General features: G+C 40.8%; 8 protein-coding genes across 15 annotated transcripts; 5 read left to right on the top strand and 3 right to left on the bottom strand.

The window, feature by feature from the left end:
• The first annotated feature begins 157,045 nt into the window (after positions 1 to 157,045).
• Positions 157,046 to 363,068, top strand: tenm2a (teneurin transmembrane protein 2a). Of its 6 annotated transcripts, XM_044040584.1 has the most exons (38): positions 157,046 to 157,466; positions 208,404 to 208,772; positions 226,309 to 226,353; positions 227,661 to 227,951; positions 234,383 to 234,433; positions 305,813 to 306,044; positions 316,741 to 316,979; positions 328,639 to 328,761; positions 330,129 to 330,334; positions 330,869 to 331,064; positions 332,802 to 332,903; positions 333,416 to 333,610; positions 335,007 to 335,207; positions 337,533 to 337,718; positions 338,712 to 338,738; positions 342,473 to 342,619; positions 343,293 to 343,503; positions 344,754 to 344,873; positions 346,317 to 346,578; positions 346,857 to 347,124; positions 348,369 to 348,512; positions 349,744 to 349,993; positions 350,340 to 350,360; positions 350,488 to 350,717; positions 351,999 to 352,153; positions 352,419 to 352,520; positions 352,799 to 352,972; positions 353,122 to 353,759; positions 354,087 to 354,262; positions 356,864 to 357,099; positions 357,195 to 357,491; positions 357,724 to 358,281; positions 358,373 to 358,642; positions 358,822 to 359,232; positions 359,356 to 359,466; positions 359,593 to 359,860; positions 360,386 to 360,516; positions 360,623 to 363,068. In XM_044040584.1, exons 2-38 carry the CDS (start codon positions 208,547 to 208,549, stop codon positions 361,358 to 361,360), a joined length of 8,238 nt encoding a protein of 2,745 aa, XP_043896519.1. In that variant the 5' UTR covers positions 157,046 to 157,466; positions 208,404 to 208,546; the 3' UTR covers positions 361,361 to 363,068. The 6 variants fall into 6 exon arrangements, with proteins under 6 accessions (XP_043896519.1, XP_043896520.1, XP_043896523.1 ...); XM_044040585.1 differs by lacking the exon at positions 226,309 to 226,353 and having other exon boundaries at positions 330,108 to 330,334; XM_044040588.1 differs by lacking the exons at positions 157,046 to 157,466; positions 208,404 to 208,772; positions 226,309 to 226,353; positions 227,661 to 227,951; positions 234,383 to 234,433 and adding exons at positions 259,217 to 259,977; positions 298,499 to 298,705.
• Positions 363,069 to 366,183: 3,115 nt separating this feature from the next.
• Positions 366,184 to 375,345, bottom strand: LOC122778649 (cysteine-rich and transmembrane domain-containing protein 1-like). Its single transcript, XM_044040713.1, has 3 exons — positions 375,175 to 375,345; positions 370,126 to 370,445; positions 366,184 to 367,179 (listed from the first exon to the last, which is right to left on the bottom strand). The coding sequence occupies exons 2-3, from the start codon at positions 370,424 to 370,426 to the stop codon at positions 367,076 to 367,078; spliced, it is 405 nt and encodes a 134-aa protein (XP_043896648.1). The 5' UTR covers positions 370,427 to 370,445; positions 375,175 to 375,345; the 3' UTR covers positions 366,184 to 367,075.
• A 5,130-nt stretch (positions 375,346 to 380,475) lies between these two features.
• Positions 380,476 to 384,758, bottom strand: eif4ebp3l (eukaryotic translation initiation factor 4E binding protein 3, like). The gene is made up of 3 exons (XM_044040929.1): positions 384,287 to 384,758; positions 382,228 to 382,404; positions 380,476 to 381,041 (listed from the first exon to the last, which is right to left on the bottom strand). Exons 1-3 carry the CDS (start codon positions 384,417 to 384,419, stop codon positions 381,013 to 381,015), a joined length of 339 nt encoding a protein of 112 aa, XP_043896864.1. The 5' UTR covers positions 384,420 to 384,758; the 3' UTR covers positions 380,476 to 381,012.
• A 3,644-nt stretch (positions 384,759 to 388,402) lies between these two features.
• acsl4a (acyl-CoA synthetase long chain family member 4a) lies at positions 388,403 to 399,316 on the top strand. The gene is made up of 15 exons (XM_044040463.1): positions 388,403 to 388,453; positions 391,056 to 391,538; positions 391,632 to 391,809; positions 391,901 to 392,010; positions 393,067 to 393,205; positions 393,324 to 393,474; positions 393,773 to 393,896; positions 394,057 to 394,128; positions 394,263 to 394,402; positions 394,498 to 394,670; positions 394,766 to 394,840; positions 394,927 to 395,115; positions 396,827 to 396,941; positions 397,643 to 397,800; positions 397,967 to 399,316. Exons 2-15 carry the CDS (start codon positions 391,182 to 391,184, stop codon positions 398,122 to 398,124), a joined length of 2,139 nt encoding a protein of 712 aa, XP_043896398.1. The 5' UTR covers positions 388,403 to 388,453; positions 391,056 to 391,181; the 3' UTR covers positions 398,125 to 399,316.
• Positions 399,317 to 399,318: 2 nt separating this feature from the next.
• On the bottom strand, positions 399,319 to 403,117 carry nxt2 (nuclear transport factor 2-like export factor 2). The gene is made up of 4 exons (XM_044040464.1): positions 402,965 to 403,117; positions 402,772 to 402,858; positions 400,240 to 400,384; positions 399,319 to 399,578 (listed from the first exon to the last, which is right to left on the bottom strand). Exons 1-4 carry the CDS (start codon positions 402,977 to 402,979, stop codon positions 399,394 to 399,396), a joined length of 432 nt encoding a protein of 143 aa, XP_043896399.1. The 5' UTR covers positions 402,980 to 403,117; the 3' UTR covers positions 399,319 to 399,393.
• A 325-nt stretch (positions 403,118 to 403,442) lies between these two features.
• Positions 403,443 to 409,844, top strand: psmd10 (proteasome 26S subunit, non-ATPase 10). The gene is made up of 5 exons (XM_044040692.1): positions 403,443 to 403,660; positions 403,790 to 403,888; positions 405,743 to 405,889; positions 408,794 to 408,960; positions 409,169 to 409,844. Exons 1-5 carry the CDS (start codon positions 403,547 to 403,549, stop codon positions 409,320 to 409,322), a joined length of 681 nt encoding a protein of 226 aa, XP_043896627.1. The 5' UTR covers positions 403,443 to 403,546; the 3' UTR covers positions 409,323 to 409,844.
• Positions 409,845 to 409,903: 59 nt separating this feature from the next.
• LOC122778630 (X-linked inhibitor of apoptosis) lies at positions 409,904 to 415,582 on the top strand. Its single transcript, XM_044040691.1, has 8 exons — positions 409,904 to 410,206; positions 412,328 to 412,608; positions 412,700 to 413,261; positions 413,376 to 413,475; positions 413,596 to 413,674; positions 414,273 to 414,312; positions 414,443 to 414,625; positions 414,755 to 415,582. Exons 2-8 carry the CDS (start codon positions 412,369 to 412,371, stop codon positions 414,946 to 414,948), a joined length of 1,398 nt encoding a protein of 465 aa, XP_043896626.1. The 5' UTR covers positions 409,904 to 410,206; positions 412,328 to 412,368; the 3' UTR covers positions 414,949 to 415,582.
• Positions 415,583 to 416,443: 861 nt separating this feature from the next.
• stag2b (stromal antigen 2b) lies at positions 416,444 to 440,823 on the top strand. 3 transcript variants are annotated; one of them, XM_044040119.1, is made up of 34 exons: positions 416,444 to 416,505; positions 419,141 to 419,268; positions 419,354 to 419,435; positions 419,604 to 419,747; positions 419,870 to 419,966; positions 420,092 to 420,168; positions 420,370 to 420,574; positions 422,364 to 422,515; positions 424,142 to 424,215; positions 424,319 to 424,442; positions 424,882 to 424,980; positions 425,152 to 425,231; positions 425,324 to 425,431; positions 425,741 to 425,852; positions 425,961 to 426,078; positions 426,341 to 426,444; positions 427,052 to 427,144; positions 427,245 to 427,334; positions 427,438 to 427,641; positions 427,904 to 427,974; positions 428,088 to 428,175; positions 428,281 to 428,361; positions 428,782 to 428,874; positions 429,208 to 429,382; positions 429,491 to 429,630; positions 429,727 to 429,828; positions 429,924 to 430,072; positions 431,048 to 431,176; positions 431,396 to 431,622; positions 433,226 to 433,448; positions 435,280 to 435,384; positions 435,477 to 435,603; positions 437,381 to 437,458; positions 438,925 to 440,823. In XM_044040119.1, the coding sequence occupies exons 2-34, from the start codon at positions 419,225 to 419,227 to the stop codon at positions 438,946 to 438,948; spliced, it is 3,819 nt and encodes a 1,272-aa protein (XP_043896054.1). In that variant the 5' UTR covers positions 416,444 to 416,505; positions 419,141 to 419,224; the 3' UTR covers positions 438,949 to 440,823. The 3 variants fall into 3 exon arrangements, with proteins under 3 accessions (XP_043896054.1, XP_043896053.1, XP_043896055.1); XM_044040118.1 differs by having other exon boundaries at positions 416,456 to 416,640; XM_044040120.1 differs by lacking the exon at positions 416,444 to 416,505 and adding an exon at positions 416,795 to 416,997.
• The last annotated feature ends 7,322 nt before the right edge of the window (positions 440,824 to 448,145 follow it).

Raw genomic sequence — 448,145 nt, 5'->3', positions numbered from 1 at the left:
AATAACATGTATTTTTACAGGAGTAACGTTAGGTAACACTTAACTTAGGTTTCCTTTGTTGAGAAAATAGGAACGTTTTACAGACAAACCATGACATTTCCCAATATTCCGAAATCCCCTTTTTGTTGACTTACCTTACACTCACTGAAAAGTTGTGGGTGGTGGTCACGGAGATGGCTCATCAAATTGGAAGTGTTACCCCCCTTCGCGGAGATTTTGATTGTCTTCAATTATTTTATTGTCAACTATATACTACTGATAATTAAAATTTGAAACGGTAGTACTAACCGTCGGGAATTTTACCGGTTACATCCCTCGTCTATGTTTTTAAACTAATCAAAATCACCAGGAGGCTGCAACACTGCTGCAGCTAACTCACACTCTCCTCAGCTAACATTATATAGACCAATCTCCACTTATGACTCAGTGATGAAACTCAACCATGCACCACTCCTGGTAAAATTACACCCGCCGACATCTGCCTTGTAATATGGGATTACTGTGTTTCCTGCATGTGCTCAGTACGATCGGAGAGCAACAGGCTTCTTTAACAAGCAATTAGTAGGAGCTAACATTAAACATCACTGTTTTACACTGACAGGAGTGAAATTACAGAACAATCTCAATGAACTGAAACGTGTACAGTACATCATTAAACAGCTGTTCAGAAACAACAAACTGCTATACAGTGGAACAGTATGTGTTGATCATCTCTCTCTGAATATTTCTCTTTTCCTGTATTTGGTTTGAGTAGTTTATATTGATATGTTTGTTTAACATTTAAGCTTAACGGCATAAACATTTTCTGTTTTCTTATCATGTTTAATATTTATTTTTATTATTGATTATTCTTGCTTTTATTTATATTTTCTAAGTCATTTGAATCACTTCATTCATACATTCTGTTACAACAGACAATAAAGTTTTTCTGATTGTGATAAACGACTGTTTATTGTTTAAAACTTAGACACCACCAGTGACATTTTTGTTGCATTTGTCAGTTTTTCTTCCCACATGTCAGAAAAGCACACTGAACTCATTCATGCCTGTAGAAGTCACCAGGACTGAGAGTTGCACATCATTATTGGGCCTCAGTACAAACACAGTCTATTTCAGCTAATGCCCCTCTGACTGACAGCTTGAGAAGAAGTGTTTGCCCCGGAAGAAAGGCTAATTATGCCAAATGGAACATTTGGATTAAGGAATGGCAAAGGTGACTTACTGCCTAATCACTTAAATCCATCATAAAAATAAAGAAGAAGCACCTCTTCAGTGAACTTAAATTATGCCACTTAGTGGCCTTTTGTACACCAGATGAATGACCTTAAACTCTTACCATCATTATGATTTAATGTGACTGTTAAATTCAGTTTGATGGTGGCAGCTTAGTTTCTTGAAGTTGAACATTGCTTTCACTGGTATTTTAATCTAAACCAAAGTGGGAGGATGCTAGTGCTTGGCACTGTAACAATAAAAGTAAATACATTAAATCAGTCGGTACCTGACAAAAGTTTAAGGAGTTCATCACTTATGTCTTTTACAAAGTTAGACTTCCTTCCTTCCCGGTAAAGGAAATGTTTGCGGTGGTGAAAAACGATGTTAACATCTATCTGTGGGCAGTAGCTAAGAACCTTTGGAACGTTCCTCAGAGAGACATTCTCTTTTATTGTCCTGTTTTTTAGGCTCCTCTGATGTTTCAGGACTTAAGGCGATATCGCTCACTGCAGAACAGTAGTCGGTGAGGGGACTGTGTCGACACTGTAAAATAGGGAGAAAGCTGACAAAAAGACAGATGGTGAGATAAGAGGGGGTGAAAGAGGAAGATACAGTAACGACATAGAGAGATTGGAAAAAAGACAGAGAGTGAAAGATGAAGTGGTATGACACTCGCCTCTCGCCTTACCTTGTTATCTTCATCCCACTCTGCTTAGATTTATAGTTACACCTGGCTGGAAGTATCATATATATATCAGGTTTACAGTTTGTCCTCTCAACAATGCACACGACCATGAACCTAATCAAACTAAACATTATTTATTAATTAGATTCTAGCATGTTATGTTTGATTCATTAGTAAACTATCTAATCTAGTACATGATCTAATGGGATCCCAGTATCACAGCCACGTTGAAACTAAATGTCAGCACTGTATCAGTCAGCTACAACAGATATAACTATTAGAATACGCATGTCAAAAGCATTAGAAAGAAATGTGCCCATTGTTTCCAACAGAATGAATTCACTTTGTGGTGCTAGTGGGGGTGTTCCTACACATGCTGTGTTCATTGAAACCCGTGTGACAGATAGTAGAACCAGAGAATGAAGAGTTCTATGAAGTCTGACTGCATGAATGATAATAACTTTATAGACGATAGTGGGCAACCGTGTCAGAGCATGAGGCAAATACAGTGCTGCACAGCTCTCCAGGGCAGAAACGGTGCACAACGATATGTCAGAGTCAAAGTGTAAAAATTTTTTTTTTTGGTACATAATGAAACTGTGGCAGGTCAAATTAGACTTTGGCGAACCGCCACACTCTAGATAATTTAAGTGAAAAACACTTCCTTCGGCTTCTCCCTTTAGTGGTCGCTACAGCGTATCATTTGCCTCCATCTTGTCCTTATGCCTTGTAACACCATGTGTCCTCATGTCCTCCTTCTCAACATACAAAAACCTTCTCTGTGGTTTTCCTCTTTTTCTCTAATTTATGTGAAACCCCGTATCGTTCATATCTACAACCTGCCTATGTATGTTACTCTAAATTTAACGAAGCAAACTCAGTGGTATTGTTATTATTGAAAAATAGACCAAAGAATATTTTCTTTCTTCCATACATGGAGTAAACTAGTCACGGGGATCGTCACAGCATACGTATTCGGTGTGGCAATGCAAATATCCTAATGTGAATCTCTAATGTTCATGAGTTCACATGTATTATTGTAAGCAGGAGGTGGAGCGTGATGTTATATAACCATGTCAGAGTGCATTAGAGAAGCCCTCACTCTCATGGTGGGATCCAGTGCCCGATGAAACATTAGTTTAGCAACAGTGTCAAACTCTGTTTACTGTGAGGCAAGTGCAGTGCTGCATTGTTTAAGAGATATGTTCACCAGTGGAGACGTCATGGTATTCCTAAATTTGCCCTCTGGACATTTCTATCTCGCTTGATGATTTTACATTTTCACAACCAGTGCAACAACACAGGGAGTCATTATGCAACTCGTGTTTGATCCCAATGAACTGTGCCTTCATGTTTGGTTCAACTTCTTTACATTTTTATAATTTAAAAATTGCCATTGACTTCTCTGACAAGAAGACTGAAACTTAAAACACTAAATTATGGTGTGTGTCACGGCTTGGTCAACCCTCCAAACCCTTCTGGGTGGTTTGATCCTTGGCTCCTACACAGTCCATGTGCCAAAGTGTCCTTAGGCAAGACACAGAACACCAAATTACACCTGACAGCCAAGTCGGCAGTGTGTGAATGATGTGTGATGTGTAAAAAAAAAAAAAAAGCACTGCATAAACAGCAGATTGAAATTCACCATATAAATGTGAATGTGAATGGGTGAATGTTTACGGCGCTGTTTGAATGGTCGTCAAGAATAGAAAAGCGCAATATAAATGCAAAACATTTACCATTGTCTTGTGGTTGACACGTACCATGGATAGCGTCAGGATCAGCACTCTGGACAGTGGTTGTTAAATAAACAACGTTTGTAATGAGGTTGTCTGGCTTCATCTCTGTATAATGTATCAGCAGTCTTGGAAAGATGCAGTAGCTATGTTACTGTATGCAGTTCGTTTTGAATTTAAAAGCTTTTTTGGTGAGAAACGTGTACTGTACGAAGAAGGAGGTTTGTATAACATTCACACAGGCTGCCCCACCAACTGGCAAAATTCCAACCACGGTGTCACTTTTTTTCTGTTGCACGGCTCTGTAAGATTATCTTAAATGTTTGACACAACGTACTCCCACCTATAAAAGACAGGAGGCAGGAAAACCAGGAGCATCAGTCACCAGTCCCATTTCCCAGCTCAGGGAGGTGGTACAGCCAGAGGGGAAGAACAGTGACTTACACATCTCCACTTAGCCCCAGCTGAGGGCCCCCCGTCACCCCTGAGATAGAGTTACAACAGGGGGCCACTTGGAGGCTAAACGCCCTTCTTCAATAGGCCCCTCAGGGTCCCATTGTACATTTGTCCCTCAGTGGGAAACCTTGCCATTGCATTCTCCAACCAATCACCTTCGCCAGGGACAGTCTCATTTTGTAGACCCAGAATGAACTTTATATGGAAGTGTAGTGAAATTCATACGTCAAGGACATGTACATTTGAGAATTAGGTGTTCTTTTTTTTTACCTGTCTGCAAAAAAGGAAAAAGCTGGATTTCCAGTTTGTCACAGCTCTGTCTGACGGGCATCCATGTTCATGTCTAAAAAGTGCTCTGCCTAGTTAATGACCTTCAGACTAGTTTCAGAAAGCACCATGACCAGAGTTACGGCTGCTGTTTCATTTCAAGGCTATTTCTAGCTCGTGCTTATCCCCTGTCGTTTGTCATTAGAAGTGAGATTTATTTGGTGACACCACGGGTAAAGAGGTGCAAAATACTATCTTTCTCAGGGGAACATGGCTTTGTGAAGGAATTCCCCTTAAGAAGATAACTTTGGCTTTTAAAATGCATCTGGCACTGCAGACGCAGCACCCTGTGGCCTCCAGTCAAAAGCCAAATCTGTGTGGCTTTGTCCAGAGATAGGGTCTCAAGGCAGGGGATGGAAGTCCTATCCTCTGTCCTTGCTGTCCTGACTAACTGGTGATAACACCTGCTGTGCATCCTTAAAGACAGCCACAGGATAGATGCTCCATAAAGTGTGGTAAAAGTTATATTTATCAGCTTTTTCGCATTCAGCTTCCTAACATAAGGAAAAGGGGCATCTTTTTTCTTGTCTCTCTTTTTCACAGTGGGGGAACTAATAAGGCAGTAGCAAGGTCTTAAACTGCTAAATGTGATATAATTCTATGGCTACTTATTTCACAAGAATCATGTAATTCAAAACTGCAAACTCAAACAGAGCTCAGAGTCTTGAAGGACAGTTAAAACCAAACCAAAAATACTGTATCATTTCTCCTTTTAGTCATATTTGGCAGCACTGCATTCTGATTCCATTTATAGACTCGCACAATGTGATACATCTTTCCCACATTGGATACATAGAGTCGCAGTCTACTATTCCCAAATGTGCTGCCCATGCATCCAATCCAAGTGTCAGTTGTCACAATAGACAGAAATATGTATGTACTTTTGTTTCAATTCAAGTCTCAAACTGCTGTCATAAGATCAATTGAACACTCTCCTCCAGAGGGATTTTGCTGTTTCATCTCCCTCGTGTCTGTTTTTCCCAGACTGCAAGGGACTGCCTGTCAAACTGTATGTTCTTTATACTGTATACAGTATACAGTGTGTGTGTGTGTGTGTCAGTCCCTCATGGACTCGATCACTATGTAGGTTACTGTGGATCACACTACCTTTTTTCTTTGACTGGACTGGATTTGTCTTACTCTTGATGATCCTTTCATCCCTCTGCATGTTAGTGAAGGAAAGTGTGCATAAGAGAACTCCAGTCTACTATTTTTTGCCACATTATGCAAACATAAAATAAAAAACGACTGCACAGTGGCTGAGGTCCATAAATCTGGAGTGTTTGTGACAGACTGAACAGTCCGTTGGGTGTGTGTACAAACAGGTTACGAGGGCCATAGTTATCTGCTCTATAGTATTTGCTAAGATAAGCACTGTGTTGTCTGGCTGCAGGCCTGGTTTGGTGTAAAAGGTTAGCAAAGTCATTGAGCTGCAGCCCATGCGATGTTGCTGCTGCAGCATTCATCTTTGCGAGAGTAATGTGAGTGCTGTGACATTCTCCCGTTTTTAGTGAGGGCACAGAGAAAGATATCGTCTGTCAGCATGACACAGATTGGTTGCCAGATGCCAAAGGTGGGACGCTGTAGAATGAGTGCCTCTGCACTCTGTGCCCCTAATTTCCATGAAGTAGTTTGTATTTTAAAGTGGTTTGTAAAGATGTGCAAGCAAGAGTTTTGTTTGTGCTTGTGAACAACCTATTAAAGGGAGGGTTGGAGATCCTGGAAAACTGTTGGCTCGGTTCAAAATTCAAAAGTCCAAACCCCTTTCTTCAGACTTCACTCCAAAGTTACGCCCCCAGAGCACAGGAACGTGCAATGCTTGTTCACAAAGAGAGTTAGTGTCACAAGCACTGCACAGCACCTGTAACTTTCAGTACTTCTTCAAATGACAATGTGATGCCAAAAAACAACACGTACTTTCAAAAGACCACAAAGACATAAAGATAACCTACCTGTCCAGTAGAAACAAGGCCACCACTTTATCACTTTACAGCCTTTTCTGGGCTTTCAGTTGTCGCCAGCGTTCAAACGCAGCTCCGGTGTTCACTCTGGTCTTGGATCGCTCTGCATCAACCTTTTATTTGGCAGTAGCTTTCCCTGAAACTGTTGTTGGCACCTGTTCTGCCATAACTGCCTCGTGTCTCAAATATTTTTTCAGCAAGCTAGCATAAGCTCTGGCACTGCCTTCTGAGCATGTGCGATTAATGCACGTAGACGGGTGCATACATACAGTACGTGGAGGGGGGACGGATGGCAGATTGATTGATGCATCACGATCAAATTAATTTGTTTGGGCCGCTTTTAACATTTAATTTCTGTGACAATGCATTAATTCATTGGTTCAACCTTTTAGTATTTTCGTCACATAAGCATACTATGTTGTTGTCATGTACACAACCTAATAGTATCACATTTTTCCTACTTTACTATTGGATTTTTTCGATTGCTATTCCCTTGACTTGACTTTGAGACTTTTGATGACTCATCTGGTACTTGGGGGAGCATACTTAGTTGCATCCAATGAAGCGCTGTATGAGTCTTTGATGTGCTGCCCCAAAACTGACGTACCATTCAGATGCATCACCTCTATTGCAGGGATGAGACTGCCTTCCTCTGGTCACATATCACGTATCGGTGCAAACACACAGTCTCACTCCAGAGATTTCTTCTTCATCATCATCATCATCCTCTTCCTCAGAAATATCACTCTCGGGTTTCTCTTCTGTTTACGCCAAAAATAAAATGTTCCACGTTTAGCTGTCTTCATGTTGTAGCACTATTGGCCCCTCCAAGGGAGAAGACCCTCCCTAGCAGCTGGTGTTAACAGAAAATACATAAATATGTGGACGCTACATGAGCAATACTAAATCCATGTCATGAGGACTCATGCAAGAAAAACTTTGACCCACTTATCTTTGTATCTCCCTATGTCTCCTTCACTCGGAAACAGATGTCCAAGTGACCTCCCTCCATTAACCAGAGCTTCTCTGGCATATAACTCAGTGCTGCTCCAGACCCGGCTCAACCTCCAGACATCAGGCCCAATCGTTCTGCCCAGACATGGGATTGTGGCCTCAGAAACTGTGATGGCAGGGCAAAAAGCCAAGACTGTCTCTATCTTCATATAACTCCCACTGGAGGTGGGAGAGTGTGCGCTAGACTCTTCCCATCCCTCTGCTGTAAGTGGTCATTAAAGAGCTGGCTGACAGTGCTTTTCTCTATGACTAGTGGTAGAGGTGTCCTGTTCACTGTACTGGCCACTCCACTCAACACCACAGGGTTTGGTTTCATGGTGTCTGCTGGTTAGTACTGATCCATCTGTCACTGTGTGAGAGTGTTAACTCTAATCATGCTCTGCAGCCCTGTGGTGTGTACTGTGTCATCTCACTGACAGTACTAATATTTAGGTTTGAGTTCAGTGTTGTTCAAATAGGACAAGGAAGGACAAGTGCAAGGATGAAAGAGGTGAAGTGGTTTCTCATCTCATATTCTGACCTTTTTGTCTTGGTTTGAGTTTAAAGGCTGCAGTTTTCCTCAAATAAACCTGATTAGTATCAGAGATCAAGAAACAGTAGCAGCATTGGGCGGGTGACAGGTTGATCCGGAGGTAATCTTGGTTAAGACCCCGCCGTCTCTTCGCTGTGCACTGAATATGAAGCAAATTTAAAATTGCAGATTGCTGTGGATCTAAAAATCTTTTCAAGAGCACTCATGAGACAGAATGGACACTTTGGCATCACATGTATGTAATTACCATTGTTACATATACCTGGCTTTAAATGCTGAGAGGGATAGAATAGTATACATAAAATAGAGTAGAACTTTACTATCCAGCCAGATGAGGAACATTTTCTTTGGACTCACCATCAGATATATACATATACATGATGTGTTGCACATTTTCTCTGTTTTTGATGATCAAATATGCACACTGGTGACGGTTGAATTTTCTTCTCCATTAAAACAGCTCCAGCTCCAGTTTGCGTGCTTCTACAGCCAGTTTGAAAGGCTGATCAAAGTTAGGCACGGCTAAAACAAGAGCATCATGGATATTGAAATTAATACTGACAATCATGAAAAACAAAACAAACTTTGGCACTTAACAAGTCAGTTACCATGGTAGCAACAGCAGGAAAGTTCTTAAATGCCCAGTAGTAACTAGGCATACCAAGAAAACAACAGATTGCAACTGAAAAATCGCTTCAACTTTAGATCGAAGTGGTCGCATTTCACCTCAGCCCACCACCAACTTGAATTTAGCCAAATCAAAGGTTAGCTTTACTTTATTAGTTGAATACCTCTCTTATCTTCTGGAAGTGATTCAGACCAGACATGATGATGTTAACCAGGCTTTGGTCAATTGGACTTACCAATACCCCTTTATTAAGTCAGGCTTAGTTAGAAAGGAAACGCTAATTGAGGTTACATGCTTGTTAAAAGTCCGACTAAAATTGAGGCAGTCTTAGTTGGACTAATGTACCTGGATAATACGATTCATTGTCCGATTACCCCTGCATGTATAAGCGTAGTCGGACTGGAGTCGGACCTGGCGTTCTGCGCGTGTACCCAAATTTCCTCCCCGGACTTTGACCCTGAAGTTGAAGGAGACGACGTATAAACTGCAGTACTGTTGCCGTAAATCATACGGCGGCTACGTATTTCTTCAGACAACACGGCAACCACAGGAGCCATGCTCGATCTAATTTGTATCGAGATCAACATGTGCAGCAGGTACAAAACATACAGAACCACAGCACGATCCATCTCGGCATTCGCTGTTTGTTTTTCAGTGACGTAAAGGTCAACAGGAAACCGATTCAACGCGCACTAGCTTATAGAGAGAGCCACCTATGGAGGCGGAGTCAGACATACACGGCCAATAGATCGATTTTCTCCTCTGAATGTTTACTCGGACTGTGCAAGTTGTCCGATTGCTGTCTTACTCGGACTATGGCCTGAGCGTGATTAAACTGTGCCTGTAAACTGACTGCCAACTCTATCCACACAATCTTCCATCCTAGGTAAAAGGTAAGAGTCAGGTTTTGTCACATCACATCAGTCAGACTTGTCAGATTTACCATCCAGCAGACAGGGAGACCTCCGTGCACTTCAGCATGGCTCAGCGATGTTGTGCTTCAGCATATATTTGACCTCTTCCTTAAAGCTGCAATGCTTATCAGGGTTAACAGGATATGCGTGCTGTTTAATCCGGCGGGTGTCACCTACATCAACATCATATTGTAAAATGTTTGTGCATGAGGGCGCGTCGGAATGATTTTTGAGCGCTTGTGAGCCGATGGCATTGAGGTTAGGAGGTGCAACTCCCGAGAAACCGATCATCACTTTAAAAAACTCACAGTTTGTGTATAAAATAAAATGTTAAATTATGCTCCGCATGCTCCACACTAGCACTAATCAGGTGCTTTTGTTTTTCCTTCCACCACATAATTATATTCAATATTGATGAGGCATCATTTGATTACTATGGTGGTATTATTCTTAGAGTTAATGGCAGATGTAATTTTATACCCGTCAACTACAACATAATGTTCTATTTCTTTTTCACCCTTCAATTCCACTGAATTGTTCTCGCTCCAGGTATTCCGGTAAATGGTGAATAAATTACTTGGAGACGCCCAGAAACCTTTATGGTTTTTCATTGTTATTCAATCGGTACGGTGCTGGGTTTTATTTATCTATCTTTATTTTATGTTGGAAAATCATGGCAGATAATCTTTGGAGCAGGCATGGGAGAATTAAGCTGCGTGGTGCCTTGGCTGGCCCTTTCTCTCCTCATGCCTGCCTCCCAATCCAATCTACCCCATTCATCAGATGGAAGTGATAAGCTTGGGGAGCACATGCAGAGGCACTGTGTCAGCTAAGCTCTATATGCGACTGTATTATGTTGCCGAAACTGGCTCATATATGTCACCGCTTAAAAATAGTTTAAAAAAAAAAGAAGCATCTATTGCTTGTGTGTGATGAACAGTAGTAGAGGTCAACATAGGACAAATGGAAGTCTGTAAAATCGAACAAGGAGATAAAATATACATGATCTTTGAAATGTTTCAAGCAGTAGGTTTTGCATTTTTGATTCAAATGTAAATATTGGTCAAATATTACAAGATACAACTGTCCTGTTAGGGTGTAGTTAGTTTGGCTTATTTAGTTTGGGTATTTATACTGCTGTTCCCTGAATATGAATTAAAAGCTTTATTCTAGTCTTTAGACGTCTGCTGTGGCATTTGTGATGTACAAATGACGTCTCCACTTTTACTGGAGTACTACTTATTGGCATGGGATGTGGGACCAGGTATAAATACGTGGAAGGCCAGACCGCCAAAGACCCTTGGGCACATGTACAAAACTCTCAGTGAATACAGAATATATGGAGAGGACTTGTCCTGAAATAACTTACATAAGGGTGCTGCCATCTTGCACTGGTGATGTCATTTTGATCCACACTATGTGCAGTAGTGATTGCAGAGTGGAGCCTGCTGACGCATTTGCTCAATTATTTATGAGTTGTGGCTTTTCAATAAATATTTTTGCCCCTAAATAATACATTTGCACATACATCATTTTCAAATACCTGAAAAGATTAGATTTTACATGTAATGTGGATGTTTTAGTTTGGCTCATGCCTCATCTGCAAACATGGAGATGGCAAAGCTGATGGTCTTTTCTGCAGCCAGCCACCAGAAGATGATCAAGATGATTGGAATTTACTTTTTATTGCTGTCATTTCATTAATTAATTCAGCAGTTTCAAACATTGATCCACTACATTAAACCAACATTTTGAAATGTTTCTTACTACATCAAATACACATTATTACTTTTAGCTATCAACGTCAGACAATCGTAACCCGTACTCCATGATAATTATAGGAACATTGTTTGGTAATCATATTGTACAGTGTGCTTCGCTGTAGCCTATTTTCAGATGTGGTTTAAGGACACAAAGACAATGAAACACAAAGTTAACAAATCTCATATCTGTTCGATGCGCCATGTAGAGCTTATCTTAGTCGATGGACATACGTTAAGTCAAACAGGACCTTTACTCCACAGCTAGAAAATCAGTCGCATTCATCCTTTCATTAGACACTTTATCTAACTTCTATTCTTCTATTTATCTATCCGCGAGAGCATTCATGTGTCACTTTCTCTTATCCTTGGAGACGAGTGCGGAGACAATGGTTCCACTGCTGCATTTCCTCCTGTTCTGTCTCTGCTCAGCAAAACATGACGGAACAAATGAACCAATTAAGTGTGCTGGTGGCTGTGCGGTCCCTCGGGGGGGTTTCAGGAACTGAGACGGCCTGATTAGCTCAAAGGTAGGCCTGACTGAAGACAGCCAGCTAAGACAACTGAAGTGAGAAAAGCCCCCATAATGTGAAGACACACCACTTGACAGTGCACCTGTGTGCATTGTCTTCTTTGCCTTTGGCATTTTGATTGGTTCTGATTGGTGTCAAGGCTGTTTTAAAGTGTGAATTTGAGCAGTGGGACACACAACGAAGGTGTTTATGTTAGTACTCGGAGCAGACCTGACAAATGTGCTGCATTTTGCAACACAGACAGGCTTTCCTTGCCAGTAATATACTCTCAAAAGTGGGCTACATGAAACTAGAGCAAATTACCTCCATGAGTGACATCTCCAGGTGTGGAGTCCAGAAATGTCTAACCCAGTCTAACTTTATTTTCATCGATCCTATGTGCTTCAAGAACACCTAAATAGGTTCAACTTGACTGTAAACAAGAATGATCAGTTAATACCAGCAGTATTGATCTGACTTGACCCTCTCAAATTGAATCTGTCTGTAGACACTGTTCAATCTTTCTGTTATTGTACATTCACAGATTTGAAACTCTCCAGGACTGAGGGACAGAGAATTCTTCTAACACTATGACATTTATTTGTCTTCAAATACGTTTTTTTCTGCCAAGGTCAGATTCACTCTGTAAATGCATCATTCACAAAAGTGTTTGTGTTGAGGAAATGCAGAGGTTGTGTTGTGCCCCCTCACTGGGTAGTTACAGGTTATGCAATTTTAATATTGAATCCACACCTCTCAGAGGTCATCTGTACTTCATATCAGCTGAACTACACACAATGTCATCGAAACATTCACGCTCACTATGTCACCTCAGCTGCTCAGTATGAGCGTTTTATTTTTCTATCAGTCCCTGACCCACTCAGCTAAGATATTGACCTTGCATACCTCTCCCCTCCAATTTGGCTTATTTCTGATACTGTGACATCCCCCATGTTTTTCCTGTCTTTGCCATTCCAACAAGATCTGCAGTTTCCGGTCCTAGGGGGAGAATTGAACATTCAAAACCTCTTCATCTCCGAGGCAATTTTGAGGCACCTTGTCCCCCATGGTCAATTTGTCACCATGTGGAATGCCAGGAGATGTCCTTGGGGCTGACCACTAGTCATTGCTCTCCCTGACACTCGTGGAAAAAAAAAGAAAGGAAACTGAGAGGGGCAGAGGGAGGGAGAGAGAGAGAGGAGCAGAGGGAGAATGAACCTGACAAAGGCCCTGAAACAGATCCATCCCACTCAGCAGAGCCAAGGGAGTATGCAGCCTGGCTGTCAGCACCTCTCATTAGTCAAAGGCAGCCTCCCTGACAATGTGACACTGATTACTGAAAGCCCTGATTCAGACTTTTTCTCCTACTATGTGCTGCATCCATGTGTTCACACATTGTCTCTCTCTCTTCCACACACACACACACAAGTTTGCGCAGTTATTCTTCTTAGGTCATTGCATTGACTTCACTTTATTTGCACAGCCTAAACAGAGCATTATCCCTAAACTTAACCACAACCAGTTCATGTCTAACCCTAACCTCAATCCGACCACAATTAAAAATTGTAGCCCTAAACTTAACCATAATGAGGTTCTGCCTCACTAGGACCAGGTTTTGGTCTTTATGCGGACTACTGCTCCTGACAAGGTCATTGTGAATACCAGAGAAGTTCCTAAAGAGGTTACATATAGAAGTACACTAATTATCACACATAAATACTTACCCCTAACCCTAAAATCAAGTCATAACCCTCAAAAAACCCTTTAAATTAGTGCAGACGGGCCAAAATCTTCTCACAAGGTCAAAATGTCCTCCCAAAGATATTTAAAACAAAACTTGTCCCTCACAGCAGACATATGACACACGCACATACGCAACTACTACTAAGTCTATCCACTCTTTCCAGTCAAAACACTTGGATGTTAATTTAATTTCATTAAAAAAATCTCCTCCTAACTCCAGAGGGACTAAAGCCTTCATTAAAAAGAGCAATAAAGGGCAAACTGGTGTCTTCCAGCTCTATTTAAAATCCATTTATTGATTTTCATAGAGTGTAGATAAATATTAAATGCCGTTATTGTGCACAGAAGCTTTTACACGGGCAGAAGTGGCAGAATTAGAGGGGATGAAAAGTGGCATTCATTAAGAGTTTATCATTTTTATTGATCTAGCAGAGATGTCTCAGCACTGAGGAGGCGCTGATTGCTTTTACTTAATCACCACATAGACTTGTGAAAGCAGGAGTGAAGAAAAGTGTCGGGAGCTGCAGAAGCAAATGGGATTTTTTTTTTTTTGCAGAACGCATGTTCCACTCATGTGTTGTCCACTTACATGAATCTTGCGTTTTTTTCGTCTCAGTGAGATGATGTTTTGAACATATGCAATGCATACCAGATAAAACAGAGCTTGTGTTTTTGCAGGTTTTAAAAAGACAGTTTGAAATGCAGCCAAGATAAAATATGCATGCCTACTTATAAGTGTAATTTGAGATGACATTATTTCCAGAATAACCCGAGATTGCCTCCCTGCCCACCATTTCCTAGTCACAATGAAAGCAAAGGCGCTTCCTCCAGACACCCATAATATTTGATTGTAAGAGCCTAGTTAACTTGAATTACAGTCCAGCAAAATATAACTTTTCTATGTCTCTCATTGAAAACACGCTGAACTAGCTGAAATGCTGGTGTATTTGAGGTCCTGGCGGTAGTTTGATAATGAGAATCGGAAATATATATCTAGTCAGCATGTTTGTCTGTTGTTAATATGAATATTTAATCAAAGAAAGTCCTCCTTCATAAGATCAAGTCAAAGTACAGATGTGAGATAGACAAATAAACGAGTGACTTATCACTTGCTTGGGTAAATATCCTTCCTAGACAATATGCACACACAGACACGACTGCAATTAACACAAATTACATGTACACTCTTGATGTGCAATACGGACCATGTCAAAAAAGCACATAAAATATCTTAATCTAAACAGATTATCTTGCAAAGGAAAATGTAACATTTACTATATTGCTTGTAGATGCTCATTCCAACCCACTCTGTTAATATAACAATAATATAATTAATAATACAATTAATATAACAAATAAATGCAATAAACAATAAAACATCTTTAAAATTCAATGGTTTGTAGTCATGTGCAAAAGTCTAGACCACCATTAAATGTGTTGTTTTAGTAATGTTGTAATTATGCAATTTTAAAAATAAAACTTCTCCAGATTAAAGTGTCAAGTGTGACCTACTAATTCATATTGTAAAATAACTGCTGTGAAAAAGGTCTATTGCGGCAGGTTTTATTCAAGACGTGCTTGAGCATTGCAAACACATGTCGTACGTACTTTCAATCACATCATTCCAAGCTAAATGCCAATGATCTCAGTATTTGACAGACATGAAAACAACAAGGCTGGTGGTGCCCTGAGACTTTTGCACAGCTGCTGTATATGCATAAGAAAATATAACCACGTCGTGCACATGTTATTAGTTGACATTCAGAAGCAAATTGAGCCTTTGCTTGCATTATCTTGGTAAATATGGGTCATGTCTTCATGTGGAAAAGGTCGTAGTTTACACCTTGAGCATTGTAAAAAACGGGTTTCCTGGATGTTCATTAATATTCCTGTGACACTTTACTGCTGAATGTTAAGCCATAGAGACACCTGAGCATGTCGCTGACTTGTGCTGTACACGTATAAGTAATGATATTATTAATGGGAAAGGTCATTCCTGATAGCACGGAGCTGAGTAGCACTGGTGCTATTGCTCTTCTTTCACGTGTCCAGGAAATGAACGCTCTCTTGTGATAATGACTCGTATGAACTTAGAGACAGGGAAAGCAAAGGTTGGAAATGCCCGGGGCCCTAAGCAGAGCGAGGGCTCACGGGGACAACTGATTACATCGCTGCACGACATTTTTCCGCTTTATGCGGATTATGCGAATGCATAGGGCCCCCCGAAGCCACCAGGGGGCCCCAAAGCTGCACGTTTAGCCGCATCTAAGGACAATTAAAATGCTGTCTTGTGTTCAAAAAGTGAAAATAAATGTAGGATATAATTAAAATAAGCTGCAATGATAAGCTGTGGCTTGTGTTTTTGTGGCATAATTAAGTCAAAATCTTTGGATCAAAAATGGTCCTGAAGGGGTTGGAGTGTTACTTGTAAAATCCCTCAATTCCAATATTTGTATTATAATTTTTTTTGTTTTTATTGTAAAAACTATTGCACATTGATATGGATGCTGGCTCATTGTGAGCTTAATTTATTTTCTGTTGATCCTTGTGAAATTCAAACTTTAAAAAAACAAGAAACAAAACATAATTTGATTTATCTGATTTATTTATTAACGCACAGAGGATTGTTGTTTTCCCTTGCATCATCATTTTTTCAGTGGAACTTGCTTGAGTGGCTCAATTTAATTTTAATATGAGAGGTTATCATGACTGTAGCCTGTGGCATTTTTGTGGATCTTTTAAATGGTGAGGACTCTCTCCATTGTAGTTTAGAATATTAAGGGCCCCCGAAATAGCATCTTGCATAGGGCCCCCACATAATTAAACAGCCCTGGTCCACAGCAATTGCATATTTTTTTAGGAGAGCTATGTCCAGGAAACTGCCACAAACCCACTAACAAGGCCCAGTGCTACTATACCAAAGTGTTATAATTTCAATTTCAAAACAAGACAGTGGTGAGTGAGATTGTGTTGAATTGAATTAATTAATTATGCCAAGGGTGTAATTTTTAGCAGCAGAAACATGGGTTGGCTGTCAATTCAGTGCCAACCACAGGCAGTTTGTCAGTCAACCAGCTTCTGTCTTGGGGGTGTCGGCCTGGTTTAAAGGTGATACATGTAAAATATGTACAACAGCAACCTTTACCATTTAAAAACACTACTTTAAACCCAAATTTAAAACATTGCATGATAATGGCTGCCAGATTTTAGAAAAACATAGAAATAAGATGCTGCACTAATACCAGCATTACACTGTGTTTATGCACACACACACACACACACACACACACACACACACGTAACTGTCCAACCTGTTTGGTTCATTTTCACATGTTAGAAAAAAGGTGGAGATGAAAAAGTGAAAGTGTTTCTGCACAAACAGAGATGGGGACATGACAGTGTAATATTAAAGGAACATAAAAAAAACATTATATACATTGAATTTCCACCAGCAAAGTGTATGACAGCGAGAGAGAGAGAAAGAAAGAACGTTATCTAACTTTATCTGATGTTCCCTGTCTAGGAGAGAAGTATCCTCACTGCCTGCCTCTGTCGCAGTCTGCCGTCAACTTCCTCTCTACTTCCAGCTGTCTTTATTTCAGTGCAACTCCACTAAAGACCCTTGTTTTTCTTCTCCTCGGTTTGAGGGGGTGAGGTGCTACATTAAAGCACCATTGAATCAAGATCAGAAGTGACAGTCAAGAGCAACAGAATCATTCAACATTTACACCACGTTATACAGTCAATCTAATTATACCACTCATGCAGCAAATGTACCCACAATAAATACCAAGTTGTATGTTTTAGTCTTGCAGTGGATGACGCCACTGTATTAATCCATGATATAAATAATGTTGTGCTCACAGTGTTGACAAGCACATTACCCCCTGAAACAGCCAACTGGGAAATAAATCTGTACAATTCCATTTGGACAACCTCTTAACTTAGTATGAGGTCTAATAAAATCCATAAAGGCAATCCTGATTTATATTTCAAACAATTCCTTAAAAATTAAATTCACTGTTGAGTTGCTGTAACATAATGCTGGAAATGGGAATTGTAAAAAATATCCTGAACTCCAGAAAACACCTCAAATATGGTCAAGAAATGTAACTAGGTATGTCCTAAATGCTGTCAATACTTATTGTTTTGCATATGCTTATTCCCAAAGATTTGTCCTTCTCAATAACGGGAGCTAAATTTGCATACATACAGGTCGCGTCAGGTAGATTTGCTTTAACAATAAAACAGAGTAAGGCATCCAAACTTTTATCATAACAGAAGACAGACATATACGGAGCATATGACAAGTTTTTACCCACGAGCTAAAAAGGATAAATGACAATATAAAACTGTCAACATTTGGATAAAAATGATGGTACAACAAATTAAGCAATTCAAACAAACAAATAAAAAACAATATGCCAAGAGTTTCTTGGGCTTATTTAAATAACGATTCAGGATTTGAGTTTGGCTGGAGACAGCAGTGATCAGGTGTCCAAGGCCTGGCTGTGAAGGGGATATAAAGGTACTCTTTGCACAGGGTGTTTTTCATGTGTTCACTCTGAGGGCAGACAGCAGGAAGCTTGACCCTGGGAGAAGAGTGTCCATCCTGCCCTTGAAGCAGAGACACTGCTGTTAGCTTGGCCAGGCCAGGGATTAAAGGAAATTTGTCGGGAGTCCTGTGCTCTGCAATTCTGACTTCTAAGCTGTGTTTCCTAGTTTGTACCACCTGTGGACCTGCCGGAGGGAACATGGGCTGTGTGCCTTTGATTGATCCACATGGCATGTTGACCTGGAAGGGCTCCGTAGGCTCCACTCTATTAGAGAGCCTGCAGCTAGCTCCCACTAAGAGCCAAGAGTATTGCCCTCCGAGTCTCCTGAGTTTCAGCCTCCCTGACATGAATACGAAGTAATCTCTCTTTGGCCTTCTTCATTTATCCACACTTAACCCTTTGACCAATTGACTGCTTCGCTTGTTTGTCAATCTGCCTTCACAGCGAGGCACATGCTATGTAGTGTGCCTCTCATTAGAGTGGTGCTATTCTAACTGCAATGCACCGCACACTGTCTACTCAGCGTACAGGGGGGTATGTTACATATCAGAGACTGCAGTCCTCCCCCTCTCACTATCTGGGGTTCTAACAAGGCCAGTGTAGCAGCCAGATTGACAGCTGCTGGGGCATTTTAACAGGCCTGGTGTTAAACTGCTAAACTCTAAGGAGGCATATGAATGATTGGCTGCCAAACCACACAGAACACAAACCCACCCCCTTCCGTCTTACAATCTTCCAAATGACCATAAGCTTTCACAAGAAAGAAACCATCTCGGACTCCCTCTATAGACACTAGATGTCAGTACTATAGCTCATACTAGTCTCTTTTGTATGTGCTTAATACGCTGCAGTTTGTCCTTTTCATTTTAATAACATACATACTTATTGTTTTTGAAAATGGAGAGATGATGAAATGAAAGGTTAGACATTATTCTTTAAACGCTCATGAATATTTAAACATCAAAAAAGTAATACGTTCATATCGAATCAATTATTTAGCGTAATAAACGTAGCTAATTGTTAATAAATCCTCATGTATTCATATTTACACAAATAATCTGTTTATACAAATGACTTACAACTTAAGTAAAAGCAATCAAATGTAATTACGAATACACTTGTGAAATATTAATATGCAATCAGTTGCATTAATAGTAAATGACGTGCAACTGGAGGGTGACAGAGTGTAAAACAAACGCTCAGGAATAAAACTGCAAAGTTTCAAATTCTTATTGGAGCTATTTTTTCCTCATTGTTTTCACTTATTCTATTTCTTTTAGATATGTTCTGCTGTAACTTTTAGGTTTTGTACAAGAACTACCCTTTAGTTTGCTGAAACAAACAGATTTAGAGTGTTCTTTTTTTTTATTTTTTTTTTTGAAAAGTCCCCGGTGTTAGTCTGGTACACACAGTTACAATGCGTGGGGAGTGGATTTGGAGGAAAAGAGGAAAATGTGTGCACTAACTACGGTGGAATTTGCCAGTTCTCTTTTCTGTCACCTCCCTTTCGCTTGAAAACAGAGGGGATGTCAAAAACACCATTTGTCAGTGCACATTACATCTCTGCTGTTATAGTCCCAAATGAAAGCCCAGTATGTGGCTCCTTTCAACTGAAGATACTAACAGGCCTTGTTAATTGGAGTTGGCTTGATTCTGCTTGTAGCCTTATTGTCAGCATGAGTGACTGAGGATTACTGGGCCAAAATTACACCATACTTGCATACACAGACACACACACACACACACACACAGTGGACACAGTGTGTGCAACAATTATACACTGTGAATGAAGGCTATTTAACTTAAATACAGAATAAATGACCAAACATCTATAGCTGCAAACTCTATACACGCATTGAAAGTGGTGGGAAAAAAATGTATGTATGCAGAGTACAATTGGATGAACTGTCGAGCAAAACACATCTTTAAAAGTGGATGTTTATAAGGAATATCACTAATGGGGCAGTGAAGGCGAGTTTGGCTCCCCTGGGTCAGTGTATATTGGTCACAAACGGATATTTAAAAACAAAAAAAATTAATGGTTATTAAATTTTCATTTTAAAATACAAACATTAAAATTGATTTGATTTTCATTTTCTAGTTATAATAACAAAATTAAAATGACAGAAACGCAAAAATGCCTGTTTTTTCATATTGTCCGACCGGAAGTTGACGTTTTCTGTCACCTGTGGTTCGCCTTGCCCAGGCTAAAATGTCTTTGGAACCTAGCTCCGAAATGATTTTAAACATGGCAAAACAAGGCCTACCATCTGCAGACATCTCTGCACGAAAGTGGGGGCGAGATTGGATTTTCTGCAAGAAGTGTAAGGAGATTTTGCGCTGAAAAAGGTAAAATGTTTGATGGGACTCCCCGACACACATTTGGAGTTAGAGGTGGTTAAAGCCATAACTGAGGTTGGAACCTGCTTTATCTCCCCTTTGCTACTTTGATGTGTGTGAGTGTGTGTGTTGCACACGCACACATTGTCTATTTTCATGAAAACATATCAGCTGGGATCATTTTGGAATGTTTTTATTACATACAAAGGAGGATGATGAAGGGGTACCTGAAGCAAGACGTCAGGTAGCCTATGTGACGTTCTCAAACTTTATATTTTACATCATCAAACTTCTGGAATGCATGTGTGGCATGGCGCGTTTCCATGACGACTGACGTGTTTATTTGGCTCCCGATAGATAAAATGAAAAAGTAACGCAGTTTTTCGTGCCGCGGCACCGAAGTCCAGGCACCTTTTCTCAGTTAGCTCCGTTAGCTGCGTTAGCTCCTTTAGCGCCGTTAGCGGGCCTACAGTCAAACGTTTGCAGCGACTAGGAGGTTTTTAACCATGAAAACAAGTTAATATATGTAAGTAGACCTCTATAACTAACATATATGCGCGATACAAGCATTCAGTGTCACTTTTAATGTTAACGCCGGTAATGTGCCCAGCACAAGTTGTTAATCTTATATAAATGACACATGCGTTCCACAAGTTTGATGATGTAAAATATAAAGTTTGAGACAGTAACATAGGCTACCTGACGTCTTGCTTCAGGTACCCCTTCATCGTCCTCCTTCGTATGTAGGTCCCGTGACTTTAACATTCCAAAATTATCCCAGCTGATATGTTTATCATGAAAATAGACAATGCGAGTGCGTGCATGTGCAACACACACACACACATCAAAGTAGCAAAGGGGAGATATAGCAGGTTCCTACCTCAGTTATGGCTTTAACCACCTCCAAATGTGCGTTGGAGATTCCCATCAAACTTGAGCCTTTTTCAGCGCAAAATCTCCTCACATTTTTTTTGCAGAAAATCCAATCTCGTCCCCACTTTCCTGCGATTTGCGTGCAGAGATGTCTGCAGATGGTCTAAAATCATTTCGGAGTAAGGTTCCAAAGACATTTTAGCCTGGGCAAGGCGAGCCACAGGTCACTTTGGGTGCTCTTGCCAGAAAACGTCAACTTCCGGTCGGACAATATGAAAGAACAGGCATTTTTCCAATTCTGTCTTTTAGTGATTTTAATTTTGTTATTATAACTAGAAAATGAAAAACAAATCATTTTTTTTAAAATTTAGTCCATCCCTTTCTGACATTGACAAAGAAAAAAGCATTGTCATTCAATTTTAATGTTTGTATTTTAAAACGAAAATTAAATAACCATTCATTTTTTGTTTTTAAATATCCGTTTGTGAATTGAAAATCAAATGACCAAAAGATACACTGACCCTCCTGTAGGACACAAGCTCTCCTGAAAGCTTACTCTGAGACGGTGAGGTGGAGTTTTGAAACATCAACCTTTGTTTTTAGAGTTTAAGTTTCCTGATTCATTTTTATTTTCATCTTAGTTACTGGAGTTTTTGTCCTTGTGGATTTCCTGTTTTATTTTGACACATCCTGTTTCATTGTGATACTCACCTCTAGTCTTGTCATGTCACTTTATTACTTCCTGGTCTGCTTTCCCGCCTTTTTGATTACCTGCCCCGCCCTAATTAGTTTCACCTGCGTCTAGTTGTCTCTCTCTTCCTCGTGTGTACATAAACACACCCTTTTCCTTTTGTTCTTGTTTGGATTGTCTGTGTTGCCTTCACCTGTTTTGCTGATTGTGATTCTACTTTGCTCTTTGTGTCCTGTTCCCCCGTTGGTCTTGATCTGTGTAAGTTTTTATATCCTTGCTTTGTTCTTGGTTTTATTTTTGCTTTAGTCTTCCTTTGTTTCTTTCATTAAACAGATTTGTACCTGCACTTGGGTGCTGTATCACAAACTGTGACAGTGTCACAGGTTACAGACTTCCTGAAAAGAATAACCTAATAATAGTATGTGTTCATTTGTTTGTTATCAATTTCCAAACATTTGTCAGTGGCTCCACTAATAACCCTAATGTTATTCCTGCTGTTGCCACCCATCCATGGTGGCGCTACACTCAAATCACCTACATTTGTCAGCTGTGCTGTTGAGAGTGAGACTGGGAGTTATGTGATGTGTGAGACACAGGTTTTTCTTCTCTTCGTACTCGAATGACTGAACTGTCGCACACTTCATGTGACGTGTGTCGTGTACAGAACACGTGCATTATTTGATCACCCTTAAAAAACTGATCATACTTGAGTAAAACTATGAATACAAACACACGCACAGGTTAACGATACGAGATTATACCTTCATTCATTGCCATGTGTATCGCACTGCACAACTGACACAAATCAACTTGAGCCCACGCCGATGCAGCACATCTAATGCAATACAGACTATAATTCAGCATGGTTGGCTTTCCACCACTGGCTGGGAGTGTCACGGTATTAGCGACTGAGCCGTAGTAGCCCTGCCTGGCTGCAGTGAGTGAACGCCATTCACTGGGACTGTCATGTGATTGGATTGAGGCAGACCTAAGTGCAGCTCGAGCTGCACTTATCAGCTAGCTGGCAGATAGGACTTGTCATACTGCCTGTCACATCTGATGAGGGGACGACGAGCCTCACAATGGAGCTAAAATGCAATCTCCTCCTCTGCAGCTGCATGGCCCGTCTCAGAGACACACTTATTAAACTTTGTAAACAGCCAAATATGAGCGCTAAGCAGTGAGAGGCTGGGCCTCTGTCAGCTGGCTAGACACGACCAGCAGCAATTCATACAAAACTACATTTGTAATAAAGATATTTACAAGGAAATGCAGACTAAAATAAATTGCAGAGCCGTTGAAAGGAGACCTGTGGCCTCAGGAATCATCTGGTCACTGTATGTCTATAAAATGCTTGACACTCCATCCCGTATCGAAGTTATGAATATATTCATTTCATTTTAAACCCCTTACGTAGCCTGTATATTGAATATTTTTGCAACTGTAAACAAATAATGATAGTTTTAAATGTTGGATGTAAGAGCATAAATTCCTTCAACTATTGATAGTTTGAAATGGAGGCCGGGGTGTCAAAAATAAAGTGTTTAAAGGTGCAAAAGTGCAGATAACATTTTGTAATGCATCAATGTTGCTGCTGACACAGCATGGAAACAGGACAGCAAAGGATCAAACTGCTAAGCAGCCAACTTATTCTACCGTTCCATTTTATGTCAATAAAAATGTAATTTAGTGAGTCTTAAGTGCTGTTTGGTGACTTTTTGATAGGAGCGTTTGTGATTCCTGTTTGTTTTAGAAAATCCTGTATTTATTGTTTGTATACCGCTTTCTTATTGGCTAAGTTCACCCAGTGCATAAAGTCTTTGTGTTTCACCTCTGGTGTACATCATTTCATCTCCATGGCTTGGCTTATTTACTCGTGTTGACTGTTGCAGTGGATTCTGGATGACTGCCTGCTCCACTCTCTTGGACTTTGCTCCTGCCCTTGTCCCTGCCCTCACCAATGCCCTCTGGACTGATCCTGCCTCTGCTTTTGCTGATCGCATGCAGAATGAATCTACGCTCACCTCTGCCTCCGTCTATCTACCTGCCCTGGGCCATCTGAACAAGGTCTGCTGCTCCATCATGCACTTAAGGTTTGCCACTGCTTCGTCTTCCAGCAATGAAATGCTCCTTTGCACCCTGTCCACTACCCTCCTTATCATTCATAAGCGTGTTTATGTCCATTTAATTCTCACAAATCACTCCTCAGGTAAAGCCCACAGCTTGTACAGAATGCCAGTGAAATCAAGCCAAGCGCTTGCTTTTAAGCGTTTCTTTCGTTTTTTTTTTATTAAATGCTTAGTTTCTCAAAATCATTCATCGTTTTCAATATAACCCGTCTTTCTTGTTCGTCGATCCCTCCCAACAAACACCTTCAGGTCCCCATGAAATAATGATATTTAGACAAGTGGATGTGAATAGGAGGCCCAGGGACGTTTAATATCTGGCTGAGTACAAAGAGCGTCACAGAAAGAGACCTGGTTGACGAAGGATTTGTTCCTTTTTCCACGCAGCGCACAGTCCGTGTTCTGGTTTCCTGAGATCATTAATTCCTGAAAAGAGATCTCTCCGGGTGAGACTCATTCACATGCAGATGGCACTATTCCTCAGGAGCCTCTATCACTCTTTCTCCCTCTCTTTCCATCAGGCCATTTACTTCTCTTTCTCACTCTTTTGCTGTGTAGCTCCCTCCTATATTAAGCAAACGGTTTGCTTGGCAGCCTTAGGTGACATAGCACTCATATTTCAGCACCGGGGAAGGGGAGTAATGCAATGTGCTGCTATGGATACATTACATGAGAATTTGTCTCTTTTAAAGTGAGCAAAGTCGGCGAGCGTGTGTCACTTAGTGATACAGGCGTTTATCTATGGTGATCATCTTTCTTCCGTGCCCTTTGTTATTCTCTAACTAAAAATTTCCTCTTCTCTGCCTGACACACAGCTCATTATCTTACATCTTGTGTTATGACATGTAACGCTGGATGTCACACCACGAGGGGAAGATTCCATTTATGTTGGGTTAAAGAGTAAACATTTCCCTGTTGCACAACATTGAAGACATCACTCTGCTTTTGCATTTGCTGCTATCATCTCCTATTCACTCTCACTGTTCTGCTGCTGTGTGTTAACATTGCCACAGTTTAAAAGCTCTATGATGCAGTGTCCCTCAAGCCAAAAGCATCTCCTAACAGCAGCTCTGCTGTTGTTGCGTGTGCCATAATTCGTAATTAGTGACCCGTTACTGCATTCATTTGTGCCGTAACCAAAGGGTGTTCGCAGCGATCGCCCCCACCGCTCTCTTCTTTCCCAGTTTATATCTAACCTGATGTAGACTTTGATGACATGCCTCTTTGAAGACCTGATCAAAGAGAAGACTCTTTGCCCAGAGTGATGTTTGCTGTTGGTGTGGAGGTGGGGAGGAATACTGATCATCTATTTCAGGGGCAGAGAGAGGTGAAAAGCCAGGGAAAGGAAGAACATATGTAATATTTAAAAAAAAGAAATAAGTGAACAAAAATGTCAGTGTTTTTTTAACATCATACAAAATAAATGTTCAAAATAAAATGTTGCGTGATGAATTGTGTTTGAACCACACCACGCCTTCAACACAACAAGAAAACTAAACTCAAACTAAACGAAAAAAGAGTAAATTGTGAGGAATGAGTGGGTGAAATGTGGGATTAGTTTACACAACCAGTGATTTAAGCATTTGGAAAACATTAAGTCAGAACTCAGTGGACCTATACTGTATGGTGTGTTTACCCTAAACGGGAAGTTTTTACATTGCTTTGGCGACAGGATTATTTATGTTTACTCATACGAATAAACACAGCCTTAAAAATAATATTCCCCCGTTCTCATCTGGATGAACGGAGATGGACTAATTCTTTCCACCATATATCCCAATCCCAATAATAATTGCATGAAGCAAATCTTTTGGCTTGAGTTGAAATACACTCCGCACAAGTCTGGCTTTTTTTCATGTGTCGTTCCACCCTGGTGGAGTGAGCGCTACCAAAACAGGGGCGTCCCTGTCTATCTTCAAGAAGCTCTTGAAAACCCAGCTCTTCCAAGAGCATCTTCTGTCCTAGCACTTACCTTTACCCCCTCTCCTCTGCTTCTGCACCTTCTGTCAGGCCACTGTTCATATCTAGTGGATTTCCAAGACTTCTATGTAGTTTATTCCTCTTTTGCAAGTCACTTTGGATAAAAGCGTCTGCTAAATGCTTCAATCTAAATGTAAATATTTTAACTCGAGTAAGTGAAGCAATGTAGAACTTTGTGTCATTTCACATCCTTAAATTTGTCATTTTGTCACATAAAGAATAAGTTTTGTTTTATTTTTAATGGGAGATTCTGCTTGAAGTAATTCAATCTGGGTTTGAATCATCTATCATAAAAAGAAAGCTATATCAATCAGCAATAATAGGGCACTGGCCCCATAATTCATAACTTCTTTTTTTTAAGCAGACTGTAAGTGATCTGAGGAGTCTATGTAAAAAGAGACAGCAGATCCTGGAAAAAAGGGTAGTTCTTTTCAAATTTGACCATGCACTTTTGAACCAGTCCTTAACTTCAGCTTCTCAGTTTACCATCTTCTGACAAGCTGCATAAAGTGCCAGGCTTCTGTGTCAGACCTTAAGGTAAAAATAGCCACTGTGTAACATCAGTCAAGCGTATCCTGCCATGTCCTCCTTCCTGGCTCTTTTTTGAATCATAATTCGATAAATAAAATAAATAATGTTCTCGTTTTCTCAGTTGTTTGAGAATAAAACACACTAATTGCAATATGACTAATCAGTACAAAGCTTTGTTTTCACTATTGTGGCAAATCTGAATCATGGAAAGTCACCTTACTTCACACTTATGAAACAGAAACGAGGGCAAACATCAGCGTGGCAGGAGACGGGGATGTTGTTCATATTTGTGGTTTGTTATATCATAATTGTGTATTATTTGTTCTTATCTGAATAATGCATTTGTGTTCATTTATATCCCAATCTGCTGCGTGTGCAATTATGTGATACATGTTTCCCTTATTATGCTGCTGCTCCATCCGGATCTTAGAAACAGCCTCAGTGGTTTATATTCTGGTTCAGTGGTTCACACAACAAGAGTATAAAGTAACACTTGCTCTAAACAGCTCTGCGGTAATGCTATGATTACCCTGATGGTTGCGTGCATTTCAAAGAGGAAAGAAGACGTGTAGCTGCCTGAAAAAATGTCCACAGTGCAGACTGATGGGGAGATAAATCGGCACAGTCAAGGAATGGAGCAGAGAGGAGAATGCGAGAAAAAGCGGCGTGACATGAGGTGCAACAGATATTAAATAAATGAAGTTAGGATGCAGCAAACAACATCAGTGCACTGTCCTTCTGGCTGTCACACGGCCTTGTATTTGATTTTTCTTGCTGTTGTTACCTGTTAGACTTTGTTGGCGTTTGTTGCCGTCCTTGTGTGCTAGGTTTGACCGAAGCAGAGAGCCGAGCTCAGCATCTGTATTCAGGTGCACTAATGGAATCACTGAGGCTAAAATGGCAGGAGGTGAAAGGTGAGTGCACAGAGAACAGCAGACAGCTCCACACCACCACCACTGCTGCTGTCGCACTGCCAAACCACTCGACTGTGATGGCTTGGGAAGTGTGTGTGTGTGTGTGTGAGAGAGAAAATGGGGGGAGAGGCGGCGAGTTAGAGGGTTTTTGTGTACGTCTTATGAAAGGTCTGATGCAATCAATTCTTTTAGTTCACAGGCATTAATCTATTGTAATTCTCTTGTTCTCTGCTGTGGCTTTTTGAAATATTTAGCTATTAAGAATGTGTGTTGGGAGTAGCTGTAATAAAATATCTATTGAATTTTATGAGTATACTAGAAGGCTTCGCTGTCATTTCCCAGTATCGTTACGCATCCCCGTGGTACAGCATGTGCAGACATGCTAAAGACCCTCAAAGGATACCACTTTTCTTCTATTTGCAAACCTGATTTTTCAAATATGATACATGTTCCATTATCTGCATGTGTGTTTGCTCGCAAGCTTCATTTCCACCCCAACAAAGTTGAGCCTGAAACCAACAACAGAGGGGAAATCAAGTGGGTGATGGTGGCACAATGTTTATTCATTTATTTTATTTTTTTAACGGGTTATTGTGAGGGGTGTGTAACTTAATTATAGTCTGACATTCCCTATGTTCCCTTTCTGGGCTATTTTCTGTGCATTCTGCAAGTGAAACTGATCAGAAAACACATTCATATCTACCGCAACACAACTGTTTCTTCTTAGCATGTGGCTGTTTATCACAAGAAGACGAGCATGTATGGCACTGACATTATACGAGCAGAGAAGGGGAGATTGAGCATGCATGTGATCTTTTCAACTTGTCCACACCCAGTTTATGATGTATGTAAATCTGGCCTCATTATATTTGGAGCTAATCCCACTTGATATTGTGGAGAAGCAGATTACAACCTGGACAGCTGGTTGTGGTCCCGACACATAGTTACGCCAGGGCCAGCAACTCTTGCTATGTGACGTTTTGGCCAACCCCTGAATACGACCCATTGGTACGTTTTTATCACACCGGCCTGGTGTTTTTTAAGTCATCTACGTTAATTTAATTAAAATTTAGCATGTGGAGTCAAACCCATGTCTACCACACCAAAGTAGTATGCTTTAACCACTAAGCGAACTGCCAGTATCGGGCCAAACAAGTTCAAGAGTAATATGCTGAACTGAGGGTCAATTATGAAGCACCGTCTTTTCATTCCCTATGTTCCCTTTCTGGGCTATTTTCTGTGCATTCTGCAAGTGAAACTGATCAGAAAACACATTCTACTGCAACACAACTGTTTCTTCTTAGCATGTGGCTGTTTTTTAAGTCATCTACGTTAATTTAATTAAAATTTAGCATGTGGAGTCAAACCCATGTCGACCACACCAAAGTAGTATGCTTTAACCACTAAGCGAACTGCCAGTGGAAACCTCACTGAAGCTACTGGATTCAACACATCCAATATATTACAGTGTTTCCCACGGGATTTCTCTGATCCTCGGGGGTGGTGTGTGTGTGTGTGTGTGTGTGTGTGTGTGTGTGTGTGTGTGTGTGTGTGTGTGTGTGTGTGTGTGTGTGTGTGTGTGTGTGTGTGTGTGTGTGTGTGTGTGTGTGTGTGTGTGTGTGTGTGTGTGTGTGTGTGTGCGGCGTGCGCGTGTGTGTGCGTGTGTGTGTGTACACATTTTCAAGCTGGATGTATCTCTTCAGTGCATTTTGAGACCACTGAATGTAATGTATGTGTACTGTATACAAACATAACAGGCTGGTAACATCCAAAAGAACTTTCAAAGGCATATCGGAAATATTTGAAATTTAATCTTGAAAAAAACAATGACACAACGTCATTCATTCATTCATTCATTCATTCATTCATTTATTCACTCACTCTTTCTTTCATTCGCTCATTCATTTAGAGCATAAAAAAACTTAACATCGATCATGTGAACAACCTTCAAACATCGTCAAACAAAACGATGAACAAAGAACACTTGCATTTGCTGTCCATAACCTTGACACATGCACGCTGCACCAATAGTCTGTTAAGACTCAGGGAGCTTGACACTGACACACTCTGCACTCTGCCTTCTTTTTCTAGGCCTGGTGAAACATTTTGGATAATCATTCTGACATTTGTGATAGAAGAGCATCATTACTTTACTGTCACAAACACTTTATCATTTTAACATTGGTTCAACTAACCTGTAACAAACACAAAACCTTCTTCACTCCTGACTGTTAATTCTTTTATAAACCAATGTAAGTCATCAATAATTAAAACATGAATAAATACAGCAAAAGAAAAAAACAAAACATTGAACTTTATTTTATTGTTTAGTTTGATAGTCAGACACCAACTGAAAAAGAACTTAGTATAAATCTATGAATAAATAACAATGAATTAAAAACCTGCCTCGGTGCTGCAGCCACAGTGCGTGTTTTCACACATACTGCTGGTATACAGTGATATGTTTCATTTTTCATCTTGTACACACATTTGTTTTCACTCCAAACACCCACAGCACTGGCAGAGCTTCATGTTTCCATGACGACTGACCGGGAAAAGACGCGCGTGATGTCATGTTTACGTGTCTCCCGATTGTTAAAGGTAACGCTTCACTTTAAAAACAGAGGCACACACAGTACACAGGTACGCTGGTTATTTGTAGCGCTGCTCTTTTCGTTTAATAAACGGACCGCTCCAGTTCTACTGTAGGCGCACTAACGGAGCTGGTAAACAGTGCCTGGACCGCCACTGTCTCAGTAGCTCGGGTCATAGGTCCTGTAGGTCGTAATTCATGCATATGACCTATATATGCATTTAGTTAAAAGACAGTTTTGGGCTGACATGTGGATACAAACAACTATGTGCACTTCAAATAACGTAACCCAAATCTGCATGTCTTTGGATTGTGGCAGTACCTGCACACAGAAGTGGAGAAGTTGCAAAGTCCTGCTAGAACCAGGATTCATTGAAGTCAGACTATAAAAAAAGGATGTGCAACAATAGAAGGCTGAAGTATGTGCTTGAGCCAATTAGCCATACACTGGGCAGTAGGAAGTGGAGGCACCATGTTGGGCGGATACATAGCAATTTGAGAAATTGCAGGAAGGAGCCCAGGCAGCAATAGAAACACAGGTCAGCAGTCGCGCCGCCACAGCAGTTTCCAGGATACAGAAAATCACCATTCTTTTCTGATTATTATAGAATTAGCTCAAATAACAATTACAAACAGTGCAATCAGCCACCCAGCCAGTGCGGATGATGCAAATGTTGCAGTCTTTGTTTATATCAACAGTAACTGAAAATAACATGACATTAAAGCTATAGCGATTTTACTGAGGATTACCATGATTTCTTGTGTTTGTAGGTTCTGACACACAAACTAATATATGATCTACAAGACCATGTGTTTCTTCGTCATTCAGTCAGTGTGTCAAACTGGCAGCTGCCAACAGGTCTGTTACAGCAACCATGCATGGCTTGAAACGCACTTATCGACCAGCAGAATGATCAGAGTCCCAACAGCCTGTCGCTCTTTTCATTAATCCAGACATTCAGCATCTGTGCGAGCTGACTGGCCTCAGATCTGCTTCTGACAGCTGACACTCGCATGTGTGATGTCCAGAGCTTCATGTTGAACTTTTTCCCCATGAATGGCTACTTTCATTTGAACCGTTTATTTGAAAGTTTGTAGTGTAATAAGTCAGTAGTGTACAAAGATACGTATAACAAAGGACATGATGGTTTTTTTTTATCATTCCAATGTTTTTTTCTTCTTAAAGAGGCAACAGACTGTCATGATTCCCCCTCACAGTTCCTCTCTCCCTCCTCATCACCTACCAGCCACTCGTACTTTCGTCCGTCCGTACGAGTCTCTCCAGCGTGAAAAATAAAAGTCATTCCCGACTTTTCCTTCTTTTAGCTTGTATGTTAGTCATGAGAAAGTGACAAGGTTCTTCTACATTCTAACCTGAAGAGGGAAACTACAATTGATGATTTTCACCACCATTATCTTGCACATTTCTTTGTGCTACTAAAAGTTTTGTACTTCAGTCCAGTTTGTAAAAAAAAAAAAAAAGAGCCCTTTACACTGTATTTTCAAAGTATCAATTGAGTGACTTCGTACTTGGAGTAGAAATGGTCCTGTGTGGCACTCTCATTGTAATGGGAACATGATGACAGCCTTAGCATCCCTGTTATTTCAAGTGGTAAAAAGCACAAGTTGGGACAAGATCTTTGCAGAAAGTTTGCAGTTTGAATTTAAGTTTGACTTTCATTATTCATGTTGGAAATGAATGTAGTCAGCAGTGTAGTGTGGCTGTGTAAACAGAGACCAAATGGAAACAAAACACAAAATAGCTCAGCATATCATCCAAAGAGTATAACAGCTCGACGAGCTGAGGTCTCGTCGTACACTGACTGACAGTTGGTGCCACACAGCAGGGACAACGATACCATGATTTGAAATTAATTTCAAGAAAATGGCCTGAACTGTGTCTGAGAAAGGAAAACACGTCGGACATTTTTGTTATGCCTGAAGGACGTGCGCATTTTGACCGAACCTGAATTGAAACTATACTTTGCCTGCACTACTTTCAAGATAAAAAAAAAGAAAAGTTTTAATATTTTTCCAAGCAAGAAATAACCATTTACATTTGAATATGTGGACAGTTTGTTCAATAATTTGTGTATGGAAATTTGCTGTGCAGTTTTTAGAGTGGTAAATTGCCCTCAGGCAAAATCTGTTCTTTGTAGCATTTTTAAAGTGAAATTTGCTTTGAAAGACGATTTGGTCTCAGCGCTGAAAAAACATGTTTTGTTGCTGGGTGTTTGTTCGAGACGATGAGGAGGTGATAAATTAATGATACATTGGGCATTTTAACAACAGCGCTGCCCCTGAGGTCAGATAAACCACATCATTTCAGTAACTAGAATGGCACTCACTAGACCACATGCTTCTGCCAATGCTGAACAACCCTACTTTTTTTAAGATCATTTTTCCAAGGCCCTATCTCTCAAGTTGGGCACACACGGGTTCAGTAGTGTGTAGTGTGTAATCCTGCCCATAAACAAACCAACAGCTGCAGATGAAAACAACTTTCCTTCACAAAGATGAATATATATAATATATATAATATGCTTTAATATGTTTTTTATGTATAAATAAATCATGTTAATATTAAAGCGTAGTTTGATTTTTAATATGAAACCTCGTCAGTAGCATCCTCCGGTCTTGAGCGATCATGAACCTATCTCTAGATAGGCCCTCGGCCTAGTGTGATTGACTGATTAGATATTTGCATTAATAAGCAGTTAAACAGAGACTTAAAGTGACCAGTGGATGTAGGACAGAAAGAAGCAGTGTACACTTAATCTGTAATATATGAATAAATGAAATATATGGCAGTAAAACATGAGACAGTAAGAAGTAGGACCGTACCACATGGTGCAGATTTAGTGCCAGCTGTTAAACACATTAATAGCAGCAGGAGTAAAAGATTGCTTTAAATGTTAATGTTGTGATCGAACATAGCGGTGTCACCTCTACTGACTCAGCTAAAGTATGTGATGCAGGGGTAAGTGTGGTCATTCTGGAATGCGGCTGTAAATCTTATTTACTGTAAAAGCAATTTAAATCTTCGTTACTCGAGCCAGTTCAATTCCACTCCTCTCGCGCTCTGTCTTTGCTGTTTTAGAGGCCAAATGACAACGCAGACCAACGGTGACAGATCGCGCAGAACGCGCTAAAGCTCTGTTACCGTGGCTACTGTTAAATGCGTACAAAAGCGGATAAAATATCAAAGGAGCACCGTGAGTCAGGGGGAGGCTGGTACAGCTATTATGTCTGAGAGTGAGTAAGAAGGAAATTGGACTTTGGAAACTGCAGAAAGGAAATTGGACACATTGTGAATGATTATGAGGAGTTCAAGACCTTGTCTGATGTTCCACAAATCTCATGGTATGAATGTATTGCTTTCTGACTGGTTCACTTGCCAATGTGAAAAATCTGGATGCATTACACTTTCTTTTGGAGAGCAGGTCAGAGCAGAGACACAGCATTTGCCTGGCAGCGGGAAAAAGCTGGCCTTTCCAAATAGGAGAAAGAAATTGGGGAAAAACATGCACATGACAGTGTATTCAGAATATTGAAATAAAGGAACGAACCAAAACAAAATAAACAATCGGGTTTCCCGAGAATAATATTTCTTGTCCTTTCAAGACAACAAGAGGGGCAACTGGCTGTTGGTCACATTCTAAATGTGCTTCATTTGGGAGAAAAATAGCTAAAGAAGGCAAAGATTGAGCAGTGTTTATTTTTGCCTAACAGACAGCAAAATAAACAAGAACAGCATGGGGTTCTAAAAGTTCTCTTAATTGCAGCCCAGAAAATAATAAGAGAAATGTAATAAAGAAACAAAAAGACACACAAAAGGCTATCATTCACTCAGCCCTGTTGTGAAAATCACACTTGGGCACTGAGGATTGGCAACGCAGGGATATTTGTCAGTAGTGGATTGTTTTGGGAACTGACCAGCTGCTACTCAGGGAAAATGGAAAGAAAGGCCCAGTAGAGGAAAAGTCAGCAGGGTGTTGTCTGTCCTGCAGCTCTGTGACTGTAAATTACAAATTCATGGCATGACTTTTGAAGGTCATGGACATTAACCAGACAAGGGGGGGGTCAAATAAAATCATCCTATTGGTTGCTTCATGGGATCCTGTGTATCTGGGGATTGACTCAGGGTCAAAAAGCAGAATATTTCAGGCTCTGAAGCTCAGATTTTGACCCTCCTTTTTTTTTAACAAGTCTCATGGGAGTCACTGTTTTCAAGATTAAAAAGTATTTGCTGTTTGAACACACAGGTAGAATATTAGTGAATCATTGTGCAGACTTTTAGTCTCAGCAGTATGAAAAAATAAATACAAGTTAATATGCAGAATAAAAAATAGAGTTAAAAAAAAAATCTATATACACTCTCAATAAAATATGGTTAATTACTAGACACAATACAATTAATGTTTGATGACTGACATATTGCTGCAATATTGCTGTAAAATGAAAGCAAACTTTATTTGTTTTGTATTATTTGTATTTTTTACTCTCCCTTTTTTATCTTCCCGGTTACTTGCAATGATTTTATCTCAAGCTTCAGCACTTTTGAATTGGAATGTATTTATTTTTAGTTATTAAAAAAAGGTTACATTTCTGTCCGTTGTAGTCCAAAACAACATTTCGTAAGCATTTGCAAAGTTCACCGTGTCACCAAGCCTTCACTTTGTGAAACGGTTATTTTTGTCCTGAATCCGCGATGTCCTGTCCGTGTGTCTGACCAGTGGTGACAAGCTTCCCCACAGAGGACTGCTTTCACTCACACATGCACATTTTCCTCCTACCTGTCTCACTATCTTTGTCCATCACTTTCTGTTCTGTTTTTGTCACGCTCGCTCTCTCTCTCTCTCTCTCTCTCTCTCTCTCTCACACACACACACACACACACATTCCCGTGTCCCCTGTGGCTCCTGTTTGGAGCGTTACTTTATTTCCCAGTGAGGTGCCATTGTGAAGCCGCCGAGCCCGAGGGAGGAGAGGCCAATTTAACCCTCCCTGTATCGTCTTTCTTACTTTCCCTCACTCTCTTCCCCTGTGTCTCTCTCTTTCTCTCTGTTTTGTCCCTGCTGACTTGTTTGTCCCAACGGTGTTTACCTCCTTCTCTCACTCTGTTTGGCTCAGCCTCCTCCCTGACAGTGTAAGGCCATTATTTTTCTTTTTTCCCTTGTATCCTCTCTTGTCACCCCATTTCTCTCTTTTTCTCTCTCTGTCCACTGCACACACCCTCTCCTCTCTTCCCCTGCTTAATTGGCATGGCACTATTTCCCCCTAGTCATCCCCTGTGTTTCTTTGAAAGCTACAGTCAGTGCAGTGGGAGACAAAAGGATGCGCAAGGCCGCCTTGCACTGACAAAGTCCAAACTGCTCTTTACCTATCATTATTATTCCCCTCTTTATTTACACTCTGCATTTCCTCCATTGTCTCTAAACACAGTCATCCATTGGAGAGGAGATTACAGACGCTCAGACCTACTGTGCATGCATACATGTCCAAATAAGGAAAGATAGAGATCATGCACAAACTACAAGTATAGTAAAGCACAGCATATTTTAGCAGAGAGAGAGATAGAATTGTATGTACGGTGCATGATGCTCAAGGAATTCTCTGTACATTTAAAGGTGTAAATATTTGAGTGGCTCCTGCAGTGGTGTGTATGCATGCTATTACCCAGCTGCAGGCTGTCAGGCATGGTAATGCTCGTCAGTTCTCCAGGGGTGAGACCTTACTGCGTAGCACAGCCAAACCATTACAAGGCCTCCTCAGGAGCCCCCCCATGTTGAAAATGGCAAACAGTCTTAAGTTATTCATGACATGTTGCATTAGACTTGCTGCTGAGGCCTCTCTTATTTACACCGCTCATTGCACAGTCCACATATACTGACTCCGAGTTGGACAGCAATGTGTGAGATTCATCAATATTCACGATTACACTAAATTCTTCCAACTTTGGGCTTTAGCAAGCAAGCAGATATACTGTAGGTACTGGCATTACCCTGCTAGTTGTGAAAAGATTCAGCAAATTTAAGGAAGGGTTTCAAAGAACGAGATAAAAACGAGACACTCGCAGTAGTCAAAAAAGCCCTCCTCTCACCCCCAGTGTCTCATTAGTTAATTAGTCTTGTTAGCCGACTTAAAAGTGGAATCCCCCCCCAAAGCCCTGCTCAGATTTATCAGCAGTAATTGAAAGGTAATTCCAACTTCCTGCAGGTGTGGCTCAGCAACTGCTTCCAAAGGTAGGTAGGCACGTGTGCGCCGCCGCAGCCACTGAGACTTGATGTCTTGATGGTTTGTACTTACTCCTCTCACACCTTGCACAATCCTGTTTAGCACCTCCCCTCTCCTCCTCCTTCATGCTTGTCTACAGTCTCTTCAGCTTAATAATTAATCTGCGCTCGTGCTAAAGAGAAGAACATCAACCCTGTAAAGAGAAAGAGAGAGGACTACCTTACCAAGAACACCTTTCTGCAATGCCACCACGGTTGGGAGCCGCAGGCTTTTCACTCTCTTTCTCTCTCTCCCTCAGTCTCAGCTTTCTTTTCTTTTCTCTCTCCACTCTCTCATACCCTTTTTCCATGGCTCCCTCTCTCCCCTCCCCTCAGCACATATGCATCATTTTCTACCCCTGAGCATGCCCAAGATGCCCCCAGCTGTGAGGAAATGTCAGACGCTTACCACCCACCACTCGCCTTACCAAGTATGCACGCTCACATCAACACACAGAAAACACAAACGCACACAGTGCATGCACTCACATACCCACATCACCCTAACACACACAACCGAATGGAGGAAATCTCATTAGGTAGAGGGTGTATGGCATTGATTTCTGCCTCTCTCACTTTGGTCTTGGTGGGATCTGGTTTGGCACAGTCTGGCTCACGCTAGAGAACCCACAGCAACACCAGGGGTTAAGCCGATTACATTTTTTGGGGGGAGGCAGGGAGACCTGGGGGGTAAAAGGATCCTGCTTTGTTCCGCTCCTCCTTCTGCACCCTCTCTTTCTTGCTCCCTCTTTTCTCTCAACTGATTTATTCATATGCTCCTGAGGTTTAGTCAGCATGGCTTTGTGGTTGCATTCATTGACTTGATCTGGAAATTATTTCAAATTCAGTGGTTGGCATGTGTGAATATGGCGTAAAGGGACAAATTGCAGAAAAGGGAAGGTGGATCGGAGGTGAGAAATGGTGCAATGACTCGATAATATGGTCTTTCCAGTGCAAAGCAAAAGGATAGCAATAATTGAAGGTTGATAGGTGGATATTACCATGCCAGTGGGTATTCAAACATGTGAATAGCTGGCAAGCCAGCATAGATTTGATCTGAAGCCACATGCCTGCCATTCTCCTGCCCTTTATCCCTGAGCTTTGATCCTGCATCAGGTGTAGTTTTATAGAAATGCTTTTGCGGTGCCAGGCTTCATAAAAAAGTACACATTACTAAAGCCAGCCTTTGTGTAAAATAATGAATAGACAAAAGGTGTGCCACCAAGTTAAAAAAACACAGAATATAGCCAAAGTCATTAGGTTTTATACTGTCTGGACATTTCATGCAATTGTCCACTGCCAGATGGTGAAATGTGCACCAACATATGTGAGTCAAGCTGGGAGTGAATAGAGGTCTCTCTGGTGTTGGCTGAAATGTCCCTGTCGATTCAATCCTCATTACCGTCTTCTCATAATTGTGTTTTTGCTTCTTTTTTTTTTTTATTATCGGATATTCTAATGGCGGCTGTTGCATGTAATTATGTGACAATTATGTGCTTCCTCGCTTTTAACTGGTATTTGGTTGCTGTGATGCAAAGCCACATTGTGTGTCGCACTCGTTTTGTTGGCATGGCAGCTTCGCTTGCATCACTGTCGGGTGACATGTGGGGGACATGTTGAATGCTTGCCTTAACTTCCCTTAAAGTCTTAATAACCTCTGGTCCTCTTTTCGGTTCATTCATGGGTTCAACTTCCAGCGCTGCTCGACCCGATATGTGTCACAGAAAGATAATTAGTCTGCCGTCTCAGAGAGAAGAAATCACTGGTGTGTATTTTTATCCCTCCATTTTCTTCCCCTCGAGTCAAGTTGATTCTTTGAAGTCAGGGCGTGTATGAAATCACTTGATCTTTATTTCTTTAAGTTCATTACTTATTTTCTAGTTGTGTGCATGTCATGCATTTTTAACAAACCCTTTGAGTGGACTTTGTGATGTGTTGTAGCAATGAACATCAAAGGGAGCCGTCGCTCTTCCCTTCCTCTCTCACTCTTTCCCTCTCATTCTTTTGCCTTTTCATCTTCCTTTCCCTCTTTTACAATCTGAACTGCATGCTCAGGGAGCTTTTCTGTTCAGACAGAACTGTGAAGGACGGGGGTGAGGAAAGAGAGGTAGATGATCTCCACTGCTGTTATTAAAAAAAGATAATGAAAACTTTATTTGATTTTAATTCAGACGATTAAAAATGCTTACATTAGATACTGACACCATTACACCAGGAGTCACGTTCCTTTGAGCCATAATGAAAACAGTGAGTTGCATTTGTATGCACCTGTTAACCAACTAAGGAGATGGATACATGATTTCTTTTTTCTTCCACTGCAAGATAGTTTGTTTTTCAACATTTTCTTTGATTTCTCTATTAAATAAACAATAATAATAATAATAATAATAACAATCAGGCCTAGAGTACAGTGCATTATCAATGAATAGATACAATTCGCTACGGTGATCTGGATTTTGTGAATCTTTATTCAGTTACCGCGCAGTTGTTGTGTCCATCAAAAATGGAGCAGGCGCCACATACTCTGAATTACACTTAGTCCTCTGCAGCGGCTCCCACTTTGCTTCAGGCATGCAGCACTCTGCTGAAAATGCCAAAAAAATAATTACAATCTGGATTAAAATTGGTATTCTCTAAAGTCAACTTCCGAAAATATGAAGTTGACCCATGCACACGGTCATATTTTGGCTGTGTCTTTTTTTTCCCTCTAGTAATGTTGTAGTTATTTCTTGTGTTGTGTTGGTTAGCGCACAAATAAAGTAAATGGATATACGGTTTTGTAGAATTCTAAAAAAAGCAGATTGATTAGGAAGAAAGTGGTTTGAGTACTTTCAGTAAGTGATGATGAAGGTATGTGCACACTCTTGTGCCATTTAAGTCTAAACTTTTTTGCAATAACTGACACATCATTCAATCTGTTTCAAATCAAACCTCATTCTTCATTTGGACAACACTCCACGCAGGGAGAATGAATATATTTATACCTGACATTATGTGAAAGTTGTGCTGAAGCGATTAGGCAGCAACGCGACAGTGGTGACAAAATGGATTTGAAAAATGTCAACAGGTAATGAATTAAGAAACACAGACTTCTGTTTGATTCCTGACAGGGTCTATTTTAGACATTTAATAGATTTCTACAGTTTCCTACAAGGTATAGCACTCACAGTCAGGTCCCATTCAAAATGAATGGCGATAACTTTTCATCTCACCACCCTCAGTCAATACTTTTTATGACCTTTTATGATTTATGATTCAATATTTTCATAAAATAATGACATAATCAGCCTGAGGTGTTATTTCTGTTTATGATCTTTACAATTGGAGCATAATAGAGCTATTCATGTATAGACTAGTAATCCTGTTTTAGCCTTATATGTTTCTTTCCTGCTCTGGCCATGGACAGTGTCAGCACAGCACATGTTCCATCTCTCCTTTCACATGCACACATGCACACCTGATTAACAGTCGACTGGCTGCACAAGCTTATATCTGATCAATGGTAGAGAAGAGAAACACAGCAGGTTCTCTCCAGTACCTTAATAAACTACCCATAAAGGATATTTTAATTCTTTCATCTTTAAGCTTATCTGAAAATCACCATGGAGATACATGATTTCCCCTGGACAGAGAGGATTATCTCTGTTAACACAATGATAATTAACTAAGCAGATGTATAGAGTAATTATAATTTAGCAGGTACATTGTTCATTGACTTAATTTCGCTGGTACTTAACATAATGGTACTTTTATAGGGCAATAGGTATGCGTGGCACCATGGTGTGTATTTATTTATTATGTAAAGCAGGAGCAAATATATCCGTATGAAGTCCGACCTAACATTCATGCTTCTTGCCTTTGACACATATCTAATAATCCAAACACACACACACAGGTTAGTTTTCATTTGGACAGCCTTAACAAAGTGATATTCCTCACCTTAACCATAACACGTTAATGTTTAGCCCTAACCTTAACCTAACCACATTTCAAATAGCCCTAAAAGCACTCAGAAATGAGGGCTTTTGTGCCAGAAAAGGTCCTACAGAGGTAAAAAATACAATTACACACCCATCATCATCATCATCATCATCATCGGTCATTCATAGTAGAGTATTGACTCAATGAACAATGACCTAGTCAACGTGGTGCAGATGCAAAAGTTTATTGGTGATGACTAGAGCAATTCATTGGAGTTAGTGTTTGCAATCCTGTCTCTCCCCGGTATGCCACTGATGGTTTCATCCGACTATGGCACTGAAGTCTCCAAGAAGGATAAACTTGTCCTCCTTGGGGACTTGTGATGTAGAATGGATAGGTTCCCTTTCGGGAGAACACGCGTGACTTTTTTTCTTTTAATGTGGGGACACTGATGCACCTGCAGCCACCACATGGTCCTTGGCAGAGGAGAACCTGAATCCTATGGCATGGAATCCATGATGACTGGTTACCTTCTGTTGCAGCCTTCATCTGCCTTCAGTGCAATAGTGACTCCTCATCCTCCACCACTTGCACTGTTGAGATCTTAGGATCGCACTTTGTCTGGAAACTCCCCTTCGACGTTATCGCCATGGGTGACTCTACCAGAAGCTTACGCTCCAGACGGCATCGCTCTCAGGTTCTTTGGAACACATGAGGTTCTCCACCACATCAAGATCCGATGTGGACACACTACACTTGTGTAGTGTACTACTAGATGCCTAACCTATAACTTCAATTGTAACCCTAACCTTGAAATCAAGTCTTAATTTACAAAAGTTGACCTGCTTGAACCTAATTTCCCAGAATTCCTCACCTAACTACCTTGTCTCTTGAAAAGGACAGGCTTGGCCTGAAATACTCCTCCACCTAAGGTAAGGTCTTAGTGTTGGAGCATATGAATTATATCAATATTCTATCTGTGAAACACAACTTTCTGTTTTGTTCTTTCCATAATTAGTAGTTGACTATCAAAACAACTGTTAATTGGAGCCCAAGGAAAATATTTCTAATCAATGAATTTGTTATTAGATTTATTGAAAAAAGTATAGTCATCATATTACTTGAATAATTGTAAAGAATAATCCTTTGGGTCATCCCTGATTTGAATCAAAATGTATACTCACAACCTAATAAAGACATGGAGACAAACTGACACACACACACACACACACACACGCACGCACACGCACGCACACACACCATCTGTCCAGACCAGACATCTTGTGGCCTGCGGGGCAGCAACAGGGTGTGGTCTGCCCTTGAGGCATCAGAGGGTTGCCCTCTCGCCTCAAGGCTTTCAGCAAACCCAGCTGTGCGGTGGATGGTCCCGGGCCCTGGGAGACCACGTCGTCTTCCTCTGATTATTTCTCACACACTTGGGGCACCGGCCATCACAAAGTTTTCTGGGTAACCTATTGCCATAAAAAGAGACAGATGCTAGCAGAGGCTTCCTGATACCATCTGTGCGCGTTTCGCCTGAAAGTCTCCGTCACAGTGAGGCAAAGAGACATCGAAGACAAGTGCTTTGCAGTCATGCCATGCAATGGTTATGACAATTATTAAAAAAAACTATTTGGTATGTTCTTCAGTCCGAAGCTTATTGTTCGGAATAAAGTGTTAGCCTATATTTTTATGTAAGTTGCCGCATGTGGTTTTACACAAACCGTGTGAAAAGTGGTCCTTTCTCAGCTCAACAATTTGCCTCACTCTCGGGCTTCTCTCCCACATAATGCTCACTGTGCCAAAGCCTATAATCATCTTAGTGAGTAATTTCCTCAAGGCATGCACATTTAGAGAGATGTGCATGTAAAAAAAATGCACAAAATGGAAAGGCCAGCTTCATAGTGTGAGCTACGGCTCTTATTTTTTATTTAACTTTGGCCTTTTCTGTTACACTGGAGTTTTTCTTGTTGAATAGCAAGTCAGAGGGATTCTTAAAAAGAGGGCAGAGGTACAGAACAGTGATAATTAGAGAAGAAGGCAGGGACAGTCTTTATTTTGGAATTAAATGATAGACTAGTGTGCTCATTAACTGTGCTTGTTTTAGTTATTTTATCAGTTCGTTGGCAGTCGGTGAGGACAGCTAAGCCTCTGGCAAATCAGGGAGCAACAATTGCCAAAAGTTGCCGTGATTGTGCAGCACTGTATTGGGGTGTGATGTTGTGGGAGATGAGTAAGTGAGTCAGAAACATAAATTAGACACAAAGCAAGTACATTTTAATCTTGTTACGCTTTCACATCAAAGGATAACTCATTTGAGACTCTTTAAGTCCTAAATTATTATTGCTGTGTTTTGCTAAAATGAATAAGACTGCACTGTCTGTTCTTGGAGATGGATCATGATTTGAAATGAGGTGGTGGCAAAACACAGTACATTTTTTAGTGTCCAAACAATATGAACTGTGTATTGAACAGAGCAGCTGGAAAATCAGAGGCGCGCTCACTCCTGTATGATGCCTCTGCAGCTGTTGCTATAGAGACTGAGAAGTTGTGGGGAAGAAGTTTCTTTTGGTTCCCTCACTGGCACACAGTCTTATCTGGTCATGTTTTCTTTAGCCTTTTGTTCCCTCTTTGATGATCCACACACACACACGAGAAGACTTCCCAGTTCTTGGCTTTGTTTTATTTAACTGAAGAGACAGTCAGATTCAAGAAACCATTGTCATTGTCAATTATTCATATCTTAAAATAAACATGCAGCCAACAAACACACAGGCTGCACCAAATTTAATCATACTTCTGATCGAAAAAGTAAAATAAATCAAATTAAATTAAATTCTTTTGTTGGGGCTCTTTCATTCCAGCATATTATTTGATTGATTTAGTTGTCAATAACCACCTCATCAGTATGTATGGATGGGTTAATTCCTCAATTACATAAACAACTCACAAATGTAACTTTACCTTTAACATTATGTTTGCAACATTTTCACACAAATAATATCTAAAGTGGTTAAATTATTTTGTACAATTAAAAGTAAATTAGGTTGCAAACACTTTCCCCCAAATTACCATTGAATAATTGCCATTGACAGGTTTTAAACAACTCATTTCTTTATCATATGGCGCATATTTACTATTTTCAAATCCCTGCTAATAGAATATGTAATATAGACTTACCGAGCGCTTTATTAGGAACCCCCGTATTTAAAGTGGGTGGTTCCTCCCTTTGCTCTCAAAACAGCATCCGTTATTTATGACATGGCTTCGACAAGATAAGGGGAAGTGTACTTTGAAATTCTGCTCCATGTTTATCAACTGCACGTTCGAGCTGCCAATCTTAGCTTTTCTCGCACAGCAATGTTTATATCACAGGCTGTTTAAAGCTGGTTGAGTGAACCCACCTGTGGAATGAACAAAGTCGAATGACACTCATTCATACTAACATTGTTACCACCACTGAAGCCTTTTTGGAGAACATGGATCTTATGAATGGCACTCTGGGTACCTTTCTAATCTGTAGGTACTCAGTCTATTGATTTTGCACTTGCTGGAAGAAAATCTGTTCATTTTTATTTCCAGGTGGATACCTGTTCTCTCGTAGTGGACATAGTTCACTAATGAGAGATGACATAGAAAACAACCTGGTAGGACGGGTCAGGCAGGGTTACAATTACCACACTGAATTTCTCCTTCTAATGATTTTGAAAGACATTTACTCGAGAGGATTATTTGCTTCTGCAGAGTGCTCCAAACATTTTTTTTAGATATTCTGTAGTCCATTTCCACCACAAATATGCAGTACATGCAGTATAAATTTTGTCTAAGAGTTCCTCTGCAAATATATCTTTTTAAAAGAAAGACTGGGAGTTATAGTGGTGTAGGACATTATGTACAACTGGGAGTGAATGTGTTCTCGGGCTGCAATCTGAAGTATTTGTGCTTAGGCTGAGGAATAGAGAGGCACATCTATCAGAAAACACTCAGACCCACAGCCCAAAGCAACTCAGTCTGAAATCACCAATGCCACAAAACAGTCAATTTCCCATCGGCTCAGGAGTCATTTCTTTGATGGTGTATACAGTAAGTAAATTACATGAAATACACTTACACTTAATATACAATTTCCCCATCAAGTAAATGGGCCCCAGTGTACTGTATTTTTCTAAACCTCATTAATGTAAAGGTTACGACTACTCCTGTTTGTTTTGGTGAAGAGCAATCCTCTTTTTATTTTGTTGTGTTAGCAAATCCCTAGATTTTTGAAGATTTCTGCGAATTAGCATATTGTGAACACAAGTACTCTTAACACAAAGGGACTTCTTAGGAATGTTGATAGTGTTTCTTATTGTATGTTTATGCTAATACAAGAGGCACAGGCTTATTAAGCTATTCTCACTCTGTAACTTATGTAATGGTAGAGGCTTCAGCTGAAATGCTGATTGATGATTAATTGATGATTTTGATGATTATTTTAAGTTGATCGTGTTAAGTCAGTCTTTTTCTTTCATAAACACTGACCTTGTCAGGACCAGTAGTCCTCAATGAGACCAAAACCTCATCCTAATCAGGAAGAACTTTATATCTGAGGAACTGGTTATGTTTAGGGCTAAGATTTGCGATATAACTGTTTACAGTTAAGTTTGAGGATACTGCTTTATTTAGGGTGTGCAAATGAATGGAACCCAATGAAGATAAGAATAGCTGTGCAAACCTGTGTGTGTGTGTTGTTACTCATGTTGTGGGGAGAAATTAATGTAAGTCAATGTAATTTCCTCTGAAGTCATGGAAACCTACGGAGCCCTGGAGGTGACATAGGTGACACAGGTCACATAATAAGTTGCACACACGCTTTACTAAGTCGCACACTCAAGATAATAAGTTGTACGCGACCCTATAGTGGAAACAACTGTCATTTAAGATAGCATAACTCTGAAATAACACATTTATTTTCCTAAAAATTATAACATAACTTGTGACAATACAGTTGTTCAGGTCCTTAGGGTAATGGCTGTTGGTGTTTAGTGTTGATTTTATTTACGTGTGCTAAATTGTCATTTTAGGGGTGTTTATTGATCCGGCGGTTTCACTTGTTGTCATAGCAACTGTAAACATCCTGTGTTAGCAGAAACAGGCAACGTGAATATCTGGCTATTTAATCTGACGTAACACCTTTTTAAAAACGCTTGGTTGAATGAAAACAGACAACAACGGCTGCACGTGAACAGTTACCATCACCTCTTTCTTCAGGGAGACGACCTGTAAAATGACATATGTTTTTTTTTGTTTTTTTAAACTCAGATCTGTTCAAACAACGGGGAACTACGGAGCCCTGGATGTTAGGGTACTTAGTGGCACTGTAGCAACCGATAACGTAATAACGGCCAATAACGTAATAATTTAAATGAAATAAAACCAATAACGTAATAAATTGCCAATAATGTAATAAAGTTGTTGAGCCAATAACGTAATAACTTATTACGTTATTGGCTGGTTATTACGTTATTGGCCTTGCATAAAAAAAGTCCTTCGATAATGTAATAAGGTATCACTTTATTTTATTTTCAATTTCTGGAGAGAAAGTGTCACAATTAGCCTTAATATTGCATCTTGCAACAGATATCCGACATTATAGATACCCCTCCACCCTCAAACCCCCCTCTACAGGAGGCCTAAAGGAGCATTTAGGAATCAATTTGGATTTAAATGTAACTCTTAGGGTTCCATTATAGTACCCTGTGTATCCAACTCTGTGACCATACAGACGATTTTGTCATGGTGGCCACTCCCGGTACTGCAACAAAAAATACTCATATTGGTTTTATTACATTTAAATGATTACGTTATTGGCCGTTATTAGGTTATCGGTTGCTACAGGCACACACGCTTTACTAAGCGCACATGCGACTTATCTCGCTTTAAAAAAAAACTATTCTGACTCCAGAGCCCCATAGAAACCAGATTATGTGTGTGTTCTTGCATAGGTGTAGCTTTGTGAGCCCCAAATAACTAAACCATGCAGAGTGAGGACATTTTGGATGATCCTCACAATCTGTTTCCCCTTAAGAGGGTTAATACTTTGGGTTGAGGTTACAGTTAGGTTTAGGCATTGAGTTGTGATGGTGAAGGTTTGGATAAGGGGCTAGGATTAAGGTTAGGGAATGCATTATGTCCGAGTGTCCTCACTACGAATGCTGCACAAACGTGTGTGTAGTTTTAGATTGTGGTAGGATGTGGGAATAACTGTGCCTTGAAAAAAAAAAAAATCACATCAAAATTGGGGTGGGTACAGTGCATCGCTCGTTTTGCATGATATCTGTCATTACATTATTACAAATGTAATTTATTTTCTAACAATAGCAACTCTTGCTACGAAGTTGGCCATGCCAGTACTCTGCTAATGTCCGAAAACCTTGTCCAGTACTGAGAGTCGGGCACACCCACCTATGAGCCTCAGAGTCACAGAAGGGGGCTGAAATTAAAAACTGTGTCCAAATCAAGGGCCAGATTGGGTCAAATGATATTGTAAAAGTCAGAACAGACCAGGTTTATGAAGAACACTAAATGTTATTGTCCGGTTAAATCCACAGGATACATGTTCGAAAACAACGCACGGGCGAGTGCTCCGTTAGTTCTCTGCATTGATTTTTTTTTAAAAAACAAAGTTTTTGTGAGGTTGTTTTTTACGATTTGGGAGACTATTTAATAGCATTCTGTATAAAAGTATATAAAAGTATCACCAGACTTCAGTAAAAGGCTGCAGTAAATCTGCAAGAAGGAAAAAAGTGAAGAGTAAGAGAGAGAGAGTGATTATAGTCCTGTGGATATCATAAAAAAGCAAATTATAAGTTTTCTCAAATTTCAGAGACATACCAGTGACAGTGATGCAAAGGGGGGAATAGGTTTTTGGGAAGGTTTTTTAGAAGCACTCCAATTTCACACCATCAAATTAAAGTGTCCATTGTATCTGAGGATGGATGAGTGATATTCCTGCTAGGTGTTAGGTGGTCTGCAATTCCCATGAATAATTTGAGTGTGTCACTGTGGGCGGTCCTTCTAAAGGAGATTGTGCAGGCAGGGGGCCAGGTAATGATAGATATGCAGTACCTAGTTTCCCTTTCATCCACCCTCTTCACCACAGGTTAAAAGATAATGTGGATCCTAGAGCTACTGACTTGCTTTATTTTCCCCAGCAATTCTTAAAAACTGTAGTCAATTTATTTAATTTTCCTTTTTTTTTTTTTAATCAGAATTCCTCCTGTGCCTTGGTTTCCTCTTGCGTTCTTGCTCAGTTAGTATGCAGAGTGTGGTACTGGGGGTCAGGTTTGAAGCATTTGGGCTTTTTTTTTTTTTTTTAAACACTTCATTTGATTTTTGCACTCATAATCCAGATCTATAAGCGACATTGGCGGAGAAGAAAAACAGCCTGAAACACCTTTGGCACCGCAGAGAACTCCCACACAACGCATCACACTATCACTTGCTGCCAACGTGGCAGCTATGGTGACAGAGGCTAAGAAGGGAGCCTGTCATTTGAACAGAGAGGCAAGAGAGAGACGACGCGGGGAGAAGAAACTCAAAGAAATCACAAGACGGAGCAAACAGGAAAAATAAAACGAAATGGGGTGTAGGCAGTGTGGGAGACTAGACAAGTGTTTTGTGTTAAATTGTTGTATGCACACCAGCAACTTACAATATACAGTATACTCTATACAGGATTGATTGATGCTTGGAAGCAAAATTGTGTCCGAAGCAACCGCCTTCCTCTTTTCTCCACACAGCACTGTTTCTCAAAAAAAGCCTAAGAGATGATGAGTGAGTGACAGACGGCCACAGACAGCTTGGTGAGACACACCACACTCTGGCAAGGCCAGCAAGACTGAAACCAAGCAGAGGGGGCTGAAGAAGTAAAATGAGATGGATATTCAGCCTGGTCTTTTACCACTGTTATGCAGATGACACTCAATTTCAACAATGTCAACATTTCCACAATCCCAAACCTTATAACTGCTTAGATGGCATCAAACACTGAATAAAACAGCTAAACCATTACGAAAGTTAAGTTAAGTTCTATTAACGACCTCAGACTGCAGCACATTTAGTCCCCTCTCTGAAAACTCTGAAATGTTGGTGTTCTCTTGCTTCCTCTCTCAGTTATGAGAAACGTATTTGGAATGTTAAAAGGGGTTAGGAAGGGATGCATCATTTAAGAGTAATAGCAAAATTTAAATCATATTCATCCTCTGAAGATGGAGAAACCATCATTCTTTGGATTGTGTTGTATTGTAACCCTTGGCATCTGCAGGTTACAAATGATTCAGAATCCTGTTGCCAGACTTCAGTTTGTTGCATTGGTTACCAATAACTTATAACCAATAACTTTTTCTTTTCTCTCTCTCGTCTTATCTTCACCCCACATTCATCTCCCAGGTCACTCAAGTCATCTTCTCCAAAGGCTCTTATTAGTCCATGTCCACCTAAAAACTGAACATGATCTCGTCCTTTTTCTCTTAGTGGTTACAATCAAATTTAAAACGTCGTCTTCTTAGCCTTGCCTGTTTGTCGCTGTAAATGTCATCCATTACTCATACTTGTACTGTTTAATGTCCTCTCCTTTTCTGCCAAAATGTGTGCTTCTGTGAAGCACTTTGGCTAAATATACATATATATATGTATATGTATATGTATATGTATATATATATATATATATATATATATATATATATATATATATATATATATATATATATACATATATATATATACATATATATATATATATATATATATATATATGTATATATATATATATATATATATATATATATATATATATATATACATATATTACCTATCCAAATGCCTATGATCACAAAGCTTGTATACTGTATATGGATTTGAACAGTTTTGGGTCTCATCCCTCTCGTCACAAAAATCCAGGAGACCACTTGTAAAGTAAAATTCTTTACTTTACATCAAAAAAGGTGATACAAAACAAAATCTTTTCCACTTTCAAAATAATAAAAAAATCAATATACAGAAAAGGAGAGATAGAGAAAAGAGAGTGAGAGAGAGAGGTCAAAAAACTGTGTGGCTCTACTCTCTCTGCTTGTCCAAATGCCTTAATTACCTCTCGGTAACGCCCCTAAACTCCCTGGGATCGTTAAAAGGTCTAAACAAGTTCTAATACAATCCAATCAATTACTATTGAAATGTTACATATTTTAAATCTAAAGAATCATATATTTACCCTTTTAATTATTCTAAATATTTTAATTACTTAATAATCAATGAACTGTGTAATTTAACAACTTAAACATCAACAAAATGCTTTTAGGCTCCTACATTTAGTATGAGCACAAGTACACATGTATAGTATTGGACAGATAGTACTGGTATTGGTCATGGCGCATTGTTGCCTCACAGCAAGAAGGCCACCAGTCTGGATCCTGGTTTGGGTTCTGTCCGGGTACTGCGGTGTCCGCCCACAGTCCAAAAACATGCAGAGGTTAATTGAACACTCGTAAATTGACCATATAGAAACTAAAAATCAATTAGAATCAATCAAGAAAAAGATGCAACCCAGAATGAAACGGACCAAGTGAAGCAAACACGTTCTGCAAGTATGGTTAACACATAATTTGACACTTCTCTTTTATTCCCTGCCAACTATGTCATGCTCACAGCTCAACAGACTCATCAAGGTCATATTCTGATTTCTTCTCTGTGAAAAACATTGATTCAAATGTTGGGCCGTGATACAGGCTCTCCAGCAGAGTGCAGAAATAATGGTTCATGGAAATCATACAAGTCTGTGCCTTATCATTTATGCTTTATACTGTATATAACCATATTTCAAACATCTACTCTAGTTGATGATGATGATGATGATGACGGTGGGCAAATTAGTTCACCTGAGCATCAGTTATTGGCTTATTCTGCTTTTGCTCTGTGACCTTATACATAACTTGTATTTTTGTGAAGGGGTGTTTTGTGTACTCGTCATTTTTTTAGATGAGTATGACATTTTAGCATAATGTGTGCACAGGGTTGGGTATCCGACCTTTGTGCTGCTCTTTAGATGTGTATTTCCACTGGTTATTTCCAGTTCTTATGTTGATCTAAGCTAATTAGTTCCAGCTTTGGAAATAAACTTTTGCTGGAAAACCTAAATGATAACTCCTCATCATCACATGTTGACCAAAAAGATTAAACAGACAACTTGTACCTACCAGTCTGCGATAATTCAGAGTGTCATTTACTCATATACTTGCTATTGCTGCACTAACCATTGAGGAAACGACATTGTTATAGTGAATTTGTTATAGTGCAAGTGGGATGCCACCTTCCACTAATAAACACTAATAAATAAAGGTTGCTCACCGCAGCAGAGGCCCTGCTACTTGAGGCCTTGACCTTTACAGGACCGGTGGTGCACCAGAGGTGGTAAATCATGACTTGAGTTATGGTTCCGAGAAAGTATTAAGATTCAAAATTAAAGTGGTTTGTTACCAATGAGAATAGAAATAAGCTCTTTGGACAGCGATTGGGATTGAAGATGATTGCAGATGATTCTTGGGACAAAAATGGCATTTCGCAACTATATAGTACCACCATTTGTTTCGATGTACTGAATCAGTGAATTAAAAAGATTTGTTCAGTACTTCACAGTACAGGACAGTCACTGAATACAGCAGACCCCTCTGTTAAGTGATACGATTTTAGACATTTCCTTCCTAAATGTTGGAGATTAACCCACGTTTTCAGGATAGTCTTTTTAACTGATCTACAGTTTGGTATTTCCTTTCCAATTTTTGTGACTCTTCCTTTGACGTCATGCGTAGTAAACGCTCAGCTCGCTTGGAACCTCGCCTGAGCAGGTACTAAAAAAAATGACCAGTTACCAGGTACTACCGCTAATGGAAAAGCCAAATAACCATGCCGTGCTGTGCCGAGGCGACAAATTCTGCGATTCGCCTATTCATGTTTTCTGATAATATACTGCTTTAAAACCTCCCACGTTTACCTGTATTTTCTGCATATGCTTTTCCCACCGGCTCTCTGCCCTTCTCTACCTCTGAGTGGCTTTCTGCAAATACGGATCAGCTCATCTCGCTGAGGCTATTGCTGCATTCAAATGGAACTCATCATGACATACGTATCATATACAGGACTCCCTATATTTTACAGGAGGAGTGTTCAAGTGGGTTCGTCCTGTAAACACAGTAAACAACCCCATTTGCATTGAACATTTATATTCTGGCTCTGGTATTTTCTGCAGTGCTTTAAGGCAACAGCCAGCCCCGCTAACAGCACATAGATAAGTATATAGTATACTAAACTATAAATAATAAACGATAAATCTTGAGTGTACTGCACTTCTATTTTGAAATTTGGCTTATTTTGTTTAATAGATTTTCTTTAAAGGAAAGAATCAAGAAACCAATTGAACACTGAATTCCTAGTGTAATCATATCCACTGTAATTGGCATCAGTGAGAATGTTTTGCATGTTTGTGGCTGTGTAACTGAGCTCAGCACCTTTAACGGACATGTTGGGAGCGCTTGCCTGTGTTTTGCTGTGCATCCACATCCACATTCATCAAACCTGCTCATCTGATTTTTATTCAGCAATACATGTCATTTTGATTCATGTCTCCACATCACTCTATCTGAATGATAGAATTTCCCACATCACTTCATCCTGAGACGCCTGCAGCTGTAAATCACCTGTAGAAAAGTGCCATCTCTACACCAAGTGCCAGAACTTGGCCTCTAATCACCTTTCCTCGCCTTTTCCCTTGCTGTCCTTCATCTCCTTATCAAAGAAACAGTCTTTTAATCCAGCACGCCTTTATGGCCACATTCACTCATGAGTGTCCTGGAAATCCATCCCATCTTCTCTTCAAATCCATGCAAATCGCAACATCTAAGAGCAGCAGAGCTTCCTCCGAGACAGAATTATGCACATGTGGGAATTGGGCAAGTACAACCCTCTTCCTCTCCCCTTTTCTCGGCAATGTTTATGTCATGCTTCTTTTCAGAAGATCTCACTTGTTCTTTCAAGTTGGTTCAGCTTAGCAATCTTAAGCAAGCTACAGACAGAGGTGGAGAAAAAAGAAATGTCACAGGAATTTTGGAAAGGTAAAATTGTCTGTCTGTGATCCGAGCGTGGGTTAAGTGCACGAGTTTAGGGAGTGTGTGAGTGTGTGGTTGGAGGAGTGGTGAGGGGCTTGTTCAAAAATTTAAATGTGGGTGCAGAGAGGATGAGGGATAAGTGTAGCATGACTAGAGCGGATTGTCATTATACAGGCATATTGTATGAAACACACACACACACAGTGGTTTGCAGTGGGGGCCAAGGTCAGATCTGCCTTGAGTTAGTTTCTTGTTAAAAATAATTCCAAAATGTATGATACTTCATAGGTTTATAGTTTGGCACTGGAGTGAGACATGAAAGATTTCTGCCAATTCTTGAAAACCTTCACAGCTACAGTTAAGTGACTCTGCAACATAGGACTCAGTGAGGCAGTGTTGCTCTAAATTTAAAGCTCACTTGCATATTTGAAGAATGAAGAATAGGAAGAATGACTTTTGAACAAATTGTGATTGTCTCACTTCAATTATTACGAGTCAAATTCATTGTGTAAATGAAGGGGCGTCACCAAGATGATTTTTAACATCTTCCATCCTTTCAGTGCTCGTCAGACACAGGTTAGGTTATGCCCCATCAGTCTGTTTTTTCATCTGTTTCATGCAAGTGGTTAATGGATATATGCACGACGTCTGCGGTCAGAGAAGACTCTTGGAGAGAGGCACACAAAACCTTCAGTTCGGAATGCTGATTAGATGCTGCCACAATCCCTATGTGTCCATATATCCATTATCCTTTGAGGGTTTAGGAGGGAGCTGAGTCACTCACACCTGACAGTGGGTGAGAAGCATGGTGCACCCAGATCACCAGGACATAAATATAGAAACAAACAAACCACTCACACCTATACAGTCAATTTAGGGGCTCCAATCAACATGGTCATAAAAGTATCAGTGTTGGGGCGGGGGGAGCTGTTCAGCATCCTCGTGGTGTGAGGTTTTAAGGTCCTGCAACCTTAAAAGGGGAGGATTCAAGAGATGTGTGCAGAACGAGAGGGGCCCCCCAAGTGCAGCCATTTTTGTGCCTTTCCTATTGTAGTGTGTCCAGTCCAGAAGACGTCCTTGGTGGAGGATGTGTGTTTGCCTTACCTACTTTGGTCAGAGTCCATTTATAGATGGATTAAGGTGTGGCTATGGAATTTGGACACCATTGTGATGACTGCATTATAGCCTGAACTAAAATTAAGGAAGAGCATTCTGACAAGAATTTAGCCTGTCCAGAGTTAGTGCAGTGTGAAGAGCCAGGCAGATTGAATCCTCTGTAGACCTATTTTCCCTGTAGGCAAACTGATACTGGTCCAGTTGCAGGGAAAGTGCTTTTAATATGTGTCTCTTAAAGCACTAAGAGATGAAAGGTGTGAGTGCAATTGGGCTGTAGTCATTCAGGCAAGAAACATTGTGCTGCTTTGTGCCATAAAGAATGGTTGCGTTTCATCATACTTTCACTTATGACATTTTTATCCTAACCTTTATCCATGACATTGTACTGTACAGCAACCACATTTGTGTCTGCTCTTTATGAAATAAGTCATATATTGACAGTGTTATTCAGGAAGCATAATACGTTAGACACATACTCATTATATATTACTCCCTTAAAAGGTAATAACATTTTATTTATTACTTATCAGAGATAAGTAGTCGTAGAAATAAAATCTGTGACATATGCCATCAAGCCTTTATTCATACCAGTGGTATGTGAGCTGGGACGGAAATCAGAAATATTGTTCTACTGTATAAACACACACGATATGTGATTGGAGTGGAGCTGTGGAATTTTGACTGGACTGCATAGCAAATTAAATAAATAAAAAAAAAAGATAAATAAATGAAATTGCTTGCTCCATCTTAATCTAATTTCACTTTAACAGTGTCTGAAGCATATGTGAGCAAGAGGAGGATGATGAGAGAGCAAATTATCTAATGCCGTGTTTCCACTACATGTTCCCAGCTCGCTCCATCTGACAAAGTCACTGAACTCACATACAGCGTCAATGTTTGTGATGCGGCTCACCGGTTGCGATCACTGTCGCTAAATACACCAGACTCGGCTATTAAATGATTACATTTTAGACGTTTCCCTGATAGTTGTTGGAGATTAACCCACATTTTTAGGATTGTTAAGTCTTTTTAACTGATCTACAGTTCGACATTGCTCGCTTTGATTCTTGTAGGACGTCGTGCTCATGCCTCATGTGACGGCGCTCTGACCAGTCTGAGAAAGTCACGCATGTATCAGCTCACCTCGCTTGGAACCTTGCCAGGGCAGGTGCTGAAAATAGTACCAGGTACTATCACTAATGGAAACACAAAATAACCGTACCATGCTGAGGTGAGGTGAGGCAAGGTGTGCCATGCTAGTGGAAAAGGGGCTTAATTGGGAATAAATCTGCCCCCTGTGAAAAGTCCGTAGCTGACCTTGTCCGGCCGTATTTAAACCCCTGTATTTTAAGGTTAGTGATAATGGTGTGTCTTGGAGAGCTCAATATTTTCTCAGTTGGTACTTGATATAAAAGGTTTGAGAACCATTTTATAGTTCTTTTTTCTGTCATCGTGATGAAAACACAGAAAACAACCACCACATTATATATCTTAACAAATTTGTGATGGATGAAGTTCAGGTACAGGTACTAACAGATGCAGAGGGTGTACAAAGCATGTGTCTGTCACATCACAGACCTACATACAATTCCCTCCATTTGTAGGTTCATAGGATCCGGTAAAGATGGTAGTTTTTACAACATGTAAAAAACTGCTACAAAAAACTGCGGTTGTGTAAAGTCTAACCAGATCACCGTTTTCCTCTTAAAAACCTTGACCAAGTGCTGTGAGTGCCTAATCATTGTTTTTGTGCTGCAAGATCGGATATTTCGGTGGAAAACTCATTACGATAATAGAAACCCTAATCTGGTTGCAATTACGTTTCCTACAAAATGTAATTGCTATTGCAAATTAATTGTATATAAATGTTATTTCTAAAAGACAGGGATGATAAATCAACAATTGCAATACTCAGTGGGACCTAATAAATTGCAGCATGGTTGAAATAAATTACAAAGAAGGTTTTCTTTTTTGTCTTTAACATGGTGCTTTAGATGTGACACTGAGCACACAGCACTGTGTCAGTTTAGAAACATTTCCCTGTTTCTTTGGTTAAACCACACAACATGTCATCAGCTTTTAGTTGCACTGACGAAACATCCCCGGAAAAACCGTCAAAGAAAGATGGATATATAGATACAAGTGAAAGATATTAGTGTTATTAAGTATATTTATGATTAGGTGTAGTTAATTGTCTAAGTTGTTGATCAGGACCCAGATAAGGGCAAGGCAACATATGGTTCTCATCACAGTACCCCCTTTTTTTCTTTCCCTGGTTATCCATTATAATAATAGATTAGAATACACAGACATTTGCATTACAGACAGAAACTGAATAATGAGATAAAACCTCTGGAAAATAATATGAGTAATTAAAAAACAATGAGTTGAAAGCAAATCAACAAATATTTCAGTCTTATAACTGGAGCCCAAAGGCGACTTTCACTTAATCTTTAATATTACAGCTGGGGATTTAGACATGCACATACTCACCAGTATCCTTCACCAACCGCATGAACCTTCATCTGCACAATCTCCTCACGCACACACACATGCACACACACATGCACACACACACACATGCGCGCTCTGCTTTCGGCATTCTTATCTGCAGAGTGCCAGATAGGTGCTGTGTGTCCTCTGAACATCCCGATTTCATCTCCTGGCAAAGTGATTGACAGCTCCGACAGCTGGGCTCCATCCACTGTGCAGACATGTGGACAACCGCACACACACGCACGCACGCACCCAGAGACACACCACACATGGAGCAGACTAAACGGCAGTAGAGAGATGAAGGAGTGGGAGGAGAGGGGGAGGGGAGGAAGGAGTTGCGCAGATTGATGAGGAGATACTGTTCAGCGAGAGATTGATTGATAAATGTAGACACAAATGCAAAAGTGGGCATGGAGCAGAGGGAAGGGACTCTGAGTGGGCACCGCGGACATATGAAAGGATAATTATCCCCTTGACACATGTGCCGCATCGAGCCCGCAGCTATCCACATGTGCATATTTCAATATGCATTTCCTCTGATAAACACTCTGTAAAGCGATGAAAGGCCAATTATTGTGATGCGCAGTGTAGAGGCCTGAAGCGCTGGGCCTAGTCCCTCTGGGGATTGCCGGGAGTACACTGAGCCAGGTGGGGGTGTTTTGCCTCACATAACAGGCACACGCTGAGTATTCATCAGCAGAGTAGAAGCAGCTAGCCTGGCCCACCGCCTGCACATATTCATGTAACAGTAATCACACAGCATCTCCTTGTTTTCCCCTGACCACTCAGGCTTGTCAGAAACACTCAGGGTAACACGCATCACTCACTCCACTGACATCCATTTTTGCATGTGTGCATGTGCGGTCAACAAGTACATGTGTGCATGACCTATTTCCACCTCCTCTTCAGGAATGACAGCCAGCCAATCATTAACCTCTGTAAGACTCAATGACACGTCTGCTTCCTGCTTCCAGTGGCCATCTTCTCTCCACTCGTGAGCCACGGCCTATAGAAACTGTGATGAGGAAGAATGATGAGCGACAAGTTAGTGCATTTACTGTAGCCTCACATATTACCCAGTAAGTGTGTATCAATACTAGTGTTGGAGAATCAAACAGTTTGAAAAAGAAAGGAAAAAGGCTGTTGAGATTAGGACCTTATGAGATTGATGTCAAGTGATGTGTTTCTCAAAGCTTCAGACCGATATTGTCACTTGACATGAAAGCAATGAGTTGAACTCGGGGCTCGTTCTAAGAGAGACTCCTCAGCGCAGACCATTGACTTGTCTCAGGATATGGTGTGGAGGCGCTGATAAGACTCAAACACAGCAGGAGGCCCTAATCCAAACCCCTTAGATGCTGAGCTGCACAACACCATGGAGATGATTAAGCAAGATTCCCCAAAGATAAATGTTTTTCAAGAGATTACTCCCTGCTGGTCCATGCCAGAGAAGTTATCTCACAGGCTTATAGAAGTCCTAAAATCTGTCATCTGTGAATGAGATCAGAAATCCTCATGTGAAGGAATGTGTTATAATTGTGATGATGGAGTACAGAAAGACTGAAGTCATGAACATGTCAGGTCATCAAACATTTTTTTTTATTACCGCTGAAGGAGAGGTTACATCATTTCCTGTCTTTGTCTGATATTTGGGCAGCGTTACCTAAAAAGTTAAGAAGAGATTTTGATTACATTTTCTGGGGATGTAGATTATGGACCAAACTGAGTGTCGTTGGTGGGGTTTTGCACTCTCTAAGTGTTTTCTCTAGTTTATTCTTTGCTTGAATCTGCTGTTTTTTTTAAAGTTCCCTATTGTCTTTTAGTTCCGAATCTCTGCAGTTGTGTGCCAAAAGAAATTAAGGGTGGGAGCAAATAATAAACCAGAAGAGATTTTTCTTCTTTCTCTATGCACTCTGAGACACTTCCACATATAGCGAAGTGGCAAAGGGCCATCATCCTTAATTTCCTCCCAGATTTGTTTTGTGTACTGCTGCTGCTCCAGTTGCTGAATCAACATCACGGTGGCCTGAGATAACACGGCGCAGTGTCAAAATGATGTCCTCAAGTGTAATTTTACAGAGCCCGCGTTGCTGCACTGACCAGGCTGAGCTGCTGGACACTGTCACGTGTGTTTCTTTTCATTCCTTATTGTTGGAAAAGTCGCAAAGTGTATTATAACATCCCGTAGTCTTTATTACCTTTCAGTGGAAATAGGCTTATCTGTCAGACATGCACTGAACTCTGGACATTCATCAGACGTTGTGTGTAAGGGGATGTATTTGTGAACACAAATGTTCTCCAGACACTGTCTGAGCGAGCCCATGTGAGAACACAGCAGGATAATAATTTACAGCCAGCAAAACATTTTCCTAAATAAATGAAAGTGAATTGTTTTCATGCAAACTATGAAACAGTAAGTAATTAGTTTGTGTTTTTGTCATGGACATGACAAAATCCAGTTTAGAGTTTTTTTCTGGATGGAATGGTATACCAAATTAATTAGTTCAACTACGTTATGGGTTAGGGTTTCAAATGTGTACATAATGTATATTTTTAAGATGGATCCATGGAAGACTAGCTTCACTAATGGTGCTTTTCCACTTTACAGTTGTAGCATGGCTCTACAGTTTGGGTTGTTTGGCTGTCGTACCACCTCAACATGGGCGAAGTCGTCATGCCACTGCTGCACAAATATGTCATGTCATTGTTTGATACGCGACACAAACACAAACTCGTGATGAGCAAAGCAGCTGTTGTCGGTGTACTGAATCATCAGAATCAGTTCATTAAAAAGATTAGTTCAGCACTTCCTGCACAGACTTAAAATGTGGCACAAGGGGCTGTGGTGTGGCTCACGATCACCGGCTGTCCTGTCGATTCCAGAGATTCCTCTGTTAATTAATAAGATCGGCATTATTCGTGTGTCGGACATCGCGCTCATGACTCCTCCAGTGACGTCACTCTCTGACCAGTCAGTGGCCGGCAGTCTGTCAACGTCACATTTAGTATTGGCTCAGCTCGCTTGGAACCTTGCAAGAGCAGGCACTAAAAAAGTTCCAGGTACTATCGCTAATGGAAGTAGAGAGTAGTAGAGTGGAGTAGAGTCAAGCCACGCCGTGCCGAGCCATGCTACAACTTTACAGTGGAAAAGCACCATTTGGGGCAAAGCTAATGGGGATAGCTAAAGTAGATATTCCTGCCCATATAAATAATTTGCTATCAATATCTTGGAGTCTGTGATGAGTTAAGTTGACGGACATGTATTTGAATATCCTTGGCCAAAGAGAACAGAGGCAACACACAGCCTGACAGTACCTCCAATTGTGAAGATCAGTCCTTAAGATGACACATTATAATCATTTGCCTGACCTTTTCGTTGGAATCAGAAAGGACACACAATATCTGGAATTATCTGCTCTCGGCTCCATGCTTATCTCGGGTTTACACCACTGGCAGGGAATGAACATAATGTCTTTCTCTTGGAGCCAATCTTGAAACTAGGTCAGTCTGAACAATAACGTGCTCTCGTTACAACTGGACTTTCAATTATTGCAATGGCTCTATGTTTATGATAAATACTTGACAACCTCAGTCAATCTAACTTAGTATAGACTGAATGAGGGTTATGAATTTCCCTCACGCCACCACTTGCCAGGATGATGCAGACATTCTCTTTGCTGTTGTGAACATGACTTGAATCTCCCGCCGGAACATGTTGGTGTTCTGTCCTGTGATCTGTGCTTCTGTCCTGTTATTATGCTTTTTAAATGATTGGACATCATTGTGCGCATTCGCTCTTAAACGCTGTTAGAAGTCTAATTTTGTTAATGCAGTTCTTCTCATACACCACATTTTCCCCAAAAAGAAGAAAAGAAACAGCAGTGCTTTATTAACAAATCATCTGCCCTTGAAATAGACAACAAAATATGTAATATATCCTGCCTTACATCAACCCCACAACCCACATGTGGAGGATAAAGTGGTAGAAGATGAGTGAGTGAGTGAGTTTTGCCTGACAGATTACCCTCCTCCTCATTTAAAAACATTGCGGATGCTACTTACAAAAGCTTTGTTGGCATAAAGTCATTGGAAATGAAAAGTGACTTCCCTCTAATAATACAGAAACCGTAACAATTGAGCAAAAGAGAAAAGTGGCAGGGAGAGAGTGCAGTGAGTGTAGCCTACACTTAGCCAGCTAGATACTTCTTCACCAATTATGATCAAGCTACATGGAGGCGAGATGTCACAGTGCATGTGTTAATGGAGGTTGTGTTTGAAAGCAGTAAATGCTGTTTAGAGATACAGAGATAGTACAACAATACCAGGTACTTCCTTGTCATGACCATAAACGACCCGAGTGAATGGACAGCTACACCAGGGCTGCCAACTTGTGGGGCAAATGTGTGGCTGGCCCAGTCGAGGTTACCACTACACACCCCATATATTTATTTGGTAACACTTAAGATTAGGGAACACATATTCACTATTAACTAGGTGCATAAATTAGTTCAATATTAACTAACATGCATAAATAGCACACTGGCCCTTTATTAGTAATTATTAAGCACATATTAACACCTTATTCTACATAATCTTATTCTACCTCGATTACGACATGAATTAAGATTTTTCCTGATTAAGGTGTTAATATGTGCTTAATAATTACTAATAAAGGTCTGGTATGCTACTTATATGCATGTTAGTAAGCACCTGGTTATTGGTGAATATGTGTTCCCCAATCTAAAGTGTTACCATTTATTTATAGTAATATTTGATGCATCCCAAGCTTATCATGCATTATAATCTAGTCGTAAGCACTCATTAATGCTTTATACAATATGCTTTATTTATTATTAATGCTTAATACTCATAATGCTTGATACAATGATACAATAATAATACTGTAAATAATGTAGGCCTTGCAGTACACAGAGGCAACATTTTCCATTGATGACCGTGTTTTTGACCACAGAGAATAAACTATGCTGTAATAATGCCGGTTGGTGGTTAGAACCACACGGGCGCGACCGGACCAGTACCGGAAACTAGATCCGTTCTGCGCATGTGCAGAACACGTCTAAATATCCAATTGTGTTGCTGGTACGGATCCGGCACCAACACCAGGGTGTCTTTTCCCGTTATTTTGGAAATCAGCCAATCAGAGGTAAATAGGGCGGGTGCTTGGCTGAATTCCTAGAAATGCGTTATGAATGGGAGGTGTGGCGTGAGTGCGCGTGAAAAGCGCTATTTTCATGACTCATGCTGATTGCTTGAGCGTTGGCAGCCCTGAGCTACACTGTGTCCTAAGTGAATTTTGAACTTTGTGTGTATGTGTGCTGTCAGTTTGTGTGTGAGGTGCATATCTTTGTGTTTTCCTGAATGTGAGCCCTAAATGCCAGATCCTCAGACTTAATAGGCCCCCATTAAGAAATTATCTCTGCCTTTTGTGCCTTTCCACAGAAAAAAACCTAACTACCAATTAAGTGGTTGTGTGCCTAGATGGCCCATTTGCTTGGCTGTTGGTAATTATGGGTTTTCTCTCTTCTCAAGCTGGCCCTTCTCCTTTTGATTAGTCTCCTCCAGAGTATTACAATCCACAAACTCTGTCACTCTCTCCGAAATTAGCTGTCATTCCAACCACATGCATTTTTCATCATGCCCTGAGAGAAGGAAACCGCAGTTGAACCACAGAGTCGGAATGGATAGAGAGAATACAGAACTTCTCGGATGCACTGAAGATGCTCTTGCAAATTCGATCATGTCTCTACATTCACGCAGCCAAACAGACTCTGTACATGAGAAATGAACAGTCAACAAACAAGGCTATAATTCTAGCTCTTTGTTTCTCTCAAACTGGCTTCTTATTTCAGGATGTGTCAAAACAATAAACATGTTGTCTTTGTCTCTTGTTGTGCTTCAGTGCATGGAAGACAAGTGATATACCGTATTTACAGACACACATATAATTAAATACGTAAATGTTTACCATACTTGATCTCTGACTCTGTCATATATGTTGTGTTGTGTCCCTCATGAGGAATATTCAGAGTTGGTCCTGTGGAGCACTGTGCGTTCAGGATGAGTCAAAGTGTTACATCGTACAGTGTTTTCCAACCAAATTTAACAATAAATAAACTGTGAAATAGCCACAGGAAAATGTTAAGATAAAACATATGTCAAAATGTTTTATCTGTAGAAAACCAGATGTCTTGGGGAGAGTGTTTGTGCGGGGATTTTTGTCACCTATTTAGGAATTTCCTGTGATAAAAACAAACTAACAAACACAAACTTGTGAGGACAAGTAGCCCTCACTGGCACCAAAGCCTGGTTCTAATGAGGCAGAACCTGACTGGTCTTTAAATGTGCACATTTTTATGATACCTGAAAACCACTTGGAGGTGCATGCTTGTAGGCTATGTGTGTGTGCATTTGTTTATGATACCTCCTTAGGACCTTCTCTGGTACAAATACTTTTTTTTTTCAGGACCAGTGACCAAAGTCTGGTCCTAATGAGGCAGAACGTCATTTCTGAGGATCTTTTGAGTTGTGGTTAGGGCAAGGTTACAATTATAATTGAGGTTGGGAATAAGGCTTTGTTTTGGCTGTTCAAATCAATAGAAGTCAAGTGTCCAAACAAAAACAGAGTATGTGTGTGTGTGTGTGTGTGTGTGTGAAAATGTACCTGAGGTTTGAAATAAGTTTATTGCTGTTGTGGTGGCTGAAAAAATACCTGTCAAATTGTCATTGACTCTTTTATCACGATTGCTGATGTCTGGTCAAGACTACATTTTTCTAAAACATGTCATTTTCAATAGAACGTACATATCTAACTCAAGTCTGACAGGTTTAAACAAAGCTTGAAATTGTAGATCTACCTAGATCAGTCTAAGTATTGCCATATCTCATATGTATTGATGATACTTTATTTTGCGTCTGAATGATAGAAAAAGGGGGAATTTAAAATTCACTAAATGATATAGATACATGGTTTTTACTGGACCGTAATGCTGTGTTTCCACTACATGGTCCCAGCTGGCCTCGCCTCACCTCTACACCGTTTGGTTGGTTTTCCATTACTATAGTATCTCCTCAACCCGGGCGGAGTCATCACTGCACGGTTGCATGAAACTGCCGTGACTTCTTTTTACTGCCTTGTAAAGCAGTTGTTTTCAATGTACTGAATCATTAGAATCAGTTAATTAAAAAGATTTGCTCAGTACTTCCTGCATGACCGGAGCACAGACTAACACAGTCACTGAACTGAAACACAGCGGCAGGGTTTGTGATGCAGGCACTAAATCCATCAGACTCTTCTGTTAGATGATGAGATTTTAGACATTTCCTTCCACGTTTTTAAGATTTTTTTAAGTATTTTTAACTGATCTACATAGCGGCATTGCTTGCTTTGATTCTTGTGTCTCTTGACATCTTGCTGATGCCTCTTCCTGTAACCGGCACTCTGACCAATCAGTGGCCGGCAGTCTGACGACATCCTTGGCAGAACAGGTACTAAAAAAGTACCAGGTACGAGGTGCTATTGCTAATGGAAATGCAAAATAACCTTGCCAAAGCGAGGAAATGGGGCTTGCATGCAGCATGATGGCAGGTATATTGGCATGTTTGTTTTCTACTAAACATTATACAGGGGAAATTGAAACACTGTTGGTTGGTTGGAGTGACAATATTCGTAATAAATATGAATTGTTTGATAAAAATTCAGCACAAAGCATCTTTAGACAAAGCAACCGACAGACTTCACCTTATTCATCCTGTTTCAAATTGAGAATTTCTGTCACTGCGTGGTTCTTATCACTGCGCTTCCTCTGCCACCTCCTGTCAAGGTCGGTGATTGTAATTCAGGCTATTCATGCTCATCTCCGATGTGGTCGTCTTTCATGTGGGGACAAGGAATTGTTTTGAAGACGGGGATGGAGACAGAAGGAGGTGGGGGGAAGGTCAATTGATTAGGAAGATACTTTTGCTGATTAGAGCCATCAATCAGTGTCACAATTATCAGTGTCATCAGCTCATCTGCAACGGATTTTGTTGCATCCTGGGACGGACCAACGCCCTCTCTGTGCTTGTGTGTGTGCACCTATGCATGTAGTTGTGTGTGTGGCTCCCACACTATCTCACACTCTCCCAATTACTCTACCTGATTGGATATATGCAAATTGGATCAAAATTAAAAGCCACCTGCAAGGGGACCCCTCATGGGGCAGTTTTGTATACACACACACACACACATGCACGCATGCACACGCATGCACGTGTACGCACAGACAAACACACACACCACAGTATGATTTCTTCAGCTTTAACCTTCAGCTATCCCAGTGGTAGAAAATCATGTCTGTTGTCATTCCAACTGACCAAAAGCTTAGGATAACTGACAGGACACAGGCATAACTTGATTACAGCTGTGATCACACAGACACGGACAAAGAAGAAACTGTTTGTTTCAGCTCTCGACTGTGTGTCTTTCAAAGGACATTTCTGTAATTTCTCAATTTCTTTGTGATATTATCTCTCCCCCCGTGCATCTCTTCTATTCTATAACGTAGCCACACATCTGTCCTCTCCTCTCAGCGGTCAGAGCCTCCAGTTGTGCTGCAAATGGTCGCTGACCCACTATGACCAGCATGCACTTTTCCTCTCATCACCGTTCTTTTCCTTTTGTCTACTTTCATCTGGCCAAGCAGTCCGTCTGTCTCTGTTTCAAAGAAGACGACCAAATTCTCTTCTCTTCTCTTCTCTTCTCTTCTCTTCTCTTCTCTTCTCTTCTCTTCTCTTCTCTTCTCCTCTCTTCTCCAGAGAATTGGCAGGAGAAATCTCTTCTCCCTCCCATAGGCTACCCCAGTAAATCTCTCTAAGCTCTGCCTCCCCTGCCATACCTTTAGATTGAAGGCCACCTGCAAAGGTCACTGAGCAGAACTGATCCGCTGTATTCTTTTTATCCTGGAAGGTTGGGTGAGACTGGGGAAGAGGGGTGGCCTGAGGAAGGGAGGAAGGGAGGAATGCAAAGGAACAGAATATATAAAAAAATGTGGGAGTGGAGGAGTGGCTGGGGCATGGAGGCGAAGATAGGGAGCAGAAGCACACAGTGGGACAATGGAGCCGAGAGGAGGGGAGTGGGATATAGCCTGGGGTGCAAGTATTACTGCAGGAAATTATAGCATATACCATTTCAAAACTATATCAGAACTGGTCAGACAACTTGATTTTTTTTTTTGCCAGTGACATGATTAATGTATTTTTCCCTTATGATTATTATCGAAGCATAGGGATCAAGATGTCATAAGTTCACGAGGATTCCGTGCAGAAAAATGTAATTTAGTAGGTGGTGGTAGATGATGACTGAGAGTCCATGATTCTTTTAGTTTAAAATGTTGACGACACCAAAAAATAAATGACGGTGATGGTGTATAAGACACCCTTTTGTCGCGTTTCTCTGCTACTGATACTGTCTTTGTGGTGAGAATGAAGCAAGGCTGTCATAAAAGTTGTATTCTGTGTGCATCATCTCTAGCTAAATTCCACAATTCTCAAAGTCCGCATTGGAGTGGAATAAATGAGAGTTGAAGAATTAATACAAAGACTGCCAAGGTGCAGGAATGCACCATAAGAGCATCTGAGCTTGCCAAATATTGCTCCCCACACTGCTGTTTCCTTTGAATACTGTCAACACACACACACTAGCACACAGGAGTGCAATGATATAGACTTTAATCCAACTGCCCAGATAAAAATGATACACAAATGTGGTTTGTTAAGTATGCATGTTTGCATAGCTGTGTGGACAGTCTGCTGGTAAATGGCTGTTTCTTGCTTTCTCTGGGCGGTAAGTGGCTCAGACAGGAGGACAAAGAGAGGAGGAGGAGGAGGGACAGAGCAGATGAAGGCAGCGTAATGGCTGTGGCCTATAGAAGGAGGGAAGGGGAGAACAGTGTTCATACTGCAAGAGGGTGATATTTCTTTCTCTTGGGAACTCTTAGCCTTTTAGATTATGTTCCGTTGTTATGGTGCTTATTATGTTTGTTGACAGCTAAATGGTTGTCAGACAGTCTACAGTCTACATACTGTGTCTTAATATCAGGGAATTACTGTGTGTGTTGCTTTGTTCACACTATACGATTTTCTGCACATCCAGGCAAAAGTATGTATGGGTATGTGCATTTTTTTCCAGTTATATTCAGGCCACTGATTGAAGCTAACAAGGTCAGCTATTGCATCCAAGCTCCCATATATCTCTGTCCACTCCCATCCACTGTCTCCCCATTTGTGTGCCATTTTGCCTGTGCAATTTCTCTCTGTAATGAAAGTTCCTCTGCCCATCAGTGGTTGAAAATGATACTGGAAATATTAATAAGGTCCCCTTTTTAACCAAATTACATTCTATCAGAGCCAAGATTAAATTAGCAACCGCCAAGGTGTGTAGGAACAAAGCTAATGGAATTGGATGACAGTGTCCGTCAATCAACAAGCGATTTAGGTCATATCCCTTCCGACCTCGTCCCACCCACTCTTATCAATCTCATGCACACATAGAAATATGATTCAACTGATCAGGAAATGGAGGCTGTTTGTTCTATTTACACTCAGCGATGCGGCTGCTATATTTAAAAAAAAACACACATTGGATGCTGTGTAATTCTTTGTATTTTTTCTATTCGGCCTATAAAACAATGTAACCATTTTCTTGTGTGCCGTGTCCTCCATCTTTATACCGTCAAACCGCTGAATGACTGAAAGTGTTCATGGGCACGTTGTGTACTGTCAGTCATACTCCAACCTGTTTATAACCATCTTCCTCTGTTAGTGCAATGATGCTGTCGCCTCTGTCTGACTTGAAAGAAAACTAATCATTTCCTGTGTGCACTGCGGGAACGGTGACACAAGATCCAAACACAGCCATACTGAGAAATACAGAGAGAGATGTGTGTGGAGCTTATAATCAGTATTGTGTGAACTCATTTGACAATGCTTTGAATGTAACAGACATGTGTTTGTATTTAAATGTTATGCCCTACTTTTAGCAGTGGAAGAGGAAAAGTGAGAGAAAACCAGTGGAACCCAAAGTGCATTATATACTGTATTGTAAATAATATATTGTATTCCCGGAGCTGGCCCGTGTGAAGCTCGGGATCGGCTCTGATGGTGTCAGTTAATATTTTTTTCACCTACAGAGTTATCGCGGAAAAAGAAAGATCCATGCACAACATGACCATTACACTGCAGACACTGACTTCGGTGATGAACATTTAATAGGGTTCTGCAGTATGTTCATACAGCCGCAGTCATTTAGAGACAGGTTCATCAGAGATTAGGCGAGTTTATGCAGGTGTGTTAATGTGGATTCCTGTAGAGACACAGTGTGAATATTATAGATGAAGTGATACTGTTATGAAATATATTTTTTAATACTAAAAAAAAAAAAATGGGTTGACTTTACAAGCCACTGAGGGAAATATGTATCTTCTCCACCACATGTCTATGTGCTGGGTGCGGCTCAGTCGTCCTTCTGCCCCTCATTCACTTTCATTTCTGTCACTTTGCCTCACTAATATGTTCATCTCTTTCTTTTTTACTCTCATTTTGGAGCACGCACACACACGCACACACACACGTGCACTTTCTTTTTGTCTCCCCAGGTGTGCACTGGTCCAGGTGTACATCTTTGCAGGAGCTCATCACTACTCTAATGAGAATGATCACTGCTCATCTGTCTTCATCCACATCCAACAGAGAGCACCTGCTACTATCTGTGTGAGTGCGCCTTTGTGTGTGGATAAGTTTCTCTCGTGTTTCTCACAATATTCACATGCATAAACACTTAATATTTATATTATTAAGTATAAGAGTTACATATTGCCGCTTTATTAATGCACGAGTTGGGCTTATATTCAGTGAACAGGCTATAGAATGACACCAATGACTTCAATAGCTCTGTCTATAGTTGGTAATGACTTGAGTCTTTGTTTGAGAGTCTCTGAAAAATAGCTGGGGCACTGGGAACTTCTCTGCGGGAATGAAGCTGTTTTGATTTAACCCTCCAACAGCCCTCCTCTGTCACTTGCACCTGTCAGCCGATGGGGTTTGACAGCAAATGAATCACAAGAATGAACCAAACCACAACGAGTTGCGTCAATCACAGAATCGAACAAAAAGTTCCAAAGTCTGAAAAAAAATGACTTGACAACTTTTAATAACTCCGGGGACACCAGATACATGAATACACTCACCAAACACCTTATTATATACACACACAATTTTCTTTTAGCTCATTTAAACAGCAGTCTTATGATGCCAAAGTGAGATTGGAAGGTTGAAGGTCAGGCTAAGATAAATATTCAAACTGCTCATCAACAAGCTGTAAATTGCACTAACACTGATGACACTTGTAAGTTGTACAGTCAATAGAAGTACAGATAAGAAAGAAAAGAAAAAACTTGTTAAAGAGGGCACAGCCCGGAAGTGCCAATTAACGCTGCGTTTTTGTGTGTATCTGCATCATTACCTTGTTTATGAAGCCCTTAAAGTCCATAGCAATCAGTTCAGCCACTGCTGAGAGCGCAGGGTTTGATGGTTTTCCTGAGCTCTACGAAGCAGAACGGCACTTCCGTTGACTTGTTACGTCACTGGCGAATTTCACCACTCCTCTAAACAGCAGCGCCTCCGAGTCCGGGCACATCCGGTGATATACTTTTGACCGTAGAAGAAGAAGGAGAACTACTCTTGTTGTAGCTGCTGAGCTCTGTACTACCGATAAGCTCAGCAGCTACAACAAGAGTAGTTCTTCTTCTTCTTCTACGGATGAAAGTAGCAATATAAAGCAGGACACAGCAACAAACCTCACCTAAAGGAAGGAGCAGTGCCAACAATACGTATATAACTGTCTTTGTGTGCTTGTTTTGTCGTTTAGCATTAGCGATAGCCGGCTACAGGCTAAGCTACACACTACGCTCGTGTTTCATTTGCATGTGTGTTTATCATCTCGGTAACCACAACGTTATCCAAGCTACAGGCGTCCTGCAGCAGTCTTCACTCGTCACAGTGTCTTCTGACACTGGGTCAGACTTCGGATCAAATGCGCGAGGGATTACGCATTTTGATAATTGCTAGCGGTGCGTCCGCATTTCCAGAGGGGGAGCTGTGGGTCTGAGAGCTGACATGCCAATTACGTCACTTCCAGGTAACTAACCAATCACAAGACAGTGGGAAAGCTCTCGTTGGCTGGCCAATCACAAGACAGTCTGTGTTCTGCGGGTGTGGTTTTGGTCTGAAACAGCGCAGAGGACAAGCGCGTCAGTGATGAGACATTTACGTCGGCTCGCTTGTAGCGACTAGGACGTTTTTGACCATAAAAACGACTTCATGTTTGTAAGTACGCCTCCATAGCTCACATATAAGTGAGATAGGACCATGCTATGGCCTCTTTAATCTCTAACAAAAAAGATCATTTCTGGTATTGTCAATTATCAGTCTTTTGAATAGTTACCATTTTGAGATCAGTTCAATTCAGAGCGTTATTGTCTCTCAAGGGTGAATGTGTTATGCAGTCGGCAGTACAAAAAATACAAGAATAATTAAAGAAACACAATAAACAAGCAACGAAGCACAATAACATTAAAAAAATGAAAACCATTAAAAACTGTGCATCCAGAATGGTTCGTATTTATCAAAAATGGGACAATCACACAGAAATCCAAAGAAAATATAAATATATAAGCAAATAAAAAAAGGTAGCCACTTACACACAATCAAATAAATGCTAGACTATTAGATTTATGTTGCCTCCACTGGACATAAAATCTGTTTTTGCGACTTTAATTTTTGAAATAATAGTTAAAATTTTCCAAACGTTCCAGACCTGTAGTCTATGTTTCATTAGATGTGTGACACCTATGGTCTTCCTAATGGCCAACAGCTCAGACTACGCTTGTGTAACAGGTCAATATGTCCTGATTATCCATAAAAGTATTACATAAAAGTATGTAATAAATATTGTTGTCATATTACATTCTTCGAGCTGAGAGTAGCCGTGTGACCAGCTTACAACCATCAAAAGCTCAGCAAAGGACTTGCCTTTTGATTCTAGTTTTTGAGGTTTATTGTTTTAGTTTAAATCCTATTTAAAACCTACATGGATCAGCATGCAGATTGACTTTTATATCTATCTGTTTGATTTTGAAAAGGGGAATCAAGATTAAAAGAATGGTTCTACAATATGTTGAATTCCTCTGGCTTTCACCTCTTTTTTCCTTTCAGAGATGTCACACATCAGGTTGTTACCATACCAAGCCTTTTGTTGTTTGCCAGTCTTTGAGTTTGAAATCCTATTGACGTTTTTGCTGAACAATCCCGAGAGCATACATAGGCATTTACGTATGTGTGTCATTCACAGGTTAAGATGGTGAGGATCACATCGGCCCTTCAAGTCAAGCAGCGTCTTTTTACTGGTTGCGTTCCAAATCATGTTTACATAATACTGACAAGAAAGGAAGCAAAACAACAATTTATCCCCCCCCCCAAAGGCCATGTAAACTGGCTGTTGCCATAGTCTAAGTAGATTTTATGTAAAACTCCCAATCCATGCTGTCAGTATTGACCAAACAACAAAATGCTTGTTCATTTTTTCCTCAATCCAATTAGTTTTCTTGTGGCTTTCTGACAGCTCGTTTATATCTGTGAGTGAGTGCCCAGTGCTGAATGGGTAATTGTGCGTTTAGTGTTTACCTACTATTGTGTGGAGAAAATTGTTACCTGGGTTTGTATGGGAATCCAAACTGAATTGATTTGGATCTATGATTAATAGAGGAACATGCGATAGGCTATTGATTGCTCGGTGTGATCAAATGAAATTAAAGGTAATGCATTCAGCACACAGAGTGGGGGTTACTGTACTCTGTTCTCATCTTTATGCTCTATTTAAACTACTAATTTGCTCAGGCTGCAATTATTTCCTTGTTTGAGATTCTTCCATTTTTGGCCATGCCAAAACTTTTGTGTCACTCTAAAATGTACTTTGAACAAACTTAGCCTGCTATGAGCTCATAGTTGATGCTTCTTTGCACTTTAATTCTTATTCATATCATACACTTTTTAAATAATGTACAGCATCGTGAAAAATGGATGATTCTTGGGTTTTTCCATCTGGATCTCCTTTTTGTTTGCATGCCAAATCAGCATCTACAATTTGCAGATAAAGTGCATGTTTTACACTGTGAGTTTCCACTAACAAGGCGTTGATAAATCAGAACCAACGACAGAAAACGGCAGTTTGATCTTCATTCAAAAGGTTGTTTCCCCTCAGTTTGTCAACATGTCTTCTCTTGCTGTTCAACCAGTCGGTCCTCCAGGTGTACAATGCCTGCGTGATACTGAGACATGAGTAGTGGTGACAGTGATGGAGGGAAAAGGTCAGATATGACACGGGAGTGGGAACACAATGAACACTTTGACATTTCTGCCCAAAGTTCGTGCACTGCCTTTCAATGACCAGGAAATAATTTCATCAGGATGCTCAGGAGATTTCAAGTGGTTGATTTAATGTGCAAACATTAAAATTCTACATCTATTTGTCATTAAGGGAGGCATTGCAAACTTCAGCAAATGCCCCAAAGCAGGGTTGAAAAAAGTTGGCAATCCTACTCAAGGATGGAAAAGAGTTATACAGTATGTTTTGCCTGTATCACCTAAAGATGAGAATGAACAGTACTGACCCAACAGATTCCATTTGTCCTGTTACACAACACAATAATAATCACATTCCAGAGGGATGTTTAAGTTCATTCCCACACTAATGACTCTTAAGTGCTCTGCAGGCTATGGAGGAGGTTATAATTTGTTTTACTTAATGCATACATTCTGCTTTCTGCCAGAGTGAGCTGACCCTTAAGGCTGATGATCTTGCTCAGCCTCCAGCTGCCAGGTCAGCGGGGTTGTGTTTCCCTGTCCAGCTCCGTGTCTTCCAAGCAACGTGACATAAGCCGTCCTTGGCCTCTGTCTCCCACAGTACCAGTTCTAGGTCCAGGAGAAGCCATTAAAGAAGCAATTAACAGCCCCAATTAAAGAATGATGAAGCTGGGGGTAGAGTTTACATAGTGTGAAGTGACGACAGGGCTTTAGCTTTGGCTCTTCAGAAGTCAGCGACTGTGGGCTGTGAAACTGTAACTCAGCCATTAGAAATGCACATCACTGGTTAGTTCGTGTCTTTAGAGAGATTACACTCAAAAGGAAGTCGTACAGGTGGGAGCTGGCTTCATAGAAAGTGCATATTTTTGCTAAGAACCTTGTATCGTTTCACAAGTAACAGGAGATAGCTTTGGATCATTTTAATTTAAGTCAGCTGGGGAGGAGAGTAAAATCTACCGTTTTGATGTTTTGGTTTCATAAATGAGCTAACAGGGTGGTGTGCGCTCAAAGGCTATTGCGAGTACTTTCTGTCATGAACAGAGCATCAAAGATGTCTTAAATGCTGCTTAAAACTTTGCACCCTTTATCCTTCTTTTGTCTTTTGCAATTGTTTCCTACCTGTAGACTGCAGGAAAGCCGACCTTACCTTTTCTCCTCTTCAAAGGTTCCTTTTCATTTCATGAGCGAAGAAGTCCGGAAGCTGTGCATAGCAGAACGCAAACACCGAGCTAAGCTTGTTATGTTAACCCTGCTCCAGACGTCCCAGCGTCCTCATTAGATCCAATACCCTTTGGGTCTTTGTGTGTATGTATGTTGTACAAGACCTGGCAGAAACTCTGCACAAATGAGGATATGGCAGTCACTTTTTAACTCCATCATACCAGCCCCTGGGCAGGCCTCTCTCCAGGAACGATAAACGCAGCTACATTGTGATGCTAATGAAGACAGATAGTGTAAGTGTTAGTAAGAAAATGACAGAAAGAAAAAGATGAAAGGGAACTATACAGTAAGTACTCTTTTACAGCACTGCAGGTTAGAATGTAATTGTTTCCCCCTTGACTACCACTATATGGTATCTAAGGTAGACCAACCAGATTTAGCCCAAGGCTAAACTTCTGCCGAGTCTCCGACTGTGCTTATGTAATACAATCTTAGGGTGACTGATGGAATTAGTAACGGACTGTTTTTGTGTAAAATAGGAAGTGTGGGCAAAAAAGGAGGGGGGGGAGGGGGGGTGTACATGACAGACAGGCACAGACACATGCAGCGGAAAGCAACGGCAACTGTGCCTGTCTGGCAGCCGTCTTTATTACCATCCACAGGCAGTACTGGAGTGCCCTATTAGACAACCATTACTGCTGCTGATGGGAATCTGTACTGTAACACTGACACAAACAAGACGGAGAGATCTGGGAACCATGCCAGGGCCGCAGTGCCAGGGCCTCCAGGGAATGGGTGAGATGAGCCTCTCCGCCCTAATCGCCACACTCCTCGGCTGGGTCAGGGTGCCTGAGTAGCGGACTGTGTGTCAGCATGCAATCTTTGGTGCCCCCGGAGCTAAGACGTGTTCACCTAATTAAAACCTCTTTCTCCTCTTACCCTTCAGGAGACATGGGCAGAGTAATCCAGTGACAGAGATCGTGCGGTCGGGAGAGTAGGGAGGGACATGGGCGAGTGCATCAGTGACAGCAACAGAGGCCAGGCAAACCAGGAAGAGAAATAGAGATTTAAGGTAATAGGAGGATATGTTTTAGGAAAGAAGCAAGAATGAATGACAAATAAAAAGAGAAGAGGTCACAATCCATGTCAGCCTGGCTCTCTCTCTTTGTTGTGGTGCTAAAGAAATTGAAGAGGAAAAATATGTCATGAATAGACAATCAAGAAGGAGTCAATTTTCAGATCTCTGTTGCCCATTTACTGCAACTTGCTTTTTTAATACACTGAGTGAATACACCGAGTGACCTCTCTTCTTTATTTGAAAAAAAATATTTTTTTTCAAATAAAGAAGAGAGGTCTCACAAAAACCTGTGAAATAGCACAACACCAGCTGTTCTCTTAGGTTCTTGGGAAATGAAAAGAAAAAAGTAAAAGTGATCAAAGTGATGATTTGAAATTATAATAGACTGATTTTAAAAATGGAAGTGTGTATTGATTGAATTTGTTAACCAGGCCGTATTGGCATGTAATGTCTGTATGTTTAGCCCATGTCAAAAACAAATGAGTGTAAGGAGCACCGATTTACCCAACTGGCTGCAGCTTCATGTTTATTATTAAAGACAGCAAATAAGTGCTCTCCCTGAAATGTCAAACATTGCTTTAAAATGCAGCTTGTTGAGTCACATTGAAATAACTCTGCTTTGAGCATACATTAATGACTGTTGGGGCTATTTATATCAAATGGTATAGTGTATGTTCTAAAAGCCTTGTTGCATTTGTGAAGAAAAATATTTCTCTGTCCTTCTTTTTCTCTGTTGAGGCTGTATTTTGGTAGTTTGTGAGCTCTAAAAAAAGAAAGCTCTTTTTATTTTTTGGGGGGGGAAGTTGGTTGTCCATACAATTGCAGTGTAGGCGAATACAAAACAGGACAGATGTACAATTTGAGTTACCTTCTAGTATTCTGCAACCTGGTAGTGCTGGATTAAATTGAAGTTTGTGCGTCATCCTTTCATGGCCTTGCTGTGATGTTACTGTGGAGTATTTCTTTGAAACTGAGTGATGCCCTTGGAGAGTGATGAGTGATGCCCTTGCTTCATCTTGGTTGATCTTGGTGATATTTTGTTTACTTAAATCGTTGCACAAGTCCTCGCACTTAAATGTGGTTCAAGTTGTTTTGTTTTCCTCTTGAAAGGAGCTGGAAGCAATCGGACGTGGACTTGTGTATACAGGAAATACCACTGGTGGGATTTAACTGGTTGTCGGTACAGGTTGCCATGGTGAAGGCAGTGATTAAAGCTATTAAAGCTGCAGGTGTAGGGTTAAATGGGAGTTCTGACTGCTCCTGCTGTCACAAATTAAACTGAAAGGGAGCAAGGGATGGATTGTAGAATGGGTATGGCATGACAAAAAAAAAATGGAGGGGAAAAACTGAGGTGTGGGTGAGCACAATGTGATTAGTTGTACTCCTAATTGATTTATTTTTTACAGCAGATGAAATGAAAGGTTATGATGTTCTAACAATAACCTTCCTATCTAAGCCCAGACAGTAGGTTTTATCACACTGTAAAAGACAAAGGGCATCATCACAGCCTGATGTATACCACAGGTACATCTGGTGTAAAGCAGGAAGAGTGTGTTAGTTTGTGTGCAGGAAGAGAACAATGAAAGAAAAGGGGAATATTTTTTTCCACACAGAACATGTCATAACCTGGTGTTTTAACAGAGTAACGTGTTAATTTAACCTGCAGCACTCTGCGAAACTGGAAGGCAGAGCTCTCTTGATCAGTGTAATGAAAGTATAACCTTACACTGATCCATCAATCAATACAAATGTAATGCCATTAACAAACAGGAGCACAGAAATGCTGCGACACACTGGCTGCCAAATATCAATCGTTGTGCAAAGTGACAGCTGAATATAGCGGGAACATGGTGCCACCACTGACAGTCAGCTATTTGATAGACCTGAAATGGTAACTTTTGAAAACCGATGGCAAAGTGGGAAAATCACCTAAATTTGCTTTTACATTTTTTGGTGTAGACAGTTCAGGAAAATGATGATGTCATTAGTCCCACCTCTGTCCTGTGCTGGCATTTACTGTCCTAATCATTATCATCGTATCGGCATCCTTTTCTTCTGTGGGGAGATTGTTTGGCAGTGCTGCCAACTACTTTCAATAAAAAGTGAATAATGTTAGCCTGAAAATACTCACTTCAGACTTCAGACACGGGGTGATGAAAATAGATGAACAGTGAAACTGATTTGTAAAATATGTTAATTGTATTTAATATAATACAATAATATGGTCACAAAGTCACAAAGTTGTCAACGCTGTTGTTTAGTCTGTTTGCTTTATGATCACTTCTTTTCTTTCTTTCTTTCCTTTTCTTTCCGCTGACTCGGTTCATTTTGTCTGCGTTTCTGTTGTTGTGTATGACGTCTTCTTCTACTACAGCATTTTGAGTCACTTTGGGAGGTTCCATGTGGATGAAAACATTTCCTGAAACGATGCCGTGTGTTCAGGAAACCTTTTGAAAACAAAATAGTCACATTATTCCGTTCCTGGTTACATAAACAATTGATTTACTGTTCAAGATCAGTGGAGGAGCTCGGTATATTTCCTCAAGTAAAATCTTATAGATCTTGTTCTTCACCTGAATATTTCCACATGGTCCTGTGATATCCACATTTTAAATACAGCCTCTGTAATATGATTTATTGCTATATTGTTATCCAATATCCAAAATAGTGATCCTTTGACACAGTTTATTTTTATTATTATTATTATTATTGTTGTTGTTGTTACGTTTTCCCTATTGGAAATAAGATTCTTCTGTTTTTTGGGAAATAAGTGAGCGACAACAGTGCTGTGTGTGAGAGAGGGAGAGAAAGAGAGAGAGATGAGATGTAGACTTCTGAGTGCAGGAGCTGTTGATTGTGTGTGAGAGCTTTGAGAAAGAGTGCAGAGAGCATCTATCTGTATCATTCACTCTAAAAGCCTGGAGAGATGGAAAGGATGGATGGGAGGACAAGTAGAAGTCAATAAAGGGATGGCTGGAATGGAGAGAGAGGAGATGAGAGTAGTTCAATGTGAAGATGACTTAGAGTTATCAGGGCGGGAGGGAGAAAAATTGAGAGGAAGACAAGCACAGCAGTGGAGGAGAAAAAGCCAGGTATCCAGGGATAGAATTAAGTGTAGGGATAAGATTTTGGCAGGGTGAGAAACAGGAGTGTTAAACAGAAATGTGGTGTATAAGAAAGGCAGTTGGGAAAGATGAGAGTAGCAACAGCAAGTTAAAGGACACGGCATGATGGGCAATGGAAAGGCCAACATAAAAGTATCCTATACTGTTGCAAACACACAGTTTCTAGACTAGAGGGACGATATGTAGTCTGTCTAATAAAACATGTTCGATTTCTCCCCTTAATGTGAGGACTGGACTACACATCTAACCTCTGCCAGGAAATACATACATTCAGCAACATGCTTCAGAGTCGGTTCTCCATAGTGTTTGCACAGTCTTCAGATAGCCAGAGGTTACACTTATTGTTAAAGCAGACATTTTTCCTCTGTCGGACACTTTGGACAGCACCGGGAGACTGTGAGACGTCAGATAGTTTCATTTAGTTTCATTATCTTTATTCTTCTCACATCTGATGCTCAATAATAAATTCCATAGGTCTTATTCTTCTCAGACGTGTACGAGCTAAGGGTTGTACTGTATCCACACTGCTCCACACTGTCATGATGCAGCTCTGGTGTGTCGGCTCCACACTGAGTCAAGCATATATAGTATATACATGTATATATATGTATATACTATATATATATATGTGCTGCTGACTTCACATGGTGGCTGTTGAAAATGTATAAGCTAGAGCAAGCAGCGACTGGGTTGCCTGTCATCTGTGATACAAATAGAAGCCACAGCACAGAGGCAAAGCAAAAACATATATTAGCCTCTAAGCCAAAGAAAATCACCACAGACATCATCCATCTGCTAAAACGCATCGCAGGTTGATCCATCCAGAAAGGGCCTACAGATAGGTCAGAGGTCTGACAGTAAATCCTCAAATTTGTGCTGTGCTAAACGAAGCATTATGCAGAGTTTGGCGTAGCTAACTGAGGGTTTTTACTGAACATCTTGTTTAGTCGCTAATCCTGCCAACAGCAAACAGCCAGGGAGAGAAACAATCTCTGACCTGCAATACACACACACTCTAATGGCGATATGGGAATAGACACACATGCTGGCACGAGGACTAAACCTGCATTCACACAGATAAATTGCAAGTATATGTACTGTACATTAGAGGATTTACTCATGTAAATACTCATGATACACATATACTGACAGTGGCTGCCTGAACGCGGTAAAGACGTGTGTACAAAATAATTCCAAGAGTTACATATTCCCTGATCTAAATGCAATCACTACAAGGGAAGTAAATTACAAATATTTTATATACAGTATAGTTTCTATTCATTAGAGAAAATCCCCATGTTGCATCCAGCAAGGGATACTAGCGTGTTAATGGATTGTAAATCTTTATTTAAGGCTATAGGAGAGTGAAAATCCAATTTGTGTCAGGGCTCTCCACCCAATCCGCACTTTCATCCTCATACACGCCTTGCTGGAGGAGTAATCGGCTTTGTGTAATAAAATGATGATGATGACTTTATCTGACACATGAAAAGGGAGGAGCCCCGTGATTTTCTGTAGGTCTTTATTGTCAGACTCTACCCAGTGAATTAATCCTCATACATAGTGGAAATATTGTTCTAGAGAGTAAACACAGTTTATACTGAGGTGAAAGGAAGAAATGTACAGTATTTGCTGTGAGTTGTGTTTGCTTTGTGTGTGACTCTCTGCATGAGCATGCATGTGCCTGCTTACATGCCCTCGCCATGCTCTCAGCAATTCTTCCCTTTGCCTGCCTCACCTGCAGAGTGGAGGAGGATGATTATATCCTAAGAGGCAAACTTTATCTCCATGGAGATCGGTGAAGAAACATGGATACGCGAAACATGTTCGGAATACTTTTCCATTTCCTGCAGCAGCCTGCAAGAGAGAAGAGACAAACAACATGACAGAGAGGATGAGATGTAACCAGCAAACTGTGAGAATTGTCCCATAAAAGCTACATTTGCCTGATTCAGCCTAATGGTCTGAGGAACATGCATCACGGTCCTCCACTTCATCAGCTTCAAAACACATCAAATCTCAACCCATGCCATGCATTCTCTTTTGCTCCAAATACGCCATTTTCTGTACTGGATTTCGTGGTGTAGGGTTTCTCTAGTGATTTCACAAGGGCTAACAATTAATGTGGCTGTGAGTTAAGTGGGCCCTCAGGGGTTAAGGTCTGTCATGTCAGATGGATCTGTTTGTGTAGAGGAACAGGAGAATCCCACACTCCACTTGTAGAGTGGAAAGAGATGCCTCAGAGCCCGTCTCAGTATTCCCTCCACAAGCCTGCATGGCTTGGAGGAATATGATCTTAGAACCTCTACGTCTCATGTTAGGAGTTCTTAGAACCCCACTGTTCCCGCTGGGCCAAAACTTGCAGTGAGAAATTTCATATTTTCATTCTGTTAAGGAGTTCTTCTAAGTGGCACGTAGTGTGTTCTCCTAAAGGGTTAGGGAATTTATAAAGTGCACACAGAGCAATGGCTGTAAATGATTTCCCATGGATGTATAGCACACATGCTTAGATACTGTAGATCTCAGTTCTGGTCAATATTTAAAGCTCTATATATGGTAATACCTAAAATAATATGACACACTGACAGAATGAATTGCGGTTGCATCCATTATAGTGTTTTCACAGAAACAGTACGTGCTGCCTCTTGTAAATTAAGTGGGGTGTGATGTAACAGCGAGAGAAAACAGCTATGTTATCATCTAAGACCAGACTAATTGATGAGAGCTCAACTGCAGCATTTCAGAAACGACTTGTTTTGCGAATCCCCCCTGCATGACATGCCAATCTTCTTGCTCTCACAACAGCACCAGCCATCTGAATAAAAAGCCTGTCACACAGCTAGTGAAATATCAAGGGGCAGACACCCACATGCCTTATGTAGGATTTGGTAGGAAGAGGACGGCAACAAAAGTACAGATTTTAAACTAAATTCTGCACCTGGCCTTTCCATGTGTTATTCAAGAATACAGTAAGTTGTAATTTGCATCAGCAAATGACATTGATGTATTTAAATGGATTAAAAGAGAACAACAAACATAGGCATATATGCTAAATTAGACCCAGCATGACGTGTCTTTTCACACTGATAAACATGTCATTTCCCCACCACATTACTAGTCAAAGCACTTTGGCCAATGCGTTTAGATAAAATTGAGCTCCTATGACGTTCAGCTATTGTTTGGGTTTGTAAAGCCTCAGACTGACTCACTGCAATGGGCAAGTGTTTTCGCCATAAAACAAAGAACATATTTGCATACACTGTGCACTGGCCTGTCACCAGACAATGTGATTTGGTGCTATTCAAATACAATTTAAATGAATTGGTCACAAGCAGCCATAGTTGATAAATATAACCGAGCAGTTCTATCTATGATTCGACTAAAACATTACATTTTTTTTTTTTGTATTTGTTAAAATCCTCTGTCCTAATATCCATTAATAAATACACTTCTGTGAAAAAAAGAAACGTATGGCCAATAATTCAATGAGGAATGAGCAGGTGGTCCATAATAATAATGTATTGTGATTTAGACATGTAGTAAGTGCATGAAGATGTCATCTCAGTGCTCTCTCTTCTAGATAAGCAGCCACACTGAACGGCATCTTTAGGGCGAGACCTTCCCCTCTGTTTCATCCCAGGTTTAAGCCCTTGTGGGTTTATGTGTTTTAAACGAACAGGGAAGATATACTATAGATGAATCTAGCCTCATCATCAATCTAGCTTGTGTAAATTAAGCGATGCAAATCGGTAGCCGGTTACAAAGTAAAAGATACAAATAAATCTAATATGCAGACCAGTGAATTGACCTAAATGTGCTTTGAAGTGGTCGATGTTCCTTCTTTTAATGTAATGAATTGATTTAATGAATATGCTTCTCCCTCAATGCATCTCTTCAAACTTGTAAAAGAGATTAATTATGCTCACGAGTCCCACTATGCTTGCGAGAGTCACTTATTTGCAATAATATTTAATCTAACTGTCTTTACCTTACTTTTAAGTTAAAAACGATTTAGCTGAAACACTTAAGACAATAAGTAACAAGGAAATGGATTTCTCTAAAACTGCTGTTTTATTTTGATATTATGGGCATGCCTGTGTCTGTCAGACAGGCTTCACTTTATATTTACAATGTCAAAAGTCTTTGGTAATAGGTAGGTAATATTGAACTTATTCACGCTCTTAACCGTGAAACTGCAGTTGATAATTGGTCTTTTATGAAATACATTTAGTGGAAGACTTGGGTTAGTCTGTTTTGCAACTGAAAATGCACTGAATTAACTAATTCTTTCCAGTGGCAAAACACGGTGATGGCAGCAGCAGCTGTGTTGCTACAGGATCTCACCTGTTCCTGCAATGCATGCGCATCCTGCACTTTCTATATCACCGAATGTTAAAACTAAAACCCGGGCTTGGTGATGTGGGATAAGACTCTCACTTGGCTCTATGTCTGCCTTAAGACAAATAAGATTGTGTCTCATCTCCTTTAACAAAACACAACCGACTTTATTGCTCTGTAAATACTGATATGCCTCAGAGCTTTTCAGGTTGTTTACAGCTTCACCATCTAATGTTATTCTTAAATGTGTTATTATTTGGGAAATACAGACACTGTTCCTATGCATTGTTCTAATGTACAAAGTAAAGAAGGCTAGCGGTATTAAAACTTCATATTAACTACATTCATATTTAACTCTATATATGTTATGTTGACACTACATTAATTATATTTAGCATAAGTCCTAATTTGATCTTATTCTGATCAGAATTGGTGTTAATTTGGCACATTTAGTGTCACTTTCACGCTGCAAAATTCACTGTGTAGAAGAAGGTAGTGAATGATCACATCATCCCTTTTTGAGATGTAACAGGTCGTGTTCCCACAAGTTAAATTTCACAATCACTCTTGGTGGTTAGCTTCCCATACCTTCATGTAAGGTGAATTATTATAGGAAAAATGTGGATCAATGAAATCTGATTGGATTTGGAGTGATACACACTCTTTATTCATACTCTCTGTACATTTCCTCTTGCATACATGCAAACACCACACAATGTGTGCGCATATATGCACAAAATGATATTTGAATTCCAAGACGAGCAATGTTGATTTTTTTTCAATCAAATACAGTTTTGTTTGTGTGTCCCTGTGCATGGGTGTCTAGTATAGAGTGGTGGGGGTTATTTTGCCATCAAGGGAGACAGAACCCCCTCTCTGGCATTGTGTTTCTCTACCATATCTCTTTCTCTGCTCCCTACTCAGCATTTTATTCATGTAGTTTTCTGTCCATTTACTCTCCCCTCAAGGGCAAATCAAGGCAAGGCCGCTCACTTATTGAATTAACAGCTATCGGGAAGCATTAGGCAGAGGTCCTCTGCCTGATTTTCCACTCAATATAGTGATATTATGGACAACACACAGACACAGGGGTTATGGCTTATTGTCGACTTGCTCGGTCTAAGCCTTGGAAAACGAAAAAGTCCGAGATGGGGCCATAATTGGACATTGTTACCCACCCCTGCGGAGAGTAACGGGGTGGGCGCAGTTAGAGAGCCAGGGGGGACGCTGCAGAAACATTGCTGAGCCTCGAAGAAAGGGCACGGATCTGGGCTGAGGGCTGCCGGTAACATCTTATCACAGCCTGGCTTCTTCAGTGTGACTCGCAGCCTTCAAGCCTGCCCGAGGACATAGTGAGGCAAGGCTGTGCTGAACACACACACACACATACACACACACCCACACCATACTGGTACAGGGCAAGGCCTCTTCTTTGGTAGTCTCAATAAGCTGTGTCACCATGGCAACTGCTACCTCATTAGAAAGTCACTGGTGGTGGCCAGTGCCTATTCAGTTCCCTTCTTTTTTTTTCTTTTATTCTGCCTTTCTGCCTTTTGTTTTGCTCCTTTCTTTCCCCACAATTTCATCTCAAATTATATTTTTCTCAAAAGAGGTTTCACACAAGTATTGGCAAATGTGGACTCGTTTGAAAATGAAAATGACAAAGACAAAGGTTATAAGCCTAAAATGATGTTCTTATCCTTTGCATTGATAACACTGTTTTGTTACCTCACCTCACCTTACCTCACGTTTTCCATTAAGAATGATGAATGATAAGAAACACCGGAGAACACGGACACAAAAAAAGCCTCTTGTCTACACCCTGCAATTTCATAACTGATGTGATGTATTTAAGTTTTCATTTCAAACTCAGCAGTTAATGTGGCAAAATATGTCTCACAATGGCAGGTTTATGAAAAGGTCAAAAATCTAGTTTGTCATCCAATAGTGTTTCAATGTATACCATGTCAATCAGTAGAGTTTCGTCAAGCATGCTTTCAAAGTAAATCAGCAGATTAAAGTGGGAAGGTATAATAGCACTGTTGCAAAAGTCTACCATCATGAATATTTGCCTTGAATCCAAAACATAAGCCACGTTTCTGCTCCTTGGTCCTAGCTGGCCTTGCCTTTACACAGTTTGGTTGGTTTTCCATTACAATATAGTACCTCATCAACGTGGGCGGAGTCATCACAGCACGGCTGCATGAATCGTTTTACACACGCGACACACACAAACTAGTGACTCGTGACTTGTAAAGCAGTCGTTTTCAGTGTAACCGAATCATTAGAATCGGCTTTTAGCAGTGCTGTCACTAAACGCACCAGACTCCTCTGCTAAATGATGAGATTTTAGACGTTTCCTTGGTAATTGTTGGAGATGAACCCATGTTTTAGGATTGTTAAGTCTGTTTTACTGATGTACAGTTCGGCATTGTTCGCTTTGATTCTTGTGTTGGACTTTGCGCTCACGACGACGCTCTCTGACCAATCAGTGGCTGGATGTCTGATGACATCATGCATAGTATCAGCTCAGCTCAGCTCTCTTGGTACTGTCGCCAATGGAAATGCAAAATAACCGTGCCGTGCCAAGGCGAGGAGAGGTGTGCTGCACGGTTATTTCGCTGTAGGACTAGGGTTAAGAGGTGAAATGGGACTGAACCCATGTTCCCTCAGATCTATTCAATACCTTTCGTGTTTTGATCATAGTGGTATATGCCAGACAAAATGAGAGGTGATGTTATATTTGTTACACTGGGAATTGGCTTCTCTGTCCTCTTAACTCTGGTGACAAAGACGTAGCATTATCTCTGTGTACAGTGGAGCAGCCATACCTGTTCTCCCGACAAAGGGCATCTTTTCGGGAGGAGACAATGGTGTCTGGCTGGAGGAGCTCTGTTGTAATTGAGTATTAATGAAGGCGGCGAGGAGGGGATGCCTGATGTCTGATCTGTTAGCAGTGGCAGGGCCTCTGTGGTGCCGGCAGTGAGCATCTCTGTGTTTTAGAGGATTTGCTTATCTATTATGTATGAAGGATTAGTCTCCTTCTGCTCCTTCTACCAGCAGGATCTCAGCTCCTCGATAGCCTTGACTGCCAGGCTCCACACTTGTTTGCAGATTTGGAGCCCTCACTACTTCACACCCCCCCGCCCTCATAGTCCTGTTTAACCTTGAAGACAGAAAGCCAGAAGTCCTGCTAACGATCAAATCCTGGTGGGAAACACCGCTCATGGTCTCTGCTGCATAACTGGTGGCTCAGGCGACCTGGGACAGCGTGGGGTTAAGCGGTTAGAGCCAAAATGGAACACAGGCGTGCACACACACTCACATAAACACACATACACACTGTATATTCACACACTATTCACTGCCACACACACTGATTCCTGCATATATATGTACACAGTGGAGCTACAGGGTTCAGCTGCTCACCGACAGCTTAGAATTGGCTTGTTTCATATGCATATGAATTTTAATAAAAGATCCTCGACGGGCCATGGTCCGGCTATGCTCCTGTAATCTCTTACAATTGAAAGCCAAGGCTCATGAGATGAGAAGGAGTAGAGGCAACGAAAGGGAAAGCATGAGAGAGACAGGGAAAGAGAAAGAAAGAGCAGTATAAAAGACCTTTGTGATTTATCATTCTGAAAATGTCTCAGATGTGGAGAAGGTCTGTAATCCATCAAGATCTCTTTTCTTATTAAATTCTTCAGGATACACTTTCCACTCTCTAAATGTGGTTCACTGTCCCTTTTGATTTGATGCATAAATAGATAAAAGACCATGAACTAAGTGAAACACTGATGCGTCAGGAGACTGAACAAGGTTCATGAAAATGTGGTCACGGTATATGTATATTACGCCACTAATGTCATCCCTCTGATGATATAGCACAGACGAGTAAAACGCCATGTGGCATTCTGTTTTTCTAAAATGTTAAATGGTGAAGGATGTCTTTCTAAACCTGATCAGGACATAACACACAAAATATTATACTTTATATGAACTGCAATAGTTATAAAGTGAATGAGTTCTGTTGCTGAAACAAGGAAAAACATGAACTTTTCAATTAAACCCATTCTGATGTCGATTATTTTTTATAGCACTGTGTTTCTGTCATGGCTAAATTAATTAAATTAACTAAATTAACTATTAATGATTTAACCTCAAAACATCACTGTTGAGAGCAATCCAACTGATGCTCTACTGCAGTGAGTACCTGAGTACACCTGTACGTCTCCATGACAGTACCATGAAAAAGTCATAAACCACCCTTAGATGTTTGGTTTTAGCAATGCTATAATGACCATTATTTCTCAGTTTCTTTATAGAACACAAATATGCAGTATTAAAAAAACTATTTCAGGAAAAAAATATCTGGTTAAATTGTCAAGTATTAAGTGTGACCTACCCTTGAACTTGAACAAAAGCATGAGCCAAATCAATGTTATTGGTAAAACCTGTGTTTGTCATTCCATGTCAAAAAAAACATCTGCTGTGAATAAAAGTTTGAAAGATTGATAATATATATTATAAGACCTTTAGTTCCATAATTACCTCCAAATGCCATGATCACATAATTTGACAGACATGGAGACAACAAAGCTGATGTTGGCTGAAAACTTTTACACAGTACTAGTTTGACAGAAACGCAAAACTATCTAAAAACCTAACGAATGTACATGAACGATGTATATATATATATATATATATATATATATATATATATATATATATATATATATGTATATATATATATATGTATATATATATATATATATATATATATATATATATATATATATATATGTGTGTATATATATGTATATATTTGACTTTTTACAGCATTTTTGAAAAGTGTTGACCAAAGATGTCATCAAGCATAACTTGGCATTTGTGGTGTTTTTCACATTCACATTTTTTTTATGCATGCAATTTAGCAAAAAAAAAAAAGTGCACATTTCACTGAGCCATTATAAAGTTATGAAAAATGCTTCCTCTCAGGGCTTTTGTCACCATTCCTAACATTTGTAGTTGGAAAGCACTATGCTGAGTGCAAGATGTCACTAATAATACTTTCTGGCATTGAATCAGTCACTCAGGGAGAAGTGCTGTAGTTGTTCTAGTTAGTGGCTGCATGGTTCCCTCTCTTCTCCTCACATTCGTTCTCTTCACTCCTTTACATCACTCCATCTATCCCCATTACACTTAGTATCTGTCTCGCACACTTCTCCTTCTGAATCTTTATTACCCAAACTTTGGTTCCCCTGTTGCCTTAGGATAACTGTGATTTACAGATGAAAATAACTAAGCAGATAAAGCTTCCTCTGCAGTTCAGACAATGAGGAAGTGAAAGCACTTTCTTCCTTCTTTCTGTCTGCATCTGGATTTTATTCTTCACCTGCATGGGCATGGCTCCCCAGGCAGCAGGCTCCCTCTGAGCTCCTGGTGTGATCCGTGGGTGTTTAGCTGTTAATCTGTCAGACTAATTCTATGGACAAACACTGCTGCGATGTATAATTCCCAGCCCACGAGGAGGACGGACGTGGGGGCCACAGGTCATCCGAGAGACTGATGAGCCACACTAGCATAATTAAGGTCTGCTCCTCCCTCGAGACAAACGGGCACGTTCTTTTCTCTCTTTTTTTTCAATCTCTCTGTCTATCTATCTGTATACACTGTCTATTTATCAGTGTCCTTTCGTTGGCTTCTTATCTCCCTCTGCATTATACTGTGTCTCTAGTGGCAGCGAGATAAAAACATATTTCATCCTCTTCACTGTTGCTTACAGTGCAAATAACTGGAGGGGCGTGCAAATCTATAAGTGCACTAGTGTTCATCAGTTATCTGATATTCATATGGGTGTTAAGGTGTATTTATCACTCTCTACCTCACCATTAAACTAATTGCATGTTTAATTTAATTTTATTTTATTTTTACTTATTTATTTACGTGATGGAGATTTTCAGAGACACTGAGCCGCTTAAAGCTACATCTATCCACATAATAGCTGTCAATTCCCCATTTAATTCTCAAATGGTACACAATTAGTATAATTGTAATATTAGAGTGTGTGTCTCTGTGGGGGGAGGGGAGTTGTTGGTGGAAACTAAACAAGTGCAATTGTCATGAATTCATAGCAAAATCACTGCCAAAGCATTCCTTCACGTTGTCTTTGTACAGTATATGTTGTTATTATTACCATTGATTGTAATCTATTCCTAATTGTTTCAATAGGTCCTAGGTTGAAATGCTTGAAATGGTCTGTGACATTGGTTGCGTGTGTGTGGGTGTGTGAAATTAGATATAGAGTTCTGATGTAAAAAGCACACAGTATGGGTACAATCCATGCTGCTATCCTTGTTAAATATGACCTGTGTTAGCAGTGGGAGCTGTAGCTTTGTTAGCGGCAGCATGTGACAACTGTGCTCGTGGAAGTGGTTGTTACTGCTGATCTCGCTGTGAAACACAGTGCCATGTCTCCAGGCAAGCTGGAAGATACCATCACACACACACACACACACACACACACACACTCAAATACAACCTAAATGGAGGGGACGGACAGCAGGGTTGAGATTGGAAAATAGAAAGTCGCCCTTTCCTCCCTCACCTGAGAATCCCGTAGGCTGCGTATGCGAGCTCTTTTCTGTAAGTCACTCCATCAAACTCCTTCTATTCCTCCTCCTCTATTTTCTCTTCTCACTGCAGGCGACTGGTTTGATCTCTGATCCCTGTAGTCCTGCACTTTCCTCCCTCTCCCTAAACCAAACACTGTTGTTTTCGCAACCTACACGGATCTGCACTTTCCACTCAAAGCACAACAGTGCAGCTCCTGTGACATAAATAAACCCAGATATTCTATCATTATATATAACTTCAGCCCTCGACAAAGCACACCCAACACGACCAGGGTCCATTAATGGAATTTGAAATATATTCTTTCATATTTCTTTAGTTTGTTTCTTTTGCCTGCACTTTTGTTGTGAAACTGAAATTTCATGGGAAGGTGTGAGAGCAAGCAAAAAATAATTTTGAAAAACACTTTAAAATGTGTCTAAATTGATGTGGCTTTAAAAAGATTCACATCAAATGGCCTTGCCCTACAGCAATCTCTCAGTACTCTCTCAGCACATCAGCTCGGGATTGAATGGGAGAAGTCAAATGTTACCCAATATATATATATATATATATATATATATAAATATAAATGTTTTATAATCCCTAAAAACCATCAAATAGTCAGATAATACAATTGAAGCATTTTTGGTTCCTCTGCGTTTCTACATTTGCACTTGTCAAGGATTCATCGAAATCTTCAGAGAGAGAAAAGACCTTCCTTCAGAGATCATACAATTTATTTTTTAATTTAATTTTTTCCAATGTGGCCTTTCAAATGGTTCTCAAGTGACTCATTTCCTTTGAGAACCTTCAAAGAAACATGCTTATTGCAAAGCTTTTTTTCCCCCCTCTTGCTGCTGGGATAAACCAAAATATTTGTGCACATGTTTAAATATCATTTACAAATGAGTCATTAAGTGAGCCCCTCCATCTCTGATGTTGTAAAAACAGCAGCATGTTGTCAGCTTCAGATCAAGTTCTCAAGGGGGGACAAGGAGCGGTTGTAATTTTTTTAGTTCGCTTGTAAAATGATGTCAGAAAGTACATTTAGATGACGATCACAGAAGTAACCAACCAATTACATTGAGTATGGTCAATTTGATGCCCATGATAGCACAGATCCAGCTGTGGTGGAACATCTGGTGAAAGCTGAAGACCCCACTCTGCAGAATCACTTGTGCATGTATAGGTTTTCTTTTGTCTCTGGGAGCTTTGCGTGTGATTTCATTATAAACTGCTTTTGTGAAGACACATTTAGAGGTTAACGTTTGTCAGCTTCACCACTTGGTTAATGAAAAGGGAAGGAATGTCGCTCTGCTCCCTGGACAGTATTTCATGACAAATCTGGATTAACCGTCAGGTGTTTGTATTTGTTTTCTGTTTCTTTGACCAGAATGAGCACCTTGTCTCACTTTGTGCACAGTTTACAACTCATCTCAAGTTTCAAAGTACGTAAAGTCGATCCTTGTTGCTTCACTGTATACATTCCACTGCTCAGATTAATGCGATCATTGGATAAGGGCGCAAGTGAAACAAATGGGGGTTAGTAAAACAAATGGTTTTGATTTGAGCGCTGTTTGGGAAACTAAGCGACAGCAACAATAAGCAACAAATGAAAAGACTATAATAAGACATGGGTGATTAGATAAAGAGAGAAAGGTCACAGCAGGTTGATGCATCTGTCTCATTAGCTGCTTTATTTGTATCCTTTCGTTTACCCTTCATTAGCCCGCCTGTTTTATCCTCTTTCCTTCTCCTCTTCTCTAAGTCTCTCATTCATTAGACCTGCCGCTCTCTATGTGTGAGTTTCTCAGTGTAATGGCTTCCCACAGCGTGTCTGTCTTTCGAAAATGTCACCTCATTCTCTACACAGAGCGCCACTTTTGACATGAGCACTCTGTGCAGAAGGCAGGGCATAGGGATTAATTTGCCATGTGTGTATACCTCAGCAGCCGACAGGGGTAGAGAGTGTGACTGAGGCCTGTCTGACAGCGGAGACGGAGCCTTACTCACTGGATCCCACACGTCTCCCACACTGCACTTGATGTCACAGGCAGCGAAGAGAAAGGGGAGGTCTGCGATAGAGGAGGAGGTGCTGCCGATGTAGGTTTGTGCGAATGAGAAAAGGCGCGACAGACCGACACAAGGGTGGGAGGTAGAAGCAGCGATATGGGAAGAAAATGTGCCTATAGCATCAGGGTTAAAACGAGTGAAAGAAGACGGATCCCAGCGCAGAGACAAACAGGAGTCCAGCAGATGTGGAGTTATCACTGCAATGCAGCTCAGTGCCAAAAGAGGTCATGTGTGTGCTGCAGATTCATTAGTTTCAGAAGACATTAATATCCTATGATCATTACAGCAAGGAACATTCTGTATGTGTGAGGCTTTATTAAGCACCATTCCATAAACCTTGGGTAAAGTTTGAGATTAATGAAAGTGTCTCTACACTGTCCTGATTTGCAGTTAATTTGTCAGTGTTCTGAAGAAGAGGGGAAAAAAATGAGATTGCATTCATTAGCTTCTGTTTCTCATGCTCGTTTTCTATTTGCATGTTCACATTATATTCATAAGTCTGTTTACATTAACACACCATGCTTCATAGATGTTCTCATATGCAATACAATAGATGCCTATATTGGCCTTGAGGGAAAAAAAAAAGTTAAAAATAGCATGGCTGCCTGACAGTGGAAGAGTAAAGTCACTCATTATGTGAAAACTACCGTGGAAAGGTAAAATGTAAAGAAGACTCTCACAAACCAAAGGTTTCATGGGTTTGTCGGCATCAATTTCCATCTCTATGCTCCATGAAAATTACAGAAATTGTTAAGACATTTTTCATGTACGAGATGTAGTAGTATCTTGACCTTTTCTAGCCAGCAGGGAATATGGTAATTTACTCCCAGGTAACAGTAAAACCAATCCCGCTCTCATCTCTCATGATGAACTTAACAATTGCCTGCACCACACCTGCATTATTACAGCATTGTTCATGACAGCCCATTGCTGCCTCGCCCTCTTAATATAGTAATGTCTGGAGTGGATGTGAGAGCCTTGTCTGGGAGGGTTTGCAATGGGCTGGGGAGTAATGAGCAAGTCTGAGATAAATAATGGATCGCCGTCATTCACATTACAGAGGAAATGACTGTAATGGTGCTTGCCGGGTGAAAGACCTCCATCTAACACATTAACACTCAGGACAAAGACAGAGAGGAAAGGGGGACAGAAGGAGGCATGAGGATAAAAGTGGATGACATCAACGTGGAAGACGGAGGAAACTGTGCCCACAAAACTTATCCTGCCCCTTGAGGGTTGACATGAAATTAAGTAAGAAAGGAAAAGGAGGAAACGAGCACATGACTATTCTGAGGTCCAAACTGATGAAAAAAAAAGAAAGGAAACACATTAGCAGAGTGACTTATGTCAGAGGGAAGTTTTCTCTCTCTCTCTCTCTCTCAATCGTTATACCTTTCTTCTGCAACCCTCCCACTTGCTCACCCATTCCCTCCAACCCGTGCTTACTCTCCCTCTCTGTGTTTCCCAGGGCAATAGATACAGAATGGTCTAAATGTGAGCCTACAATAGTGGAGATAAATGGGATTTGAAGCACGGGCTATAAGGAGTGGCAGTCATTAGACAGTAAGTGAGCCAAGCGAGTTGTTAGGACATGAGCAGTGCTAGTCGTTAGGAGGGGATGGAGGGAAAGAGATAGAGCGATGGAGGAAAGGAAGCAGGCCACTGGCTGTTTGTTCTAGGACTAAGTGCTGGATAATGAGATCAGACTGACATGACCCGGCCCAGAGCAGAGAGAGACAGCTTGGCCATTACACCTCTCTCTCTCTCTCTCTCTTTTTTTTTCCTTTCTCTCCCTTTCTATCAATCTATCTATCCATCTCTTGATCTCATTCGCTTTGTCTTGCACATACTTTGTCTTTCTCTCTATTTCTCTCACTTTAATCCAAATGTCTGTCTGTTACGTAAACTACAGCACAATAACAGTCCAATAATAATAATAATAATAATAATAATAATAATAATACAAATATTCAAAATAAAGCCGACTATACTTACCATCATTTGTGTGGCGGTGCAAAACATGAAGCTGTAGTTGTGTTTACAAGAATGTAAAGGCCGGAGACAAAACACAGACTGCACTTTATTGAATAAAAAACAAAAACAACAAACTGTTCTGGATTTGGTGGAAGGAAGGTCTATTTTTCTATTCTATATCACAGACTTTAAGAACTCTGTTTGCTTCCAAGTTGTCAGATGGATGAACAGCGTCTCAAATCTCCTTCTGCCATCTGATCATTTCTGTAACTTTTCAGAACCTGACAAGCATGCCCACTTAAAGATAACAACTGGCCAGGTGTCCAACAAGACAATACACAGAATTTTAACCTGTCACTCAAGATTTCCTTGCCATTCCTTGCCACTGCTATTTGTGAGAGCAACACCTGGAATGTCTCGGAGGAGAAACTGCCCAGGTGTGCATTGTTATCTCCCATTTGTACAATTTATTGGTTATTTCCATTTCCGTGATGGCTGACATTTTGCCAACCAACCCGAGGCTTTGACTGTGGCTGTTTGGAACAAGTCCACATTTTGGAGCTGCTAAACAACACTTTGTATTTTATGCTAAAAAAGCAGCTCTGGAATTACCTCTAACTTTGGAACCTTATTAAGACTTATATGCTGGTGGTGCCACTGTTCTAGTGGGTCATCAAGGTTATCAGCCACACGGAGTGCAGTTTCAGTAAGGGGGTAAAAGCAGCGGTCGGTGCCTTCTCACCTCTCAGGCAAAACGAATCAGAAGATGATGCTCTGCAAATTCATGACACCCTTGTAATTTGCAGTGGTCATGGAGTCTAATGACTACTTTGGCCTCCACCTGAGGTAATCTACATCCTGGACAGAGTTTAGCTTCAGCAGATAAGTTATCATCTTTTCCCATGTATGAAAGTTCTGCAAAGTCAGTGCTGCTGGATGCTACACAATAAAGTCTGGACTTCAGTGAATGAGAAAACTCAGTTCAAATCCATCATGTCACTTTACAATGTAACAGCTGCCGGCATCATCCCCAGAGCTGTGACCTGAGCGGGAAACATATCCCTCTGCATATTATGAACAAGGCTGGTGATGGGAAACCTAGACAAGACATATTACTGCTGGCAGCCCAGACAGAGGGCGTCTTAAATGTTACTCACAGAGAGGTAGAACAAAGTACTTTGCGATGAGAAATGAAATCTTAGGCAAAGGAACTTGAATTTGCAGGGTAGGACAAAAATAACTACTCCCCAGAAACTAGACTGCAAGGCAAAGGCAGAAGAAAAAAAGCTGTTCTGAAATGATTATTCAGATTTAGTGCATCAAACAACAGAGGAAGCTAAAATTGTTTGGGCTGATTTAGATGATTTTTTTCCTCCACACATTTCACCTTGTGCAATTTTTGTCCATGTATTTTTAAAATACTGATACGACATGGTTAAGATTTGTAATTAAAACGTGCAATGTTGATTCTGTGATTTTCTGCCTAGCAACTGCCTCTGATTGGGTAAAATACCTCAAAGCAGTGCCGATGTCATTCGGACAACATTTTAGACGTATACTGGCTCCCATCACAGGCCAAACGTCTTCCAGTCAGTCAAGACACTGTAAAAGAAACTTAAAGGAATACTTCAGATTTTCTTAAGTGTGGTTGTATGTAATATTGATACATTATTAATACAGAATAGAAAATAATCTTTATTGTCATTCTACCAAAATAGTACAACTAATTGTGTTGTGCATCCAAATACAAAAACACAACATACAAACACTCGTTTATGTTTCAATAAAAGATTAAAATATAATTAACAAATTAAACTACGCAACGAAAGCATTATTAAAAGACATTGAAGCATTATATAGAATACTGCACATATTGCACATATGCCCCAGAGTCATTGCACAGCAGAGGTGTGACCACAGTGATTACACATGAGGCTAAACAGATGTGACTTTGCTAAGTGTGCTGCTGAGTGTGCCTGTGTTTCCTTAAACCAGCCTGGGATCCAGACACTCTCACTAATAACATGGACTACCAGCAGGGACAGAACCTGCTGAACAGAGTGTGATATCTTAAGAATATGTTTGCCACTTTATCTCACAAAGCCTTTTCTGGATTTAAACTGTAGTTTAAGGAAGGACACAGGATCTGCTGATCTACTGTTGCCTTGTTTGTGAAGTTTGTGTCGCATAAACAGATCCGAACAAAGGAGTTCAAAGACCAAAGTCACAAGATAACCCTTTTGAACTCACTGATGCAAGCAGTAGTGTATGAACACCATGTGTGACATGATGTAATATCACAAATTTTATCTATGGACTTTGGTGTGGTAAGTGCAGAGTTTGAAAACGTCAGTCTCCAATCGGAAAAGGCTGTCTAACGATAAGTGCGATAAAGTAGTGAAGATATCGTAATCGTAATATCGTAATATAGATTTTAGGAGAGCCCTTTAAATCAGTTTTCCCTTCTGTCCCCAATGACAACCATGTTATCAGACAGTAAGTTTACATGCACGGTTAAATCGAGCTAAGACTGTAGTCTAAGACAAAGACATAAGAAAACATTAAATGACATTAAGAGAACCAAATTATTCTTAGTTCGACTAAAATCAGACTTTTAACTTGCGACAAAAGGTCCGGTCGGAACAAGGGTCTTTCAGCATGTTCTCCCCGTGTGTGTGGGTTTTCTCCGGCTTCTCCGGCTTTCTGAAACCATGCAATATGGGGATTAGTTAAATTGGACACTCTAAATTGACCGTAGGTGTGAGTGAGAGTGGATGGTTGTTTGTCTGTGTATGTGGCCCTCTGATGGACTGGCGAATTGTCCTGTACATTTCAAAACCTGAACTACCCATTTAAATGAACGAGTTTGAATAACGTTTGCACCTGTGGTCTCGTTCTAACTCGTCTTGGTCACAAGATGCTTTTGTTTTATTGGCAGCGACACAAACCACTGTATGTTTGTAGTTCCATGATATTTCACTTTGTCAGAGTTTGTTTTGATGTAACTTCCTCCGTTTTTCTCTTAAGAAGCCATTTGAACTGTCGATGATAGTTTGGAGAAAAGTGAACTTATTTGTTAAGGAGGAACCCTTGTTGAAGACAGTTAGCTGTCTGTTGTTGATGCTTTTGATACCATGTTTATTCAACTGTTTCATTTGGAAATGTAAAACTATAGCAGCTGCCATCCATGTATTTAGCAAATGGTTTGCCCAGTTATACTGTGCAAAATGAATCCAGGTGGCTTTGTTTTTGCCAAAGAACAGAACATAAATGTTTGACTGACAGGCAGTCGTTTGACGGCAGCCATCAGTGGTTATTTGGCAGCTTATTGATTGCATGCTTGGATGATCGTGATGCCACTCTTTTACATCTGTGAAGTTGCTGTTCACCTCTTCAAAACTGTGACTTATGGTTTTGTCTAAACACACATTTGAGGCAAGTGTGCAGACGTATGACCACATTATATCGCATGATCTAAATAGTTCACTGCAATAAAGACTTGAACCCACAGTGGGGAATCTGAAATGATTTAATATATGCTAAAAGGGCAACATATAAATATCTATGCAGAATGACATACTGAGGCACTGAGAGAGACTGTGTGTCAGAGGCTGAATGAGCTGGATTCTGAGACAAATGTGGAAAAAGGCAAGTGATAATACATGATGACACACTCACTAGCACATTATAAGGGAAACCAGTGTACATGCTTGATCCTGTGGTTGTCCAGTCAGCAAATCATGTGGCAGTAAGGTCATTTACACGGTCATTCAAATCCTCGTCAGCTTCAGTTAATACTGAGGACATTATAATGAAAACACATGTGATGATCTCTGTGACTTTGACTCTGGTATGACAGGGTTGGCGTGAGGATTTCTGACACTGCTGATCCTGAGGTCTTCCCACTCTCCAGTCTTAGAAGTTTTTATTGGGAAAGGTGTTAGGTACAATAAAACATCCTTTGAGCAGCAGCTCTGCACACGGAAATGCCTTGTTGATGAGAAAGATCAGAGGAGAGTGGCCCGACTGGTTTGTGCTGGCAGAAACCTCAGAAAACACAGAACCGCTCTTTACAACTGCGGTGAACAGCAGCATTCCTTGAGTTGGATAAGCCCTAATAGCAGACGACCATGTTGCTTTCCACTCTTGTCAGAGATATGAGGCTGCGGTGAACACAGGCTCACCAAGGCTGCAGCCGAAGACAGGAACATGTAACCTGGTCTGATAAATGTCAACTTGTGTTGAGACACACACAGAGGAAAAACAGAAACTGGCATCAACAGCATGATACTTGATTTGTGTCAACAGTCCAGGGTTGTCGGTGGAGTAAATATGTGGGGAGTGTTTTCTCTCCACAGCTCGGGCCTCTTAATACCAATCAGTCATGGTTTGAATGTCACTACTTGTAAGAGTATTGATGTTGACCATGAGCATTCCTTTATGGGTAATCGTCTCAACAATAATGCTCCGTGCATGTCACCAAGGAAAAGCTGTCTCACACTGGTTGCAGGAACATGACAGTGTCTCCAATGTCACCAGATGCAATCCAGTGTAAACCCTTTGTGATGTTTAAACAGCTTCAACCTGGCCGTCAACATGAAGCAGGATCTTAAAGCCCACATAGACCGGAAGCTCCAATTAATGCTGCGTTTGTGTGTGTATCTGCGTCATGACCTCGTTTATGAAACCCTAAAGTTTCAGAACAAACAGTTCAGTCACTGCTGAGAAAATAGTGTTGTATTGTTTTCCTGGGCTCTGCGAAGCGGATCGGCACTTCCTTAATTTGATGTCGTCATCAGAAATCCTCACCACTCCTCTCACCACGGGCACTAGTCCGGGCACATCCGGTTGCGTACATTCAACCGCAGAAGAAGAAGAACTACTCTCGTTGTAGCTGCTGAGATGCAGAGCATCCACCGTGCCAGAAGGGGGAGCTGTGTATCTGAGAGCTGGCCTATCTATTACGTCACTTCCAGGTACCTGGCCAATCACAGGACAGTGGGAAAGCTCTCGTTGACTGGCCAATCACAACACAGTCCACGATCTGGGGGTGTGGTTTTGGTCTGAAACAGCGCGGCTGACGAGAGCGTCAGTGAGGAGATATTTTGATCGGCTCGTTTGCAGCGATTAGGAGGTTTTTAATCATGAAAACAAGTTAATATATGTAAGTAGACCTCCATAACTAACATATATGTGTGATACAAGCATTCGATGTCACCTTTAAAGGAAAGTTTTCAAAGTCGCGCAGACGCCATGTCTTGTAAAAGAGGCTGTTTTGAGCACAAAAGGAAGGTCCTAACCAGTATTAGCATGGTTTACCTAATGAAGTCATCAGTTACTGTTGTGTTATTATTTATTGCATCTGTTGCCCCAGAAAAAGAAAATAAATCAATTCATACTTTTTTTCCCTTTACCCAACACATCATTGTAACTTCTACCATGATATTTAGTTTATCACGTTCTGTATCTTTTTATAAACATCTACTGTACCTAGAATGACGTCTTATTCAGTCCCTTCCAATGCAGTTAAATATCACATGGCAGCAGAATAAACTTGACCTGCAATAAAGGAGCTAAACACCAGCACAATTTCACACTACAAACACCTTTGAGGCTCATTATTTTACGCATGACTAACTTTTCTGTAGCCATAGTAACCCAGTGAAGTATGGGATGAACATGAACTAAACCGTTTCAACACAACAGCTAATTATACACGTCAGACTTGTGTGTTCCTGTGTGTGCAGTATATATTTGGTGTTTACATTCCAGCCCTCTACCTGCACCTGCACCTGACCAAGACTGGACCCAAAGGTTATTTTACATTGTTTGTCTCTCACACTGAACAATTAGGACACCATGCCTCAAAAGTGAATTCATAAATTGTATTTATTTGATGCAGTTGTAGGTGTTTTTTGTTTTTTTGTTTATTTCACAAGAATGGTAAAGCGGCAGGTAGAACTTCAAAGTGATGTCAAACAGGTTTGCTGAAAGTCTTTGTTGAGCTGAACCTCACAGAACTGTTTTTTTTTTCTGTGCTCACAGACACACACACACACACAAACACACACACACACACACACGCAGACACTGACAGACACATACACCAAGAGACGGCATCAAACACTGTCACAAAGTGGATACACTTGTCACACAAAGCAGAACATAAAAATACTCCTGCACGACAGAGAGTCAGGCAGCTGTCTGTGCAACTCTGTGATTTCCCTGGGAAACGTTAGAAAAGAGTGCATGGAGTGAAGGGGGCTGTGACTAAACCAGGAGGGGGTCTGCTGAAATGTTTCTATTCCACTGCAAGCAACCAGCAAGGGGCATTCAGAGAAAATACAACCGTTTTAATTTTAAAACAAGTGGTTGTGAAGAATCCCGCTGGTACTTTCAACTTCAAACATTCAGACTATCCCATGTGCATTAAAGCTGCAGAAGACAGGATCGCTACCAAAACAAAAAAAAAGTTAATAGCAGAGTTACATCAGCAGATTATAAAAATACTCACGCTTTAGGATCATGTTTCTCTGTCCTGAGCTCCTCTCATCAAAAGACAGAAGACAGACACACGCATTTAATATGCGATGGGTTACTCAAGGCTGTATTCCAACTCTGGAACTCTCTGCTAATAATTATGTGTTTTATTGCATAACGTCTGACTTTCTTTCCTTTTTGTTTCTTTAGGTTTCTTTGTAGTTTGGGCAGTTGTTGCCAGTGCTGGAGTAGCAATCACTGCATCAAAGAGACCTGCATGCCGAGTTGGTGTAGTGCAGTGGTTCTGAAATTTGAGAAAAATATTGAGCTTTCGAAGTAACACCATTATCACCAACGTTAAAATACAGTGGCGTAAATAAGGACGAGCAAATTCAGGACTTTTCACAGGAGGCAGATTTATTCCCAATAAGACAATCTGCTCTCTCACCATCCTCCTCTTCCCCACATATTTAAAGGAGACATATTATACCCTATTTCCCCAATTAAAATAGTTCCCTAATGAACATGTCAGTGACATGCTTTGGTCAAAATACCATAAGGATGAAGCACCATAGCAGTTCAATAACCCTGCTAAACCCGCCCCTTTCAGAATGCTTGGTTTTGTGCATGGTCCCTTTATATGCAAATGAGACACAGGCAAACACACACCCACTTCTTCCAGCGGGTTTCTGATTTGTCCTCTTTACAGCGCTCACTCGCTCAGATCCTGTTCCATTCCTCCCCCCCTCCCTCCACTAGTTCTCTGACAATATCAACATGGCAGCATGCGCAGAAAACAGCGAGAGTGCCGTCACAGGAAGAGACGTCCTACATAAGGATCGAGCCGAACAGTGCCCAACTGTAAATCAGTTAAAAACACTTAGGGACAGCATGCGGCGAGCTAAATAAACTGCCGCTGTATGTGACTGTATCAGACTGAGTCTGTGCTCCGGTCATGGAGGACGTACTGAACAAATATTTCTAATTAGGACGTGTCAGAATGGTTAGTTATGAGCTCTGTGTGACCTTTTCTTAAAAATGTGTGTGTTTGTACGTCGGTGAAATACGTTTCCTGACTAAATACGGCGACCGCTGGCCGCAGTCTGATGTGAAGTGGTGCGAACACACGAACACACGTTTGCTGACTTTATCCGGCACATTAGCTTCATATATAAAATCCTCTGTAAAACACTGTGCTCCACTGTGCAGCCACCAACAGCACACTTGTCCCTCGGCGTTGACATAATACCGCTCTTCCTCCCTCGCCTGCACTCTCGCAGGGACAAGGTGGAGCTAAGGTGGAGCTCTCCAAGTAAACTTACTGGTGGGGAGGTAACATTCGCGGTGAAATGCGCATGCTGCCGTCATAAGCGCAGGGAATTCAACATCGAGTGTTTTATTGCCTATACATACACTAAGGGGGACCACGAAAACATGACTGAGTATTCTTTTTCTACACTTTGGCGACTGGTAGGGCCTCATATAAGTCCCAAATATAAGTATTAAAATGGTTAAAAAGTTGATTTTGCATAATATGTCCCCTTTAAGACACAAAATTAGATTAAGATAGAGTGACATATAAGGTTACTCTTATTATTATTAATTTACAGTACAACAGTATGTCTGAAGCTTGCGTACCACTGGTGGTACCTGTACCACAGATTTGAGATCCATGGATATAGTGGAACAACCAATCGAAGCACACACTCACTCTCTGAACTGACACAACCCAGAATAGGTGCAGGAGTGTCATTCTTTCTCTCTCTCAGAGAACTTGATTAACATTATGCTGAAAGATTATCACATAATTTGATCAATAACACAGAAAATGAATCCTTCCTACTATGAATGCCTTCACTCACTTCTTTATTTACACTTGCAGAATATGCATATTGAAAAATAGATATTGAGAAAATCTCATCTGATGTTCGGTAAATAATATTTTACTCAAACAGCTTCGCAACCTTGGTCTCAGCTGCAAATTGCAAATTGGCATCCAGGTTCTATGTGTCGAACATACTTTTCTTCTTCACCTTTCTCATCTATTGTCCCAACAATTTGTCTGTGTTTGGCCCTGACTCCTTTTTGACGATATGAAATAATCATATGGCGACTAAAAAGCAAAAAAGCTCCTTTTAAATGTCATGGTAATGCAATGTTGAGGTTGTTTGTGTTGCTGTAGCACTTTTGTTTCACTGATCCATCCCTTAACCACCAAAAGAACCAATTTAAGTGTAATCAGTTGGAGCTGCATGTATGTGTGTGCGCTTGATCCTGTCCATGCACGTCGCTGCAGGTTTGCATTTGGGTTCGCTCTGCACTTAAATCCTCAGGTGAGATTGAAGAACAAGCTAAAACCACATGACAAAGGGGAGATGGGCTCTGCTAACGAATTGACAAAATGCCAAAGGAGAGCCAATTGTGGTGTGTGCTGCCAGGTTTAAGGAGAGCAAATTGAACTCAACTGGTTTTTTCTGTTTGATGAAACACATGTGAGCAATTTAAGGAAAATCGTTTTGATATAGAGACTTTAGACCTTTAGATTTATTTATTTTCAATGTGGGGTTTTGTTTCAGTCAAGTTTTTCCACCACTGCTAATAAAATGACTCACACAGACTCACACCCAGACCAGTGCTAATGAACTGAGAAAAGAGGCCTATAGAGCTAAAGTGGGTGTGATAAAACAAGGCTTTAATGTGGGTATGATGAAAATTAGACTATAACAGCGCCTATAACTGCACTTTTGTGGGCACAGAGCTTGGATGGTGTTGGAGCCACTCACTGAGCCCCAGTGTCACAGCCTCTTGTCATCCAAATTATCACCACCACTTTTTGCACGACTATAATAGTGTGTTGACTGGACAGAACCTTGATTGAGAAAGCAATTTACACAGTTAATCTCAAGCATCTATTGTAATTAATTCCTTATTGATATATGTATTTTGCAGCTACTGGATCTGCTGTTTGTTTTCCTAAGAGTAAAGTTTATCTTTACTAAAGGTTTTGTTCATCTCTTTAATCTGGCAGTGGTACATCCTGAAGGAACCATCCTCTAATGACACTTCCTCAGTGCACTCTTTATCTACACCTGCATGTGTAGCAGTAATATATTCTCGTAGCACTTTACTCTTGGCAGATGTACACTATCTCTCAGTACTTTGACACACTTTCTTAACCCCGACCCTCTTTGTTTCCAGCTGTTGTGTTTCATTTACCTGAAGCTTATTGTCTTCTTGACTTTCATTGAAACACTTAAATCAACACGATGAGTTCCTTCATGTCAGCAGCTTCCATGTACTCTCTTGTCAGCAAAATACACTAAATACCAGCTGGATATCTGATGATTAGAGGGATGTGATGTGTTGCTATCTTACCTCTTGTTATTGAAGTTTAAGCATGAGTACCTGTGCAACTCTGTCGTGAATGATACGTGAATGTTAATGTATCTCTTGATTTATCATGGCTCCCATCCACCTGTGGACCCCCCACGTATGTGCAGCTGTTCCCTCTGATATTTGAGTTTCTCCCTGCTAACTGCCTTGCTTATATTTAATCAGTTGTTGTTCTGTGAGCAACCCGGAGCCGACAAGTTAACTAAATTATATGGAAAGTAATGATTAGCCAGCTGATTGTTATGGTTGTTTTCATATATTCGCACTGAAAAAACATTATCTGATCTGTTTCATATCACTAAAAGATGGAAGTATTTTGTCTTTTCTTTTCTTTTTTTTAAATTTGGGGGTTGCCAACTGTCAAACAATAAGTATGTCAACAGGCTCTTGCAGCTTACATCTCAAGACTGTTCAATCAATGTACTATATATATATATATATATATATATATAAATGACATGTGAAATAATAAATCAAACGCTAATAAAATAAATTATTTTTAAAAAAAAGAAAAGCCAACGCTGGAGCTAATGGAAGAGCTAAGCTGCTTCCATTTTAATGTCATAAATTAAATGATCAAATATGTACTGTTGTATTTACATTTCATTCCAAATACAACTACAACGTAATCTACTACATGACTACAATCAGGTTTTTATCTGATTTTGTCTGATATCTACGAGACAGCACAAATGATACTTAATGAATATATTTATAAATAAAAATGTCTCTTCCAGGGAACCACAGCTTCTCTGGGAGTCAATGGAGCAGTGGGCGGACACAGACGCATGGGCTGATGCATGATGATTGGAGGAACTGTCTCAAAGACATAACCACCTTTTGATTGACAGCTTTGAAGAAATATACACCATACTTAAGCCTTTTCTGTCTTTGCAAGTTCCATTTCCACATATGATTTCCACAATCAGAAGATCTTAAATCTTAATGCTGATTTTTTTCTCACATAATAATTATAATAATTGACATGAAATTGCAGCCAGTGACATCCTAGCATTGACTTTTTTTGTTTGTTATGTAGCTGCAAGGAAATGTGTTGCATTCAATGTGAAAGCACCATAAAAGTGATAGTACCGTAAAAAGTCTAAATAATATATGTCCCCATTAACAGGACTGCCTGTTTCAGAAAAAAACCCTAATGTGTTCAGTGCTGAACATCTACCAAGCTGCATGTAACCACTTTCAGCTTTGCTAGCTCAGACTGTCCAAATCAGTTCTAAGCTACAGTGCTAATGAAGTTGCAGTGCAAAAACTACTCAATGGTGATAAATTATGAATAGAAAGCTTATTAAACCTATTGACAGAATTTCACCGCTCAACCCTCCTGTTCAGATTCTCATCCGTCTGCAATATTTGACAGTGATAGTGGATCTTAATCTTGCAAAGTGATTGGCTACACCTCCTCAAAAACTTATTCAGTTGGAATATCATTTTTTGTCTTTGATGATGTCTCTCATCAAACACAATTATTCATACATCTATCAATAGACCGCAAGTTATTAACATTAAACAAAATGGCATAGTTGTCAATCGATTTACTCCTTCCAAGGAATCAAAACAAGTTTATTGCACCAAAGGAAAAAGTTATTTTAGTTGTACAATAAGCCGTATGCATAATATTATGTATATGTGTGTGTATATGTATGTGTATGCACCTAAATAAAGGCTATTTAATGACTACCAATCCAGCAGGGGTTTGCTAGTACTAGTGAAAGGTCTAAGGGCAGCAACTGAGAAGAGAACATGCAATCACCCACACTGCTAAAAGTAAACCGCACTTATGTAATAAAGTCGGCACTTTGTAACAATGAATTAAGGTATCGATGCTGCCACTGAGACTGAGAGTGTGTAGTGTGATGAATACCTGACATAAGATGGTGGGAAAAGGCAACTTTTAATAATGGTTTGAGAGAACAAATCAAAAACCAACAGAAAAGAAAAGGTCTGAATGGATGGCTGTTACAAATGAGCACATAAAATCCATTTATTTCAGACTTGGACTGTAATGAAAAGATTATATTGGTGTTACAGAAAACAACAGATGTAAGCAGGGCGTATTAGATCTAGCCTTTTAGCTTGCCCTCTCTATAACAGACTGATTATGGTCTGCAGGTGCCCCTGGTAAAACCAAAGACATCCAATCACAGCAGGCGTAGGTTGAACACAGCTGAGCTCCAGACCAGGGTCAGAATGTGGCAGGTGTTGCTTCACGGCTGCCTCAGTGCATCAGCACTCACATGAGCTAAAACATACAGCACAGAGGGGCTGTTTTGCTCAGTGTTGATTCTCATCTGATCTGCCACACTTTGTCTTATTTATAGAGCTGTATGCTTAACTGCACTGCCCTATATTTACAGAAGTGTGTGGTTAAGATATATAAGTGCAAGGTTTCCTCATCACTTATCTTATGTGCCACAGGTCTAAATGACTAATTGGATGATTTCACCGCATATTAATACAGATTATCACTGTGAACAACACATTATTGACTTAATACACATCTCGCTGAAAGGAAAGTCATTGTAAAATCACCAGAGGGCTATTCCAAAGTTTACACGGGCTTCTTAGTTAAGCCAGATGCCATTCCACAAGCATTAAAATCAATTGTTAGGGGAATTTTGACGCTCTATGCATGCAGCAAAGTCCTTGGGGAGAAAATGGTAAAATGTTCCTTTTTAAATCTTAATGACAGGCTAGACAATAACTGTGCCAAAACATTCGCAAGCAATTCTTAAGCAAAATGCTCCACAGCGTGATCTGTCCTTACCTCCCCTTTGGAGACGTGCTCCAAGCGACATAGAGTCACACTGTGACACAGGCGTTTGAGAAAGAGGCGAAATCCCCATAAAACAACATTTATCTTACAGATGCCTTGCATCATAGCCTGGATACACTTTTAAAACTTAAAACTCTCACAAACTTTTGGGCCCCAGTTGCTGGTGTTACCAATTAAGGACTACACATTTTTTTTTTCTTTTCTGATACACCAAAGCACTGATAGAAAACTCTTATTGGAGTTGGAAATTATTTCCATTACCTTGAAAGTCTTACCCCAACAACATACCATAAATACAGCTCTGTTCAATAGACAGTCATTTCCGAGCTGAGTTATTGATGGATTGAGTCAAACTGTCTTCTGCCTACAGCACACATAAGCTGTAATTGTGAGAAACAGCTGGTAGTATAATCTCCAACTGCAGGAGGAGGAAGGGCAATTTAAAAAAAAAAAAAAACAAGCAACTTTTAAAAGATCTTGGAAACTCACCAACCCAGTAAATGAGATCATCCTCATCTAGAAGCTGTCTTGGCACCCACAGGCAGTAATAAACCAACCAGCACGTAAAGCCTGACAGAACAAACAGGGTCTGACAGAGCAGCTTCTCTCAAACCTGGTCTATGGGGATTATTCTTCCACTGCGTTTCCATTCTGCCAGCATGGACTGCACTCACCTGTTCCAGGTGTAAATCATTTACTGATTAGGTGCAGCTACACAACCGGGAACCATAAGTGAGAACTGAGAGCCATCGTAACTTAATATACATTGTGGAAAAACTGTTTCAAAATAGACAAATCATATTAGTAACCATTATGTATTGATTGTTTGGTGTCTTATTTCTATGTACGTAGCCAAATTGAAATGAGGATTATACTTTATATATAATGTATTTCTACACGTCCGGCTAGTTAATTTATTGTGATAGTTTATAGAATATTATAGAATATTAGAGCATTAACGGGTGTACTAGAGACATGAGTTACACGTTGGTATCGTAAAATCTTCTTTTTCTACTCAGTCGCTATTATAGTACTATTATTATTATTATTATTATTAGATGTATTATTTTTACATTGTAGAATTAATCATAGATATTATTCAATGTTATCTTACATTTTTTTCTGTTGCTTAGATACATGTATTTGTGGCTGAATGTGATCGTATGACCTGGATTAATTACAAAAGTAAAAGAAACACTGCATTTTAGTTTCTTGAATTAATTCAATCACATTTTATAATGAATTCATTTATAGGATAAATGTGTTTTTTATAGTTGTCCCAAATCCCCTTGTTATTAATTGAACTGAAACAGTTTTAAACACAAATCACCGTTTGTGTGATTTTAACCTTCATGTGGTCACAAAGAAAATATCATGGGGCCGTTTAGAGGAGTCTTGAAATCACACTCTTTTTTTTGTTTTGTTTCGCTGCCTCTTCTCCCTGACAGTGAGTGTATTGATTCAATTACTGGAAAGTCATGCCAGTGTTTGTCTGTGTACCCCTCAACTTTTTTTTTCAGTGTTCTCTTTGTCCACCACATACATCAGCCTCCCAACCTCCCCACTTGTCAGTCTCGCTTTAATTTCATCCATGTCTCTGTGCGTCGAGATCCTCCTCCCCTCCTCCTATGTCGACATCTCACATTCATTACTGCATGGCCTTGGCTCAGCCTGCTCTCTTCCCTTCTGTGGTGCTCAATTACTCTGTCTTCCTGGGGCAAGCACTGGTGTCAAGCTACTGTAATGACTTTCTGATTATCTGTCTTTATGTGATGAATGAGATGGAAATGTACCACCACGGCCAAACGGGAGCTGGCGTTGTGCCAAGCTGCCACACCACAGTCTGGGCGGGTGGGAGCAGGGAGGCGTAAGTAACAAAACAAATAACATTAGATTGTGATGCAGATGTAACTGTTGTTATCTGTGTCAGTCCGACTAAAGGAGTCGTGCTCAGCTCTGGTATTTTAAGGGCTGTGATTAAATTCTTTGTTTACGACTTAATGTGGAAAACAACATTTGAATGCCATCTATTGACTAATTAATCTACCGTCTCTCGAGGAAGAAATAAAGACAGCTCAGACTGAGTCATTATGAGAAATAAAGTCTTTGTAGCATCTCACTGAGACATGGGCTTAACCTCTACCTGGGTGGACGTGCTCTGTGTGCAGATTCAACTGGGAGGACTCACCCCCTGTCATAAAAATACGTCCATCGAGGACAACATCATCCTCCATTTTAACGTCTAACTCTGCCGGTCTTGCATGATGTAAAGTGATTGTTGATGCTTGACTTTGACCTTCTAAAACTATCCTATTGATTTTCTCCCCTTCTTCCAGATGATGCTGATGTCTGTTCAGCCTCTAATGTGCCGGAGGTGAAAAATGAGGTTGATGGTAGACATGGTTAACCATAATGCCAAGGCGCATGCCACCTGATAGCAGCCAGACACCTGAGAGAGCAGGCCTACGTCCAGCTCGCCACTCACCCCCCTCTCCACTTCTATTATTCATCCCTCTTTCAAATGCCTTTTATGCTGCTCAATTACCCCTCCAGTGGCCCAGTGTGGACACTGTAATGACATTCTGATTATCAGTCTGTAAATGAGAAATGAAATGAGTGTGTGATGCCATGCCAGGGGAAGAATGGAACAGCTAGAAGCTTTTCAAAAATGGAGACTGTGGAGGAGGGGGAAGTGGAAGGCGGACAGAGGGTGGAATGAGTGCACCACTCTGGTGATCATTGACAAGATGATAGGAAGAGGAAACATTTTGTAACCCACTGCAAATGTATGAAATTACACTGAAGAATTTAATTGCCCTCCCATTCAAGCTCTAACAATGCAAGGAGATCCTTTATGTTTTCAAACAATCACTCAAGTAGAAAGGACCCATGTCGCAATTGAAAATATGTCCAGTCATCTCAGAAGCTTAAATAGCAGATACGCTCCTTATAACCTGAAATGGGCTGACTTGGGAGAAAAAACAAACCCCTTCATGCACTGCTCGCAAATACAGGACTGCATCAGCTCTTTAAACATTGTGCTAAAGCGGCGAATGCCAAGAAAAAGAAAATACCATCGCCTTAAGACAAGACACTGTTGAAACAAACCTACCGCTCCAACAAAGAAGACGGGGTCAAGGTTTACTCAGTCAATCTGTAAATGAGAATCAACACCGTACTGTACCTCAACTGTGACTGTGCCAGTGAGTTTAATGAAAAATAAATGTTGACTCAAGCCAGTTACAGTCAAGGGTCCTTTGACAAATACCACAGAATGGGATGCAATGTAAATTTCTACACAAAAAATCCTTTTCTGTAGCAATTACCCAGCGTTGTTCTTGTCCAGGTTTATCTGGCAATAAAATGCAATCTCCATGTTCATTAGCGCTGCATTCTAACCAGCCCACTAAACTATGGTCTCTTCATTCTGGAGAGTCACTCTGATTTTGGGCCAATCAACAGAAATGCTCTACAGACCCAGATTGCTGTTAATAGGATATTAACATCCTGATCAATCACCTTAATTGATATTTTTTAGGCATTAACACTCTTAAACTCGAACAGATGTAATTGTCAGATAGGGAGTGGGATCCCCATCGGCAGTAATTGGGCCATTATGGATGCAGGCATGACTGAGAGATTTAGAATGCCAATGACACATGAGATGGATGGAGCCAGGGCCTTTGTGGGTGGATCCGTATATCACTCATGCTTGGGCACCAGAGGATTTCCTTCTCAAAAGCTGCTCTAAATTAGCAGAGGATGAACTCTGATGTGATTTTAACAATCCTGCATGTGTTTGTGAGTGAGGAGCTGTGTAATGCATGGCTTTCCCATTGTCTGTGGTGGGGTTTCAGCCCAACACTTCCTGGGGTGTCAGTGGCAATGATGCCATATGGCATCTTGTGTGACTGCCTTTGCGTTGTGTGTGTGTGTGTGTGTGTGTGTGTTGTACCATTAGAGCCAGAAGCTGAGGAGTGACTTTGGCATCTCCATTAATCCTAGCTAACTCCTGTGTGCCAGGGAGCCCCTAGTTCCACAAGAGCCTGCTGAAACTAGCACAATGTCAAAGCTCACTCAGTCACTGCTCTTTCCCCCTTCACTCCACAGTTGGCGGAAAGGGACCAATTGTTTGCAAAATATATTTCATTACTCAATTGGCTGAGAGCATTTGAAGAGAATTTGTGTGAATTATTGCCTATAGGTGAGTTTATAGTGAGAAATTTCCATTCCACTTGGAATATGGCTTTTATTGACGCTCGGTCGCAATGAAAAAGAATGTGTCACATTTTTTTTGATTTTAACTTTAACAATAAAAGCTATTAAACACAACCTTGTGCATACACAGCTTTGTTTTACGGGGTTAAAGGATAAAGCCTAGAAAAGATGGGTTTTTGTTCAATCTCCCACTCAAGCGACAGATAATAGGGTTATCTTAATTTCTAATAATGATTTCTGTTTATTTTAGAAATTGAAGTTTCTCACCTCTGCCTACTGCTGTTAATTTTCCCTACTCCGAGAACATGTTTTTACAGAGAAGCGCTGCGATCATATTTAAAATGAGCACTGCCTGAAGCACTTTCATATAAGGAGTAATAAAAAGACACACACACACACACACACACACACACACACATCCTATCTTGTTTCCATAACAACAGGCTCCTAATTTCAGTTTACCTGTTACTGTGTTGCAGGCATGCTAGGTTATTTAACAATGTTTAATTTTTACAGCAATGCATTTCTGCACCTTACACTGTTGTTTGGGGAATTTGGAAAAATCCAGATCTTTTGCTGTTTCTTTGGTAAGATGGATTAATTAAACTCACACACGCACACACACACACACTTAGTATTTAGCATTAGTGACTGTGGCTTTTGGATATTAAAAGTAACAGTTGGGAAAATGCTTCGTGTGAACACATCCTAAAGCTCCATCCCAATTACAAGGAAAGGGAGGGAATAACATAATCACTACCCTCCTCAATTAAAGTCTTTTCTTTTTCATATTTCTTTTTCAGCAAATTACTGAAATAAACATGGACATTCGGCACAACTAACCAGAGGAGAGAATTCCAGCCCCCATAATGTAGCTGACATTACAACAGTCCATTTAATGAGCTTCCTCTCCTGATTGCTTTCATTTTTCCATAATTGTACTTGTTCCAAAATAAGCTTTTGTCTTCTCCCATTCTCATACAAAAGTGAAATTTTACACTAAAATGAAAAGTGTCTAAGTCCTTCTCTAGGGGAGACCAGCAAGTGGATGTAGTTATCACAGTTGTGGAGGGTGAAGGGTGGGAAAAATGATTAGCACAGGAACAATTAAAGTCACCCGGAATCCACTACAGAAATAAAGACACAGCTTACAAATAAATCTGTTTGATATTTAAACAGCTTAGCTGCTTTAAATCCTTACTTTGACCGACCATCTGTGAAATGTATCCTTTCATTGTGAGTTGATATACGTTTAGGTTTCCTGGCTGTGGTCAAATGCAAAATAAATCCTACTCCAACTGCTCTGCGAGGACATGGATGTTTTTAAGGAACTTCTGTAGTGTGGTTGTACGAGATGTATGAGATTAACGGAGACTTCACTAAGTTCGGCGCCATTTCATTGAAACTGCTTGGGACCCAAACGCTTGTTGCCACTAAAGATATGCTGGCTGCTGGTAGGGACTGAAGTAAAATCAGATTTTAGCCACTTAACAAAAGGCAAAATGATTAGAATCTACACATTACATTTCGAGGTTAACTTTTTCTTGCTTTGGTTTGTCAACTCCGTGCATCAAAGTGCCCTTAATATGATGCCTGTCAGACATCTTGCAGTGTCTCACTTTGTTACATTATCACTATGAACCCTTTCTCCTTCATGTGACAAAAACACTTTAATACCTCAAATACTTGTAAACTACATCAGCATTATTATTATTATTATTATTGTTATTTACAGGTTCCCGAAAGTGTTATCTCTGGATTTCCATCAATGTCTAACACATGGAAATCTGAAAATATTTGAAGAAGATGTGGCCATTTGAATGTAGGCACTCCTCAAACTGAGACTAGAAGTCTCAATCTTGAGGCCCACATGCCACATGTGGCCCTCCAATCAATTTTATGTGGCCCACCACTTAATGTCAAGTTATAATTTTCCTAGTTTTTTTGAGCAATAGATTAATCTTGAATCATAAATACACGTTAATTGTGAACTATATATATAATTAACACACACTTTTATTTTGAAATGATATGAAAAATCTATAGTATTTCTGGGCCACATGGTTTGTAAGTGGTTAGCACTCTTGCCTTTGCAGCAAGAAGACCAGGGTTTGTGACCCGGTCAGAACAAGGCTCTTTCTGCCTGGAGTCTGCCTGTTCTCCCTGCGTGTAAATGGGTTTTCTCCAGGTTCTCTGGTTTCCTCCCACACTTTAAAAACATGCAATATGGAGATTAGGTAAATTGGACACTTTAAAAGGTTGATTGTGTCTATGTGGTCCTGCGATGGACTGGCGATCTGTCCAGGGTGTGACCCTGCCTATCGCCCTATGTCAGCTGAGATTGGCACCGCGCTCCCCGCGACCCTCATGTGGGCGATAAAGTGGTAGAAGATGGATGGGTAGATAATACATGACTATTTTTTTTTTTAGTTGCTTTTTTCCAAAAAAGTTTTTTTCACTTGACTGGCCCCCTACTGGCCAGACGTGATGCTCAGAGGCCCCAAGGTCATTTGCGTTAGAGTCCCCTGCTCTAAAACAAGCATCATCTGATAGAAAATACATTCCTTACTAAATGTAATTTGAGAGTGCTGTTTAGCTGTCGGTGAGAATTTTTTTTTTGTGGAACAGATTTGGTTCTTAAATGTGTGATGATTCATTAACTCCTAATCAACTATTATCAGGATTTCCACCAGACATTTAATCATTATGTAACCGTTATGTGATTGTGCTGATAATGAACACACTGTGTTGTATTGGATCCCACTGGTGTTTTGCTTTTTGCCCTGCCCACCGTGACTCATGACTCCATGACTATGACTTTTTTCTTTTTTTGTGCAGGAAACACAGCCATTACACCAAGGTCAATTGTATTTGTCGGAAAGTGTCTGACTGAACCTATCACATTATCTCATCATTTTCCTTTAGGGCCCATGCATCTGTTCAACTAGCAAATGAGCTAAGGATTGGAGGCAGCACTGACAGTTTCCCTGTCGCTGTATTCAGGTCACACTATCTGGTCGTTAGATAGTCAGATCAGACTGCTTCAGTGCCGCAGGAGACTCCTCTGTCTGGGACATCAGTTTTAGCATATGACTGATCAGTTCATGCTCAACTATACTCACATTATTCTTGGTATGTTTTCTGAAAAAAAGAACATTAATAAATAAACCTCAGTGCTGTATCTCATGTCACACTACCTTCAGAATCATAATGTTTAAGGACGATAACAGAATTTAAACAATGATGTGCAACATATAGGATGTTTTATTTCTCATTTATTTCTTCTGTCCTTTTTTTATTACATGTTGCTTTTTGTTCCCATTGATGTGACTTGTATCGACCTGATTCTTAGGATTAACATACTGTATGTGCTTAAATCTTAGCTTAATGGTGTTAGGGCTCCATTGTATTAGCAGTTGGTCAGGTTCTTACCTGATTGATTTTACATTTATGCTTATGTTCTTTGTTTTTTTCAGCCTGCACAGATAATCAAAGTCCAGGGCATTCTGAGAGTCTTATTGGGATAGAGGCTGTCAGACAAGATTTAAGAGCAGCCTCTTCTCTTGAGCTCGCGTAGAGTCATTTATGAATGGTCTGATGTCATTTTGAAAATATACACAATCCCTTACTTCTGGAACGTAAATGCACAACTTCAAGTATTTGGACCCCTGTTTTTTTTTGTTCTATGATAGATGTGTCACCAGTGCATATGTGCATTAGTGATTAATAATAAAAGTGACATGCTGTGTAAAATTATCCTAGCAACAAGAGAGCAGGGAGTGAGTCAAATAAGGGAAATGGGCAGTAATGGCTTTTTCTCTTCTTTTTTGCAAACTATTTCTTGAAAGGTTGAAAGGAAGAAAATGTGGCGAAATTAATCTTCAAAGAAGGAAGTGAAGGAAAAAGATGATGGCAGCTCCATGGGGTTTGTACACAGGTGCACAGCTAATGTTCAACAAAAACTGAAGCTCGAAACACAGACGACAGCTCATGATGGAAAAATCATCACATTTTGTCGTCAATGCAAATATCATCATCAAGACCTAGTGATAGTGACTGAGGTCAGGGGTTTGCTAATATACAGTACATTTATGGTTCAAGTTCACAATGCAGAGAACATGATAGTTTGTTGTGACATCCCCTCTCCCTCCAGCAAATCCTGCTGTTCTCCTTTGTTGCTGTTTTATTTGTGTGCGTTGCAGATCCAGGCCCAATTAGCCACTGAACTGGGAGTACTTGGCCAGTCTGGTATTCAGGCTAGTCCTCGCTGTGTCATTCATTTTGGCTTGCACTCTCCTTTGGACTGGAACCATGATTTTTGCTTATGTGGCAAAGCACTTTCCAACACTCACCATTAACTGACCCACACACCTGCCGACACTCCAAATACACAGATTCATCTTTTTCTCTATACATTTCAGAAACAAATCCTTTCATTGGTAAATAAACACGGCCTTCTCCAGTTGTTTTGAGTTATTGTTTATGCTCAATTGTCAGTAAGTGCACGAGTAGCTAACAGGCATTGTCGTGGCTTACAAACACACATCACAGACATCATGGACATTCTCCATATTTCCCAGACCAACAGAATAATGCACGACAACAAACATGAAGCAACATAATACATCAAATAAGAGGTGAAGAGGTAAGGCAGTTTCACACTGGGGCAACTCAATGTGCTTTACATGAAAAAAAACTAAGTAAGAATTTAAAAAAGCAAATATAAATCAAAAATAAAATGATTCAAATAATGTACAATGCAGCAAATTGGAATTTAAAAAAAATATTGATATTTGTTTTGAACTCTGACCTCAGTCAGTAGATCTGACAGGTCCTGTTAGAAGACCATTACAGCTGAAAAGCATGGGTTAGCGTCTCCTGGTCTGTTTGGGACATAAATCCCTGATAGGAGGCTGTTTTGGTTAATAATTTAATATGTTTGCTGAAGGTCAGATCTGAGTACGGCACGCTAAGGTTATGGACTTGGTCTTTGGTTTTTAGAAGTATTTACTAACAGCAGTCCTTTTCTCTTTATTGCCAAACACAGTTATTTCTGTTTTATTTAATAAACCCACATTTTGGTTCAATGATTTACGTGCTCTCATCTAGAGAAAAAAAGAAAAAGGAGACATTTAACGCGTTTAACTCAGGTTGAGCTGGACTCTTTTTTGAGTTGAGCTGAGATATTGAGGTCCAGCAGTAATCAGTGAATCATCTGTGTTGTAACGCCGACCAATACGAACATTTTTCCTTTACCTTGAGACATTATTTGAGATATTACTCAGAAGGACAAGAAAAGGTAAAAGAGAGAAAACATTATAAGAGAAAATACAAGAAAAGAAAGAAATCATAACTTTGATTTTTCACAGTTGTAAAGATGGTGAAATGTCTTAAAAGGCTGATCGCAGTTTCTCTGTGATGTCTTGAAATGTGTCGAGGAAAACTCCGGTTTAAAGTTGCACTCCTTTGTCAGCCCAGAGTTCTCTATAAGAATACATCAGAGATAAGCAGGCTGTCGTCTGGCTGAGGGCATTCTCTTGTCGACGGGCAGAGTTGCTGTCTGACTTTGTGCATTTGTCTTCTGCACCGAGGCACATCAGCAGTCCATCTTGATAAAAGAAAGGGCTATGTGAGCGGATTTGGTGAAATAACCTTTTGTGAATATAATTTGAAATGCAATGTGAGTGAGGGTAAATAAAAAAAAGCAACAAAAAAAAAAAGAGAGAAAGAGGGGGTAGAGTGTGATTATATCACAAAACATTTTCATCTCTGTGCCACTGTAACCATGGCCCATGCTTCATAAAATTTCTTCATTGACATTTTTTTTTAGTGTTTTTCAGTGAGTTGATAAAAAAAGTTTTTTGACAGTAACTTCACTTTCTACATGGACAGTAAAGTGCTCTGAAATATTCAGTTGAGGGTACAGTGCAGTGTTGATGATAATGATGTTTTATTAGTGACCCCAAGATCTCTATTTCTTCCATAAATAGGACAGTGAAGTGGTTGGATGGAACATGTGAGAGAGGGACCAAAAAATTGGACCCTCTTCAACCAATTCAAGTCCTGGAGGTTGCGGTACAGTTGATCCCCATGGCAACATAGATGAAGGGCAGAGCACTTTGTACCTCATTCTGCTCCTACCCCATCCTCGTCTTTTCATGTGTAAATTTACTCCATTGTCCCAAGCTCCTCCTGCAGAAATAGCATCTCAGGAAAATGGCATTCTCATTTGTGAAAAGAGATGTTTTCTTGAGAAGGATATGTGAGTGGGGGGAAAAAGGAACTCAAGGAGGAAAAGGAAATATAATTTCCAATGAGTTGATGGATACGCCATCTCAGATAGGGACTTTGTTTACCTCTTTACTAATTTAAGATGCTTTCAAAAAGTTATGAAATGTACTTTGTCTGTGGAGTAGAGGAAAGTAATGATTCAGAGATACATTAGCACATGCATCAAAATGAGACACCTCCATTAGCATGATTGTGTCAACATCCTGCCATGTAAAAAACCACCTGGGAAATTAATGGGTTTTGGATCTTATGTTATTTCTATCCAGTTATCCGAGTCCAACGCATGACAGCAGTCAAAAAGAAAGGGTCAGTGTGTTTCATTCAACTTTACTGGCAGACTGAACACAGCCTGGCTTTAGATAAACTAAAGCCTTGTTAGTAAACAAGATTTAATCAGATAATTATGATATTTTAACAGCTGCAATTAGCACTTATATATGCTCCCTGTTACATATCTGGAAAACAAGCATGTTTCAGAGAAAAGGTGAAAGCAGAAACTTCCTGTGGTCATAATTACTGTGATTATTTTGTTCATTTGTTTAGTATTGGAATATATGGACCTATACTCTTTTCTGACAGAGATAAGTGTGAAATAATGATATTTTTCTTTTTTAATAACAGGAAAAGGGAAGATCGTGTCTGAACATTTTTGTCAATCTAATCCAACTACATGAAAGAAGAAAACTTAGCCTCTGTTTTGATCTCAGTCTATACATGAGCATTATTTTTTGTTTACATTTGCTTGTATTGAACATTTTCTGTAGTTGCAGAAAAGCAACATAATCGTAAAAAAACGTGGTCATGGATCAAATCATGTTTTTTATTTTCCTCCCAAAATTTACATTGCAAACGTGAATTCACTGCAAATACAAAGGCTTTCTAATACCTTGTCTGACTCTGTGCAATTCATGATTTGGGAAATAAAGGAATTAAAATGATGACGATGTGTCTTAAGGGTCATTCTCAAACTTTCTCTCACATTTTAACTCCAACATGCAGCAGTAATACAAATAGTGAACAATGTTGGCCGAGTCGAGTACTCTATTCATGTAAGTACTAAGACATGTCCTTGTGCACTGCACAGTATGAACCAGGAACATGTTGACTAACAATTTGTTTAACATTTGTAATTGCTCATTTTGACAATATTAGACACTTGGATCTTTTATTAAGGCAACCATCATGAAGCTGTGAAGATCAAAATCATTTTTAAAACTGGGAATTGTTTTCACATCAAACTGTACCAGTAATAAGATCTGCCTTGAAAAGGATGTTGCTGATGTGTTTGTGGTTGCATTCCAGTGGGTTGAAATATTTGTTGACAAATATGGAACATTTATTTCAACAACACACACACATATATATATATATATATATAGACTTTGATTTCTACAAAGAACAATCTTTATACGGAAGGTTTGGGTGTTGGAGTGTTTTCACAGCTGTTGTGTGGCCGGGGTGTGAGGGAGTTGAAGTTTGAAAGTGTATCACTGTTCATGACTGTGTACAACATGGAAGGATTTAATGAGAATGATTTGACCATTTTCTCACCTTGCCTCCCCTGAGATGAGAACAATACGGTGGCCTTGTGTACTATTTTTGCAAAAAAGAAAATGGAACAGACCTTTACCAGAGTGAAATATACATGTTGTTGTGTTTCATTTCAGTAGCAGCTCTGAATCTGTGACTACGTGATGGTGGCTTGTCTAATGTTCAAACTGCAATTTTCCAACCCTATTAACAATTCTTTTATCAAGGCCATTTAAGGTAGAATGCATATTTTAAAAAGGAAGGAATTACAAGAGCTTCCTAAACTCTATCCATCACATGATATTAGCACAGACTTTCATTTCTGGCACAGCAGGATGAGATATACTCAATCCCTATCAAAAATAATGACAGATCTATCTCTACGATGATTGTGGGTAGTGTGTACACTTCATATGTTGTTTTCAGTGTGCGAGTGAGCGAGAGAGAGTAAATTGAGGCTTGTCCTTGTGTGTACATTTGTGTTTGTGTGCATGCATGTGCTTACCAGTGCTATTAGATGGCTGCACCACAGCACAAAAAGCAATTACACTCCTAGCTCCCCCTGAGCTGAATTTGGCTGCAGTGAATACGGACTTTTAGGAGAGCCTGAGGTGACCCGGCAATTGGAGCAAGAGACGGAAATGGGGTGAGACGGATGAAAAACAGGAGAGGGAAGTGAGAGGTGTGTGAGTGAAAATGCTCAATCTGGAAGAGCAGCGATGTGCTATAATAGCTGCAGATTGAGGCAATCGTGTGGAGTTGAATAGTGTAAGATAGGATGGCAAAAACAAGAGCTTAGTCTGAGTTGATTCTTGTTGTAAAGCAGAGGTCATATGCTGAAGGACAGATGTGTCCAACATGGTTAGACTGCCCACGTCTTCTCTGTGTGTGAGCGGCTGGTTGAGTGTTTGAACGTGACTATTTTCCAGTAGTTTTCCTTCCTCTATTTGTGCTCCTCCGGTGGGGTCAGAGTGGGTCACTGATGCCAGGCCACTATTACCAAAAAAGACCGTAGCCAAGTTATATCAAACACCCCAAAGGCAGTTGAAACGCAGATGTAGGTGTGTAAGGACATAATGATGGAAGAACAGAAGGTGGAAGGTGCATTCAAATGTCAGATCAAAGCTTGCAGGAGGGCAAGGGATGAAAAGATTGTGGCCTTGATCTTGGAGACACACAAGCCAAAGTGCATGTACACACATGCACACTGCAATATGGAAGCCAAAAGGAAATGTTACCTCCGTACTCTTCCGACAGATGGTTTGAATGATGAGCTCTGAATTAACAGTTTTCCTGAGGCCATAATAGAAAATATGTGTTGGGACTTTTTAGGCTGAGTATAGGCGATGGAGCTGTATTTAATTCAAGTCCAGTTAAGTCAGTTTCTTTCATTCAGCCTAAAATCATATCACATTACAAAACTGCCCAAAAAGGGCTTTACATCTGGATGTGATACATCACTCTCAGACCTTAGATTGTCAGTTCGTAAAGACAAACTTTTAACAAGAAAAATGAAAGTAATAAGAAGCGCAACAGAGGGGGGACGTTTCAGGAGGGACATAAATCTAGTGGAGGTTTATCCATAAACATACATTTACAATAAATGGACGTATACTGTCAAATATACGCATGACAGTATAAGCGAATACAGATGACAATATTCCATGATGTATTCTATTTTGATGTGTGTGTTATTATTGTGGAAACTTCCTTTTTGGTCACCTGACAGGAAGTCATGTTATGACTTCCTGGTCACCTGACAGGAAGTCATGTTATGACTTCCTGGTCACCTGACAGGAAGTCATGTTATGACTTCCTGGTCACCTGATAGGAAATCAGGTGACCAGGAAGTTATAACACCTGTAGGTGCCTCATTGATTCAAGTATGTCTGGATTTTGCACTGATGCAGATGGAGCTGTTTTCATTTATTGCTTATTCTCTTTTTTTTTCCCAACATCTGTGACACAAGGACTATTTGACTTTTGGAACTTACAACATGGGGAACTGAACATGATTCAGTTGCTATTGGGGCTATTAACCCAAGGTAAGATTTACTTGATTTATTCTTGCAGTAGCTTTAACTAACTCAGAAAACTGAGTAGATTTGCTCAGAAGGAGGTAAATGAAGGGTAGACACAGATAAAGATGACGTTCAATAATCTATAATGTCCAGGACAGGTATCCAGTCTTCCAGTATTGAAGCTCATCCCAGGAGAGAGACAAATGTCCCACTAGTTGCTCCTCACAGATAATGAGCTGCTGAGTGCTGAGTGAGATGTTTGCGGGGCCAGGGGGTTGGGATTGGAGTTGCTTCACTGGCTCGCTTTGGAGAGGGCCTGGGCTTGGCTCTAAATTAGTGAGCCTTCTAGATCAATGTGGGCTGTAATTAGCTGCTATTGATCCCAGACAGATCAGCCACTACAGTAGGCCACAGCCAAGCACCTCTCAGTGTCCATCAAGCTGCATCCCCACAGCACAGCAGCACAGCAGCACAGCCCCACATCACTCTGAGAGCAAACAAATAATATCAGCCAGCACACTCAGCTCCTGGTAAGTGCACTAAAGATACTGGTCAACATTTCAAGATTCACTTACATACTCCATTAGTGCACAGCACAATGCATCTTTTTGATTCAGTGTTTTATCTTGCGCTCCATTAAATCATATAGATTGCATTATGTGCTTGCAGGGGGAAAAAAATGGGCCAAATCTTAGGCTATTATCCTGATGCATCACCCATAAATCAGTCGTCATTATGCACCAGAACTGCGAACAACACTAGAGATAACAGTAATCCAATCTGGCATTTGGAAAAATAGATCCAATCTTTTCCAAAATGATCACAATCAAGACTTAAATACTGTATCTCATCAAACTGAACGAAGTGATTTTGCTCTTTTCACTTATGCTAATGATCTGGCTTCTCATGAGTAACGTGATAGGTGCTTTTCCTCCTGTGTGTTTAAAAGCAGCCGTATTATGCAGTGGGTCTGTAGTGATTGGCAACAATGAGTCTTCATGTAAATACGATTCTTTTCACATTGTTTTTGCATATTTAAATTCATCACCGACATTTGTTGGAAGTCTCCTTTTCTCTCTTGCTTGAATTCTTAATTACAATAAAAATATATGGCCTGCAATTAAAATATGAGTGTCTGTCAGTGATATGAAGCTGAATTCAAGCTTGAGTTATTTTAGCCAATTGAGCAAATGCAATTCAAACAGTGGCAAAATAAGTGTGAAATGTGGTTAAAATTAGATCTCTCACCTTCTTATTGGAAGGTCAGTGGTTCGTTCCATTGCTATCTTTGTGCAAGATACTGAACCAAAAATTGCCGTTTGTAGGCTGTGAATGGTAAAACTGTAGTGTAAAGCGCTTTGAGTGGCCATCAAGTGAAAAGCACTATATAAATACAGACCATTTCCCAAAATACAGACCATTTAAAGCACCACTATCTAAGCACCTTGCACTTTCACGCCTAATAGACCTGAAATTTCTCCCAGCTTTAGTTGCAGATCCTCTCGCTCAAATCATTATGTTTCAGAGAGCATGCTTCAAAGAACAATGATGGCAACATTAAACATTCAAACCTGTCCATTCTTTTAGGAGACAGTTAATGAACACCACCTCCAATCTCTCAGGGACATTCATCCTTGTGAGGTGTATAATTAACAGCACTGACCTTTTCTTAAACAAACAATTTCTCTATTTATATATGCTGCAGAGGAAAGCTGATATTCACCCATGGGAGGCAGTTAAGTCAGGGCCCAGCAGGAAAACAGTGGCATAATAACAATGTCTATGAATATTCTTCATCATCCAGTTTATGTAGAAAGACGAGATATAAAGCAGGTGGACTTGTTTGCTCGTAAGAGTGTCGAAGAGGCCTCATCGGCTCGACTGATGGCGTTAATGACACCGTGTTGTTGTTTTTTTTTTTGTTTTATTTGAAAACATTTCAGACTTTCGCCAACTTCACTGCTGAACATGAATAATTGCCTCTGCCTCCATTCAGCCTTAGCATCACACTTATTGAACTACTAGAATATCCAATTTCACCCAGTCCAAATGTCCTTTTGCTGCAGTCTGGCTTGGTTAGATTCAATATTGCGGTGATGTGTGCAATTCCAGGACCAAATGAATCTCCCAGCGCAAGCCCATCTCAGAAAAGATGTTTCCAGAGATTGAAGCACAGGGATACCAGGTGGAAGAGTGAAGGTGCAAAGTGAGTAAGAGCAATTTGCACACTGCAGGTTAAACCAAAATTAGAAATTTGCAACTTTTCTCTTTGTGGAGCATTTGAGAAAGGTTGTCCTCTTCCAATATCAAATCAACGGATAATGTCTGGACAAACACAGCCAAAGCTCTGCAGACTGCAGAGGCCTCATAAACTTTAACAAGAATTTTAATAAGTAAACAAAAACCTGCATACAAATTCACTTTATTGCCCTGTATCTCATATTTTCTTGTAAAACTCACAGTCACTGGAGACACGGGCAACTGTATAAATAAAATGTGACGTCTGCTTGCATATGTTGCTGTTTTGCTCGATGACACTGATAATGCATAACCAGAACAACACAACACTATATGCAGAAAAGCTCCTCATTAAACAGCAAAACAAAAGCAATGAGCCACAGTTTGTTTCACATCCTCACAATGTAAACAATGCAGACATTTTCCTCATTGTGAGTAAACATGAGCAGCTTTTAATGTCTAATGCTTAGTTCTCACATTAACAGGAAAGAAAACACATGGTGGAAGTTAAATGTTCACTGCAGTAGTTAACTACAGTATGTTAGTGCAGCTCAACATTAGCTGAAAAAGCCGTGCCTTAGATGTTGTAGAGAGACTCATTATCTCACCCTGGTCCCCGTTCAGCTCAGCGGCTACATGTGGTTGTTGTTGACTTTAGGACTGCAAGTTTTCACATGCCCACAGATTCATTAAATATACACATTCAGTTTGTTGCCACAACATTACGCTTTTGATAAATATCAGCCTATTTTTTGGTTCATCTAACCTTAAAACTTGTTTTTTTCTTCTCCTATAAAAGTTTTGATTGCATAGGCTGAATTACTTATTCTTGTTTTTTGTGTTCTGACATGATGTTTGACTTGTATAAGGAAAGAGTGGTGTGTTTTAGAGAATAAGCCTTCCTTTCTGAAGCTGTTTGGCACACTTTGTAGAATAATGTCTTTCATATGGCCCTGCCTGAGTGACTGTGTTTGAGATTCTAGCTGCGTTGCATTCTGTAGTGTCCACTCCAGTCAGTGCTCAGACTCAGAGATGTGTCAGTGGCTCCGATGCGGCTTGTCAGGCATGCTCTAGCTTCTGGCTAGCCTGGTCCAGCCAGCTCCAACCTCCCTCACACTCCTGGGACTGCGCACAGACAGCCATCACAGCCCTGGTCTCTCTCTGTCTCTCATCCTTTCATCACCCGTCTCCTTGTCCCTCAAGTCTCACCATTGGAGTGTGAACATCAGCATTAGGGAAATGACAGGAGGAATCTACACACTTGACTATATGTCCTTTGGGTGTGTCTTCTAGCCTGATTTTTGGACTTCAGAAAGACAGCACTTTATTTTTTGTTTGCTCGCGAAAAGTTGAACAAACAACACTCAGCTATTGCTCAACCTTTCCATTTTTCCAATCAGTGTTACCATGCATAGGATCGACAAGCTTTAAAGACGTCTTTGTTTCAGCACGATCAGAAAGCTTTTCCATGTCGAGACCAGTAAATAGAAACACACTAAATTGACTTGCGTCATTTAATGTCATTACTGCCCGAGGAGAAGCTGTCAAAATGAAGTTTCACCGCATTACACCGTCGTTGCTTAGGGTGCTCCCAAGGGTAAGGCTCTCTGAAGCAAAGCAGCTACTCTCCACACAATTCCATTTTCACTTGTTTCTATCCAGTTCACTAATTTCAGGAAATGATTTAAACCTTAGTGCACAAAATAAAACCCCTGGCCTCCCTTAAATCAGCCCTTTGCTCAAAAAGACTCCTCCTGCATTCTCTCCTGCTTTAAAACTAACTCATTAGTAAGCTTATACTCATTTGTACTATGCTGTGAGTGCATAAGTGTCTAGGGAAGGTTATTAAGTGTTGGTATAGTTTCATTTATAGAGTTAAATTGCTGAGCGCCCAGTAAACCATTGACCCTTTTTCTGCTTAGTGGAACTCGTCTGCCATGTGGTACTTTGTTCCATCTACAGAACGACTTTTTCATCCATTGTAACAATACAATATTGCAACAGCAGAACAATGAATGGATTTTATTCCAGTCATTAACAGTCTATATGTGTTATGGCAGGCTGCAGCAAATGGAGAGCCTGTCAGGTGAGAAAAGAACACATTACAAATGTTCTTTTTCTTGCTTCAACCTGTTTACCCCTTCAGCAAAACAAAAGGGCAAAAAATGTAATTTGTTAACACAAATGGCTGCTGGAGCCACTGGAACAAAACTAACCAGGGCTGCCAGGTATTATCACAACAGGCTCTTCAGCATGGTAGAGACCTCATTGTGCTGCGTCTTAATTTAATTCCACTTAAAGCCCAATCCCATTTCTCATTTTTAGCCCTATCCCTTACCTCTTAGAAATGATTGGTGGGGGTGGGGGTTGGTGAAATCTACAAACCCCCTTACCCCTCCATTTTTGCAAGTGTGTAGGTTGTCCCAATTCTTGTTAGGCTATGGGTTATGGTAAAGTGTGAGAGCAAACCCAACCTTCAAACTAAAGAGCACACCATTTTAGGGGCACAAATGGAGTATAATGACACATTTCCTGGTCATTGAAACAGGGGAAGCTAATTTCAGGCCCAGTTATTTATACATAAATTCTTACATAAAGTCTATAAACGAAGAACTAGAACAAGGAAACACAATAGTTATGTACAACTCGGATGCTTTAATAGCGTTTTTATTTACAGTGTATACTGTATGTACAAATAAACATGATTTCTATCACCAAGCAAATAACACACAACAACCAGCTATTTGTCTACAGATTTATCTCACAAAATCCACTCGAGACTGAGGCAGAAAAGGCTCCGCTGTCGTGTCCGTTTCCGCAACACTGTCAATCAAAACCTGGTTCTGCCTTTCAGACAGTCCCTCCAATCATCATGCAGAAGCCCAGTGTCCACGCCCAGAGAAGCTAAACTTCCCTGGAAGTGATCAACTGTTTCTGAGAATAACAGAATCCATCGAAGTTAATGTGTGTATTGTTTAGTTAAGTAGCCATGCTAACCGCAGCATGACAGTGTATTGTACATGTTGGACAGTGTGTGGCATCCATTTGTTTGTTGTTTAGAGTCCATAGCACAGGATCCACCAGTATTGCCATGCATGTGAGGTGTTTTCTGATTTGGTGCAAGTGCAATAATGATAAAGCAGTTTTTTGAAACAAGAGCATGTTGAAATGACGAGTCGCATATCAAAGACAAAATCATTAGGACTTATTACATTATATAAGTCAAGTGTCAAGCTTTATTGTCATTATGGTAGAAGACACAATACCTGGAAAAGTGAAGCAGTGTTTCTCCAATACCAGAGTGTTACACAAAACACAGTGAGGACTGTCAGAGCAAGTACTATAACAAGGAAATGCTATATTTATATGTACACAGTATGTTTATAACACAAAAGGTTAAACATTTGTATTGTTGAACATCTGTCTCTTTATCACAAGATGGCATCTCTGTTGAATGTAATTAAGATTTAAAGAATACTTTGGCAATTACCTGTCTAATGGGGCGTTGATCAGCCCGCATTCTCCAAGCTGTCTTGCTGGCTGTCTCACTGAGACGCAGGCAGATGTACTGTCTACGTAGTTCCTGCCACTCGACAAGGAGAAGCAGCTTCTACTGGACAGTTTTGCAAAAAGTCTTGAGGTCTGGTGACACTGGCCCTTGGATTCTTACTACATCTTGTCCTTCAGAAATGGCTCAAGCTTATTGGAGGAGAAAGAACAAATATCCATCGCAAAAGTTCTGAATCGTCTCGCCCAGTGATAAGCTCGGGGCCCACTACCTGTTTCTGTCACTTGATTGGTGAAAGGAGGGCACCACAAAGAGTGGGAGTGTAACCACATGGAACGATCTATATTCAGTGATGCAGTGATGTGAGGGGGTTACCTTTTCTATCACTGGTGACACCTGAAAGACACCCTGCAGCATTGCCCTGACAACAGTTATGAACCCACTTGCCTCCCTGGGTGCAAGGTCAGGGTTGAGTGACATCTTGTCTTTCTGTCTCTTTGCTCCAGTGGGTGGTGCAGACTGACTGTGGCACAGCGTGATGTATGTATATGTGTGTGTGTGTGTGAGGTCCAAAGGTTGATGGGGGCATTAAAAACAGTTAAGGGGTTGGTTAAATAAATGGGAAAGGGCAAGAAAGGTGAAGGGAGTGATTAGATAGGCCTGCACAGGCTGAATTGGTTTTCTCTCAGTGCAATAGAACCAAAGATCTACAACTGTTTGATATTCTACTGGTAGAGAATGGTGCTTACTTAAAATGGTGGGAATGTGTGTTTGGACATCAATATTGGTGACAGTATCATCCATCCAAAAGACCCTTAATCCACCCCAAAACACCTTAACAAGGTTATGTACCTTCTCAGGTGCATTTAAAATTGATTATCCAACTTTGTAAATATGTATCCCTGTGTTTATTTTTAACGTCTGTAATATTTCATGTAATCCTGAATACATTTACGTGCATACATTATGTCCAGATAATGGTCCAGCATTCCGTTAACAACTGCTATAGTGAGGTGGGTGTCCAAGCTGTGTTCCAAATACTTCTTTTCAGCGTCTCAGCTGTGTATGCATAGTAATTATGAAACCGGTTTTTACTTTTAAATATTTAGAGTGATTGATTGCTTGTGTTACACTGAGTTTCTGTCAGAAAGCTTCCTATATAAACTTCCCCTGAGGCTCATTTTGTTACTAATGATCAATATTCTGACAAATATCATTATAAAAGGAGCATAGACCGTACTGAAGCTAGAATGTGAGCAAAAACAAAATGCTTTTAAGACAGTAGTGTGTATGGACACATGCATGTGTGCACATTTTATCAAGGGCGTATGTTATACATGTATGTAGATATGTGGTACATATATGTATACGCTTGTGATGCTTTAAGCTTTGCCATTGTCGATACAGGAATCGTATGTACGTGTGGGCAGATGTGAAAACTTAAGTGCTCTATGTCATATTTGAGACCATATCCATGGATATTCATATCTCTTCCTGTGAACAATACTGGCACATCTTGTTACAGACAAGGTGATACATTGCACTGTATTTTTGTCTGCAGAGCTGTGGTTCTTGGGAGACACTTGGCTGTTTATGCAACAAAGTGAGTCAATTTCATTTGTACTGCCAGCATTCACAAAGAATGCAATGCAATAGAATAGAATAGAGAACAGAATTATTTGCCATCAACAAAATAATAAATATCATACGCTGTCGAAACTTCACTTTTAGGGTCACAATTTGTGCTTGTCGTGACATCCATGTGCTGAGTCGTTTTTTCAGGTGAACACCTTTCCTTTATTTTGGTTATGGATGTGTGTTTACATTTTTAATTTGTTCATTTAAAATAAAATGAATACTACTTTTGACCACACTTTACATTAAAGCAGAAACAGTATCTATATTTCTAAGCTTCAACGGTAATGATACGGCAATACGGAGATAATATAACAGCAATACTGTATTATTTCTAAATAAATATCCAAGTAATAGCTTGGTAATGAGCATCACCATTCTATTACCATGGAGCACTGTAGTGGAATGTAAAGTGTTATCGTGCTATTATATTGACTTCATTAGAGCAACCAATCTATACAAGTAGTTTCTTCTTTTATTAAGTGACCTTATCTCCACTGAATCATTATCAATATTTAAATTGCAAATGATTGACAACTGGATCCTGCAATTCAATAGCATGTTGATGTCTGAGAGAAGATCCTGCACCTCTCCTCTTCCTCTTCTTGTCAGAGGAATCACACATGTCTCTCTTTAGGATTTGAGTTCTTAATTTCCAACCTACAAATCCAATTATTATTCACTTGGTTAAAAGTGAGGCCATTTTAGCCTTGACCCGAATTAGACTGCTTGTGTTTAATAAGCACATTGTTTCTTTTCTTTTCTTTTTCAAAAGTGACTGCAGAGAATGACATGTTTCACTGGTTCTTCTTTTGACTCACAATTGTATTTTATGTATTGTATTTATTCCTTTTTTGTTTCACATAATCGTAGGTGAGTACATGCCTTGACCTCGTTTCAGTGCTGAGTTTGAAATAGCCTTGAGCCTAAAACAAAGCAGCTACTCTTTACGCATTCACAGAATTTCATTTTCACTTGATTCGGATCGGTTCACTCATTTCAGGAAGTTATTAAAACCTGGGTGAAGAAAATTAAAATCCCAATTCAAAAGAAAGTCAGGGTGCAGCTGTTTTCCTCTTCACAGAAGTACATTCAAATATTTTTGGTGGTGGTAAATTGCTCTGTCCATTTGTTTGTATGCACGTGTGAGAGTGAGATAGCTTGTTTTGCAACTCAAAGTAATGTCTGTGAAGACTCTCAGTCATCCTGGGGAATCAGCTGTAGGCAACTGGATCGGCTTGAGTGAAGTTGAAGAGGATCTCAGTTCTTTTGACGAAGTCTATTGCAGTATGGTGACATTTAGATTGCGTGTCACTGCACAGAGGAAGTGATTCCTTTCATCTAAAGATTGACAGAGGCAACAGCAACAATGCGCTAGCAAAGTGAGACGCCTGGAAAAACTCGCTTCTTGCTCCCGACCGTCCCTGTGCTGCTGGTGGAAACAAACAAACACTCCCTTAGTCAGATCTGAGCCCAATAAGGATGCAGCATACAAACAACGTTACATCATTTCTGTTTACAAAGACGAAACAGAGGCAGAATAATAACATCAACGACAAAAATCAACAAAAGTTACACTACAGCATTAAATATTTAGTTTTTGTATGTACATTAATAAATAGTAATTGTCTGTCCATCTTGGACCAGGAAGAGGTGGAAAAAGTGAGCAGGTTGATGATGGCAAGAGAGTATTGGCCTATAAAATGTTTAAATTTGCCCAATTTAATAAAGCAAGCTCAGCTGCAGCATGACCACCCTGGAGCGGACTGGAAATCATATGAAATGTGCTCACTCTATGAAACATGCAAGTGAAAAAATGTTTGATTACTTCAGATGACCATGAATTGGCTAGTGATGTCTGCCATGTTTCAAAGGTCATCATACACTTAACCCTAACCCAAAATTAGGAAAAGTTATCTTATCATCCCAAAAAGAAGGACTTTATACTTGTAGCCCTAACCTTGGTAGTAATGAAATGTCGTGAAAAATGCGTAGTGCAACAATTAATAAAGAACTATCTTATTAAGCTCAGATGTGAACAGCAATAGATCCTCTACAATTTGTCTATAAGCAGAGATGAAGTACAGGCGATGCTATTGTTGCGACTATGCATCTGGTTTTATAACATATTCAGGACAGTTCTGTCTGAGACAGCTTCAGTCATCAGGTGGTGACGGTCATTACGACTGTCACAGCAAAGAATGACCAGTACTAGGTTGTATCAGCTCTTCTGTTCTGTTCATGCTGTATACAACTGAATGTTTTTTTTTTTTTCAAATGTTCAAATTAACTTTACAGTATTTTCCTTATACTTTATTTCTTAACCCTGACTTCCTTCCCCTGGACCAGATTATCCAACAGTGCCTTCATATTTCCATCCATCCATCCATCCATTTTCTACCGCTTCATCCTCCACAGGAGGGTCGCAGGGTGGTGCTGTGCCAATCTCACCTGGGTACACCCTGGGCAATTTGTGCCTTCATATTTGTTATTTGAAAAACTCACTGCATTTAGCAGTTCATTTTCTCAAAATGGCACGTTTACTTCTTCCACAGAGGATGATGAAAACGCCATACATACAGTACATTCTGTGGATCATGTTCCACCCAGAAGGTCTAGGTTTTGGCTCCTTGCTTCTTTGTGCAGTAAGCAGTTAGTGTTGCTGGGTAACTCCACTTTGCTCCTGGTGGAACTGGTGTGTAACAGAAAAGCCACTGCATTCAGAAAAGCACTCTATGAACACATGTGTGAATGGGTGAACGACAAAGCACTTTGAAAAGCACTAACTAAATACAGACCATTTACAATTCATCCTGAATCAATTTGTCTAAATTCTAAGAGTGACAACATGTTTGGAAATCTAATCAAACAAGGCAGTGAGTTTATTTGATTCCACATTGATTATTCAAAGTGAACACTAACACTTAGATCCTTAACATAATTAGAAGTAACAATATAAAAGCATTTAAGCACAGCGTGCCTTCAAACTCATATGATTTAATTATTGTTATTGCATCAATAGTTACTCGTAGTCATCTGAGTAGCAATCATTTTGTATGACTTCATGGGGATCCATAGCCTTGTACGTGCAGCGAAGTGCTCATTAGACCAGCACTGAATGACTGGCAGTGGTGATGTCCTGTATCTTATTCAACTGACTGAGTGGAGAATACAGAAGATAAGAAAGAAAAGGCTTGAAGCGCATGGCAACTTTTAACAACCTGGCAAAGTGGTCTTGTTATTGTGATAGTACAGTGGGCTTTTATATATGAAACATGTTATGACTTCATGTGTCAAACACAGCACATCAGCATGCATGAAGTTGGCGGCATCATATTAAAGAAGACAAGGCTGTGATCAAGCAGCTTTTCACTGTCACTGAAAAATCAAAGCTCCTCAGCTGCCTCCCTGCCAGACAGTGTTCTGTACATTTGCCACTGACTGTGGAATGGTTGATGAAAGACCAAAGGAGGCAGACGAATTCCTGAATAGTTTTGTGACTTCGAATTGAGGAAAAATGTGTCTGTACTGGGAGGAAATCAATGGTTTAAATGACAGAGGCAGACGAGCATGAGCTTAATTTCTGTCTTGATCTCTTCTTTTCCCAGGTTGCTTTGACAGTATGGAAAAGTATGGGGGTGGGGGAAGTGTGAGGTGGAGCGGGGGTTGTGACGAGGTGGTTCTTCAAATAGAAGGTGCTCAATCCCCGGCTCTGCTAGTCTGTATGCCGATGTGTCTCCGGGCAAGACGCTTCACCTCAAGTTGCTCCTGACAGCTGTGTCAACAGTATATGTCACGTGTAAGTCGCTTTGGATAAAAGCATCTGCCAATTGTGATTTAAGTATGGGATTAGCCTTTTAATTATGTCCAGGTTATTTCCCCTATTCTGTGTTTTCAAATGTTTAAAGTCAGAAGAGTGTTTCTGTGTCGTTTAGAGCAGCCGTCATGATAACAAGTATGACGCTGAACTGAAGCAAGCTTGATTCCAGAGCAAGGCCAGTGTGCAGGGGGATTTTACAGAGCAAAGTCAATGGATTTCAGTTCTCGTTTATAATTCCCGAGTGAACATCCTTTCTGTTATTATAGAGGTGGAATATGCAGTTATTTAATTTACAGGATAAAACTGAGTAACATTTAAACTGTATCACTGTACACCATGGCCAATGATCTTATGCAACTAGACCCCAATTATCATTCATGTCTGCCCCAATACGTACAGAGGCTTTGCTCTCAATGGAATAAAAACTGTGTATGTGATTCCACAATCTACTTTATGCTTTAATCCCACACAAATGTACAAAGATATGGCGAAATCCAATGTTTGTTTGTCTCTATGTGGCCCTGTGATGGACTGGCGACCTGCCGAGCGTGTACTGCCTTCCACCCTATGTCAGCTGGGATCGGGACAAGCGCAACCTTCATGGGGAGGATTAAATGGTAGAAAATGGACGGATGGATGGTGGCAAAATTCAAACTGATGTGAGTAGTTTCTCCCTGACGCAGTCTTTATTTCTCCACCATGTGCTTATTTATTAAACATATACTGGGTAAACTACAGGACTTCACTAATATCTGGCAGTTATTTGGCAACAGCACGTTCACACGGAGTATTCTTAGACTTCTTCACTTGTTCCACTTTATGCTGCAGCCTCGTGGTAAAGTGACATCAAAAAAAAAACCTTTTACTTTCCTCATCAATCTTTAATTATTACCCTGTTTGACAAAAAGGCAACTTTTCTCCAACAGGGCAATTTCAATTTTAATGCACCCTTCGTTCACCCATACTAAATTATTGAACACATTAGTTCAATATAAACTTTTGAACCAAGTTTTTTTCCCCAGGAAAAAAGGAAAATACTCATAAAAATGAATTCAGTTGAAATGTATTTTAATACCTATTCTGTTGTAAAAAAAATTAAATTTGCTAATCAATAAATCATTGTTTCTAGCTTTATATCAGTTTAAGTGCCCATATGCATATATATTTAGAGACCTCCCTCTACTCTGCTTATTTGACAAAGACCTAATGTGATTTGGTTCACACAAAGCATTATAAGGAAAATGAATTCACATTAGGACTTAATTCAAAATGCAAATTAATTTAGAGAATGCAGATAATAAAGCCACAGATGACCAGCCCAAATGGTAGCAGCTGCTTTGGAACACAATGCATAGGAAGCAGCACGAGTACAGACGAGACTGTGCTGATATCAAATAACAGCGTTCGCTCTATTAGCAATAAAAACTCAGACTGAGCTGCACTCATCTATTAATTACACTGCTCAGTCTCCTTTAAAAGATCCATCATCAACACTAGTCAGTCACAGTACACGCACACTGATAGAACTGCAGGCAATAATTACAGCTGCATATATTTCAGTGATTAAAAAAATAGCCTATTAATATGATGTAACTCTCCTCTATAATGCTCAACCTATACCTGTTACACTCCAACTCTACTCACTGAGGACAGGGCTGTGGCTTTTTGATGAGTTTTTGTCTCACATGGACCTCAGTCTTGAGTGTTGGGGTTAATGTTATAAAAATAAAACTAACCATTACAAACTAAAAATCTCCAGTTGTCTCAGTTGGGATGTTTGTGTTGTAAAGTGAAATATTGTTTTTGGTGGCTCCGTCTCTGTGCGTCCAATATGAGCTACAGAGGCTTTTTAGAATTTGTGATAGACACACGTTGCCCAAGAATTTTGACCCTGACGTGGATTCGAAGACACAACCTTCTGATCTGGAGTCAGACGCTCTACCGTTGCGCCAGAGTCTGTTACACACACGGGCCGACAGCGGCTTGTTGCCTGAATGGGGTGAAGTCTGTCATCTCTGATTGCCTTGTTCTGAGAATCAGTGAGGGACCTCCAGCTCGAGGAAATCTGTGAGGAAACAAGATGCAGCATGTCCTCTTTGCTGCACTTTCACCTGCTTCAGGTCACAGTTGCTTAAGACTCGGGTTGTCGCGATAACGACTGAAACGCCGCCACGATCCGGAAACAAGGATTTAACCACGCCCCCAACGTGATGTCTTACAGGCATGCCAGAGGGTTAAAAAACATAGTGCTGATTGTAGATGTTGTGGCTACAGGTTAGCTCCTCCCGCTAACCCAAAGCTGCTGCCAACTAGTAACCATGGCAACTGCTGAATTGGGCGACACATTGACCGAACTGGAACCCCATGGAAATAGTTTGCGTCTCCAATGAGTTTTGTCAGTAACGTTCGCATTGAAACCCCAGGTGTGTAAGCGCATGTTATGCACGTGTAACAAAGCACATGCATCATAAGGATATAGACATAACTTTGAAAACAACTTCCTTCCTCATTCGGAGCAAAACTTCCTCAGAATTCAACTAAATTGATAACTAGTGCTATAGGTGTGTTATTAGCATCAGACATCTATTGTTAATATAGTATTTAAATTTGACAATAAGGCCTTAGTGTGGTATATTACAAACAAATGACGGACATTATATCAGTCATGACACCATGTAGGCAATCGAAATGGGAATTTTAGAAAAAGATCCTAGACTAAACTGGACAAGTCTAAAAAAATGGCAGACCCATCTGTGCTAAATGAGAACGATTGAAAGATTGAAGAAAATGGTGAACTTAAAGTCAGACAGACTACTTATATGACGTAAGATGATGATGCTCACAGCTGTTTTTTTTTTGCCAAGCCAACTTCAAAGAAATCCTCTCTGCTGTAATACCCTGCATGTCTCGCAGTGATCCCACACAAACAAATTTCTCGCGGGGTAGCGTTTGTTTCGTTGTTTCATCATAAGCCAAAGAGAGAAACTGGAAATGTCTTGCTGTGTCCTTTTAGTGTTTTTTTTTCCCTCAATATCTTAGGTTCATGCTGTATCAAATAAATCTGGTGTGCTGTTGTTCTTCGAGACAAACCAGTTATTTGGGTCAATGTCGCTTTTGTCTGGTTCCTTCGGCTCAGTGACAACGCGGCTCCATGACCAACTCGCCGGAGGTTTCAGCTGCTAAGTATTAGCTCACTCGCCACAAAACTTACCTGAGTTAACGTCATGTCTGTCAGTGTGGTCTTGCAAAAAGATGCTCGTTGTGTAGTGCATCCAAACTCTGCCCAAGGGCAGTAAGTACTCAACTGCCTTTGTCCATGAAGCTTATCCAGTTATACATTTCAACTGGGCACACTCTCTTCTCTCTATCTTTTGTCCAATTGGCTTTCCGCTGTAGGAAATGTTAGTCTACTTGATTGGTTTTGTATTTTGAGATGCTTTTTTGTATTCATACATTGTCTCAGGGGCTGGGTCAAATTGCTTTGGCATGGCAGCTGGATATTTGCACTAAGAAGTTAGATATCATCAGTCAAATCCTGGAAAATTCAACTCTAGAATTATAGGATTATTGAAACTGAAAACACAAAAGAACCCTGATACAAAGACTGCAACAGTGGCACCAGATGAATTAACCACAGCTCGCTCATTGTCTCATTCTCCTACTCTGTTTGTTTGCTCTCTCTCTCTCTCTTTATCGGTGTGTGTGTGTGTGTTTATATTAATAAACAACATCCAACATGATCCTCTAGGACTTGGCATTTAACTGAAGTTTCTCCAATCAAAATGCAAATTTCGATCCAGATTTCTTCAAAACATTCTTAACTCCTTGGAAAACTCTGTGATATGGATATGGGACACCCTACAGGAAACCACTTTTGTTTTGTTGCTTTACATTCACATTGCAATTGTTTTTGTCACTTGGATGCTGTGACAAAAAGTAGCCGGGCCACTGCGTCATAAGAGGAAGTGTCATGTAAAACATGGCTGTGCATTTCACAAGACCACAGTGGAGGAACACTGAGGAAGCTAAGGCAACAAACGGATCCACTGGAGGCCACATGGGAAAATGAATGTTGTGTCTCAATATTCAACAGAGGAGTATGGCGTCTTCAGTGACAGCACTGCTTAAAGCTGACGATCGTGAGCTAAATCGTTTCAATGACTGTGTCACACGGAGTCTGTGCTCCGGTCATGCAGGAAGTACTGAGCGATTCTGTGAACAAATCCTTTAATTAACTGATTCTAATGATTCAGTACACCAAAAAAGAACTGCTTTACAAGTCACTAGTCACTAGTTTGTGTGTCGCGTACAAAACAACTTCATGGCAGGTTCACGCAGCCGCGCTATAATGACTCTGGCCACGTTTGCTATGCCGTGCCACGCTGAGTCGTGCTGGAGTTGTATGGTGGAAAAATCATTATATTGTTGACTCTTTCATCCCCTTCAAAAAAAAAGGGTGGTCTCTATTTGTTGTCCACACTGGAGTGGTTAAACATTGTGGGAACTAGTCTCTAATTACAAAACTGTCTGTTTGAGAGAAAGTTCCAATAATAAACAGCTCATTGCCATCTTGTATCTTGCATTTATGTGGGTTTGTGTAAAAGCTTAAGCACAAATCTTGGTGAGTTGGTTGTGGCTGATTAAATGGGCTCTGTGGTGCATCAGGTTAGTGCTTGTCAGATTATAGCCCCTTAATTGATTGATTCATTTTTATTAGTCATGTAATGAAATTACCTATTGACAATCCAGGCACACAGCACCTGATCAATAAACACTGCGAGTGGATAGAGTTTCAACAACCATCTGTATTTTTAGATTTTAGATTTTTCTTTTTCCCCCCACACATTGTTACCTTCACCTTAACCTTTGCTTTCCCAATTGAATTTCAAAGAGCATATTTTTTCAGAGTGTGTCTGTATGCGTGTGTGTGTGTGTGTTCACGCGGCAACCACATTAAAACAAGTTGCCACTTTTAATGCTGTGGTTGATCAGTGCAGTGATTATACGTTATCATAAAAATGTGTTTATTACAACTTTCTTTTTGTTCTCCTGTAAAAGAAAACAAATGTCACAGGCCTGAGGGAAGGCATCTGTTTGAGTAGGTTAGTCATCATATTTTATCACCTCTCTAGTAAATGTCAGAGGCGGCATTTGTTTGCCCGTGTAACCCCCATGCTGTTTTCTTAATTGGCAACAGCATGTTGCTAGTAACTCAACAGCACTGATGTATGTTATATTTTAAGCAGCATCTAAGTTAATAGAACAGAATACTCCCCTGTCATTCTCTAGCTCATTTCAGTTCTCGGCTCCCTTCATTTTTGCTGCAGGCGCCTGCTAATAGCAACGTTCCTTGAGGCTCTTCGCCTCACACCAAGTATATCTCTGTATCAACACTGGACCATCCACAACAGAACTGAACTTTCTCATTAGTTCTGCTCTAGTCATACTGTGAGATCTGGTTGTCTGCAGAATATCAGATATTACTCGTATCGTGTCATATTGAAAACAAGCAGGTCGGTAATGCTGAGAGATTGGATGAATGAGTGTTTCCACTCTGTAGGCCATGCAGGGGACATTATCAGTCGCAGCATACTGGTTCGGTGTCTCCTCCAACTGTCTGACCTAGTTACCAAATCACTCTCAGTCACAAATGCACACAAACACGGCTCTCTAGTGGGTCTTGCTGGGGATAAGCAACGTGTCATTCCCTCAGCAGTGTCTTGCGGTTCCAGTGTGAGGGAAGATAGCGACAGTTCAAGGAGACTAAAGGAAAGAAGGAAACATTGGCTCTGAGGATCCTATTTAAAGTGTCTTTGTGTGTGTGTGTGTGTGTGTGTGTGTGTGAGACGCATATGCTGGCTGACTCGCCTCTTCTCTTAGTGGCAGAGCTTCTCTCCAGCACACATAGCTCACTGTTCTCCCCAGTTCAGCCTCCACTCAATCAGCTGACGCTTACACTCGCGCTTTCCCCTCAATCCGCCCCACTCTCCTCACCCCCCCCCAAACACGGGCACACGCACACACACTTGCCAATTCCAGTGCTCACATGACTCGTCCCTTTTCTTTCTTTTACGTCACTTTCAACGTTTGATTTACACTTTGGATTTATATTTTGTGTGGTTGATGCTTTTACTACTCCATATACGGAAATGAAATGTTAATGGTTCCCGTGAAAAAACAAACAAATAAATCTGCAGAAAAGGACAAGCAGCTAATACATTAGGTTGATGTTTACTGATGTCTGTAGAGGTCAACACTTATTTAAAAAATAAGTGTGATTATTTTATGAAGCAGCCTCAGGTCTATATGCTTTCCTCTACAATCGTGGCTCACAGAAGATAAGTGCTCAGTATTAAACACTAACCAGGAAAAAAAGGAGTATATATTTATCAATTGGTTCTTAAAATAGGTTTGTGTTCTGCGCTGTAGTTAAAATAGCAGGGTGTGTGGTTGTTTGAGGTGGTCTAAGGGAATATAGTGTTAGAGCCATCTACCCACACTGTGTCAAGCTTGAGTCCGTGCTATGTAATGGGAATAAATGACCTGTTTTTGGGTTCATCTGTATGCATACAGAGGGGCCGTACCCTCTAGGCTAATCTGCCTGAAATTTACATTGATGCCAAGTGTCTAGAATAGGGGGATAGAGGCCGGCGGCAAAATTATTGCCCAAGGCATGAAAAAAAAAAAGAAAATTGTGTTCATTATCCATCTTATCTATTCCTTAAAACCTGCATAACTTTGCACCTGGTGCAGAAACTGTATTGTCTAGCTGTGGGGCAGAGGGTGTATTGTGTAAGTGTTAAGTACAGGGTCTGGTGCCATAGATGGAGCAGACTCTGGAGGTGTGAGGCTGAAGTGAATTGCAGAGGCCTGCAGCAGCGGCACTAAGCCATCATCTTTGGCAAAGGCTTATGTCAGGGCTTGTGGTAGTGTTTGCTATGCTGCACAGCCTGGGGATACAGTGTAGCACTGACTCTTGCTCCTGTCTTCTCCCTCTGTCCTCCATGTTGTGTGACACTCTACCTCCCTGCAGCTGGGAGCTATGGCAAGGACCTGAGCTGACGCTACCTGTGTCTGCCCTTATCCCATCAACCAGCTGTGGCAGCTCCATGTGTGAAGAAACAAATGTCCCTGTGTGTGTGACGCTCTAAACTCTCTCTAAACTGAACTCTCTAAAATTAATTTACTACAAAGATTTGGGGAAAAAGAGAATCCCAATGTGAGTTCATTTATTTTAAGATTTGTTGAAGGTTCAACCTATATTTGTGCCGAGTGTACTCTTCAACCCAACTAAGACATTACAAATTACAAGTCTGGAGCAGCCACAGTGATGGTTTGAGTTGCCATTTTGCTGTTCAAAAGCAATTTCATCAAGAGTGGGACAGGGAGACCAGTCAATTTCACCAAAAGACATGTTATCCATATGCCAATTGATTTGCAAGAGACTTGGAAAAGAAAGCACTCCCATTCTCACTACAGATGCATGATACTGACTGCTGTCTGCTTAGCTATGCCAATATTTTCCAGTCATGCTGTCTTATCAATGTCTGCATTTCCAAAGGGAAGCAATTAAAATCTGATTATAATCTCTTTGTTGTTTCATAGCTGCAATTTTGCTCAAACATTCATCAAGGAAAGGTTCACCAGACACAAACAGCACTACTTTTTTACAGCATAGTCCTGCTTTGTATTCATGCCGTTGCATGTTCTTTGCACTTGGGTGTTGCTTTGTATAACCCCAATGCTTTGCAGGCAGCAGCAGTATTCAAGCTGGCAGTAGTTTTTTTTTTTTGTGTCAACAAATTTCAGTATGAGAGCAAAAGCAGAAATGTATATTTATATATTTATGTACTTTTTTTTTTACAGATTAAAGATACAGCCCCATTTATTTCAACAAAATGCATATATATATATATATATACATATATATGTATATGTATATATGTATATATATATATATATATATATATATATATATATATATAGAGAGAGAGATATATATATATATATAGAGAGATATATAGAGATATATATATATATATAGAGAGATATATAGAGATATATATATAGATATACAAATCTGGCCCTCCTTTAAAAAAGGTTTGGACACCCCTGAAACATAGTCTAGAAGACTAGTTGAGCCTGAAATCAATCCCTCAAACGTCTGGTTGATAGAAGACCCACTCTACCATGTAATACATGTAATCATAACAATAATGTGTGGTATTATAATATGTACAGAGTGACAAAGTAGGTTATGTTAAACAACTATTGTGGTGGTGATGAAGAAAACGATACCTACCGATCATGTTATTACTAAACAAATACTTTTAACCTGTTCTCATTCCTGTGCGACAAAGCAGCGGTTTGCAGCGCTCTCGGAATGACAACCCCTTTTTTTTTTTGCAGTTTTAAGGCCTGTCAGTGCTAGCAGCACAGAGCAAAAGCAACGTGTAGTGACCATCAGGAGGAAAGCAAGCAGTATACACATGAAACACACATGAAACACACATGAAACACACATGAAACACACATGAAACACACATTCATTACGATGAATGTGGCACTGAGTCAGTAATCTCACCCAGCAGCTCATCAAGCCAAAGTTCGGCGTCTCTCCTATTCTATTTTTGATGCAAGTGAGTGTGTAGCTATGGAGACCACAACAGTAGCAGCAGCCGCGGCAGGTCAGTAGAAGCCATGGCAGCTGCCACAAACAGTGCAAAAATGCCACAGATAGCTGCCACTGCTGCGATTTGAGCCAGCTGAAACTGTGTGTACTACCAAGCACAGTTTTAATGTCTCTATATGTCTCAAACTAAAACTCAGCCGTTCTCTCACACGATTGCGCGTTCTCCATTGCTGTGTTGTTTGGTCCTGTGAGCTGAACTGACCCGAAAGTTAAGGTCACTCCGAGATTTTTAACGCAGAACTTATTGCGAGGTAACGAACAATTGCCCCCCACCCGAAAACAATCTCACCATGTCCTTTTAGTGCCTCTATAGTACCCCTTGTACGATTGTAAGATCATTTTGTAGGACAACTGTGTAGGAGTGTCTCTGTGTGGTCCTGCGATGGACTGGTCTGTCCAGGCTGTACCCGCATATCGGCCTATGTCAGCACAGCAGCCCCCGCAACCCTCATGTGGAGGATAAAGCAGTAGAAGATGGATGGAACTGTGTAGGTTGAAAAACATACCTGTATATGTCCCTTTGTGTGTACAGACTAATATAGAAGATATGATGTAGAATTATAAAAAGCAAGAATTCTTTAAAATGGTAGGTATTCAGTAGATCTGCATTATCCTAGGGGCAAGATTAAAAACGGTTGCCTGGCACATGCTTTAATATGTAGTGGTAACAGCCAAAGGTGTAAATTCTGTCATATTGCAATGTGCTTTATGAGCTTCTCCCTGAATATGTATCCCCCCTTTAACCAGTGCAGTTTAGACTTTAATTTAAAGTGGTTATGAATAATCAGTGTGCATTTCTTTTACTGAAAATCCCTCATGCCAACGCTTGAAATAAAACACCGAGCATAGACTGGGTGTACATGCACACCCATGAACATACTCATGATAACAAACGTTAATGTTTTAACAACTTGTGTTGTTACGATGTGAGAAAATGAACTCATTGTGTTTTCCTAAAAATGAGTATCTTTGTATCTGCTCTATTTTACCATTAACTGTGACATTCACCCACCTGCATGTGATGGCAGAAAGATGGAGGCTGTTGGTCATGAACATAAAACTCTTATTGTTGGCTGTTCACAAGCGCGATGTGGTGGGAACGTATTCCAAACAGTTTCATTGAAATGTGATTGATAATCTTTCCAAAAGGTAGGACACTCCACATTTGGACAGTAGCATCTACTTCACATGTAGCCTAATAACAAGCTTCAGCTCGGTTAAAGAGTTAGTTGTCGTCCCATGGCTGGAGGACACTGCTCTCTTCAACCATAATCCTCCTCTTCCTCCTCCTGCAGTAGGTGTGTGAGTTCCTCACAGTCGACAGACTCTTGTTACCTGAACACAACTTGTATTATACTGTGATATTCTGCCAATACTTCTGTTCTTTCATCTCGCTGGCTGAGCTGCTGCAATATGCGCAGTGATGCAACCACAGCACACAGACAGATGTCTGTCTGTCTGTGTGTCAAAAAGTATGAGAAACAGAAATGGAGTGAATTCCTGGCAGGTTTTCTTTTCTTGTGGCAAAAAAGTACAGGAAATAACTGTGAAAATGACAAAAGTAACAGATTTAATTTATGAAAAATAACTAAAAAAGTACTCCAATTGTGTATACAATGCATTAGATTACTCGTTACACAGAAGGTTTATCTAAGTACATCACTTTACTGTGCACTACCCTCAACACTGTTGGTTAGTACTGACTTTGCTCTACATTACATAAAGGCTAACATGGTAGTTTTATAGAAGGTTAGCATATAATATAAAGACAATAATAATGAAAGATAAATAGTTTTTAAGGAATACACTGACTTAAAATACCCTCTTGATATACTGGTACTTCTTTTTCTTATGTATTTCTATGTATTTTCTTATCAGACACCCAATTCTGTGTGACTGCATAATCTGTTTAAATCGCACCACCTTGGTCTTTGTCAGATCAGCTGCTCCCTCGTTCAAGCCACACACACTCCCTTTATTTCCAGTGCTCTGGACACATTCTTGAGCTCTGTCATTCACCTGAAAGAACCCACTTATCTTCCATGTTAGCCAGAGTCACCCCTCAGTCTTTGCTGGCTAAGGGCAAGTCACTCCCTGTTTTGTCCTAGATCCCTCTCAGCAGAATGCAACATTCTCCCAAACCATGGGGTCCATTTGGACTTGCTCCAATTACCAGGAGAAATGTCTACATTAGAAATACCTAATATGATTTTCTTTTTATATGCTTACTCGGATTCACATAGAAACAAATATAGAGTTTGTCCTGGTCGACCTGCATGCTAAATAACCTTTAAGGAGCACAGTGCCTGCATTGTCCTTTTGGCATTTTCAGAAAAACTAAAAGGCCTGCTAATGCTTTCTGCCCTCTCTACCATTTATTTAACGCTCCAAGGCACACGAACGCTGCGTAAAGAAATGCCCCCTGGTGCAATGCAGTGCACACAAAAACACATGCACATAAAGGCACACTACAGACTCACATTTATTTCCTTATTTTTTCCAACTTCTTTCATACATAGCTAAAGTTTGTGAAAAATGAGAGTCTAATCATTCAGCGCACACATATTTTCAAGCTGCCAAGAGGTATCCTGGTGCGACCTCGAAGGGAGCCTCTGATATGTCCCATTATTCGTATACGCCTGCTCACACATGAACAAACACTCGGGGAAAAAAAACGCAGAAGTGGCCCTTGGGCAATGTGGTTCACTCAAGCACGACTAAATGGGGAAAAAAAATCTCAAAGACTTCTTACCTTTGTGTTCCCCCCTTTTTTTTTCGGCCCCTCCATTCATCATCTGTTGAATTCCTCTCTTCATCTCATTTCTATCGATCTGCTATCCAAGGTCCAAGTGTCAGAAGTAAAAGTTACGTAAGGGCAATAAAAGTGCAAGCACACACAGCATTCAGCTGTCTAATCCAAAGCAATAAATACACTTTTGTGTTTGGGATGTCATAGAAAGATAAAATAGAACTCTGCATGTGTAGACACACATACACACACAGAGCAAGCAGAGTGCTGCAGCTTCCCGGGGCTGTGGTGTCTGCTTTTCAGACCCGAGATGGGCTGGTGCTGTCCAAGGTCCTGATCAACTGATGTTGCACAGGAGCTGTCTGCAGTTCTGAAATTAGGTTTCTGCATACTACTTGTTCCCTCTGTGTTTTTAAAGCTTCTACATAAATACAGCAGCTTTTATTATTTTTATTACTATTATTGTTATTATTATTGTTATTGTTATTGTTATTGTTATCATTATTATTATTATTAGTGTTGTTGTTGTTGTTATTATTGTTATTATTATTATTACAAAAATATTACTATTGTTGTATGCTGGGGGAAGCACTGAGCTTATTTTGAGCTTGTTTTTTTTTAAACTTGTAATGAGTTGAACATTGCAAATGGTATTGTTTTTGCTCCTAACATTTAAAAAGCCATTACAGAGTTGTTTTTGTTGTTGTTTTGCTTTGCATGTCTTTGTTTATTAACAATTATGAACAGTTCCCTGTAAGTTCAATTGCCATAGATTTTGTGTTTACCACCCCTCAAAGCAAAGTTATACAAACATGAAGAACAAGGCAATGTTATAAAGCTGGACCAGGGACAGAATTTCCATGGTGCAGCCTGAGTCATGACGCCTGTGGCAGACCCACCATTTAATGTGATTTCTGCGACTCTTCCATACTTAGCAAAGTGGGACACAGTTCAAGAGCTCAGACAGAATATATCAGGGGAGTTGTGTGTGTGCGTGTGTGTGTGTGTGTGTGCGCGCGCATGCACAGCTGTGTATGGCTGTCTGCAGGCTGGCTGATGGAGTTTGTGTATGCATGAAAGCAGTGAGTTTCTATGTGTGTACGTGTGGTGTGTGTGTGTGTGTGAGTGCACATGCTCACACTAAGTTAGGCGTAACGATGGATTCAAAGGGAGCCTTTGAAGTATTTTGATGTTCCCTGGCTGCTCTCTTGCCAGTTTCCTAAATAGGTCACAGACTCTGCTCCCTGCCTTGTGCACTGTGCTAGTTGTGCTGCAGCCTTCCAGAAAGAAAGTGGGAAAGGGCAAGTGAAGGAAAACAATCGACTCAACTTTCCATTGTGCTAAAAGTGTGACCGCCTTGATGGGTTTTAATTGGCAATTTTGTTGTCGGCTGTGTGTTGTTTGCAAGGTGCACAACAGGTGTGGCGCCGGGACCTGGGAGTTTAGAGAATAAAGAGAGATGAGAGGAAAGGCAGAAGAAGAAAGAAAGAAGTGGAGCCGCAGATAGAGGAGAATAGAATGAGTTACACAGAGAGATTGAGATAGAATGAGGTTGGGCTGAGAGGGATGGCACAGGATAGATAGACATGAAATGAGAGGGAGCCATGTGAGTGCTGCTGTGGTCCTGCAGGCCATCTGTCCACAGTGCTGTGAGTTCTGGCTTCATGCTGCTGGTTCCATGTAGGCCAGTCATTTGCATCTTCCAGCCTGCTGATTAATTTGGTATCTGGAGAACGCCTTTCCTCCAACACATCAACTCAATCATGTCCATTTCACTCTGTGTGTATGAGTCTCTTTGTGTATTCATGCACACGCAGTCATACCTGTGTGTATGTGTGTGTGTGTGTGGCTCTTAATTTTGTGCTTGGAGCAGGTCTTGTTCCAGCCTCTACAGGTGCCAAGGTGATTTCAGCACTGAGCCAGACTCAGACTTGTGTGCCAATCCTACATATCAGCTACGTTGTGGGGCAGCAGCAAGATATCAGGGTGGTCTAAACATAGAATAACACAAGTGTCAGTTTGTCCTCTTTTTCTCTGGCTCTCTCTTCTCCCTCGTGCAATTTGTGGAGGCATACATGAGTTCATGCAGAGATACATGCAAGCACCTTCATCTCACCATTCCCATGGATCCTGTTAGCACCTCCTCTTCTCCTCCTCATAATAGGAGGAATAAATCAGAGTGAGTGAAGTGCTTGTTTTAGTTGCCAGTGCTGGCATGTCCAAACCTTCAGAGGAGGGGTGTAGCGTGATTTATTGTCGAGTGGCACGAAGCGAAAAAATTCTGCCATTGGAACAGGACAAACTCCCCCACAGAATGTGATTTGCCTTCTGTTGGGCTGGACCATGTAAGCAAATAAGGCAGAACCCATCCCATGCTTGCTCCAACACACACAGGCATGCACACCCCCTTTTTCTCGGCTGAAATACCACTGGGGACAAGCCAAGAGAGATCATAGTGGGAGGCTGGTGACAGAGTGAGGAAAGTATTTCTGTTGCAAAAAAGCCAGATCCCACTTCCCTGTGCTCCACCCTGTTCATCAGCAGCCCCCAGCCCTAAAAAAGATCCCCCGTGTGGAACTGACTCCACCAGAAATCATTGGCCTCTCCCTGGGCCTCTATGATCCTCTCTGTGTCCCCACTGTGGATAAAAGTCCTTTTACATCCTAACAGATGTTAGGCCCATTTTTAACACATGAGACCCCACACAGATGCACAGGTTTGTGTCAAAGTCAAACCCACTGCATTCCACACTCATGTAGAAAATATGCCAAACTGCAGACACATAACTAATGTGTGACTGGTGCATATCAAAGTCTTTATGCATCCCCACAGACCCCTAACTTATCATTACAAAGACACACTTTCGCTGCACATGTATAGATGATGCACCTTCAGTAGTCTCTCGATTTCTTTCTTTCTTTCTTTCTTTCTCTCTGTCTTTCTTTCTTTTGTTGTGCGACAAGTTTCTGCAAATATAACCTAAAGATTAAATGGAACTAACTCAAAACCAGACATATGCCCTATCATATTTGAGGTATCGCCACCTGCTATGTTTTGAAAAATGAGCGAGTGTATTTGAAGCATGAGCGTCGGGTCTGCTTCTCTCCACTGTTTATCTTAGTTGACTTCCCACGGGGGATTATAATGCCTGTGTCAGTGGACACACTAATAGAGATGTGTGAGGTTAAGACTATTGTATACATCAATGCCTGGGATCTGTACTCCACTATTACAGGCCTGTCATCTTACCCTGGGGATTATACAGGTTTTAAATGGAGGAACGGCTTCTTACAATACAATGCTGAGGGGGTTTAAATCTAGACAAACAACACCTTCATATGAGGCATCAAAACAGACCGTCATCTACAGGCCTGTCGTCTCAGAAGAGAGTGTGGGGTCGCTCGCTGAGGACCTGCCACAGACCAACGCAAAGAGGATTAGTCAGAGTGAATCTACCTGGAAAATGTTAATGCACCAGATTAAACTTTCTCAGCCTGAAATAAAAATTATATATTGGCAAGGTTGAGAAGGTTACTTTCCAAATGTCATCTGTATCAGAAGAGCGATTTCCTGCTAACGATTGCATTGGTAATATCACATTTTGTGACATTTAAAAAATGCTCTGCCAATCCGCACTACATCCATGGTATAATTTTAGCAATACAAGTGGGATGGCCGGAAGGGATAGCAGTGTTGGTGTGTTCAGGCAGTCGGTTAGACCTTCACTTTGATCCAGACTGAGATACATTATCTGCAAAAACTGAAAAATGGATTGCCTCCGAATTTGGTGTGGGTGATATTGGTCCCCAAATGACTTTAATGATCCTCTGCCCCCGAGCAAACATTTATCCAAATATCCAGTAAATGGATTGGCACAATATTTGATAGAGACATACTGTAGTTCCCAGCCTCATAATTTTAGAGTTGACCTCCTGACTGTAATGTAAGAATTTTTTATTTTTTTTTATTTTTTTCAGCAATTTTTGAATTGCTTACTGTGGATTTGGTGCATTTACATTTCCCAAAGTGTTAACTGTGATGTCTGTTGTAGTATTTTGGTAATAGTGTAACTGTTTTGTCTAAAACAAATCTGCAGAGCTAAAGATATTTCATCAGTGTGTAGCATTTTTTTTTTTTTCCCCTATATGTAAATTCAGTATTACTGAAATCTTTGAGGCACTTTATTTTGAATCCACTGGCTCACACATCGAAGTGTTTACATAGCTGCTTATTCTGTATGTTACAAAATATTACTTTTGTGTATCTTTCTGGTAAAATAATTTGCAGCTGTTAGGGTGAATTTAGAAAAAAAACAAATGTTTTTCTTTAAGGCAAATTATGAAACATTGCTGTGATCATATTTCACTCAATTTACCACATGTTGACTTTCATATTTGGTTTATTTTGACAAATGGTCAGGGAATAGTTTGGTAAGTGGAAGAAAAAGAGAGAATAAATGTGGGGGCTTTTAAGAACATGTAGTTTTCTTTTTCTTTTCAGCAATCTCCCCCCCCCAAAAAAAAATAAAATAATAATAACAATAATAACAGTAAAATGCTATTTCACTTTTCATCATCACTCATGTCCCAGAATATAGACATAATATTTTGTCGTATTGATGTGGAGAGACATTCGTTGAGAGTAAAGCAATTCCACCATTCAGCCAAAAGAAAATTGTATTTGAAACTTCAGCCATTTCACAGTTGTATGGATCAGACATTAACCCCTGTGCTACAACACAAAGGTTCCTTGGATTTAATTTTTGTATTCTTAGCCCAAAGCCATTTTGGACAACTTGAGTGGCTGTACAAAACTGAAGAACAGTTTCCCTTCACCCCGAGGAAAAACATCATTGAATTTGTTTGCTTCTTTGTCCATCCATGTGTCTTTGTATGTGTGTGCGTGCGCACCTTAACTTCTGTGTGGCAGATGCATGCTTTTTCTGTCAGTTTCTGAAATAGCTTTCTGACCTTTCCATGAAGTTTTTCTCCTCTTTTGTGCTGTCAGCCATATCTTCCTCTCCAAAATCGATGGCTTGTTGCTTGTGCTCTCTGCCTGACAGCAGGACATGGCTGATGTTATGCATTAATAATGTTTAATAATGATTATGATCTCAAGCTAACCATCCTTCTTACCACCTCTTGTATCAGTCTTTCACTCATTCGCTGCAAATTTATTCACAGAGAGAACAAATTAACCAAATTCCAAATGGCTATGGCAGAGGCCTGAGAGCAGGGTAACAAGTTGAGGAGGGGGGAAAAAAACAAACACGGCACTCTTCATTTGCATTTTCATTTAATTTTTCTTTGGCCTGTAGCACTGTGTACAGAATCAATCTTTCTAACTCCATTTCCAATATATTACTGAGAGACAGCAGGAAGAAAAGGGAAGTATTGATTGGCTGAGTGTTCATTGTGTCTTCGCACAGATTGCACACTTCATAGGAATTGCAATGAAATTGCCATTTGTTTCCTTTCTATCTGTCTTTATTTTATGTGAAGGAGTAACAGTGGCTGTTTGATTTGTCTGAGGTGTGACAATCAATATACATCTCTTATTCTCACACAACACATCTCTTGTTTTCCTAAAAATGTGTGTTGTCATGAAGTACTAATAATAACTTCAATTCAAGAAAACGTTAATATTAATGTTACTACTGCTACACCAGTAAAGCTGAATAGGTATATCCACGCAGTATTCCACAATGTAGTCGTACACATTTGAATGTTTACAAGAAATTACTTTAAGTTAGTTTTTTATTATAAATTCATTTTCAAGGAATCACAGTAGATTTGAGGCACAATACACACACACAGTCAACAGAGGCAAAATAAAAAAGAGCAAACAAAAACAATCGATACCAAGTTGGAAAAATGGGATCCATAGCAATTTCTTAAAACAGCCCAAGAGAAATTAAAAGATAAACATTTAATTTGAAAACTTAGAAAAACAAAAAAAAAATAATAATAAATAAAATAAGTTGAAACATAACCTCTACAGACAATTGAATATTGGGTTAAATGATTATATAATATTATAATTTCAAAGATGTACAAAATAAAAAGAGTATTGCACGAGCATAAAAATCCCAATCAAACATTAAGTGAAAACTGTAAATAACAATTATTTGCTCTAATGTTGGCTACAAATGGTTATTTCCAAAGAAATTAAGGTATTCTATTATTTTTTATTGTAAACTAATCAGCTTAAATTAAAAGCTGCTAAGTTTTCAATCAACTCTTGTAGTTTTATCATTAGCATCGTCCTAAAAATCAATCAAAATTTCTGTCAATTAAATCCACGGACACTGGCAGACAATACAGCAAAAAGCAATTCACAAAAATGAAATAACCCCTAAAAAAATTGCTTGAAAATATGCATGTATCTATGATTACTTATGTGAAATGCTGATGTTGCTGGGATAATTTACCCAACATGCAAACTGAGCACAGACATAATAACACTTAAGTAGGAGGATAAGGGTGCATACTATATTTATTGTATGATTAAATTAGTGAAATTCTTCCTTCCTTTCTATGTTGTACAAAACCCCAATAAAGACATTTATGTTCTTGGAGTAGCAGCATTTTCCTGATGTCCAGCCACTGGTGGCAGTGATGTAATTCCCTCCTGCCACTGATGTTAGTCACCTGTGTTTGAGGTTGAGAAGCTGTTAGCTGAAACCCTGACAGTCATTCACACATTCAACTGGAAAAGGTTGGCAAATCTGCCTCAGGACAAGTTCTGCGTGCACATACTGTATCGTACCAATTCAGAAACCAGTGATTTTCAGTGAGGACAGAGACTCCTAATGGAGGTGTATAGGCAGCTAGCTGTCTGTTGGCGCAGCTCTGTGATTGATTGTATGAGACATGCGTCATTTACTGGCCAAGCTGGAACTAGAAGGAATCTCCATCTTCTCTTTCAAAGCAGTCACAAGATGCCTCAGAGAGAAAATTGGCCTATTTCCATGAAGGGGGACAGATCCACTAAATTCTGCTCCAGTCACACAAACAGGCACACGGCGTTCACTTGTTTACACATGCGTGCAAATACACCTGTATGTGCACACAGGGGTGGTAAATAAGAATTGTTTAAAAATACAAATCAAATGGATGCACTGCAGTGCTGAGGTACAGTGCACAAGTGTAGTGCACATATAATACAAGTTGCTTAAGTGAAGACGAATACATCACTGCACATTCACACACACACACATTTTTGTAATTCCTTTTGTCACAGTTGACAGATCGAATATTCCATGTGTTGCTTGTCAAAAGTTGGACATATATATATATATAGCTATATACATATATCTATATATATGTATATGTATATATATGTATATATGTATATATATGTATATATATGTGTATATATATATGTATATATATATATGTATGTATATGTATATATGTATATATATGTATATATATATATATATACATATATACATATATATATACTTATATATATGTATATATATATACATATATATGTATACATAGAGAGAGAGAGTGTGTGTAATTTACTTAAGCATCAGATTTTTACATTTTAATTTGACTGTTCTCTTTGTCTTGGAAAGTCAGTTCAGGGTCATACTTTTAACATTTCAGACCAATGTTGTGTAAAAAGAGACAAAAATGAAAAATGTAGAAAATGTCAGACGACAAAGGATCAGAATAAATTTTTTTAACAGGGGGGCTGAATGTCTGTTGAATTGGATATTAACATGTCTTACTGAAACCCTGAGTTGTGACCTTGTGTCAAGGTCCAGCATGTAAGAATTTAAGAATTAGTGATGTATAATAGTGAAACTGTACCAAACACCTCCACTACCCCTCTCTTTCCATAGCACCTCAGGTTGGCCTTTGGCTATGATAGACTTCTTATACCAGAGAGGATGTATTTCTTTTTCATTCGAGGAAAAACCTTCTACACATTCACACAAGTGAAATATGGCCATTTTAAACCAATTATACATTTATACAGACATACTTAGGGGAAGTATATTCAACATATGCCAGTGAACGGTCCTAAATGTTACACACTGCGCCTTTAATGTTAGTAACGCCTGTCTTTTTGATAAAATATCAGGTTAAACTGTTTGCTGTGAGAAAGGTCTGTTAAACCATTTATCAGTGGCCCTTTAACTTTAAGAACAACCAAAACATGATTTTATGTGAGAACAAACAGGCTCCAGCTGGCCTTGCCAAGACCACTCACATATACAATCACTTGACAATGTGGCAGTTAATTAAATCACCATCGTGTTCTCTAATGTGTCTGCTGTCCTGCGTTTGAACTGAGTACGTTTTTTTCCTCTGTGAGTGACATACAGCTTGCTGTCATCCCCCCATTCATCACTCTCTCGTGAAAACAATGGACTGTTTGGAGCCGGTCCTGTCATCCTCGCCAGTCCAGTGGAAGATGGGAGCCAAAGACAGATGTCATCTCCTCTATGCTAGTGTCATTCTGGCAAGATCATGTCAATTAGAAATGTATTTTTCCCTCTTGTTTTCACTTTTCTGGTTCAGTCGGATGGACCTTTGCTTCCCATTAATCACTTTCCTATGTTTGAGTATGTTTGAAGTCATTTCAGTTTCTGCTTTAGTTACAATTTAGCATGAGTGAAAACAATAGTTTGGCATGAGTCGTCTTTTATAGTGTTTTTATAGTTTTGAAGAGCAGACATAAGCAAAAGGTGCTGATGTTTACACAGCAAGATATAGTTATTCAGCTTTGATAGACAGCCTCGAGTAGATTTAGTTGTCATGGCAAGACGGAACTGTGCAACTAAGAAGCAGAAACGATGTTTTCTCCCGGCAGTTTATTAAAATTCTAATGGACATGTGGCTCTTTTCAGATTGTCTTACAGAGTAGAATTGACATTAAGTATTACAGGATTATTAATTGCGGCAAAATGGCCTTGTTCTTAATGCTATAAAATCTCACACATGCAGCCCGCTTAACCTCCAGTTAGATATCTGTTTTTATGAGTTTATTAAAGGTCATTGTATCCATTTATTATATTGTCAAATTAGTAATAAACCCTTCTAATGCATTAACAAAACTACAGTTTGGGGTTGCCTTGGCGACTGGAAACCTGTGAGGATTTCCACTTTTTGCCTACTTTATCAGTAGATTATTGAGACCATTTTATAATAAACTGCTGTAAATCCTAATTACAGTTAAAAAGAAAAAAAAAAACTCTAAAAAGATGGTAGAGTATATACATGGATTATGTTCTTGTGCTATTATCATTTTTATTGCATCGCAACAAAGTGAAAAACATTTTAAAAAAATGTTTTATGTAACAGGAAATTCACGTTGGGTTTTTTGTCTTGTTCAACAGTTTTCACTCTAAAATAACACAGCGCTAAATAAAAGCTCATGGTCAAATTTTGGACTTTTCTGGCAGGTTTTTTAGACCCTTCAGAATTCCTCTAAACCGACATTGAAGTAGTTCAACATCTGAATTTGTTACCTTGGCCTGTTTGAGTTACATAAAAGATGCCTATTTTGAAAATGTAAAAGTTCCCTCTCAACGCATGCGTTGCTGTTGAGGCTTTGAAGACTTTTACTCCTTAACTTAATATTTTAAGATTTCCTAAGTCATATAATAAAATATGTTTCACTTGTTTTGAACAACAAGGCCGGCAGAGTGAGGAAAGTTTTTTGTTTTGTTTTGTTTTTTTTTTCATCTTGTTTGTGGTGAAATGGCAATACTGCTGACAACAGCGTCAAAATGAATTATGTATTGCTTGGAGAAACGTATATTATACCTGAATACATTATCACAAAGCAATCTACCTATGAGTCTGTGTGTATTTTTATGCTGATGAACAGATTTATTGGCTGCACAGTATCTGTGTTGAGGAGGCACCTGTTTATGCCTGTTATCTATTCCAAAAATAATGACATGAAATAGCAAAGACTGAACTCTGATCCAGGGAGAAAGATGAGGAATATCAAAAGCAGAATCTCACAGAGGGCCAGAGCTTTTATTTAGGAACAACTTGTTTATGAGTTCCCTTCTCCAGTACTGTCACTTAAGCTTTACCTCAACAAGACCTCACCATCTGCCCTGAGCTGAAAGAAACTCTCTTTGTACATCTGGTATTTTATAGGGAAATTGCCACAAGCTTAGATATCTGCAACTGGTTGTGTAAGGTAATATCAGTCACATCTGCTGTTCTGATGATTTTTGCTTAAAAGTGACTTCACCATTGTTACTTGACAGTAATTATATGGCCTGTAATTTGACTAAGTGTGTAGAATAAACACATCATTTCCCACCTATAGAGCCAGTGTGCCGGCTGACCTCCCCCCCCTCCCCCTCCTCTTACACGTCTTTCCTCTCGAGTGCATCTGATAAAATTAATTGAAAAGAAAAGCAAGTAGCATCCTAAGGCAGTGTTATTGTTATTATTATAATTAGCAAATGTGGCATGGCCCACTGTCTCTGTGGCCTGTTAGCTCACGGGCTGAAGCCTCTAATGAGGTGGCAGTCATGTGGTGTCATCTCCACTGTGAAAGAGCAGCGTAGATGGAGTGGAATGGGCTTATTGTATCTGTTAGGGTCCTTGTGTGTGTGTGTGTGTGTGTGCGCACATGTGTGTGCAAATTGGCATATCATGGGCAGAGCTCAAACGGGGCTCCTAACAACATTCAGAGGCGGTCAAGAATAACCAAGTAGGACACTGTGGACCAAGAGGATATTAGTAATTTAATGCTCCAAGTGGACGTTCAGCACTATGGCCATAATCAGCTCCTCACACGTTGGTCCACAGGAAACGCCCAACTTTCTAAAGGAAGTTCTGTGTGCATCCAATTGGGAAAAATGTAAGTGTCACTGGAAGCAAAGATAATTGTGCAGATCTTGGTATATTATCCAAGCCTCTGTGAGACCTTAAAACACACAGCGAGTTGTTGAGGATGTGTATACTGTACATGGTTTATTTGTCGCATTCATCTTGATGTATATAAACTTGGAGCAGAAAGTCCTTGACACTGTCGCGGTAACTTGAGAAAACTTTATTTTCTCACAACTCATCTGAAAAGAAATCCTTATTGTCTGTTTGTTCTTGTGTTTGCATCAAAGTCGACTTCTTCACTGCAATTTATTTAGCGTCCTCGGTTTCTTTCGTAGTTGTGTCGTGGCTTTTAACTGTGGACTTTGTTGTCACACCACAATGCATTTACAGTAAACACCACTCTGCACAGTACAACACGGAGCAATCATGACGGTGTGATTGGTTCTATTATATCTTGCTAATTAAGTGTTAAACGTGCAAATACAAACACATCCCCACAGTCGAAACTAAAAACAAAGAATCACAAGTTGTGATTGCTCCCATATGCATTGACAGGTCTGTTGTCACTTGAACCAACACTAGAAAATAGCTGAAAGTAAGCAGTTAATGTTTTCTGATGCAGCTGATGAAAATTGGACATATCCTCTAGGGTTTGAATAATACCACAGATTTTGAAACAAAAACAACAATATATAAATATGCAGTATATAATCAAATAATTACTAACAGTATCTGCATGTGTATCTGGTCAGATTAGGGTCTGATTCCAAAAAGGTTATTAATGAATTATTTACAAAGCAGCATTTCACTTTTATGTATTTATTCCCTGTTTGTTTGTTTGTTTGTTTGTTTGTGGTGGGAATAATGATCAAACTCTCTTTGAGCAATGCGGTCACACAGTTGTTTAAGGTCAATTATTTGTCAAAGTCAGGCATATGGAACTGTATCTCAAAAACTGCGCATTAAAAACTAATAGACAGTTTGATTTCTTTTTACGACGGCTCTGATCTTCCCAGCTCTAGATCACAAGCCGAGGAGACGCAGGAGGCAGCCCACTCTGGCTCGTGTCGAGACTGAGCGCTGAGATTCATGGGACCATGCGGCAGTCAGAGGCCTTGATTGGTGGAGGGCTTTATCAGTCACACGACCAAAACAGAGCCCGTGTGGAGGTTTTCGTATGAAGGCTGCTGACATACAGAAGTGTTTAGCTCCTCTGAGCCATCAGCTGGGAAATTGCTGAGTAAAAATAAGTGTGTGCACACACATACACACGCTGCAGTGTGTGTGTGTTGGGGGGACTCAATTAAAAACCAGCTGTGCCCTATTCCTCTGTAAGCCCCCCCCCTCATGTTTTACCCCCTATCCCCTCCCTCTTCACCACCCCCTGCCACAAACCCCTGCTGCTCTGTAAGCTGCCTGTAAGCTTCTAGACTCATGCCGATGGATCTAATGCTTCCCCTGAAAACACACTGCAGACATCCACGCGAATGTGTGCCCCCCCCCACACACACACACAAATTTATATGCACACACACAAACATAGACTGCCTCTCAAATGCACTGCAAATGCTCATTTACCCCCCGCTGCTTGATGTAATTTCGGCAGACTCGCATGCCAAGCCGAGCCACCGCGCTCTCCCACTCCCTGACGTACCTGTTACTGCCTTACATCAGCCAGCTCATACAGCAGGGGCACTGACAGAAACAAGTAATGGCGGGGGCAGAAATGCAAAGTCAAAGCAGAGACAAACAAGCAGACTGAAGGATAAGAACACACACACCTGAGAGCCCATTAATATGCCCTTACACGATCACATTCATTTTTAGTGTGAGTACAAATTTGTTAAAGATACTGTCTGCCTACACCAGTTTCTCTGAGCTGCTTTTTAATCAAGCCCAATATACTGTACGTCACCATAGTCATATTGCTGCATGGTGAACATGGTACACGTAATACAGCTTAATAAGGGCATATCCAGAGGGCTGTGATAATGCTTAGGCAGCTAATCAGTGGTAATTCTATAAGTTCACGTCCTATAATTAACTAATTTGCATTTTGAGAATTAATCAAATTGATTATATAATTAACACTACAATGGATCTTCTTCTCAGTCTCAGCAAGACATGCATATTCACCCACAGCTCATACAGATGTTAGTGGGACGGTGGTGATAGATGTATGGCAGAGAACTCGTTGCACAAGGTTAAATAGAACCTCTGACACTGTGCAGTCTGTAACGGTGGAGATAGCACTGGGAACACAATTCACAACCAGAGTGCTGCAAGGCTCAAGGACCCCTGAGCACTGCCTTAAAGCATTAGGCTTTGATAGGTTATAATGGCTTGTGCTAATATTGGCTCATGATAGAGAAAGGTCAGCTAACTCATCTACTCTTACAGCATCTGATAACTTGCCCCGGGATTATTTTTTTCTCGTTTGAGCTAGTCTTGAGAAACACATTCATTCAGGGATCAGATTTTACGATCCATCACACCTTAAAATGGCAGTTTCTAATTATGGCACAAGGGGAAGGGATGGAATAGAAATGCTAGGTAAATAAGGAGTAAAAACCCTGCTAACTAATTACCAGAGTATTATTTTCTTAGTGTGATTTGTAGGAGAAAACCAATTTGCTCAAAAGTGGCCAAAAAATTGAAAAAAATCAAATGCCACTGGTATTTGACATGCCAGTAGAAACCCTTCATTTGCCCTAATGCAGTGAAAGAGAGGGTGGAGGATTGACACAAGTGATCCTGCATTATGGCAGGAGGAGGCCCATGGGCAGCCTGTAGGCAGAAGCTGGTGGCTGTCTACTCAGAGGTCGATTTTTAAACCGATGAGCAAAATTCTAGTCAGCCACCCATGGCTGCGGCTTCTGGCCGATCTAATCTGGGTTTGTTCACTGGCTGTTCTCCACGCCACTGGCTTACCTGTTATAGGACATACTAAGGCTAATCTCTAGGTGTGTCCATATGTAAAGTCTTGAGTGCAGACAAATGTAAAAGGACAGATTAAATACTGCTGACACTAATACATCCTCACTAACACCCTGGGAAATAGGGAGGGCAGGTGAAATGGGTGGTTTCAGTGTCACTGATAATTCAAGTGTCACTAAATAATATTTTTTTATGACACTCATATCGATCCGTGGTTTGGGGAATAACAATTTGATGTGATCTAAATTCTGCAATGCTTTTGTCATCAAACTTACCTTGTGTCTTAACAGAGCTATTATTGGGTCATTAAGAAAACAAAACAGTGGCCGGTTCGAGGGAAGAGTGCAAACCCCCGGACAAGCTGCACCTGCATGATTATGAGCCCAACTCGCAAGATGTTTTTTTAGGGTATCACTTGGGGACTTTAAAATGATTCAGTGCACCATCTTTCTCTCATCTGCATTTTCCATCTCATACTGCACCTGTGTTACCCACTAGAGATGCAATGATTCCCTCTTCTTGCTTTTCTCCCTTCGCTCGTGCCATCTGTGAATTCAAATCAAGTCAAAGTTGTGAGATTTCACTTATCCCGGGAGCTGACACCCTTTTCTTGTCAGAATCAATATATCAGTGATGAGCTGCATAATGTATTGCCGTGCCCAGATAGGAGTTAAAGTAGTACAAAAATAAATAAATAAACCAAAAAAGTGGGAGGTTTATGTCCCATGCCATTCCCCAGTTATGCATAAAAATGCCTCTGAAATGAAATCTTTATCAAAAGAGCCACAAGGTTCTCTTTACAAGGTGTTTTCAAATAAGCGGGCATTATTATCATACCTCCACTGGGAAATATGCATTTACAGCTTGGAGATTGAGAAGCAAGAGGGTAACTGTTAACAATGTTTTCCCTAGTTATGGTGCATAATTGCGTGCTTCCGTTATTGCACCTTTCTATTGCTGCTAATACCGAGAAAGCCCATTAGGCAGTGCGTTAATGTGAACAGTAGCCTGCAGTGCAGTGGGTGCACTCTTTAAAAAGAGATGCATGAGGACCACAATAATGAGTACTATAGTCCAAGGAAGGGGGATCCTCACACACAAAGCAGACATTGTTTTAAATATATGTGGCACTGTGGCTCCAAGTTTATGTGACACAATGGAACTGGCATTCCACTTCCTTTAAACATGTGAATAATCAAGTAATAATATTCAGCATGGTTCCACGGCATGGCAGCACAATTGGTAATAATAAATCACCAGAATGGCACAGTAGTAGGTCTGGGCCAAAAACCTCATCATGGTATCACAATTATCAAGACAAAATATCAGACAAATGAAGATTAAGTTTTGCTCTTGGGTGAAAGTTGTGGAAACCAGTTAACTGTGCTTTGAATCTTGTTTATCGGTAGAAAACACAACACATGTGTTGACATTATATCGATAAATGCTGAACCTTATGTTGATATTGAAGAAAAATGATGTCACAATTCATTTATTGCTATTGAATTGCTGCCCAGTCCTACACAGAAGAGTGGATATACTGTATATGTCCAATCCAAACCTAAATATTTCAGATTGTTATCCATCAAAATCCACTTCATTTAATGGAAAACTGGGGATTTTTTAAAAAGCCCTGTAAGGAAAACGGCTGAAGCTAATGTATCATGCATGGTCTCTTTTCTGCCCCAAGACACAAAGCAAATCAGATCAGAAGCCTTTGACACAAACAAACAATGAAATAAACAAACAAACAAACCATCCGGTGAAGACGTCCTCTTTGGTGGAGATAAGGATAATGATTATATATCTTTTTTTTTTTATATATATATAACTACAACATATATGCACGCGCAACATTGACATTGTGAATGTCATCACTTGTGAATGTCACCCGTGCATATGTTGTAGTGATGCAGCTGCTGCCAACAACAGCTCACAGGAGAGATTATACTCCCGACACGCGCTGTTAATGACCACTGACTTGGTTTGGCTGTGAACGCGCGCCGCGAGCCACGGTCATCCCTCTGAATACTGTGTATGTGTGTGTGTGTGTGTGTGTGGCTCGTTGCTCCCCGGGTGCCGCTGTGCGCAGCTCTCGCCGCTCGGCCGTCGCTCGTGTTCGGATCATGCCCTCCGTTCCTATCTTTCCGAAGAGAATCCAGAGCAGTCGTGCCGTTTGCACGCATCTGCGTTAGTCCGCCTTTTTTCGTTCCGTCTTTGCTCCACAGTCAGCACCGTTCCCCCACAACGACCATCAGCGCGGAATGGATTGCTCCGTTTGATTTGGTGAGATGTTGCACTGGAGGCTCGCAGCCTGCCCTCTCCATCAGCAGCTCACCCCCCGCGCTCTCATCTCGCTCCGCGCGCAGTAACGGCTTGTCAAAGATAGACAGGGCAACAAGAAAAGTATGCAAAGCTAATAAACAAGTGTCAAGTAGCTTCGGGCCGGTCGACTGGAGGCAAGAGGGGGGAAAAAGTTAAAGTTGAAGAGGAGGATTATGCAGTGAGTGTCGCGCATAGCTGGAAACAGGTACGTGGTGTTTAAAATGTATCTAAACATGTTCCCGTGGAAACCGTATTTACGCGCTTCACTTGTTTCTCCTCCTGCATGTGCTGTGACCACATGTGTGCACGCAGACAGTCCTCGTGGTAACTAGAGGACGGGGAGGGCAGAGGTAATATTTGTGGTCCTCGTGTGCCTGCGCTTCTCTGATACAGCTCACGCAGGACTCCTTCAGTGTGTCTGCAGTGTCGTTAGTGCATCTGTCCTCGTGGTTAGTAGTCCCCCAGCAGGGATGACCTTAATATGAGGAGTGTGTGGCGCGAGATGTCTGCATGCAGCGCATGTGTGCGGCATGTCAACAATAAAACATGCAGATTATCTTAAAAAAAAAAAAATCCCACCTGTCCTGGCTGTCTCTCTCCCTCCCTGCGTGTCATCTCTTTTTTTTTTTAAAGGGGTGAAGGTGGTGATAAGGGACATGAGCTCAGTCCACCGTTCAGCTCCTGTCCGACGCGTCTGCGGTTGCCGCAGCGCGCAGCACATCTCTCCCGCTGTGTCCATGCGGGAGAAAGCGACTTTGTCCTTCTACAAATCTGTCTCTATTTCATTGTGACAACGATAATAATGCAGAGAGGTTTTTAATTGGCTGTCTGACCCATCATTAGGGCTTGTCTCATCTCCTCAGGAGGGTGACAGAGCTGCGAGCGCGTCCGCCAGGCCGCCGCAGCTGCTGCCGCGTACTACTACCGCCACATTTCGCCTCCTGTTATCTATTCACACGCACCAGTTGATAGACTGCACTCTTTATTTTCTACACAATTTGTTTCCATTAGGATTTCACTTACTTGCTTACATGCTGTCATGTTTTGGATTAGCAGTCATAATTCTTGCAGTGGAGGGTGTATGTGTGCAGTGCATGCAAGTTGTGTAGAATTGCAATCTTTTCTTTACTTCCACACTTTGTGTGTGTTTATTTCTTTTTCTGCTGTGGTTGTTTTGGTGACAGGGAGATGCTGAAAGCCTCAGGCCAGCTGGCTCCCCTCAAACTGCAGCGAGGACCATAACACTGCAGGATGCAGCTCACTTGAGAATGAATATTCAGTGGACATGAGTGAGACTTTTAGTTAAGGATCTCATGCCACATGCGCAGGCAAAGTTTAAGGTTGAATTAGGGAGAGAGAAAAAAAAGAAAGAAAAGAAGTTTTGGAGTCAGCCGAGTATCAAGCAGAGTGTCATGGGATGAATCCCACACACCAGCTGTAGATCCCAGAAGCTGGCAGTCACCGGCACCTTATGACATGAAAACACACACAAACACACAGATGCGACACAGATCTCGATGATGAGGTGCCCTGCTGAGATTCACACTTCAGTATAAACCGATGCAGTTTCCCTCTGTGGCTCTTCCATCTCCTCCTCCACCTTTAGCTCTTGCCGAGCCTGCCTTCATCTGTGTGATCTCTCACGCTCTTTGATCTGCCTCCCGCTTTCCATCTTGAGCTTTTGGCGTGGGCATGCGACTCAAAAAAAAAAAAGGAGGCCGAGTCCTCAGATTGGCCTGCGATCATTACTGACGCACACTGAAACACAGACATACAGAGACGTGAAATTATACTTAAGATGTTTGGCCCACATGGACACACACACACTCAGATGCTTCCCACTGTCAGGCTTTAACTTACCAGACATCATCATTACAACAGTGTGCTGTGGCCGTCTCTCTCTCTGTGTGTGTGTGTGTGTGTGTACACTGAGTTGAATGTGTAGTGAGCAGCAGTCTTAAGTGCTAATAGGAGCTCACACTGGACAGCAGCAGGCCACGTCAACCACAATCTCCAGACAAGCCCTCAGGGTGTCCCATTTGGCATGGCTGCACACACACTCCCAGACACACAAACACACAAACTGGCCTGAGAGGTTGAGAGACTTGACTCGAGGGTCTGAGCTCTATGGGCCCTCTTGAGTCCATGTCCTTGTTGGACCTTCACCTCTATTCATCTGGATTGTATCTGTTCTGTTACTATGGAGATGGACCATAGATTTTTACACATGCAGACGATGCATGCCGAATATTTGTTAACACACATGTGGATGTGATTAGAGAATGAATTATTTCATGTTAATCCATCTCCTTTCCCTCTAGTCTCTTCTTCTATGTGGGTTATGTATTTATACATACATTTTACTGCAACACCTGTGAGGCCTGGAAAGAGGAGCATCAATCTTCATTAGACTGAAATGAGGCTGGCCCTTTTGAATAAATGACTATCATTGAGTGAGTGAGTGTGTGTGTGTGTGTGTGTGTGTATTTGGCTCTGTGAGTATGTGTGTGCTCGTGTGGAGCCCTGCAGCCCGCACTGACCCGTCTGACAGATGACTGCAGTGATTTCAAGGGTTCAGCAGATTAGGGGATTAAAGACTGAAGGCTTTGCACAATAACCCTAATGCATGCGCACAGCAGCAAACGTGCACACAGCATCAAACAAACACTCAAGTCAGTGGGGCTGATCAAAAATCAATGGTGTCCAGTGTGACCCCCCCACGCCGAACTGGACTGTCTACATTCACGTAGGCAAACAGATGGAAAATAGCATTAGAAAACCTCAAAGGTCCAATTCCACTAATGCCATTTTCACACTACAGCCGTAGCTCGTATTGGTACTGAGAGCCCAGTTAATACATTCCGTCCTTCCTAACAATTCAGAGCGGGCTCAGTTTTAGCTAATGAACCAGCATAGAGGGGCTGAATGCTTGTGACGAGGCCAATGCAATTTTGTTCCCGGTTTAGAGCCAAAAGTTCCTTTCAAAGACAAAACAGGCACCGTTCTGTTAATTGTTTCAGACTGGATCAACAATAATGACACTGCAGCATGTTAACCCATGTCAAACAAAAAAAGCTGTGTGTATGTCTCTCAGGTATAATTACTTGAGAGGCAGTAAAGTGCTTTGTTGATTGCACGAGTTAACTGGTTTGATTTCGGGGAAAGAAAAACTATTTGCTGCAAGGTGTTCACTTTTTTTCATTTCCCTGGACATTTTATCGAGGTGTGAAACACTAATCCCTGTTGCCAGTGACAGTGAAACCATAGCAACATTATCAAGTTTGAAAACCCACCCTAAATCCATCAGCTCGAGTCTTGGGGGGGTTAGTTTAGATTTTTATTTTTTTTTCCATGAAGATGCGAGAGAGGATAAAACAAGCAATTATTCCCGCTCGAAACTGCCACTTCTTTCTTTTCTTTTTTTACAACAGCGTATCGCTTGGTTAAGAACTGAATAGAGGTGAGGGCATGACTGTTATTTTATCAGGTGAACCATTTTTGAAATATTGTAAATAGTGCCTCTGCTGCATGGTACATTAGACAGAGCAGGATAGGTGGTAATGGAAGCAGAAACAAGCCCTTGTCACTACTGATTAACTAAGAACACTGACCTTTAGAGAGACGAGAGGTGGCTGGAAATGATGGTCTTTGTGACGATGTTGTGAGGGGTTGATATTGTTTATACTGCTGCTGTAATTGTCAGGACATGATGGTGAACAGAATATACTATACACTTGGTGGCTCTATTATAGCTCATTCTCCGCGTGTCACAAACATGTGGCTTGTTTTCTTTTTCAAATCCACTTCATAAATATACATCACAGACAAATGCTTAGAAATAGTTGAATTCATATAAGTCTGCCCAGGTTTGGATTTTTGCGGTGAGGCTTTTGAACGATGTCAGAAAGGTTGGTTTCTCCCTTCGTTTCTACTGCATCTACACAATTGTGGACCGCTTACTGTCCCCGTCCACATTTACTCGCTCTTGCTGTCTACCCCTCATTTTGATCTATTCATGCTCCGTTGTCTTCTCCGTTTCACATTTCAACATTTCAACTTTCAACATTAATTGTGCTCCTTCAGGGAGCTTGCCTAGTCACACGTAGGAGTAGCATGCTGTGGTTTTTCGAGAGGCTAAAATTACAAAGACTTGCTGATGAAGGAGCAAATTAGATTAATTGCCATAATTGATTAATTGGTGGGAAGATCAGTAGAAACCACAGAGAATGAAAAAAAACAAAAACTTGACGAGTACTCCCATGGCTTTCTAAAGGGCTATTTCAAAGCTTGTCTTTCAAAACTTTTTATTTTTTTTAGTTAGAATTGGGAAAACTCAACATGCAACAATACATTATCCTTAAATATGATTGCATCAGTTGAAAGGGAAAAAAAAGAGTAATCTCTTTGAAATACATACTCGTATGAGGGGGAAAGGCTACGGTGCTTTTACACATTTAACATTTTAGGATAAGAGCAGAGAGATATGTTGTAGTGGATCCTTGTGTCTCGTTCATTACCATTAAAAGAGAGCCCTTGATATCCTGTTATTGGAATAGAATAATTGCTGCCATGAAACATATCAGTGGTGAAAATAGCCACTGAGACTCAGATGTATAGTTGCTGTAATTCAAAGGCAGAGGTTGTGTTTTTAAGCGCAGCTAAACATTGTGCTGTTTTTAAGGCACTTCATCATTGGCCTTAGTTTTGAATGTTGCTATTGGTATATTATTGTCCTGTGATTTTCTTCAAATAAGATTACGACTGAAGCTTGTTCCTTGCACCTCAACCTCACATACCCTCTGTGACTGTATTCATGGCTCGTCGGAGGGCGTTTTGTGCAGCAAGGAGTGTGATGAGCACATGTGTGCGTTCACATTTGTGACACCTGGCATTCGCTGCGCTTTAGAGAAAGTGACACTTGTTGAGGTCCGCCTTCTTCTTGGATTACCATGCCCATGGATCCTGTGGGGTTTTGTGTTGGAAGTGAAGGCACAGTGGGATGATATTTACTTCTTGTGCCTGACAGCTGACTGACTGGTTTTATCTCATCTTCCTCACGTGCTTGTGGCACTTTGATGTGAGCTTCCTGTTTACATTTAAGTTGTAAGAGCAGAGGGTCCAACGCATGTGCATGAACCACACTATATACGTCTACCGTTGATCTGAACCAGTGGACACAATGTCCAAACCTTGACACACAGTTTGTCAATTACAGTTTAATATGTATTAATTGATAAACATTCCTCTTTAGAATTACAATGCATAACATTTAGACATTAACAAAGGCCTGTTACGTGATTCAAACCATTATCAAATGAGTTCACACAGTGCTGATTAAGCCTATCAGCTCCAAACAACTCTCTCTTTGTTTGTCGTTACAGCAGTGTTGAGATCTTGTTTCACTCAGTGACATTGCAGCACTGCACACAGGAAGGGATTTGTTTAATGTCAAGGCAGATGGAGGCAACAGCAACATCGCGGGAGTAAAGTAAGATGGTTGCAAACAGATTGGTGTACAACTGAAAACACAAATGTGAAATCTCCTGCTCAGAAAAACTCAGCCATTTAGCAGTTTGAGAGGATTGAACACTATTAGAGCTGCAACTGACGATTATTTTCATAATCGATTAATCTCTTGATTATTTTCTCGATTAATCGTTTGGTGTTAGAAGGTCAGAAAACCTTTAAAATGTGGTTCAGTGCTCGTCAAACTTGGAAATGATGATGTTCTCAAATGTCTGGTTTTGTCCACAAACCAAAATGATTCTCTTATTGATTTCTTTGTTATTCTGAGCAAAGAAATGAAGAAAATATTCACATTTAAGAAGCTTAAACAATCGGAAATCTTGTTTTAATCATGAAAAAAGCTTCAAACCCATTATTCAATTATCAAAATAGTTGTCGATTAATTTCATAATCGATTAATAATCAATTCATCGATTAATCGTTTCAGCTCTAAACACTATACACACAAAATCCCTCAGTCAGGTCTGATTGTATTGCTTGGCAGAGGCAGCTTTCAGATGTTTTTTTTTTTCCAAACAGAGGCAGAATAAACAATAATTGTACAGTGCAACATAAATAATATTGTACCCTTACCTAAGAAAACCCGGATGCTCCCTGGTACACGCAGGCTCTATGGGTTACTATTTTAAGTCACATATGATCAATAATTGGAACATATTTTTGGTTGCAAAACTAAGGTCCCAGTGATTGATGTGTTGCCCACCATCAGTTGATATCACTGGGAAACAAGTAATCCTATTGTGGAGTAATCTTATTCCTACTGAAGAAGCAATAGTGAGTGTAATGCCTGTTGAGCCTTGCCAGGCCACAATGAATCAAACAGAATATCTTGGCTGACTTTGCAAAGCTAACTTTAATACAAAATCACCAAGAGGAGCCTCCATCTGTTGACTGTGGTGAAGTATTGTGCAGGGTTTTTTTTTTTTTTGTTTGTTTGTTTTTTTAAGTGTTTCCCATCAGTGTAGAGAGGCGAGCAGTCTCACTTACAAATTACAAATTCTCCTGCTGCTTCTTCTTCTGTTTGGAGAAATGTAGTGAAAGGTGGACTTGTCCTCTGTTGCCCTTAAGAGGAATGTGTGTTGTGGTTGACTCGTGCCTAAGAAGACTGCCTCGTCATCTCTCAGATCCGGACCCACTCAAGCACTGATTCCTTTTGTCTGAACCTTTGCTCCTTACAAAAGGAAGTGTAAAGTGTAGTTAAATAATCACAAGTGATGTTTGACAACCCTTTGTGCGAGTGAACCGTCTTCATATCCTCAGCCTTTTGTATTCGTATGAACACTTAAAGTAAGGGCTGTGCCAGTTGCACGTGATACTGCTTTAACCCCAACTTGTCAAAGAACCATCAACTTGCATGGACACACAAAGTGAATCCAGGCGCACACACACACACACACACACACACACACACACTCGCAATTCCAGTCAGCAGTTGGCTTTCCCATATACTGCGCTCTAACCAACTTATCCTTGATTTGTGGCAACATTTAATGCCATGCCTTTCACAGCCTATGGAGAAGCCACACAGCTCTGCAGCAGCCAATGAATTCTTTAAATTCCGTGTGCTTTCTATCCGTCTTTGCTTATTCCTCTCGTTTCCTTTCTGTCTCTCTTTCCAAGTAGACATGCCTAGTTAGAGTCTAAAATGGCCTTGTGAAGGAGGACGGGAGTTAAGATGGCATCCCTAGAGACTTTTCAGAGAAGTAATTTAATAAACTGTGATATTTTCCTGCTCCGCAAGGGAAAGGGAATAGGCTCCGAAAAGTAATGAAACTCAGCTGTTGAATTTTTAATATTAAAGAATCAATTTCCTGTACTTGAACATAACCAAGGAAGGCTCTTTTCTTCTACCTGAGTAGAGAAATACACAGTGCAGCGTTGACTCCCTGCTTGCTTCCTGCCCCCACAGTAGGGAGGTGTACAGATTTGATGAAAACATTGTTCGGCAGCGTCTGCTGGCTCCCACCTGTCCATGATTGTTTGTGTAATGGCTGGAAACACAGTCATTGGTCTGAAAGAGGATTATTAACTATTCCTATTGTAAGAGTTGCTGCATATCTAAATCAAATCAAATAATTTTTGTTTGTGTAGCTCAAATTCACACTTACCGTTTTCAAACTGAAACCACAGTATAAAACAACACAATTTTCAAATCACAAAGGCTACGAATAAATACATGTATTTATTCTATTTTTACCTGTTTGTTATTCAAATAAATAAAATCATATCTGTTGGACACAGTTCATGTATTTAAGTTATGTCACACAACATGACAGTTAAGTCATCCGTAGTGATCCTGTAGTGAATACAGAACTGACCCTTGACTCAAAAACATTATATCACAAATCAAATTGCAGTGTCTCTCGTTAAGCCCTCGTCTGTACATGATGCAACGTCCTCTGTGTCCAGACCCTCAGTTCAGATGAGGAACAACTTCCCCAAAAAAACACTCTTTTAACACGGGGAAAAACCTGAGCAAACCTCATGATGAGCCACAGAGGAAGAATCCCTCTTTTAGGACACTCAGATATATGATAGCTGTCGTGCCTACAGAGAGATTATAACACAATTTGGACAATGTCTAAATTAATTATTATTTAAACTATATTAATAAAAAGTCTAGACACAAAACGCGTCATTCAAATTTAATCAGCAGTGAATATTAAACTCCCGAAAGTGTGCAAATTTGTGATTTCATGCACACTTCAGAATGTGCTCTCTCTCATCTTTGTGAAGCAGTGTCTATGTATTTGGAGATTTGCAAAATTAGAGAGTTTTACCCAAAAAAAAAAAAAAAAAAATCAGACATGTTTGGATGAAGCCTAAGAAAAATAATGTAAACCATTATTGTTGATACATATATTGTCACGTCAATGTGAACATGAAATTAACATATAAATAACTTTTTTTTTTAATTGGACTCAGTTTGAAACAAATGATCTCATCCCCACTTAATTTTTAGTCTACATGTTATTTGCTTGCTCTAATTAATTAAGACAATGACACTTTAGAATAACATAATCATGTCATCTAACTCTAATTTCAGCTCAAATATAATGCATTTCTGTTCAAATTGAGGGATTCTGTTCAAATTGAGTTTTCACATCAGTTTTGTCCAGTGTGAATAATTGGTGCCAGTTGTATGTGCCACAGTCTCTTGTATCAAGGCAGATAGGATACATGTTTATCCAGCATCCAGAACAACCTTCATTTTATGTAAGCAGCTACAAATAATAATGCAGTTTACTTATAGCCATCTTTAACATCTTGAATTTGCCATATTTTCTTCATAGAAATAAAACATTAGGACATTTTTCGACATATTTAACGTTTGGGGTTCTTATGCATGACTGTCCATTTCTGGGTTTGGGATTTCCATTTTCTCAGGCTCAGTATCCCATTGACAGTGTCAAAAGTACGAGTGGTTAAGCTAAATAAATAAATAAAAAAATGAAATCCAAGCAAAAACAAGAAAAATCTATAAAAACCCACTTCTTGTGCACATTTAATGACAGAATTCTCCTGGTTTCCAGCTGTCAAATCTTTATTTAAAGGATCATAGATTTCTTTTTCATTCCACATTAGTGTGTGACCTTAACACATTCTGTAATGCTTGATTGATCATACAAATGGACACCAGTGTTTAATAAATAACTCCTATGTTTCAGTCTTCTGTCAAAGCTGTTTGTTTACTGCAGATATGCAATGACACTCCTTTTACCCTGACTCCGTGTGGCACAGAGCGAGAGAGAGAGAGAGAGAGAGGTCAGGTGATGATTTATGACCACGATGCTGCATTCCAGCACAGGATGATTAATCTCTTCTGGGAACACTTCACGAGTACAAGTTTAACCTACCTCGGCCTTGCACACGCGGGCACACACACGCCACTGTGCACACAACAATGGAAACGCACACGCGCATAAGCACATGCGTGCCCTGCATGCCTGACAAGCAGGACATAAATGCAGGGGCAGAGTGCATGCAGGTGCTTTTGTATGCAATTCATGCGCAGCAACCTACCCCAACCCCCATCCACACACACACACACACACACACAACCCAAACCCACCCCACACATCTTCTCCGTGTCTCCGCTTCACTCCGTCTTTTTTCTCCTCACTGACCTCAATGGTGCAACGTCTCACATTGGCCCCTCTCCTCTTTCGCCTCATCCATTCATCACAAACGGTCACAGATGTTCACACAAGGGAGGGAGAGAGTGAGGGCTCTGTATAAGGCCATTTGGCTGCAGCAGTGGTGAGCATAAGGCTATAGGATTAGTGCTGCTAGGTGCTAAAAGCTTCAATGTCTTAATAAGCACAGAGAAAAACAGGGACTGGCTCTATGCTTGTGTGCAGGTGTGTGTGTGTAATTCAGGTGCTGTACACAGGTACAAATGTACTCTTTGGCAGTGCTGACCTGGCATATTGAGAGGATAAGTGTAAATACCACAGGCTGCATCGGAAGCTCTATTACTTGAGCACACTTCAACGAGTCGTTCCACAGTTATACTCATTGAAACACAGAGGGTGGCTGAACACATCTTTATTGTAATGAAGTCATTTATTGTAATGGAGAGCATTTACAGACAACTGTAGTTTAGATTCCCACGCTTTTGTCATTATGGCTTCCCTGCCTCTTTCTCTGTCTTTCGTAGTGTGCCTGTCTTCTACACGAGGGGCCAGCTTCAGTCCGTGGACTCAGGTTTTTCATGAGAAAGAGTTTTGCAGTCCTTTTGAAAGTAAGCCTTTTTTAACGGAGAGCCACCAAAACATGACATGATTGAACATGATGAACACAATCCAGTTACACGGAGTGTATGTTGAAAGACTTTAAGGTCCAGTGTGTCAAAGTTAGTAGGGTTTATTGTCAGAAATACACTGAAAATGCTATAAAATAAAAATCATTTTAGGTTTGGTTTTAGACTTAGAATAAGCCTTTTATATTTACTTAGAGCAAGGGCCTTGCTTTATGAGGCATTCATCTTGTTCTGTTATGTTTCTACAGCAGAACAAACGGACAAACCAGGCCACCATAGTTTCATGAAGTGCTTGGAGAAGGAAGGAGTCCTCCGTTTGCTGTAATCTATTGTCTCATCATTAGATGTCATTAACTCTTACATACTGGACCTTAAATGCATCCCTGGTTGAGTTAGATACTTTGTACCAGGCTATTTCAATCATCCTGATCACACAGATTGTCATCAACATGAACCTGCTCCCCAAATTGGATTTTTAAGCATATCCAGATTGTATCTAGCTCGATTTGTTTGGCAGTCTGGACAGCTAAAAAGCACATGAGATCCGGTTTTCCCAATGCTGATTCAAACCACATATGGAGGTGGTTTCGACTGTGATTCTGTTTCAATCTGAACATCTCGGTCTCTCTGATAGGATTTCAAAGTGTCTTCTGGGTCCCTTGCAGTGCGACTCGAGCGAAAAAAACAATGACGTAGATCCGGAGTGATGGAAGTTATTTGCAGGCACGTTAAACGATCGAAAAATGGGATAAAAGCATCAACAACAGATGCGATTCCACTAGGCATCGCTGGTCTGCCTGCACCTCATGGTGATGGCAGCACCAATGGTGGCACAACTCAGGCGTCTCCTCCGTTTCTGTCACTTCCTTGTAATCAGAAGAAAGTTTGTGCCGCAGATTTCTTTTGTCTCTTTTGTTTACTTCTTTTTCTGGGGCGTGGCCTGTAACTATAGAAATCTATGTGGAAGACTAGACTATATGGACAGATACGGATCAGATCAGGTCACTTGCAATATCATGTGAACAGTTGGTCAGGAAGATCAGATTCTGTTCAGGCTGCAGTCTAAACAAGGCCATGGAGTCTGGAAGCATTTTGCCATGTTGTCTTCCACTGTGAATACTCAAGAAGACAAAGGTGCTATATTTGTTTATTTTTAATTTTACAACACCTTACTGCTGGGAACAGCATGTGCACTTTACAAGAACAAACATTCAGAAAGAGCATCTGGTCTATTGGTTTACAATGCAATCAAACAGCCCCATGTCTTCGAGTTGCTCAAAAGTGATTTGCAAAAAATATGTTGTTTCTTGTGAAAAGGCTTTGTTTCTTCCCTTGTTTCTAGTTTCTTAACAATGAAAGCCACTCCATATTTTGCCAGTGCATGTTTTCATGCATCTGTTAGCGGAGTGAACAGTAAACCACAGGAGATAAAAATTTAAAAGATAACACTGGATTTCATACACCCTTTACTCTGGATCCTCTGATTGTGAAAACCGTTTAATCCAAAGCAGGAATGCAATCCCATGTCTGTCAAAATAACACCTGTATCATTTACAAAATGTAGAATATTAGGTCGCTATCACTGCAACTTACTGTTAATAATATAATATAAACTAAGATTTTATTATTTTATTTTTTAAAAAAGCAAACAAAAAGCAACATGGGAATCAGGTAAGATCTAGTTAAATTAGAACAAAATAAAAATTAAAGCGGTAAATAAAAATCAATGAGAACAAAGTCAAGATTAAAAAAACCCTTAATTGGCAGCAGACCTCCCTGAAGTAAACTAAAACCCACATTCATCTATCACATGCTGCTATGGCCAGCAGCTGCTCTGAGATTGCAGCCTTTTTTCATTATCTAAAGGTTCTCCTTATCTTTATTTTTACAACACAGCATGCGTTTAAAAAAAACATTTAATCATTTTTACTATAATGCCACGTGTACATAGACAATACTCAATACATGACATGCCTTGGCTTTAGGCGGCTACTATTCACACTGCCCAGAATGAAGAGGCTCTCTGACTGGATAGGTCAGCTGCTGCGAAATGACAAGTAAAATGAATCTGACAAATCTGCATAATTTACCAATAAGTCGTGCAGCTGTAGTTTATGACACAGAGACAGAAGTGGACGGCGAATAAGAGGCGAGAAAAATAAAAGTTTAGTTCAGCGCGATCTAACGTAAACATGCAGTCATAAAAGCTGCTCTTTGGGTGTCGGTCCTTTATCTCACACCGGCTCAGTTTATCACATAGACATTGTACATTATCAAATGTGAGGACTGAGGGAAAGAGCGAGAGCAAGTAATGTAATCCTTTGTGAAAGTGCCATCATATTACCCAGCCCCACTCAATCTCCTCACCAGCTACAGAATAGATGAATGTCCTGGATGATTCCAATCTCATCTCTCACACACACACACACACACACACACACAGGGACAAAAAGAGGGAGAGAATGACTTGTCTGTACCATTCATATATGGTGTTTATAAAGACGTGGTGCATAGTAATACGAGCGGATACTCTAATACTGTGTGATGCTGGTCTTATTTTTATCACTGTTGGTCAGAACATCCGTGCTTAAGGTTAAATCCTCAGCCTTTAATTGTGACTGTGTGTGTGTGTGTGTCTCCGCACACTGCTCTCATAGAGAATATATATGTAATTTATACAGTGAAGTTATCTTTGTCTTTCAAGTCTGAAGTCGTCCTTTTTTAACCGTGTTGCGTTTGTTCTTCACCCTGAAGATTCCCCAGTGTGATGAAGAATTCTTCATGGTCATTTCTTTATTTCTTCCTCTTTTCTTTTTCTTTTTTTTGTCTCGCCTTGACATGAGACCATTCCATTCGTTTGTAATAAGACTTTTTGCTTTACAACTCATCCCCGGAGATTCAGTCGGACGAAATTATGAAATGTTTTTATTATGTGCCGTACTATGAAGTGAGTTTTACATTGATGTAGGTTCTTCTTGCTGCACATCCAACAATTTCATGCTATATGTAAGAGAAACAGCGTTAAATGGAGACCAGTGAATGGTTCTGTCACAGCAGTTGCGATGACTGTTAATTTCAAAGTAGAATCTTTTTTTTTTTTTGTCAGTTATGTTGCAGCCCAATTAAATGCTTATAATTTGCTGAACAGAAAAATATTTCTGCTACCTGGTGGCAGCTGAAATTATTTGTTTTCTTTCTCGACTAATTTAAGCAATAGGAATGTTTATTAGGTGACACAACACCTTTATTTCTTCACTTATTTTTAAAGAGAATTTCGCAACCATGCTGAGCTGCAAATTGTCCTCATATTGAAACTCTAGACGTTTGCATCGATTTGTGGTTGTTAATTTTCCCTGTTTGACAAAGTGATGGGTCAGCTGAACTATAAAGGGAAAAACAAACAAACAACTATTGTCCGTTGTTTATGTAATGTTATTTCAGTCACTACATCTTTTAAGCCAAACTCAATTGTTATTAAAATGTCAAACATGCTTGATCTTATCAGTCACAAAGAGATAAGGGCTGCATTATTTTATCTCTGACAGTCTTATCCTTGAAGTGCTGTAACAGCAGCATACAGATATGTGATTATAGACTCTAAATTGGGAATATGCCTTAAACAGAAAACACTTCAAACATCATCTGCAGAATAAGGTCAGCTTAAGATATGCGAAAAGACAAGTGCAATTTTGCTGTAAAATGTAGGCCTTTGCCTCAGACTACGTCTTAGAACAAACACTCAGCTCCTGTGCTATTTTCATGGATTTATTTTCATGGATTTCCATGGATTTAATTTGTCAAGGCGCACCGACATAATCACTTAAACTGCCTCCCTGTTTATTATGTCTGCTGGTATTTCATTTTTCTCAACGTGGATTATATAACCCAGAGAGGAGTTAAATCCGATGAGTGTTTGAGGCACAATAGAGAAAGAGTCATTAAATGATGGGTACGGAAGCATGAATGGTGTGTCTTTATGGACAAAGGTGAGAATACAGTCCATCAACGTCGTCGAGGACATTTTGCTTTTCTTTTCTTTCTACATTCACGCACACAGTCCACCTCTACTTTTCATGTTTCACATTTTGGAAAAAAAATAATTATAATTTCAATTAAAGGAATCCAAATGTATGATTCAGCCCGTGATATTGTGATGGATATTTTTGAATTAGTGCTGACAAAAAAACTCCCAAATCAGTGGCTGATGTTTGGATTGTAATAGTTTGAAAACCTGCAGTGATGAATCTGTATAGTTTTGCTGTTGTGGAAAACATGATATTTCTCTCTTGAGTTTCCATTATTGAATCTGCCTCCTATACTCTTTGTGTACGACCAGACGCTTCAATATTTTTTGCACAATAGCAGCCTGCTAGGGTGAAAACGATGCCATCACTTCATCTGAGTCTTATTTACTGAAGCAAAAAACAGGAGAAAAATAAAACAATAATATATAGATAAGATGGCGCTGTCACCGTTCTTGTGGATTGGACGAGTTTAACGGGGCTTAAAGCCATGTGTCACGTCTCCTTTATCTCATCTGTAAATTCCATTTCTCTTAAAAAACACACACACACACACACACACACACACTATAAAATCTGAATACTAAACAATAACCGTAAAAAGAAGAAAGAATCAACGCAAAAATAATTTGACTTCATTCAAAACATTTTTTTTTTCCACAGCGAGGATTATGAAAGGGCTTTTAAACTGTTAGATTCCTGCTGCTTTTTAATATCGGGTGTGATCTATTTGTGTCCTAAGCTGCTAATAGCTAGAAGGAATCAGGGGAACACAGCGGGGGTGGTGCTTGTATAATGGATTGGATATTTTATGTTTCTCCCCAAAAATAAGAGCGGACTGGGAACTTGTCTTCCCTCCCTCACAGATTCATCACTTTCCTTTCAGTTGTGTTTTACTAGAGAGCAATGGGTGTCTGTAGATTGTGAGCGCTATAAACACACAGTTGTTTAGAGGAATGTTGGCCTTACCCAGCACAAGACATGGCATGACACGGTGAGGGCTCAAATCCTGTGTGGGATGGAATTTCGGGGGCACTGTCTCCACTATCGACCGCACTGGGTAAAGCTGAACTTGAGGATATAGCTCAGTGGGCGAGAGTGATTTTTGAGAGCAACCAAACCGTGTTCTCTATTTCACAGTCGCAGCCCTGGCACGGCTGTGATAACAATGTGCCCTAAACCCGACTTATGTTCTTATTTATTCTGTGTGCCCCACAGTTGCCTTACGATTATTCTGAGAAAAAGAAAAAAAAAAAAAAAAAGTGCTACGGATGTTCATGCACACGCTCCCTTCCCATTTCCCTCCTCTCCGTCCTGTCTGTGGTGCAGTAAGGCAGAGCTGCAGCTGATATGCATAATCCCATGTTTAGAGAGAGAGAATAGGAGAGAGAGAGAGGGGGAGGGCTATTTTCAAACCGTCTTCCTGACAGCTCTGTACAATTTCGTAAGGTTTCAGGACAATCACCCTGCTAATACTACATTAATTAGTGATAAACTGTAAAAAGCAAAACAAGTTAATGGATGTTTTTTTAAATTTTCTTGGGGGTTGGTGGTTTGTCAGCATGGCAGGCGATGGAAGCGTAAATGGCAGAGTTATGCATTTCCAACATCTATAGGGACCAAACAATTCTTCATAGCAAATACTAAAAGCTGTAATGTCGGCCGATGTTGCATAAATGTTTCAGAATTGCAGTGTTTGTTATGGGCGAGACCAAACCTCAGTGGACCAATTTAGCCGGCATTATAATGGCATCTCTGATGCTCTAGTCTACATGAAAATAAGCAAGACTGTAAAAAGGAATATTAAATGCACTGTATTATTGTTTATTCTCAAAGAAACAAATTGACATTAAATCTAAATCTAACGCAAGACGGTGGCTATTCTGCTGCAGTTACCATGAACAAATGAGTGAGCTGGGTTTTATTACCTTTCCTATGAGCATGGTGTTTTTTTGTGATCACACCTGGTCTAAATGTGTGTGTATAGGATTGCATTTGTGTATGAAGAAGATAGTGTGTGTGATAACTGCATTAGTTGTGAAGTCTAGCTGATTTCCTGATCTAGTAGGTTAAGAAAGGCTTTGGCTCTGCGCCGCTGACCCATCTGGACCGTTTGACATGGTTTCAGCCTCATCCCTGGACCACAGTTAGAATGCCAAAAGCTCATCTCCATTGCCTTTACTCCATTCAGCAGTTACACAATTTTAATGGTCATTGACCCAATGTGCCCCAGAAGAATTGGTGTGGATCAGTGTGACGTGTGTGTGTGTGTGTCTGTCTGTAATTCTGTGGCAGATGTGGCGACACAAAGACATAAAAACTCAAATTATTTTTCCATATTCTCCAGCGTTGCTATAGCGCTGATCCCTTTGAGTCTGCTGTTGGTGATTTTAGCCCCTGTCCAAATATTGTATGTCCTGTTTTTCCTGCCCATCTTATCCCAGAGCTGAACCCTGATGTGACCTCCCACACAGAGCCAAAGAGGATCAGCGCTCAGATCCACTCAGATTACCACTTTCTTTGTCACCCTGTCTCTCTTTTATTTTCCTCCTCTGGCCACCCAGCAATGAATAGATACTGCATGAAAAAGTTACATTAGGACAGGAACAAATTGCACAAAAGGTGCACACTCGTATACACACAGGCACTGCTTTAAGGCTGGGTAAAATGTAAGGGGTAGAATAATATCAACTGACTGAAACCTTCCGTGGCTCCCAGTCATCTACTTTCTCTGCAGCGTGCGTGTGTGTGTGTGTTGGGGTGAGTGAATCAGAGGAGGACAAAGAGGAGTGGCATATTGAGCATGAATGGGACTCTCTGTCTGTATTTTTTTATGTCACATGAAGGGAAACAGCATCAGGTAGCAGGACAGTGGGTGAAAGAGACTTAAAAGATGAATGTGAGATGGTGCTGGGAAGTATAGAGGAAACTTAACTGTGACATGTCACAATCTCAAAATGAACCCTCAGTGGTCACTCAGTTTTAGAGATGATAGACCTGTCACACACTGTTGGGTGTGTGACAGCACAGCAAACGCAACTTGCGCTTGATTCAAATTTGGCCACCAACAAATCAAATCAAGTTAATATTAGTCACCTTGTGCAGTCCCTGAACTCCTGCCTTGTTCGTCTCAAACACCCTCCGCCATGTGCGATGTGTTTTCACTGTGTCGAAAAAAAGCAACCCCCTTTGTTGAAATAGAATATTTTGAAAGGTGATGGAAGTTGTGCGGAGGATGGAGACGACCTGCATCTTTTCAACACATTCACTTGTCAATTGTGTCAAACGTCACGTATAGTTTACGCTGAATGTCTTCCAGTGCAGTATGAGACAGTCAGACCCTGCAGGACGAATTCATAGCAAACCCTGCAAATGTCGAGAAGTAGGACAAGCATGCTCTTCATCACACGCTTGACCTGACGCACCTCCTTGGTTATTGGAGGTGCCATGCTTTTCCCCCCTTTGAAGACTGCTGGTTGATCAATGAATCATAGCCATAAAACCCACGCTCATGAGCAGAAAGCATTTGAACTTATGATTTCTGGCTCATATTTGTGGTCCATGCTGAAATCACAATGTGCACCGGTGATTGTTCACAAGTTGAGTTTCGTCTGTCGGGTGTTAAAATACTAACTTTTTGCAAACAGAGCTCTCTGTCCTGAGATTTCCTTGTCAGATGAGCATGGAGAGACACATTTATTACATATGTGACAGACGGCTCGAGGCAATCTCTCTATCTCTGAGACAATATTGACCCGTTCAATTTCAAATCCTTTACTTTTACGGTTCATTCCCATCAACAACTTGGACTGCTTGAAACTGTGGCGCTAAAGTAAAGTGATAAAGATAAACTTGAGCGATCGATAACATTTAAACAAAACCTTGTTGAAACACATGCAATACATATTTTGAATCATAGTGCTGTAGAAAACAAGCTACAACCTCATTTTCATCAAAAAAAAGAGCTGGAAAAAACTATATTGATCTTTGCATTCAGTCGTCGGTTAGACTGGAGTGCAGACAGTCTACAGTGTACTGCCATTAAACTCCAATACCACACCACTCATTTTATATTTTTGTTTGTAATATTTATTAGTCATAATTGTCAATAACTTGTAGTGTCGTTAAAGATTCTGTAAATGTTTGGAAAAAAAAACACATACTTTTATACATTTATTTATACTTTTTTATAAATATGTCTCATGTGTCTCGTTTAAACGTGATTGACCGTGGAAGTTCAAACCTCTCTTAACTTAACCTCAGTAATAATGATTCCTTGCAATGCCAAGTTTTTGAGAAAATCTTTGTAACTCATTCCCAACCCCAAAAAAAAAAACCACTCGATCACACTATATCTGTCCATCGTGCAGCTTCAGCCGATTTTTGCTTAAGCAACGCTCAAGGTAGTTCATGGGAATGACATTGATGTTATTAATGTGCGCACAAATGAATATTTTGTGGCCACAGTAGAGTTTTTTCCCGCATGTCATGTCTGGGACTCCATAATCATACTTTGATGTGCAACAGGAACAGACTGAACTTCTTGGTCGTACCTTGTATCTTGTTAATGTGCCTACACTTGTGTCTCAGTCTGAACTTCTGCAAATATGTGCGCCTCTTTTTCCACTTTCCACTTTTTTTCCACTTTCCACTCTCCTGCTATTATTGTCCATCTCTTTCCTTTCACATTGTACCCCCACCATCCCACACAAGTATACATATATACACTCTTGTATCAAAACAACATGCTTTCTCGGACCAAAAATACATTGTGATTTGTGTTGCATCACCAACAGTTTTGCACTATATAAGAACCTGACATTTTGGTTGAACTGTTTTGTTGGTAGATCTTGCAGTGGAAACTTCTTTCAGTAGAAGCACGTACAGATGCATACCCACTAAAAATCGCACTGCATTTACTTGGCCATTGTTACTTAACTCCCAGTCATCCTCCCACACACGCAGCAGCAGCAGCAGGGCAGCCAGCCTCTTGACACTGTTCCATTTAGCCCACACTCCTGCCAGAGGATTCAGCTAATAACTCACATGGCCTGAATACAACCATAGCGTGAAACAATTACTTTCAAGAAGAAATGGAGGAATCAGGGGAAATGAGAGAAAGCGTAACCTTGAGAGAGGATAACATTTTTTAACATCAGCCAAACCCCTTGTGCTGAGTGTGATGTGGCAAAAAATAAAATCATCCATTTGTTAAGGAATCTCTCGAGTGAACTGAAGTTGTATTAAAACACACACTCATCACTATTCAAGGCCTTTCCCTCAATTCTGCAGGTTGGGGGAAAAGAAAGAGAAAAAGAATTCTCCCAATGTAATAGAAATCAAACTGCTCTCCCAGTTGAACTAAATAACCTGAAGCAACTGGGGACATTTAAGAACCATACACAAACCCTGTCTACATAACATATCAAACACATCATTTTCTTACCACGGTTATACAAGACAGCAGGACAATGGCTATTGATCGTATATTACTGGAAAATTCTCCCTGCAGCAAAGAGCACGGCCTCTCTGCTCAGCGTACATCAAGCTGGTGGAACAGATACTTGGACATGAAGGACGAGGAAACAAGAAAGAAATTACATGGTACATCAGTAGCCTTCCATGTCGTTGTCTTTGCTGACCGCTGTTTCCCGGCTTTATTCCTAAAGACATGCCACTTAGGTGAAGTGGACTCTTTCAGTTCCACACAATGAAAAATGTGTTGTGAATGAGGCCTGTAGAGATTTATTTTTTTTCCTGAATATAGATAATGAGCTTTCTCACTCATATGATTTCAAATGTATTAATACTGCCGACGGTAGTATACCTCTGTGAGCTTTGCAGGTAATCCACTTGAATGTAGCCAGCACAGATAATGTCAAAATTGTTCCTGGGAAATATAGGAAATCACTAACTGAAGCCCAACTAGATACCACTGGATAAAGCAACGAGGTTATCACAGTTTAATCAAGAAAATATTTAATTAGCACAAGCTGATAAATTAACAATGATATGAATGTTATTTGTATTTATTCTTTTTGTTTAGTTGACTTGCTGTTTACAACTCTAGCTCCCTGGCTTTGCAGTGTTACTGCTACCCCAATTATTTAAGTTGATTTTTTTTTTTTTTTCTAATGAACAATGCATGGTGTAGAAAAATACAATATCCTAGAATATCCAAGATCATGCTGTGAGGAGCAGGTGTGTGAGCTGTTTCTGTCGCTAAGTGTAGGTTGTAGACTAATCCTTAACTAAATTCCTGGTTGTGATTATTGACTGAAAGTAAACAGAAAATAACCCACAGTGAGGCAAAGACAGACAAATACAGCCTGAGGGGGGAGCGGGGAAATTTGCACAAATATATTTTGTTTATTGAAAAACAGCGCCAATTTTACTCCGATGCTTCCCCTAGATAAATTTGTTTTTGTGCAGTAAATGACATAACATTGTTCCAATTGAACCACTCCCCTTCTTTGTTGAGCAAGTGAAAGAAAAAGACAAGCGAGACAAAAAGACACATGAAAGAAAATAGGTTTTCAAGAGCCTGTAACACAATGCAAACGGAACAGAAGTCCTTATTTAGTTCCTGATTTGTAGAAGCTCTTATATGAGGGGTCGTCTCATCTCAGATTTTTTAATAATGTGCGAATAGAAGAACGAGGACCAAAGGCATTTTTCACAACTTCAATGTGACCTTGTAAAGTCCAAAAACGCCAAGGTGATCAAGTCTGAGGCTTTGTGCCGAGATGACATTTGAAATATGGGCATTGATTTGTAGGCAAAATCTGAAATATTTCTCAGTGGCATGGCTGTGGGGTGAAATGTGTAAAGATAAAATTGTCTGTGTGTGTGCGTGAGCGCTCGCGTGTGCATGTACATAGACATGTGTCTAGGGAGCACGGTTCTCCTGCGGTTGACTGTGGTTGAGTGGAGAGAGCTCATTTGTGAAGAAGTGATTTGAGGAGCGATCAGGGAATTCCTCCAACATCATGCTCCTATAAATCATCTCTTTAATCAGCCTGAAACTCCCTCTCAGTGCTCAGCTGATATAATACATAAACAGACACACAACTTTACAATGCAAAACAAAAAAAAAAGGGAGATAGAAAAAGAGCCACGCTGCGGGCTGGTAAAGCATGAAAACATCGCATCAGGAGGTAAAAGAAGAATGAACTGAAGCTAAAGGTGTGAGTGCCTGTATGAAGGAAAAGTGAAGATGACAGGGTAGAAGAGAAATAGTTTGCCCAGGTTGGCAGAGTCACTGCTGAGCTGAGCAGTGCCAGGCTGGTAATTGGATCGGAGAGTCTTTAGGGAGGAGGACAGACACTGGGGGGAAGATGAAGAGACGAGATTGCAAAAATCTGTGTCTCCTGAGGCTATCAGCGAAAAGGACCTATTGATATGGACTATATTACACTCTGATTTAGTTGATAGAATTCAACTGGGAGTCTAAACAAGACCAAAACATAATAATCATCCAAACACTATTGTCTTGTTGGAATACATACATATATATATGTGTATATATATATATATATATGTATATATATATATATATATATATATATATATATATATATATATATATATATATATATATACATATATATGTATACATTGTGTCTGCACACTACAGTGGAATCTTTATTAATAACATCACTCTTGCTGATGTTCAACCTGAATGAGAGAGAGACCGAAGGAGACAGAAAGCGATAGACTTGTCCAATGGTTGTATCACAGTAATACCTTGGTTTTATTGGATGTCTGGTTTGGAATAAGACTGTGCTCCAATTGGGCTTGTGTTGCGTTAGTGATGAGGTGTGCTCCCTCATAAATCCTGTCCTCGATGTGATTGAGGTTGGGGACGAGGGAATGAGTGGACAGTAAGAAAGACAGAATGATGCTCACAAATCCAGCCGAGGATTTTGCTGTTTTCACAGGGGATTGTTTGTGTGTGGGTGTGTGTGTGTGTGGGGGGGGAGATACCCATGGGTGTTTTTTAATCCTCAGGCCTTGTGTTGTGTATGTGATGGGCACACATGCTGGACAAATAAAGAGAAGCTAATGATTCGCAAACATAGTGTTTTTTTTGTTTTTTTTCTCCCCCAAACACACACGGTATAATTTAAAGGGCATAAACATAAGTTTCAAAAGCAGTTGTTCCTGTGACACGTGTGGACGTGACTGGACTGCAGCATAATCAGTGTGCTCACACTCGTGGGGGATCTCGACAGCTGTGAGCGAGGAAGCATCCTCGTCTCCGGCAAAAACGGTGAGAGGAGTCTGCAGTATTTTACTCACAGACAACATACACCCTGATAAGGTAACTAAAGCTATAACACCCGTCAGGCTGCACTTCATAAAACTTTGTTTTGCTGTTTCTCTGGTCGGTTGTTGATATTAGCAGAATCCATTTTTACGTTGAGCAGACGTTCTAGTGTGAAGTAACTTCAGTTCATAAAAATCTGGTAATGGTAGCAAACACAGGCTGTCTTGTTTTTTTCATGATATGATCTGTTCATTCATTGGCATCAAAAAAACAATAAGAAAAAACAATTAATGCATGAATAACTTTACATACAGCCCCTTTGATCTGTACAGTATTTGCCTGCGTTTATGTAGACGGACAAAAAAACATAACAGAGGATGAAAGCAGTAAAGTCGAAGAGAGAAGGAAACAGCTGGCGGTGGAAAAGGTCAGCGAGTCAGTGGTTCTGCTTTAAACTATAAAGCTGCTGGTGGGAGCAAGTGGAATGACAAACAAATGAGGGAAGGTTGGGTAACAATTTAGAGCGAGAGGAAAAGTAGAAATGGGTGTTAAGGGTGGGACATTAGGCAGAGTGGAGACAAGAAATCAGAGAGGAGATGGCGGGGAAGAGGGCAGCGGAGAGGAGAGGAGCTCAGAATTGCTCCAGGAGGTGAAGGCATTCATCTCAAGCAGAGGCTGATGATATTATTGGGTGCTGCTGGGCCTGCGGGAGAGGGTAAGGGTCAGGTTGCCCATGTGTAAACAGCAGATGTGAAAAGCTGCCTGCACACACCACAACCCCAGGCTCCAGTGAACTGTACAGTCAAGGACTTGTGTGTGTTGCTGCCGCCGAAACCCTCGCCCATCTGCTGTTTGCTTTAGCCCCATAAGCTAAAGTCCTGTAAAGACATCGACAGTGACAGCTACCACGGGCCTGTAGGATTCAGGTGCGATTAAAACAAGTGTTGCTTCCATTAGGTTTTACACACTAGTCAGCAGCACAGGGCGAACAGGCCCAGGCATGCTTCTGCTCATTAGCAGTGTGGACTCTGCACTGCCAGGGTCTTAATTGTTTTTCTCTTTAACTGAGCAACTTCATCAATAATCATTAAAAAGGTGCTCGAGGGGGTGGGGCACTTCTTAACGTCATCACACACACACACACACACACTCACTCACTCACGCATACACATGCCAGTCCACAAACACTGGTCATGAATGACTCTTAAGAGGCTATTTTTTAATCATGCTTTTCTCATTGCCTGCAACAACAACAACAACAACAACAAAAAGACTTGTGTTGCTCATTTGTAAATGTTTTCAACACCTTTGATTAAAAGGTTAAGATATGATATTGTGCAGAAGATATATTTGTATTTATTTTCTTATCACACTTAAGGAGCAATTTAACTCTTCATATCAGAGAGTGAAATGTATTTACATCACCAAGACGATCAGCTCTGCTTCCTGTGTTGGACAGTTGTGTGTGTGTGTGTGGCACGTCCTCTTGCTCACTGTTGATGACATTTCAGCTGTGCATCTGGGAGCATGCTCAGTTCTGTAAAGGCTGTCGGAGCAAAGTCTCTTGTCTCTCTTTCCCCCACCTATCTCTCCCTCTTCTTCTGTCTTTTCTCTTTTATTATCTCGCTCTCTGTCTCACTGTCATTCCTTTTGTTTGTTTCTCCGTTTGCTTATTTTTTTTTCTGTAATTTTTTCCCTCTCCGCCTTCGCCGCTCTGTTCCTGCCTTTCGGTCTTGGCGTGTCTCGCTCTCATAACATGTCATTATTAAATACACCCACACTGCTTTTCTCTGCAGCCTATAATGCACAGACTCATTACATGTGACCTCTCACAGTAAACATACTGGCTTCCCACTCTTCATTGGACTTACAGTATATTTTCAGTTTGTCTCATTCTCTAATAAACCCTTTTCCCTGCTTTGTAACTTGCCTCTTATTTTCCTATGTATTTGACAATGAACTTTTTTCTTCACATACTGCGTCTGCCTGCTGGCCTATTTTATGCTGCACTCTCTATACCCCCAGCCAGCCTTCTGTCTCCCTCTGTTAGGGTGTGATGTTGCTTTTGCTTCTTTCTCCGTGTAACCCCACGCTTCCCTCCCTGTCATCTGTTGCTGATAGTTGTGGCGTATTAGACGAAGCGGGCCCTGGGGCATCCCATTTGTATGGACCATGTGCTCTCAGAGCTTGCAGGGCTGACAGAAAGGCTTTACACGAAAGCACGTTGTGTGTTTGGTTCCACACTTACACACAAATCACTCCTGTGCATTTACTTTTCCTGTCCGGGGGAGATGTCGCGATGCTGGGGGAAAGTTGGCCTGTCCTCCCCCGGCAATGTTGTGTATGTGTGTGTGTGTGTGTGTGTGTGTGTGTGTTAGTAAGAGAGAGAGAGAGAGCGAGAGAGCGCATGTTAAGAATAGCTGAAGGGAATGAATGCTTTCAGTCCCTGTAGCCACGCGTGAGTTGCAAACAGAGTGGCGAGTCAGTGACTAAGTTGATTGAGGACTTTAGTGGTAAAAATCATATAAACAAAAGCAATCTTTAATAGCATAATATTAATAGCATCCAATTAATAACAAGTGCTAATATTAACTATATGAAAGACATTACTTTAATGAAAAATAGCTGCGGGGGTGAAATAACCTGGCATTTGAGGCTGATAATTCAGTGACATTTTTAATTATTAGATTCCTGCTGAATTTTGCATAATTATGCAGCAGTACATGGAGGGTTTTTTTTTGTTATCTTGTGTCATCATGTCACCTTTTCATGAAAAATCAACCTTCCACAGATTGCTGTAGTAATGTGCACTGGCAACAAAGACAAAGACAAAGAAGGTGGCATTTTCCAATCCCCCCCTAAACTGCCTCTAATCATGGCTTTTCTGCCTCCGTGACATTTAGGTTATGGTGTGTGAGTGACAGTGGGGAGATGTCGATCTAGAGTAGTAATTAAATCAAGGCCTGCTGCTGTTAAACATTGCATGTCCGGGGGTTACAATACTTATTGACAAGAATCTATGCAAATGTCAACTGCCCCCTTCTATTCCAATTGTATGCAATTCACCAATATCATCAGGCTCTTTTTGGGGCTGCACAATCTGAAGATAAAGCAGGGTTTTGAAGAAACATGGGCATTTTGATAGAGACAAATATAGAAGTGAGCAAACCTTGCTTCATTCAGTGGGATTTGATGTCTACCATTACTCCTGCCCCATGGCAATCTCCATTCTGCCTCTTTTGGCGCCCATCTGTTCTGTAGGGGAGCTCTCCTCTGGCTACTGACAGTTAAATAGAGAGAAAGCCACAAGAGGCCTGGTTGGCCTGCAGACATTTGAAACATCAAAATGTGAATTTCATGTTTTTCAGTTTAAAGATTAGCATAACCAAACTGAAATAAGATGCGTGTCAAGTCCAAGAACTAACATAAATTGGCAACATCCTCAGCAATCCCCAACAACAGCAACCAAATGCCTCCCAGTGATCAAAATGTGCTGAGGCAACACTTTTCTTACTCTATATTTGACCTGTGAGAATTATAAAGACTTCACTGAGGATGTGTTTGTTTAATACCTCTGCAACACACATCAGTATTTAGGACACAGGCGAGTTGGTATTACATGCTTGAAGGCACTCAAACAGTGCTTTTACATGCACAGTTACCTTGCACGTGAATATTTGCATAAAAAGGCTAATCACTGCTTAACTAAGTGGGATAAAATTCACATTTAATCTGCAATGCAATCAGCTTTTAACACCGTTCAAAGTGAACAGAACATCAATAGCAGTGGGGTTAAATTTGTAATTTTTATGCATCTACATCTGAACTAGTGTGATTAAATGAGCGGAGGAAGCACAGTGGAGAAAAGGAGTGAGACAGAAGAACGTAGAGAAAAAAGCCCTTATTAGTGTGATTCTTATGAGTTGGTCGTAATTAAGATAATGAGGAACACGGAAGGATTAAAAGAGAACAGAGTACACACTGGCAGTTGCCATGGAAATAAAACATAAGTCCAAACGTATTTGATTGGGCCAATGGTTGTGTGTGCCATATTTCTAGTTTAGGTACAGAGGAATCAGAGGGTGGATTTAAAGATAAGTGTGAATAGTCCCCTTAAAAATAGCTTGATAAACCCCAAAATTAGACCTTTTTATCTCTATCTAATATGTGGCTGGTTGTTGATGTCAGAAACATACAAATGGAACTGATAATAATATGGTGTAAAAGGACACATTCATTATGTCTAGAGTTAAAAAAAAACAAAAAACACATTCATGATTTTTCTTTTTAAAAAAAGGAAAAATATGATTTCCTTTCTTTTTTTTCTAATTTATTTCATATTTAGCAAGTACGTTTAAAAAAAAATATATATATATATATAAACATGCTTGGTCATCCTGATGTCAACGTAATAGTACTAGACCTGAACATGTGACGTTAAAACAGATCAGTCGACATCGTTCAGAGTTTAGAGTTCAGTCAAACAGTGACTTTGTATAATCATGACGTTTTACAGGAGGCAAAGCCAAGTCTGTATATACACTGTAGCATCTCTGTGAGGTATACAACAGTGCTTTAAATTAGATGATGTTCACCATGTTTTCATGTAAACATGTGCTAATTAGCTGTACACACAGAGTACAGCTGGGGCTGATGTTGCTGCAAAAAAAGCTCTGGTGCATATTCTGCAAGAAAGTTCAAGTGTAAAATCCCTTTTTTTGTTATCTGTCATCGTCAAGACTGTCAGATTTAAGCTACATATTTTACTGCTAATAGGAAAAGGTAAGACGACAGAGAAGAACAGAATGATAGATCCCCATCACAAAGTGTGATGTCTCAACTGGCAGTCATAGTTCACGTGATAGACTTATGTTTCAGGCCCAGTGCCAATCAGCAGTAACGCTCAAATTTAACCCTGTGTTGAAACATTAACTTTTAACCCCACCCCCACCAAACCTCCTGCCGTTCCATCTCCAGTGGTCAACTTCAGAACATATTCCACTTGCCATCGATCAATGCGAAGTTTGAAAAGAATAAAGAGATACACAAGAACCATTGTATCATAGAGTCACTGGCTTCTATGCTGCTGTTTTCTGACAATCCTGGTTATAGGAATAGCATGTGGCCTTCTTTTTGGTGAGTCTTTATGAGGTAATTATACTGCAGTTACTTCACAGAATTAAAAAAAAAAAGTGGGTTCAATCTAAATGAGATGTTTATCACAAAGAGCTGTTGCATTACAAAGGAGCCTGTCCTTGGAAGAAAGAGACAAAGTCATATAGCAGGTTCTCTTTCCAAGTGTCTGCGTGTTGCCAGAACAACTGAAGTGAGGAATAAGAACTACAAAGAGTGAAAGTTATCTCATCTCCTTCCGTTCACAGTTTGTAAATTCTCGGTAAACCGGAGGCTCGGCACGGATGATGTTTTATTTTGTTTCGTTTTTTTCTGTTCCCTCTGCCCTTGTTGCTTTATCTTGTGCCTCCTAACTGCTACTGTTTATCAACTCCATTACCGACACATAAGAGAGAGGTATGAGGAGCAGAGAGACTTTTTTTTAAGGATGAGATACAGCTTATGCTTTATTTTGATAAAGCATATGCACTCGCTGACTGACTAATGAGATTGTTCCCTTGAACTGAGGCCATGGTTGTGTGGTTGTGCATGTCCACACTATAATGCGCTTACACGAGTTTGTCAGTGAGGTGCAACTTGTTTGCAGGCCCCAACATGAACCCTGAGCAACTTCTAGCGTTTTGAAGTCAGAGCCACACAAGTGGACTAAACACACACTCACTGCTGTGGCCACTCATTTGCATGACAAAGGCTTGGTTAATTATTTAAGGAGCCTCATTTGATCAATACAGGAGAGCTGTATCCGACTGCAGGGACAATCTGAGCCACTGGATTCTATAGGCCTTCATTATTCATGAGAACCACAGAGAAGGAACAGGCAAGAGGGAGGAAGGGAGAAAAGAGAGGGAGCAAGAGATAGGGAACAACAACAAAGGCAGCAGGGTCTTGTTTCATGTGTATTAAAAGTTTTCCTTTTTTGGTGCTGATGAATATTTTACATGGTCTGAAACTTAGATGTGACCTCTCCATCTGTAGAGGTGAGAGCAGAGGGTAAGGGTTACGTGGCGAGACTGCTACAGCTGCAACTGCGGTTCATCTCAGGACGAGGGGGCACGGGTCTGAAGGCCATGCATGAGTATAATGTGAAGCATTTTAATGTAGATTCATCCATTTAAACACACTTATATCTGTGGTAATGTGATGGTGTAATTGCAGCTTCAAATTGTGGCGCATTGGTCAGTACTGAAACCACGTCTTCTAAATTCCTTACACAGTCAACCTCACACACATTAGCCAAACAATTATTTTCAACTCCAAAACTCACTCACAATCAACAAAATACTTCGCCATGACTCAAAATAAGCTCATTCAACAATACAATGGCAACAAGCAAAGCACAAACTGCCACTCATAACACACTGACTTAAAAAAGAACACTTACAACAGCGAGCATCACATTAATGATTATGTTGAAGTTGTATTAATTCTTTTTTACAGATGTGACAAGAATGAATTAGAAAACATTTTTTTACATGTGCAAAATAATTGTTAAATCCCCAAAAAAATATTTTAATGAAAGTCTGGTGTTGCAATGATAATTTGCAGTTAAAAATATGATATTGTCTACCAGCACTTTGTCACTTGTTGCAATTACCTTGTCAACATTGCAAATTGAAAATATGCAACCTGTAAAACATAAAATAATCAACGTTTTGTTTTTTTTTATCAATACATGCAAACATGTCATACACTAAAACATAGTTCATTATTCACACGTAATTGAAGGAAGCACATTTCATCTGTTGTCTGAATATTATTTGTGCAAACCCTTAGTCTGTTCTGTAATTAAAAAGATCAAGCATGTCGAGGCTTCCACTATGCATTTTATGCATTATATGTTTGTATAGTATATATATTATTATAGTTTTGATATGATCCATGCAGAAAATGCAATAATGAATTTTGAATGTGTTTTTAATAGTTTTCAGTTCTGCAAGAAGTAGTGAACTTGCATTTGAAAGAGTGTTTCGCAGGTGGTATGAGTATGAGTGAAAAAAGTGTTCATGCATTATGTGGTCATTGAATGAATGAGAATGTGACCCAATGCACGTTAGTATATGAAAAACAAACTGAATATGTGTTGAGACCTTTTTATTGCATGCAGGGCCAAGTCTGTCTCTATGTATTCATGCAGTGAGTGTGACAGAGAGAGCAAGAGAGAGAGCGAGAGAGAGATGTCATATGAGTATTATGGATTAGTCACAGGTACATGTCTACACTCCTGCACAGCCAGGGGGCGCTTATCTAAAAATAGTCATATTCCTATAGGAGAATGTTCTGTACCCTCCATCCTCTTGGCAATGCCTGGAAATGCTGTAGATGGAGCTGAAGAAGTTGAATTATTGGCTAGAAATAGAAGTGTACTGTGTGTGTCTGTGTGTACTTGTATATGTGACATTTCTAGGACATTTTCTGGCGTATACACTGACCTTGTCAGGACCTGTAGTCTTCATTGAGACCAAAACCTGGACCTAATCAGGCAGAACCTACTTTCTGAAGAACTGGTTAACTTTAGGGCAATGATTAAATTGTGGTCATGTTAAAGTTAGGGTTAGGCTTTTTAGGGATAATGTTTTGTTTCGGTTGTCACAATGAAAGGGAGTCAGTGCACTGTCCTAAGATGATTCGCTGCACAAACCAGTGTGTGTGTGTGTATTCACATGTACATACGGCACGCACAAATACACACACACACACACACAAAATAAAATACTGAGGTAAAGATCATCCTACAACAAATACACATAATTGTCCCCAGGATGAAAATTCATCCTCTTTTATTGACTTCTGCTTTGCTGCAACACGCAGCTCATTTGGATCTTGCTTCATCAGGGAATTTTTTTTATGCAGCCCTGATGCAGCTCAGCCTTTTGAAGTGTAGGCGTCTGTATACTGTCGACGTGTCTGTATTGTGTAGACAAAGCAAAAAAAAAGAAAAAGAGTAAAGCCAGAGGCTCAAAAGCAACTTCTTCTGGCAGACTGAAGTAGAAGGAAAAACACAACTCAAGTTTCAATGTCTGTTTTAAGTTCCATAAATAAATTGTTATCCTTTTATTTTGTGAGGCAGCAAACTTCGTTTTACTGAGACAACTCTGAAGCCGTTATCTGTGAAAACATTTTTGTTTAACTGTTTGAAACGGAACAAAAGTTAAACAGTCTTTATTTTTGTCATTTTCAAAAAGTTTACGATCAACATACCATTGTTTCCTGAAATGTCCCCATGCACACACTCCGCCTCCCCCCACCCCAAAAGAAGAAGACGTCAATAAAAGAAAGAAAATAAAAGTTATCATAAAGCAAACAGACCAAACAACAGTGTTGCCAAATTAGTGACATTGTCACTATATTTAGCAACTTTTCAGACCCCTGGCTACTTTTATTTATTTATTTTTTATTTTATTTTTTTCAAAAAAGTGACCACCGACAAATCTATCATTATGCTTTCTGGCATATTCCTAACTACTTTCTGGGAAGAAATTGACCAGTTTTGACTATGGCTATATTATTAAAATGACATCCCTGGTTCTGCAGCACGAGTGAGCTTCTTCTAGCTCTATTAACTGTCTCTATTATTTACAACAAATATAAGGATAGTGGTGCCAGCACAGGAGAGAGAGGAGAGACTATGACATAATTGTTTTCCTAAAGTAGCGTATTCGTTGTTGCAAGGCTGACATTTTGAGATTTTCCCACTCTGGGACCCATTTAAAAAAAAAAATGCAGTTTTCGTGTGGATGAAATGCCAATACAATAAAAAAATTTTTTAAATAAATGATGTGGATTCACCTGCGCCCATCTCAGTATGGACAGAGGTCAGAACCAGGTAAGGGTCCTTTATGGGACCCACTTTTAGATTTCAAGACCAGATGGTGGTCATCAGGTGGGATTCATTATCGGACAGTGGAGGATGCTTATGGTTTACGTGTGAGAGTTTTATTTTTGGAGGGAAACATCTTTTGCTTTATGACAGGGGCGTCAGCAGGGAATGCATGAGTGTGTGTGTGTGTGTGTGTGTACACACGTGCACATGCACATTTGACCAAACATTCATAAATGAGCCCGGCAGCTCTTCAGATTTTGACTCTACACAGTCGTCATGCCAACCGTCCACTTTCTTTTTGTGCCATTCCCATTTTGTGTAGAGATGGCAACTGCTTGGCGATGCCTCACACACAACATGCAATCCACCAGTCATTAGTCCACAGGCTGCACACATACCGTATGTCATTTTTTTGTTCTGACTCTTGTGTGTCCTTTGGTTAACATACTTTTGTAGTCGTCCCTTGGCCTCGGTCCAGCGTGGGCCACTGAGTCTTGAGGCACATGCTGTATCTCCACTATGTGTGTGTGCCTGTCTGTGTCACCTTTTCTTTTAAGTATCTGTGCTTGGTACAAGTATGTCAGTGTGCTTGTCTCATTAAAGGATTATTCTTGCTCCTGGACACCTCCAAGCATTTGATTGGACTGGGCTGAGCTGATCCCTACCAATCACAACACCTGCTGTGGTGTCATCTGGAGAGCAGGAGTCACCGCAGGTTGGTGCTGAAAAAAAAGAAAAAAAAAGAAAAGAAAAGCCCAGGATGATGATAAGAGGGAGCAAAGAAGCAGCTAAGACAGAGTGTAGGTTTGGGTTGGCTCATGAATTATATATAAAAACTATTAAATGTAAAGAGAATGACTGAGGAAAGGCTGGGACGTGAAGAACTTATTCAGTCTTACTCAATGTGTCAAAGAGATTTTTTTTTTCTCTTGAAACCAACTGTCAGGCAGCCCGTTTCTTAGTCAGCCCCTCTCTGTTCATTACTAACTTCCTTATCTCTGTCTGCCTCCCCACAACTCTTCTCCTTTGACAACTACTGCCAATTTACTTTAAGTATAAACGTATCAAATGTAAACGCGAGAATTAAATGAGTTTAGTTTAGATTAATTCCTGTATAAATCATGATAAACTCGTATTTCACCCAGAATTTCTTCAAGCCAAAAGACTTTGTTCTCACTGAATGTACATCTCTCTATTAATTCAAGGAACGGCTGTCTGTTCTGTCTGGTCCATCTGTCTGTTAACCTCATAACTGTCCGATGGTTTGCTTGACAGGCTTCAAATTTGGCAGGTGACTTACTAATGGCGCCAGTGTGCGCAGTGCAGTAGAAATGCAACCGATAAATCGCGAAATGAGCCACTTCCACACGCTGAAAGAAAGTCATGCCAAAAGAGAGGATATGCAAGGCAACGTGCCATGATGCTGAGTCAGTCGAAGCCTGAGATGCAGGTAATGCACTAGTAATTATTCATACATGGTAATTAAGACTCTAATTTGCATAAATGATGCAATCAACACATACTTGGAACGATTGGACTAATATTCATCCAATGAACAGATTTTCAGAGGGCTGAGGCAGCCGAGCTCCCACCCAATCAGAATCTGAGCTCGACGTGAGGCTGATCAGGTCAGTGCCACTCAAGTGTTGCATTTGCAGTGCAGCTCAATCAGCCTCATTAATGGATTAGTGGGCAGCATGTACATGTTGCCCCAGTGGCTTGGTCTCTCTCGTGCCCTCATAATTGTTAACTATGAAGTTCACATCAAAACTAATAGCTGGTCAGATGCCATTACCTCACGTTTCTGTTGCCACTGGCAACCAATAGAGTCCTGCTCCGTGCAGCGAGTCTGTCGTTGAGTTCGATTGTGAGCGAGAGCGCGCACAGACACGGACTCAGCAAAAGAGCGAGAATAAAAGAGCCTCATACAAAGGAAATCAGAAGAGATGTACTGTACTTTGATCGCTCAGGGACCACGTCTGGACAGATGTAAATGTCATCCGGGTAGTTTTGGCGTGAACAGTTTTGAATGGAGAGTACCTATTGCTATGATTCCCCTTTTTTCTAAAGTGTGTGTGTGTGTGTGTGTGACTGTGGGGGCTGAAACACAGAGCAATAGCAGATACGAGCAGCCCCAAGGAAAGCCTCGTCCTTCTTTGCCCTTTTTTTTTTTTTTTTAAAAGCTACACCATATGTGTCTGCCTTCGCTATACATTTCACCTGAATGTGTTTACTCATTCCTGTGAGCATGCAGTTTTTCAGAAGGTGAAATGAAGGAGAGGAGGAGGAGGAGGAGGAGGAGGCTCTTGATGCAACTCATCACCAAGCTCACTGCAACTGTCTCCTGCCTTGTCTGCTCAAAGAGCTCTGGCACCCCACTGGGAAAGATGAGAGGCTTGATTACAGTCAAATTAGCAAATGAGCAGGTTAATTACAGAACAAAATTCCTGTATAAGAACTGTCATTTCTCTGAGAGATTCTCCTGCTCCTGCTGAAAAGAGTCTAAAGAAGTGGCAAGGAAGTGGTGAGGATGAGGAGGCAGATGATGGATGCCTCTTTTGCCCCTTTACTCTTTTAAGAAAACTCCCTTTTCGTTGAGAAGCATTCAATTTAAGGTTAAGGTTAAAATTGTTGCATCAATGAGCTATTTTTTCAGAGGACACTTTTTCCACTTTTGCACTTTCTCTCTCTCTCTCTCACTCTCTCTCTCTCTCTTCTCCCCTCACTCAGGAGACTGCATCAAACCTTTCACTCTTAACTTTCTACCCACTCTCCTGCTCACCGGCTTTCATCCTTCACTTCACAGAAGCCTTTGGGAGGCTTCAGATTTTTATTTGCTACAAACAAATAGAAAAGATATTTCTGAGACATTGCCCAAAGTTTACAAGGACGTTCCATTTCACACAGCAAAGGAATGTTGCGTGAGCCCGATGGAAAAGGGGGCACAAGTAATTCATTAGATGAGGTCAAGTTACGTGTTACAATAAACTATAGTTAGTGTTGTTCAATTTGTTCATGTCACAATCCAGGGAGAAGTGTTTAGAAACGATCTGATGGACCCAAGTAACCAATGGTTCCTGTGTTGAGATACTGTATGTGTAGTGTGTGTTGAGAGAGAGGGAGAAAGAAAGAGAGAGAGAGATGGATTGGATTTTGTGGGCAGATGTGTATGCAGTCTGGCGCAAATGGAGTGAGAAGCTGAGCAGCTGGCAGAGGACAAGTAGTAAGCTAGTGAGGAAGATGGAAGATTCACAATCTCTCTCTTCTCTCTTTGACACACACGCACACACACACACACACACACAGTCATTGGTGATTCATGCTCGTGGTACACACTTGAAGTGACATGGTTCACACCAGTTCACTTACCAGGCGTCGTCATTTCTGTGTTATCTGCACGACAACCTACTGCAACATTGCAAACTTCATTTATCCCACGTTGGCGCCACAACGTCATCGCCTGTCATCGCTTCAGTAAATTAGAGTGTCATGCTGCCAAGTGTCTCCAGGGAGTTCGTCTCATATCGTGCTTCATCTTTCTGAAGTTGGGAAAGTTGCCACTTGTTTTTTTTACATATATATATATAGATATACATATATATCTATATAGATATATACATATCTATATCTCTATATATACAGAAATGTATAAATATACTGTTGGAGGTGTCTGCAGATACACGTGGAGTCAGGAGGAGGTTAGAGAGGGGCTGTTTAGTAACCAAGAGCTGTGGGAGGTCATCTATATTTTATCTGCCATTCATATTAAAGTGGGGGAGAAGATGGGAGAGGTAGGAGACGCTGAACATGCTTTCTATGTATCTTTCAGTGGACGGCTTTGGTTACAGAGGTGTATCAGTGCAGGTTATCCATTTTAAATTACAGCATTGGCAACACTCCCCCCTCACCTCTTTCTTCCTCCATTTCCTTAGTTCTCTCCTCCTCCCTGTTTTCCGTCTCCCACTTAGACAACTCTATTGGATTTTTAGTCCATTCCAAATGAATTGAGCTCATGTCGAAACGAGCCTTGTCAATTGCCTAAATGTAACTATGCACAGTTATCAGGACTACGGCACAAGCCATTTGTGGGAAGCCTAAACATTATAAACAAATAAAGCAGCCGTTTTGCCTCCAGGCCTTGGTTAGGAGTGCACTGCAGTGTCTGGTGAATGGGCAGCCAGCGTGAAATCCAATATAGGCCTGTGTGAGGAGGAAGAGGAGGAGGGAAAACACTCCAGTCTGATCTTCATCAATATAGCACTTTACAAGAGTGGTGTGGCTGCTGCCACTATTATTTTTGACCACTCCGTGCCACATCTGATAGGACCACCACCACCACTGCTGCTGGTGTGTCCTTTACTGCACAGACACAAAGGGACTGTTCTGAGGGGGATCTTTGGTTACAGGACTTCCCCACAGAGCTGTAATCAATCTCTTCAGCTAATCAGAGCACGGAACTCGGGTGGCTCTTTAAAGTGACTTCAGATCTCAGGTGCATCTTAAAAATGTCCACTGATGCTGTTGATTTCAAATGTCTCATCCACTCCTATTAGATTGCATTTTATAGCATCATTTTGACCCTGTTTTACTGACCTAAATATTGCCACTGAAGGCATGGAAATAACTGTTTCTTAATGTACAGTACATTATAATATTGACTGTTGAAATCTGCGTTGCCAGATCAGTGATTGCTAGTGCAGTTTCTCTGGCAGCAAAAGCTGTAATTATCAGCTCAAAAGATGTTGGACCCTGTCGTCCGGCCATTGTGAAAAAGCAAATCACCCTCTCATGGCTCGCTAGATGGGATGTAACTTGACATTGAACAGGCTGTGTCCCCCTCTATCTCCCTGACCAACTCTGTCCTCGACTGTGTTTATCTCTTATCACTGTGTCCTAATGGTTGACAGTGGTACAGAGGTCGTGAAGGATAAATCACCCAGGGTCTGGATGCTGCAACACTTGCACATCCAGAGGACTCCTTTTCTCCTCTCTGATTTGCTGGAACCCCCTCCAGTTACCATGGAAACCCCCATATCACTGGCAGTTATTGTGACATTGACCGAGAGCAAGGGCCAGGGTTAAGTGTGATGACCTCAACACCTTTTGTGGCAGAGTGCCTTTCAATGGCCCACGTGTTGTGTTTGTGTCTCTGAAGAGGATACGTGCTTCATTCGGCCACACAGACACGAGCACGCATATCTGCAGCATAATCGGCGTCCCTCCAGCACCGTGATGTGAATTTGTCTGCACGTGCGTGCGCAGCGATCACAGACGAGGTTAAAGGGTAACGTGTGCCTCTCCTGATGTACGACCTTGGGGTTGCCTGTTCCATTCCTCGTCGCTCGCTGCTCACATCTCTCTCCAGCGTCAGCCCCACCGCTGCCGCCAGTTCTCGATAACCTCTCACACAGCAGCTCATTAATCACCACATTCTGTTTCTGTCTCGTCACAGCAAACAGTATCCATCTTGACAAGTCATTTATTCTTATTTGAACATTTTCAGACTTATTTTTTTATAATATAAGTGAAACATGTCTGCCAATTGAACATGATAGCTCATTTGTTTCTGCCAAGCCAAAGTGGGACATTTCTTGAATGAAGACACAGTAATAAGGGATCACCAGTCAGCAGCACTTGTTGCATTAAGGATCATGCAGCATGTCTAAATATAGCTCATCCAAATACACACACACTGGACACTTTATTAGGTACACCTCTTTACTTGCCTGTTAAATGAATTATCTAACCAGTATGGCCTCAAATCAATTCATTTAGGCACAGATATGTTCAAAACAAGTTCAATTGAGCATCAGAATTGGGAGAATAATTATGTAAGTGACTTTGAACATGGTATTTTTGTTGGTGCCAGACATGCTGATCTGAATGTGTCAAAAACGGTTGATTTACTGTGATTTTTACACAAAACCATCTCTGGAGTTTATAAGGAATCGTCTGAAAAAGAGAAAAGTCATGTGGACAAAAATGCCTTGTTGTTTCCGGAGGTCAAAGGAGAATGGCCAATAGAAAGTAGTTACTCACATAACTGCATTACTGATGGGCTACAGCAGACTTTATTATATATCCCGTCTACCGAATAAATGTACTGTGATCATTTCCTTATTTGTGGTGAGGACAGTTTTTTTATAAACGTGAACATAGAACTACATTTGTCTTCATAATTTGTAGTTTTTTTTTAAAAAAAATGCATTCGCACCAAAGGTTTAACAATAATTTGACTCATGACGCCTCAAGGTACACTGAGGAAATCTTTGCAAAGCTTCATGCTGATAGCAATGTGTTCCAATCTCACCCTGTATGGAGATAAATTAATTTATCTCCAACTGCTGCATTAATCCATTTCTCTCTATTGGGTAGTCTTTGTGGGTATTGCTGGTTTATAAAGTATTTTTTGATCCCAGGGAAAGTGGCCCCTGCCTTGCTGTCATTCTCCCGTCTCCCTCTCTTCCCCCTCATTTCATTTCTTCAGTGTGCCTTCCCAGCCAGATCCTCTCTAATGAAGCTAAATCTAGCATGCTAAATGGGACCAGTCAGCTATGTCATTGGTGCTGGAGCAGCCATAGCTGTCTTCTATTGGCCCCTGAAGGCACAAACACCACTCTAAGACAATGAGTCTGTGGCATTAGAAGCATTCACAGTGCACCAAGCACAAACAATGCAGACCCAAGTGGGCAAGCACTTATCTGTGGTAGCTGGAAATATCGGTGCCATGTGTGCACCCAGAGACAGAGGTACCCATGTGTGGGCTGGAGAGAACAGATAAAGTAACAGAGTCAAAATGTGTGTGAAAGTGCAACTGTAGCTGCAGTCAAGATCAGTACTGTACCAGAGATCAAGAGCACAGAGACGTGCTCTGCAGGGTACCAGCCTGTCGATTGCGCTGCTCTCAGCTTTAAAGTTCTCAGCTTCAGGATTTTGTATAGAATCTAATGGCTTTGGAGTGTGAGTGCACACAGTAACACAAGTGGAAAAGCGCCGTAATATAGGACCCTACATGAAAGCACACACACACTTGCACACGCACACACACACTGTGTCAAAATCTCCTACTGGGGTCCAATACATCCCTCACAAACCCATTAAAAGTGCTTCATACAACAGCCTCTCACAAAATACAGAGGGGGAAGTGAGAGCAGCACAGACAAAGAGAGTAGGAGAGCCATGTATTTTGTAGGTGCTTAAAACACATTCTGGCAGGTGTTATACCACACGATTCATTGTTATTTTTATATGTTAAAATATAGAGTATTAATTCATTTTTTGCTTATTAACTTACAAATGTACTCACGGAGGATCACCGCGGGTGTAACTGTGCCATTTGCTGAGGTTAATGGTATAAAGTGCTCTAACAGTGATGCCGTACGTGTGCAGTGTTTGCCGTCATTATCATACGGCGGGATACACATCATTATTCTGAATGATGCGTTTGAAAATGCACTCACATTTGCTGACCAGATGAGGTCACTTTAATGTGTTGAATATTTAAGAAGTTATTTTTAAATACATACATGTGTTATCCTCTTAAGGGCTTTGCACAACAATGGCCATGTCTTGGCATTTTTTTTAATATTCAAAGTAAATTAATATTAGTCATTAATTCATTTATTTATTTGTCAGCAATAAAACCTAACAAAAGGTCATATATAACTTTTGTTTGTTACATTGGTTTTATTTTAAAAATTGGTTTCTTTTCAACCTGTTTTTAAAGATGTACAGTGTGTTCAGGAGGAATACATATAAACATGGCTTCACAATGATGTGCTAATGTTCTGTATTCTCAAATGTTGCTGACATGCGTTTGAGTCCTCTTGTTTTGCGTTTGTTAGATTTTTTTTTTTTGTTTTGCCTTACAATAAAGAGCGTTTTTCTTTTTGAAAGCATTTATCCATAGACGCATACATCACTTCATTCCACTCTCTAAAGGTTGCCATGGTTTTTAAAAACCTGTGTTTGTCCTTTTAATTAACAATGTTTGATTGATTTGAGTTTGTTATTGTGATGCTTGTGTGAAAGTCAAATTTCTTATTCACTGCTTGGTATTGTAATTTGGAAAAAAAAAAAAACAACTTTTGTGTTCAGTCTTTATTGTATTGTGGCTTTTTTACTTTTTTTATTATGCTTAAACAAAGGATTGTTACCCCATGGGCACAAAAGCAGCATGAAGGTGGAAAGAAGCTTCCTGTACTAGTTCTACTGAAGTTCAGGAATGAATCATTGCAGCTGACCTACATGTATCTACATGGTTTGAAGTAAGCCACACATATATAGCTGACAATCTGGTTTCCTCCCCACTCTTCCATATTTGACATTTCAGCCTGAGGAAATTACTCTTCTCTGGCATTTATGCCCTGCTCTGGGAACGCACAGCCTTATAACTGCTGCCGCTCGTACTTTTGTAATGTGTGTGTTAGTGCTACACTTTTCTGTTTAGTTAAACAATATCTGACTTTCTTCTGAGGAGGCAAAAGGCCGGTAAAACTGGCTACCGTGTCCCTTAGTATTTCACCTTTACATAGAGTAATGGCTTCCATGCGGGTGCACATACACACACACACACACACGTGTGTGATGCATGTTGTACAGTAAAAGCCAGCCAAAGCCCTCAATGTGTCACCTCTGTCATAGTGTTAATTAGACAGTGTCACCGTCTGTCCCCAGTGACATTTATTGCACATTTGAATATTTTACCCAGACAGATGGTAAGAATGTCAAGGCGCGACACTGAGTTATTAAGCCCTAGCCCTCTCCCTCTGCGACAGAATGCAGGGCTTGTCAGCATTCGATTGTTTTAATAACTTACTGGCAGCGCCACAGCAAAGTTTGCCCCGACTGTCTGGGCTGAAGCTCAGTCTTAGGTCATAGGTGACGCAGCCCACACACTTGCACACACGTGCACACGGAAGAGCATGTACACACAGCAACGACGCCCGCATCCGTGCAATTCTGCTGAATTAGGATGAGCAGGAATTCCCTCACCGGATAAAAAAAAAGCCTGTAGCATGATACCGTGACCTCTCTGCTGACATTATCCATCTGCAGACTGCCACATTTTTCTATATCGCACATGACCTTCACCTGCACTAACGCTCTTGTCAGATGTGCAGCCCAGCATGGATGTGCTCCGTAACCTTAGAATATGATACCACAGTGTCTCCCTATAGTCACATCTGCTTTACTCAGTCTCCCATACTGCACTTTGGGTGTTAAGCCTTTGCATAATGTTTCAAACAAAACAAAAAACTAAAAATACGGAGAATGTCTAAACCCAGGTGATCCTGCTTTACCTGTGCATTGGATAAAGAGACAAATGACTAAATGAATGATAGTGGAGGTTGTCCCAAGTTCTAAAGAGTAAAGTTTGCCACCAACATTAATGCTAATAGCTATGCTAATGGCCCAAAAATTATTACACTTTTTTAGCAAGAATAAAGCAGATGAAGGGGAAATTAACGAGTTCGCCCAGGTTTTATTTTCCCACTGATGCCAATCAGAGCTGAAGCCAATAAAAACCTGTGTGCATTGCAGAGTCATTGACCTATAGTGAATGCTGATTAAACACATTCTCATTGATGAAAAACCTTTTTAAACCCAAGATTAAAAGGTTGGCGTTTTTTTGCTAGAGGGATTGGAGTATATGATTCAAATTCTACAGCGTGGAAAATGATGTAAGCGTTTTTCTTCCACAAATGAAACAAAACTAAGATGTGGGTCATCAGGATTGTAGAGAATATCTTAGGATGTTCTGGCAAGCAAAATACTCATAGGAGTAAGTGCAGGGGGACTGGCCTACATTAAATTATTCTGGCAGTCATTAGGCTGGATCCTTTTCAGAAAAAGAAAACAAAAAATAACGGAGCAAACAACAACAGAGGAAAAGAAAAATATCATTAAGAGTAATAATGTCAAGAAAGGCATCCTGATCACACAAAACAAACCCGGCCTTCAGAGACCTCATGAAATCAGGATTCAAAAAACATACATGAAATTAACACCTGAAGTCTTGATCATCTTAATTGTGGGTAAAAAAAAAAACATTTTGGATCATGCAACACACAGATGCCTTTAGTCAGATGTGAAGCATGAGAAACGCTTATAAACTCTTTCTTACTTTGGCCACACATTTATTTAGTTTTTAGTCCAGCAGAGGGGGAAAATGGGCCCTGATGAGAAGAAATATTTGACAGTTTCTTCGGTCCAAATAAAATAATCGCTGATGTATCACTACTGAGCTGAAAGGGGTAGCTTTCTAGGATTTGATGTCTTGAACTGTTTGTTTTAAGTTTATACTAGGCCTTGGGTTAAAAGAGATATTGTGTTGGTAGAAAATGTGGCGTAGCGGAAGAAAATAGATGGAGAGGGAAAGTGATCCACGTATGGAACCTTGAAGAACACCACAAGAAAATAAAAGAACAGTTTAAGGTAAAGACACAATAAAAGACATGTCATCTGCGAATGAGACTAAAGTTGTTCACAGAGATGTAGATTAAATACTGTGAAGGGCTCTGAAATATAGGGATTAAAAAATGAAATGTTCAGCCAGATTGAACAGTCGCTGCTTTAAAGCCATACATTTGTAAGGATTTAGAGAGAAGGTTGAGCTTTGAGACGACTCAAGGATCTAAACTGTTTTTTAAGGAGCTGAACAACTGCAGTTTTGAAAAGTCGGAGAAACATGGCTGCCTTCCAAAGACCGTATGGTTGACTGAAAGAATTTTTTGGGGGTAGCGATGCTAATGACTTTTTTGAAAGGTGTAGCTGGAGAAATGTCAAGAGAACAGGTGGAGGAAATAATATGATGCGTTCAGGGAGAGTAGGGAATTTAGTACTGCAGTGTGAATGAGATGGATAAAGTAGTAACAGGTGGCATAATAGCGGGTCTGCAGCTGAGTTCTTTATCTCTAAAGAAATGAAATAAAAAAATAAAAAACTCACTTTTGAAGGCAGGAGCTTCTAAGTGTGAGGTGGAAGTGGAGGAGGTGACAGAGTTTAACACACTAAAAAGTGCCCTGGGATTTTGACAGCTTTTGTCACTAAGTTCAGAGTCGTACCGTGTCCTGGCATATTTGACACCGAACTGCAATGTACCCAAGAAATCCTTCGTAATTTGAAATGAAACCTGCAAATTCTCCAGCTTCCACCTCTGCTCCACCTTTTAACATGCTGTCCTTATTTCTATAATATTATTGTTGATGATCAAACAGTTGTAGAAGCAGTGGCAGTGAAACCAGCTTAAGAGTTATACTAACGTGCACAAGAGAGAGAGGTACATTCCTGCTCGAGGAATGTATTAACCTGCCTCTTAGAGTGTCTGGACTCTAGGCATTGTTCATTTGCCACACTGAGGGAAAGTGGGATGGAGGTATCTGTGCCTGTCACATATGGCATCTGTCTCGAATGGTCCCAGGTTTGGTGGAGAGACAAATATTGATTTGTTGGTGTTTTATTTTCTGTGTACTGTAACAAGCCTGCAGCCCCCAAAGTGGACTCTTGGCATCTGCTGCTAGTGTGTAAAAATTCTACTCCTCTGTTGTCTCTGCAACAGTGCGAGTCCATAATATAAGCCAGGTTTGTTTAGTGATTCTGCTTATATCTTCCCCACTGTCGCTATGTCTCATTCCCACAGCTCATTCTCATCTTGTCCATCATTTCTCCCTTGAGTTTTTGAGCTATGTGTAATTACCCAGTTTGTTTGCACCTTGGCTCTAACTGCCTGTATTGTCACAGCCAGCTTGTGTTCACAGGAAGCATGTGTGTGTTTGTGTGCGTGAGGGTTTGCATGCGGCAATCAGTCTTTAGCAAATATGGGTGTGACAGGCGGGAGCCATGCAACTGTGCTAGTGTGTTTCTCCACACATGTGCATCACACCGAGCCCACTCTGGCAGACTCGGAGAGACAGAGAGAAGGACCTTGTCGTCTCTAATCCCTTTGTTTCGAGTCAGATTAGAGCTCTGTGAGGCGTTTGCGAGGCCTGCAGAATGTGGATTTAAGGATTAGTCTAATAAACAGCGGCTCTGTGGCACTCTGCAGCCCACTGTGGTAGTTACATAGGCACTGAGAATGAGGAATGGAGCAGGGAGGACTGCACACCCCTCTTCTTTTCTACCCAGTCAAATGAGAGGATGAGAGGAGAAAATGGGAGGTAGATGAGGTGGTGTCACAGTTTTTGATCAGTGTGGCTACTTCCATCCTCATCCCCTGCAGGGACCACAAGTATGAGTCATATATGAAGACCTTTCAATCCCCACTCATGTATGAACTCAACGGTGTTTCATTATTACTTCATTCAGGCTGGCTGATCACAGGCAGATGTCCCCTATTTTTAATGTGATGCTCAGCAACTATTTTACAGAATGTGAACTCGATATTATCTCAGAAGCCTCAACTTAAAAACAACTATTAGTCCACTAGACATTATATTTAATCAATGTTTTCCTATGTTTCAGGGATTCAGTGATTTTTTTTCTAGATCAGTGCAGCCTGAGAGTCTGTGTCTAACTAACTACATGTAACTGGCAGAACTATGAAAGCTGGGATACAAGTGAGTTCACTCAGAGGGAATATATCTTGTATTATTACCGTTAGTGACCTTATTGTTGCGTGGCAGTGCAGATGAAAGACGGCCTCATTTGTGAAATCTACCTCTGTTCCGCTGCTAATGAGCGGCTCCAACGTCTGATGCATGAGACTGTGTGCTGCACATGCGACAAGAAGACACAACAATCAAACAGTGACCTTGTGAATATGATCATGTAAATGTGATAGCTTTGTGAATTTCAGCAATATAACATTTGTACCCTTGCTGCAACGTGCTAATACCACATGGAAGCAAAGAAAAACATGACCTTAGTGCATTAATATCACATGACAATGACAATACTGCAAATACCAGCAAATGAGCAAGTGATTTTTTCCTATTTGGCTCAAAGAGGTGTTGGAGGTAATGGGGCGAGGTGTGTGGGAGAGAGAGTGATGAAATGTGTCTTGTCCTGCATGCCCCTCAGCTGTTGGCTCACAGATCGTCTTGGATTCAAAATGGACCACAGTTTCCAGTTGAATTGGAGCCATGCAAGCAGCTCCAGTCCCATGTGTAGACCTATATGTGCTTGAGGATGGGCTGTGTACATGTGTGTGTGTGTGTGCGTTCTCCTGTACACTGTCAGTGCCCCTGAAGATCGAAGACATGATTAATGACTCTTCATGGTGAGGGTCCTCTCAATCAGAGCCTATACTAGGCTTGTGTGTGTGTGTGTGTGTACATAAATAAAACTTAGCATGCACGGTAATCAGGGTGGCCCACCCTCACAGCGGAGCTTCCACTTTCTCCCTCTTCTACACACACACACAGAAAATAAACCACAACAAACATACAGCTTAATCCATTATATTTTTAATGGACATAATGACACATTAAATGCTATACTATACCAGCTGTATACATTTGATCCATTGCTTCTTTAGAAAAGTCCAGCAAAAGATCAAATGAAACACTAGGATTTAAGGTATGATGTCAAATATGAGCTGCTCTTAAAGGGAATCTAAATATGTAAATTGATGCTTTCACAAACTGCATGTGTAATATGATCATCATAGGACTTTCACTGGGATGCTCTTCCTGAAAGCAAATGCAAATGTAGCGATGTGTAATTGAGTACAAGTCTCATAAGGATTTTATTTCACATCAACTCTCTATACCCCTCTCTCCACACCATGCACTCCTCTGTTTCCTTGTGTCTTCATCCGTTTCTCTTTGTGAACAAACTGTGGAAACAACTTCATGTGAAAAGAAACACAATAACAAAAAAAAAACTGAAGTCAAATGTTTTATAGCCCCTTTTTTTTGCTCCACAATTCCATGTTTTGCTATTTAACTTATTTTTAAATTAAGTGAGAGGGAGCACATTAACAACTTCATCTGTTGTTGACAAAGATAATTGTTTGAGTGGATGATTTTCTAAAGAAAAGTCTCCATGCTGTGTTTTGTCAGGCTGTAGCTGCCAGTCTTGTTGGCTGATTGTTGGTTTTGGTTTGTTACAATTGAATTAAATGAGCCAGGTAATGGCTGCTTTAGGACTTGCTCTAATCCAAGGATGAGATAAGCAAACGGAGTGCATGCAAAACAGTTGCCAGAGTAGCATTAGTAGAAAAAAAAAAAAAGTAATGTTATTTGCTTGAAATAATTTTTTTTTTTAAGACAAAATGTATCATCAAAACCAACCAAACCCAAAATATAATGTTTCTAATCTTGTATGATTGATATAAATGAACATTGAATGAGAGTTGAGAGGATGCCACCCCTGAGAGTAGAATGGCATGATCCACCAGAATGATGACTCACTATATTGAATTTGATGGAACAAAAGAAACACTCAGTTGACTCATATATCTACACTGTCGTTACAGAATGGGGAATCTTCCCTCACACACCATCTTTGAGAAGTACTGACAGCGGTGTGCAGAGGGCAAACGCACTGACAACAGCCAAGTTTAATTTCAGTCTGTCATCAAGTTCCTGACAAAATTAACATTAATTAGTGGCAGCTGATGTGATGTACTGCCGCGACATTTGTCATTTTAACTGGCAAAGGCGACACTTAGCACCCTCTAAAAACAAGAAGCTGCTAGCCGAATGATTATTAGTGTTGGACCTAAGAGTCCAACCTCAGTGTTTAAATTCACTGTCCTTTACTGCTGCGCTCAAATAATGTGTCGTGTTCATACACACTCATTTCCACCAGCTTATGCAGTGGGAGGCTGCAGTGTGAGGCCGGGCTGTCTTAATTTGTAGACGAGGTGCAGCACTAACAAGCTGAGGCGGACAAAACACAACGGAGAACAGCAGTGAAATGATCCGCTTTGTTTTAGCCAATACCAGTGCATTGAAATATGCCCACATCAGCCAGATACAATCGATGTATACAGTAGAAAGTAAAAAAATTGACCTGATGCCCAATTAAATGGTGAACTATCAGAAAAAAAAAATCATTTTGATAATTGATTTTTCTTTTTCTTTGTCTGTTTTTGCACAAATATTCCAGTTTATTAGCTCCATGTAGCTCTAAAAACGCTCTGATGTTGCCGTCTTGGCCAAGTCTTATATAAAAAGATTGAAGTTGAAAATGTCAGGATAGTTGGTACCTCATGTAGAGAGGGAACACACCCTGCTTCAGCCTCCTCCAGTTGGCTGGAGTACGAGTCATCTGGACAGGAAGTCTCCCACAGTGTGATGGCACCAAACAGCAGCTATACTCTCCCTCACCCACTGCCTCCATGCTTATTTGTGTGATAAATGAGAGCAGTGGCTGGATGGAGACTTTGCAGCTAATTATTTTCTGAATATCTGCCCAATGTACATGGTAACCATTGCAAATGCAGAGAAATTATACGCAGAGCTGAGCTTGGTTGATTCTGATCAACACAGTCCCAAAGCTGCTTGTCCCTGCGGCATTTTATCTTCAGGCAGATTTGAAGCATGATGCAACAAAACACAAATGACCTGAGGCAGATTGAAACCGTAAATGTGCTAATCCACTTGTTAAAACACTGCTGTTCTAAAAATAAAAAATAAAAAATAAAGTGGCTCGTTGGTTTGACTACATTGATTTTTACTTGTTTTACATATTTGTTTCAATTGAGGAGAGACTAAGTGAGCTATTTTAGTATGAATTCAACAAGCAGTCAAACGAGACAAAGAAGGCATGTTTACTATTTTATTATTATTATTATTGTGACAATGTGTCATATATACAGTATTTTGAATGTGACACAGTAAGATACTTACTTTCTTATGTTTTCATATCCGAGAAAGTACTTCAGAAGCTTGTGATTCGTGATAAGCTTTAGATCCGTCTGCCCTCTTCTCTTTAAGCGTCTTTCTTCAGAGCTTGACCAGACTGAATTGGGAAATAATTTTGTTTGATGCTTGCTAATCCACTGATGTCATTAACTTCATATTAACTGGGTGTGACTTACCAGAGGATTTACATCGTGTTATTCTCGTTTCTTTTTCTTTCTCCTAAGTGCTTATTTGCAGTGAAAAGGCCTTTATCTTTACCAAACTTCACCTCTGTAATTTCAAAAATGAATTCCCCGCCCTCCCTGTCGTCTTCCAATTATGTTTCTCATTCTGGACGGATTTCATGGTCACCTCACGGTCACACACACGTCTCTTTTCTCCTTCATCTAACCAGCCTTCGGTGCCTGTCAAGAACCACTGTTCTCATGCTTGTCTTTGCTCAGTTCTGCATGTTGGTCGGTTGCATGCCTTGAAAGTTGGGTGTGTACCCAGTCAGATTGACAACAAGTCATTATATGTCTGATAAATGAGATCATCTGTTTTAGTGAAATGATCGGTGGGAGGTGGAGCTGCTATCATCGGAGTAATTAACAAGAAAATGTTTAGCATTTGTGTGTGCGCGCAGGGGTTGTGTGACCTTGAGAAAGAAATGCCTGTGTGGGAGGAGTGTGATTGATATGCTTTCTTAAATCTCGTGATTGACCCCCTTGGCTTTCTTCACTTTATCCATCTATCTCTCACTCTCTGTCCTTTCTCCGACAAGACTGACATCACACCTGCTGACTGCTCCTGTCGATCTACCGCGACTGCTGCAGTCACCTGCAGAAATTAACTCCTATTCATCTCTGTAACTGCAGCCCTATCTGTAGACGTGCATATATGTGACACCAGTATTCAGGGAATAGTTCGACCTTTCAGGAAATGTACCTTTTTTTTTGTCTGAGAAGCAGTTAGCTGAGCACTGCATATATACTGCACACAGTTATAGGTTGTGCTAAAAATATCTCTCATTCAACATTTCTTTCATGCGACTACCAATAGGGAGTAAAAATAATTACATCTGTGTCCTTAAAATGAGCCTTGTTTAGATTAAAACGAGAAATATTTTAACATCCAATTTACAAGCACAACATCTCATCTGATGTCTTTAATTTACCTATGGGAAGAGCAGTTTTACTAAAAACACAGAATAAGCAGCTTGTCTACATTAGACATCCTCATAGCGAGACATATGGTGGCACCCACACAGCATATTGTTTCGTTAAAACATGGCTAACATGGGTCTTTGTCGTGGAAGACAGTCAAACGGGTCACAGGGAAAAGCACAGGTGTAAGTGATTGAATTTTTAATGGCTGAGTTCCATTTAGCTGCCTCAGTTTCAGGGAGCCTTCCGACTCACAGTCGTACTCTTCCAACTTACTCAAATTGAACAGTGCCGTCATTTAATTTGTCTGTAACACCTGTGCTTTTGTTTTTCCTGCTGAAACAAGTCAAAATGACTGCTGTTCAAAACTCCCACAGTTCTAGAGCTGTTAAGGGTCTATAGTTTCACATCTAGGTATTGTGACTTCCTGGATCACCTGTTGTTGTATAGGTGTCAGACAGCAACACTATGGGTGCAGATGTTGTGTGACAGGGCAAATGATGTGTTATTTGTAGAGCTGCAAATGACATTGTGATATTTTGTCTTTGTGGAAGAGATACGTTCGCTCCTCTCCTTCACTCCTTTTCTATCAGAGAGTTTGTGTGTCACAGCAACAAAGACGTGTAACAAAGAAGGAACCATGGATTTATGAACTTAAGAACTCAAGACTTAGCAGATGGAGTTATTGTGTAGATTAGCAACTGCATGACTTTTGTTTGAATTAATTTATATGCAAGACACACGTGTTTGAGCTGAATTTGTTTAACTTTGCATGTCTCTAGGATGTGATGATAGAAGTGGTGAAGTTTTAACAATAGACCTAAATTATACATCCCGAGTTGTTCGGCTTGAAAAAGGTGACACTTTCTCGAAAAACTACACTTTTTTTTATGCATGCTTGTAAAGGAATAAACAACTAATGTATGTATATTAATTTGTAGAATGTATAGTTGCTGGTATCTATCTAACTCTAAAGAAAACAAAAAAGTAATTGTTCCCAAGTTTTGATCATAACGTGATCATGACAATAACCATTAGCTCTATCATTCAGACATGCAGAGCCCATGCTCCACACACTCACAAAGCCCAGTTTTCCCATTGTTTGCACAATGCCAGTCAGAATGTCTCCACATTTCTCCAGCCAGTATCCCTCTCTATCTCCTCGCGCTCCACTCAAGGTACAAACACATTAAGGTTCAACTCCTAATAGCTCATGTGATGGATGCTGGGGCATAATGAGCTCTTTATGAGACTTAATACCTACTGTTAATCAATGGACATTGCAGGGCACTTTTCAATACTACTTTCTAAGCATTTTAAAATGAGCTCTCATTGAATAGATTGACTCACATTCTATATCCTTCTCTGTCTTTTTCTCCCTCCTCATTCTTCCTCCATCCCAGCATGCAATTAGTTACATCACACACTCTGAATCAAACGATGAATGTTCTTTATAAATCCCCCAGCCCGTTCTGATATCAATAAATGCTGTCCAGACAGGAACATATTTTGATGAAAATGCAATGCTACGCTGTAATGCAATGGGTGGACCAGACTTCCCTCAGCCTCAAGCAACAGGAACATGGATGACCCATTTATTACCATAAATACCGCATACACGCAGCTGCTGGAAGCATTACTGTCAATTACCGCTGGTTGTTGTATTGTTGTACTTTGATCTTTAGCTGCTAATGTAATGCATTGCCCCAGGCCATCATACTAGTATCGTGCTATATTAGCATCATAATCGTGTATAATCTGCTTTCGCAAGTATACAATTTGAATAGATTAAAAGCCGACTGGTGGTGATGCGACAGAGGTGGACAGATCAGACGTGAGCTCAAGAGGACAAGATGTGTTGATGTGCATGTGTAGTTCTGTTAGAAGCTGCGTCACGTTCGCTTAACACTGTTATCTCAGCACAGGTGCCTCCATACTGTATATCTGTGCGAGTGTGTGTGTGCGTGCGTGTGCGTCTGGGTGTGTTTGATTATCCCTTACAGCCTCTAAGGGAGCGGGATTCATTCTCACTCTGATAATGAGGGAGAGACTAGCAATGCCCTCAAGTCATTTCTCCTTTTCTTCTATCCTTCCTGTTGCATCCGGGTGTTTTTCTTTCTTTCTCATCCTTTACTTTTTTCTAATCTACATATTCCATATCCTTTCTCCCATCATACTGTTTGTCTTTTCACTCAGGTTTCCACCCACTCATTTTTAGGTTTTTTTGTTTTTTTTCCCTGCCCCCTCTTGTCATCATTGTTTTCCTTTCGAGTCTCTGTATTCATGCACCGCTGACATCAATTTAGGATGACTGCACCATGTTTGAGGCACTCTCCGTTTTCATGTCATAGATTTAAATGCTGGCTGACCATTTTTCATCTGCTCAGTCAATGGTTGACTGTCTTTGTGGACCACAGCGCTGGCAGCTCTGTTTCTCCAAACAATAGCCTGACTTATCCCGCATCAATACTCTGGTTTGTTGCATATTCGCCTGCTCAAATGTCCATTTTCCTTGCTCATGCTTACCAAACTTTTCCCTTTACATTCTCTGGGGGGCAAAGCAAGAGTGAGTCACAGCGGTGCCTCTATTAAATTTATACCAACCTTTCACTGTCTTTTTCACTCTCTCCCTCCCTCTGTCTCTGGTTTCCAGGTGATTGAAGTGGAGATTGACAAATACGGAGCTAGGAGGCCCCTCCATCTCCCTCCAACACCACCACCGCCACCACCACCTCCTCCTCCGCCTTCTCCTTCACTTCCATCTCTCCTCTTCACAACCATAACCTCCCCACCACCATGGATCTGAAGGATCGCAGGCACCGCACCCTAACCAGCGGTCGCTGCTCCAAAGACTCCCAGTACAACACCTCCTCCCTGGACACCGATGAGCGCCGGGTGCCGACCCAAAAGTCGTACAGCTCCAGCGAGACACTGAAGGCCTTCGACCATGAAAAGAGGCTGCCCTATGGAGGCTGCGTGACTGACCTGGTTCACCACGAGGCAGACGAGTATTCCAGCCAAGGTGGGTTAGTGTAGATATTTTCAGACCAGACCTTTCAAAGTGTAAAACACAGTAACTCGGGGGACACTATGCTTCACTGAAGATTCTATAAAAATATACTTTTTAAGACCGCAAAAACTATAGTTTGAGAGACACATCATCTTCATGCATCTTGCAGGTGGCATGGTTCTGAAATAGGATTAAAATGATCTTTGATATTAACCGTACAGAGATTAGAGTGGCATAATGTTTTAGTAAATGCTCTCTGCACTTGTGAAGTAAATAAGCAAACTGTTGCACTATTATTTCATTTGCATAATACATTTGGGATATTAAAAATTAAAAGGATTAAAAGGAGTTTATGAGATGTTGTATGACCCTGTTATATCAAATACAGAAGGCTGCCTGTCGCAGCTAAAAACTCAAGAGTGTTTACTCGCAAAATTTGACTAATTATTTTAGTTTTCAGTGCCCAACACATATGGGTGTGCCATGCAGGCATTGCCAAATACTTTTAGAACCCCCTCTAGTCCTAACATCTGGTATCACACATTTAACAGTCACATTGTTGCACATGTAAAGGTTTTCCAGCTGTATGCTACTTTTAGCCACTGTGTGTTTCCTTGTGAGGCTTTCGTGGCAAGCTGTTAATGTAATCAGCTGGTGTAAATGCTGCACTTGCAGCACAGGACCAATACAGACCTTTAGCACAGCCAAGCCTGTCATAATGAACTTCTGTATCCCCCGGTGAGCAAGTCAGCCGATAGGCCGATAGGTCATCTCTAAAGGGGTGGACCTGTTCTCATAGGCATGTCTTTAAACTCTCTCTTTCTCTGTGTGTGTGTGTGTGTGTGTGTGTGTTGTGGAGGGACATGAAACAGTGAGTATTGATCCGGCTGGTGAAAGGAGTCAGACTCAATGGGATTGATCTGTGCTAAGCTCTGTTTTTTCTGCATGGACACAGGCAGGAGAAAACAGATCTCAGTGCAATACAACAGATGAAATGCAGATGTTTGACAGTCCTTGGATATATTTTCCAAAATGGAGCATCTTCTTTATAGTTTGTAAGATAGACCTACTCCCAAGGCTTAATGTCTGAGTGGTTTCAAGAACTAAAAGAAATAGATCAAGCTGACAGTAGCTTAAAGATAAATATAATGGAACTGGGAAATTATATTTTTTTAAGAATACATACAGAGAGCGTACTTTGTACCACAAAGGTAAGAATAGCAGATAGAGGAGTAGGGAGATGGATGAGAGCCTAGAAGTCATTGGTGTGTGCTTTTCGGACACACTCCACTGCTGCATTGGGCTGACCTCATACCAGGCGATAGCTGGTCGATACCACGGTCCTCTCATCCTATCAGCTCCCTGCGAATCTCAGATCCACAGATGCATCGTGGGAAGTGTGGCCACAGGAGACCAACAGTGTTGCAGCACCATATGGACTGTGACACGACGGGAGGAGGAGGAGTGCTAGGAGGGAAAAAGAAAACGAGTCAGAGTGAGAAAGACAGTGTGAGAGTTTTCATCCTCTTTGAAACAAATATTTTTATATCAAGTGCATGAAAATGATGGATGAAACAATGTTTTCCTTACTTTTAGTAGTTTGTAGTTTAGAGGCATAATGATACGAGTAGACACAAACGGATCCAGGATCCAGATAATGCTCTTGTTACTTTACTGAATATTCACCACTTTTTTGAGGGAGAGGTTTGATACTTGAAATGACTTGTGGTATGAGTAAATAATGCACCGATGGTGCCACACTAGAATATATGATTAAGTTTCATTAAATTCTAATGATGATGTTCTTTATCTGGCGCGCCATAATGGCATTTCTGTTTCTTGCTGAGAAGTTTTGAGGCCACTCAGCTATTTTCAGACTTTGTTTGAATAGTTTACTGTATCACAGACGGTTTATAGCTTTGTGGTGTGCTAATGCATATTGACTTTTCTTTATAACCGCCATCATGATCGAGACAAAAAGATGTGATTAATGAACAGGTGGGTCTGGGGCACCTACCATGCACATAAGAACATGCACATACAATTCAAAATGAGGCACATATACTTGTTTAGCATACTAACTCACTTCAAGTAGTCAGAGCAAAGTTTAAGGCTTTCTCACAGCTTTCACTGCTTACGGTGCATTTATTCAATACCTGCAGAGTGTACATTTCTGCAAGTCAATCATTTTGGTGATGTTTTTTTTTTTTAGAAACCATTTGCTCTGGTATTAGTGATTAATTATAAGGTGTAAAGCATGTGTCCCCAGGGTGTGGTCACTTTCTGCCATCAATCATGCTTTTAGACATTATAACCTGTTTATTAAATAGGTTATCTCAGTTCTTTCTAAACCTGCTTAAACGAAAACTGTCTTTCTCAAGCTGTGCTCGGGTTTAGGTTGCAGTCTTACACATATCAAATATCATCATTGCCCTCTAAAACCTCTTACTTAGTGGACATCATGATGCATAAAAAAGCATTAGTGGAATCTTAGTGTTTCCTGAAGCATGAATTCAACTTAAAAGCGGGCGTCATCTCCCCTCAGAGCCACATTTGGAGTATGTTTAGTGTGTGTTTGGAGTTCTTTTGGGGCACTGTGTATTTATGTTTGGCGTCTCTGTTCCTCCTGGGCAAGAAATATTTTTCCTTGGAGTAATCTCTGAGCCCATTAGGAAACAGTGTGTTATGTTAAGAAGACGTGAAACAAGCTGATGTTACTGATTGCATTTAGGTCTGCCTCACAGTTACATGCCAATAATATGTTTATTATACATTTTGTCCTGCTAATTATTCTATTCCTTTGCCCATATTTGTGCTTCTGAGTAGCATCTTTTTCTGCCTTCTTTGCTGTTCTTTCTAAATAAGTTATGATATAGAATTATGCTGAGTGAATATATGCATGAAACACTGACCACAGATATTGCACCACACATTTTTACCTCGCCCATACTTGCAGTTTGGGAAATGTCCGCCAGATGTCAAAAATCAGTAGTGTGTCCACCGACAGCTGTTTCTCTCAGTTAGAGCAGACTGATGATAGTTGGTGGATAGAAAAAAGAAAAAAAAATCATATGTTTCTGTTAAGCTGTCTGGTTATGTTCATATGTTCATAGATAAACAACGCTGCACCATTGAAAGAAAGAAAGAGAAAGGAAGAAAGATAAACTACCTGTTTGAAAGAATCTAACTAACTTGATACAGACTGAAGATGCTAACTACACTGAACATGTGTGAATTTGGAGTAAATCCTTTTTTAATTTGAGTTTTTAGTGTTTCAACATTAGCTATGCCAAATGGCTCCTTGCAGAATTTGACAAAGTGGTTTTTTTTTCGGACGTGTTTTCCAGCAGACCCCCTGCTTTCATTGGATCGCAACTCCACCGTTTCCCCATTACACACTTATTATCTAGTCAGCTTGGATAAGCACCACCAAATAACACTTTCTTTCCTCACCATAACATGCAACAGCCTGGAAAGCTCATTAGCTCATGTTCACCATTTAACACCACAAAGCAACATATTTGAAAGCATCAGTGATCGCAATCAGGTAGAAGCCTCATTGATGGACCAAAAAAGTATAATAGATATATTTGGAAGCTTTATGTTATTTTTGCCCACATGAAATTTGATGGTCTCACTTTTTCTTTGATATTGTCTTCAGGGGTTTAATCTGGTCTAAACTGTTAAACAGACAAAACCATTACAGCTATATTAAAGTGTAAACTCAATACACCACTCTGGGCAGTAAACAGAAGCACATTATCCTTTGCTCTTCTACTGCAGCATATCTTTCTTGGTCTGCTGTCTTTCATCCATCAGTCTAGCTGAGATTTCAACCTGTACTGGACATTTCCTGGTCTCCCTCCAAGTTCATCTCTGCAGCTCCTGTTCAGTACATCTTCAGGATGCGTCATCCCTGCACGCCTACCTCTAGTCATCACAGCTACTATGGTCTCTAGAGGTTTTGGCCTTTTCTTTTATTGGGATCTAAATGAGCCCTTCTACATTCTCCTCTGCTGCTTTGCCCCCAGGGCTGGAAACCAAACAGAGAATCCACCACCCACCTGCCTGCCTTACTGTCTCCAATATCCCAATCTCTTCAGTCAGTGCATCACCTTTTGATAGTCCATCGTTCCATCCCCTATACTTTTTTCTCTCTTTTATGTCCTCTTTTGGTCTTTTGTCACACCTTTCATGGCTGGTTTCTATTCCTCTTACATTTTTTTTCCACCTTTCAAGTCCTTGCTGTTCCTGTATTATTGCTTTAGTGGTCACATCACACATTTGTTATGCTCTCTCTGGCTTTAAGAAAAGGCATGCTTTGTGTCTGTGCTACATTTCACACAGGCTTTGCCTGTTGTCCCATTCCCTACATAGGTTTGACCTCACATTTCTGGGATGTACTGTATGTTTTCATATATGACCATTGAAGACATGCAATGAAATAAATGACCACAGTAGCCAAGGAATGCTTTGTCCAAAAACGTTGCCAATTAGATTCCTGGCATTCCCTCCACTGCCTGTATTTAAGACTGAATTGTAAGGAAAATGCACTGGGTGACGGGGAGGAGGCTTTAAGCTAGACACTGTATGTATCCTCTGCATTCTCTTGTATCTCCATTCTATGGGGAGAGAGGACGTACCTGTATCTGTGAGAACAACAGCAACATTAGACTCTCAAACTGTGCCCTCTTTGGCAAGATTCAGACACTTAAGGCTGATTCATATTGCACAGGATCGATGTTTAGAGCCTACACCATAGCCAGTGCAAGGAGTAGACTGATAAATCAAGCCTGTTTTTGCCATTTTCAAATAATCAGCATTGGACACTATGTTGGTCATTGGCTAGACTGGTTTCCCAAGATTGGTATCTGCGTTGGCCAAAAAACATTGATTAGATATTGATCACAAGTCTAAGTATCAAGGTCTGATCATATTACTGGAGAGAGAATATGGCATAGAGTAGACAGCTGCAACATACAGCACCGATTCAACACAGAAGTATAAAATGGACTTAACCCAGAGAGCAATCCCTTTGGGGGCAGTGATAAGATTGTCGCTAATGAAGGAGTGGAACCTCCATGGAGGATTCCTCCTTGACCATGTTAAATGATGTTATTTTTAAAGTATCATCAAAGTCACAGTAAGTAATCAGAGGAATTACCCTTCAAGACAAATGTGTTGGGTACAGAGATAAAGAAGCACCGTCTTACTCATCACTGCAGTGACCATGTCTCTGATCCCTGGTATTGGTGCTTCTGCCTCTGACAGCAAGAGCTGCAGCTGCTCTGCTCACTGGTGGGAAGCTGGTGAGGGTTCTTGTCCTTGTCACTTCAGTGGCTTGTTATTGGCCGATGCTCCAGCACAGTGGTGGGTCACATTAAGGGAAAAGTGCATGCTCACAGTTCCAGATATTACGCTGACTGCTAATTGCTTTCTACTTGCAGCAGTTGAGTATCATAGAAGCAGTCTGTTTGCAGCCCTCCATAGGGTAACAGTATGGTTGACAGTGGCAAGGACTGCAGTGTACAGGGAATTGCCCACTGAACACTGTGGGTAAACAAGTGCAAAACTAAAACTAAAAGAAAAACAGAGACTGTGTTGCTTCTTTCAGTGTACGTGTGTGTCCGTGCTCTCCACTGGGTTACAGTCAACTTGGGCTGCTGATGATCAAAAAGAGAACAAAGCAGCTGCATGCTATTAAAAATAAATGGCAGTGAGATTAAATACAATCCCTCTCCTCTTCCTCCGATCGCTCTTTATCTTTGTCTTCACTCTGGCATTCTGTGCCTCTGCCAGCTGCTGACACTCAAAAGCATCCCGTAGATGCGACAATAGAACAGTGGAATCACTGAAGAATATCCTGGGGGCCGACTCAGCTCCAGTCCTCCAGTCCTCAATGCACTCCTACTCACCCCATCTCCGCATTCGCACTTTTATAGACGGGAAACTACTCGTGAATTGTTTGTTTGTGTGGTCCACATCTGTGCCAGGCTGCCTTTAATACCTTTATAGGGGGTCTTAACTCTGTGTAACATCTGGTTGAGCATTTGTCACTAACAGACACACACTCAGGTTTCTGTATGTCAAAAGTGCCTAGTTTACAAACTCTATAGTATGTACAGAAATGTTTGTATGAACTGAGCAGGAGTGATCACTACAGTGGCTTCATTTAGTCAAACCCTGTTGGCACTGTGATTGGGAAAGTGTGGACTTTTGGCACTGATGTTTGCATCAAGGTATCAAACTGCAATATATCATGTGTTGTTGTTTGATACCAAATTTAGATGCCTAAGGAGTTAATCTCATCAGCGTCAGCGAGCCAATAAGCACGCAGCATGCTGGACCTAATAGTGTTTGTGATTGGCTGTCTCGATGAGTGCAGGAAGTTACGACCAGAGATTGAGCTCATTCCCCAAAGTAGAAGTGAGTGTGTGTCTGTGTTGTGCTTCAGGGGCTGCCACTTGTTTAATGAATGAATGTATAACAAGAAGATCTTAAGTGCACAATCTAACAGCCTCCTTTAACTGAAGTGCATTGTAAAGAAATCTTCTGAGGACAGCAACAGTGCTAAGATGTTAGCAGGTCACGTTAACCATTAGCAAACGTTGAAATGCATCTCACTTGCCACAGTAACTGTGTTTGTTCAGTAAAGTTGCATAACTGTGTCGTTACGTTAAAGAAATCATGTGACCCAGTGTTGAAGTCTTTCAGGTGAAACTAACAACTGGAAACTGGGTTACAGGGTAAAATACCTGCATTGTTTACCATAACAACTCATTAGACAGATATCCAGCCTCAGGTTTTCCACCATTCAGAACTGAAGAATCCTCTCAGATCACAAAATCCCCCAAAATTACTCTAAACGCTGTAGAACATAGGCCAGGCAGGTACGTGGTGCTTTTTTTTAAAATAAAGCTTGTTTTGAATATGTATACATTACAGTGTTTACTATCACAGAAACCGAAGCAGAATGAAGAATAAATGAAGGTGTCTAAGGGAAGAAATTAAAAGCGAGCAGACTAAAAAACCTCCAAACACAGAAAGAGGAAGATGACAATGACAAAAATGAGCGACAGCGAATGTGAGTGCAAGAGAGAGGTGGGATTATGACGTCATCGTTTTCCCAAAGTAGGGCTTTGGTGAAATATGAAAACGCAAGGGTACGGTTTGAGATTTTCTTTCTGAGACCCGTTTTCAAAAAGGACTTTCAAAGCCCCATTTCCGTGTGGGTAAAACTTTGATTGGATAGAAAAAAATAAATACTGTAGCGCATTCCCCTAGACTGGTTTTCATGTGGACAGCCCCTTAGATGAGAGCAGAAATGTTAACTGAGATGGTTACGTATTTATCACAGTGAATCTCCATCAGTAGCTTCTTGTTATGCCAGCCAAATGACATCAAATGACAAACCCGCGTACACTGAGAGAGACGGGAAATATGAGGAAAATGAAAAGGTTTCTCGTACAGAAAAACTAAAGAAATGATACAAACACTATGTGTAAGTTCTTTCATTAGGTCCATTTGAGTCTGCAAAAATGTCATGGAGCTGAAAACAAAACTAAATCATTTGATTGTAATGTGGTTTGCAATTGCAGAATGAATTTCATAAATATGGTATTTAAAAAAAGTATGGTTCAGGAATTGGTATCAAAGACAAATAGCAGAAGACACCCGCACAATGTATGTTAAAGGAACAAATGTTGGCTCTTATTTACAGCTTCATACAAAAATATTGCACAAGAACAAATTTAACGGTACATAATTAAATAAATAATTAGTCATTTCATTGCCTAGGCTTGGCCAATGCATGATTACATGTGCACTTTTCTCAGAAGAAAAATCATTTATCAGACAATGTTGTGTGTGTGTTTTCCTGAGTTAATCTATGTTTACTATGTAATGACCCTATTTGACTCTGCTTTGGCAGCTTTTGATAAATGAGGCAGATTGTAAATGTCACTGTTATCAAGTGTGTGGTTTTTTTTTTTCTCAGTTGAGACGCCTGCTTCCTAGGTTGTAATTAAACATGTTCCCCAGCCACATCATTTAAATGTGTGTATGTGTTTGTGTGCGGATGTAGGCCAAATATCTTAGACACTTGTATGCGTGTCCTTGCCTTTGTGACAAAAATGACACCAATTACATAGATGCTGGAAAAAGGGTTTTTTTTAACAACTGTAGACAAGGTGGGAGAATGCCATCAGTGCAAGCGAGTCGAAGAAAAATAACAGACTGGCTCTTTCTTGTCTCTGATGTATTTTAAATACCCGGTCTACTTTCAGGGACTTGATACAAGCTTAATATTTTATTGTGTACTGTCCCTTTTTTAAATAACTAAAATAACAACATTTAAATTATTTTTTTTGGCTCTGCTATCTATGACATGTTGTGCAACTAATAGCATTAACAAGTGTTTTTAAAACCCACTATTGTATGACATTTAGTGTTGAGGTTAAATTGCTTATTATACATCATCAAAAAATACATTCTATTCTCTCTCTCTCTCTCTCTCTCTCTCTCTCTCTATATATATATATATATATACATATATATATATATATATATATACATATATAAAAACTCAGAGTTTGCAAAATGTGTATGAGAACGATGTCGTGTAGGGACAGGGTGATGGATGATGATCACAATCCCCACTACCTGTGTGACAGCAGGCACTTCCTGCCACATACACACACTCTGCTATGATGTGAACATTTTTTGTTGTTTTTTTGTTTGTATGCCTTTAGCCAAGGCTTTCATTGTTGGCTTTCTGACAGTATATAAATGACACAAGTGTGCATTGTGTCTGTTCTTCCTCCAGACACTGAAGGGCAGTGATCAAAAGTCGAGAAGCCTCATTTATTGATATGATATGAATGAAAGGTTTGGAGACATGTCCATGACGGGGACATGAACCAGAATGCTATGATGTCTCAGTCGGATGGATTTGGTGGTACTTCAGAAACCCTCACGGTGTAGCGTCTGTTCTCTCTCAAACTATCTTTGACAAGTACTTGACAGTGGAGTGCAGAGAGCACACAACTGACAACAGCCAAGCTTAATTTAGGCCTGTCATCAGGTTAATTAGTTACATGTGATACGACAGCCTCCACTAGCACAGCTGTCATTTTCACTGGTGACGGTGGCGCTCAAACCAGGTTAAAAGGAGAAGCTGCAGCTGAAGGTTTTGTACAATGAATTTTGAACGCTAATGATTATTAGCCTTGTTTAATTCACCTTGCAAATTAACTTAAGCTGGTGTTTATGCTGTTGACCACAAGTGTGATTTTTGATGCACACTGTCATCCAACTCCTTCATTTGAATATATACAGAGTATATGTATAAATGGAGCAGGTCTCTTCACATATTTTGAGTAGCTGTAATTCACATTTTATAATAACAGTAAATAGCAAATCAAACATTTCCTGAAAATAATATATATTTTTGTAAAATAAATAAATGAAATGTCTTCATGGGAGCAATGTGAAAGGTGTTGCTATTCAATGCAGAGCGCAGCTTTTTTGGAACTTCCAGAGTGACCTTCAGCTCATTGTTTATTTATCCACTCACAAACTCACAGTTTTGGCTCTCTCTCTCTCTTACTGCTGTCATAACCAAGGATGGATTACTGAATGGGCTTACCGGGCCAATGGCTCAGGGGACCCTGAAGCTCAAGCCTTTGTGCTACTATCCCAATATCTTTGCTATCCCGATATTTTAATGGGGCCCTGAAGCCAAATAACACTGGATATGTTATTTGACATATCTTAATAGGGCCCCTCAATCATAAACTATGTCTACACGATATCTTTGGACTTAAGTACATTAAGATAACAAATTGAAAGTTATGGTATTCACCCATTTCTAGAAGGGCCCCTCAGCCAAAGAACACTGCTTATTATGTAATGTCTTCATTATGTAAGGGCCCCTTTGGCTATGTTAGCCACCCCTGATGTGTTGATGGGGCCCTCAGTCAAATAACAAAGGCGCGGCGGTGGGGGGCTTTTCCCATCTGTGCCCAGGGGCCCACTGTCTCACAGTCTGTCCCAGCTCATAACATATTCACTGTAGAAGCACAAAAACGACACCATACTCACACTGTTGATCACCTAACAGCAGACACACAGGGGTTGTTGTTTTACTCTCCAGCTAAACAGACTCTTGGACGTGCTTTCATTACTCAAAATTGAATGCAAACTAAAATAAATAAGGTGGAAATAAGAGAGGACATGAAGACACGAGGAAAATGTATCTATTTTACGATACACTATGGCATTGGGATGCATAACTCTGACTGTGGACAAAATTATGTATGTTTCTATTTTTACCTGTGTAATTGCAAGTGTGTGGGGTAGAACCTGAGAATGATTAAGAAGTGGGTGAAATAAAGTAGTATATTTGTCTAAAATATAGTGTACTACCTGTGGTGGGAGGTGGACACTGCTATTCAACTCATCCCCTTACCATTGCTTTCCCCCTTTTTTTTTACTTCCATTAAATTGATTATTGATGTGTATAAATCATAATAATAGGAAGAAAAAGAAGGTCACAAAGAACAGCTGTGGTGAAATTAAGGAGGAGTACGAAAATGTTTAATCATGATCTTTTTATTCATATATCCATATACGTATATATATATATAGAGAGAGAGATAGATCTATATCTATGGCATAAACAAATAATCGAAAAACAAACACCATAAAACAGAATATTTTAACATCTTTAGTAAATGCAGAGATATAGACCAATATAAACTAAACAGCACAACATGACATCCAGAGTTCAACAAGCAATTCAAATCATAACCATGATTATAATCTTCCTACTAATCATCTTCAAACAAACCCTTGAGATGGGAAAACAATACGTGCAGACGTTTTTTTAAAATTTATGGACGTGAAGGCTGTTTTCCTTGGTGTTTAAAAATGTGCAGGAATATGTCATTTGGTATTTTTAATACTGAGACTTAAATCTACATATGTGCACATTCACTCACTCTGTTGACTGTGCTTGACTCCAGACTGCATGGTTGGTTCAGTCAGCTGGTGATAACACAGGTCTTTGCAGTGAATGTAAGTACTCGCTGGCCTTAAACTACGAGTCTAATCAGCAGTTACCTAACATTGTGTGCTTTATATTTAATAAATATATTATATTTATATATAAATATTTATAAATATATATATCTTTATTATATTTAATAAAGATGTAAGATGGGAGATGAAACTGACGTCACACAAACCTGTCGCACATCAGTCAGAACGGAATTTTGGCAGGTAGCCACACTGTTTAATCCCATATACTGTATATACCAGGTAATAGAAATCGAAGATGGCAAATAGCTGTTGTGGATTAAACAGTCAGGGACATGCAAAGGAGAAAGTATTTTACTGATCTCCAAAGATCCTGAGACAGAAGAGTTGCCACTGCCATAAAATGCACTCCAAGTGAGCCTAGACGACAATCAGAGTCAAACAATGGATTCCTCTTGTGTAGTTATCACCTCATACCAAGTATAGAATACAACATTTAGTAGCTTTAATATATTGTGTTTATTTTATGTTTCTAAGCATTCTGGAAAATCGGATGAGGGAAAGTTGATCGCTGCCGATTTAAACCATGAACGCAGATATGTTGAAACCAGAACTGGCACCTTTCAATTTTGCAGGAAACTTTTATTGCCACCACGGTGGGTGAACACAAGATGAGTCACGTGGTAACCAAAGCTCTATAAGCAACATGCTTCCCTGTCGAGTCAACTTTGGCCTCTATTCATAGATGAGAAATATTTCACCTCTCAGTGGTACACCTCTCCACGACAAGAACCCCTCCAGAGTGCATGGTGTTGTGTCATGTCCTGTCATGTCCTGTCCAAGGCAGACCGCTGTCCTCTGGGCAGGAGTAGAACTAGCCAAGGGACGGATGACATTTGTCACACCTATTTTAGTCTCCTCATTAGGAGGTGTAAGGGCCCCATGGCTCAGACTGGAGCCAAACAAGCGGGTGTCATGTGGGAAGTGTTTAACCATGGCACTCCGTGTTGGCATACCTGTTAGGTCGTTATTGTGCCGCACGGATAACGTGCCTTGTGCAAAGGCGTAAAAGTGAGGAGGCACATGTGCACCTATGTGTGGAATAAGTTTTTGATAATTGTCACCAAGCACCACACAGTCATGTGTCAGTGTGATCATCCTGTCATGACATGTCAGTCACACAGGAAAGATCTCACTGCCACTCACTCACTGTGAACATGACACCAGCGAAAGCTTCTTTTTTTTTGTCATTGGTGGAAACATTTCTGTTCACTGGAACTGTACATTTTCAAATGGATTTATTTATCCCTTCATTAGCTCTTCATGCTCGCACGACACGGATCTGTGCCGCAGGTGCAACCATGGCAATTTGCAGTGGGAATAACACAACTCACGCAACTATATGGACATCGTGGGGTGTGTGTAGTCACATAATCAGCTTTAAAACAATATGTTTTTTTTGTCTTCTTATGTATTGTTGAGTCAAACTTATGTTTCCTTTTATATCACATTTTTAGTCGTGATATAAATTAGCAATAATTGTGCAGAAGTCACAAAATAGACCATTCTTCTTCCCTTTTTGGGGAAAAAAGGGAAGCGAACTTTTTGAGTACTTTTTTGCTTAGGTTTGTTTATGTAGTTGGTTGTGCTGAACAAAAGCTATAAGACACTATATTCCACATTCTTATAGCCTCTGTATATAGTGTACGTTTTAACAGTGTGGTGGAAAAAAAGCAGCCAAAATGCTCTGTGTAAAAAATACGAGCTCAAGGATTCAAATCTTTATTCTGGTGTCTGTCACGATTAATTACAGTGTTTGAATAATCTGTATTTGTTTGTTGTTATGTTTTATTTATATAAAAGGCAAACTGCGTTCCTTTTAGTGGGAGTCAAACTATGTCACTGAGCAAACACTGTAGATCAGTGACAACTGTCACAATATAAAATAAGAATCGACTTGTGTTTCAGAGGCCTACTCTAAGGCCACGGAAATCAACTACACTTCTGCCTATAAACCCTTGTGAATGTAACTCACAGATTAATGCAAGTAAACACAACCCCCGACTACTTGCTATAGGGTCTGTCACGCTCGAGCTAACTGCCTTCATGATAAATTGTGAGGCTTCAATCGAGTGACAAACATATTCTCAGAATTGATCAGATTGTTCAACTTCCTCGCTCCATTTCCGCCAGGTTCTCTCCCTCTTTTTTTTTCAAAGGTCCTTGAATTGTTCACATGGTTCTCTCGAGTTGAAATGTTTGAACTCGAGCGGCTAAAGCGAGTGACAGAAGTGTTGCGTCACCCAGCATGAAGAATCCTCACGATTCCTCGCATCGTTGTCATGTCGTCATATGAAGAAAATTGCATTTAAATTAGGAAGTCTGCAGATACCCATCGTACAATCACTGACAACCTTCTTATCTATTACAAGTTTCCTTGAAATACTTCCCTTTTTACAATTATCTGCGCATAGAAAGTGCACCGTGGATAAGAGTAGATCATTTAATTTAATGCTGTAGTAAATAAACTATAGTTATCATATGGTTATGCACAACTAAAGCACAATATTAACATTGTGCTAATAAATTTTTTGATCACACACGGGGAGAAAAATGAGCTGTGAACACGGAATTGACGTGTTAACACGTTTTAAGTGACGGAAGCGAGGGGAAGAGTTTTACTTACAGATGAAAAATATGAAACTGTTGAACTCATTATCAACATCTGCATTCTCACATCCAATGTGTGTATACGCTGGTGCTACATTCACTTCATTTCATACACCTCTTCCCCGCTCATCACCATGGAAACCAAGCTTTGTTGAAATGTTTGTCACTATTCTGCACGGCTGTGTGTGTGTGTGCGCGTGAGTGCCCGAGTAATAATAGACAATCTCAGAAATCTCATTCTTATACCGTCTCACAAACAACACTCACCCTCAACCTTAACCTTATTTCAGTCACAGCCAAACTCCACTTTGCTCCGGTGCATTCACTGTATCAGAATACACTTTGACAAAGCCCTGCTCTGTCGGTCTTTCTCAACAACCTGTTTACCATGACCATGAGTTTCATCATTCTTTACTACCTCGTCTTATGATCCTCCTTTTCGTCAGCAGCTCAGCTCACTCTCCATTTCACTTTCCTCCCATATCAAGATCAATTATATTTTTCCTGCCCTCACGCGGCACAGCGCAGCAACAGTAACAGCCTGTGTGAACCAAACTCGAAATCTCTTTCCGTTGCTTTGACACCAAATAATAAATTAATTAATTTGACCACATCTCTCAGAATTCATGAACTCTCATCAGTTGTCTTTGGAATATATAAAGAGAAAAAGACTCCATTTCCACGAACACGGGCAAAGATGGAGAAATGATGATGAAAATTAGAGGAACATGTGACGGGAGGAAAATCTGAAGCTATTTCATCCAAAACAGAATTGACACTAGATGGTATTATACACTTTCACATGGCAGAGGTGTAACCATTACAGTTTAAATATTTTGTTTTGGGGAAAAAGCAACATTTCTGATCCAACATTATATGGCACATATGCATGATACAATGTATTCTTGCAGTTTTTATAGATCAGATAAAGTACCAGTGATGTTTTAAAGCATTCAATGTTGAAATGATGAAGTGAGAAACGATTGCAACCGATTCTCTATCATCTCCTATTATCCACTTCTCCTTCACTATCCTTAGTTTTATTAAATAGTGCAGTGAGCGAACCAATGATTTCAAACATTTTGCATTAAAAAAAAACAACAAAACATTTTTGCCTTGTACTGAGGAACAAGGGGAAAGAACAGTGTGGCAGATTGCAAGAGACACAGTAGAGCAGCTTCAGTTGGGGGTTTGTCCCAGAAGAGCAGGAATATATGACCCTTGAATTTTGGGGCCTCACTGCCATATTGTCTCTATTTGTCATTTCTACAGTTTCCCCTAACTTTCCTTTCTCTTTTTTTTTATAGAAATATCTCCTAACTTTTAAGTGTATGACAAGTAATGAACATATACATATACACAGCTTGCGTGAATGTTTTATTCTGTGTTAATTTACATAAAATAAAACAGGGGCACTATGCAGATTAATCTTGAATTGAATGGAAATGGAAAATATTAAGACATTGCACAGTGCTATTAGCTTTAAATTCTGCTCTTCCCCCACTGTAAAGAAGAAGAAAATAAGGCTTTTACTGTTATTAACAATCATTTCAGCTATTCCGGGGGATTGTTAGAGAACTTGCTGTGCACAGTGCCATTTGCTTCCTGATTTTGATGCTTCCTCCACACATGAGCAAATCTGTTCACTAGTTTGGCACTTCAGGGCAAATCAGAGCTTGTTCTGAGCTGGCACTCCCTCTAAAGCTCAAAATGGCTTGTCCGAGGGTGGCCTGCATTGTAACCTGTTGGATCTGCAAAAAAGGCAACATAATTGCAGACATTGAGGCCCACAGGTCTGTCTGCTTTTCAGAATTACACGGTGTGGTGAAGGAAAGTCAGCTAGCATAATGCAGTGTCCTGCTGCCTATACTTTGCCTGTCAAACTGCTAACAAGCACAAATGATTTTTTAATGATAGGCCCCTATCCCACAAAGCTGTCTACTCACAAACACACATACACCACACAGACACACCACGCACTGCACGCATTCACTCCCACTCATCCATAATGGGTTTTATCAAGGGAAGTACATTTGGTTTAATGGATCACTGCAAGTGCCATTTCCACTCACACTGTTGTGTTCAAGTTGCAACAAGATGCTGCCTTTTCCCCAGTGTCACCTATTTTTCTGAGATACAACATGTGGTGCAGGAATCATCCAAATGATAATGTATCTCAGGTGCAGGAAACCAAAGTCCCCACTGAGCGAAGGAACAACTGCAGCAGCAACTGTTCTTCGTGTATAACAAATAGCTGTTCTTTGTACATCAGTATCTAAGATTCAGTGAGTTGCCTGCTTTAATGGGTTGCATCCTAATTGTGGAAGCCTATATCAACGGGAGAGTTTTTTTCCTTGCATTATTTTTATATGTCGTATTGTATGTTGTCATTATGACAAATACAACGTATAAGAATATAAAAAGCATCTGTATAGCTCACAAAAGAATGAGAGTCACTGCAGTAGGTTTGGGACTAAGAGAGCAAAGGTAAACCTCTTTGTGACAGTGATTAGTGACAGGTTTTCAAAGGCATTAACACATTATATAGGCAGTTCTTCTATGTGTTATTCTGTAGGATACAGATACACAGGTATTTTGGGAGACCTCTTCCAGCAGACTTGCTTCACAACAAGGCGGCTACATTTTATTTTCCACGAACAGTTTTAACTGACATGTTTGTTCTGCTCCTGTTCTGCTTTCTCTTGTTTTCATCCCACTTAATACTGAACAAATTTTATTTCAGTTTGAATAAGCATGTACTGACAAACAGGCTATTGTGTCGACGATGTAACCCAGTGACTCACTCGCTCTTTGTTCTTTTTCTTTCTTTCAAATACTGAAACTTCACATTCTTCACTCCTTCAGTCTGTTAGTGAGGAGTCCTCATGGAAGTCCTCTAAAACACACTGTTTTCTCCATATCTGTAAACATTGTATTAACCATCTCATTAGTTAAATTAGATTCCGCATGTACAGATTTAGTCACTTCTTGCACATCACACATATGTGCTAAAATGAACGTTTCTTTGCAAAACAGTTTTCTTTGTCCCTCTTCCTTCAACTCTTTACCAATATTGTTGCACAGCTCAAGGACAGACAGGTGTATCATGCCCGTGCACATACAGTATATGTGATAGAGAATGTGCTGTGTGAGTGAATGGGTGTGAATGGGTGAAAAATGTGAAAACTGTAAGGTGAAGCAGCTTTGAGTGGTCATCAAGACTAGAAAGGCACTAAATACAGACCATTTACGTACATAATAACAGACAGCTGCTGAGGCTGCACAGGTCTCAAACCCCACATTAATGTGCACGATGAGTGTGTGAACGACAGTGGCAGTATTGTATATAGAGAACGGCATTGATCTGATTAGAATGCAGGGACACATTTGCCCCCACATCTGTCATAATATCATGTTACATACATGCAATTGGTTTTCTATTTGTAGAATAACTGAGATAGATTTTCATGTCTACTTCAACCCCTCGCACCAATCCATCTTTCTTTGAGTACCTGTGGATTGCTGCGGCGCAGGCTGTGTCAAACTGCTGATGTTGATAAGAAGTGATTGGATATTGCATGTGTAATTACTTGGCGTGGTGGGATGTTAATTGTACAGCGCTTTGGCCTGTGGGATGGAACATTAGACATGTTCAGCAAGTGCACACACGTGTACAGACACAAGTGCACGTACACTTTCACGTGAAGACGTTGGTTTAGACTTAGACTAGAAGGTGTAGTAAAGACACTTCCCAATTGTGGAGTTGACACTTATCTAGGAAGCAGTTCTGTTCACGATAGTGTGCTGACAAATATTAAGAAGCTGTGCTCTGCTCTCTCAGGCCTCCTGGAGTTCTCCCCCGTCCTCCTACGATACCTCATCTCAGGTATGGTTTCAACGACTATAGTTAGATCCCATGTTTATGCAGTACCACTGTAGTGAAAATTATAAACGGACTGTAGAAGTCTGCCGTATCGTGCAGTGCTTGAGTGTCTTTCTACTGTAGCTGGCTGGATGTTTGGCAAGCTGTAGCCTCATAGCTGAAGCCACCTGTGGCGTGATTTGCTTGCCTCTTCTCTGTAGTCCAGTCCATCTGTTTGTCTAAGTAGAAGTTTAGAGCCCTCCAGTACTCCCCAGGCTAAGTTTCCTGTCAGCCCCACCACCACCCCTTGTTTTCAGCTCGGCTCTCAAGTCTTTTGGAGGCTGTGAAGAGGAGCCATGAAGATCCAGCAGACGATTTTCATCTGTTTAATTCATGTCTGTCTGATTGCGGCCGTGCGCCTGATGAGTCACAGTTAACCTAGTCACACAGCTGCGTGATTCCCAGTGCACCAATTCATAGTGTGCTGCCGCAATGCCAGCCTCTCCTCACTTGCCTCTCCTCACTTTCCCCTCCTTCGCAAACTGCTAATGGAGCGAATCACAACTGTTTTTTCCCGCGATCCCTTTACCCCAACAGCTGATGGTGAGCGATTGCATCCACAATACTCTTTTAATTAGTATAGAGAATAAATTGGTTGAGCATGCCTTTTTCCTTAATTGCTTTTTCCTCAGCTTGGATTTAATTGGGCTGCAGCACTGTTTATTGATCTTTTTTGATGTGCTTTAATTTGGATAATTTTATATATTTATTTTGGAACGTGACAAGTCAGTTTGTCTTGAGGGGGAGAGTGTTAGGCAGTGGGGCTCCCGCTGCAGCAGACCGCAGTGTGCTCAGTAAGCCTGGGGTCCAGTGTGTGATGGTAAGTGAGGAGATGATCAAACCCAGAAGGCAGCAAAGCAGCTCCACTACAGTCTGAGAGGCCTCAAGTGAGCAGCTCTTTGATTTCACGTCAACAGATCATGAATGCCAATGTGGAGCAGTAAAGCAGGGGAGGCAGGTTGACTAAGCCAGCCTTAATAGGCCTGCAGGCGAGTACATATTCCTAGCTTGTAGTTGGTGCCTGATTCATGCTGCGTCATCTTTCCACCTCTTGCCTGCCACAACAAAGCCCAATTTTCAGCCTCCACCTCCATAGTTTCCTAATTAGTCTGCTACTCTGCGTGTGATTGTATTTTCCATTTTTTTTTTTGCTGGATATGTCTCCACATTTGCTCATGCGAGCATTTGTTTGAGTGAGTGTTCCCATTTATTGCTTTAACTTAGATTAGTCTCTACACTCCACCTGTGTAACTCCCCTCTGTCCCTCACAGGAGGTAACTTCACCCTGGCCGAGCTGGGAGTATGTGAGCCAAATCCTGCTCCGCACCCTGCCGCTGTTCCATACTGTCCTGACCTTGGCCTCCTCCAGAGGGGCTACTCCCTGAGCGCAGGCTCTGATGCTGACTCGGACCCAGAAGGGCCGCTGTCTCCAGAGCGAGCCATCCAGCTGTGGGCCGGATGTGGAGGGGCAAAGTCTCGCCGCAGCTCAGGAGTGTCCAGTCGTGAGAACTCGGCCCTGACCCTCACTGACTCGGAGAATGACAAGTCTGACGATGAGTCAGGTAGGACAAGGGACTTTTGAAATTGTCCTCGAGATAGTATGTATGAATGGACACACTCACTGATTTGAATTAAGTGAGTAAGTGAGTGAGTCGGACTAAGATGAGACTCAGAAGAGGGAGTTGTTATGAACGAGGTGGATACATCAGACTGATATGTATAGTCTTCGTGCAATGTCTCCTTTTGTGGTTAGTGTTAAAAAAAAGTGTATACTCTCATCAGCCACTTTATTTGGTACAGTTTTTCCTTTTTTTCTGTCATTTTAAACCATTCTGGACATTCTTCTCTGATATATGGCATCAACAAGGCATTTTTCTGCATTGGATATATGGTTGTGTGTTAAAATTCAGTAGATAAAGCGTTTCTGAAATATTCATACCAGCCCGTCTGGCACCAACAACAATGCCATGTTCAAAGTGACTTAAATCACCTTTCTTCCTAATTCTGATTAACTTTAGCAGGTCATATTCAGTCAGTGGATTGAGTTGCTGCCATGAGATTGGCTGATTAGATATTTTTACCCAATAAAGTGGCTGAAAGTGAGTTATGAATTATGGGTAAGTTGGAGTTATTGATTGCATATTTATCCGGATTCGAAGGACAATGGTTGGACCATTCTAGCGAGAGCCAACCTTAATTTCAACTGACAATAGCTGAAGCTCTCTAATTCTACCTTCTCATACACTTATCTCCTGAGATATCACCACTGATCTGCCAGTCTTTAAAAATGTAGAGTTTATTAGAGATGGTAGCACTGGAATATGTCTGTGATCCACACCAAGATAGTCAGATAAAAGCACCATGTTTACTTCTCAAGTACATCCTTTCTTTGAATCTGAGTGAGTGTGAGATGATCCCAGTGGAAATCCTCTTTCCTCTGGCAACTTTGTTTATTACCAGCTTCCCATTTCCTTGTTAATCCTGATGCAGTCGTAAACCTGCATGTGAGCTTCTCGCCAAGGTGTCAATGGAGGTTAATGAAAAGTGGATGGAAGGAAAAGCAACAGTCTAATTAATTGAATTCTCAGCAGCCACACGTATCAGCTGTGGATCAACCTCTGTTGGACTGCGGGCCTCAGAATCAGAGAAAACTTCTGTCGACTGATCAAACTACTCAACACCTATTAAACACATCAGGAAACACCTTCCCCGAGATGTGCCTCTCATCCCACCACCCGATAATTGCTTTGTGGTTAATTACCAAGCTAATCTTGCAGCCACAGATATAAGCTGCAGACGCCGCTCTTATTCTGTCTGTCTCAGGGCCAGGAGGACGCCATTGAGCACTTTTTTTCCAGTCGTGGAAAAAATTACCTTTTTAATCCAATGCTATATTATAATTATGTGCCTACAGTATGATATTGCGCAGTTATGATTGTTAAAAAGATCTGAAGTTGTTTTGCTCATTTCCCCAAAGAAACTTTTTTCATGAAGTCTTATCCGTCCGTAGTTTTTATACTTCCTCACTCATCGATTATCATGCACAGCATGTGTCAAATCAAAGTCAATTAAATTAAATTTCATCAAAAGATTTCTTTCTATAGGAGTGTTGAGGAGAAGCGTTGGCTCACACCTCTCGGCTTGTCTCATGGTTTCACAGAGGAGAGATGTAGATCAGGCTTCAGTAGTGCTGTCTCTGCCAGCATGAAGAGATGAGAGGCGCAGTCGCAGCCTGATAAAACAACGAGATGTTTGCATATGTCTGATGATTTCAGTTCATTAGTTAGTTACTTAGTCACTCTGAGTTAAGGGGGATCTTTCCCCAACTCCTGTGTCATTCTCCACACAGAGCATCTGATATTGAAAGCTTATTACACCTCAAAGTGCCCATTGGGAGGATTTCACTCCCATCAGATTAAGCGTCATGTCTGCACCGTTGGTGCCGAGAATGCTTATGTGTCGATGTTGCGGCGAATGTCATTGCATATATGCCATTTTGTCTACTTTATCTATGACTGTGAGGGTGTGTGTAAGCCTAAACTATGCACACACATGTGGGGGTGTGAAACAGCAGCAACTTGAGTGTCAAAACAGCAGGAAGAGGATCTGAGGCTCTAATAATAGAGATTGACAGAGGCAGACAGAGAAACAACATCATAAACACATGCTAACAAATCAAAAAGACGGTGACGTGCTAAAACACCAAACAGAACTGTGCACCATTCTCATCTTGCAGCGTCTGTAACAAGCTTCAGAAGTCTCACCTCCACTTGCTTCTCCTCCTCCTCTTCATCTCCCCCCTCTCCCACCTTTCTTCTTCTTCTTTCAAGCGTCTTCCTCTGTCTTCTCTCCGCTCACACTGCACCTCTCACCATCCCTCATTATACTCTTGTCACTACAGCTTCCCAGTGTGACTGACAGGTGTCGGTTTAAGGGAGTAGGGTTCCCCTTCAGGGCAGGAGCATATATGTGGATGAATTGCTGAATTCACTACCAAAATAGAAAGCCCAGAGAATTGGCGACACACATCCTTAACCTAAGGAAAAGTATGTGCCTGTGTGACCTTGTGTGTGTATTTTATCTCACATAGACATCTAGCTACAGAGTACGTGTTGGATAAATTCACAGATGTTTTGTTGTTGTATTTATAAACCTAGTCTTTCATTAATAGTACTCATGCTGAATGAACTACACGTGAATTCCAACATAAGTTACAGACTAGTATGACTCGTTCATTCTGTAATTCAGATTAGCAAAATGCATGGACCTTTTTCTGAAAGTTTAATTGTGGAGGAGTTGAAAAGTCTGGAAAACTAACAAAACAAAACTTGAGTCAATAACAAATTAAAGAGTGTGATCCTTTGGATAGATAACAGTCATTCACGGTGCCTGGTGCCTTTGCTAGTCTCAACACAATTAGCAGCACATACTGTGTACTCCGTAATGTAAACAACCCAAACTCACAGAGTTGGTAAAAATAACTTTAAATACACTTTTGTTAGTAGAACTGTTGTTTGTGTGTGTGGGTGGGTGTATTCATGCAAGTGTGTTACAAATAAAATGTATATTATTATTATTATTATTATTATTACTATTATTATTATTAACGTTATATACTGTGTGTGTGTGTGTGTGTGTGTGTGAGATATGTACAATCAAATGTTTGGTATCAATAAATGATTTCAAATGAAGGTTCACTCAACAACGTCTTTGTTTGTACAGTTGATGACAAAACACTGTCAAACAGTTTGGTCAATAAAACACTTGTTTGGAATACAGAGTTTTTATAAATAAATTAAACCACACTTTATTACATTATGTCCCCACAATCACAATATAATTTAATTGCAGTGTGATACACACTAGTGGGTCGTGAAATCATATCTTTAAACACAACAAAAAGAAACTGCTTTTCTTTTCAGCTCATTAGAAGAACAACAGATATTCATGTTGAATGGCATCTTATTTCCGTGTGCATCTGCACACCTTTCTCATTTTACCTGTACAGTAGTTTCATACATAGTTCTATAGCATGTTGAATCTGTTTCTAAATTAAAACTCTGATAAACTTCCTTTTTTTCTTTTTTTTTTCCATTTACTGCTAAATTCCAATTACCAACAAGTATATAAAGCCTGTTAAATTAGTTTCCTAAATGCAACTCTGGGATTTCAAAGTTTCCCTACATCTAGCTTTATTGTCGAGTATTGAATAAAGATGCTTCCCGTTTATTGCCCCTTCCAGACACTATTAAAATAAAGAGACTAGCACGTTGACTTGGCAGAGCCAGTACAAGTTTGGTTTGCACAAGCAACACAATGAGACATACAAATATGGGCGTGGAGAGAAGCATTGGGAGATTTCATTTTGGCAAAGTGAAGGGAGAGATTTACTGTCGCACTGTGCAATGCCTCGTAAAATGTCCGTCTGGAAACACAGGCAAGAGAATAGATGCACTCGTAAATTCCCACAGCAGTGCCTGATGGTTGCATCCAACCTGCATTGATCAGGGGGGGAGAATGATTAAAACATGCATTAGATGAAATAAGATCAGGCCTTGACATTGATCTAAACCTAAAGCCCTGCGTTGACTTTATGACCACAATCTACGGTCCAGGAACTACATATGCTTGTGTGTGTGTGTGCCTCTGTGTTTCCCTCTCATTAAATAGCAGTCTGTTAATGAAACAGACCAAATTTAATTCAACTTCAACATTGTTTTTCGTCACTATATTTGGGCTTTGCTCATGCAGACGGAAGCAGACACACACTGGCTGCTCTCTGCACACTGGAGGCGTGGTCCATGTAGATGAGCTGCATTCAGACACTGTCACTCTCCCCGTTCTGCCTCCGGCCCAATCTCTCCATCTGGTCGACTTGATAATAAATCATAGGGTTGTATTGTGACGTATGTGACAGGACGTATTAATCTCGTAATTAGACAATGAAAAGGTAGTGCCAAATTTAGTCTGGCCTTTCTGCCTAACCGTGCCCCCTGTCTGGGCATGCTCAATTCAATGTCACACACTCAGTCCTTCTTGATATTCCCCCTCTCTTTTAACCTTCTCTGTGTAATGATATGTCTGTTTATTCAGCTCTGTAATTTTTTTGTGGCTGTGTTTTTTCTTTTTTCTTTTTTTATGATGCAGAAAATGTATTTAAAATGCCTTAAAACATGTGCAGTCAAAAGTTTTTTGTGGTAGCTGGAGCTGTAATTATACTTTGTGAAAGCTGAGTTGGGCAAAGTGATTCCTGATTAACTAATCAAATCTCCCAGCACAGATGGAAGAGTGCCTGCACCCACTCTGTCCACTTTATTCTATTTTTTTTTTTATCTCGCCGTAAATCAAACCAAATCAATCGCATTCACGTCAGCTGTTTTTTAACTGTAGAGAATATCTCTAAGTGTGAATCTGAAAGGATTGTCATGTAATCATGGTAGATAAAGATAATGTTTAATTATGTTCATTTTGATTTTGAGGAAATTGTCATCCATACTTTGGAATACAAATTTTAATCATGCGTCAACGGAGCAATTTCTTTGCACTGCAGGCCGGTCTCGACAATGAAACTTGGTCAGCGCATGTCTTGTCTATCAAATTCAAGCAACACTTATACAGCTGGACTGGTGCGGTCCCCTAAGACCACTGCCATCCCCTCAGGGTCTCTGTGAGTGTGTGAGTGGGAAACTTAGAGTGAGAGCTGGAATGTGTGTTAGGAAGGTTGAGGGCATTAGCCTCTGATTGAGTTTTCAGAGAGCAACGTGGGGTGCGAAAGGCTCGACAATGGTCTAACAGAATTAGTAGCTTGTGATGAATGGTGTGTGAGAGCAGCACTGACAGCTCGCTTTCACAAACACACGCTTGTGAGCGTGTGTATGTGTGTGTGCACGTGCGTGTGCGTGCATGCCGCTATACTTCACCCACTGGTTCAAGGACTTTTTGTCCATGCAGCACGAGCTGCACACGTTAGACTGAGCCGAGCAGTGATGGACACGCATATTTACACATGTTTGTAAGTATGTATCTGTATAGAGTTTGAAAAATGACTTGCAGTGGGGATCAATAAGGAGTGGTGAATTCAGAATAGTGAACGCAGCGCTGCCCGAACACGGCGATGAATAAAATAATTATTTTTTTATAAAGTAAAATAATATTCATAGCCTTTGTTGTGTATCTCTGAGTCAATAAAGACATCGTTGAACCAGAGCTGCAGCGCATACAGACTGATAATACACATACGGACACACACAAGCACACAAGCTTGCAGGTGCATGCACACACGGATGCATGGGAGCAGTGTTTAATAAAAGCTCTGGGATATCGATCACAGTAAATGGATGCTAACTCACATGGGGGGAGGAAAGAGCGAAGTCGAAGAAGAGAGAAACATAAAGGATGAATAGATGGAAAAGAGAAGATGTGTGACAGACAGTGTTGATCAGAGGTGTTATTGTGTGTACCAGGTGTGTGCAGGCACAACAGTTGCATTCACAGCGAGGGCTCACCCGCCGTAATACTATTAGTGTCAGGTACAGGAGTCATAGAAGCAGTGAAATATCATTGGCTTTGGACTTGTAACTAGCTGACGACCGTGCTTCCACCCTAATAGGGAATTTAGTGAGCCGTAATGGCCTCTCATGCCATCTTCAGACCTGCCACAGAAAGAGAGAGAGGGAGAAGGAGCGCTGAGAGCAAATTGAGAATTCTCCAGCCAATTATGAGTGATCATAATGGTCAGCGGTTTGCCTCCTAATGAAGGCTGGAGGTATAAGACTCAAAATGAGAATGAGGGGAAAAATGCATGATCGGAGGGTGGAAGGCCATATTCCTTTTTTTCTAACATCTTTGTTTAGTATTTGTCAAAGCCTTTTTTATCTTTTTTTTTCGCATCGGGCAGTTTCTGTTCCCCTACTCATGCTTTCCTTCATAATCTATTTTGTTTCTTTTCTTTTCTCCTGCTTTTTCTTTCTTTTCTCCATTTCTCTTCCTCCAGCCTACCAAGATGAGGAGGAGGAGGAGGATCCATTTGGCGACTATGTGATCAGTAAGTCACTCCTAATTGTGGCCTCTTAGGGCCGGGTCATACCTACCACCTGCCACGTTCTAGTGTGTTCCATTGTTTTCATTGAGGACTGAGTTCTACATTTGTGGGTACGACTTCCTCAGTTTCCATGGTTCCATGGTGTTTTCTTTGTTCTCTCTTTTGACCACAAAAGAGTGTGCCACCAACTAGACTAGAAAGTGTTGCGCTCGAGGGAGCATGTGCTCTGTGCACAGAATCATTCTGCAGGTACAGTATGTGCAGATTTATCCATATGGGGTCCACGCAGACCACTGTGGAAATGGACGGATGACAAAACCTATGTCACACAGGCATTTAAAGTATGACCCGGCTCTTACACTCAGCCCTATGTGTGTGCCAGTGTGTGTATGTAATTGTGTTTGATGTGAGTTTGTGCCCTTTGTTTGTACATGATTTAATGTTTTGTCTATAAGTTGATTTTATTATGAAAGAGGCTGTCACACAAAGTGCAATATCTTCTAAATGGGCTTCAGTTTACAACACAACCCTTCAAAGGCTCCGTCTTTCTTCTTGATTTACTATATTAGTCTAATTGTTGTGATTGTCATATCTTTGTGAGAAACATTGCATTTTTGTTCAGCCTGGTGATAAAACCTTGATTTGGATAGTAAAATATCTGGTTCCTGTACATTACTCTTGCGTTCCATCTGATACATGGCCATTGTTCTCTTTCACATGCCTCATCGACATTTACAAGCTCCTTTCATTATGATCTCCTTTTCATTAGCGCACGTCCAAGTGGTTAATCTCTTTGCACTTGATCAGAGGAAATTTCCCAGAGGGCAACTCGCCCCCACCCCATTATTGGAAAGTCAGTCGTATTTACTTGTGTCTCAAAGATTGTTTGTCTCTATGAGTGTGAATTAGTGTTAATGTTTGTGTTATTGGGCTGTTGAGTTTTCATTTGTTTTCATTAGTGGGACTGGAGTGGTAGATGTGAGTGAGAAGGAAATAAAAGAAACCTTCGGGATAGAGGTTATATTTTTTGTATGCCTTTAGATTTTACTGAGAGGATTTCTTTTTATAATTATATATATATATTATATATAATTGAACTCACACCTATACCGAATAATTAAGTAATACAGATATTTAATGTGTTGCTTTAACACTGCTTCATTTATTCTAAACATACATATGTATAGCAAATGAACAATGGGGCATAATGGCACTGATATTTCTATATTAAATTGCTCTTTATATACATTCAGAAATATTTATATGAGTTATCATGGCTAATATTTACTGCTTTTAATTTCCCCCATGTCTTTTTTTTTATTTTATTTTTTTATTTGTTAATTATTACTTCCTGTCTGTGGAAGCACATTAGAAGAAGTTTACTCAATTTGTGGTGGTTAATGTTCTCAACTTGGAAATTAAGACTTATAATATATATTTTATCTTCCATGAGGTAGATATGGTTTACAATAACTGTGAAGTGAAACATTAACTTTTATTGAGTTCTAATGCATTTCATTTTTATAGATGATAGCAGCAAAATGTGACATAAAATAGGATGGAATATATAAGTGACCTCAGACATGTATGTATGACTGAATGTTGCCACTCTCTCATAAGTGTGAGTGTACAAGAGTGTACAGAATGTGACAATATGTGCATGTGATTGAGAGTGTGTGAAAGTGAAAACCCAGCATACATTATGTCCTACAAGGACACTCATACTGAATCCAGGAATATTGTTTTGACTTAAAGCTCTGGTGCGTAGCTTCTATTGCCCCCCTGAGAAATCCTGAGTCATTATCAAACCCCTGTCTTCTTCTTCTCTACATGACATATGCCTATAGGATGTGTCACTGACACTGAAACAGCCCATTGAGCGGAAAGAACGGCACCTCACTTATTATATTATATTATATTATATAATATCAATAGTAAACCCTGACAACTGTACAAATCAAATACTCTCTTTCATCTCCCACTTCTGCAATTATTAAAGCAGTATTTCTTGTAGTTAATATCAAAGTCTACGTTTCTAAGAGCTGAATTGCAATATAGGGTTGCTATTCCTGTAACAAACATTATATCTGCTATATGTGAAAATCCCAATAAAATGGTTAATTTACGACAGTACATAAATAGTTGTAAACCAACTAGTTCTATGACATTTACCAAAATACAGATTATAGTAGTGAGAAAATATCCGAGTTATCAAACAGGCCAAGATCCATGTAGGAGTCCATGTCGCACGCTGCATGTCCAGAGAATGATTAACAACCCACCGGCGACTGTAGAGGACAGTCGCAGGCTACACCGTCATCAGTCATGAGCTGTCACATAAACAGTGGCGTTAATGCTTGATGTACAACATACAGTAAATGCTAAATCTATTGTAATTACTGGTACATCAGCTCAACCATTATAATACTGTTTCACCATCAAAATGTTTTTAAGTCAATCTAACTTGATCCTTTAAGCCCGAAGCCTATTTTTTAGGTCTCTGCTCGAAAATGTCATACTCATAGTAAAATAAGTATATCTCTGCAACCACACGGTCTATTTTAATACTGTTGGTGTCATAGTAAGGGTAAAAATTGTGGGATTTGTTAAGATGTGTAAATATCAGTATAAGTATTACCGGTGAAGAGTAAATGAAGATGGCACACACAGAAAATTAAAATAATTCAGCTTTGCCTGAAAAAAAATAAAAATAAAGATGAATGTCTCTCTGGAATGATGGAGAATCAGCTCTAAACTCACTCAAAACAAAGTACAACTTGTGAACATAATCTCTGCAAAGTCTGACTTTGATCAAGTAAAGCAGAACACAATTAGAGAGATTTTAGTGCAAAAATTACAGACAAGGACTCATTTGGCACATTTTGGAAACAGCTGTGCCATTTGTATTTAAACTACTTTCTTGACAATTAACTATAACTATTAATGTTCAATAAAAAAAAAATGTATAGCATTGTTTCAAAGTTCCTAAAAAAAACAAAAAACACTTCTAATTCTAATTCTTTATTATAGATATAGATTTGGTTTTGTGAAAAATGACAGTTAAGTTGTAAAATTATATGCAATATTGGTCAAAAAATTGGTTGGACTGGAGCCAATATGTAGTAAACTTGTCTCTGTTGCATTCCCATGCAACTTAAGTGCATTGACATGACATCCCTTATTGGCTACCGATGTGGATATTAATACAATCATGTTGGTGGCAATTTTGGCATTTTCATAAGGCTGGGTCCACACTGGACGCACGAGTACCATGTCGCTGTATCACACTGGTCATCATCTGGCAGCCCGTGGGCCAAATCTGGCCTGGCAGATTATTTTTAAATGATGTGCTTATCTTCACAAAAATGTGACCAATGTATAAGAGTAAATGCTCTGAATTCTGTATAATAGAGATGATGTTGCTAGAAATGACAGTTAACTGACAAAAATAATAATATAACACTGACGTGTCCACGCGCCACTGTGCCACACATATGAACAGTTAACAACGCAAATTCCATTTCATTTAATAAAAATAAATTACAGTTTCACTCGCCTGGTCCTCCAAAACTGACACCATTCCATCTTTGAAAATCTCTATGCCAGTGAATGGCCTGTTGTGCTGCATGAGCACCCATGCCACATTTAGGAATGCACTCCTGACTCTCTGTTAAGCTGTGAGACCTCGTACCAGGATCTTGCTGCTATGTGCATAACCTGCTGTCAATGCTTCTGTGTGTGCAGCGGATCGGCCACTTTGAAGGTGCCATGCGTTGTCTTTTGGTGCTGTCGCATATATTGTACTTTTTGCAAACAGCGACAACTTTGTTGCAGGTATGACAGACTGGCTTGACACTTGTCTCTTTCCTTTCTTCTTTGAACGCCCTACACTTGCTGTCAACTTTCCTCTTCATAGCTTTTGACAATGACATTTTTGTCTCACTAACTAGCACTCTCACTCATTTTCTACTGCTTTATCCTTCACATGAGGGTTGCGACATAGGCGGGGTCAACACTGGACAGGTCGCCAGTCCATCCCGGGGCCAACATTAGTGTCCAACTGCATGTTTCTGGACTGTGGGTGGAAGCCTGAGTACATGGAGGGAACCCACATGCACACAGGGAGAACATGCAAACTCCACACAGAAAGGCCCTTAGCCAAACCGGGATTTGGACCAGTAACCTTCTTGTTGTAAGACAGCAATGCTTGCTACTGCTCCACCATGTGGCCTGCTAGCTAACAATGAAAACAGCTACAATATAAGTAATGTGAAGCTCTGAGAGTTAAAATAACAATGAATAATATGTCAGCAGTAATGTCAAATTTTAAAATTAAAATGATGCACATTTATTTTTAGCAGTATGAAAGGGGGAAATATACTTGTTTTTTTTTAACATTTTATTCTCCACACCTCGCACACATTTGTATTACACAAATGTAGTTGGTGGTGATTAAAGACAGCAGCCACTTTGTCACTAGGCAACTATTGTAGGCTTAAAGCAGCGTATAAATCTGTGTTTTGTTTATTTTTTGTTTCATTTAGACAGATTAGAGCAGCGACTCTGCCCACTTGAAACACACATCATGTGCATCTTAAGCAAGGGAGAACCTCTTAAAAAAAATAGACCTCTTTGCTTTCATAACCACAAGACGCATCTTTCACAGCAAAGTATTAAGTAAAAGGATTTTTTGCTATCCATCTATGTCTGTCGCGCTGCTCACACATTCCATGTGGCCCTGGCCCAAACATTTCCTGGTTATGAATGTGGTTAGGTTAAGGTGCAAAAGGCAACTGGTTTTGATTAAAAGAAGATCGTGCCTTTAAAAAGATTTTTTAAAGGCGTGATATTTTTTTGAATCAAAATAACATGCCATGTCTCTGTGTTCATACACTGCACTGCAGTATTTAAACACACCAGGTTTCTGAAATATGTTTAACTGGTCTCAAACTGCAGATTTGCAGGAATTCTGTTTGGCAGCCCATATCCAAGAGGAAAGAAAACTTGTGACAGAAAGGTTGCTGGTTTGAGTTCCCGCCAGGTGAAGGGCTGGGGTTCCCCTGAGCATTGCTCATTGTTAATTGGACACTCTAAATTGACCCCACATCCAATGTACTCCTTGTGCCGGTCCTAATGATGAATGGGAGGGTTGCATCAGGAAGGGCATCTGGCATAAAATATCTGCCAAATCAAAATATGCACATCATCCACTGTGGTGACCCACAGAGAGGGAGAAGCTAAAAGACAAAAAAAAAAACCCAGCAACAATAAACAGCATAGAATGCAGCACAAAATAAAAAGGGAAAGAGACAATTTAGAAAAAGGGTACACCATCTATTTCTGATGCGTTCTTCTGCTCTGTTGAGTAGTTTCGAGAGCTCAGGAAGTAACACACAAGCACCGGAAACACACAGTAAATGCTCCTCGTGTACAACCCAGTGTCTGACATTTATCAGACTTTATCACAGCATAATACAAAAGAAGTCTGGTGAATAAATAGCATTGTTTTTTGTTTTTTTCTGACAGTGCTTATGTTTGCCACCCATCGCATTAAATACTATAATACTCCAGAGATATTTTGGAAAATTTAAGCTGGAGTGACAGCCTCACTGATCTGCAGAAATATAGTCTTCTCCAGATACTATAAAGGGTCTGAGTTTTATAACACTGTTTCAATTTTGTTTACTATCCTCGTTTTAGGGTGCTGGGCTTAAATCAAGTGTTTAATAGTGTATTAAAGCCAACAAGGGCTGGGCATTTTGATGCAAGCCAGTAAAATTCATATTAATTAATGTGCATTAACCTTGTCATCTGTGCAGAGCCTGTGGCGTGTCCATCATTACAAACTCAAAAGGCTCAGTCTAAAAAAGTTTTCATATAAATAATGGCACCTTGATTTTTTTAACATTTCCCCCAATTTATGTGGGATACATCCAGATTGAGTCATCATAGTGCACAGGCAACAGCATATATACTGTGTGTAATGGGGGTTAAGATAACGTTGGAATGCATCAAACATTTTATTGTTTGTTTCTTCTGTCCAATCGTCTGTTGTGGTATATTTAGGGACTTGAAGTTTGCAATCCATGTGTTTTGCGTGACGACAAATTACAGCATAGCAGGTGTAACAATTTGAAGACTGCTGACGGTTCACAAACAGCATTTATTTTATGGAATCTTAGCAGCCGTAGTGTCCTGAAGACAAAAATCCTGTGGGACAAGTAGTAAAAAAAACAACTGCCCGAGCTGTGGCGAGAAACTAGAGGACAATTTTTATGAGAGTAAATCGGAGTAAATGGGGGTGTGAAGCTGCGGGAGACCAGATATCATTCAGAGGTTGTTTTGTGTCATTTTTAGAAGGAGCCGTTCCAGCAGCTGTCACTTTATTGTTCCAGTATACAAATAAAAAAGAAATGAGAATCAGCATCATCATTAGCAGAACGGAATCATCAGTGGAGTTAATAAACCTTCATAGTCCCTTTTTTTTATATATTTTAAAAATAGAACACATCCAGCACATGTTCATTCAAAAGAAAAAAGGAAAAAAAGAAAACTCGGCTACCCTATGTGGCCCTGTTAGGCTCTACATCAACATGTAGCAGCTGCACTTGGTGTTCAGCGCTTCCTCCTCCAGCAGAGTGATTATGACAGGCTGATTGGTGCTTTGTTTTCTTGGGAATGAGAAGATCAATGCGGGGATGATAGCAAGGGCTGGGCCAAGAGTGGAGAGAAAGGATAAGAGGGGATGGGGCTGAGGCATTGTCGCTTTTGTGCAGGAACCAGGGATCAAGAACTTTTAGGGGGAGGAGAGGATGGAGTTAAAAACAGATAGAATGAGGACAAAGCTGGGAATGTGCGGGATCTTTTTTTTGTGGATTATAAGGAAGGATGGAAAGCAATGGATGAGAGAGAACGATCCAGATTTAACAGTACAGTAGAAGCAATGGCCAAGGATTAACATTCTATGGCTGTCTGCGAGCACTGAGATAATCTCTGGTGGCATGCAGAGCGCTGTGGGAAGCCCACCATTGCCATGGGGGGTGAGGCCTTACACCAGGCCTGTCACTGTGTGTGTGTGTGTGTGTGTGTGTGTGTGTGCTCCTGTCTGACTTTCACTAAGTGTGGCAGGTGTAAAGAGAGGCTGATTCCGGCCTCCTACCATGCAGCGCTCTGAGCAGCTTGATGACTATGTCCCATTAAAAAAAGAATATGTACAATAGTTGAGAGCTGCTTAAACCTGCGCTCATATCTTTAAATTTCTGATTCAAACAAGGAATAAAGTGCAGTTCAGCATTATGTATGTGATGTTTTTTATCCTGTATGTTGTAAGGAGTAGTCAGTGGATACAGAGGTTTAATCCATATTGATTTGTGCTTCATGCTGTCTTATTGAATGGAGCACAGTGCTGCGGGGCACCGCACGGCAGGGTACGACATGGCATGGTGTTTTCTTGAAAGTCTCCACTGGCCAGTGTTGGTTATGTGTGAAACAGCAAGATTAAGAGGGTACCTGACACATAAATACAGTCTCATGGCAAGAACGCCACAGTTCCATTCAGTGATGCAGTAGCAGACACATGCACACACCTGCACAATGTCACTGATACCTTGTAATTAAAGAGACTTAAAGACTACTTAATGTAGCAGGCTCTGTCTTGGCACTTAAGAGCCTGAAGCTCATAGGCATGTTAACTTTAAGTGCTTCATATAACTGTCTCTAATTGGACACTTCTCCTCACCACTGTAGTGACAGATAATGAAATACTTAATTTTCCACATTGTTTTTCCCTCTTCAAATACTAATAAACAAATACACCCAACTGATTATTATTATTATTATTATTATTATTTTAAGCAATATGTTTTTTAGTCTTTCTTTATTATGTAGACACATGTTTGTACAATTTAATGTACCTGGATTACCAATAATTGGGCTACATGAACAATTCAAATGACATTGTTCCATAAGACATTGATATAATAACTACTAATCTAATTATTTAGTCTAAAACAGATTTCACGACTGTGAAACAACTTAAATAATTGACTGTACATCCAGTCAAACAAAGAGCACTTTCCTGCATAGGTATTTAAGTGGAAACAAATATAAATCAAAGACTTCATTTGTGAACAGAAAATTAAGTCTACTTTTATCAGACATAGAAAACAAGTCATACAAATGGGCCTGTGTCTAAGATTATTATACAATGGACAGTCAAACAAAAAGTGCAATTCACTGTCACCCTCACCCAGATCACAAAGCTGATATTTTGTATTTCCCTCTGGAACTGAGTAATAACTTGAATGATGAAGCCACTGACTTTGTTGATCATCTTTTTTTCCTGATCTGTTTAAAGTATTTTTAGTGGCAAAAAACATCGTCAAATGCTTCTCAGTTTTGTCGTATTGCAGAACTTGCAAGAGTGAACTTGCAGAATCTTACAAGAGATGAATTCCGTGAGGATCTGTGAGGATTTGTGCAGCAGTGGCCTTTACTTCACGCAATGGGTTAAGCTTCAAACCTTCAAGGTAGATGCAAATGCTCTGAGTAACAAGATGCCATCATCACCTTTTTTGATGTGTAAATTCTGCACTTGCCTTTGTGATATGTGACACAAAGTCATTTTTAATTTGTTCTTCATCCCAAAATTCCCCACCTATCATGGTTTGTCAGAGAGGCCCTTGTTCTCAGTATGAGATCAACCATATTTGCATTTAAGGCACTGCAATTGTATGCATTCTTCAGTCACTGCTCAATCGCTCACTGCACAGATACCAAGCAAAGGAACAGACCCTGATTAAAACCACAATGTTCAGCAGAAGAAAAAAAAACCCAGAACACAACAGCTTTGATGTCAATATTCCTGTTAAAACTCTTTCTTCCTCACTCAATACCTGCTTTAATAGCTTGGCTTTGTTTTGCAGAGTCAAATGGGGAAAAAAAGAGAACAGATGAATAAATCTATATTTGAGTCTCTAACCTCTGATTGTACAAGTCCTTATTTTGCCACTTAATGTTCAGAGTTGGCTAATCATCACACAAGTATCTGACTTTACCTACTCTATCTCGACCAAGCATGAAGACAGGCTGGCACCTCGGCTGGTCCCAAATCTCCCTTTCTGAACCCCTTCCATGGCTAAGCCAAGCTCAGGAAACGTGGCTTTTTGGAACTCTTTCAGCTGTTGTGCTTTTCCAGTGTCCTACTGTCTTGACTTTGCAAATTGGTTTGTGAGAAATATCTCAGTATTTCTTCACCTTTCTCACTCTCTCTCTCTCTCCTCATTGTAGCACTAAAAGCTTAGTCCACTTTATGCAGTGCTGTACGTGTTCCACCTCTAACAATCAATAGTACACTCCGGTCACCTTTACACCTAATCAATGGTCGGGCCTGGACTACCTCAGCCTGTGTCCCCAGTGGTCCCTTTGCAAAGTCATAACTATCTATTTTAGAGCAGACAGAAGCAACTCACTGTAATCAATAACAATGCGTACGCTTTATAAGTCCCAAGTTGATCTCTGTGATCAGTTGCAGGGCTAATCAATGCATATTTAGTAGATTGGTATGAACTGTATTGAGACAAATTGGTCACCTAGTCCATCGGAGGAACAAAAGAAGGAAAGCATGCACCATAACTGCCTTCGGTCTGTTAAAAGTGTGTAAACTGTGTCTTTATCTACAGAGGCGTGTGACACACTTACATAAATAGCAACCAGTTCCAAGTAAAACTTGTCCCCAGAAAGCATGCATCTGTGAGCAAAGCAAGCAGAGCTGCTTTGGATTAAAACAAACTGTGGCTTCGTATCTGTTTCAGTAACATGTTAGAGGATTATCACAGCTGAAGTGGTTCAAAACTCATGCCTGGGTTAAAGTAGCAATGGATCACTTCCCCCCAGTGTTCCAAAGTGGTATAACTGTTGGTGCAGTTGTTTCAAAGACCCAGTCACTTTGCGTTGTATCATCTCTGTAGTCATTTTCACCACTGTTCATTAGACACTAGAAAGACATACACCAGCAGAAGTGGTTCTTTTAGATCATGAATCAGTTATAGATGTTAACAGCCACATTAATCCACATTTGAACTGGAAAACAGTCAGAACTGAGTGTCGTGATAAAAAACAAGCTGTATTAACAGCGAGATATATTCTATTACTTGTTGAACTCTCTCATGTCCTCGAGAGTCATCGTTAACCCACTGAATTTATTTCAATACAGACACTCAACTGTTAGCCACTCCAGCTAGTACATGGGGTTAAACTGTCTAAATGTAATGTTTAGTGGCTTAAGGCTATGTGTAGAATATGCAATTATGATCATACCTGAAAAGGACAAGATGAGCAGAAGCTCCATATGAAATTTCTTATATTTATATCAGGACATAGACCACACAGCAGAACAATAATTGGTTTTTATTTGTTGTGGAAATACAAATCTTCACCCACAGTTTCATCAAATGTCATCTACGCACAAACAAACACATCCAACAACTTAAAATTAAGCAATATAATTTGACTTTTTTCTAAAAAGAGATTTACTGTGGCAATATTATTAGACAATTCGTTTCAGTTTTTAACACAATTTCATGTACCTGGATTTCAAATTATCAGTCCGCATGCTTCATTTTATGAATGTCAAAGGACCAATGAATAAATTACATCACCATGTAGATTCATATAACTTTGCTTCCTCCCCAAAAATGTCCTCTTTAATTGCATTACCCTATAGACATTATACTGTATATAGAAATGTTATATATTATTTATAATAATATAAAAACAGTCATTTTACTTTAGTTAAATACAAATACTATATTTATATTATTATAAATAACATATAATATTATTGCCGTGGCAGGTCATATACATTCATCAGACAAAAAATAAATAAATGAATCAAGTGGAGACTGCATCGATTTTATAACATGATTTAATGGACAGTAAAACAAAAAGTGCATTTAATTTCAACTTTGGGCAGATCATAGAGTTTCTTCTGCAACTGAGTGTAAGATAATGTCAGTTGAGAAGAGATGGACAGATGACATTGTGATTTGAATGGTAACCTTATTTTATTTAAATATTGTTTTTTAATCTCCAGATTTGCTGTGTCTAACAACACTATTTTTCACTGACCAAATAGCTAACACTTCTGTCAGAACTTAACTTTAAATGTTGCTGTTGGTCAACAGGGTTAGACTGAATGACAATAATTCAAAAATGATGAAATTATGCTTAGGACTATTGTTAACTATTCTGCAAAAGTAGACCCACACGGAGCATTCATATCCACTTGTGCCTCTACAACAGGCTGCTCTAAAAACAATTATGCAGTGAAATTAATGGGACACTGAAGTGGTGAATATCGAGCTAACTGGGGCACTCTACTACTACTGGTCAGTTTTGAACACTTCCTGTCATTAACTTTTTTTTTTTTTCTTTTTTTTAATCTCAGCAATGGACTACATCAGAACAATCCATGCAGATCACTATTTTTACATGTTGAAGGCTGTGGTCATAATTATTGTAACCGGGCAGTATTACAAATGAATTGACTGAGTGAAGATCAGTAGCCACCGTTCCTTCTCTCTTTCAAAGACAGAGGCGACATGACATTGGCAAGTATAACACAAAGAGCCAAAATAGGAAACATTTACTGTTCAAAAAGAAACACTGTGAAACTCTCACAGCATGTCTTTATCTATTCAGTGTAATCTAATTTTCTGTCTCAAGCCTTTATTGTCTAGAGTCTAAATATTGATTTCCCTCACTTTCTAGCCCCCCTTGCTTTTCTTCTTTCACTTTTTACATCTCTCAACTCTTTTGGGGGGTGAACAGCTTGCTCAATTTCCTCATCAGCCGACCTGAAGTGCTGAGATCACTCCACTTATTTGTCTGCTGCCACAGGACATTTCCTCTGCTTTGCTGCTGTTTGCTTTTTTCCCATTCTCCCCTGGTTTTCAGCTATTCATTCTGACAGTGTGCAGGTTTTTGTGCATTCTTGTGAACCGCGAGGTGCTTTAAAAAGCTATATCTGGCCCTATCAGAGTGAAAATGTCAAGACGTGTGGCAAAAGAAAAAAAAAAAATCTTTGTGCCTTTGCTCTGTAGATTCACCTGATCCTTCAGCCTTTCACTCTGCCAATAGCTCAGTATGTTTTCTGTCTGGGTGCTTTCTCATCCCTCAGTGGCTGTTATTGTTTGTTTGTACCTATGTTTGCATAGGCACTCATGTCTACGAGCGGGAGTCAAAGGCAAGTGACTTTTTGAACGGATCTCATTTATTCTTTTGTTCTCCGTACTCTTTTATTGCCTTAGTTCCCATGTATTTCAGTTCTTTACACATTGGCTGCATCTTTTCAGTTCATACCATCCAACATAAAATCATCATGAAAGCATCTCGTGCCCTTGTGAGGCCAAATATAGAATGTGGCATCTTGCGTTTGCTTTTTTCACGTCATTCTCTCTTTTGTGTTTCTTCTTATGCATTTTCCTTTCTCTTTTATCGCGGTTGGGCAAAGTTGGAGTTGCGAAATAAAATAGGAATAGTTTGAGTGTAACAGCTCCATACCAACATGCACACACACAGAGGCTGTATATTGGCAACGATCTAGCATTACGATACAGATGAGAAAAGTGATACTTTGCAATAAATTTACCCTCCAAATGGTCTATTTTAAGAAAAACCTCTCATTATAAAAACAGCAATGTCATATTCATATGCAATATACTGTTGTCTTTGTCTAGTTAGAGGAGTGGAGGAATAGGGGAGAGAGAGTCAAATGACCAAACTGCCAACTAGCGGTTGGAGACTTAAATTCAACACAAAACCGCTGTCAGAAAACCACCGTCAAGAATATTTCAATATTGATTCAGCTCTTCAAAGAATGATACAGTATCTCATCATTAAATATCATGAAATATTAGTGCACCGGTATTTTCTTACATCCTTAACACACACACACACACACTAGTGTTCACATACTGATCATACACAAAACCACACAACGCATACATCATACAACAATTAGCCATGAGTGTACTTGACTCTCTGTTAAGGGCCCATCCAAAGATTAGTGGTGTGGGATGAGAGGTATGAAAATTGAGAGATTACTCACCCTTTCTAATACGCCCACACACGAGCACACACACACACACACACACAGCCACACTCACCTCTTCCCTTTGTCTCTTGTGATGAAAAAGAACCTAATCCTGTTTTTGCATTGTCAGGCCAGCACATTTACTCTATGACACAGTGAGGTGCATGTTGTGAGTCTAACTAGCTCTGTAGCAGTGTCACATAGCTGAGTACTGTTTAATCAGGCCACTTACACACACACACACACACACACACACTTTGCAGAGGCCATGTGTTGGGATGGTGATAGAGGGCTGGCTGTTGGCTGACAGACAGCAGACGCTGTTCTTCTACATCAAACGTCTCAGAGCAGACTCTCACTTTCATGGTTACTCTCTCTCTTGCTCTTTCTGTCACACACACACACACACACACACGCTCACACACACACACACAACAACAACGCACATTTCCTCTGATCTTGCTGCCAAAACTCAAAGACTTGGAAGGACTCATGCACACACACACACGCGTGCGTGCATGTGCGCAGGAGCAGGCACATACACACTGACATATACTCAATCTCTTAAAAGTCTTGAATTAAATTGCGTCAGCCGCTGTTGAAACCCACTCTGTGAGACGTTAAGTACAATTTCCATGTGTGGCTTGAAAATGATTCAAAACATTTTTTTCCTCCCCTTAAGACTGAATCCAGTCAAGCATTGTGATTGTATCACTCAGTCCAGACAGACACACAAGTGTGTGCTGCATAAAAAATACATACATTACAGAATATAACATCAAAAGCGCTCTTATAATATAAAGATGGCTGATGAATTACAGGGGAAAACTGAATAAATTAGTGGAGAAACGTAGCTCATTTACATGTGTCAATATAGCGCATGAATTGTAATGTAATTTGTGACCAGATGAATACCATTATTTTAGTTTGTACATGTTACACTAAAATTCAATATAAGGGAATTTCATGTATAGAGGAAATCTTATTGTCATATCGTTTTAGAGTCTTTGAGAATCAATTCTATGCAAAGCAATGTTGACCTTCTGTCAGCTTGTGAAGGCCACACACACATTACAAAGGCTGCTTTTATTCGTTTAACGGTTAGATTTCATTCATCTGCTTGTATTAAAGGAAAAGCGTCAAATGAAGCTATACTGTACGTGTCAGCAACCATACTCGACATCAATTGGTAACCATGGTGACACATGCACTGTATGTCCATTCATTATCATCAAGAGAGTCAAACAAAACAATTATACAACATAAATATTGCACGATGCCATGTTTCCTTACAGTCACATCATATGTTGCAGTTGTAACTAATGCTATTCATAATCTTGTTTTTCTTTTTGAATAAATAAAATAAACTCAGTGTCAGTGCACTTGTTTTTGGGGGGTTTTAAATCTTACCAGATTGCCATATTGTCCTCACAAACAATAAGAGAAACAAACAAATGAGACCAAAAACAAGCTCTGTGGCTGAAGTTTAAAGCAAATAATAATAATAACACACTGTGTTTGTGATTCAGAACAATAATCACCAGGACCATCCAATAGATTATGAATTAATGCAACCATGTAACCATGGTTTTGTCATTTAGTTTTTGTAATCAAGTGCTAAAAAGTCAACAATGTGTATTTTTATCTTGTTGATCCCGAACAAATGAAGTGAACTACAGATCTGAGAGACCATGTTTTTTTTTTGTTTTGTGTTTTCCTTTTGTCTCCCTCGTGTTTATTAAGTTCCTCTGGGTGATTGACCAGCTTATGATTTTAAAATGTTGCTGATAAATCTTGTTTGACATTGGTGTCAACTCTTTTTGAGGATAAATGGCAGGAAAGTGTCAAGAATGATGTAAATGTAATGATAAAACCTGAGCTTAGCTCTGCTCGGTAATGCAAAGGTCTGTCTTATTTGTGATGAATGAATGACAAGACAGTGATAGAGAGTGGCCTCACAATACACACGAGATGGCGAGATATCGCATGGATATGATTGATAAGATGAAAAATGATTCATCAAGTCGTGTTGACCCAGCAAGAGCTGCAAATTGAGCCATGGATTGTGAGCCGGTGAAGGTGAAATTGACTTCTTGTGTCTTTAAAAAGTTTCGCGGAGGGCTTGATTCCCATGAAATAAGCCAGTGTGAGATGCAGCGAGCACAAACCCGTGCACAGGGCATTTCTGTTAACTCAGCTTCAGTGTCTGTGTCATCACAAGGGAGCAAGCTTTACCCCTTTGTACACACACTCGCATACACTTCCACACATGCATGACGCGTGTGTAACCAACCATAGACCCACTTTCCACACACACACTGCAGTCAGGTGCAGTATTGATTCTAAATGTAGCTGCACTCCGTGTTCAAGTGTGTGTATGTGTGTAGGTCAGGAAAGGGGCCAAATGTATGCAACGCTGTTTGTGTGCTTGTTTTAATACACACACACACACACACACGTGCATGTGCTTTCAAGCGCTCTTTCCTCAAGAGAAAGTTGCTTGGCCCCTGTGCCCTTCAAAGTCATTTGGAATTCATATGCAAGCCTGACCCTGACAGCTGTTTGTTTTTCCCTCTCCTGAGGGGAGAGGAGGTGGAATGGGGGGGAAATGGAAGAGGAGGGTGTGGTTAATGAGCGACAAAGTGATATGTATCGAAAAGGACAGAAGAATGGAAGTGACACTGGTGGCAAAAACTTGGGGCAAAGCTGCAGGGGACTGTTTCCATTGTCGCCGTAGTGGCCTCGGTGCTGTTTGGCTTGTTGAGCATTGGAGATTCACAGGACAATAAGTGGTGCTCTGAACGGTTTCCATTAGTATCCCTCATAGGCCACTAGTTTGAATGCATTGAAAGTGTGCAGCAGCATGAATGCAAAGCAGGTCGAGGCAGCTGAGATAAAAAGGACATGAGCCTCTGTAAGCAATCCCTGTGTGTAAATATAGATTTTTCATAAAAAAAAAAAAAAAGAAAAAGTCAAAGTGTACTGTGTAAGTGTGTCATCAGGGATCAGTGCAGGACAAATTTCTAAAGCCTCTACAGCTACAGAGGGTAGTGAAGAGGAAACCCAGTGGGATGAAGAGTTGCTGGTTTTTTTTTATTTTGTCTGTTGTCTGTGTGTTGGTTGTATGGCTAAGCAAATGAATATGTGGACACGGAGGAGGAAGGTGGGGAGGAAGGATGCTCGTTGGTGTTGTCTGGAAAACCGCGGCGAACAACAGTGTGGAGTGGGTAAGCAGAAGAGAAGGGGAGTCAGAGGTGAAAGGAGAGCGGGAGGAGGGAACGAGGGGGATAGGAGATTCGTGATTAGATAAATGGGCAGAGAGGAGTGATGTCAAGGGAGAGGTGCTATCCTACTTTTACACTCCTCCTTCTGGGAGCCCCTGTTCTCTCTATCTATCGATCATAATGACAGAAACCCCCAAACTCACGTGTTTTCCCTTTTTCCTTCCCCTCTCCTACTTTCTCTCTTTCCTTTTTTCCATATCTCTAGATTTTGATGCGTATTGTATTCCTCCATTAAAGCGTTCAAGGTTGTCTTCTGTATATTAATTAGTGGACTGTTCATTCAGCAGGCCTCTTACTTAGAAATTGCTTATTGACTAACAATAACCGTTTTGAGCATGCACTATTCACACACAGCCGAGTTGTGTGGTCTTCCTTGCGTTGTCACAAGCAATTAATTTGGCCATAACTTGTGTGTATTGATCTGTGTGGCATCGGCATTGTAATCCATTCAGTCTGATAAAGAGGCAGCATTCATGCCAAGTACAGAACATATACTGTACACACTTACTTTCCAGCTGGCAATCAGTCCACTGTTTCCTGGAAAACACACACGCATACATTCAAACAGGAGCTGTGCTGATGAGTGGGTGTGTTTTAATGTCCAATTGTCACTTTTTTCCTCCTCAAAAGTAAAGTAGACATGACGGAGCACAATGTTTGTTTATGGATGGACACAAGAAAACTTTTGCTCGAGCTCAGAATTAGATGTTCTTTTTGTGCATCACACTATGGCCTTGGCGTCATTTGTTCTTTGCTGTTTACTTACCCAAGGCAGGTTTGTTGCAGCATGACTTGTATGTATATGCTCTTTGTTGATTAAACTCCCCATAGAGGGATTCATCATCTTTAGCAGGCAGAAAAGAGAAAATTACAAGCCCATCAATCCTCCTGTTTGATCTCACTCTCCTCTGCTCCCTCTGTGTCTTTTTGCCTTCATTGTTCTATGTGACCAGGCTTTTTATTTACCCAGTTCTCTGCAGGCCCGCCGTGTTGTGATGTTGGGGAGGTCATTTGTCTCTATGCTGGAGCTGTCCTGTTCTCCGCTTGTCCTATAACGTGCAAACCTCCAAACCCTCTTGCTTCCTCCTCCATCCCGTTCACACGTGTGTTTGTCCGACATGTTTGTATTTGTGTTGTTTCATTTCCTTTGATCTTTTCATTAGTGGCTGTTAACTTCAGAGGCTAAGATGCTGTCACAATGCGTTCGTACGCTGACATTGTGATTGGTGATTGACGGATAAATGAGCACGTGCAAGTGAAGAAATCCTCTTTACGGTTCAGACGATGCCGATGATGGGATGTGATTATTCTTGCATGAAATATTGTATGGGCAATTAAATTGGTTTTTCCTGGCCTTATGATGACAGCACCAACAATGGCATGTGCATTCACAGACGTCTCTGTCGGCCCTGTCTGACTGCAGCTATCTTTTTATTGTTATTTTTACACTCTGCCATAACAATTACATCTGTAAATGAATATATTGTGTCACATACAACAGGTTGACTTCAGCCAGGGTTTAAAGGCATGTTGTTTTGAGCCTCTCAGTAGCTACTGCCAGCTTGCCGTGTTTCCACTTGGATTTCATACACTCATAGGAAATGCAGCCTGACAGGCTTTAAAAAAAAACAAACACCCACATACAGTATACCAACATTTTAGATTATATAGAAGAAGAAGAATGGCCCTCTTGAAAGTTTCATTTAAAAGTTGGTGGAATTTCCTCAGTCCACTCCCCATGAATCACTGCCACAGCATGTTTTGTTGTGGACTCAGCCGTGGCAAGATTTGGCCTGAATAATCAGTGAGGTGATCCGGTTGTTTCCAGATATACTGATGGTGACATCACTGAAAAAAATGGCTAGATATTTAGTGAGTATATAGTGAAATTGTTTTATTGTGAGTAGTTCTGTGTGTGTGTGTGTGTGTTTTGGTGAATAATACTAGCAGTAGAAAGGATGTCCTTGTGCGTAGTATAGATGATTTGATTCTGGAGTTTTGCTTTGATTCCTGTGGTGCTGTCATTTGTTCAGGTATTCTCAGAGAGGAGACTTGAATCTCTAAATTAAAAAGTGGCCCATGCTATTGATGCTGAGATTTGGAAACCAGACTGTTTTCTGACAGATGGCAGATGGTCGGTGTTACACCGTGCGTTTTGTTGAGATTGTCTTAATTTCCTCAGTGTTTGGGCTTTCATAATTAGATTAACCAATTTGTATATCAATTTTCTGATTCTCTTTTGATTTTCTTTTACCTTTGAAAAACTCAACATGCAGATTTGCCAAAAATGTGCACTTTCTGTTCAGATGTCAAAATCTATAAACAACAGATGTTATTGAACTTATGGTGATGTTTAATGTTGTATGCAATATTGGCTATGCATGAACACATGCAATCCTTTGGTTACCATATATATAAAATAAAGTTATAGGGCTGGAAGACCTTAATGATGAACTTTAACTATCTAGACAGGTATCGAACCTTCAGAGGCTAAATACCTGGAGTGTTTCCAGTCAGAACTGAAGAAGCCTTTTGGACGAGAGGTGAAACATCTTCAAATTAACCACAAAACAGAATATAGAATATATTTGTACAAATGTTTTCAGTTTTAAAACAATTTTTGTTATCCAATTAATCTAGTGACTTGATAATAGAATTCATTTCAAGGATGTCACTAGAGTCAATTGGGATTTTCTTTTTTCTCCTCAATGACATCAGTAATGTTTAATATTAAAAGTAATATGTAAAAGACATTTTCATCATCTCTAATCTCACCTGTAATTAGAGAAGCTTATGTGGTTTAAGCGCATGGCAAATTCACCAGAAATGAAGCTGTGTTCCACATGCACTTATTTTATAGTCAGAAAGAAACCACGTTCTTGCGATTTAATAATTTCTTAACATTACACATGTCAGAGCCGCATTTACAGTAACAGTAGACATTAGATCAAATACATCTTAAAATTGTATTTTTTTTTAACACCATGTGGTCTTTGGGGTCAGTAAACCTGTCAATCAATCAATCAGTCTCAGTCCCTTTGTGTGCACAGGTGTGCAGCGCTGACCTGATATCGACAATGAACTTTTGTCAAAAAAGGACATTTCAGTTATTTTAAAGACATAAAGGTCAAGACGTGAGAGTCCCCACTGAGGAGAGCAATGTGGAACCAAGATGGCTCTTGACACTTTCCACTGCGAGGCGATAACCTCTGACTTCTCTTTCATTTCACCAGATCCTTTCTTTTGGCATTGCATGGTACGCAACCCATTTGTGTGTGTCTACACTGCTCGCTCAAGTCAAACAGTCAGAATGTGCACATGATGGACACTTGATGTTGTTTGGCTCAGTCTGTAGCGCAAGGTTCAAATAGCTTTTTTGAATATTTGAGAGCAAAGAAAATTTAAGAAAGCACTCAACCCCTGCTACCAAAAAAATCCATCCTCAGTCCCCTCTTTTGCTTTTCAAATTAGGTTTTTGCAAACACCCTGCACTGCTCCATCCATCCAGTCATCTGGTCCAGTCCAATTATTTCAGTAGCATACGGATAGACATGCCCATAATCAGCAGTTTGGAATGTGTAGCTTTACGAGTACAGCGCAACCTCTCAACGTGGTTTATTTTGACACATATTTACCTGTTAAAACAACACGGATATATCGTTTTCGCCATAGTGAGCAGGATTTTTCTCTCTTATTGTCACATCAGCTACATTATAAGGCATGTGTGGCTAGCTTTGTTTTGCATTGTTGTTAAATTCAACTGTGTGAAAAGCCTCCAAAGTCACTTTTGGGAGGGAAAACATCTGCTAAATGGTCACATCTTGCTTTCACAACCATAGCTAAACCAGGTTTTACCTGATGTGTGTGTGTGTGTGTGTGTGTGTGTGTGTGTGTTTGTGTGCATGCGTGTGTGTGTGTGTGTGTGTGTGTCTGGCAGTGCAGAAACCCTGGCTAACCCCCTCTGTGCTTCCCAATGTCCTGTCTCTGAAGAGCTATGACCATTAAGCAGCTGTTCACTTCTAAAGCCACAGAAAAAATGAGAGAGCTGCGAGAATGCAAATGAGTCTCGGTATGCGCCAAAACTTCTCCAGAGGGACACACTGTTAGGTCAGAGACACACAGAGGTACGTACAGTACAGTGCATGCGCTGGCTCGTGCACATACACATTTGCAGTTTTATGCACACGTGTGCACGTATGTGCAGCTAGGTGAGCCTCCCTATTATGTAGTGCAAGGATTCTCTCGAGTATCAAATGATCTTGCTGTAACTACATTTCTCTTAGAAATGGAAAGCAGAGGCTTTAGAGTCCAATACATCTGATTAAAACCGGCTCCAGGTAGAGACTTCTATACTACCTGTCTCAAGCAATATTCTCCTATTTGTGTTGCAGTTTGATGTAGTGCCTCTCTTCTGGACTGTAATTGTTTGGTTCACTGTCTATTAGGATGTGAGTCTTTTTAAAAAAAAGAAGTTTTTACGTTGTGCACCAAAACAAGAACATTATCCAGTGGACACTTCAAATGTCTTCATAAAGTGGCTGCTTTGTGTAGCTGTCCATGGTGCTGAAAGCAGTCTTGGAAGCGAGGAGAGGACAACATCTCTCTCTCTCTCTCTCTCTCTCTCTTTATCTGTGTGTGTGTGAGTATCCTTGAACACACTTTTTACAGAAAGTAAAGCACACGCTCTGCTGATCTCCACGGTTTTAAATGAGTCATAAAAATGGGGGGAAAAAAACATGTTGACAAATGATTGAAAATAACATCAAAGAAACAACAAAAATGTCTTAAAGGGGTGGTTTTAAGGTTTTAATGTATTGATGTGCATCACTGTGATGCCTCCCTCTTTCTCCTGTAGATATGTCTATAGTATGTAGCGGTAGTGTGAGCTCTGGCGTAATGAGAATGTATGATGAAAGGTATAAAGCATTTGATGTTATTTTCTTCTGTGCCCTACTTTTATTTATACTCCAGCCAGATGAAAGTGAATGAAATAAATCTGGGATTCCTTTGTATTTTGCGTTTGCGTGTTGGTTCCTGTTGAGGCTCATGCGCATGTACTCCTTGTGATCCATCCTTAATCAGAGCTTAACCTTATTAATCACATTAGTGTGCTGCAGTTGGCTCTGGTGACACTCACACATGCTCGTGCAGACACACTCTCAGGCATGCGCACACAGGCAGAAGCATGTCAATCTGTCATTAGTTAATAGCTCATTAGCACAAGGTGATTAATTACTCTGACAGGGTGTTGGGGGATGACAAGGATGGGGGGATGAAGGAGGAAGGAAAGGGACCGTGGAGACAACAAGGCTTGTCGCTGAGGGAAAAGAGCAAGAGCTGTGGAGGAGCATGTGGCGGGAAGCTGCTAACCTCCTCGCACTTTTTCTCCAATGGTTATACCACTGTCAATTGTTCGATTCTGAAGCCTACTGTAAGAGCCAGTCATGCGTGTGCACGTGCTGTCCACCTTCTCCTGGAGCTGTTTTGCTTGGCTGTGTTTTTTTTTCGGGGTCTCAGGGGGATCAGCTGTAAAGGTTAACTAGTCTTTTCTTAAGCTTTCAGCCTCAAGACAAATGACCGTGTTCAACCCATGGGGGCACCTTATAGCACACCTTCTCTCTCCATCTATTTCCCTCTCTCTGTCTGTCTCTCTCTCCCTCTCTCTCTCTCTCTAACCCTTTCTCTCTCTCCTCTGCACCCTCCCACCTTGCCCACAATCCCTCAGTGTTTCTGAACCGGAGGCAGGTAGAAGGAGGAGAAACAAGAAATGGTAGGTGGATAGGAGCAGGCAAAGGTAAGAGAAAAAGAACAAAATGTGTCACTGAGGGAAGAAAGGATCTGTGCGCCAGAGACACGAGAAGTGGAAAAAATAGAAAATAGCATGCTTTGAGTGCATAAATAGACAACTTGCTATTCAAACTGCCTGGTTTGAATTTTAGAAACCCAATATTAAGCTAAGAGTGAGATCAAGAACAAAATGGGATCTGCATAATAGGTTTAGTATGCAGAGGTATTACTTCATCTCACAGCATTACATGATCCTTGCTCACATTAGCTCACATGACCTTTCCCTGTGCTCTGCTCTCTTTAAAGGCAGTCTTCTTCTTTTTACATCCTTTGTGTATCAAGTCATGTCTTCCATACAGAAGTACCAAAGGTTGAGTGGATTCTCTTGTGAATCACACAGTGGAAGCGTCTGTGTAGCCCATATATGCAGCCAATATATATGGTTATATAGATGTGCCTTGTATAATGATGCTGACTGGCATTGATAAATAACCTGCATGAGAAAATGTAACACTTTGCCTTCACATGCGTGTGCATGTACATGTGTCGGCTCCATGTGCACGGGCTCACACGAGTGTGCGTGTGTGCGTACGTGTGCATGATGGAGTATTACAAGGTGTTGTCAAGAAAGCAATTTGTTTCTGTCTGAGATGGGTTTTTTTATCATGACAAATCGACGTGAACCTCATCCAGAAATCCAGTGACTCTGCGTCTGTGCACACGCCAATTCTACCTGGGCTGCACTCTCAACTTCAATATGATGAAGTCATAACCACAAACCCAACCCCCCACGCCACAACGCCCTCCCTCCCGCTGTAAATCGAGTCTCAACACCTGCGTGTGCACCAAGGGAGTTTATACCTGCCCGTGTACATCCGTCCCCGCACGCTATGTGTGAGCATGTGCATATACTTGCACGGACATATAGCCAGTGTAATATGCCCTGCTTGGCTCATTGTGCGCATCTGTGACTTGTTGAAAATGATAGATAGTGTCTGTGAATGTCACATGAAGAAGTAGAAAATGAGGCTGACAGCGTTCCCCTGGAGTGGTGACTCAGGGGTTGGCCTTTACCGCCCATCTCCTCCTCCCTCCTCACTACAGCACACACTGCACACAACAGCTTTATGGCAGCTAGTGTATACCTTTTTATATACAGTATATAAACAGCTCCGTGTGTGCATGTTTTTGTGACCTCTTTTCTGGAATAAACTCTGAACTTGTCAGGTCCAGTAGTCCTTATGGAGACCAGCATCTTGCCCTTCTGAGGATTCTGGTTAGGTTGAGGGCTAAGATGTAGACTGTGCTAAGGTTAAGGTTAGGGTGAGGCATGAACTGGTTATGGTTATTTTAAGGGCAAACACTTAAGGCTTTCCAAATGAATGGAAGTTAATGCAGAGTCCCCACAAGCTGCACCAACCTGTGTGTTTTCATATTTTCAAAGAATGAATGAATCATTTAACATAATGTTAAAGAAGAGACGAAAACTTCACCAGTATTACATTACATTACATTACATGTCATTTAGCAGACAATTCTACCTCAAACTAACTTAAATATCATTCTTAATGATGATCTCAGTTATGTTGAATTATCTCTAGATTTCAATTAATGATGAACACATTTAATGAATGTCTGATGTGGGACCTGTGTGTTGTCAGTAATGCAGGGACTGTGTTAATCTTATGTTATAGTATGATGCTGAGCTACAAATGACCTCTGTCTGTTTTGTCTGATGTGTGACAAAATGTCTGCCCTCTGCTGGGCACAGTGAGGACCTTCACTCACCTGGTAATCTGCCACCTGTGCCGGTGGAGAAGCCTGTCAGGGGACGGAGAAGGAGACATGTCGTGTCTTGGTAGCTGCTACATTTAGGTAGTCTATTGTTACCGTTCAGTCCCTGTCCTGTGTTTTTGGCATTTTATCACACTAAAAATAGTTTCTCCTTTGAAAAAAGAAAAACAGAAATGAAATTTGGTTGATGTTTGGTGGCAGGGTGAGCATCCTGTGGTATGTGCTCTTTCTGTGGCTGCCATCTTCCTGCAGTATTTGACATTGTTCATTTCTTATTTAGAGACATTATGTGTACATAAGCACACCCATGTGGCATCTGACATATTACTGGCTTCATCGCCGCAGTGTCCTCTGCCCTTCCTCCCTCCATCCTCAATCCACACTGCTGCTTCACCACCTTGCCTTCTCTCCTTTTCCCCCTCAACCCTCTTCCCTTTCATTACACCTTGCCTCCCCCTCTCCTCTCCTCGCCTCTCCACTCATCCCCTTGTGTCTCCTCTCCCTATTTTTCTCCTTTCTCCCTTTCCCCTTTGCCTTTTGATGTGCATGCTTTAGTCACATTTCCACAATCCTGTCACTCTTTCTCTCTCTAGTGCTCATGGGCTTCATTGCATGCTCCCACCCATTGTTGCCACCTCCTTCTCCTCTTTTTACCACCACGCTGTCCTTCTTTTACTGTTTCACCCATAACCCTTTTCTCTCTCCCCTTAGCTTATTCGTTAGCTCCCGCCGTCATCCTTCCTCCCCCTCCTTCTTGGTGGTACAGCGCTGCTGGGAGAGCAAGAGGAGGAGAGAGAGGGGAGGAGGAGAGAGAGAGCGCGCGTGTGTATGTGTGAGTCTGCTCTCAGTCTCAGCTGTGGGCAGATGGAGGATGGAGCTGCAGCCACATCTCTACTTCTCTTCTTCTCTGCCTGCCACAGGCTGAATGGCACTCTCTTTTTCTCTCTCAATGTCTCCTCATTCACCCGTTCCCCAATGTCTGAGTTGGCCTTGATCTGTGATGGACTGAGCAAAAAAGACGACTGAGGATTAGAAACAGGAGGGAGATAGAAAGATCTGCAGTCTTCTGGAAAAGAGGAAAAAAGCTGTATTGGGCATTGTGCTCATCTATTTTTTTTCCTCTGTTTTTTTTTTTGGTTTGGTGGGCTCCTTCCTTTCCTTACAACAACCACACGTGCGCAAGTGTGTCAGACCACACTGCTGAAGTGTGTATATATGTGTGTGTCTTTCGGACTTGGGCTCTGTCTCTCTCTCGCCTCGCTCTGCGCGGTGCTCCGGCACTCAGCTAGTGGATTGTGCTTCACAGAGCTCAGTGCAAACAGGCAGAGAGCGGTGGAGAAAGGGAAACAAGAGTAAAGAAGGACAAGAGCAAGGAAGAGACGACAGACAGTGAGGACTTTGACAACAGGAAGAAAACAGGGTGTAAAAGATTGAGAATCAAGAAAAGAGGACTCTTCAGGGAGCGGAGAGGAGTGGATTGTGGAGGAGAGGAGATAAGTGTAGAGGGTTAATCAGAGAGAGAGACAAGTACGGAGCAATGCATCACTCAGGCAACACTGGAAGAACCAAGACCCTCTCTCATGAGACAGGTAAGACCCTCACATATAGTTCTTTGTCACTGCAGTGTGGGGGGGGGAATAGAGTCTTATACTGTAACTTGGCTGCAGCCAATATCTGCTCTTCTGCTGCAGATAGATGCACAAACACGGCATTCAAACAACAATCCAAGTAGCACACAGCCTCTGATTTTTTATGCACATCTTGGGTTTTAATCCCTTGGTGTATTGTAGGTTATAGAACCATACAGTGTTTTGTGTGTGTGTGTGTGTGTGTGTGTGTGTGTGTGTACGTGTGTGTGTGTCCGTAATGTCAATTTGTTTAGGATGAGGTCAGGCTCAGGTCCGGGTTCAGGTTCGGGTTAATAGTAGTTATAGTTAAGGTTAGCGAAAGTCTCCAGGAAATGAATGTAAGTCTATATAACGTCTTCTGAAGTCATGGAAACCATGTGTATACGTGTGTGTGTACGTGCGTGTGTGTGCGCGCGCGTGCGTGTGCGTGCTCGCGCACGGTGGAGGCGGTGATCAAACAGAATACATCTGAATAGAACTTGGCTTTGATGTGTGCTTGAAGTTATGATTGGCATCCTAGAATGCCAGTATGTGCTTTTCAAATCTGCACGTGTCCCCATGTGTTTTTTTCCCTTCCCTTCGGTCACTGATTTGAAGTCAGTGAGCATGTGAACGCGCCCTTGTGAGTCAGCCCCTAGCTCTCTGGTGAGCGCGTTCCAATTGATGGTAATTACAGTGATTGACAGGGAGCTGATGGCTAGTAATGGATGGGACATGGGTTGCCCCATTCCACATCAATCCATAATATATTCATGTGTGGGTTCCTCAGTATTTGCAAGGTTATTTCTAGGTATTTTCCTCTCTAAATTAAAAGCAAATGAATTGATTTCAAAATCACACTGATTTATTTTGTGTCGCTGTATTGGTTTGCAGAGCATTTTGACCTCAGGGGGGAAAAGGTTAAGTGTAGCGAAAGTCTGAGTGCATGTGTGTATTTGTGTTTGTGTGTGAGCCATATGATAGTTGTTTGATTGCTTTGTGGGTGTGTGCAGATTGCTAGCACTCATCAAGCTAATCAAACAGACAATCACAACATGGCACACACACCCCCTTTCAACAGTTCCGACACATCTGCCTTCTATCTGAACCAACACTATAAATTCACAAGATAGACAGGCAGAATATGGGTTGTTGTAGTTTTTGTTTAGTTTTTTTTTCTCAAAGATAAAGGCAACATTGTCTAAGGGAACACAAGCTCACACATAAAAACGCCCACATATACACACACACACACACACACAGACACACAGCGACTTCCACAAAGACACACACACACACATCTGTTACACTGATCCAGCCCAGCGGTGGATAGATGTGCCTTTCTGATTGCCACCACAGACAGGACGTGATTGGCATGGCAGACCAGGGAATTAGCCATGGTTTCCATAGTGACTAATTAGGAGGGTCCTGACTGGTGGGTTTATGAAGACAGATGACAGATCGGTGGTTCACTTCCTGATTTACAGTGCGGGTGGCCTTGATTGGCTCAAGAGACCCCCTGCCGTCTGAGACAGACAGACCCTCTGCAGGCCACCTCACACGTGTTCAGCTGTCACCAAACATGCAAATACGAAAGGAAATAAAATGTTATCCCGAGCCTACACTGCGGTGAGTTTTAGCCACTGTGCTCGTCTTACTGAACACACACACACATCACACACACTCACTGTAACTCGCTTTAGCTTTAAAGGACTGATAGAGAGTCTAGTGTGTCCACATATAGAAGCCACCGCTACAAAGAGTAAACACCACATTTGCTGTAAGTTAAATCCACTCCAGGCGTACGCATATTTCGAGACTCATTCAGTTTTATGTGAGAATAAACAAGTCAAACGCTTACACACTCATGCTGATTATGTAGCTATAGGGCATGTGAGAGAGAAATAGGTGTGATTGGGTCCATCTGTGGCAGAGGAAGAGAGAGAGTGACAGAGAGAGCTCCATCTGTGGACACCTGCCTTTCCTCCAGGCTACCGTCCCTTTAAAAATGCCAACAGATCTGTGGTCGCACAGGTGCACGTGTGTGCACGTTTTTTATTTATTTATTTATTTATTTATTTATTTGAAGCATCTGAATCTTGTGAGAAATAATTTCTGTGGGAGTCGGAAATAAATTGAAGCACATTCACAAAAGACGATTTACTTTCAACTCTAAACCACAAGGTCTGTGTTTGTTATTGTTTGAAGTTTTCTGTGTGTCTGCTCAATTTGGCAGCAACCTTTTTTTAATATGCCGTAGCACAGGAAGCTAGACAGGTGTAATTTTCTTTTTTATTAATTTTTTTCACAATTTGTTCTAGTTTTTGGATCGACTTTGGGACTGCGGCGTTTTTAATGTCATTAGCTACACTTGGGTTTTTACAGCACAGAATGCAACTAATTAAAATGTATAGCCTGAATCGTTTTTTTTTTTTACGTTCCATGCACGCTCAAGGTTATGCCTTTTTTAACAACCAAAAACTCACTGCTACAGCCAAATGATACTCACAGTAAAATAAATAATTGATGCTCCTGACACAAGCAGTCCAGCCTACAACACACAGAGAAATTGGACTTGCAGGTAGAAGCGAGTGAGTCTTCCCCTCCATTTCATTTCGGTATCCATCCTGCCTCTCTATCTCTCTCTCTCTCTCTTCCTCAGTCAGGCACCAGCTCCATCTAATGGCCTCTGCAGGTACTGAGGCACACACACACACACACACACACACTCACTCACTCACTCACACACTTGCATGCTTTGATTAAAACGGCTTGAGCACGATTCCATTTCTTCAAGACAAGCAAGGAGAGTTGGAGAGTCACTGAGATAATGGCCGTGATGTTTTTGGTCAGATACTATTTATTGGACCTTAACCTCTCTATGAGGTGGAGCGAGGCGGAGGGGAGGAGGGGGACACAAACGGAGAGGTGATTGGAAGAGGCACAGAGCAGGAGAGAGGGAAAATAGCGAAGCGATTGAAGAAGACATGCATGTCACACATAAACAAATAAGCATGTGTGGGAACAGATGGTAATAAAGTTCTCTGTTACAAGACTGGTGGCTTGTACATGCACACACACATACACACTCACACACACACACACACACACACACACACACACACGCACAGCTTGATTATGCGGAGTATTGGGCTGTGAGTCATTAAGATTTTGCCTCACTGAAGATGACTCGAAAGTGAGCAGCGACAGACATCGACAAAGGCCGGTCACTCGGAGTCATCTGTCTCTCCTTCATCCCTCTCTTTACTCTGTCCATCTGTCTCTGTCTGCTTTGCTCTCTACTCCCTCTGTTTCCACCTGTTCTGGCGTCTTTACTGACTCCTCTGTTCTCCTCACCCACAGCTTCTCTCCCTGCTTCTCTGTCATCTTCTTTTTTGCACTTTGTCCATTCCAGTCTCTCAGTTCCTGTCCTCCTTTAGGAAAATGAGTTTTCCCTCGCTCTCGGCTTTCCATCCAGTTTTCTTTAAGCCAAACGGCGTTTGTGTCGACGTGTGAAGGCAATGTGTCCTCAATCACAGTGAAAGCATTTGTTTCCCTCCACCAGTGGAGATAGATTATGTATTTCACTCCTTTTCCTCGCTTTGTTTTTTTTCTTCCTCCATCACAAGATTTGTCCTCTCTAGTCAAGGTCAGCTGGAAGATTGCTTTCAGCCCCCTGTGTCCTCCCCGACGTGCATTGCTTTATTGTGTGTGGCCGTCAGCGCCTGCATGTTGGTGTGTGATACATACAGCTGTGTGTGCATATTTGAAACCATTAAAACGAGGGTTGTGTTCTTGTGTTGTTCAATCTGTCCCGGCTCTCATCTGCTGTGTTCGGTGTGTGTGTGTGTGTGTGTGTGTGTGGTGGGCCTTTGATGGAAAAGCAGTCAGCCGGATTTCAATCTCAGTTTTTGGAGTTGTTTTTTTTGTTTCATTTCGGTTTGGAAAAAAAAAAAAGGAAATGGAAAAGACATCACTGATGTCTGTTTTTAAAACTTAGGAATATGTTTCCTTTTTTTGAACCGAATTTAAAATGATTCTAAAGGGTTTTCTTGCTCATTTTTTGTAAATATTTAATGCATTTATTGATTTTTTTTTAGAGTGAGTGTGTGTGTGTGTGTATTTGCTATAGAGCTCATGGCTGGTTTTTGTATGGACGTTTGGAGGTTTTAATTTTCACAGTGGTCATTTGGGTGAGTAAAGGGTTGGCAAGCTAACTGGCAATCGCGGCATGCTTTTTAGCGTGTGTGTGTGTGTGTGTTTCTTTTTTTTTTGTATTTGTTTCTTCTTTAGGACCTTTTCTAGCATAAACACTGAATTTGTCAGGGCCAGAAGTCCTCATGTAGACCAAAATTATGGTCCAAAATTATTTTAATTGTTTGTCGTCTAAGGTCAGGGTTAACTGGTCCTGACTAATGCTTTGTTTAGGCTGTCCAAATGAATGGAAGTAAATGCAGTGTCCTTAGGAAAATAGCTGCACAGACTTCTGTGTGTGTGTATGTGTGTGTGTGTGTGTGTGTGGGAGCTGGCTGGTTTTCCGCTTCACTACCCTGGCTGCTCATCCATGTGTACCATCTGCATGTGGCGCTACCATGTGTGTCACCTATGCCCCAGCACATCCCACTTCTCTCATATATCTAACCATCCATCCATATACACCTGACGCTGTCTGATCATCGTTCTCTTATCTCCATACATTTATACTTTTACTCAAAAAAAAGGAAAACAGGAAAACAGAAGCAGACGATACACTTGATTAAAAAAAAAAATCACTTACTTTATGTGACTTATTGATATAAAAGAGAAATATATTTTTTACATTCTTATTCATTACTTTCAGTCACCCTTTAATTTTCCTCCGAGCAAGAAACCATCATATCCTCAATCAGTGCAACTGGGTCGGCAGTGTTATGCCATTTGTTATCTATGCAACGCTAACGCTCTAAGTGATCGATCCGTGCCAGAGTTAACTACGTGACAGATGAAAGTGTCGCAATTACAGTCATGCTGAAGTGACAAATTGATCCCAGCATTTCTGCCTGAGAGGAGTTTTTGTCTTGGAGGTGCCATCGTTCATCTCCACAGCCTCATTATACCTTCTGGGGAAGCAGCGACAGCAGTGACTCATTGACTCATCACACTGTTGTTTGTAAACGCAAAACCTGACTAACCATGCTCCTTTCCATTCCTCATCATATCTAATGTCCCCCATTTCTCTGCTATCCGTGTGCTGTTACGCACTCTCGTCCATGTTTCCTTCTCAGCACCACCTTAATCTTTAATATCCTTTCCCCCAAAACATGAACTCCAGCTTCCTGAACTCTTCACGCTTTTTTTGCCCTCTCTCCTGTTTCTTTTCTTTCATCCTCCCTCAACATTTTCCTCAGGTCTGTGTTATTAACATAAAAAAGGAGGGGACATTACCTTTCCTCCAGCCCAGACTGTGACTCATGCCACCCGGGCAGCTACTGGCTGTGTCGCTGTCTGTCACATTGCAACAGATGTGAAACTGTTTTTTAGAGATGGGGTGAGGACAACGTCTCAAACACTAGTTGCATCCGGACTGTCTCCTGCGCTTCTCTTGAAGACAGTCATATAGTTCGCTTTGTTGACTGCGAAGTAAAAATAATTCAAACATAGAATTGTTTCACAAGCACAGAAAGGAAGGTGTTTTCTGATAAGAAATGGTGAAAATGAGGCTACACTTGTATGTGCAGGAGCTGTCCTCATTGCAATGCAATCCTCTCTTTGTATTTGCCGTGGTTGGTCTTAACACAAGTAAAGGCACTTTACCTCTACAGGGTATTACTGCAGTTGTGAGGGTACATGCATAGAATTTAAAAATGATGCCAGTACTATTCCAAAACTCTGCGAATCCAGTCAGCTGAATGCTAGTGTACGTTTACAGTATGTGTGCAACTGCTTTGAAACTGGTCGGCAATAGCAATATGCCTACACAGGTTATACACAGTTGAAATTAAAACTGTGAAAAACTTGGGCGCACAAAACAGTTTGCTAAAAGTGATAAATGTAAAACAGATAAACACCTAAAATGACTTAAAGTAATCAATGGATGTTGTAATGTTGGCTCATAGGAAATTGTAAATGGAGGAAATAGCCCTAAAGTAATGAGGGGCTTAATTTGATGAATAGCTGTAATACAGTAGTTAGTTTGAAGCATTAAAGTACTACCAGAATTAGCATAAATAATTGATATAGTATAGATAAAAGTAAAAAATAAATGCCACGAGTTGAGTATTGAGACTTCTATTTTATGAAAACTTTATTTTTATATATTTTTGCTAGTTTCATAGGTTGGTATGTAGTTAAATAACCATAACACATTGAAATCAAACAAGGATATTTCATGTAAGTCACAGCCTTACAGCAGTGTATTCATTCCCTTAGTGCAGTGCTTTCACTATTGTTTTTAAACAAAGATTTATTGATGACATATGTCCTTTAAATCACAGCAAGGACTCCAAGCCCATCTTCATTCAAACAGTAATGCATTCCAGCGTTAGTTTTATTACTTTCAAATTACTTTGATGAACACACTGAAATGTACTCTTCTGAAAAAGATGCATTAGCTGTCCATCAGTTTTGTGGGGGTAGATGACACATTCAACTGAAATGTTTTTCCCACTTTCTCCTCAATTAACTCAGTGTAATGTGCTTCTGTACGGAGATGATTAAAGGGAGGAACATCACAGCTTTTTCTTAACTTCCTATTTTGGCCATCAGTCACAGCAAAGGCCTATTTACAGAATAACTCAGGGGTAATATGTGCTCAGTATATTCCACACTTTATTCACGTTCACTCTGTAGATTCTGAACTGTTCTTGTGATACTTGAATAATCATTACAATATAACATTTAAACACCACACCACACCACACACACACACACACACACACACACACACAGGCTCACCAGTAAGTTGCCCAAACTTTGGAGACTGTGACCTTGCCTGAGGGATGATGACAAAGTGAAACTTGGTCTGTGCATGTGCGCTTGTGCTTGTACTGTACATGGAGTGTGTGTGTGTGTGTGTGTGTGTATGCTACTAATGACCAGCACTGGGGGGCGATGGGCCATGCAGCAGGGTAGAGAGGGCAGTGAAATTATTCCATCGATCATTCTTGATCACTTGAACAAAATTACACAGCACATTCATCTGTCTCTCTGTGTGTGTGTGTGTGTGTGTGTGTGTGTGTGTGTGTGTGTCTCCCTCTCTATGTGTCCTCTCATATTGACACACATTGTGGCTCTCACCTCTTCAGTTTGTGTGTGTGTGTGTTTGCACGCGCCCAGGCTTTCAGACTGATTCTGCAGTGATGGCACTGGCCAAATGCCAAGTCTTGCACAGTTCCATTAGCATTGCAAAGGCTGGCCGTAGATTGCTATTGATTGACTATGGCCTCTATTCATTGGCTATTCAACTAGGAGCATTCACACTCACACACACTTATGCACCAGAATAGCTCTAGAGTCAGTGGAATGAGACACACACTCAAAGCTTCTCATTTTGTCTGGGTTTATAGGAGAATAATTTAGAATGATTTTGTTGTGTTGGTTTGACTTTTAATGGTGTGGATATCATCATTTTCATTTTTGAGGTGATATATAAAGTAAAATGTCATTGAAGTGGCTCACTGACAGCAACCATTAATGCTTGTTGTGTTTGGGGGGAAAAGTCTCAGTGATTTGGCTTGTGATTGGTTGTTGGACTGGCCTGTGTACACTGTGGGCAGTTGGCTTTGACCAGGACTTGAGGACACCGCTCTTGTCGATGGCTGAGCTTTGGGTTTTAAACAAATCAATGCCAAGTGACTGGACCCCGGAGCCACTTCTTAATGAGAACCACTGCTCAGAGATCTCTATACTCACTCTGTCTTCTCTCCCTCTCTGTCTGATTCTGTCTGTGGCTGTTTTTCTTTTCTGTCCGTCTTATTCTTTCTCACCGTTTGCCCTTCACCCACTACAGAACACTCACATGTGCACACATGCCTCTGTTTTTGCCTTTTCTTTTCTCCCACCAGATATTCTTAGGCCAGTGTCCGTCCCGCTTTAGAGACAGTGCCTTGGCTTGTCCACTCTGTGTATCACATTATATCCTCAGTCAAAATCAAAAGTGCAAGAAAATGTCATAAAACCTGTCACTTGACAATATATATTTACTGCTTACAGGGAAATGTGCTGTCCATGCAGCTGTGTGTGCAATCCCTCCAACAGCTGTCTCTATTGTTTACTGTGTGTGTGTGTGTCTCTGTGTGCGTGCGTGCGTGCGTGTATGCATGTGTGCATGTGTGTGCGTGTGTTAACACATCCAGGGGATTAAGGATGTAATGCCGGATTATCCAGCAGGTAGACTTCCCACTTCTTCTGCTGAGGCAAAGATGGAGAGGCAGAGTGGAGTTGCCGGAGGGACGGAGGAAAGAGTTAAGAAGAAGAAATCAAACTTATTTATACAGCATAAGTCACACACTGAGTCTTAAAGGATTTTATATGCAAGAAATGATTTGTAAAGAAGTTAAACCGGCGAATTAAAAAGAGATATTTGCACAAGAACAGTTGACAAAAGAGTCCATTTCAAATTCAGTCAAATAATAGGAAAGAAAATATAATACATCTATGTACACGTGGAAGTTTGAACCACAGATCCTCTTGTAATTTGTTTTACCAGAGCATCGTAACCACATTCCACTAATCTCTATCCTTAGTCTAGGAATGGCAAACAAACCAGCTCCAGATGATTTAAGAGCTCAAGTAGTTTCATATTGCACAAGCAAGTCATCCCTGTGTCTTGGGGCAAAACAATATCATGATTAATAGAGACGACATAAGATTATTTTTCCCCACTCTTTGACATGCTGGAGACCAATGCAATGAATGAAGAGTGAATATTTAAATATATCTGGTCTGAGGGAAAGAAAGACATGGGTGGAGAGCAGGGGAGGAAAGCAGGATAAGAGGTGACAGTGACGGAGTGAGAGGCGAGATTTGGGACTAATGATTGTGTATGTTTCAGGTGAGGCACAGAGTATTGAATTTTCACATCCAGTAACGAGAGCAAAGCATTCCTCCAACGTGTGTGTTTGTATATTTGTGTCAGCAAAGCTGTCTTTGCTCTTTTTGTCAGAGTTCTTAACGTTGTTAACGCAACACGTCGCCGCTCGAGATAATGGCACATGTTCAAATATAATGAGACTTGAGTCATTGCCAGTGCACTTTTCAGAATGTTTTTTATTTAGTGCCGCATACTGCTCCAAGGTCCCTGCTGCCTTTGCTCACCAACAAAGTATTAAATAAAACATAACTCGTAAGAGCAATATGAGCAAAGGGACCCGTGTTCCCAGTTTAAAGCACACATGACTTGACAGAGGTGATTTCACTCACGCACTTGCTTCAACATCTGGGGAGTAGGGAGGAGGTTGTAGCATTCTGTAATTGTTTTGGACTAATCCTGGTTTTAATGTCCCTCACAGCAGGGAGGCCGTCACGCTCAACAGACACCATGGATTTGTTTAATTATGTCTGTAATGTCTGCATGTGTGGGTTTCATGTGTGTTTAGGAAAGACAGAGAACGTAATCAAGTAACTGACGCACTCTGATAACTGGGGTCTGTGCATATGTAATGTAATGAATTAAGAAATACATTTAAAACAGTTGCTGCGAGAGAGCGAGAAGACAAAGAGGCTTAGAGAGCATCTCTGCTTATAGACCCAGTGCTAACAGCTGAAATATACAAACACACACATCCAGCGAGTGAACCCTTGGCAGTACTTCTCTAGTCTGTTTGAAGTAGCGTCTCACGGGAGGCTATAGGACTGTGGCAGTGTTTCACCCACTCAAACACACACTGGTTCGTAGGGAAGGAGGGATTGCAGAGAGAAAAAGGAAAAAGCCAGACTAAGGGAGACAGTATGGAGGAGAGAGAGCGCCTCTCCTCAAACACACTCCAGCTCGTCTCATCCCTATCTCTCGGTCTCTCGCCGCTCCCAGTGCAGACAAAGATGGGGAGCACTTGGAGAACAGGTTGAGGTTGTTTACAGCCACACTTTTTTTTTTTCTCTACCCTTTCCCCTGGCGCTCACGCGCTCATATCCCGTTCTATCATACTCTCACCGACCGGGGTGAGATTGAAACAGCACACGAGGGATACGGCAAGGATATTACCCAAGCTGCATCGGTATCAGAAAGGGGACTTGTCGTTTCATTTTGTTGCGGTCTCAATTAGAATAGGTGGCCAGAAGGGGAGGACCTCAGCAGCAGAGCTGAAGGCAGACACCAGAGCCTCCTGATAGAAGCCGCTCCTCAAGAATATTTTAAAACCCAGCTTGGGCTGTCTGAACATTTTTCGCTCTCAGCAGTTAGCTGCGTGACCCGATCAAGGCTGCACAAATTTAAAGCACCACTTGCAAAATTCCGCAGACCGTTCCAGGGCCAAGTAAACTTAGCTTTTGAAAAGAAACAAACAATGCACGCAAGTAAGATGTGAATAACAACAACGTCTAAACAAGACAGAGTGGTGGCCGGGTGAAACATATCAAAGGTGGGTTTCTTCAAGGCCATCTTAAAAAGCATCTCGTTTGAAATTTCTGTTTTTCCAGCCTCAATTTACAACAGTGTCTTTAAAAAAATTAGATACAAACACATGCATAAAAAAAATGCACAAACCAATCCCACTTAAAGATGGTGCTCTGATGTTGCCAATCTGCTAGTTTGTTATATTTTCTGGCTCTGCTTTGTGTTTGGCTCCTGTTTTCCATACAATCCCCCTAAACCCTGTAATTTGCGCGCGCATGGAGTGCAGGTACGTGGACAAGGTGCTGCTTCCAGCCACATCTCCTATTTTCTGTCATCCCTCTGTCCCTTGCTCATTTCTCCTGTTCTTCCTCCCGGTGTCCCCTGGTACAGCAACAAAAGCAGCTAATGGACAAGGAATGTACCTACACGCAGACACAGATGGAGAGACAGAGAGAGAGTGGGTGAGGGACAAAGAGGCACAAGGCAAAACAAAGAGAGGGAGAGAGTCATGCAGTAACAGAAGGATAGAAACAGGGGAGGAGGCACACTGTTTTATGGTGGAGCAGAGAGTAAAAAGCTGCTAGTCATGTTACCGGTGTAACACCCTTGTTCCCTGTGTTTATCCGCTTCTACTCTGAGTTGTGCTTCACAACTTATCCAAAACACCCAGTGTGAATATGTAAACACTACATTAACATTAACATTTATCATAAATCAACTACCCTGTCAGAAATAAGCCAACAAAAATGCCAATCACTGGTAATAATGTGGCACCTAATCAATACTCTGAGACCCAGATATTCAATGTGCAGTGTTTTTTATCGATTCAAACACAGTATAATTGCAAATGAGCCCATAATAGGCAGATACACAATAAAATCAGGGAACACTATACAGGTGTACGTGTGGCCGTTATGAAACGCCATAGCACATTGATTTGATTACATTTTAAGGAGGGGTGAAAACACTGAGAGGTAAATAGTTTCTAGTTTTATTCTTTCTACAATTTGTGTTTTTTACACCACTTACACTTTGGATAATTCAAAAACAACCGAGGAGCTTTAATGAGCTCCTTTTTTTGCATGTTTACTTGTTAGATTATCAAACATTGATTCATGAGCGGCAGCTAATGATTTCAGCTGTGATGCGGTTTGAAATGTGCTGCTTGTCTGTATAGTTTTGTCCTGCTCTGTTAGTATAGTGTACTCAAATGTGCGTCACATCATGAGCTATTTGCGATGCAGCAGATGTGCAGGGATTTGATTGTATCTTTTGATTATTTGAGTATTGCGTATTTCATCGTTGTACATGATGTATGTTGACGATTATTGTTCCATCAGAAGTGATACGGATACGTTTTCAATTTCAGAATGAATATTTATTGCATATACAGTATATTTACATACATGTGTACATGTGTACATGTTTTTTTATTTTTCCTGTTTAACCCTATAATTTCCTCATCTTACTCTTCTGTCCTTCCGTCTTTTTATTTCCTTCTTCTGCCTGCCCTTCACCTCCGCTTCTCCTCCTTTCCTTCATCCTCTCACTCTCCCCTCCAGTTCTGGAGGCTATTTTTTTCAACTCCACTTAGCTTTTAGTGCTCTTATGTGCCCCACTCAAGGGGAATCCACCTCTTTCCAGACACTGCCTTATTTTAGCAACATAAGCTGCTCCTTGGAGATCAGTGTCAGACCTCATACGCTGCACTGTCTGCATATCTGCGCACGCGTCTTCTCGCACTTGCATTTATGGGCACATTTTACAATTTCTCAAAACTGACTTGAGAAGCAATGTCATGAAGAAAATGTCCCCGAAAGATGTTTTCTTTCTTTCTATCTTGAGGTGGTCACAGCTACAGGTGAATTATTAATGAGATAGGGAGTTGTGGCGCTATAGCTCAGATCTCCCTTTCGCCTTTTGCATGAGGGAGGTGAAGATCTGAAGGAATGCAAGCATGAAACACCAAATATTTTCACTTTCCTCTGAAATTCAGAGACTCCAAGGAATTCTCTTTTCTGTAGCTCGCAACCCTGTCTCTTTCTCCTAATTTCCATTTAAAATATTCCTAATTTTTTTCTCCCTTTTTTTTACTCTCTGGGCAAAAAAAATCTAATCAGTCATTCATGAATTGTTCCATTCATCTCTCCTCCCTCCATCGCTCACATTTGACACTAGATCACTAGGTAAAGCAGAATTTGGCAGGTTGTACAACGTGCAAGCTGTACAGCAAAAAAAGAGCAGGGAAAGACAGAATGTCTTCAGAAGCATCACTGCGGGCCAAACGCCTTTATTATGTTAGATTTACAAATTCCCCACTCTCCCTATTCAGAGGAAAAAGTGACCTACATAACTACAGACCACAGAAAAAACACCAATGGCCCGATTCTCCTCTTTTCCTCTCCTCTCCTCCCCAATTCTCTTTATCTCCACTGCTCCCTCTCTAGCTGCTCTCCTTCCCTCTCATTTTGTCACCCCTCGTTTATCTCTATCCTTTCCCCGACAGCAGCCTGGTGAGTTATCACCCCTCATTCAGATGAGAGGAGTGGCATGTAAGAAGGTCTATTTTTTTTTTTCCACAAGTGCGTATTTGCCTTTCTGTGTGTCCACATCCTCCGTGTGTTTGTTATATGGTCTGTGTTGCTAAAATGGTAGGGTCGGCAGAGGGGGGTGGTTAGGTGATCCAACGAACCTGCTACTAGGTAAACACCATCTGTTCACACAAAATCTCCCCCTCCGACACTACGACTAGAATAGAGTAATCCGATCGCACCTCAACTCACACACTTCTACCATGCCAGGTTCACACCAAGGTGTGTTTGTGTGTGTGAGAGACATTGACTGGTACTGATAGAATTAAGGGCACGTAATTCATATTTTCAGGTGTTGCTGTTTTGGAATTTACTTTTTTTTTTTTTTCCATTCTGATTCTCTCATCGTTCCTCTCTCTATCTTCTCTCTCTCTCTCTGTGTCTATCTATCTGTGCTGTCAGTCTGCCCATCTCTTTCCTCCCTCTCTTTCCTCTCTCTCTCATTCTCTCTCACAGCCTGTGGTAGAATCCAGTCAAATCAATCAATTCAGGTTTCTTGGGCAGACCAGTGGTGTGGCAAGAAATTGACCTTTTATTTCTGTGTGTGTGTGTGTGTGTGTGTCAGAAAGAGAGCACCAAGCAGAGGGAAGCAGTTCGAGCTAAGTCACTATCTGCCTCAGAGCTGATGGTGCCATCCAGTGAGTGGCACTGCCCCAAGCTAGCCACTAAAGAATCTCTCGCTCTCACAAACACACGCACATACACAAATAAACACTCACAGTTTTCCACCCTCAGCTCGAGCAGATATGACAAGTACATGGACTGTGGACACAGCATTAGTGAGGCTCTGTGCCTTTTTATAGCTTTTATGCTAAGCAGCATGCCATTGCAGGCTTTCCATTTTTGCCCGACTGGGTATTGAGTGTATTGAGTGAGTGAGTTAGCCTGGGTTAAGTGGCTGTGCTTAAGGGCACAACAGTGCTGCTGCGATCACTGGCTGCTCCCGTGCTGCTTTGGAACGAGCACTGCGAAACAAGATAAAGGGCTCATGAAAACACAGACACACTCACACACACACACCAGACTGAAAGAGTGGACGGATGGTGTGTGTAGAAGAGATGTTTGATTTTCTGTCATCCCTTTGTATTTTGTTCGATTGGCAACTTGTATTTCTCTCATTTTCATTTCCCCCTCTTTTTCCTCCGACATGCTTATGTTTAGCTTTCACACACTCGCACACGTGCGTGCACTCACCCACACAAATATGCTCACACACACACACACAGTGCCAGATGTGCGCTGACACTCCCCATCTATCCAGAAGTTGGGGGTTTAATAGAGATTTATGATTATCAGGAGAATGAGGAAGAGTCTATTATTGCTGTTCAAACATACTGAGAAAGAAAGAAAGAGATATAGAAAGAGAGAAAAAAGAAAAAAGGGGGAGAGAGATAGAAAGAGACAGAGTAAGCATGAATAAAGTAAGACCAGACGAACTTCAGTGTAGGACATTTTGGGGTGACAATGTCAGTGTTGTTAATACAAGGCTGCCGAGGCTATATCCTGAGGGCAATGTGCAGAAAATAAGAGCCAGTGTATATGTTTACGACTCTGTGTTGCTCAGACAGTGTGTATGGATCTTCACTAAGTCTGCCCACTACTTTGCTCCGGTGTAGCCTCCATAATATCATGATAATGCACTGTGATTCCTCCACTCCTGGACGCTGCATGCGCTCTCTCCAGAGACTTTTCTGTGGAGAATTTCTTGGCTGACTCGAGCCTTCTACTCCTCCGCCGCTGTCGGTCCGTCCGTCCGCATTCTGCTGTTCTGCACTAAAACAGCTCATAATTATTGTCTTAGCGTCCTTCATGTATAATTTATCAGCCATTTAAAAGCGGAGGTGCACGCAATTAAATCTAGAGGGAGCTTCTGTCTTTCCAAATCTCTCCTTCCTGTCTCCCTTTCATAATTCCTCTCCCCTCTGCCTGTCTCACATGCACAGGTTTTCAGTCACATCCTTTTACTCTCTGTGTTATTCCTTTATGCCGCACCGTTATGCGTCTTGCTCCTTCGTGTCTCTTTCACTCAATTTTTTAGTCCATTCTGCTTTCACACTGCTGTTCCCTCTTTTTAATATCTAAATATGTGTTGAAAATTGGATACATCATGCAGAGGTGTGCTTGTTCTTTCTCTCTATCTGTGTGTATCCATTTTCTTCACATCCTTCACTCTTATCCTCCCTTGTTCTCTCACTCCTAGCAAGAACAGTGGAGAGGCGCAGAGTAATTGGATTCCCCCTAATAGCAAGGGTAATGTTGACAGTACATAAATCCTGCCACTGAAATAGCGCCTCGTTTATCTTCTGATTTTGCCTCATTGTTTTTCGTCGCCTGTTTTCCACCCTCATCTTCTTCCACCTCCAACTTGTGTGTGTGTGCTTTCCCTCCATCCCTTCTTCCTCCCTCCTTCCCTTCAACTCCCCCAGGGTCTCATCAGGTGGCCCTGATTGTTTAGATGGGTACCGTATGGGACAACGTGTGGCCACATAAATTGTTCGCCGTAGTTTGATTGCAGCCAAGCAGATATTTGACGGAACATAAGGTCGAGAGGCAGATAAAAGGGAAGTTGTATGTTACATCGGAAACATGGTGCAACATTAGGCTTTCGGGAAACAATGAAGGATACATTTGGCTGTTGCTTTTGTGCAAATAAAATCTGTTCCTCCTCTCACCCAACATATTTTGTCTCCGTGGCTTCGTCTGGTTGCGAAAATGGTGAGACTTGAGGACCTTGTATCACATTTAGTGTCAAATCTGTCGCCTCCTGTAATCATGCAGTGAAAAAGCCACTCACTTAAAATCATGTGCTAATCACCTTAAAACATTTATGTTGTTTGAATGGGCCACTCAAGTGATTTCATATTGCACTTCAGCAGATTTAAATGATCAGAATCTATGCACCAGAGGCACAGAGAGGCACAATTTCAGTCTCCAGAGTGTTTTTTTTTTTTTTGTTTAGGTTTCCTGTAAATCATTGCCAAACAGAAATAACATTAATGTCATTATTAGGACATTATCACTTCTATCTTTCTAGGTTGTAAAACCCTTACATGCAAACATACTTAATGACTCATTTGCTGTGCTATTTACATGTCTATATTCCACTGTGTGTTTCAGACAAAAAAATACTATTTGTTCCTTTTTTTAGCTGTAGATCTTTATTTTATAAAAAATACAAATCCATATATTTATACTCAGGACAAAAAAGTGTAGCAGTGGGTGGGAAAAGAGGTCTTGTGCATCACCTGTCCTCTCCTTATCTTTCCTGTAAAAATCAAATGACCTCATCAATAATTGACCAAGCGTCTGGCAGTTGATCAGCTATGCACGACCTTTAGCATTAGGAACCCATCGCACACACACACACACACACACACACACACACACACACACACACACACACACACACACACACACACACTCACACCCACACCAACGCACATCCTCAAATGCCCTGCCTTTGATGCTCTTTCATGATGCATCTTATTGAACACAGGAGTCCAGGTCAGGTCAGCTAATCAATCACCTGTGTGGCATTTGAAATGTGTGGTCTGTCTATAGGCTTCCTGTGTACTTTACCCCTCTCCTCTCCTGCAAACACCAGACACACTGACAAGGTATATGGATGGAGCTTGTTAAAGCAGAAGATCTGTTTCCAAGTGCTATTGAATAATCCACATTCTCGCTGATTGATATCATTGTTATTGACGACATTACCGAGAGTCAAGCAACAGCATCAAGGTCAGTTGATGCGCTTTTATCCTCCCTTTCTCACTCATGGGATTCACACACACCTTTATGATAGCTTGAAGCAATAGAGGTGGAGAGAATGATATAGCTGTGTTCACAGACATGTGTTTATGCTACAGTCTGCCTCAAACCTCTAAAAAACCCTGTTTAATTCTGGGTTTAAATTGGGTTTTTACCAGTAGGAATGTGTTTTCTTGGCATTCACTTATATATAGATAGATATACTCCATCATAACCCGTTATTAAGTGGTGGCCCAAGGGCCATGAGATTGAGACCTCAGATTTAAACCATATTTAAAGAGAGACCGGCGTTAAAGATGCAGAATAGTGAACATTATCACTGAGGACTACAGTGGCTGTGCTTTTTCCTTCCCCCACCTCATTGTGTTTCCAGCACGTTTGTGACTTCACAAAACACCACAGTGCAGAATAACCTCTGGCAATGGGAATGGTGTTAATTGCCTTTCATTAGCAGCTTCTCTCAGGTCTAAAATCTCGAGTATACCTAGTAATCTTAGTGTAAAAGAGCCTTAAGTTTGGGTATGTTTAGGTAGAATTGTAGTAGAGTTATCATTTCCTTTGGTTGTCCACAGCTGCTCCAAACACACCACACATTCATTTAATTGGATTGTCAATCTGGGAAAGCCCACTTCCTTTTGTGTTTGACACTCCCACACAATAACACGCCACATCCCTCGGGTGCTGTTACCTTAACCACACGTCATAATAATATAATAATAATCAGATTTTGTCTGTCACTGAGCCAAGTCTCAGGTTAAAGATTTTTGAAAGTGGATATAAATCCCAGCAAGAGTAAATGGAGTTTAAATAAATACAAGGAGGGGAAGGGAGCCATTTTGCAATGTGGTGTTGTTGTCCTATCACTACTGCCTCCAATCCTACGCCACCCCACCCACCACCCACACTGAGCTCTGACATCTTTCTACAGCCAATCAATAGGTCACATTTCTTATTACACGCTGCTACTCACACCAGTTCTTGCTCGTATACGCACACAACACAAACATGAAACATGCGCACCAGTAGATGCAATTTGAAAGCACCTCATTTTCTTATTAGCGTCATTTACAGGTGAGTCACCAATCTGCCTTCCCTTCCTCTATGCATCTGTGGATGTCACCTCACCTCTGCTCCGTCGACACATAGGCAGCGCGATCACAGCCACGTGTTCTCGTCCCTCATCCTTCTTTCATGCCACTTTTAGTCACCCTTCTCCAATCCTCTCATCCAGTTTGCCCGCCTCCACTCTCCCCCCTCTCTTCCTGCTCCTCTCCTCTCATTTTACACTTTGCTGCTCTTCTCTTCATCACTCAGTCAGCCTGCGGTGGGACAGAGATGCGGGCCTCTGATGGAGGCTGCCAGACTGTCAATGCATATCTATTGACCAACAGACACCCATGCGCACACTTAGCATGCAGCAAAGAGCAGAATGAAACAAGGAGAAAGAAATGGCACGTACAAAACAAACAAAACATTGGATGTGTCCATTTGAATTTCTATGCATTTAGGTTTTTTTTCTAAATATGTCTTCCAGGCCTTTTGTCAGAAAGGGAAATTGTTTGTTGATTCACAAATCTGATTCTCTTTGCATTATAATTGGGGCGGTGTGAAGGGATATAAACAAACTTTAAAGCCATTGTTTGTGTTCCAGGCTCCAGTGTATGTATTATTATAGATGTTATCTTTCTTATATCATCGTGGTGAACTGTCACACAGGCCACTGTATAACTATTATTGCTCTTTCCCCTTGTAAACAAACTCTAAGGCTTTGAGGACGCTCATGTAGGTAAAATCAAAATCATACATCTGTCACTTAATCTGTTTGACGGTAGCTAGACGGTTGCGTTTTGTGAAAGAGAGCTTGGTTCATATTATGCCGAGCCCTCGTTCAGCTCCTTCAAGGTATTAAAATGATGAACCGTTCGATGCCTTGTGAGAGTTGCCTTCACACATTGTGATATCAAAGGAGATATAATTTCTCTTCATTGAAATTAGTTTGATTCAGTCTCCTCTAGAGCGCAGCGCAAACAGACGCAGCAGGCCTTTGGTTTGGCAAACTGATGTCTTATGGGAGTTGGTCTATGAGCAAAGATGAAAATATGCACAGTTTGATTTCGAGGAAAGACGTCGTCCACCCTGCCACTTTCCCTCCAGTCTTTTGTTTCTTCTAGTGCTCTGTTTTCATCTGCTGTTCCCTTGTTAGCCTGTGTTCTCTGTCTCCAGGGTTTTCTGAGAAATGAGTGGGTGACCGACATCGGGACCTTCGGTATGCGTGTGAGTGTTCGCTTGGCAGTGTGTGTGGGAAATTGTGTTTGCTGCAAGTGACATAATGTGATGGAAATGCAAAGAAAGGGTTGCACAGTAGTTGCATTGGGTAAATTCACCAGCAGAGACACAGCCAAACCCAAATTGGACTCACAGAGTGCAGCTCTAAACTACAGCAGATTCCTTTCTTGGAGTGTTAGAATTTATAGATGAAGGAAATGGGATGGGATGGGATGAAGGAAAGAGAACAGAAAGTGCTGGCCCTATAGGAGTCAATCTGTTCCCCTCTCTATTGTTGGTTAAAAAGAAATCCCTCATGAAAAAAGGGTTCAGCTATTCTCTCAGCCCTCTCTTCTCCTCTCCTGCTTCCACTTTCTGTTAGGGATGTAACAGTTAATCCACTACCACAAGTGCGCTGAAGCCCCTTCTGGTGCTTTCACAAAAATTCTAACTCACATACATATACTTTTTGCTCCCTCTCGGTTTTTTGTTGGTGGCAATCCAACACTTAAACCCCCTGTCACTCCTTTTGCTTTCCTCATGTCATCGTATGCTTGAGTTTCTCAGTGAAATTAGCAAGAAAGAGAATGTGTCTTTGCACAACTTAAAGCTGATAGCTTGTGTCAAACAGGAAGGAACATGGAAGTGTGCCCCCACTGTCTGTGTCACACCGCAGATTCAAAAACTCTACGTCTTCAGCCAAAAGAAAGTTTGAGAAAAAGCATTTGTTAAATGGATCATCAGTAAATGAGGCGCTGCCTGTTAAATGAAGAATCGAATAATGTGCAGTTAAGGATAAACAGAATCTCATCATCAGCCTGGTCTAATGATAGTCTAATTGAATTTTTTCATTGCAAAGAATTAGAACGATCATTTTGACAGAGGGAGCCAAGGGCTATGATGCTTCTCTGTTGATAAAAATAGTGAGCCATTTGAATCTGTCTTTTCCTGAATGTTTTATTGCTTTGAAAGCCTTAATATTTAGTATTTGTTGTCTTAAGATGCAATATAACACACACTGCAGCGTCAGACCTAAAGAAGAGCATTCTCTATTTTCCACTCCAGTAAAGGACTGATTAAATTGTTATACTCTCTAACAAATTTTAACTCAGACGCAGATTCAATTTTCACTGCAGAGAATGTACGTATATGAAGCTCTCTGATGAAGTGCACTTTACTCTTCTCTTAGCATTATTGTTGCTGTAGTGTGCTCCAGAGCTCGCCACCAAGGATGCCTGCAGATGTGACCCAACCGAGGGCTGATTCCGACTTGGGGCAATTCATGCCAGATGGGGGTTGTAGAGCAGTTAGACAGACGGGAGCTGGGGGGGCCTCCAGGCAAAAAGGAGCCCTGTGACATTGAGGGGCACAAGTGGCCGCAGAGCTGACAAGATGAGAAGTGATATGCCCTCACCAGTCCTGTCAGTCACGCCACCTCATTAGAGACGGGGAAAATGGGGAAGAGAGAGTATTCAGAGGAAGACAGACAGTGAGGGATTGGAGCACTGGTATTTATGTTAGTGAGAAGCCATTTTTTTAGTAGAATCCGAATCACGGGAAGGCTCCATAGCTGTCAAGGAACCAAGTTCAAAGATTGTTAAATTAGCATACCATGTGTGTGGCACAATAGCAAAGTAATAAAATGATGCTGCAGAGGCAACAAGCTTGCATTTGGTGCAATGACTGGAGGTAGAGGAGGGTGGAGGATGCGCTCGTGTAGGGGAAAAGATAACGTGAAGGCATGAAATATTAACCCTTGGCTAAACACCCAGGCTTAGCCGTCTGTGAAAAATCCCACTGTGAACAATGCTAATACATGCATTCACAAGGGAGATGATAGCGCCTTGTTGCACTGCCAGATGGGAAGTGTGCATTAAGAAGCTCTCTCATGTATTCATACACTCATAATAGGATCTATAAGACGAAAATCCCAAAAGTAATTTCAGCAACGCCGACGGAACAATACGGCAGAATTCTGAAATATGTGCACGTACATACACACTCTCTCTCTCTCTCTCCCACACACACACACACACACACACGCAAACACACATAACATCCTTTGCCTCTGAAGCTAAATACTTGATTGATGGTCTAAGCTGTGAAGAAATGCTCTCCTTTATGTCTCTAAAGGTTTGTAATTGCTGCAGTGAAAGGATGCTCACTCGCCTGGAATATTGATCCTAATGGGATTACTATCCTCTACCAGAGAGAGGGTGATGGAGAGAAAGAGATGGAAGGAAGATGAGAGAGAGAGAGAGAGAGAGATGAGGAAGATGAGGAAGGGTCTGGGCAGAGAGGTGAGCAGATAGACTGAAGGAGAAATGTAGTTTGTCCTTCATTGATCTTTTTTTCAACGCAATCATTTAGTAACGACTGTCGTACGGAAACGATAAAGCATATTGCTCCGGAAACCACAGTTGGGGGGAAATACTGGGAATAGAAATGAAGGAGAGGGAAGAGTTAGGCTGGTTCTCATGGGAGAGATCATGGTGGGGCAACGCAGACCGCCTCCCTCCTGGTCCTTCGGGACAGTTGTTGTTGTGGATGCTTCTGCTGCTGCTGCTGCTGCTGCTGCTGCAGGTTTCTGGGTGCTGCTTGTGTCCCGGCAGCTGCTAAAAAAAAAAAATGCTGAATAGAAAGGGCGAAAGATGTTTTCAGAGAAAAGACATTTCGACTTATGGAGATGTAACAGGAATGGAAGCCGAGAACAACTATTTGCTTTCAGTGACCGTATGGTGATGGTGACAAAAGTATGCTCATTACTTCTCCTGATTATTTCAGTCACTGTGTCGCCACACCCTCTTCATCTTTCAGCACTAATCTGTGTGGAGGGCCATCATCCTGTCTGTCAGTCTGTCCGTCCATCCGCCTGCCTGTTTGAAAGCAGTAACCCCAGATGGGAGGCTTGGCCATCAGCATGTGGCCAGACTGTCCTCTGCAGCTAATTGAAACATTATGAAGAAGCCGAGTCACAGAATCTGCATGTGTGTGTGCGTGTCAGTCTGTTTCAGCTTGACCATACTGTGTGTCATCTGCCTGTGTTGTGGCTGAATCCAGACTCATTCCACACTGCTGAGCTAAAGCACTTAGTGGCGCTCGTACAAAAGTCACCTTTATGAATAATTATCAGAAAGCCATTATGTCTGTTCTGAGTCTGTTCCACTGCAGGAGGGTGTCTTTTTTAATAGGGGGATGTATGTGTGTGTGTGTGTGTGTGTTTGTGTGTGACTCATTGTTTGGCTGGCTTTGAAAGTTTGTTTCTCTCTAGTGGGGGGTCTCGAGGAGAAATGACTGCTTAGAGTTAAAAGAGAAGAGAGGCAAAGATAATCCAGGCAAATGTGTGGTGGGTGGGGTTGTAAGGGGGCTAAGGAACAACAATAAGCCCAGCAACAACCTCCAGCCAAGACAATAATAATCAACTGCAAACTGTAAAAGACTAAGAACAGAGGATATTATCACACACACATCAGGCGGAAACAGTCTCTTTCTCTCTGTGGGGTGATTGTGAAAATAAGTTTTCAATACCTTCAAAGTAGTGTGTAATGTAGCCGACAGTTTCATTTTGACAGACAAACTTCTAAAGGTGCAGTTTTCTTTCCCACAGCACAAAAGACGGAAACTATGTGTGCATGTGTGTGGACTGATCAGACTCCCACAGTGCCGTCTCAGCTTTTGAGAAGTGCTGGAGACTAGTGGGGGACAAAAAAACAGCTTGAAAGGAGTGAGACAAAAGGAGGGAGGAGAGGAAAGGCAGGGCAGGGTTCACTTTCCAACTGTGAGTTTGCATTACTTTGTGAAACTACACTTTTTGACAAGGAGGCATTTACAGGATGATTATCAGAGCAGTGACACAAATCCCACTGATATGATATCGCTATTCAATATGACAAGGTTTTGGAGTCTGAATTACTGCAGATTAGGGACCAAGTTTTAATAGACAACCAGTCATGTTTATACAGATTGGCATCAATCAATTTCAGCCGTCAGTCGGATGGTTTATTAGCCAGGTTTTAGTGCACTCTCCTGTTTAGAGAACATTTAAATCAATGCCGACATGGGCAGATGTCCTAGTCCACACAAACATACGCAGATGTTGGTATTGTATACATGTGCAGCAAAGAAAAAGAAGAATGCACATGCTTTGACGTTAAAAGCAAAGGCACGTAGACATGCCAGTAAAGGCATCACCACTAGTGTTCCTGCAGGTGTTGTAGACCCTCACACCAGCCTCTACGTCAGATTGATGGCCTGACACTGATTGTTTATGACACAGGCAGACCACAAGGAGCCCCAGGGGCCCCTGAGGGGCACACAGTCTCATTTTGGCATGACATCAGCGGCTGTGACCTCAGAGGCGGGGCAATGCTAACGGCGGGGAGTGTTTCTCTTGATTGAGCGAAGGAAGAGTTTAGCACGACTAAAAGTTTTATTTTCCACTGCCACCATTTATCAGATTTGTGTTGCTGTGGGAATCAGTGACTTGTGTTGTACAAACAGGATCAATATTTGTCACCACCGTCCTTCAGAAAAAAATTGCCTCTTTTGCTGGGGTTGACCCTTTCATTGTATTTTCCAAACTCCTTGATTACTTCTAAATAATTAAAGCAGTTAACAGCATCCGGTCTGTGTTCTATCCTGTAATCACAGTAGTGGCTGAAAAGCTGCCCTCAAAAACAGAACAATGAGTAGAACGGCCAAGTGTATTGTTAAAGGGACAGCTCAATGGGATGAACGCAGACAACCCACGTAGTGCGGATCATTTGTATGGGCTGTTTTTCTTGTCTTTAAGCTGATTTTCTTTTTCTTTTTTTTACCACCCACCAAACAGCTTCTTTTTTTTCTTATCAACACTTTTCCATACTCTTAGCACCGACTGCAGAGGATGTGGGTTTACATTAAGGAAGAATTTATTAGTGAAAACCAAAACATGGCAAACTGAGATGGACAGCTTTTTTGGTACATCCAAATGGCAAAACAAAAACAATATGGAATCAATGTATGGGTAACACTTTACATTACAGTGCAGACACATCATGGTATAGTATGAAAAGAGTATTGTTTTATAATAGGATATAAAACTCTGCAAAGACTTTTCAGCTTGGTAATAACAATGGCATAGTGTGGTAATATGTTACAGAATTAATATGTTATTTCCAAAGTAATATCTAAGTAATAGCATGGTAATGAGGATTACGATAGATAATCTGATTAAACACATTCACGTGAAAAAAAAATGAAAAATAAGCTAGAGATGTCCAGTGGATCAATTCCAAGGCCATTCTTTTCTTTAATAGTGGTTTTGTTTTTTTACAAACTTAACTGAATCATCTTTTCTCCTTCTCTGTAACTTATTCTGCAACTATATATTCATCTGCACTTGTAGTATGACAATAGTGCTGGATACTGCACTGCTTTCTGACACACATTCTTCTGCAACGTGGTTAGTTGGTAGTGATCAATTTGTAGCTATACAGCATAATTCACTTAAATGTCTGTGGTTTGTCTGTGGAGGAGAGGTGATCTGGTGTCCTAGCACCCTCTTTTGGTCAGACTTTATCATTTTAACCCAAAGTGACTCTTGCTGGACAGCTGTAAGTGGAAGGCAGGGAATCCAAAAATGTTCTGTCGGTTACCTGATATTAGGTGGACAAGGTAGATTATTATCCCCCAGATTAATGGGAGTCCCATTTCTAACTTGGTGATTATGGCCGGGGGGGCTCAGCGGGTTGTTCACACATTGTGTATTGTGTGCATATGCGTGAGCACAGAAAGACACAGTACCCTGAAACTGAGGTGCCGTGTGCGTAATAAAGAAGCAGAGTAATGGGATGTCTGACTTAACCTTGTTGAATGATATTTTTTACATTAAAAATGTAAATCCTCATCACCATGTTCAAAACAACTTCCTGCAGTTGAATATAGTGTGTGTGTATGTGTGTGTGTGTGTGTGTGTGCGTACGTGTCCGTGTCCATCCTCGTCTGGACCCTAACTGATTGTGATTGCATTTCCATCGGATTCTCTCCTAGTAAGAAGTGCCCAGACGGAGAAATGGGATCAGACGGGGAAACTCATCTTCTCCCCTTCCTAAACACAGTCCCTTCTAGAGTGTGTGGTCTCACACACACACAGACGCACACACACATATACACACACAGTGAATGGTGTCCTCTATTACATGGAGTATTAGCATTACTAATGAGGTGTGAGAGAGGGACAGAGACGGAGCAAGGGGAAGACGAAAGGAAGAGAAACACAGCATGAGAGGAAGTAACTAACAATCTAATTGTGAGGAATGTGGTGAGAGATGTGCGGTCATAGAAGCTATGGGCAGGTGTAGACTGGAAGACAACAGTTGGTGGGACTGAGAATGGATGAAGTGAAGGGGAACAACATATGGGAGGAGTGCAAGTGAATAATGCAGTAAAATGTGACATCTGATTTGTATGCTCTGGGGTCATGTGTTGAAGGAGAGAAAGAGAAAAAGAGAGTGTGTGTGTGTGTGTCAGTTATGTTAGGGGGTGGGGTGGCTCAGTGGTTAAGACCAGTACCCTGTGTGCAAAAAACATCATGGTCGCAAATTCAACTCCACCCCTGCCTGTACTCAATTCCCTTGTAAGTCGCTTTGGATAAAAGCGTCTGCTAAATGACATGTAATGTAATGTTTAATGGACACTTGTTCTGATAACTCAGTGTCTGATAACAATTGTGTTGCCTGCACCATGACCTATGGCCAACATGTTCCCATAGAAAACTTTCAAATCACTCAATATCGATAATGATCATGATAACATTTCTGAAAATTAATTTTGGTTTTACACGACTTTATTGACAGAAAACATATTGACAGAAACATTTCTCAAACCAGAGGCAAAAACGTTTAATAGTAATATGTATTTTGTCTCAAATTGTGTTACACATAAACATTATATCAATAGGTATTGAATTGTTGTTATATACATTCTGTAGAAAACCGTGACATATTATTATAGCCCAGCCCTACTGACAACATATGTGTGTGTGTTGCTGATGATGTTTTTACCCCAGATAGCATCTTTGCTCTATATAAACCTATTGTTCTTGCCTCAAACCACCATTAACCGGTTGTAGGGTAAAACTGTTTCACAGCATCCGTACAAAACCCAGAGGATCGCTCCATATCCATCTTTTCACTCGAGCTCATCTACGTGCTCCGTCTTATTTTTTTATTCATATTTCATTCATCTGTTTTTCCCCTCTCCATCTGGTGCTCCCTCTAACTTTTTTTTTTTTTGCTCTCCCTGAACCTCATTTTTGCAATCACTCTCTTCTTTTCACCCCCCCTTCTCCCGTCTTCCTGCCCTCTTTCCTTTATCTGTCATAGCTGGATGCAACGCAGTCATTTGCTGCTATAGTCTATAGCTAGAAGCCCTCTCGCTGAGATAGATGCCTGACTATGAAAGACATTTGTTTCCTTTACTGTCACTGTGCAATAATCAGCCACTCTAATGTAATCAACATATTGCCCTTGCGGTAAATACAGCTGAGCAAGTCGGTCCGTGCACATTTGTGTGGGCATGTGAGCCGTTGTGTGTGTGAGTAGAGAGTAAGGGGTAATATTTTTGTGTGTGTAAATACGTACTGGCATCTGTGTGGATCTGTGTGTGTGTGTGTGCATTTTCACTTGGCAGTGGGTGCAAAAGCAGGTTCTCATGCATGCGTGCACCATGTGACAGAGAGAGATGATTCTTGGTTAAAAAAAAAAACAGTTTGTTAGCAAATTAGAGTTAATTAGCCAACTTTCAGTTCCCAATGCTGTAATTGGGCCCATTTCTCTCTGTTTCCTCCAGCTGGCGTCTCTCATCCACTGCAGAGAAAAGCGGAGAGAGAGTGAGATATGAAGGCTGAGTCAGAGGACTATAGGATGGTAGATGAGGGAAATGGGGGGGGGGCACGTTTGTCGGGGTCTGTGGTGTGCGAGCGAACCTACCCCCTGGGGGTAAGAACCCCTTGCGCGGGGATCAAGACAGTGAAAAGTATTAACTGAGAGATAATGATGAAAGGAAGGCTGATGGGAAATAAACTGCAAAAGAACTTGTGATGAGCACAGGGAGGAAGTGGGGGAAGGGTGAAGGGGAGAGGGTAAAGTGACAAATGTTGGAGATTGAGCAGGGCGGGGTAAGTCATCACGAATTAAGGGAGCATGGTGCATTGTGGAGCAAGGCTTTTGGGGCGAGCAGAGTGCAGCTGTGTTCAAGTCCACCTATTGACTAGAACTTTATCCAACAAGTTTCCCTTCACTCTTTCCTGTCCTCACTTTCTTCCCTGCACCAGTGAAAGCAAACCCACTGAGACATGCCATGAAGATAGCATTTAAAGAAAATGACACTGCAGGATCTGTTTTTTTTTTTTTTTTTTAAATGGGGCAGAGGGAAGGTGGAATGGGAGAGAGGCAAGGGAGTGCTGAAGCAAAGAAGGAGTGATGAAAGAGGGGAACAGGCTCTCTCTTGGTACTGCAGCGTGATGATCAGTAGAGTCTAATGAAGGTGCAGATGTCCCAACGGAGTCTTGCGCACTGTTGACGACCACTGGGAATGGCAATTAATGTGCAGTGTATACTGAAGGAAAATGCACACACACACATACACACACACACACACACACACACACACATTCAGGCACCAAAGTTACATCAAATTTACCTCAGCTTCACTTACCACAGTCTGAATTCAAATACTGCATTCAGCCACACTACACTTATCATCAGATTTTCTAATGTAAATGGCTACTAGAGAGCTGTATTATGTCCCATTATTCTACGCCAGCACCAGGCAAAATAGCACACATACTCAAGTGATTACCTCTATTGTGCATGTAACCACCCAGAATTTTCAACAACATTCTTCTTTCTTTGGATTTTCGACAAGGAGCCGTGTTCCCTCTGCCGTATAGCCCTGTATTTCACATATAGGCCCAAATGTGTGTATCCATGCAACTGAATCTCTCAGACAATGGCTCTGTGCTTGTAAGCGTATTGCTATTTTTTTCCAGCTGGTGTATTGATATGAGTGGGCATATGAGAGTTGGGACTTTAGGTGGATGGGTGCTCTGCAGATTAGCGGCGTTGCGTTAAACTGTGTATAGCAGGTAACTGCGAGGGACCACACAGTTCTGTAGAGATGATAGATAAACTGCTGCGACGGGAGAGTGCAGAGATATGGACAACGTAAAGAAGTGTGTGTATACAATAAGTGTATCTTTGCACAGAAGTCTGTGAGTGAATGAGTTGATTGTGTGTGTGTGTGTGTGTGTGTGTGTGTGCGTACTTATCAAATATTACAAGCCAAGCACAGCTGGTCCACCCTCTACAGAGATAAAAGCATCTGCCTCTATACCACTGAGACTGCGGCCTAATGGCACTACAAGACTGAAGCTGGAACACGTGGTTAAGGAAAGGGACGGGGGTGGGTGCTACAAAAAAACGATGGATGGATGATATCATTATCATCCGTGGCCTTTAAACTGCAGCAGGTGTAAAATGGGCTGTTCTACCAAAACTTCTTGTCGTCAAAGAGACAGAAACTTTCTCTTTTTCTTCTATTTCTCCTTTGAAATCACCTTGACCTTTCCATAATTCTGTCAATTAAAACTGTTCATTCTTCCCTCTCGTCATTCTGCAGCTATTTGCTGCCCACTGAAAATGAATTCACTTCTAATGTCTGAGGGTGCATAAAAGACCAGAAAATGTTTTCCTCCACAGTACCCGTCTCTTTCATTCTTCCTTTTCATGTCACAAAAACATTGAAGTTGCAAGACAAGGTTATGTATTTGGTAATAGGCATTGTTGCCCCCAAGATCAGGCTTTCAGACATATAAGTCTTTTAAAAGATATTGACTCTGGTTATGTACTGTTACCAAGGACATGCATTTTAGCAGGCACTGAATACACCATCTCTTAAATATTTCTTTAAAAACACACGCACACGAACATGCACACACAGTTCAGTGGCACACAGCAGAGGTGCTATCAGTTGTAGTTAAGGAGGAGGGGTCTTAGTTACCTCTAGGTTAATGATCCTCATTAATATGTGCTAATATACCCCAGGTCATGCAGTAATTAAAAATCTCATTCAACGCTCTCAGCTTAAACTGACTGACTTGGCTTCGTCCTACAAAGATAAGCATTTAATATTTGTCTCCAAGGTCTGTAGTTCATAGTGAAGGGGTGAGACTAATACCCTAATCTTGAGCATTGGACTGGGCTGTCGGTCTCCTCCAGTGCCTACTAAAAGTATTTTTGCCTCTGCTTGGCTGGGCACAACTGTTTATGAGCCGAATGGTTTTGCAGGTTGTGCCTTGGAGAGTTGCATCACGTTTGCAAGAGAGTGTTTGTGCGGAATGGGCACACAAACAAGCGCTCCGACTCACACACTCAGGCGTATACACTTGGATGCACAACTGCCAGTGAAGTCCATCAGCATGGGGACTTCCTTATTCCTCTGAGTCAGCTGATGTCAGCTGATGCAAGCTGTGCTAATTGTAAGTCTGTATGGCAATTGTGACTGTTACACACGCACTATATGGAAATGTGAGTGTTTAGTGTGTATTTTCTCTTGACAAACAGTGGGCCTCGGAGGCTTGTGACTCAGCCTATCCCTGTCTCACACACACACACACACACACACACACACACACATTTCCACTCAGCCATCCATGACCAAAGCAGCAGCTACTTCAAAGGGCCTCGGCATGCATGGTAATCTCCAATCACATCCCTCTACTCCCCTCTCGGCACATTCACAAACACAAACACAACTTTGTGAGCGGGAAGATGACGATGATGGCAGATATTTTGGCCAGATTTATAGTTACATCTGTGAAAGTGAGGTGCAAGTTTGCGCCGCTCCTGTCATTTCTGTTTGAGCTCGCAATCTGCATGTAATTAACATCTGATTTACGAAGGCAGCAGCTAATAATGCAATCAGTGATTAGAACCGCCTCTTAAGCACATTCTGCCGTTGATGTAGCGCTCAGGAGGTGCAGTTCAGCGGCAGGATTTTATTTGTGGGATGCAAAATATAACATTGCATTAAGAAAACGAAACAATTAAATGTCACTGTAATTTACAAAGCTAACTGTTAAGCTCTCTCTGGGAAAATGAAATGGACTGTCTATGATGATAAACTTGTAAATTGTTATTGAAAAAGATAATTGAACCATCTTCTGAAGAAAATAACATTCTGAGTGAAAAGGTTAAAAAAAAAAGGACACACCGACTGTAAACAACAATCAGCTCTATGTGCTCTTTAACTCTTGGCTACTTTTTTTTACTTTCGATATGTTGAGTTTTAAAAAAATAATCATTTGTCCCGACATAAACTCACTGCGACTCCAATTTCACACTTTGTTTGTGTTGCCCCTCGCGCTTTCGGCTCTCACTGAGACTGTTATATAACACAGATTATTTGACTCTTCTGTTTGCCACAACTAATGTGCTTTAAATGTAAAAATTATACCTGCAACAAAGGCCCTCACAAATGTGCCGGACCCATTGTTATTATACCATGAAAGCGAGAAATACACAAGGTGTTCCTTAGCTGTCAGGCTAACTCCTTTGATAAATAACACACTTCTCTGAGGCAGAGAATGCATCTGAATCAAGGTGCATGAGGCTCAGTAAATTTGGCTCAGAGTGTGGAGGCTATTCTGTTCACCTTGAGAGAAAGAGAGAGCTCAACAGTGAGCTAGTTAGAGGGAATGTAATGTGTCTTACTGTGTTTTTTAGGCTCTCAGTCCTTTTTTTCTGCTGCTGCTATAAATAGAGATTTGCAGAACATCAAAGAGAGATGAGGTTTCTCTCAGCAACAGGCCAGAGAATACTCATTATCCACAGGCTCTAAATACATCACCCCTCTATTGGCTGTTCCAAGCTTAGAGGATACCAGGGACTCTCTGTATGTGTGCATGTGTCTGCTAATCGTCAAAGGAGACTCTGCTGACTCAGCCTCACAAACTCACTCTCTCTCACACACACACACATGCACACGCACACACAGAGGCAAACGTCACACAATGTAACACAAAAACGCCTTTATTGAAATGAGTTTATTCATGAGATTACAGTTGAACATGCTAGATGCATGCACCAAATAAGTCACTTACCATCTCTTCTTCCCTGACAACCACAGCAATTGCCGCATATTTGCAGACATCTCTCTCTCTTTGTGCTTTTTTGTGCGTTTGTTGTTACATGTATAGCTCTGTATTCCGGTGCACTCTTCTTGCTTCTACATTATGTTGTCGGTGCTTCTTCTTGTGAGTACCTTTTGAAAGTATTTAATTACTGACGACTGCCGCGGTCTGTCATTTTGAGTGGTGTCGTGTCTGTGTGAGCCTTGTCTTTGCAAAAATGTCATCAAATTGGGCCTATTTTACGATACACATGGAGTTTTGTGTTCCTTGAAAGTGGGGTGGAAAAAAGACAATTTAAATCCACCGAAAAAAATATTGTGTGCTAGGAACATGATTAAAAACAGTCAGTAGCTGGAAGTATCAGACTGGAAATTAAAGGTGTCACAAATGGGTGTAAACATTTAATTTTGGCTTCCGTGGCTCACATTTAAGTGCTAATTAATGAAGGTGTTTTGAACAATGAATTAAGTTTTTATTTCTGGCAACGCATCTTTCTGGCAAATCCTTACAGCGATCTTTATCAGAACACTTTGGCGGTCTGGTCTTAATCTTTCAGTAAACATTAATCATAGCCGGTTTAAAAGTTGGATTTAAATAAAACTCATCTTTGTACATGACAAGTGGGTGAAGGATTATAAGAATGTCCACCACAAGTCAAAGCTGTTGTCATATACATTATGTGAGTGATTCCAGAACATGGCACATCTTCACCATCATTTCACGCTGCACCACAGCATCTTAAAAGCATTCTTCAGTTACGATAACACACAGATCTTCCAGATACAGCGTAGTGTAAGAAGGACTTTTCAGAACTGCTAATGGATTTCTGTTGTTTTTGCTAGTGCTGTCACTTGCCATCAAAGACCTTGTCCATGTGTCGCTCTCAAGTGAGAAAATGTGGAGGCAGTTTTTTGGTATTATAACATCCACGTCCAGTTATGTGACACATTTGGATTTAATGGGAAAATGTTTGCCCCGTTCATGCAATTTGGAAAAAAAATGTAGCGGGCACTGTATAATTGCTGTATATCTTTAAAACATTAATAACAATTTTAAAAAAAAGAATTGGCATTTTACAATTCCATCACCTATTCTGTGGCAGGAAATGACTTAATTTTCTATGGTTGTTGTCATTTCTATTATTATATATTTTCCCTGAAATTTAATACGACATTTCTCTCCCGCTATCAGATTGATTCACAAATAGGACTCGGGCGGCATATTGAACACAGCAGCAGCAACAAAGCTTACGTATAATTGCAGAATTTGTAATTTGTTAATAAACACAGATAATGTCCACTTTTGCAGATCTATTCCTCCCAGCCGTTACAAAGCATGTTCAAAGGAAATGGAAACTGGGGGGATCAGTATCTTTCTCTGCGCATGGGGTTGAGGGACTGTGTGCACTTAAAACACGTCGCCACATGCACGTTCCTGCTTTTATATGTTTGCGTTCTTATCCGACGCATCTGTGCGTGTGTTTGCATTTATGTGGGAGGGGCAGGCTATTTATTTTTGATTGTTTTCAATGAGGGTCCACTGTGTAGAATCCATAACAATACCATCAATCCACAGCAGCAGCAACAACATGGATGTAATTTATATGGTAATGTGTCCTCCATGGTTGGCCCAAGTTACGCAGTGGACATCGCTGACAGTGGACATCACGCGTGTGCTGTAGCATCCTAATGTAATGTATAGCCACAGACATACAGACACACACACACACACACACACACACACAACCACATGTCTTGCACTTTCCAGCTACAGGGAGGCATGTTTCAATTAGCAGATTCAGATAGATGCCGCGATGCGTTTGTGCGTCTGGGTCAAAAGGTTGAGTGAATTGCTTTGTGTCAGCTGGTGTCTCTCCTCATCTCTGCTCTTCTCCAAGTAAAATCAGCCACTCGAGAGAAGAGAGGAGTGAAGTGGGGAGCGACCTCCTGAACCAGATGTTGGAATTACTCAGAGATGATGTTTAGTGTGTGTTCGTGCTGCGGGGGGCTCCTCCTCAGCAGCACCATGTCGTCCTACACTGTGTGTGACTCGCAGCCCTTGTCATGGATAAAGTCGTGACTTCAAGTCTTGCGCATGATATATGTGGTGTTTAGAGGATGAATGAAATGTGGTTGTTACATTTCATCAATTCCTTTCTCTTACTTTCCAAACATCTGTTGATGTTTTGCATCTCTATTATTGTGAACACTTTACGAAACTGTCGACAAATCATCCGGACCTATTACTTCCACTTGGCCACTGAGTAAACTGCAATCTTCAACAGAGGTGAAGTTTGATTTGGTTTGAAATTGTTAGATTGTTGATGTTTTTGAGGGCATCTGGCTTCATCTTTTTACGTTTCTGCTCTCTGCATGTACTTCATTTTTTTCCTTGTCAAAACATTTCATTTCAGGTAATTGGGTTGGTTTGTTTTGGGCCTCTCCATTTTTGCTGGCAGCCTCTCATCCAATGGCTCTTCATTATGAGCTTTGATTTAAAGAAAAGGATTAAGGCTTTGTTTCAGAAAATCACATTTCAGATGATATTGTTCAAGTTAGTTTTGTTAAAGTGTTAAACTGCAGCAAGTGTTTCTCTTGCTTACATAACATGTAAAAAGAACAGGTGATTCTTGAGCAGTGGCTTATATTTAATCTGCATGTAAAACCTTTTGTAGCTCAATTGACTTTTTGTGAATCCACAAAAAGCAGTTGTAAAGTAATAAAGTAAAGTAATAAATAAAATAGTTACATACAGAAAGAGTTGAATAGTTACATTAAACTGTGATGCTGATCCCAAATAGCAAAGAAAAGAGGGGGATGTTGTGGGAGGGCACATTCACAGTATGAAGCGGATGAACTCAGACCATTCCTGCATAGGCTGCAACATCTATTTGTTGCTCACACACATGCAGACAACAACAGGTGTGCATGTTGCCACAGTCGAGCTGAATGTGAAATCTTAAAAAAGGAATGAATACGTGGAGAAAGGAGACGAGCAATTCAGTAAGAAAAAAAAAAAAAAAAAAGGAGGGAACAGGAAGAGAGATGAGATTGAGGAGACAGACTGCGCTGTATAGATAAATAGAGAAAAGGGCCCATTGTGTCAGCAGCTGTCATCACTAAATAGCCCTCAGATCACTGTCAGACACCATCACACACATACACACATGCATATACACACATTCACAAATTGACTGACAGCTCCCCCTCAGTCCAACATCTGTGCTGACAGCAGCCAGGGTAATGAGTCTCTGCATGTGCCAGCATGGGTGTGTCGCCTCTTATTCCCCCCTCTTTCCTGTATACTGCTCATTCAATCATTTCACGTCTCTCTTATCTTGTTGTCAACACCGCACACACACACACACACACTCACACGTGCGTGCGCACACAGTTTTTGTTGCGAGTTATCCGTCATCTATACACATGTGCAGATTGACTTGAGTCACATGAGTAGCAACTAAATGAGAGTAGCATCAAGTGTAGTGAAGTTATGGCAGACTGTTTTTGTTGTTGTTTTTTTGCATTGCCATCCAGGTGTGTGCACTGTATTTCACATAAAGGTGTGGAGCAACAGAGAGATGAAGAGATGATGAATCACTCTCGTTAGAGGGGTAATTTGTCTCTCCTTGTCTGACTGGGCTCCAGCTGACGCATCATCCCTCGCTCCACTCTCCTCGGCCTGCCACTCCTCACCTCAGCCAGATGGGTGGATGGATGGACAGAGCAAGTTGGGAGGGAGGACTGAAGAGAAGAGAAGAGAAGAGAAGAGAAGAGAAGAGAAGAGAAGAGAAGAGAAGAGAAGAGGAGAAAATTGAAGAGGACACAGTCAAAAGCAGAAAGTGTCCTATGTGTAGTACTGCTGCACAGTAAAGAATGACTTCATTGAGAAACAATCTCTTATGCAGAGCTCGTAATATGATGATTCAATGGATGCACACAGCAACAGGCATATACTCATACACTTGTATGGCTCATATAATAATATTAGAGCCTGTGTGCTCACGGTAACAAACAAACGATGATAGCGTTTCCCTTTACGCTGAAATCAAATCATCAAGGGACAAGATGCCTGCCTTTTTTTCACTTCACTTATTGTCAAACTCATCAACACTTGAGAGAGTGATTTGATTCAGAGTGAGAGCCGAGCACGGACAGAAGGATTAAGAGATGTATACAGATGGCCATGGAAGCGTCTGAGGGATGGCAATGAACAAATCATCAAGAGAACCACGTGAGCTCATTGCCAGGTCTTTGTTCTAATAACACAAAGCAATTTCCACTGACCTTTCTTGAAATGTAGCGGGCAGAAATGACTAAGTTAAGGATGCCCCACAGCATAATTGCTAAGGAGATTAACGTTCCCTTAATTGCTTTTGGCCAACAAGTGCAATTTTTCCTTTTTTGTAATTAAAGTGATTTAAAATACTAATAACTACATTCACATACACATAACCTTGTGTGCGCGGGTGCGAGCACACAGCCCGCGTAAACATATAATGAAAAGAAACACAATAAAACAACTTCAAGGTGTGCCCACCGCACACACACACACACACACACAGTTTTCATTGCTTGTTGTCACCATTAGCCTGATTGAAGTTCTTGTGTAATATGCAAATAACAAGATCCATTCTTGCTGTCAAATGAATTGATTGATTGATTTAGATCAACAGCTCTTTATTTTCTGCATGGATTTTTTCCTCTTCACCTCCTCATCCCTTTTTTTTCTTCCCCCTTACGTCATTCCATTCCACTGTTCTGACCTCTGTTATTGCCTCCTCTTCTCCTAATTACCTTCCTTTTTACTTTGTTCCTCGTTGTTACTGGCAATACGTTTTGGCAACTAAAGGCTTCTGGACTGTCCCCTTCTCTCCATCCTCCATTAGTTTCCCATGCTCTCGCTCCTCTCTCTCACTTTCCATTCCCGTAGTTACCCCCGTGACCTCGTTGTCTCCCCTCTCTTCATCCATCTCTCACTGTCCCTCCCTGCTTCTCCTCCGTCTCCCTTCTGTCAGCCACAGTGTTTGCTTTAGCACTGTTTATCCATTTTTCTCTGTTTGCTCTGATGAGATTGACCGGACACACTTACGCACACGCGCGCACACACAGACACACACACACACAGACACACACATACCTAAACAGAAGACAAGGATGGCATCTCTCTGGGGTGCAGTTAACGTGGGGCTGTGGATCGATCCTAGCTCTGGTTTCCATGACGCAAAACTCTGAGCTGGAGCAGTTTGGACAGCAGGACAGATGCATCATTCTACATGTGTTCCTATCAATTATTTCTCCTTAAAGCCACATCTCAACCAAAACTGAAATGTAAATGTGCGATTCCTGCCTAATGGACTTCACTTTAGCCAGCATGCATGCAAACTACAGTGTGTCCAACACTCTCAGTGTTCCGTAAATGACACCTACATTGATCCTCCTCCCTCCCTGTTGTTTCCCCGATGCAAGCAATATCACACTATGGCATTAAAGAGTCTCCCATCTATCATTGCCCTAACACATTTTGATTTCTATCAATACTCTGTGATGGGAAGGTGAATGCTGTCAAATTGCAATCACACCACATCTTTATTCTGAAGGCCTGCCAGTAAGAAAAGAAGGGGAAAATATGCTATGATGATAAATGTTAAGCTATCTCACATTTTTCTTCACAATCCCACAGCTTTTCTTTGCTCTGCCCCCTCTGTTCCTCCCTGCTTTTTGTTCCGTTTGAGAAGAAAGAGAAAAGGGATGATGAAAGTGGACATCCCTCACTGAAAGGCTTGGCATTGTAACTTTTCTCCCATTTTTTTCTGGTGAACTTTTCAGCGGCGAAATAAGGAATAGATTAAGGTTGTTAGAGTAGAGACGTGCAAGCCTATTTTTCATCCTCCCACTTACATTTCAACTTTTGGAAGGTGAATGGGAAAATGTGACTGAGGAAAAAAAAAATAAGAAGGTGTGTTGTGAATGTGTTTGAAGGAAACGTTGCTGGTGCCTCCGGGCTATCATTTTCAGTGAGGAATCAGAAGAAAATAAGTGATTATTAGTGTGTCAAAGTGCCTTCGGTTGACTGTCTAATTAGGAGTTGTAATAACCTGAGTCCTTCAGTGGATTGGCTGGACTCAGTGGCCTCATTCTTACCATATTGTTGATTGATTGAGCTGCAAATATGGCAGGCGTAATTATTCTATATTTTGAGCCGTCTCTAAATAGAATTTATTAGATTTGTCTTTGTCCTTGATTCCAAACCTTTGGAGAGTAGAAGGAATTCTCTCTTTCCCTCTCTTCTCTCTCTTGTGTATGGGACAGCCTGATTGTGTCCACACTTCCCATGGCTCCTACTATTTAAAGACTTGGCTGTTAACTTTCCTTTGTCTTACCATGTAAAGGACAATCAACGGCCTCTCATCCCAAATCTTACCCCTTTAATTGTTCTACTAAAGCTTCATTAGTTTTACAGTTCTGGTTTTATTGTGTTTAGTGTGACCAGTGTGACGTGGTGCCTTGTGTGAAAACTTAGATATGAATGAGTCACTTCACTGATTTTACTACACTCTTCCACTTGTGTGACTGCTACAGTACATTTTATCATTGGTATTATATTTGAATTGTCACCTGTAGTCTAACACAGTCTCTCTTCAGTAGAAGTTATCTAGGGTCATAATATCTTATGGGTTCTAGAATGAAGTTTCTCTCTGAAGAACAAAAAGTGCACTTTCTTTGTCATTTATTAATGAGTGGGTGTTTGTGTGAATCTGTCTGTGTGCTTTTCTGGTCTCAGGAAGCTTTTGTGTCTGTGGTTATTCCAAAGCGCATGTTGACTATCGACCAGCAACCTTACAAGATCACATCTTTCTACATCAAACCACATAAAAAGAAACCATGAAACATTTAAAAACAAATTGTTGTTCAATGAGTAGTAGCACGTACATTTGGAGATTTATTTATTTACGTATTCATACTATTAATCTGCATCACATAATGGAAATAAAGAAAAAATTGACAAATTTAGCTTTTGGATATTGACAAGCAACATTATCCCGATATCGAACATGGCTTTTGGAAAAGGCCCCTGTACACGTATCACTGTCAGTCATTGCCATCTGTTTTGTCTAATGTTACCCCTTCCTCCCTTCTCCTGTCTCCCCCTTTCTCTTCCTCCATTCTCCAGGTCGTCCACTCCCTCCAATCTCTTCCTCCTCACTGCTCCCTCCGTCCCTTCCATCCTCCTCGTCCGTCCCCCACCACCCCTCCCCTGGCCCCTCTCCACCGATCAGGGAATGCCAGGTGCCCCTGCTGGAGAAAAACTCCACCCACTCTCACCTGGAGCCCCATCGGGATGACTCATATTTGCTCCGGGCCCAGCCCTCGTCCACAGGTAGGAGACCTATCCATTCATCCCCTCCCCTTATCCTTTCATTTATCTCACTTGTGCATCATCGTGTCATCCATCAGCATTGTCACTGCATTACCTCATAATGTGTCCAGGTCATGATCTGATTCAGTTGTTGCTCAGTAAATTACAGAGAAAAACCTTGGCTTCAATTTAATATCACATCTTATTTCCTTAGCCATTTGTGTGTGTGTGTGTGTTTTTTTTATTACTCCAAAGTCTGCATTGGTTTGCATTGTAGTATAAAATGAAACAAATGCACTTTTTTTTATTAAAATTAAATAAAAAAAAAAACAATTTTATTAAAGTAAGAAATTGATTATGAACATTATGGTTTTATTTGACTGGAATTAAGTCATTATATCACAATATAAATATGGACACAATAAAAAAATTCTAAATTTATTTATATAATACATTTTAAACGTTGTATACATAAGGGAGAAAGAAAAACATAATTGACAAATGTGTAATTTTATGAATTGTATGTTTCTCTGCACTTTTTAAGCAGATTACTAGTGACTTGTTAAAGGTTTATACTTTAAATGTAACCCTCCCACTGTTGTCAACTACTGCCAGAAAACAATGATGCAAGTGAAAGGCACCTCTGCACAGAATGGTTGACAGTGAGTAGGTGTGTTTGTACTCGTTTTCCATATGACATTAATAATCCACCGGAAAGTGAAAGGTAAGGGGATAATGAATTTTAAGTGCCAGCAGGAGAATCACTGTAGCAAAGACAAACTAGTTAGTTTCCTTGGCTCAAAGCCTTCTCTTTCATCATTGGACGCTCTCTTGTTGGCTGTTACAGGCCGGGTGTGCTTATATCAGCACCTTGCAACTATTCCTCTCACTCATATGCACGCAAACACTCCCATAAAACCCCTCTCACACACACACACACACACACACACACTTCTGCAGTGATGAGTTTATTCATCAGCATACACATTTGTTCTCAACAATTAGCTACTGCGGGCCAAAGCTCTTTGTCCCTTTCTGCCTCTCTTTCCCGCTTTTCCCCTGTTTCTCCATTCTTCTGTGCATCTGTACTTGTAATCAGCAGATATATTTAGCTGAGGCCTGATGGGAGGGAGAGGGGTGGGCAGAGAAGTCCTAATGTGATTTTTGGTGGAATACAATCTATTGTTAATGGCGTTAGGCTCTCCTTTGATCCAGTATAAATCTTCATTAGGGAAGGCCCGGGTCCCAGGTTCAAGAGCAACGTGATTAGGAGGCTTTTAAAATGACGTTACATCAGCCTCCTAATTGGTTTACTGTTTGCTGGGGCAACATCAATCATTAGCCCAGTAACCACACAGCAAATAAATTCACTCTGCCACTGACACCCTAATGGCAGACACTGGCAAAGAGGGAAAGTGAGGCTCACAGGCACACACTCTCTTTCTCTCATTCGCTCATTCTTCTTCACATACACCCACACTTTTTGTTCTGCGGCTTCTTTCGGTCTCTGCTGAACATGTACACACAGAGACGGCGGGCAAGAGAAACAAAGAATGAAAAAAAATGACAGAGACGCAGAAAGAGGTGCAAAGAGGCAAATGGGAGCATGGAGAGAGAAAGCCAAACTTTGACTTTTGAAGTTGTTTAATGAGATATCTTGCATAAAAATTCAAAAAGAAGAAAGACAAAAAAAAAACACACATTCAAAGTGCAACAGTAAAAATAGATGGAGAGTCTGAAAGGGAGACCAAGAGTTATAGGGAGTCAAAGAGACAAAAAGCAGAAAGCTGATGGGAGGTTAGAGGGTGAAAGAGAGATATTTGGATGGAGGGAGAACAACATTCAAATGGAATTGCAAATTGCCATGTTTCCCAGCCAGGACTGGTGATCTAATGGGTGCAGAGAGAGTCTTTGGCTTTGGGCGTCCATTAAAATCGACCTAAATGAGTTTTAAGTGGCAGACTGGCACTGAATGAACACATCCTGGCATGTTTGAAGACACGGCAACGGCTGCAAGGAAATAAAACACCTCTAACAGTTGACTTTCTCTGCATGCTCTGTGAGAGTGCATGCCTGTCTGGATGTGTGTGTTCTGAGAGCTCCTGTTGAGAGTGGACGCTGGGCAGGAAATGAGTCTTACCAAGCCAGGCAGAAAGTGACCACTGTGAGATAATCCTCAGGAAGCTGCATGCTGTTTGTTTGTTTGTATGTTTATGTGTTTGTGAGAGTGTGTATTTTTTGTAAAGTAGTCCACCATTACCTAAGCTACCAGGTGGACAGACATGACTTGTGTTCTTAGTGAAGCGTGACAGGTGAATAGGAACGGAACGTCGTTGCCAAGGATTGGCTGGGAATTGGGTCTGTGAATGTTTATATGGGAATACTGTCTGGCTCGGAGCACCTGTCTGGGTAAGCTCCCCCGGAACGACAGGAGAGCTGAGACGGCCAAACGGAGCGTAGCAGATCGCTCCTGGAAAGAGCTAGCATTAGCGCTGTCTCTGGACATTCATTATGCATGGGGAATGCTAAGCTATTTTTAGCCCAAGCCTCTTGTAACGTGGCTAGCTCTGCACTGCCAGGGAAGCCACCTCAAGTCACCGTCGAAACAAAGAATGTTTAATGGCTTTGTTGAAACAAATCTACAGAAACAAAGGAACAACAACGCTAATGCTAATGCCCATGCTTCCAAATGGTGCTTATGTAAGGGATATATTTGCATAACAGTGGGATGATTTGTGTGTGTGTGCGCATGTATGTGCATGTGGGTGAAATGCACACATGCATTTCTGCTCGCTGTTTGTTTTTGGCTGAATCTGAAGACGCTTCTCTGGCGTATTATTGCCTCCTAATTAGACAGAGATGACTAGCCAAGGCAGAGGCGGTGCGTGCGTGCAACTTTTTCTCTTTTTTTGTGTCTGCATGCGTTTGTGTTTATGCCGTTTTTTTTATTTTATTTATTTTTATTATATTTTATTTTTTGGCAGCATGTGTGTTCGTGTGTGTGCACATCTTAGTTTCACCTCAAGCTCTCCTTCCATTGCGCTCAGCTGCTGCCGGTCTGAGAAGAATGACAAATGGACAGCACGTCAAATTCTGAGACAGAGGACGAAGTGTATGAAGCAGGGGCACATGGGAATGTACCACCTTAAACATAGCAATTAGAAGAGGTGCATCGGTCTGCGAAGCAGTGGAGATATGGGCCGTGAAATACAGAGATGGAGAGATGGAGGGAGTGAGAAGGACAGACTGAAGGGTGGGAGCTGAGCAACGCAATGATCCCTTTTAAAGTGCTGAGTGTGCATCTCAGCTGCACAGACATGTAGATGCACATGCTGCCCAGTGACTTTTCTCTCTTTACTGCAGAAAATGTCAATAAACACTTTGCCCATTCAGGGCCACAAAACAAACTGCCTTGGTTAGTTCCTGCTGCCTCTTGGCCACACATAGACATACACATACTGTGAGATTAATAAAGTGTGGCGAGGTCCTGCCTCTCACTCTTGTGTGTGTGCCCAGTGTGCTTTACACGGAGCGGCAGGTTTGCAGACAGGCTTATGCTTCTCTGTTGAATGAGGCCCCCTTGAATTGGTGAGCATAATGAACTTCCAAGGATTAGCCCGGGCCAAACCCACCAGCTTACAGCTATACTCCCCACTCTCCAGTCACAGGGGACTTTGGAAAGAATAAAGTGGGTCAGGCTTCAGCAGCAGTCAAAAAGTCTCTGAGTTTCTTCACAAAAAGTGGCCAAGAAGAACAGTGGGCTGTTGAGATCTTTTCACGATCATTGTTTACGCACAGCAGAGATTGAAAGAGAGAAGAAGAAAAAAGGGGGAAAAGATGAAGCGGAATAAAATGTGATCTGCTTGGCTGCTCCCTAATTGCTCCATTTCCTTCCCGCGTGTTTTGTGTTTTATCAGACTGGGTCCCGAGTAAAACTGTTCCTATTAGCCAACCTGCAGGTTGTACTTTAGCAACCAGACAATTCATCTGACTAAGTCCCTTTTTCTTAATTTATTGGGTCCATTTACCTCCAGCGTACTTGTTACTGTGCTCTGCCTCTCTTCCAGTGGTTAGTCAGATTTGTGTTTCTGCGGCCAAAACAGCGTGTGGCTTTTTCTTTAGGAACTCTGTGTGTGTGTAAGACAAGAAACTACCTTGTGTCTCAGCCTTGAAGCTCTGGCAAACCCCACTCTTCAATATGTTCCTCAGACAATTTTAAAGCACTTTTTCAACTGACTTAAAATGCACATGAGAATTAATTAATTTGATGCCATCCATATATTCTAGATAGATATATTTTAGCTTTCCCAAATTAAAGTGATTTGTAAAAAGTTATTTGTAGGAGGCATTTTATTAAACATAAATGGCAAAGATCGTTCTCTATCGTTTAACATTCATCATTCATTTAGCATGACAATCCATGGCAATGCTGGTGCTCCCAGAAGGCAGACAAAATACATGGACTCATAGGTGGTACTTTTATCAGGATTTACTTTTGCCCGGCATTATCTGGTGACATGTAATTGAATTTTGCTGCAAGATTATAGATAATAGGATTGCCATCTTTTCCTTTGAAAGGAAATATTGAGATCTTTATTACAAAATGAAGCAGATGTGAGTCCCTGGAGCAGCTGCAGGATACGACTCAGTCCCTGTGTAACAGTGTAGTGTCCGGATTGTTAAACAATGCACTTTTCTTTGCCTCTGAGTACACACACAGATAGACTGACACAACACTTACGCACAATGCAGCAGTTCATGGACCTATTAAAACGATATATTCCTCTTCCATACAAGGTGGGCATATTTTATTCATCTGAATTTGGATGAAAAAAAAACTGTTCAATATTTATAGCTGGAAAGTGAACAAAGGGAAAAGGCATGCGTCTTTGTACGAAGATTTAAATACAGCAGACAGCGGGTAGTGTGTGAACAAGGGAGTGACGAGTTTTAGTTTTCCCTCTGTGTGTTTGCGCGCACAAGCTTGCGTTTTCCCCCTTATACGTCTCTGTGTTTTGTGCATTGTTTCTGATAAAAGTATTTATGCAGATTTGATGTCGTAGGGGCGGTTTTTTTTCCCACATTTAAAGGGACATTGCGAGGAGGGGTAAGTCAAGTAAAATGTATTTATAAAGTGCTTTCAACAAACACGCTTTGTCTCGGAGTGCTTTACATCTCAGCAAAGGACAACAAACAAAATGCAAATAAATGAAGGAGAGAAAAAAATGATACAAGGGAGGAGGGAGAAGAGGAGGGGGAGGGGTAGGAGGGCAAGAAGTAAAACGTCTGCATACTTTCATTTCCACTCTGGATGTATGATGCCAGACTTTTCCTGCAGGTGTTTGTCTGCATGTATGTTTGCATATGAGTGTGTGTGTGTGTGTGTGTGAGTGTGTCTGTGCATGCACGCGTGTCTGTTTCTCCCAAGAGCATCTTTGCGTGTGCAAACAGATGTTTTGTGTCTCTCCTGTGAAGCGGAGGTCAGGCCCCTCCATCTTTCTCTCGTCTCCTTCCCCTCTTCCCTTGTTCTCTTCTTTCATGAGCATCTGTTCTTTGGGGCCATGTGGGTGACACCTGCGCCCCAGTGGCAGCACAGAGGAATCAGGTCACCTTACAGACTGGTCGCCATTACAGCTGGAGTTGTAAGGGAGCTTGCTGCCCCCATCCTGGAGGAAGGGAATGAGAAAGAGGGACATGGAGACTAAGGGATACGCACACATTTTATTCTTGGATTAATTTGCATAATGTGGCTACTGTATGCATACACGCTCTATTTTTGCCTTCAGGTGTGTGTGTGTGTGTGTGTGTATGTAAATTTAGTATCATTTTTGCCTCTTGACTGACAAATATAAAGTAAAGTGGAGAAACACCTACTCATCACTCCTCTTCTCAGAGACTATATATTTATGTATAATTTTCAAAAAGATGACAAATGGAGGAGGGCAGGTGTGATCACACAGCTTAACAAAGCACTTGCATTTGTTCTTTTCACCCCAAAAGTATGTGGGCATATGTTTCCTAACTCCATCCTTTGATCAGAACGAGAAAGGCAATGTGCACACAAACACAAAATATTATAATGGCTTCCACGCGTAGACGTACAAAACAGTGATGAAAGTGAGATTTGTAGTTTGGTTGAAAGGAAAAAAAAAGTAATTTGTGTTTTAAAGCTATAATTCACAGCCAAGTGAACCATCAACGTGTGTTTTGCAATATTTCAATTCAGTCTACTTAAGAATAAAGGTGTAGACAATTTGTCAGAACATGGGCAGTTTCTTTTTAACTAAACCAGTGACTTTTTATCAGCTGTGCACTGATGACTTGCACCTGCCACAAATAGTCTGGTGATGGTACACGATGTGTGTCGTGCCCTGTACTGACTCGTATGTGGTTTATTGATTTTGTGTACAAGCGTATACGCGTACACCCTGAAGACAGTCTTAAATCTGACTCAGAGAGCGAGAGGATGAGAGGATGAGAGGGAGACGTAGAAAGGTGATGTGTGAATGGGTGTTCTTGTCATCCGGGTTTGTTTTTCAGCTCTCTCACTCAACAGTCCATTAGTTCAGTGTTGGAGCGGCTGGTATTGGATTCTCGCTGACATGTTCTCCCAAGTCTGGGAGCAAGCACATTGTGCTGAGTGCTCTCTCTCTCTCTCTCTCTCTCTCTCTCTCTCTCTCTCTCCCTCTCTCTCTGTACGCACATGCCCATGCACACACGCACACACACACACGTGAAGAAAGTGAAAGAGGGACAGGGGTGGAGGGCCTGGCTAAAAATAAGATGGTCAAAACATGTTGTGAAAGCCTGTTTATCCGATTTCATGCATTTCACTCAAGTTCCTCACTATACCAAGTTATCGACCGTTTGAAAAGTACAAGACTTAACCTCACAAAATGGCTCAGAAGTAGCACGTAATGAAATGTTAATTGGGTTCAATCCTACCTGGTGAGTTTGCTGTTGTGAAATAAACAAAAAATGACTACTGTATAAAGTAGTTTAATCTGCTTGTTCTAATTTATGGATTTGCCTTCATCTGGTGGAGGATAAATCCTTATCTGCGATTAATTCCCCTCACAATTAAGTTCAGCTCTTTAATAGCTCTCTTTCTTGTTGTTTTCCTTGCAGGGGCTTCTAACCACCACAGTCAGTCCACACTACAGCCTCCACTGCCCCCACCGCACAACCACCACACCTTATCGCACCAGTCTGCAAACAGCCTGAATAGAAACACCCTGAGAGGGGGACGCAACCCGATTCACGCCCCTGCTCCCGGCACTGGAGATGGGCCGACCACCCCGGAGTCAGTCCAGTTACAAGACAGCTGGGTGCTCAACAGTAACGTCCCGCTGGAGACCAGGTCAGAGAAAATTGTGTTTTCTTTCCACTCTTCTATGATTTTTTTACAGTTGACAGGTTTACCTGACGTTGATATACGGAGACACTTGCAGTATGCACAGCAGTGGAGTGATCAATAGTACAGACTTGAGCGGTCAGAGACGTGCTGCTTCAACAGCATTCCTGTGAGGACATGGATGGTGTCAGGGTGAATTGCAAGAAAAGACCGTCAGAGTAGAGATCAGGCTGAAAAGTTAACAGGTAACATTTAAGAAAACAAGTAAGACTTTTGACACTATAGCTCAAGGAGATGGCTGGCCCTCGCACCGAGAGTGAGCAACATAGCTTGGATAGTTTACAACAGAAATAAAGCAAAAGTTTATTCAAGCAATCCATTTATTGACTCGTGTTCTAGATTTGTTTGCAAACCATTCCTCCTCTGCGAAGCAGTTAAATTGGACTGATATCAAATAGAGTGGATTTGGATTACATGCAGGGCACATCCATAAAAATTAAGACTGTGATACAACTCTGTTCCAGTTCACCAATCGTGAACGAAAGATTGAAGAGCCAAAGGAATATGTGTCTATTTAACAGGAATTAAATTCAGTGTATTGGCCTGTTGTTTTAGGTTCTGTGTAACTGTATGAGATAGCTGTTAATAGTGATTGACTAAGGTATGAAGTTATGTCTGTTACGGGAGATTTGAACCCCTTTGAATCCTTTGTTTTCCATGACAGAAAATGGCCACAGGTCTTTTGGGGATGACTGTTTGAGTGGCATCTTTATTACTCATCCATTCATTGTTTTTTCTTTTTGTTTTTTGTTTTTGGTCACCTTTTGTACTTTCTTATTTCTTGACACAGGGAAAACATTTCCATGTCAGACTTACAGTTTTAAAGTCTTCGCCTCTCTCTTCTACCTCCATATGCTTTCTTCCGCTAACATCTGTCATTTTAACTAGATATGTAGGGGCAGCGCGCATGGGACGATGTTCTCTGTCTCTCTCTGTGCTCTAATGCAGCTCAAAACAAATCTCCAGTTTTGGCCTGCATGACCAGTCACCGCTCAATGATGGTTCTGAGAAACTTTTGTTCATGTAGTATCATTAAACTGATGACACCATTACATCCCCAGTGACCTTTACTTTACACCCACCTGAGATCAGTGTTTTTTTTCAAACAAATTATTGATTGTCCTCACCATGATGAGTTTTTGTCTTATACAGATTTTTATAAATGTCTAAGGTGGCTGATTTATTTTTGCAGTCGTCCAGGGCCATGACATACAGCATGAATGTCCTGGATCAGCAGTAAACAGAGAGGCAGAAGGTGTGAACTCTTCAGGAGCAGCTGAACAGCTCAAACGATTTCTATCAGCATACTCTTTTTAGCACAGTGTCATTTGTTACCACTAGACAAAAGCTACACTTTTCAGTTCACTGAGCAAACATAATACTGCTGAACGTGATGCTGCAGCGTGTCACTGAACGTATCCCGGCCGTCATTCTAATGAAATGTATGAGCCTCCTAACTGAAAAAGAAATGACTCTTCGCTGCAGATTTTCAAAAATGCACTCGTCGGATGCCTTCTCTTCCTCGTCCCCAAGCAAGACACATAGAAAAAGATGCCATGTGTCAAAGCTATTATACATTCATCCAAGAGTGAGGGAGCACGAAATACAAACCATTTCACACAACCTACACATTCCCTTTTGCCAGTACACAAAGAACATTTACCAGGCAAACCGAGCATTCATGCACGGTATTACTATTCATGGGGCATGCAGTGAGGGAGACACTGCCTACATGCATGCTAGCATGCACACACTCAGTCTGAAAGCATTTACTCTGCAAGCGGTAGTTATGTTTCTCCTGCTGGGCACTGGGGCTTCCAGCTCTGACGGTCCCAGAGAGTGAGCTCCCCCAGAGTGACAGTGCTGTGCAGTATTTATGAGGCCTGGCCATGTTTAATTCAACCCCACTGATCTCAGCCTGTGCTTATGCATAGCATCGGCGTGTATGATGGCTAAGAAGAAATGCGCTGTTATATTTTCACTTGCCTATTGTTTATTTAGACCTGTGTTACCATGGTGACATCATTTATGCCATGCACATTGTTTGAGAGGAGAGGAGATTATTTTTAGAGATCTACTGGTGTGTGTATTTCTATGGCTGATGCCGATCTTTAGAAATCAGGGCAGAAGATATGCTAATATGCAGATCTGATTTCCTTTTTACCTGAATCTAATGTACTTTGGTCGAATAATAAGTGATACAAAAAAATGAATTAACTGAAATAAAAATGTGTTGAATAACACTCCACCCCAATCTGCATTTTGTGTTTGCACAGCAGTCGTCTTATGAATGTTAAATAAAAGAATGCATAATCTGAATATTAAATAAATTAAACAGGTAATCAACAAACTTAACTTAAAGTTTTAGTGACTTAGAGGCATTTATCATGTTTCTGAGAACAAACGTGTAAACTGCACTACTAAAAAATGGCAAATTTGGCCTGATTTATTTGCCTGTCTGCTTAATTGTTCTACCTTTTTTTCATGATATCTGCTGTTGCGAATGATGCATAGACGTTGTTGTGCTTGCCATCCTTGCAGACTTCGATGAAGCAGCACACACAGACTCACACATGCTGTTGAGCACTCTGTGATGCCAGTGTTTGGTCATGTTCATGTGGTGGGGTTGCGCATGGCTCAGAGCCTGTTGCTGTGAATAGAGCCCAGAGAAGCACACAGACTTTCCAGCACCACCCTCCAGCCCAGATTGGACCCTCCTGTCTGGTCTTGGCGATGGCTGAGGCTGGGTGGGCTGGCTGGAGCTGCTGGAGATTGTGACTGGGTCAGAGCCAGTCGGGCAGAGCCAGAGAGTCACACCACCCTGCTGGAAGAGCCCGTCCTCCATCTCATTATAACCAGCAGCTTGGAGATGATGAGTATGTGAGGGAGGGAGGCAGCCTGCTTACGTTTGTATCCAAGCACGTGTGTTCTCTTTCACTGCAAATATTCCCCACTGTAATCATATGTAAATCTTGGCATTTGTTGTCCACTCGTTATAGTAAATGTGTGTGACTGCGCGTGTGTGTTTTGGCATGACCCACTAGTTTGACAGCTCTGAGAGGATGAAGATTGATCACCTAAGAACACCCCAGGGCTTGGATGACTGGCAGGGAAAGCGAGAGATAGGAACAGACGAGGGTGAGGAAAGGTAGAAGGGGGAGTGTGGTTATATAGCAGAGAAATATAACACACGAGAGCGACACAGGGGGGTAAATGTGAAGGAATGGTTTACGGTAGAGGAGGGAGAGATAAAGAGGGAGAAAAATGGAGGGAGGCAATGATTGAAGGAGATTGTTTTGTGTGGAGTATGTGAGAGAAGATAGAGAGGCAGGGCAGGGAGATTGGGCCCCATGGAACATGGATACATTTACTGGTGTGAGATAAATGAATATAGATGGCTGGTGCCACTCAGTGTGTGTGTGAGAGAACATGCATTTTTCAGCAACCATGCCTTTGCACGTGTGTGCATGGGGTTTGGGATTTGACAAGAAAGCACCCGATTTCCAATTGGTCCCTGGAAGCCTCTTGGCTATCTGATTCCAGTTTCAAGCTCTCTGTGATCTCTGGACATTCACCTGCACCCCCTGCTCACTCTGCCCTGCTGTGGGACATAACACTAGTGGAGGAATACGGTCAATGGGGGAGCTGTGGTATCTCAGTTTATCTGTATGTATCGGTAGAGGTGTGTGTGTGTGTTACACCAAGGACACATTTGAAGATGCTACCTGTAGAATCAGCAGGGGGTGAAAGACAAAAGGAAAGACAGAGAAACCACTGTGATATGCATGCAGAGCTTATGATCTTCATACAATAAACATAATATCCAATATTATTATGCAGAACCACCACATCACTCCCCTGCCCACACTCGTTGCCCTACTTACTTACTGAGGTCCTATCCCCCTTAGTGGAGCATTGGCGATCAACAACACTCGTGCCTGTCTGCCTGTCTCCAGCTGGTTCCTCATTTCTGCAGTTCCACCTCAGTGTCTCATGTGCAGCTGTTGGTAGGCAATCTCCTCTTCCTTTTTCCCTTGCGAGTTCCAAGTCAGAGCCTGGCAGGTGATGCTGGATGCATGCTTTCCTTAGGATGTGTCCAGTCAAGCAGCAGTTCTTCCTCAGGATCTGCTTGGCAACTGGGTCATGTTCGCACTTTTGCCACAGCTCATCATTACTGATTCTGTCAGGCCACCTGATGTTAAATTATGCTCCCTAGACAGGTGTTAATTGAGGTCTGAATCTTCTGCTGCATTATTTTGTTTTTCCTCCATTTTTGTGCCTATAAGCTGATCTCTCTGGTGGCTCAAATTATTTTTTAAGCAGGTCAAAAGCTGCTCATGCTTTGCAAATTCTGGCCGTGATGGTGTTAAAGGTTGTGTTTGACCTTCAGGATTTCAGGTTTCCTCTCCTGTGATCCCTGCTCGTGTTCTTGCTTCCCTGCTTCTGGCTGCAGTTGTGTAAGAGGAGCACTACGTCATCAGCATAGTCAAGATCTTCCTGTTCCCTGATAAAATGCTGACTGCACCTTGTTTGATCCGAGGAGCCATGCCAATGATTTTCCAGTATGAGCCTGAGCAAGCAAAGAAAATTTAAAAACAAACTTGTGAAAGGCAAGTTCAGCTCCATTGTGTTGCAAACCAGATTAGGTTGCAACTGAAATAATACACTATAAGACAGAACTGCACTCCCCTGTCACTGCCATTTCAACTTTGATTGATTTTCAAATGTGTATGTGAAGTACACAGTGTCCGCTCTGTAATCCAGTGTTATAACCTACTTGCAGTAAACATATATTGTACTATACTACGACGTACTCATAATATTGTACGGTTTTATGAACTTGTATGTGTGTTCTGTGAATGTTATGGTGTGTTGTAAATCATCTGGCTGTGCAGACGGGAATGAGTTGCTGTTGAGCTCGACAGATTTTTTGTCTGTGGCTTGCTGGGTGAGACGAGAATGCTATCGAATCAGAATGTTGGCTTTTAGAGCAGCCTTGTTCAAATGTAGATTTGTTTTGTGTCAGGGAGTTGCTTTTTTTTTTTTTACTTGATGCATATTTTAGCACCTTTATTCTGTATAAGCCTGATGTTTTATGCCTTAAGTCATCAATTGCAACATGAATAAATGCCACAAAATTGTGAATAATTTGGAGGTGAATTTTGATGAACCCTCATTATTCATATTCGATGCGAATAAGCAAATTCCTAGGACCAGAAAAATAATCCTGTCACAGGTAAAACAGTTGGAGTCTGCTAGTTGATGATGAGCTGTTGCTCTGTTATTTCTGTACATCATACTTTGGTACAGCCAAGAAGAGAGGAGAGCTTAATTGGTTCAGGAGCTTAAACTTTACCACGTCACTGCTTCAGGATGAAGCTTAGGATGTCTTTCCGACAGTTTGAAGGTAGGTCCAAATAAATAAAAGCCACTTATCACTCAGTGAAATATGAAGGCTGCATTGAAGTATAAAATGACTTTAACTCAGCTTTGGTTCTGAATTTTAAAAAAAACAAAAAAAAAAAACATGTCCATCTGGTGACCAAAATAACTATTGTCGACATTACAACATGCTGCTCTGATTAATTACTTTGTGGTTAACGTCCAATGTGATCAATCCCACACTTAACGCTACGTTGAGTCAGACAAAGCCTGACACATCTCATCTGCCTGGTGGTGGTTTAAACATTCACCCCGCTCAGTATGTGAGTATGTGAGTATGTGACTGGTGTCGTGTGATGTAGCACCACTGCTTGTTTTCCCTGAAGCTTAATAGGCCTAATATTATATTTCATGAAACAGTGATTAGCAGCGGCATTCTTTATTCAGGTTATTCGCTACACACTCGCTATAAAACACAGCGTGAATTCTTGTCGCATCAAATACATGACATGTGGCAACATGACAAGTGTCTGTTCCTCTAATTCACAATCAAAGTTTTTCATTTGCTGCTATTTTGTTGTAGAAACAGTTTGATTTTATCTGCCGTTGTTTGATACATTCATCTTTGGAGCACCTGCTCCCTCTCTAAAACAACAATTCCTTTAATGTTAAAAAAAAATAATAATAATAAGTGTGCTGTTTTTTTTCTCACCAAGGAAAAAGAAAATCAAACTATTGAATACTTCATTTGATGCCTTGTATTGTTTTTGCTTGTAAAAAAAAAAAAAACATCATACAGGCTCCAATTGTTCTTCCATGTTCTATTTTCAAAGCAACACTCAGCAAATAAATGCCCATTATTCTGCATCCATCTGCTGATTATTGTTGCTTACAATTGTAGCAGTGAGCAATCCTCATGACACCATCCTTGAGCATCCTCAGCTCCCAGAGCCCTTTGTTACACAGATCTGCTCGTTTTCAGTTACACACACACACACACACACACACACACACCTCAGATAGAGTCAACCTCAGTTAATTGTTCTCCACCTGTGATGATAGTTCTCAGAGTGCTATCCTGCGCAACCACGTCTGTGATGAGAAAATGAAGGGTGTATGTGCATGTGTGTTTTCAAGAGTGTGTGCGTGTGTTCACTCAAGGGGAATGTGAACCTTGACTTCCTGCTAATTACCCAGCATGCTCTCTGTTCTGTGGTTAATTGTCCAGGTCCTCGTTTCTCTCAATTGGGATTGGAATGAAGTGGAACCGCATCCCGCCTTCCTCCCTGTCTCCGTCTTTCATCCTACCACTTCCGTCTCCATCCCACGTCCCTCTCTGATGTCACTTTTTCCCCCCGCAAGGATTGCAAATTAAATGCTTGGTAGCATGTACAGGGCAATCTCCTCAAAGAGACACCCACATAAATTTTTATTGTTTTTGCATGGGTGGCCGCCTCCGACTGAGTCTGTGCAAATATGTGTCAGTGTGTGAGTTAGTGCTTGTTCTGTGTGTGTGTGTGCGTGTGTGAGACAGGATGCCTGACAGCGAGGTAGTAATGGTTAGACTTGGGAGGACGTGGGGGTGGTGGGGTGGCTTCTGGCTGAGAAGGAGGAGGGGAGTGTGTCTCTGTCAGCTCTCTCTAATTATGTGTGACGTTTCCATGCTGGACCACTGTCAAAAAACCCACAATATTCGCACACAAGTACAGAGACACACAAGCAAGCTAACACATACCCTCGCCTAATGATACAGAGTTGTGATTGCTGGCTGCCTGCTATGATAGAACCCCTCCATAGTCCGCCACAACATAAATCAATGTCAATTACCTCCCCAGAGCACATTAGACACTCTCCATTCCTACTCGTAATTAGTATGGCCCGTAGACATATTACCATCCCACACCAAGCTCACTGTGGAGCCTCTGCACGCAAACAACAAAGCCGGGAACTGAAATGAATTCAATCGCTTGCGTTCGAATACATACCAGCACAACAAATCACATACATTGTGTGGCACTGAATGAGAGTAATTTACCAGCCCACTCTGCATTCACACACACTTTATGGGTATTGTAATTAATTACCGCTGGCCTTGCCGTCACAGGGTGCATCAGCGGCTGTAAATGAGTCGGAGCAAAGACACATGCTGGATGACCTTGGACTGTTTGTGTTTGTGCCTGTGCACATACGAGCCTTGCATCTGGAGGTTTATGCATACATATTAAAATTGATGGCTGTGACACTGAGAGAATGGTATTTTTAGACAGTAACCTTACTTCTTGTGCGCGCCATCTCCTTGCACTCATTCCCCCTCTATCTGTCTTTTTGTCCTCTATTTCTCCCATTTCTCTGTGGTGTCATGCAGCATACCTGACAGGTAAAGGGGGAGGAAAGAGGAGAGAATAGGTGGAGGAGGAAAGAGGAGAAGAATCCTGCAGGATACCAATCCAACAATCAGTGGCATGAGATGATGAGAGAGAAAGTGAAAGACAGAGCACAGACTGGCTGAATAATTGATAAAGAGTGGAACGGTGCTTCCGAAGCAAAGCTTTCTGCTCTGAGCACATCACCCGTTTTCAGCAACTGTTTTTAGATGAGCAGACACGTGTACAGACAAGCTGTCATGAAACAGCAGTTAAGGACATCAAAGGGACAGGAGACCATACAACAAACTGCAATATTTCAAACAGCAACTATCAGACGCAGCTACAGCAGTGGGTTATAACTGGTCACACTTGTCTAGCCTGAAGAATAGAGACAGCGGGCACGGATACACGTTTGTGCACAGACACCTGTTTGTGCTAATATTAGACGTCAGCTTTAGTCCACTTGAAAAGATGACTTGTAACTTTAACACCGATTACTCCTGACTACATGTCATTTTAGCCTTTTCATTTCAAAAGAACACCTGTCGTACAAAAGCCTTATAGGTTACACTGCACACTACACTGTGCTGCAGGGACACCTGTTTTTATTCAAAAACTGGGGGAACAAACTTGGAGAGGCTTGCAGTAAACATACAGAGAGGCTTTAAGTCCTTCCCTCCGTGCATTTTCAACATCACCAAATGTGGTAGGAAAATTAAAAAAGGACAGAGAATGAAGGAGATTAAGGAGCCAGTGAGCTGGACACACCAGGAAGTGCTGAGTCATGTTATTGCCCATTGTTTTGAATAGAAAACATGTGCCAAACATGAACATGTTGACCCGCCCAAAAGGATGGCGTGACTTGTGTTTAAGTGTTTATGACTTTAAGTGTTTATCACTAGGATGGGGAAAATATTTGGTTTCCTTATAATGTTACCAATAGCACGCACACATGCACTTACACACACGCACATAGGAAGTGCAATATACTGGTTGGGGTATAAAAGATGGTTCGATATGAGCCCGAGAGAGGCTGAACCTTCACATCTGCCTTCATCGTCTTTAAATATGATTTGAACAACCTGATTAAACTGATTAAACCTAATTAAATAATTGTACACCTGGGGGAAAACAATGCAAATACTATGCCAACAGCCAACAGCTGTGTCTTATTATGTTTTACAGAAATTAATAATCCTAACTTCAAAAATAAATCATTCTCATTCTCCAGTCAAGAACTGTACAAGAATGTACAAATCTTTTTTTAGATTCTCTGGATTTGGCTTATTTTTTTAACTGAATCTTTGTGACCTTTGCAGATAATTAAAGCTAATAACAAATTAGGTCAGTAAAAAGTGTATGCACTGGCAATGGTCAGACTTTGCTCTGTGTACGCAGAAAGTACATGCTGTTGTAAACAAGAAAAATGTGCTCATAAATCAAGCACTTCTGGAGATAAATATTTGCAATGTACTGTTTGACATTTGAAGCAAGACAGGGTCTTTGTTTGTGTTTGGAAGCCTATAAATAAGGTTATTTTTCCTGTAGTCTGTTAAGTAAACGTAGCTTGTTTGGGTGCTGTTTCTAATTCTATAATGATTCTTGAGTGAAGTTAGTGCAACGTGTATTAATACAAACATTGATCAGAGATAACAAGCTGAGTTACTGTTTAAATTTTCACAAGCTTTACTTTACATTGCAGTGGTTTATTATTTGACTGTTATTACTGGTGTTCACTTTTATATTGTGTTAAAGTAGGTCAAGCTGCTTAGATAATCCAGCCTGTTTTATTGTCCTTCCCCTAACCATACTTGGTGAGATCTTAGTGTTAAATATACAGTGTTTATATATTTTATGGCAGATTTTCCTGTAACCAACGCCAGATTATATACTCCAGACAAGATGTCCTTACAGAAACATCCTCTGTCTTAAGGTCAGCAACTTAAACACATACACACCAGTCATATTTGAGGTCAGAGAATGACCTCACCTTTTCCAATCTGTCACTCTCACCTGACAGCTTTATTTAGTCATACCAGCTCGAGTCTGTGCTGGAGCTCCTCACTCCCAGAGTCACAAATGTGTCACTGATGTTCTTGCCGTGTCCTTGAAAAGTTCCATGAAGTGCAGCCATTCATTTTCTTACTTTGGCAACAATGTGCGCTCAAGGTCAGAGAGAAAGGGGAATCTGAAAGGAGTGAATGAATGAAGACATGATTACAGACAGAATGTGTTGAGTAATATGAATATGTGCAGTACAAATGTATGTGATAAGGAGTGGTATGACAGTAGGGTGATGAAAAATGAGAACGCTGGAAATGGGAAAAGAAGCGGAGGGGGGGAGAGGAGCAAAGGCGAGGCATTGGGTGAGCAGGTGCAGTGATAGCAGAGGATAATGGGTAATATGAGCAAACGGATGATGGTTCAAAACCCATCTTTTATCCTCTTTCTGAGCTCTGACCCCACTGAGGCAATAAAGACAGGAAAGACCGGAAAGACCGGGGATGGCATTGATCCTCCACAGTCACTGAGAGCAGAAACGAGGCACATTGTAAGTGAGGTGAAATGAAGAAGAAAAAAAAAGAGGTTTAGAGGAGGTGCAGGTTAAAAAGAGACCTTGGACTGGAACTGCGCTGAATTGGAGACACAATCAGTTCAAGGATGTTCAAATCCATATGGCACAAAGGGTTCATCAGAAAGAGATATTGGATAGAAGCGTGCACATATGTGACCCTCTCATCTGTGTCTCCCTTTTAATGTTTACTTTCCTGCAGAACTACCGGAGTGTTTCTTCCATTTATTTTGAGCAAAATCGAAAAATATCAAAATGTCTTTTCTTTTTTTTCTACCCTTAGAGTGACATTTTTCCCTCTCTCTTGTTGTTTTCTCTTCAGGCACTTCTTGTTCAAGACTTCATCCGGGACCACCCCTCTCTTTAGTAGCTCCTCCCCTGGTTATCCTTTGACCTCGGGAACCGTGTATTCGCCGCCCCCTCGCCTGCTACCCAGAAACACCTTCTCCCGTTCAGCCTTCAAGCTAAAAAAGCCGTCCAAGTACTGCAGCTGGAAATGTGCCGCGGTGACAGCCATCGCAGCTGCTGCCCTGCTGGCCATCCTACTGTCCTACTTCATCAGTAAGTGAACACGCACCTGCTATTATTGATGGAGGAGATTAATTACATCTTATGTTTTAATTATATGCCTTATAATGGAGAATTAAGTGAAATACCTGAGCAGTAAAATGTTAAAAGGGCATTCATAAAGATGAATAGACAGAGTCAAGCATACATTTAAATGAAATGTCTTAGTAATAACTACTCTTAAGTTACTCAGCCAACATTGTTCTCCACTGTAATTTCTATTAGAATCGCACCAGAACTAAAAGTGTCAAGCTAATGGCCAGTTATAAACATAAAGGCTTTTGATTACAGTATGCACAGTGTTCAGCCTATAGACTTTATAGAGAAAGTCATCTTAGTCTAGATTTGTAGATTTGCTTGTTGAAGCCAACCAGGAGCGTTTTGTCTTTCTTTACACCAAACTCAATTCACAATTCTTTTTCCCCTCTTAAAAAGACAGTATGCAAACGAGAAAGAAATTATTTTAAAGAAAACGTTCATTTATCTTTTACATTACATGTCATTTTATGTCTTAATAATAAATATTTGAAAGTTATTTTCCTCTTGAGGTGAATGTGCAACCGAACACAAACCCACCTGCAGCCTTTAGTTGCAGTTGCATTTGAACAGTTTGTTTGCAGTGGATGGTGATTTGCTCAAAGGTCTGACGCTGCAAAACAAAACCAGTTCCATGTTACTAAGGAGACTGAGCCTTTTTAGGAACAATTTGTCAGTGCTTCCCGTCTTCTTGTTAGTTTCTCTGCAGAAATGCTGGGGGTGGGCTGCAGTGCTGCATCACTACCACGGAGGTTAAAGAGAAATCAATTTTCATTAAAAACAAATCTTCCTAAACCATTCATTCAAATTATTTCATTAAATCAATTAATTGCCCAGCCCTAATAGGGGCCTGGTTGCAGGTGTCGTCTCTGAATTTCCCATTGCAAAACTTCAAACTGGCGTCGCTGAAATCATGATTCTCCAGGCGAGTGGGAGCTCAGATTCTTGTGTGTGATTGCCACTTGGTTTGGCCATTGGCTCACTACCTTGTTTAAACCCAGGGACAGTTACATAAAGAAGCAAGGACAGTAATAGCTTATATTTTGTTGGTCCACCCTCCCACTGCTGTGGCTGCCCAAGCCTGGAGAACAAAACCTATATAAAATATAATTAAACTGCCATCACAAACAAAAAAAAAAAAAATTGGTTAATGCAAATGTTTATGATTTCCATTTTATAATCACAGCAATCACAATAATTACTCAAAATAAGTAGGTGCAGGCAGGTAGATCGAGGCTGTTTACAGCATGTGGTCCACCAACCCCCCACCATCCCTCTCACTCTCCCTCCCTCTGTGGTTTACCTGCTGTCTGTGGATTAGTTACTATGCGGTAAAAATGGAACTGGGGCCGAAAGTTCTATTTACAACCAGGAAGAGCAAGCAGGCTATGAAACCAAACTAATGGCATGTTCTGTCTGTCTATCGATCTCCTCCTCTCTGTTTAGGAGGCTGCACAGCACTGCACCTACACACAACAAACACTGCTCCACACACTTGTGTGATTGATTTCTCCTTGACTTTAAAATGCATCGTAACAGCCAAACAAATAAACTGAGGATCTTCAATGGGAACTGTATAATATTTAATATGACATTAGTAACGTGGTAATGTTTTTACATATTTTTATAGCGTAGAAGGGGTTGCCGGATCTAATCTAATGTGCCAGTCTGAGTATGGGAGGTCCCGGATCTTGTTCCGGCAGAATTTGGCACAAATTATTCCTGCTCAAGGCGTGAGTTATAGACTTGAGCAGTACTGTTCAAATCTGACTCAGCAGGAGTCCTGGCCTCCACTCAGCATCAGCAAACAGCCTGTCAAACAGGTAGGAAGATACATAAACCGCAGGGGCTGTTTCTATGAGCAGGTATCAGTCAAGGTAGGAATCCTAACAAGGCCAGCGGGGAGAGGATGTTTTTCACTGATCTGAAGGCAATGAGCAATCGTGCAACTCAAAGAAATGGCAACTATTCAGAGGAGAACACTTACTGAGCACATCAGCTAGAGATTCAGACGGTTGGCTACTGGTGGATCGGGGGGGGAGGAGAGAGAGAGAGCGAGACCATCGCTTAAAGCTTGTGCAAGCGTTTGTGGGCGTTGATTGTATTTTTTTTCAACAATGTCTGCACGTGTGTGTGTTTGTGTGTGTTCGTATGTTGAGAGAAAACAGGAGAGAGGAAAGACAATGAAAAGAGAAGAGGGAATAGGGAATATGTGTTTGTGCAAATGGGCGAGGGGGGGTGCAGATGTGTCACTGAGCCCTCTTACCCCAGAGACTAATGTCAACAGATGGGGGGCTCTCTGGAAACAGTGGCATCAGCAGAAAGAACAACCCCCTCATCACCTCTGCATACATTATTAATATAATGCAGAGGTGGTGATGTGTGTGTGGTGTACGTATATATGTATATACATATATATTTATATATGTATATATATATATAAGTATATATCTATGAGTCCAGTGGGTGTGGGCTCGATGCACCCCATCTGGACCATCTGTGTGCATGTGTATGTGATTGTGAGTGGTCTTGAGTGTAGTGTGTGTGCTCCAGAGCAGATCCAGACCCCTCTCTCCTGGCGCACAGAGATGGATCCATCCTCTCCTGAGCATTTATGCAGTCACATTATGTTGGACAGCCACATATGGAGAATCGAAATCAGTCCAGGGAGGAGGACGAAGGCCTCATACACCACATAGTCCACGACACCTCCTTAAGACGGGGATGTAGTGGAGCACCGAAGCGAAACCTCTGTTTTTACATAGTTTTCCTCACCCGAAGCTTTAATTACATTTTTTTTTTGTTTTCATCACAACTTATAATTAGTAATAATAGCTCAAGAAAGTTAAATAAAGATGTAATCGGGGGGAAAAAAACTGCGGAAACTCTTGTACATTTTTATTAATTAGTGAATACTAAATCAGTGTCAGACAATTAAGTCAGCTGCCTCAGAGTAACATTGGTTTGTTTCCCATCTTAATAAAGTACTTTATATATATATACGTGTGATATTACTGTCAAATGTTGCTTCTTTTTAAATGGAATCAGTGAGTGAAGAACCAGAGTTGCTTATATGGTTTTCTTCAAGCAGAATTGTCTGTACATTTAGTGTTACAGAAAATAAATAGGCTACAGGTTCAGTGTTATACCACCAACCATAATTGTCCGGCATGGCTAAAATTCAGTCAGCCGAATGGGGTCATAACTTCAGTGTTTTATCACTTTTGCTAACTGCTGGGGCCTGTTTTCATCTGCAGTGAGGAAATGTGTTGCTCTGTTTTTTTGTCTGTGCCGAACAGAGCTGTAGCAGTGCTGCCAAGCCTGAAGCCCCTGTGTTTACCTAGCTTTTTGTAGCATTAATCGAGCAGCGGGTTTCAGTCGGAAGAGCTCGCCGCTCATAAGGGGGGTCTGTATCTGGAGTACCTTGTTTATGTGGTATGGTGTGTGTGTGTGTGAGAGAGAGAGAGAGCTCAGCGCTCACGGGGATTGTGCAGAGCACCCAGAGCCATGCAGCGTGAAGAGGACCCCTCTGAGGCGTCCACCCTGGAGTCCACTCATAAATAAAACCAGAACACATGCGCCTGAGCAGCATTTTTCTTGTGTGCACGTGAACGTGCATGTGAGTACTTCTTCCCATACTCAACGACCAACTCACCATTGTGAGTGCAAAATGTCTCTGATTATGTGGTTTTTAGGTATTATTTGGCCTTCAGGAGTTTTTTTTTTTTCCCCTTGCTTTTTCTTCCAAGACCATAATAACTGTAGCTTTAGAAACTGCTCTATAAGTTTGCAGGAGCACAAAAGTATTCACACACACCGAGAATCTTTTAAAAAGCAGCACTTTACATGCTTCCAGGGTACATAGACAATGGCTCTTTGAAGCAATATTCACAATGTCCTTCTTTTAAAATGGAGATACCCACTCAAAGATTCAGAAAAAGACACGTGTGCATTCCTGCACCTGTGTTTGTATGAGCTGAAGTGAGTTTATTTGTATGTAAGGACCAACAGCATTGCTGGTTAGAAATGTTTAACAACCAACTCCAGCAGACTATGGCCTCCCTCTTTACGTGTGAAGGAATGATTGAACGGATGGAGGGAGGAGGATAAACGAGAGCGCTTGTTCTTCATTCCCCTGGCGTCTTGTTTGCTTGCTCCGCATGGAGCACCAGAGCCAAAGGAGAGGTGGTTGCTAGGATACAGGTGAACGGTTGGCATACAGGAGGGAAGACAGGTCCGTTATTGTGAATGGCAACCTGGAGAGCGCAAGATAGAGGGAAGGCAATGGAAGAGGGAAAAAGAAATAGGTGGAATAGAGTTGGGGCAGGGAGGGCAAAGGGGGGGAAGGGAGACACGTCACTGTCAGCATGTAGATAGAACATCAAGAGGGAAGGAAATGAGGATAGTCGATGGGACAGACGGAGGAGAAGAAGGCTAAGCTAAGACTGATGTGTCACTGTCAGTACAGTAGGGGGTGTGGGGGTGATTGGAAGGCGGAGCAGGAGTGACGAGACAGCCAGATGTGGAGTAGAGAAACTGAGTTGGTGGCAGAAAGAGGGGAGATGAAGGAGAACGTGGCCTCCTGAGGTTCTGTCACCTGCAGTATCTATGGGACTAATGTCTACTAATTGATCACAGCGAGAAGAGAACAGAGGGAGTGTGACAGAGTGAGGAGACAATGTGGAGGACAAGAACGGGGGGAGGTGACAAAGGAAGTTAGAAAGGATAAAAAGAGAAGAAGGATGTACGCTTGTGAGGAGAGAGAATGTACAGAGAGACAGAAACGAACAGAATAAGAGATGCACTGCAGACGAGGGAATACACAGATGAAAGATCGGGGACATGTCAGACTGCTGGTGGAGGAGGAGTTTTTTTTTGTACACGCACGAACGTACATGTGCACATTCGCGCACACACACTGACACAGGTGTGCCCTTCACTGCGATGAGCAAACTTGCTAGCGGGCGCCTGTGTCACCTTTGCAGGGGTGTTTTTCGTGCGAATGTGTGTGTGCGCGCATGATGGCTGAATTTGTCAGGCACAGTGGCACACTCCACATGGTATTGTCACCACTGATGAATGAGAGGGAGCACACACGCTCACACACACACACACACATACATTCACAGTGTATTTTTAGTCCTACACTCAGCTCCCCCGTCTCTGGATTACACACACGCACACACACGGACACACACACACACACACACAGAGTCACCGATTGTGACCTTCATGCCTCTAAACTGACCACTTTCCATCCATCATTGCTGTCTCGCTGTTCCAGACTGATCACAATCGCTTACTGCCCATTCTTTCCGGTTATAAGTTTCTGGTTTGAGTCATATCACTGTCCCCCTTACATAATAACATGTTAATGAATTTTGCTGTGGAATAATATATATATATTATATATAACTATATATATATATGTAATATTTTACGTAACATTCCAATTTAAGTTTGCTTAAAATCTGAAATATTTTTTGTCTTTCATCAGACTATAAGAGATGCTGCACTGCCAGAGTAATGATGGAAAGGCTGGCCATGGTGCGGTATCTGTACACACTTTACTCACTTCTAAAACCAGATTGTCTTCACACAAGAATGACATCATCAGATCAGAAAGAAAGAAAGGAAAAAAGCTGAATTCCTGCACACTGTCAGCCCTGAATTTACAGTGTTTCGGTCGTGGACCTTTGTCAGCCATTAAATCTGCCATATGAGAAACCACACCATTACAGTAAAGTTTCAGGCTGTTAAAACCAAAACAAAAAGGACGGCCAAATCTCAAAAACCTGAGCCAACTGCTGCATCATGTAGATAAGAAGCATATTTTCAAAGGGCCGTATCACTTTAAAACAATTACCACCGTATTTCATGTCAACATACCTCCATTTATTTTGTTTCCTATGACGAGACAACACTAACAATTACAGTTCACTATAAAAAAAAATGTTCTATGATGTGTTAAGCAATATAACTCACAGTGGCTGCTATAGGTTATGTGCCTGTCATTTACAGGCAGTCCAGCAGAAGAATAATGGTCTGTTGCTGGACTGTTTGTTTTTTTATATACTCTTTGACCCCTTAGGGTTAGGCTCATTGCAGAAAACATGCAAAACAATAAAGTGAGAGACAGTATGTTACATACAAATCTCTCTGACATAATATATTCTATTCAAACTTGATTAAATAAATGAACAATAACGACGCAAAATGTTAAATGTTAGATCAATATGATTTTTGTCATCTTTACAATCTTACCAATCATTTCCTGACCTGTACATGCTTAATAAACAATAATAATACATTTATTCTCCCAACTTTAATGTTAAAAAACAAACTTTTTAAGTAAACACAACAAAGACAAGTTGTTAGCCCTTGAGTATTGGGCCTATCTCATTAACTTGTAGGTATCACAATATGGCTTCTTTCCAAAACCAGCTCCTTGACCCCAAAGTCCACTCTCACTCTGCATGTGGTTTCCCTTCTGCTGATCCAAGGTGGAACAGCTAGAGGTCAGAATGTGTCGCTCAAAGGTGAGGGCACAGTTGGGGCATATGGTGAATGCAGGAAGCTGGGCATAAGAATCAGTCGTACTGATAAAGGTTAGGATCTTACCACCCGCTGCCAGTCCAGGAAAAGGGCCAGGTTTGGCCAGGACCAGGGACAAGGTGGTATACCATCTGCACCAGAGGGATAAATGGGTCAATAGCACTGGTCTGTTAATACGAAGCAGGAAGCACACATGTTCCCTCAGAACAAGGTGCTAACATCAGTGTTCTTACGTTGACTTTCTGCATGTACGTGCATTGGAGTTAATATTAAATCCTATAATAATGATGTATGCATGAATCCAGAGGCCACACTGACACAACAGCTGAGCTTGGTTCATATCGCCCACTTTACCGTGCATGGGCTCATTTCATTTATTTACTTTCCTCATTCATTTATTCATTAGCACTGGAGCAAAGGTCTTATCTGGGCCCAATCATTTGTCCAATTAGGCCCATGGTGCATCACTAGCGCTGTGTTTCCAAACCGGAGATGGATGAGGGCGAACCAAAAGAAATTGCTGTCCTCTCTTCTCTCCTCCTCTGTCTCTCATTTTTCGTTAGGTTCCTCCGTCCATTCTTGGCCTCCAGAATGTGCTCTTTCTCCATCTTCCTCCCTCACTCATTCTCTCTCAGCCTGTGATGTGTGATAAGATAGCATAGTTCCTCATATCCTGTTTCTAATACAGATCGATGAGAGCAAAAGGACCGAGGTAGGAAGGGATGCGATGAGGTAGAGTGGGATGATGTGAAGAAGAGAAGGCTGAGGGAGGGTTTGGGGGGTGGGGGGTGATGGGGGGTCAGGGTAGAGATATCTGAAGAGGAAATGAGGATTCAGAAAGGAGGACATCACTCAGATGCACATCTCTTTTCATTTAGCCCATCACACACGTGCATGCAAGAGCTCTCTCTGTCTCTCATCAGTGTCGGGTGTCTCAATATTTCAGTGCCAATAAGAGAAAGCCATTTCTGCTGTGTGATTGAGTGAGTCACCGCTTCCGCCACCTAGACACTGTTTTGCAGGTAGAAGCTGTGAGCAACTCGCACAACCTTTTGTGTTGCAGTCAATTACAGTTCAGTTGCATCAGCTTGGTAAGGAGGTCCCATCGGGGGTTGCATTGTGTGCACCTGGGTGCGTGCGTGTGTGCGTGCATGCTTGTTGTTAATGCCATGCAATTTTAACCATGCGTCCGCACACACACACACACACACATACGCAGTACACACAGAGTCAGACAAATTGTCTCTCTTAGAGGATATGACCCCCAAGGGCATCAGCCAACCACCGCCCCCGTCCCTCTGTCTGAGACACTAAATGATCTCAGCACGCAGCACCTTCAAAACTTAGCTGTGAGACGAGGCTGCTTTATTTATAGACTACATGAGTAGATTTTGTGTGGTAAATTCTAAGAAATATCCCAAATGGCCTGAATATTGAGAACCTACGGCAGTGCACTGTTCTTTCCTCAGTCTCTCCAACATTAGCACGGCACCCGCATGAGAACGAGAGAGAATAGTGCGAGTGATTCTGAGGGAAACAGTGGAGGTTTTTTTTTTTTTCCTCAGGTGGCTGCTCTTTATGCATGTGTTTGTTTTGAACGACAAAGTGTTTACAGGCATTTTAAACAAGGGCCTTGGAGATGGAGGGGGGAGAAAGGTAGAGAGGGAGGGAAAAGGCTTCCTAAACCAATTAGCAGCTGGGCCAAGGATTGGGGGGCTGGTTTCAGCCACAATTACCACCCTAATTGAGGTCAGAGTTGTTAATTTAGTGGTGAATTAGAACAGTTAATATGCATTTATCAGGATGGCCAGGGGAGACAGCAAAGAAACGTGTGTTGGCCACGTTTCCCGTGTGTGTGTGTGTGTGTGCGCGCATACTTTGTGTTATTTTAGTTGCACGATACAAATACATGCAAGAGGCCATACTCTGCCTTTGGTGCAATTAGGACTGGTGCAACTGGATCAGTGGGAGATGCTGCCATTTAAATAGGCAATGATAAGGTTGAGTTGAGACAGAAAAGGGTGAGAGACCTAGGAACAGAGATGAGGAAACAAGGAGAGAGAGGGGGCTAGGTGATTTTGAGCAGTCGGAACATGTTCCAAAGAAAAGAGTGATGATGATACAGTATTTTCCAGAGTGTCAGGGGGACACTCGGTGTACAGGCTGCCACATAGTCACCTTTCTGCCTCTCGTGCAGAAATCAATTAACACCCTTTGCTGTAACGCTCTTTGATGTAAATATTTCTTTAAACACACATGTTCATTGTATTTCTGTCTGATTGCATATGTTTTGAACCACTTACTGTCAGAGGATGAATCGCGACCATCTTTTCTAGTCCAACCATTCAATGAGTACAGGACCACTCATCCCTTAAATCTTTCCTCCTCCCTTGCTCATTTCATCTGTGGGGTCCCTTATTCATCTCTTTCTCTCTTCCCTGCAACATCGACTATAGCCTGTTTTCCTGCTCTTTTTTTAATCCTCTGGGGATTTTATATGTTTTTTAATATTCTCTCAGTTCTGGCTGTCCTCCAGTATTCTCTCTGTTATTTTCCTCCTCTCTGCCGAGGTTTGACAGGATTTCTTTTAGAGCTGCTGGCCATTGCCCCTCTTCAAACCCTCTATCCATCAGCCCATGGTTCTTCTTTTTTAGTCACAGGATGGCATTTACCTCCACTGTTTCCGTTGCTGTCTTTTACAGATGATACTGGCAAGCACTTTGCCTCTTTGAATTATGTATTGAGATTACATAAAAACCCCATGAAGCATTTATTTTTAATTCAACCCTTTGCTTGTTAAACCTGCCTCTCTGTGATCTTTCATGTGTGTACGCGTACATATTTGTGTATACGTCTCTTCGTGAGCCCGTGTGATAAATTAACATGAGTGAGAAGACTAAGACGGAAACCACAGCTCGAGACAGACAATCTCTTCTGTTCTGTCTGTCAGTCGTATTCAAGTCGGACAGGGTTCATTGGCGTGGCATTCAGTGAAGCCTCCCAATGCAGCCTGAAAACAGTAATTATAGCAATTATGATTTGAAAAGAAAATGCTTAAAATTATGGCAACACAAAGCTAAGTACATCAATTTCAGCTGTTTCATTTCGGCTAAAATTACACCCTAACAAAGTTCGAAGTTTTGTTAAAATGAGGGATGGTAGTTGTAAGTAGAATGATAACAAGTGTCTCTCTTTGTCTCCGTCTTCTCTCTGCCTCTCCTGAGCTGCAAAGAAAACCTGTTGACAAAGAATTGGATTCTGTGCGCCTATAAGCAAGGAGTAAGAGTGCCATCTATTGGTCAGCTTTTCACAACCACCTGCAGAAAAAGAAACACATGTGCGCCGACCCTGACTGACACACACACAATGAAAAGACACACAACAAGCTGACAATATGGCTGTCTGGTATTGTTCTTGGGGATGACCTAGATTGGGAGAGCCGCCACAATAGACTCAGGATTGCTTACTGTCTCCACCTGATTTAATAGGTAATCTTTCCATTGATCGCCGCCCGCGATACCATCTCTGCGTGTGTGTGCATCTGCAGGCGTGTGTGGATGTATGTCTGTGTTATCTCCAAAGAAGGACAGGCAAAGATAAGACGGAGAGAAGGAAGAAAAGAAGGGGAATTAAAAGTGAAGAGGGGGAGAGGGATGAAGGTCAGCATGTTGAGAGAGGGGAGAGCAAGAGGTGGGTGTACGAGACAGGGAGAGGGAGGACACAAGTCTCTGTTGCTTGCCCCCCCTTGTTCGCCATTACCACCTCACCCTCCCCACCCCAATGAAAAATAAAAAAGAGCTGACAGCGGAGGCCGGGCAGCAGTCGAGGTGTCAGCGCTTTCCTTTGACCAACAAAAGGGAGGAGATGGAGGAGAGGAAGGGGGGAGCATTAACAGAAAGAAACAAAGAAACAGAGAGAGGGATGAGAATGAGTCCGTTCCAGCATCGAAAACCTTAAGCCACGTTCCCCTTCCTTACTTTTGTGTGCATGTGTGTGTGTGTCTACAAACCCAGGGCAAGTGGAGACAGAACTTGATGAGAGGGAAATAGATTCCTCGGCTTCAGATGCAGGTGTTATGGGCTTGTGTGATGGGGACAGGGCCAATGCTGAGAGGCATGCTATAACACCTCCATAATGCATGTGTATTCTCAAAGCTCACACCACTGTATTCATGGTGCTCCATTTCTTTACAACATATTTATTTTTAAATATGCAGCCATAAATGAAACAGTTCTTGTTCATTAGCATTAAGCAGATTAAATCAGTCAAGTACACGATAAATACCAGCCCCCCCCCCAAAACAACAAACTTCTATTTTGTGCTGAAAGAGGGTGGGCTGTTTTCTTGCTGCTCAGCTTTTTGAGTGCGGGAGTTGATGTTTGGCAGCAGGCTAAGGAGATAAGAGACGCGGTGAGAGTAAAGGGCTGACAAAGTGAAGAGTGAACACACTTTGAGCAGTCTTATACCACCAGCACACAATAACACAACAGAGGACAAAAGGAGAGGAGATGAGAAAGTCATGGAGTGATCTCTTCAGAGAGAAATCTGTCACTTGTTTTGTGCGAGGTGGTATAAAAGCCTCCAAGTAAAAGGGGGAGATGCTGACAGGTCGAAAGACAATCGTGAGAGGCTGAGGTAAAGACGAGCAGAGAAAATGTTTGTTATCTGTTGTTTTTAATTGTCAGTTTTGTTATACAATGTCACACAGCACATTCCTTTTTTTGCTGTAGGTTTCCTGTAGGATTGCATAGTGTAGGCGCAGCAGGCTGAAAACGGGGGGCCCCGGGAGCAGCTGGTTACATTAGCCTGCAACAATCAGCTGCCCTGGAGGCCCCACAGCCACTGGCTTCATGCCACTTGTGTTTGATTAAAAAAAAAAAAAATAAAAATTGAGCTATATAGATGTCATGTACAATGACAATGACTGATTTGCCGCCCATAATTATTTTATGTGGCTTTTCTTTAATATTGGACCTTTAAGTCATATTTCCTCTCCTCTCTCTCTCTCTCTCTCTCTCTCTCTCCCTCTCTCTCCTCCTCCTCTCCATCCCTTTGTGTGCAGCGATCAACTTGTTGGGTTTGACATGGCAGCTGAAGCCATCTGACGGCCCTGTGCTGAACAACGGACTGGGAGCTGGCTTGCCTGTCAACAGTGACGTGGCCACGCTGCCCTCTGGAGGCAGAGGTATGAACTACAGCACAAACACCCCACACGGAGACCATTAAATGTCGCCGGTGTGCAGCAAAAGACTGTTGAAGCTCATTTCTCTGTGCAACAGAGCTCCATTGTTCATCCACATTAATGAGCCACACTGTGCACTGGGTAACATGTTCCGTCATTACAGCGAGCCAGGGGCCCTGTGGTTTATTGTGAGTCAACCACAGACACTGTATACATCCTAGTGTTGTAAGGAATGTGTATTAATCCACGACACACAAAAAAAAAAACGAAAAAGAGACTCCTAAAATAAACCTACACATTTTTGACCCTGTTTTAAAGATTTATGTCTTCAGCAGGAACAAAACAGGGTTGGGGCTTTGGTGCCTCAGACAGGAAAGTCGGAAACTATTGAATGACTGTCTAACACAATGTTGAATTTGTTGAACACAAGAAAAAAAATAATGAGAATAAATAAAGGCTGCTGGCTTTATCCCTTAAGGCCTTTAAATGCATTTTTTTGCTGTCTGACATACCAGAATAGTCCATCAGATTTTTTTTCTTTTCTTTTCTTTTTTTGCACCCACACAATAAATAAATAATAAATAAATAAATCCAATAAATATTTCCATAATTCATGAGACAGTACTAGCTGTGCTATCAGTGTTTGCTGTGTAACCACGCGGCTGAGTTGTGTCAGGTGAGGTTCACTGTCTCAGTCAGCAGGTAAAACATAAACTGCACAGCCTCCATCTTCTCTTGTCTTTTAAGGCCCCCATGTGGTTTTCCTATCTATTCGTCTTTCCTTCGCTCGATCTCACGTTGTAACACACACACACGCACACACAGCTCATACTATAGGTACATGTGGGCTGCTGCGTTGTGTCTGTATTCTGTATTAATGAAAGGGCTGCTGTATTGTGTTCCCCAGCCGTCTCGGCCAGATGCTGCCGTTGTTCTTCTCATTGTTACTTTTATTTCTTTACTATTGAGGCACACACACACGTACACACTTTTTCTGACTGGGCTCCAGCTCTCTGCTGTTAGATGACTGACCTGATTGCAGGATGCTGTGTTTTTCTGTGTGCGTGCCTGCTTGGGAAGCTCTTCCCTGCCGTTCTATCAGCTCTGTTTCCTTTTAGCTCAAACAACAAAGTCCACAGTCTTGCAGGCATTGCAACAAAGACACCGTTTTGCATCCCACCGTCGCGCAACAACAGTCGGTCTTGCACAAACTGTGGGCACACAGTTTGCAGAGCTAATGGTGCTCGTCCCCTACTGACCATGAATTTTTATAGCAGATTATTTCCAGTAAACTGTGATGATTAACTATTGACTCTGACAATCAATGCCGATAATCACAGATTATGCAGTTTCTTTTCCCCTTGTTCCAGGACCGTGGGCCGGCCGTAACAGCAGCATAGACACAGGCAACCTTGAAGTCGGGAGGCGGGTGAACCAAGAAGTCCCCCCAGGAGTTTTTTGGAGATCCCTCCTTCACCTGAGCCAACCCCAGTTCCTCAAGTTTAACATTTCCCTGGGCAAGGATGCTCTGTTTGGAGTGTACATTCGCAAAGGCCTGCCTCCATCACACGCACAGGTAACCTCTTGATTCTTCACCTTCAGGGGAATGAGCTGTTAACTAGTTTATTTTCGCATTTAATCATTAGGAACCCTCTTTATAGCGATCACTGCCAAAAATGAGAATCTGTTTTGAAAAAGACATACTTGTTCCTTGAGACCTCTTAAAATCCATTTGTGATTTATTATGGTTGAAAAAACTAATTTGAGCTAAGATTTACACTTAATTAAATTTCACAGTAATGTAACTTTTACTGCCTCCTATTAATTAGAAACTACTCAATTAACAGCAGATTTGATTTGTAGAGTGGGGTAATTGCATACAGATAACGGTTTCACTGGCTGACCTGAGCTGGAACAGAGCAGGAAGTAAAAACACTTCTTTGGAGAATGGAACTGCCAGCCGCGCTCCCTTATCAATTCATTTTTAATTCTCATGTATATACAACTGCAGGCCATTTTTCACTATCTTTTCAAAGAAAAAATGTCACCACAACACGTCATCAGTGATCGATTTCATTCTCAAACTTTCTCTGGTTTTTTTCTCTGTCAGTATGACTATATGGAGCGCCTGGACGGGAAGGAGAAGTGGAGCGTGGTGGAGTCTCCACGGGAGAGGAGGAGCATCCAAACTGTGGTCCTCAATGAGGCGGTGTTTGTCCAGTACCTGGACGCCGGTGCCTGGCACCTGGCCTTCTACAATGATGGTCGGGAGCGAGAGATGGTTTCTTTCAGCACAAACATCATGGGTGAGACTGAGTCAGAAATGATGGGTGCTAAAAACAGACTGAGATGTAGAATGGGATTTAGAAAATGGCACCCGAGACATTGATTTAAAGGGTTAAAGCACTGATTCACTGTTGCTCTTCTCTCACACTGATAGACAGTTAAAAAACAGTGTTAAAATAAATACAACAAGGCTTTAATGTGACAATTTATGACTCACATATGCAGCAGTCTGTTAATAGCCTTCAATGCCCAAAGTGGATGTGTTCTGCTTTAACAGGAATATAAGAGCTTTTACATGAAATTGTTCTACTTTAAAGTTTTTTGAGGGTTTTTTACCCACAAAGCAAATCTAAAATTACCATATACATCCACCCAACAAAACAAAAACAGGCACATTTTCAAAACGTGTTAGAGCTAAATAAACATACGCACAACAATACCGCATTAGGAAGAACAAAAAAGAAAATAATTTTTTTTTTTTTTCCTCCAACAACAAAGACTTTACACCTTCTGAGTGAAAATCTCACCCACAGCATGTCGCTATAGCCACACAACTTTAGTAACATTGTCACATATAGTCAGGACCACTTAGTGAGTTTACAAATAAGTCTTTGCCAAATCGTAGTAGGAGAAATGAATCGTGTGTAGTTATTCCAACAGAGAGTCTCAAATCCCTTCCTCTGAATGTTCTTTGCAGCAGATCAAAAATCAGAACATATCCTGGTAAAACACAACAACGGCTGTAAAAGTGTGATGTTTTTAGAACCGAGGACAACAGCACAAATAATTTCCACTGTGTTAGAGGCACAAGAGTGAGAACAAGGGGGATGGATAAAAACGAGTCAAGCCGATTGAAAGAATCCTTCACTGTCAGTATCTGGTGGTAGAGTTTGTTGCTGGAGGAGTGGAAAGAAAGAGTGGCAGAGGCTGCAAGGGCAGAATTAGAGTGAGTAGTGAAAGAGGGAGCTGGAGGGAAGATATAATGGAGGGGGCAAAGCTAGAATGAAGTGAAGTGGCATCAGAAAGCGAGGACAAGGAGCTGAAGAGGGGAGAGAAAGAGAGGGTGACATTAGGGTAAGAGGGAGACAAGGGGATGGCATTTCAGGGGGAGGAAATGGCTGAGGACAGCAAAACAGGGACGAAGTGTTAGAGTGGAGGACAGTGTGGATAGGCTGAGCAATAATTTCAAGAAGACTTGAGGCCAGAAAAAGCAGGAGGGAAGGAGGAAGCCTGGATAAAAGTCCAAAAGTCCTCCTCAGCATCAGCATCAGCTCACTGAACTGTCATGAAGTGGGTTAGAGGTGGATAAAGCCCTGAGTGGAGTCAAGAGTCTTTATTATCATATACTTGATAATAACGCAACACCATTCAGTAGTAAACAGCAGCGTCAGACTGTGGAGAAGAGCGGCAGAAGGGTTTGAGGACGTCGGCGTAGAGCAGCTGATTTCTCTTGTTCTCTCACGCTGCGTGCGGAGAAGGGCAACGATACATTGATTCAAAATACTTTCTCCCCACACTATGAAATATGCACCAAAAAGAAACACATGGGATTTTAATGGAGGGCCTTTTCCTTTTGATGTCTTTGTGACTGTGAGACTGGGAGTGCTCTAACACGATTTGTAGAGTCTTGAACAGTGACATAGTGTCAATGATTTAATCGAACGCTTTGATCCTTGCCATCAAACTCTCTCACCCTTCCCCTCTCTCTCTCTCTCTCTCTCTCTCTCTCTCTCTTCCTCACTTTGTTTCTCTCACAGATTCAGTGCAGGAGTGCCCGCGCAATTGCCATGGCAACGGAGAGTGTAATTCTGGTGTGTGTCACTGCTTCCCAGGATTCCACGGCATGGACTGTTCCAAAGGTACGAGCAGCTTACAAATGGGTTCCTCCCGTCGGATACGTTCTGTTTTTGCGGTCGTCTAATTAGTCCAGCAGGTATATCTCAGCTCCGTGCAGCAGGTAGAGAGGATTAAGAGCAGTAAGATGGTGTGTGGCCTTAGGTGGAACTGAGACAAGATGACTGATGATGGATGGCAGCTCCCTGAGCTAACGCCTCCTCGACTCCGTGCTCACCTGGGATAGACAGCTTTGATGAATAGTTTAGTTACACTTGCCTGTAATTACTCTTCATGTCATCGCCACTCTACAGCCCTTTAACCACTCTATTCGCTCACCTGCACTGTGAAGTGTTGGTGAGGTTAGGTGGGGTCTGCGTGTGTGTGTGTGTGTATGTGTGTGTGTGTGTGTGGGCAGCTAGGCTTTTCACTGCTTTGAGAATCTCTAAAAAAAAAACCTGCAAATTGTTTTTCCTCTTTCATTGCAACAGGGTTTTAATCTTTTCCATCTTCCTCTGCTTCTCTGCTCGTCCTCTAGCCGCCTGCCCGGTCCTGTGCAGCGGCAATGGCCAATACGAGAAGGGCTCTTGTGTGTGTTACAGCGGCTGGAAGGGGCCTGAGTGTGATGTCCCCATTACACAGTGCATCGACCCTCTTTGCGGCGGCCATGGCACCTGCACAGAAGGCATCTGTGTGTGCTCCATCGGTTACAAGGGGCAAAACTGTGCAGAGGGTGAGAGCAGAAGAGTTAATGGTGTGATGATGCTCAAGGATGTTTGATGGTTTAACGTTTGTCAGCCATTTTCCTCCGCCTGTGGTTCTGAGTGATCATTTTGAAAGTGTTTGCAGCACAACAACAATCACACACACACACACACACACACACACACCCACTCCAGTTAGACAGCTCATCATAGCATAATCTCCCCCTGAGTGAGTGTCTGCCGTCTCCCCCATATACACAGATGAAGTATGACGCCACAGCCAAACACATCAGTGATTTTATTAAGAGATAAAATCGCTTCTATTGATCCTTCTTAAGAAGGATCAGTCATCGCAAAGACAGAGGGCAAGAGAAATGGAGAAGGTGGGGAGGAGGGGTCAGGGCAGCAGTGAGCGGTCAATGAAGAAAGAGAGACAAAGGTCAGGCCGTGTGTGCAGGGGTGACGAAATAGAGAGGGGGAAAAAAGGAGTAGAGTGACAGGAGGAAGTCAAAACTCAGTGCCAAAGAACAAGGTCAGCATTTTCTCCCCTGCTCCTCTTTTTCTCTCTCTCTCCATCTCCCTCTCATCCAATTGTTCCACCCATCCCCCTCTTGGTCTGAGATCTGATATTCATCACAGCAGAGTCCCTCAAACAATTTACCTGAAGTGCCAGCGACATGAAAATCAATAACTGGATCTGCCGTTTCAGCCAGGCAAACAGAAACGGAGGGCCTGGGTTATGTGCAAGCGTGTGTTTTTATGAACATGTGTCCAAAAAGGTGCGGCGGGGTCAATTGTGTCTGAGCAGAAGTGAGGGGATCAGACAAAGAGGACAAGGAGAAAGATATAGAGAATGAGTGAGAGAGAGCAAGAGAGTAGGAGCAAATGGGACAGAGCCATGTCAGGAGGCCAGAGGAGAGGGGGATGTGCACGCTTTGCTGAGGAGAAGGTAATTTGTCAAATTGGTTTTCACTCATTGTTTGGACTCAGAGCTGCCTGTCAGCTTGGCATACTGACAGTGTCAGATTCTCCCCTATGTATTAGCGCGTGCACGCACAAACATATACACACACTCGAGCACGCTGGCGAACACTCACACCAAATAATGTGGTCGAGGTGACACTCCTCATTCAGACTGGAACACATTTGCTGCGATGCCCCAATTAGAAACTCAGCTATTCATTATTGTATGCTTCAATTGCTTTATGTGTCTGTATGTGTCTGCTAATCTTTTCTTTTATTCCATTATCTCTTGTGTACACAGAGAATGGAAATACATCACATCACATTCTTTACAATAAAGAAAAAAAAACTCATAACATTTAATTTGCTTCGAGTTTTAGTGCTGTCTTACTCTTTGTTCATTTTCTCTTTTTTCTTCCCTTGGTGTTCTCTGTTGTTGGTGTGTCTCTGGTTTTAATGCAGTCGATTGCCTGGATCCAACATGTTCCAACAATGGCATCTGTGTGAATGGGGAGTGCCACTGTAAGCCTGGATGGGGAGGACTCCACTGTGAGTTGCCCAGGGCCCAGTGCCCAGACCAGTGCCACGGCCACGGGGCCTTCATACCAGACACTGGGCTGTGCAGCTGTGACCCCAACTGGATGGGGCCCGACTGCTCAATGGGTGAGTGCAGCATTACATCTGATGGTTAATTTGCAAGAGAGAAATAAAAAAAAGTCAAATTAAGTCAAATTATTGTATATTTTTGAGTAAAAGTAACTGTGACAGTTGAGGTTAGTGCTTAAAAACCCAAAATGGACAGAGCAAGGCTGTTTCATTTGAGGTGTGTGGCTTATTTTATTTATCACTTATAAGATAACAGCAAATATAAACCACCCACAAACCGCATGAGAAACCTCTGCATTGAGTCCACACACACAAAGCACGAAGTAAGATCCACACACACACACATATATATAAAATAAGCCACTTACAAGCTTAAGAAAATGGGAAAATTGTGACAGATCTTATGCCATTAGACAGTTCCAGAGACCAAGAAGAAAACTCTTCCACCCACATCTGAAACCTATACGTGCATGTGAAAGACCATTGCATTATATCCTGAAAGGTCTAATTGGACTGCAGTCAGTGAGCATGTCAGAAATGCTCCAGAGAGCCAGACTATTATGGGCTTTATAGATTATTACAATTAGAATATTGCAGTCGGTTTCCATGGGAGACGATAAAGTGATTTGAGTAAAGGAGAGATAATGAAATGCTGATTAATGTTTCATAAACTCAACAACTGCATGACCGTCTGTGACGTGTTTGCATGGGAGAGACTGACACTTACAGTTCAACAGACATTGAATTAAATTAAGTCTGCATTGCCTGTCAAGAGGAAGACTGAAGTCTGGAGTCACTTCCTGTGCAGAGACTCATAATGTTCCGCCGCACCTGAGGATTTGAGGGGGAGTAGAAGCTTGAAATTGGTTGTAAACATAGCTGGGTTCATGTTTAAAAGCCTTTTGTAATAAAATACTCAACTTCCACAGTCCTTGACTCAATAAAATAAAGCTATCACTGCAGGAGAGTGAGACACCTACACCATGCCAGCCTGAGACGCTTCCGATCTCAGCATCACAAAAGGAGCCGCAGCTTTTGTTATGAGTGAGGCAACGTTTGGCTTTAATAAAGAAAACATTGTTCCACGCTGCAGGATACCTCGACGAGTGTGTATCAAAACATCTGTACATACTGCATTCCCCGCACACTGGGTGTCCTCAACACATGAGCAGGATTGTCACATCTCACCACATGCGCCGCCGCCGCCGCTGCCTGCAATATCTGAGAAACAGTAATCGAGGCTCAGGAAATAAACCCCGTCATCACAGAACTACTATCTCTGATTTTAATTGAAGGTGCATGGAGGAGAATTGTATTTAGTGCAGTTCAGTGGCTTTGATTGTTTTGCAGACTTCACTGGAAGCCTTTTCTTTCTTTTTTTTGCATTTGCCTAGATAATCGTGTTCCTTGTTAGCGTGTTTTAGATATAGCACTTATCTGCAGTTTAAACCTGGCCAAACTGGGATTAAAAGTGAAAGTTTTTAGATGTCTTATTCCACCTCCCATATGTTTTATTGAGCTTTTTCAATCGCTGCCTCCTCCATGTGGAACTCCTCCCTAAACCCATGAGAGATTGTTCAGCACTTTCCACCTTCAAGCCACTTTTAAAACCTCATCTATTCCAAATGTTAATTGCTTGTAATGTGTAAATATGGTTTGTTTTTCTATGTGATGCTTTTACAGCCTTGAATGTGTTACGCTGTGATTTCAGAATATAGTCAGGTTTATGTACACTAGTAGGGTAATAATTTAGTAATGCAGTTTTAATTATGGGATAATAATATAGTACCATGTCAATAATACAATAACATTTTTAGTTGTTTAAAAAAAGAGTTTAGAATATTTATGTTTTCTTGTTTTTAATTTGTTTCAAAAACTTTTTTTAAACAAAAAATGTTATTGTTATATTTGGCAAATAAACTGGATTCACCTTTTTATACACAAGCTCACTGGGCTTCTCTTATTTATTAAAATTAATAAACATTCAACCACTAAAATGTTTTTTTCTGTTCAGGAATGCAAGTAAATAACTACAATTTGACATCTAAATTAAGAAATGTTTTTGTAAAATAGTATTGAATTCATGGATAATAATTGCAATTATATTCTTAGCCTTACAGCTGTTATATTACCATTACTGAAACAAAAAATCTATTTTAAATTACCAATGCTGTTAATTTAGGGCAGCTTTGGCTTTGGGTGGTGGTGGTCTGATACATTTGTTAAGCACTTTGTGTATTTATTTATTTTTTACTTTACAAAATTGTGTTTTGTGTTCCCAACTCATCTAATTTGACCTGCAAATTCTTATTAACCTACAAACCTTATCAGCCTTCGAGTCCAGGAGTGTTTGTGATCCAGATTGTTTTTGTCTGCCCTCAGAGGTTTGCTCAGTCGACTGTGGGACCCACGGCGTGTGTATGGGTGGAGCATGTCGCTGTGAGGAGGGCTGGACTGGCGCAGGCTGTGACCAGCGTGTGTGCAACCCACTCTGCATTAAACACGGTACCTGCAAGGACGGAAAGTGCCAGTGTCACCAGGGCTGGAACGGGGAGCACTGCACCATCGGTAAGCACCTCTATGTGTGTGTGTGTGTGTGTGTGCGTTTGTTGTGTGTTTGTTGTGTGTCAGCATGTGGGTGTGCACAGAATCACCAGCACCAAGTCAGACTAAAGTGGCAGCTCCTTTCCACTTTGTTAGAGGAATTTGGACATGAGAAGTGAAGGCAAGAGGGAGACCTCAGGGAATTGAGGAGCGGGGTTGATGCAGGAGGCGGGCGAACACAGAGGAGAGGAGCATACGTCTTTGAAGTGGGGGTGGGTGGATTACAAAGGAGCAGGATTTAGCTGCTTTTAGGTTGCCTCTCAACTGCAGACTCCACAAATCTTAGTTCCTATGGCCTTTGAAGCATTAAAGATATGCGAATAAAGGTAAAACTCTTCACCTCACTGTGATCAGAAAATAACTCCGACATTGTTTGTGTATGTGTGCATGCACACAGTTGTGCCAGTGTGTGCGAATGTGCGTATATACGTATGAGTGTGACTTTTTATGTCAGCCACTGTCTCATATTGACATCACTGTCACTTTGGATGGATGAGTGCCAGCTTCCTTTGATTCACCCACAGTGCTTTGAGACACGATGTCTCATTTCCCTGTCACCACAAGCACTGTGATTGCCATCTGACACACGCACACACACACACACCAACAAATAAATACCAAAAAACAAAGCAACACACACACACACATGCATACATTGTGCACGCATGCCAACTCATACGTATGCACAGGGGAACAACACCAGCTTATGATCTCCCCATTTCCCCCATTAGAAAGTAGGGCAGCTTTGACTGCAGCATCAGCCCAAGATGAAAGAGTTGTCAGGCCTAAGCTTGGCGCAAAGCACATTTCACAAGTATCAGACACTTTCAGCGTATAGCTTATCTCAGCCTGCCTGTTGTTCATTTCAGCTCTGCATGATGTTGCTTGCATTCATTTTAAAAATAAATATATACTCTCCCCATCTCTTACCTTTTTGCACGTTTTCTCCCACTGCAGACCATGGGAGCATGGTTGACAAAGCAGGTACCGTATCTGACTCTAGTGTTTTGTTTTCTTAGCCTGTGGTGGTAGAAGCTAGCTGCTGCATCTGTGGGTTTTGGCCTGGCTTGGCTCTGTAGACTCTGTGGTGCTATCTGTCTATAGAACCGGGTGCCAGCCTCAATGATAACTCCCCCATATGTAGTGCACTGCCATTTAGAGCTGCAGTGCACTCCAGCAGGGGTTAGCTGTCATTGAGCCTAGACGTGTTGTGGGGTACCGTAGAGCCTAGTGTGGTATATCAGCAGTGTAGCGGGGGCTGTGCTGTGAATGTGTGGTTGTGCATGCGTGTGAGCGTGTTCTTCTCCATATTTCTAATGTGGAAACACAAACACATAACCCTGCTCAGGTATTCTTGTCATGTACCGCGCAAACACCTGATTCACACGAGGAGAAAATGATGAAAGCTGTAAAGAACTTTGGAGGTACTGTAATTGGGGAATTTCATAGACCACTGATGCGAGGCTGCAATGTGGTGTCAAAAATACAGAGTTGCCGAGTGTGTGTGTGTTTACATTTGGGTATTTGTGGCAACCGCCATGATAGAGTGGCTAATAAACTCATTTTGTGAACGTATGTGCGTGTGTTCGCGCGCACACACATTGGTGTGTTTGTGACTCAGCGAGCATACTATTAATGGCAGGGTTTTTTGTTTTTTTTTATCTATCCCATCCCTGCCAACCTGGGCCAAGAAAAAAAAACAACCCAAACAGCTTAGCTTAGATCTCACAAAGATAAATAGAATCATGGATAAGGGTTGAGACATTGATGCAAACAGAAAAGGGTGCAGGTCTAGGGTGAGTTGTCTCACATGCACAACAAGAATACTTAATAGACACAGCCTTTGCAGCTGAACTTTAGTTGGGTTACACAGAGCAGCACAGATTGCCTGACAGTGCAGGTCCCCGGAGCACTGCTGAGAGTGTCCTCTCTCCCTCTACGCTTAATGGAATAGTGCTCATTGTTTCAAGAGGAGCCAGCACACAGGAAAGGTAAATCACAGGGTTAAAGAGAGACCGAGAGGAAGAATCAAGAGGAACAGATGGAATCAAAGGGAAGTAAAGAGACAGGTGAAAGAACATGTGGTGGGAAGCAATCAGTGCAATTCCTAAGGCAGCTTCATACGAATAGGGATAGATGAGTGGAGCCTGAACTGAAAAAGTGCAGAGATACAGTATCTGGTTCATCTATAAGCAGGAGCCTTGGATTTATGGCTGTAACCTTTACTTTATGACCTTTAGAGTTAGAAACAGAGGGAATAGAAAGAACGGTGGAACTTTTTGCACAATGTCTCGACTTAGTTTCACTTATACACGTTGGTCTCATTCTTTCTATCTCTCTATCTCTGACTGTGTCTAACGTTCTCTTTCTCATCCTTCCCCGGAGTCTTACACAATAAGACCCTCCCCATACACACACACACACACACACAGTGCATAGCACACACAGAGTGTGTGTGCTGACCCATAACCCAAGGCAATTTCTTCTCCTTTTTAAGGGGATTTCATCAGAGTCCAACTACATTAGTGAGGAGGGTGGGCTTAATAGTTTCTGAAATCCCACTTTATTCTTGTTAGTATGAGGGGGTATCGACTGGGCCCTGGCATTAAAGAGAGAGGAGCCTCGTGCCGGCCTGCCCAGGCAAGCCGATCAATGCCCACTATGGATTGTCCTGTCCGGGTGCTTCATAAGTATTTGGCTGCTTTAAATGGCAACTCCATTTAACAGGCAATCACTGCTAACTGCCTTTGTTCCCTGAGCTCAATACTTGGGGACAATCTATTCCAGTTTGACTGTTAATATAGTGTCATGAGCAGTCCCCTGATGCAGAAAATGGTAATAATTAAAGATAAAAACCTTTGATTTGATTCCTCTTGTTGAGATGAAAAACTTGGTTAAGCGTCTCTGCCCTCAGCCCACCTCTTATTTGGAGTTCAAACAAGATGGCACGCCTTCTTTCTCAAAAGTCCTTTGTTGACTTTCCCTCATCGCCTGGTGCTTGTTGAGACATAGTATGATGAAATGCCAATCGGGAAGAAAAGCCTGTTAATTTAGCTGCTGCCACAGCTAAGATTGCACTATTTGTATTCATAATGCATGGCTTTATTGATGCAACGATTTGTTAGAGGGCAAAATATTACAGTGCAACTGCAGGGAAAATATGTTCATTAATCTGTTGAGCGGGATTCAGTGAAAAGCATTTCATATTCTTTTTTTTTTTTATCGGCCCATTCTTACTCTATGTCAGCACACAACAGCCCGAGTGAGAAACATAGGTCACATCTCTCGGGTTCATCGCGCTGGGTGTGAGTTTGTGACTGAGTACCTTTGTGTGTATACATGTGTTGTTTTATCAGTCAACACCGTCTTTGTCTCCATCTCCTATGGTTAGAATTAAAGAGAGCCACGTCCCGTTCCCTCATTTACAAAATCAGAGTGACAAAGTTTGTCTGGGATCCCTCGTGCCGGTGAAAATATTGTTCCCGTGTGGCATCATCCTTCTACCTGATACATAATAATGTGGCAAACAAATCATCTTAGGTCACAGGTAGAGAGATGCAATAAAGACTGATACAGGAAAGTGATCACCTAGTCGAGGAGTTCAAGGCCTTTTTGTAAAAGACATTTACAGGCAATGAACACTGAAGCATTTATTGTTATTCTTTTGACACTGTTTAGTTAAGTCATTCTCCCAAGATGTAATCTTAGAAAGGAATGGCTTTACATTCTTTTTGAGAGTGGATCACAACGTACAGTTTCACACAGTATGTCTGTTGGCGCCAGCAGCCAAATAGCACAGCTTAGCATAAAGAACTGGGAAAGGCTCACACAGTTGTGATCTTACCGGGATTATGTTTTCCAAGCAGCAAACAACAAATTCCTTGAGTCTCTGCCGGCTCACTGACAAACTTGAGGATGACAACAAACTCCAGGAAGTTGTTGGCACCAAAACAATCTTGTACGTATACCTTCGGTAACATCAGAAAGCTGACAATTCTGAGATTTTTATCAAAACTGCCTCAAAATGTCTTTCTCTGCCTTAAAGCCATTCTTAGAGTGAGGGTGAGTTTGTCATGCTGGTTACAGAACTTGCTTGGCTCCAGGGCAGTGCTTATTTGCAAAAGTTAACATAAAGGTATATTAGTCCACGTACACACACATGAACACACACTCCAAACATAATCTCATTTTCTCATGAGAAAGCATTGCTCTCAGCCCATCAGAATCCCATTATCTACACTGGATTGTGAGTAAGAGAGAGAGACTGCAGTAGAGAGAGAGTGAGTGAGAGAGAGAGAGAGAGATGATCAGGTGGGGCTCTATCAAGTAAGTGAATGAAATGATCTATTCACCTCTTTTACACACACACACACATTAGCAGATATCACACAGGTACAGAGATGTACAGATGGGAAGGTGTCCATAAACACTGACTTGCTGTATTAAATTGATTCTTGAACAGTCAATAGTTACAATATGCTATTGTGTGTTTATTAAATTGAGTGAGACTCATCGATCTATCCTAATCATATCAGCACACCTGTGTGTGCGTGTGTGTGAGAAAGAGAGAGAGAGGGATAGAAAGAGAGAGAGTGAGATTGCGTGTGCTCATCTGTATATCAGTTATAATAAAACAAACAAGAATCACCTTCTCATCATCCCTCCCTCCCTCCCTCCCCCCCTTCCCTCCTCCCCTCTCCCCTGTCCTCTCCTCACAGACGGCTGTCCTAATTTGTGTAACGGGAACGGCCAGTGCACCATGGGACAGCAGAGCTGGCACTGTGAATGCCAGACTGGCTGGAGGGGCCCCGGCTGCAGTGTCGCCATGGAGACCTCCTGTGCTGACAACAAGGACAACGAAGGAGGTGAAAAAAAAAGTGCTTGCATATGCATTGGATTTAACACGAGGGTTTCATGAGGACAGCCTTCAAAATTCAAACTTCTCTTTGTGAGAGAAATGCAGATTATCAATGCACTACATCAGTAATTTGTTTAAAATATGTATTTGTTTACAATGTGGGACATAAGGCTATGCAAGTTAAACCTAACATTCATTATTGGTTTGATTTTGTTCATCGAAGTGAATCAAACCTCTCGTCTTTTATTGGGTTTATTGTTGAGATTGAGATCCTGAGACTCCTGGCTCACAAACAATGTGATGCGTCTCATGAGGTTTATTTATTATTATTTACATTAGGCTCATGTGTGCCTTTAGTCTGATGGCTATTTGATTTTTACCTGACACACACTTTATCATGCACATTTTACACAGCAGTCTAAGTTCTTGTTATATTTGATTCAGGGATGACTGTTCTTGTGTCCTAATACATGGGTCATTTGTTGGGTTTTTATGACACATAGTACTTATTATAACACAAACAATATAAACTAATAAAAAAAACTTGCAAACCCACTCTAAAAACTAATTAAAACAAACTAATTTTAAAAAATAAAAAGTAATAACTAAATAAAAACTAAAACTAATGAAAAATCCCTAAAAACCTGATCATTCTCATAACTCTTTTGCTCATGTTTCAGATGGACTCACAGACTGCATGGACCCAGACTGCTGTATCCAGAGTCCCTGTCAGAACAGTCCACTGTGCCGTGGCTCCCGGGACCCTCTCCTTATCATCCAGCAGAGCCCGATGTCTCAGCCCCATGTCCGCTCTTTCTACGACCGTGTCAAAATGCTTGTGGGACGGGACAGTACCCACATCATCCCTGGGGAAAACCCATTCAACTCCAGGTATGGCAAGAAACACAAACAAATGTATATAATTACAAGCATTAGCATCCGTGCCACCAGTGGTATCCTACACAACCACAAAGTCAGATGCATATGTGTAACATCAGACCATAACCAGCAAGAGACTCAGTCAACCGCAAACACACGTGTTTTCAGAATGTAAAAGTATCAGAAACACATAGTGTAATGTAATGTCATTAGTTTATTATAGCAAAAAAAAGAGAAAATAATTAATTAGATTGAAATCACACACAATTGAAATGTTCATGAATAACAGAACACATCTTTCCCGTTAATTAGCTCCACCAAATTACCCGTTATACATATTTATACATCTGAGAGTGAATCAACAAAAGTGTTCTGATTAACGACAACACTAAAACTCTGAAAATGCTTAATGCAGTCACAAAGGAGTAAAAAAATATTCTCTTTAACATTGAGCAGTTTATAAAATAGATGTTTTTACAGAATTAAGTCTCCAAACATACAAAAGTTTCTAAAAATACAAAAATAAAAACTTATAAAGTACAGTAATGGTCTTACTTACAAAGATGTTTATGGAAAAGTTTTTAAGAACGAAAAAGAAAAAGACTGTCTAGGGAATATTCTGTTCTGATAAGGCCTCAGAAAGTTTGGCGTCTGTGTGGATGAATAAATACCATGAATAATATCCTGACTTTATAGATTCATCATAATACATATATATACATAATATAAATACATCACAAATATCAAACAGACTTCAGACCAGAGCCAGCAGCCAAGACATTAACAAATCCCAGTGCTAAAAGCAGACCAAGCCAAGATTCCCCCTTAGATTCAGTAGAGCTGTGAAGTGCTGTCCATGGTGCTGATTCTTGTCAGCATCTGTAAACACAGACACTCGCAGACATCAGATGTTTCAAAGGAAATAACTCATCAAAGTGATGATGCACTTAAACATTTAGATGTCTTTCTGTGTGCATCAGTTCTCTGAGATGCAGCCACACAAACACACACACACACACACATATCCATCTATATTGTCATGGTTTGTTTGCATGATTGACATGAGCTATTCTAGATGGGGTGGTTTGCTGATTTTTTTTCTAATTAATGGCTGATAGAGGACCAGAGTAATTGATTAATGGGGAAATGGGATGATTGAAAGATGGAGTGATTCATCAAACCAATATGATTGATGGTTAGAAAGATTAGACTGATGGATTGACTACCGCTTCGTCACTCTTGTCTCTTCTGTCCTCTTCCAGTTTGACATCTCTAATCCGGGGTCAGGTGTTGACTACAGATGGAACCCCTCTGGTGGGGGTGAACGTGTCTTTTGTCAACTATCCTCACTACGGATACACGCTGACGCGGCAGGATGGAATGTATGTACAACAGCTACCCAGCATGCTTTGCTGAGACTCTGAAACTACCTCACCACATGGACTGCATGATTAAATTGGATTAGATTAGATTAGATTAGATTAGATTAGATTAGATTAGATCAGATTAGATGTCATGAAACGTGTATAATGATCCCAAGAGGGCACTCACTGTTTCCTTCAGTGACAGTTAGGGACGATTTGAAACGGTGCTCAGTATCAGTATCAATCCGATACTGGCCGAAAACCATTAACCCTAAATATAGGTTAAATTATGAGTTAAATTTAAATGTCTTCCATTCAGTTATGCATTATGTTTGTAAATGGTTAAAAGTAAATGTCATAAATGTGTTATCTCCAGGTAAGGTGTTTCAAAGGGTTAAAAAAAAAACTGTATTGGGCTGATATTGATATCAGTAGGAATTCAGTGTTGTGATATTGGTTTTGGTATCAATATAAGACACATAAATGTGGTATCGAGCCATCCCTAGTGACAATAGCAATTGCAATATATTTAGATTACAATGAAAATGTTTTTTTCTGTAATTAAAGATTCAGTTCATGAACAATAATCCTTTGCTTTAACAGGCACTGTTTTTTAAGAAAGAAACTTTGATAAACCACCTGATGATGTTTCTCCTTCACAACTTCCAGCTTCCAGAGTTTTTGCTCTGCTGTAATTTGACTTTTCTGTCTATTTCTTCTCCCCACAAGTTAAATTGAATTTATGCCTGGCTGACATCCATAACATGTTTTCTTTCCAAAATGTGATTCATTGGTTCCCCAGTCTGACCTCTGCTCATTAAATGTACACTTTCTGTGTTTCCAGTCTCAGGTTGTTTGAGCACTTGTCTCTCTGTCTTATAAATCGTTTTTTTGCAGCATTTTCTCCCTGTTAGGCCAAGCTGTAGCTGAAACATCTGAACTTCTAGTAACATTTAATAGGCCTTAAATTTCAGGGGGCAGTTATTCACGAGTTTCAGAGACGTATGGACATGTTCTAATGTCCCTACCCGACCTTCTATTTTTCTTGCAGTCATTTAAGCCACATCACTTACCAAGATCTGCCAATTTGTCCTAGGATATTTTAATGTGTGTATTTGATATACTAATCATTAGCCCACAGCTTCTGACCATGATTTGTGCAGAGGTGGATTAAAGGAGATCATCTACTGTAATAAAATCACATTGTAATGTTCATGTTTCAGGCTTGTAACTGTTGTAACTGTTGTTAGAAAAGCATGTTGTGAAAGTTTGTCGTGCCACATTGTTGAAATATTTATTCCAGGTGTTTGTGTTGAATTATTTCTTCTTATGCAGTGGAGTAAATTTTGAGTTAGAGGAAGAGAATCACTTACATTGTATATGAGACCAACTAACAGTCCACCCACCACAGCACTCCCCACCTGTACCTCATTCCCATCCTCTTCTTGCAAACCTCTCCAGGTTTGACCTGATAGCTAACGGTGGTGCATCACTGACTCTGCGGTTCCAGCGTGCCCCCTTCCTGAGCCAGGAGCGCACCGTGTGGCTGCCCTGGAGCCAGTTTTATGCTATGGACACTCTGGTGCTTAAGACAGAAGAGAACACGATCCCTGGCTGTGATCTGAGCGGCTTCGTCAGGCCTGACCCTCTTGTGATTGCATCCCCTCTCTCCTCCTTCTTCAGCTCCAAACCAGGGGAGAAACCCATCATACCGGAGACACAGGTGCAGTACCACTGACCTCTGGCAGCCGGTTAATCTTCCTTCTGGTTCCCTTGCTCTCTTCCCACTCTCCTGTATGCCTGCCTCTTGTAGCTCTCTCTCCCTTTTCCTGTCTCTTTCCCCCCATTTCTTCTCTCTTCCTCTCTTTCTTTATTGCTTCCATTGTTTTTTCCCCTTTTTTTGTCCTTCAGCCGTCAGTGGAAGCGTGACCCCCATTACTCCCTCACTCTCTAATCCCCCCTAATCCTTCTCTCCTGTCATCTTGTCTTTTTGTCTTCCAGGTGCTGCATGAGCAGATCGAGGTGCCTGGCACTAGCCTGAAGCTGTGCTACCTCAGCTCCAGGACACAGGGCTACCGCTCCCTGCTCAAGGTGACCATGACTCCAGCTGTGGTGTCTATGGGCCTGCTCAAGGTTCACCTCATGGTAGCAGTGGAGGGACACCTCTTCCAGAAGTGGTTCCACGCCTCACCAAACTTGGCCTATACCTACATCTGGGATAAAACTGACGCATATGGACAGAGGGTCTATGGGCTTTCTGAAGCTGTCGGTAAGTAGAAGGAATGGATGGAGGAGAAGCTGTTTTGGGGGGAAGGCAGCATTTTTTTCCCATGCTTGTACTCACTAAATAGATTAGAAACTACCAGCAAGACAGTGCTCTCTCTAACACAGGGAGAGAGTGCTAATTAGAAAGCTTGAAAGAGATAATACCCCGAGAAACTCGGCCTGCGTCCACTCCTCGGTATAGCCGCAGTTAAGTGCTTCTTTTCCAGACGTCTATTTTTCATTGAGGCGGCGTTTGGTTCAGTCAGCTGTAACTGTGCTGAAGGGTTATTAGCCATCAGGGTGAGTTAGGAGTTAGCTACTGGAGCAGGAAGCAGGAGTCCTGGGGAGCCACAGTGCTATTACAGTCTGCCGTCACAGTCGCTCACAGATGCTGTCAGCCAAACACTGCTGTCAGGCCACAGATGCAGTGGACATCTGGGGCTTCAGTGTGGACTAAATTCATGAGGGGCATTCAGTTTGTGAAATTACATTCAGTCAAAAATCCCATAGTTCCCTGGCGCAGCTGTAATTTTACTCTGTTCAAATAAAGTAAAGCATATATGTGTTTCTTTAAATCAGGTTATTGTTTGCTAACTGTGGATACAGAAGCAGGCGGTGTACACTGTTGGTTGCAACGATGCCGAAAAGGTGCCAGTAATAGCACTCTCACTGTGACTCAAGTGGGAGTTGATGTGTTAACACACTTTTCCTTTTGACAAGTGCAACACCATTCATGCACACTTATAGTGCGCATTTGAGTGTGTGTGTGTGTGTGTGTGTGTGTATATATACATACTTGCATGATACACAGCACATACAAATATTCCTTCACATGCATGTAAATATGTTTTAAAAAGCATTCGGGAGATCTCACGCTCCTTTCAGCACGTGTGACTGGGACTTATATTTCCACCAGCAGTTTTCACCATGGCAACCGGTGTGGCCTATAGAATTAAAGCCCCATCAGGCAATCGATCCAATTAACAAGGTTTTTAATTGATTTAGCAGCATGTGAAAGTGTTAGTTCAATGTGAGTGCAGGGTTTATTGCAGGTGCTAACTAGCTACTGTGTGTTACCCATAAGACAATTTAAATACTTTATATAGGCTATGTTCTAATGATGGTTTTCTTTGCCTCTCTCAGTATGATGTGTGTTTGTTTTTCTTTTATATTTATGCTCGTTATTTCCTCACTTCTTGTGTCCCCCCTGTTTTTCCCAACCACTCTACCCTCTCCTATATAACATAGTGTCAGTGGGCTACGAGTATGAGTCCTGTGCCAGCCTCATCCTCTGGGAGAAGAGGACAGCTATTCTGCAAGGCTATGAACTGGATCCCACCAATCTGGGCGGCTGGTCACTCAACAAACACCATATACTCAACACACGCAGTAGTATGTATACTTGCACATCTCATATTAAACACAAATAAGCTCAGATTTCTCCTTCTCGTTTATATTTAGCCAGTTTTTACATGAAGCAGGTTTGCAGTACTGTATATCTCTGAATTTGCTATTGCCTTTGGGAGGCTCTATTCTTTCAGTGGTTCACACTTAGTTGTCAGGCACCTTTTTTACCTGTCAGTGGGGATTTTCACAGGTAGAGAGTGTGTTCTCTCCCAGTCAGACTCCTTCATACACTCCCACGAGCCCCACTGAGAGAACATGTATACCAACCAATCAGCAGAAGCTAGCAGAGCAGAGGCAGGGGGTCAGGGAGTAGGGGCCAGAAGCCTAATTCAGGATCTCGGTGGAGATGGACAAGTGGGAGTTACAGTATTCTTGCATTTTCTGCAGCACCATTTTTCAGTTTTTCTGCAGTAATGCCAAAATGCATGAAAAAAATAAATGGGTTGGTGCACTCATTCTCCTGCTGTGACAATCAATGTGCTAATGGAACGGACATAACCAAAGAACCAGTGGGGTGTGGAGGTATTTTTAGAAGTCTGGGAATCGTCCACACCTCCCTCATGCCCTCATGTAATGTTTTATTGCTTGACATTACAGCCAGACCAATTTGTATTTGTTGTTTGTTCTTCCTTTGAGAAAATGTATTGCAGCTCATTTCATAATCTCTACTTCCACCGCCTTGGTTACCAGAAAACCTGCTTTAGTCACTCTCACTTAGATAATTGGCTGTGATTGGCCTGACCAGTTGCAGCGGAGATGGAAATTGGTCAGAGAGTCCAGACCCATCTGCAAGAGCAAATAAACACAATCTCGTTGACTTATTGGTCTGGTTTCCAGGCTCATGTTTTCCCTGAGAATGGTGAAATGCTACAGTCCTGGTGCTTAGACAAATATGACAGAATTACTAAGTGATCTATACTGAACAAATGCACACCCAACAACTTTAAGTTGATTTTAAAACTAAGAATCTATAACAATGCTAGCAGTTAAACTGTGTTCAGTTGGTCCAATTTGTATCCTGATCATATTTTAGTTTAGAAATCTTGCATGTTAATATTTTTGTCTGACCACTAGGGTTGATGGGAGAGTCATTGACCTTGTGTTGAACAAAGTGACATTCTGACATGATATTCTATATTAAAAAAACATTATTAGAATGAATCCTGTTGGAAACATAAATGTCTTTATAAAATATGTCATCCTCTCTGCTCACCAGGTATCCTCCACAAGGGCAGTGGTGAAAACATCTTTGTGACTGAGCAGCCCCCTGTTATCACCAGCATCATGGGAAATGGCCGAAGGCGCAGTATCTCCTGTCCCAGCTGTAACGGCCTCGCAGACGGTAACAAGCTGCTGGCGCCTGTTGCCTTGGCAATGGGCATCGACGGCAGCCTCTATGTCGGTGACCTCAACTTTGTACGCAGGGTCTACCCATCGATGAACACGACTGCCATCCTGGAGTTAAGGTAAAACCCCCAAACCACATCGGTTACGTAAAGGAAAGTACAAAAAAAGAAAGTGTGTTAAAAATACATTTGAAAGGATGAAAGATACTGATAGATAAAAGATCAATTGGGCAGATTAAAGTTGCATGGTGGGAGAAGCAGAGGGGAAAAGATGGGATGTTTTCAGGGCATGCAGAATTGTAAACAGAGAGAATAAGGTGAGACGCAGGGGATGGGGAGACAGACATACACAGATATCATTTCTCCAGGGCGTTTTTACCCATGTTAAAACCCAGATATGTGTTGTTCTCTGCAGACTGTGAAATAACATTTGTTTTGTTCTTTTATCTCACTCTCTCCTCTGTAGGAACAAAGATTTCCGACACAGGTGAGATCCTTATAATTATAAATTACATTCCTGCACCTACAGCATCAGTGGTTGAAACCATGTTCTCTGAAAAATATGAAATCAAACCAGCTGACATTATATTAATTACCATTGTCTGTTGTCATAGTAACAATCCAACCCATAAGTACTTCCTGGCTGTGGATCCTGTTTCTGGGGCAGTGTTTATCTCAGACACCAACTCCAGAAGAATTTATCGTGTTCGGTCAGTAACAGGAGGTCGGCCCCTGTCAGACAATGCAGAGGTGGTTGCTGGGACAGGGGAGCAGTGTCTGCCCTTTGATGAACGCTGCGGCGATGGCGGCAAAGCCACTGAAGCAACACTTATGAGCCCTAAAGGTGAGTCATGGCCAAGAAAAGAAAACGAACCTCAGGAACTATTTGTATATCATCTGATTCCTGTTTCTATTCTGGGGTTTTTTTATCATCATTACGTAAATTGTCTTTGTTTTCATACTGTTGTTTTGGACACAAAATAGAAATTTAAAGATGTAATATTGAATTGTAAGAAATTATCAGAGCAATAATGCCAGTAATGCTAATCATTTCTATAGTATTCAACAATTATTAAGATCAAATAATCCTTTTTGATTTCTTCTTTTTGATTTTTTTTTCTCTCTCAGGCAGAGAGACTTAGATCAAAATCTATAGTTCAGAGAATATCAATTTTTTTTTTCCTGAACCGCACCCAGATTTATGACTCAACTAATGCAGGGTGGAGACAGAAGGAGGTTATAAACCAGGTTAATGTTGAACTTATTAATTGATTTATTTTCGTGGATCATTGGATCTTAGAACATTGTGACACCAAACTGTCAAGCATGTCACACTGTCACATTTCATATCTGTGTGCACACACAGACACACACACGTGGCAGTGCAGATCTTTGTATAAGTACAGTATGTGTGTGTTTGTGCGAGGAGATTGGAGAGATCGGTGACGATGAGGCACTGATTCCTTCTTACCTGTCACCAGCACAGTCAGCTGTTGCACATCAGCTTATGATTCCCCCCCTCACCCCTCACCCCCAGCATTCTTTTTCCCTCTCTCTCTCTCTCTCATTTGCTCTGTGCCCTGTGCTATGCTGTATCCTCCTCCCCCATCTGTTGTTGTGTATCTCAGTTTGTGGTGAAGTTATTTTGGGGCACATTTGCCTCGAACAAACACACCTGTCTGAATGTCTGCTGCCTGTTACACCAGCGAGGCTTATACTGCGCCCCTGGTAAAAGATAAAACAAGTGAAAACAAAGTGTGAGGGGGTGAAGTAAAAAAGAGGAGCAAGGAAGTAGGAAGTAAGGAAGGAAAAGGAACTCATCACTTACCTCTAAAGAATCTGTCTGCAATTTGTGATTGCCCTCTGGAAGGAGTATGAGCGCATCTACTCATCCAGATTTAAGATGACTCATCCCGAAACAAAGACTTTCTGAGAGCGTCACTGTTCACACCCTCACTTTCTTCCCTCTCATTCAATGAAGCATCGAGCAGTTTAGCTGTCAGGGCTGCTATCTGTTTCCAGTCAGTGGCATTACTGACATTTAATTGACTTAAAATGTCTGTGGGATGCCTGCAGTGTTTGAATTATGAGGCGTCACTCATGGGTTTCATCTTCCCTCTGACAGGTATCGCTGTGGATAAAAATGGCCTGATGTACTTTGTGGACGCCACCATGATCCGTAAGGTGGATCAGAACGGCATCATCTCCACTCTGCTTGGGGCCAACGATCTGACCGCCATACGGCCACTGAGCTGTGACACAAGCATGGATGTCAGCCAGGTACGACGGTGCGTTCGGTGATAGCACAATAGATGATGAGCTAATAATGCTGGAAGTGCTGAGCTATGATGATTGTCCAGAAAGAAGCCAGCCAAGAAGGTTAGGGGGAAACTGATTTAGGAGGTGAGATTAAAAAGTCCATTGATATATGAATGAATCAAAAGAAAATGAAGACTGCAGTCACTTAGAATAATGGCATCCTTTCAAAACACTCCCCTCAGCATATTATCTTGTCCGATGTCTAACTTCTGCTTTTGCCTACCAGGTGCGTCTGGAGTGGCCCACAGACTTAGCTGTGAACCCCATGGACAACTCTCTCTATGTCTTGGAAAACAATGTCATCCTACGCATCACTGAAAACCACCAGGTCTGTACCATAAGGCTGGATCACCTCTGCAAACCCTATAGAGTGGACACTCACTATTGGTCTTTGACAGGATTTAGTCCCAATTAGGCTTCCTAAGGCAGCTCATTTAGAAGTAGAACATCAAATTGTTAGAAAGTTTCCCAAGTTTTGCAGCGGTGGAAACATTACTATTGACTTAACTTTGAGCAAGCTACTCTGAAATCTCGATTCATTAAAATCCTGGAATTTGTTGTGGACTAATTACAGATTTTGTATTATTTTTCCTTTGTTACCTTCAGGTGAGCATCATCGCGGGGCGGCCCATGCATTGTCAGGTGCCAGGTATTGACTACAGCCTGAGCAAACTCGCTATCCATGCTGCCCTTGAGAGCGCCACCGCCATTGCCCTGTCCCACACTGGCATCCTCTTCATCGCTGAGACAGACGAGAAAAAGATCAACCGTGTCAGACAGGTACAAGATGGAGGAGTGTAGTGCACAGTTTGCTATGGACTCTCCATGTTGTTCGGACACTTTTGTGTCACCTCAGTTTTGACTGTTATTGTGATTTTGATCAACAACTGTGTCCCCTCATTCCTTTTGTGTCGGTGTTTCTGTTTTAGGTAAACACAAATGGGGAAATCTCCCTCCTTGCTGGCGCTGCCTCTGACTGTGACTGCAAAAATGACGTAAACTGCAACTGCTTCTACGGCGACGATGGCTATGCCCCCGATGCTGGCTTGAACTCACCCACTTCCTTAGCTGTGTCCCCCGATGGATCGCTCTTCATTGCAGACCTCAACAATATACGCATCAGAGCTGTGAGAGCCAATCGACCCGGGCCTGCTGTGTCCAGCGTTGGCTATGGAGGATCTGCACAGTATGAGGTTGCATCACCAAGGGAACAGGAGCTATATGTCTTCAATGGAGACGGGCTTCATATACAGACAATTAGCCTGGTAACTGGGGAGCCACTTTATAATTTTACCTACGGCCCTGACGGAGAGCTCTCCATGCTGGTAGACAACTGCAACAATACAGTTAAAGTAAGGAGGGATGGTTTGGGCCAGGGAGGAGGAGCCGGCCTGCTCAGACTGGTGCTGCTGCCTGAGAATCAAGTTGTGACTCTGGGTCTGGACCCCACAGGGGGGCTGCGTAGTGTGTCAGCCATGGGCCAGGAGGTGGCTCTGATGGGCTACAGTGGCAACACGGGGCTCCTGGCCACCAAAGCTGATGAGACTGGCTGGACCACGTTTTACCAGTAAGTATGTAATAGAGGGCAAGGTGTCTGAATGTGCATTTGTATTTGTTTTTCCTAGTTTATTTCAAATACAAAAGGAGATTTTGCATCCTTTACTTTTTTTTCATGTTCTACTGGATCCCCTATTACAAGGGCTCTCCATGGTGTTCTCCTGCCCCCTGGTGTTTGCTGTAATAACTGCAGCCAATTCCCATGAGATGATTCGTTATTTTTGTCTCAGCCTGTAGTTTTTTTGTTTGTTTTTTGTTTTATGAGTCTGAGTGTGTGCGCATTTCAACATATGTGTTCTCTTGCCAGTCGCCCTCACTGCAGTCTCCCACTCCCTAGGTACGACAGCGAGGGCCGCCTGACCAACGTCACGTACCCCACGGGTATGGTGACGAGTTTGCACCGCGAGATTGAGCGCTCCATCAACATTGACATTGAGAGCTCGAGCAGGGATGATGATGTCACTGTCATCACCAACCTGTCCTCCGTGGAAGCCTCGTACACTGTGGTGCAAGGTAGAGCCTCATACAGGTCATGGCACAAATACTGAGCTTAAGTAATTAAATTAAAATTAAAATTAAATATGCATATGTCTGATTAATTATATTTCAGGCAGATACAGGTTCATGTAGAATCAAAAGGCTTTTTTTTTTTACATGATAAGCCTGATGAGATACACAAAGTTATCTTAGTATTCAAAAGCACAGGCGCCCTCTGTGACGGCGAATATGCACTGGCCTGCCGACTCTAATTGAAAGTCTTGTTATTTTCACTCAGTTATGTGCATGCTCCAGGAGATTATTTTCACAAACAGCTCTCTCGCTTCCTCTCATGGAGTAAAATTACCAATATATAGTCATTAATCCCAGCTGGGTTCATCCTGCTTTTGAATATCACCAGAACACAATTCATTAACTTTGGTAGACTCGAGTCCTCCTCTTCCCTGAAGCTTTCTCTTCGCACACACGTGTACCAACATACAAATACAGCTCTCAACCTGTTCCCATAATCCCTGAGCCTATTTGGCCTGTTTATAGAAGGAGAAGAAGGGGTGGGGAGTAATTGTCTTCTTTCTCTTGACCAGAGCAAGTGGTGTGACAAAAGTATGAATGGAGGCTGTGGGCTATATACGTACGTCTGAAGACCTCAGAGAGAATATGTCATGTATAGGTTCCAGGAAGAGGAGGAAGAGTTGTTCACAGAAATCTAAGTCATTTAAGGTTTCCACTGCGCTATGTGGGTTTCAGCACAGCTCTCTGCTGACATACTCACTTAACCATCTCCCTCTCTTTCCGCTCTCTCTCTTGCTCTCTTCATTAACTTCTGCACAGTGAATTCTCCTTGGCCCTCAAGCTCTCATTTCTCTCTTTCCCTCGCTCCTGTTTTATTACAAGGTTGTTCAGACAGAGAGAGCAAAGAAGATTTATCTAAAGGCTGTTGCTGCCAAGTCAATGGAAAAAGCTTCACTTGTCTGTTTGAGGCATTGTTAAAATGTGCCTGGAGCTTTAGTACAAATTGGCCTTATGGATTACTGTCATTTATGGCGGGGCTTCAAAGGGAGACACCCACTGATCCTCTCACCTTTTGTAAATGAAAAAAAAAAAAAAAAAAGGCGCTCTCCCCTCTGAATCTGCCAGATATTTCGAGCTGAAAACAACTTTATCTCACTTTCAATCACTTGAGTGCGATCAAGATGCCGGTTTTCAGACATCAGAGGGAAAATGTCGTCTCAGCTTATCTGTTTCCATTCTTGTGTTTCAGACTGAATCATTAACTTGTAGAGATGCAGAGATTGTAGAGGGATGTCAGTTTACCCTGTTATAGAATACTTTTATTCAGAAGATTTTGGAGTTTGTAGGAATTTGAATCCGGTTCATAAATATTTAATGGACATGAGCTGGTTCTTACTGTCACGAGCCTCCAAGCTTGACTTGAATTTTATTTTCTGTAGTAAACTTAAAAGAGGGTGCACTGCACTTTCACAATCTGCACATTCAATTTAATTTCCTTGTATCATTAACTGCTCTCCTGAAGGGTTTGGAACGACATTTCAACTGATCCTATATCTCATCTAATGTTCTGTACGTGGAATTCTGTTCTGGTGCTCAAAAATATCTCCGATCTCCCTTAAACACTATGCAATTCACATAATGAAGTATTGTTTTAAGGTTAATAAGTATTTTTCATACTATTTAATGGAAAAAAAATCTTTTTACTCCAACCAGCTCATCTGAAAGTGATGATGAAGTTGACAATGATGATGATTATTATTACTATTATTTTTATTATTGTTATGATCATTATTATTATTTGTGTTTAATTATCCATGGAGTATTTTGGATTCTGTGGAGCTGGCCGTGGCCATGCTAACATTAGCTGCAGTTGCTTCAGGGTTTTTTTTCCAGGCTATCAAACACGGTGTCAGCAGAGCCACACACATATCCATATCCAGAAATATAACAACACCTCTGCAGATTTCTCCACTGATTTTTAAACAATATGCTTTTCGTAAATATCATGACTGTGTAGGACATGCATTGGTTGTTTTAAATTCAAGACACGGAAATGAATCACTTTATTCGCAATCGAGTCAAATGGGAAGGGTTTGATTTAAAGCCCTCTTGTGTAATTCTCGACTCCCAAACATTCACCTTCTCGAGGGAATACATGGTGCTGAAGCTAAAGATGGTGTCAGTTTCACTGGGACTTCAAAGGAATCAAAGTTAGTGAAAACTAAATGCAAGAATTTGATTTATTGCCGGGGAACTGAGCATGCACTATTTGAAAAAAAAGGATGAGCGATTCAGCCAAGGAATTATCTTTTAATTCTCTTAAAGAGGTTTTTTAGGAGCAGGGGTTCCTGTATCCCTTGGCTAAAAATACCCAGAAATAGACACCACTCAGACTTTTCTGTAGATGTGCAGCTAAATCATTTCCAATTTTCCAAAAAAGGAAAAAACTTAAATGAGAAGGTGCCATGTAGCCACACAATAGATCCCCCTCAGCATAGAAAACCTTATAATTTCACTCACATCTATGTGTTCAGATAAATCTGACCAAACTGTGATTTGGTGGCTTTTGTCTCTCTCTCTTACACTCTTTGTCTCCATCTACAGATCAAGTGAGGAACAGCTATCAGTTGTGCAACAATGGAACCCTGAGAGTGATGTACGCCAATGGAATGGGCATCAGTTTCCACACAGAGCCCCACATCCTGGCAGGTTCTGTTAGCCCCACGATTGGTCGGAGGAACATCACCCTGCCCACAGACAATGGCCTCAACTCCATTGAGTGGCGTCTGCGCAAGGAGCAGACCAAGGGCAAGGTCACTGTTTTTGGCAGAAAGCTTCGGGTGAGTGATTTTAACTAAGATCTGGATGTTTTTAGATATATCATCTTTAATGTTGGCATAAAATGCAACTCAGAAATATTTTCTTTTTTCTTTAGGCTCATGGGCGCAACCTCCTCTCCATTGACTTTGACCGCAACACTCGCACTGAGAAGATTTACGATGATCACCGCAAGTTCACGCTGCGCATCATGTACGATGCTCAGGGCCGTCCAGCGATGTGGCTGCCCAGCAGCAGTCTGGCAGTGGTCAATGTGTCTTACTCCACCACTGGACAGCTTGTTGGGCTGCAGAGAGGCAGCATGAGCGAGAGGACTGAATTTGACCCCCAGGGACGCATCCTTTCTCGTTCTTTTGTGGACGGGAAGGTGTGGAGCTACAGCTACCTTGACAAAGTGAGTATTTTTTTATCTTTAACATTGTCCTCTAAGAAGCAGTAGCAAGAAAGCATAGTCATTGTGTTTGCAGAAGTAAGTGGAATCATCCTAATACTTCATTTTCACACTTATTAAGATTGAAATTTGTCAGCTCAGAGAAAACTAACCCTGGTGCTATTTCACACAAGGCAAGTCACCCATTGATAATGCGATTATACTAATCTGTATTCTGCCCCCCTGTCTTTCCCAGTCCATGGTGCTGCTCTTGCAGAGCCAAAGACAGTACGTCTTTGAGTTCGATGCCTCAGGTCAAGTGTCCGCTGTCACCATGCCCAGTGTGGCCCGCCACACCATGTTCACACACGTGTCAGTCGGCTATATCCGCAACACCTACAACCCCCCAGAAAGCAACGCCTCCATAATCCATGACTTCTGCGAGGACGGCAGACCCCAGGCCATACATTATCTAGGCACCGGCCGCCGTGTTCTCTACAAGTACGGCAAGCTGGCGAAGCTGTCAGAGATCGTGTACGACAGCACTGCCGTCACCTTCGGGTACGACGAGACAGCTGGTGTGCTGAAGATGGTCAATCTGCAGAGCGGGGGCTTCTCGTGCACCATTCGCTACCGCAAAATGGGCCCGCTTATTGACAAGCAGATCTACCGCTTCAGTGAGGAGGGGATGGTGAATGCAAGGTTTGACTACACCTACCACGACAACAGCTTTCGCATCGCCAGCATGAAGCCAGTCATCAGCGAGACGCCACTGCCCGTGGACCTCTACAGATATGACGAGATCTCTGGAAAGGTAAAGAGTAGAAATTTGGCTTTCATCTACTGTTTTTGTGGAGTCCTATAACTTTTTTTTCCTTCCTATAACCTTTTATTCACTCCCACAGGTGGAGCACTTTGGAAAGTTCGGGGTCATTTACTACGACATCAATCAGATCATCACCACAGCTGTGATGACACTGAGTAAGCATTTTGACACCCACGGTCGCATCAAGGAGGTCCAGTATGAAATCTTCCGGTCACTCATGTACTGGATGACAGTGCAGTATGACAGCATGGGACGTGTGGTGAAGAGAGAGCTCAAAATTGGACCCTACGCCAACACCACTCAGTACCGCTATGATTATGATGGGGACGGACAGCTCAGTGGCGTCAAGGTGAATATTCTGAGTGGAGTGAAAAGCAGCTGTCTCGTGTGTGGAACCTGTCAATTCCACTTCATTCACACAATCTGTCATAACACTGTCCTTGCTGTTGTTAGGTCATATTTATGGTTTTAAGATACTAAAAAAAGAAATAGTGACATCCCATTTATTTAACTCATCATTTTATCCAGGTGAATGACTGGTCCACCTGGCGCTACAGTTATGACCTGAACGGCAACCTCCATCTGCTGAATCCTGGGAACAGTGCGCGAATCTTGCCACTCCGCTACGATCTGAGAGACCGCATCACACGCATGGGCGATGTCCAGTATCGCCTGGATGAAGATGGCTTCCTCAGCCAACGTGGTTCAGACGTCTTCGACTATAATTCCAAAGGTCAGCTACTACGGGCCTACAATCGAGGTCCCGGTGGTTGGAGTGTTGTGTATCACTATGACGGCCTGGGTCGCAGGGTGTCTACAAGGAACAGCTTGGGACAGCACCTTCAGTTCTTCTACGCTGATCTTAACCACCCGACGAGGGTCACGCACATCTTCAACCACTCCAGCTCAGATATCTCGTCCCTCTACTATGACCTGCAGGTAAGCACGCAAAGTCTGAGATGCGCCTTATCCACAATATCTTGTCCTTATATTTCAACAGATCAGCAAAAACTCTGTCCTGAAACATGATATGTATTGAATTTCTGACTGTGTCACCATCAGGGACATTTGTTTGCCATGGAGGTGAGCAGTGGGGAGGAATACTACATAGCATCTGACAACACTGGAACACCACTGGCTGTCTTCAGCAGCAATGGACAGATGATCAAACAGGTACAACACAAAATAGCCTTGAATCTGTTTATTTGATAGTTTTGCAAAAAAAAAAAAAGTTTAAGGACTAAGAGTCTTCAGAAGCAGACTTTTTTTATTTATTCTTTTTTCACTTTTGTCACCCAGTTGCAATATACAGCCTACGGAGAAGTGTACCTGGACTCTAACCCAGAGTTTCAGCTGGTAGTGGGTTTCCACGGTGGTCTCTATGACCCATTGACCAAGCTGGTCCATTTTACCCAGCGTGACTACGATGTCTTGGCTGGACGCTGGACTTCACCCGACTATAGCATCTGGCCCAAGATAGGGAAGGATCCGTCTCCATTTAATCTGTACATGTTCAAGAACAACAACCCCCTCAGTGACATGCTGGATGTCAAGAACTATGTCACAGGTAAAAGCCAAATAAAAAATTTATTGAAAATGTTTCAGGTTGAATTTATATTTTCATTCAATCTAATATATCTATCTATATCCTTTTACATTTATTTTATTTTCACACTACCTAAAATTGTATTATAGATTAACAGGGGCTTTTTGTAATGGATTTGAGTATGTTTTATGTGACTACTTTTGATATTAATATACATTTTAAATAGCCATGTCACCCATGTGTGACATTGCAACACATACTTTTTGTGTTGGAATTATTTTTTTTATTTTTTCAGTGCGTGTTGTGTTTTCCATGAATATTTGTATTTTATTTTATTTTATTGCTTTTACATGAAAAAAAATATGTAACTATACATATTTTTATCATATTTCCTAATAGCACAGCATAAAACCTCAAACTGTTACCCAGTGGCTGGAGGCTTTACATAAACACCACCTAAATCACAGGAGCCCAACACACATTGACTTTTTTTATTGGTTGAAAAAATGTTTAACTTTGAGATTGTTTAACTTTCTCCTGCTGCAGATGTGAAGAGCTGGCTCGTGATGTTTGGCTTCCAGCTCAGTAACATAATCCCAGGTTTCCCTCGACACACGCTCTACTTTGTGGAGCCACCGTATGAGCTGCAGGCCACCCAGCACTGTGAGAACGGACAGGTACAAAAACAAGGGGCCAATATCTTGATCAAATACAGAGGTGATTGAGCTTTTGTTTAACTTTTTTTTTTTTTTGTGGTAACACATATCTGACTTTTCCATTCAGCTCATCACTGGTGTGCAACAGGCAGCAGAGCGTCACAACCAGGCTTTCATGGCTCTGGAGGGTCGTCTCCTCAACAAGGAACGACGCAGACGAAAGGACAAGCCAGGTCACTGGTTTGGTACCAGCACGCCCATCATAGGCCGTGGTGTAATGCTGGCATTGAAGGAGGGCCGAGTAGTTGCTGGTGTGTCAGCTTTGGCCAGCGATGACAGCCGCAAAGTGGCTCTGGTGCTCAATGGGGCTCAGTACCTCGAAGGCACACATTACACTCAGGACAGGAAGGACTGTCATTACTTTGTGAAAGTCGGCTCTGCTGACAGTGACCTCTTGGCCCTGGGACTTACAAATGGGCGTAAGTCACTGGAGAGCGGCATCAATGTTACCGTGAGTGGCCGCTCAAGGAGAGGAGTGACTGTCGAGTTTGCAGTTCCATCGCTAATACTTAGTGTTCGGTATGGGCTGGCTGTGGACGTGGTGGACGAAGAGAAGGTAAGACTGTTGGAGCTGGCCAGGCAGAGAGCTTTGGCCGGGGCCTGGGCCAAGGAACAGCAGAGAGCCAGGGATGGGAAGGGAGGAAGCCGCCTCTGGACGGAGGGGGAGCGACAGCAGCTCTTAACAACAGGTAGAGTACAAGGCTACGATGGCTACTATGTACTGCCTGTGGAGCAGTATCCAGAACTGGCTGACAGCAGCAACAACATCCAGTTCCTCAGACAGAATGAGATGGGCAAGAGGTAACAGCCCACCTGAACTCACTTGAAGGAAAGACTGTTCCCTCTCTCTCCACTAATTTTCATTTCTCGAATTCCTGCTCCTTTTTCCTACCCAGCCTTCTCCTCTCAAAACCCATCGAGAATTAACCAACAAATGGGGTTACTCGCGGAACGCTGCAGGGACTTTTGAAAAGAATGACTTATCCGAAAACACATTATTGTTAATTTTACTGCCATAGGCAAAAAAAAATAAAGTCGAGTCAAATGTTTTGGTTTTTTTTGGAGAAAACTTTAAACTGAAAAAGCACTGAAGAACTTTAAAAACTGTTGCTTAATGAATAAGAAGATTCCCCTTTTTAAAAAAGATAGTGATATTTTCACCCATATTTATTGGGTCACACTGAGAGCGGCAATGACGGCTCCTGAACACACGGTGGAGTTGTTCTGTGTTGGCATCTGCAGTAAAGGCTTGTCTGTCTCTAATAGACACTGAAGGCAAAGGGACCAAAGTGGAGACAAAGCCACTCCAGAGGGCAGCCATTACAACTACACAACCTGAGAGGACATTGTAAAACAGCGGCAGACAAGGAAAGGTTAAATGTTTGTCCAATACTTTGAGTCGTCTCCCTGTCTCAGGCCTCCCATTGTCCACCACGGTCCAGTCCTCTGCTGCTGAGGCAGCGCACATCCAACCAACAAACGACATAGCTGAACAAATCCAAGCTGTTGACGGACTAGGAAATAAACTTAAAAAAAAACAACAAAAAAAAACAAGTCAAAAAAAGTGATGGCTATATTTGTGGACAGTGGTATCATACAGCATTGTTTATTTTGAAACAAGGACAAGAATCATACTACTACATATGTGTCTGACTACACTAAATTTCAGGATGTTGCGTATACTGTAGATGCCGTAGTTTTGTACGTTTCAGTCGCGGTAGAATTGTGAGACTGTCACCAAGGCACTTCTGTACAGAACACACCACACACACACACACATACACAGAGTCTGGAAAACATACTTAAGTTAGTATTTATTTTATTCTTTTTTTATTTATTTATTCTTAGTACTATATGACAATCATGAATGAGTCACCAGTTCTATTTGAGATGAACATTGATGGACGAGTTTATTTTCTTTTGTAAAAAAAAAAATGTATGAAATGTTCATTTTGTTTTTGTATTAATTTCCGTTTGCTGCCAGGGCAAATAATAGTCACTCTCAAAAAGAATAATTTATGTAACAAAGTGTTTTAAAAAAACAAAAAACAAAAAAAAAAACGGTTTATACTTTAAATAAAGTCTTTAAAACTGTGAAATCTGTTTTTTCGAAATATATTTCGATGTACAGTGTATAGACCTACCTTTATGCAGCACAGTAGAATATTGTTCAGAATATCAAGTTTTATATTTCTAAGAGGAAGTGGCTTGTAATGTGCAAAATCTTTAGCTGGTCTTACTACTCTAGAGTTTTGTGACACTCTAATATTCCATATCTACAATATCAATGCCCAGTTTGTTGTTTTTGGCTGTTTGTTTTTGTTTTGGAAGCAGAGATATTTCTGTCCTAGATCCCAACAGCAGTAGCAGTAATGGATGCCTCTCACTGTGAAGAGACTCGTGCTGGATGTCATAATGTACCAAATCAGTATTATCAAAGGATGATTCTTATACATTCACTGAAACGAGACTCTTCTGAGAACCTTAACAATAAAAGATAATTGTTTACTTCACCTGAGCACCGTGTAGTTCACTTTTATCTTTGCATGTTCTCCCTGTGTGTGGGGGTTTTCTCACAGTCCAAAAAAAAACATGCAGATTTGGGGGTTAGGTCAATTGGACCCTCTAAATTGACCATAGGTGTGTGTGAGGGGATGGTTGTTTGTCTCCATGCGGCCCTGCAGTGGACTGGTGACCTGTGCAGGGTGTCCCCGCCTTTCGCCCTAATAACACAAAACTTAGTTGTGTGTCCTGCGTGGCGGTGAGTGTTACGTAATTGCCATTTCTTTTATTGTCAACAAATTATGGTCAACGTGAGTTTATTCACATTATCATAATACTGAGGCTTGGAAGACATGCAATTCAGCTGCAATTCTAAAAAGCAATTAAACACTAGTTTACTATCAGGCTATTTATTGTTGAATATAAAGACTTTAACATTGAACACTGAACAGGTGAAACATTGAACAGTGAAACATAGAGAAAAAATACAAAAATAAAATACTACTGTGAAGCACACACGGGCACTTTTCTGAAATATGACTCATATTTAAGCACGTTGAATAAGTGGAAGGCCCCCACAAGAAAGTTATGTTAATGCATCTATAGGTCTGTCACATGCTCAAGTCACTATACTGTCATGTACCTGCGTGGTGGAGTTCTTATAACGCCTTTTGTTGACATCCCTATGCACAACAGGAATTTATTTATTCATTGAAAAAACACACACGGGCACTTTTCAATACGAGGCAAAAAAGGGCAGCGGCTCAAGCACCCCTTGGTCCTTATGTGCGCACGTGCCTGTTACACAGCAGTGGCTGGATATTGGTAGGGATGTGTCCCTACCGTCCCTACCCAATCCCAATCCAATGTGTGAGTAAATGACTGTTCGTCTTTATGTCAGCTGGGATTGGCACCAGCAGCCTCAAGGGGTATACAATGAATGAATGAATGAATGAATGAGTGTTGTGCATGTCAAATTTTTGAAACGCAAAACAGTTGAACAGAAGCTGGACTGGATAGATTACGTGTTGGTAGCAGTAAATGGACAACTACAAACTAATTTATACAACAAAACAAATGAAATTATGACATTTTAGACAGCAAACCTGGGGCCTTCATACGGGTTTTCTGAGTCTGGCGTTAGTTCAGCCTACTGGGCCGTCATGGGCTAGTCCTCATCCTGTTTCATGCATCAACAAAAAAATCTATAAATGACACCATATATCATAATTGCGTGCAAGTCAACAATAGCAACAACTCTTTACCAGTGTTTTCTTAGTCCTCACAGTGATAAACACTCGTAGATGGTAGATGTAGACCATATTTTTGACATTGACTTTTCATCTATTTTAATGTCCTTTTAAGTGGCCATTTATCTAACCCCTGTTAATGTTAATGCAGAGGCCTCAAGAGCATTAACTTTCTTTTCCTGAGATAAATTGTCTCCACTGAATATTAGCAGCCTCATCTCCTTTAATCCGTAATAGAAGAGGTTTTCATGTCTAAGGCTATTATTTTTTTGAACAGTGGAATAAGTGTCTATGTATGATATAAAAGAGTCAGTGAACCCATAAAATAGACCCTTTTAACAAAATACATGCTTTAATGTTGTGACTCACCAGTGGATATCTGTGTTATTTCAGTCTCTGAAAATGAAGAATGTGATTTTAAACTGGAGTTTTTTAAAGGCTTATTATTCTCCATATCTTTATGGCTGGAGTGTGTCATTCATTAACAGATCTGTAAAACCCAACTATCAGTTTAAATGCTATTTATGTAAGTTCAAATGGAACTCATATCATGTGACTGTGATACGGGTAGTGGTGCACATGGTGCACACGGTCATGATAACGCTGATGCTTAGCAACAGCAGCATGGAAAGAATTACATTAGGACAATAATTATAGTACATTAACTTATCGCCCAGCGAAAATGAACTTATTTAACCTTCACCATATCTGGAAATGTCATCAAATACATCAGATCTCGTGAACTTAAGGCTTTCAGACACCATCTGAAGTCAGCATTAGTTCCAAGTTCATGCCATTATGTGAGCTGGCTTACTTTTATGACTTAACAGGGACACTGCTTGGTGGGAAAATGGTACAATAAGGAACCAAGCCCTCAGCATCTTAAATCTTATACAGTCAAGACAGTCATGCGTAACACACTGTACTCATTGTGTAGTACATGAATCCCAAGAGTAGTATTATCTCAAATCAAATGCAGACATTGCACACTTAAATTAAATTGTGTTACAGCAGCACATGACTGCGACTGTCACCTGCCGAAAATGCAAGCTCACATGGCTTAAAATGTACTTTGTTTGGTCCATGTCATGTGACAAGGGAATTACACCACCATCTGTGCCAATGATGTGTCCTCCATCCTCAGTCACCAGTTTCATAAATTTAGAAATATTCCCCCTGCAGACTTAAAAAAAATATCATACTACATGTCCATCATTTGAACCTTTTTACAGTTTTTGTGCACAATCAGTCTTTTCTTGCACTGTATGTTGCTGTTCTGTGTCTCTCACTTACACACACACAGACACACTATATGCTATAAACAGGCAGTATATTTGGATTCATGATTAAAATTGGGTCAATATTGACTTCTTCAAAGTGAAATCTGTACAAAATAGATTGTTCAGGTAAGTGGATCTTTATTTTGTACTTGATTTTTTATTTATTTTTAAAAGTAGTACTCTACCATGCAGATAAATGTAGACAAGTAAAGGCACATTGTTTTCCTATAGTTGAGTTATCAGTAAGGACAGCATAAAACAAAATACTCAATTCAACTAGAGCGACATCAAAACGATGCATCGCTTGAGTAAATGTAATTTCAACCACTATGTACAGTATTAGACAGCGATGACTGGTCCTGTCCTTTATCCCCTTTCCAGTTTTGTGTAAAATTCTCTCTTGTGTGAACAATACTGAATGCACCAGGCAAGCAGCCATGTTGCAACCAACATCCTGCAAGAGCAGATGTGTTATAAATAGTAGAATAGATCAAACTAGGCTCTGTCGCACAATCTTTACTCTCGGACCATTGACGCACCACTCACACATGTACAATGGTGCAATCAAACTGATAAACATAAAACACAGACGTACATTTCATGGGACTAAATTTTAATGCAAGATTATCATCTAAAGCAAACAGGCATCCAACAAGTCATTTGATTCCTCTGTTGCGCAATCACAACTTTCTTATTCAGATTTTCTTTTTGTTTGCCAAGGTATGGTTGTAATAAAAGTAATATCGAAATCATTTTCATATCAAGGTTATCATGAACAAAAAAAAAGCTGTCAACATTGAATGTGAACACTAATCAAACATAAATCACTGTACCCTTTAAAACTGTACTCCATTTATTGTCATGTGATTCCACCTGAAGACATACGTTTGCAAAAAAGAACAGAAGTGTGCACATGCAAGGGAAATGTTTCAAACACGGGCTTCTTTAACGCGCCCAGAGTCTCATTGACGGACAGGGTCTTAGTGGCTTCAAAGGACATGGGGGGGTTTTTGGGCAGAGGAAGTAACATAGCTGAGGGGGTGGGGGTTAGGGAAGGTTGGATTTGTTGGAAATGTCAGGCAGGAGTAGTATCTTACAGAGGTAATCATTATAAAGTGCCTTAAGAGCATCACATTCAATGAGCCTGAGGTCTAAGTATACTCTCTATGTGTGCATGTGTGAAGTGCCTGAGATTCAGGTCGTGTTTTGAAGCTCAGTTACAAGCTGCTATCGAGTAGCCCCTGGACAGCGTCGGTCAGTCAATCTGAGCTGAGGATTTCACATTTGAGGAGGAGACAGTGGCCGCAAGAAGAGACTTCCACATGGGATCAAGGCTACTATTTATAGACAAGCAAAAAATAAAAAGATGTGTAGGGAAATTTTAAGGGGGTGCAAAGTTTAAGGCAGATGGGAAGGAGGGCGAAAGGGTTCAAGGCACAGAAATGGGGTGGAAGTGGAGGTGGAGGTGGAGTGGGTGGTCAAGTAGCGTTATGTAAGCATGTCCCAGAGACAGCAACAACACAGAGCTGTCCAGCAAGCTGTCAGGCATGTGTCTCCTGAGTCGTTTTGTCTTCTGTCCTCCACCACATACACTGCAGAGACAGACAGGCAGGCAGACAGATAGGAGGGAAGGAGAGGACAAAAGATGAGAACATTAACAGTGATTTCTTTTCTAAAAGTGCATAAGACCTCATCATGTCTTCTTCAATTGTCAGATCAAGTGTAACCGTGGCTGCTGTGATTTTCCTCTAATTACATTCATCATGGGAGGCACATCTCCATGGTAATAACCATAGCAGCCCAGAGCCGTGATCAGACAGCATTACAAGTGAGTAACTTTAGCGCCGCTTTGAGGAATCATTGGGCAAATGAAATGAGAGCTGTCACCATCACACACCTCTGTGCACCAACAAGGTGTTTTCCTTTACTTCAAATGTAAGGCAGCCACTTTATTTCATCTTCCACCAATACACTCTAGTTATATGAAAGTATTAGATTTCCCTTGTTAGTGGTTAAACATCTGCTTCAGACCAAAAACAAACACAAAAAAACAAGTCAAACAGGCCTTGATGAATGATTAATCATTTATGTGGAGGAGGAGCTTAACCGCAAGCCATTGACTCATCACACAGGTGAATGTGTTGCTATGGTAACCTGCTCCTAATCCTAAAACTACTTGACCACTTATCACTCTGACCTCTGATAATAATACAGCATGGGACTGGTTAATGTTTAGCCAATATTAAATAAGGAACCACTGTATCAAAGTATCAAATAAGCCACATGAGACTTATCTTAAGTGAGTTACAGGTGCACAGGTTACATCTCTTTGTGTGCATACTTATTTTTAATATTTTATAGTGTGCTTTTCAACTCTTAACTTGTACAACAGTGTATCCTACCAGGTGCTACTGACGTTTCACAGCTTTAATCTTAAACCTGGCTTGACTTCACACTTATGAACCCAAATACACTTATATATTATATATATTTTTTCATATTTTCAGCCCAACACAGCTCTGAAACAACTTATCACTAAAATTAGAAGACAAATCATTATTTTGAGAATCAATTAAATGAGTTTCAAGGAAAAATGCAAAGTATTTCATGATTCTAGCTTTTCAGCTGCAAGGTGAGGATTTCCCAATTGTCCCTGTTTTACATTATAATAAATAGTGTTGTGTTTTGGGATGTATGCTGTACTAAAAACAATTAGAAGATGTTGCCGTGGGAAATGGGAACATAGATTTTAACAGTAGCACTTTATTATCATCTGACATTTGTAAACCAAATTAAAAACCAACTAAACTGAAATGTAATAATAATAATTCATTTATCATGAATACAATAAGCCAGCTTTTTTTCTTCCAGCAAACATTTTGATTGGGCAAATAAGGAAAAGCACAGGTTACTACACAAACACACTAACAATGGCTCTTTTCTATTCAAGTGTCCCTTTATTAGTTTACATCTGTGGTTCATCTACTGGGACATATATTCAATGACAAACACCTGATAAGAAAGGACTGAGACAGAGGGACTAAAACCAACACTAAAAAATAGATCATTATCAATCATTATTAGATACAGTATTATCCATCTATATGTACCTGATTCTTTTATTATGAACTCATTGGTTGAAAAGCTCTTTCTCGCAAGGTTTAAATAAAATAAAAATAAAAAAAACATCATGTATCCATCCCCTTAATTAAAGCCTCTCCAATAATGAATGATTAATAATTCCTCCTTGGCCTATATCTGTGAACAGACAGAGGGACGACACAGGTCCATAACCAGATGTTGCAATTAAGAGGCGTCTGTCCATTACAGAACATTATTTCATTATGAATTTTCTTGCAATTTTCATGCAAATGTCAAGTTGACTCGATTTTTAAAACGTCATATGAAGATCCATTCCACATTTTCCCTTACATTCCATAACTTAATGGGTGAGTCAGTTGCAGGAAAAAAAAGTGGTCCTCGTATACACTGTATATAATTGTGTAACACTTCACAGTAAGAGTAAATGAATTATCATGAATCCATGCATGAAAAATCATGAATTACCTGATACTACTATGAGTAATTCACATGGTATTTCATGCCTGACTTCATGATGGCACATGATGTTAATGCATTAACGAAGGTTATATACAATTGCATTGACTTGTCACTGCAATAAAACTTGACAATTTTACTTCAAACCCACTTTAAATGTCAGGGATGAGTAATGGTATGTATATTTCCTGACAAAATAATTCACAACTGTCGTATGGGATTTTATAATAAATGATGGTTAAATAAAGAACAGTTGTTAATACAGTTTCACCTGAAGAACTACATGATCATACCTCCAATGATCATATGTTCTTTATAAGTGATAAAGACAAATGGTGCCACAAACATGATGACCAAGTACTGCAGAATTTATCATGACTACAAGACTTGGGATACAGCAGAGCAGTCGTTTTTCTTCTCATGTCCTTTAGACAACAGATTCGCCTATAAGGTCATCAAGAACATCATTAATAACTTATAGGTCATGATGATTCCAATGCCTTAGTTAACGCACTAATTAATGTCATGTGCCATCACGAAGTCAGGCATGAAATACCATTAGTACCATGTGAATTACGGATAGTTCATCAGGTAAATAATGAATACATTCATAATTCATGTACCCTTTCACTAAAGTGTTAACTATATAACCTCTCTTACTGGCGCCATGACCGTTTTCAACTAGTCTGCCATTAGACGATCAATCACTCATATACATTGTGATTTATCATGTAATTTACTCTAAATGGCAACAGCAAAACTGATTTAATGTTCTGTTAAAAAAGACCAGAAACTGTGCAACCACTTCTGCCCTACTTCCTGGGCTTGACTTTTTAAAATGGAAGACTGTGTCCATTTATTTATACAGGTCATATTTATGCAAGTCATAGCAGTACATCAATAATCTCTTTAAGTAGCCCTTCTCCAAATCTACACATCATTCAGCATAGTTATATCAATCTTTGTGTGCTATCACTCACCTGTGTTTTTGGGTGCTTCTCCATACATAGGCCCAGGAGCGGGTCCCCCCTGCCAGCCAAACTGCTGTTGCGCTGGGTATCCCTGATAAGGAGGCATTCCTTGACCAGGATAAGGACCCCCAGGGCCCATTTGTCCAGCAGGGTAGTTGGGGTATGCTGAATTAGGCTGCTCCATGTTCACAGGGTATCCCTGCTGAGGATAACCCTGAGGTGGGTAACCTTGTGGAGGTTGGCCCTGTGCTGGGTAGCCTGGAGCAGAGGGGCCGCTGCCCGGGTATGGTGGTGGCTGCTCGAAGTTCATCTTTGGTTAGAACAATCACCTGAGAAACAAGAAAATGTTGATGAAGTCGTCTTCGACTAGGTTTTACAAGTACATTGTTCAATTGCAATTGCAAGTGTCTATTATCTGACTTTTATGTGAACACCTTCCACCATTGTTGTTTGGCTTTGATGTGCTGCTGGTGCAGGTTGACGCAGACAATGTTCAGCACAAACATGGAACTCATGGATTCAGAATTAAAAATATATCCACACAGCCATGAAAAAAATCTGAATCACATCAACAGAAAGAAATCAGATATAACTAGGTCAAATTCAGCCTGGTGAAATGACTGCAGTCTTATTTAGCCCTTTGCACTGAACAATATAATAGTATAAACAAGAACTAACTGGGGTGAATACTACATACTGCAGGTACTGTGTGTCATATACCACATGTTATGATCACGTTCACCTACACAATTAGGGATTATTATTATTTATATGGGTACAGAAGACAAAAAAGGTACTTAAAGGTACTTTTTCATTAGATGTGAGATAAGATCAATGTGTGGTACTGTAGTGAATTGTGTTGAGTGTGTCTCCCCACGTGTGTGTAACTTAGCCTCTTGAGACACATTAAGCAACAAACTCTCCAGAGTCCTGATACAAAAGCAAAACATTTTCAGACAGGCATAAAAATGATGCAACTTTTTCCCAGAACAGAGAAGTACAGAGCACAAAAAAACATCTACGGTTTCATGCTTTTACAGATTTAGGAATATAGTCTCCCTCGCCCTACAGGAAAGACAAGCAGTTTCTTTTCTTATGAGTCAATAGTCAGTCTCAACCCACATGAGCCCAACCAGAGGTCAACACCATTATCTTAACACTGTTCACACACAGAATTCACAAATGGAGGCTTTGTGTGTAGAGGTGAATCAAATGAACCATGAGAAATAAGGGCGGAATAAGATTACAGTGGCCATACAGGCCTGCACTGGTCGCATTTTCACACTCTTAACTTAAAACACACAAATGTGACATTGTCCTATTGGCAAGCTCACATGTCCTTGTTGTATTTATCTGGTATGTGTGAAAATAAGGTGATTAAAAAAACATCCAGGTGCTGTTTAAATATTTAGAGATGATACAGAGAACATTGGGCTTAAATTTGTCATTATGATGTTAATATAATAACAGAGAAATAATTGCAAAATGTAATCGTAATTGAAGAACAATTGCTGGTGAGCTTTACCCTCCAACCAGGCACCTGTTGGACAATACCAACTGTCATCCACACTGGTGTCCACTCATTTGTGCTGTTTTTGCTACATACTTGACATCCAGTGCCATTGAAGAAGAGCTGAAACTAGTGACTGAGTCCAGCAACTCCTCAGCAAAATGTTTACTAACATTATAAATCAAATGAGAATTCATTTTGCCTTAGACTTTTTGCTTTGTTGTTTTGTAAACCACTCACTCTGAGCACCAGATCTAATGACAGCTATTTACCTCTCAGGACATATTATTCTACTGCTGCCTTAATTGTAAATGTGAATCTAAAAATGTAAACACTGAAGTCACAAAATAACTGAAATTTAAAATGGAGGAAGCAGAGGACCAACAACTTCTGCATTCTGTGAGGCAAAGCACTGTTTTTGTCAGTGAACTCTGACGCAGGGGACGTGAGTGTTTCACAGAGCCAAACAAGTTGTTGTCAGTTTCATTTCAGATTCGACTGTAGCAAGGTGGAGTAGTGAGATAAGATACACTTAATCACTTAAGATAAGGTAAATTTTATTAAGTAAGCCTTTTGTTCAGTGGCCAATCCTGTTTTTTCCATTGGCCCTGGTTGCATTTATGTTTCAAGAAGCTTACTCACACCACAGCACAGATAGTGTATAGAGCAGAGTCATCTATACATTATACACTGACAATGTACCAAAGTAGACAAAGCACCTCCCACAAGTCCACTTCAAAAATCCTGATTATCCACTTAAGCCGTTTTGGAAGTAAATTAAACGTGTGATCGGCTCTGTGGATGGAGGTTATTTGTTTCTACATGAGAAGGAAGTTCACTTCCAGCTCAACCACTAATGACTTCTGTTAAGGCAAATCCTGGACCAACACAAACCTTGTCCAACCTTTCACTTCTGGATTTGCTCATGCAGAACAGCGGCAACAATGGAAAGCAGGCCAAATGAAGGACAACAAGTCTGTAAGGCCTCCCAGAGTTCCTGTGTCACGTTATGTGTACACCATAAACATCATTAGAGTCCTCCAACTCCCCTCAGCTTAGCTGCTGTAGCTATCCACATCAACTGGACTGTGTGTAATAAAACAATGCAGTGGGTACAGTTGTAAGCCAAACTAGGTCAAGAAGCATTTCTTACAGTACTAGATGTACTAGTGGTTGGTTGTTACTGCCATTATCTGTTTTTGGAAAAACAATTATGTATTTATGATAGCCATAAGGGAATTAGAATCAATACAACTGCTGATGTTGCAGTAAAACATGATTACTTAGTTATGCTTTATTTCTTCGGTAAACCTCTGGAACTGGACATTTCACCACCTTAATGTGTTCTTGAAGCTACAGACAGATGGCAGGTCCTTTGTTACTATGGTTACGTTGCTCCAGGAGGAACAGAACGATCCCCAGTGACTTGTTTGTCTTGGACCTTAAGGCAGGGTGAAATAACAAAATAACAAAATGATCAGATTTATCGTTCTCCCTGTTAAAATGGACACTTCTTTGGTGACAGTCCATTGTTCCTGCTCTTTAGTCATCTGCGATTACAAAGTGTTACAGGTACAAATAAACAGTAATCTGACACCGACCAGGATCTCTACTGAGCTCAACGTGTATAATACCTTTATTGTGGCCTTGAAAAGCTCCAATAGTCTTCGATATCAGGTCATGAAATGTTTTACAGCTCTAAAGGTTCACTCGGTTTGAGCGCATGTTTGCACTAGAAGTGCTTACTCATTTGCATTTGGGTCATTTGTTTATTTCTTTTCCCCTGTTCCATTGCCAAATTAGGCGACTGAGCTCACTCCACAAGTATTTCCACAACAACAAGGTGATTATATCACATACATACACACACATGGACATTGCACCTGAGACGTCCATCAATCCATTACATAACTCTGAACTTAATACTATTGTATAAGGATGGACAGGTGTACATTAACAAATGTGTCATTACATGACTGCGTTTCAGAAAATAAAATAAAGGAAAATATTAACCTATTTAAAAAAAAAAGCAATGGGGGAGGGACAAAATTAAGTATACGTAGTATGTCGAAATTAAGCTCTAATAGCAGCTGCTATTAAGCTCAAGCAAATACCAGTGGTTATAAAATGATTAGACATGAATAAATTATTGGTGTTATTATCCCTAAAGTTATGTTCAGAGTTGTTTGGTTCAATGTTCAATATTGTGTTGAGTTCAAAGAAGTTGTCTATGTAGCATCCATGGCTCAGGACAGCTCTGTAGCCTGGCAGCCACTGTTTACTTTCTTCTGGAGACAGCACAATAACTAAGAGACCTAATTAGGATGAATCGGAGGCACACTTGGACTGTTTGTCTTGTCTTGTGTGTCTACACAAAACACTTAAGTCCAAACAAGGCAACATAAAATACACAATTTAGAACATGTTTAGCTTATAGCACTAGTGGTTAACCGATGTGGGTTTTTCTGTTTTTCTGCCATCCAGGACAGCCAATATATTATCTGGTACACAAAACACATAACATAAAAATGTAACACATTTGTAACACACACATTTACACCTGTTATGGTCTGTCTGCACTGGAGAACACTGTAATTTAAATAAAAACAAATGGTGAATGAAACAGTTCATCAAAAAACTAAACTTTGTCAATAAACGTTTGCATAAAAAGAGATAAAATTATAGTGCATGATCAGCACTCATGAGAACAAAATGGTGCAAATTTAGATTAATAACTTAAAAACCCCCACAAAAGTCTAAGTTAGGCAACAATAAATAACTAATCTACAGTAGAGTCGTGAAAACCTCAGCTGCTTTAAAGTTTATGTCAGTTTATGTATATGCAATTTATTTATACTGTCTGTATTTACTTAAATATTTAATTCAGGGCTGAAACAAGTACTCTATCAATTATTAAATAAATCATCAACTATTCTGACAATCGATGAATAGGTTTCAGGGTTGTTGTTTTTTTCGTTACTGAAAGAAGTTCTCTGAGTTCTCAGGTGCTGTTTAAATATATGTGAATATGTTTAGGTTTCGTTTTAGTTTGAGGACAAAACAAGACATTTGAGAACATAATGATTTCCGGGTTTGAAAAACACAGATCAACAGTTTGCAACATTTGACATTTTATGGACCAAACAATTACTTTATTAATCGAACAAAATAATCGTTAGTTGGAGTTCTAAGTTAATTTGTTTTTTCTAGGGTGTATATGTATTTTATTATATAATAAATGGGTTCCCCATATAAAAAAAAATGTAAGGATGCAGTATGCTATACGGGGGAAAATGCTAAATATTTAAATAAAATTAGCTATTAAGTATAATGACATTAGGTTTGTTAGTTTCCATGTGTCATGTGCTCGTTTCAAAGTTACATTGGGTAATTACTACGAAGAATAAGAAATATATGTGGGAAAGACGATGCACCTGCAGGCCGCAGCAGCCCACTGTAGCACCAGCTTCATCATGACGAGGCCCCCACTCTCAACCACATACACACTCACAGAGACAAAGAGTCACGGACACGAGAGCACCACGTACCTTACAAGAAACTAGTCCTGTCGTGTCGTGTGTAGCAGCGGCGTCTGTTGAGACAGTGACTCCTCTTGGCACCAAGTGTACTTTTATTTATGTTGTTATATTTTTCCGCAAAGTGCGACCCTCCGTCTTCCCGGCCTCACAACCAGTGCGTGTGGTGTTCGCTGTACGTGACGTCATTTCAGGCAAGGGGAGCTGGGAGCAGTGCAACGAAAAGACGTGATTGGCTGTGGCGACTGCCCGCTACTCACGGCGACCAATCACGAGAAGCCGCAGTACGTCAGAAGAAAAGGATGACTCCTGACCAGGATCATCTGACCAAATTAATTATTAAAAGTGCATACATCACCGTGTGAGTATAATGAGCCACAGTAGCCGAGACGAGACTAATTACTGTTAATCATTAATGAGTGAACTGGTCAAGTCTATCTATCTATCTATCTACGAATTTAACTCAAACGACACACTCAAACAGATTTTACAGAATTTCAACAAAATATAAAATAATAGGAGTAACCAACAAGTGGCGCACTTTTGTTTCCAGCAGTGGGCCTGTTAAGATGGTCAAGGTGCATTACCGAGTTTTGGCCAGCAGAGGTCAGACTCTTCCCAGCATGTTTTCATCTGTGACACGTTAGAAGTAGTTTGTAGCACTGGAAGCTGTAAAACTGCTCTGTTGTGAAAAATACTAACCACCGACTATTTTTTCAATCATTCATTCATTCATTTGTTTATTTATTTGGTTTATTTAGGCAGTTGTAATTATGAGAAATACAGTACTGTGCAAAAGTTTCAGACAGGTGTAGAAGAAATGCTGCAAAGTAAGAATGCAAATATATCTAAAATTGTTTACATTTACATTTAAGCACTTTCATCCATTTAAAAAAAAAATGCAAAGTGAACTAACAGAAGAAAAATCTAAATCAAACTGATATTCAGTGGGACCACCCTCTGCCTTCCAACCAGAATTATTTCTTCTTGGTGCACTTGCACATATCAAGGAGTTTGTAGGATAATAGTCAGAAGTATGATTAACCAATTATACCAAACAGGTGCTAATGATCATCATTTTCATATGTAGGTTGAAACACAATCATTAACTGAAAGAGAAGCAGCTGTGTATGAGGCTTTAAAAAGCCAAACTCAGGTGAGGTTGTGGAAGACAGTTTCATGTCACAGGTGATACACCATGGCAAGACTGAGTACAGCAACAAGACATACTACATACAATATACTACATCAGACTGAGGTTTTAAGATGTGCTGTTCAAGCTCTTTTGAAGAGGCACAGAGAAACTGGCTATGTTAAAGTCTGTAAATGCAGTGTGGCAGATGAAGGACACACCATACTTCATGGATTGTGGCCAAAAAGTCATACCTAAGACTTGGAAACCAGGCCAGTAACTCAAGCATGCATGAAAACATAAGAATTGGGGTGCAGAAAAATGATATAGTCAACATTTGAAATATTTGACTGTAGCAGAAGGCTAGGTTTGTTTACTCTCTTTTACAAGATACTGACATCATTTGAATGTAAGCGCGTGTAAACAAAGTGCTTGTTTTGATAAACTGGTTTGGAGAAGTGATTTCTGAGTGAGTATCCTGTTTCCGCCATGCACATGAGAGTGCTGTGGCTCATGTGCTACACTGCACGTGTCACACTTTTAACCCAGAGTGTCAGTGTCTGTTTTCTTTTTCGGTGGTCAGTGAGTGCACAGTTCACAAACAGAGCACAGCCAGCGTGCACACACTTGCAAACACATGCATGTTATCATTGTGAGTGTAAATAAGTTTGCATTTATCTTGTGTGTTACAGTATACAGTTAAGTCTGATCAGTGTAAATACACAACACATTAAAGCAACTGATATGGCAGTACCTCAAAGCAAACATCGTGGATTCACAATGTCAAATCCACGATGTTGAAGTAGCAGCCGAATATCTACAAATGTTACAGTATTATTTAATACCATGTGGTAGTTTCGGCTGCAATAACATGTTCTGAAGTATGTTTAATGTTGACACTAGTTGAAACTGAGTATTTTTAGATTGTTCAGTTGATCGTCTCTGACAAAGTGTCATATTTTATAAACTGAAGATGCAGTTTGGATATTTATTGTTAATCTCTAGCTTATAAATAAAGCTGTCAAATAAATGCATCTATGTACTCCACACACACACACGGGGGCTGGGAGACATGGTTGGGAAACATCATCTCAGCTCCTCCAGTAGACATGGCATTACATGAGTACAGTATGAATATAGTAGCATACCAGCGACTGGTCCGTGTGACAGCTGCTGTTCTCAGTGGAACTCCAAAGGAAATCGACTCTGTTCTGCCAGACGAGGCCAAGCTATGCAACAATAATGTGATGAGGCTTACACACTGAACATGTACAACTGGTATATTAAACGGAGTTGCAGTCCAGTGCCCTTGAGATACAAGAACCTGACCTTTGACAGACTCAGTGAGCTATGTTTACAGCTGGTGTAATGTTATGCATGCAGAACATGAAGACAGGTACTACCACTGATGGTGCATTAAGAAATAGATTGGCAGCAGCTTCACTACTGATATGATAGTGTCCTATGGGGCCTCTCAGAGATTGTGCAACAGAGAGAACAGCACACAGTATATATTGCCTTCACTGTTCGCTTTGCTGAACATGACTATCATCATATCATTAATAACAAATGGACCAAATGTAATCCAAAAACGTACCGTCTTGTCTTTTCTCAGGTTTACTTTGTGCAACACTGAATCTGAGTAGAAACTGAATATTATTTCCAGCAACAGTCGTGCGGTAAACCTGATGCTTAAATCCATGCAGTGTAAAAGTTAGTTTATTCACACACCACAACAATAGTTGTTGTAAAACAATAAAAATACCACATAGCAAAAGGAAAAGGATACTTGCAGCATAAATTAAAGCAATGACTGAAATCCCTGAGGGTCTGGGCAGCTTTTAATATTAACAAACTGTTTCCACAGTTTAGAGACACCCGCTGAAAAAGGCCTTCGTATGTGTTCATGTTTGAGACAACCATGCAGCCTGCCTGAGCCTCTGTCCCCCTCCCTGTCATGATGGACGTGACCAAGCACTTCATGTGTTTGAGTGTCTGTTTACATCGTCGCCCGGGCAATTCAGCCCAAGCTCGGACCATCGGTCTCAACAGGGGCAGCTGACAAAAATAGATCATTGCCAACTGAACTCAACACAACCCTCTTACTGGGAATCTGGAAGTGGATCAGGGGGGTAATGGACGGGGTGAGCAGATGAAAAGGAAGAATATTTTGTCTATGGAAAAGGGCAATGAAGCAAGTAAACTAGGGCTTGTTTCAGCTCAGATGGAAGGCAGGGTGAGGTGAAGTTGTTCCCAAGGCAGATATTTTCCAAAACATAGACATGGCATAAACAAGAACTGTAGTGTATATGGCAATGAAACCACTGAGGGTTTTAAATCAGGCATTTCGTGTTTAGACCAGAAGAGGCCACTGGGTCTCATTTATGATCGTTCTTTGGATACCAAATAGAAAATGTGTGAGGTGCAGTGAAATGCCACTGGACTGAAAAATGTCTTATTTTTTTTATTATTTGTATATCTAAAACGTGTAATTATATTTATCATGCACAAACCAATAAAACAATAGAATAATTCAAATGTCAAATGTGGAAAATTATGGACTGCTACTGTCACTTGAGATGTCCAGTGATATATGTTCTGGTACAAACCTACCACTGTGATCACTGCAGCAAACATTTCTTCTTAATATAGACTAGACCTTCCTTTTTGAAGGTTTGAAGTTTGAAGGTCATTTTGAAGGACCCTTCAGATCCAGTTGTGAGACTAGTGGGATTGATATTAGTGTCATTTTTACTACAATCCATGCATGAATAATGCTATTATACTATAAACACCTCACAACTATCTTCACAACTTCTCTGATAGTAATTAATACAACTTATACACTTTTGCTCCCTGGCCTCTCTCTCTTCTGTCTCAACTCCTCGACCATTACGTCAGCGGATGATTAAAGAAGTTTGTGCTTGTGTGTGCACACAAGCTCAGATATTTAGACACCTGCCAAGCGGATATGTTCTCACGTGCTCTTGTTCAAACTGGTTGCCGGTACATGCAGGTCAACCGGCACGTTTTACAGAATTGGCAAACAAACTGTAGGCTGATTGAGTACTTTAGGCAAAAAAATAAGGTAGGGAACCGTGACATTGTGGCACATAGCAAGGTCATTTTTGCTTTCAGACGTTTTATATAAATCACATCCTCCTGGTTGTGTCACTTAAAGCCTTAACACAACTTAATGTGGTTGCCAATAACGTCACATCTAGAACAGTTGAGCAGACTGACCCACATCACAACCTACAAAAAAGTCATAGGGACCTGCTTATTAGTTCTCACTATGCAGCACTAAGGACACCCGCAGTAGCTTAAAAGTCCAAATCCTGAAATAATTGTACCTCCTAAATACAATTCATTCTCATTAAATACAATTTTCATATCTGAGATACCTGCCAGGTCAAACACCAGAGGGTGTCGCACCCAACCCCCACGTTGCAGACATAACTGGTTTCAAAAGGTCTCGCATTGGGGCTGCAGCTGCCATCATTCCTTAAGGCCAGGCCTGCTTAGTTAGCCCCCCCCTTTTTTTTCACTGACCCTGCTCTCAGTGTGTGAGGCTGAACACACAGTGCACGTCTCCGGTTAGCCTTCAGCGTTTCTGTAATGTTCTTGAGGTGTTCTTTGATTTCATTCATACCATTTAGTGTTGTGTTGTTTGAAGTGATTTCCCTTTTAGTGTATTAGGTTGTATGAGATACTCATGCATTAATTATGCAAAATTAAAATACAATTAAAAAAATCCCAGTATTGGAAAATGGCTGAATTGCTTAATCAATTCAAACAGGTCACCTTTCTAGGCATATGTAGGAGTGGGTTTACCTCAGTGCACAAACACATACCATTCCTTATGTGAAATGGTTACACAAGTCAACACACTGTGGCAACATACATTCCTATTACGCATGGAGCTGAGACATAACACATTAAAGAACATTACTGAGCAGAAAAATAATCATTTAGGTTGTAAAATTGACAAACGCGACAAAACACTCAACATGTTATTTTAAAACTCTCAATGTTTTAGCACTGAGCTATAAGTACAGGGAAGAAAATATTACACCGCTTCATTGTATTACTCATTACATCATAGAAGTGGATAATACCATTCGGCATTATGCAAAACACATTCTTTTCACAGTGATGACAATAAAATAAAAAACACATCATTCATGACTGAAATGTTTTTATTAAATTTGAAATTATTCACATTTCATTCCTCCCTCCATACAAAAGCTGATCTTTTTTTCCATGGGCCAAAAACTCCCAGTATTAGGAGACAATTGTTTGCCCATCACAAAGTCAGTTGACCTTCGTTATTGGGAGGGAAATATAACAAAACTGATGCCTGCAGTGAAAAACCCCACTTTACATGTCTTAATGTAATCATCTTACTGTCCCCAACTTAAAAAATAGGCTACATAGTTAATTTGCTTATTTACAAAAGATAAAAAAAGTTAAATCAAAATGGATTTTTTCAATCCTGCCACAGCTCCAAAGTGAGTGAGCAACCAATCAACTCATTTCATGTAGGGTCAAAACACCCTACTGCAATCTAACTTACTTTCTCTTTGGTTCCCCTCAAGCTTTTATTAAAAAAAAAAAAGGGTGGGAAAAAAAAGCTTAATGTGTATAATGCATTACGGTCTTCAATGACCTTGGTGGTGTTTTAACCAATAACTCTCCACAGGAGGTAATACTGCAGCTCAGATGTCCATCTCAAACTGGTTGTCATCTGTTGAAAAGAAACAGAATGGAAGTTGATAAAAAAAATGAATAAAATATGTGACAATCAGTTGACATTCAACATTTCTGTTAGTACCCCAAGCACAACCACACCTTACAGAACTACAGAGGGGGACAAACTACTGCCCTTATCAACATATTCATAACTGGCAAGAAAAGAAAAACAAAAAACAGAACATTTCGACTTGGAGGGCGTAGCTCACAAATCCAATCTGCCTGACATGTCCTGTGTGTTCACTGAACAAGATAAGAAAACCGAGAAGAAAAAAAAACAGGTCAGTTCTAATCCCCACGGTCTTAAGTTAGGGCAGGAGGAATGGAGAGGGAATGATTGATGGTTGGATTTATTTCACTAGATAATAAATAGCTGTCTCAACTTGCACATGAACGAAGAACTTGTCACACTGCCACGACAACCCACACACAAGGGTCAGTGCCAAAATTATTTCTAATGCTTTTTGACTTTATTGACCTACGGGACCCTACTATCTGAGCAGGAAGTAGGTATCAGTCAAGCAAATTTGCAGAGGCCAACTGCCATAACAGCCAAAGATCACACAAACTTCAGTCGCAGCCCATAACACAGATTTAACTGCTGTGTTGCAGAAACGTAGACAGAGCACAGTGAGAAGACATGCAGCACACATCTGCCATGTTAACACATGCGGTCAACTCATGACAAAAGAAAAAGAAAAGCGTGGTGGGGACAACAGTATTGCAAGTTCACAGCATCACATTAAAGCTAAAAAAAAAAAAGTTACTGCCTAAATTGCAAACAAGTGTCCACATGGACCAATATGTGAACAGGGGCCTGGGTTTTAATGCCAATAATATCTGGTTGGGACCATCACCAGAATGAATACCAAGTGACGAGACTGGTCTATGAGGACTTTGGTGTGTCCACTTTTATATTTGCCACATTCGGTACAGGAACACCAGTTAAAAAAGGAGCAGAGTTTTTGCCAGGTTTCCTTTTTTAACTTTACATACATGTCTTATTTTGCAGCTTTATTAGCAGTTAAACAGTAAACAAACATGGGTCAGGAAATGTGCATACATGGCACACCAGACATAGATTCCCATGCTACCACATGTATCCATGGATGCAGAAAATATATCCAAACCTTTAATCTAAACAAGTTTTGAGGACAATATTTACAAAGCTGTGTGCTTACCTGCAATGTCTTTTTCTTCCTCCTCAACCTCCTCTTTGAGATCCTGCAATTTCCCCATGGGGTGTGACGCAGGTACTGTTACCCCCGGGATTTGGGGCAGACAGCATGGGGGGGTTCGGGCAATAGGGGAGTTTCGACAATCCAACAGAAACTTCCTGTCATAGATGATGCGGGTACCTGTGTTTAAGAATGAATGAATGAATGAATAAGAAGAGTTGACCCCCACATCAAAAACAAACATGAAATAAAAGTAGATTAAATGTTTCAAACAAGCCAAATACTCGAGCTTTACAGACGTAAATGATTAGCCCAGTTGTTAGTGGTGCACCTCTGTACACCACAGAAAGGAGCACATCTGGTGAGTTCAGTGTTATTCTGTAGTGGAGAGGATTTGAGTGGAAAAAGGTGGCTTCTGGGAGTAATGAGGATTTCCACCACAATGACTTCTAGGAAATCAGAGAACAAAAACATTCCATCTTTGAAGCAAGACGCCCTGCCATATTTCCCTGACTGGGCTGAAACTTTAACATTGACAGTAACCATATCATGTTTGGATTCGTATCCAGGGATGACTTTCCTGCAGCTACCATATTATTTGGGGTTAAAACCACAGGAAAACATGTATGTTAAAGCTCCACAAAACACTGCATCTCAGGCCTATTTGACACGTGTCATGTTTGTCACCACTGGGACTGCATTAAGAATAGCATGTACAGACAAGTTTGACCAGTACATGGGTGAGCCAAGGAGTGGTCTGGTGCTCATATTATTCTTTACAGGACTTTGATCTGTACTGTACATCATAACTTCACCCCTCCAACAAGAAAAACAAGTTATGTAACAGCTGAGTGGTGAGCAGGTCATCCTGGACAAAGAGAAGTAAAGAGGAGAAGGGGAGTGTAAGAAGTGGGGCGAAAAAAGGGGGCTGGATTGTATTGTACTATAGCACAACCAATGCACCGTAGAGCAGTATTGCTGAGAGGAACGTTTATGTAACAGAAAGGAAAGCCTGAGCAACACTGGCAAGACCCCAATGCAGTTCAGTGCTTGGTACATAAAGTGGAACCTGTATGTCTCAACTCCCTAAGAAGCTGCAATTAGTTTTTGGTGCACACAAGGACAAAAATATTTAGATATTGCTCCTCCAGCCCATGCATTAGACATTTTCTGTCCCTCCTCCTCTCAACTTGTACAGAACGTTCTCAACTGTTCCTGAAATGCAAAGCAAAGAGAGGCAGGGATAGGACGGCCTTCAGCTCCACCACTGCAGAGGCCAATCCCGAGCTGTGTATGAACTCTCTCTTCATAAACAAGTCACATGTCAGGCAGCTACTGTGGCTTCAAGTGACTGCATGAATGAGACCTCAATGTATTCAAAAATGATGTTAAGTGTAAAGTATGTGCCAATAATTTTGTATATCATGCCACCAATGTAAAATGTTATTGTGCAAAATAAATGTAGTTTCTATTTAAAATGACTGCTTACGATATAAAGAAGGTAGCTCGAGATGGTTGCGTCATATACACACACAGTCCGATCAACAAATGGGAGGAACAGAGTTGTTTACATCAAGGAGCTGCACCCAGCAAAACCCAACATCAACTTTATCCTCCTATTTATATCAAAAACAGAATCGGGTTTATACCCAGGTATAGTTTACAAATGAAGAGGGACTTGGTTATGGTCGTTGGTGCAAAGCAAGAGCAAATAAGAATAAAATATAAAACTAAGAAAAACAACAAGTAGAGTGCAATTATTTACACAAAAAAAAGTTCACATAATGTTAACATAGTTGAAAAATATTATGTTATAACCCGAGTCAAGCCGATCGTTGGCACTTAAGGAAAAGGTTTATTTTTATCGCGAGATCTTATAGCTGAGCTGTGCATGTTGGCACGTATGCAAGAGCCCCCAAAGTGTCATCATCGAGTTAATTAAATGACTTGTCCTAGCACGCTTTCCGTCATGTGAACACACCTGACAACAAAAACGTACACTAGGCATGAATAGTACATCAACTGTACATAAAATCAAAACACATATGCAAACGGTTCTTACCTCCTGGCGTGGTGGAGAACAGAGTTCCCCCGGGTGTCTGACTGTAACAGTCGGGTAGCTGGGACCAGTCCTTCAGGGTGAGCACTCTGGTGGGGATGGGGCAGCTTTTCACTTGCTTCGTGCCGGTCGACATGTTAGCTTCTGTGTAGCTGCTGAAGGAGGAGTGCGGGGACAACTACTGTTTTCCTTTTAAGTCCACAAACTCACAATTTAAAGCTCGCTCGCAGTTTCGTACAAAGACAAATGGCGACTGAGTTTTACATTTAACGGTTCCAAAAGAGAAGCCGTTGCAGCTCTGAGTAGAAAAAGCTGAGAATATTCTTTCTTGGGTTTTTTTCAGAGAAAAACTCGAGAGTGTAGCTGAGGCCCAGCAGCAGCAGCGGTGGTGGTGGTTGTCTATCTACGCGTGGTTCCAAGCAGCGACCATGTGCTGTATTTGTAGCACAGCTGCAGCAGCCACACTCGTGATGTTTTTGTGCTCCAGAGACAGGACACGTGTTCCAAAGTCTGCGGTGCGAGTGTTTTCTCCTACAAGACAGCCCGTCGGGGTGGCGATGTGACAAGGAAAAGAAGAACACAGTATATATGTAGCTTTCATGCCACAACCAACTGTTTTGAATTAAGTCAACCAAACGCACACCAATCATTTATTTACATAAATCAAAAAAGTGTCGTCAACATAAATAAGATAGCATGCCAAATTATACTATATATCTCATACATAGGGATATCTTACTAAAGAGACCTACATATTTCCTTTGTTTTCAGTGATATGTTAATTTTTTGTACCCTCTTAAGTAATTAATATACTACAATTTAGTTTTATTACATGCATGAATACATTATTCCCCGTTCTTAATAAACAGATTTAAAATCAAAACATTGTGATGGAGGTTTTGCACTACTGTTAATGATGTGCCTATGCAACCATATGTAACATCGTACAATTTCATCACCAATTCTGTAAATGAGTGAAGAAAATGTTAATCCAACAGAACCTTTGGTGCATTTTTCTAATGTCCTATGGTTTATAAATAGATATAAAGTCAGTTTTATGTCATTTCTGAAATACAGAAACATTAAAAAATCTCACGATGAGAAGGAGACACTGTTAGGTAAGTGAAAATCATATCTCAGTCATCAAAAAGTGTTATTTGGAGCTATAAAACAGAATATTACTACTACACATTTATCCAGATTTATCCAGATTTGTAGGTTTTTCTGGCATAACATCTTGCTTCTTTGCCCTATGTAGACGAAATACAGATATGTCAGTCCCACCACCACCGTCATTCTCACCCTCAGACTGAATATTCGAAAACGCCTCTGGTCAAAAATGTATGGTCACTTAATCAAACGACTCAGCTGGTGTCAAGTGTCAACATGTGGATTGAAAAGGTTCCGTGATGCACTAGTTCACAAAACAAGCGCACCTCCACCTCATGCTTGACAGCACTGCCCCCTACTGGCGCCTCACAGTGGTTTTTAACATTTAACATTGATGAGGATCAGCAAACCACCTTTTAGCACAAACAGCACCTCATAGAGGATATCCAGGAAAAGCACGTCACTCACTCAAAATTCTTAAAAAGTAAACATTTACATGATAAATATTTCCATAATAACGAAAAACAGAGCATTTTAACAGTTTTTTTAAGAAGGAATACAATCAATATGCACTGGACTATTATACTGTATCATCTCTCTCAATTAAATTTCAAAAGGGCTTCATTGGTATGGTTCAAGGTGGTTGTAATGCATAAGAAGTACTTTTCCTGTCACAGCAGTTCACAAATCTTGCACATTGTTGTACTTCATCTAGCAGGTATGGACATGTGCTGTAATCTATTAGGTTTAATAGTTTTAGGTTTAGTTTTAGGTTCTGCATTGTTTGGTGTTTTCTGTTGGACGTGAAGAATGGATTTGCATAACTCAGCATGTACAGTCTCCATTTGGCGTTTGTTCCAAATTGATTTGGGCCCCAGATCTCACAACCATAGAAAAAATTATTTCTGCTTTATTTTCATGGTTGTTTGTGCTCATGTTTTCATTTTGCTGTGCTCATGTTAAATTAGCATTTTTAGTGCATCATTCTGTGACATCACTTCTATTGTGGCAACAGAAATTTGACTTTCAGTGAAGTGAAATTTCAGTGAAATTTTACATTTGTTTTCACATGAAAAAGAGTATGAGAGATTAATAGGGCAAGTACTTTCAGCTAACTTTAATTTTTATTTAATTCTGTTTAAAAAAACAAAAAAAACTATCTAATAATAGCCATATTTCAAATCCTGAAATATGTCTGAATAAGATCCTTGATAGCACTGGATTAATATAAAGCTTTAATCTATACATCACAGTACATATAAGTTTTGTGCCGATTGGTCAATGTGTTACAGGGCACCTCCTGTTTCGGGCAACCTACCTGTGTGCAGGTCATAGTTTTCAGATGTGTTCAGGGCGGGCCCTTCGTCTCACATAGCAAGTTCTAAGCCAATCTGTCGATATATGGGCGAGTTACAGGGCACTTCCTGTTTAGTGGTGAATTGGCGCTGTATTTAAAAATGGCCGACATGTTTGGATCAAGTTTGTGGTTCTAGAAGTGTTCAGGGTCGGTCTTTCATGTCACGTATAAAGTTTAGTGCCGATCAGTCAATATATGGCAAAGATAGCTGATGTTTTGTATAAGATGTTTTGTGGCAAATCGATGAAATGTGCCAAAATTCTGATGGCTGCCGTGGCCAAACAGACGTGGCGTCCAAGACAGTTAACTTTGCCCGATCTGCTCAAAACTTGTCTTGAACAGGTCTGCAAGCTATGACCTGCACACAGGAAGTAGTTCACCCGAAACATGAAGTGACCCCTAACTTTGCCATACAGACAGGTCTTACCTGGTCTGCTGGCAGGACAGTGGCTGTGAGGGCCTGCAAAACGCTGCATAATATAATATAATATAATATAATATAATATAATATAATATAATATAATATAATATAATATAATATAATATAATATAATAACAATAAAAATAATAATAATTATTATTGTTATTATTAATAATAATAATTGTTGTAATAATAATAATAATAATAATAAAATAAACATTTGTTGTTGTTTTTACAATACAGTATGCACAGCATAGATGTGCACAGATAGACACTAGATGGTGCTCAAGCACCTGCCCCTTTGCACTGTGACCAGGTATAGTCCCCTTTTTTTCTTTTTTTTATGTGGCCCATAAAATCCGTTACATGTATGTAATAAAGCCCAAATAATTTTCCTTGATTTCAATATTAATTAATTAGTAATTAATGGGGTTGCTCTTACTTTATCCTTTACTTTATCCCCTGCATCTCTGAAATGTGCATGCACTCGACACTGTCAGAAGAACCCTTTCAATGCAAAGTACACAGATGAATATTTTATATTTTAAGTTCGAACATGACTGAAAACAGTGCAGTTCTTTGTTAGGGATTTGTGATACAAAGACATGCTCTGCCAGTCAAACTGTACCTTTATTTCCCTACGTCTTTTAATCATCTCAATCCTTTCTGTCTCATATTTCTTACACGTAACCATAACATGTTTTATCGTTCATTCTGTTCTTACTTCTACTGTGGACTTCTCTTTTACTATTATGTTACTGTTATGTCAGTGTTGTTTTGCTTTGAAGATTCCTTAGGTCGCTTATCAGCACTTTAACCCCTACATGAGCTGGTACACACAAAACATTACTGTTAATCCAATCATTTGAAATCTGTAAATGTTTCTTCTTCTTAAAAAATAGCAATTTTATAGCTGTTTCCAGCTGGCTGTACACAGATGTGTAATGCTTCTTCATCAATGCTTCTCAAAGACAAGCCTGCTTTTGCTTTGTTTGTTCATAGCACTTTATTACATTAGTATGGAAGATGGGATAGATTCTAAGATTAAAGTAAAATTACATAAAAGAACAAAGTGCAACAAACAGTGCACCTGGGAGGATGAATTATGTGTTGATTATGATGTTATTTGAGGGGTGAAGGGAAGAAAAACGAGGGCAGACCGCTCCGGCTGCTGATTGGTTCAGAAATATGGAATCAGATGACGTAGTAGTTCCGGGTTTCTATGTCCACAGCGAGAGGTAACTGTCGGTCATACGAGACAGGCTGAGAGACACGACGGAAGGTAAGGACACGATCACGCCGGCTTTTGGGTCTTACTTATTACACCGGCTATCACACACCAGCTTAGCGATGTAATCTCATTACCGCCTTTATCCCTTTACGTTGGTGTTAATTTGTGTTGGCATTCCCTGAAAATGCCTGTTTTTTTCTTTAATTTAATTCAGCCTTGGTAGCTAACGTAATCAACTTTCCGGCGGTTGCTCAACGATAGCTGTAACGGCAGCGTTTGTCGGCGACGGCTTTGTTGTCGTCCCGCTCCGCCGCCGTAATAAAACAGGTGTTAAAAAACATTATGTCTTATCGTATTTAATACCACATTTCGAGGCTATCAAATCCAAATTTCCCCGTGTAGCCCGTTAAGGCTTCACTGCGTTTAAATGTTATTTTCCCTGCTGAACGTGAGGTTATTATTCCCCCATTATATGTTTCTGTGGGTTAAACGTCTGCTTTATTTAGCGCCCGCGGTGCAGTCATTCACACACACACACACACACACACACGGTGTGAGACACGCGGGCGCTTTAGTGTGACGTGGGTTAAAGCTGTGATTGACTGGAATGTTTTATAATGATTCACTGGGATAACGATGCCCTCAGGAGGGGGAAGCACACTTAATTCAGGCCTTACTTTTTTGCTGTTCGTTATACACGTCATATATCAAACAGTGTTCCCAGAGGCTGAGCTTTCCCAGTCAACATTTCCACAGCTTCATTCTTCCTAGTACAGATTATATCACTTTTCCAGTTCACGGTCACACATATTTTACTCCATTGTAGATCTACGCAGTGTGGAATTGGGACTAGCGATAATCCTAAATGGTAATTATCTGCAATTTAATTTTGACTAATCATATTTGCAGATCTCTCAAACTGGAATTATGAATATTAGTCATATACATCACATTGTAAAGATCTACAATTGATTTAAAGATACACATGACTGGGAATAATTAAGTTGAGTTATTTTTGCACACACACCAATTAGTGATAGTGAATTTCACCTCTGCATTTAACCCATCCTTATTACACAGCAGTAGTTAACACACACACGTGTGCAGAACTTATCTGCTTATCTGATTGGGTGCCTTGCTCAGGGGCACCTCAGCCCCCCTTTTAAATATAACAGCAGCTTGCCATGCTCCCCCAATCCTTACATCCATGTCAGTGTATGATCGTTCACACACTGTATGAAGGCAGTGGTCATCAGGAATTGATTGACCTCATTAGCGACTCTTTTTGAGCGGTTGACGTAATATTCCGTCTTTGTTAGATTCCCATTGACATAGTCTGCATACATAGGTTCTCCAACACAGTTGAAAGGTTACATATATCATCAAAACATTTAGCTAAATTTGACACCGTATATCAGTTGTCATCCTTGCTGGCGTAGAATACAAAGTAGTTCCCACTTTGATGCTGTCTCATTTGGAAATGCTGATGCTTGACTTAAAAATATCAAATCTTGCGTATGCATCGGCCTGATTGTAACTGAGTTGAGACAGATGCAAAAGAAGCTGGTTTTTTTTATTGAATGTACAGGGAATCATAATCAGAATTTTTTTTTATTATTATTATGTTGTTAGTTGTAAGATAGGGTCGAGATATATGCATGTATATATATGCCCTTACCAACAAAGTACATGGTGTGATGTTTGATGTTTAAGGGTGGGAACAATAAACATACAAGAAAGAAATGTAGGTGTGGTGAGTGTGTGGATGAATATTTGTGTGGATAGTTTTTTCCATGAATCAAACTCAAACTATGGTAACTATTGTAGAAAAATAAGAAAAGAGAAATTATATTAATAAACTTGGTAATAATAATAATAATAATCATGTTCTGAACTTGTTACTTGGTGAAAGGTGGCCCCACATGACGGCTGATGGCTATACTATATTTATGTTTTCTTCAGCTGTGGATTTCATTTACAGTTCAGAGTGCAACACTGTGAGTTCAGTTTTAACTCCTTCACCCACACTGTACTGTGAGATCATCACTGAGCTGAGTTTGACCTAGAGTGCCCTCCATACAGAGTGGGGTGAGCCTCAAGAGAATTGTCATTGGTCGTCCACAGCTCTTCAGCATAACCAACCAGGCTGTTGTCATTGGCCAGTGTAACTGACTGGACTCAGCACTGTGTCACTTCCCCCCCATAACCACTAAATAACTTTATTGGGGCCAACAGGTGTTTGGCCAGTGCAAGGGAGGGTCCTTAGAACTACTGGAACACACCCCTTTGGGAAGTCTCATAAATGTGTGAGCTTTGAAAGCTTGTCAGACATATAAAGTAGAGACAGAGGCTGTTTGAGCAGGAAAGAGGTGAGTGTCTGAGTGTAGTTTACTATCAGCATTACTAAGTTATTCCGAGTGTGAGAGGCGATTTTAATGGGACTGGTTAAAGTGACTTTGAGATAAAGATGGTATGTAAACTTCACTTTGAGCTGGTGATTGACAAACCATTCAAGGTTCATTGACTTTATTTTTTAAGTGATATTTTCTGGGGGGACTTTTCTTTTTTTGGAATGTTTTATTTCATACATGCTTGATAAATACATTATTTTTTATGGTATACTGTTTCTGTTTTTTTTCTCCCCAAATTTTAGGAGTATTGTCAGAGTGACAGTGGACCAATTTTATATATTACAGTTGTGTGATTCTCACAGCTGTCCTGTTTGGCGGATTCCTATTTCTGAAGCCTTCCATCTGGTACAGTTCTCCTAGAAAGCGGCATGGGACTCCAGGTAGACTCGACACTCCAGTCTATCCTCCTCGTTCCAATCCACTTCCTGATATGGCTGTACTCCGTCCTGACCTTCCTGCCCTGGTACTACATCACCGGTGCTGGCAAAAGAAAAACTATATCTAACCGGGTAAAAGCCCGTTCCACCTCCGGCTGCCCTGAGGGACCTTACCGCTCTGTGGACCAGTTTGACTCCCTAGCTAAGGAGGACTTCCCAGGCAAGGACACACTGGACAAGCTCTTTGAGTATGCTGTGCAACGCTTTGGAGAATCACATTGTCTCGGCACCAGGGAGATTCTGAGTGAAGAAAATGAGATTCAGCCCAGTGGTAAAGTTTTTAAAAAGGTAAGGATGCTCGTCATGATATATTCTGTGTTTTGTGAAGGATTCACAAAACTTAGACACAAATGTCTAAGTCTTTTCTCCTCTCTCCTCCAGCTGATCCTGGGGGAGTACAGATGGCTGTCCTACAAGGAAATTGACTCTCTTGTGAGTCAGTTTGGAAGTGGATTTGCAGCTTTGGGACAGCAGCCCAAAAGCACTATTGCAATTTTCTGTGAAACCAGAGCGGAATGGATGGTCACTGCTCAGGCATGCTTTAGGCGCAATTTCCCATGTAAGCATAGTAAATGTACTAAAATGTAAATAGTGGAACTTGTGTGTGTGTTTTTTTTTTTTACTCAATGAGTGTTTTGTATTCACAACAGTGGTGACATTCTATGCCACACTCGGAGAGGATGCAATTGCCTTTGGACTGAATGAGACTGGTGTTTCACATCTAGTCACCAGCGCAGAACTGCTCGAGACTAAACTGAAAGTGGGTTTATCTGTTTCTGTACTGTTTCTGTTCTAATTTCTCAACATAATGTCTGTCTATTGAAGTAGCCATAATATTCAAAAAAGATCATTACTTGGGTCCAAAAAAATTATTTGCTCAAAATCTTGGCATGTAAATTATTTTAACTTCCAGAAAGCTTCCCGGACCATGTAGCCAAATTCATGGACACAGTATCTGTTAAGATGTACTGAATCCTGATATAGACTTAGCTTTGACATGTTAAAACTGATTGCACAGTGCAGGAAAGGACATTTTACCCATATCTGAAAACACTGCACTCACTGACAGCAAGTGTGTGTTTATGACAACACAACAAAAGTAGCCAAACAGGAAGTGGGAACTTGAAAGTTGTTTGTTGGCTCTTTGAATTAAATGCGAGACATAAATTATTGAAAGAACACCCTGCGTAGCATATAGTACTCTTGTATTTTCAATCTGACAGTCGTTCAAACCTTTGGCCCTTAGCCAGTTGTGACAAAGTGTGCTTTACATGAGCTGTATTAATGGATTTGACCTTTTCAATCTTTGTAACAACCTTTATAAGCCATTTATTGAACACATACTTCTAATGTAATGACTGTAAGGTTACTGGCAACACATCAGACAGTAGTGAGTGATGATAATGATGTTGCTGACGTTGGCTTTCCAGATGTATCTTAAGCCATGAATCTTTGCAAGAGCCTGTTTTGTTAAGAACTGCTTACAGCAGGTTGTCAGAACTGATATCCTGTCCCATGAAGAGGATGTACTGTATATACAGTTTATATGAACACAAAGAGAGACACTTTGGACACTTGTTTATTTATTTTTGTGCTGTAGTTGGTCATGAATTATTGTCTTGTGGACCTTTTACCATAGGTGAATCTGAATCAGTTATCACTGCCATGGTCACAAAATGTATTGCAGTGGACCTTTTTTTTTTGTTAGCAAGTCATGCTCACTGTAAAGGTAACATAAATGAATATGGAACAAAAAAAAACTTCCCATTTATAAAATCCTGTTTTGATACCATTGTTGTCCTCTCTTTTTGTGCAGAAAGTGCTTCCACTGTGCCCAAAACTGAAGCATGTGATTTACGTGGACCAGAAGAAAGTGAGCACAGAAGGCTACCCAGCAGGAATCTCCATCCACAGCATGCAGGCTGTGTTAGAGATGGGCGCACTGCCTGAAAATAGTGCGTAGTTCTCTGCCCAAACTTGATTGTGCTATTTGCTTTATCATTTTTGTTCAGTTCCTGTCTGAGATGTCTGGCACATACAGTGTAAAAGAATGAATCTTTATTTGTCCTGCAGTGGGGAGGGCTATAGTGAAGCCACAGCCCTCTGATCTAGCTGTGGTGATGTATACCAGTGGCTCCACTGGACGACCCAAGGGAGTGATGATTGTCCACAGAAACCTGATTGCAGGAATGACAGGACAGTGTGAGCGCATCCCTGAACTAGGGTAAGTTTTAGTATTTTGTCAGTATGAATTGATTCTGTAGGCGTGAGCACAGGACTATTTCTTCATCTTTTATTGAGAAATGCATTTCTCCATTGCCCTTTGTATATTCCAAGTAAAACATTGGTTTAAAGTTGATAATGGTAGAATTTTGTCACACAACTCTTTTAAAGACGTAACAGAATAACCAGAGAGAACTGTGATCAAAGATGCTCATTGTGAAATGAGGAAAGAACAAACAAAAGGATTATGGCTCATGCCTATAACCATTTACTCTGTCTTTCTCTCTCTGTTGATACAGGCCCAGTGACACGTACATAGCCTACCTGCCCCTGGCTCATGTTCTGGAAATGACAGCTGAGATCTCCTGTGTTACATATGGTTGTCGGATTGGCTACTCTTCCCCACAGACTTTGTCAGACCAGGTAATACTCAGTCAGCTCCAATGTCAGGTCTCGCCCTCTGTGTTCTTCATATTTTTATCACCATGGAGACCTGGGTGTGGTCACATTTTTGAAGTAGCCAAATTAGTGCTGTTGTCTTGTGTGAATGGTGCATTCAGCTGGTTTTTTTTCTTCCATTTAGTCCACCAAAATAAAGAAAGGAAGTAAAGGAGACTGCTCTGTGCTCAAACCCACCCTGATGGCAGCTGTGCCAGTAAGAAACCTGCTTTTCTCCCCTCCTGTCCTTTACTCAAAAGCTTCTGCCCTGTATCTCTCTGGTTTTCCCCCTAACACACATTGTTGTTATCATCAAATGTATAAATTCATCCTGTGGTCTCTCCTAAAAAGGAAATAATGGATCGGATCAACAAGAATGTAATGAGCAAAGTGCAGGAAATGAGTTTCATCCAGAAGACGCTGTTTACACTGGGCTACAAATATAAACTGGAGCAGATCAAGAGGGGCTATGATGCACCACTCTGCAATGCGTAAGAAACCATTGCATTGCCCTCAGGGCTTCTACAAATAGAATTCTGTTGTTAAACCTCAAATTAAACGCACAGCAAATGTTGTGTCTTTGCAGCGTGTTATTCCGGAAAGTCAAGAAACTGCTGGGAGGACGGGTGAGGATGATGCTGTCAGGAGGGGCACCCCTTTCCTCCGCCACTCAAAGATTCATGAATGTGTGCTTCTGTTGTCCAGTGGGCCAGGGCTACGGCCTCACTGAAACCTGTGGAGCAGGCACCATCACAGAGGGTAAGACAGGATTTAAATTGTAGGGTAAGAGGAGATATTAAAAATGGGAAGCGGTAAGAATGTCATTATAAAATATTCTATTCTTAATGATACAGTTGCGGACATCAGCACCGGTCGTGTTGGAGCTCCTCTTATTTGCTGTGAGATCAGACTCCGGGACTGGGCTGAAGGTACAGCTGAATATTTGTGTGGGCACATACTCTATTATTTAAGTTTTTTTATTAACTGTAGAGTAATAATGTTTGTTTTACGACAGGTGGCTACACCAGCAAAGACCAGCCAAACCCAAGAGGGGAGGTCCTGATTGGTGGTCCTAATGTAACCATGGGTTACTACAGGCATGAAGGCAATGATCAGGACTTTTTTGTGGACGATAAAGGGGAGAGATGGTTCTGCACTGGAGATGTAGGAGAGGTTTACCCAGATGGCTGTCTACAAATAGTCGGTATGTATATTGTCAAACCAGTTATTCAAATTTCAAACCGCTAGTATTTAATGACGCCAGAGGAAGTCGTAATAGACTCTGCTTTCTGGAAGGAATTTATGGCTTGCAGAAAAATTCAGGTATAAGATTTCCAACAAAAGACCAAAGAAGATGACAGGCCTGACAGAAAGATAATAATGTTTGTGGATAACACAATTTCTCAGGTTATTTATGATGCGATGACTATTACATTTTGATTGTGTATTTTTTAAATATGTTTATATTGGCTTTAGGCACATTAAATTCTCTGTTGTAAAAACCATGTAAGAGCATTCCCATGGTCTGACTCTTAACCTTGAAGAAGGAACAGTCATGTGGTGTCCTCAGAAAAAATGGCTGCCCTCCAGACAGTTATTACTGTACTTAAATGGGCATAAATAAGACTTTAGATAAAATGGACACACACTTGTAGCAAGCTTGTTGACATTGACTGTCAGTTTGACAAGACGTGTGAGCCATAGCACGAGCTGGTCAGGCTAATTACATTAAACATTTAATCAGAATTCTTCCTCAAAAGAAATACTATATGCTTCACTTCACTCGAGGAAATCAAATTTTATAGATCACAACAATTTGATGTTGATTCAACACTTTTGGACTATTCAAATTTTGGTTTACAGATATCAGATTACAGATATTTATTGATAGCAGATGTTTTTAATATATCCCTTAATAATGTTAGCAATTGAATTCCCACATGTTGGATTAGGTAAAATGACTTCTCATTTCAGCCATCCACGGTTGTAATTTCTAATTTGTCCAACACATCAACAAACCAGTTTGGCTCGGTTGCCCCAATTTGCATATCATGTTTTGCATATGTCAGCCAAATTAGCATAACATTTCCCAATTTGAATATTCCTATAATATACAGTCCTTCTTTTGTATAGTGTTCTTTCATTTTGTCATGAGAGACATGTATTGTCCAATTCTGGCTTGTATAATGTTTCATTAAATAGTTATAGGAGTTTAACATATCTTAATATAATTGTTAAAGTTACAATGGTTAAGGTTGAGTGGTTGTAATTAAGTAATTACATTTCTTGCACACTAGTGAACATGTTCACCAATACAAATACCTTTTTTTATAAAATAATGAAGGTACATGTCATACATGATTAAATGTTAAAATAGCTTCTGCAAAAATGCCCACACCCTTGATCCTGAACAGGACCACACTGATATTTACTGGTTTCTGAATATCCTGCACAATCCTGTATGACAATAATATCAGTCTGAAAAGAGAGGCTCATTTTCACGTCCATGATGCCTCGCGCGCCTGACAACACCGCCTCCCCCCGAGCATAGTCATATACATACACACCTTTATTCTTGTACAGTCCCCTCACACTACTGTAATACCAAACCCTCTGCCTCCATCTCCTCTCATTTTCACTGTTAATCTTTGTTAAACTAGTTCTGTGGCAGATTATTTTCACTTTCTTTATCTTGTTATTTCCTGCATTAACAATTTTCTCAAATGAAGCCCATGGCTGTCATCTGATGGTGTTTTTAAAAGATGCTCCTTTCATACTCAATTTCATAGACCTAATTTGCAGTCAATGTGGTTGTAACTTATGATGGGAAAAAACTGTTTGTCTGGTATCGAGTGCAAACAGTGCAGTATGATCACTTAATTATTATTTTTTTCTTTTTATATGTTCTCATTTAGACCGCAAGAAAGACTTGGTCAAACTGCAGGCTGGAGAGTATGTGTCTCTTGGTAAAGTGGAATCTGCGCTGAAAAACTGCGTTATCATTGACAACATCTGTGCTTACGCAAACAGGTGGGTAATGTATCTTGATAATAAGTGGGGAGATGCCATTGTGCCCAGTTTGTTTTATTCCAAAGATTTTTATTTATTTATTTTTTTTAATTCACGAAATGGACGTTTCTTTTTCAGGCACTTTGCCTCAAACTGCAGTGATTCTGGACAAATATATTTTGGTGCTTTATCAAATGCACATTAAAGGCAGATAAACATTCTATTTCTGTGATTGTGCTGAATTTACACAGCTCAAGGTTTAGTAGTTTAGTAAGACACTTTTCCTCCTTTCACTCTTTGCAGTTTGTCTGCTCATAATCATGGCTATGTGCTTATACTTATACATAGACAATTTAATGAAATTTTTGAGTTTATGTTTCAATAAATTAATTAAATATGCACTTCACCTGAATGTTCTACCAGTGACTTTACACCTCCTTTCAGTGCTTGAACCTTCAGCAACTGCATTACTACAATGTCAGCTGTTAATTATTCAAACTGAGGATGGGAAGGTTCACGATTTTACCGTGCGTCACGAGCAAAAGCTCTCGCAATAAGTTCATCAGGATAAATTTCCATCATCTCAGTCATGAGTATTTCATGTTAGTGACTTGAAAATGCTGTCGAGCTTCTTTCAGAAATGCAATGAAGTCCAGAGATACTGACTGACCGGAAATACAACTTTACTGACCCTCATCCTCTTATAATACTCATCCTTGCAGTGAGCAGAACTACGTGATCAGCTTTGTGGTTCCTAACCAGAAGAAGTTGATGGAACTGGCCAAACAGAGAGGCATAGATGGAACATGGGAGGAGATCTGCGTTCACCCTGAAATGGAAAGAGAAGTTCTGGAAGCGATCAAAGTCGCCGCTGCCAGCAGTAAGAGCCGACCATGTCCTTTTCTTATCCTTGCGCTCATGCATACTTTTTACTCCTGTCCATATCCATGTTTTCTACTATATTGTGTGGTAGAAAAGTATACATTCCTCTGTATTATGATAAACATGACTTGGCATAACTGATGTCCGCTTTTCCTTTAATTTAGTTAAACTCCAGCGATTCGAAATTCCCATGAAGGTCCATCTGAGTCCTGAGCCGTGGACCCCAGAGACGGGTCTTGTTACGGATGCATTCAAGCTGAAGAGGAAAGAGTTGAAGAACCACTATCTCCACCACATAGAGAGAATGTATGGAGGAAAATAGCTTGTACAGTTTCACCCAAGAGTCCAAGATGTCACCATAACGGGGTGGAGTGGCGCAGAGGTTAAGACCAGTACCCTGTGTGCGAAAGACGTCATGATCGCAATGGTCGCAAGTTGGACTCCACCCCTGGCGGATTGTACACAATTCCATTGTAAGTCGCTTTGGATAAAAGCGTCTGCTAAATGACATGTAATAACCACTGTTTTGTGATCCATAAATATTTCCTTAAAGCAGTTTGTGAACCACAGACATCCACATGAAAGTGTCTTGAAAAGCTAAATGCTGTAGATATTAATAGTTGTTTCCTATGTGCTGCTTTATATTCATGTGATGAAGTTTTTGATTGTCGAAGATACGGACTGTAGTGGCTTCGCACTCGGCTGCCATCCATTTAAATCTGTCGGCTTTCTATTTGAAGCAATGCACTTGTTACATTGAGAATATTACCAACTGTATTCATCAGGCTTCTAAAGCTCTTGTAAAGTTGGAGTGCTTTTGTTACTGTGCCTTCAGTCCACATTACTTGTGTAGTCGAGCAGAAGTGGGATCTATTAAAAAAAATAGTAGTCTGTTTGTTACAAAGAAAATGGCAATAGGGCCACATTAATGTTTACTTGGGGCTTTAGGAAATATCCCCCCCATCCAGAAATACACTGACATGGTTTATGATCATGTCTGCTAACCCACTCCGTGTTTTATTTATTCAGTTAATGTGTCAATATATTCAGAAAGACCAAAATGTGTACACATGAATGACTCAGGAAGAAAAAAATTTAATATATGAAATTTGGAAAAAGTGGGTTTCTTGTATAGGAAAATTTGTTCTACTGTTGTGGGGACCTTATTTATTTTCAGTGCAAGTTTGCTTAACTACTAAAAATGCTTCTACACATTAACTGAAGTCACATCTGGCATACAGTAATACAGTGCGTAATTTACCTCAGTTAACAGGTTTGTGTACAAATTGGCATCATAAGGTTATTTGAAGTCTGTTCATATTAATGAGTGTTTTTGATGTATTTTTCAAATAACTGTGCTGATGGATTTCCTTTAATAAAACCCCTGAGGGTGCAGACATTGACAGTCGTGTTACAGCTAGTTGTACAGTGATCCTTCTTGTATTTATTATGCCATTTTGATCACACGCCTTGATCAACACAACGAAAAATAAACATCCTTTTTTGTAAACTGAGATGTGTGGCATTGGTATTTTATTACAAAGGAAATATGAGATCATTTTTAAAACTGAGTCCACTGATGAAGTCAGCCTCAGCTGTTCCAGTCCTGAAATCGGAAACAGTCACTTGCGATTTTCCAAACAGGCTGGTCATTGTTGGGTGAAGCCTGAGCGGTCAGGAGAAAGTTCTGGTTGAAGAAACGCTGTTTGTTTCCTTCAAACTTGACGGTCCCACCAGTGACCACAAGCAGTGTGGTCTGGCCTTGGGTTGCTTGTTCTGTGAATCAAGAAAAGGGATGACTGGTGTGCAGAGACATGGATATTTTCATCCTTAAATATGTGACACACTCCAGGAAACACACTTGTGTACAGCACATACAAATTGGTTTGTATTCTCTATATTTTCTACACATTTTATATAGGCTTTTAAATGTATAGTTTATTTCTACCTCTAAATTTTGACTTTATGTGGCTTTAGTTTTTACTTTTAAATGAATAAACTATTGGCGTATTTCCACCGGCTCTACTCACCTCGCCTCTGCATGGCACGACACAACACAGCACGATTTGGTTGCTTCTCCACTACAAAAAAGTACCTACTTAAAGTGGGCGGAGTCATCACTGCACAGCTGAGTGAAACTGCAGTGACTTCGTTTTATATGCCACACACACACAGACACCGACAGACAGACAGAAGCATGCACGCTGTTGGGCTTGATTTGTGTGTGGGACGTCTCTTCCTGTGACGGCACTCTGGTCAGTCAGTGGCCGGCAGTCTGACCAATCATCGCATAGTACCTACTCAGCACGCTTCTGGAACCTCGCCTGAGCAGTAGTACCTGGTAACAGGTACTATTTTTGTGGCGAGGCGAGGCGTGGCGAGGCGTGGCGAGGCGAGTAGAGCCGGTGGAAATGCGCCACAAATTGCTCCCACTTACCATGAACTGGCTGACAATCCAGCGTGTGCACTTGGAACTCACTGGACGGCAGCGACTCAAAAAACTCAGCCAACGCGTCCTGTCCTGATATAGCATTGCCATTCCACACCAGTGTCGCTTTGTCCAGATAGAGTCGGGTCAAATTCTGTAAATACAGACAGTAAAAAGGGAGAATAACAACATCATTTAAAAGCAGAACATAGTGTTATGCTCTGCTGTACAGCCTGACCAACACTGACTTGTAGGAGCAATATCGCTATTGAGATCCAATCCAATCTTATTTATAAAGCACTTTAAAAAAACAAAGTGCTGTACATCAGAGATAAATACTTTAAGAAAAACATCAGATAATAGATACATTCTTGACAAGAATCCAGAAAAAATCCAGGCATAGTTTTCATTTTTTAAACATTCTTGCACCTTAGTGAAATACTAGTGTTGAAATTAAACGCTCTGCATACCCATAAAAAGAGCACGATATTTGAAAATGGCTTGGCCAATTTTTTAACTTAAAAATAAATGATAACAATAATAAAAATAAGTCGATTGGTGTAAATCAAACACACTGTTGACAATTGAAATATTATCTTAGTGAAATACTACTACAAGTATTACAGTATTATCATCATGTGCACCACACGGACAAAAGAAGAGAAACCCCCTGTGACCACAGATGCTAATATTTCTTTTCCTTGGAGACATATTGCCTAGGAGAGACCCAGGTGTTCCTGTTGGCTGTTTGCTGAGTCCAGGTTTTAAATTTCATTATCATCACCTCTGCTTTGCCTGCTGTGTTATGTCTGTCTTTTGTGATAAAAGCCCTAATTAGTTGGAAGATTAAGGTTCATTAGACCTCACACAGAAAAATGAAAAGGTAACAGGTGTTACTGACAACACTAACAATTCCATTCCATTTCAATTCCATATGAGTCAGCTAGCATGTAAATTAAAACCAGTGAGTATTAATTTGGTTATTGACACCTGTGCGTTGCCTACTGTGACCTTTCTCCATGTCCTCCAAAAAAGTGCTTTTGCCAGTGTCAACACATGTATTGTTTTTTCATGTGAAGAGACATCGCAACTGTAAAACATGGAGGACGCTCAGTTGTTGTTCTGTGAAGGGTCAATGAAACCAGATGTTTTTGTTTCCATGTTCTGGAGATTAACTTGCTGCCCACTGCTCTGTTATCAGTCACAGGTCATGGCTTCCTCTCCAAAGAAAACAAAACCTGCATCTACAAAGCATGTGATAATAAACAGCATTGCAGTCTTGTGAAGTGGAATGCCATGAATCAAGAATCTTAATCCCAGTGATCATCAGTGATCAATTGCAAAATTGCAATTATTTTGACTAAAATGTGCCATGATTCGTGATATCAGAGGGAATGGGTTTTTTTTTACATATAATTATTCTAATTTTCCTTTGAAGAACACATTCTAAATTATTGCTCTGAAATATGTGTGTAGATCTGTGAGAAACAGATGTTTTCTTCAGTCTATAGGTCAGCCTTTTTCAAACTGTGGGGCAGGCCCCCCTGGGGGGGCGTGGAGACTCTCTGGGGGGGGGGCACATGTTCTGTCTAAAGTTTAGCAGGCAGAACTTTTGGTCTCGCTGTAAGCTGGACTCATTTAAGTGACTTACCACAACAAAACCTCCACTGGTGACAAGGTTTGAATAATAGAGAAGTTTCTGAGGAGCAAAAAGAAAACTGTGCAACTAACAATAAGCCAACGTCAGCCGAACGGAACAACCAAAGACCTCTCTGTGTGTTGTGTCTCAAAACATTGGCAGGGGACAGCATTTGTATTGTTAAAACAAAAAACAGCAAATGATTGATATTTGTAAAGTATTCTTTGTCATCCAAATGTATTTATTGTTTAAAAAATGACACATTTCATATTTTTATTTGAAAATTGCTTTCTCACAAAGCAATATTGAGGTTATTTGTATCGCTAAAGCAAAAATGTCCCGGGGGCCCGCGGGAAATTTCTTCCTGTTTCCAAAGGAGGGCCCAACAGAAAAAGTTTGGGAACCACTGCTATAGGTTATGATGTGTATAGGTCAAGACAGTATTTGATCTAAAATGGTAATTTGACACACATTTTAGCTTTAAGAAATATTGCACCTCCTGCAGTTTGAAAACTAGTAGGCCACATTGCAATTTTGATAGAATTTGATTAATTGTTCAGCCCTAATTTAAATTATTTATGTCAATTATTTTCTCAGTTAAGGGAATACTTGATTGGTCCACAAAAGATAATCAGATAATGTTCCCCAAAAGGAAAGAAAACAAGTTAATATTTAAGCTTTTAAAAGAAGCTGAAAACTCAGAGAGCTAGGTTTAATTATTAAAAAAAATAAATTAAAACAGATAAAATCGATTATTATCAAAATAGTTGAGAAATCAATTAATAATAAATTAATCCTTGTCGCCCTAAAGTACACATAACACTGATACACCCGATAATACACTCGGCCAAAGGATACTTGTGTATTTTATGTGAAACAGAGAAGACAGGATCATTACCCACCCTCCTTTTCTTGTCCATACAGTCGTAGTAAATGTTGACAAATTCTTCTGAATAACGACATGACTGGTCCACATGGGTCCTGAAATCCTGTTGTGACAACCACAAATGCATCGAGTTAGACATTAGCAGAATAGCTAAACTCAAGTCAGTTGTCTATTTCGGTCTATAAGAGTATGGAAAGTTTCAGACTTACCAATGTGCTCGCCATAACGAAAACGGGAACAACGTTGAGGACAATAATCAATTGGATAATTGTGAATCTTTTACAGCTTCAAGTTGTGTAGTTCTCTTGTTCATGATGCACTATCTGCCGCCATTTTGTTGGTAATATTACTTCCTCCGGTCACCAACGATACTCTACAAAATAAAAGATTTGCATCTTACTTTCAGATCGTCGGGTTCAACGTCAGACATTTGTTTTCACAATTTCTAGCCACCCTCATTCAAACTAAATAGGCGCAATTTGTAGGTGTCTGTAGTTTGTCTTTGTTGCTGTGTTCTTTGGCTTTGTTGCACTGTGTGAACATTTCCTGTTTTTATACGTACATTGTTATTTACAACTTCTTATTTCCGGCGAAAGTAACAGCAATTCGCCCTCGTCATGTTGTCATCGTCGTTGTGGTATTTTAATTTGAAAAGAAAAAAATCGAGCCATGCGGAAGTGGAGTTCATAATTTCCGGGGTCATTTCTTTACTGATTCAAATCTGAAACGATTCAAGTCCTGAATGTACTGTCAGTGTGTTCTGTCTGACAACGACAGTTTTTGTATTAATAATGGAGGGTTCCGTGTCAAATGTGGAAGTGTGTAATTTTGCTTATACGGGACAGTTTGAGAAATTAAGGGAGTGTATTCTGTCAGATAAAACGCTTGCCTGGAAAACGGACCAGGTAAGAACGAATGACCCAGCAAACTTTAAACCTCGCGATATTTGCTTTTCTTTCCTCAGACTATCGAAACAAAGGCGCATGCCAAGTGAAGCCTCCCACGTGATTGTCCTGTACTCTCTGTTATTTCAGGACCGGAGAACCGCTCTTCACTGGGCCTGTTCTGCTGGACACACCAACATTGTGGAGTTTCTGCTTGACCTGGGAGTTGAAGTGAATCTGCAAGATGACGTACATTCATTTCTGTTAAATATTTACCATTCTTTTGTGTGTTAAAAAAGTGTGATGCTGTGTTTTTGTACTACAAAGAGGTAGAGGTAAAATCCATAAAACTAGACAGGTGCACTTCACAATATAATCACTATCACAACAAGCCAGGTCAAAATTGGTATGTAAAAACATGTCAATATTCACATCTTATTGACCTGTGTCTTCTTGCTGCAAAGGCAAGAGTCATTTCATCCCAAAATTGTGAAATTGTCATGCCATGTCAGGACAAAACTAAAACCATTCTGTTCAAGGAGCTTTCATTTTACGTCTTTAACAAAACCTTGGTGAGGCATAGATCAAGGTAAAAGCATAACATCTATTCTGAACCTTTGGGTGTTGTCAAAGTGAATTACTGGGTCTCTTGCAGAATGAAAGAAATATGTTGTGCTCTCAGTCACAAAATGAACTTATGGGGATGAACTCCATGGTCTGTGTCTAGCTAACAGGACACACTGCTTGTCACTCAGCTATTGCACTGATGAATGTTGGTAGACGCATCATGTTAGAAAGTAGTAGAAAGAACAGAGGCTGGTCAATGAAGGGAGGATGAATGCAGATTAATGCAAAGTGCAGCTTGAAGAAAACACACTCATGTATGTGTAGATGACTCAATGTGAGGCTGGTGGTTCACCTCTTAGCATGATAATGATTTGACTCATCAAAAAAATGCACTTCTCTTCAGCTGTCTGACTAAATCCTAGACTTAAAACCACAGTGCGTAACTTTAGGAAATTTTTGCTGTGTCTCTGCCTGTTTGGCCTTGTTATGCTGCGTCTTAGGGCTGAACAATTAATCAAAATTTTATCTAAATCGCGATATGGCCTACTGCAATTTTCAAATCACAAGGGGCACGATATTTTTTTTTTAAAGCCAAAGTGTGTCAAATTATCATTTTTGATTAATGTCTTCATCTATGCAAATCGTATTCTACAGACTGAAGAGAACAATTATTGAATTTAGTTAAAATGATAATAATGATGTAAAAATCATCATTCTCTCTGATACCACAAATCATACTGCAATTCCTGTCAAAATAATCGCAATTAGATATTTATTCAAAATTGTTCAGCCCTACAGTACGTCTTCATCTAAAAATGGGCTATGGGCAAGGAAAGCTCGGAGGAAGAGAAGCTGTGAGAAAGAGAAGAATGAATTTCTAAATTTATTTCTGGAAGCACCTCTTTGTGTTTTGTTTTTCCTACTGTAATCTATTTGCACCTGTCTTATTTTACTTTTGCAATGGTACTAATCATTTCTTGTGTGCACTGTAGGAATGTTCTCCCAGGAGATATGAGATCTAAACACTGCAATACTGAGAAACACAGAGAGAGGAAATAAATAAATAATAAATATATATATATATATATGTATTTTTTTAATATATATGTGTGTGTGTATGTATATATATATATATATGTGTGTATATGTAGATGCCTCTTCAGCAGAATAAATCTCTACAAACTGCTACGTTTAAGCAGTTTATTCCATTCTTCCCAACAAGTCCTGAATGCAATAAACTGCTTAAATGTAAGTGTTTTGTAGAGATATATTTATTCTGCTGAAAAATCTACATATTTTTCACTTTGTCACTGTGTTTTTAAATGTCGATTAAGGGGGGTTTGTTTCATTTTAATTTAATGTACACAGAAATAAAATAAAATTTAATATGGGGGTCTGTATGTGCATGTATTTATATGGTTGTGAGGACATGCTTTTGACGGTCAAGGGTTAGAATTAGGATTATATTGAGTACTTTGAGTAGTTCATTCAATTAAATTTGTATTGACTAATAAATGTGATGTTTTTTCTTTCCAGGCTTCGTGGAGCCCTCTTCACATTGCAGCATCAGCAGGCAGAGAAGACATAGTGAGATCTCTGATATCCAAAGGAGCTCAGCTGAATTCGGTTAATCAGAATGGATGCACCCCTCTGCACTATGCTGCCTCCAAAGACAGATATGAGGTGAGGTTTCTAGCTTGCTTATTCTGCCTCATGAAGGTGCATGTCTGTACTTTGTGCATGTAATCTTATGTATTCTGTCTCTGTAGCATATTTCAATTAGAGTAGCTCTTATGATTGTTATTATATTAAGTATTACATTTTATGTCAGAGATCTATTGGTTTCTACATGTATTTTTATGTATTTATACACAGTGCCCTCCTATAGTACTGGAACAGAGTACTATAGGAGCATTTGGGTTTGACATCAAAAGATGAATATGAACATTTCAGCTTTCAATTCCAGGCATTTACATCATGATCTGATACACAACATAGAAAATACCATGTGATCAAAAGTAGGAACATGTGACTGACAGGTGTGTTGTGTTGCCAGGTGTGTCCCATTACATTGTTTAATCAAACAATAAATAGCACTGAATGTCTACGCTCAGTTTCAGATTGGATAGGATAGGTTTTGCATGTGCAGACAGCATTTAGAAGTGGAATCAACATGAAAACCAGCTGTCTATGGGTGAAAAGCAAGCAATTTTGAGAGAAGATGGGAAATCGATCAGAGCCATTGCACAAACAATGCCCATAGCCAGTACAACCATTTGGAATGTCCTGAAGAGAAGAAGAAAGAAACCACTGGTGTACTAAGCAACCAATGTCCAACAGGTAGACCAAGGAAAACATCAGCAGTTGATGACAGAAACATTGTGAGAGTTGTAAAGAAAGAGCCTAAAACTGTTAGTGACATCAGCAACAACCTCCAGAGGGCAGGAGTGAAGGTATCACAATCTACTGTTCACAGAAGACTTCATGAACAAACGTACATAGGCTACACCTGAAGATGCAAACCACTCAATAGCAAGAACGATAGGAGGGCCAAGGTGATATTTGTTAAAAAGTACAGAGACAAGCCTCAAAAATTCTGGGAAAAAGTTTTATGGACTGGTGAGACAAAAATGAACTTTTACCAAAGCGATGGAAAGGCTAAGTTTGGAGAAAGAAATTATCTGCTCATGATCCCAAACATGCAAGCTCATCTGTCAAACATGGTGGAGATAATGTCATGGTTTGGTCTTGCATGGTTCCATCTGGGATGGCCTCATTAATCCTCATTGATGATGTAACACACTATGGCCACAGCAAAATTAACTCAGAAGTCTACAGAAACATTTTCTCTACCAATTTAAAGAAAAATGCAAACATGCAGCAAGATAACAACCCCAAACACACAGAGGAGTTCATCAGGGGCAAGAAGTGGAAGGTTTTAGACTGGCCAAGTCAATCTCCACACTTAAACCCTATAGAGCACGCGTTTTACCTGCTCAAGAGGAGACTAATGGCGTATTTCCACCGGGTCTACTCGCCTCGCCTCGGCATGGCACGACACGGCGCGATTGGTTGCTTCTCCACTACAAAAAAATACCTACTTAACGTGGGTGGAGTCATCACTGCATGGCTGAGTGAAACTCCGGTGACTTTGTTTTATACACAACACACACACACACACACACGAGTGACTAGTGACTTTACACCAGGCTCCTGTAGTTGTTGGAGATTAACCCACATAGGGTTGTTGAGTAGTTTTAACTTATCTACAATTCGGCACTGTTCGGCTAGATTTCTGTCCTATATGATTTTCTATTTTATGTTGACTGGATAGCCCTATGTCAGCTTAGATTGGCACAGCACCCCCCGTGACCTTTGGTGGAGGATAAAGTGGTAGATTATGGATGGACAGATGGATGCTGAGAATACAAGAGGCTAGGGTGAGATCATCTAGTCTTCAAGGAACGTGTTATAAATGATAACTAGAGAGTCAGCAGTTTATTTGATTGTGAAACTAATTGTCGATGCATCAGCATTTAACATTGAAGTCAGTTTCCATATTACAGTAGGTGTTTTTCATTGCTCATATTTAAGGACAGCACAGTGGCAAAATGATTTGTATTATTCTTAGTAGCTACTGTAAGTATCATAACTATCCAGAAACTACTGTTGTAATAGGAAATGCCCACTGGTTTTCCCTTCCATGTATGTGCAACTAAACAATCACAATGATACCACAGATGTAAAAGTGAGACAACTAAAGGGCTGACCTAGCTGATAATAGCTAACTTCTGGGATTTCCCCTCTTACTATTAGAGAATAACTATGATCTGAAAAATGGAAGTGATGCTCCCCACACGAGAAGTCAAAATGTCCCTGTTTCCACGCATTGACCATGTGGTAATGTGTGGCTAAAAGGTATCGGTTACTATAGGCAGTGTTTTTTCAGAGAGAGTTGAATTGATGTTTGTCACATCGTTTATTCTCATTGATACTAAATTGCAGAACATATTGTGATGTTACGGTGTAACTGGATGGTGGAGAATAACAAGGAGGAGCTTTGTAGCTCAACTTGCCATAGCAACAGCTAACCAGAGGTTGGGGTGTCCTCAGGGAAAACAAAACAGGGTGGCTAACCCACAAGCAATATTCTTTCACTGAAAGATTAAATATCCAGTGTGTAATATTGAGGATTTTATCAGATAAAATTGAATATACTATCCATAAGTATGTTTGTATAAGTGTATCATTGCTTCAAAAATAAAACGGGTTTGTATTTTTATAATATTAATAAAACAGTGCTTTTATATGCAATGTGGGCTTTATGGATCGTGTGCCACCATGTTCAACACCTTCCCAAACCAGTTAAAGTGTGTATTTTAAAGTGGAAGTTTTCTCCATAAACAAATAATAAATACATATGTTACCTGACTTACCTGATTGAGAAAGGAGGGGTGAGTCAAGGAGTCTCACCACTAGATGGCAAAAATTCTTTCACAGTGGACCTTCAAATGGAAAATCATCTAATTCTTTAAAGTAGGATACTTGTCCATGACTTGTAAGTGACACAGTTTTCTGTCTTTGTAGATTGCTTTGCTGTTACTGGAAAATGGAGCAGACCCTAATGCCACTGACAAGTTGGAGTCAACTCCCCTTCACAGAGCCGCTGCTAAGGGAAACTACCGCCTCATCCAGCTGCTCCTCAAAGAAAGTGCCTCAACTAACATCCAGGACTCGCAAGGCAACACGCCACTGTATGTGTGAATAAGCATTTGTCCAATACCACATTGTGGCTGCTGGCCATAGTTTCGAAACATGTTTTCACTGTTATTGGTATCCAGCTATGCTGATGTGTAGTAGTGTTTTTGTTTTTTAATTTGAGATTTTCATCTTTAGCCTGTCATAGGAGAGGTGGTTTTTTTTTAGTTAAAAAATTAAATTTTTACATGTTTTTTTCACCAGCCACCTGGCTTGCGATGAGGAACGCGTGGAAGCAGCCAAGGTACTAGTGGAACATGGAGCCAGTATCTACATAGAGAACAAGGAGGAGAAAACCCCCCTCCAGTTAGCCAAGGGTGGTCTGGCCAACATACTTCGTCGGATCGTGGAGGGATGACACCTTTTACTGACCTACTAGTCTTGGTCCATTTGGATTCCCTACTATTGCTAAGATACCTAATGAAAAATCTCATCCCAGTAAATCCCTTTTGGGCAGGCTGGTGTGACACTTTGAGATGTGTGACAGGTGAAAAATGAGAGAGCATCAAGGAAAAATGTTGGACGGAAGAGTGTCTAGTACTTGTGCGTGGGATAATAGCCTGTGTAGACATGAGAGGTCTGATTGAAAACACTCCTGCTCTAAGCCACCTGGCACTGCAGCCTGTTTTTTTTTTTTATGACGTTTGAATTGTTAAAAAAACCCCAAAAAGGCGCTTATTAAAAATCTATGTTCAGCTTCTTAACAAATTATGTTTGGGGTATGTTTTTTTCTGCACGTGTATCTACACACATTGTAGGTGCCGTCATAACTTCTGTAAATGATGATGGTTCAAAATGCTGTGTGAAAACCCAACGTTATAATGCTGTTAAATACACATTCCTCTCAACTTAATACAAAGATATACATGTCCTCACCCTAGATAATTGCTTGTTTTGAGGGGTTTTTTTCTAAGCTTTTTTCTGTTTATTGTGTGATTCAGGGGATATTCATATTTGTCCAGCATGGGTTAATTATGAATAAACCGAAACGGGGAGGATTGATAGACAGGCGTGGGTTTACTCGGGGCACCCCCACCCACACTGTGAAAGGCCCTGCCTTTGTTACGTCAGTGGTCAGCTGGGCTGCGCATGAGCAGTTGCGCATTTTCCAGCGTTCTCAACCCCGTTACTTCCACTTCCTCATAGCGAGGTCACAAAAAGTAAACTGCTCTCTTGAGTCATTGGCCTAACCTGTAGGCGGTGTCCACGGCAAAGACTGGCTGACAGAAGAGACCACATAAGGTATCAAAACGTTAGTTTTTTCTGTTTTGTAACTACACCCGAATAAATAACTTTCTGACCTACTGTCATGTACAGCAGTCGAGCTAACGAAGCTAGCAGACGTTTGTTGCTATCGTTAGATGATATCTTCCCAATACCGTATACTGAATATTATTGCTGCAATTCAGAGCACTGGTCAAAGTCCATATGAGCTGCCCTTAAACATCGGTGTTTTCTTTGTCGGCGTAGTTTACCCAGTGGCGTAGTTTTAGCTTCACATATTGACCTGAAACTACGCCACTGGGCTGTGCTGTGTGTGTGGTTGGCAAATTGTCAGCTGTTAAACGCAAACATAAACTTTGCTCCCATCGACGTTTACCTGCCACGGTCTACCAGGCCGTAACGTCGCTGTTTTTAACCTTTTAAACGCAGGTCTGACTGTGTGGTCATTTCAAACTGTTTGTATACACTCGTCGGTTACTCTATCAGGTGGACAGGACCCCTGAAAAGTGACAGCGGTGACGCCTGTTGTGATTGTTCTGCTGCTGTAGCCCATCTGTTTCAAGGCTCTCAAGACAGAGATGTCCTCTGCTTACCTTGACTAATACAATATTATTACAGTAGTGGTCAATTTCATCTGACCACCAATCGCTTTCAAATCCAAATCGCCATTTGAAACAATGCAACTAGAAAATCTCAGAGGCTGCAATTTAATCGTTTTTATGTTTTCTAGGTCCCATTCCAGTAATAAAAAATGCATACATGCAGAAAACCTCGTTAAATTATACATAATATTTTAAAATAGTATAAAAAGGTGTCCATTTATGCTGTAGTACATATTTTAAGGAAGATATACTGAAAATGCTTATTACAAATCATATGCACAACAAAGGCACTGGATATTTTCTTTTCTTCTATGATTTAAAGGCAGGCTGTTTCATACCAACTCTTTTAATTCAAAGGAACGTCTGTATGTCCATCTGTCAGGTTCGCTTTTTCTGCATCAAAGGCATCAAAGGATGACAGGTGGCCTTTGATGACTTTGTGAAACTTTACATTCCCTCTGCCATAAAACATTGTGATTGGTGTGAAGAACAAGAAGAGGAAAATAAAGAAAGAGAACAAACAAACTACCAAGTATGTTTGTATGGGTGAATAATCGCTTTAAATCGAAAATCATTTGCTTTTCATAGCCTTAAACTTTTAAAAAAAATGTTTTTACTTTAGGCAACTTTACAAGAGCTTCCATCTTGTGCAACTATGTTCACTTGAGTGATATCAAACTTGGCAGTGCTGATATCAGTAGAAATGCAACACATATCTCACTAAATGAGTGCACCTGCTTGATTAAGACAGAAAGAGGATATGCAATGCTATGTGCCCTGATGCTGAGTCAGCTGAAGCCAAGATGAGGGTACTGCATCAGTTCTCTGTAAACCCTAGAGATGGTTGTGTGTGAAAATCCATGTTGATCTGCAGTTTTTGAAATCTCAAGACCAACCTCTCTGGCACCAACAATTATTTCTTTTTCAAATTCTCTTTAATCGCCTTCCTTCCTCATTCTGAAGCTTGGTTTCAGCAGTTTGATTTGACCATGCCTATGTTACTCCTCCCATGTTATTGGTTGACAAGATATTTGTGTTATACTTTTAAAAAAGGTTTTTGTTAAATTCTTGTCATAGAAATTGAATTGAAAGGACAGATTTAAGGCAGCAAATAGTTTTTTGGGGGGCATTTCTTGTGTGAATTGTTGTTGTTTTGTCTTCATAATGCTAACTTTTTTTATTCTGTCCTATCCTGTCCTTACTATTTTACATCCTAAATATTAGTACTGTTTGATTATTCGTATTCTTATCGTCTCATATCCTTTTAGTGTTGTTTGGTTTCCTTTATTTGTTGGAATGCTAAGGTATACACCCTCAACCCTGCCTCTCCTGTGCCCAACCCTCACATGGAATATTCAATGCCACCATGTGATTATGTGTGGCAGTTTCTCTTAAAGGCACAGTAACACTCTTAAAGCGTATCTAAATAAATGTTAATGAAGTACTTTGTTTCCCTTTAACCTTAAGAATGTCACATAATGAGTAAAAAAACAATTTTGGCACACTCATTGTTTTTGTCTTTCTGTTTTATCTACAGAAATTCCATCCAACAAGTCATCCCACTCAGCAGGCTCTAACATGTGCGATTTTGGACAAGACAGCAACTTGGAGACAGATTTCACATCTAATTTTTCCAGTATGAACAGTCGGCTGGACTCGTTCCGTGGTTCTAGTCTGGCTCAGCAGGTGCCAGCAGAGAGGCTGGCCCGGGCTGGCTTCTACTTCACTGGCCCTGGTGATCGTGTCTGCTGTTTCAGCTGTCAGAAGACTGTGGAAAACTGGCACAGGGAAGACACACCTGTAGAGAGACATAAACAGGTGATAATACTAAGGATGAACAACAATGTGATTCTATTTCATTTTTTTATTCTGTTCTAAATCACTGAATGAAGCAATTTCTCTGTCACAGGTTTCCCCATCATGCACATTTCTCAGGTGCACAATTGGCTTTCACCCAAGTTTTGATACCACACTCACAAATGGTTCCATCTACAATGAAGAAGCAGAAGACCTGCAATATCGTTTGAGAACAGGAGAGGTGGTCGATGAGTCCACCTACCCAGTGGTACCTCACATGAAGAATGAAGAGGCCCGGCTTCAGACCTTCTCTTCTTGGCCATCTAATGCACCTGTGAGACCCCGGGATCTGGCCCAAGCCGGCCTCTACTACTTGGGAGAAAGCGATCGGGTGCAGTGTTTCTGTTGTGGTGGCATGCTGGCTGGCTGGGAGACGGGGGACACTCCATGGGGAGAACATGCCAAACATTTTCACAACTGCTTCTTCATCCTTGGGCACGATGTAGGCAACATCCCATTCCTGGGGAGTATAGAGGAGGAGGAGAGCAGCAGTAGACAGCAAGGAAACACTCGCGTCTCTATGGGCAGTTTTGAGGAGAGGCTTGATAGTTTTGCAGGTATCCAGCACCCTGTTGACTGTGAAAGACTTGCCAGAGCCGGCTTGTACAGCACAGGTAGAGCATAGACGCCTGACCAATGGTGAACACATTGGGACTAGAGAAAGTAATTTTTAAAAATATTTTTCTTGTTTTATATATTTATATAGCGCATTGTGTCTGTGCTTACAGGGACGGGAGACAGGGTGATGTGTTTCTGCTGTGGTGGAGGTTTGAAAGGCTGGCAGCCCGAGGAAGACCCTTGGGAAGAACATGCCAAACATTACCCTGGGTAAGAAATAAACACAACCTTTTGCCACTCCAGCATTATTCTTTTGGTTCCCACTGTAAAAGCAATCCTTACTGTGGCATTTGCTTTTGTTTTCATATAATTATATTTTCTTTTAATCAGATGCAGCTTCCTGTTAGCAGAAAAGGGTCCAGAATTTGTCAACAGCATCCAGCTTCAAGACCCACGAAGAAATGCAGCTGTAAGCTTTCAGTGCTTTTGCTTGTACATAAATACCTACATTGTTCAGGACTTTGCCAAGTAATCTAAACCATGATGTAAACAAACAAAAGTACATAATATGAAGATTAATCTGAACAAGTGATTTAATAAACTAATGATAAAAATAAGGACATAGTGACACCAAAAGTATTACTGAGTGTGGCAGTTTACACAGCTTACCTCTGTAACTGTTAAAGAATCTGTTCACCCCTACCTAAATGTAACTCTAGCTTTTCAATCAGGCGGGTTATAGCAGTGCATGTAAACACATTCTCCGATTTTTCAACATTAATCTGAGTTCTCTCTGTTAGGCCTGCCTTTGTGCATATAAACACAATCAATCAAATTCATATCTGCTATTGATTATATTGTAGTGATGCACACATTCCTGTGACACAGATAAATTGTCATTTGCCATATTTTACAGCTAAAAACAATGAGTGATGGCACTGCTTGTCATGTATTATTTGCGATACCTGCAGTTTTGTTGTTTCTAGTGATGTCACTCCTGGTGTTTTGATGTACTTAAATTATACTGAAAATAACTGTATCACCTTGTGTTCTGTTTTTTTGTTTAGACTTCAAGTCATCAGAATGGATTTTCTGGAAATACAAATGGTACATACTTGCATATTTTATTTTGATGGCCCAGTACTGATGCCCTGTACTGTAAATTTACAAGTATACTGTAAGTGTGTAACAAACAAAAATAACATGTATCGGTGTGTACACCAATTTTTGTGCTCAGACGTGCTGCAGTCTGCCATCGCTCGGAAGGCCATAGAGATAGGCATGAAGCCCTTTGTGGTGGAAAAGACCATCTTGGAGAAAATCAGTCGGACAGGTTCAGACTACTCCAGCCTGGAAGAACTTGTGGAGGATACCCTTAACAACACACCACAGAGTGATCCTGCCCTGACAGAGAGGCAAGGTACTGTACCCTCTCTGTCCAGAGCCGTATTTATCACATTAACAACAGTTGACTGCATAAAATAAAGCTTGATCAGCAGTGCTTTTAAGTAAAATCAACATGTTTTGGTCTTTTTCTTTCTCCTTTCAGATGAGGACCCACTGGAAAAACTAAGGAAGCTGCAGAGGGAAAAACAGTGTAAAATATGTATGGACAGAGATATTAGTATTGTCTTCATCCCGTGTGCACATCTGGTCACTTGTGAGCTCTGTTCAAGATCACTCATCAAATGTCCAATCTGCTGTGGAGCAATATCACAGAAGCTCAAGACATATATCTCTTAAGGCAATAACACTCTTGCTAAATTTTAATGCTGCTTTCTCACTATCTTTATAATTGTGTTTATTTTAATAGAAAATGTAGATAGCTTGTAATATATTTAAAGACCATATTGTCTGTGTGTATGCCAATGAAAGAACATGTAAATGTCTCCAGAAATAATATTTTATTTTGACAATCAAAGCATTGGTAGATGAGATTATATATAGTTAATGTTGATATATAATATTGCATACTGACAGCTGTTGAAACACACTAAAACATCATTAGCATTTTACTTTGCCAGGGGTGCCTTTCTCAAGGTTTATTTTGTAGTGTCTCCTTTTGTTGTTTTTACTTTGGACATTTAGCACAGTTGAACTGAACATAAGATAAAGTATCAGTTTAATTTAAATTTCATACAATTATGTGTCCTGCTCCTGTTTGTTGTCTGGTGTATTTGATTGATTGGTTTTCTTAACATTTGTTGCTGTTAAACATCTAATTTAATTGTTTTCAATATTAACAAGACTTATCATTAAAGTCAACTTTATTTGTGGACCTGAGATTCAATTAGCATGTAAATGGTGTAAATAACCATTCAATTTTCAATTATGTTGTACCATGAGAGTAAATAAAAATGAATGATTGTGCTTGGAATTTGTTTTTCCACTAATTGCTTTTACATTTCGTATTTTTTGACTACACCCTTTTACCTTTAACTCAAAATTGCTGTATAAAATGTGAAGACCCACTGTTCAAAACTTTAAGCTTGTTTGAGACTTTCTGGTTGTTATATTTTGTTTGGAAATATTTAACTTTTTCCCCGGTTTTTCTTCCATGGGGAATGAATTGAAAGGGTGTGTCAATGACAGACAAGGCAGATAAAACTCGTTATCGTTTTCTTTCAGCTTGAACATTTTTTCACTGCAAGTGGGAACTGGTTTTATTAAAATGGGAATTGTTTGAGGGGTATTTTTATTGGAATTTCTGTTGCTAGTTGCTACTAGTCAGCAGTGCAGCAAGTTTTAAAGCAAAGCACTGACTTACAGGTCTGACATGTGTATTTGTAATATTATATCACCCATTGTGACTACTATCTCCTACATTTTCAATGAATTAAATTCAACAATTTATACATGAAAACCTTCAACTTGTTCAGGGCATTTTCATCACTGTAGCAAAAGTTATCAGATTTGAATACAGACAAGCGTGCCCAGCGTTTCCACCCACTTTTGTGGTAATGCATGTTACAAAATTAGTTTGGGACCTGAACTACAATGGTGCTTATGATCTGTTTTAAAAAATAATGGGAGTGAGAAATAATTGACATTGCTGGGCTTGTTCCGGTAGCTTGTTCGAAATAATTCAGGATGTTCTGGTTTAATTGTTTTCCGCCTGTAACTTAGACAAAGTAAATCAAGAAGCTACGTGTGAATGTAGTATGCGACTTTGACCACTAGATGTCAGGTCATCAACTGTGAATCTAAAATGGGCATTGTGGCCGCTAGGTGGTAGCTCTGCACCAGGATTTCCTCCTCCCAGGTCGTCGAAACAACAAACCGAACTACGGAGCAAGCGGGGTGAGAGAACGTCCGAAACCGCCTCTGACCGCGACTTTTAAACTCTTTTTTACTGAATTGTTGTGGGATTCAGACGGAGGCTGTATAATAATAGTTGAAAGTTACGATTCTACCGGGATTACATTTTACAACAAGGTAAGTTAGCTATAAAATGGCGGAGAGCTATCTGGAAGTTAGTTGATTTGTATTTTGCTAGCCATCTCGCTAGCCTGGCTAGCTCTGGATGAGCCCTGAGCGCGGATGTCTGCCTGAACCAAGTCGCTTGGTTAGCTCGCGGTACATGGCTAGTTCGGTTGTTAGCGCGCTAACGACCAGGAATTTTGGCATACGACTGCAAAATATTTCCTTCTCAACTGAAAGAAAGGCTTAATAGTTTGAAACCACTTATTTACACTTTGCATATTTGTAAACAAAGTGTTAGTTGCTTATGCAATACGGTGCTGGAACTCCCGAGGCAAGATGGAGGACGCAAGGACGTGCTGTTTTTTTTAGGTACGTTAGCAGTAGCAGTTAGCATTGCTAACCATTGGGAGTTATTCTCAGCCATTTGATTTCAGCATATCCAATGTGGCTACTTGCTTCTCCTGCTATGTGAGCACAGCCTGCCCCTCTTTTGCAGACGGAAGATCGTCCCTGTGTTTGGAAATAGCAGTGCCGAGCGTTATTGTGTGGTGCTAACGTTAGCTTGCGATGGTACAGTACTGCTTGCGTTGTTTTGTTATTATGTACCAACTATGATAGCGTGAGTAAATGCTAACACTTTCTTCATCTGGTGCCTGATATTTGATGAAAACGTACTGTACAAGTGTGTCGTCTTGCGTGTTCTGTAATTTGCTCTTTGTTTGAGTCTTATAAGTGCACGCTCACTTTAACAAATTTCGTTTAGCTGACGCCGACGAACGACGCTAAATCCTCGGTTGCTTAGCTTGTGGCGCTAGCACCAGCAGCGCACCGGTGTCAATTTTGACAGGAGCCGCCACAGAGTATGGTTATGTCGGCGTTGTTGGAGGAAGCTGAGCCGGTACTTTTTGGCATCGTTTAGTTGCAGGAATGCTCAAAGTTAGGCTTGACAATTTTGTCATATTTAAAATCGTATGGTCTTGCCTCACAGTCACAAGTTTATGAGATACACGGCTCGATTTGGCGCCACTTTTCTGTCTACACCCATAGATTCCCGTCGTCTTGTCGCACAATCACTATTAAGGTTTCGGGTCTGACACATTTAGTTTAGCTTATAAATACCAAATTTAAGATTAAACTCAATACCACATTCAATTAATACAGAGTATATCGTACGTGTCTACGTCAGTGGGATGTTTGCTCATGTTCGGAATTTTATCTATTTTACCATAGACTTGTCTGTAAAAGATGCCAATATGGCACATGTGGGTCACCATTTGCCAGAGCATCGTCAAGGATAGGATTCCAAGACTTACAGACTGAATATAGTTACATTAAAATCCTGTTGTAATTGAAAACCTATGAATACATATTTATGCAATAACTACGCGTGCTGGGATTAAAATGTGCAGCTACTGTACCCCGAATGAATAAGAGGGAGTTAATGTTAGCCCTTTCAGTTAAGAACAGTTGTTCCTGGCATTTATAATGACATGTGTGGCCGTTGAGGAGGCATTTACCTGTGTTATGAATTGTGGACAAAGTAAGAATCGGAAGGAAAATGGAATGGTTACACTCCCCTTTGATGTTGATGCTTTTAATTTACACATCACAACCATGGAATAGTTTCTCTGTGGCCTGCGGTATCTTGTTGATGTTGATACTGTTTTTTCATTGGTTGAAATGCGAGTGGGGCGTATAGGGCAATGCCATATTTGGTCGTTGAGGAAGACACTCTAATCTGTGTTGCATGACGTTGCCTGTAAACCAAGGGAAACAGAGAAAGAGAGGGAACCAATGGCTAGACACGGGCGTGTGACATAAACATTCGTATCCGCCCCCGTTACCATGTGAAGCCATTTTTTCCCCCTATGAATGGCATCAAACTAACAGTCCAGCATTAGAATAAAATTGAGACATTGGTAAGAGTGGCAATGAAAGCGATTGGGGGTTCTATGAAGGTTCTATAATCAAACTGGCAAAATAATTTAAATTACCTGTCACTCCTTTTTTTCTGAACATATTCTGTTAGCTTCGGGCAGATGTTAGAGAGTGCGCATAAGAAAAACCAACTGTTTTAAGCTCTCCTTTATTCTGTCACTCTGCTCAACAAGAACATGGGTTAATTTCTGTCATGTTCTTAAGCACCGTCACTTTACTCATGTACATTTTGCAAAGTGGTATCTTGTTTGTTTTGGATTCTTTTTTACCTGGACTACTAGTTTTTAAGTTGGTGCAATATTATCTTTATATTTTGTTTTTTATTCAGTTATTTATTTTATATGCATTATGTTCTCGTTCGTGCTGTTTATGTATTGCTGTGTTCTGCATCCACGGTAGCACTTTCCTGTGGGGAAAAGCACATTTGATTTGAACGTTTGCTCACTGTAGAGGAAGAAGGAACAGGCTGTGTTTGCTACAGTTTTATCATTTATTGATTCTGTTAAAATTTGCTTGAAATGTGCAATGTGTCTGCATGTGTAGTCTTCTAATTTGCCCTTTTTTCGTATGCTAGGTCACATGCAACTTCCCCTATCGTGAATTTCCTGAGAATCTCAATCCAGTCATAAGTTGAAGTTATCCAGAAGATGTTACAGAAATGATAGCAGCACCAGAAATACCAACAGAGTTCTCCTTTACTCAGTAAGTTTATGCCCACCCTTGTTATTGACTGTTGAACTCCAGGCTGATATGCATTTTTATACTAATTTGGTCTTGTGTCAATCAGGGATACAGATACTCGATTCTCATCAGACACAGACTTCTCAGAGGATCCTGATGGAAGGGGTGCACACACAACTAAAGGAAAGGTATGAAAAAGCACAAATGGCTACAATGACCTGGTATGGCCTGTGGCATCCTGTGTACACAATTTAATATTGAGGCCTCTTTTGCAGTTATTTATGATGTGTATCAAATAACTAAAGTAGTTTTTTGTTATCTCTGATTATTCTTATTCAGTATCTCCTTTGTTTCAGGGTGGAAAGAAGGGGAAGAAGGCAGCAGGGGAGAGAGGCAAAGGGGGGAAGGGAGCAGGTCGGTTAAATGGCCACCACCAGGAGAATGGCATGGAAAATATGATGCTGTTTGAGGTGGTGAAGCTGGGCAGGAGTGCAATGCAGGTATGAATGGAGATGTATAATATTACAGTGCTTTGCATGTTTTTTCCCCCCACCCCATTTAAAGTAAATAAATGATTGTTTAATGTATAATTCAAAATGCATCTATTTCATTCTCCCTGCAGTCTGTCGTTGATGACTGGATTGAGTCTTACAAACATGACAGAGATGTTGCGCTTCTCGATCTCATCAATTTCTTCATCCAGTGCTCAGGGTGTAAAGGTGTGTACCATAATGGTGTTTGAGTCTCCTTACCTTGTAATTGGTTTGGTACTCTTTACTCCCAGAGTTTGTCTCCTTAACCACTGAGTAAATTACCTTCTGCCTAATCACTCTGTGCTTACCAGGTGTGGTCAGTGGAGAAATGTTCCGCAACATGCAGAACTCCGAGATCATCCGACGAATGACAGAGGAATTTGATGAGGTAATTTTTCTTTATCCTGTGCCGTCATTAACGTATTCAGTGTAAACCCCATAGTGTCATTTAAGATTATATATAATAATATAATTTTAGCTGTTAAGAACAGTAAAACTTGCCAACATGTTACAGACTTGGTTATGGTATCACATTTAAGTAGCATATCATAATTTAATTTACTGATGGTTTTCCCTCTGTGGACTCTAGGACAGCGGTGATTATCCTCTAACCATAGCTGGGCCCCAATGGAAGAAGTTTAAATCAAGCTTTTGTGAATTCATTGCCGTGCTTGTGCGCCAGTGTCAGTACAGTATCATCTATGATGAGTACATGATGGACACAGTCATCTCTCTTCTCACCGGACTATCGGACTCCCAAGTTCGAGCCTTCCGACACACCTCAACACTGGCAGGTAAGATGAACTATCTCTGTGTTTAGGTGTGCGAGTGTGGGTAAGTGATACATTTAAATGTTAGGGTTGACTCAGGCCACATCCATACAACTCTGTTTTCTTATAAAAAGGCATACATTTTACATAAGCTTTCCATATTACCATGCTGTTTGGAGCCCCAAAAACGGGAATTCATAAATATTTGTTGATATCTGAAAGCTCCGAAGCTGCATTGTAGAATAGATGGGTAAAACAGAGACCTTTGGAAACAATGATGCAGTTACCTGCATTCATGAAAAGCTCTGTTTACACTTGCGCTCACTTCATCATTGCTCGAATAATAAAAAAAAAAATTGTTCAACGTTTTACTATTGTCATTTCTCTTTAGTAACACTCTGAAACTAAGCAAACAACTGCAGATGAAAGAATCAACTTCCTGTTACCAGCATGCACATGCCCACTGTACCTGTAAGGTCATGTGATCACACACGACCTTTGCTGAAACAAGATTGTTAATAGTGATTAGAACTCCCAGCTGTGTAGAAGTCACCTGACAGCAGTGAATGCAAAAGTGTTTAGCACCAAATATTGGTGTAAGTTTTTTTTTGTCCATGCCGTTTTAATTGGCTGTGTAATAAAAAAAAAAAGTGGTCATATGATACACATGAAATTTGTTAGCATAGAAGCAGATGCATTCTGAAATGGAGCTAAAATGCTTGCTCTGGATGTAGATCATGTTTTGGCCTGAAACACAAGTTTTAAGTGAAAATGTAGTAGCATGGATGTAGCCTTTACGATAATCAATGTGATCTTAAGAGTGAAGAGTTAAATTAGCATGGTGGGAAAAGTACCAAGGCTGATTATGATCTTAATATTGGCACTTTTACACATTTCAAGAGCTCTTTTCTTAAAGGGTGGAGGGAGGATAATTGGGTAGGTTTTAATTGAACAGTGAAACTATGGCTATTTCACAACTTTTTTTAGTACTTTATTTTGTCTTTCTTTTTGTTTTTTCACTGTAATGTTTTAATTTGTTAACGTAATTTTGAATGATTCAAAGACCAAATTAATATATATACACAAGTAGAGCAAGATTTTGAGTTTGTCTAATTGACCCTTTGTGTTTTTATAGCACATGCTTGATGTGCACATGGGTGTCATGGTTTGTAATATAGTGTAGGTAGATTTACCCATTAAACTGTTGGCACATCGTGTTCTGTGTAATAACAAGAAGCATGCAGACTACACAGCAGTAGCATCATATGTTTTACAACAGTCATTAATAGTACAGGTGGGAGGAGTAACTACAAGAACACATGTGCATTGCTGTCTGTGCCTGAAACCACTTATGTCATCTTTACCTGTCCATGATTATGGGAGATATGTTTTTGTTGTGCCTATGTGTTGGTCACTGCCGTTCAAGGCAACCAGTTTTGTCAGATCACGCAAAGCCATTTGAGACAGCTGGTAATCTCTTGAGTAATGATTCTAACCGCACGTTTAAGTGTACGTAAATGCAACAATCGAGGTTAACTGAAATTGAAATACACTAAGTATATGGCATTTGGTGACTCAAATGAATTCTGATATAGCCATGGTCCGTTTGTCAAAAACAGGTTATTCTTAATATGAAATATATTAAATGTGACCTTTTTCATCATGCAGTAAAGATACACTTTGTGTTGACAACCATGTGTCCTATTTATGTGCCTTGTCATATAAATTCACACACCATACCAGTTTTATCACATTAATCAGTTGGTGTTTTCTGTGTTTTTTTTTTTCTATATGTTGCGTGTTCTTTTGACAGCCATGAAGCTGATGACAGCCCTGGTGAATGTAGCTCTAAATCTGAGCATCAACATGGACAACACCCAGCGCCAGTATGAGGCAGAGAGGAATAAAGCTGTGCCCAAAAGGGCCAATGATAGGCTAGAGCTGCTCCTGCAGAAACGCAAAGAGGTAAGAGTAACCACATGGCTGCCTTTGTTTGAAAATATTCTTGTTTTCATTTTAGACAGCATGCATATTAAATGAATCAAATTGTAACTGAATTTTAGAATATTTGAGCAGTGGTGTGTTTATATATTGGGTTCATCAGTCAATGTTTTAAGTTGTCAACTCTTGTTTTCTTTTGCAAAAAGTTGTGATACAGAAAGCAAAAATAACACATATGATCTGCATCACAACTTTTTGTGCAAAACTCATAAACTGAAGGAGTCTAAGAAAGAGTTCACAACTGTGAAAACATAGTTCTAAACTCTTTCTTAGACTCCTTCAGTTTATGAGTTTTGCTTTTTATAGCCTCAGTTGCTGGACAAGACAATAGTGCAGTATTTTGTATGCCCGAAGACAATGTTAGTAGATGGAACCCCCAACATCTTTGCACACAGACCAAACAACCAACATAAGATTTCCTAAACTCATCAAACTCTGGTTGATGGAGAATATAGTTCTGCCCTTGTCACTGCAAAAGCCTTGCTATAGTACAGGGGGGAAGGAATTGGTTTCACTGATATTGTTGTAGCTGAGAAGCTGGTTTTTAGTGCTCAAGATAGCAGTAGTGACATCAGATGAGAACAAAATAATGAATCAGTGATGTTGGTTAAAAACATTTTTGTTTCATTCTTTAGCAGTGTTCTTATGTAATTACTGATTAAATTTATAATCATATGTTAACAGCGAGGAAGGCAACCTCAAACATATCTGCAGCCCTTTTTTTGCAAAAGTAAAAAAGTGTCTGTAAAACTTAAAATCCAGTTTATATCTGCAGCCCTTTTTTTTACAAAAGTAAAAAAAGTGGCTGTAAAACTTATTTTTGCAGTCAGGCTTGAATACCAGCAGTTCTAATCTGTTTTTGTAGTTTTGCCGATGTCTTTTATTATTTATACAGCACTGTACTTTCTCAGTCACTTTATTGGAACACATTCAGAAAATACAGGAAACATATATGCAGTTTATAATAAATAAGTATTTAGTGTGACCTACCCTTATACTTGAGCAATTTCATGATCCTAGCTCTCTTAAAACTGAAAAACTGCAGTGGGACCCAGACTAATGTTGCTGGTAAAAACAGTGTTTATCCTACAATATCATATCAAAAATAACTGCCATGAATAAGGTCAGTTTCACCAGGTTTGTTCAAGAGGTGATTGAATAAACATATAATTTAATGATAGTTCATCACAAATGCCATTTTGGCAGCTCCAGTTTTATAAGAATTACTGCAAGAATCAGCAAAAATTCCATCTACCGTGTTACCCAGTCAAGCCAATTAAAGTCTGCACTGTCGAGTTAAAAACTACTTCTGCTTAAGTCTGTGCCGTTCATTTTATAAATGAATCACCTCTCTCCATGCTGGACTGTTAGTGTTGTGTTGTATGTTATTCAGGTTGCATTGTCCACTAGGTTACATAACAGAGTCCCACAGGGCATCCATCTGTTATTTAATCATGCAGCCACACCGCAGCATGGTGGCAGTGTTCCTTGTCACACACTTCTAGTAAAGTTAATGCCTCCTGGTTACCTCTATAGCATTCTAGCCAGGTCAGATTTATGCTCATGTTTTTTTTCTGTTCTTAATTTCAGCTCCAAGAAAATCAAGATGAGATTGAAAACATGATGAATGCAATCTTCAAAGGAGTGTTTGTTCACAGATATCGGTATGACTACATAATCCATCAAAAGTGTTGAGTTTTGATACATATTTCATACTTCTGCTATTGAAAACTCTCATAATTGTCTACTGTTTTATTGTTTCAACAGTGACTCAATAGCAGAAATCAGGGCAATCTGTATAGAAGAGATTGGCGTGTGGATGAAACTCTATAGCGATGCCTTTCTCAATGACAGCTACCTGAAATATGTGGGATGGACAATGCATGATAAGGTGAGTTAGAGGACATTAATGCACCCATCACCCATCATAAGAGTTTTTACATTGTTTTCATGATTTGACCCCTTCTCGGCACCCCGGGCATGCACAGACTCAGCCAGCTCAACCATTGCAGTAACACGAAACTGGACTGGCAGCCAGGTGGTTTGTTTTAATAGTTGTGGACACACAAATGTGACACCGACACTAGCTAACATATATGGAAAAATGAAACAAATCTAATGTTCCATATCCGCTATACAGAAACAGAGCAACCTCCACACCCACCTTTTGCTGTCTCTCCATCATGGTCCAGCTACAGGAACGGTCACTGTTTCAACCAATGACTAATTTGCTCAGAAATAATTTAAAAAACAGGATTTTGTATCCACACTTTTGTTCTGTTTACTCTTGTTTACTTGGTGACAAAGTGCTCTCCACTTCTCTTTTTCAGCAAGGTGAGGTCCGTCTCAAGTGTCTGACAGCTCTGCAGGGTCTCTACCACAACAGAGAGCTCAATGCAAGATTGGAACTTTTCACCAGTCGATTCAAGGTCAGCACCACCTGCTGGGCAACTTAGACACGACAACACAAACTTAATTGTTTCTCACTCTGTCACTGCAACAAACTGAATAACTTAATCGACTTATAGCTACATTTTACCCTGTATTCAGATTACTCATTTTAGCCCATGGACTAAATAAATCTCTTCTCTCTCACTCAGGATCGTATCGTCTCCATGACTCTTGACAAAGAGTATGATGTTGCTGTTCAGGCAATTAAGCTACTCACACTTGTCCTGAAGTAAGTCTTGGATCCATGAGGACACATCAGAACATGGGATGTTATAATTCTACTGTAAATGTTGACTGACCATTTGTTTTTTGTCTCTGCAGCAGTACAGAGGAAGTGTTGACCTCTGAAGACTGTGAGAGTGTCTATCACTTGGTCTACTCTGCACACAGGCCAGTCGCTATTGCAGCAGGAGAATTCCTCTTTAAGAAGTATGCCTGGCATGAATTTATCAGTGAATAGTAGCTAGAGTTCGACACCAAACTGTTTTCAGACATATTGATATAGAGGCAGGTTCATTTACAAGAAGTAAGACACACTCAATACCTCTGTGTATAAAGTCAACATTGTAGTGACACTATTTTGTTTCTCAGTTTAAGCCTAACAATAATTGTTTACTGCTCACCTACAATATGAGTATGTTGGTTTTGTTTTTTGTGACTTTCTACTGCTTTGTGGCTGGTAGATTATGCAAGAGTTGCCTTTGCTTGCTACCAAACTAATGATTAATACTCTTGAAGATTGTTCAGCCATCGGGAACCGGAGGAGGATGGTGCCCCCAAGAGAAGAGGCAGACAAAGCCCCAATGCCAACCTCATTAAGACCACTGTCTTCTTCTTCCTGGAGAGTGAGGTACATCATCATAGTTTCTTCTCTCCCCAGACAAAAGGGGACATTTCTGTCTTTCTTTGTGGGTATGTAAGCTGACCGAGTGATCTGTCCTTCATTCTCTCTTGTTAGCTCCATGAGCATGCAGCCTACCTAGTGGATTCCCTCTGGGAATGTGGTGCAGAGCTACTGAAGGACTGGGAGTGTATGATCAGCTTACTGCTAGATGAACCTTTACCAGGAGAGGAAGGTATGATGAAAAAATGTCTCCATGACAGCTAATGACTCTATGACCTAAAATGTGTGCTACAACATATTAGTCTAACATACTATTTTTGTCCAGATCATATTCATTTGCAGTGTTGTTACCTCTTGCAATAGAGTAAAAAAAACAAGTATCTGCTGGAATAAATATAAATTTGGATATTGTCAACCTAATGGTTTTGTTAGTTTCAACTGATTTCAGGGATGTTTACCTCGATTGTTATTAAAGTGTTTGTTTGTTTTTGTAGCTCTTACAGACAGACAAGAGACAGCGTTGATTGAAATCATGCTGTGCACTGTACGCCAAGCTGCTGAATGCCACCCACCTGTTGGAAGAGGCACAGGGAAGAGGGTAAAAGCAACTAGTATAATCTTTTTCCCTATATGTTTGTTGAACATTGATCACATGATGAGTAACTTTATAGCTGACTTGGTTTAAGCTCATCCCTTTGCTTTTTATCATCCCATCCACTTGTTTTCTGGAACTGACTGATACATGACTAAACTGCACAAATAGTGCATTTTAGTCATAATATGCAGACGGTTTATTAACAGGGATTTTCAGAATGAACTATTGCATTTTCTATAGCTGACATTTTGAGGGCTTCACAAGCTATTAGTTATTGCAGTCTTGATATAAGTTGAGCTGTTATTTATTTATCATTAGTTTTACTTGATGGATTTTGCTTTGGCTCTGTTTTAAAATGGTTGTTATGGAGTCTGTTCCTTCTGTTCAATTAAAAACAAATTGTTCTGGATCATTTATGTTATCTAATAATAATAATAATATGTAACAATAATAATAAAAAACTAAGATAAACATGGAAATAAAATACATTGAGTCATGGTCAGGGCAAAAATTAAACTTAATAAAAGAAAAAGCAGTCCAGCATTGTATTTTTTGTTTAAAAGCAACCTTGTAGTAAGGATAAGCATACGATTTGTTGCTTTTTGATCAGGTGATGACAGCGAAAGAGAAGAAGACTCAGTTGGATGACAGAACAAGAATGACGGAGCTGTTTGCTGTGGCATTGCCCCCTCTACTGGCCAAGGTTTGTTAAATCCACTCAGTCAGTCCTTTTTAAAAAATTCACTTTTTGTTTTGTTTTTTCACAATCAGAATCTGATTCAATTGAATTGTTTGTTGTGCAGTACGCTGTGGATTCTGAGAAGGTGACCAACTTGTTGCAGCTGCCTCAGTTTTTCGACCTGGAAATTTTTACAACGGGGCGTCTGGAGAAGGTATAGCGGTCACCGGGCGACAATATTTAAAAGACAAAAAAGATTTACCCGAACCTGAAATCTAAATTCTTTGTTTTTGTGTAATTCTTTCCCTCAAACCCAGCACCTAGAGTCCCTGCTGCGTCAGATCAAGGAAATTGTGGAGAAGCACACAGACACTGAGGTTTTGGAGGCTTGCTCTAAGACTTACCATGCCCTTTGTAACGAGGAGTTCACTATCTTTAATCGGGTGGACATTGCCCGCTCCCAGCTGCTAGATGAGCTGGTTGACAAGTTCAGCAGGCTACTGGAGGATTTTCTACAAGAGGTGGGAGTGATGTGTGTGTGTTTGCTGGCCATAAATATGTTTATGACATTGATTAACTTGTTTCTTCTGATCACAATTGGCTATCCGCGGTTTATATGGAATAAACATAATGGACCTCCTTCAGTTTTCTTGCTTTTAGCCTGATATTGCATTATAAAATGCAAAATGGCTATAGGATTTCAATTGTGTTCCTTCTCATGGTCTCCTAGACAGTTAATACATTTGTCAAATGAAATTTGAGTTGTATAATTTCTCTTTTCAGGGGGAAGATGCTGATGAAGATGATGCATATCAGGTTTTGTCAACTCTAAAGAGGATCACAGCATTTCACAAGTAAGACGTTTCTTTTGAAATGTGTATTAACTGACATGTCCACTTAAAAAACTAATTGCTTGTGTTTGCAGATCTAACCGTGATTTATTTTTTCTTGTTTTTATCTGTTGCAGTGCTCATGATCTGTCTGGGTGGGATCTTTTTACAAGTAACTTCAAGCTCCTCAACACAGGCATAGAGAACGGAGATATGCCAGAGCAGGTCGATATATGAACCTCTTCAACTTGTAGTTCTATGATTCAACATCAGACTTTTGGAGGTGCAACCAAATATTGACCTGTGTTTACGTCTTTCTCTTGTGAGCAGATAGTCATCCACTCGCTGCAGTGTACCCACTATGTGATCTTATGGCATCTGGCCAAGATATCTGAGGGCAGCTCCAGGAAGGTGAGCCATGTTTACTGTACGGTTAACTGTACTACTGTTTACTGTACTAATGATTATTTTAATGCACAGTCGTTTTTTTATCCCCAAATATTTACTCTGTTTGATTTGTAAAACGTTGAAAATGTCCATCAATGACCATCGTTTCTTCTTAATGAAATATTATTGAACTGTAACCACTGATGTATATTCACATTGTCCAACCATTGTGGTTTATTTTGAGTTGTTGGGGAGGAAAATGATAACAATTATGAAGCTGGAATCAGAAAACTTGCCATTTGTATGTATTGATAAATCATCAGTCAAAACAATTGCTATTAAGACATTAATCCATTCATCGTTATTGACTTAGTTCACAGTCTTACTGTTTTGACGACTCAAATATATGATGTTTAATTAAATTCTAACGCTCTCTTGAATCAGGATGACATGGTGACTCTGAGGAAGCAGATGAGGGCATTCTGTATGATGTGTCAGCGCTACCTCACCAATGTCAACACTTCTGTGAAAGAACAGGTAAGAGATATGACGGTCTATGTGTAGCAGTAGTAGCTGCTTAAAAGCAAGAGCATAGAATATAAATTGGAGATGAATAACAATTGGACAATATGTTAAATATGTTAAAACCTTGGAACTCGGTAAAAGGGATGTTTTCACATCAGAAATTGACTTCACTGCATACAGTCTACCTGCTCGGTTCATGAATGAATAAAAAGTTCATGATGGTGTGTAACGATAAAGCTATCTGCACCTCCCAAATGATGTCAGACTTTAACAAATCCACCAAATCCCTTGTTGTACTTGTGCTTACTGAGCGTTGCTTTCTGTCTTTTTTCTGTCCTCCCACAGGCCTTCACCATCCTGTGTGATCTCCTGCTCATCTTCAGCCACCAGATGGTGTCCGGAGGCAGAGAACACCTGGAGCCTCTTGTCTATTCCCCCGAGGACTCACTGCAGTCCGAGCTACTCTCCTTCATCCTGAATCATGTCTTCATAGACCAGGACGATGACACAAATAGCACAGGTACAAATGCAAATGTGCCGGTCAAGAAGCTCATTTAGCTTCTGCTCTCTCCAATGCACAAGGTGAACAAGTAGAGGACAGTTTCCTAACTCCAATTTCACTCTTCAGATGGGCAACAGGACGATGAGGCCGTCAAGATTGAAGCTCTGCACAAGAGAAGAAACCTCCTGGCTGCCTACTGTAAACTGATCATCTACTGTGTGGTCGAGATGAAAACGGGGGCTGATATCTTTAAACAGTACATGCGGGTAAGATGAGTGTACATGTAAATCTGCTCATGTATACAGAGACATGCATTACAGTTTTTTTTCAATGGCTCAGTTATTTATTTACTTTATTTGCAGTATTACAATGATTATGGTGACATCATCAAAGAGACAATGAGTAAGACTCGGCAAATAGACAAGATTCAGTGTGCCAAGACACTCATTCTCAGTCTGCAGCAGGTCAGTGCATACACACTTTCTCTCACATCATAGTCACATCCTATTTGTAAGAGATAGTTCATCTAGTGTTTCCCTTTTCTGTCTGTCTCTTTCAGCTGTTTAATGAAATGCTGTCTGAACTGGGTCATGGGTTCGATCGTTCCGCCTCTTCATTCTGTGGAATTAAAGAGTTGGCCCGTCGTTTTTCTCTAACGTTTGGTCTGGACCAAGTCAAAACCAGAGATGCCATTGCTATGCTACACAAGTAAGGTTTCATTCTGTTATGGTTATCTTGCGTTGGTCTTCTTAGATTTCGGTACTTGTGTTTGGAAGCTGTCATGCCAGAAAGACACTCTTGAATACTGTGTTTGATTTAGTGTGCACATGATTTTAGAAAAATATGTCACATGTAACATCAGACTTTTTTTACGCTCATCAAGAGCTTTAAAAAGAGCTATAAACCAAAGATATGGGTCTGTTATACACCACGTAAGAAACACACACATGAAACAAGTGCGTGCAACACCAGCATTCGTAATTCTGTTGTTGCACTATTGAGTTTTCCCAGTGGCAATGGAAGATCTACTGTCTTGACCTTTTGTGGGTGATACACATTTGATTTTGAGTTATTAAATTATTATCTCAGTCAGGTGTGTGCACATTTACAATGTTTGCATGGCTTTTTCCTGGGGTTTTCCCAGTATGCTCACAGCCTGTATGAAGTTTGCATTGCAATATGCCATTTGAGCAGCAGTCTTTTGGGTAATTCTGCCTTCTTTCCATCGAGGTTGTAATATTTTTATTGTTAAACAAGTGAGTTAATAACCTCTCTTTCAAGTTAGAGTTAACCGGCAGCATCACAAGTTTTAAAACAGGACAGTAGAAAAATACCAGGTCTTGATGTTGAATATAAAAATGATGGTGTGTAATTTGTGACTGTTTCACAGTTTACATTATAGCTGGTGTGTTGTCACATAAATTACGTCCAATTTATTCAAGATTGTGTTGTAAACTCAACTATTCCTTGCTGAGCATAACATAGCAATATATGTTATCCAAAATCCTCTTATAAAAGTGGTCTCTTAAGACTATCGTGGTTTATAGCACCTACTTTAGTTTTTATGGCAGTGAAACAATTTTATTTCACAGCTCACTATGTGCTTATTAATTCTCTCTTATTAATTCTCCCTCTTTCTCTCTCTCTCTCCCTCTCTCACTCTCTCACTCTCTCTCCCCCCAGAGATGGTATTGAGTTTGCGTTTAAGGACCCCAGTCCCCAGGGGGAAGGAGGTCCTCCCCTCAATTTGGCTTTCTTAGATATCCTCAGCGAGTTCTCCTCCAAACTTATGAGACAAGACAAGAGGACTGTGTAAGTGTTTTCTTGCTTCCGTGGTTGGCAGGTTTCAGTGCAACAGGTGCTGGTGACAACTGGTGCAACTGGTGTTTCTGATGTGCAAGTTGTTGCCATGAGGCTTTTTAACCACCTGTTGGAATTTGCACCTGGTTATATTTGTAACATTTGTTCTTTAAATGCATGGATGCATGAGTTTATTCATATTTTCTGTGTGTGACCTCCCTCCTCTCCCAGCCACATGTACCTGGAGCGCTTCATGACGTTCCAGATGGCACTGCAGCGAGAGGACTGTTGGCTCCCCCTCATCTCCTACAGGAATTCCCTGCAGGCTGGTGGTGATGACGATACCATGTCGGTGATGAGTGGCTATTCCAGCAGAGGCTCCTCCATTCGCTCCAAGAAGAGCAAGCCTCCTTCTGTAACAGCTGGAACGTCAGCAGCCAAGAGGAAGCTCCCTGAAGGTACAGCACTTGGAAATCAACAATTTAATATTTCATTGTTTAATATATATTAAGCTTTTCCATTTCCTTGTAAAAGAAATTTGATGTAATTTTTTGGGGCTGCAGACATTTTTAGTTAACCTTCCATATTTCATGGATTAATTCTGTTTTCATTCGCTTGACTCGGCAACTAATTAAGATAGATTTTGGTGGTCAATATGCAATGTCAGCATGACATTGGATTTGCGCCAAGTCTAACCTAGTATTTCAGGAATGCCAGGGGGTCTTTCATTAAATCTGGCACGAACATACACTCGGCCTCAGTGACATACTGGGTCGAAACCAAAGGTCACCACAACCTTACGAAACGTGTTTTGGCCATAATTTAAGAAATAACGTGTGTATCCATCAACTGCTGTCAACTGAATATTGGGAGTAAGTTCACCGAGTTAGGCAGTAGGTGGCGCCAAAGTACACGTCACCACTGGATGATTGTCAACTGACGACTTGATAAAGACCTTCAATAGCTGTTTGTTGTTGCTTCTGTTCATTATTGTAATAATATTTGTTGTTTGTCCAAAGTTTAGGAATGTTGTGTTTCCTTCTCAGTCCACACAAACATCCTCTTTTATTTGCTAAAGTTTCCATTACACTTATTTGTGTCTACCTTTTTTATTCATTTGCCAACCTCTCCACCCCCCTGAAGTCAAATTTTGTTTATTGCCATTCAGATGTATTTATGCACAAATCTAAAATGAGCGTTAAATCAGGCTGTTTTTTGTTTTTTTTTTAAATTGTTTGAGTGTGTTTTAATACTGTAAGTAAAAATAAACCATCGTGTCTTCATGTGAAACATATATTCTATAGCCTAGTCAAGTCATGATATTACAAAAGTGGTGTCGGAGCCCAGATTAACCCAGATGTGTTTCTAGCAGCCTGGCTCAGCCAGCAGAGCTGATGGGTGAGGAGATTAAACAGCAGATGGTATGATGGAGACCAACCAATCCTCACTATACACAGTCACAAGTATACAGGCACAGTGAAGTGTGTGTGTGTATTTGCTGAAGACCTTTTTAATGACGAAGTGTAACTATAGTGTGACAAAATGCCGTTCTTGGTGTAGAAGTAGTAATGAGCCAGCCTGTCACTGAAGTGCAGTCGAAATGAAATGGTTCCTTTAAGTGTTAGTAGTTGTGACACCTTTTTGTTAATATCTAAGGTTCAGATTTCACAGTCAGGATTATTTCTGGCACGCACTTTTGCACTATGAATTGCAAATGTTTCAGCTGTAAAAGAGCAAATCTCTGGATACAATGATTGGATGCTACTCCTACATGAACAGTATTCCACATCCTTTGAGAAAACATTTAATTTGAGTTTGGAAATACTACTCCCATATTCCAACCTCATTTTAGAATTCTTCAGAAAACCAAAAGTGAAACCCAGCCTCCAGTGTAAAGAAGCATTTGGTGGTTTTGTTAGAGTACCAAGTTACAGTCCTACATTTGATCACAGTCATATTTTGAACCTCAACATAGTTCAAACTTAAATTTACAACACATGTGCAGATGCTTATCACAGATTTCCCTCACAAGTTGTTTGTCTTGACACTTTTCCCTTTCAGAGGAGAGCAGCAGCAGCAGTGAAGTGTGGCAGCAGAGCATGCAGACCCCGGTCATGATGCCATCGCCCCACCTCACCTCTACTGCCATGCGAGACCCTAAGAGGGGCCGTGATGACAGCTTCATGGGAGTCTATCCCCTCCCTCACGACCAGCAGCAGCCCCACCAACACACACAACACCATCAACAGACGCCTCAGCATCACCAGACACCCATGGATTACAAGTAAGATGAATTTCAGTTACTGTTGTAACTGCTCAATACACACAAGGTATTTTATACAAAATTAATTCAATCTAGTTTTAATTAAGTCCCCGACTTAACATCCAGAATTTACCACAATTGTCATTGCCTTTAAAATACAACAAAATATGGTCTTAGTAGGGATGGGACAATGTGTCCACTGTGTCCACTGCACTGAGTCATTTCAAAGACATAATTCTCCAAGTGTAACAAATATTGTTCTCCCAAAAAGAAGAAACAAACAGCTCAAACATGACTCGGCTAAAATGCTTTTGCTGATTGTATTTGTATTTTACAGTCTGCACAGTGAAGCATAAGATGTATAGGATTTTTGGATTTTATCGATTCAGTGATTTTGAAGCGATACTGATTCCCATCCCTGTCATATAGTGCGTGTATGTGTGTATATATATATATGTATATATATATATATATGTGTGTGTGTATATATATATGTGTATATATGTGTATATATGTGTATATATATATGTATATATATATGTATATATATATGTATGTATATATGTATGTATATATATGTATGTATGTATGTATGTATATATATATGTATATGTGTATATATGTATGTATATATATATAAATATATTTATATATATATATATGTGTATATATGTGTATGTATGTGTATGTGTGTATGTATGTGTATATATATGTATATATATGTGTATATATATATATGTGTATATATATATATATATATATATATAGTGTATATGGAAATGGACATAGTAAGTGCATAAAAATGTCAGTTTTGTAAATTATGTTCCCATTTAGAGGACAATAGACAAAAACACTTGGCACATGTGTAGTTTAGTGTGATTGACAGCTAGTCCAATCTGTGTCCTTTTTTTTCTTGGTGACATTAGTAAAATTGCAAAAACTGTCTGGTGTGTGTGCGCGTGCGTGCATGTGTCAGTCGGAAGTGCATTTTTGTTAAAGGTTACTGTTGAATGTGTCTCAGGTTTGAGGTGTTCAGACTATCCACTGCAATTCTTTATGGTCTGGTGTGCTGCAGCTGTGGTAGTGAACAACAGCAACATGTCAGTCTGGGCTTAGGTTTCATTACTCTTTTCATTTTTAGTGCAAAATGAAATAATGAAACCAAATACTATTAAAAATTAAACTTCAACTTAGTTCCCTAAGCCTCAAAAAACAAAGCTGTAACATCTTTAGAAAAAATGTATACTTGTCTGATGTATTTATTTATATAAAGTCATGTTTACTTTGGCGTTATTAGTCCAGCTCTCTTGTTCACACCATTAAACTTCTAAAGCACTGAATATTGTGCCAGAACACACACAAATTACTTCCCTAATTTTACAGTCCTGTATTAAATTTTCTTCTCATTTGCTGGTTAGTCCATCATCATTTCCAAAACTCTTTGATGGCCATTTACTAAAACATCTGTTATTCCTTTGCATTCTAATACTTCCTGCCACAAAACTTTATACATTTGACCAGACCTAGATTGAGGTCCAACATTCAGATTGCTGTATCACTTATTCTCAAAGAATGGAATCAGAGGACTGGAATATGAGCCATGATACATTAGAACAGGGTTCACAGGAGTTTCCTTTTTGTGTGCAATTAATTTAAATGGTAGCAAAATACTTGCCCTTTCCAGTCTGCCAAGTGTTGGCTCAACTGGGACTGAAACTGACGAGTTTATTTGTCCAACCTGACTCTCATCTGTGTGAGGCCAGTGGGTTATCTGCTCACATCTTTATGGTTTCTCTAGTTAGGTCACCAAGCGCATGGATAAACAAACGTCTAATTACTCATGTGCTTTTAGTTCCCAGGTCACGTGGATGCTGGCTCAGAGACAGGAAGAGGCACGCCAGCAGCAGGAACGAGCCATGAACTACGCCAAGCTCAGAAACAACCTGCAGCACGCCATGTAAGACACAAACACCCTCTGCACTTAAATCATGTAACTGAAAAGATATGATTACTCTGTGATCACTAACGGTTTTCTTTCTTTCTTTGTAGTCGTCGCGGCACAGGGCTTATGGAGGAAGATGAAGAGCCAATAGTGGAAGACGTCATGATGTCATCTGAGGGTCGCATGGATGACCTCAATGAAGGCATGGACTTTGACACCATGGACATTGATCTGGTGAGATATACATGTAACTAATTAAACCAACATGTTTTGTTTTTTCAAGTCCTTTCTCTGAAGGCTGACGTTCTGTTTTTATATGAATATCAGTAAATCTTGGTGTGTTTTTTTTCTTTCATTCTTCTGCTGTCTTTTTCTCCGCTCTTAGTATCCGCCATATCATTCTTTAGTATCAAAGGTAGCTCATGTTTGTGTCTGTAAAGTGGTGGAGATCAGGCATTAGACAATGAAATTGAGGTCCCACTAAATCGAATGATATGTTAATAATTTGTAAATATCATTGACGGCAGGTCAGTTTATTTTTCAGTGTCTCGAGTAAGAAACTCTTGTTTGTCTTATTTTTTACGGCCAATGACCCAACCTAATCTAATCTCTCCTCGCCGGTCAAACACACAAAAACCCATTGTCCTCTCATTAGGGGTGCAAGAAAAAAAATCAATACAGCAATTTATCAGCATTTTTAAACACGCTGTTGCTCATCCTGTCACGGCTGCAATAGCAGATACTGGATTCCTGTAAACGGTGCGCTTATAATTAAACCTCACTTTGACCTGTCACAGCTGAACGTAAATGATTATTCCTCCTGGCTCAGGTTTGGTATGAAAGTAAATAATAGCACTTCGGAACATATAGCGACCAGGATGAAGAAAATATAGAATAATATGTTTTATAAAAAATGGCATAATCAGAAAACAGATATTCCGGAATAAAAAAAAATGTATAAAATGAATGACATTTACTATATTAAAAATCAAAGAAAACTGCATATTTTTTATGTATTAGTTTTTCAGTGAAGTTTTTGCAATATATCCCAATATACTGTAATACGTTGTACCGCTGCCCCTGTATCACAATATGTATCGTACATGCACCTACTCTTCATAGTTGGACTTGTCATTGTCAACTTTATTCATATAGTGCATTTAAAACAACCTTGAAATGCTGCGTAGGCACAACAAATACATGGCAGCACAGGAGCAAACAACACTGTCAGAAAACCCCCCTGAAGTTCTTACTCTCTTCAGCAGACAGACATAGCTCAGTATTGCATTGGTAGATTCAACTTTAGCTGTGCATATTCCCACAATGGGCAGGCAGACCACAGCATAATACTTGAACTCCCTGTCATTTTGGATGTGCATGAGAGTCAAGTGCGTGCATGTTCACTGGGCAATTACAATAATCAATCCCCTCAGCCTGAACTCCACCTTCTGCCATCCCCTGCTGCCACAGATAAAATCTAATTCTGTGAGAAACACTGATGTGCTCTGTTGACAGCGCCTTGACACTGTTGATACAACACGTGGCAACGTGATTCTTATTTGAGCGTTCACGCCAACACCACAGAACCATGTATGATGTGGGAAGCCAGAACTCAATTTTATCCAAGACAAATGTCTGTTTTGGATGCTTACACTTGTGCTGTACTCTGAGAAAGGCTCTAAATGTCATGTTGAATCAACCAGAAAATTGAACAACTGCCCTAGTTCCTTTTGAATCCACTCTGTTCGCTGCGTGGGTGATAAATTCTTTCAAAATTGAGCCACGAGGGTTCAATGTTACAAATATCTGCTAAAATGAGTAATCCTTTCTTTATTATGGTAATACATAATGCAAAAGTCTGTGTCTGTGTTGTCTGCCTTTTGATATGGTTCAAACCCATTTTTAGTGTAAGCAGAAATGGAAACATTAATTGGTCGTCTGCTCAAGCGGCTGTGTTGGCAAAAAAGGTTAATGGAGTATCTGCTCTAAACACTTCCTCTTTTTCCTCCAGCCACCCTCCAAGAATCGTCGTGAGAGATCTGAGCTCAAGCCAGACTTCTTTGACCCTGCTTCTATCATGGATGAATCGGTGAGGAGCTTCTTGACTATTTAGCCTTTTCTAATCTCGTGTACTCAAACAATCCAATGGAGTGCAACAAACAAATTCCAAAACACGGTTGCAGATTCCAGGTGTGTTTGCGTGATGGCCAGCTGCAGATGGTTGAGTGGAACAGGGAGAGTAATCATGACATGTAGTCTCCTCAAACTAAAATTAGCGATACGTCTATGAGGTTAAATGGAAGATAGGTGGCTTGCAATCAGCCTTACATGGATCACTTGCAAGCATGTTGTATTTGCGGCGCTGAATGAGACAGTAAAACATTGAGACAACTTCAGCAGACCAGGCTGAATGCGCAGCAGCCAAATGCTACATTTCATAGTGGTTGCAAAGCTGCCATTTTTGTCTGCATAAACATGCCAAATGTTATTTATTTCAGAGTGTACCGCCAGCCTTAAATTCTTCAATATGTCCCAGCTTTAATAAAAGCAAGTGATTTGCCTTAGGGGTTTCTTCTTATTCTGTGCTTGGAAATGCAAGGATCTTAAGACGCCACCTCAATATAGAGAAGCCTTTGGGTGTTTTCTGTCAGGTTTAAATCACTTAATTGTCATAAATGTATCAAAGCCTTCTCTAAGCTACGTTACAAAGCAGCACACCTGGCTGCACAGCTGTTGACGTCGCTGCAGAAATTTAGAATTTAGAAACAGACAAAGTCAAACACACTCAACACAGTAGGATTTTAGAAACAGACAGTAATTGTTACAGTGAGCAGATTGAAGTTAATGACTAGATGACTTTCTCCCAATGACACTTTGGCAACAACTGCAGTAATGATTCACGTACTCAGGTGACACCCTGCCTTTAGGAGACCAAACCTGTATTTTTATAGTCGCATATAAACTTGACAGGTTCACCTCGTTATCTTCTCACTTTATCCTTAGCTCTTCATTACACAAACTTCTTCATTCATGTATGTTTTCATGCTATACGTGTGCAAGGGTTTTTCAGTATCAGTATGCATCAGTGAGACTTCATTGGTTCAAATAGAAATTGCTTTACATGATAAAGTCTGTGCTGCTCTCAGGTCTTCAGGGAAACTGTTCTATAAATGTGGGCCATAGTAACTAAAAGTTGCTTCACTCTAAGTTTTAGTTTTCACTCTCGAGATAATTAAAGGACCAGAACCAGAAAACCTGAAGTTTCTCAAAGGTTCATAGTGTAAAAGCAAATTAAGAGCTTTAAATAAGAGCTTTAAAAACCAGTAAAGGGACCTACTTCAGGATTGGTGTGATGTGTGTTCGCTTCCTGGTCTTAATCAGCAGACGAACTGCTTAGATCTGTAGTAGCTGTAAATAATATATGTTCTTCTTTTGAAGACCAGGAAGCAGAGCATTGCAATAGTCAATCCTACAGGAGATGAAAACATGAATTAACGTCTATGCATGGGCTTGATTTGTCATATTAAAACGTTTGTTTTTGTTTGTTTCCTCTAGGTTCTTGGAGTGTCCATGTTTTAAGCTAGTATCCAGATGATTTCGACGCTGGGATGATGGAAGAGGCGCTTTGTATTTAAAGAGAATTTTAGATGCGAACACAGAAGCGTTTTCTCTAAGAAAAAGCGAAAACAAGACAAAAAAAATTTCTGGCTTGTACTCCACGTGGACCAATGACAGCCCCACACTCAGTGTTGCTTGCTCAGAGAGGACTTTGTTTCAAATATTTACTTTTATAATCTTGGGTAAGCTCTTCCTGTTCAGAAATAGTGTAACAGGCCACTTCCAAACCTATTAGAAATGAGACGTGTCTGAAGAAAAATCCATATAGTTTTGTTTTTTTTGTTTTTTTTGTTTTTTTGTTTGTTTTTTTTAAAGCCCCCTTTCTTTTTTCATCGGGGATGAATTGGTGTGTTTAACTTAAGAAACATTTTTTTGTTCATGTCTAACCCTTTTTACAACTGTAGTAAGTTACCAGGTGTGAAGTAGTAATTTATAAACAGACTGTAGTAGCTTGCTTGTACTGTGTTAGCCAATTGGATGGAGGTCTTTATGTTTCTGTGCTCTTTCTTTTATCCTCCCTCTGTTTAAGTTTCTTCTCCGTTGCTGGGCCCGAGTTGAGGTCCCGATAACCACTGGTGGTTAAGATGGTGAACTGTCACATAGAATCAGTCAGGATTTCTTTTTCATGTAAAGATTCCCAGAGTCCATTCAATGCTCCTCGCTGTTAAGCAGTAAGTAGTAGAGCTTATCCTCAAACTGAATCACCTACTGGGGACACGTTTCCCCCAACAATGAGCAGAGTTTAATCCCAGTAGCGCCACTGTGTGGGCTCTGGAAGAAAGCAGCCCGGTCAAAGAAAATCGCGTTTTTTTTTTCCTCTTAAAATCCAGCAGCATAATGTTGACATGGGTAACTCTACATTTTAAATAAAAGATATATATGAATCGGTGCTGATTTTATATATATATATGTGCTTTTGGTTTTTCTTATTTTCAACTTTTCAACCTGCAGTCACAAAGTTTGAGAAATGTGTAAGTAAAATAAAAAAAATTAAAGCATGTGAAGCCATGCATCAAGGACGATTTTTAAATTTGTATTTTTATTTTTTGGTTTATTTTTTTCTTCCCCTCTCCTTTTTGTCTTGATAATGTCTTCGGGTTTCTACCTTTTTTCCTACATGTAAATTAGTTTGGATAAAACTAATGAAAAGACTTGTGAAATTCAGCTTTAAGGTTTTCTCAACACAAAAAAGTCCTGTCACATGATACTTAAAGGTTTCAAATGTGTATGGTAGTCATTCAGACAATACTGAAGATGAGAATAATTCAGCAGCGTTGTGGCAGCTAGACAGAGCTTAGATTTTGACATATATTTGTCACACAAGTTTTAATGAAATGTTTTGTCTACTGAGGTTTTTTATTTTGTAGTCATTCCATGCTTAAGCCTTAAACATGCTTGTGAAGGTCACCTTCTCTCACAGTAATCTTCCATGTCCGAGGATCAGTCATGTTAAAGGTGGATAATTGGCTTCTTAGAACATGAAACATGAGGTGGTCAGATGTAATGTGATAAAGTAGATGAACAGCCTATATGTGTTTTGCCTAATTATTTTATGTAAGTAAAAGAGAAAATTCTTTTAAGGAAAAAGTACTGTTTATTGTTTGTTACTTACCACTACATTGGTATAAATTCTTATTAGATCATGTGTATATATACAAAATTTAATTTCTTTCCTTCCTTTTGGCCATTTTAAGTGTTTGTTTTTTTCTTTTTTCCATGCACTCTTGCCTACACTCTAAGTTGTTGTCTATTATCCCATCCTCTTCCAGTCACTCTGTTTTCTGATTTGTACTTGTCTGAAGACAGTAACTTTTGAATAAAAATCAACACATTTCATCGGTGTTACTTTTTACTGACCACACTGAATTCACTATGGTTAACATGGGGTTTCTTAGGTCTCGCATGGTCTATTGGTCTCTTCTTTTCCTTTTTCACACAATGCAATTAATGGTAAAAATCCAATTTTAGTTTTCGTGGTATTCACCCAGATTGTGTCCAGCGTTAAGCACAAGGGGGCGGCAGAGTCTCAGGCAGATACCTCTCCTCACATGTAGTATGAATCCTTTTCACTCTAAAAGGGCTGTGGAAATGTATTCTCTCTACATATCCAACGCGCACATTACCCCTGTACGCAACAGCTTGTATGTTTGCGGGTCACAATCAAAGGGGCTCATTGTGGCAAAGGTACTGTCTTGCTCACAGTTTGTGTAACGATAAAAGTGAGGACACGAAGCGGAGACGAGGATGAAAGCAACAGAGACTTCAGTGTTAAGTGCATGATTAATAAAGAGGGGCTCACATCAATGCGAGCATATTCGAATAGGACTGGTAGAGACTTACCTTCATGTCCAGCCTGTGAAACATGAAGAGGCTCCTCTATCGCCACGTCACACATCTGCTGTCACAGTAATGTGCAGAAAAAGCACTTACCTCGGCAGACTTGCTCGACTGTCTTCAAAGCTGTCAGCCCTTTTTTGTAACTGTCAGTGATGTTTTTGCAGAAAGACTTCTAGATCAGTGCCGGGCTGTTGTTGAACCAGTTTTATGAAAGTTGAGACAAGTCTTTTGTGTCCACAGCTCATGCTTCTGTGCCAGAACATGTTTTATCTCTTATTTTCTTTGGCTATAATTAGTTCTCATAGCAGTGAATCTGGTTAGTTTGACTTGGGTTAAGTTTGGGTCAGGACTGCTGACTTTAAAATCAGAGCCACAGTGTCTGTTGTGCTTTCAGCCTCTATTTGCCTCTGATAACCCAGAGGCCTCCACAGGCTCTATCAGTTAAGCTGATGTTGAGACCTCGGAGAGGGTCAAGGAGGACGGGGAACCATGACTCATGAGCAGAGTTCACTGTGTGGGTGACTCATCGAGCAGTCTTTGAAAAGTTTTTCATGGCATCTCAAAATATACGTGTTTGCACTACCACACCTTTAATTGAATTAAGTAGAACTCTCTGAAGGGCTCTTGTCCATGAAGGACAAGATGTGGCCAGTGTCCTGCAACAAGATAAACCCACAGAATTTTAATGTCATGGATAAATCATTAATGAGAGCATTGGTTGTAATCTCCTCAGCTTGTAAGGGCAGAGAAAAGCAGCTGACCCTAGGAAATCATTTACCACAACCTGCTTTAGATTAGACACTGGGACACACACACACACACACACACACACACACAGAGCGGCTTCCAGGCCATTGACACTCACATGTCCAGACTCATCTTCTGGAGCTCGTTGCTGCAGTGCACCCCATCCTTGACATTTCTGAGCCTCATTGTTACAACAATGGGCCATGCATGCTGTAAATATCTGGTAGCCAAATAAAAGGAAAGCACCTCTCCTCAATTGCTCCATGGGCCATAACAGAGATGTCAAGGTGAATGTAAATGAAGCGAGAGCATCAATGCCTGTCATTATGAGGAGCAGGTTTCATAAGACGGGCCAGAACAGGTCAGAGATTCCAGTGGAAAACTATGAATAGAGCTCTGTGGGAACTTACTGTCTGCCTCCTGTTGGTTTGCTTTGTATTGACTCACAGGCAGATCAGCTGAAGGTATGCTGAATGAGTGGACGAGTGATACCGCTATTGTACTAAGGGGACAGAAGCAGGGGGATTAGTCCCCCTTTGGCACTGATGGTCCAGTGTGTGGAGGGAATCTGTCATCAGCAGGACTGCAGGTGGTCCAGAGGTCTGGGCAGGGCAGGCGAGAAAACAAGGCCAGATTTCAGCAGGGAGCAGGGTGATGTTTACCCTGGGTTTCCCTGGAATCTGATTCTCTACACCTTCTCTCCTCACCTCGCACTTATTGTTGTGCAACCACTTTCACTCGTCCCAGTGGGCCCGCGCTCTGCAGCGAGCATATTAATGTTTCTCCCTGCAGGAGGAGGAAACAAGATTATGGGTTTTCAATTAGGAAGAGGAGGAGGCAGGGTAAATCTCTGAACACGCACGCTGGTGAGGCAACACTGTGCCACAATGAAGGCCTACATTTCTACGTTTCAAATTTCAGATCCGTTGAAGCTCATACAAAGGTGACCCACACATGACTGAACGTCTCTCTGGGCCAAGCTTGCTCTGCTAAATCACGAGTCTTGGTAAAGTTTGGATGAGTGTCTTATAAGGGCATGATGAGACAAGTCTCATAAAGAAGACAGAGAGCTCTGCATGTCACCAGCCCCTGCCAGGAAACCCTGATGATTAATGAGGGCTGGTACACCTCTGCTAATAAGACTCATCTCTTTAATTGGCTTCATGATATGACTGTGAAAATGGACTGTGGGTGCTGGTGTGTGCATCCAACATACATACAGTATCTATGCTGTGTCCCTTTGTGCATGTGTGTAGGGGTCAGGTGTGTGCATGTGTCGGGTGTGTCCGCACATGCATGCAGCAGCCACACTCGTGCACGCGCCTGTTATTAGCTTTCCTCGCTCCTTGTGCACAGATACAACCCAGAGATGAGGCATGGAGGCCTCATCAGAAAGAGAGCACTTCCATCGCCTGCCAAGATTTAACACCTCACCCAATAATTTATTCAATCTATTCTTGAGTATTGCATGTGCTTGTAGACGGAGCATAGGTTATGTAAGAATGTGACAGGGCCTAGTTTGAATGTGATATGATGATAATTATAAATCCAAGGGAGACGACAGATGGCGAGGTACTTTAAAAGGTTCAGCAGGTATAAGTATTACTACTTTGCCTCTGCCAGATCAGACCCCATGAGAGTGAGAGGGAGGGAAAAAAACGAGAGGCCGTCAAAGAAAAGAAAAGAAGAGAGAGTGCAGACACAGTAAGGGAGAGCTGGTCCCCGTTAGCACACTATTCATCAGTCTTGATGAGGTCGGGGTTCAGGGAGCCCTGAGGGGTGGTGCGTGACCCATCACCTCCCACCCCTGACCCTCAGCCAGCACCTGGAGCTGAGGTATTTCCTCATAACATTAACTTGTAACATTTTGTCTCTATTACCGCGAAGTGAAAAGCTTCGGGTTGTTGTAAATTTGGCTACTATCTACGGAACATATCACAAACCAGCCAACCCTGTTTCTGTGTTTGGAGAGCAAGGAGTGGTTGACCCGGGGTGAATGGGAGTACATGGAGCATACAGCAAGGAGGAAATGCTGAGAGGACAGGGAGGTACGAGAGAAAGAATGGGCAGAGGAGGGGAGGGACGGAGGTCAGGGTTGCAGCTGCAATAAAGAGGTCAGAATGAAAGATGTTGCTCCAGTCCGACCATGAAGAAAACAAACACCCTCCTAAAAATACTTTGGATACCTGCTCATCTGTTGCCACTGTGGCGTCAGCCAGGTGTGAGCAACTATGCTCTGACCTGACATCTGCACACCTCTCTTTACAAAGTGGGTTAATAATAATGTAAAAAAAAAAAAGATCCTGTCTTCACTGGAGTTCTTAGGCCCCTTTGACAAACACGCTCAGCGATAGCGGTTGTCTTAACCCCTCCAATAAATACGACATGTCACTCTTAACTTCATATTTGCCTCTGACCACTGAATCTCCAACTTTGACCCTTTACCCCAACCGGAGCTCTTGACTTTCCTCTCTTCATGCGTCTTCATTTCCTGTGAAGCGTTTTATCCTGAGCCGTGCAGAGCTTTTCTGTTTTCTTGGACTGGCTGATTGACAGATTGCAGTGTGAACGAGCCCAAATGCTCAAGGCAAAAAAGACAAGCAGGAACACACACACACCTCTCTACCTCCATCTGTCTGTATCATTAATTCTGTCTTTTTCTCTGTGTAGCCTCCCCCACATCCCTCTCCACTCTTTCCGGTGCCCCTCCTTCCTTTATTTATGCCTGCAGTGCCACTTTGTTGTGCTTTTAGTGGCTGGGTTTGTAGATTGAGCAGATGCTGGAGCTGATATTCCGTGATCCTACAGCAAGCCGAGATAAGAGCAGATTTATGCCAGAGTGAGGGAGCATGGGAGTAATTGCTGAGGCTTTGATGATGCGGCTGAGAGCTCGCGCGTACCCTCGGCTGCTTACTAACAAGGACACCCTCAGATTTAGGAGTTTGCCTTCCTTGGGTTTAAAGTCTGGGATTTTGTTTTATACCTTTGGTTACCAAGAGGTGTGTTTGTGAAACAGTGCGTGTAAAAGGCTGTAATCCTTCCTTCTCCCTCCTTTACAGTTTATATACAGGCAAATGCACATTAGCTGGGATTAATTCTTCCATCTTTTAAAGGCGTATCACAATTACCACCTGTGTGTGTGTGTGTGTGTGTGCGTGTGTGTACATGCGCGCCTGTGTGCTTTTATGTGTGTGTGTGTGGGCACCACGCTCTGCAGAACTCCTCCAGGATTTTTATGGCCTCTTTATTTATAGCTGCGCAGAATCGCACTCAGCTGAAAACATATGACATAATCAGGATGACAGATAACATTTTATCTGCAGATAAGGTTATCTCAATGTGATTTTCAGTGACTCAAATACCAGCCTATTCCCCATAAACACACAATGGCAACCTCTAAATTTGAAATAAAGCCACATTCAGAGGATGAATGTGGAGACTCTCATTCATCCAGGTCACACTGATCCAAAGGTGTTCAATCCGGAGCAGGTGGACGTGGCTGCAGATTCAGAGGATGGCTCTCATCAGCCGCATGCAGGAGTCATGTAGTCGCCTTTAAAATATAAACGTATGATCAAAGCTGCTGCAGCCCACGCCATCAACACTGCACCTGTAAAAAGGCAACGCTGATGAGGTGGTTGGGGGCTACTTCAGTCTGTTCTCTGATTAGGGCTGAATTCTAATGCCTCTTCAGTTAAGCGCTGATGATAGATGAATCATCTGCTCAGTGTCCCTGGGTGATGATGTCACTGAGGACATGTCAGTGACACCAGGCGGCAACAATGACACGTTGATCCCAGGGGCTTTGGAGCCTGATCTGACTCTTGACTCGCTGCAAGTGGGCTCCAACTGGACAGATAGCTTTGTGAGGCATGCAACACACACACATCATGGGCCGCGCCACACGCACACAAATCTTATCTTTCTGCGTGCCCTGGCCATCACCCCAGGTCTTCCTGTTATTCTCAGAGGCCCAGAAAGATTCTGTGCTGCAGTCGTCACAGACGTGTGTGTGTGTGTGTGTGTGAGGTTATTAGCTCTGCTGGAAGAGACACTCTGAGGAGTATCTACTGTAGAAGGAAAGAGAGGGGGCTGATAAGAGGAAGATCATTAGAAGCCCTGCACCACAGCCAAATAGAATTAGATGGTGCACACCACAAGATCATAACACGGGCCAGAATCACGGAGGACGCTGGGATCAAATTAGAACGAAATCCCTCTGTATCATTTAGCAACAATAATTTCTTCAACACGTCAGCTCTGTGGGCTACTTGTTTCATTTCGAGCTCTGCCAAAAGAGAGCCAGTGCTCAGTTCAGAGGGGGGAGAGCAATGAGTCAGATCCTCTGCTCCAATTATATCTGCATCCTGCAGTCTGCTCTTTAAAGAAAACACGCGCGCACACACACACACACACACACACAAGCACACACATCCTCACACAAGACAGAAAATACACACAGGCAGACAGACACACTTTAAAATCCACACTGTCTGCATAGCTGCCAAGAAATGCATGTAGCAGTCAGAAAAACCCATCACACACGTCGTGCACACACACACACACACACACACACACACACACACACACACACACACACACACCACTTGAGCAGGAGCTTGTTGACCATCACACAGCCAAGGGACTGGGAAGAAGAAGAAGGGGGGAATGAGCTCACAGAGGTCGCTTTGAAGTTTCTATTCAGGTCTTTGTCCTATTCAGGCTGCTGGCAGTAGACATCTCTACTAGAGGCCTGGCCCCTCCCATCATCACACCGTACGCACACACACACACACACACACACTACAATGAAAAGAAGGCACGTCCGCAGGTCCTGTCCATCACACAGGCCTTGATTAGAGTGGATTCAAATGCACCCCTTTGTACCCTTCTCACTCTCTCCTCTTTCTTTAACCCCCCACCCTCATTTCACTTCTCCTTTCACCAGTTCTCACCCTCTCTTTTTCACCCATTCCTCCCTCTCTCCCTAACCCTTTTTCACTTTTGTTGCCCTCCTTTTTTGCCAGAGACTGAGGCACCTCTCCAGACATTTTTTTTTCTTCTCTTTGCCTTGAGCCCCTTTCTACCCACACACACCCCCTCCTGAATTTGGAAGCTGACTGTGACCTAATGTTTGACAGACAAGTAGCCTCAGAGAAAGGACTCATCTATCAGAGGCTTGTAATTCTATTAGAATAGACAGAACACACACCCCCGAGCCAGCATTTGGCATATTTTCTCCATCCATTTAGCTCTTCTCTAAACCCTCTGGGCTATGAGTCCACAAAATGCAGTTTACGCTAACAAATAATCACAGTGAGTTAATAACGTATGTGTGTCTGTGTGCATGCGTGACCGAACTTCCTGTTCGTGTTTTCATCAGGAATTGTTCCAGCATTTGAGTTCTTTGATATTAAGCATCAAAGTACAATTTCTCTTTTCAAATTCTAATCTCGGCTGAGAGGCTGAACTGGAAAAGCAGGGAGCTGCGGCGAGTGGAACATGGGAGGATCACAACAGCTTCTAATCAGGATTGGTATCAAGATTCCCCGTTGTTTATATGTAGACAAAGATGGTTACACGAAACATCTATTGTCTCCGCTCGTTATCAGACCTAATTACTGATATGCGAGAAGTGGAGAGGGGAGAAATGGAGGTTTTGCTTGTTCATCTCCTGCCGTGATGTTATATTTAGGACATGTTTAGCGCAGATTGTTATTTGTCTGTAATCAGTGCTTTCCTGTCAGTCATGATGGCAGGGATGAGGAGACATCGGTAGAATGCAGCAGCAGAACGAGTACACACACACGCACACGCACACACACCCACAGAGGACGAGGAGGAAGACGTCTGGACAGCAATCAGCCACAAACAGGAAATGATTCCCCGGATGTGGCTGCTGGAGTGTTTGGCCTTGCTGCTGTTACACTTAAATCAAAGCAGCATGAATAGCTCAAACAACAACTTCTTCGCGTGTCTGCCTCTGAAAATAGTCCGTTTACATTAAGAGAGTTTTCCCACTGTTTCAGTTGGCTCCGTGTTTGGACTGAGTCTGAGCTGTTTGCGTTTATGCC

The sequence above is a fragment of the Solea senegalensis genome, linkage group LG12 (genome assembly GCF_019176455.1).
Source record: "Solea senegalensis isolate Sse05_10M linkage group LG12, IFAPA_SoseM_1, whole genome shotgun sequence".
In the NCBI taxonomy this organism is placed as follows: domain Eukaryota; kingdom Metazoa; phylum Chordata; class Actinopteri; order Pleuronectiformes; family Soleidae; genus Solea; species Solea senegalensis.
The sequence above is the reverse complement of the archived record's forward strand: the minus strand, read 5'-3'. Positions and strand labels throughout refer to the sequence as shown.

Excerpts from the sequence above, each read along its gene's own strand:
- tenm2a (XM_044040584.1), top strand. The coding sequence starts at position 208,547 with ATGGATCTGAAGGATCGCAGGCACCGCACCCTAACCAGCGGTCGCTGC. Across the intron at positions 331,065-332,801 it reads TTTCAGCACAAACATCATGG|ATTCAGTGCAGGAGTGCCCG; the intron begins GTGAGACTGAGT and ends TTTCTCTCACAG. Across the intron at positions 359,233-359,355 it reads CCCTCTACTATGACCTGCAG|GGACATTTGTTTGCCATGGA; the intron begins GTAAGCACGCAA and ends TGTCACCATCAG.
- LOC122778649 (XM_044040713.1), bottom strand. The coding sequence starts at position 370,426 with ATGAACTTCGAGCAGCCACCACCATACCCGGGCAGCGGCCCCTCTGCT. Across the intron at positions 367,180-370,125 it reads AGAAGCACCCAAAAACACAG|TGTATGTGGTGGAGGACAGA; the intron begins GTGAGTGATAGC and ends CTGTCTCTGCAG.
- eif4ebp3l (XM_044040929.1), bottom strand. The coding sequence starts at position 384,419 with ATGTCGACCGGCACGAAGCAAGTGAAAAGCTGCCCCATCCCCACCAGA. Across the intron at positions 382,405-384,286 it reads GTTCTCCACCACGCCAGGAG|GTACCCGCATCATCTATGAC; the intron begins GTAAGAACCGTT and ends TCTTAAACACAG. Across the intron at positions 381,042-382,227 it reads GGAAGAAAAAGACATTGCAG|ATGACAACCAGTTTGAGATG; the intron begins GTAAGCACACAG and ends TCTTTTCAACAG.
- acsl4a (XM_044040463.1), top strand. The coding sequence starts at position 391,182 with ATGGGACTCCAGGTAGACTCGACACTCCAGTCTATCCTCCTCGTTCCA. Across the intron at positions 391,810-391,900 it reads CTTTAGGCGCAATTTCCCAT|TGGTGACATTCTATGCCACA; the intron begins GTAAGCATAGTA and ends TATTCACAACAG. Across the intron at positions 395,116-396,826 it reads TGGCTGTCTACAAATAGTCG|ACCGCAAGAAAGACTTGGTC; the intron begins GTATGTATATTG and ends GTTCTCATTTAG.
- nxt2 (XM_044040464.1), bottom strand. Across the intron at positions 400,385-402,771 it reads GTATGGACAAGAAAAGGAGG|AATTTGACCCGACTCTATCT; the intron begins GTGGGTAATGAT and ends CTGTATTTACAG. Across the intron at positions 399,579-400,239 it reads GGATTGTCAGCCAGTTCATG|AACAAGCAACCCAAGGCCAG; the intron begins GTAAGTGGGAGC and ends CTTGATTCACAG.
- psmd10 (XM_044040692.1), top strand. The coding sequence starts at position 403,547 with ATGGAGGGTTCCGTGTCAAATGTGGAAGTGTGTAATTTTGCTTATACG. Across the intron at positions 403,889-405,742 it reads AAGTGAATCTGCAAGATGAC|GCTTCGTGGAGCCCTCTTCA; the intron begins GTACATTCATTT and ends TTTTCTTTCCAG. Across the intron at positions 405,890-408,793 it reads CCTCCAAAGACAGATATGAG|ATTGCTTTGCTGTTACTGGA; the intron begins GTGAGGTTTCTA and ends CTGTCTTTGTAG.
- LOC122778630 (XM_044040691.1), top strand. The coding sequence starts at position 412,369 with ATGTGCGATTTTGGACAAGACAGCAACTTGGAGACAGATTTCACATCT. Across the intron at positions 413,262-413,375 it reads AGCCGGCTTGTACAGCACAG|GGACGGGAGACAGGGTGATG; the intron begins GTAGAGCATAGA and ends CTGTGCTTACAG. Across the intron at positions 414,626-414,754 it reads TGCCCTGACAGAGAGGCAAG|ATGAGGACCCACTGGAAAAA; the intron begins GTACTGTACCCT and ends TTCTCCTTTCAG.
- stag2b (XM_044040119.1), top strand. The coding sequence starts at position 419,225 with ATGATAGCAGCACCAGAAATACCAACAGAGTTCTCCTTTACTCA. Across the intron at positions 420,575-422,363 it reads ACACACCTCAACACTGGCAG|CCATGAAGCTGATGACAGCC; the intron begins GTAAGATGAACT and ends TTCTTTTGACAG. Across the intron at positions 425,232-425,323 it reads CTACTCACACTTGTCCTGAA|CAGTACAGAGGAAGTGTTGA; the intron begins GTAAGTCTTGGA and ends TTGTCTCTGCAG.